The sequence below is a fragment of the Oryctolagus cuniculus genome, chromosome 10, assembly GCF_964237555.1.
Source record: "Oryctolagus cuniculus chromosome 10, mOryCun1.1, whole genome shotgun sequence".
Taxonomy (NCBI): domain Eukaryota; kingdom Metazoa; phylum Chordata; class Mammalia; order Lagomorpha; family Leporidae; genus Oryctolagus; species Oryctolagus cuniculus.
The window spans coordinates 117,926,527-118,372,697 of NC_091441.1; the positions used below are offsets into that span (position 1 = coordinate 117,926,527).

Sequence of the window (446,171 nt, forward strand, 5' to 3'; positions counted from 1 at the left end):
AGTTTTTTTGGTGCAAGTAGTCTGAAGCCCAGGCATAGTTTTCTCACAATGTGCATCTTTAATGAACGCGATGGAGAACCTTCATATGAATGGATTTCAGAATGTTTGCCCCAAAGTAAGCTCACTCTGTTTCCTGTAGGTTTTTGGGAGCATCCTCGTGGTAACAGCGTTTTTAATGTGGGGATTAAATGTCCAACACATGAGCTTTAGGGGCCATATTCAAACCATAGCACGTGTCTTTTTTTTTTTTCCCCTAAGGCTGATTGATTTATTTTTAAGTCAGAGTTACACAGGGAAGGAGAGGCAGAGAGAGAGAGAAAGGAAGAGGGGGGGAGAGAGAAAGAGAGAAAGGGAGAGAGATGTCTTCCATCTGTGGGTTCACTCCCCAATTGGCAGCAATGGCCAGAGCAATCAGTCAGAGCTGGACTGATCTGGAGCCAGGAGCTTCTAATGGGTCTCCCACGCAGGTGCAGGGGCCCAGGGACTTGGGCCGTTTTCTGCTTCCCCAGTCCATAGCAGAGAGCTGGATCAGGAGTGGAGCAGCCATCATAGCACATGTTTAATCACCATTTGGGGTCGTGCTGTGGCATTAGAGGGTAAAGCTGGCACTTTCGATGCTGGCATCTGATGTGAGCACTGGCTCGAGTCCCAGCTGCTCCACTTCTGATCCAGCTCCTTGCTGCTGCGCCTGGGAAAAGCAGTAGAAGATGGTTTCAGTGTTTGGGCCACATGGGAGACCTGGATGAAGTTCCTGGCTCCTGGCTTCGGACTGGCCCAGCCCTGGTCATCGCAGCCATCTGAGGAGTAAACCAGCAGATGGAGGATCTTTCTTTCTCTCTCTCTTTCTAACTCTGACTTTCAAAATAAATAAAACATATCATTAAAATAAATCACCAATGTCCCCTCCACTTGGAAAGCAGTCCTGAGCCCAGGGCACTAACTAACATCAGCCTGGAACTGCTTGGTGCTTTGGGCATCAGCCTTGAGTGTGCGATGGTGGGGAGCCTGGAGCCCTCTGGTGGGGTAGACCCTCCTGAGCCATGGAGTTGGCAGCCTGATGCAGCAGAGTCAAGTTCTGGGGTCCTCAGAGGGTGGTGTGACGACTCCCAAGGAGAAAGCATCTTGTATCAAGGGACAAGATTGCTGTTCCAAGTTCCTGGTCTAAGAATCATTTTGGAAGAGGGGCGGGAAGTGTGGAGGCAGGGTGGGCTGGCGCAGAGGGGGCTGCGCTGTGGGTGGTCAGTGGCCTGCCTCCCTGGGTTCACCTGGCTTCATGGGGCTTGTTCAGAATCATTGGATCATGTGCTTTTTTTTTTTTTTTTTAAAGAAAGGATTTATTTATTTGTCTTGCAGGTACAGCGAGGTATGTCCTCCCCAAACTCATGCAGCTGTTTAAACTCTGATGTCTTAATGGCTGACTGACCAGGGCTGGAGGCTCGCTTTGATGATGGCCTCTGATAGGTGGGGCTGGTGGGAGATCTCTGGAGGCGTGGCCTCAGGAGTGGCTGTTGGGAGAACTTGGAGTGTTTGGTTCAGGTTCAGCCTAGGTGTCTCCTCATTGGCTGACAATGTAAGCTGCCAAGACCAGCCCCCAGCAGGTGCCAGACTATGGGGCCACCGATTCCGTAACCTCAAACCATCAGATGGGATAAACACTGCCTCTCCCGAAGAAACTGCTCTGAGGTGTGGCCATTTAGCTACAGCACTGAAAAGTGGACTAGCAGTATTTGAAAGCAGAGTGACAGAACCATCTTCTGTCTGCCTCTTCCCTCCTCCAAATGGCCACAACAGCCGGGAGCCAGAATCCTATCTGGGGCTCCCACACGGGTGGCAGGAACCAAGTACTTGAGCCATCGTCTGGTCGCTCCCAGGTGCATGCGCAAGGAGCCGTATTGAAAGCAGAGGAGCCAGGACAGAAACCGGTGAGTGGGCTAACAATGTGCTGTGTCACGGTACGCTGCCTCTGACCCCTCACCAGCCTCACGTGGCTGGCCTCTGCCCACGTGAAGTGCCACCGAATCCCCATTCTACCGAAGAGCAAGCTCAGTCTTGCAGGCTTCAAGTCATTTTCCCAGGCCACACAGCTGTTGCCGAGTCCGCGTTTGAACCCACAAGTGTCAGACTTTGAAGTTAATGCTGATTGCAAACTCAGAACAGCAGTGTGGGTGTTGGGCGAGGCAGTTACGCGCCTGGTTGGGATGTTCGCGTCTGATCTTCAGAGTACCTGGGTGTGGGTCCCAGCTCTGCCCCTGCTTTCAGCTTCCTGCTAACACAGACCCCGGGGAGCAGTGATGATAGCTGCGAAAGTGATCAGGTTCCTGCTGCCGCGTTGGAGACCTGCACTGACTTCCTGGCTTCTGAATTGGGGCTGACCCGGCTCTGTTTGTTTCTGCTGCATAGGGAGTGAACAGCCACGGAACATCTCTCTCTGCCTCTCTCCATCTCTCTCTCTCCATCTCCAAGCCTCTCATAAACAAAAATAAAATGAACAAAGAAAGCTTCCACACACCTAGAACAACTGCAGCCACGTCTTGGGTGTCCACTTTGTGCCTGACGCCCTGGCAAGGGGGTGAACATGGCTTCACCTGCTGCCCTCCCCTCTGTTCTGTGTCCTCGGGCTGCTCGTAGGCGGCTGTTAGCAACCCAAGTAAGGGGAGTGTTGAATAGCATTTCATTTTAGAACAATATACTGTGCCCCAGATACCGGGGCAAACTGCTCACCCCTTCAGGAAATCTCTCATCAGTGAGAGGGACAGGCAAGCCCTGCGGCTCCTGTGTGCTAGGGGAGCTTGAGAGACACACGGAGGAGATGGGCATCGGGGACTGACAGCCGTCATTAGCGTCTTTTTCCATGATCCCACTTTCCACCCCGTTTGCCAAGTTGGCATCTTCATTTTCCAAAACCCGCTGAAACAGTTGACTGGGGCACCTAATCACTCTGCTCTCTGGGAAGCCACCAGGCAGATGCATCTGTGTGTCTCCAGGGGGGAGGGGGGCAAAGGTGTTGTGGGCTCTGTTGCCATGGAAACCTCCTGGGTGGCCCTGCGTCATTTGTGTCCCAGGAACTGGTTCTGAGGCCGGAGTTCCACCAGGTGTGAAGGCAGCGACCCCTTTCAGTCTCTTGTGGAACCCGCCTGAGTGTCCTACCGTGACCTGGTGCTCTGGGGCCCTACTCCTCACTCAGCCTTTGCTTCCTCTGCTGCCCAGCCCAAGTGCCCTCCTCCAGGGCCGGCTCCAGCCTGCCCTTCCTTCCCTGGGTTGCGCTGCACAGCACTGAGTAAAGAATGCAGGTTTACAGGCCGGGGATGAGTTTGAGCCCTGGCTCCAGCCCTCGGTAGCTCTGTGGCCACAGGCCAGTGAACTGTGCTCTCACTTGATCCAGCTGTGAGGGGGCGGTCCCAGCTGGAGGAGGGAACACCTGTGAAGTGTGACTCCAGTTGCTTGGCAACAGTAATGCCCATCACTTCCTTCCCCTGCTGAGCTTGCCACGCCTCCCAGGGTCCCCCAGCGCTTGTCTATCAAGAACACAGATCTGGAGTTGTGGTTCCCCAAGTTGCTTCCCAGGCACGTGACGCTGGCTGGCCCGACGCTGCAAAGCTTCCTTCCTGGGTGTCCTTGCGTGTCCAGTGGCTGGCCGCAGGCAAGGGAGAACTTGTCAGACCTATGGGGAGCAGCACGTCAGAGCCACCAGCCGGTCGGTGTGTGGCCAGAACCTCTCCCTCCCCCATGTCCGAGGCACCAGCCGGCCATGCTCCCTCCTGCATGAGAGCCTTTGCCAGTAGACAGAGGTTGGGCCGAGCTGGAGCTTTCGACAGCCCCACACACGTGTCCACGCCCGGCCTGTGGAATCTGTTTGCAGGGCTCTCTTTTGTCCCATGAGGACAGATCATCATGGGTTGGAAACTACTCCCGTGTTCACAAAACCCCTTCCTGCCCCTGCACGTCTCAGGGACTGCTCTTTCTGACTGTGTTTCCTTCTACCTTAACATCCTACCTCTTGGCCATTGTCCTTTGTTCCTCCTGCCTTGGTGGCTGTGACACACCTGTAGAGGGATAGGAAAGCCTGTTTGGGAGTCTGACAGATAATGATGCAAATCCCTGCCCCGCCCTCCCAGTGCCGGGAACCTCAGCCTACCCATCTGTGAAATGGAGGCAGCGCTGTCGTCATAACGCCAATGGCACACAGACTCCACGTGTGCAGAGGCGCAGATGTGCCGGGCCTGGAGAAGGCACTGCCACATAGCTGTGTCATTGGTGTCTGCTAAACGCCAGGTCAGCGGTCATCCTGTGTGATTCTTCTAGGAAATCTTCTTGGTGAGCCCTAAGGCTTGATCAGCCTGGGCTCGGAAGAGAAGTCCTTTGTTCCCTCAATGACGGGAGAATGGCATACGTCTTCTACTTATTTCATTACCATCACAGTTTGCTTCAAGAATACTTGAGACACAAGAAGAGCTCTGGTTCCCTCCCCTGATGTCTCTAACAGCCAGGGCGGGGCTGGGGCTGGGGCTGGGAACTGAACCCAGGGGTCTCACGCTGGTGTTAGGAAGCTAGCTTCGTAGCCATCACCCCTGCGTCACCCGTGCATTGGCAGGAAACGAATTAGGAGCTGGAGCCAGGTGTAAAATCCAGGTGCTCTGATGGGGTTCACAAGCAGCTCAGCTGTGGGGCCAAGCGCTGCTCCACAATCTCCAGCTTTTAGGGTGAGGTGGGATAGTGAACACGCTGTGCAGCGGTCATCCTCCGTCTGCGTTCAAGGCAGGTCGCCATCGAGAAGCGTAACCTGGGGCTCCTGCGGCCAAGCGTGCGTGTCCACAGAGGCCCTCGGGGAATGCAGAGCGCGGTCCAGGCGGCTGTGGGCAGAGTGCCAGAGCCTCTGAAAGATGAGTGTGTCCGTGGCCGATGGAGAAGGCATGAAGACACCAAATCCCCTGACGGAGTCCAGCAGTGCTTTGCCGCTGACCAGCCTTTCTGGAAAGACGGGTGAGCTCACCCAGAGGAAGGGGGCGGGCGGGAGAGTGCAGGAAAGGGTCGTAGTTATCGGAAGTCACCTTCCCGTGGATCCCCCCAGCTGTTCTCCAGCCCAGCGCGCGTGGCTTGGGAGCGACGTCATCTGAGGCCAGGAGCTGTTGGCTACATCCTCCCTCGTGATGGAGAGCGGGCGGGGTGTGCGAGTTGGTGACCCTGTGAGTGGCATGAGTGACGTGTTCCAGCCAGGGACGACAACCTTCCCATCATGGATGAGAGCCAAAGTAGACTTGAACTCTCCCCAACATCGCGAATCGTTATGTTTCCCCAAAGCTTTGCTGTCTCCAAATTAAAATCTAGTGTTTACCAGTTGTACTAGCAAAGGACCTCAGAGTCCTGCAGTTGGGTGTGGATGGCCAGTTTCAGTCATTTCCTTCATTCACTTGTTCAATCATTAGTTCATTGAGTCGCTCAGTTGGTCGTGGATGTGTTCTGGCTGTCATTTGGTCCCCGGCTCAGTCCACCACCCCGTTGGTCCGTTGACTGGTCAGTCTTTGGTTCATGCAGCAGATAACTGGTGCTGTGTCTGCTATATCGAGCGGGGAAAACACGCGGCACCCATACTCTGGGAAGACATGTGAAGTAATGATTCCAGCCGAAGGGGACGAGAGGGGACCATTTTCATGGGAGCAGTGTGGACCCAGAGGCAAAAGGAGCTCCATCTGGCTGGGCTCACAGCTCTCTGATACCAAAAACACTGCATTCCAGGGGCTTAGCTTCTCAAGCCTCTGAATAAAGAACCCCAACTCTCCTGCATCAGAACGATAAGAGCTGACACTTTGGGCTCTTGGCATGTGGCCAGGCACTACGCCGAGCCCTGGACAGAGACGGTCGCTTAATCTACCCAGTAATCCTGTGGGTTGGGGACTCTGAGTACCCCCATTTTACAGGCGAGGGGCTGAGGCTCGTGGTCAGAATCAGGCTGTGGTCACGAAGAACCATGAGGGGCACTGCAGGTGGAACCCTGCTCTGCCTGGCCCTGGAGTTCCTGGTCATAACCATGAATGTGTTCGTCCCGTGTTCTCAGGAAGCAGAAGACCTGTGGCCAGAGGTACCGAGATCCCGGGGCAAGGAGAGCCTCTGCACCTTCCGCATTTATTCGCAGCCAGCCAAGAACCCCTCAGTGGGACTCTGAACCCCTGGGAACAAGAGGAAGAACTAGGGGGGACCAGGTCAGAGAGCATCGCGGGTGACCTGTGCCCCTGTGTCCCAGGAGGCATGAGAAAGCCTTGCAGGAAGTTGCTTTCAAGTGTAGAAACACCTTAGGCATTCTGACCCAGAAATGATTCAGTTTTATGCTTGTGTGTGTGTGTGTGTGTGTGCGCGCGCGCGTGTGCCGGTGAGCGAGTTGGATGTGGCTGGAATAATATAAACCAAGCTAGAAAGGCTGATGCCCACATGACATCTTTATTTGGTTGTAAAGCAATCCGTTACACATGCTCTCTTTCCTTTTCAATGGGCAGAAAAATAAAGTGAGTCAGTCAGTTTTGTAAAAATAGGTCCTGCGTTTCCACAGAAAATAAATTGTTTGCTCAAAGAACATAGTCTTCTTGCTATTTTTCCCCCACTCCTTACGGCCCCTCCTCCCCGCCCACTAAATTGTACCTTCTGTCCAGATGTTACCTCATTTGGAGCTAATTTGGAAATCTCCGTGCTTAATTTAGAAGTGATTCATCTAGAGACTGAGTAGTATCTAAGTTTGGCCGGGCAGGGGGACAGCTGCTGAAGGCAGTGGGGATTCAGGCTCAGCAGTGAGTGACCCATCGCCGGTCCCTCCAGGTCTCACCGGGTCGCCGTGCTGATGCCAGGTGAGCTCCCTCGGCAGCTTGTCTCGGCGTCCCCCTTGTGGTTTGGCACTGTTCTGTGCCCGTGGGCACTCCAGCGCAGGCGCCAGTGAGTCGTATTTGCCTGGCTCTGTCTGTCCGTCACTCCAAGCTGGTCGTTCTGTGTTCACTGCAGGCTTAGTGCAAACATCTGCTGCTTCCCCAAAGGGATCCTCTTGCCCAGAGTGGCAGTTGTCAATCAAGGAGTCTGCTTCCTTTCCAGACCCAAGGCCACTGAACCCCAGAGTCCGCATAATCTTCCCGCTCCTCCTGTCACCCCACACTCCAGCCTCTTGCCAGTGAGCACTGCTCTCCTAGGAGGTTTCTTTCTTGATTTTTTAAAACATTAATTTATTTGTCTGCATATTGGAGTCACAGAGGGAGACACAGAGAGAGAGAGATTTTTCATCCCCTGGTTCACTCCTCAGACAGCCGCAACAGCTGGAGCTGGGCTGATCAGAAACCAGGAGCTGGGAGCTCTACTTCGTGGGTGCAGGGGCACTTGGGCCATCTTCCCCTGCACGTCTGCAGGGAGCTGGATCAGAAGTGGAGCAGCCAGGATTTGAACCGGCGTCCACATGGGATGCCGGCACTGCAGGCGACACCTTTATCGGCAGCACCACAGCGCTGCCCCATCTCCTAGCAGGTTTCCATGGTTACCTCTGCTGCTGTTACAACAGAAAGCAGTAGTTCAAAGCCCTGTGTTATGGGAGTTGGGTTTATGTCCTTGAAGGCAGGTTGGCCACAAACCTTTCTCCCAGCTGTCTGCAGTCAGTGCTGTTGGGGTACTCCTGAGTGTCAAATCAGCCAAATAACCCACCTGCGGTCTCACCAGGAGTAGGCTCCAGGGCGTTACCTGAGCTGGCTGTGGTGTTTTTAACCATGATGTCACCAGTTCCTGCCACTGGGACCTTTCACACCCCCTTCACGTCAGCCATTGGCGCTCATCACGCTCCCACAGAGGCGGCTGGGCGGGCAGACGCCTGACTGCGAGCGTGTGGTCCCTTTTACATCCTGCTTCTTCCCCCGCGAGCTGCATCTCCCAGCAGAGTAAACCCTGGGACGGAAGCAGGGACCCCAGCGCCGGCGTGGGCTCGGAAGCGTGCCTCTGCCCAGCTCCTGGTCTGCCCCGTGGCAAACACTTTTTGCCCAGCTGCCCGTGCAGGAGACGCGTTCTCTGAGCTCTTCCTCTTGGTTGTGCGACTTCTTAGGAGCTGGTTTGCTCCGGCGAGGCTCTTAGTCGATTCTCAGAATAGCCCAAGGGCATCGGTAAGATTCTGTGCAAACTTTTTCTCTTGGTTGAACAGCTCTGGCCTCTGTCCTGGGAGACTTGGTGGTGCATTTGGAAAATGGAAATTAGTCTCTGGTTTCTAACCACAGGGAACCCAGTGAGTCGTGAGCACCACTGTCACCCTGGGGCCCAGGTAGGAGTGGCACAATTCCTGGGGACCCCTGCCCTGGCTCTCTTCAGGTCACTTGCCCCTTCCAAGTCAAGTTTTGTGTATCATGGACCTTAGAATTTCCTGCCTGGAAGGTTCTAATCTGCTTTTTTTTTTTTTTTTTTTTTTTTTTTTTGACAGGCAGAGTGGACAGTGAGAGAGAGAGACAGAGAGAAAGGTCTTCCTTTGCCATTCGCTCACCCTCCAATGGCCGCCGCGGTCGGCGTATCGTGCTGATCCGAAGGCAGGAACCAGGTGCTTTTCCTGGTCTCCCATGGGATGCAGGGCCCAAGCACTTGGGCCATCCTCCACTGCACTCCCAGGCCACAGCAGAGAGCTGGAGTAGACCAAGCCTCTTTATGGGTTCCACTCTTCTCCAGGGGTGAACCTCAGAAGCATTTACCCATAGGTCCGAGGAGTAACCAAGAGCTGGCTGTTGGTGGGGAGTGGCTGGAGTTTGGGCCACCAGGCACATGCGAGTGAGAACCCTCGAGGATGAGTTAGGCGTGGGAAGGGACGGTGGAGACTGGCTGCGAGCAGAGAGGAGTCCGAGACCCCGGCTTCAGCCCTGAGCCTGCAGGTTGCTCTGAAGAACAATCAACATAGAAGGATGGAAGATACTTTCGTTCATCAGTGCATCCACTTTGATATATAACGGCTACATATTTGTAAAAGACTTATTTTCTTTGTTTGAAAGGTAGAATGGCAGACAGAGGTGGAGACAGAGATCTTCTGTCTGCTGGTTCCCTCCCCAGATGGCTGAAACAGCCAGGCTGAAGCCTGGAGCCAGGAGCTCCATCCCGGTCTTCCATGTGTGTGGCAGTGGCCCAAGTCCTGGGGCCATCGTCCCACTGTTTTCCCAGGTGCATTAGCAGGGATCTGGATCAGAAGCAGAGCAGCGAAGACTTGAACTGGCACTCCCGTGTGGGATGCTGTTGGCGCAGGTGGTGCCTTGACCCGCTGTGCCACAATGTCGGCCCCAGCTTTGATGAGATTAGCAGTGTCTTGTTGAGGATCTCCGCTAGAACCCTTTGCCCCAGGCCTGGGAGCTCCCAGCGGGGGCGCCAGCTCTCCTGGCTCACATGGGGCTGTGGGCTTTCCCTGGGAGGCAGGATTCACGGCTGGACAAAGTCCCCCGCAAACCAGAGTGAGCTGAGCTGGCCTCTCCGGACCCTTTGCTGTGTGTGACGCAGTGACTATTGTTGATTGCTCCACCCAGACGCAAGCCACAGTCCTTTGTTCTGGGGACACAGGAGAACTTCTAGCTCCGTCTTCACTAGGATGTCCCACGGGAATTCCCATGAGGGTGCGTCCTGCTCTCAGGAGATGTTTTGAGGTCCTCCGGCTGTGGGTAGGCTTCCTGTCTCCAGGGCAAGGTGAGGGCTGTGAGAAGTGGCCTTTGGAAAATCGCCACCCGAGTGGACAGTGAACGCCCATCAACCACCGGAAGAAGCCTAGCAAGATCGTGGCTGGGGACCATTGTGGACTTCTACACGGGGACAGCCTCTTTCCTCCCAGGACAAGGAGCCTGGGGGTGGTTGCAGGCGACATCACTCCCAGCAACGCTCAGCTCAGACTTGGAGAGAGCAGACAGATTACTCAGAGCTCCGGGAGTTTTGAAGCATTTGGTAGCTGGAAAAAGACTGAGTAAAAGTATTTGCAACCGGAAAACTCTCTGGGAAAAATGGACAAGTGGACAAAGTTATTTCGAGACAGGGTGCTGCTCTCTCCTCCTGCCACCATTGTGTTCCCTGGGCTAGTGGGATAAGATATTTTCCTGTTCATTCATTCATTCATTCATTCATGCTTTGAGCAACCCAGGCCAAGAAGAGTGGCATTCCAAACCAAAGGGGCTGCAAGAACAAAGGCCCTGTGGCAGACACACACGATTCAGAGACCTGGAAACAGCTCAGAGGGGTGGGCTGGGAGAGGAGGGGAGGGGGACGCAGTGGGTCCGAGGACGGCAGGCATCAGATCATACAGGACATTGGGCCACAGTAGAGACTTGGAATTCATCAAGTGCAGTGGAAAAGGGTATGGCGGGACGAACGAGGGTTCCCCAAAGCCAGACACATCCCAACCCTCGCAACCTATGAATGCTATAGGCATGACAAAATGGACTTTGCAGATGGGATCAAGGATCTTGGTGTAGGGTGATGGTCTAGGGGAGGCCGGCACCTGTGAGAGGAAGGTGGAGGGAGGGCCCCCTCCCAAGAGGAGAAGCAGTGAGGCCACAGTCAGAGCCTGGGGGATGTGGCCTCAAGCCAAGGACCTGGGCACCTTCCAGAAGCTGGGGAGGCAGGGAGGAGCCCCTGTGCAGCCCTAGGAGCAGCGCTGACTTCAGAGTGGTGAGACCGGCTTGGCCCCAGCTGCCCTTGGAGCCGGGAGGCAGTGCGTTTGTGTTTGCGTCCTCTTCAGCCTCTGTGTGTGTTGATTTATCACAGCAGCGGGGAGAAGCAAGTGCAGGGTCCTCAGCTCCCCGCTGGGGGATGACTTACCCGCGCTCTTTTCCGGTGGCTGCTGTGACCCAGCACGGACAGGGGCTTAAGCACAGGTGAGTGTGGAGGTTGATGCAGGTGGGCGGGTGAGGTCCGGCTGCTGGCACAGGTCGGGAGCGGTGAAGCATCTCGGCTTTGGGGGGAGATGGTCACACCTGCAGACAGCTGCCGCCTGGGAATGCAGGCTTGGAGAAGTCATCGGCTTCCCTGAGTGTTTAAAAAGAAAACTTGGGAGGCAGCAGGTGACGGCTCAAGCACTTGGGTCCCTGCCACCCGTGTGGGAGACCTGTAGAGAGTTCTGAGTTCCTGGCTTCCGCCTGGCCCAGCCCTGGCTCTTGCAGGTGGCAGGGGAATAAACCAACTGATGGAAGATCTCTGTCTCTCTGCTTTTCAAATACTGTAAAGAAAAAGACGCACAAGGTTAACCCGGTGGGGGGATTTTAAGCTCTCCTGCACCCCAGATGTGGAGAGAGGTGCTTCATAGGTCTTTCTCTGGAATACGTCCTCTGCTGCCCACCTGGTCTGCTTTTGGTTGGTCACAGATCTTGCAGAAGTAGACAGATTGTGTGCTAAGTATTGTGGTACAGCAGGTTAAGCTGCAGCCGGCATTCCACTGGTTTGAGTCCTGGCTGCCCTGCTTCCGCTCCACCTCCCTGCTCATGCAAAGGTGGCCGAAGTACTTGTCACTCATGGGGGAGACCTGGATGGAGTTCCTGGCTCCTGGCTGCAGCCTGGCCATTGCGGCCATTTCGGGGAGTGAACCAGTGGGTGGAAGATCTCTGTCTCTCTAACGCTGCCTTTCAAATAAATAAATAAACAAATAGAACAAAGGTAGCCAGGGCAGAAGGCCCACCCTCTGTGGGGTGGCCCAGCTGTGGCCTTGCTTCTGCACATCCTTTCCTGTCTGAGCCAGGGACACGGCGTTCCCTGCAGCCCAGCTCACACGGGCCCCCTGGCCAAGCCCAACAGAGGCCGGCTTCCCAGACTGGGTAACGCGCAGGCCAAGCTTGGCCCGGCTCAGCCCTTTGGCGGTGCCAGTCTTGGGCCAGACGACTTCCTCCACCCAGTGGGGTCTGTCTTGCTGAGAGCCCAGGAGGGCTGGCACACGCAGGCAGCTCCTCCCCGACTTGCAGTCCTGCCCAGGTCCCCACAGCCCCTCCAGGAAGGTCAAGTTCACTGGCGCACCCACAGAGCTCCACTGCCGTCTCCAGCCTTTGCTGCTCCCAGACGGAGTCCCTGTCGGTGGCTTCCCTGTGCCCTCCTCGTCCCTTCGCTCCAGCCCAAGGGCTCTGTTTAGTCCTGAAGCCACCCTCAGGCTGTGGGGGTGGATTTCCTGTGAACAGGCTGCAGAGGCTGTGTGGCTGAGTGGCAGGAGCACTGGCCCTGGCATCCAGTCCCAGTGTGGTTATGTCTCTGTGGCGCGACCTTGGGGCTGTCTCTGGGCCTCTGTATTCCCGTCTGGAAAGTGGCAACACTGAGGCCCGTCTCGGTGCGTTTCACAGGCCTGCCGGTGTGTCAGGTGCCGTGTCAGCATTCATGTCAGCAGTGCCTCCTTCCCCCCCCTTTTCCCCCTCCTCTCCTCCCCTCTCCACTCTGAGGATCTAGGGGCCTTTGCAGAGGCTTGGGTCTTGGCGTCTCTCCCAAGTCCAGTCCCACAAGAGTGGGAGGTATTGATTGTGTTCCAGGGACTGTTTTTGATAATTGACCAATAGGAAGGGTTCGGGGCCGGGCCCTTAGCGCCACTATCAGGAGTACTTTAAAAGGAAATGAATGGAAATGCTCATTATTCCGGCCATTAGCCCATACTTGGAGCACACAGGAATCTCCAGTTCCAGACGTTTCCCCCATAGAGCTTTGTTTACCTTGGAGACCAGCATCAACACAATTAGCTTTCGATATCAACAACACAGGAAGATGGCAGGGGCTTCTGTAAACCTGGAGGCCACAGGCCACGGTTAACGCCTTACTTTCTAGCCCGGCCGTGGGCTGTGCTGCAGGGCTGGAGGAGGGGTGGGGTGGGGGACTGGCCGGGGCTCCATCAGATTGAACGGTCAGGACCTGATTGGAGATCCCAGACGTGGCTACCAGTGGAGCTGTGGGGCTCCTCCTTAACTGTCCAGAGACCACAGATGCAGAGATGAGCATTTGTGGGGGCCCAACGGCCTCTGTGCTGGCCATCACAGGCACGCCGGTTGCCTGTGTGATTCAGAAAGTGGAAGAATGGCAGACTTTCCCATGGGTCATTGCTCCACGTGGCTGGCGTGTGCCCGCCCAGAGTCCTGGGCCCGGGGGGTGCAGCAGCGAGCTGATGCTTCGCAGTCTTTGCAGATGTGGAGGTCCAGCGTCTCCTTCAGCCCTGGAAGTCACAGCCTTGTGTTCCCCTGCACTCAGAGACGCCGGGGACCGCAGGACTGGCTGGGGAAGGAACTCAGCACTCATCTCGTGGACGGCTTCCGAGTCTGTCTCAGGGTCCCTTGCAGCTTTGAGACGTCGCAGCACCCGTCGGTCCCTACGCGAGCGAGGCGCGCTGTGCTCCTCAGCTGCAGAGAGTTGATCCTACCCTGCTCTCCCCGTCACTCCCCAGCCTTCGCTCTGGCTCCTCCGTCGGGGGACCTCGCGGGGAGAGACTTATCCGGGCGTGGGTTTCTTTGAAGGATGGGTCCTGGCCGAGAGCTCGGACGAGAGCCCCGGTTCCTCCTCTCGAAGCTCTAGGCTGAGATCAGGTGCAGATGTTACTGGCTGTGTGCTGCAGGCCCCCTCCTGCCACCTCCCTGGCCCCGAACCTGCTCTGGCTTCGGCTCGGTGCTCCTCCGCGAAGGGCAGGGCTGCAGCAGGCTTGGCGCCCTGTGCAGCTGCTGGCCTGGGGCAGGCGTCTTCTGCGGTCTTGGTGCAGCCTCCGTTTGCCTCTCTGAAAACAGGACGGGGCGGGCCCATGTGCCAAAGGAAACAGACATGTTTGCAAGGCTGGCGACTTGCGTTCTGAGCCTGCCAGGATTTATAAGGCTGAAATGAATTCTCTGTTCCTTGTGTCCCACGGGAGGGGAAGGGACGCTCTCACCTTCTCCCCCTGGGGGTGGGGGTGAGGGGTGGAGGTGCAGGGGGGAGAGCCGGGCCTGTGAGGCCACTGCCCCCGCTGGAAGCCAGTGCTGCTCGGAGCCCAGCGGCCGGGCCAGGTGAGAGCCTTCGCAAGGACAGGCCGGGCGTCGTAGCCCCTTCGAGAGCTCGCTGTTGAAAACAAGTCGCTTTTGGAAGGAACTGGGCCTCTTTGTCCATCAGCCGAGAGCTCTGCGGGTTTTAAAAGCACAAGCCTGTGACGGTAGACATGGTATTTATTCATAAAATCGGCCAGGCCACCGGGCCGAGGGCGTCGGAGTGAGATGTTTTCTTTGGCCCACTGCAAGCTGTTTTTGAGCCACACCGACTGACCTGTAACCACCAGCGCCCCAGGGCTGGCTGCAGGTGTGGGCCTACTGCGTGCTGGGGCTGTTCAGAGTAGACCTACCATGTGCTGGGTCCACACTAGGTGCCAGAGCTATTCAGAGTAGACCTACTCCGTGCTGGGCCCACATTGTGTGCTGGGTCCACGCTGTGTGCTGGGACCATTCAAAGTAGACCTACTATGTGATGGGCCCAAGCTGTGTGCTGTGATCATTCACAGTGGACTTACTGTGCACTGGATCCACAATGTGTGCTGGGTCCATGCTGTATGCTAGGACCATTCAGAGTGGTCCTACTGTGTGCCGGGTCCCTGCTGTGCACTGGGACCCTTCAAAGTGGACCTACGGCTTGTGGGGTCCACACTGTGTGCTGGGACCATTCAGAGCAAACCTGCTGTGCACTGGGTCCACACTATGTGCTGGGAGCATTCAGAATGGGCCTACTGTGTGCTGGGTCCATGCTGTATGCTGGGACCATTCAGAGTGGACCTACTCTGCTCTGGGTCCCCACTGTGTGCCAGGACCGTTCAGTGTCTTCCCAGCATCCCTGCTAAGAAGGAGGTGCCATGTTGGTCACAAGCGTCACAGGAGTAAGCTGACAATGACTGTTGCCGCCCGTGCTGCACGTTCCGTGTGCAGTGCTGCAGTGAGCGCCCGTGACCTCGACGTTGAGACAAGCGCTGTCAGCCGTGCCTAAGCACGGGGCTCCTCCCCTGGTCCCCAGCTCCCTGTCGGGGTGCTGTTATCTCAGTCCCACTCCTCTCTCCTCTCTCCCCTCTGTATGCCGTTGGTCTGGTCCCCGTCTGTTCATCCCGATACATGTGTCTTCTGTCTTGGCTGCCTCTGGGGCTTCACTGCATGCCGCGCTCTGGTTCCAGGTCGTCTCTGTGGGTGCGGATCTGCGGCCCCACCTTTCCCCTTGTGCCCTCTGTTTCTCTGGCCAGCATTGCCCTGTAGCCCTCGTACTTCACTTGCCGAGTTTTTCCCGAGGGGTCCCTCACGTGTTTTTGTGACTGGAAAGCAGAGCTGATGTCTGTGTTTTACCCGTGGGGATCCTGGGTCTCTTACAGATTGGCTTGATTAGGATTGTGTGGCCACACACAGAGGGCCAGTGCTTGCCCGCAGGCCTGGGCGACCGGGTGTCTGTCCCAAGTCCTCGTCCCCACAGTCTCTCCAGGGCTGGTTGTGGGCATCTAGAGGGCTGGCTCTGGACCGTGCTCGGCCACCCACGGGCTGCACAGCGTTGAGCTGGCCTCCTGTGTCTTGGGGCGAAGTTTGCACCTGAACGATGGCTCATTTTCTTCCTGCAAAGCTCTGAGCATGTGTCTCCACCTTCCCTGATTCTTACAGTTCGGCATCGGCAGCAGCTGACGTGCGAGCCCGCGCCTGGCCATCGTGTCCAGTCCCCAGGGCCCTGTGCACGGTCTTGGGCAAGCCCATCTTCACTGAGAGCTCCGGGTATCTTCCTTGCTTGGGGGGCCGGGGTGTGTTGGGGTGGACAGAGCTTCTTTCTTCTTTGCTGTCTGTTTCCAGGAAGCCACTGAAGAAACCTAGGAGAAAGAACGTTGAGGGTAATTTTCTCACGAGCTTTCATGTCTCTCGTCCAGGAAATACTGTTAAGCACCTGTGATGTACCAGGCACTCTGGCCCGGGGCTCGTCACTGTGAGACAGACTGGAGTTGCATCCTTTTCCTGAGCCTTGACCAAGCTGTCCCAGCTTCCGTTTTCACATTTACTATAATGGGGGCTGATACCCAGGTGATGGTTTTACCACATATTTGCTCGCCTTGAACAGGGCGGGCCTGCGGCTGCTTCACACGAGATGGTGGGACGGCTGTGACATGGTGTGATGTCAAGGCTACGTTGGCAAAGGCCATCGGGGGGCCGGCACTGTGCGCTGGTGTCCTGTACCAGAGAACCCGTTCCAGTCCTGCTCTGCTTCTGATCCAGCTGGTGCACGGGGGAAGGCAGCAGAAGATGGCCCAGGTATCTGGGCTCCTGCCACTCTGGTGGGAGACCTGGATCGAGTTCCAGGCTCCTGGCTTTGGCCTGGCCTAACCCTGACCATCGAGGCTAATTGGGGAGTGAGTTGGTGGATGGGAGACCTCTCTATCCTGTGTCTCTCCCTCACTGTCTCACTCCACCTTTCAAATAAATGGATTTTTTTTTTAAGATAAGGCCATCAGTTCCCACTGATGTTGCTGGGGCCTGTAGCCCAGCTCTGTTAGGAGCTCAGGGACTCTGTGCCTCTGTGACTCCAGATGACAAAGTGTAGGGAGTGGGAGATACCCCTGAACCCCAGCTCTGCCAGTCCCACGTGCTGGCAACTTCCCAGCACAGATCTGGACATGAGGGCGAATCAACCTAGGAGATGGCCCTGTGCCCACCCCCCTCCCTCCCCGATGGGGCCTCACCCGTGTGAGCTGCCCACAGAGCCCACTCAGCCTGCAGATCCTTTGCAGAGTGGACGATGGGTGGGGGCTTAAGCTACTGTTTCAAGCCCTGGCTCCCGGGACCACCTGTCTGGCCAGGCGCAGAGTGAACCCTGGGTGACAGTCACCTCACCTGTGCTGCCTTCCTTTTCCAGATGAGCCTGGGAGGCTGGCGCTGGCCGCGCTGGTCAGCCTGGGCAAACCTCAGTTCGCTCTCTGTCCCGCCAGCTGCTGAGGCTGTGAGAAAGGGCGATCGCCTCGCTCTCGCCTGTCCCTGGGGCCGAGGCCTGGCTCTCGGAGTCCCTCCACCAATCCCTCAGTAATCAGATGCTGGACAAAGCGAGCACTGATCATATGGCTGGGGAAGAGAGGGGGGCTCTCGTCCAGCACCGCCCTTGGCTGTGACATTCCTGTGGCCACTGGGGCTTGCGTGTTCTCAGCTTCCTTCCCCGTGTCTGCCTGGCCCGGGGATGGGTCTGCACACTGCCCTCAGTGCCTCTCTCCTGGTGGGGGCGGCCATGAGTCACTGTCCCAGCCGGCCCCCAACCAGACCGTCTCGCATGGAGGTTAGTCCTACAAAGAAGCAGGGCGCTGTAGAGGAGCAGGTGGCCCTTGACGGACAGAATTTTCTCGGTTCTGGTTTCCTGCTTTCACGTTGCAGGCTTTCTGCCTCACGTCACTGGGTGACGGGTGATGGATGGCTGTGGGTTTGCATGCTGGAAACGAGCTCATCCAGGAGCAGGGGCCCAGGCCAGACAGAGGGACGCCCCCGAGCTGGCTGTGACCCTGTGTGTGCCTGAGCTCCCGCCTCCATGAGTTAGAAGCTCCTCGCTGTGCAGAGTCCGGGCACAGCCTGCAGGCTGAGAGAACAGGCCCAGGACCTTGATTTCTAGAGTTCGAATCCCACAACTGTTGTTGTTTTCTCCCAGTAAATCACGAGCTCTCAGTGTTAGCATCTGTAAAATGGGTCATTGGTGTCCTAAGTGTGGTGAGTGGTTTAAATGAATCCCAGCAGGGCCCGGCACGTGGTGGATGCTCTTCCTCCATCACCATCACCACCATCAGCATCGTCTCATGTATGTTGTCTGTAGGTCCCTCAGACAGGCTTCTAACGTGGGGCCTGTTTTCTTCCCCATTTTATTTTAATTTTTTTTTTTTTGACAGGCAGAGTTAGACAATGTGAGAGAGAGAAACAGAGAGAAAGGTCTTCCTTTTTCCATTGGTGCACCCCTCAATGGCTGCTGTGGCCGGTGCATTGCGCTGATCCGAAGCCAGGAGCCAGGTGCTTCTCCTGGTCTCCCATGCGGCTGCAGGGCCCAAGTACTTGGGCCATCCTCCACTGCCTTTCCGGGCCACAGTAGTGAGCTGGACAGGAAGATGGGCAACCGGGACAGAATCCGGTGCCCCGACCGGGACTAGAACCTGGTGTGCTGGCGCTGCAGGCAGAGGGTTAGCCTAGTGAGCTGCGGCACTGGCCCATTTTATTTTAATTTTTTTAAAGATTTATTTGTTTATTTGAAAGGCATTATTACAGAAAGGGGGGGGAAAGAGAGAGAGAGAGAGAGAGAGAGGGAGGGAGGGAGGGAGGGGTCGGTCTTCCATCTGCTGGTTCACTGCCCAGATGGCCACAACAGCCAGAGCTGTGCTGATCTGAAGCCAGGAGCCAGGAACTTCTTCCAGGTCTCCCACATAGGTGCCAGGGCCCGAGGCCTTGGGCCATCTTCTACTGCTTTCCCAGGCCATGGCAGAGAGCTGGATGGGAAGTGGAGCAGCTGGGACTTGAACCGGCGCCCATATGGGATGCCGGCGCTCCAGGCGGCGGCTTTACCTGCTACGCCACAGCACTGGTCTCTCTTCCTCATTTTAGAGGTGAGGAAGTGGAGGCTCTTTGTGATATCACCAGGGTGAGGCCCGCGGGTCTTTGGGTCACTCCGTGGTCCCCCTGCCTGCTTGAATGCTGGTTCTGTAGTCGGTGGGGTGGACAAGTGTGTCCCACAGCTCAGCTCTGGGGGACTGGAGAGAGATGGGTTGTGTGTGGGGGTCCTCTTTGCTCTGCATGAGGGGGTGGGAAGTTCACCCGGCCTCCTTAGTTTTCTTGCAAGGAATTCAAAGGAAACGGAAATAGATCAGTGCTGTGGCCTAGAGCGCAACATATTCTTGCTGAGCTTTGGTTTTCTCATTGGGAAAATGTAGATGGTGGCTTAGCCGGTCGAGCCCCAGCGCTGGCCCTGAACGTGCCTCTTTGTAAGCCCGCCTCACGCTGCGTCATTTGTCTCTGGCAGCGTTTTGATCCTTTGTCTGGCTGCTCATGGACACTTGGATTGTTTCAGCCCTTGGCTATGGCCAGTGATGCAGCTGTGCACATCGGTGAGCGCTTTTTAAGAAACAGAGATATTGAAAGTGTAGAGGGAGACCAGGCCCATGGGAGCCTCACGGTGGGCTCTGGTGCAGAGCAGGAGCTCGGGACACAGTGGCGAAGGTGGGGCTCGCCCAGAGGAGGGGCTGCCAGCGAGGGAGCGCCAGCCGTGCGCCTGAGGACGAGGGGCTGGGCTGGAGAGGCCGCCTGCCTGCAGCTCCGGATTGAACAGGGAGAGAGATGTGCCTTCACTTAGTGAGCGCTTGGCGCCTGGGCTGGGCCCTGAGAGGTTTTTTTAACTTACTGGGTCTTGGGTCCTCTTTGACGTGATCCAAACATGGTAACTTACGGAACGCACTGAGGAGCCTGACCGTAGCTCCGTTCTACAATGGGGACACCGAGGTGTGGAGAATCCAGCCCCTGCCGGGGCACGGAGTGGGTGCCTGGACCGGGGCTGGAAGCAGGGCCCTGAAGCGCCACTGTGCTGTTGCTACAAGGTGAGCGAGGCCAGTCCCTGTGGGCGTGGCTTTCCTGTGTCCTGAGACAGCTGACTCGGTGCAGGCTGACCGAGAAGGGTCGGGCTGGAGTCACCCGGGGAAGAGGATGCTGGGCTCCAGGAGAGGCCCTACCTTGCAAGCAGAGGTCGATGTCACTCTTTATCTCGTTCTCTTGTGCAGTGTCAGCATTTTCTTTACATCGCGTATGTTCCTTCGGTGATAAAAAGAAACCGCCGTATAAGCAGACGCAGACAGGCGGAGTGGACAGCGGGGGTGTCTTCCGGGGGCCGTAACTGGGAGCCACAGAGCGGGAAGCTTGGAGGAGCAGAAGCTGACATGGCTCCCACTTCCGGGGAAGGGGCTGCCCAACAGCGCTGCAGCTGGGGGTGGCGGGGAGCCATTCGGGAGCATCCCTGCACGATAGAGGAGGCAGCCCATGGAGTGGTACTCAGCTGCGGGCTAGGGTCTCTTGTGCAGAGTGAGCCGTGGGCTGGGGCTTCTCCTCTTCCTGCGAAGACACCGGTGCCTGGGGGCCTCCCACCTCGGGACCTCATCAGATGCCCGTTGCTTCCTGAAGGCCCCGCCTCTGAGGACCACAGCCGTGGGTTTCGGTTCCAGATTCCAAGACGTGAGTTTGGGGTTGCACAGCTGGACCCCAGCAGAGGCGATCCCGGTGCCATGGGCTGGGTGCTGGGGAGCCTGGAGGAGGCGGCAGCTTTGGGAGGAGCAGGTGAGAGAGGGCGTCCCAGGGTGGGCAGAGCTGGGCACACAGGTTCTCCCGTGAAGAGCCCCTCGCTGTCCTCAGACGGGAAAGCCTTGACCCTGGTGGGGATGTGCCAGGTGCCCGACTGCTTCTGGATTTGTGGTCCTGAGCCCTGGGGTGAGGGGCAGCCTGGCTGCTGGGACCTCCCAGCAGCCCCGAGTTAGTTGGGTTTGTTGTAAGCCCTTGACAGAGCACCTGATGCTGTACCTCTCACAGCATGGCTGTGCCACGATTACTGAGGTCACACTGCGTAAGAGGCTCACGTGGTCAGCGGCCAGTGGCTCCCCACCCACCTCTCAGCTTCCTCTTGCAGGGGGACCCCAGCCCAGTCTTCCTGTCCCAGCTTCCTGCACCTGCAGCCCTGTGCCCAGGATGCAGAGCTGAGCTGCTGGGCACTGGGGGTGGAGCTCCTGAGCTGCCTGCCACCCTGGAGCCAGCTGCTGACCAGCACAGAGACAGGGGCCACTGGGGGAGACCTAGCCACCCAGTCACAACCCCTGGGACAGGAAGCCCCTTCCTCTGGAGCCTGGAGACCCTCTCTGGTAGATGATCCCCTCCAGGAAGTCCTGGGGATCGAGGAAACAGACATCAAGCAGCAGAACCCCAGCGCAGCAGACAGAAGATCAGGCTTTCAGAGCCCAGCACGTGGTCGTACTGGTTCAGGTTGGAGCTCGGGGCCAGCGCGTGCCCTGTGCACGCGGAAGCCCCTCCTGTGTTCCTCCCGGCTCCAGCACGCCTTGGGTGAGCACGGGGGAGAGTCGGATACAGTGCGGTTCTTTCTGTTCCCGTTTATCTCCCTGATCTCCATTTTCGGATATTTTTGAGCAGGGGACACGTGACCCTTCGCAATATATTTTTAATATTGCTTCTCATCCAAGATGTGACTTTTATAGGCGCTCGTTCACATCACTGCTGTCATTGTTTTCATTCCTGCTCTTGGCCAAGGTGCGCTCCAGGGCAGGCCTGGCTCAGCTGCATGTGGCAGTGGGGTCTTGTTTCCCTTGGGGGTCGCCAGGGACACGGACGCCAGCGAGGTCAGCTTGCCCCCAGGGTCACAGACAGCTGTGTCCCTCACGGTGCTCCTTGCCTGGCTGCAGCCACTTTCTGAGTGGTCTCCCTGGGCCCTGGGGCACAGACACCCTCGGCGTCAGGAGAGGGCACTGGGCTAGGGGTGCAGGCTGCAGAGAGAGGTGTGGGTTCAGATCCTGGCTCTACTTCCTATTTCCTGCGAGGTTTGGGGCAAGTTCCTTAGCCTCTCTGGACTTGGATTTTTCTCGGGGGTGAAATGAGGCTAACCCTGGTACTGAGAAGTCTGGGAGAGACGTGTGCAAGTCCAGGGAGGACAGGATAGACCCTCTGTGTCTCCAGGAGTGAAATCAGACTCGTAGCCAGGAAGGGACAGGCCTGGAGCACACGGTGGCTTCTCGGCGGGTCTGGATTCCCACCCTGGGTGATGACCACGTGCCCATGGCTCAAGTCACTCCTCTTCCCTGAGCCTCATTGTTTGCATCTGTGAAATGGAGCTAAGGACACAGACTGAATGTCAGGAGTGGAGTGAAGGGCATTGAGGTCACCTCCTTGGCTTGGGGCCTGGCTCCCAGCACCATCCTCCTCCCCACCCCCTGCTTCTCTCTGAGACCCTCGGGCTGCCCGTGTGCCCGAGCTGGGTGGTGAGGCTGGTGCATCCCAGGCGCTGGCACGCCAGCTCAGAAAGTGCCCAAGCCACCGCTTCTGGGTACCCAGGAGCCTTTTCTTGGTGACAGGCTGTGACAGGCAGGACCAGAGCCCTGATCCGCCCACACTGCAGGGGCCCGTGCCGGCAGCCGACCGACCGGGAGTAACCCCAGCTTCCTCTGTGTGGCCGGGCTGCGCCAGGGCTGCTGGCACCCACGGAGCCCGGCCTGGCCCCCAGGCAGCTGAGTGGAAGCACATGTGGCATTTTACTGCCCTGACCCCATCTCCGAAAGTGCTTGAGGAACACTGAATTGTGGTGCAAGAATCCGGAGGGGTGCCGCTCGGCCCCCGGAGAGGATAATTCACCGAGACGAGCCGTCCCCCGCCACCTCCCACCGAGAGGCCGCTCTGCATCCTGGCAGCGCTGCTGTGGGGCGGGTGCCTGGCAGCCGTGGACAGAGGCCAGGAGGAAGGCGGGGGGTGGGGTGGGGTGGGGGGCGTGGCCGGAGCTCTGAGTTTCTGAGTCTCCTTTGCAGCAGCCGCCACGGCCCCAGGAAAGCCGGCAGGGCGGCGGTGCGGGTCCTGTCCTCCTGCTGTCTCTTCTCCACCCCGGCCTGATCTTGTCTCTCCTGTTCTCCATTCCGTCCGCGGGGCTGTCCTATCCGCAGCAGACCTGAGACCAGTGGGGGCTCCCCAGTCCCTCTGGGGCCCCCCTACCCCGTGCTCCTCACTGCTGGCTGTAGGATCTGCTGCCCAGGCACTGGGGATTTGGGAGGCTGTGCTGCTGGGGCCCTGCCCTGCTGGTCCCTGTGTCCCCTCATGCTCTGGGCTTTGCTCCGTGGCCCGTGCACTGGCTCTGTGGCACATGTGTGCTATCTCGGGACCTGGCCGAGGGGACGCTGCCTCCCTAGGGGAAGCAGAGGCAGGAGAGGGCGAGCTGGGGGCATGAGCACCCATCCCTCCACACCCTGGTGGCCAGAGCAAGTGGTACGACCAGCAGAGAGGGTGCCGGGCTCGGACAGTTCCCCTCTGTCGGGGGAGCGGCACGGCCTCATGGCACAGGGCCCCAGTCCGGGGTAGGTCCCACCCCTGCTGGCCCTGGACACCTGCGTAGGAGCCGGGCAACACATCCGGGGGCCTGGCCAAGGGGACTTGCCCAGTGGTTGTCTCTATGGGGCAGCCGTTCAGACCCTCGGAGACAGCATGGGGCTGGAAGACCCCCAAGAACACGGATCTCAGGCCCCAGGAGGGCCTTTTGGCACGTAGGTCTGAGTCTGGTTGGGTTTGGGCATTTGGGGTATCTCCGACCCTATGTGTGGAGGCTGCGCTGGGAGGGCCACGTGCCGAGGGCCAGGATCCCCGCCGGTGACAGTGGCCCCCGGCACGGCTGGGCTTACCAGAGCTCGGACTGGCGCTCCCCGTGGTTTCCCACCAGTTCCTGTCTGCTCGCTCTGGAATCTGTCAGCCTCTCTCTCTGTCCCCTTTTCCTCTCTCCCACTCCCCCCACTCCTGCCCCCTGGGGCCTTGACCTGTGCTCCCCTTCCTGCTCCCAGAAAATGCTGGGACCCAGGTGAGGCTGGGGCCCACCTCACACGCCCACAGCCCAGTGGGATCCTCCGGGAAGACAGGCCTGGGTGCTGAGGGCGGAGATGGCGCCCGCGGTGAGGACGGCTCCCGGGGGAGGCCGTGGCCCCCATGGCCCTGTTGTCTCATGGTTTATTTTCTGTATCTTTGCTGTGTCTCAAGAATGTGTTTGGTGCCTGGTGGCAGCCATCACAAGCCACTGCCTGTCACGGGCTGTGAGGGACGAAGACAGCTCCCCAGGGGCACCCCGAAGTGTCCCTGGACTTTCCCAGGGGTCTGGACAGTGGGCAAGTGCAGCCTGGTCCCTGCCAGCTTTCAGCCCTGTGTGCATATCCTCCAAGCCCCTGCGTGACTTCCAGGGAGCCCCGCTCACCTCGCCAGCCTGGGAGCTCCAGCTGCAGCCTCGGCCGAGTTAATGACCTCCTGGTGGTCCTGGCTGCTCCCTGGAGGGAGAGCCAGACCTAGCAGAGGAGTTTGTATGAGGTCAGCCAGGCAGGGAGGGATTGGAGTTGCCCGGCACATTTCCCGGCTGTGCATGGTGGGACGGACCGAGCCATGGCGCCCACCACTCCCCATGCTGAGCCTCGCTAGGATTGGGTGGGTCACGGGGTTGTCTGACATGGCTTCTAGGGAAGCGCTTAGCCAGGCTGTCTGGCTGTCACTCCGTTCCGTGATGGGCGTTTGAGTTGGAGGAGGCGTGGGGAGACAGAACGGACGTCAGCTGAACGATGGTTTTGGGACAAAGGGGAAGAGAGACGGGAACACTTAATGTTTCTTATTGGGAAAGGAATTTCGAGGAAATGCTTTCAGAAGAATTTGAAAAGCACATTTGGCCTAGTGATGCAGAGTGTATTTCCCACCTTCAGCTTCGCTCTCTTCTGCTTTGCTGTCCGAGTGCCTTGGGGAGCATGGTCGCACGTCTGTGTATCTGAGCGCGCGTGTCAGCAGGTGTGTGTCTGAGATGATGCGACGTGTTGGCCGTGACTGCCATGCAGTGACAGGCTGGCAGTGGACGATGTCCAGGCACGTCTGGGTCTTGGGTGACAAGGCCGGCTCCTGTCAGCGTGCAAGGTGCGGCGCCCGCGGTGTTAGCATGGGACAGCCTAGACACAGGCAGGGCCACTGAAGGGCCACGAGTATCAGGCTGAGCACCTGGACTTGGGTCCAAAGCTGAGCAGAGGTGCAGAGCGCTCCCGTCCCTCGGTCAAGGTGGCTGCGTGTCCTCAGATGCCCTCAGGAGCAGCTGCCAGCGCGCGGGTGATTGTGGAATGAGAGGAAAAGGGGGAGAATTTGGTTGAGTTTCAAGGTAAATAGAATTGCTTTAAAGAAAAAAAATGAAACGGCAACAACAGCAAACAGCCTCCCGTATCTCCATGTGGGGTTGCTATGGAAAGGGTTGTTTGCGTCGGGCGTGAGAGCAGGAAGCCACATAAAACAGAGACGTGGCAGGGGTACAAGCTTGAAATATCCCTGGGTGCCTGACCCGGCAGGATTCGGAGGGGGGCCGTCGCTTCGTGTTTATGAGGCAGGAATGAGAAAAATGAAAGCCCTCCGTGACCCAGTCCTCCCGTTTTCCCACTGAGTGAGAAAACACGCTGAAAATCCCCACAATGGGAGACACGCCAAGTACACGACAGCTAGCCGCGTGCACAAGGGTCCCCGGTGGCACCCGTGCGACGTGACGCCATGATGCCGCCACCGCCACCGCCTCCCCGTCCCGGCTCCGGCTCCGGCTCCTCTCCGTGCCGTTCTGCCTGCAGCAGCGCTGTTGAACCGGCTGGGGTTGATGTTTCCAGGGTAGATTCGGACAGGCCGTCACGAGGATGCACAGGCCCTTCCAGCAAAAACATGTTTTAAAAAAGAAGCATACTGAGAATGTTGGAGCGAGAGCCTGGAGCCACTGTGGTGTCTGAGGGAGCCTTCGGGGTCTGGGAGGGTGCCCGCGTGGTGGGCTGGACCAGCCTTGGGACTCCCGGGGCTGCAGGCTTCCGGTGCAGGCACTGCAAACCAGGGGAGCAAAAAACAAACAAACAAACAAACAAAACAAAACAAAAAAACTTGGCGGTCTGGCTCCTCAGGCCCTGTGGTCGTGACCTTGAAGTTGACCCAGACCCTGAAGCTGAAGACAGGAAGCTCTGGCAGTTGTAGGCAGGGTCATGCTGGACACAGCCTGTTGAGGGAGCCACGGCCATGCACTTGCACTTGGGACATGAGCGTGCAGACGTGCCTGGCTCGGGGAGAGACCCTGGCCCAGCCTGACGCCACTTCCTGCCGCTGTGTGCAGCCGCTCTGGGTAACCTCCCGATGGCTCAGGCCGACTGACACGGGCTAGGAGGGCAGAGAGCGCAGAAAGGAACTGAGTGAAAGGAATTCAGTGAGTGTGGGAACGTGGGGTGTGGCTATGTTCCAGGGCTGGTAGCGTTTCTTGGAGTGTTGCGTGAGACACAAGCCGTGTGGGTTTGCTTCCACTGATCAGCACTGTGGGAGGAGGTCAGGTCCCGAGGCCATGGGAGTGCCCAGGTGAAGCGGGCATGGCATCAATGTAATTCAGTGGGGGCTGCTTTCGGGGTGCAGCGGGTTAAGCCCCCAGTAGGGGCGTTCACACCCCAGTATCAGAGAGCTGGGTCCGGTCCTCGCTCTTTGACTTCCCATCCGGTTTCCTGCTACTGCAGCGCGTGGTTGTGCAAGCTCTGGGTGCCTGCCACCCACGTGGAGGACGCAGGCAGAGCTCCTGGCTTCCGGCTGCAGCTTGGCCCAGTCCCAGCTGTTGCAGGCATTTGGAGAATGAATCAGTGAATGGGAGATGGCTTTCTCTCTTCTACTCTGCCTTTTAAGTATATGGGAAAAATACGTATTTTTAGAAACGTAGAATGTAACACACATTACTGAGCATGGATGGTGTCAAAGAAAAATGAGACCAGGAAAGCTCAAGAGAAATGGTTTGGGTCCCTCCCCTTTACCCACACCCCATTGGTCCAGACACGTGGACCAGTGGCTGTGATTGACAGCGGAAGCCCGAGGCACTGAAGATGGACATTTTGGGAGTGTGCTGGATCTCACGGAGGGCACTCAGGAATTCCTGCTGATGCTCAGAAAGGCAGACTCCTGCGTGCCCAGAGCTGAAAGCCAAGGAGCCTGGAGCTGGGCACGGGGCTGTCGGCCTGCAGGGCCTGTGTCCTGTTCTGCCCTGGCACACGCTGGTGTAGGAGCTGGGGACCAAGATGACACGGCCCCAAGGGAGGAAGGACACCTGCCAGGTGGCACGCAGGCATGCGTGTGGGTGGGGCTGTGGCTCCTGCAGGGTGCAAAGGGCCTGACAGTGAGGCAGAGTCAGCTCCCGCCCAGGGACCGGCTGAGTGATCGGGACAAGCTGTTAGAGACGACGTGCAGACACGGGCACGCTGGTGGCTGTGGCAGGTGCACCGCTGCCCGAGGCTGCGCCAGCCTCTGCCCTTGTAGGCCATCCTCGTGAGGACCCCAGAGCATGGGTTGGATGTGTCTTACCAACCCTGCCCCTGCCCCTGCCCCGAGTGAGAATCAGCTGGTGACGTGCCGGGGCATGGAGGATGCCCGCCTCCTGTAGAACGTGGGCTCCGGCCTCCCCTGGAGCTGAGCTCTGAACAGCGAGGGGTCTCGTGGGCCTGGCAGCAGGTGCAGGGGCCAGACCTCCTTGCCTGCGCTCCTGCTTGTGGCCTGGTTGCTCGGGGCTGCGGGATGGCTGATGGCTCCTGCAGGCTCACGCAGCAGGGCCCTGCTGGGAGACTGTGACACATGTGTGTTTATTGGGAGCTGGGGATTGTGCAAAACCATGCACATGGGCAGCCTGACTCCCGTTCTAACAGGTAGGAGCCCGGCTGGCTGCCTGGGCGTGCGTTGGCAACACAGGCCTCGTGCCTCATTCGTAATCACCCCCATCAGTTCGTTCCTCTTCCCTGTGCAGAGCCTGGGTCCTGGCAGCTGCAGCAGGCGTCGGCCCACCAGTGTCTCTCCCCGACACATGCTTTTGCTGGCTGCTGAGACCCCTTCTTCACAGAGCTCAGGGCGGGCGTGAACCTCCGTGTGGGTGCAGGGGCCTGAGCACTTCCACTGCCTTCCCAGGCACATCAGCAGGGAGTTACATGGGAAGTGGAGCAGCTGGGACTTGAACCGGTGCCCATGTGGGATGTCGGTGCTGTAGACGGTGGCTTACCTGATATGTCACAGCACAGCGCTGGTCTCAAAAGTTAATTATCAATTTGAATTGAAACGCCCAGTCCTGTCTGGGAAGTTTCTCTGGTGCAGAGGATAATGGGGGTTACTGGTGTGCTTAAGGGCTTGGTTCTTGGCCATGTGGCTGTGGGAGCTCCTGAACTGGGTATGGGGGTGGGGGGCGCAGGTCTCCCCCCGCATCAGGAGGCCCTGGCTGAGGCGTTTGCAGTTCCTCCTTCTCTCCTTCCGCCCTCTTGCCTCCTGCATTCCTGCCTGCTGGACACTTTTCAGAGTCAACCTGATTCACCTGGGGGCCGTCTGCTTGTCTGGCAAGTAGCGGCTTAGTGACACCCCCTCTAGGAAGCCTCCCTAGACCTCACCCTCCCCTCCCCCAGGCTCTTTCTGCTCTCCTACAACTGGTAGCATCCCTTCGCTTGGCCTTAGGGCTTTGGGCTCCCCACAGAGGTGCCACTGCCTCCCAACTTGCTGTCTCCGCCTCCACCGTGAGTTCCTGGGGGGACAAGGCTCCTGTTGTGTCCCTGGTCCCTGTTGTGTGGCTGGCTAGATGCTGGTACCTGGTGGCTGAATGAATGAATGAATGAATGAGAAGGCTTTAAGGGCTGCCAGTGACCCCACTGATGGCTCTCAGCTGTGTTGTGGAGGAGGGGGGTCAGTGGCTGGATGGCTGTGGTTGCCTGGAGATGCGGGCACTCCCTGGTTGTCCGGGCAATGTTATCTGAGCTGCAACTGGCTGGCTTTAACACCGTTCTCCACGGCTCAGTGTCCGGTTGCAAGGGCCTTCCCGCTGTATCTTGCTGGCAACAGCTCTCTGCTTAGATCCAAACCTTTCCCACCAACCCCAGCCCCCGAGTCCACCCACAGGCCGCCCCTTCCCAGCCCCCAGGGGGCTTGGGCCATCAGGAGCTTGCGCCTCAGCCTCTGTGGGGTGCGGCTGCCTCTGTCCACCTGCCCCTCAGGGTGGTAGGAGGGTTCGGAGGGCAGACCCATGCAGCCCACTGAGCACGTGGCCTGGGGACCCTGATGGCTCAGTGGACGGGGGTGGGGCCGGCGAGGGGGTCCAGGCACAGGGCTGCAGTGTTCAATGCCCTTTATCCCAGGGGCAGAGGGAGTTGGCTGGTCCCGCCTCCCATTTCCAGTGATCCTGATTTTCCATAAATAGTCATTTAAAAAAAAATCTAAAATGTGAGAACGTTTGAATGCAGCCCAAGAATGCGTGCTATGTTCTTTAAAAAGGAAACGCCAGAGCGTGTTGGGTGACAACCAGTCTCACTCCGCCCCCTCGGGCCCAGCGAGGACGACCGGCGTCCACGGAAAACATTCTGACAGGATCCCGCTGGGGGGGCAGTTGATTCTGAAAGTCCTAGTTCCGAGGACGCCTGACGTCCGGAGACTCCGGGAGCAGGCGTGGCGGGAGCTGCACAGTCACTCCCCGGGAGCACCGTGTGCGCGGTTGGTGGCTCCGCAGTCTGGGCTCCGCCGCCTCCTGCAGAGTGGGCACAGTGGCCAGTAGCTGGCTGGTCGGGTGGGGACTTGAGGTCTGAGGCACAGAACACTCCGGCCTCGGTGTCTCTCTGCCCCTGGCCCGCGCTCTCTGCCCTTCTGCCTTCCTGTGGTTTCTCCTGCGTCTCTGTAGACGCTGCTCCCCGCATCACCCCTGCTGCTAGCACGTCCTCCTGCTACTGCCTGCTCTCCTAGTGACACCTGCTGGCTGCTGCTGGGACTGCTGCCCTTCCGCCACCACCACAAACCCCGCCCACCCCATTGGCTCCCTTTGTGCAGGGGAAAAAGCACCTGCTCGAGAGGAGAACCCGCGAGTCCCTGCAGCACGCTGAGCCTCACTTTTCTCATCTGTGAAATGGGGTCGCTTGTTCTGAGGGTGAAACGAGCCAGTGCCAGCCTCTTGCTTGCCCTGGGACTGGAAACTGCGAACCACCGTGAAATGCGCTGGTCCGTGGCCACGCTCAGCCCTCTGCCCACCACCAGCCCCCGCTTCTCCATTCTCCTTCCTGACCAAAGAGTGAGGGGCACTGAGCTGGAGTGGGGTGGGGGCTCACACGTCCTTGGGAGCCACTCGGCTCATCCGTGGGGCGTCTGCAGCCCTAGGGGGACGGGTGCGGTGTCACTGCCCTGAGCCAGCGATGAGCTGGGACAGAACCCACAAGTGAGCGACTGGTTGTTCGGCGTTCCTTCGGCTTGAATGACTTGCGTGATGGTGACCTCCGTGTGCCGAGCGGCTCCAGAGGCACGCGTGTTCAGTCTCTCCGGGGGTTGGGGGTGTCCCGGCCATGCAGGCAGCACCGGGCAACAGCAAAGCCTCCATGAACTCCGTTTTCCGGTCCACTGGGGTGGTTCTCTCTCCTTGCCCCGCACCCTGCTTGCAAACATCTGGTTTGCTCACCTGTAGACCTGTAATCTCTTCTACGTTGCTCATAAGGCAGCTGGCAAAGCCTTGCTTTTCGGCTGTTTAGCTTTGCACAGGGAGCTGGCCGTTCTGCTCCCCGTGGCTGGCCTCTTGGCTCTCTGCCCTGCCTTCCCCTCTATTTGCGTGGCTCAGCCGCTTCTCTCCCCACCTGGTGGAGCTGGCTGCGGCCACGACAACGCCTGATGCTGGGCTTCCAGGAGTGGAGGTGGGGGTTTTGCTGTTAATGACTGGCCAGTGTCAACCTGCTCGCTCTGCCTGGGGGTCTTGAGGCTCTGGCTATGCGGGTGAAACTTGTTGCTGTGGATTTGTTCTGAGAGGAAGAGCATGGTGGGGGCAAGAGACACAGAGCCACCACACAGACCCCGGGAGTCGGGTGAAAGCAGGCTTGAGGCGAGCAACCCGCAGACTCATTTATTTCAGTTGGTACAGCAGCTTATATAGCCAAGGCAGCCAATCCGGTCAAGGGGCAGTTTATGCCCTAACCAATCACAGCCTGTTGCCAGGCAGTATCCGAAGCCATCCAATCACAGCCGGTTGCCAGGTAGGCTCCATTGCCAGGTGGATTTCGAAGCCATTCCTGAGTAACTGGTGCACACTTGCCAGTGGCCATCTTGGCATGGCCTTCTCATTCCACCACAGATACTGAGTCTGGATTGCAGGTGGCTTTGGCCAATGGACAACAAGGCTGCCATGGTTCATCACACACAGAGGGCCGCTGCTGCCGTCCACTGCCCGCCAGTCACTTCCTCTGATTGACAGCGGCTCGTCCTGGGGCCAGTCCACCTTGTCCTGGGTCATTTAGTTCTGGACAGCAGACTCTGAGAGGGACTCTGGGCGTGAGGGAATGGCCGGTCATGTGCAGGTACAAATGCATGTTCAGCTGCGCTTTGTGTGGAAAACAAAAAGGCAGCGACTGCTTTGTGGTTTCACCCTGGGGTGTGTGCCAAGACAGTTGTGCGAGCACTTGGATGAAGGATTCTGTCCAGGGTCGGGGAGGGGTGGCCCCAAGGAAGGGCTTTCATTTTGGATGACACTTGCTGCATGGACACACTGGGGCCAGAGGCGTCACCAGAGGTCAGCTTTGCGTGCCCAGCAGCGTGGGACTGTCTGTGTTTGCTCTGCACGCTTCCGGGCTGGGTGGTTACCATGGCGATGGCCTTGCCCCTGAAAGAACAGGGGACTGTGGCGTTGCTCCGCCCTGTGCTCCTGCTCCCGAGGTCTCCGTGCAGCACCGTTTTTTCCACCAATGGGGGTTTGTGGGTGCAGAGGATTGGGCAGGGGCTAGGGAACAGGGAGGGGGCACAGGACCTCTCCCCCGGGGCTGTGGTGGATCCTGTGACACTCTGCAGGGAGCTGTTGGATCTGACCTGTAGGTCTGGTCCCTCTTGCTCCATGGTGCTGGCATTGTTCCCTCCGCCACAGTGTCCAGACCTGAATGTCTACGGCCCCCAGAGGGCAGCTTGACTGCCCGGGACCCCCGCCTGCCCGGAGGGCATGAATGCCCCGTGCGTGGAGTCGTTGTCTACTGCAGAACTCTTGGTGGTGACTCCCTACGGCCCCCAGAAGCGTCCCTGGCCTCTCACGGTGTTGCTTGGCACTGCCCTGGGAAGATGCGGTGTGACCCCGTGTGCTCGCTTAGATCCTCTGCTGGCCATATCCGAATAGCAAGAACCAGCAGGCGAGGTTAACTGTGAGAGTGCATTGTGCTCGGCTCTGTCTGGCCCTGCCGTGTCCCTCTCCGTGGGCAAACACCATCAGCAGGGAATGAGACGCTGCGTGTCTTTGGTGGCCAAGTCTTCAGTGTCTGGGAGGCATGTGACATGTGTGGCACAGCCCCATCTCTTCACACGCCCTGGACGCTGGAGGCAGCGCTGCTGTCCCCGCCTCCTGCTCTCTGCCGCCTTCCCCGTGTCCCTGGATTTCCCGGGGCTCCCTGCATGAGGGCCCTGCTGTGCCCTCTTGTCTGCCAGGCTGGGCCTGCTTGGTCCTCCCACACTTGAACTTGGCTCTGCTTGAAGCCCAGGTCGGACGCGTTCTGAGGCCACCGCCTTTGCTCCTCTCCTTCCCTCCCTGTTTTCTCTGGTCCTCGCCCTGATGCTTCCGTGTTTATCGGGAACACGGCTCCACACGTGTGTTCTCCGCCGTGAGCCACAGTGGTGAAGGCAGGAACGTGGCTCTCGTGGCGCTGGGGCTCCCGTGCCCGTCTGGAGCAGTGACTAGGAGCCGGGCAGCTGTTTTCATGTTGGGATGTTTGAGTTTGCTTTCTGCTAGGTGCCATCCGCAGTGCATCACCCTGGCCTTCCAGGGTTCTAGTGGCTGAGCGTGAACCTCGTTGTGCTGGCCGGGCCTGTTGCTGCTCGGTCGTCCTTTGCCACCTGCGTTCCGGCCCAGGTGCTGTGTCTCACACGGTGAGCGACGTTATCTGACAGCAGGACACGTGGTACAGCCGTGCTGATGGATGATAGCAGGCGGGCAGGGTTGAGTGCTCGGCTAGTGGTTAGGCTGCCGGCTGGGACACCAGCCCGGCTCTGCGTCTGATTCCAGCTTCCTGCTAATGTGTACCTTGGGCAGCAGCAGCTGATGGCTCAGAGAGCTGGGTCCCTGCCACCCATGTGGGAGACTCTAGCTTCCTGCTTTGGCCCAGCCTGGTGCTGGTTTCTGTGGGCATTTCAGGAATAAGCCAGTGGGTGGAATCTTCCCTCCTTCCCTCCCTCTCTGTCTCCCTCCCCCCCTCCCTGTCTCTCTCTCTCTCTCTCTCTCTCTCTCTCTCCCTGGTTCTATCAACACACACACACAATGCTCCCCCCTTGCAAAGTGCAGCCCATGCCTTCTATGTCCACACGGGAGTGGGTGTTTGGCACAGGGGGTAAGGGGTTAAGTCGCCTCTCAGGAAGCTGACGTGTCTGATTTGAGCCCCAGCTCCTCTGCGTCTGACCCAGCTTCCTGCTAATGTGCACCTGTGTGGCCGCAGAGGCTGACTCAAGGGCTGTGTCCCTGCCATCCACATGGGAGACCCAGATGGGATCAGGGCTGCTGCCTTTGGCCTGGCCCAGCCCTGGTGTTGCAGGCATCTGGGGAGTGAAGCAGCAGGTGGAGGAGTTCTCTCTGTCGTTGTGTCTGGACGCCGTTCAGATGAAATGAAGGCTCGTCTAGCGGACAGTGCTCCGGGCAGGGTCTGAGCTGTGTCTGCGGCTCTCGTTGGTGACGAGGGGCTGTCGGTTGCAGTGCTCTGGGCAGGGTCTGAGGTGCTGGTGTGTTCAGTAGCTGGCTTTCTTCCCCCATTGCGCATTAATGCATCGTGGTGGCATCGCCCCCATCCGGTTGTACACAGCCAGTTCACAGTTTAAAAACAGGCAGAACAACCATCCTGCTGCAGCTCCCGGCACCTGGCTCTCACGCTCCTGCCCCTGCACTCCAACCAGCTGCTGTGAGATCCAGGAATCGGGGCTACAGGCCGTGTTCCTGTCACGTGCAGACGTAGGAGCTGCTGGGTTCAGCGCTAGCGATGTGAACCTGAGCAGGTAACAACCCGTCGTGGCCTCCGAGCCTCGCCTGAGAGCTGGGATAACAGTGGCCCTGCCCTCTGCCTCCACCCCGGGGGCATCGCGGGAAGCAGGCACCAGGCCTCTCTGTCACTCTGCCTGGAGTCATCCCTGGGTTTCTGCAGCCCTGCGATCCTGTGGGCTGTGTGTCTGGTGACCTCTAGTGGTGACAGGAGGTACTGGTCAGATCGGGTCCTCTCCTCTCCCTCCCTGGCCAGGGCTCCTGATTTCTGTCCCGTGCTTCTGCCCCTGTGGGCGGCATCTCCGCTCCAGCCACGCTCAGCCCGAGGGCCCCTCCCCACTCCTTCAGCAGGGCGTGGACGTGAGGACCACGTGGGTGGACAGTGGATGCAGTGACTCCTACGGAGGCCTCCTGCTCCCCCAAGAGCGCCCCCTTTGCTGGTCATCATCTTCTGTCTGGTACATTGTCCCTCGCATGTCACAACCAGGGAGCCCAGCTCCTCAGATCTGCCCCACACTGCTCAGGCTGGGCCCGCACCTGCTCCTCCATCCCCGGGGGAAGCCCAACAGTTTGAACTCATTTCCGGGCCCGCCTTGAGTCCCCTCGGTGTGCTGCAGCCACCTTGTATCAGCCGCTCACCACTGCATGGTTCAGTGATGGCTCCTCTCCCCCTCTCCCTCCCTCTCCCTCCCCCTCCCTCCCTCTCCCTCCCTCTCCCTCTACCTCCCTCTTCCTCTCTCTCCCTCTCTCCCTCTCTCTCCCTCTCTCCCTCTCTATCTCTCCTTCTCCCTCCCTCTCCCTCCCTCTCTCCCTCCCTCCCTCTCTCTCCCTCCCTCCCTCCCTCTTCCTCCCTCCCTCCCTCCCTCTCCCTCCTTCTCCCTCCCTCTCTATCTCTCCTTCTCCCTCCCTCTCCCTCCTTCTCCCTCCCTCTCCCTCCCTCTCCATCTCTCCCTCTCTCTCCCTTTCTCCCTCTCTCTCCCTCTCTCCCTCTCCCTCCCTCTCCCCTCCCTCTCTCTCTCCCTCCCTCTCTCTCCCTCTCCCTCCCTCTTCCTCTGCCTCCCTCTCCCTCCCTCTCTCTCCCTCTCTCCCTCTCTCTCCTCCTCCCACTCCCTCTCCCTCCCTCCCTCTGCCTCCCCGCACACCCCAACACACAGTGTGTTCTGTGTCATCGTCTTTAGTACCCTTATTTCCGTGATACTGTCAGTGCGGGAGCGGCCGCCCCACTGATGGCCGTGATGGGACATATTTCCTGCCCGTGGAACCTGTTGCCCTTTGAGTTTGTGCTTCCAGTGACTGCACTTGGCCAGTAAAGAGTGGACGTGTGTCTGTGGCTGGTCCACCCGAGAGGACAGAGCAGGGGAGGTCATCAGGGAGCCTAGGGACACAGCCTGGATGTTGGGGGAGGGGGGCAGGAGCAGGGAACACCGTGGGAAGGGCCAGTTCATGTCCCTCTTTGCCGACTGCGTGGCTCCCAGTCGTTCACTCGGCCTCAGCAGCCACAGATCCTGGGAAGCCCGGCCGTGTGTGCTGCTCACAGGGTGCACATGCCTCCTCCTTGCAGGGCACAGGAAATGGGGTCTCACAACAGTGGGGGGACGTGAGCTCACCAGGAGCCCAGCAGTCTCCTCCTCTCACCCTGGGCCATCTCTGTCCTCCTGGGATCACCTCCTGCCTCCTGGAGTCACCTCCATCTTCCTAGGGTCACTTCTGTCCTGGGGTCACATCCGTTCTCTAGGGTAACTTCCATCCCCTGGGGTCACCTCCCCCCCCCCCCCCCCGGGCTGCTCCCTGCCTTGCAGAGCATGGTGAGGGTTGGCCCATCACCTGTTTTCCACTGCCCACTGCCCTCACGTTGCCCCAGGTGCTCCCCTCCCCCAGCCTGGGTCAATGTCCTTCTACCCTCTGACCAAATCCAGAAACTGGGAGGACTTCTGGTCATGAGAGTGCAGCACAGGGGACACCCAGCCTGTCCCTGTCCCCACCTGGAAGGCCCTCACCAGGACTGCGGGAGTCTAGGCTGGCCCCATGCTGAAAGCAGAACCTGGTATGGCCAGTGCGGTGCCTTTGTGAGAACGTTTACTCCCCCGTGGAAATCAGGGTGAGCTCCAGGAGACCCGGCAGGGGGCTTCAGGGCCCCAGTGCTCCGAGCTGCCCCAGCCCCGAGGAGCTTCCCCCAGCAGGAGTGTGGGGGTCTGGAAGCCCAAGAGTGGTGGGGGGATGTGGCTGGGGTTGCGTCCCCTGGGGAGGAGCACAGAGAAGGGGAGGCCCATGGGGACCCTGCTCTGCTCAGAGGGGCCCCACAAACACTGCCGCCACTGCTGGTGCTCACCAGGAGCCCACAGGCACCGTGTTCTTTGTGCGCGGTGTTGTTTCATTCTTGCTGAGACCCTGTGGGGGAGTTATGGCCGTGACAGACCGGGAGAGGAAGCTGAGATGCAGAGAGGCCGTGGCATCGGCAAACAGCAGTGCTCAGGTTGGACGGACTGATCTCACAGCCGGGTCCTGCAGGACCCCTGGGCGCCCCCAGGCATCTGTGTCCCCATATGGTCTTGGATGCCTACCCCGGGAGCAGAACCATGGGGGGTAGGAGTGCAGCTTCCTCCTCCTCCACCCAGAGGTGCCGCAGACCTGGCTGCAGCTGTCAGCTGCTGCTCGGGCCTGGGGTGTGGGGCCCTCACTGGCCTCCTCCACGGCTCTCTGGTTGTCCCTGCAGCTCTGTGGGTAGCTGACAAGAGTGCAGGGACCATGTCACAAGCAACACAGCTGCAAGAAACAAATGCATTTCCTTTTCTCAATCAAATTTGGTACCATCCTGACCACACCCCTCAGAAAGGGCAAGAAATCCAGCCTGGTTCATCTTTGGGGTAGCTTGCCTCTGCTCTTCCTTCTGTCCATACTACTCCCCCCCACCCCCCACCCCCTGCCCCCCGCCCCGGGCCTCTGTGGTGGGTGGGTGGTGGTGGGGGCTTCTGAGACCTTGGCTACTTGTCTGTGTTTTCTACCTGCTGGGGATGGACCTGCCCCTCCCTGGCTGCTGCAGTGGTGGGGTATTCCTGGTGCTGCCTCCCCCCTCACTCTCTGCTTTGCTCCCTGGGCCTCTCCCCTTGGTACACGGCACAGCCACACAGGCAGTCAATTCTGCCTGGAAGCAGGGAGACCCCAACCTCACAGACAAAGGTCCTGGGGGTGTGGGGAGGAAGGCGTGCCTTGGATCACTCTTTCCTTGCAATTCTAGCTAAGATGGTAGTTGGTGCTGCTGCCTTTCCCCTTGTGTATGGGACCCCAGCTACTGTTTCCCTGATTGCCAGCAGAGCCCGTGCAGTTGGTGCCATTAGGGGCACCCCAGTGTGCACCTCAGGAGACTGCAGTGCGGTGAGGGTGTCGTGTCTGCAGGGTCACATGGCTGGGAGATGCTCACTCCAGGATTCACGCCTACACATGTGACTGCAGCACTGTGACTCCTGTGTGGACCTCGTGTCTGAAATGTAACCGCTCAGGGTGACCCTGATGCTGGCCTGCTCTGTGTGCTGGCATCCTTCCTTCTACACATCGCTTGCTCTTTACAGAGGTAAAATGTAAAAATGTTGATGAATGTTCTCTCTGGGGATGGTGGCAGGGAGAGAGAGAGTGGGAGGTGTAGAGGTCATGCTGGACTCTAGAGCTATGAGGCAGGGATATTGTAAAACCTTACAAACAGCTTCCTTGCTAACCAGTAGCTGCTTGTGTAGGCATGAGTGCATGGAGACCAAAAGAACCGTCCAGCTGAGCCCAGCCATAGTGCCAGCCCTTAGAGCCAGATGCCAAATACATGGGCGTTGTTTCATGCACTGTCAGGGGAATTGGTTGTGTCACCAGATCTTCTGGGCACACCTAGGTTGCAGGGGTGCCTGTCCATTCCAGCTGCAGATGGTGAGGTTCGAGGTGGAGGATGGAGCAGGTGAGGGGAAGCTGGGGTTTTGCCTCCTCACTGCTCCCAGGGAGCACATCTCTGTAGGCGCTGTCCCTTTCAAAGCCGTGGATCTGTTTATGAACCTCTTGCTGGGAGCTGGAGTCTGGTCCCAGCCCTGACACCACATCGTCATGTGCCACTCAGAGGTTCGCTTTACCAAGCCAAGCTGAAGATCTTTCGTTTTTAGGATTGAGAGGCTGAGAGCTATACTTTTGGGTTTCTCACAGCTCTCATCCTTTGGGACTCCGTGATGCATCGGTGGGTTGGGGGCTCCTGCTGTCCCTGGCGATTGTGGACAGTTTACTCGAGATGCGGATGAGATGCGTCTCTTTTCCTAACCGTCAGCGTCAGAAGCAGCAGAGCACAGGTACACTGGCTGCTGGCACTGCAAGGAAGCCGCTCCCTCCCCTGACGCAGACAGACCGTGTGGTCACTGTGATGCCTCCGGGTTAGGGAGTAAATACCGCCAGCTGAGACGAGAGCGTGCGTTACAAAGCCGGAGTGGTCTACAGATGTTTTCCTGAAATTCTAAGACCATGTTGCTTTTGGCGTTGCTGCTAAAGGCAGGAAAAAGGATTTGCTGGGTTGACTTCATGAGCTCTGTAACATGTATTCGTTCTTTCTGCTATTGTTCCCCGAACCCAAGATGGTCCTCCTTCCGGGAGGAGGGAGTTGGAGAAGGTGGACAAATCCCAGCCCACAGAGAGCTGATGATTTGGTGGGAGGAGCTGATACACACGGAGTGTTTGCGTCATCTGGTGCTTGGTGCTCTGAGGACAAGGCTTGTGTGCTTGCCCTGGCAGTGTGTCCTATCTCAGGATCAGCTCTTGGTCCCGTGCTCCCACCATCTCCTCCCTCCTCCAAGTGAGAGGAGGTGGGAGTGAGCAGCCACCCAGGAGTGCTCAGTGGTCCCTTGTGCATCCCAAAGTAGGGAAAGAAGCAAGAATTATCAGAATGGGGAAGAAAATCACTTTTTATGATTTTCTAAAAGCGTTTTACTTGTTTTGTTTGGGAAGCAGAGAGAAAGAGAAACTGACAGACAGACGGACAGAGCTCCCGTCTGCTGCCACTTCTTGGATGCCCGTGACAGCCATGGCTGGGACAAATCAACACTGCATCCTCCATGGGGTGGCAGGGACCCAGTAGCACTGTTGCCAGTGCAAACGCAGGGGATGGGGTGTGTGCAGGGGTGGAGTCCCAGCACTGAAGTGCGCCAGGGAGCGTTACTCGGACGGACAGATGAGCCTTCCATGTGGGTTTGATAGCCTGGGCTCTGGTCCTCTTCGGGCCTGGCTAGGGTGTTGTTTTGGACATGTTTCGGACCCCTCCATCTCTCAGTCTCTCCGGAAGTCAGGTGAGATGATGCAAATGGAAATGTTTTGCTGAGGTTGGGTTGATGTTTCGTCTCTGTCTGGACTGTGCACTCCCTGAAGGCTGGGGCCATGTCTTGGTCAGCTGTGCCCACAGAGCTGGGCTTGCACAGGTGCTCAGTGAGAGGTGGCTGAATGAATGAATGAATGAGTGGGCCAGAGAATGAATGCGTGAAAGAAGGAAAGTGACTTCTGTGGGCCTTCGTTTCTTCAATTTGCCCATCCAAGCTGCCATGTAAAGTTACGTGTGTTGTGAACTGCATGAGGGACCTTGGCTGGGGGTTGGAGGAACATCAACCCAGATTGTCCACCTGCCCAGTCCTATGCCCTGGTGGTGACTTCCTAATTCACAAAGGCAGGCGGGGGTCCTGTCCCTCCCCAGAGACCCTGACTTGTCCTGGGCTGGGGCCTCAGAAATGGTGTTTATAAAAAAAGAGTCCCGAGGACCCAGATTGCCCCCTTGGTTTGGGCGCAGTTGGATGGGGTTCATCACATCGCTCCCCACTCGAGTGGGAGGTGCTGCTGCGTCACCTCCGTGGTTCCTGGGTTGACTGTGTCCTGGTGTTCCCTGTCTCGAGTCTCAGTGAGTGAGCCCTGGGGCTGCCATCTGGGGCCCCACCCACCCCTCCCACCACCTATGCCGGCAGAGGAGAGCACGTGCGCACAGCCCGAGGGAAGTCTTCACCGCGCATCAGCCAGGAAAATCTGTGCTCAGTCCCAGCGAATGCTAAAATAAACCTCCCTCTGCCCCCAAAAGCCACCTCCCGGGGTGTTCTCCTCACCCGATCCGCCACGGCAGGTGAGACCACTGAGAGACCACCGGAGGCCACGGAAAGCAGGGGCGTCAGGACTCGGCAGGGCTGCTGGGACAGAAGCTCCTGGCGCCGTTGGCAGGGGCGAGCTCATCCACCTGCGTCCCTGTCTCTGCGTCAGCCGGGGTCCAATCAGGGGAAGAAGCCAGCAGGAGGCAGGGGCCTTTCCTGTGCATTTCAGGACGCAGAGCCGCGTCCCCGTCCCTACCTGCAGGTCCCCGCTGCACCTCCCACCCCGGCCAGCTGCGGCAGCCGTGTGGGAGGGGCCCTGCTTGAGAAACACCTGCTGGGAGGTTCATTCGCTACGGGGGGGGGGGGGGGGGTTGTCTGCACAGAGCTCTGGAGATCACCCAGGGCTGAGGAAGTGAGGCCCCTGCCCCGGGCTGGCGTTCAGGCCTGGTGGACAAACCCCGGCCACAGCCGGCTTTGTCACAGCAGGGCAAGAAGGTGCAGGTGCGCAGAGGCTGGGAGCTGAGCGCCGGGGGCTTGGGAGACTCCCTGGAAAGCCATCCGTGAGGTGTCACGGAAGCCCCTGGTGTGAGGGCTGTCGTCCCACCCCCAGCACTGCTGGTCACAGCTCTTGCTCCCAGCAGAACGCCCACGGAGAACTCAGAGGGGAGCCCTTCCTCCTGTGGTGACTGCAGCGCCCTCTGCTGGCAGAGGTGGCATCGAGCCACCTTAGAGCCAGCCACAAAGGGAGATTATCAGACCTCTGGGAGACCCGCCTCCGACTCTGAGCAGGTGGGGCACTAATGCCAGCTGCATGATTGAATTAATGAATGCATGCGGGGCTGAATGATTTTTTTTTCTGGTAGCTTTTTGGAAGAAGGCGATTTACCCTGGTTTAAATTTTATCTAAAAATATCCACTGACAGTGTGTACGTGCACCTTCCTCCCTAAACGCAAGCTTCATTGAGTTTTCTTCCCCGCTCTCACATCACTGGTCAGTTAGATAGAAATCCACGGAAGAGCAATGCAATCCAGTAGAAGAGAATTAATTAAGCCACTTTGCACTGAGCGGTGGTTGATGGAAACCCCCAGATGTGGGTTGAACTCACAGCCCGTAGAGCACCAGGCGGGGGCGAGTTTTCAGAACCACAGTATTCAGTGTCACCCCAGTCCTGCACGGACAAACCAGGCAACATGGTTGTTGCGCTGAGGGGAAGGACATGGAAGACGGGAAAATTGGAACGGATGGTGGCTGAGGTAGGAAAGGTTAACTGCTGGTGGGGGCTGAGTGGCAGTGTCACATGGCCTTGTGGGTGTGTCCCTTCCTGGGGCTGCCCGAAGAACTGCCAGCAGCAACCTGGGAAATACACTGAAAAGAGAAGTTCATTTTGGTGAGAAAAGTTCAAACTCCAAGCGTGCAAAATAAAGTTGCATTTACTTCCACTTTTTCACACATCTGTCCCCAATGGTAACCAAGTGTTTGTTAGTTTGCTGTTTAAAGATCCATTGATGTCCTAGGAAGGTAGAGGTACAGAGGTGGCGGGATACAGAGAGAGAGAGAGAGAGATCTTCCATCCACTGGTTCCTTCCCAAATGACCACAGCTACAAGGGCTGGGCCAGGCTGCAGCCGGGAACTGGGAGGTGCATGTGGCTGGGGCGACCCCAGCTCACGAGCCAACACCTGCTGCGCCCCTGGGTGCCTTGGCGGGGCGCTGGGTTAGGAGCGGAGGAAGCTGCACTCTGGTCCGGGGTGCAGGTGTCCTGGCGGCGGCCGCACCTTGGTATGGGCCCTTCCCTGACCTGTGTGCTGAGCCGCTGGACCCCGGGCTGAGCCTGTGTGGCCAGGGGTAGAATGAAAGGGCTGTGGGGAGTGAGCTTACCACTGGGCATCTCTGAGTCGTTTCGATTTTCTTTGATTTCTGCAAGATTCCCAGTGCATCGGGAGGCAGGGGAAGGAGACTGGGTGTTGGGCTCTCACCTGTCTCGTCTCTCCCTCCAGCACCACAGGGCCTTGGCACATCAATCCCTTTGCCTGTCTGTCCTCCGTGACGCCTGCTTGCCCTGCTGGCTGGGCTGTCACTTCCTGCAGGGAGTGTTCTCCCAGCCCAAAGCCAGGCAGCCTCTCTTCCCACCAGCACCTAGCATGGGGCGGGGCGGTTTGATGCCTACAGGCAGCCTGTGAGCCCCCTGGTGGCTGTGAGCGTACCTGCAGCGGCAGGGTCAGCTGGAGCTTCCTGGCTGCTTGGTGGGTGACTGAGTGAGCAGTAATGAATGCACACGTCTTCCCTAGCAGCCCGGAGCCTGCTGGAGTTTGGAGATGCCAGGCCTGCCACTGCCATAGCCAGACCCAGGGGCAGCCTTGGTTTCCGGCAGTAGCCTTGGCCCCAGCGCCATCCCATACACAGTAGGGCTCACAGGGTGAGTGACAGGTGGGGCTGCAAGTTGGGGTCTGAGTTTCCTCTCTGGGGCGTGCATGCTGAGCTGGGCAGGGGGCAGAGGTCCAGCTCCCAGGTCTATGTTCAGGGTCCCAAGCTGTGCTTTCTGGACACTTGATAAGGATGTTCCCTGACCCCCACCCCGTGCAGATGCACAGGGCTGCATCGTGGGAGTAGCGTCCAGGCCTGGGGTCGTTTGAAGTCTGCATTGGGGACCTCCCTCCAAGGGCCTTGAGTGACACAGCACATGCCCCCTGCTGGGAAACAGCAGTCCCCGTCTGCCCTCGTGGCATGGAGGGATGACACATCCCTCACTGTCTCTCAATAAGGTCATATCATCACTGAACATTTTTTAAAGATTTATTTACTTGAAAGGGAGAGAGAAAGAGAGAGAGATCAAGAAAGAGTCTGTTTGCTGGTTCACTTCCCAAACGCCTGTGATGGCTGTGGCCGCTCCAGGCTGAAGCCAGGAGCCTGGAACACTACCCACATCTCCCATGTGGCTGCAGGGACCCAAGCACTTGGGCCGTCATCTGCGGTCTCCCAGGCAGATAGCAGAGAGCTGGGTGGGAAGCAGAGCAGTCTGGCTTAACCCACCGTGCCACAGGCTGGCCCCAGCTCAGAACACTTTGTAACCTCAGGTCCAAGAAACCCTTCCCTTACCCACTCTGGATGTTAAAATGATAAATAAGTGCAGAGCCAGCCATGGCCACAGGGTGGCACTGTGGGAGTAGTTTTAACTTCAGAGTTTTGCAGAACAGGTGTGTGCCTGGGGCTGGGCTGCCGCTGTAATGGTTGCCTTCACTGGGGAGGGGTCTGTGGGCAGAGGGGCTGTGGCTGCAATAGTGACCTTGTGTCAGTGGTGTGTTAGCCCCCAGGGTCTTACTCTGTGGGTCAGGAGAAGCGTTTTGAAACATTTCCTTTGATTCCTATTTTGGAAACATGAGAATGCCCAGAGCAGAGCCGTGAGAGTTAAAAGCTTTTGTTTGCTTTGTTATGACATCATCTTATCACTGTTTATGTCGTCTTCCTCTTAGAGACCCATTTTGTTTCCTCCGGGTTTCTGGGACTGTATGCTTATATATTTTTGTAAATTCCAGAAATGTATCTGAGAAGCAGAGTTCTCTCATCCGCTGGTTCAGTCCCCAGCACCTCCTGCCTTCTAGGGCCTGCGTTGGCAGGGAGCCAGAATTGGGAGCTGGAGCTGGGAATGGAACCGGGCACTCCCTTGGGCTGTGTTAACTGCGAGACCAAACGCCCATCCCTGTTGTGTTGTGTCTTTTAAGGACGTGACTGACAGATACACAAGGGAACTTCAAAATAGTCACAGAAAATGAATTAGAAGACAAGTTCATCTTGGTGTAAAACTTCTTTCAAATCAACCCGTTGAAGGGATCTTGAGAAAGTTCATGAAAAATGCATCTAAGAAAAAAAATTAAGCATGGACCTCAGTGTTTCTTTTTGGGCTCCAAACAAGCTTACGTTTCAGTTCTGCCCTTTGGAGGGCCTGGTGTTACTGACCTGGGGACCTGGTAGAGCTCAGAGCTCGTGTGTCGGAGATCTCCCGGGTGCTGGCGCCATGCTGGGGGCTGGACGGGAAGGGGCTCCGCTTTCAGGAGTGGGGGAGCAGCAGGTCATCCCTACTGGGGCGGGGGCGGGGGTGGAGGGAGACCTGGGTGCTGCCTGTGGGGCAGGCCTTTGATGCTGGAGGGCTCCAGCCCACACCCTGGGGGCCCGGAGGGTGCAGTCAGAAACACCTGGAGGATGGGCTTCCCTGGGCTCTCCTGGGGGCGGGGCACGGGCAGAGGCCCTGGGTGCCAACATTCCAGGAGAGCAGCTTTCGTCAGTGAACCCTGACCTCGTCTGCAGAGCCGACCACCCCGTGCTCAGGGGTTTTCAGCAGTCTTGCTTTGCTGGCGGTTTTGCCAGTGTTTGGGGTTTGGGAACGCTCTCCCGGGTCCACGTGGCATCAGGGCAGGGCCCCCTGGGCTCCTTGTCCTCTGGCTGCTGGGTCAGGACAAGACTGAGCCTGAGGGCCCGGTGCTGGGGTGGAGTGGGCAAAGCTGCCCCCTGCAATGCCGGCATCTCATGTGGGCGCCGGTTCAACCAGTCCCGGCTGCTCCACTTCTCATCCGGCTCCCTGCCAGTGCGCCTGGGAAAGCAGCAGAGGACGGAGGACAGCAGCTGTGGGCACAGGGAGAGGCACCAGGTGCCATATTCCAAAAGGAGACCTCCCCCACCCCAGGAAGCAGAGATGGGAGGGACATGGCCTGGCCGTGGGGGGCGGGGTTGCTTCCCTCGGTGGGGGAGGGGCCAGGGTGCAGGAGCTCAGACTCGGGCACCCCAGGGGTTTTCCCCAGGGACGGGCTGGAACTGCAGCTGAGTGTTCCGCTGTGTGGGGGTCTGGGCCTCGGGCACTCCTGGGGAGGGGGCTGTATAAGAATTCTGCGGAGTTCTTTGTGTTGATTTTGTATCTCACAATCTTGGTGAGTTTGCTTTCTGATTCTGGTGGTCTCTCGGCTGGCACTTCGGTTTCCCTATCAACACAGTCCTGGCATCTACAAGGAGGGTTAGGTTGACTTCCAGCTTTCCTGTTTGCCTGCCCTGGTTGGTTGTTCCTTAAAAGTTTAGTGTGATTAAGTAGTGCAGCTCGCTGGTCCTGGGCTTTTCCCGGTTTAGAGTCTTTATTGACAATTCCGTCTCATCCTTGGTTACTGGGCTGTTCCGGTTCCCTGTGAGTTTCATGATACAGTATTGGTAAGTTACACCTTTCCAGAAATGGACTGATGTTGTGTCAGTGTTCCAGTGTCTTGGCGTATAGCTGTTCAGACCTGTTCTCAGTATTTCTTTAGTATCAGTTGTCAAATCTCCTTTTTATCTCTCATTTTCTTGATTTGAGTCTCTTCATCTACCTTGGCTGCTAGCTAACGTTTTTACCTTTCCAAAGATTTTATCTTTTCAAGGAGCCAGCACTTCATTTCCACCTGGTCTTTACACCAGGGTCAGGGACAGGAGCACCACCAGGCAGCACCCGAATCCCCGCCCTGTGGCTGGGTAGAGGCCGGGTCGCTGGGGAAGGGCTGAGCAGGAAGCCTGCACAGAATCCGTCTGCAGGGACCCCACCCCTGGGGGGACAGTCCTCCCTGGGGAGGAATCTGCTCCCCACAGCCCAGACGCTCAGGACGGACAGCTCCCTGGATGGGGGACAGTCCTCCCTGGGGAGGATTCTACTCCCCACAGCCCAGACGCTCAGGATGGACAGCTCCTTGGATGGGGGACAGTCCTCCCTGGGGAGGGATCTGCTCCCCACAGCCCAGGCGCTCAGGACGGACGGCTCCCTGGAGAATGCCACTGGTTTGCTTCAGAGCTGTCCCCTTGTCACTTTCTAAAGTGCCCTGCGTTGGGCGTTAGCTTTTATGGGTCACCTGGGATACTGCTTTGTCTCGCGGGGGTGGAATTTGAGGCTGGGATAAGGTGAATGGTTTACGTGAGGTTGTGCAGCAGGTGCGTGGTGGCGCAGGATTTGAACCCAGGTCCGTTTCTCTGATGCCCACGTTCTTGCAGCCAGAGTGGCCGGCTTCCTGGACAGGAGGAGGGTCTGCGGTTTGCAGTGAGTCCCAGGGGGCGCTGGGATCGCATCGGAGCTGTGTGCCCTTGATCAGGATGCTCTTCCTCCCGGGACGATTGCTTTGTAACAACAGTTCTGATTTGGCCAGTCTTGGTCCTCTGGGGGTAGAGTCCAGCTTTGAACATACCCAGGAGTTCAGAGCTGAGACGCACAATTAAGGTGGGAAGTTCAAACCCAGACAGAAGGTGAGCATGGCTCCTTAGCGCGTGATTTATCCGTGTGCTCGTTCCGCCGGCAAAATCGCCTTTGAAGCAGCTTCTCCAGGAGTCGTTCTGCCGATGTTTTGCGTTTTTCTTGAGGTCTGTCTGTATCGCGCTTCGTAGCTGTGAGATCTCTGGCCTCGTCTTTGTGGCTGTTCACGCTGAGCTTGGGGTGCAAGGCTGGGCTTGCCGAGGTGGCTGCAGTTCCTGGGGCCGGGAGCAGAAGGAACCTGCTCTCTTCTCTCAGGGTTGTGTTAGCGGTACTCTCCAGCTTGCTCTCCCCCACGGTCAAGTCCACGGTCTCAGTGTTGCATGTTGTTGAAGCAGAAGTACAGGTTTCCAGTATCTGTAGTGCTTCATACTTGGTACTCATGGCCGTGTTTGGATGGATTTACTGCTGAAGGGCATCGTTACACATTTTTGCAGCTTTAATTCATGAGGTGGTGCTGTTGCTACCTTTTCTGCTTGAGATTTGAAGCGGTCAGGTGTTGGCATCCGGTTTTATGGGTAAGGGGGACTCTGATATGCACTTGGCCAAGGGCGGTGACTTCATGTGGCCTCCTCTGGCCTGGAGGATGTGCAGGGCATGTAGCTCCTATTCCACTGGAGTGCGGGCCTTCCTCGGCCATGCTTTTCTTCTCCGAGATCTTTGAGTGTTCTAAGGCTTTTATGAGTTTTCCCCCACCTCTAGAGCACATCGCAACATCAGAGGTCCACTCTGTTTTTGATAACAAGTAAGACCCAATGGAGGCCGGCGCCGCAGCTCACTAGGCTAATCCTCCGCCTTGCACACTGGGTTCTAGTCCCGGTTGGGGCGCCGGATTCTGTCCCAGTTGCCCCTCTTCCAGGCCAGCTCTCTGCTGTGTCCCGGGAAGGCAGTGGAGGATGGCCCAGGTGCTTGGGCCCTGCACCCCATGGGAGACCAGGATAAGTACCTGGCTCCTGCCTTCGGATAGGCGCGGTGTGCCGGCCGCTGCGGCCATTGGAGGGTGAACCAACGGCAAAGGAAGACCTTTCTCTCTGTCTCTCTCTCTCACTGTCCACTCTGCCTGTCAAACAAACAAACAAACAAACAAAAAAACCCAATGGAGCAAACAGGCAATGTCAATGAGAGATAGCACTTTTAAAAACCCTGGCATAGGGGCCAGTGCTGTGGCACAGCGGGTAAAGCCACTACCTGCAGTGCCAGTATCCCGTATAGGTGCCAGTTCAAATCCTGGCTGCACCACTTCCGATCCAGCTCTCTGCTATGGCCTGGGAAAGTGGTGGAGGATGGCCCAAGTGTTTGGGCTGCTGCACCCATGTGGGAGACCTGGAAGAAGCTTCTGGCATTGGATTGGCTCAGCTCCAACCACTGTGGCCATTTGGGGGGTAAACCAGCAGATGGAAGACCTTTCTCTCTGTCTCTACTTCTCTGTCTATAGCTTTGCCTCTGAAATAAATTTTTAATAAAGAAGAAAGAGAAGCCAGGTCTCCCACATTCAGGGGGCTCCAGGCTGAAATGGAGGGCCATGACCCCTCTGGAGGGCCAGGGCCGACCTCACCCCAGTGCGCTGGGCTTACGCGTGTGGCTCCTGTCTCTGCTTCCGCACCCCCAGTGCATCTCCTCTTCTCTGTGGGTGTCACTCTTCTCTGTCCCCTTGTTCTGAGGACGCCTTTGGTGGTCCTGAGGGCCCAGCCAGGTGTCCGGGGAGCGGCTCATCCCAGCAGCCTCCCTTTTTTTCTGTGTAGTCGTTTTGTGCCACAGAAAGCAGTGTTCATAGGCTCCAGGGATTGCGTGTGGATATCTCCTGTGATGCTTTGTTTGGTCAGCTGCACGCTTGTTTTCTGTGTCTGCCTCGTGCTAAGGCCACCAACCATCCCGGAAGATCCCCTGTGTGGCCACGGAGCTCACCTGTGTTAGGTGGGCACCACCTCAGAGCATCTTGCTCCCCTCCCCAGCTCTTGGGACGTCAGACCTATGCACCCGGCACAGAGCAACCAGGCTGGGCCGGTCAAGGTCCTTTTCTGCTGTGGCCACACTGGTGAGTGCAGGACCCAAGCCAGCCAATCACATGCCTTCCTGAGGTTGTCCAGCTGAACCTAGAGAGAGGGATGCTGTAGGGATGGCTGTCTCCAGAATTCACAAACCATCTGTGGGAAGTGACGAATGCTGGTTTCTGTTTTGGGAACACAGGTCTCAGGCTTTTAGCGGAAGCACCTGGGGAGTGGTTGCCAGGTTTCTCACACAGAGTTGGCCTTGACGGGTTGGCGGGGCCAGGGGTTACAGCACAGGGGTTGCTGGGCAATGAGGGGGTTTCCCAGCCTCACAGCTGTTCAGGAGCTTCATTGTATCAGAGGAGAGGTCTTTAACCTAGAAACAGCTTTCAAGGGCAAATCCACCGCTCATAGATGCCCTGGGGAATTGGGCCGCTCTGAAAGGTGTTTTACAATTAATTCTCACAGGCGGAGAAAAAATGATGAGGTTAGAAAGCTAAGTAGAAGAAAAATAAAGCGATAACTAACTTTCGGGAAACGAAAAATCTGTGTAAGAAAGGAAATGCAGTGGCAATGTACGTTGATTTCATCGGTACATAGTCGTACTGTAATAATCTAAACGGTAACTATTGTCGTAGCATTGTGATAAAATTGTATCAGGAAGAAGTCAGGCAGCTTTGGCTGCATAACAAACCCCAGAATGCCACGCACTTTCATCCAGGGTCGTTGGCTGAATCCTGGAGTTATGCAACAGTGTCTGTCTTGCGGGATAAAGATGTGAACTTGCAGAACACGAAGTCTCCCTGCCATCTGTCCGTGAGAAGGCCACCGCAGGACAGCAGGATCCCCTTTGTTATGCGTGGATTCTCAGGAGCGAGCGAGAGAAGCTGGAGGTCGGTGGGGTGGCGGTGGCCGTGGCCGTGGCCTTGGCTGTAAGGGGGGCGACTCTGCAGGCCTCCTGGTCTCAGCCTCCAGGGTGTAATATGAGTATAACAGAGAGAGCCCCAGCCGGGTCAGCAGACCCAGGGACGTGGGCGCTGCCCGAGAGTCGAGGATGACTTTAACACTCAATATGATTGCTTTAACAATTAAGATGGCATTTTTACCACCAATTTTAATGGGATTGGAGTCCCAGGACAAGTTTTTAAGCTGTAACCTTAGAAGTAAGTCTGTAGGACTGTATGCAGAATCGTACAGCTTTACAGTTATAGATTAACCCCTCCCTCTCTTATTCCCCCTCTTATTTTTAACTGGGATCTATTTTCAATTAACTCTATATACATACGGTTAACTCTACATTGCATAAAGAGTTCAACATATAGTATGAAGAAGGGAAAAGAATAAAAAAGAAAACAAGCAAAAAAAGGAAATAAAAAGTAAAAATAAAAAAAAACCTGTCCCTTGACAGGAGGAGAGCTATTCAAGTCATTGTTTGAAAAGTGTCAATTTCACTTCTATAGCTTTTATTTTAGGAGGACTGTTCATTCTCACAGGTCGGGGAGAACATATGGTATTTGTCCTTTTGGGACTGGGTTATTTCGCTAAGTATGAAGTTTTCCAGATTGATCGATTTTGTTGCAAATGACTGGATTTTTTAAACTGCTGTGTAGTATTCCATAGTGTACATATCTCACAATTTCTTTATGCAGTCTTCAGTTGATGGACATTTAAGTTGATTCCATGTCTTAGCTATTGTGAATTGAGCTGCAATAAACATGGGGGTGCAGACAGCTCTTTTGTTTACTGATTTCATTTCCCTTGGGTAAACTCCCAGTAGTGGCATGGCTGAGATTTATGGCAGGTCTATATTCAGAATTTTGAGGTATATCCATACTGTCTTCCACAGTGGCTTTACCAGTTTACATTCCCTCCAACAGTGGGTTAGGGTGCCTTTTTCCCAAATCCACTTCAGCATTTGTTGTTTGTTGATTCCTTTATGAAAGTCATTCTGACTGGGGTGAGGTGATACCTCATTGTGGTTTTGATTTGTATTTCCCTGATGGCTAGTGATCCTGAACATTTTTTCACGTGCCTGTTGGCCATTTGGATTTCCTCTTTTGAAAAATGTCTATTTAAGTCCTTTGCCCATCTCTTAACTGGGTTTTTTGATTTGTTTTTGTGGAGTTTCTTGATCTCTCTGTAGATTCTGGTTATTAATCCTTTACCAACTGCACAGCTTGCAAATAATTTCTCCCATTCTGTCGGTTGCCTCTTCACTTTGCTGTTTCTTTTGCTGTACAGAAGCTTCTCAATTTGAAGTCATCCCATTTTTCATTTTGACTTTGACTGCCTGTGCCTCTGGGGTCTTTTCCAGGAATTCTGTGCTAGGATTAAGTGTAAAAGAGATCATATAAATAACATCAAGTCCCTGGTAATAAGAAAAGACAGAATTAAAAAGGAGGGAATGTCCAATATGGGAAGTCCTCACAGCAGACTCCTAGAATGACGTTCGCTGTAAATAACACTCTGACCTCAGAATCAGCCCTCAAGGCTTCCTGGTCTGGCTGAAAGGCCTGTGAGAGCATTTCAGATATGGAAAGCTAAGACACTGTGGCAAAAATACCCTACACAAAGGATTTCTATGAGACTCCAGTGGAAAGAAGGGGCCGTCAAAGAAAGAGGTACCTTTCTCTGAAAGGAGGAGAGAACTTCCACTTTACTTATGGCTGTGTCCAAATACTGATGGAGAGTCTGTGGTCAAAAAAGGCTTCCATAGCCTTGGTAGCTCATGACAAGAGCCTCGGGTGATCACTGATGTCATAAATGAGAGTGTTAATTGTTAAATGAACAACTGAAGTCACTCTGCACTTACTCCCTATGCAGTACCTCTGTCCTTAATGAGTTGTACCATGAAAATTAACTGCAAATCTTGTTCTGAAACTGTACTATATATGTTGTGTGTGGGGGGGGTTGCAAACTGTTGATAACTGTACTTAGCATAGAGTTGGTCCTCTGTATATAAAGTTAAACTAAAAATGAGTCATAATGAAGAAGGGGATGGGAGAGGGAACAGGAGGTGGGAGGGCGGGTATGGGGGAAAGAACCACTAGATTCCTATAGTTGTACCAATGAAGCGTGCATTCATTAAAGAAAAGCTTTGAAAAAAGAGAGAGTCAAGGATGATGATAGCGTCTTCCCAGACAGCTTCTTCTCTTCCCTGCCGCCTCCTGGGAATGAAACAGATAAAGACCCATCAGGCAGAAGAAGCTGAGGTTCTGAAGGCGTGTGTGGTGTTTCCCAACCAGGGCTTGCTAATGGGAGCTCAAGAGTTACCCGTGGCAAGACAGAGTGGGCCTCGCAGCACCTCCGCCGGAGGGCTTGCTGAGCAGGTTCGCAATTTACAGAAAGCATGCACGTGGCCTGTGTTCATTCATCCAGACTTTGCTCCTTTGCTCAGTGATGGGACAAGAGGAGGCAGCTTCCAGGATGGAGAAGGGAAGGCGGGTTGGCAGCTTCGGTGGCTGGCAGCAGGGATGAGGTTTGAAATTCTAGTTCATTTTTGAACCACACAGGAAGAGGACGGGTGCAATTTTCGTAGAGTACCTTGCTGCTTATAATGATGTACATGCTGATGGCAGACTGGAGACTCAGCTGAGAGTGGCCGTGCCTTGGGGCAACAGTGGGCTGAGAGCCTGGCGGGGCTGTCCTGGGGGCCTGGGGTGGGAAGCGCACATGTGGAGTTGCCTGGTGGCTTTGTTACTTTGTTCTGCTTTCTCTGGTTTCCTGCCTGGGGTGTGTGTGTGTGTGTGTGTGTGTGTGTGTAGTTCCCTGGTGATCAAGAACAGAGCTTTGTGGAACTGCTTCAGAGAGAGCCGTCAGAAAAAAGGGTTTTTCAGGCTTGCAGTGTTTTGTTTAGAAAGAGCGAGAAGCCCCCACCCTTCTCCACTAAGCATTTATTTAGCGCCTGCAAGATACATTGCAAGAAGCTGTCATTCTTCCTTGATATCCTTACTATTGGATGCTTGTGCTTGTGGAAGACAATTTGTCAAATTATTACGCTCTTTTTTAAAAGATTTATTTTATTTATTTGAAAGAGTTCCAGAGAGAGGTAGAGACAGAGAGAGAGGTCTTCCATTTGCTGGTTCACTCCCCAGATGACCGCAACGGCCACAGCTGAGCCGATCTGAAGCCAGGAGCTGAGAGCTTCCTCCAGGTCTCCCAAGCGGATGCAGGGGCGCAAGGACCTGGGCCATCTTCTACTGCTTTCCCAGGCCACAGCAGAGAGCTGGATCAGCAGTGGAGCAGCCGGGTCTCAAATTGGCACCCATATGGGATGCTGGCACTTCAGGCTGGGGCTTTAACTGATGTGCCGCAGAGCTGGTCCCACTACTCTTTCAGCATTACACTGCGAGCTCTCCTTGTGCTGTCGGGTGTTGGTGGGGAGTGTGTTGAGCGATTGTGCAGTGTTCCGTTACATTGGTCTGACCATCCTGTGGGTGTCTGGGTTGTCGTGAGTCTCTGACAACGCTCACTGGACAGATATCGATCAGGGAGACGTGGGACTGTGCATCCGACCCCTCCCCACTGCCCCAAGTTAAGGCATTTGCAAGTGGGGTCCTCCACAGGATTCTATTTTTTTTTTATTATTTATTTATTTATTTTGACAGGCAGAGTGGACAGTGAGAGAGAGAGACAGAGAGAAAGATCTTCCTTTGCCGTTGGTTCACCCTCCAATGGCTGCCGCGGCCAGTGTGCTGCGGTCGGTGCACCGCGCTGATCCGATGGCAGGAGCCAGGAGCCAGGTATTTCTCCTGGTCTCCCATGGGGTGCAGGGCCCAAGCACTTGGGCCATCCTCCACTGTACTCCCTGGCCACAGCAGAGAGCTGGCCTGGAAGAGGGGCAACTAGGACAGAATCTGGCACCCTGACCGGGACTAGAACCCGGTGTACCGGCGCTGCAAGGTGGAGGATTAGCCTAGTGAGCCGCGGCGCCGGCCCACAGGATTCTGTTTTTGAGGACCTCCTTCCCACGGGCAGCTTCTGGGCTTTGCTTTTGGCGCAGGTACACTGGCTGCAGTGTAAAGTGTAAGGGCAGTGTCCAGGGGTGCGGCTTCAGGAGGTCCCCTGCTGTGGCACGTTAGACAAGAAGCTCCATCCTGGGACCAGCACTGTGGCATAGAAGGTTAAGTCTCCATCTGCAGCGTTGTCATCCCATATGGGCGCCAGTTCAAGTCCCGGCTGCTCCACTTCCGATCCAGCTCCCTGCTACGGCCTGGGAAAGCAGTAGAAAATGGCCCAAGTCCTTTGGCCTCTGCACCCATGTGGGAGACCTGGAAGAAGCTTCTGCCTCCTGGCTTTGGCGTGACGCAGTCCTGGCTGTTGTGGGCATTTGGAGAGTGAACCATTGGATGGAAGACTTTCTCTCTCTCTCTCTCCTTCTCTCTGTATCCCTGCCTTTCAAATAAATAAATAAATCTTTAAAACAATAAAAAGGAAGCCTTATCACCCAGAGCCTTTCTTTCTTCATTTGCAACCTTGGAGTTGTGACCTGGGTCTCTGGGTTGCCTTGGAACTCAGGGAAAATTGCCTTCCACCAGCTCTGGTTCTGGGGCTGTGCATGGCTCCCTCGATGGAAGCAGGGTGATAAACCTGCACAGAGAATGATACACAAGGGCTCATCAGACTGTTCATGGAGAATCTAAATCATGAAAAACGTATGCATGGATTGAAAAAACTGTTTTGCCCCCAAATCAACTTTGTATTCCATTTAAAAACACCGCCCTGTATGAAAGAGTCGAGTCGACTCCAAGTGCTGTGAAAATGCTAAGTCCATGGGTGGCCCAAGTTCAAGGGTTTCTTGGCTCAGGGAAGCAGCTACTGTGGCTTTGGGGAGCAGCGCAGGGTCCCCACGTGCCTTCAGGAGCAGGCTGCCGTGAAGGCTTTGCGAGAGCCGCGTGGTCAGTCTCTGAGGTTGGACTTGAAATCCCCACATCAGGGAATTCCCGGTGCTTGGCTGTGACCACGAGTCGGTTTCAGAGTCTCGTACTTCCTACGCAGGACCAGGGCTGTGTCTCCCGTTCCCTCTGCTGCCTGGGGCTTGCTGATGGCGATTTCAGGGCAGAGGAATGGCGCAAAGTTTGAGGGGTGCTAACACCTGTGCCTGTATCTTTTTCCCCCCTTCCTCTCTTTTTTCCTGTTTTTTTTTTTTTTTTTCATGTTTCCTCTACTAACAGAGGTAAGAATTGCCCTAATTCCCACCAGCCAGATAGAGTCACAGGAAATATTTTAGTGTCGTATTTGACCCTGATTTCATTCAGTTTTATTCCCAGGAACACATGCACAGTGTGTTAATGCATTGAGTTTCATGGAATATACTTTAGAATATGGAGGGTTTTTTTGCTGTTACTATTATATAGTAAACCTTTAATTATCTTTAAATATCCTGCAAGTGTGTGATCTCCATCGTTGCAGACTTTTCTGTGCACAGCGATGTAATGAAGTTTGTTTAACTGAGGCCGTATTTGGAGGCAGTTAACCTTTTGACTTTTCTCCATCACATTCCATGCTTGCGTAGAAACACCCGTAGAGATACCAGCGGGAACACTGAGTGGAAGGCAAGCGTCTTCTTTCTTAACGCTTCTCGCTCCTTGCCCCAAACTTTCTTCTAGAAGCGGTGGGCGCCTTTCTCTCTGCTGTAGAGAGTGTGTTTGTTGTACTGCGTGTTGTCTTTTTTTTTTTTTTGACAGGCAGAGTTAGAGAGAGAGGCAGAGAGAAAGGTCTTCCTTCCGTTGGTTCACCCCCCAAATGGCCGCTACAGCTGGAGCTGTGCTGATCCGAAGCCAGGAGCCAGGTGCTTCTCCTGGTCTCCCATGGGGTGCAGGGCCCAAGCACTTGGGCCATCCTCCACTGCATTCCCAGGCCACAGCAGAGAGCTGGACTGGAAGAGGAGCAACTGGTACTAGAACCCAGAGCCCACATGGGATGCTGGCACCACAGGCAGAGGATTAACGAAGTGAGCCATGGCACTGGCCCCCGGCATGTTGTCTTAAAAACACCTGGATGTGTAGAATGATGTCCATGATGCTTGTTTACCTCTGCTGGTCCCAGCGAGGGTGCATGCTTGCTGTACACGTTGCATGGCTTTGTGATACCCTATGTCTCCGTCTTCATCCTTATCCGGGGATGTCAGTGGCTCCTGTGCCCGTGGCTTCTGGTTGGTTCTGTCTCTGAGGATCCCCGCCCGATATGGGAGGGGAGGGAGGGAGTCCCCTGACTCCCTCCTCTCTGGCCCTGGGACAGGGTCCCTGGGCCTCCCTGGGGCGCCCCGCTCTGCACACCTCTCTTTGCTGCCTGTTTCTCCTCTTGCTCTTTCGTCACCTGGCATTGGGAGCTGCCCTCATGTCCATCCAGGCGCCTGTCCTGTTCCTCGGGTTTGCCGTGGGAATTGTCCTGGAGTGCGGCGTCTGGCTCTGCTTGCGGGCCTCAGTGACGTGCGTCTGTCATCTGTTAGGACTCGCGGCAGGCTGCAGGGTTGACTGGCCATCGCTTGTGGGATTCAGGAAGAGATGCAAGGTGGCCAGGGCTTTAACAGGAGGTAGTCTCTCTCATGCCGGCATAAGTCTCAGCCATATTCACACCCAAAAAGGACTGAGGTTTGAACAAAGAGGTGTGCTTCCTGAAGTGTCTTTAGCGGCTTTGTGCCCCGTATGTGGCTGTACACATTGTCCATTGTATGTCTTCATGCTACAGGGTGCCCGGGAATTGATACAAAACTGGACAGGGGTACATAGCTACTCATAATGTCTAACTTGTTTCCCGTAATACACCTAATATTTCTCCCCCACACATTCTGAGCTGTGCGCTGTGTGGCTTTGGCTAGCGCTGTCACCATGTGCTGGGAGGCGGAAGCTGGACCGGTGACAGGCAGGTGGACAGTGGTCACATTGCATCCCCAGGACAAGTGAATTTGTTGCTGCTGCTGTTTTCTCTTTTGGCAAGGCCTCCACCCCAGTTTGACGAGGTTTAGGCAGAGAGAGGACAGCCCTGTCTCTCCCGACTCCTCTGACTCCCCCTGCTGGAAGGATGAAGAGTGGCGCGGGTTCGTGACCAGGGATTTTTCTAGAAAGGTGATCCTTCTGCCAGCACGTCACCCCTAGCGCCTGACTCGGTCAGCAGGGACAGAGCCTTCAGCGTGGCCTTTTCTGTGTATGGTGGGAACACGTTGGCAGGCACGCGGGGCTCGCAGCCCAGGCCTGTTCCCGGCTGCTGTAGGAGCCTGCGTGCTCCGTGGGCCCCGGATGAAACATTGCTTCTGAGCGTCTTTGAGCATAGTTCTGGGTGACTTTGGTGTCAGAGGACTCGTGAACAGATCTCCGTCCCCAGCCTGAGGGCCAGCAGCCATTGCACTGAGGGTCTGAGTGGAACAGGAAGGCAGAGGAAGGGGGCATCTGTCCCTGTCACTGCCTGCTTGGCCGTGTGAGCTGGGATATTGGTCTCCTGCTGTGACACTGGGTGGTGCTGCATCATCTCCCCTGATTCTCCGGCTCTTGGGCTGCGACAAGAATCCCACGCTCAGCTCTCCCGGGTCTCCGGGTTGCGGTCAGCAGGTGTTGGGGAGATTTCTCAGGTCTCGTCGTCGTGCAAGCCAGTTCTTGACAATCAGCAACTGTGGGTTCTGGTTGTCTGGAGAGCTCAAGGCTCAGTGTCCTTTTCTGAACAAGGGGCGCATGACTGCACTGCCCCTGCGGCGGGTGTGAGTTCCTTCTTGTTCGTGTTCTCGCGTGCTGGGGGATTGCATGCAATGGGACACCTTGTGGGAGAAGCCGGAGGCACACAGAAGTGGCAGGTGCAGAAATGGCACTTGTTGTCTCCCTTATTCCCCATCCGGGCGAGTTCCTGTAGCTGGCGAGGGAGAGCAGTCAGGTGTGTTTCTTGGTTGGGTGCAGGACTGCACAGCTGGGAGTGTCCGTGCTGACTCCTCCCGTGCCGTGGTGTTGTGTGAAGGTTCTTGGAGCCCAGGAAGGACTTGGTAAGTGTGGTGGAGAAGTGTTTATAGCTCGGGGCTTGGGTCTCCTCCCTGATGCCCCTGATGGCTGGGGGCATGGTTTGTACCTGGGTGTGTCCTGCAACATAGAACTTCTGCATTGCACAGTTCTGGAATGTTCTTACCTACCTACCTGGGGCTCTGCCTACCTCAGCTTCCATGCAGGGTTTCTCAACCTCAGTGCTATTGTCATTTGGTGCTGGATCAAGGGAGATTGTCCTGTCCACTGCTGGATGTTGAGTGACATCCTTGCTGCTACCCACAGCATGCTAATAGCACCCACACCCCTCAACCACGCCTGAGCTGTGGAGGCAGCCACGGGGCGTCCAGACCTGATCCATGCCGTCTTGGGGAGGAGTCACTCCCAACTGGGATCCTTTATTCTAACTTAACATCTGCGTATCTTTCCACCGTCCTGTGTGAAGCATGGTTTTGGCCAAGTTCACTACTGTGGCCACTTGCACCTGGACGCCTATCAGTTAGCCAGGGGTTTGTGAATAGAGTGCGAAGCCCCCCAGGAAAGGACTGACGGGGCACATGTTCCAGGCACGCTGTAGGGAGCAGGGCGAAATCAGGCTTCTGGTATTGCAGCCCATGGTCTCAGGGAGATTTTATGTCATTTTAGTTGTTAAATGATGTTAGCCACTCAACATAACTGTTTTAAAAAATAATTATTTGAGAAGCCAAGTGACAGAGAGAGAGAGAGAGAGAGAGGGAGGGAGAGAATATCATCTGTCCACTGGTTCATTCTCCCGATGGCTGCAACAGCCAGGACAGTGCCAGGCTGGACTTGCATATTGGCACATGGGTCCTGTGCCTTAAGCCATCTTCTGCTGCCTTTGCAGGTGCATTAGCAGGGAGCTGGATTGGAGGCAGGATAACTGGGAGTGAAACTGCGCTTTGATACGGGATGCTGGTGTTGGAGTCGGCAGATTAACCACACCGCGAGCCCCGACTCAGCGCGTCTTTGATTTTCACTGTTCTTGGGGTCAGAACTGACTCTTGAGAGCCCTGCTAGGAAGTGCATTTGAGAACCACAACCCCAAGTGTATAGGATGAGGCCAGGCACAAAGCAGAGGTTTGCATTAGGGTTGTGCCCTGGGAGGGTGTGCCTGTGTGCACATGTGTGTGTGTGTGCATGCATGTGTAAACCCAGCGGACAGTTGTAACGGAAGCGTGGAGGTGGCCCGCTGGCCGATTCCCTCTCCCCCGGGGAAGGTTTCAGCCTTTTGCTTAAGGCGCTCAATCACTTGGAAGAAACCACACTGGAGAGGGCAGGGTGCCTTCCCCACAGCCTCCTGATTGAAATGTTGATCCCTCCAAATCACACCATCACAGAATCATCCGGAATAGCTTGACCAAACGTGTGTTTACTTTGGCCTGGCCACAGCAGCACACAAGATTGAGAGCAGCTCAGGCACTGAGCACAAGCCCTGGGCTGGTGAGAGGGGGCAGGGGTCACTGAAGTTGAGACCAAGCATGCTTGGGGGTGGGCTCAGCACCACACCCCAGTCTCCTGGCTCAGATTCTCTCTCCCTTTGAGCTCCCCTGTGGGAGCCTTTGAAATGCAGCCTCTGCCAGTTGCACCTGGAGCCGCCTCCTTGCAGCCCCATTCGCTCTTTTTTCCTTAACATCAGCTGCGGGAGCTGCCTGCATGCCTGCTCAGAGCAGCCTTGTTTATTAGACAGTGCGGTAGATTTTTAGTGAAATCGCACCTTCTTTTCTTAGAAACCAGTTGATAGCAGTGAGAACATTTTCCTTGTCCCCTTGGAAAAAATAGGCATCAAAGACAGTGTTTTTCTCTGTAACTACTACATCCCCCTGGCTATCAACACAGGAGAATCCGGAGGAGGGGAAAAGGGCAGATAGTTCAGGCTGGGTCATCTATAGTGAATTACACAGCAGTGCATTCCAGCGGCTGACCGAAATTAATCCAGTATTTCATGTAAGGGCAGAGAGTTCAAGTCCAAGGTGGTCCCAGGTTCGAGACTGAAACTGTAACCACGAGACTGAAACTGTAACCACTGTGCCGCTCCCCTACTAGAGGAAACCTTCCTTGGTGAGCTTATTGTCCTTGCTTTTGTTTATTTATTTTATTTTATAAAGAAATCCCGGGCAATCTGTAGGTTGTTTCGTTCCCCCGCACTCAGGTCAGGATTCTCAGGGCCATTCCATCCTTAGAATGTTTCCTAGTTTCAAAAACAAAACAAAAAAAAAACTATTTCACTGATTGAGACGGGTGGTTCCAAGTGGTATTCTAGAGTCTTGCTTGCTGATGAGAAACTTCCAGTGTTGTCAGTGCTCCGCCAGGGGAAGCCGCAGGCAGAAGCGTGGAGGACTGGGGAGGGAGCGAAGCTGTCGGAGGACAGGGCAGCAGAGAGTGACCAGAGGACTATGGTGGGGAGGCCATGGCCAGGTCACGGTCACGTCATGGGAGCAGTGCTTAGGAGGCCATGGCCAGGTCATGGCCAGGTCATGGGAGCAGTGGTTGGGAGGTCATGGCAAGGTCATGGGAGCAGTGGTCGGCAAGGCCATGGCAAGGGTGACACACTTCCTGTTTCCTGGGGGCTGCTGCACTGTGGTGTGGCTGTTCTGTGTCACTCGCTCAGCACCACTCATCTTTGGTTGGGCCCTGGTGTCTCGTGGTTTCCCAGCTAAGCCCTGGTGTCTTCCTCTCTCTGGTTGGCTGTGCCCTTCAGCCTTGGGTCAAACCGTCACATCCTCTAGGTGTCTCTCAGTCACTCTCAGTTGCAGGTGCGGTTGTGTGTGCTCCATCGCACTGCTCCCGTTCGATTGGCCTTGTGTTTTTCTGCTGGGTTATTTCCTGTCCCTTCCATCGTGTCTACAGCCGCGCCTTGCCAACAGTGAGTTCTCACTCGCTCGGTGTGTTGAATAAGCAAAAATGAGTGGGTGAATGAGTGAGCAGGTAGTTGAATGAGTAGCGAGCAGAATGCCAACATGGTTCTAGGTCCATCTTCTGGTCTCAGGGGCTTGATAGAGGCCAGGTTTGTTTTCCATGAATGAAAGTCCCAGGGTCGATGGTGGGTGTCAGTGCAGGAAATGAGGGGAGACTCTGTGCTCCGTGGAGGCCGTCAGGGACCCAGGATGGCAGTGGTGCTGCAGCCTTCGTTGTGTGGATTCCACAGGCGTTGGCACTGGGCCAGCAGAGGTGAGACGAGGAGCAGGGTGGCACTGTTCATAGCAGCGTGGTGTCTCCTGATGCCGTCTGGTTTACTGTGCGCTCTCCTTAGAGACACTTGGAAAACCCAGGGCTATGCAAATGTGTATGTGGGACTTACACACTCTTGAAACAAGTCAGTTGACCAACAAGCAAATTGTCTTTGGACATGATGAGCACTTCTGGTTTTTCATCATCCGCCCATTCTCATCGCAGTGAAACCCTCACAGGTGTCTCTAAGCAGGTGTTACCCCAGGCTGTGGATGAGACTCGAGGAATGACCTTGAAGAGGCGGTGAGGTCCTGGAGACGCAGACCCCACCCCCTCCAGTGTGAGCTGGTTACCGTGGCGGCAGGCGTCACACAGCCCCCCTTGTGTCTCTCTCACTCCTCTCCTGAGTGCGTCTGCTGGGTCCTGTGCTTTCCCCACGGATGGAGGCTGCAGGTGGCCCTCATCAGAAATGGACGAGATGCTGGTGCACACTCTCAGACCTCCAGAGCCGGAGCAGTATGAGCCTTTGTCCTTTAGAAATACCCCAACCTCAGTGGTCGTTACAGCAACAGAGGACGGAGCAGGGCAGCCTCCCCGTGGAGCCCGCGTTGGCAGTGGTGACATGCAGAAGGGAGACAAGGTTGTGCCTGCTGGGGCTGCACAGCCCGGCAAGCTTGCCTCTACCCCATGGGCCTTGCTCACATCAGCTAAGCCACCTGTAATTAACTCAGTGAACAGGACTGAAGAGAACCGAGCACGTGCCAGATGCTATGCAGGGGAGCAGAGACTCACAAGTAAGCCAGACTTTGTCTCAGCTCTCAAGCTTCCCGGTCTATCAGGTCACCATAAAGAGGGTGAGCATCTGAGCTCATGATGCTAGACTGTGCACACACACATACCAAACTCCCTCCCTGGGAGAGCGAGAAAAACAGCACTTGGACCTCATGGAATGGGACCAACTCAGAAGTAGCCCAGACACCTGATTTTCCATGTTTTTTGGGGAAGCAGGTGTGGAGCCGACCCCCTTGGTTCTCATTGAGCCCCACTCCCCATCCTGCTCTGAGCAGCGGGGGCACTGCTCGTGGTGCTAATGAGGTGGTGAGAGGACCCCAGAAGAAACTGCTCTTCTACTCCAGGAGGTAGCTGCTCCCAGGATCCCTGGCATTCATTCTGCATATGCATTCGAAGGTGGTTATATTTTTGGCAGTTGTACGTCTCTTCAGAGCTCTCACACACCCAGCGTGGCATCGGGAAGCCGGTTCAGCGTCCTTCCTTGCGTGCTGTCTGAGCGCTGTGTGTCCAGGGCTGGAGCCTCTGCGCAGGGCAGTGCTTCCCGGCTCGCAGGATCCATCGTGAAGTGACGGGTCTGAGAGGGGCGCTTGTCAGGAGGCTGCGATTCCAAAATCAAATCACCACCGAGTTCAGCTCATTAAAAAGAGATGGGAGCCATAAAATGGGTTGTGACAATGCAGTAATTAACAGTGGCCAGCACCTGTGTGTGTCGCATTTGAGTGATGGACAGCCATCTCCCACACATCGTCGTGAAACCCAAGTTACAAAGACATCGAATATCGCTGTCCTTGTATTTTGGCTTCATGGCTGGACACTTTCCCCATTGTGGCTTTCAGATAATGTTACCGGTCAGTTTTCTGTTGGCAGAGCAAGACACCGGAGGCTCAGTACCTTATCAAGAAGCGGTTTAAGTAGCACACGGTTTTGGACCCAAGTGTCTCAGGGTAGGGTGCTGGCACCTACTTGGCTCTGGTGAGGGACTTGCGGCTGCATCACAATATGGCGATGACAGGATGGTGCGAACAGGCAGGCAGGAGGGAGAGACCATGTGAGGAGACAGGAGGCGGCGGAGAGAACCAGCACAGCCCACCTTGCTTTGTAACATCCATCCTTGACAGGACTACGCCAGGCCCAATTCTTTTTGAGGGTGAAATCCCCATGACTTAATCACTCTACGCTTAGGCTCCACCTATTCAAGGCCCCACCCCTTCAAACTGGGAACCACATTTCCAATGCCTGAAGGCAAACCATTGCGAATAATGAGACGGGTTGGGTGGCTGCTTTTTTACTGATTAAGTGACCCCGTGAAATTGGTTATCTCTTTGTAAATCCTCCTGGTCCTTACTCTCCTCCTCCTCCTCCTCCTCCTCTTCCTCCTCTTCCTCCTCCTTTTCCTCCTCCTCTTCCTCCTCCTTTTCCTCTCCTCCTCCTCTTCCTCCTCCTCCTCCTCCTTCCTCTTCCTCCTTCCTCCTCCTCCTCTTCCCTTCCTCTTCCTCCTCCTCCTCCTCCTCTTCCTCCTCTTCCTCTTCCTCCTCCTCCTCCTCTTCTTCCTCTTCCTCTTCTTCCTCCTCCTCTTCCTCCTCCTCCTCTTCCTCCTCTTCCTCTTCCTGTTGTTCTTGTTGTTCTTGTTCTTCTTGTTCTTTGTCCTAAAATCTAGAATTGACCTAGGAGCGTAGGAGGAAGACCCTGCTGTTTGCATTACTAGAATAACTGAGGTAGTGGGTAGTTTGGGACATGAGCCACCTGAGATTCCTGCTTGGGCCAGTGCCCAGCCGGAAAGGAAGTGACACCACGCCTTTGCGTGCCAACTGCAGTCAGAATGATGCTGGTTCCTGCCACTGGGAACTCATTCTACCATGTTCTTTCCTCTTTGGCCATGTGGTATTTCCAGTCCAGCTTCCTAGCAAGAAGTGTTCCTAATAATACCGTGGCGCTGGTTTTTTTTTTTTTTGCCAGTGTAGAATGGGCTGATGGGAAGCCAGCCGGTGCCACGTTCTAAGCTAGAAGTGTTTGGAGCAGGGTTGATAAACCTTTGTATCAGTGGGCAGGAAGTAAATATTACAGTTTTTGTCACAACCGCTCAGCTCTGTCGCTGTACATGGAAGCTGCTGTAGACAGTGGTCATTACTTGAACGAGCAGGAATGAAATGTTCCAAGGAAGCTGTCCCCACCCGCATCGGGATAGACCGTGGGCTGGGGGAGGCTCGTGGGCTGCCGCTGGAGAGTTCTGGTTCACAGCACGTGGCTGGAAGGCTGAGGGCAGTCAGGTGCTGTGGCCGAAGCTCTTGCAGACCCCCGCCCTCCGCCCTCCAGGGTTTTCCCATCGTGGGGTGGGGGCCGCTCTGCCCAGCTCTTGCCTCCAGCCAGAGCAGTGCACTCATATCCATTTAGATTATGGGGCACCCACAATGTTACTTGAACAAAGCCTTTCTCAGCTTGTATGTTTTGCAAGGTTTGGTTACACAACTTTGCCTTAACATTCAGGAGCTGAGGCCAGCAGAAGTTGCCTTCCCCCTTCAATAATTCCCCAAGTGGGGACTTCTACCCCCACCAGCCACTCTGTCTCAGCTCTGACCGTGCCGTGCGGGCACCGGGCTATTAACATTCCCGTCACAGGGAGGACTGCTGTCTCTCTTTCTTTTCCTGTCTCTTTTTCTTCTTGCAAAACCACAGCCACTGGGCTGCAGGAGTATTTGTGAGTAGAAATCATGACTCAGGAGACTGTTTTGCATTTCTCTCGAGTTCTAGAACTAGCGTCTTACGGTGGCTTTTGAGCCCATGTCCCATGACCGTGTTCCCGTGTAGGGTGGGGCTAACACAGAACGCACAGCACTGTCATTTTCCCGAAGCTGGCCATGGCTGGGGCTGGTTTTACTGCTGCCTATAGATCCACGTACGCACTCTGTTCCCCTGAAGCCTCTGTTTGCCTCAAGTACAAAATTGAATTTTATATTAAATATAAAAATCTCTGATGCTTTGGCCCTGATGGGCGCAGTGGTCCTGCATTTGCCCAGCTGCATAGCAGGGATGCCTGGAGTCGGGGAACAGAGGTTTGTCTGCTTCACCCGCCCCTGTCTGCTCCGTCAGGGGCCGAGGGAGGGGGTCCTGTGTCAAGCAGGGGGCTCCTCCGGTGAGAGCCCTGGCTCTCCCCACGCAGGCGCAGCCTCCGGCCGGGCTGCAGCCCACCGCACTGTGTCCATTATGGAAATTTTCGCTAAGCCTTCAGGGAGGGGGAAAGTCCAGGCCAATATTCCATTTGTGCCTCTTCGTCTGACTGCTGTGTAATGAAACCTCAAATGCAGGTCCTTTGCGAGGGGGGACAGAAGGTTGAGCTCCGGTGCAGTAACTATTCCCCCTGAACTTCGGGATCATGGCTCTGCGCACTGTGTATCCGGAGGGGGAGGCGCCGTAAGCAGCACCGTGGAGCAGTCTCTTCCAAGTCAGCCACGGTGAATCTCTTCTGTCTTGTCCAAAGACCGTTGATTTCTGCGTGCGAACTTAGAACAGTGCCTCCTGCTTTATTCTTGGGCACCAAGTTTGATTTTTTTTATTTTAAAAATTTATTTATTTGAAAGTCAGAGTTTCAGAGAGGCAGAGGCAGAGAGAGAGAGAGAAAGAGAGAGAGAGAGAGAGAGGTCTTCCATCCACTGGTTCACTTCCCAGATGGCTGCAACGGCCAGAGCTGCCCTGATTTGAAGCCAGGAGCCAGGAGCTTCTTCCAGGTCGCCCACGCGGGTGCAGGGGCCCAAGCACTTGGGCCATCCTCCACTGCTTCCCAGGCCACAGCAGAGAGCTGGATCCTAAGTGGAGTAGCCGAGACTTGAACCGGCACCCATATGGGATGCCGACACTGCAGGCGGCGGCTTTACCCACTACACTGCAGTGCTGGCCCTGAGTTTGATTTTTAGATTCATCTCAATTGTTGTGCAATATCATTTGGCATCATCCACTTAGCAGACTGTGTATTAGCTAACATGTTAGAGCTGTGTTGATGGCATTGCACCACGTGTGGACATGTATGTGTATGTGTGTGTAATGTGTGTATGCAGTGTGTGCAGAGGCATATATAGTGTCTATACATGTTTGTATGTGCACATGTATATAGTTCATGTGTGCACACATGTGTGGAGTGTGTACGTGTAATGTATGTAGTTGTCTGTCTGTAATTTGTGTGTTTTCTCACTGAATCCATCAGGTTTTGTTTTGCTGCATGATTTTAATACTTTATTTGTTTTAAGAGAATAGTCTCACATGGGGTACTGACAGGGCCTGTGAGAGAAACTTTGAATGTTTTCTTGATGGCTTTTTATATGGCTGATTGTTATTCTGACTTTTAGTTAAGGAAGAATTGCAACAGCATTATAGACTATTCTGCAAGCAGAGGGGAAATTGTCGCCGAGTGTCCGGACGACTGGTGAAAGAGTGTTAGGGAGTTTGCATTTTCTCCCTGGCTTAACTCCGGGAGCTGTGGGGTCCTGAGTCTCCCAGGGCCAGAGAACCGGTGAGCCAGGAGCACCTCGGCCCCCACCTGCCTGGCTGGCTGGGGATGCACAGGACCACCTGGGTGACCAGATGGGGTTTAGAGAGCAGAGGTGAACCGGTGATCTCATGGGTGGGTAGGGCCCATCTGCAAGCAGACAGAGGCTGCCAGAGCTGGCACGCAGGGTCCCTGGAGGAGACGGGCAGGAGCTGGGGTCAGGAGGAGATGAGCAGGAGACATTGGGAGCACACTGCAGCATCTGTGGGGCCCCAAGGCCTGACTCGGGGGAAGGGAGGGAGGGTGCTCTGAGGCCTCCAGCAGCAGTGCCCGTTGGAACTGAGACTCACCGGGCTCAATGCCACAAGCCTGCTGGGGTAGCTCCCTCCCAGCTGTGTCCCAAGAGGTCTCCCGGTCTCTGTCCTGCTGTGTGATGGCATCTGCCCTGCTGTGACCCAGGCGGGGGCCTCTGGGGACACAGGTGTGGTGCTCCCATACTGCTGAGCTGCGATAGCAACAGGAGATGGTCTAGCAGATTTGAGGAGGGAATGGAAGGAGGCCAGCCTGGGTTTCAGAAGGAATCGGAGGCTTTGGCACAAACATGCCTGAGCCCGAAAGACCCTCCTGGGACCGGAAGTGACCGGCAAGTCACTGGGACTGAGCCATCCTTGAGGTCACTCCTACCCAGGCAGCCACAGGAATCCCGCAGAGGATGGCGGTGGACATTCCTGGAACAGATAAAGCCTGCTCACAGTCCGGCTCCAGGGCTTCCCCAGGGAGGGCCCTTTCCAACTCCCTGGGGGTCCCAAGGATGCTAGGGTCAAGTAGCCCAGCAGGGGGCGGGCTCGGGGAAGAGAGTGGGTGTTGAGCTGTCTGTATTCGGAGGAGATTCCTGTTGCTAGGGGCTAAGTAAAGATTTCTAACAACCAAGATAATAACAGTTACTTATTATTCTGCGGAAGAGCGTGCTGCGTTGGGCTCAGTTTTATAGCGCAATAATGCGGTTTTGTTGTCTTAAGAACTTAATAATTAAAAAGAGGCACCCGTTTCCCATTGAGTCAGAATGAACGCTTGCAGTCTTATTAGTCTTCCTGGTTATAGCTGTTAAGCGCTCCTCCCCCCGCTTCCCTTGAACCTGAGGCACATTCCAAGTGTCTCTCTCCGTGGAGAAGCTCCTTTAATGGCTGCAGTGCATCAAGATGTTCTGTGGAGATTATCGCTGGGAAGCATTGTTGATGAGTCAAAAAAGAAAGGAGAAGAGGCCCAAAGACTGGGAATGAAGCCTGTGCCTGTTGGCTTGGAATTACACGGTCAGATTGGATGCACAGTGCGTGGGAATCCTTGGTTTACACGGTGTCCCTGTTGGGCAAGCAGGCAGGTGGCTGAAGGAGTAAGAGTAGCCTGTATTTCCCTCAGCGAAGTTTCAAGAGGGACAGTGGAACAGGCTTATAGGTCTCCCACGTGGGTAACAGGACCCCAAGCCCTTGGGCCATCATCTCCTGCTGCCTCCTGGGCTCTGCACAGGCAAGAGACTGGGATGGGAAGTGGGGCTGGGACTCACACCTGGGCGCTCCAGTCTGGGACACAGGTACCCCAAGCAGCGCTTTGGCAGCTGCACCCAATGCCTACCCCTTGCAGTTTCACACATAGGGGATTTTCCTCACAGTCACTCGTGAGAAGCTGGGTATCTGTTGTCATAGAGATTTGTGTTAAGTCACAATAAAATCCGTCTACATGTGGGAATCGCAGCAGTGCGGTGCTGCCGGCGTGGTGCGGTCGCCCTGCGGGAACTGCTTTTGTTGGCTGCCGTGGGCAGCTGGCCCCGGGCATTCATCTCGATTCCACCGTCATCTAGTTTTGTGCACAGGCACGGAGTCCATCGTTGGAGCCATCAGTCACAGCGCAGGAAATGCTACCGGTATCCGTTATGAACTCCACAGTTGATTAGGTCTCTTGATTAAATAGTGGTGCTGCGGCCGGGAACGCAGGAGCTGGGCCTCCCACCGCAGCGGGGAGAATTCCCAGCCCCGAGCGTCCAGGGAGTTCAGAAAAGAGCAGTGCAAGACAGAAGCGAGGGCAGGCGGCTCACCAGCGCCCGGTGCTCCTGCCACAGCAGTCAGGGGGCCGATCCAGACGGCTGGAGGCACCCCCCCCCGGGGGGGGGGGCTGGGAATGGGGCACTTGGATTCTTTGCTTTCTCTTTTCCCCATCAAGTGGAGTAGGCAGGGGACAACCTTAGCTGTCATCAGAAAAGTAAAACCCTATGTTTAAAAAAAGCCACAGTGTCTGATGCCAATGATACCTGAATGCTGACATTAACCAAATGCCAGCTTTTTGGACAGAGGCATAGAAATAGTGCTGGAATGTTCTGTCGTGTGTTTTTTTTCTCCCCCACCTCTTTTTTTTTTTTTTTCTTTTTCAACAGCAATTTCCCTGAGAGATTGGAAAAACGGAAGCAGGCGAGCCGATGGCATTTTGATTGCAGGCCAGCTTGGAAAGGCATTGTGGAAATTTCTGGTTAACAAACTTAAAAGAAAAACAAATCTATCACCTTGATCTGCGATTTTTTTTCTTTAGAGAAGAGGTAAAACTTCTGTTGCTGCTTTTAGCAATTGAAATTTCCATGAGTGGTTTTTGGAAATAGTTCTGTGTCTCGTTGGCAGCTGAGAAACCTGCTTTGCCGTGGGGAACTATTTATTAATAATATTGCTTTCCTCCTGGGACTCATCTGAAAAACATTGGGCTAAGCTGCTCCTGGGTTTCATTGGTCCCCAGTGTGCTTCTCCATTCCCACCGGGAGGGGGCGCCCCCCTCTGCACGCCTAGCACGCCTTTCCTACCAGTGGAATCAGCAACTTTTTTTTTTTTTTTTCTTCTGGTGAATGCATTTCTGATATCACGCATATAAGGGGTCTTCATGGAAAACTGCATGACTTTAATTTTTCTTTTTGCTTCAACCAATTTTATAGCCTGTTTTAAGTACCCCCGAATGTCATATTCCCAGCAGCTCTCAGTTTTTTATACAACGTTTTATCAAGTTTTTAGGGTGGAACGTAGCATTGTGTAGGCTAATCACACATTTAGTGAATGTTGATGAGGTCGTGGATGGATGGAGGGAAGGAAGGCAGGAAGGAACACTAGTTGGTGGGATGGATGGTGGATGGGTGGATCGATAGTTGGTGGGATGGATGGTGGATGGGTGGATCGATAGCTGGTGGGATGGATGCATGAAATTAGTAGGTGGATGCATGCACAGATGGGTCAGTGAAGGATAAAGATTCTTGTGTATTTCATAATATTTGACATTAAATAGAGATATTTCACTATTTTTTTTTTTTTTGACAGGCAGAGTGGACAGTGAGAGAGAGAGAGACAGAGAGAAAGGTCTTCCTTTGCCGTTGGTTCACCCTCCAATGGCCGCCGCGGCCGGCGCGCTGCGGCCGGCGCACCGCGCTGATCCGATGGCAGGAGCCAGGAGCCAGGTGCTTTTCCTGGTCTCCCATGGGGTGCAGGGCCCAAGCACCTGGGCCATCCTCCACTGCACTCCCTGGCCACAGCAGAGGGCTGGCCTGGAAGAGGGGCAACCGGGACAGAATCCGGCGCCCCGACCGGGACTAGAACCCGGTGTGCCGGCGCCACAAGGCGGAGGATTAGCCTAGTGAGCCGCGGCGCCGGCCTCACTATTTTTTTTTAAAGATTTCTTTATTTGAGAGGCGGAATTAGAGAGGGATAGACAGAGAGAGAGGTCTTCCATCCATTTGTTCACTCTCCAATTGGGTGCAACAGCTGGAGCTGTGCTGGTCCGAAGCCAGAATCCAGGTCTCCCATGTGGGTGCAGGGGCCCAAGGACGTGGGTCATCTTCTACTGCTTTCCAAGGCCATAGCAGAGAGCTGGATCGGAAGTGGAGCAGCCAAGACTTGAACTGGTGCCCGTATGGGATGCTGGTACTGCAGCTGGATGCTTAGCCCACTCTGCCACAGCGCGGGCCCCTATTTCGCTATCTTTCTACACCTTGAGAATAGTTTAAGGAGTAATAGTATTGTTTAAAATATAGTATTTTTCTTTGGTCTTTGTCATTTTCCCTTGATCCTACCTTCTGTTTTTTTTTCCTCCAAACTCAGGCATAATATTCACCACAACTTCACACACAGACCGATTAGAAGGGAGTTAGAGGGGCAGTTTTGTTTTAAACTTAGTACTTTTTGTTTTTATCACATCTTGAGGTGTCCCATAAAATTTTTATGAGACTGTATTGATAAATTGTAACAATATAAGGCAGGAGTCTTTCCCTTTCTTCTTTCTGTCTGGTCCTCATTGTCCTTCCTACTTAGGCTAGAGGGTTGAAAAATTAAGTTTTCTCATTTTATCTAAAGTATGCTTTTAATAGAAAAAGTTAGAGGGTAGTTAAAATTTATCCCTGAAACCAATGAAATAAAAATGATCTATCTCCCAGCCAGCTCTCTAAGTGCATTGTGGATTAAATGGACTATCTTGAAAACAGGACACTAAACTTGATGCTGTTTTCCTCTTCACCTTTAAATGCGATATCAATTGTGGCTTCCGTGGCTCTTTAATGTCCCTTGTTGCTCTGAAGGCCACTTGTGAAAATGACTTCCCCTAACTCACTGTCGGCAAGGCTTGGTTTGCGTGGGTGTGCGTGCGGATGTCTTTTCCTAGGCGTTGTCTGCCTCGCACTTTATTAAAAGTGTGATATAGGCCGGCGCCGCGGCTCACTAGGCTAATCCTCCGCCTAGTGGCGCCGGCACACCGGGTTCTAGTCCCGGTTGGGGCGCCGGATTCTGTCCCGGTTGCCCCTCTTCCAGGCCAGCCCTCTGCTGTGGCCAGGGAGTGCAGTGGAGGATGGCCCAGGTGCTTGGGCCCTGCACCCCATGGGAGACCAGGAAAAGCACCTGGATCCTGGCTCCTGCCATCGGATCAGCGCGGTGCGCCGGCCGCGGCGGCCATTGGAGGGTGAACCAACGGCAAAGGAAGACCTTTCTCTCTGTCTCTCTCTTTCACTGTCCACTCTGCCTGTCAAAAAATTAAAAAAAAAAAAAGTGTGATATAAAGTGTGTATCGATATGTGCAGCTGACAATAAAAGTACATGAGTGCTCTTATGTTTTAGGGACAAGAACGGGGGAACTAAATTGGGACACGAAGCGAGAGGAGGCTGAGGTTTTCTGCATCATTGCCTTAGTGAATTCTGTCACCCGTGCAGCTCGTGACCGCCATGGGGCAGGGCGGAACAATGTTAGACTGAGTTGCCTTAACAGATAAACCCTGGCATGGCACCGTGTGTGGCAACAGCAGAGGCACGTGTCCCCCTCTGGCAGCCTCTTCTGTCTTGTTAACTGTGGTATCCAGAAGTTGTGATTTCTAGCACACCATGGTGGGAAGAGAGAGCTGGAAGGAGTATACGGGGTCTCACGTCCATCAGTCAGATGGCACATGTGCCGCGTCCACCTGCACTGTCCATGTCCACCTGCACTGTCCATGTCCACATTCACTGTCAAGTGCTAGCCCTTGGTTCAAAGCCTGAGCCCTCGGTTCTAAGAAGGCTGGGAATGCAAGGGTACCCCTGGGTTAGTTGAAGCAGACGAGTTGTCTGTGCCATGTTTACATTCAGGGGTTCATATCACAGTCATGGTTCAGTTCATGGCTCTGATCTCCACCTGGACCTCGTGTAGAACTTGGAGATGCCTGTCTGTCTGCTCTCTTAGTCTCTGGGTACAACGACATTTTGCAACAACCAACTCTTAATCGAAGAAAGAGCTTTCTTCCTCCTCCTCGATCTTCTGCCCCTGGCACACACCACCCACCCTGAGGGAGGGCAGGGAGGATTGCTCATCAGTAGCTCTCAATCTTTTCTTCTTGGAAATCAGCCTATGTGTGTGGGTTTTGTCTGGGGTTCTTTTAATCTTTTTTCCAGATCTTCCAAAGATTACAAAGATTGTGGCAATGGAAGTCTTGTTCTGCAGGTAGAGAGTGAAAGGGCTGATGCAGGAGCTTCTATTTAGGAACAGAGGAAAGCTGATAATTCCAAAATAACGATCGCTCTGCAGGGCTGTGGTCAACAAATATGTGCTCCACCCAGCTGTCCACATCCGTCCGGCCATCCACCCATGCATCTGTCCACTTATCTGTCAGTTCATTCATCCATCCTTCTATCTCACCCAACACACACCCACCCAGCCCCTCCCTCCCACCCATCCACTCACCCACCCACAAATCCATCTGTCTGTCCCCCCACTTACCCACCAATCCATCCACCCACCCACCCACCCACCCACCAACCTACCCATCCATCCAACTGTCCATCCATCCAACTGTCCACCCATCCATCCATCCATCCATCCTTCTGTCCCACTATTCACCCATCCACTCACCCATCCATCCACCCAGCGCACCACGCATCCAGCCGTCTAGAGTCAGAGGTGACTCCCTGATCTGGGTAGCCCTTTCTCTATGCTCTCTCCCTTGGCAGATGGATTGCTTTGTGTGTTTTGTCTTTGTAGCCTTTTTCAGGATTGCCTGCCTTGCTGCATTGTAGACTCCATAAGGATTTGCATGGCCCGGATTTCACTTCCCTCTGTTTCTCAGCATGAAGCCAAGACCTGACTCCGGGGGCGGGGTGGGGTGGAGGGTGCTGTGAATATATCCCTGCTTCCCTTTAGCGGGCCTTGTGAGGCCACCTGGCTGGGACCGGAGTCTGGAGCATTTTTAATTTGGCCCAGAAACTGTTTGTGCCCAGAGATCCCAGGACTCGGGAAGTGTGTGGTTCTGAGTTGGTCTTGGCGGGGCTGAGACTGTTGTAGGGTCTTGTGTGGTAGCCCCCATCCCCCAGTAAACAGCCCACCCTCCGATCTGATTTTAAATCATCCATAGCCCTGGATGAGAGCTCCTGTCTTAGAAAAAGATGTGCCTTGTTGCAGGTTTCTTGATGTGCCTTTCTCTCATGGCTTCTTGCTGGACACAGGCTTTCTTTCAAGGTCACCTTGGTCATGCTTCCTTGCCGTTCACCGGAGCATGCGCTTTCTTAGTTGGAGCTCTGACCTCCAGGTCTCTGTTTCCCCCGACGTTCACACCGTGCTGTTAGTGTCTGCTGCTCAGCACACTCCTCGGGAAGTGGACGTCCCTCATACCCAGGGACGCCACACTCGCACTCAGCCGAACTCACAACCCAAAGCCATGATGCTCTTTAATTCCCTCCTGAGGCCTCTCCCAACAGCCGTGTGTTCACTTTCATAACCAGAGCTTCATGCTGGTTCCCCGGCTCCCCAGTACTTAATTCGTCTCCCTGGATTTCAGTTAATTCTTCCTGTTCCTATTCTCCCCACACACTCCAGCTCGCGATGTTTCTGAAACATCACTTTGCCGATGCCATTGATGGCTCTCTTTCTCTCCCTGATGCTGGTGCTACTTCCAAGCCTTGCACCCTCCCTTTGGAGCTGCACCCGCACTCCTGAGGACCCAGCTGTAGCCACACTGCACTGCTCCTTTCTGTCCCTGTCAGTCTGTCCCCATTGTTCCTTCTCTGGGGAGAGAGGCTCCCTGTGCAGAGACATTCCAGCTGCTCCTCCGGGCCAGCTCAATGCCTGTCCTGGTTTCTGCAGTGCGTGTCCCCCTCCTCTTCCTGTCTGGTCCTGTGCAGGCGTGCCAAGCAGGTTTCATTGCAGTGCCTGCTTGGAGAGGTGTCTGGAGCAGGGTCCTGGGGCTGAATCTGGCTCCCAGGGAAAGACTGTCATGTTTATTCACAAGGTCAGGCTAGAGCAAGGGGAAGAGGAAGCCACATGTGAGTGTCCCTGAGATGTGTGTGTGGGCCACTTCACTTGCATGGCTTGTTAGGTTCCTGGAGGGCATACAGTGTCCCCAGCTGAGTTTCATATCCTATCTACCCTTGGGTTTGCCTGCCTGGTGTCTTGTGTGATCATCAGACTCTCCAAGAGGTTTTGAGAAGTCCGCTTGTGCTTGCGTGTCCTACTCAGTGACATCACTGCAGAGCCGCTGGCTGGCTCTTCTTGCATCAATCGGACGGCCGGGTTGGAGCCCAGTGTCTGTTCCTTTAAGGATCCATTTGTCCAGGCGTCTGACTGTGCCATTGTGAGCACTCCTGTGCGCCATTACCTTGGATGATAAATGAGACCAAGCACCACTGGGTAAAGGGATGGCATCCCATACTCCACCACGGCCTGCACCAGGATCAGCTTGGCAGTAGCGTTGATGAATTCTTTGAGTTGTCAGATGTGTAGTCCTTTAGCCAAAGTCAGAAGCCAAAAGTGGGCTTAAAACTTGATTAGGAGTGATTTGGGGTCCTGGAAATGCATCAGCCTTATAGAGAACTATCAAATTTCAACTTCTGCTTCCCCCTCCTGGATAAGCAGGTCTCAGTCACTGCTATGTATCTCCACCATTGAGATACATTGTTGTATCTCAGTCATTGTTACAACAGGAGTTTCAGGAACGTCTCAACCTCATCCTTCTCTGGACATCATCATTTGCCTGGTGATGGCCTCAGAATTGTGGAATTTTCCAGATGAACGGACCAGGCAAGATCAAGATGTCTGGGTGGGGTTGGTATTATGTATGGTGTAGTGGGACAAGATGAGGCTGTGACTTCTGCCATCCATACGAGAGTGATAATTCATGTCCCAGTTACTCTGCTTCCAAACCAGCTCTGTGATAACTTGCCTGAGAAGCAGCAGGCGGCTCAAGTACTTGGACCCTTGCCATCCATGTAGGAGACCCTGATGGAATTCCTGGCTGTTGGAGACATCTGGGGAGTGAACAAACACATAGAATTTCTTTTTCTGTGTCATGCAACCTTTCAAATAAGTAAGTCTTTAAAAAAGAAGCCATCAGTATGTGGTCCTACAATCTGTTATTACGTCCGAAGGACACATTTAATCTCTCATTGGCTATCTTATGGAATGATGGATGGCTGAAATTCCTCATTGGTCAAAACCATCTTATTTCACCGTGAGTTGGTTATGCCTATTTCTGTTTGTTGAAAAACCCTGCCTCACCTGGCCTAGTACAGGATGGTAATTAGTGGGTCTCATCCCAAAAATGTCTCTAAAGAGGTGAGTGTCGGGGGAATGAATGATGACTGTTTCTATTTTTTGCTCCTTGTCCTCTGTCTGGGCCACATTCTCGATAGCCTCTCATCCCAGAGGAGCAAGGTGGCAGGGTCTCCTGGAGGATCCGTTCTCCACTCAAGCTGAGCAGAAGGCAAAGCTTCTCTTTGGAAAGATCCCTCAGAAGTCATGGGCTTCACTCGGATTGGACAAGTTTAGTGATGTGGTCACTGCCGGAGCAGTCACTGTGGATTCAGTACACTGACCTGCCAGCCTGGGTGTTGGGGTGGGGACGGGTGCACAGAGCAGAGGAGAAGGTTCCTGCGTAGGACATCCCAGCCCTCACCAGAAGGGAGGGAAGGGCCCTGGGCAGACCAGAGTCTCAGATGCGCTCTACAGCACGGTGATGCCTGAAGGCAGGGAGGGTGGGTTGTTAAGCTCTGAACACCCTCTGCCTGCCTTTAACCAGTGACGCGATATGTTCAGGGACTGCTTGGGAGTAGGATGAGTCCATGAAGAAATGGCAGCAAAATGAGCGAATCTGTAATGGCTAAATGTTAACAGTATCTTCGTCTCTCAAACTTGATGATTATCAAATTCAGACCAAACTAACGTACAAGAATCCACTGTGTTGATGTAAAGGAAAATAAAGGTAGCCAACCGTTGTGTTCTGCAGCCCTGGGGAAGAGCGATGGATTTGAAGTCCAAGGAGTGGGGCCATTCTCTTCCATGACACATGGAATGAAAACCATTGCATTGGCAGACGGGTCATGTTCGTAATGCCTGGAAGGTGGGGTGCTGCTCTTCTATCAGAAACAAATACTCTGTTGCACATTCAGACACTCTGGTTGCCTTTGCACATGGCAGCGTTGACAAGCCCGTTTCAGCTTCTACACAAAATCCTCATCTCTCTGAGCCCCGGCCCCAGCCCCTACCCCTCATCCCCCTGGGGGTCCTTTCCTGGACACAGTTCTGTATCTGGGCTGCAGGTAGCCATCACTGCCTCCTTGTCTTTGCAGTGCACTCTGGCCTGACTTGCACCTGCCATCCCCACTTCTATGCCCATCGCTCAGCCTTGGCTGCCAGAGCATTGGCAGGGAGCCAGGGCCGGATGGACACTTAACTCTTTAGGGAGTGCTCCTCAGCCCGTGACCCATGGGACTGGTGGATGGAGCCTCAGGAGGACTGCCTTCTCGGGCGTTCACTCACTTTGTAGGGCTTCCCAAGGTGAGATCTCTCTCCCCGGTAACCTCCAGTTGTCTTTTGATATCCCCAGGGGTTGGGTCCAAGAAATTCCACCCCCACCTGCCAGTCTCACATCTGTGATGCTCACGTTCTTTGTATGAATGGCACAGTGCTTGCACAGAACCTGTGCGTGTCCATTCATCCACCGACGGGCACCCAGGCTGATTGCATCCCTTTGCTGTTGTGAATGGGACTGCGATAAACATCATTGTGTGGGTATCACTTCCCCGTGCTCACTTCATTTCCTTGGGTTTTATTTCCAGAACTGGGGTAGTCGGTGACATGGCAGTTTCGTTTGTAGTGTTTTGAGGAATCTCCATTCTGTTTTCTGCAGTGGCTGTATGAATTTGCTTTCCCACCAACAGTGTGGGCTCATTCTGCTCTGGAGCGTTTGTTATTTTTTGACTTCTTCATAATCATCATCCTAATTGGAGTGAGTTGATAGCTCATTGTGGTTTTCATTTGCATTTCCCTCATGCTTCCTGACACTGAGCGTTTTTTGTTAGCATGGCCATTTGTATTTCATCCCTTGAAGAATGTCTGTTTAGATCACTGGCCTTTTCCTTAGCTGTGACGTTCATTTTGCTGCTGTCACCTCTCGTGAGCTTCTGGTATGTTCTGGATTGACCGGATGTGTAGTTTGCAGATATTGCTTCCCATTCGGCTGGCTGTCTTGCCCCTCTGCAGCCCTGCTCTCGTGGTGGGCTGAGTACAGCTGGGCAAGCCAATTTCTGCTCCAGTACGGGGCTGTGGTGCAGCACCTCTGGGTAGACATTCCCAGGCAGGAGAGCCCACCCCAGGGTGGGCCATGGTGTCTGTGGCCCGGATGTGACCCTGGGCTGTGGCCAGGTGTCAGGAGACAAGAGGGTGGATAATAAATGCTTTATACCGTCTGGGCCCCAAGGTCTCTGCTGCAGCAGGAGAGTAGCCTTAGATGATTCCTGCACAGGCAGCCTGGCTACAGAGCCCTGACAACAGAAGAGAGCCAGACCTGGGCCCTGGGCTCCCGCTCGCTGTCTACACATTGATGCAAAAAGTTGTCTCCAGCTGGGGAAGTTTGGTCATGTGGTTTCTGGGTGGATTTTCTGAGAAGCAGTGCCAGGTATGGTGTCTTTATTCTTTTTTTTTTTTTTTTTTTTTTGACAGGTAGAGTAGACAGAGAGAGAGAGAGAGAGAAAGGTCTTCCTTTTTCCATTGGTTCACCCCCCAATGGCCGCTGCTGCCGGTGCATCGCGGTGATCCGAAGCCAAGAGCCAGGTGCTTCTCCCGGTCTCCCATGCGGGTGCAGGGCCCAAGCACTTGGGCCATCCTCCACTGCTTTCCCAGGCCACAGCAGAGAGCTGGACTGGAATAGGGGCAACCGGGACAGAACCCAGCGCCCCAACCGGGACTAGAACCCGGTGTGCTGGCGCCACAAGGCGGAGGATTAGCCTATTGAGCTGCGGCGCTGGCCTATTCATTTATTTTTGAAAGAGTTACAGACAGAAAGGGAGAGACAGAGAGAGAGAGAGATCGATCTTCCATCCATTGGTTCACTTTTTTTTTTTTTTTTGAGATTTATCTATTTATTCGAAAAGCAGAGTTACAGAGAGGCAGAGGCAGAGGAGGGGGGAATCTTCCATCCACAGGTTCACTCCCCAAATGGCTGCAGTGGCCAGAGCTGTGCTGATCTGAACCCAGGAGCCAGGAGCTCCCATGTGGGTGCAGGGGCGCAGGGACTTGGGCCGTCTCGCACTGCTCTCCCAGGCCCTAGCAGAGAGCTGGGTCGGAAGTGCGGCAGCTGGGACTGGAGCTGGCGCCCATACGGGATGTGGTGTCACAGGTAGCACCAGCTTTATGTGGTGCGCTGTAACACCAGCCCGGAGACTGCTCGTTTTCTGGAGTGATGAGGAGGAAGGGAGGCCTTAAACTATGGAGTGGCAGTCAGAAGATGGAACAGCCTGAGGGAATGCTGTGGGAGCATTCTCACTGTCCTCATGGTGGACGTGTTTTAGGAGACAGAGAAAGAGGCACGGCTGTGTCCCCGCGCTCTGCACGCTCGGCCTTCTTCAGGGAGCGGTATTGCTGTGCTGCCGCGTTTGTCTCCTGCTGCGACAGCCTCCCTGCCCCCCCCCCCCCGATATTTATTTCTCTTTTTATCGTGCGTGTTTATTCATTTGCCATGGAGTTGCGGGGTTGGGTTGGTGTTCTCAGCCTGGGAGAGATCAGCCTAGCTGGGGTTTGGGAAAAAAAAAATGACAACCGTTGCAGGAAGTGGTCGCTGGACTTGGTTTTTGGCCCTGGGCAGCTGTGGAGGGGTTTAGGGAGTGGTTGTGTCTTTTATCCTGAGTCTCTGGGGCTGGGCAGAGTGGCGAAGGCAGCGAGCGGCAGGGGGAGGATGCCGGGCGCAGCTAGGAGGTCGTGCACCTGTGGCGCACCTGCTGCTGGCCCGAGGCTCGCTCTGCCCCAGGGTGGTTTTGTCACAGCAGAGACTGATCCAGGGTCTGGCCAGTCCTAGCTGAAGGTACTGGATGGTTCAGCGTGTGGCAAGAGCTCACTTCTGGGTTTGTAGCTGGTGCCTTCTTGACACGTCTTCCCGCACTGCAGGGCCTGTGTTGCCTGTCACAAGGGTAAGGCCATTCGGGAGCCCCCTCCCTCCCCATCTCATCATTGCCCAGAGGCCCCTCCCTCCAGTCCCAGTGTCTAGAGGGTTTGGATGTCCGTGTATGAATTTTGGGGGAGCACAAACATTCACACCCAACTCCATTCTTCTAGAATCGACCCCCAGTGACTGGGGATCAATTTCTCCTGCTCACTGTGCATGGAATTCCACCTCCATGTTGTGAATGAAGTGCTTGGGTTGCAGATTCTAAACTCATCAGAGCATTGTGTCTCCCCGTGCACAGAGGCTGGCTCAGGGCTGGGCACCAGACTCCAAGCTCCACCCGACTCAGGCAAGAAGGCTAGGCTGGCAGCATTGTGGTCATGGCCAGCGGGGAGCCTGCAGGCTGGTGAGTAGCCAGCAGCAGGAAGCTGAGCCATGATGGAGAGAAACCGAGGTCTGGCTGCCGTGGGGAGAGCCGGATCTAGCTGTGCGGGGAACATGTTTCAGGTGTTTGAGCTGAGATGTTTCTTTTATGGAGGCGTGTTCTGTCATTACGGTGCAAAAGTGTGGCCAAAGTCCCAGAGCTAAGCACTGTCGACGTTTGAACACGAATGTGTTCCATGCTGTTTTGCCACATTTCAAATCATTTTAAAACCATTTCCGAAGATGTTGCACTTGGTAGGCATAGGAATCTCTAAGTGCCAGATTAACCGGGCTTCTGCCTTCTGCTTGTTCGGACCCCACCCTGTGTTTGGTCTCTGTTCACATCTCCCAGTCCATTTGGGGGAGCTGTTCTGTTTTTATTGTGGAACGTGTGTGTGTGTGTGTGTGTGTGTGCATTTTTAAAGCAAACATATCAAAATGTAATTGATGAGCAGAGGGCTGCAAGTGTTGGAAGCGTACAGTTTCATACACCTGCCGCACAGAGTCAAGATAAAGAACCGAGGCCAGCTACCAGGATCTCCTTGTGCCTCCGCGACTCTTCCCACCGCGGCTCCAGGCGCCGGTCCCCGTCATCCCTGGCCTGCTTTCTGTCAGAGCGCACAGGTAAGCACTTTCCTAGAAGCTGATATAAGTGGAATCATGCGTTTAGCACCCTTATTTGTCTATTTTCTCTTAAAAGATTCACTTTGAGGTGTGGCCACATAGTGGTGTGTGTAAACTGTTTGTTACTTTCTGTTATTGAGTGGTTTTCCATTGTTGGGTAACCCACACTCTCTTACCCATTTATAGGTGGCCACGTGCTTGGATTGCTTCCAGTTTAAAAGTGACACCACTGTAAGTACCCTGGTGTGTGTCTTTGTGTCATCATAGCTTTCATGCCTCCTTAGTAAATACAGGCAGAGTAGGTAGTGTGCTTACCTTTAGAAACATTGCCGCATTGGCTTCCACATTGGTTGGGCCAGTTCACATCTGACCTGCAGTGGCAGGATTCTGACTCCTGCACATTGTTGTCTACACTCGACATGGCCGGTTTTCTAATTCACCTCTTCCACTAAGTCACCTCTTCCACTAATTCACCTCTTCCACTGTGTGCGGTGATGTCTCACTGGATTTTAGCTTGCATTTCCCTGACGGTTGATGGTATTGAGTGTCTTGTGTGCTTATTTACCACTCATTTATTTTCTTCAGTGATGTGTCTTCACATCTTCACTCAGTTTTTGTTCAAGTTTTCACTTTATTTTTAGAACTGAATTCTTTATATGCTCTGCAAATATATTCTTTATCAGATATGTTTTTTGCAAGTATTTTTTCAAGCCCGTGTTGTACCTTTTCACTCTGTTTTGCTTTAAACAGCAGAAAGTTTTAATTTTGATGAAGTCCAATTTACCTGTTTGTTCTTTCCTGAACTGCTTTTGCTGTACTGTGTTGGGATAAGAAACATTTGCTTAGCTCAAGATCACTAAGACCATCTCTTTTGGTTTGTTCTAGAAGTTTCAGAATGTGAGGTTTTTATGTCTGAGTCTGTGCTACATTTTGAATACATGTGAAGCAAAGTTCAAATGCGGTTCACGGGACAAGGGGTGATCTTTCAACAAGTGGTTCAGAATAGTTGGATATTCACGGGCCAACAGCAACCCCCAAGGCCCTCTGATCCCTACCTCGCTTGTCGAGTAGAAGGCTCTCTGTGTGTAAATATTTCATGTTCATAGGCATGCCATTTGGGTAAAAATTGCTGATAGTGTTCCTCAAATCATCTGTACCTTTGCAGGTATTCTTTCTACTTGCTACCAAGTGTTGGGAAATGCTGAAACATTGTATTCATGGGCTTGCCTACTTCTTCTCAAACTTCTATCAGATTTAACATACTGTAGTCAGCTTTCAAGTAGTACAATTCCACGTGTGGTGTAGTCGTATAGTAATGCACTTCTGTTCCTCCCTTCCCGGTCTTTTTTTTTTTTTTTTTGAAGGGAGAGTTAGAGAGAGAGAGAGACAGAGAGAAAGGTCTTCCTTTTTCCGTTGGTTCACCTCCCGAGTGGCTGCTTTGGCCGGCGGGTTGCGGCTGGTGCGCTGAGCCGATCCGAAGCCAGGAGCCAGGTGTTTCCTCCTGGTCTCCCATGCAGGTACAGGGCCCAAGGACCTGGGCCATCCTCCACTGTACTCCTGGGCCACAGCAGAGAGCTAGACTGGAAGAGGAGCAATTGGGACAGAATCTGGCGCCCCAACCGGGACTAGAACCCGGGGTGCTAGCGCCGCAGGCGGAGGATTAGCCTAGTGTGCCATGGTGCCGGCCCCTCCCCGGTCTTTTTGCTATTGTTGTGAGATTTTACCTATGTTATATATCGCACATGCTACTTTTGTTTTTAAATTAGATTTAAAGCATTTGTTTTTAAATTAGATTTAAGTGAAAGGAAATCATACATATTTATGCTTCCAGTTACTACTATTTCTTCTTTGTATCAATTCATGTTTCACCTGATATAACTTTACAAATATGTTACAGTGTCTGACTGCTACTGATGTGTTCTTTCCGTTTTTGTATGTCTGCCTATGTATTTATTTCATTTTCTTCTTCAAAATATATTTGCACTGAGTGTAGAATTTAAAGTTGGCAGTTCCTCTAGCACTGTACAGATGGTTTTTCTGTTGTCTTTCTGACAGCATTATTGACTAGAGATGATCTCTTACCATCCTTGGCTTTGCTTCTACTTACAGAAGTCAGATTTGCAAAACCTGGGGTCATTAGTTTGTTCACATCCTTTGTTTGTTGTCTGCTTGTATACACGGATTCACACAACTCCCTGAGAGCTGACCTGTGACTTGCCGATGCGCGAGTTCTTTTTGCATGGTCTAGTCTCTGTATTTCTTGTGTTTGATAGTTTCTATTGCGCTATCTTCAGGATTACTAACATTTGCTTCTGTAGAGTCTTGTCCGCCATTCCTTTATCTTAGCGCACGTGTCGTCACAGAAAGTGTGGTTTTTGTGAACACATAGGATAAAGTTATCAGATCTGTCAGGGTCCTTCTTTGCTGTTTATGGCATCTGTCAGTTTGGGCTGGTTTCTGTGATTGCCGCTTATCTTCATCATGGGTTGTTATTATTATTAATTATCCTTGAAAGCTTTTTGCATGCCTGGTACTTTTCACTGGGGTCGGACATGGTGAATTTTATCTTCCTGGGTGTCAGATATTCTTGTCTGCTTACATTTTTGAGCTTTCTTTTAGTTAAGGCTCTGGGAAACATTTTCCGTCTTGTTTTTCAAGATTTTCTGGTCCCTAGATAGCGCAGGGAGATGGGGAGCAGCCCCAACCCCCACCCCTGATCCTGCCGCCCATTGCTGCCTCTGGCCCTGCACTTTGAAAACTTTGTTTTGTGTTTTCTGTCCGTGCACCCGGTGTGGCGGACGAAAGGTCTGTGTGGAAACCATCTCTCTGACGTGGCTGGAAGCAGAATGGTGGCCCAATCTTACAGATCATTTGTGATCTTACTGTTGGGTTTTATGCTTGGACTCATTTACAGGAGAGGAAATCCATCTGAGGGACGTTACGTGGTATGAAGGACATGGTTTCAGACCTGGATCTTTTTTCTGTAGAGTGAACTCAGATTGTCAGGAAAATGAACTTGGGAAGGGGAGGCCGGCTTCCAGGTTGCTGCTGGTGGTCTCTCAGTCTTCCTCCTCCTCCTCCTTTTTTTTTTTTTTTGACACCCAATTGGAGCAAGGTCATGGTCATCCTCTGTCTGTCTTCAGAACAACAGCTTCTCTCCTTTGTTATTTTAGACATTGAATTGTAACTAAAACGGGTGTCTGTGTATTTTGACCTCTTTGGAGGATTAAATGGTGAGAAATTGCTATCTTACTGAGCAGTGGATAAGAAGGGCTTTTGTGCTGTAAGGAAACCACAGGGACATCTCTCTGCAGTGGTCACTCTGCCGTGCCACCTTGAGACAGAGTGTGACTGTGCCCTGTATTCCAGTGCCAGGTGCTCAGACTGGGGCAGGAGGTATGGGGGCTCACGTGCAGCCAAAGTGACACTTTTCAGAGTTACTTGTCTCCGGCCCTCGGTGACCTTGGCTATAAAACAGAGGTAAAAAAGCTCCCATCCCATCTGTTTTTCTGGGTTACTGGGAAGATCAAACGCAGTTATAGATTGATGTAGTAGGGAAAGGTGACACCTGACTCTAAGAAAGTTGTGATTTCAGGGTTTACTCTTAGGGGCCAGTGCCAGGGCGCAGCGGAGTTAACCGCTGCCTGTGACACTGGCATTCTATACACGTGCCAGCCAGTTCATGTCCTGGCTGCTCCACTTCCAATCTGCCTCCCTGCCAGTGCACCTGGGAAAGCAATGGAAGATGGCCCAAGGGCTTGGGAGACCCCGATGAAGCTCCTGGCTTCAGCCTGGTGCAGCCTTGGATATTGAGGCCTGCTGGGGGAATGAACCAGGGGATGGAAGATCTCTCTCTTTCTCTTTCACTTTCTTCTTTGCTCTCTCCTTCTCCCTCTCCGTCTCTGTGTGTCTTTCCCTGTAACTCCACCTTTAAAAAAGTAAAATAAATCTATAAAAAGTTATTTCCTATTAAAATTATGTTCTAAATAAAAAAGAGCTTTCTTCTTTTGACAAGGACATGCAGTATCATTTCACCTTTAGAAAGAGACCCGTGGTTATGAGAGTGGCACAGTGAGTTGAGCTGCTGCTTGGGATGCTGGCGTCCATAGCAGTGCCCGACTCCATCCTCACTACTCCTTTGCTTCCAACCCAGCTCTCTGCTCCTGTTCCTGGGAAGGCAGCAAATGAGGGCACAAGTGCTTGGGCTTCTGCCACCCCTGGCTTTGACCTGGCCCAGCTGTTGTGGGCATTTGGGGAGTGGACCAGTGGATGGAAGATCTCTGTGGCTTTCTCTGTCACTTTGTCTTTCAAATAAATGGATAAATCTTAAAAAAAAAAAACAAGAAGAAGAGGAGGAGGAAGAAGAAAGAGAGCACTGTGAGAGGCTATGAGAAATGGAACATACCTTTTTTTACAATAAAATCAGTTATTTATTTGAAAGGAAGAGATACAGATAAAGATAGACATAGAAGGGAGTCGGGGGGGGAGAGAGAGAGAGAGAGAGAGAGAGAGAGAGAGAGAGACAGGTAGACACATGGACAGACAGATGTGGGAGAGATTCCATCCACTGATTTGCTCTCTGGATATCTGTAGCAGTTAGAACACATCCAGGCTGAGGCTGTGAGCTGGGAGCTCAGCCCAGTTTTCTCGTGTAGGTGGGCGGGTACCCAGTTACTTGGGCCATAACCATTGCCTCCCAGAGTCTGCATTAGCATGGAAGCTGGAATCGGGAGCTGACTTGGGTGTTGGAACCAGGCACTCCAGTGCAGTGTGTGGTACTGTAAGTGCCAGACCAAATGCCTGCCCCTGCAGCATTCACTAGAGGAGTGGCCTGGGTGTAGTCTGCGGTCCCCAGGCTTGGGAGTTGGCCTGAAATGGGCTCCGTGCCTGACATTATCTATGCACTTGCACTTGTTTAGTTCCAAAACTCACAATTTGGCCCACAAAGGAATTGTGAGGGCACCTCCTACCCAAAGCTCTGCTGAAGTGCCTCTGGGTCCCTTGGGGCTACCTCTCTGTGTCCCTTGGGGCTACCTCTCTGTATCCCTTGGGGCTACCTCTCTGGGTCCCTTGGGGCTACCTCTCTGGGTCCCTTGGGTCTGCCTCTCTGGTTCCCTTGGGGCTACCTCTCTGGGTCCCTTGGTGCCAGCTTGCTGGGATACGAACCAGAGCCCGTATTGGAGGCTGGTGTTGGAGGCTGGTGTTGCAGGCAGTGGCCTTCCCTGCTGCGCCACAGCGCCAGCTCTGGAAATGCTACTTTCTCAGTGATTTGCAAACATTTGATTATTTTGTCTCCTTCTTCACTGAGAGACCAGAATCTTTAAGTTTTGCAGTGGTAGTTGGGAGACAGCTGGCTTCCACAACTGCTTTTCGACAGCTTTCCCCCTTTATGAATCCAAATTCCTCGAGGCGCAAGCCCAGATCGCACTGGATATTTAAACCCGTTTATTTTGTCAACTTGCTGATGAGTTGGAACTTTGAAGGTGATTTAAAAACAATTCGAAGTGTTTCAAAATAACTTCCATTGAACTTTAAAAATACTTAGAAAATACATTAAAAAGGCATTAGGGTTCCAGCAAAGACACACCATGTTCATTATAGAGTTTCATCATTGCAGTTTTTTTCCTCTGAAATTTTGTCTTCTAAGCTTAGAAAACACATTGAAAAGGTGTCAGTTCTTTTTGGTACAGGAACATGAGAAACGTCTTATTACAGTGCCATTCTCTCTGTTTCTTGTGTGGAATGAGACTCCCTTCACTCACTGGAAGAGTGTTTGGTGAGCGCCTGGGTCTGTTAGCCACTGTTCTGTGTGCTGGGGACCTCACAGGAAATGAGATATAAACCAGCCTGCACTCGGGGATCTCTCAGTCTTGTGCGGAAGGTTAAATAGTTGAAAAATTAATTAAGTAACATATACAAGAGAGCAGTGCATTCTAAGGAGAAAAACAATAAAACAGAGCCAAAGCCTAGGAAGGGATAGGGGTGGGACGTGCAGTGCCCCTGAGAAACGAGGGCTGCGTGTGGGGGGTGGGGCAGGGGTTCAGTGCTGAGTCCAGCGGAGAAGCAGCTGGGGGACTTGACGTGCCCACGTGGAGATGCCAAGTGGGCACGGCACCTTCGAGTCTGAGCTGAGAAACACGGCCAGGGCTGCAGGTGCACGCCAAGGAGCCACCGGCCTGCAGCTGGGCTGAGAGCCACAAGGCTTCGCGAGCTCGCCAGGCGTGACTGCAACGATGCAGGAAGCGGGAGCTGGGGCCTGGGGTCCTTCCTCTTCTGTTGAGTCCACCTGCCTTCCCGGGTTCTCCAAGGGGAGTTGGCCTTGCTGTCCTTGCTGGGGCCGGCAACCATGACTGCTTTCCCCACACAGCTTCTGGAGCAAGTCCACAGCCGGGAGCTGTTTGCCATGGGAAAGGTTATCAGCACATTTAAGAGGGCACGCGTGGGAAGTCCGGGCTTGTGTAAGCGTCCTGGCTGCTGGTGGAAAACCTCCCTGCTGTGCGGTGGGCGGGGCTTCTGTAGCCATGCGGGCTCTCCCCTATGTCAGGGCGATTTTTTTTTTTTTTACTTTAAAAATTTTTCAAAATTTAAAAGGCAGAGGTGGTGGAGGTGAAGGGAAGGGAGGGAGGGAGGGAGAGAGAAAACACAAATGAGAGAGGTTTGTCCGGGTGACTTGAGCCTCCACTATCTCAGCACCAAACGCTGTTGCCTGACTTGTGTCTTGTAGAAGGTCGAGGGAACCAGCCATCCTGGCTGTTTGCACTCATTACTATGTCTGTTAGCAGCGACAGGTGCCCTGGCCGGTGCCGCGGCTCACTAGGCTAATCCTCCGCCTAGCGGCGCCGGCACACGGGGTTCTAGTCCCGGTCGGGGCGCCGGATTCTGTCCCGGTTGCCCCTCTTCCAGGCCAGCTCTCTGCTGTGGCCAGGGAGTGCAGTGGAGGATGGCCCAAGTGCTTGGGCCCTGCACCCCATGGGAGACCAGGAGAAGCACCTGGCTCCTGCCATCGGATCAGCGCAGTGCACCGGCCGCAGCGCACCAGCCGTGGCGGCCATTGGAGGGTGAACCAACGGCAAAGGAAGACCTTTCTCTCTCTCTCTCAGTGTCCACTCTGCCTGACCAAACAAACAAACAAACAAGAAAACAGTGACAGGTGCCCTACTGTGCGTTCAGAATGGGCAGGTATGCTGGGAGAGGCGACAGTGCCAGTGCTTGGTTCCCACCCTTGAGAGATTATGGCACTGCTTGGTCTCCTCTGGCGGCAGGTACTGGCGGAAGTCCCCTTTGGCATTGCAGCAGTAGGCGTCCCTAAGTGCTGGCCACCGCCTCTCCTGCTGATGCCCCGTGTGGTCTAGAATCCGTCCTCAGGAAGCTGCCCACGACAGCAGTTTGTACTTGTGAACAGAGCTCTTTGGCCACCACCTATTGTGGTTTGCACCACATGGGTGCAGGGGAGTAGAGAGGGAAGCCAGTCTCTTTTTCACATGGCTGAGACCTAGGTCTGGAGCTGGGGTCAAGTGGCCGTTCTGCTGGTGATTCGGGGCAGGGCACTCCCCCTTCCGGAAGCTTCTTTCAGACAGACTTTGCATGGACAGGTGTTTCTGCGGTTGCAGCTTCTGTTCCCATCTGGGATGACGGAGCAGATTCTGAGGTTCATAGTTCTCCGACCAAACTTCTGCTCCTAAACCTCTTCCGAATCCACACCAGGCCGGGAATTCTGCAGATGGGCTGTGTCTGCAAAACCCATCAGAATCTCCTTGCTTTCCGTCTGGTATGGAGACTGGGTATGGAGATCCTGATCTGACAGAGGAGGCAGGCAAAGCCCTGAGTCCCGCAGCTCACGAGTGGCTGAGCTGGAAGCCGCAGCCCTGCTCTCCGACCTGCCCAGGAATCCAAGTCCGCTGCTAGGTGGACGGCTGCGCTGCACTGTGGCCACTGGAGCTTTGAAACTTTCTCAAAGGCGGCAGGGCTTGCTCTGGTTTAAGCTGAAAGCAAGGCGTGCAGGCCTCTGTTGTGTCCTCCAAGGGGTCTCCGTGGACCTCAGGGAATCCGAGACCCCGCCTGGGAAGCCTGGGACTGGAAAGCCTCCCTGGCTTGCAGCATCTCTGTCTCCTTGCCGGGGGCGGGGCAGCAGTATAAACTTGCAGCGTCAGCGCCCCCACCGCCAAGGGGACCACCTCCCTCGCAGAGGATGCTGCCGTGGGTCCTGGCTCCACAAATCCCAGTAATTAGAAAGCCATTCTTCTAGGCTGTTTGGAAGCTGCCAGGGCTGCTGCTTGTGAAGTCATTTGGAGCCTGCACTGTGCAGGCCCTCGGGAGACATTCGTCTCTGGCCTGCGTGCGAAGGCTTCTCTCGCCATATGGACACTGTGGGTGCAGAACCCACTGTGGCTTCCTGACTTACCGGAGTCTGGAGAACTCAGAGCAAAACTCGGGGTGCGGTCCCCAGCATTTCCTTCATTCACATTGCTCGTGGTGCCAGCTCACTCTCTTTTGTTTCGTCTTTCTTGGTTTTAACATAGTTGGTTTTGTGTGGCGTGTGTGTCTTTGGAAGCCTTTTGGAGCAGGGTGTGCTATCCATGAAGAAATATTAGCTTCTTTCTAGAAGAAGCCCCTGCAAATGCCTGAATTAGTACTGAGCTCTCTTCCTTAGCTCAGTCATGGATGAGTGAGGTTTTTTTTTTTTATTGCTTTTGATGGTATTTTTAAAATTCACCGTGAAAGTACAGTCCAATTTTTTTTAAAAGATTAATTAATTTGAAAGGCAGCATGACTGAGAGGGAGAGAGAAAGAGAGAGAGCAAGAGAGAGAGAGTGAGAGCGAGCGAACGAGAGAGAGAGAGAGAGAGAGAGAGGGATCTTCTATCCATTGATTCACTCCCCAGGTGGCTACAGTGGCTGGGGCTGGGCGAAACCAAAGCCAGGAGCCTGGAACTCCATCCAGGTCTCCCACATGGGTGCAGGGGCGCAGACACTGGGGCCATCTGCTGCTGCTTTCCTAGGCACATTGGCAGGGAGCCGAATTGGAAGTGGAGCAGCCAGGACTTGAACCGGCTCTCCCATGGGGTGCTGTATCGAGGAGCAGTGGGTTAAGCCACAGCACAGGCTCATCTTGCTAGAGATGAATGGAAGTGGGAGTGCACACAGCTCTGCAGGCTGTCCCGCTGTAGCCTGGCCGGGGGAGCGCAGGCGTCATCACCGCAGAGGGAGGGGTGAGGCGAGTCGGGAGAAAAGCCGTCTCAGGAAGAGAACTCCCCAGAGCTGCGTCCCTGTGTTGTGTGGCATCTACGTTTTATCTTCTAAACCAAACTGCAGATTTGTGGGCTTTCATCTCCACGTGACAGGTAGGGAAACTGGCATTCCAGGAGCCCCGAGGAGGGATGCGTTACGTGGTGGCTGGATGTGTATTCCCACACCGCGCACATCCTCCCTCTGCTGGGGACAGCAGCTCTCTGGCTGATCCTGGTGTCTGCAAATGTAGCACATTGTTCCGAGGAGCACCTGTCCCACTGCCTGCCTGCTCAACACCTTTCCATGGCTCGACCTCACCCTCGCCCCCCGCTGCACTGTCTGGCCTCTGCCGGCCTCTCCAGCCACATCTCCCACCACACTCCTTTGTTCCTCTCGTCCACCACAGTGGATGGCAGGCGTCCGAGTCACCTGCAATGCTTGGCCAGACACAGGCCGGTGCACCCTACCACCCAGAGAGTCCGACTCGGCCCATCTGGGGTGGGGCCTGACAGGTGTGTTTCGGGAGCTGTGTTTGGGGACTGGCAGCTGCACTGTGGCGAGCCCTGCCTCCCGCGGTTTTGCCCTGCATTGGGTCTTTGTGTCGTGGTCAGCAGCTTCTTTTGAAGGAACCAGATGGTAAGTATTTTTGGCTCTGCAGTCCGTTTGTTTGGTCTCTGTCTCCGTTACTCGGTTCTGCCTACTCAGCATTACCACTGATAGTGACATCAGCATATGCAGTGTGGAATGAGTGTGGTTGTATTCCAATAAAACTTTATTTACAAAAAGAGGTGACGGATGGGGTTGTTTGTGGTGACCAGAGCGTGCCTGCTGGTTTGGGATGTGCCGGGCTCCCTCTGTGGGTGGATTCGTGCAATGCCATTTTGCTCTGCGATTGGAATCACCCTCACCTCATCTGCACATGTAGCTGTCTCATGTCTTGAGTCTTCTCTCCTTGTGTTTGTCACCTTCTCCCTCCACCTGTCTGAACACCTGCCAGTCACCCATCCGACCACATCCACCACGTGCCTCCTGAGTGTTGAGCATGGTTGTAAGAAGAGGGGGAAAAGCGGGTGAGATTCTCACCCAGGAGGGCCTCCTTTTCAGTCAGGATAGTGTAAGATAAAATTTCAAATTAAATAAAACCCGTTAGAGAGTATTATAAACATGCAGGGTTGCAGGGTGAGCGTTGACGCTGATGGGTGATTGGCAGGGCTCGGTTCGCATTTGTGGGGCTGTGGGGCTCACACAGTTCTCCATCTCCTGAAGCTCTGTGGGCAGCACTGCAGGGCTCGACTGACCACCGTTCCCTTATCCCCGTGCCTGGAGCCCAGCGGACGGTACTCAGTAAGCGAGGTGGAATATTCTAGATTTCAGTAGTGATCTGTAGAACCATTTGGTTTACTCTTGGGTCAAACACATGCAATCGGGCCAGTGTTCTCCTTCACGGATTCTGAGACCTAGGGCGTTTGTTTATGAATTTTCATTGCTGAAATATTTACCGAGCACCTGCTGGGTGCTGGTCAGGGAGTGACGGGATTGTTGGAACCTAGAAAATGTCCTTGCCTTCTGGGGGTTGACCTAGGCGAGGGTGGAGGCGCGGTGGGCATAACCCAACATAGACAGAAGGTCCCTGACTTAGGACGGCTTGGGTTCCCCAGGCTGTACCCACACGGAGCAGAACTTGTCTTGTCCATTTCATGTTCTCCTCCCTGCTGTCTGGCGTAGGGGATGGATGGCCAAGACCCCTGTGTTCACCCTGGACCTCATGGAAGAGGCCGCCCCGCAGCAGTGGTGCAGTGCGAGGCCGGGCGTGGCAGAGCCCAGCCCGCAGGACATACCGAGCTGCTGTGTGTGCCCTGGCTGGCTTGCCCTTCTCTGGAAGTTTCAGGACGGAATAAAACCCTCTGGGTCGTAAGCCTCTTGTAATCTGGGGTTGAGGTCGTAGGCGGTGAAGCCCAAGTATAACAACTGCTGCTGGGTTTTGTGGAGTCACTGAGATCTTAGAAAACTGAGACCAAATCCAGGTGTTTCGTGTTTGGACTCTAAATCTAAACACAGTGAGAAGGAGGACTGTGTGGGGCTGTGTTTCAAAATGAAGTTTCTTCTATTGTTTTTTTATGACACAGCAATGCCTGCTCAGGCAGGTACACCAAAGAGAAAATGGAAATGCAACCATCAGCCTCCCCACCTAGAAAGAATCTGTTAATACATGGTGTATTAACTGTCATTCACATCTAGACGAGGCCAGTGTTTTGCAAACAGTTTCATAACTTGATTTTTAAAAGCTCGATGTGTTGTAAACAGCTTTGCACACCAAGGAGCATTTTTGTTTTCAGGTTTTTCATGGATTCATGACTTCCGGGGTGTGACTGTGTCGTAATTTACTGAACCACATCCCCACAGCTGGAAATCTGGGTGGGTAACACGGTGAAGGACACCTTTGTTTGTACATCTTGGTGCTGGCTTTGAACTCTGTCCTGATGCGAGGCCCTGGGTGAGCAAGGTTGTGAACACTTGAGAGCTGGACCTGTTTCCAAATTAGGAGTAGGGTCAGGGCTGCCTGGCATGGGGCTGCTGATTGGCCAGGCTGGGCTGTGGCCCTCACACCTTGCTGGTGGCACCCAGGCCTGCTAAACTTAGAGTCAGCACCCAAAGGAAAATACGGGTGTGGCTCCTCAGCAGAGGGGAAGGGCTCTCCAGGTGGGCATGACTTCAAAACTTCCTTCTGTTGAATTCTGGAATGTCTTCTTTATATTCCATTTGTCTTCTACTTACATGTCCTCCCCTTTGTAGTCTGCGTGCTTCTTCTTCTTCTTTTTTTTTTTTTTTTTTTTTTTTGACAGGCAGAGTGGACAGTGAGAGAGAGAGACAGAGAGAAAGAGAAAGGTCTTCCTTTGCCGTTGGTTCACCCTCCAATGGCCGCCGCGGCCGGTGCACTGCACTGATCCGATGGCAGGAGCCAGGTACTTATCCTGGTCTCCCATGGGGTGCAGGACCCAAGGACTTGGGCCATCCTCCACTGCACTCCCGGGCCACAGCAGAGAGCTGGCCTGGAAGAGGGGTAACTGGGACAGAATCTGGCGCCCCGACCGGGACTAGAACCTGGTGTGCCGGCACCGCAAGGCGGAGGATTAGCCTAGTGAGCCGCGGCGTCAGCCTGCATGCTTCTTGACAGCACGGTGTGTGTGCGTGTGCGTGTGCATGTGTGCATGCTCTTCCTCCTTATGGCCTAGTGCTGAGCACGGAGCCTTGAGCCTATATGGCGGAGGAGCCACCTTGTCCACGGGACCCTTCCCAGCTCCTCACCAGCCCTCTCCATTCTACTGCCTCCCTCTGAAGGCTGACCCCAGTGGGATCTTGTGTCCTTTGGAGCCCTGCTGGGTTTGTCCAATATACAGCTCTGGTCCAGAAATACAGGAAAACAAGAGGGAGATTGAAGGGCGAGATCCAGGTCTTCTTCCTTTGCCCCTTCCCTGTGAGTTGCTTTGGGCAACTCCTCCCTGGCAGTGGCCGTGGCTCATTCAACATTTGCCACTGTTGGACACCGTCCATCCAGGATTCGGGAGCTGTCCCCTCGCATGCCTCTGGCTTGGGGCACTAGTGGCTTCCTTGCTGCTGGTCCCAGAGCTGCCACTACCCATGTGGCTGCCTGATCCTGCTCCTGGTAACCAGCCCTCTGTGAGGGAATCCTCCAAGGAGTATTACTATAGACTGTGTCTTCTGTGTGCTGCTGAGACCCCAACTGATACACTTAACGCCTAACAAAGCAGTGTTCAGTACCCTTTCAGAAATGCTTTTTACCCAAAACAGGGCATATCCGTACTTTCTATTATATAAAATCCTCCAGTGATATGTTTCAAGATGGATGACTTAAACCCCTATTAAGCCTTGTCAAGAAAAATAAGAAATCGAGGGACACATCTGATGATTTATATTCTTGGTTTAGACCTTCATGGAGGGGGTAAGTGGGGGGTTTCCCCACTGGCATTCCTGGTGCGAACAACCCTAGCCCCATACAGAATCCCAGGGACATGTGTATTTGTGAAGAGGGGCAGTGGGTTAATTTATTTTCCAAGTAAATTTTTCAAAATTATAATGCCATAAATTAAAGGCACTGTGAGTTATATTGTGAGCCACATAAATTTGTTTCAGTCTTGACGCGTGTAAATTATACCCTGGTATTTAGAAAGAGAAATATTCCCTGTGGCCATTGATGGGCCCTCATCCTGCAGTTTATAAATCAAAGATACAATTTGAGAATAAAACACTTTTTATGAAATAGAATGTCAAGAGCTCCTTGTTAAATTTGCTGTAGCAATTAAGTTCTCAGGTGAGAAAATGCCTCTTTTGTAGTGTTTTATTAGCTGTGCCACTTGGTGCTCCGTTTATAGGAGCCACTCTTCAAAGTAAGTACACATTAGGATGACTTTTCACCCCCATTTAAATGAAAAGCTGGGGACAAGAAATTGGTCGCTGTCCACTTGGCTGGAGAGCAGTGGAGACGGGATCTTTGCCAGTTGGCAGAGAGGGAAGGGAGGGGAGGGGAGAGGAAGGAAGAGGATGCTGGGAAGAGGCGAGGTGGCGTCCCCAGAGGCAGCGTGGCAGTGGGGGCAGTGGCATTTTCTCCTGCACTGTGATGCTGGCTCTTGCTTCCACCCAAGTTTCAGAATCTGATTCAGTCTGGTCACCATTTAGGGGTAACGATGGGAAAGTCAGGTTTGGGTTTTTCAAAGCAGGATACAAGGTATGTGAGAGAGGAGAGAGACGGGCGGGGACCCAGCCGGGCTGCTGGGGGTGTGACTGCCTGTGGCTTCTGTCCTCACGCCCAGGAAATACTCCCACGGGCCAGGATGCTTTCCTCGGGAATAAGGAGCTCTAGAGGTGGACTCGGGCAGCTCGAAAGCCAGCGTCCGGCTGTGCACCCCGGTGACCTGTGGGCCGTCCTGTTTCTGCCTGTTGACTGGTGATGCTCAGATGCGCAGGGTGAGTGTGAGGTTCGGGGGGTGGCCTTCCCAGCGAAGATGTCGGTGTCCTCCCACGCCCTCCAGGAGCTCATGTCCAGTGGGACCCTTGGCTTCATTTCAGCTTCATTTCTCCCTGTAGGTCAAGAGAATGAGCCCAGCGGGACCCGTGGGGCCTTTTAACCACAGGCGTTCAGCAAGAGCAGGCGGGGGCGCGTTGGGCTGTGTCTGGTTGTTTGGGGAAGACAAGGGAAAGCAGGGCTTGGCTCTGGATCGCATGCTGTCGGGCAGGGGGCAACTCCAAGCACGGACGTCTTTGTAAATCTGGTGTGGAAGGAGGAGAGATGAGAAGGAGCCTAAAGCTGCACAGGGTCACGACGCTGCAGTCACTCACGCTGGTCAGCAGGGGGCCGTCTGGGCATTTCTGTCCCGGACACTGTCCCTGAGTTGTCTGTGTGCAGAGGGGGCTCGTGTGCTCCGTCGTGGTCACGGAGAGGCCTCGACTGATGCTGCCGCTTTGGGACATGGCTCACATGCAGCAGGAGAACCTCCAGGCCCGGCAGGAGTGCCAGGCCGGGTGCTGGTGGCCTCCTCCCCTGCAACTTGGAGAAGCGGCTGCTTTGTATTTGTGACTGCAGACACGGAGCTGATGCTTCCTGGTGTGTGTGTTGTGTGTGCTTGGGCCTCCGTCGTGCAAGTGGCCACCATTCACCCATGAAAGCACATCTTTTAATCGAGACAGCATTGTGGATCCGTGGCCACACCAGAGATATCCCAGTGTCCTCAGAGAACTTCTCTGTTTCCTCAGGAAAGTGCCCACCCACACACCTGTTGGGAGAGATGCTGTTTGTGTGTGCTGGACTTCTCTGGTCATTTATGACAGCCGAGTGCTTCGGGGCTGGGCCCTGAACTCAGAGTCAGCCAATACACAGGCTAAAGGGCAACCTCGGGCCGTGTGGTTGGCTTGGACCCATCAGGTCACTCTCCCAGAATTGGACAACAAGAGCTGGAACTGGCTAACGATGAGACACACGAGGCACTGGCATTGTTAGCTTCTTATAACAAAGAGAAACAGGAGGCTGGCGCTGTGGCACAGTGCGTAGAGCCGCTGCCATGCTGCGGGCCTCCCACATGGGTGCCGGTTTGTGCTCCGGTTGCTCCACTTCTGACCCAGCTCCCTGCTAATGGCCTGGGAAAAATGGCAGAGGGTGGCCCAAGTGCTTGGGCCCCTGCCACCCATGTGGGAGACCCAGATGGAGCTCCTGACTCCTAGCTTCGTCCTGGCCCAGCCCTGGCCATTGCGGCCATCTGGGGAGTGAACCAGTGGATGGAAGATCTCTCTCTCTCTCTCTCCCCCTCCCTCTCTGTAACTCTGAATCTACAATAATAAATAATTCTTCAAGGAATAATAAAAAAAGCAACAGATGAGAAGGGGAGAGCTCAATGGACAGAGCAGAATGGGAGCCTGGGGACAAACGGTGGCTTCCTAGCCGAAGGACTGCTGTGGGTGTAAGAGAAATGCAGTGCCCCCTACAGGCTGCCATGAGATCCCAGGATGGGTGTCAGGTGGCACAGGAAGTGAGCCACATGACAAACTTCAGGGGGTGCCCTCGTGGACACACCCTATGCACGTTGGTCGCATTTGGGGCGAGGCCACCTTCCCAGACAATGTGCAAGCATCTGGACTTGAGGAGCACTAGAAGGGTCCCCTGAGCTTCCCTGTTGCCTCACCCCACTCTCCTCCTTGCCTTCTGCCAAGCTCATATGAGTTTGCAGATGTTAAATGCTCACACAGCACTCGGTACACCAACTAGACAGACGGTTCCTACAAAGACATGGAAAGACCCCTGGTTCTGACTCATTTATGCTGGGCTTCTACTCCAGTGGGAGTCGTGAGTCATGGCACCCCTAGATTTAACTTAAAACAGCAACCAGAGACATGAGTGACAGTCCTGGATTGATATTGCCTGGGCTGATACAAATGAAAAATATCTTATACTGGCTTGCAACATGCGTGAGTCCAGTTACCAGCCACAGCAGCTCCTTGCACGGATGCCAACACTGATGTTTTCCAGCCCAGTTTTCCAGATCTGGAACCCCAGACTCAGAGCAGCTGAAGGACACGCAGGGATTTCGGCCTGTAGGGGGCACTGTGAGGGCTGGGCACTTCGCCCCAGGGAGGAGAGTGTGCCAAGGCAGGGTCAGCTTTCCCAACATCCCCACGCCCAGGAACTGGCAGATGTATTAAGGACACTCTCTTCACTGGGCTAAGGGTGCCGTTCCTCTCTGTCCAGGCTTAACATCACCGCGGACTGCACCCCCACCCTTGCTGTGCACCTGTGTCTGCAGGTGCTGGGGAGGGTGGCGGTGTGAGCCTGGGAGCTCCTTCCTGTAATCAAAGCAGCCCCCACGGTGCAGAGACAGAGACAGGGGAAGGATGGTAGTGTGGTCGTGTGCACTGCAATAGGGTGGCTTGATGGGAAGAGTTTTCTGGAAAGCTTAGAAAATGTGAAGTCCTATATATTCCAGAGAGCCCTCAAAAGGCGTGGGTTCCAGTACATGGAGGCCCGTGGCTGCGGCTGAGCACAGCGAGGTGGTGCAGGGTTTGGGAGCAGGCTGCTTGCCAACCACGGCCAGCAGCTGGTCCAGTCTCACCGCTGCCCGTTAGGTGGAAGGGGAGCAGCTTCTAACAGAATGTCTCTTCAATAAACTTCAAGTGCAGTGAGCACTCTCACTTTCTAAGCTCTCTCATGTTCTGAATCCAACCTCAGGCAGACTCCTAAAGCCGTCCTACTCAAGGCATGTGTTTTTATCAAAGTATTTTCACTCCCATTAAAAGAAGTCCGTTACTACTTGGATTTTTGTGCATTTTTCCACTTAAGGCCTCAAGAACTTAAGTGTAAGATAAATTTTTGATTGCTTCCTTATGAACCCAATGCCCAGTTCTTGTATACTCGTTGTTGTATTTAAGCACACACACACACACACACACACACACACAGAATTTCTATTAGAATAGAATATGTATTATATTTTAACATTCGTAAGGCACATGAAGCATGGCCTTATACCTGGTCTGGTTGGAACTACAGAGAATCCGATGGCTGCCTGTCTGTTAAGGGCCTGTCTTTGTATCGGTGGGACGTGAATTTTAAGTCATGGGGTGTGGCTACTAAGAAAACATTTCTGAGGATATTTTTTTCCTAGAAAAAGTTATTTGAAAATTTCCAAATTTTTCCTGATATATTAATTTCCTCCTGTTTTTGTGGTGCCACAAACCAAGACTTTGCTGTTTCCTTGTGTGTGTGATGCGTGACCTTGCTCGTATCCGTCAGGGTAGAGAGGAACCTGCCCGAGTATTTTTGACTGACTTCACAGTAATGTCAGAACCTGGGCTGCATTTACCTAAGTATCCATTTACGTGCGTGAGTTGCCCCTTCTAGCCTGGTTTATAATCTTTTTTTTTAAGGTTTTATTTATTTATTTGAAAGAGTTACAGAGAGGCAGAGACAGAGGCAGAGACAGAGACAGAGAGAGAGGTCTTCTGTCTGCTGCTTCACTCCCTAGTTGGCTGCAACAATTGGAGCTGCACCCATCCAAAGCCAGGAGTCAGGAGCTTCCTCCAGGTCTCCCACACGGGTACAGGGGCCCAAAGACTTGGGCCACCTTCTATAGCTTCCACAGACCATAGCAGAGAGCTGGATCAGAAGTGGAGCAGCTGGGACTCAAACCAGCACCCATACGGGATGCCGGCGCTGCAGACGGCGGCTTTACCCGCTATGCCACAGCATCGGCCCCAGTCATTCATCTTTATTTCATGAAATCAAGCCAGGGAGTTAAATGGCACCTCTGTGATATTAACAGTGTAGATTCAGTTCCATTGATCGCTGTGGTCTTTTTTTTTTTTTTTTTTTTTTTTTATAAGCGTGTCTTTATCTGGCCACCGTGACCTTCTGTTCAGCCTGCTATCATCGGAGGAACAGCCTGTGTTCATCTTTGGAACTTTCCCTCTCTGTGGCCCACCGTGAATTGCTCATTGTTCAGGCCTTCACTTTGCTGCCGTAGACGTGTAGAAGGTTTTTTTTTTTGCTAGTCTCAGTGCACTTGCAGAACACAATAGCCATTGTTAGCTCCTCGCTGTTGCGTGTGGAACAGACAGAAGCTCTCGGGGCAGTGTGTGCTCTGTCCCCCAGCCGTCACTCAGGGGACCCCTTTCCTGTGGTTTCACAACAGCGAGGGAGGCTGGAGCTGGATGGAAGCTTCCAAGGAGAGATCAGCAAAACTGAGCTTTGGTGAGACCCTCTGCCCTGGTGGAATGAGCATGAGGCTTGGCAAAAGTCTGCCCTGATGGCCGGTGTCTGGTTGGACATGGCTGCAGTGGGCTGTGCGTTGTGGACAGCATCAGTGTGCGGTGTGGACGGTCTTGGTGTTGTGTGGCCCTGCTTTGGAGAACTTCCCATGATGTGGATCTGCTCTGTCCAAGATGGGAGGCGGACACTCGCTTTCCCAGTGTGCCTTGCTGCTAGGTGCAGTCACGTGAGTTGGGCTTCACCATTAAGATGTGAGCACGGGGGAGATTCTGATGTGGAGGCACAGGAGGGAGCAGCTGGGGTGCAAGGGGTGTTTCTGGTGATGGTGGTGGTGGAGGCGCCTGCGTCTGGGGGACAGCTGATGGGGCAGTGGCTGCCCTTGAACAGCGCCTGATGTTGAACGGACCTGCAGGGTCTGTGTCCAGGAGCAGTGGAAGCTCTGCTGGGGCAGTTCTCCAGTGTGGCTTGGAGTCGTCCAGTGCTGCTCAGCCACCCTGGACGTCTCGACCTGCCAAGTGTCCTCCCCTACGCTCTGCTGTTTCCAAATGATGCTCAGTCCAGCGTGGATGGGAGTTCTTTCGTCACTGGGTGAGTGTGATTCTGTAATGGAAAAACGCGTAACGCTGTTGATGTGAGAAGAGTCTAAGCAAGCTCCCGTGGAGTTATCAAGTCATGAACTTGGACATATGTCCAACCGATGATACCAATTCTAACAAAGTCTTTTCACCTGGAGCCAGCACTTTTAAAAATATTGTAGAGACAGAGATAACAGACAGGTAGAGAGGTCCCATCTGCTTGTTCACTTCCCAAATGCCTGTAACTGCTGGGGCTGGGCCATGCGGAAGCCAGGAGTAGGAATTCTGCCCAGGTGTCCTGTGCACATGGCAGGGGCCCAACTCCTTAAGCTATGGTTGCTGTCTCCCGCGGTCTGCATTAGCAGGAAGCTTGAGTGAGAATCTGGAGACAGGGACTCAGCTCAGCTACTCTGATACTGGGGTGCCGGCGCCTTAATCAGAGTTTCAGGCTCTGGGCTGATGCCTCCCCCTGGGCACAACCCTTTCACCTTTAGTCTGACTGTGGACTCTTGGGGACCAGGCTTTTCCTGGGTTCTGTCCTGGATCTGCCAGGTTTTTGATTGCTACTGGCCGTCCATGCCTAGAGACAGACAAGTTAGGCGAGGACACTGGGCCATGCTGCCTCTGTGCAAAGTTCGTTTTTCTGGACGATGAGACTTCCTGACTCTCACAACCAGTGCTGCTGCTGTCACCATGTTTGTCCCCTTGGCTCAAGGCTCTGGAATCTTGGAACACCTGCGGTGTGTCAGTGGCAGATGGAGCCTCAGGCTGCACCGCTCGGCTGTGCTGGGATCTGTGACCCGGTGCTGACTGGCGACGCCGCGTGCCGACCTGCGCTCTGTCTCTGAGCCGCCCACGGGCCGCCTTCCTGGGCCTCTTTCTTTTGTGCATTTTCTGCCGGTGTGTGATTACCAGCACCTGGAAGGCGGGAGCTCTGCCTTGGCCCTTGTTTGGTTTGCAGGTCAAGAACGGTTGTGGCCACCGTCTTGGGACTGAGGGAGGTGTCCCAGGCCCTGCTGCCCCCAGGGGTCCCGGTCTTGGCTGCACGGACTCAGACATTCTGGCACTGTCTGCCGCCTCTCTGCTCTTGCTTGTTTCTTGGCCACATTGTTCAGGAACCAGACCTACTGGTCTCTGAGTGAGGCCAGGTTGTATGTCCGGTGTCACATCTGCTCTATGAGAAATCCCGCTCATGGATGGCCTTTTGGCTAAAGGTTCTTTGTGTGTTTAGATGGCTCCTTTGTCCTTGTGGGACATGTATCCTTGTGTGGGTCCCTAAAGAACAACAGGCTCTTTGTATAAATGATTTTTCCCCAATTTCCTCCTTTTCCAAATAGATCCCGTTTCTTCTCTGGCTGTGAGGCACTGGACACAGCCGCTGCTCTTAGTAGAATAAAGTCACACTGCATTTTAAACAGTTGCAGTCCCGACAAGCAACATAATTAAACCCAAGGCTTTAAGTCCTGTGAATTTCACCTGTCTGTTCTGAGAGGCTGCATCTGTGTAAAGTGCAGAGAGTTGCATGGAAAGTAAAATATTGATTCCACTACTCAGCTCTGCAAGTACAAGTGTCTGAGTAGTCAGGACGATGCCCAAACCCGGGTATTAAAATGTGAGGGCGAGAAAGGACCTGAAGACTTTTCTCCCAAAGGACTTGTGTCCTGGATTCATAAAGAACTCATGCAACTTAAAAATCAGGAGCGATATTACTGGGTAGAAATACATTAAACATTCAAACAGATGCTTCGGGACGAAGATAAGCCCAGTGGAACGAGGGCAGACGTGAACAAATGGCCAGGATAATTATTCATTAGGGAAATGCAAGCTAAACTATAGTTTGGTAACAACATACGCATTAAAATAGCCTGAAGTAAGTAGACTGGGCGTGCTTGGCCGTGCTCAGTGGTGAGGGGGCTACAAGGGAGCTAGAACTCCCAGCGACTCCCAGGAGGGCGCAGAAGGATTGACCACTTGAGCGAATGTTTGCCACTGCTTTATAACAAAAAGAATTAAGTGCACACCTGCCATGTGACCCAGCCATTCCACTCCTGGATGCTAAACCAGGAGCAGTGGAAACTTAGGTCCACACAGACACTTAGACCCATGTTGTCCTGGCGTCTTTGTTTCTGCTAGCCTGGGTAGCGGTCATCGGGTCATCCATTAGCCCAAGGTGGTAACACTTACTCATACAGTGCAAAACTACTTGGCAGTAAGTGGATGGCTTTGGAAATCAGTGACCTGAGTGAAAGGAGGCAGACCAGAGGCTGTGCAAGGTGTGACTTCTTAGAAGCAAAACTCTGGGGACATGCAGGTCAATCTGTCACTACAGAAGAGAGACTGGTGGTTGCCTGGGGACAGTGGCAGGTGGAGAGATGAGGTGCAAGGGGCCCAGGGAAGCTTCTATTATTATTTTCTTTACTGTTTGTATTAGTCTCATGCAGATCACATTTAGCGTCTTTTCCTCTAAGTAGATAATTTCTGAAAATCCACTTCCTGTCTACATTATCCTTGTGTGAGAGAATTACTTGGGCGTTTACTTTTCTTCATGTTTATTGAGTTACTTCTGCCACCCACGGTCAGTAGAGGAGCGACTTGTGTGTGTTTCCTTTCACTCAACCACACTCTGTGTGCCCATTCACTCTGGATATACTTCATATATATATTTCCTTATAAATGACCCAGAAATTCAATAAAAGTGATGTAGTGAAGAAAAACAGCTTTGTCTGCCCCACAGGAGTCCCCCAATAAAATTATAGCTTTAATTTCCAGCCTGACCTTTCCTCTAATTTGTTTGAAATTTCATGATTTCAAAGGAAATGAATTGCTCACTGAGGAATGAACCGACTCCGTTCCCATGGGGGATTTTGAAAACTGAAGCCCTGAGTCCAATAATCAGGTGGCAGAAGCAACGATGTTGTTTGCTGTCCCTTTCTGTCCCCCTAGAGCTTGGGGCCGGTCATGTGGTCCAACAGTCGTCATTTTCATGCCACTCTGATTGTAAAGGGGACTTGGTACTGCTCAGTGTTTCCTCACGCTTTGCTATATTTATAGATCACGGTGGGGTCTTTTACCAGGCAGGTTCTGCTTTGACTGGCCTGGCATGGGGCCTGAGGTCGGCACTGCTCAGCCACTCAACAGTTGATGCCCGGTGCTGGCCACAAGGGCCTTGCTATCGCCCACATAGACAGAGACCTTGTACCAGTTGAGTTTGCTCTTAAGATAAATCTGTCTCTGTCAAGGACAAGGTAGAAACTCACCTTCAGAGATACTTAAGTTGGAACATGGGAAAGACCGGCCATTCCTCTAGTCTTTCTTGTCCAGAGGTGACCGTGCCCCGTGCTGTCTGATGAAGAGCAAGGCAGTGGAGAGAGGGCGCTGGAGCCTGCACCCTGAGCTGGGTGTGAGCCCTAGGAGTGTGCTGAGTAGCAGAGGGAACAGTAGCCCCAGGTTTCCAACCCTCCCTGCAGTACCTCTGCAGCGAAGCACAGTGATCCCATCGGTAGCCTCTGGGCTTGGCTGTGCAACTGGACTGCCTTTAGAAAGTGGGATGGAGGTGGCTAGCACACACAGAGGTTCCCTTTGGGCTTGTGTGCCTTGGGGGCAAGGTGCTCAGCTGGACCCCCTGTTCAGGCAGTAGTGACAGGAACACCCCGTGTAGGTCGGCTCACCCACGTCCAGTCTCAGCCAATCAAGAAAGATAAGAAAGATGTTACTTAAGTTTGCACCAGTTTGTTACATAGAAAGAGCTGCATGACTCACTGGAGTAGGATGGCTGATGCTAGCAGTACATGTGAGATTCTGGGCTGGCTCAAGAGGTGGGCATCAGAAAAGTCAAGGACAGATAGAGGAGGTCAAAGTAGGCGCTGGGGGAGGCAGCCCAGGCCAAGGCCGCTGTGGGCTTTAAAATGTTTCTGGTGCACACTTGACGGCTGGGGGAGAAGTCATGAAGCTGAGCTGTGCGTGGACAGAAGGGCTTTGCTTCGTGCCACACGAGACCAGGTCTCCCACAGCTGATTCTGCCATGGGAGGGTGGGAAGAGAACAAGGCTGAGCAATATTTGTCTTTGTGTCAGTGCGCTTGGGGGGCAGGGCTGGCACTGCGGCGTAGTGGGTTAAGCCACCACCTGCGACACTGGCATCCTGGTGGGTGCCACTTTGAGTGCCTGTCATTCCACTTCTCATCCAGCTTCCTGCTAATGTGCCTGGGAAAGCAGCAGAAGACAGCCCAAGTGTTTGGGCCCCTGCACCCATGTGGGAGACCCAGATGAAGCTCCTGGCTCTTGGCTTCAGCCTGGCGCAACCCTGGCCATTGCAGCCATTTGGGGAGTGAACCAGCAGATGGAAGATATCTCTCTCTCTCTCTCTCTCTCTCTCTCTCTCTCTCTCTATCTATCTATATATATATATTTATAAAACCCTTTCTTTCAAATCAGTCAATAAATTTTGCAAGAACGCTCAGCGCTCCTGACCCGTGTGACTGTGAGGAACTCAGGCTGGGTGTTTTCCACGAGCCGACGGCAAGGATGCTCTACTGCTCTGGAAACCATGCCATTTGGAACGAACTCAGAATGACTTAGACAAGTGCCGGCTGCAATTCTGCTTCCAGGAAACCTTGGGTAAATAGCAAGCAGGGGGAGAACGGCAAAGCCACATTGTTTGCGTTTTCTGCAACACCCTCACTCTTACCGGCAGCCAGAGGCAGTGTGCCCTGAATGTGAGCAGGCGTGGAAGGTACCTGCGCTGCCCCAGTGGGCTCCACCCCTCTCCCCAGGGCCTTCCTCAGTGGGAGAGAGCTTGGCTTTAGCTGTAACAAGCACTCTCATGTATCCCTTTTGCATTGCTTTCTCATCACTACGGGGAAATGTGAATTCTGCCTCCGTGTGCAGTGGAAATTGCAAAGCCTCCCAACTGTTGGTTTTCTCCGAGCCTCTTCCGTCTCAGGGTCTCCGTGGAGCTCATAAGCTGAAAGTGTTCTTTCCAAATGAGCTAGTTGGTAATCACCCTCCACATGACTGTTTCAGATGATTATTATTGTTTCACCTTAATCTAAAGTGATTTATTTGCCAGCAGAAGACAGTCTGCCCAGGAAAGCGCGTGTTAACTGCCTCGTGGCTCATTAGGGTCCATGGGCAACTGGAGACTGGGAAATGCCAGCGCTCACCTCCGGTTCTGCACATTTTAAGCAAATGAGGAGGAGCTGAATTTCCGTTCTTGGAGAGAAAGGGGGCTGCTGGCGCTGAGTGCTTGGAGTGGGCTGTGTCCTGTGCGTTTCGGGAAGATAAGGAATAGGAGGCGAGAGTGAGACCTGAGTGTGTGTCTCCCCCCTCCCCCTGCTCCAGGCTTCAGGGTTAGGACTGGCTTCCCACGGGCTGGGAGCTCTCTCCTGAGTTCCCTCCGCATCCCCGGCACCAGCTTTTGTTCCGATCCGGCTTTTGTTGGAGCAGGCAGCATCTTGCTGAAGAGACCGGCCACCAGCTCCCTCTGGTGCCTCACTTCACAGCCTGACTCACGCCTGGGACTCCGTAAGCCCTGCCCGCCACCGTCAGCCTCTCCTCACACACAGTGTCTGGTGATGTGGTGCGTTGAGGCCGCCGTCTCCTCGTCTCTGTGCACACTCGTTCTAGCAGTGCGCCTCGGTGTCGGTCAGAGCTTGTTTGCCACCAGCCACAGTTCCCATCCTGAAGTCACGTCCACCTCGTCATAGAGATGACGCGCCCCGTCAGAGTAAGCATACTCTTCAAGAAAGAGGCTGAGAGAGGCTTTGTGGGTCATGTGGTCTGCAGCCACTCCCCTCTGTCATGGTTCCTGCACCTGCTTTCTTTGTAAAATACAGGAACAGGCGTACATCTGCCTCCATCTCCCGTTTATTTTGTCATTCTGTTTGGTGGCAAATGCAAAGCTGGAGGGGCGGAAGAGATAGGTGGGGCTGCAGCCAGGTGAGTGGCGGCAGGAGGGCTGCAGGAGAGAAAGGACATGGTGGCACCCAGGGCCCAGGCATCTGCGCTGTGGATGGGGTGCTACAGCGTCTGCCACCACTGCTCCTGCTGCTGGTGCTCAAGAGCCCAGAGACACTTGCCCCTGCTGTCACCCCTGCCAGAGACATTGGGCACTGTGTGGCTGGTGCTGCTGCTGGTGGCCTGGTCTGAGCAGTCCCAGGAGCCCCACGCTCTGCCATGGTAGCCACAGTTTACGGAGGAAGCACAAGACAGTGAAAGAATGTGGCTTCCCACGTCTTGCTTCTGCCTGTCTCCTATCACTGCCTGTTATTGGCTGGATGTAGCCAGTTTTAGCTGCAAGAGAGTCCGGGAAATCCAGTTTGCAAACGTCTGCTCCTTCCTCTGGAGAGTTGAGCCTGCATGGAACAGGGAGGGGCAGAGACAGAGTGAGCTGGGAACCAGCAAGCCCTGTGCGGAAGGATGGCTCCCACCAGTTTTGCCTTTTCCTGGCGGCGTTTTCCCTATAGCCTGTGTCACCACATCACCGCCTGTGCTCTGTCTGCACGTTCGGTTGTTCCATATCCGTTGTCGCCACCACTCGGGCGAGAAGGCCACGAGGGCAGTGACTGCTCTCACGGTTGTGCTCCCTGTGCGTACACAGAGGACAGTCAGTCAGCACTCGTAGGACAGCGGAAGCATCCTTGTACAGGGACCGCTTCTGAAAGGAGTGTGGCTCACTGAGCTGAGACTGACGCTTTGCACATCACAGAAAACAAGGGGTGGAAGAGAGCTGGTCAAGCTCCCTTCCCCTCCCCTCCCCTCCCCTCCCCTCCCCTCCCCTCCCCTCCCATTCCCTCCCCTCCCTTCCCCTCTCCTAAGTGTGCCTTGTTTGTACCTTCCCCACCAGAAAGCATGTGTTTCCAACACCATTTTCAGCAGGTTTGCTTTCCTGAGACCCCTGCCCTTGGCTTGTCCGTGGCTGTCTTCTCCCAGGGTCTTTACAAGGTTGTCCGTCTGCACCAGTGCCTGTCTGAATCCCTCCTTTGAAGGACACTGGCCATAGCAGGTTAGGATCCATCCTGATGGCTCCATTGCAATTGCATTGTGGCTGTGCGAGTCCTCGCTCCAGTTACAGTCACTCTCCGAGGTGTGGATGCCTGGAACTTCCCAGCAGGAATCTTCGGGGGGACACATGAAACCCAAAGCAGCCCCTCCCCCTTTGGTGCATTGCCACCGGGGTTTCATTTTCACAATTTTTGAGCCAGTGCTTGCATATTTGAAATGGAAACTTTCCCCATTTGCAGCCCTCGTGTTTATTTTTCTAGCTCCCATCCGAATCATTAGGGCGATAGGGTGTTTACTGCGTTGCTTTTCTGAAGGAGGAGACTTCTCCCCCTGTTTCCAAGGTGGAGGCTGAACAGATTCTCTGCACGCATTGCACAGGGCTGGCTGGGCAGGCAGGGGCACCCGTGAAGAGGCTGGACTTCAGCCATTGCCTCCAAAGTGTGAGGATTCCGTTGGCAGGGAAGGGAGCTCTCTGCCCCGTCCCACTCTGTGTCCAGTGACAAATGCTGGAACTGCCTGATAAAGCGGAATGCATAGCCAGGGACACGTGGGCTCACCAGATCACCCAGCACCTCTCGCTGGCAGGGCTGGTCTCCTGTCTCTAAGCCAGCGCTCCATTAGGGAGGACCCTGACTCCAGACCTGATGGACAACCTGCAGCTTCGAGGTGGGGAAGCTCTGGGAAGCAAACATACCCTCTCTGACCTTGACATAAATCGAATCTGTCACGGAACGCGTGGTTGGGCTTTCATCTTGCATGGTCGCAGCCTTGCTCTATGAACAGCCCACTGTTCTCTCCCCGAATATTGAGTGACCTTGGAAACAGCCTGATCTGTCTTGGCAGATTGAAGATAGAGAAAACAAGGGGTAGCCGGGACTTGCTGCTTCCTGCTATCGATCAGTGGCTTGAATGAGAAGCTCATTATGAGCTGGAGAGATGTGTCTGGCATGGGAGTCAAGGGTGGAAAAACTCAAAATGGAGGCTGGCAGCAGGGAGGAGTGTTTAAAACAACACGTGTGTACACACACGCATGCACACGCACACACACACGCATGCCTTTGTTTCCTGCGGGAGTTACATCAGTCCTGGTCCTCTGCTCGCTCGCTCTCACATCACACAGCTCTGGAGTCTGCAAGAAGTGGCAAGATCTCCCCGGACATCCGCCATCCAGTCTGGTGCACCTGCTCCCTGTAAAGACCGTAAACGGAGGTGCACGGTGGTGGAAGGACTGCCCCGGGCCCCCGCAGGGAGGCGGCCACACAGCTGGGGCTGCTCACGCAGCACCTATGCAGTGGAAAGCCCAGTTCTTTCTGCCACATTCTTCCCGCCCGACCCCTGAATCTCAGGATGCCAGCATCAAGCCCTGGAATAGGAAGATCCTGGTTCCAGATGATCAGTACAACACCCAGGAGGGAGCCCAGCCCCGGGGACACGCACTGCTGGATCCAAATCCTGACTCTGGACTTAGTAGACGTGGGGGTGTGGGCCGTGCTGCTCTCCCTCACGGGCCTTCCCGCTGGGGCTCGCTCTCCTTGCTTGTCTGGGTGGGTGCTGGTTTGCACTCAGCCAGTGAACACCCTGTAGGCCCTCGCTGTGAGGGGCTGAGTCCCCCCTCACTGGTCACTGGCAGAACTGCTGTGGCCAGAAAGAGCCCATCACGTTGTCCTGGGGGCCGGGCCCCGAGCTGCACCTGTGCGATTTGGAGGAGGGGCAGGGTGTGAGTCACACACCTCCAGTGACCCCGCGCAGTGAGACGCACGTCTGAGAGATCGCAGAAAGTCTGTAGAATAATGGAATGATGAGGCTTATCTTGGTGCCGATTTTGACATCCTTGATTTGTTTCTCATAATGTGCATTTTCACCATCCTGTCGAAGACCCCCTTCTGGCCTGGGTTTCCAGAAGTTTCTGCTCCAGAATAAAGTTAGCTTTCTGTTCCAATTTCTACCGACATTTGAAGTATCCTTGGGTGTGTCCGTGTCCCTGCATCTGTATCATCTAAGTAGACATACGTAGAAAGGGGACTTATTTAAAGAACTGGCTCACCATCACGGGAGCCGGTGGGCCTGAAATCTGTAAGACAGGCCGCTGTCTGTAGCAGAGCTGGGGCCGTAGCTCAAGTCCACAGGCACCTGGAAGGCACAGCTTCCTCCTCCTTGGGGGACCTCAGTCTGAGAAGACCCAGCCCTGGCTGGCTAAGGCCCGCCCGCGTGCCTCTGTGTCAACCTCTGCACTCCACATCTGCTGATTTAAGTGCCGACCTCATGGCGACAACCAGACCGATGTTTGCCCAAAGGCTGGGTCCCACGGCCTTCCCGAGTTGACGGATGGAAGCAGCCACCACAAGGTGCAAACTCCAGCAGGCCGGAGGGGATGGGAGACGGAGGCCAGGCTGCCGAGCCAGGGGAAGTAGGGGGAGGCAGTGAGGAATGCCAGGGGGCGGGGCAAGTGAGTGTCCGTCCCAGGACGCCAGGCCCCCGTATCGTTGAAAGAGAGATTTGTCTGTGCAGCTCTGGACTAAGCCGGGGTCCTTCCTCCCCATCGCTGACCAGAGGAAATGGGAAGAACAAGAGGGACAAAGTGACCCAAGTATACTTGCGGCTTCTGCTCTGCTCCAGGCCTGGTTCTGGTTCACTCTGACCACCACTGCCCCCTGCCAAGCGCTGCACCCCCCACGAAGGCCCTCTCTGTTCTGCACAGGGAAGGAGGCCTGAGTCAGTGTCCCCCCAGGAGAAAGATCCATCGCCCGCCAGGGTGCAGGCAGGCGTTGGTCATGCTCTCGCACCTGCCCTTGGTCTCTGTCCTTCCATCAGTATTAACTGAGTGCTGCTGTGTGCCAGGGTAGTGTGCAATGCAGTGAAGAAAAACTGAGGTGGGTATGGAGGCAGAGAACCAAGAGAAGCTCATTGCCAGCCCTGGGCTGCAGCCCCACCCCCTTCCTGCAGGCCACAGCTGCAGGGACTTTGCCACTTTGAACTGGTGCCAGTATGGCTGCAGGTGTGTCTCCATGGTGACCTTTAGGTCATTGCAGTATCTTTGTAATAGAACATCCATGGCTGACACTCCTGTTCCCATCATGCACCTGCCTTCTCCGCCCACATCAGTCTTTGTTGTCCATGGCGTCTGTGTCCTGGTCGTCTGTTTATGACATTAATGAATGCTAAAAATCAAGACTCTAGTCTGCTTCAGGGAGCTGATGGGAGATTGCTGGACACCAGGAAGCGATTCAGCCCTGAAGAGGAGGAGGTTTTAGTCTTAGCAGTTTCTTGGGCAGCCAGAGAGTGAGGCATCAAACCAGCCCCAGTGCGTGCCCGCTGGGTGGTCGCCTCGCTCAGGCCTGTTAGCTCGTGTCTCCAATGGGAAACCATGTGGGGAAGGCGTGTGGCAGCCATGTGCACAGAGCCTCAGCGTGTGACGTGACGCGCCACTGGCCCTCCGTGAGTGTAAGTGCATTGTGTTATTAATAATAAATCCTGCTGATGCAGTTCACATTAGTCAGACACACTTGTTTTACAATCTCTGTCATTTCGTTCCACTCATTTCGTCCTGTGAGAATTGAGCCAGTGTATCCGTCTCTATCATACGACACATCTGGAAGTAAGAAAAAAAGCAGTTTTCCACCACATTCCCCTCTGGTGCAGTGCTACCAGCATCACACGTGCTTGATAAGGTGCTGCCACATTAGTGACCAGCGAGACATCCGGATGCGGGGCCCTGTGTGTCCTCTGCCTCCAGATGTTGGCCGTTACATAGACAGAGCAGGTGCGCTACGCGCCGGCTCCATGCGACTCAGAATGACGCGGCCAGCCGGGAAATCTCTGCCCAGGTCAGCTGTCATAGTAGCAGCCAGGACGCTGGCCGACCCCAGGCCTGCTGACCTGTGGCATTCAGCATGGCTCACCGCCGAGCTGGCTTGCCCATGTGCTCAGTCCACAGGGGCCGGCCCGCTCGTGTCTCTGCGTGTGACATCACCTTTTGTTCTGAGAAAACGCGCAATGCTTTTCTTACCAAATGATCCCTTCTGGGACCCTGTGGAAATGTGTTAAGGAAGAAACCATAGAGGAAACCCACATGTGACCCCCATGTCCCCGCCCCCACCATGCTGTGTCTGCCAGCCTGGCCAGGAGTAGCAGGACTCGGGGCAGGGGGGCGGTGCGGCCAGGCTGTGTCTGAGGCTCTGTGTTGGGCAGGTGGCCTGGCCTAGAGATGTTTCAGATGTCAGGCAAGCAAATCACATGCAGGAAGAAGAGTGGAAGCTTCCAGATTTGGTGTGAAGCATGCTTGCCGTGTCCCGGCAACTGAGTGACTTAGAACCTCTGTGCTTTGTTTTCTGGGGTACCGTCCACGAAGTCCTTTCCCTTTGCTGAGTGGGGGAGCAAGAGAGGAGGCAGTAAGGGTGCCCTTCCTTTCCTGTGGGGCTTGTGAGCCCCTCGCCTGTGTCCCCCTGAGTGCCGAGGACAAGAGCCGGCTCCCCACCGGGGCCGTACTCACTCCTCGGCCTCTACTCATTTCTGCTCCAAGGTTCAGCCAGGACCTGCAGGGAATGTCCTCTCAGAACTAAACCCCCAACTAGGACTCGTTGGCCAGGCGTGTGAGGGGCTGCACGGGCATCCGAGCGTGCTCAGGTGGAGACCAGTGTGGCTCCTCTGCTGGTACCCGGGTCATTCACTGAAGCCCGAAGCCACCAGGCAGTGGGGGATGGGGCGGAGAAGGAGGTTTAGACGGAGCAAAGGGGATGGGGCCTTGATCATGGGGTTAGTGACCTTGTAAGAGGAGACGCCAGAGCACAGACACAAGACACATTCTCTCTCTCTCTCTCCCTCTCTCTCTCCCTCCCTCCCTCTCTCCCTCCCTCCCTCCCCTTCTCTCCCTCCCCTGTCTTTCTCCCTCCCTCTCTCCCTCTTCCAGGTAAGGACCCAGTGAGAAGACATTCAGGAAGAGGGCCCTCACCAGAAACCAACCCTGCATGGACCTGGACCTTGACCTGGACCTGGACCTTGACCTTGACCTTGACCTTTCCATCTGCAGAACTGGGAGCGGATCAGAGCCCGTGGTCTGTGACGGCTGCCTGAACACGGCGTCTCGTGTTTGCGCGCAGTCAGAGTAGATACCCAGGCTCCTGCGGTGCTGCGCGGGCTGGGCTGCCCCTCCCGAAGCGGCGAGCTGCTCACTGCGGTCCGTGGTTGTCTCAGCCGGCAGCTCAGACCCAGCATCGCAGGGTCTAGAATCCGCCTTCGTCCGTTGGGGTTATGGTGGTTCTGTTTGGGGCATCATTTCCCTTTATTTGTAAACTTGGAGTCGAAAAGTGAGCTCTTTCGTTAGTTAGCTCTAAGACATCACAAATGGGTGGACAGCAAAATAATCCCTCGCTGTCACTGTGAGTCCTACAATCTCTTTTCCTTCCCCAGAATCAAGGGTGGTTTGTGTGCTTTGTGCATTTTTTCTCTTGTATTATATAGCAGTATTAAGGGGACATCAGGAAGTTTGGAAGATAGGAATTAAATCTAAGTGCAAAGGTCCGGCGCTGTGGCGGAGCAGGTAAAGCCACTGCCTGCAGTGCTGGCATCCCCTATGATCGCCGGTTCAGGTCCCGGCTGCTCCACTTCCATTCCAGCTCTCTTCTGATTCACCTGGAAGGAGCAGGGGAAGATGGCCAGGTGCTTGGGCCCCTGCACCCACGTGGGCGACCCAGAGGAAGCTCCTGGCTTCAGCCTGGCCCAGCTCCACCCACTCGGTCCATGTGGGGAGTGAAGCAGTGGATGGAAGACCTCTCTGTCTCTCCTTCCTCTTTCTCTCTAACTCTGCCTTTCAAATAAATAAAATAAATTTTAAAAATATAAGCACAAAAACATTGAGACACATGCAGTGTTTTCATAGTATGCATTTCACATGACCTTTATGGAGCCCCTTCTTTGCTTGGATTTCAATATTTTTTGCACTAAAACAGACGCGTCTGTTAATCTCATTGCCACCACCTTTGTGACACCTGTCGCGTAGCAGCCCCCCCTTTCCTGACACACACACACACACACACACGTGTGTGCTGAGTCACTCTGCTGAGTCACTCTGTGGAGTCGCTCTTCCTGATGCTGTTTAGAAGTGCAGGGGTGTGCAGGAACCCCCCGGTGATGAACACACTCCGTCTCCAGTGTGTCGCACGGCTGCTCCTCCCCTGTCAGTCTAGCAGGTGCCAGGGGTCAAAAGAAGCTTGAAGGTGAATGGGAACGGAGTCGGGCAGGAAACTCAGCCTCCTCCCAAGCCTTGGCCAAAACGCCCCGCGGGGATGCTGGGGAAATTCTATGGAGACAGCACTGTTCTGTATCCTCACAGGCACCCGACATCCCTTTTCTGATCTTTTGTGTCTCACCTTACACATCACTTCCTCCAGGAAGCCTTCCCTGACTGCTTTTTCTAAAACACTGTCTCTCAGAGCTCTTGACCTTCAGTTTCTGTTAGAGAAACTAGAGTGACTTCTTCTTATCTTTTGAATGGGGCTGTCCCCTTTCCTCGCCATCAGAGACCTCGGTGTTTGCTGGGTGGATCCCGAGGCCCAGGAAGTTGGTGACTGGCTCTCGCATGTTTTGCATCTCCAGTGCCTGGCCCTGGACCTCCATCACCAGCTGTGGACGGTGCAGGAGGATGCAGCCCGGGCTGGGGAAGAAGCTTCGGGATGCCCGGCGTGTGACCCTTCCCAGGTCCAGGTCTGTCCCCCTGGAGCACACCTCCCACGTGGGCCGCTGGGGAAGCTGAGGGGTGCACGCTGTGCCCTCGTCTCTCTCCGCGACCTTATCTGAGCGCCTTGTCGCCGTGGCCGATGTGACACCTGACTCAGCCTTTGCTTGGGATCCCAAGGGTGCGAGGGAGGAACGGTCAGTGCCCTGAGGACGGCCTGCCGCTCGTGCGGCTGCTCACCCTGGCAGGGTCTGCGTGCAGAGCGCGGCCCCCTGTGGTCCCGGGAGGGGGACGTTTCCTTTTCAGGGGGCGAGGAGGGTCTTCTCGGGGCTTCCCTCTGATCCTTTTCTGGTAAGTGCTCCGAGCCCAGTCCTGGGAGAGGGGGCTCCTGTGGGCACGGCGCCCTCCTGTCTCACGGCCTGTCCCAGCCATGTTGCCGCTTTTCCTCTCTCTCCTCGTCATGCTCTCTTTCCAATACTGGGAAAGTATTCTTTGCGAATTTCTCCGTGTCGTATCACTCCTAGCCTTCGCATTCTGTGAAACCCTGAAATTACTGGAGAGGGATTTGGAACCTGCGTGAACCGTGACAAATCAAATACCTTCGAAGGCTCCAACGTGAGATGGGTGAGAGAGATGGGGTCCACCTTGCAGAAATGACATTTTGTCGACTACGTTTTAACAGCAGGCTTTTTGCGAAGCTTCCGCCGCAGAGAGGTTTTCTCATAACCTTCTGGTCTCTTCCACAGCCTTTCTGTCTTGTGATTCGGGTAACTGAGCGTCACCTCCCCAGCGCTGGGGACAGAGCCATCACCATCCTTAATGTGTGGCCTCTGAGAGAGAGGGAGACACATCGCAGAATACGTATTTAATTCTCTTCTTGTCTTCAATTCTGCGGGAATAAACAAATGGAGTGAAGCAATTTCTGCACTGCTATGATATTATATGATCCTAAATTATTCCCATCCGCACTGTTGGGAGGAGAGACTATATTATGTTAATTCATTAAGATGTTTATAGTTGGGAGTCTGTCCTCGCAGGAAATGAAGCAATTCAGAAATTACAAAATCCGAGGCAAATAAGGCAGCAGCGATGACATCAGAGCGCTCCCATCTTGGTCCCTGTTCCGAGAGCCTCTGGCCGTGGACACGGTCGCTCCAGCAACCCGGGACTGGCCCCTGCCTGGAATGGGAGCACGTTCGGCTGTCTGTCTTACACGTGAACTTCTTAAGACAGCTGGGCTCTGAAGGCTGCCAGGGCTTCGGCAGGCAGGCAGCAGCAGGGGCATGGGGTGCTCAGGGCTCTGACCCCCACCTGCCCCAAACACACGGGAACCTTGTGCTGCGGTCAGGGGGCCAGGATTCCCTGTAAGGAGGAAGGAGTTGGGGGCAGAGGGGGATCTAGAAGGTTTCTGGGGCAGCCCTGCCCCTCCCAACCTCACCTGTGGTCTCCGCAGCCCCTCTGGCACATTTGGTGTCCGTGGTGATGGGGCCTGGCAGCCCATGACCGGGACCCCGGATTCCCTTGTGGCTGGGTCTTTTCCCTAGTGGCAGGTGGCACGTCTTCTGCAGTGGGCACAAAGGCAGCGTCATCTCATCTCTTCTTGCGTTGACGAGGGCACAATCTTGTCTGCATTTTAGAATCCTTACGTCTCCAACAGACGTGGTAAGGCAGGGCACGAGGCCAGGGGTCCTGAACACTGGCAGAGAGACGGAGTGTGCGAGTCCCGGGGTGGCACCCCTGTGGTTGCCACGGGAGTGAGGGAGCGAGGCCATGTGCGCTGCACCCAGCTGCCTGCTCTCGTCCTCGGCGCCTGATGAATTGGAGTGTGTCTTGCTGTTTTTCTGCGAGTCACGTCCTGTTTTAATGAGGACATTCCTTGTGCCCCACACTGCTCCAGCGCAAGCCGGTCCCCTCCCTGCTCTTCCTGGCCAGGATCCAGTTGCTGGGGGTGGCTCCTCCATGTTGTGGGCTCCGGCTGGGGGTTTGCTTGCATAGTGGAGACCATCACTCCCCATCCTCTCTCCCACAGTCACAGGCTCCCCAGTTGTGCCAGTGAGGCACCTGCACCAGCCGGGCAGCTGGATGCATTTGGACTCATTGCAAATCCATGTGCTTTCGGTCTGCACCGCGCTAGCCCCTGACTCAGAGAAGTGACTCGCGTGGCATCTCGCTGGTGGTTAGCTAAGGACAGAGAGCTGTGCCGCCGCCTGGGGGTGTGCACGTCACAGTGGCGTGGTGGACAGAAGCCATTCGATGCTGCAGGGTGGAGCCAGGAGATGGTCTGTGAGTTAGGACTTCAGAGGGGAGCGATGTTTCCGCGGAGGGAGCTTGGACAAAGGCCAGAGGCGCCACGGCTCTGGGGACAGTTGTGGCGCGTGGTGGTTTGCACTGATGAGAGAGCGTCAAGTGGAGACTTGACTGCGGTGGCCTGGCCTTGCACTTGGTCTTTCTGTCTGTCTGTCTGTCTGTCTTTCTTTCCAGGTGGGGGAGATGGAGTCGATCCTGGTTTCAGAAGTGCCTGACTGGGGAAAATGTGGCAGGGCACCAGAGACAAGGCTGCTGCCGGAACACAGAGAGTGTGTGAAGGTGAGCGGGGAGGGGCCGTGTCTCCAGTCAGCACCCCGTCCTGAGTTCCGGCCTCCCTGATGCAAGTGTTCCCTGGATGTGTCCCCTCCAGTGTGCACAGGTACCAGACTCAGCAGGTCCCCAACAGAGTGCCTGCACATGTTACCCCGGCCTTTTTCATGGCGGTTCATGGCAGCTCCACCCTTTCAGTCATTCAGAACAAACCTTGGAGTAGCCCTTGAGCGCCCCTGCCCCCGGGTCGGCTGGCCCAGTGCCCTTGTGGGCAGGCACCAGCCCCTGAACCAACCACAAACCCCATTTAACCCCATTTAACCGGGCTTCAAGTCCTGCCTCCCCCCACAACTCTCTCAACTCCTTCTCATCCTCACTCCAACCTCACCTTCTCAGGTGCACATGGCCCGCAGTGTCTATACCGCCTGCTGCCTTTCCCAGCACTGGATCCAAGGTTCCAGGGTGCGTCGTGTTTACCATCTTAGAGCACGTGATCCGCTGTGCTGCTTTGTGGTCACCTTTCGTACTGAAGCGTGGCTCTGCGGGGATGCAGATTGCTGTGTGTATAGTGTCTCCTGTGTCTCAAGTCGCCAAGAACCAAGTCTGGCTTAGAAGAGGGTCCCAGGACATACCGGATGAGGGGTGAATGAAGAATGGGCATTTTGCTGGAAAGAAAGCAGCTGGCCTTGGACAGAGTAGACGTGTCAGCTCCTGACCTCTTGGAAGGAGAAGGGTGGCTCTGAGATCCTCCGCTTTCTTAGCCGAGTGCTGAGATCTGACTTGGGGCAAGCAGGAGGAAAATATCCACGGGGAGTGAGTTCTGCCTGGTGGTGCAGAGTCTGAATGCTTGTGTGAGATCCAAGCTCACGCACTTGGTGTATGGATCTCGCTCAGCAGAGAGCTCGGGCGAGAATGAACGTTTCCATGGACTCCAGCCGTGGGGTTGATGACGCCTCCTGGGGAGAAGATGAGGGAGACACCCGGGGACGGGCACCTTTCCATGTGCGCACCAGAGAAGCCAGCTTGTGCCGGGGAAGATTTTTGGCTGTTCACTTTGGCGTTACTGGGTACGTCTTTGGAAGTGGATATTGAAGAAAGCAGACGAGCAGAAGGTCAGAGAAGCCTCTGTCCCCTGGTCTCCTGTGACTCTCGGTGACGCTTGCGTTGCCTCTTCGATGGCTGGGCCCCTCACCCCTCCGTGTGCCGTATTCTAAGGTCCTACCTGCAGCTTCTAACCCAAGTGTTGGGGGGATACCCTCGTCAGGATGGCAGACGACGCATTCCTAGCCCAGAGTGCTAATGTCACCAAGGCACCCAGCCTGTGTAATGTACCCTTTGCTGTGCAGGATCCCTGGGCACCCATGCGCTGTGAGGCTTCGACCCCAGGGATCCCTTAAGGGACTTTCGCACGTTGACCAGAGCCTCCAGCAAATGCCTCTTTAAGGAAATTCAAACAAAAAGCCATTTTCTTTTCCTTTGCTTTTTTACTCTTCAGCGACTCCTTAGAGAAAAGGCAGAGAAAATAAGGTGTTAGCTTCAGAAAGGAGTGCTGATTGGGGGGACCAGTTTGGACTTGCATTTGATTGTGCCCCCCGCCGGGAGCCAAGGGCCCTGATAAATGCCTCCCTTTGCCTTCTAATAGAATCCCAAGCTGTTGTGGCTGGGTTGTGCCTCTGTGAGGCCCTTTGGAAACAGTCACTTTAAAGAGGAGTTGGTTGACTTCCACGCTCCACACGCAAGGGCCAAGTGCATTTGCAAGAGTGTGCTCCTTCTTCCTCAGGAAAGATGGGCTTTTCCAGGCATGATGGCTGCTACCTTCAAGGTGGGCCCTCTGTGCTGGGGTGGGCTAGCAAGCAACGCCCCCGGGTCTCCCCCTTCTCCATCGTCTGCTTTCCTCCTTTGGTTGTTCTTCACCAAAGCACTAGGCTGCGTGGGGCCGTCTGTCTGTCCAGTGTACGCAGAGCTGCGGGAGGACAGTGTCCAGTCCTTGGGATCTGTCTCTTGGTCACAGCATTGAGCGCGAGAGTGGCAGTGCTGTTACCATTGCTGGTGGGAGCGGGTGTACGTGTTGGTGCTGCAACACCGCTGCCTAACAAAGCTCCCCAGATCCAGGGGCTTAAAACAAGCTGTAAACTGGGGCTTGCCTGGGGCTGGTTGTTGAGGCTGGGCTAGGCTGGGCAGCTGTGTTCCGTGGCACACCTGGGCCTGGACTTGGCTCTTTGCCGTGTGTGACTTGGATTTGCTGCTGGCCACGTGTTTTCATGCCAGCGGGACAGCAGCTGCCTGGGGAGAGTGACAGTTCTCACTCAGAGGGAAGGCCACGTCGCACAGGCCTCTGTCTACATCCTGTTGAACAGGCAAGTTCCATGGGCATGCCTCAACTCAAGGGGTGGGTGAGAATTATCTGTCCATTCCGAGAACAAGGAAAATGAGATGGCCAAGCTTGACACCTGTCAAACAGGTAAGCATGGATATTTGCCACAGGGTGGCCTATTCTGCCTGACCACCGGCTGCGTAAGGGGCCCGAGTCAGGGTCCAGCAAGTTCATTCACTCGGCTATGAATTCTGCTGACACTTTTGGATCCCCCGCTATGTGTCAGGCCCCTTGCTGATCACTGAGCTTGTAATGATAAAGACTTGGAGGCATCCAGGGGTCTGTGGACCCTGGGATGGTGCTTGCGAGTGTTGCCAAGGCTGATCTGACAGCCTGCAGAGAGGCTCAGAGAAGCTGAGCTGTGGGAGGGACGTTCTCTATCCTGGGTGCCGTGAACCTGAGCTCTTCTCCCAGCCAGTGGCTGTCTCAGCGATGCAGGGCAGGATTTTCCTGGTCCTGAGGGAGTGCTGTGTCTGGGGCCCTGAAAGACTCAGCCACGAGTGTGGCAGGGAGATGGGCTGTAGCAGGTGAAGATTAGAACCAGGACCTGGACAGAGCGAGGCATCAGCTCTGAGGACTGGGAGGCTCCCCCGGAGTCGACCGTCGTCCTTGAGAGAGCTCTAGAACTTGGCCGCACGTCGGGATGAGTGACCCCAGCAGAAGCTCCTGGAATCAGGGAGGCAGTGGGCAGGCTGGCTCAGCGGTGGAAGCGCTGAGTCGTCTGAATTTCCTGCAGTTGTGATTCATCCACGTCAACCTGGTCTTTAGTGTTCGTCAGCGATGCTCAAAGGTGTCTTTGAATCACTCCGCGTGTGGGTTCCTGGCAGCGAAACAAATGTCTCACCCCTTTGCGTCCGTGGGGCACAAAGTGCCAAGACCTACTGCAGGCTGGGAAGCGCTCTTACAGAATCAAGGCATGGAGGCAAAGAAGGAAAAAATGGGCTTGTAAGGAACATCTCATGAAGCTGCTGGCGAAAGGATAATAGAAGCTTGGAGGATCTCCCAGGGTGAGAGCCATCACGGCCAAAGACACAGCACGTGAGTGTGGCTGACCTGGTCAGCACTGAGCGGACAGGTCACTCCCCGAAAGTGTAGGCTCAGCAGTGACCCTGACATTTCATCCCCTAGACCCTGCAAGGGGAGCAGATGAGAGCAAGCCCTGTGTCATCCACCGAGCCCTGTCCACAGTGAAGCTTTGTCATCGACACATTGGCTTGACAATCAATCATTCCCTTACCCTCACAGACGGTGCACCTGCTGGAATTATCCGAAGGACCGCTTGAGTGGTCTTTTATGAACTCTGCTGTTTTGGCCCTCTGTAGAGCAGAGAGCCATAAGCCATAGTGTGAGTGCGAACTCTGCGCAACTTGTTTTTGCAAATGGCATTCTCCTGGCACATCACCCTGGGCGCCCACGTACCTGTGGGTGTGGGGAGCGCTTGTGAGACAGGGGATCCTAAAATAATGACTCCTTGGCTCCTTAGAGGATGCTCTTTCCGGGTCCTGCTGCACAGGGTGGGCTGGGCATGCCAGCAGTGTGTCGCCTGAGGGTGGGAGGCAGGAGGGACTCCTTTGATGTGAATGAGAGCATCCTTCCCGGAGTCTGGGGCTGGACACCTGCGTCAGGTGTAGATGGAGACTTGAGTTATGGCTGGGTCTGTGCACCCAAAGGTTGTGCCCAGGATTCCCCTGTTGCTTCTGGTTGCTGCTGTTTTTGGCTTCCTTGTTAGGCAGACCTGATCCTACTGGTAGAAAGAGGACCCGCAGCCTAGCTGGGCTCATTGGAGGCCCTTGGCTTTCCTATCTGCCGAAGCAGAGGTTCCCCATGTGCCAGCATCTATTGCAGCCCCTGTCCCCACTCCACAGGGCTGACTGGGTTTGGTGCTCCACCTGCAGCGCTTGCCATGCCCGGGAGGGTGGGAGGCTCCATAGCAAGCCCTTGGTGTTGCAGGTCCTTCTCCTGTCTCCCACGGCACAGGCGTTCCCAATAGGACCCAGAGGGTGAGGACGGCAGCGGCAGGGTTTGGGGGCAGGCGAGACTTGAGGCATCTGTTTCTGCTCTGTGGCCTCCACTGTGACTCCTCCAGACACTTGGTTGGTCACCTGTGCTCCGCCTCGTGTCCTGCGGCTGCTGTCCTCCTCTATGACCCCTTGGCTCCATCCCTTTCAGCACTGCTTCTCTTGCACTCCCTCCATGTAGTCATGCCGTGTTGGAGGGCAGAAATAACTGAGTGGAGTGGAGTGAGGACAACTCACACTTGAACTTGACGTTACTCCATGAGTCATTTCTCAGCACAGTGAACTCTGCTCACCTGTGTCCTGCTCAAGCCCAGCCCGGCACACTCTTCATGGTTGGTTCTCCCCCTTCAGGCTCTTCCTCTCACGAGGTCCCAAATTCCGACTTCCCCAACATGTACCACACTTTTCCTCGGAATGCTTTTACTTTCTCTGTCCTTCATGAGGTTGGGGCTCTCATGCAATGTGTACCCCAACCTTGCAAGGCTTATAATACCTTTATAATGCCTTTTTTTAAAAAAAGGATTTATTTATTTGAAAGGCAGAGTTACAGAGAAGCAGAGACAGAGAAACAGAGAGACAGACAGAGAGTCAGTCTTCCATCTGCTGGTTCACTCCTCAGGTGACCATAACAGACAGAGCTGTGCTGTTCCGAAGCCAGGAGACAGGAGCTTCCTCTGGGTTGCTCACATGGTCGCAGGGGCCCAAGGACTTGTGCCATCTTCTTCTGCTTTCCCAGGCCATAGCAGAGAGCTGGATCGGAAATGGAGCAGTGGGGACTAGAACCGGCCACCCATAGAGGATGGCAGCACTGCAGGCGGTGGCTTTACCAGCTATGCCAGAGTGCCAGCCCCTTATCATGCTGTACAGTCCCATCCCCGCAAAAGTGTTGGAAGTGCACCACTTGTCTCAGGGTTGTAGTAGTGATGCTAACATAGATTTTGCACAGGAGAACAAGCCCTTGGCGGGGTAGGGTGCTTGGAGGTTTTTAGTTGCTCTCACATGTGCATTACAAGGAGTCTTTCCCATAAGGAAACCTCTCCTTCATGGTCCACAATGTTCCCAAGGCTTAGACGGCCTGTGAGGGCCATGGGCCTCTCTTTTGCAGAGAGAGGAACTTGCCTCCTGCAGCTGCTGGCCAAGAAAATGAGGGAGGCAGAGAGTCCCCAGAACAGCTCGTGTTGCAGGCTCAAGTCCAGGAGCGCACGAAGAGCCCAGCCCAGGTCAGCTGAAGGCCCGTGTTCTGCAGACGGAGAGAAATGCTGGCGTGTTGCCAATGGCATCGCTCGTGCGCATGCGCGGTGTGCGTTTCACTGTGCTAACGGACCAGTGCATCGGCGTGAGTCTTAACCCAGTCCGTGTGCACAAATCTCCATCCGTGCTGCAGGGGAATCTTCACCACGCTAGGGGCCCTTGGTTTTGTCTTGGACATTCTTGCCTTTCCCTTCTTCATCCTGTTAGACTTGCAGGTCCGTATGGACGGGAAATTCACTTGTCTCATGCCTGCTTGGGCCCGGAATTCTTCGCTGTACCTTGTTGCCTTCCAGTAAGGATTTTGGACGAGCGGTCACCTGGAGCTTCGTGTTGGTCACAGCCACAGATGGGGACATTGTGTCCTGCTTACCTGCTGATCAGTGAACATCCGGGATTCCAGGTGAGACGCAGCGGTGAGCTGGCGCAGACCCCTCTGCCTGGCGGTGGCAACAGAAGTCAGGAGATGAGCCACACTCATTCCCCGGCAGCACCCGTGGCCTCACCCCTGCTTCAGCCTGGGCTGTGGTGAGCGCTGTTTTTGGGTTCATCTCCAGGGCTTTGCGAGGCTAATAGGAGTCCGTGTCAGAATGGGTAGAGCTGATGGATAGCACTCCCTGTCTTCCCACAAAAAGGCATTCTCGCTGCTGAGAAAATTGGACCATTCTCTCATCCCTGTGTTAGCTCCTTTCACTTCCAGTCACAGTGGCTTCCTTAAACCTGTGCCCAGAGCACGACGTGTCGATGGTGTGTAATACGCTGCCCTTCTTGGTTGTGCTATGATTTCTGGTGGCGTTTAACTACTGTTACAAAACTGCGCATCAAGGTCTAAACACAACAAGGACGTACAAGATACGCCTGCCGCACTTCACGTATGCTCAGAGCAACACAAGTTTGGAGCATTGTGCAGGTCAAGGTGAGAATATTACAGGTCTGAGACGGGTGCAGGTGGAGTGGCTTTAAAAAAGTCGACACATCCGGAACATCGTGTGGCAATTCTTTGTCTGGAGCCTGAGATGACTTTGGCTGTTTTTAGCCAAATGGCTGTAAAAATAGAGAAAGCGATTTCAGACCAAAAGGTGCCCATGTGTGGCTGTGACCATCTTTGGTTGTGTGGCTCCAGGGGGAGCAGTTAGGGGGCGCTCCTGTGTGTTTTACACTGCCTCTGTCTTGGCCAAACCAAAGGACCTGGTGCAACCTCAGAAGAGAGAGAGTGTGAGGTGGGCTCAGTGTTGACCCAGCTTGAAGGGGCGGATGGTTCCAGGAGCCTGGAACACCATCCGGGTCTCCCACATGGGTGCAGGGGCCCAGGGACTTAAGCCATCTTCCACTGCTTTCCCAAGGCATTAGCAGAGAGCTGGATCAGAAGTGGAGCAGCTGGGACTTGAACCTGTTCTCAGTAGGCCAACTCTGCAGCTAATGGCTTAGCTTGCTGTCCCACAACGCCGGCCCCCACCTGTGACCCTCGATGGTGTTGGGGTCCCTGGGGACCAGCTCTAAGCCTGCTCATAGTGTGATTAGGCGCTGGCCTGGGCGTCCCCTCTTTGTTTAAGCTAGTGCTGTTCCACTTTCTGTCATTTCCAGTGAGAGCGCTGATGAATGCACGGCTCAGACAGTGAAATGTGGGTTCCCGAGCTTGACATGCGGAGCGCCTCCCACTGCAGTCCTGGTTGGTGATGCAGCCGTAGTGAGCGGGGCCCTGCCCAGGCACCTTCTGCCCTGCCCACTCCTGGCCCTGGTGCTGCTCCTGTCCATCTCCCGTGCTTCCCTGTACAGGAGAGTAGTCGATTGTTTGCAGCCTTCCGTGGGGACCAGTTAGGGTGCAGCCCAGTGTCTCGCATTCCCTCTCCCCTGCCCCTTGGGACCGATGTCCACCTGTCAGTGTTGAAATTAGGCCTCAAAGCCCCGTTCACCCCTTCCCTCCCCCAGGAACAGGTTCCATAGCTGAGACGGCTCTCCCCCTCCTCATTGCAAATGCAGCCTCTGTCTCCACATTTAATAAAATTTGCCTTGCACTATAATTACGTATATGATGGGTCTAATTGCACTGTGAGAATATGAGTCCCTGAAGAAGGGAGTCTGTGTCTCTCTGAAGTTTTTGTAATCTCTGTGCTGTCCCCAGTGCTTGGCAGCACGCAATGCATTCTCTCTGTGACACGGCTGTGTTCTGGAAGTTGTAGAGTGTGGCGGAGGCAGGGATGGTACCAGCAGTCAGGGCACATGCTGTGTGCCTGCTGGGCGTCTTGCCTGTGCGCAGTGCCATAGCACAGCCTTGTTTGGGCTCAGGGAAGTTTGGCTGCTCCAACAGGCAAACCACGCAGTCTTGAGGGCCTGATGTGGTGTTTTATTTCTTACCGATTTAGGAGTCCCATGTGGGAACTGGTTTGCGGATCTCCTCCCAGGACAGGAAGGAAACAGCAGATGGCTCCGCCTCCTCAGGGCTGATGGCTCTTTGCCGGATCCGTGCACAGGTGCTTGGCTGCGTGAGGGAGTGTGGGATGGACATGGAGTCTCCCCTGCCTGGCCTAGAGGTGGTGGGTGTCGCTCCTGCGCAGTCTGTTGGTTGGAACTCAATCACGTGACGCCATCTGCGTGCAGAGAGGGCTGGGGAATGCGTGCCTGGCTGCGTGGTGCTCCCAGCGCACCTGTAGGCTGGGGGCCAGGGCACAGGCTTCAGTGCACAGTCGGCCGCTTCGGCTGCGAGTGTTATCACGCGCCTGTGAGACAGGCCTTTTAGAGACAAGAAACTCGGGAGAGGCTTCCTCAGGGAACCAGGGTCTGAGCCCCAGCGCTGGCTTACCGAGACCGCCTCAGGACCAACCCGTAAGAAGGCCTCGCACCTTTCTGCTCCTCATACTTCTGCGCTTCGTTGCAAAAACTGGCTCCGGTGGCTATGCCTGGGGTCTCTCTCCAAGCCTCCCAGGCTTCCTGGGTGTGGACCGTGTCTGAGGAGGAGCCCACACTCTCGTCTGAGGGCTGTCCGTCTCCTTCACTCAGCAGCACCTTTGGGGCCTGGTGCTCCCGGCCCGTGCTGAGTGCTTGGTGGTTTATGCTTGAGGCTCGAGGGGTCTAACAGTGGAGGCCAGCTTTTCCTGGTGCGCAGAGGCCGTGCAGTGTGCATGTGTGCGTGTGTGTGTGTGTGTGTGTGCAGGGCACATTTGTCTCCTCAAGGGAAAGGATTTGGGGAAGAGGGCAGAGGAAGAGTGGGAGAGGAGATCTCCCATCCTTTCCCACAATGCAACACAGCTCAGCCAGTACTGAGGAGTCCGCGTGAGGATCTGTGGGGCCAGCTCAGCACAGGGCCTGTGCTTGCATGGAGAGCGGCAGCCAGGAGCACTCGGGCTCTTACAGTGCACACAGCGAGCTGTCCCTGGAGCTGTTCCTCTGTTGGAGAGCAAGCACAGTGTCCCTGTGTTCCCTGCTGCGGGGGGCTCAGAGGGTTCTGGTGATTAAGGTCCCAGACCACCATCCCCTAGGGAGAGGAAGGCTCTGGGGTGATGCATGGGTGGTGGTCAGTGAGGGAGGGGTGTTGTGGTGAACACAGGCTGGGGAGATGGGATACAGTGAAGATAAGCCAGGAAGGAAGGGCCGGGAGAGGCATGTCAGAGTCTCTAGGGATTGGTGGAGGGGCGAGGAGACCCTGCTGGCTGCAGCTGGGGCTGATTCTGGGGATGGCAGCGAGGGTGGGAGGGTTGGAGGACCACGTGCTGGCACAGAGGTTACCCTGCAGCTGTGTCCTGCGAGGGGTCACTCCTCCCTGCAGGCCAGAGGTGGGAGCAAGATCCCAGAACCACCTGCAGGTTGTTGGACCTCTTGGCCAGCTGCCTCAGAACGCCTGGGAGTGCCTGGGAACTTACACCTAGCAGCAGCCTTTAGCTGACGGTCAGTACAAACACCCTGACTCCCATCACGCCCTTCAGGGCAGCTCTGGGAGTGCCCCACGCTGTCTCCAGGGCGCTCAGGGGACAGAGCCGTTTTTCCTTGCAGGGCTGAGCAGGAAGTAGGCACTGTGCACCGTGGTAACCATAGCTTCCACACCAACTGCCCGTCCATGACACCGGGGTGAGGCTGCGTCCGCGGTGAGCCTGCAGTCACTTCTCGTCATTGCTTCCTGCACAACACCATGCGACGATTATCTGCAGAGTGTTCATGTTGCGCTGGGCATGATGAGTCATCTAGAGGTGACTGGAAGCGGGTGGGAGGGTGTGCCCAAGTTCTATGCAAATATCCCAGAACTGTATGCAGGGGACCGGAGTGTGTGTGCATTTCCGTGTCCGTGGCATTCCTGCAATGTGTCCTTCCTGGATACTGAGGGACGATCCTGCTGACAAAAAGGAAGGGGTAGAGGAACAGGCAGTGCTGCAGAGAGTTGGCCCTTGGCTGGACGGGGGCGGGCTTGCAGTGCGCACAGTTGGACAAGCAGCTGTGGCTGCACCTCCTGCGCTGAGCTTGCCGTGGAAGCGTCGGCCCTAAGGGGAAGCGTTGGAGTGCTCCTCTGCTTCTCTGTTTTGAGTGTCCTGATCAGCTTCTCCCGGAAAAGCACCTCTTGAGCTAATTCAATTAGCTGGAGAGAAATCCTCGGCTCGTGTTCACGTGCCACTCAGGTGGAAGTGCCTGCTCTCTGAGGATGGAAATCTTGTCGACATTTCAACCTGGTTTTTTTTTTTTTGTAAGATTTGTTTATTTGTTTTGAAAGTTCTGAATGTCATAGTCAAAGAGAAAGAGAAAGAGAAAAAGAAGGAGAGGGAGAGGGAGAGGGAGAGGGAGGAGGGAAAGGGAGGAGGGTGAGGGAGGTGGGGGAGGGGGAGGGGGAGAGGGAGGGATATCCTCCATTCACTGGTTCACTCCCTAGATGGCCGCAATGGCCAGTGCTGGGCCAGGCAAAAGCCAGGAGCTTCATTGGAATCTCCCTTGTAGATGCAGGGACCCAAGAACTTGGACCATCTACTGCTGCTTTCTCAGGTGCATTGGCAGAGAGCTGGATCAGAAGCGGAGCAGTCACTGGTGCCCATGTGGGATGCTGGCATTATAGGCAGCGGCTTAACCTGCTACGCCACAGTGCCAGCCCTTCAACCATGGTTTTTGACTGGGGATCTTGGTGGCCAGGGCCTTCCCTTGGTGGGAAAGAAACAGAAGGGTTCCTTATTCCTGGGTCACCTCCACCCTGCACCCAGCTCTCTGATTGTCCATAGGCCATGCTCTGCCCACGTGGTGATTTATGGTGACAGGAGACACTCTTGGCTGGCCCTCTGTGGCAGCAGCCGGCGTGGCACAGAGACTAGCACCTGCCCCGGTGGAGTGTGGTTGATTGACGACAGCTGGAAAGGACCCGAGTGTGTTTTCCACCCTGCAGAGATGACTGGTGATGTCACCGTGGGTATAGACAGAAGATCAAGGCCTAGGTTTGCCAGCCTGGCCTGGGGGCCCGTGTTTCTGCAGAGATGTTGGATTCTCCTGGGTGAGAGCTTCCTACAACGTTTATGTGTTAGATTCAGGATGACTTATCTGTGTGTAGAACTTGGTATGTGTGTGTAACTACATATGCATTATATATTAGATTTATATTATATATAGATGTGTAATTTGGAATACACTAAAAAATATTTAAATTTATACAGGTGGTCCCCAACTTACCACGACTCAACTTCAAGATTTTCCAACTTGATTGCTGGTGTTACACCAGACACTGTGATGGAGATTACTCCTGGGGTTGTGGGTTTGTGTCTCCTCCCGGGCACGGGCCCTGTGCTCCGATCCTCCCTGGCGATCCTTGGCGTGCTGCCAGGCTCCGCTCCATGCTGGTCACGGGAATTCCTCACTCTTTTGAGTCCGATGTCTTCAGTTTGCGATGTGTTTGTGGAGGCAGCATCTGTCCAGAGTGCAGAAGCACCCGCGTGTGCGTCCAGGGACCCCACAAGAGGAGGAATGTGAGGGACATGGCCCGTCAGTGCCCGGACCCTCTGTCCTCAGGGCTTACCTGTGGGTCACCTGCAAACTGTGTAGCCTTCGACAACTCACGCGTGTTTCTGGGACTCACTTTCCTTGCCCGTTGGAGGAGGTGACGAGAGCCTTCTGTGGGCGGATGGAAGGAGTTGGGCCATCCAGTGCGCACACAGAGTCTCATGCGGGGCCAGACTGAGAGGTCTTGGCTGTTGTTTTTTTCTTTAAACTTTTTTTTTTGAAGGTTATCTATCTGAAAGGCAGATCACATAGAAAGAGAGGAAGAGAGAGAGAGAGAGAGAGAGAGAAAGAGAAAGATCTTCCATCTGCTGGTTCACTCCCCTAGTGGCTGCAATGGCCAGAGCTTGGACCGGGCTGAAGCCAGGAACTTCTACTTCTCCCACGTGGGTGCAGGGGCCCAAGCACTTGGGCCATCTTCCCCTGCTTTCCCAGGTGCATTAGCAGGGAGTTGAATTGGAAGTGGAGCAGCCAGGACTTGAACCGTGCCCTTAAGGGATGCTGGTGTTAGCAGGTTGAGGCTTTACCTGCTGTGCCACAGCGCCAGCCCCAACAGTCTGTCCTGTTCACCTTCAGCCTGTGTCCTGCTCTTTGATCTCTGAGGTTGTCCGTGAAGCTCCATTTTCTACCAGCAGGGGGAAAGAGAGTTCACTTCCCCACCAGCCACGCTGACTTCCTGCTGAGGTTCTGGGTCGTGGGCACCTTGGGGAGGAGACTTGTTCTTCAGTTATGATGAGACCAATGAAAGTGCATACCGAGGCCCAGTCTCAGTGCTGTGACTGCAAAATTGAAGCCTCCATTCTTTGTCCCCATTCTCTTCGCATTGATGGAGCTTATTTCGTTTTAGGATTTATTCATTCATTTACTTACTTGAAAAGCAGAGTGACAGATAGACAGGGACGTACACACGCACACACACACAGTGAGAGATCTGCCATCAGTTGGTTCACTCCCTACATGGCCGCAGTGGCCGGGGCTGGGCCAGGCTGAAGCCAGGAGGAGTCTGTAAGTCCACTTAGGTCTTGCGCATGGGTGGTAGGGGCCCAGGTACTTGGATCATCCCCCACTGTTTTGCTAGGCACATCAGCAGGGAGCTGGACTGGAAGAGGAGCAGCTGGGACTCAGAACAGCAGTCTGATAGGGGATGCCAACGCTGGAGGCAACAGCTTAACCTGCTGCACCCAGCACAGGCCCCGTGTTGATAGATTTTAGATCTCTATATATCACCTCTGTTTTTAGCTCCTCGGCTTGAGAGCTAGAGACGACCAGGAGGGCAAATGGGATTATGGACAGAGCCAGGGTTTTGGTGACAGGCAGAGCTGGGGTGGTACCCAGGCTGCACCAGGAGCTGTCTGTGAAGTGCTGAGCTGAGGTCCTGGTGCACCAAGGCCCCTTTCCGTGGCTGTGGGGTGGAAGACTCGCTGGCCGCTGCCTGTCCCGCGTCTGCACAGTGGCTCAGTGGTGCACACTGTTGGGGTGGGATGGATGTGGGGCAGGTTTCCCTTCATAGTGGCAGTCCAGGGGTCCCGCAGATCTCTGAGGTGTCTTCTAAATCCTCCAAGAAGAAATGGTGTGGTCAGCCTCCATGGCAATGGGAGAGATTCTCCAAAGATAGGGGTGGGTGTTTGGGCAAAGGCGAGCATTGCAGTGGGATTATGGGGGCCCCGGAAATGGAGCACTTGCAAGGAAGTGGGGCAGGGGGTGTTTGTAAGGCAGAAAACGAGAGGAGGACACGGGGTACTCTCAAGCAGCAGTCACTGGCCGGTGCACAAGTGATGCGGTGGCTGCAGTCCGCGGTTGAACAGGCAGGCAGCTGGTGGGCGGGTGTCCCTGCAGAAGCACTGGCTACACGCGGCCGGCCGGACTCCGTACAGGCTGTGCTGCAGGCAGTCTTTAACGACAGCTATGGACAGGCAGCTGTGGGTGAACGCCCGTGGTTGACCGGCTTCCTTTTGTTAGGGTTGGCAGAAGCAGCTCCGCCTGGGTTCTGGCAGCTTTCATGGCATCCAGCATATGTCATGCAGAGAGCCTCTGGCGTTGAGCACCCGGGTGGGCGTGGCAGGTGGCTTTGCTGATTCCTGGGTGCTGGCCTGCCCAGGACAGGTCTCCCCTGCCCGTACAGTGCTCAGTTGCTGGGTAACTGAGCCCCTTGGCCCTCAGATGCCCCACAAGGCCTGGGTTGGCTGCCCAGTGCGACCCACACCTGGCTGCTCCACACGTCAGTCCCTGGAAGACGGCACAGTGGGTTGAGCCCGCGCTGGTGTGTCTGGACTTGATTCAGTCTCTGTCTCCAACTTTGGGATCCTGGCTTCTGCGAGCCCGTTTCCTCCTCGGAGAGATCACAGTGCCGATTCCTTGTTCACAGGTTGATGGGGAGCTTGGGTGATGCGTGAGGCAGCTCTCAGCGTGTCACGGTCCTGCCCCCCCCCCCCCCCCCCGTCATCTGATTTGAACAAAATGCTCGGACATCGAATGAGATGCGACACGAGAGCGTCAGCCTTGGAGTTCGGGGCGCAGCTCCCTGCAGTGGTTGCTCCGTGAGCCGTGGGAAGACACGGCCCCTAGTTCTCGGGAAAAAGCAGTGAATACGCAGGTTTCTGGTGCCAACACCATTATGAGATCCATGTGCTTCTTTTTTGTTTTTTGTTTTTTTCATAATACACACTGTCCGTGGACTTTGTGACGACTTCTCGTGGCCTGCATTTCAAGTTTGGTTTTAGCAGAACGAATCTTTTAATCCTGATTTCGTGGAACTTGTGGAAGGAGGCCTGTGGTTCCCCAGGTCTCGGTTTGCGCTGGTGGCCACCACAATCTGGGACAGTGGCCCAGGGAGTTGAGTCTGGGGCAGCGAGGGGACAAAGCCCGGGGCTTCAGGGTGGTGGAGCTGCCGCTGAGCTGGCCAGGCAGTGAAACCACACAACCCCCGGGTTGCCTCCTCCCTCATGCCCCGTGAGGGTTTTTCTCCACCGGAGTCTTCGGAGAGGCCATCCGGGGGTCCCACCACTCTCCTGCTCCTCCTACCAGCTCGAAACTTACTCAAGTTTCCCTTCAATTGTCTTATTGTTTACTGGCTTTTTAAATAATTTATCTTGAATTGTACCTATGGTAAATTCACTTAGACAGGCAGTGAAATCGCTGTTGTATATGTTTGGATAAACGGTAGAGTTGTGCAGGTGCCACCACGGCCAGGGCCTGACCCTCACTCCTGGTGTTGGCCCACCACCAGCCTTTGGTGCTCCTTTGGTCTCGGGTGTTTCTGATGGGAGGAAGCTGCTGTCGGGCGGAAGAGAACCAAGTCCCTCTCCACTTTCCTCTCACTACTTTTTCACATAGAGCCACTTGAGAAACACTGAGGCCCTAAGAAGATGCCGATGGACCGCAGGGCCTTGTCATGTACCAGGGGACTTCAGAATGTCCATGGGACAATGGAAGCAGGAAGCAAGTTCACACTGATACAAAGAACAGAATTAGAAATGCGTGCATAGTTCTCTCCTAATGTGCGTTTTCCGTGAGCTTTCTCGAAGCCCCTGTGTATGCATCATGCTTTATAGGCTCTCCATGATCACTCAATAAAAATAATAATTAATAATAAATGATGTGTGGAAAGTACACCAGCTCCAGCCATCAAATTTGTTGGCAGAAATATTAAAAATGCAGGTAACATTTCGCGTTAGGACTCTGGCTGTCCGTGTTTCTGTGTTGAGTCGCTCGGTGTCACATCTGGCAGGAGTGCTGATGGCATTGAGTGGGCAGGTGGATGAGGGCTGAGGGAGGAGTAGGGATGCGTCGCCAGGCGTGGTTTTGAGCTGCGTGTGGTTCTCCTCGCTTGCTCCCGTGTCTCCTGCAGAGAAAGCAGCCTTGGGAGCAGAGTTCCCACGCACCAGTGCCCTTCACCCTGCAGCCGTAGCCCATAGGCTACGTGTTGGTCCAATGTCCCCAGACCTGCAACAGCCCCAACCATTGCAGCCATCTGGGGAGTGAACCAGCAGATGGAAGATCTCTCTCTCATCTCTCTCTCTCTCTCTGGCTCTGCCTCTTCCTCTAACTGTCTTTCAAATCAAACAATTTTTTTTTTTAGAAAAGAATTGTTATTATAATATATACACACAACCCAGTTTTCTAAAGATGCAGATTTCACAATTCTTGTGGAACTCTCTGACCATGTAGATGTTGGCATCTAAAAGTGACTTGGTACCCAGATCTTCTGAGTTGATTGGAGTGTGCTTGCCAGTAACGGAAAGTCAACACTTTTCTTCCGGTGTTCATAATCATGCTGACTTCCTTGCCCCTCTAGAGGGACGGTGCAGCTTAGAGGCCAGCCTTTGAGCTGGGTTCACATTTGTCCTTTTGCCACCTCCACTGTCCGTGTAGCCTCAGGAACAAGTCTAGGGAAAGCCACACTGCACAAGTCTCAGTTTTCCATTTTGGTATCAGAGAAAAGCCCTGCTTCCTCCGGTGGAGGATATAAGACAATGTGTGTGAGTAAAGTTTGCATGATGCAGAGTGGAGCGTTTGCTGAATGACCTGTCATCCCCTTTCTGTATTTCCTTGAAACTTTCAGGGAGTGAACCACTGTACATTAACAGATATTAATATAGATAGCTAGATATAGATACTACTATGGATAGCTAATAGATAATACAGATAGCTCTTCATGTAAAATGTTAAAAAGTGGACATAACCAAAAAGGGAGCCAAGCCCATGGTGACTGTCGCATTTGACTGCTTGCTATATACTCTTGGGTCCTTGCGTGCTGGGGAAGGATGGTATTCCTTTGTGTTACTTTAGGTTTGGTGTTGGCCTCATGCCAGTTTGGCCGCTGAATGTGTGAGAAGTCAAGTGAAAGAAGGTTCTAGAACACAGATGCAACATACATACATGTTCTCTCCTGTGGCTTCCGGGACTGTGGTAGCCTGGATCTAAGGTGACAGCAATGAACAGAGCCCCCCCCCCCCCCCCCCCCCGTGACTAGAGATGGAGCAAGGGAGAAACCTCTCTATCAAGTAACTGGGGGAGGGGCAGCATCCTGGTGCAGCTGGCCAAGTCACCGCCTGTGTCGCCAGCATCCCATATCGCAGCACTGGTTTGAGTCCTAGCTGCTCTGCTTCTGGCAGAGCTCCATGCTAATATACCTGGGAAAGTAGCGGAAAGTGGCCCAAAGACTTGGATCCATGCCACCCCACGAGAGACACAGTTTCTAGCTCCTTGCTTCAACCTGGCCCAGCCTTAGCCATTGAAGCTATTTGGGGAGTGAACCAATGGATGGAAGATCTCTCTCTCTCTCTCTCTCTCTCTCTCTCTTTCTCTCTTTCTTTCTCTGTTTCTGCCTCTGTCTCTATCTGCCTTTCAAATGAATAAAATACATATATTTTAGAAGTAACTCTTTTTAAAAAAAAAAGTTAATAGGATTTGGAGCTTGCTAAGGGCTGGCTTATCCTGTCTGATACAGCAATGAACCATTTGGTGAAATTCATTGATCTGATCCCTTCTCCCAGTGCAAGATCCTTGTAAAACAGGTGTTGGAAGCTTCATTATGCTAGATCCCATGACAGCAGTGATAGACAGTGATGAGGAATGATTATACTTTTCATTAACGACTACTGCTATTTAGGAAAACTTCTTGTTTCCCCAGTGAGTGTGTAAAGGGTGGAGCACTGGGTTGATTTAGTCCCTCACCTCTTCATCGGCCACACTCATCGTGACAGATCTGCCCTGGCTGTTATGGTTCCTAATGGCATCACACGGCTGTGACATGCAGACCAAACCTTCAGTTCCTTGTCACACTGGCTTTGCCTCAAGCATTTGGTAGCCTCACGTGGCTGGCACAAATGTGGAACATTGCAATCACTGCAAAACATTCCCTGACACAGGCAAATGAAATTCCCTCCATCGTATATAAGATTCTACACAATTGCAGCGTCTCTTCTAAATGGACTGTCACTGCTTATGCCCTGGACCATCGAAATCGATTGGTCACTGCGTCTTATCCTCAGGATGAACACCTGAAAAATGTAAACGAAGAGCCGACTGCCTTAGGCTGTTGAGAAAATGCACTCAGTACCTCCAAGGCTGGCAGTGCAGGTGATATTTTGAATGTTGCTGGTGGCACCTGATACTCCCGGGCTCCCTGGGGGTTTGCAGGCAGCAGGAGCTCCTGTGAAATAATGCTGAGGCTCCATCTTCTCATTGAAGAAATGGCCATTCCTATCTGGCAAGTGTTGCTCTCCATTTCTGTCAAGGCCGGCAAGGACTGTGGATGGAATAATCCCTGCCCCAGACAAAAGTGATGAGGGTAAAAGCCCCGCTTGGTTTGCAATGAGCTTGGATACTAAAAGCCCCGCTTGGTTCGCATTGAACTTGATGCTAATATGGGCATGTCGGTCAGGATACCCTACATGATGCTGCCGTGAAGAACAGCCTCTACGGCTCACCACCTAAGATGGCAAGAGTCAAGTTCACGTTCATGCAAGTCCTCTGGGGCCCACGTGAGTGTCCAGAGTTGTCTTTGTTTCCCACCATCTGGGATGCCTTCCATTGCAGCCTGAAACCACCTCGCCCATCACTGTAGCCAGTCACAGAAGATTTCTAGAATGCTCTACACCACCAGAAATGTGCTCCAGCTTGGAGGTGACACAGCCACCACTCCTCACAACCTGATGGCTGGCACTAGGCACAGTGCCCTTCCCGGATGAAAGTGGGGGTCAGGGGAGTGCTGTCCTCCTTTCTTGGTTAAAAATGCAATTCTCGCATGGTAGGCAAGGCAGCTGGCTTGAACTTGTTTCTTTAGGTCCTTGAGATGCACTGTTAAATCATTTATTGGTGCCTTTCCAGTTTCTTGATGTTGGCATTAATTGCTATAAATTTTCTTCTTAACGCTGCTTTTGCTGTATCCCCTATATTTTGATATGCTGTATCGTCATCTGCCTTTGTTTCTAGGGGTGTTTTATTTTCTTATGATTTCTTCTATGAAGAAACCATTCAGGTTTGTGTTGTTCAGTCTCCATGCGTTTGCACATTTTCTGGGGTTTCTTAAGTTGTTAATTTCTAGCTTCATTCCATGTGTGTTTTATAGCTGTGGGATGACGTGTTCTGTAGATACCACTTAGGTCCATTTGATCCATAGTGTAGATGAGTTCTCTTGTTTCTTTGCCATTTTTTTGTCTAGTTGATCTGTGCATTGACAAAAGTGGGGTGTTGAAGTCCTCCATTATTATTGCATTGGAGAATTTCTCTCCTTTTAGATCCACTAATATTTATTTGAATAGCCAGGCACCTTGGCATAGGGTACAAATACATTTACTATAGTCACGCATATTCCTATTGAACTGGTCCCCTAATCTTTACATAGTGCCCTTCTTTGTCCTTTTAACAGCTTTTTTTTTAAAGTCTATTTTGTCTGATATTAGGATGGCTGATTATTTTTGCTTTCTGTTAGCCTGGAATATTTTTTTCTATCCTTTTACTTTCAGTCTGTGTTGATGAGGAATTTCTTGAAGGCAGTAGGTAGACGGGTACAGGTTTGTAATACATTCAGTCAGTCTGTATCTCTCTTTTTTTTTTTTTTTTTGACAGGCAGAGTGGACAGTGAGAGAGAGACAGAGAGAAAGGTCTTCCTTTTTGCCGTTGGTTCACCCTCCAATGGCTGCCGCGGCCGGCGCACCGCACTGATCCGATGGCAGGAGCCAGGAGAGAGGAGCATTAGAATATTCGATTGTTTGGAGCATGGCAGGATTAGGAGAAGGGCGGCAGTGTTGGGCCCCAGCTGTGGGTTGATGCAGTCACACTAAGAAGCCTGAAGCCAGTCCTGGCCATAGGGACCGGGCAGGCTGCTGCACGTTGAGAAGCAGAGGGTTCCATGCCCACTGGGAGCAGCAGGCAGGGCACCAGTCGGGATAGAGCCCTCACGGTCTTGGCGTGGAGCTCCCATCCAGCTGACTCTCAGGAGACCTCTTGGAAGCTACTGTGCATTCCTGGACGCTCGGGGAGGCTCCCGCAGGTGCCTCATCCTGCAGCAGCTGCTCTCTGTATGTGGCCTCCCAGTGTGCAGTGTCGCTTTCTTCTGGGAGCTTGTTATACATGCATCGTCTCAGACCTCTAGAAGCTTCGTCAAGAGCTCCCTCAAATCTCAAGTCCAGCCATGCACCTGCACACAAATGCCTCCACCTTCCAAATCCCACACAAAGGCCTCTCACTGGCCAAGTCTACCTGGGAACCTTATGGAGAATGGAGCACAGGGAAAGGGGGTTCTCCTCTTCTGAAATTCAGAGGAGGCTCAAAGAGGGTGGAACTAACAGTAGGTGGTTGAAGAATGACTACGGACAGCCTGGAAATGCTCCAGAGGTGGCAGGGTCTTTTAGTCATGGGTGTTGGCCATTGATAACAGCAAGACTTCTGCAGGTGCTTCCAGCTCGAAGATCAGGTAATCACTTCGTTCCTTCCATTTGCCCACTTAGATAGTGCCTTATTGGATTTTGTCTAAATGGTCTTGGATTTGCAGGCAATAGATTTAGTGGCTGCTCTTGGTGATGTGCGATATTCAGTTACTGAGGCAATTACATTAGCTTATAGTCCTCAATAGGTTAAGTTGCAATTTCCGAGCTAGGGCAGGTCCCTTCCTGAAATGTGCAAAATTCATTTCCAACATGTCCGCGGTTTTTCTGCACGGTATTTTAAGCCACAGAGAAAGGTAAATAATATTTAAGGGACTTGTAAACCAAGTGTGTGACCATTCTGCCCAATTCCTGGTTTTATTTAATGAGCTTTGCACCGTGGGATAAGAGCTGTCCCCGAAGGGCTTCAATCAGCAAGTCGATTGAACAGAAACACAGACTGGAAATTGGTTTTTAACTGAAATCATACTGCCATTGCTTTTTATGGAACCCATAATTTCTGGTAGAGAGAAGGCATATAGAAAACTGTTATTATAGAAATGCCTTCCGGGATTTGACCAGCCGCATTTGGATAGTGAATGAATACTTGCAGGGTTGATTTGTGTGCTAATGTTGGCCATGGAAGATGAAAAGCCTGCCCTGTGGTTCTTCCTGGCTTGGTTAGTTCCCTGTGCCACCTTTCCGATCCATCACAGCCTTATTTATCTATTTGTCATCTTGAAGTCAGAAGAAGATCTCATTTGTTTCATATGTATCCTCAGGGGTGAGCTTATCTTTGAAAATGACAGAGAGATCCAAGGGGTCCCCAAAAAGTTCAAGTACAGCATATCACAGAAAAACTACACATGGTTCATAAAAACTTTTTGCAGTGAAATAAACTTATCTTCACATTTCCCTTTCTCATGAACTGTAAAAATATTTATTGTAAAGGCATAGTTACACAGAGTGGGAGACACACACACACACACAGAGAGAGAGAGAGATGGAGAGATGGAGACTCTTATATACCCACTGATTCACTCCACAGGTGTCCTCAACAGCTGGGGCTGGGCCAGGACGAGGCCAGGAGCCTGGCACTCCACACAGGCCTCCCATGTGTGTGCAGGGGCCCAAGCACTCAGGCCATCTTTTGGTGCTTTCCCAGGTGCATTGGCAGGGAGCTGGATCAGAAGTGGAGCAGCTGGAACTGCAGGTGGTGCTCATGTGGGATGCTGGTATCACAGACGGTGGCTTAACCCGCCACACCACAGGGCTGGCCCCTGTGCACTTTCTAAAGTTCTCTTTCCTGTGGAAGCAGGTCGAAAAGGAAGACTAACCACTGGCTGTTTTTCTCTGGGTGACTGAAATGAAACAATTATGTGCAGCTAGTTCTTCGGGTCCTTTGTAACTCCCCCGGGGCTGCAGGAGGCTTGGGAAGTCAAAGGGGGAAGGGGAACTGGGCCGGAGCATACACAGCTGATTTCACATGTCCCTGTGCACTGATGACCCCAGCATTGCGAAGCTCTGGATGCAAGCTTCCGTCTTCCTGCCGCACATCTTCCGGAGGTATCAGCCTTGGTCGGTGTCAGACCAAATTAGGTGGGCTGCCTGCTGCTGGCAGGGTGGCTTCCACCTTCTGGGGGTAGGAGCATCGTTTGAGGACAGCATCGGGGCTTAATGACGAAGCTCTTACAAGACCCTGAGTACAGAACACATTTAGCAAATGCTTGGTGGTTATAGAATCCTGGTGACAAATGCAGCCGACAGGGAGGAGCTGATGAGAGTGGAGAGTCGGATTTGTAGAATGTGGGTGGGAACGAGGACTCATTACCCAAAGCTGGTGGGAGCCAAGAGCCTGCAGTTGGAGAAGGAGAAAGCCTTGTGGTGCATTGGCAGGAAGTCTCGTGCTACCCACTGTGACTTCACACCCTGCCTTGGCCAAGTGGCAGTGATTGAACAACTTAACTCTCAGCTGGAACGTGAGGCTGATAGCACGTAACGTGGCAGGTTTCTGAGAGGCCTGACGCTGGTGAGCCTCTGGAGTGCCTGCAGGGAGGGCTGGGACTGAGAGCCCTGGCCGCGTGGTTGACATGCTCATTCTCTCCCCCTCTCTCCTTTCTCTCTCTCTTTCTTTTTTCTAAATTTTAAAAACTGTTTGATCACCAGTGTTTATGAAAGCAGACATAGGGAGAGAACCCGGTCTGGGGACACACGCGTGGTCTTAATACAGCAAATGTCTGTCCTGTCCTTACCATGTGCGCTTTTTAAATTCTTGTGCATAATAAAGGGTTCTCCTGCTTTACTTCTCGGGTTCCTCGGGACAACTCTGGGGAGTTCGGGATAACTTTGAGCTCCAGTTTGCAAATAAGGAAACCAAGGCCAGAGGCCCTCCACTTGCAGGGAAGCTAGAAGTGGAAACTGGATTTTTTTTCTGGTGCCAAATCCTTTGCTAGTTCTTCCACTTCAGCTTCCAGCCCTGTGCAAGAAAGCACCTGTGGTTTTTTTTTTGTTGTTGTTTTTTTTTTTGTTTGTTTGTTTGTTTGTTTGTTTGTTTTTGACAGGCAGAGTGGATAGTGAGAGAGAGAGAGACAGAGAGAAAGGTCTTCCTTTTGCCGTTGGTTCACCCTCCAATGGCCGCCGCGGCCGGCGCACTGCGGCCGGCGCACTGCGCTGATCCGATGGCAGGAGCCAGGAGCCAGGTGCTTTTCCTGGTCTCCCATGGGGTGCAGGGCCCAAGCACCTGGGCCATCCTCCACTGCACTCCCTGGCCACAGCAGAGAGCTGGCCTGGAAGAGGGGCAACTGGGACAGAATCCAGCGCCCTGTCGGGACTAGAACCCGGTGTGCCGGCACCGGCACCGCAAGGCGGAGGATTAGCCTAGTGAGCTGCGGAGCCGGCCAAGCACCTGTGTTGTACACAGCCAAGGCACAAGTCCCATTTCCCCTCCTTTACTTGTAAAGCTCCTTAAAATTTTGTAAAACTTGAAATTTCCAATGCTGGACGCATAACTTCAAGGCTGCCTGTGGGTTTAATTTCTTCAGTGATTCAGTTCTTTAAGCTAGGGCTGTATCTGATTCTCCTGGTGTGCCCAGTGTCTGGCACACAGGAGGTGCTCAGTACAGGTTTGTAGCCTTGTTGGAGGTGACAGTGTGAATGCAGCAGAGTCAAAAGCTTCCTTTAATTAAAGCAAAAGAGAACTAAAAGCATTGTTGGGCGTATTGTTTTGCAGCCAGCATGGGGGCTAACAAGACAGGAAGCACTCATCTGAGAGTAATCTGAGTTGCTCACCCCACTGAGAGTGTTAATTATGTTTTTAAAAGGAGGCAGGAGCCTGGCTGCTTTGGCACAAAGCCGGGAGGACAAGGAAGGCCCAGGGAAGGAAGGCCAAGTCCTTTCTCCCTCGCACCCCTCTGTTGTGGGGATTGATGCTGCAGGTGCCCGCCCTGTTGAGGCCTGTTTTTTTTCATTGTTCATCTGACATTCAATTTTTTTCTAAAGAAACCTTTTATTTAATGAGTATAAATTTCATAAGTACAACTTGAGGAACATAGTGATTCGTCCCACCGTACCCACCCTCCCACCCCACCTCCTCCTCCCTCTCCCATTCCCAGTCCCATTCTCCATTAAGATTCATTTTGGTTTAACTTTATACACAGAAGATCAACTCTACACTAAGTAAAGATTTCAATAACTTGCATACACACACACACAATATAAAAAACTGTTTAAGAAGTTTTGCAGTTAATTCTCATAGTACAACTCATTGAGGACAGAGGTCCTGCATGGGGAGTTAGTACACAGTGAATCCTGTTGTCAATTTAACTATTAACACTCTTATATATGATGTCAGTGATCACTGGAGGATCTTGACATGAGCTGCCAAATCTACGGAATCTTTTGAGTCCACAAACTCTGTCAGTATTTAGACAAGGCCATAAGCAAAGTGGAAGTCCTCTTCTCCCTTCAGAGAAAAGTACCTCCTTCTTTGATGATCCCTTCTTTCTATTGGGATCTCTCTCACAGAGATTCTTCACATAGGACATTTTTTTTTGCTACAGTATCTTGGCTTTCTGTGCCTGAAATGCTCTAATGAGCTTGTGTCTGATAATAACAACAGATAGAATTAAAAAGGAAAGAATGTTCCAACATGGGAAGCAGTCCACACAGCAGATGCACAGAATGACAATCGCTCTAAATAGAACTCTGACCTCAGAATCAGCCCTTAAGGAATTCTGGTCTGGCTGAAAAGCATCTTCTCACCTCTGCTTATGGGCTTTGTCCAATCCTGCCCCAGCTGAAGTCTTCCATATTCTCTGAGTTTTGCTTTGTCCACAGCCTCTCACTACCCTCACACAATCTCTTTGGGAAATGCAGATCAATTCAATGTATTTCTAAGGTGAATTTTCAGATGCACTATGTCCATTATAATGTATTTAATCTTGGACTCAACAGCTGCACTTTGGGCAATCTTTCCTACAGAACTTCTCCTGTAAGAAAGTCAAATCTGTGTGTTGTATAGATGTGTAGTCTCATGTATAGTATACATGTGAATAGGCTTATGTGTAGTAATAACAATTAGAAATAGCTCTATGCTTCATCAGTGAAAGATTGTTTAAGTCTCAGTATAGCCACTTAAATCGCTGTCAAAATGAGTAACACAGGTCTCTATGCAGTGACACCCCTGGGTCATGTTCAAAACGAATGTTGCAGAATAATATATGTTGTAAGACCCAATTTTATGGATGGCAAAGCCTAGAAGGATGTGTGACATCCATCAACATTCATGTATTCAGTGTACACTACATGCTAGGAATTGCTTAAAGTTTGCAGAAGGGGAATGAACAATCCATGGGATAAATAGGAAAGCTACCTCATTTGCTAAAAGAAATTAAGCACTGGGGGGAAATAGCACAACGGGCAGTGATGGCCTTGGAGACTGAGAGTGACAGGTCCTGGAGGAAGGCACAGGGACTTTGCTTTCTATTTGATTAATTTCAGTGTTGCTCCGATGAGTAGGTCTGGTTTTCATTATTATTATTTTTAAAAAATTAATGTATTTATTTGAAAATCAGAGTTACATAGTGAGGGAAGAAGAGGCAGAGAGAGAGAGAGGTCTTCCATCTGCTAGTTCACTCTTCAATTGGCTTTGATGGCCGGAGCTGCACTGATCCAAAGCCAGGAACCAGGAGCTGCTTCTGGGTCTCCCACATGGATGCAGGGGCCCAAGCACTTGCTCCATCTTCTGCTGCTTTCCCAGGTGTGTTAGCAGGCAGCTGGATCAGAAGTGGAGCAGCTGGGACTCGAACCTGCACCCATGTAAGAGGCTGGCTCTGCAGGTGGGGGCTTAGCCTACTGTGCCACAGCGCTGGCCCCTCTCTTTCACTTTTAAATACTTGGGAATTTTTTTTCCAGCTTAAAAACAAAGTCTTCTTTTGTCTTCCTGTTGTGTCTGATTCCAGGCCAGTGTTGCTCCTTCTCTTTGCACCAAAGTCCTGTTCTGTAGAAGGCATTGTTAAGGGTCGGAAGAGATAAGGCACAGTCTAGGAGAAAATACATACAAGACACTTATGTGATAAAGAATTGGTAACTCAAGTACATAAAGAATTCTTAATACCCAACAATTACTAAGCAAACAACTCAATTTAAAATGGGCAAACGGTCTGAGCAGACCCCCACCAAAAGAAGGTATATATATAGAAAATGAGTGTATGAGCAGTTTCTCAATGTCACATATCATTAGGGGCTTGCAAAAGTAAATGTGTCTTAATCTAAAAAAAATTAATTAAAAGCCTGATCAAAAATGATGTCAGCCAAAATAGAATGAGAACGGCTGAGAGCTCTCTCTCATCTGACACACCCCAACATTAGCAAACAGTGCCAGAATCAATCTTATCAGGACTGTGAAAAAGACGTCCAAGGCTTACAGCAACCAAATAAATGCCTATGAAAGAGAAAAGGGGAAAGCACAGGAGGTCTTTGTGTTTTGCCCCTCTCGTGTTTTCTCTCCCTCCATGGCACGGTGGACTGCCTTTTGACTTGTCTCCCTTGGAAGTAAACTCCATCTGGGTGGTGCAGCTGCCTGGCCCTAAAAAACATCAGACGCTCCATGACAAGCCATTGCTGTCTCGAGTAGTGGACACGCTGGGATCCTGGGGGGAAAAGCCATGATATCTTTGATAGAAAATAGGGGCTTTAAAAGCTACTGCATACACGGTGAGCACAGGAAGACACACACACACTCAGGACAGGATGCACGGTTAAAGAAAACCTGAGAAGACCCTGAGTATCCTCTGGCTGGTCGTCAGGGTCAGAGAAGCAGGACAAGAATGCTAAGGCAGAGCTGTAAGAAACCTGATCGAACTGCAGAGCAATGCGCCGTACAAAGTCAGTTTGCAAAGACCTGGAGTAGGCTTCCATTTTTTCCTCTTTTTTTTTTTTCCTTTATTTCCCTTGCCTTTTTCTTTCTCTTTGCACATGCAAATATCGAAACTGTGGAGGAAAAGTGAAAAATAGAATGAAGAAATACTGATCTAAAACTTCCCAAATTTGATTTTAAAATGTACACATCTAAGAAACTCAGTTAACTGCAAGTAGGGTGAAATTCAAAGATGGCTGTTGTGAGATGCACCAAAGAGAGCCTGCACGGTACAGTAGAGAGCTGACTCCCAGCACACACAGGGTCTTCTACAGGGTTAATGGCCAGTTTCTCAGCAGAAGTCATGAATGCCAGAGGCCGTGGGGTGACATGGGAACCTCAACGATTTATGGGAAATGGAATGAAAGGTGAGTTTATTTTGCTACAAACGTCTTTGGAAGCCTTTGTGTAGTTTTTCCATAATGTGTGTTTTCCAGGCATTATTTGCAGAATTCTCATTTAAATTGCATAAAGGGAAAAAATAAAAATTCTCCCTCTGGAAGGAGGACCTTTCAAGGATGAAGGAGAAAGGAAGACATCCCCAGAAAAATACAAGACCAGGGAGTTCATCGCCTGCAGGCCCAGCTATGAGAAAGGCTCAAGAAATCTTTCCGGCAGGCAGTAGCTCAAAGCTGTCTGAAGAAATAAAGAGTAGTGGTGAAAGTGACTGCATTGGTAAGTATAAACTCTAGTATTTCATTGGTAGTTTGTGAATCCACTTTTTCCCTTTATCATTTAAAAGACAACTACAAAAACACAGTAATTATGAATGTATCTTAATGTATAAGCAATATATGAAAGGCAAAGTTACAGAGAGATAGGGAAAGCAAGACAGATCCTCCACCTGCTGGTCATTCACCAAAGGGCCGTAATGGTTGAGACTGGGCCAGGACGAAACCAGGAGCCAGGGACTCCATCCAGGTCTCCCGCTTCCGCTGCTTTCCCAGGCACAGGAGCCGGAAGGGGAGCAGCTGGGTCTGGACTCCCGCATCGCAGACTCTGGTTGATCTGTGCCACAGGGATGGCCCCAGGGTCAGAGCCTCCTCTCTGATAAAGGGGGTGGGACAGAGGAGTTCTGTGCCCCTGCGTGTCCCTTAGCATGCGTCAGGAGGCCACAGAGGTGCCTGTGAGGGGGGAGTTCCCATGCCCTGCTGCGGTCCACAGAGGCACCCTCGGGTCTCCTGATCCTGAGATCCCTGCATTGGGATCTACTGAAGCCTGGAGTGGGATGACGTCTCGGGGAGTGCAGAGACTCCTCCTCGGGGCTGGCTGGCTTCCAGGGCTCTGCCTTCAGATGCCTCTTGTTTCCCTTAGATTTTCTCCCCTGACATAAACCTCGCCCCAGACTCGAAGGCAGAGGACATGGCATGGACATGCTTAGCTAGCGTCTGAAGCAGCTCTACGAATCCGTAAATCCCTTCCTGCTCAAGCAACTCGCAGAAAGCGCTCCTGCTTGCTGGTTCACTCCCCAGATGCCCCCAGTGGCCCATAGCAGCCAGCTGGGTTGGATCCAGGAGCCAGGAACTCAATCCAGGTCTCCCACGTGGGAGGCAGGTCCCAGTCACTTGAGCCACCCCCTGCTGCCTCCAGGGTGCGCATGAGCAGGAAGCTGGACTCAAGGGTGAAGCGGGGAATTGAATCCAGGCTCTCCGATGGGGGATGTAGGTGTGTAGCCAGCATCTTAATTGCAGGGCAAAATGTCCCATCCCTCCAACAAAATTTTCCCAAGTTTCTACACATAAATATTAGTAATTGGTTCAGTCTGTATTTGTTATTTTGAAGTTTAACCTTTAGTTTGCATTACCTGTCAGTAGGTTGCAAAAATGCTAATTTTGTTCTTTTATTTTCTGACCAGAAGCCATCTATTACATTCTAGCTGGCGACAGAAAACGCTGAACAATAAAAGGTAAAGCTGCCGTTATCAAAGCAAGAATAATGGTTTTAAAATATGCATTATTGACTTCTATAGTTGACTGAAATTGGGTATCCCAGGCATGAAATCGCCAAATGAACAAAGCGTCCTTGACTTTCACTAAAATTAAAAAGCAGAAATTCCAACTGCTTTGTGCATTGTCCCTCCAATCCAATAATACATCTGCTTTATTCCTTTTGTTTGAAAAGCTGGAAGATACCTCAGCTGAGCATGCAACCCTGAAATTATTATTGTTCACTCCATATGTAATGATGCATAAAGTTAAAACACCCTGGGACTGATGCTGTGGAGAGCAGGGTAAGCCACTGTCTGCAGCACCGGCATCCCATACGGGCGCCGGTTTGAGTCCTGGCTGCTCCTCTTCCAGTCCTGCTCCCTGCTAATGCACCTTGGAAAGCAGTGGAAGATGCCTCCAAGTACTTGGGCCCCTGCATCCACGTGGGAGACACGGTTGAAGCTCCTGGCTCCTGGCTTTGTCCTGGCCCAGCCCTGGCCATTGCAACCATTTGGGGGATGAACCAGCAAATGGAAGATCTATCCCTCTCTCTGTGTAACTCTGCCTTTCAAATAAACAAATAAATCTTTTACAAAGAAACAAGTGGAGGCCGGCGCCGCGGCTCACTAGGCTAATCCTCCGCCTAGCGGCGCCGGCACACCGGGTTCTAGTCCCGGTCGGGGCGCCGGATTCTGTCCCGGTTGCCCCTCTTCCAGTTCAGCCCTCTGCTGTGGCCAGGGAGTGCAGTGGAGGATGGCCCAGGTGCTTGGGCCCTGCACCCCATGGGAGACCAGGAAAAGCACCTGGCTCCTGGCTCCTGCCATCGGATCAGCGCAGTGTGCCGGCCGCAGTGCGCCAACCGCGGCGGCCATTGGAGGGTGAACCAACGGCAAAGGAAGACCTTTCTCTCTGTCTCTCTCTCTCACTGTCCACTCTGCCTGTCAAAAAAAAAAAAAAAAAAAAAGAAAAAGAAAAAAGAAACAAGTGGAGACTTGGTTAAGGATGCTGTTGTGTGTCAAATGGTTATCAGACTGAAGTCCCGGGCTGCACAGTTGGATCCCTTTCTTAGAGGGACAGGTTGTAGTGTGTGGTCTCTGATGGTTCACAGTTAGCTACGAAGGCAAGAGTGGTGTGCTCAACTGGTGACATTCCCTTTCTCCTTTGAAACTAATGTCAATAGCTGGCCAACATTTCTCGGTGCAGGTGTAGTGAATTCTATTCACAATTATTTTCTACTTCCTTCTCTGTGGCCTTGGTATGTTTCCTTGCCTCATCGACATTGAGGTTGGCCATGGACATTTCTTTGGTTGAAGGAATTCATTTGAGCGGGAAGCTTTAAGGCACCTGGTTCGGTATCTCTCCTTCTAGGCCTTCATCAAGAATCTGGAATGTTCCAGGCTGTGGGTTTTTTCTTCACCCTGGGGTCTGGCCTGAGAAGCCACATGGAGCTGTGCCTTGCAGAGTCAGGACCGATGGCAGATGCCTTGGTTCCTGAGTAAGCAATGCGTGTTTATTCTGGAAATCAGAGATGTTGGCCTGTTTGTTTCTTGGCAAACGCTGATGATCACCGGCAGAGGAAGACTTCTCTTCTCCTTGCCAGTATTGCAGTGTTTACAGAACACAGTGCCTGAGAGGTGGGCTCACTCAGAGAGGTGAGTCCTTGGCCACAGGGCGTGGGGACTTCCTTTCATTAGGGCATCCCAGCATTTAGCCCAGGGTAAGACCAATGAATGCTTGATGAATAACCAGTTATCTTCTGCTGCACGTTGCATTTCCTGCCCTTCATAGGGACTGCTTTAACTCCCCATGGATTCTCCTCAGGGTCTCTCTTGATCTTTATATTCTGTAACATTTTTCAAAAGATTTATTTTATTTATTTGAGAGGTCTTGCATCTGTTGGTTCACTCCCCAAATGGCTGCAATGGCTGGAGCTGCACCAGATGAAGCCAGGAGCCTCTTCCAGGTCTCCCACGTGGGTGCAGGAGCTCAAGGATTTGGGCCGTCTTCCACTGCTTTCCCAGGTGCATTAGTAGGGAACAGGACTGGAAGTGGAGCAGCCGGGACTGGAACCGGTGTCCATATTGGATTCTGGTGCTGCAGGCTGTGGGTTAGCCTTCTTTGCAACAACGTTGGTTCCATTCTATAACATCTTAAAGTAGCACTTGTAAGAAAGGAAAGAGTATACAGAAATAATACTATGAAAAACAGTAGTAGCATATATACATGCAGTCATTTGAATCTGACAGACCCTGGGCTACTGTGTCTCTCATTTAAATTTCACAAATGAAACCACGCACTATTTTTTCTTTGTTTTTGCACGGAAGGCAGACTAAGCTCTAAGGTCTGCAGCTGGTGGATAGTTAAATTCAGGGTTCTCAGTTCAGTCCTCTGATTAGAGAATTGAATTCTGAGACCATTGTCTCTTCATGTACTGTGCATCAGTTAAGTGGAATTGGAAGCCTAAAGGACTTGATGTTCCGTGTTGTCCTTGGAGCAGCTGCTACGTATCGACCCGGGGACAGGGTCCAGTTCTATCAGACTGCCCCGGGTTGGCCGGGTCTTGGTGCTGGAGACACAAAACATCAGACACCTTGTGTTTTTCCTCTTCTCTTGGGTTCACCCAGACTAGAGATGATCTTTGAGGAGAGCTTTTCTCCCTGACAGTTTTTTTGTTTAACTCTGAAAAGTGCACACGGATTAATGAGACAATTGACTACAAAGCGCTTTGATCCCTGGGGAGCCAGGAAGTGATTCAAGTGCCAGAAGTGATTCCCTTACTGAAGGCAGCCCTGGGCCTTTGAATAGAAGCCCTCTTGGAAATACCACACTGAGACTGTGCTGAAAAGTCAAACCAGTTCCAAGCAGCTGAGTGAGGCCGAGATGTCTCCCCATGAAATGAGCTGTGAGAGGCTGGGAAAAGAATTTCAGATTGACAGTTTGAGCCAGAAAGGACCCCGGGACCATCCAGCCTACGACCATTGATCTGAACAAATGGGGGAACGTGGCCAGAGTGCAAAGCTGCCAGGTGAAGTGTCCTGCCCCAGGTCCCACGGTGCGCAGGGGTTACCAGAAAGCACGGGGAGCCTGGGTGCCACCCGGAGGTGTTGGGTAAGTGGGCAGGATGTGACCCAGGCCTGAATGGGTGGCTGGCTTGGAGGAGGCACAGGGCTGAAGGAAGTAGGGTGCACATGGCTAATGCTGTGAGTTCCCAACTTTGAAGGTGGAAATATATACGGGGAGCAAGATTTCGGCACCTAATTCCATCATGTAGGCTCCACGGACCAGGCAGAACCTAGTATCTATTGATACTCTCGCAGCCTCTTCTGTCACTCCAACCCTGACTTCCATCATTCTGCAGACAAACATGGTGTCTCACGTGAGGGGAGCCTTGGAACGAGCCCTAAGTTCTTGGCAAAGGAGAACAAGTAAAATCGAGAACATTATTTCCTACACCAAGGAGATAGGAAGCTAGCAAAAACAAGATCCATCATCGAGACTTATCTGTGTTCCTATCACAACTGTCCACACGCAACCAGCCTGCCTTCCTACCATCAACACGGAGCCCTTGCTACTGGGTGGATCCTGAGAACGCGCAGGGGAGGGAGAAGGGCATGGTGGCTCATAGAAGGCAGAGCCTGATTCTAGCGAAGATATGCTCATAGGAAATATAACCGATGTCTTTATTGGGCTTCCTGTGCGTTAACTTCATGCAAGAGTTTGACACGTAGTAGCTTATTTAATCCTCACCACTGTCGGAGGTAGTAGTCTCCATGGCAACAGTCATCTCTCCTTACATCTCCTGGCTCTGTTTTCCTCTGTCTCAGCTGGATTCTTGGGGAACTCTTCAGAGTGGTTGCATTGATGATGTGCAGAGCCTACTGGAGCCCAAAGCAAGAGAACAAGTTAATCTAATCCTGATTGCCTACTGTAAAATGGTGACATATTGTCGATCGATCATGGGGCTTTTTCGTGTTAATTTTACTTTTCATTAAGAATTAAGTAATTATGGGTCTTGAATACTGAGTTGTTTTTTTTTTATGGGGTGTGGGGTGTGGAGGTTACCCTTAGATTTTGCACCTGAGCAAATAAATGTCTCACTTTAACCAAGTTCCGGCCTTGAAGAACACCTTTAGTTACAAAAGAGCTTCCTTGGGGGCTGGTGCTGTGGCGTAGCAGGTAAAGCTGCCGTCTGCAATGCAGGTATCCCATATGGACACCGGTTCGAGTCCCAGCTGTTCCTCTTCCAATCCAGCTCTCTGCTATGGCCTGGGAAAGCAGTAGAAGATGGCTCAAGTCCTTGGGCCCCCTGCATCCACGTGGGAGACTCAGAAGAAACTTCTGGGTTCGCATTGGCAACAGTTCCGGCTGTTGTGGCCAACTGGGGAGTGAACTAGTGGATGGAAGACCTCTCTTTCTGTCTCTGCCTCTCTGTCTCTGCCTTTCAAATAAATAAATCTTAAAAAAAAAAAGCTTCCTTCATAGGAGTTCCTTCTTCAGGGGTGTCATGGCCATCCCTGGACCTATCACCTATGCTCACGAGCAATGCAGTGCTTTGATTGGCCCTGGGGCTTGGGTGGGCTCAATCCTTTCTAATCTTTGTGAGAGTTGGGGAAGACACTTGGCTGAAATAGGGATATTCATCTGATTGACTGATTGAGGGTGGTATGTGTGTGTGTTTGTAGGAGGTGGAGTCTGCACTCAGGAGCGAAGAAGGAGAAAGTGGGAAAATGACAGTTTCAGGTTTCAGTCGGTGGCCTGGTTAAGCAGCTCTCCCGGGCTGAGGTCACTGGAGAATAGCACAGCTGTGAGTTATTATCAGCCAAGGCACACAGCGGCCAGGGATGGCAGCACAGGCCAGCAGAGGAGTCTGGCCAGGGCACCTGCAGTGCCATAGAAAGTGGGTGCAGGTCAGGTGTTGCCAGGCATCTCCTGTCTTTATCCTTTGCAAAGGGAACAGAATGCACTCTCCCTTAATGACATCCATTCCGAGAAAAAGAGCTGGAATAGACTCATGCGTTCATATAGCTGGTCAGGGCCTGTGCTGACTTCCTGCTGTGCGGCTCCTAGGGAAAAGATTTTAGCATCGAGCAGGTGGTGCTGCTCATCTGAGTGCCCCACCCTGCTTTCATACGATCCACCTGAGCCACAGGCGGGCCCTGGCCAGGCCCAGCGCAATGTTCTGACGCAGAGAAGCCACTAGTGGAGACGCTGTGGCATTTGGAGGTTGCTTTTACCAAGCACGTTACTGGTGGAGGGAAGTCGAATCGGGAGGCATGCGGAGCGCCCCGTTGTCAGCTGCAGGCCGTGCTGTAGAGGCTGCACCTCTGCTGGGGCCGGGGGCCGTCACCCTTCCATTAGCTACAATTGGATGCCTAGAGAGGCAGTAATTACAAATCCCAGCCGGGCTTCACAGGCTCATCTGTCTTTGTTTATCATCAGGGCCGGGGTATTGATCATTGCCAGGAGCCCCCTTGCTTTGGCTCGGGACTGGGAAATTGGATTAATGAGGTCTGGCATGTGTGGTGGAACACACGCCTGTGTGGAAGGCAGACGAGCGGGACTGAGCAGTGGCGAGCCCTGGGTTTCCTGGGGGCTCCCGTGCGTGCTGGCCCTGCAGGATTTCCGTCATCCTGGGGTTCTGGCGTTTGTTGGTGCCAACAGAACCTGTGTGTGCAAAGCAAACCGAGACCCTTTTGTTTCTGCAGGTACCCTCGAAGGAATGGCCTGTCTGGCAACCGCTCCTTCCAGAAGGGGGCGCTGTGTTTGATAGGAGTTGGCTACTGAGTGCACACAGGGGCTGGAACCCCAGCGTGCTGAACTAACGGTGCTGAGTGCAGAACCTTGATCTAATAATAGTGATTAGAGGTGGGCCCGGGGCGGCAGTCCTGAGGTCATGGGGCCGTGCCCTGGGAAGGTAGTGAGAGCTGGGAGCGGACTGGCTATAAAAGCGGGGTCAGGCCCTTCCTCCTTCCCTGCTGGCCCTGTGCGTCTCCTCTCCTGGTGCTCCAGGCTCTATTTAGCCATGTGCTGTTTGGCAGCGCTACGGGACCCTGCCAGCAAGAACGCTACCGCCAGACAATGACCCAGTGGAGCTGCTCAATCCTGAGAGTGGGAACCTCCAAAACCGTGAGCTGGCATAAACCTTCCTGCTCCTAAGTGGTTTGTCTTAGGTGTTCTTATTAACAACAAGCTGAGTAGTGCAGGGGTAAGTGAAGGAAAGTGTTATGCATTTCGTTGGCTTTTGCTGTAGAAACTTTTGGGGTAGCAAGAGAGCTGGTTGAGGGGAGGTGTCTGTGTAGCTCAAGGAAGACAATGAGATGGTGGAACCACGGCCAGCTTCCCCTACACCTGCTGGGAGCCTTGTCAGGAACAGGTGTTGGCTCCAGCCCAGCGTTTCCACCTCGGCTGCCCCTGCCAGCCGGGTGCAGGCTGGGGAGTGCGTGTGCGAGTTCCGGGGTGCTGATCATGCAGATGAACTCCTCCAGACAAGTGAGGAAGATGGGGGTGGGCGTGGGGGGATGGATTCTGTGGGAGTGGGGTCCAGGGTTGGACCTCGTTGGATCCTGAGCTGTTCGAAGGAACTGTGATAAAAAGTGAGGCTAATGGGGACACTTGAGAGCTGACCAGTGAATGGTCAGCTGCCGTCACCATCCTCACTCTCCACGTGGCTTGGCTCCCTCTCAACTTCTCATTCTCAGTTGAAGCGTCATCTTTGCAAACCCGTTTGCTTTGACCACCTTGCATTTAATATCTGCTGATCTATCATGTGGAACTGAGCAGGGGTCCAAGTAATTTTTTTTTTTTTGCTTTTAGTGCTTTCCCAGGAGACTGCATACTTGTGCCCCCCTGAGCCTTGTCACCTCCCTGGTTACCAGGGACACCACCAGTAACCAAACATGGGCGATTCATGAATGTCCTCGTATTTTGCTAATTTGGAGGAGTGATCAAACACGTTGAGTGATTTGTTCAAGGTGATAAATGGTGCTGAATGGTAGGGCTCAGCAGTTTTTATTCAGAGGCATCTGAGTGTCTAAAAGGAGTTAATCTAACAGGTGCACAATCACTGGGTGATCTTGGTGGGAGAGAGGGCGCCGGGTTTGTTGCACTTCAGGTGAGAGAAAGGATATGCGATCGACGGGGAGAAGTAGTGACTCCTGGAGCAGCTGTTGGGCCCTCCCAGCTTGAAGATCTCTGGGACAGGTGGCTGACTTCAATGGGGTCAGGTTGGCAGCTCATGGCCGTCAGCATCCCCGCCCCATCATCTCCATCTCTCAGTCATCTCTCGCCTTAGCTCTCTCTCTCTCTCTCCCATCTCTGTGTCTATCATCTGCAACTCTCTGAGCCTCGTGGCTCCCTTCAGCTTCTACCACATTGTTCTCTGCTCCACCGACCATGAAATTTTAAGATTGTTTGCAAACGATGCTTTTCATCTCTCAGCCCCTGGATGTCCCTGCATCCCCAACCCCAACTTGGCTTCTTGTCCCAGGACTAACTGCAAGTGGCCGTGAGTCCCTGGTGGGCAGCTGCCCCACCTTGGCCGTAGGTGGAAAGGCAGGTGGGTGCCAGGTGGTGTGGGTGGATGCTCAGATGCTCTCTGGAGATGGACCCTTTCCCAAGTCCCTGATGGAGACTTCATTGCGCTAATAGAACCCTGCACCAGAGGCACGTGTCTGGTATGCCCACCTGTCCTGGGTTCCTGGTGCACTGCGGACTCTGGTGGACAATCCTTGGGTCCTGGAAGCACCCAGTGTTAGCCGACATTGTGCCAGAATGCCGCAGTTCTTTATGGATGCTGCAGAACACGGGTGGGCATGATGAACTTCACTATGGGGATGCGGAAGTGTAAAATGCCTTCAAGACTCCCAGGAGCTCCGCCCATGAGCCTCTGCTTCCTGAGGAAGGTTTCCATGGCAGGTCTGCGTTTCTGTGCTCACAGGGGCTGGCTCTGAATCCCACGTCACGCACGTCCAGGGGTTAGTGAGGGCTCTGAGTGCTGGACATCAGGTCAGACAAGCCTGTTGCATAAGAGACCAACCCCTATTGCCCAACAAATGGGGCTGTGGATATTGTATCTAGAGGAGATAGCGTTTCTAGACTGTCCGTATCGGCTCTCTTGCAAGCACAGTTCAGCCCAGAGGGGCTGCATGATCGGGAATGGTCCCAGCACAACGTCTGTTGTAGGTGCCTGAGACAGGGGGGCATGGCCATGCCTCTCGGAGCTCTGACAACAGGTCACTCCAGATCCCACCCAATGGCTGCGCTATAACATCGCAGAGAAGGCTGGGACAAACACTGCCCGAGGCTGCAGGCCACCTGGGTCCATCTCTGGCCAGATTCTCCTTCGTGCAGAATAGCTCAATTGAACAAGTACTCATTTGACTCTTGCTGTCCTGTGGCCAGTTACAGGAGACGAGGGATGGAAGCAACACTCGTGGCGGCACGGGGAGCATAGGATGCCCTTGGAGGGCTGAAGGTGTTGGCTCCAAGCTGTTGGGCCTGCTCCAAGGTGATGGCCGCTGACAGCCCTGCCCTCCAAGTGGCACTGCCACACCTGTCTCACTGAAGCCACGCCCCCTTCCCATGGCGGCCTGTACATAACAGTCGGCCTCCAGACTTCACCCTGCAGGGCTGTGCCAGCTTCACCCGGTCCCAGAGCTGTGCCAAGGTCTCCATGAGGACTTCGCAGCAGCTGGCTTGCCTCCCTCTGCCCCGTACTTGGTTGCGATCTTTAAAAAATCCTTCTCGGTGGTGTGCGGGGTTGCAAAGCTCTGTCTCGGTGTGTACTCCCTGGCGAACACATCCCCAGATGACTGGCTCCGGAGGGGCCCTGTGACAGAGGAGCTCAGAGCGTAGAGGTTTAGAAATAGCTCTGTACATAAGCGGCTGGAATCCATCACCCCGCAGCTGTGCTGCAATCCAAACAGGAGCCAGTGCAGTGAGAACACTGGAGACGCAGAAGCAACCACACCTTCCCATCAAGGCAAGAACTGAGCCCTGCCCTAGGTGGGGGAGGGGTCGTGGGATAACCACCACCCTGCGGAGACAGGACGAGAGGAGCCCCCAGCAAGCTAGCTCCTCGCCACTGCTTTGTTAGTGTAATGCCTCGATTTCACGGCAGGTGGCGCCTCTGCTCGCAGCAACTCCCAAGTAGACACCAGGTCTACCTCGGCGCTGGGAGGCCGTCTCTAGCAATAGATGACATCATTAAACCTTTAATTATCCGGTGGCTTTGACTGCAGAAAATCAATGCAGGCTTCTCACTCGTAGGAGACTGCAGAGTTACCATGTTTCTGAGCGAATGTTTACCTTTCTCTTTCCCCCCATTTTAGCGCATCGTTTCTTTGGTGCACTTCTATCAGCCTGATGTTCTTCTGAAAGTTTAAGACTGGAAACTTTGTTTTTACTGAAAATATGGTAACTACATGTGGAAAGAGATCATTTAGAAAAAAAGACTTAGAGATGAAATACACAAGCGTCACAGGAAGTTAGACGCTCAGGGCTTTGATTTTTTAAAAAAGTTATTTGTATGCCTGTGGGGTGTAAAAGCACTTTTACATGGATATAGTTCAGTTCGCGTTTGTCTCCTTGAGAGACAGGGTGGTCTGGGTGGATTATCCATTTCTGCAGGTGTTCCCCACGCAGCACCTTATGAGGGACTGTGAGAGGCCTGGAAGGAGAGCTCCCCTCTGGCATCCGATTTATTGACACTGGCCTGTTGTTGGCTTAGCTCTTACTTCGCAATCCTGCTCGCTGTTGCTGGGAACAGACTCATCTCTGGGTGTGTGTGTGTGTGTGTGTGTGTGTACCAGAGAGCAGTCCCCAGCACCGAGTTAAACCTGCCCCCACTAGGGGGCGCCTCCTCACTCTTTCCATCCCCATTGGCGGGCAGGGGTTTGGTGGGTATCTCAGGGGTCTGGCCATCACACACACGTGCCTGCCTTTGGTTCCCGCCTTCCATGTAGCTTTCTGATTCCAGCCCTGAAAGTGCGGGAGGAACAGAGTCAGGGTTTATTCTAGGACAAAGGTGTTCCGGGTTGGCCTGGCAGAAATCCAGCAGAGTGGGTGTTGACGGTGTCATTGGAAGCCGTCACGGACCCCACAGACAGTGGGTCTCCAGCTGTTTTTCCTCGGGCCAGGGAGACTCGACGGGCAACAGAGACCAGAGGAGGAGAGTGGGGCCGTCCCTCCTTGCCTGCTTTCTGGACTGCTGGAGTCTCAGGCCACCTCTGTAGCATCACCCCAGCATTCTGACCTCAGTGTCGCGAGGGTGAGGGTTTGCACGTGCAAACTGTGGCGTGATGCTTTTGTAACAAGAGCAGCCTTGACTCGGTAAGAGGACGCGGGATAGAACTGGGGGCACCTCCGTGATAATGATCGGCTTTTGTTCCAGAATGCGTGGCAGCAGAGGGTGGAGTGATCCAGCTGGGCGTGCTTCCTACCTTCTTACATGGCTGAATCCTGGGAGTGGCAGGTGCGCGACTCCGGCCCATGAGCACGAGGGCTCGGCTGCATTGTCGTCATTTTCACGGGTGGAGAGGAGATGCGGCAGCCGGCATTGGTCCCTCCCACGGGGAGCAGGGCTTCTCGCTGTCCGGCTGGCGAGCCAAGGGCAGGGCCGCCGTGCGGGAGGGGTGGCAGTGGACGGCACTGGTTCTCAACACTGAATGGAGCTGAGGTGTTGAAGTGACTTCCGGATGATGCTTTGGATGTTGGACATTTTCTTCAGCCGTCCCCTCAGCCCGAGCTGGACCGTGGTGATGATGGCTCTGCCGGGGTCACAACAGTGGGGCTGCAGATGTCATGCCTGAGGGTTTGTACGTGGGCTCCTTAAAGCCTGAGTCGTGCCTCTGCTGTGTGTGTGTGTGCATGCGTGTGCGTGTGTGTCACACAGGGTAATGGCAGCACCTGGCGATGGAGAAAACAGAACCGGGACAGCCAAGCCCTGAGACCGTCGGTTGGGGGAAGCTGATTTCATCTTGTTGCTTTCAGGGGCACTCTGTTATTTCCAGTGATGAATTCTGGGCTCCATGGCGGATGCTGCTGGCATCTGTAGGCATGGTGTTCACTCATGCTTCCGAGAGGAACTGGTCCACGTGCTAAGATCAGAATACCGAGTAGAATTAATCCAGGGAGAGGAGACAGCACTAAGTAGGCTGAGTTAGAGATGGAGATATAGAGAGAGGGACAGAGAGACCCTCCATCCGCTGGTTCACTGGGTCTGGCCAAAGCCAGGAGCCTGGAGCTTCTTCTGGGTCTCCCCTGTGGGGAGGACTTGGACCATCTTGCACTGCTTGACCAGGTGCATTAGCAGGGAGCTGGAGTGGAATTGGAGCAGCCGGGACTAGAACCAGTGCCCATGTGGGATGCCAGCACTACAGGTGGAGGGTTAACCTACTGTGCCACAGCGCTGGCCCCAGTGAACTGCATCTTAGGGGACCTTCCCGCCCCTCCTCTGGCAGAGGCAGGGAGCTGCTCCCAGCTTGCACTGGACCCTTCTGCATTAACAGAACGTAGGGAGACTTGGCTGAGTCCCTGGCCCTCTGGGATCCTGGCCGCATTTCCCACCTTCCTTGCAGGGGGAATGGATCCTCTGACTTGAGAGTGCTCTGGAGTGCAGTGGGCCTGCTGAGAGCAGTTTCTAGTGTTCCTTTCCTTGCAGGCTTCTCCCTGCTGCGTCATGAAGTCCGACCCTTTGAGGATTACCCAGCAGGAAGCAGTATTCTGGATCTCCAGGGGAGAGCAGTCGGCTCTTCCTTGCACCTCCTGCCTTACATTTGAGAGAGATAACTGTGTCAAAAACATGTGCACCTGCTGCATGGACAGCAGTTAGATTCCTGACTGTTGTTCATGAACTGGTCTTGTCCACTTGGCAATGAGCTAATGGGACGTCGGGGACAGGGGTGTGGTCCCTGGGGTGATCCCTCTTGGGTCACCTGGAGTTTTGTTGCAAACCTTGGCGGCGCCTGTCTCCACTGCCTTTGTTGGCTTTGGATAAAGGAAATGAGGCAGCTGGGGGTGCGGTGGTGTTTGAGCATGCTAGGTGAATGGGGGTCAGTTACCAACCGGGGGGCGGGGCGTGAGGGTGCAGGGGTGCTGGGCAGCTGACTGCTAGTGTTAGAATTTTTTAAAAAATCCTTTTATGTTAGCAGGGTTTATTATTAGCAGAAAGAAATTGATAGTGTGGAGTTCTTTTCTACCCCAACTCCATGGAGGTTTCTTTCTAATGAATGATGTGAGTGTGGAGCCTTGGGTGTATGAGTTGGGTCCCAGTTGACTGAGTTTTGATAAAACCCATACTTGAAGCTCACTGTAGTGTGTGCCCCAGGCCCCCTCCGCCTTGCAGGAGCCCTGCCAGGGTGCACACAGCACCGAGTCACTGTCTCCCCAGCATCCTCTCGGCTGTGATGGTTTCCTTGTTGCTAGTGAAGCTGACAGCTTTGGAGAGTGGAGGCAAAGTAGTCTGTGCTCCTTGTGACACAGTGTGGACATGGAGGAAGGTCAGAGTTCAGGTAAGACTTGGAAGGACCCTTCGAGTGGCCCTGGAACCTTCTATCCTCCAGCTCAGACCTGTGGGCTCCATGGCGTTTGTGGCCATACCTTCTGTGTTCCAGGAGAACCATGCTGGTGCCATACCGTACCGGGTGCAGGCTTCCCCGGTGCCGATATTCCAGCTCGCTCTCCTGAGGAGGTACCAGACGTGGGTCAGTGCAGGCATCACCCCGCCTTCCGCATGGGCAGAAACGCTGCGATTGGTCACGTGTGCTGCTCTGACTTGCTGCTCTGCCTTGATGCAAGACTGGCAGCTCTTCGGGACTGCCTGGCAGTGAGAGGCTGTCTGTCTGTCTGTCTGCAGCCCGGCGTGGGTGGCAGGGGAAGCGCAGGGCGTCTGCTTCCCCGAGGGCTGTAAACAGTAATTAAATAGACGTTTGCATCCAGATTCTGCTGTTTTATTTCCTTCTTTGCAAACACACACAGGAGTTGCAGCTCTGGGTAATAAATGGCAAGAATCATAGCACTCTGCCTGTAAAGCAAATGAGCTCAATGAGAGGATACAATTCTTGCAATTACAATTTTACTGTTGGGCATCTATTCACCATAGAGGAAGAAAACAAGGAGGCACGGCTTTGTGGGATGCTGAGAGCTGGGAGCTCATAAAAAAAAAAAAAAAAAAAAGCTTTGTGCAGCCATTGGCATTCTGACCTGTCTGTGCCTGTGTCTGGTTCTGTGGCTCTCAGTAAAGCCCTGGGGCCCTCTGCTGACAGTGAGTAAGTGCAGTAGGTGATGGCCGGGGTACAGTATGTGACCATAACAGATTCTTAACACAGATCCCAGCCCTTGTGCAAAACGAGAGAATTGTTGTCCGTCTTGTAGTGACTTCATTCTGCCACCAGGGGGCATCCAAGAACACCTCAACCTAGTAGCTTTGTGGGGAAATCTAATTTCCGTAAATTGAACCATTCTTTCCTGCTGACGTAACTCCCCAAGATGTGTTCCCTCAGGAAAACTGTGACTGCCCAAGTAAAAGCAAAAAGCAAAAAAAGATGCTGAAAGGATGTAAGCGGTTTGAGTAGCGGGATTTAAAGGGAACATCCTTAATAAGTCTTGGATGCTCATTCACCTTCTAGCTAATGGAGTTGATGATATGGGATCAGTTTTATGAATGTGTGCAGAGAAGTTTGGCTTCTTTTGGCTAGGAATTTCTTATGCCTTGATTTTTGAGCAAATCAGGAGTGGTTACCTTGTAATATCTCCTCCATCTGCCACAGCATCTGCTCCTTCGCCCCACTGTTTAGCTTGGGGAAAGTGTGGGCTGTGCAGAGAATCTCAGAGTGACAGCAGCAGAGGAACCCTCAGAGGTCTGTGAGTCCAGACCTTTCCTTGTACCGATGAGGAAGCCCAAGTGAGACAGATGAAGCCACTCAAGGAATTGGATTGGGTCGACAGTACCACCCCTGGATATTCTCAGAGCTAGACATGAGGGGTGGCACGGTCCTCTGGATCTACTAACGAAGCGTGTTCATTGTGGTATGGGTCATTCAGTGCAATAAAGCGAAGTGTGGTATGTAAGCCCTTGGCGGGAGGACCAGGGAGTCTTCATCCGGAGGCCTGTGATGCTTACAAGATGAGCTAGAACAATGGCTGTAAGTTCGTAAGTGCAGACAGAATCCATTATAGGTGGATGGAAAGATTGTAAGGAGAAAATAACAGTTATGGGAAAGCCCAGAGCTGAATGTGGACAGTGCCTGGCTAACACTTGGCAGTGGCAAAACTGGCTCTTCCTTCCCATGAGAGCTACTCCACGAGTAACTGGGGTCCCACTGAAGGGGCACACGGGATTTCCCACCCCTGGGCTCTGAAGACCTGCTTCTCAGGTGTGTGCATCTCGGCCTCCTGCTGAGCCGTGTGCTCTGATGGCTGCTTTTCTAGATTAGACGGATTCTTTGTGTTTATGGTGTTGCCCAGAGCAAACATAACAAAAGCAGACCGGAAGGAATTGCTCTTTGAACCCCAAGGGTCCCTGTCTGTGAGGGAATCAGCTGAAATGGGGCCCAGTTTGTAGTGGCTTCGGAGACCAGGGTCCAGCCAACATTGACCTCTCTCTGTGCTTACCTGCAGGTGGGTACAACGTGCAGTCTTCAGGATGCAGCAGGAGGAGGAAGTCCCATGCTGGGCTCTGATGCAGGGCGGTGAGGCTGCATCGCTGTGGTCCTTGGGTGGTTACACGGTTCCCTGTGCAGAGTTAAAGCTGACACTGATCCAGGTGACCCCTGTGTCCTTCCTCACTGGCCAGGCTGCTCCTGTAAATCTGTCCGTTTCTCATTGTTGGGGAGTGGGATGGGGAATGAAGTTAGCTACTCAAGTCCATTTTGCTGCAAATGACGGGATTTCATTCTTATTTATGGCTGGATAATAGTCACACACATACATGTATGTATACATGCATACATGAATACATGCAGGCATACTTACACATGAATGCACACAATTTCTTTATCCTCTCGTGTAACAGTGGACATACTGGTTGATTCCATGTCTGTCTCGCTCTCCTCATTTGTCAGTGGGCTGTGGTAGCTTTCTGACACAGGGTTGTTCTTTGCTCTGTGTGTGTCCACTCTGTTGGTGAGTTTTGTACGTGCAGTGTTGTTATGATTACCTCTGACGTAGGGCTCTCTCAAGGATATCTTGTAGGGCTGCTCCAGGGATGATGGTTTCTCTCCGTTTTTGTTTGGGAAGTGATTTATTTATTCTTCACTCCTAAAGGCTGGCTTTGCTGGGTGTAGTATTCTGGGTAAGAATTTTGTTTCCATGATGACCACACACTCTGCCATCCCATTCTCTCCTGGCCTGTAGGACATCTGCTGAAAAGTCTGCTGCTAGGGTAATGGGTTTTACTTTATACTCAACCGAATATTTTTCTCTTGTTTTCTTGAGGATTCTCTCCTGTGCTTAACATTTGTCAACTTGACTATAGTACGCTTTGGAGAAGGTCTTTTTGGTTGAGTCTGGTTGCAGTATTTTGAGCTTCCCCTTACTGGATGTCCATATCTCTTTCAAGACTCACAGAGTTTTCAACTATGACTTCATTAAATGGGTTCTCAATGCGATTTTCCTTTAGCTTTCATTTTAACATGAATGTTTGTTAGGTTAATGGTATCCCCTATGTTTGCTAGAATTTATTCATTCTTTTAATTATTTTCTCTTTGGTTTTGTCGGACAAGTTTATTTCAAAAGTTTTGTCCAAATATCAGAATTTTTTTCGTACAACAATTTTTCTGTTGTTGAGGTTCTCAAGTATATATTTTAAATTTCTTTTAATTTTTCAGCTGCAAAGTTTCTGATAATGTCTTTTTAATGAATTCTATCTTCTGGCTGAATTTCTCATTTGTATCATACATTGTACTTTGAATTTTTTTTTTTTTTTGAAGTGTCTGCCTGTGTTCTCTTGTATCTCCTTGAATTTCCTTAGGATCATTATCTTGAATTCCATAGATTGAATTGAATTCAAGTCCTAATTTGGAACAGCTAATACGTTCTCTTGAGGGTCTCATGCTCCCTGCTTCTTTGTTTCCTGTGTCCTTATACTGACACGTGTGACAGTTCCTGGTTCTTCATTTTGTAGCCTTCTTTGGAAAAGACTTCTATTGAGATAGAATATAATGGGTCAGTGAGTAGTCACTTTGGCTTTGGTTCTAGTTGATTCTAGAAGAGTTAACTCTGATTTCTTTGGCTGCAGTCGACGTCAGCCCTGTCTAAATGTCACATTTGTCCACGTTTGTCTAGTCGGCAACAGTGCACACAGGTATTAGCCTGATGCTAAGGTAGGCATGGGCTTCGTAAGGTGTGTGCCTTCAGGTCCCAGGGTTGGGTGCCGATGACACAGCCATGTTTCTGCTGCTTTGGAGAGGGACTGTCCCCCTTTGCCCACAGGACGTGCAAGGGTGACAGCAGGGCTAGTGCCCTGGCCATCTCAGAGCTGAGAAGTGACTTGGTCAGCGTTGGTCCTCTGGGCTTGTGTATTGGCCACAGCTAGTGGTGAGTTCCAGTAACTGGTGAGGGAATGGCCTTGGTAACGCAGAGGGAGCGAGCATGGCGCTGGTGCCCGTGCCCAGCCATACCACGTTTGTGGGATGAGAAGCCTGCTCTGTGCCCAGTGGAGTACCTGGCTCCAGCTCTGGAGGCTTCGGCTAGCCACACGGCTGCTGGCTGTCCCCCTAAGACACAACGGGTTTCAGAACATGGCGGTACCGCGGCGGCTCAGGCCTGGGGCTTTGGGTGGGACACAGTCTGGGCTCTATTTGTGGAGGAAAGCAGACATACAGAGCTCAGATTTCTGGACTGGATTGGCAGCCAGTAATGATGGTGGGCCGCTCCTGTGTTGCAGGCTGCAGGTCTGCGGCGGTGGGGAGCTTGGAGAGTTCTCTGTTCCCAGCAGGCTGGCGTCCTGCAGGGTGGGGGTGTAGGAGCTGCAGTGTGCTTTCGTCTTCTCTGCTGCCTTCTGAGTCTCCGAGCTCTTGAGAGTTCCAGTCACTTCCTACTGGAGTTTTTCCTCCATCCGTTGCCTGGAAACCTGGTCCTGCCTTACCTTACTGTGTCTGTAGCAGAGAGGAGCGAAGGACCCCTCTGTGCGGCTACCTTGGGTCTCTCCCACCTGCTTGCTTTTTGAGAATAAATTTTTCTCGGTGGTAAAGTGTGCCCTTGTCACAGTGTATCTGTAGATCGGATCAGCACCTTACCTGGTGAACCTGTGTCTGGGGCTGTTTGCCTAAGGAGATAAAGGATGCATTGGAAAGTGCTAGGGAGGGTCTCAGGTTTAAAACAGTTCCCACCGGAGGAGACGTGGACTTGATCCAGGGATGGCGGAGGTGTGGCCGGAGCTGGCCTCAAAAGGAAATGTGTGTGTGTGTTCAAGGGACTTGTGAGTCTCAAATTTACCTTCGCCCAGGACAGCTTCATGGTGTGCACGTCAATTTTCTGTGCTACTTTAACCAACTCTGAATCTTCAACTCAGCTTTGTGCTGCTTAAAACGAAACTTTGTAGCTTCTAACAGTAAATTAGACCTGTGGCCCCCAACCTGATACTCTCAGGAAGGTGCCAGTAATGAGATAAAGGTTTCATCACAGCTGGAGTTGACAGTCTTATCTGGCTGTGAAGTGCACGATCCTACATTCCCACATTCATCCCTTTGGATGAGGAGAATGTTAGAGTCCCGGGTGTGTGTGTGTGTGTGTGTGTGTGTACGCCTGAGTGTGCGCAGTGCGAGAGAAAACGGACGTCGCTCATGTATTGAAATTCCTTCTCCATCCTTCAGTTTGGCCCAGAGAACTTTGTGGGGACCTCAGAGTTCCATCTCTTTAGCGGCCCTGTGTGTCCACTCAGAAACATGCATGTATGTTTGGGGAGGGTTTCGGCTTTCTCAGAAGATCTAGAAAATCCCTTCACATTTAACAAGAGCTGATATGTACTGTGGTCATGGAATCTGTCACTCAAACTGGGACAACTTTGTTATATTTTTGGAAAAATGGGATTAAACAAAAACTGTAGGGGATAAAAGACATATGGTGATCTGCAACAAACTGGTGATTTTGAACTGTGTCTAGTCTTTAACCGTGCTTTTTTTTTTTTTTTAAAGAATTATTTTTATTTGGGAGCCAGCGCTGTGACATAGTGGTTAGAGCTGCTGCCTGCAATGCCGACATCCCATATGGGTGCCAATTCGAGTCCTGGCTGCTCCACTTCCGATCCAGCTGTCGCTATGGCCTGGAAAGCAGTAGAAGAGACAAGGAACAGACTCCAGGCTCCTGGCTTCAGATTGGCACAGCTTCGGCTATTGTGGCCATTTTGGGAGTTGGCCAGTGAGTGGAAGAACTCTCTCTGTGTGTCACTCTGCCTTTCAAATAAATAAATAAATCTCGTTTTAAGAAAATTAATTTTATTTGAAAGGCAGTTAGGGAAGGTGGATGGGACAGGCAGAGAGAGTGAGGAAGAGATCTTCCATGAGCTGGTTCACTTCCCCAGTGGCTGCCAGAGCCAGGTCTGGGGCCAGGCCAAAGCCAGGAGCCAGGAAATTCATACTGGGATCCCACATGAGTGACAGGAGCTCACGTTCTTGGGCCATCTTCTGCTCGCTTCCCAGGCACGTTGGTGAGAAGCTGGATTGGAAGTGAGTAGCCTGGACTTGAATGGGAACTCGGCTATGGGGTTGTAAGCAGCAGGTTAAACAGCTACATCACAGTGCCAGCTCCTTCCCCAGCTAACACTTGTCCTTGGGACTTCCTGGAACACTTAACCTGCTCCTGGAAACCAGAGTGGCACTTGGTGGGAACAGTCACAACATGAATATTCTTGGAGCTCTCAAGTACCCGGTTTCTCTCACTTTTTCCTGGAACGGGTGAGGCGCTTTGCCCTCCATCTTAGCCAGGAGGGAACCGGGGTTCAGTTTCCCAAGATGACACAGCTGGACGTGGAGTCCTGGCTTGGAATCTGCCCGGGTTTGAGTCTCAAATACAAAATGGACATGGTGGTATGGTGAAAGGAACACCCTGTGTGTCACCAATACAGTGTGTTGGCAAGGTTTTGCAAATGGTCATTTGCTCAAATGTGAATTTTGGGTCGGAGTCTGTCCTGGGAAGATGAGGGATTTTGGTCGTGGCTCTGTGAGTGGTGATCGTGGATGGAAACCCTTCCAGTTAGCACAACCGGGAGTGGGGGCGCTGCTGTTGTCATCTAATGAGTAACGGCCAGGGATGCTGATTTCCGTCCCACAGTGCACAGGACAACCCCACCTATGCACATGCAGGAGAGCTGGCCAGCACTGAGGCTGAGAACTGTGCTGCCCAGAGATGAGGAAGATGTGAAACACAGCTTCTGGGAGCTCCGAGTCGAGTTGCAGGGACAGGGACCCAGGCGGAGAGTGGGAGCGCCAGGTTTAGTACAGTCGCGGTGTTCAGAGTAAGCAAGAGAGCCTGAGTCGCCATCTTGAGCTGTTGGAGAGCTGCCCCGTGACAGCAGAGGGGACCCCTCCTGTGCATCCCTCAGGGTGGCGAGAGGGGCCGGGAGCTCCTGGGGTGTGGGTGGGCCTAGAGCAGAGCCTCGGGGCAGGGCTGTGAGGCTCAGGGACTCTCGGCTGAGCAGGAGATACGTGGATACGTAGATGCAGAAACTTTGGCTTCTGTCTGCTCTGCAGAGCCTTTGGTTTTGTAACAGGGATTCTGCAGGGGTGGGAAGGGAGAGCTCCCTTGGTGGCAGGGGTGACGTGGAGAGGCTTTGGGGGGGGGAGAAGGAGGGTGGGGGTGGAGAGGGTGTTCTTGTGCATTAGGAGATGCTGGGGGGAAGCTGGGGTTGGAAAAAGCTGGAGGTACAGTCTTCTGCTGGCTTGGAGAGCCCTAGAGGGAAGTCCAAAGAAAGAGGAGGTACCTGATGCAGTTGGGCTGGCTGGGGCGATGGTGGCCATGGCTCCCAGTGTGCCTTTGCAAACAGTACATGTGCAAGGGGGCTTAAGTAACACAGAGCACGTGTGTGTGTGTGAAACAGTAATGACCTGCTACTGTCAGAGGAGAGAATGACCGAGAGCATTCGGTTTCTGTTACTCATCGTCAGCACTAGGAGTGTTGGTAAATAGGAACTCTAGAACATTCTCAGTGTTTTTCCCTTTCTAAGGGAGTTCTCATCCGTGTGTGAAGCTGGCTTTTGCAGCAAACGCGGCTAGGGATGTCCCAACATTGCGCCACGCCACAGGCCTGCTCTTCCCCAACTGTGGTGTGCAGGCGCGTCTGGCTGAACCACTCACCGTCCCGTCCCAAAGCCCCGGGGTTCATAACCTTGCATCTGGTTGCCTGTGAATGCCTGGGGCTCGGCAGTCATGCATTTTCACTATGCAAATAGGACTTGCCGACTGGGGGTGCTGCACACTTGGGTGTGAGCCCTGTTCCACCCGGGTTTCTGTGATACCGAATGATCAGAGACTCTACTTTGTGCAGAAGAGGAGTGTACTTTGTTAAAAGATCATCAATAAATGAAGATGACTATATCCAGGCACCGGCATGTTCACGGAACGCTGCAATTAGTGATTCTAGGAAAAGAGTAATGGCCTGCATTTTCCGACTTAGTCCCTTAACATCGGATACTGCTGGGAATACTGACTGTGCTTCAGATGAGCAATTTATGAATACTATAAAGTCCGAGTGAAGTGTGAGTGTATATGAATGGTAATGTTACACAAACATTATACTTAAAAGATGAGAAGTTAGCCACGTGCCAGCACTGGTGGCGTGGTGATTAAAGCTGCCGCCTGCAACACCTCGTCCCATGTGGGCACCTGTTCAAGTCTCGGCTGCTCCACTTCTGATGCAGCTCCCTGCTTGTGTGCCTGGGAAAGCAGTGAAACTTGGCCCAGTGCTTGGGCCCCTGCACCCACATGGGAGACTGGGATGAAGCTTCTGGCTCCAGGCTTCAGCCTGGCCCAGCACTGGCTGCTGTGGCCATTTGAGGAGTGAACCAGCAGGTGTAAGACTTGTCTCTCTTTCTTTTTGCCCCTGCCTCTCTCTCTCTATTCTGCCTTTCAAATAAAACAAATAAATCATTAAAAGAAACCACAAGTCCCGTATTAAAAGGGCTCCTACTTGGTGTAGGCAGGGAGTTAGAAGGAGGAGCTACAGCCATCCACACCTATGCATGAGTGCACCCCGAACCCCACAACCTCTGATGCGTGGCGGCAGGCTCAGCATCCCCATTCCCCATCATGCACCTGACCTCACATCCCATCATGCACTGGAAGCCATGACCCCTTCCTCCTGCCCCACATGTATGAGACGCCACGGTGATTTTTAGATTTCTGCAAAAGCGACAAGTGAATGAGTGTTACAGCAGTCCTCAAGCCCCTCCCAAACACTGCCCTATTTGAATATTCAGGTAGGCCCTGCCCAGGGCACCGCCCCTACCCTGTGAAAGGGTGACCCCTGCGTTGGTGGGGGCGACAGTCCCTCCTCTCCGGTGGAGAGAGTTTGCCTGAACTCAGGTCCTAGCTCATGCTTTGTCTGTCTCTCAGTAAATCATGCTTTCTTATCTACCTCCAAGTCACCTCCTCAAATTCCTCTCTCCCGTGGGGACAAAGACTTGGAACCAGCACAGCCTGGGGTGGAGCATCCACCAAAGAAAGGCATCCACCAAGGAAAGGAAAAAAAAACGGCCAAAGACTTGGGTTGACGGCTGTGAGAATGCCCAGAGTCTTCAGCAACCCGCCCCTTCCCTCGGTGTCTCATTAGTACCCCTTCCTGCCTACAAAGAGCTTTGGACTTAGGAGCAAACTCCGGGGCTGAAGGCACCAACCTGCCTCCTACCCAAGAAATGCACTGTGCTTTGGCCCTTGCCAATTCTGCCCCCTTTAGCTCTGTCATCTGATAGAACAAGGGATGGGGACATAGCAGCTGGACTTCGGGTCCAGGTGAGACATTGGAGAGCTGTCCTCTCTGCTCCTCTCTGCCAGTCCAGAAACAGGGTTGAGACAGGGCAGGCATGAAATGGGCGGCTGGTCTGGGACCTGAGGTTGAAGAGCGGCTTGGTGGGGCTGTTGAGTCCCACCTGCCAGCAATGGGGGTTGAGAGCTCTGGGCAAAGTAAGAGGCCACGCCAGCCTCCCCTCTGGGTTGGGGGCTCCCTTGTTCTATCAGATGACAGAGCAAAAAGGGGCAGAATTGGCGAGGGCCAAAGCACAGTGCATTTCCTTGGGTAGGAGGCAGGTTGGTGCCTTCAGCCCCGGAGTTTGTTCCTAAGTCCAAAGCTCTTTGTAGGCAGGAAGAGCTACTAATGAGACACCGAGGGAAGGGGCGGGTTGCTGAAGACTCTGGGCATTCTCACAGCCTTCGACCCAAGTCTTTGGCTGTTTTTTTTTTCCTTTCTTTGGTGGATGCCTGGTTGATGTTGAGTGTTGTGTGTTTATTCCTGGAGTCAGCCTAGTGCAATCTTCGGTGCTCGCCTAGATTTGCTCATTGCTGGCTCACGCTGTTTCCTGCAGGAAGATCCATCCCCTTTGACAACGCAAGTCCAGGGATGCTGGAGACCCTGAGACATTCACTGTATCTCAGCTGGGTCATCTTCCTCCTGAGGTCCAGGGTGCATCAGCATCAGCCTGGGGAGTCCCAAGGTCACAGTGGATGGTGTCTTCTCCCATGTCAGTGCTTGAGTGGGCAACGTGGCCCACCAGGAATCCAATAGGCATTGGTTTAAAACCCAGCTGCTGCTGTCTGTGATCCTGAACTTGGACAAGTGACTTAACCCAAGTAGTCCTGAGTTCCTGTGTTGCTGAGATGAGCATCTAGTGAGCACCGAAGGTCAGAATACAAGGAGGAAGTTAGAGTGTCTGGCATGCATCAGGCGATCGAGTGAGTGAGCTCCAGGGCTCCCAGCATCCCAGGGGAAGATGCCAGCAGGGCCTGGTCCCTGCACATAGCTCTCTGGTTTCCACGCCCAAAGGAACCAGCTTACACCTTTCTGGGGTGGCGTCTTGTGCGTTTGTTTGTGCTGAGTTCCTTAAGTATATTCTCTTGGAAGATTCTCACTTGTGATGCTTTGCATCTTTGACCTGAAGAGTTGGACAACAACACGGAGGACAACCAGAAAGAGGGTGTTTTGTTTCTTACAAATGCCCTCTTATATTTTAAATCCACTGCAAAGCAGGCAGGGCTTGGTTTCCAGGGAGAAGTCGTCATCAGGAGGGCTCCATTCTCCCAGCTGCCCTATGGAGAGGTTTGCTTGGGCAGAGAGTTGAAAGGGGGTGGACCAGAGCTGAGAGCGCGAAATGCTGGTATTTCATGCTTAGTGACTTTGCTCTGTGTAAATACTTTGTTTCTGCCCCTGAGCACAGAGAACTCTTCCAGCACGAGGGGTGATGGGGTGCAATTTGTCTCCCTTGCTCCTCCGGCCCCACTCTTGCCTTCCTCCCTAGAGACGTGTGGTTCTTGCTGAATTCCTTCAGGAGAAGGCTATGTTGTGTCTGGATGGGCATTTGCAACTATGCGCTGCCAAAGACAAGTGGAGGCAGAGTGTTAGCCCAGAAAGTGTGGTGTGTGAGTGTTCAGATCTGCTCCCCCGCCACCCAGAGCACCAGCAGCGCTCGCTCTGCGTGCCTCCTCTCCACTGTGTGATGCGCACATTCTACTAACTTGGGAAGCGGAGTGGCTCAGAGCCACGCCTGCCAGACGATCTGCTGGGCTCAGCACCACTAATGGCACCAGGGCCTGACCGGCTGTAATTAACATGTGCACACTTGGCTCCCTGTGGGTGCAGCCGAGAGGCGCAGACCGCGCGCCCTAGAGAGAGTGGATGGTGAGCAGAGGAACTCGGTCATCACTAGCTCCTTAGCCATCAAACCACAGGGTGACCCTGGGGACTGCGCAGCAGCCACGTGGGTCTTCCTGAGGATACACTGTCCCAGTGCCTTCTCTGCTCTGTTTGCAGGCAGCGGGAACAGCTCCTTGCCAACTCCTAGAGTGGCTCCGATTGGTCAGACCACCAAAGGGAGGCGGGGCAAAGCTTCCCCATTGTCACAGTGGGAAGTTTTTGGACTAATAAATTGTACTTGACACCTGCACTGATCAAACCAAAACGACACGGAGTGAAACTTTGGTACCAGATGCTTCATTGAGATGGAAGCTTGGACTGCAGCCACGAAGGCTGTTACTTGAGTAAACTTGATTAGTTTTGCAACCCTTGCCACCACTTTTGTATTAAAACTGTCCCCTGCTTTCTCTTGGGGAGCTGGTCCTCGCCCACTCTGACCTCCTGTGATTTCATAGGTGATAATCCCCTCTACCCCAGGGATAGACTGACATTGGCTTGAAGCCAATCACCCTGCCACCTTCCTCTGACCATATGACTGACTTGGGATGGACAAACCGTCCCTGTCTGGCTGGTGAGGATTGATCTGAGGACGTGGGCTTGGCACTTATGGCAAGAGTAGTGCTCTATTGGCTGGTGAGCTGTGTGTGCAGGGGCATGGAGTGAAGAGGGCAGGGGTGGTAAGACCTGGAGCTATGGCAGCAACTTTGAGACCAGGAGGGGAGAACAGACCGCGGCAAAGAGAAGAGAGTTCTTGGGAGATGACTTGAATTACAGAATTTAAGTTCACCATTAGCCCTGAAGCTTCATGGCTCACAAGGCCAAGGGTTACTGTGCTGTTCAGGGAGGATTCAGATTTCTGTCCCTGGTGATGGGACGACATGGTTGAGCCAGACACCGGGGGGCTGGGGGCTGGATCTGCAGCGTGGGTCCCCTCTGTGTTCAGTCGTCTTCCCTGGTGCAGATTTGGACCACCCGGGTTTCCCAGGTTCCCTGCCGTGCGGTGCTTCCTCCCTCCCCCCCCCACCCCGACTGTCGACTTGCGATTTGGGGCTTCATCTGTTCTCTGAACATGTTTGCTAGTTTCTTGTATTTTTTTTTTTGTCCAAGTAAATTCTGGTTACTGATTACCAAGGATCAGCACTGTGCATATTTCCACTGTGAAAATCTTATCCAAGCCTCGAGTGAGGGGGAAAATTGTGTTTCGGCAGCTTCTACCGTATTGTCTTTTTTATCTCTCCCTTTCCATATCCAAGTGGCCCTGCCAGATTTAATAATCAGCTTTGTGACTCTATTATAAATCTCCTTTAATGTTCTCCTATATTGTAATAAATTTTAATCTCCTAGCTTCAGAATTCTTGCTCCTCCTGGGCTAATGAGATTTCCCAGGTATTTAAAATGATTCACCTGCTTGACTAGTTTGTTATGTACCACTTTATATTTTCCCACTTCCCCCAAAGACCCATTGCTCTTGGTAAATACTGCCACAGCACGCGCAGGCTTCTGAATGCTCCTGCACTCCGTTCCTCTGCGCGTGGTTTCCAGGGTTTCCGGTGTCACTGCATTGGCATGCACATTTGTCAGTAATTTAAGGTCAGTGTTTAAATTTAATACCCCAAACACTCACACACATTCTCTCACACATGCACACCCACAGACACACTCAAACTCACATACATATATACACATACTGGCATATACACACTCACATACATACACACACATACTCACACACGCACTCACATACACACACATATATTTGTGCACACACATACATTGATACACACATACACACAGATATTTGTGCACACATACATACACTCATACATACATACTCAGATATTCATGCACACACACATACACTCATACACACATACTCACACTCACACACGTGTTCACATACACACAGATATTCGTGCACACACACACACAGAGCCATCGTCCCAGTTTCACAGCACAGCCGTGGGATCCTTGGACAGCCTCCCTTGGACTTGACACCCCCTTCTTGTGCCCGCAAGCCCAAGGGGTTCTCCCCTTACGTAGTCTGTGGCTGGGCCTCCCTCTGCCTCTGTGGGAGTCGGGGCTTCAGGAAATTCAGTAGAAGCTGCTCGCACCCGCTCCACGGGGCCTCCACAAGAGGAAACTCCGGTCTGTCTGGGGAATCTGTTTTTTTTTTTTTTTTTTTTTTTTTTGACAGGCAGAGTGGACAGTGAGAGAGAAAGACAGAGAGAAAGGTCTTCCTTTGCCGCTGGTTGACCCTCCAATGGCCGCCGCAGCCGGCGTGCTGCGGCCGGCGCACCGCGCGGATCCGAATGCAGGAGCCGGGTGCTTCTCCTGGTCTCCCATGGGGTGCAGGGCCCAAGGACTTGGGCCATCCTCCACTGCACTCCCTGGCCACAGCAGAGAGCTGGCCTGGAAGAGGGGCAACCGGGACAGAATCCGGCGCCCTGACCGGGACTAGAACCCGGTGTGCGGGCGCCGCAAGGCGGAGGATTAGCCTAGTGAGCCGCGGCGCCAACCCGGGAATCTGTTTTAGCGCTTGGTTGCCTTTCCGTTCCCTGCTGCCTCTGCTCTCTGTCCAGTGGGATGAGTGGTGTGCCCTGCCGAATGCTGTGCCGGCTCCTTCTCTAGGCCTCTGCTCTCTGTCCAGGGGGATGAGCGGTGTGCCCTGCTGTGCCGGCTTCCTCTGTGTCTGTGCCTTTACTCCTCCTTGGGCTCCATGACACTGGTGTGGCTCTGCAGGGCAGGAGTGCACCTGCCCTGCCTCCAGCCCAGAGCTGCATCTCAGAGTGTGGGGCCACGTGCAGACTTCGTGTTGAGTATTCCCACCAGCGTAATTCCATTTGGTGCTCCACTAGAGATGTTCATAGAGGAACTCAGCCTGCTCTGTCCCGCCTCCTCAGACATGAGCTTGGTGCTCCTCCCTGTCCCTTAGCTCCACGTGCTGTCTAGAATGTGCCGGGTCCCGCCCCTTCCTCCAATGCCTCTCCTAGCTAGTCTAGGACAAGTGTCCCAGGGGCTGCCTCATTGGTGACATTGCTCTAACTTCACGCTTTACCCATTCATTCTCCATATCATTGCCAAAATGAGTGGCCTGGAATAGAGACCATGCAACGCTGGTTCCCTGCTGAAAACCCATCAATAGCTTCTCATGGTCACAGGTAGACTCAAGCTCTTTGGCATGGCATTCAAGGGCATTTGTACTATGGCTTCAATTTCACGGGGCTCATCCTCTGGACGTATGGGTTCAGATCTTCACCGCCATGTGGTTTAGTGTAGACATCGAGATTCTGGGCTGGCCATCGTGTAGACCTGGATTCGGATGGTGACTTTGTCATTTTCCGAGTCGGGTGAACCTCATAGTTGCTCAGCCTCAGTTCTGAAGATGGGGGTGGATATACCACCTTCCAGTGTCTTAAGGACAAAGCCAGGTGACGTTCATATGGTGGTAGCATGAGGCAGATGGTGCTCATCCACAGGGCCTTGTTGTCATGGCCCTGTTAATGTGGCCTCTGCTGTGAGCACTCCGTGTGGCTGCTGTCGGCTCAGCCTCTGCAGTTGGAGGGACAGCTCCCTCTCCTCCTGGCTGCGGGACCATGGACAAGTCACTTGACCTCTATTTGCCTCGGTTTGCTCACCTTTGAAATGGGGAGAGCAGTCGTAGCTCCCTCTCAGGGTTCTCGGGGGGAATGAACTGGACTAGCAGCTGTGTGTCCCATGGCGAAGCCCTGTGGCGGGGGTTTGTCTTACCCTGTGCTGCTTAGGCCGACTGCTCTGCTGCGTGACCTGAGGCCGCTCCTGGCTCCCTTTTCCCTCTCTTCCCAGTTCTCAGCTTTTTATATTCCTTCAGTCTGTTTGTTTGGTAAGTCTACTTGCCGCTTGTAAGAATAAGATATTAAAATCAATCAATATCCAGTGAAAACCAGTTATATTTCAAAACAGTTAACCAAATTAAGACCACCAAACTGGGAAGACAATAATAAATGCGATTTTTAATGAACACATTAAACAACAAGACAACATTTTGACTAGTAATTACTGTCACTTCAGAGGAGTGATGAATATAAATAATATTTGGATCACCTGCAGTGACAGAATGGCTGGGGCTGCTCCCGGTGACAGAATCACAGGTTCTGCTGGTACGACCACACATGGCCCGCGTTAGTGAGTACAGGAGGTGCGGTGTTGGGTAGAGGAGCATGAAGATAACAATGCCACTTGCTTCTGATTGAAGTTTGTACATGCCACCAAAAGTTCTGTCGACTTCAAGTTCAGAAGTTCTTGCCCAGATCCTATTCATATTTTCAAGGTGATCTCAAGTACATCTCCTTATCGAAGCCTTCCGTAATCCCACCTCCTTGGAGTTATCCCCTGTATGTTGTCGGTGTATGATTTCCATGCACTTGAAAGGTAGAACAAGAGAGAGATCTTGTATCCAGTGGTTCACGCCCCAGATGCTCATCACACTGAAGCCAGGAGGCTGGAGCTGCAGCAGTGTCCCCAGCACGGGTGGCAGGAGTCCCAACACGGGGGCGTCTTGTGCTGCTTCCCGGAATGCACTAACGAGAAGCTGGGGCAGCCACTGAGGAGCCAGGACTCGAATTGACACTCCCACACTCCCCTCCAGAGCAGTGGCTTCACCCACTGACAAGCAGTGCCTGTCCCTGCTTGCTTGCTGGTTTAAAGACCCAGTGTGTTTGTGTTGTCCATCTCCTGCCACGGGGCTGTTAGCTTGTGCACTCCCCACTGGGTCCTCACTCGGTGTCGCTGCCCGAGACAGAAGCAGGGGGATGCAGGATAGGAACATGAGAATGCAGGCACAGCCATTATGGATGTCAATTTTCCACTCTGCCCATTGCACCATAAAGTGCAGCGTTTCTGAGAACGTAGCACGCTTCATTTTCCTGTTATTTACCATCGCCGGTCTGCCAGTGGGGCTGACAAATCGGCCCTCGCAAATGCAGCTTCTAATCCCATACGCAGTGTCTGCTCAGTGGCGATTTATATGACAGGCTTGCTGAGTTTAGGCAAATATCCTGATATTTTAGCTCTGTTACTCTGACAACAGCAGTTTCTGCCCTTTGCTGTGCACATGTCGCCTGAGAAAATCGGCTTCTCGTGTGTCCCAGGAGCATAAATTTTCATGGTGGACTTGAAATGCAAATGACATGGCTTCATCCCCTTTGCAAATCTTTGCTTGCTCCTGGCAACCATCTTCACAGAGTTTAGAGGAAAAGGGAAGAGGGGGGAAATTAGGCGGGCGAGGCGGAGAGGGAAGGCAGCTTTGGCTTTCTGTCTGCCCGGGCACCTGGAGCTGAGCAGTCGGGGGCTATCTTGAATATTATGATTTATGCTTTTAATAGAAGAAAACAGGAATAGGTAGTTTAAAAAGGTGGCAAAGGGGGTTGGCGTTGTGGTGAAATGGATTAGGCTGTAGCCTGTGAAGACAGCATCCCATATGGGCACCAGTTCGAGTCCTGGCTGCTCTACTTCTGATCCAGCTCTCTGCTAATGTTCCTGGGAAAGCAGTGGAAGATGGCCCAAGTGCTTGTGCCCCTGCCCCCATGTGGGAGGCCCAGATGGAGTTCCAGGCTTGCTTCGGTCAGACCCAGCGCTTGCGGTTGCAGCCATTTGGGGAGTGAACCAGCGGATGGAAGATTTCTCTTCCCCTCCTCATCCCCTTCCCCCCTCTCCTTCCCTCTGTCTCTCTGTAACTCTGTCTTTCAAATAAAACATTTTTTTAGAAGTGTGGCAAGAATGAACACCTCAGGAAAAATTTGCTGTCTTGACTTCCTCTAGCCATCAAGTAGAGCAGGATTTCTTAACCTTGACCGTCTGCCTACTTGGGGCTGGCGAATTCTCTCTGTGGGGGCTGTCTTGTGTAGTGTTCCTGCTTTGTACGCAGTAAGTACCTGTGCCGTGTCGCCCCAAGTGGTGACACCCGAAGGTGCTCCCGCATGTCTCCAAGCAGCTCAGGGAAGGGGGTGGGTTTCACCTCCCGGTGGACAGCCGCTGATTGCCAGGGCAGTGACCACTTCTACCAAGACCTCAGTGTGTCGGTTGCCCTGGGTTTCTGAGTTGAAGTCCTGACCTCTAGCACAGTGGTATTAGGGGCCTTTTGGAAGCAGGAAGCTGCTTAGCTCACAGCGGGCGGAGCCCTCACGCAGGGATTGGCGCCCTAGGAAAATCGGCCGCAGAAGATACGGCTCCGCGTGCTGCCTTGTGGCTGACCACTGGATGTCGGACTTGCCAGCAGGAGCCACGGACCCAGAGTTTATGTTTATTAACCGACACTGAGTGCGCGAAGTCCAGGCGCCTCTTAGCTCCCACCATGCAGCCGGGACGTCCGGTGCACAGGCGTGGGGTAGGGCGCAAAGGGGAGGAGCTGAAAGAGGTGGAACATTTGCGCTCTCCCGGATTCGCGTGTTCACATTCTGCCCCTGAACGTGGTGGGGTTGGGGTGAGGGGCCTTTGGTGGATGAGGGGGTCCCGAGCAGGATTGGTGTCCCCTCGGCCTGTGTGCGAGCCCCCAGCACTTCAAGAAGAGAGTTGGTGATGCGCCCGGAGGCAGGTCCTCATCTGACACTGAGCGAATCTGCTTGCGCCCAGAGCTTGGCCCGTACAGCCACCCCCTCCGTGATCCTCTGCAGTAGCACCCCTCGTGGACGAAGATGGGAAAGGAACGCTGGGAGGCAGTCCCTGCGTGCTGGGTCTGGGGGGTCCGGAGAGGGACACTTGTGCGCGGCACGGGGACCCCAGCAGCGCCATCCGAGTGCAGTGCAGCTGGCCCCTGTGACCGCGACTCTGCAGATGGGTGTTGCCAGCAGCCTGCCATGGCCGAGAGATGAGAACTGGGCTTAGCAACCCCGGGTAACTTGGGTCAACTCCAGATGTCAGTGTTGCACAAGACCACTTGGGTTCAGACAGCAGGGGCCGCTGGCGTCTGAATTCCTAACACAGCGTGGGGGTCTTTATCACAGACCTTGGGCAAAAGTTCATGAAACGTACATGTGCTTCAGACCTCACCCCTGCGGAGTCACAGCACAGGGTGCAGGGCTGTTACCTTCCTGTGTGCTGTTCCCAGTGCACGTGGTATTTATAAGTACAGTGCTTTGAGATGAGGACTTGGCAGTGACAGAGAACAGGAGGACGTTAGAGATAAAACCATGGAAGTCATTTCCATCTAGGAGGGAGGAGGTGAGGCAGAGAGGGGGGAAGACATTTCCCTGATGAACTGAGCCTGGGTCACTAAGAATTTACAGGATGCTACCATGCCCCGGTGGCTTTCAGGGCTTTGTTTGTCAGTGATGACGTTACAGTGAACGCTGCAGAAGCTGCTTCCCCTTGCCCGTCTGCTGAGTGAACTTGAAAGAGAGGGGAAAGGTGGAAGAACCAGGACTGAGAGCAGAGAAGAGCCAGAGGACCCTAAGAAAGGAGCGAGAGCAGAACAGGGAACTCCCCGGAGATGATTGGTCCATGGCTTCGTCCATTCCAGTTCCAGTCGATCACAGACAATTTATAAATGACTTCTTCATCCTCACTTTACTTCCGGTTCTACATCTTCTGGAAGCAGATTGTAAAAACTGTAAGAGCCAACTATTTGGTAGTGTAGGTGGCCCTGGACAGAAACGAACATTGAAAATAGGGGTGGGCTGGCGCCATGGCTCACTAGGCTAATCCTCCACCTTGCGGCGCCCACACACCGGGTTCTAGTCCCGGTCGGGGTGCCAGATTCTGTCCCGGTTGCCCCTCTTCCAGGCCAGCTCTCTGCTGTGGCCAGGGAGTGCAGTGGAGGATGGCCCAAGTGCCTGGGCCCTGCACCCCATGGGAGACCAGGAGAAGCACCTGGCTCCTGCCTTCGGATCAGAGCAATGCGCCGGCTGTGGCGGCCATTGGAGGGTGAACCAATGGCAAAGGAAGACCTTTCTGTCTCTCCTCTCTCTGTCCACTCTGCCTGTCAAAAAACAAACAAAAAAAGTAGAGACTCAAATCCTATGGCTGGGGAAAGCTGCTGCTTGGAGGAGGCGGCATTTGATTGGAGCTTTTAGGAGCGGCTACAGGAGAGACAGCAGCAAGGATGGTGGAGTAAGGATCTGAGACCATCTTCTCTTACACATTCAGTGGAAACACAGGGGAAAAAGATGCTGAAATTAAATGTTAGAGCTCTAGAAATTAACAAAATGCTGCAGCAGTCTAAGGAGAATTCACTGGGGAAAAATGGCTCCATCTCATAAGAGTCACAGGTGTCGTGTTGTGTCTTGTCCTGCTCTCTCGTGAAATTGCAGCCAGCTGTCATGGTGGAAATTGGAGTTCTGGTAGCCATCAGAGCAGGCGTTGTAAGTCGGGGCTTCTTCAAAACCCTATTACCAGAGTTAGCCTCGTCAGGCCAGGCTGGGCGGGGGGGTCTCTGGACCAGTTGAAATCATTTTGATTGGACTTGATACTTGATTCAGTCATCATGGCAAGTAGCCTTTTCCTCAAGGGCATTTGTCCAAAACAGTCAATGGCAATTTGTGAACTTTGCATTTGCCTGGGGCAGTACCAGTTAGGGCAGATAAAGTAAAACAAACCAAAGGAAACTGGAAAATGTTGGGGGCATTGTAGAGCTCTTCAGGAAGCACTGATGTGTTCCCGGTAGTCTGGAACTTGGTGCAATGTGCCTTAAACACCACTCACAGCTGAGTTGCCTGGTTGCGCTGGTCCATTTCAGGTGCCTGATACCCATGTGTGGCTCCCGTGCACGTGGGAGAGCATGGAACATCCCCGCCCTCGGGGCATGGCAGATGCTCGTGGACCTGGCTGGTTTAGAGAGAGAAGAGAAGGGGTGCAGTCAGGGGGTCTTGGAAGCTGTCCCAAAGTGAACGTGCTTCTGAATTCCGGAAGCTGAAGGGCTGATGGAGTGACTTTGATGAGTGCCTCTCTGCTGCGAGTCTTCACAGTGAGGCTAGAAAATGAAGATGGGTGAGCAGCCTAAGTCCAGGGGGAGAGACAGATGCGCCAGGAACAGTGCAAGTCAGGTTGGGTCACAGACACAGTAATCGCTGGGACCACGAGCGTGTGTGTGTGTGAGTGTGTGAGAAAGGGTGCTCCCGCTCATCCTTGGGGCACCTTTGCTAAGGCACTGAACCCTGAGCTGACATTTAAATGAGTAGATTGAGGTTTTAGAAAAACTGAGCATGCAAGAACCAGACAGACCCTGAAGGCAGGAGGTGCCATGAGAATGAAGCCAGAGGTGAACAAATCCAGCACGCAACTCGGTTCCTTAGGGACCTGTGGATAGAAGTGTGTCTTGGGCGGGAGCAAAGGAGTTGTACATGCTGAGCTGGACACGAGTGGTGGGTGCTAACCTGAACGTACGAGAGGCACATCCCAGCACAAGGTAACAGGTACTCCAGGCGCCGGATAACACCTGCAGATCGCCTTCACCTCGCTGGTGACCCCGTAGGGTTTGGAAGGACTGCCAGGGTCACCTCGGTGGCAGGAGGGCTCTGATCACATCAAGCTGGATTTCTACAACCAAGTCAAAGGAGAGGGAGACACCAGGCTGCACGTGGAGGCCCAGGGCAGCAGGAAAGGGGGCGGGAAGGAGGAGCTGACAGAGGCCACGCAGGCCGTCCAGGCAGTGAGGGACAGTCAGGTGGGGAGGTTCAGGCTGTGCTTCCTGAGGGAGCACCTGGTAAAAATGGAGAATCTCACGTGCGTCCCAGGCCTGTTTATTCAAGTCTGTATTGAACAAGGTCCCAGGTGATGAGGAGGTGCAAGTCTCGAGAGGCATAGCCTGTACTGACAGTCTGCACAGTGTGCGTGCTGTGCCAGACCAGCGCTTCTGCTGCCTGCACTTATGCATCACAGTCGAGCCAGGTCATTTGCTGATTGTTAGGGCACTACAGTGACAGAACGGAGCCCTGGCCATGGAGACCGTGGGGCCCGGAAGCCGAGAACACTGAACCTTAGCCCTTTGCGTGACAATTTTCCCATCCTGCATCTGTACCATGCAACATTAGAGGGTTTGGCATTCACCTGAAGAGCGAGCAAAGCTGGTAGAGATTTCTCATCCTGGAAAGTTCACTCTGGCTGTGCAGAGATACAAGGCGAGCTGACAGTACGTGCCCTGTGCCCCAGGGGAGCTTAGGGTCCCGTGGGAACTCACTTTTATCTCCAGAATTGGCTGTTTGCTCCTTTTGTGGGGAAGATGACTGTGTTACTCTCCCAGTCTTTGAGGCTGTTGTTAACCCTCTCGCTGCCTGGTGCAGGGCTGTGTTTTCAGCCAGGGTCAGGACCATGTACTGATTCAGCAGGTAGCTCGATCTCCTAATAGTTGGCATCGACCACCCTCAGGAGTTTGTCTTACGGACACTTCAAGACTTAGAACACTGTGACAGCCGTGAGGCTCCCAGCCATTTCCTCACCGTCTCCAGCCTGTTGCTGGCGTAAGTTCTAGACCTGCACAGTAGAAGCCAGATCCCTGGCTGCTCTGTGGGTTTCAGGAGAGAATAGAGTTCCCAGTGTGAATGGGACTGCAGGAAGAAGTTGCCCTGGCCTTCAGCGTCTCCCTTGGATGTGACAAAGCTGGGACTGTGTGTCTCTAGGCTTCCCCGAAGGTATTGTAGAACACCCCAGAACAGGAGTGGGAAGAGCTAGTCGCTATACAACCTCACAGGCAGCAAGCTGATACCTGATACTGGGGTGGTGATGAAAGTGGGGGTTTGTTGGAATAGCGCAGAGCAAGGTGCCAGGCAGCCAGCTCAATCCCTGGGCTCCCCTGGGGGGCAGCAGGGACTCTGAGAGTTCAGTGTAAAGCAAGAACAGGGTGTTATCAACTCAAGTGTGGACCGCTGGTTGGCCCACAGGACATGGCTGGCCTCGCTGTGGTCAGTAATAAGGGCCAATGTGTTTGCTTTGGAGGGCAAAGCTGGGCTCCAGTATACCTTGGTCTGAGGGCTGATGGGGCCTCTGTTTGATTGGGGCCTATGGACTGGCCATCTGCTGTGGCACTCCCTTAACTTCACGAGTGAATCCTTGCAGAGGAGCTATGTGAGCTGCGAGGTAAGGACAAGATCCCAGGGCCTCGTTCAGTCTACACTGAAGGTGTGAGGTGTGTAGAGAGCTTGGGATCTTGGCTAAGCCTGAGCTACTGAGGTGGTGGGGACAGCTTGGGCTGGTGGCTGGGTGTGGCTTTGCTGGGTTGGGACTGAGGCTGAGCTGCTGGGGCAGTGGGGAGAGCCTGGGGGTGGTGTGGCTTGGGCGGGGAGAGCGGAGACTGATCTCTGAGGGTAGTGAGGAGAGCTCAGGCTGATGGCTGGTCTCTTTAGAGAGTGCTGGGTCCAGTGGTGAGGACAGAGCAGGGCCGGTGGAGGCAGCCCGGGGCCCAGCAGGCAGAAGGAGAACACAGGGAAGTGAGGCCTGCTTGGTGGCAGGTGGCTCAGAGCCCACACTGGGTCTAAGGCTTTTGTCCCTGCTCCATCAGTGAGAGCAAGGCCAGGTAGACAACGCAAAAGGGGGTTTGAAGTTAGGCATTGTTGGAAATTTCATGGGCTTCGGAGCCCTTTTGTTGATGCAGTAATTGAACAGTGCTGTCTCAGCTCTAACAATGCTAGCCCTTTCTCCCAGGGAGACAAGGTGGTATAGACCGGCCTGATCGGCTGCTTAGCTTGCTTTTCACGTCACGAGTCGGCAGCACTTGCACAAACGGAATATTCGCTGATGAGAAGTTGGGTGTCGATGAACCGCTGGTGACAACAGGGAACGTGGACCATCCCACAGTGCAGCAAACACAAGAGGTGCTCTGAACCAATAGTGGGTCCCGTTTGCTGGACAAGGTGACACCTTGTAAAAGGCGGGAGAAGGTGTGTGGATGAAAAGTGGCGCTGAGTACACAGAGGGCTTTGGCGGCGTTGCCATCGCCTGGGAAACAGGCCTGTTGTGGAGGCGTTGGCTCAGCAGACGGGCGTGGACGGCCCTCCTGTGGGGCAGCGTGTGCGAGGTCAGCTCTGCCGTGTCCTGCATGTGTGTTGTCTGGCGTTCCCCCAGCTGAGTCTCAGCACTGGTGTTCACTGGAGATGGCTTCGTCATTGCCGTTGGCGCTGTGGAAAACCAGGAAATGGGGCTGGCTTCTAGGGTGCGTGCCCCAGGCAGCTGCCCTGAGCTCTCTGCATCCTCACCCTGCCCCTCCCACCCTGAGGCTCTCTGCTGTGTGTCTGAGGGCCCTGCCCATTCCCTCTCCCAGGGCACTGACAGCAGGTGTCTCGCAGTCATGGTGGGACAGTCACACCGGAAGCTGCTTCATGGTTGAGAGCCTGGTTTCTTCTCTTTGTAAAGGGACCGCATTGTACCAGGTCTCAGGGGAGATGCTACAGTTAAAGTAGGAGCATCATTTCCCCAGGCACGCAGTAGAGACAGGGTGTGGACACTTCCTGTTGTTACTGTTAATCCATGTGTTTAAAAAGATTTCTTATTTATTTGTGAGGCAGAGTGTGTGTGTGTGTGTGTGTGTGTGTGTGTGAGATAGAGAGATCTTCCATCCGGGGCTGGGCCAGGCCGGAGCCAGGACCTAGGAGCTTCATCCAGGTCTCTCACATGGGTACAGAGGCCCAAGTGCTTGTACCATCTTCTACTGCTTTTCCTTAGGCCATTAGCAGGGATCTGCATCAGAAGTGGAGCAGCCGGCAGTGAGAAGTGAGGGGCTGTTGCTACTGACAACATGGATGCATCTCAGAGGCACTGGGCTGAATGAAAGAAGCCAGGACAATTCTATTGTGTGAGATTTATTAAAAACACATTTATTTGGAAGGTATATTTATGGAAAGAGAGGTCTTCCAGCCATTGGTTCACTCCCCAAATGGCTGCAGAAGCTGGGATTGGGCCACATCAAAGCCAGGAGCCAAAAATTGTATCTGAGTCTCTGGTGTGGGTGCAGGGGCCCAAGCGCTTGGCCCATCTCCGGTTGTTTTACTGGGAGCATTGGCAGGGAGTTGGATTGGAAGTGGAGCAGCTGAGACTCAAATTGGTGCCCATATGGGATGGGTTAACCCACTGTACCGCAATGCAGCCCCTGCATGAGATTCTAAAAAGCACATAACTCCAAGGGCTGGCATTGAGGCACAGTAGATGAAGCTACCGCTTGGGTTGCTGGCATTGCATACTGGAGTACTGATACTAGTCCTGGCTTCTCCGCTTCCAGTTCTACTTCCTGGTAATACATCTGGGAAGGCAGTGGATGAAGCCCATGTGCTCGGGCCCCTGCCACCCACGTGAGACCAGGATGGGATTTCTGGCTTCTGGATTCAGCCTGGCCCGGTCTCAGGTGTTATGGTCATTTAGGGAGTGAGCTAGTGGATGGAAGATTTCTCACTCTGCCTCTCCTTCTCTCTATCACACACTGCTTTTCCAAAATATAAACACGTATTAAAAAAAAAAAAACCTGAAAACTCCAATAATGGGATGGATGAGTGGTAAGCATTGTTAGGAGTGCGGGAAGGGAGTGGCCGCACAGAGACAAGAGGGGTTTCAGGAGGCTGACAGTGTTGTGTGTGATGATGGTGAGAGTGGTCAGACAAATTGTTGTGATTCTGAACTATGAAATGGCACTAAACATTTACTAAAGGAACACCATGCCCCAGGCCTTGAACTTGTGTGTGCACTGTCTCCTTTCCAGTTTTATGTAAAGAGGAGATCTCATGTATTTGATAAATACAGCTTTAGGATGATAATCATATTCCACCCCTCGTTCCTCCTCCTTGCTTCCTCTCTTTTCTCAGTTTTTACAAAGACATAATTTTAGTCCCGCAATATTCCCAGGCTTACTGCACCATTAACAATAACATTCAACAGGAAGAGGCATGAAGACCACAGTTTCATAGGAGTGCAAACAAGGGCTAAAAACAACAATCAACTCACAAGATACCCACTTCCTCCCTATACATTTTTTGTATTCTATATTAACTGCCACATATCAGAGAAAACTGATGATATTTGACTTTTTAGGACTGGCTTATTTCTCTAAGCATAATTGTTTCCCATTGCATCCATTTTGTTGCAAAAGACAGGATTTCATTGTGTATGGCTCAGTAGCATTTTCTCTATCCAGTCATTGGTTGATGGACATCTGGGTTGACCGCACATCTTAGCAATTGTGAATTGAGCTGCAGTGAACATGGGGTGCAGATAACTCTTTCACATGCTGATTGCATTTCATTTGGTTAAATTCCCAGGAGTGGGATGGCTGGGTCCTAGAGGAGATCTGCATTAGATCTCACAGGACTATTCACGAAAACGTCAATTTTACAATCCAGTGATTTTAAAATAAAAAGTACATATGGCAAATACTGTGGACAGAAGCAGCAGTGACTGATTGATTCTTACAAAACGGAGGACAGCTTATCTGTCCCGGGCTTGAATTTGAAGAAACATCCATCTAAATTGAAATAAGAGCTCTACATACAGAAATGTCTGAAAACTAGGGCGTAGTGTGGAAGTAACAGGCATGGTGGAGGTGGCAGACAAGAAGTGGGTATGTGTGATGTGCTGAAGGCTGACCAGCCACAGAGGCTGAGCCAGGGGTCTGGGCACAGTGTGTGAGTGTTTCCCTATGGCCCTCAAGGTCAAGGTGGACAGTGGGCGTCTGAGAGCAGAAGCTTGGGCATGGGGCAGAGGACAGGGTGTGGGCATGAGGGACAAGATTGCCGTTTGGCTATGGCACAGGACTTGAGGCTGCTGCTGACGCAGGAGCCAGGCTGAGCGAGGGTGAGGCCGGGGAGGAGCACCGTATAGGATTCAGTGCCCGAGTGACTGTGCGAGACAGATCCGGTTTGGACTCCTGGCTCTGCCACCTCCTAGCTTCCGGCCTGGGATGAGCCTTGCCCATCGGTTGTCCTGAACCCTGGTGCAGGAGCCTGTCTCCCCTGACGTCCTGTAAGAATGCAGTGAGGTCATGTTCAGAGCCAGCACGGCCCAGAGGAATGCACGTAAAAATACCTGCCCCAGCTCAGAGGTGCCGTTAGGGTCAGGTGAGTGACAGGTGTTGGAGTTGGCTGTCTCGGGAGAGTTCTCCGAGGGCGAAGGCTTCTTGCTCTTTGTGCTGCATGGAATCTCTCTGGGGTGTTGACTCCTGTTGCCGGCCAAGTGACCAAGTTGTGTGGGCAGGTGGCCCCCTGCACCAGCGTGTTCCCAGAGCTGACCACCCATCATCAGGTAGCCCTGCTCAGAGACAGCCTCACGCCCTTCCTGGACCTAATGCAGGTCTCTCTGTGGCCCCCCAGGTCAGTGTCGTCCTTGGGTACCTCTCAGATCCACGCCAACATGGTGCCAAGGGGTCACAGTTGGCTTGCGAAAGGAAACTGTAGATCTTGGAAAAGACGCAGGGCTTGGCCAAGATGAAAGGAATGGACGGGAATTGCTGTAGTCCCATGCAGAGCAGTCGACAAATGGGGGTCTGACCGAGTTAGCCCCGTGAATAATTGAAGAGGAGGAAATCGACAAGGATGAGGAGAGGATGGATGGGCTTCAAAAGAGAATAAACTCACGATTTGAATATCAAAGGGAGCAGGCAGGCCTGTGGGAAATGGAGGAATCTTCAGTGTTTTTGCATAAATAATCTTGATGGCTGAGTGCTGCTCTATGGTGGTGTCACGCCATTATTGGAAAATTACTGTTAAAAAAGCTTAATTCCTTGTTAGTTTGAATAATTACCAAGCAGTTGCAATATCTGTTTTTATAAGTACCAAGTTAATATTTTTAATGATTTTTAGTTTTGTGGTTTGAAGATCAAGTCCCAAACTTTCTTGTCCTTTTATAGGGGATTTTCTAAAAAGATTTATTTAATTGCCTTGAAAGGCAGAGTTACAGAGAGAGAGAGAGAGAGAGAGAGAGAGATCTTCCATGCCATCTGGTTTCACTCCCCAAATGGACACAGCAGACCAAAGGTGGGAGCCAGGAGTCCATCTGAGTCTCCCACATGGGTGCAGGGGCCCAAGCACTCTGTGCATCTCCCACTGCTTTTCCAGGTGCATTAGCAGGGAGCTGGATCAGAAGTGGAGCAGCTGGCCTGGAACCCATGCTCAGATTGGAGGCCAGTGCTGCAGGTGTAGGCTTAACCCGCTGCGCCCCAGCGGCAGCCCCTCTGGCAAGTTTTGATGCCCTACTGCAGTGGCTCTGTCTGCTAGCGTTGGTCACGTGTAACAGAGCACCTTCTCTGCTCCTCACTTCCTTCTCCCTGGTAGGCTCAGCTGGCCCGTGGCTCGCATCCTTGCTTAGAGTTGTCAGGAGCTGAAGTTGCCAGGGAGTCATCCCCGGGGACAGGGAGGCGTCCACCTAAGCTCTGAAGGCCGTCCTGGCCCTTGTGGGACAGGTGATCTTACGTGGTTGCCAAGATGAACTTTGAGGAACCCGGACCTTGGGGTGAGATGGGACTGCGAAGCCACAGCCCAATGATGGCTGATCCCCTGGCCTAAGGCACTCCTGTCTGACTTCAGCCGGGAGCCGTGGCTTGGAGGCTTTGCTTGCTCTGTAAAGCGAGAATGATAATATTTACCCCACAGGCACTTGACGAGGATCGAGTGAGATGATGTCTCTATCCAGTATGTTGCATAACGGAGGCCTGGAAAACATAGCTGTGTCATTCCTAATATATCCAGAAAACATAGCGGGGTCATTCCTAACATATCCAGAGTGGCCAAGAAAACATTGCCCTGGAATGCTTCCCCCATGGTGGCTCCCTCACCAGGCCTGCCTTTCTCTCCAGCATTTTTATGTAAATTGCAGCGTTTTCTTGCAGATTCCTGAGTTTGCTCTGTATGGCCTCATAGAGGCACATTCCAGAAAACAGTGCCATGCACTTAAGTTTTACTCTGCTGGGCCGTGTGGAAGAGCTGCCTTGTGATCCTACACGACTTGAGCTGGTGACGGGGAATCGGGGTGGGCAGAGGAAGGTCTGGGGGTGACAGCTGGTGTGGGGCAGGAGAGGAACCCGGCCACGTCTGTGATTGGCCAGGGTAGCTTCTTGTGGATCCTTCAAAGCAGGGAGCACAGAGTCTCCAGGCTTTAGAAGACCTGGTGCTGGAAGCACCCCGCCGCCCCAAGCAGTGCTAATGTCCATCCTCCATGGAACTCACCTGACGGCAAGTCTGTGGGCTAATTGCTATGCAGACCGGGAAAGGAGAACTCAGAGCTAAGTCTGGGTAACTCACGCAGGGTCCCACATGTAGCCAGAGCTGGGGCTGGCATTGCGCAGAGCAGCTGGGGATCCTGTCTCTGGCTGAGTGTGTGTGAAGGTTGTGTGCGAACATAGTTGTCACGAGTCTTGGTGGGCAGGTGTTCTGTGTAGTGCTCAGCACGCCATAGTGCATGTGTGCATCTGTATTGGTTAAGTCCCCAGATCTGCTCCGGATTCTAGTTTCCTGCTAATGAGCACCCCGGGAGAGAGTGAGCTGATAGCTCAAGAAATTGGGTCCTTGCCACCCGTAAGGGAGACCTGGGTCGAGATCCCTGACTCCTGGCTTTGGCCTGGCCCAGCCCTGGCTGTTGCAAGCATTTGGGGAGTGGTCTTGCATCTCTCTGTCTCCTTTTGTCTCTAATAAAGTAAATAAATAATAAAAACACCTGATATTCCTAAGATCACTTTTCAGTGGTCAGGACCTTTAATTGGCTCTGAGATGGAAGAGACAGAAGGCACCCGAAGTCACCAGTGAGTTCCTGTGGTTGATTCAAGGATGCTATTGAGGGCCAGGGCTGTAACAGAATGTTCTACCCCCTTCCTCTGTCTGCTTTCTCAGAAGGCCATTTGTGCTGTGATTCTGGGGTGGCCAGCTGTGCGACAGTCTACCGTCAGAGCACTGCAGAGGGGCCCGTGCTGTGCCACGGGGGTTTGTCTCCCCTTGACTCCAGGGCGCCCCAGCCATCACTCAGTCTTGCAGGGATCCAGCCAATGCCTGCCTCACAAGGGGGAGCATATATAAAAATAATGGAAAGCAGTCAGGAGCCAATTTTCCTTATCAGAAAGGGAATTGAATTTCTCAGGCATGTGGGCAGAGCGAGGTTGATTACACATCAAGCATCCCACTTAGGGGGCGGCACCAGGCAGAGTGGAGCCCGGTGGGCCTGGAGAGGGAATTCTGCTGTAAGCCCAGGTGCTCATCCCCCTGCCTGTGCAGCTCTGGGATTGCTGATGGGAGGGACATGGAGCACTGCCTTCCCTCCATCATCAGTCACAAGACGGAAATTTCCAGAACAGGGTGTGAAAAAAGATAGCGGGTGGTCCACCCTCCGCTTGTTCACGTCATTGGATGCAGACTGACATCACTGGTTTGTCTTAAAGATGGCACCCTTGAGTAGGGCGTGCATTCGGTCTTCGTGGCTTGGTGCCTGGGAGGAAGAACAGTCGGTGAGCGCCTGATGGTGTAGTGAGCCCTCGCCTTCCCACCAGGCGCTGTGTAGGCCATCTGGAGGGTGGACGTGGTGCCATGGGTCATGCCCTTCTGCAGATGAGGCATTGAGGGTGTGGAGAGAATTCCTTCACCCTAGGGCTGTATGAGAGGAGGGGCGGAGCTGTGGCACAGCCTGCTTGTGCTTCTCTCATTCTTTTCACACTTCCTCTCATCGTGTTTACTTTCCACCCAGGATGTATTATGTTTCTTTTTAAATTTACTTTGATCATTCACTCCCTTTGCTCTGGCATTTTTTTTATATTTTTATTTTTAGCCTTACATGGCAGCACTGTCGTCATTTGTCTCTAAGTCCCTGAATCCTCATCACTCACTAGTTTCCAGCACATTTCTAAATATACGGCCATGCCCAGAAGATGTGGTTTTGTTGGTTAACAAATTCTATTGTTAGTATAATGTACTGTAATCCCTGGCTTTGGCTCTCTGAAATTACCACCCGTTTATCCACTAGATAATTGAGAAATGTTACTGGAGTGCCTGCCGGGGGGATGAACCTGACTCCCTCCCACCGCACACAGGCAGTGCACCGAGTTGACGGGCGTGGCTCAGGGGAGCAAGTGCTACTTGGGGTGAATTAGAAGGGAATGCACTGACAGTGCAGGTCGTGATCATTTCGCTCCGTGCCTGTTAGGAGCTCATACACGTGACGAGGCGCACTTGGCACGTCTGCGGTTCTGATGGGGCGGCCTGCCAAACTGGAGGCTCTGCCGAAGTCACGCTTGGAATCCAGAGGCCTGCTGCTGGCCGACTTTCTCCTTTTTAAATATTTTCTTAAATATTTGTGTTAATCATTGTTGTTTAATTTAGTTTAAACAGAGACAGAGAGGTCTCCCATCAGTGGGTTCATTTATCAACTACTCATGACCGTTGGGTCTTGGCTGGGCTGAAGCCAGGATCCAGGAACTCAAACCGAGTCTCTCATGTGGGGGGCGGGGACCTAACTGACCGAGCCATCAGCGGGTGGCTCCCAGGGCGTGCATTAGTCAGGAACTGGAGCTGAGAGTGGAACAGGACACATACCCGGGCACACCAGTGTGTGCTGTGGGGAACCCAGGCACATCCTGACGGAGGGCCCTCACACTCCCCCCCAGAGCACCTCCTTGTTCAGGGGGACTCAGTGTTCTGCAGACATCAGCCGGTTGGACAAGGCCCGCCTCCCCGTGATGGTGATGGTGGTCTGCTTGACTTGAAGTGCATTGATTTCAGTGTTAATCAGCTCCAAAAAGCATAGTTACAGAAACATCTGGAACAGTGGTTAGCCATATAGCTGGGCCGCATGGTGCATTCGATTTCCTGTCACAGAAGCCTTTTAGCCACATGGGCTCACCTGCAGGTACACGTGGGAATCAGGTGGGAGTGGACAGGACTGGAGAGCAGCCCTTCATCCTTCATCCTAAAAAGAAAAAGGGTGACACACAAATGCCCGGTGCCATGAGGTTGAGTGACTTGTGACTTCTTTAAATGCAGGAGTGCAATCAGTATTTAACATTAATGAGACAGAACTCCATGCATTTATGTTTCATGGGGATACATCTCAGAGGTAGCACAGCAGGCCTGGGAGTGTGTGTGTGTGTGTGTGTGCACACACGCACAGTGAGCAGAAGTTAGAGTATGATGCTATTTCTCCAGAGTTTGAACACACACAGAAACGAGCTCTGGGCCCTGTGTTGTGGTGCAGCAGGCCGAGCCACTGCCTGGGACACTGGCATCCCACATTGGAGCTCTGGTTTGAGTCCTGGCTGCTCCACTTCTGATCCAGCTCCCTGCTAAGCTGCTGGGAAAGCCGCAGCAGATGGCCCTAGTGCTTGGGCTTCTGCCACTTGTGTTGGAAACCAGGATGAAGTTGTTTGCTGCTGACTTTGGCCTGATTGTTTCCTGGCTAATGCAGGCAGTTGGGGAGTGAACCAATGGATGGAAGATCTCTCTCTGTCTAGTCTCTCTCTGTCTCCTTCTCTCTCTCTCTCTCTCTCTCTCTCTCTCTCTATGTGTGTGTGTGTGTGTGTAATGTGTCCCTTCTATCTGTAACTCTGCGTTTTGAATAGATGAAATAAGACTTAAAAAAATGAGTGTCTGGCATTGTGGTATACCAGATTAAGCCTCTGCCTATAACCCTGGTATCCCATATGGGCATGGGTTCAAGACCCAGCTGCCCTATTTCTGATCCAGCTCCCTATTGATGGCCCTGAGAAAGCAGCAGAGAATGGCCCAAGTGCTTAGGCCCATGTACTCTCATGGGAGACCTGTAAGAAACTCTGGGCTCCTGGTTACAGCCTGGCCCAGCCCTTCCCATTGGCATCTATTTGGGGACACTCTGTGTATCTCTTCTTCCCTTCTACCTGTCACTCTGTAACTCTGAAGTTAAAAATGAGCCTGCTGGGGCTGGCACTGTGGTAATAGTGCATAAAGCCTCCACTTGCAGTGCCGGCATCCTACATGGGTAAAGGTTCAAGTCCTGGCTGCTCCACTTCTGATCCAGCTCTCTGCTATGGCCTGGGAAAACAGCATAAAATGGCTCAAGTGCTTGAGCCCTGGTACCCACGTGGGAAACCCGGCAGATGCTCCTGGCTTCGAATCGACCCGTCTATGGCCATTGCAGCCATTTGGGAAGGGAACCAGCAGATGGAAGACCTCTCTGTCTGTCTCTCTGTCTCTCTCTCTGCCTCTCTATAACTCTTTCAAATAAATAAATAAATCTTTTTTAAAAAGGGGAGATAACAAGAATAAGAGTGTGAATGTCACCTTACACAGAGGAACGTTAACTCCTTCAGGGAGGAGGACTGGTGAATGATGGTGTAGGCGGGTCCTCGGGGGCTGCAGCCGTACCTCTGAGCTTTCCTGTCTGCTGTTTCCAGAGGCTCGGGCACAGTTAAGGCAAAACAGTGAGATCTGATGAAGTTAAATCAAAAACACGCTGTGATTATGCTGCACATAGCCTAGTAGCATTCTACTATGTAGTGGGTACCGTGGTGCTTGCTTTGTTATTTTGTGTACATTCTGATATGCTTGGAGTAGTTGGTCGTAAAGCAGTTTGAGAGGCTCCTTTTTCCCTCAAGAATCCTTGGCGGAGGCTGAATGTCCAGCGCCCCGTCCCCAGGGCTCCTGACACTGGCTGGGGTTGTCTCCTGCTCTGTGCTCTGTGCGGGCTGGGCGGCACAGCCCTTCACACAGGACGGTTCCACCAGGCAGAGCTCTGCAGGCTCATCTGCTCCCGAGGCTGAGCCGTCTGTTGTGTGGTCAGCGGTGGACGCTGGACACCCAGCAGGGATGCACTGTGTGCAGGTGCTCTGAGGATGGAGCTGCAGGGCCCCAGTGGCTGCCCGAGTCTGCACCCGGTGAGAGCTTCCACAGACCAGGACGGACGCAGCTGTGGGTACCACAAGGGGACGAGGCAGTGCTCTGTGGAAGTCACTTTCTCCATGCAGTCTCGGATCCAGCCAGTCTAGGTCTGTGGTGCTGTCCCCAGCTCTGTCCGTCACCATCCCCTGCACCTGGGCTCACAGGAGTTAGGCAGGAATGAGAAGACCAGAAACGCATCAGCATCCAGGCTTACCATGTCCGTCTTCCCTCTCCCCCGAATGGAAAGCGTGAATGGATCTCCCCAAGAGTAGCTTTTGGGAGAAAACACTTTAAATTGACAAGGTTAAAGAAATGGGGCTGGGGACTTGGGGTACAGTCTGCAAGTTCTGATCTGTCACTTGCGGGAAACAGAAGTGATCTGTGTGCCTCCAGGATGGAAATGCAAGGGCCTCCTTTAGAAGAGGAGGCCTTCTATGGGGGCAAGACATCTAGCAGAGGCAGGTGGTTCACTTGGTACTGTCCTTTAGCCATATGGCAGGTGGAATGCACACAGGTGTTGAGGAGATACCCCCTGTCTGTCTGGGAGAAGCAGCAGTTGATCCAAGTAGCAGACACAGAAGGTGGATTTGAATCTCGCTCATTGTATAAGCTTGGAGGTAATTAGTGAGCAACGGGACATCAACTGCTGAAAATAGTGTGGATAATGAATATTCAGTTACTGTGCGAAAGCTTATTGAGCACTTACTATGTGCCAGATACTCTTAGACATGAGTGATAATAGTGGGAGTGAACGCAACCGAGCCAGGCTTGCTGGAGCTGCCGTGGTTGGAGTTGGAACCGTGCTATGGGGGAGAAAGACCAGGCAGGGAGGAGCAGCTTCTGTGGAAGTGATGGGTGACTGCAACCTCACGGGAGAGTGGGAGATGGGTCAGCACCTCCTTAGGGTGCATCTGTTAGGAGATGGGCGTTTCTTGGTGGGTTGGGATGCATAAGACATAGATGCCTGTTCCTGGGAGCTCGTATTTGGGAAGGGTTGGGGAGCAAGAGAAATAAATACAATAATTAAGCCATGTAGCCAGATGCAAGGTGTTAAGTGACGTGGAAGAGGGAGGAGGTGGCTTGAGTGTTCCCAGTGTGGGACGCGTCAGTGTTGAACAGTCACCATTCATTAAGATGGTGACAATTGGGGTGGAGGGAGGTGCTTGGGTGGTATTTTTTTTTAAGATTTATTTATTTTGTTTGAAAGAGTTAAACAGAGAAGGAGAGGCAGAGAGAGTGAGAGAGAGGTCTTCCATCACTGATACACTCCCCAATTGGCCACAGTGATCGGAAGCCAGGAACTTCTGGGTCTCTCATGCGGGTGCAGGGGCCCAAGCACTTGGGCCATCTTCTACTGCTTTCCCAGGCCACAGCAGAGAGCTGGATTGGAAGTGGAGCAGCCAGGACTGGAACCAGCACACATGTGGGAGGCTGGCACTGCAGGCGGCAGCTTTACCAGCTATGCACAGCGCTGGCCCCGGGTGGCAGTTTGAGTAGACAGAAGTGTCTGTGAACATCATTTGTCTGCTGAGCTTATGCAGACATTTGAACTCCAAGCCAAGAAGGCAGGAGCATCATCCAGCTGTGGTCCTTAGGAGGTGGTCCCCGTGGGAGGCCACTGCGACAGGCCGGAGACCACAGACCACGGCAGAGAGGGCTGACTGTGTGCCTGGGGCTGGGGCAGCCTCTCTCTGCCTCCTGCTTTGCTGTGTGATCTTTCCTCTGCCTCTACCTCTGCCCTACTCTGGCCTCACCAGACCCCCAACTTGGGGTCACCTGATCTTGAACTTCAGTCTCCAAAACCTAGCGCTAAGCAACCCTTCTCTCTCGAGTCGTTACTTACCGCGGGTATTTGGTGGTGGTGCTGAGAAGCTGACTGACCCAGCGTGCCTGGGATGCTTGGGGAAGGAAGCAGCTCAGGGAGCTGGACCAGGTGGACGAGGGGGACGGTAGTCAGAGAGGAGGCAGAAGGGTGGGGACCAGAGCAGGGACGGCCTCGAGGCCATTGCTGGTCTCAATTTCCTCCCTGATGGGGTGAGGCAGCCCTGGGAGCTCTGAGCATCCCAGATGCAATCTGACTGCTAAACTGGACAGGCTCTCACAGGCCATCAGAGGAGAGGTGCCCAGCGCTGAGCTAGGAGGGAGGCCTGCAGAGGTGGGGATGACCGTCCTCAGGCACTCCAGTGGGAACGAGCTGGCGGGCTGACGGGCTGTATGGTGGGCACGGATGGTCGGACATTTCTGCAGGATTTGCAGCCTGAGCAGCTGGCAGGTCAGGGGGTACCATTGCTGGTGCACGATGGTCCAGGGATGGGTGAGGGGCTCATTTCTGGACAGGCTGTGCTGGACTTCGTGTGACGTATCTGAGCAGAGAGGCTGCCCAGCAACTGCGGGGAGGGGAATTGAAGACGGACACCGTGGGCAAACCCTCCGAGAAGGTTCATTGTGCAGGGCACAGAGGAGGGAGGCTATGGCGTCCAGGGAAGTGAGGCTGAGGGAACGCTTTGTGGCACCCGGGAGAAGCAGGAGCAGGTGTGTGTCTAGGTGGGATGAGCCTGGTGCATCTCAGTGCTGGGGCGGCTGGGCAGGGAGCCCCTGGGAAGTTGTTCTCAGGTTGTTAGGGCAGTGGGGGAGCCCCTGATACACTGGGCAGAGTGGCTTGACAAGACCAGTGTTAGGTCTTGAAGGGATTCCTCCCATGTTGAACAACCCCCCCCCCAAAACTGGCTCAAACCATTTGTGTTATAGAACCCCCAGAGCTGGGTCAGCTCACCCAGTGTACAGCGAGTCAGTCCCTGACCCTGGGTGCTGGAAGGAAGCAGGTGTGCCAAGCTCAGGGCCAGGAGCTGGGCAGCTCCCGGTGACTCCCGAGCTCCCTGCGGGTGTGGGATGAAGCCCTTCCAGACTGTGGGATTCAGGGGTGTGCGTTCACTGTGTGTCCGGGGTCCTGGTTGGCCAGTGGTGCAGTTGGCCTTCTTTGAGTGGCGTTAACTGTGTTCTTTTGTGAATTTGGTGTGGGCTGCAGACCGACTGTGGGTCTGGGCGTTGCATGCAGTGGCCAGCCCTGTTTGCTCTGGGTCTCATTCTTGGCAAAGAAATCGCTCCAGATAAAACTGAACATCAGGACGTTAGCCACAGGGGAGCCAAGTGACGTTGTAAGTACAGTGATGAGGGGCCTTGTAGGGCCAGCTGCTGCACTCCCTGAGTTCACAGTGAGGCAGGCCAAGACCTTTCAGCTAAGGAAGGAGGCTGGGCGGCTGTGGGCGTCTAGGCCCCCGGTGGTGTCCAGGGTCTGCATTCCAGGACCGTGGAGGGGCTCCGTTTCACCTCTGGCTGCAGAGAACAAAATGAATTGGAAACTGGGTTGCAGATGATACCTGCGATGTCCCTAGGTCTGTGCTGAGTGTATTACGTGTTTACTCTTTCAGTCCTCACAGGGATTTCAGAACGGGGGGGATCTCTACTCCACTTACGGTGGGAGCAGGAAGGCTGGAGGGAGGCCAGCAGCTCAGCCCCAGTCCTCGCCAGCCCTGGCTCAGGGCCAGAAGCCAGGATGCTGGGTCCCCCAGTGCTGCCTGTGCTGTGGGTCGCACACTCACATGCATCTTCGGCTGCTCCTAGCCCAGCCCCCAGGGAGGTGTTCAGATGCAGTAGCCGGCAAATGGAATGCTGGTTTCTGTGCTCATGGGGGAGGTTGCTATTTAAAGTCCTATCCTGGGAAATCCTCTGTAAAGGCAAGAATCCTTTTGTAAAGCAAATAATCCACTCTCCAATTTAGCTGGGGCGAAACATCTGTTCTTTACAGATCAGGTAAATCCGTAAGACTGAAGTGCGTCAGATCAGAGTGTCCTGCTCTGTGATGGAATGGTGAGGAGCGCCTGGGGCTGGAGGAGCAGACCCTTGGTGGGGAGTGACGGGGGCACCTGTTTCTAGAGGGGTGTTTGTTCAGGGCTTTGCACTCATTTCAGCAGAGGGGCTTACAGCCTGGTTTGTAAAACCCAGAGCCCTCACGGAGGACAGAATGTGCCTGTCTCCCCAGGACTCACTTCTCCAGCATAAAACTTGGCCCACCCTCCATTCCACCCCAATAGGGGATTCTGGTTGGGCTGTCAATCACAAGGCTTCACCTGCCAGCAGGTCCCTGGATTGGTCGCTTCACTAGATCTGGCCTGGGCTACAGTTGCCTTAGACTTCCAAGTGAGCAGTCTTTGTCTGGATTACAAAAAGCCATAGAGGCAAGAAAACTTGGGACCACGTCATCAGCATGTGCCCACATAGAAAGAGCCTGTGGTGGAACCAAGTCCTGAGCAGTGCTGTCAGGTGCCAGTCTCCGAGCCTCTCCCTGTTAGCTAAGTGAACTGGGGGAGTGGAACAGCTGGCCTACAAGGTTAAAATCAACGCTGGGGATGGCTGGGATTGTTTTAAGAGGTTTCGTTTGGGAGGCTTCCAAGTGCAAGCAGGGGAAACCCAGGCCCAGGGCAGAAGGCACTGAAGCCCACTCGGGCGTCCTAGACACTCTGAAGAGTGCAGTACTGCTGAGCAACCAGGAGCTTGCCCATGAACTAAATGGACAACCGTACCACATAACATCCATGACTCCAGCCATCCCCTTACCAGTGGGCTGGACGCCAGCATGCAGCAGTGTCTGTCCTGAGTTCCCTTGTTGCCTCCTTAAAGCCCCCAGAGCACCAACATTGAGACGGGAGGTAGTGCTTCAGAATCAGAAGTTGGCTACCCCCTCACCTATCCACAGATGAACCTTTTTCTTGCTTTACCCTCAGACCTTGTCCTGGTTATTTTGAATTGGCACCAGGGTCAGGGACTAAGGTTTCTGTTACAGTAGGAGAATAAATTAAGGTGAAGGCAAATCAAGCCCAAAATGGAAAGAATTAAAACACAGTCCTGGTGACAAGGCTTGAAATTCTAGAACAACCATACTTGAATGCAGTGAGATTATCCCTTTTGGATTTTCTGATTACATTAAGCACTAAATTCTTTTTGATTATGCTGAGTCTCAGATCTCAACTCTAAGGTGGGGGTGGCACTGCTGACCTTGTAGCATGTAATAAGGAATGTGCCCGGTAGCTAATGCTGTGTAACAAATTACCCCCAAGTCCAGTGGCTTGAAACAACCATGACAGATCATGAACCTGTGGCTTGGCGACTTAGGCTGGGCTCTGCTGGGCGGTCATTCTCTGCCCTGCTCTGCTCACTCCTGCATCAGTCATCAGTTCCTGCCTTGGCTGCTTTTGTCTGAACATGGTCTCTACGAGGTCTCACATTCTCGAACAGAGCTGCCTGCCTGCTTCTCCCACAGATACCCATAGCTCTGGATGGAGTCCCCAGAGGAAGAGTGGAAACATGACTTAGAGCTCACCATTTTAACAACAGCCTCTCCTGTTGTGTTCCGTTGACCAAAACAAGTCACAGTCTATGAGAGATGCAAGAGACGGAGAAGTCAGTTCTCTCTCTTCATGGAACAGGCTGCAGGCACATCACAAAGAATCTGAATGAAAAACTATGAATGTCCACGTACTGGGCTTTATATTGTTGCTATTACTGTCTAAACTAATTTAGGGGAGAGAGAGAGAGAGAGATTGATTGATTGATTGATTGATTTAGTTACCATCTGCTGGTTCCAGGGCTGGGCCAGGTTGCAGTTGGGAACCTAAAACTGTCTCCCATGCAGGTGGGCAGGGACACGCCCCTTGAGCCGTCCTCTGCTGCCTTCCAGGGTCAGCATTACCAGGCAGCTAGGATGGAGAAGCCAGGGCTTGAGTGAGGTACTCCGGCCAGCGTCTTAGCCTCTGCACCAAACACCATCTTGTACTGATGTCACCCCTGCTGCTGGATTTTTTTTTTTTTTTTAAATGAGCTCAAGGCTTACCTGGATATCTTCCTTGGATTTCTCATTGAAACCCAGATATAGTTCACATCTAGAAACACTCTTAAGTAGTTTGCCCCCAAATATCCCAAATGACACCATGTATGTCATTAGCAGAGCACTGCGGAATTGAACAACAGTAATTCCTCATGTTGTAAGTAATATTTTATTTGCTCAGCAAGACTTCGGGAATTACCAGGCTTTAATGATCCAGTTTACACAATTCATTATTTGTTTGCAAGTTTCTCTTCACTGGTTTCCATTTTGTAATTATTTATATTTCTCCTTGGTTGATTTTTTTTCTTTAATTGCTTTAAATTTGCAGGTAGAAAATACTGAGATCATTTAATTCTTCCATGAGGCCATCATATTTATTGTTTTCAGGAGTAGATACATTGTAGATTTTCTTGATGATTAATTTTTGATTGCAGAGAATATCAAATTATGCAAAGTGTGCAGTGAATACATTTAGATTCATTGCTGAAACAATTCCATCGAGAGTATTAATATCGCTATGATTATTGTCATTATTGTGTCACTAAAGATAGTACCTAATTTCCTTTCTTTTGTTTCTAAACCCTGGTGAGGATTGGCACAAACTCTTCCCTTTGTTACTGTAACATAAAGAACCTGCAGTGGGGGTGTACTTGCGTTTTCTTAGAGGGAGGTGGTGGTTTTACTCCAGAATAAAAGGGATCTAATTCCATAATGGCAATATATCAAGAGCAAATGTGAGCCCCCAAAATCTCCCACAGTAACCAGAATGGACAAAGTGCCTCCATTATCATTCGACAACTATGGGATGCCTACTGTTTGCTTCAGAATAAACATTGGTATCATCCAGTGATGAAAGTATGCTACTGGGTTTCTAGAAATCGTGATGTATCATCCAACATTAGCTGAAATCCTTTGTTTGGATTGGATATTTATGAAGACTGAGTTTCAGCGTTGGCCACTGGTAAGTAACAAGTCTGTTGGCCTGTGTGTTAACCATTTGCATGCTGGATATCAAATGACTCCAGAATTTAAGATCTTAAACAACACTAATGAGTTAGTTATAATCTACAATGTATTGGTCAGGGTTCATGAGTGGCGTGGCCCTGCAGGGCTGGCTCAGGGGGTCTTGTTAGACTGTAGGCATTGGTTGGCCCAGTTTGCAGTCACCAGAATGTGTTAGCGAGACTGGGGGACACATTTCCAATTAAGCTCACAACAGTGACTGACAAGTTGCTGTTGCCAGGGAGACCCGTGTGTCTCTGCACCCAGCCTTCCACGGGTTGCCTGGGTGCTCCCTGGACCTGGAGGGGTGGGGGCTGTCCCCGAGTGACCATCCAGGCAGTCCAGGCAGGGGCTCCAGGGTCCTGCAAGGCCTGGTCTCGGAAGCTGCATCATTGCTTCTGTTGACATCTTTTAGCCATAGGAGTCCTGCCTGATTCAGCATGGGCAGGAAGTACATGAAGGTGTGAACCCCAAAATCAAGGCGTATTTGGGTGTGTTTGGAGGCTGGCAGCCACTTACTGTCCAGTGACAATGGGATGTCTGCTCAGGGCAGCTTTGCCGGGCACCAGAGTGGGTCCGTTTTTGTGTTGTTTCTGCTCGGTACTTCCTGTCCCAGGCATAACCGAGCCGGAGCCCTGCATCCCGGTCCCTTTATGCCGGGTCTACTGCAATAAGCACCCTCTCACAGAGTTCTCCAGAAGGATCCAGAACTTTCTCGGTGTTTTCCCCACACTCACTGTAGCTTTCCCCCAAGTGTTTGCAGCCAACTTTCTCAGAATCTTCTCAAAGTTACGGACCTAGTGTTCCAGAAAAATGCATTCACACACATTTTAATTCACAGTTCTAGTAGATTTGGGAATACTCCCATCCCCTCAAGGTAATTAATATTTATTTAGGGAGAGTGAAGCTATTTTTTTTTTCCAGAGGAGGTTAAAAGGAAGCCTATACCTCAATTAGGAAAAAAAAAAAAAAAAACCATGCAGGACTCTGAAAATCCTCATGTGGTCTGATCTTCAAACAGCCAAAAGTAATTACTTCTCGCAAGAATTCTGATCATTAGCATGAGTCTCTCAACAACACCATAATGCCACTCGGCTTGGCCCTCAAATAAAACTGCTCATGAATTTTCTATCTTTCCAGTTCTTCCTTCGGAGTCTCTGGAGTCTCTCATTTTCTAAACCCCTGGTTTTGCTTTCAGCCTGCAAACCCTTTTCTCTCTCTTGTCCCCTTTCTCTTCCAGCTTCTAATTACATAGAGTGACTTAGTCTCAATGTTGCCGTTTCTTGTCTGCATTTTATTTGCTTATTTGAAAGGCGGAGAGACAGATAGATCATGCATTTACTGGGTCATTCTCCAGGGCTGGGCCTGGCTGACACTTGGTAGGTGGAGCTCAAGGCAGGTCTCCCAGGTGGGTGGCAGGGACCCAAGGAACGGAGCCATCAGCTGCTGACTGCCAGGGTGCACCTTAGCAGGAAGCTGAGTGAGAATCAGAGCTGGGACTTGTACCCGGGGCTCCAGTAACGGAATACAGCGTCTTGACTGCTGCGCCAAGTGCCTGCCCCGTCTCAGGCTTCCGTGTGGGGGACTTAGCTCCCTCTGCCCCCTCAGTGGGATGTCTTTCTGCCCACTGTCTGAGGGTCCATTGGCAGGTCCCAGCAGCCAGGCTGGCACTGGCAGCCATGTTGGGGAGCAGGGGCCCCCCAGGAGTGTCTTTAAGGGGTGCTGGTGAAAGTCAGAGCGTGACAGTCTTAAGGAAAAAGTAAAAATGTGGAGATCGGTCACTTCTTTGGTTAAATTTATTCCTAAATAGTTGATTTTTTTGGTGACAATTGTGAACGGGATTTGTATCTTGATTTCTCTTTCTGTGAGTTCGTCATTAGCATGCAGAAAAACTATTGTGTATTGTATGTTTATTTTGTGACCAGAAACTTGACTGAACTGGTTCGCCAGTTCTAGCAGCTTGTTGGTGGAGCGCATAGGTTTTTCCATGTACGATATCATGACATCTGCAAACTTGGGTAATTTGACTTCCTCTTTTCCAATTGTTATGCCCTCTAGAAATGTATCCATCTGTGGGCATTTTTAAAGTGTTAATGAATTCTTCACAGCAATTCTCATCCCTTCTCCCCTTGACCCTTAATCTCTACCTTTTGGCTCCCAGGGATTCTACTTCCTGTTGCCTTGTTCCCAGGGACCCTGGTCCCTGCCTTCCTTGACCTCCAAGCATCTGCCTTGTTTGCCTCAGGGATTCTAATCACACACGTGTTTCTCCCTACTTCTCTGTGTAATTGGATCTGAAACCCCTTGAGTTCCACAGCAATTCTTGTGGCGTAAAGTATTTTGAGAACTGGTGCTGAATGGCAGGCCGTGGGTGCACAGTGGAGAAGTCTACACTCCCTGCTTTGCACAAACCAGCTTTCTCTTGCTGTTAGATTTTCTCTTCCCAGTAACTCTTGGGAGCCACCTTCCTGCCAAGTGGCTCTCAGCACCTGTTGGCGCCCAGCCTCCCAGTTCCAGTGCTCTCCCTGTGTTCTCTCCTCCTCACTCATCTGCTGTCCTTGCAGAAAGAGAAACTCCTTTATCTTTTTTTTTTTTTTGGAAGCTTTTAAACATACTCAGGCCAATACTAAACCTTGTGCTTCCTCAAAGAATTATGCATGGTTTCTCCAACAGTTTTTTTTTTTAAATTGTTTTATTTACTTGAAAGTCAGAGTTACACAGAGAGAGAAGGAGAGGCAGAGAAAGAGAGAGAGAGAGAGGTCTTCCATTTGCTGGTTCACGCCCCAGTTGGCCGCAATGGCCAGAGCTGAGCAGATCCGGAGCCAGGAGCCAGCGGCTTCTTCTGGGTCTCCCATGTGGGTGCAGGGTTCCAAGGGCTTGGACTGTCTTCTCCTGCTTTCCCAGGCCTTAGCAGAGAGCTGGATCAGAAGTGGAGGAGCTGGGACACGAACCGGTGCCCCTAAGGGATGTCAGCACTGCAGACGGCGGCTTTACTCGCTATGCCACGGCGCTGGCTCCTCCCCAACAATTTGAATTCTTTTCCTACAAGGACACCTGGTACCAGGTGTTCAAATGAAATGCCACATTGCTGTGCACTGTGAATTCTATTACACATTAGTGACTCATTTCACCATTCAACTTCTCAATGCCTTTAGTTACTGCCCAAGTTTCCAAGGCTCCTGTAGATCTTTGCCTTTCTTCTAGTTTCCTTACTAGAATATTCTAGAACCAGGCTTACTGTGGGCTATTGCAGCTTGTTGTAGTGAATGAACCATTCTTTGATGTATCTTGAGTCAAGATCTCCATTTGTTTCTGTGGGTGAATTGGCACGGACCTTCACCAACATTGCATTCCCAGCATGGAGCACAGAGGTGAAAGGAGCACCAGGCACGGGCGAGTGTCCGTGGGAGACTTTCTGTTAGCTCCTGCCCACTGCAATTCTAGACCTCAGGTTACCCTGCTGGTCTGGCCTCCCTTCTAGCCTGCAGAGTGGAGAGTGGGCACCCGGAAGATAGTGACGGTACTCGGGATGGAGAGGAGCTCACAGCACAGCATGGGGCTGAGGTCATCAGCCAAGAGGGAGCCAGGCAGTAAACGTTCTCAGTGTCCTCTCTCCTGTTTGACTCTTACGTGGTCTGAACCCCTGAGCAATGGTCCCTCGGAAAGCAAGGTTGCCATGTGAGCTGGACACGAGTATTGTAATTGTAATTGGAAGGGAGGAAAGACCAAAGAGTTCAGTGGCTAAGAAAAATGCTGGAGTCCTCTGTGCATCTCCGTGAGAACTGAAGCCAGGGGCCCCTGTGGATGCCAAAATGTGTCGAGGCTCAACTCATTTACACACAAGGGCATAGTAGCCGCGTAGAAACTGCATGTCCTGCCCTATGCTTGTGTCTCCAGATTGCCTGTGATACCTGATACTGTGCAGTATCAGCAGCTGCTGTCCTGTATCGTTCGGGGAATAATGACAAGAGAAGTGTGTGCACATTCAGGACAAACACAGCCATCATAGGCCTGACTACACAGAACACACACAAGACACGAGGCAAACGGTGCTCCAACCACCCCTGGGAGAGACAGAGCCTGTGAGCGGCAGGGTAGCAGCCCTGTGCATTGATTTGCATTGATTGAATGTCGTGCTTGGCGTGGGGCAAGTTCAAGTCTTTGGGACTCTTGAATTTTTATTTTTTGAGGGTTTCTGATGCATGGTTGATTTGGATCCACATGTGCACCCCACAGAAGTACACCCCCTCCTGTTGGCTGTGCCTGGATGATGTGGGCAGAGCCCTTTGTCTCTTGCATTCCAACCACACATTTTGGAAACAACTGTGCTTTGCTCCCACTCCTAAAATGCCTTTGAGCTGCATCTCACGCAGAAGCCAGAGTGGGCTGCACGCGGATGCTGGCTGTGTCTCATGTCACTTCCCATCCACACTGTGTTGGCAGGTTCAGTGGGGAGCCGGGGCTGTAGCGTGCACAGCACCACTGCTGGTGTTGGCTGGGGTGACAAACAGTGCCATGCAATCAGTGTTTGACCAAGCGCAGGGGTTTCTCCATAGGAAACATTTTTTTTTTCTTTTTGGGGTTACTATAGGGTGAGCTTTCGAAAAACAAAGCGCATTATACTCTGGCTGAAGGGCCAGCCAACTCTGTGTGGGGTGAGAACCCTGGAAACCCCAGTATTAAGAGTTTATGACTGGGGCGGTGTTGTGGTACGGTGAGATAAACTACTGCTTAAGACACTGGCAGCCCCTATGGGCACTGGTTCAAGTCCCAGCTGCCCCACTTCCCATCTAGCTCCCTGCTGGTGCTACTGGGAAAGTAGCTGTGGATGGGCCAAGTGCTGGGGACCGTGCCACCCATGTGGAAGACTTGCATGGAGTTGGAGGCTGCTGGCTTTGCTTGACCCAGCCCTGGTGCTTGTGGCCATTTGGGGCATGAACCATCAGAGAGAAGATCTTTCTTTCTGCCTCTTCCTCTCTCTTTCTAACTCTGCCTTTATGAATAAATAACTCTTTGAAAAAGTTTACAGCATACCAAGGAACATCAAAATTTATGGAAGTGGGGGCCGGCGCTGTGGTGTAGTGAGTAAAGCTGCAGCCTGCAGTGCTGGCATCCCATATGGGCACCAGTTCTAGTCCCGGCTGCTCCACTTCTGATCCAGCTCTCTGCTATGGCCTGGGAAAGCAGTGAAAGATGGCTGAAGTCCTTGGGCCCCTGCACCTGTGTTGGAGACCCAGAGGAAATTCCTGGCTTTGGATCAATTCAGCTCTGGCTCTTGTGGCCAATTGGAAAGTGAACCAGCAGATGGAAGACCTCTCTCTCTCTCTTCTCTCTCTTCTTTCTCCTTTCTCTCTGTGTGTAACTCTTGGAAATAAGTAAATAAATAAATCTTTAAAGAAAACTTTATGGAAGTAGAATTGTATGAATTTTACTTTGGTGCAAAAACCAAGTCCATGAGTCTTTTTTTCATAAAATATACTTTCTTACAGCATCTTTAGAAATTCACACATCGGGTCACCCGGGCACTTTCACATCTACAGATAAGGCTGGTGAGGGCTCCCAATGCTTCAGAGTAGGTAATAGATGGTCTACGGAGGGTGGTTTCCTACCATTTCCCTTTTGTTAATTCATTTACTAATTAATGGATTCATCCGGTAGCCAATTCTGCACTGGGCTGTTGCGTGCACGGCTGTGGTCACAGATGACACAGCCCTGGAAAGCATGGGTGACCCGTGCTCCTCTTCTTTGTTATACTGATGACCAGAGACAGATTCAGAGATGAGCAGTTAGAAAGCCGGATGGCCAGAGCATGGAGGGAGGGGCGCAGGCTGGCATGGAAAGAGGAGCGCTGTGAAGCTTCTGGACACGGCTAGAGAGGCGAGATGGGTGAGAGGCACTGGCAGGGTCAGGCGGTGGAGGGGCTGCACAGTTGGGCTGAGAGTCATGGACTGTACCTGGAAGGCTGTTGGAACCACGGACATGGCTCCCAGTTCTTGTGCCTCACAGCCTACGAGACGGCAGCAGTTGCTGCCAGGTCTGAACGCACCCGGCTCGCTCCCGAGTCCCTGGCCTCCTCCACGGAGCTGGTCACAGGTCCTGATGTCACCTGCTGCCCTGGGCTTGTCCTGCTGTGGCATGGCTGGGAGAGCCGGGCCTTGGAGCTGCCACCCTTCTCCCCGCGGCAGAGCTGGGGTTCGGTGCCCTGTGGCCCGCATCTCGCACCTACCGGCCTCCTGGCAGAGGTGTGTGGGCTCTGGGTTCAAGTTGTTGTTTTAGGAAAACAAGACACATCTTCTGCATCTCTTAGGTGTTTGATACTAAGGCAGGTACTGCAGCTAATGCACATCAAACAGCCGCGATCTCCAAGTTCTTACCTTCTATTGTAAAAGCAAGTCAAGAATTTTAACATCACTTTAGCAACATATGGAGTTCTGTAGCTTAGATCAAATCTTTTATTGTTGTTATTAGGAACAAAAACCAGTATTCTGAAAAATGTTTTCAGATGCCTGCCTCTTTATTTCCAACATTATCTATTTTAAAGATGTATTTAATTGGGGCCAACATTGTAGTATAGTGGGTAAAGCCACCAGCACAATGTTGGCATTGTACAGCTACAATGTTGGATGCCAGTTTTCTGCTATGGCCTGGGAAAGCAGCAGGAGATACCCAAAATCCTTGGGCCCCTGCTACCAATGTGGGACACCCAGAGGAGCTCCTGGCTCCTGGCTCCTGGCTTTGGACTGGCCCAGCTCTGACTGTCGTGGCTGTTTGGGGAGTGAATGAGCAGATGGAAATACTCTTTGTCTCCCTCTCTCCCTCTCTCTCTCTCTGTTTCTCTCTCACTGTGTGTGTGTCTTTCCGTAAACTCTTTCAAATAAGTAAAATGTCAATAAAAATTTATTTTGAAAGAGTTACAGAGAGGGAGACAAAAACACATACATGTACACACACAGAAAGAGAGGTCTTCATTCTGCTGGTTCACTCCCCAGCATGGGCCAGGCTAAAGCCAGGAACCAGGAGTTCTTCCAGGTCTCCTATGTGAGTGTAGGGACCCAGGGACTTGGGCCATCTTCCACTGCTTTCCCAGACCAAAGCAGAGAGCTGGACAGGAAGTGGAGCCGCCAGGATACAAACTGGCACCCATATAGGATGCCAGAGTTGTGAGTGGAACCTTAACGTGCTGTGCCACAGGGCGAGCCCCTCTGCCATTGCCATTATTAATCATGTGTCCAGCTGTGAAATCTGACAACTGTGTTTACTTAACAGAGGCAGCACAATGGTGGGACAGAGGAAAACAGGGAGAAGCATTTGGTCTAATGGCTAAGCCACTGGTAAGGTTGTGGGCACGGTGCATCTAAGGCTCTGAGTTCTTGGCCTGGTTCTGACTCCTGAGCCCAGCTTCCTGCCAGTGCAGAGCCTTGGATGTAGTGCTGGCAGCTCAAGCCACAGGTGTCTGCCATCCTGGGTTGAGTCCCCAGCTCCTGGCCCTGGCCCTGGCGCTAGACCCTGACTGACGTGGGCGTTTGGGAAATGCCAGAAGATTGGCTTTCTCCTGTCTCTACCTCTGCCTCTCAAATAAAGAAATTGAAAAGAATTGTGATAGAAAGAGAGCGAGCAAGTTCTCTTTGCCTCTGTGTGGTGTCTCTGTGTTCTCCATATTGGAAAATGGAATGAGTTTAGTTTATTGAGTCTGAACTACATTTATCTTAGTGTATGTGCTGCCGGAGTGAGCGTGAGCCTGGACTATGCTGTGGGCACTGTGTTAAGTACAGGGATATATCCAAAAGTTTGTAGAAAATGGAGTTTAGTGATAAGTTGATTTTGGTGCAAAACATTTTGGAATTCATGCATGTAAGGGCTTTTCAGAAATTTCATGGAAATTGCACATGTTGAAAAACTATGGATTTCATTTTTTTCACCAAAACAGACTTACCTTTAGCTCCCTTTTCTCTATGAACTTTGCAGAACCCCCATGCTTTCAAACATGCTCTGATTTCATCCTCTCCCTTGCATGGAAGAAGGTTTTACTCTTTTCTATACATAATACAACCGAGGGCCAGGGAGGTGAGGTGAGCTCCCCAAGGAACCACAGCTAACGAGACGTGGAGGTAGAGTGCGCCCCGTTAGTCCACGGCAGGCCATGGCAGGCCACGGGGTGGCGGGGTAGGGGGAACCAGGAATAGGTAGGGAGGTGGGGCTGCCGGGCTGATCCTAAGCTGCCATTAGCAATCAGTCAATCAATGAATCAATACAACCTGTAGTGGCTGGAGAGCAATTCATTTCATCTCTCACTATCCTCGACACGGAGACGTGGGTTGAGAAACAGTACTGGGCCAGTGCTCCAAGGGGAGTGCACGCCACACAGACAACAGCGGGGAGACTTGGGACGCTCAGGGCTCCGAGTCCACACATCGGCGCTGGAAGGGGAGGTGAGCTCAATAACCCGAGACATTGGTGGGGAAACGGGGGTCAGAATCTAGAGGGGGGCCGGAAAGTGCAGCAAACTCACTACCGGAAAGAAGGAAAAAAAAGCTTCGGGGTTTCTCTTCCCCCTAACCTTGCAAAGGTTACAAGGCTGCAAGGCTTGAAGAGACAAAGAGCAGGCCTCCTCTCTGGATCTACATATCAATGGGGGAGAGCTAAGGAACTGAGTCACTACAATTCAGTAGCCTAGGCAACCCAGTGGGAGTCCAGAGGAGCCAAAGACTGGAAGCTAAATACCATCAATTCTGCACAGCCATGCCCTGCGGTGTTACTTACCCCCTGAATAAATAAAATAAATAAATAAATAAAAAGAGAGAGATTTACCACGCATAACCTGAGGGTGTCACCTTTGCACACCCTTAACCAGGAAGAACCAGGCAGAGCTCTCAGGCCGCACCCATCTCAAGCCTCCAAGGCTCCTCCAACAGCAGGCAGTCCACTTAACACGGACACAGTATAAAAAAAAAAAAACAAAAAAACGCACAGTGACTCAAGAAGAATTAACTATGCCGAGTAACAAACACAGAAATAGAGGGAGCAAGATCAACGATGACACTATGATGCCTCCAAATAAGCAAAACACCCCAAGCCAAGAGTATGAAGATGATGAGATAGAAGAAATGCAAGATACGGATTTCAAAAAATTTATGATAAGAACATTTAGAAGTTTTCAAAAGCAAATCCTTGAACTACAGAAATCCTTAATGGACAAGATTGAAAATCTCTCTCGTGAAAACGAAATTTTAAGGAAGAGTCAAAATGAAACTCAGAAACTAGTAGAACAGGAAAGTGTAATAGTCAAGAGAAATCAAAATGAAATGAAGAGCTCAATAGATCAAATGACAAACACATTAGAAAGCCTTAAAAACAGAATGGGTGAAGCAGAAGAGAGAATATCGGACTTAGAAGATAGAGCACAGGAAAACATACAGTCAAACCAAAGAAAAGAAGAGGAAATTAGAAACCTAAAAAATATTGTTGGGAATCTACAGGATACTATTAAAAAAACCAACATTCGAGTTCTAGGAGTTCCTGAAGGCATGGAGAGAGAGAAAGGATTGGAAGGCCTTTTTAGTGAGATACTAGCAGAGAACTTTCCAGGTTTGGAGAAGGACAGAGATATCCTAGTACAGGAAGCTCATAGAACCCCCAATAAACATGACCAAAAGAGATCCTCACCACGACACGTGGTAATTAAACTTACCACAGTGAAACATAAAGAAAAGATCCTAAAATGTGCAAGAGAGAAACGTCAGATTACTCTCAGAGGATCTCCAATCAGACTCACAGCTGACTTCTCATCAGAAACCCTACAAGCTAGGAGGGAATGGCGAGACATAGCACAGGTGCTAAGAGAGAAAAATTGCCAGCCCAGAATATTATATCCTGCCAAGCTCTCATTTGTGAATGAAGGTGAAACAAAGACCTTTCATAGCAAACAGAAATTGAAAGACTTTGTGGCCACTCGTCCAGCCCTGCAAAAGATACTTAAAGATGTGCTACACTCAGAAACACAGAAACACGGTCATCAATATGAAAGAAGGGAAAGGAAGAACACCTACCAGTAAAAGAGCATGGGAAGCTCAAAGCATATACTAGAAAATATTTCCGGGAAAATGGCAGGGCAAAGTCACTACGTATCAATAGTCACATTGAACATTAATGGTCTGAATTCTTCAGTTAAAAGACACCGTTTGGCTGACTGGCTCACAGAACACAACCCAACTATTTGTTGCCTACAAGAAACACATCTCTCTAACAAAGAGGCATGCAGACTGAAAGTGAAAGGTTGGAAAAAGATATTCCATGCCAACAGAAACCAAAAAAAAGCAGGTGTAGCCATATTAATATCAGACAAAATAAACTTTAATACAAAAACTGTTAAGAGAGACAAAGAGGGACACTATATAATGATTAAGGGTTCAATTCAACAGGAAGATGTAACTATTATAAATGTATATGCACCTAATTACAGGGCACCGGTCTATTTAAAAGATATGCTAAGGGACTTAAAGGGAGATTTAGATTCCAATACAATAGTACTGGGGGACTTCAATACTCCACTCTCAGAAATAGACAGATCATCCGGACAGAAGATCAACAAGGAAACAGCAGATTTAATTGACACTATTGCCCAAATGGATCTAACAGATATCTACAGAACTTTCAACCCTACATCTACAGACTTCACATACTTCTCAGCAGCGCATGGAACCTTCTCTAGGATTGATCACATACTAGGCCATAAAGCAAGTCTCAGCAAATTTAAAAGAATTAGAATCATACCATGCAGCTTCTCAGACCACAGCAGGATGAAGCTGGAAATTAGCAACTCAGGAAACCCCAGAAAGTATGCAAACACATGGAGACTGAACAACATGCTCCTGAATGAACACTGGGTCATTCAAGAAATCAAAAGAGAAATCAAAAACTTTCTGGAAGTAAATGAAGACAACAACACAACATATCAAAACTTATGGGATACAGCAAAAGCAGTATTGAGAGGCAAATTTATAGCAATAGGTGCCTATACCAAGAAATTGGAAAGGTACCAAATAAATGAGCTTTCAGCGCACCTCAAGGACCTAGAAAAACTGCAGCAAACCAAACCCAAATCTAGTAGGAGAAGAGAAATAATTAAAACCAGAGAAGAAATTAACAGGATTGAATCCAAAAAAACATTACAAAAAATCAGCCAAGCGAGAAGCTGGTTTTTTGAAAAAATAAACAAAATTGACACCCCATTGGCCCAACTAACTAAAAAAAGAAGAGAAAAGACCCAAATCAATAAAATCAGAGATGAAAAAGGAAACGTAACAACAGACACCACAGAAATAAAAAGAATCATCAGAAATTACTACAAGGACCTGTATGCCAGCAAACAGGAAAACCTATCAGAAATGGATAGATTCCTGGACACATGCAATCTACCAAAATTGAACCATGAAGACATCGAAAACCTAAATAGACCCATAACTGAAACAGAAATTGAAACAGTAATAAAGGCCCTCCCAACAAAGAAAAGCCCAGGACCAGATGGATTCACTGCTGAATTCTACCAGACATTTAAAGAAGAACTAATCCCATTTCTTCTCAAACTATTCAGAACAATCGAAAAAGAGGGAATCCTCCCAAATTCTTTCTATGAAGCCAGCATCACCTTAATCCCTAAGCCAGAGAAAGATGCAGCACTGAAAGAAAATTACAGACCAATATCCCTGATGAACATAGACGCAAAAATCCTCAATAAAATTCTGGCCAATAGAATACAACAACACATCAGGAAAATCATCCACCCAGACCAAGTGGGATTCATCCCTGGTATGCAGGGATGGTTCAACATTCGCAAATCAATCAATGTGATTCACCACATTAACAGACTGCAGAAGAAAAACCATATGATTATCTCAATTGATGCAGAGAAAGCATTTGATAAAATTCAACACCCTTTCATGATGAAAACTCTAAGCAAATTGGGTATAGAAGGAACATTCCTCAATATAATCAAAGCAATTTATAAAAAACCCACAGCCAGCATCCTATTGAATGGGGAAAAGTTGGAAGCATTTCCACTGAAATCTGGCACCAGGCAGGGATGCCCACTCTCACCACTGCTATTTAACATAGTTCTGGAAGTTTTAGCCAGAGCCATCAGACAAGAAAAAGAAATCAAAGGAATACAAATCAAGAAGGAAGAAGTCAAACTATCCCTCTTTGCAGACGATATGATTCTGTACTTAGAGGATCCAAAGAACTCTACTAAGAGACTATTGGAACTCATAGGGGAGTTTGGCAAAGTGGCAGGGTATAAAATCAATGCACAAAAATCAACAGCCTTTGTATACACAAGCAATGCCATGACTGAGAAAGAGCTGCTAAGATCAATCCCATTCACAATAGCTACAAAAACAATCAAATACCTTGGAATAAACTTAACCAAGGACGTTAAAGATCTCTACGATGAAAATTACAAAACCTTAAAGAAAGAAATAGAAGAGGATACCAAAAAATGGAAAAATCTTCCATGCTCATGGATTGGAAGAATCAACATCATCAAAATGTCCATTCTCCCAAAAGCAATTTATAGATTCAATGCAATCCCAATCAAGATACCAAAGACATTCTTCGCAGATCTAGAAAAAATGATGCTGAAATTCATATGGAGGCACAAGAGACCTCGAATAGCTAAAGCAATCTTGTACAACAAAAACAAAGCTGGAGGCATCACAATACCAGACTTCAGGACATACTACAGGGCAGTTGTAATCAAAACAGCATGGTACTGGTACAGAAACAGATGGATAGACCAATGGAACAGAATTGAAACACCAGAAATCAATCCAAACATCTACAGCCAACTTATATTTGATCAAGGATCTAAAACTAATTCCTGGAGCAAGGACAGTCTATTCAATAAATGGTGCTGGGAAAACTGGATTTCCACGTGCAGAAGCATGAAGCAAGACCCCTACCTTACACCTTACACAAAAATCCACTCAACGTGGATTAAAGACCTAAATCTACGTCCTGACACCATGAAGTTATTAGAGAACATTGGAGAAACCCTTCAAGATATTGGCACAGGCAAAGAATTTCTGGAAAAGACCCGGGAGGCACAGACAGTCAAAGCCAAAATCAACTATTGGGATTGCATCAAATTGAGAAGTTTCTGTACTGCAAAAGAAACAGTCAGGAGAGTGAAGAGACAACTGACAGAATGGGAAAAAATATTTGCAAACTATGCAACAGATAAAGGGCTAATAACCAGAATCTACAAAGAGATCAAGAAACTCCACAAAAACAAAACCAACAACCCACTTAAGAGATGGGCCAAGGACTTCAATAGACATTTTTCAAAAGAGGAAATCCAAATGGCCAACAGGCACATGAAAAAATGTTCAAGGTCACTAGCAATCAGGGAAATGCAAATCAAAAGCACAATGAGGTTTCACCTCACCCCGGTTAGAATGGCTCACATACAGAAATCTACCAACAACAGATGCTGGCGAGGATGTGGGGAAAAAGGGACACTAACCCACTGTTGGTGGGAATGCAAACTGGTCAAGCCACTATGGAAATCAGTCTGGAGATTCCTCAGAAACCTGAATATAACCCTACCGTTCGACCCAGCCATCCCACTCCTTGGAATTTACCCAAAGGAGTTTAAATTGATAAACAAAAAAGCGGTCTGCACCCTAATGTTTATTGCAGCACAATTCACAATAGCCAAGACCTGGAACCAACCTAAATGCCCATCAACGGTAGACTGGATAAAGAAATTATGGGATATGTATTCTTTAGAGTACTATACCGCAGTAAGAAACAATGAAATCCAGTCATTTGCAACAAAATGGAGGAATCTGGAACACATCATGCTGAGTGAAGTAAGCCAGTCCCAAAGGGACAAATACCATATGTTCTCCCTGATCGGTGACAACTGACTGAACACCAAAGGGGAAACCTCCTGAAGTGAAGTGGACACTATGAGAAATGGTGACTTGATCAGCATAGCCCTGACTGCTGATGGACAACTTAATACATTATCCCTCATAGTATTTTTTTTTGTCTGTTCTACTTGATATGACTGGTTTAATTCTGTAATTATCACACAGTTATTCTTGAGTGTTGAAAATTAACTGAAATGTGATCCCTGTTGAACGTAAGAGTGGGAATAAGAGAGGGAAGAGATGTGTAATTTGGGGCATGCTCGGGCTGACTTGCCCCAATTGGTAGAGTTGGAAACATACCAGGGGATTCCAATTCAATCCCATCAAGGTGGCATGTGCCAATGCCATCTCGCTATTCCAGGTGATCAATTTCAGTTCACAATTGATCATAATGAAAGGACTGAGAGTCAAGGGGAGCACATGGGCAAGTCTAGTATCTGCTGACACCAACCGATAGAATGGATAAAGGGGAGAGTGGTCCAGCATGGGAAGTGAGATGCTCAGCAGACTCATAGAATGGCGGATGTCCTAAATAGCACTCTGGCCTCAGAATCAGCCCTGAAGGCACTCGGATCTGGCTGAAAAGCCCATGAGAGTATTTCAGGCATGGAAAGCCAAGACACTCTGGCAAAAAGATCTCTGTGAGTGAGATCCCAGTGGAAAGAACAGGTCTTCAAAGAGGGAGGTGCCTTTCTCTGAAGGGAGGAGAGAACCTCCACTTTGACTATGACCGTGTCTAAACAAGATAAGAGTCGGAGAACTCAGGGGGCTTCCATAGCCTTGGAAACTCATAACTGGTGCATAGGGAGATTACTGATGCCATAAACAGGAGTGTCAATTTGTGAAGTCAACGGCAGGAGTCACTGTGCACTTACTCCTCATGTAGGATCTCTGTCCTTAACGTGCTGTACACTGAGGCTTAATGCTATAATGAGTACTCAAACAGTATATTTCACTTTGTGTTTCTATGGGGGTGCAAACGATTGAAATCTTTACTTAATGTACACTAAACTGATCTTCTGTAAAAAAAAAAAAAATTATCAATTCCCAAAAAAAAAAAAAAAAAAAAAAAAAAGAAACAGTACTGGGCTTGATGAGCTCCATGTGCCGTGGGTGGAGGTAGGAGCTGCTAGGATGCCGTGTATTTGACCTCCCTATTGGTAGCCAAGAGTGCGAGCACAGGGACGCAGGTGTGGGGCCCGGGGGAGAGCCAGTGGGAGAGCCTGGCGGAGTTGGTCTAAGGCTGAGGGCGTGAGCAGGCCTGCACCAGCAGCTTCTCCCTTGTCTTTTCCGAGTGCATCTGCCAATGCCAGCATCTTCATGGAGAACATAGGCCTCCTGGTACTGTGTGCCAGACAGAATTAGGTCTTAAGGAGCCAGCTGTGCCAGGCTTACAGTGGAAAGCCCAGTGACAGTGGCTCTGCATAAGTATGTCGTAGGCATTGATTTAAGTACAGGGATATATCCAAAAGTTACATGGGACCACCCCCATCCCTCGTCCCATAAATTGTCACCGTCTGTGAGCCTCGTTGCTGTTACCCACCATGCACCTTTCCGTCTTCTTCTTAGCTGTGTGTCTGGAGCGAGAGAGGTCTGCAAACACCGGGCTTGGACTGTGCAGTCCACATGCTAATAGAGCCGTCAGCCCTCTGCCAGGTGAGCGCTGCAGCTGCTACCTTAGGCCTCCTCCTGCAGGCTTGCAATTAACATTCACCTGCCCTCTGCAGTCAGCTTGGGCACCACTCCCTGGAGGAGGAGGAGGGACCTTAATTACGGAGCCCGTGCACTTAGCCACTGCCGGCTGCATTCTCGTGTCACCACCCCCGTGCTCCAGAGTGAGACCCGGCTGCTCCTCGCATGCCGTGTGGCCCCAATTGAGTATTTTAATTTACAGACTCATGAAGTGGCTCCATCAATTAAGACCGGCCGCTCTCAGAGCAGCCTGGCTGGGGTGCTGCCAGCAGCTTTGATTCTTTTCGTTTCTTACTGATCCCGTTGCACCGCGGGGGCCTGGCCAGCATTTCAGTGGGCGGAGGAGAGCTGCCAGAAGTTAAAGGAAGGCTGATGGATGAGGGAGATTTGAACGGGTAGGACTGGCATTTGAAATGGCAGCGCATGTGTCACGCTGGCTACATGATGTGCTGGGTGGGGGTCTGGGGGAAGAGGAGTGTATTATTTTATAGTTTGTTAGCAACTCATAAATCCCGTTGTCTGAATTAGCACGGGTCAGCTCTGGTTTTCTCTGGCAAAGCTCATCCAGCGGACGTTCTAATCCAGTGGGTTTCTCAGGGGTCCAGGCCCTTTCTGCTCTTAGAACCTTTTAGATCAACACCGTTTGCTCCAGGAAGAAAGAGGGTGGCGGCCCCTCAAGGTGCTGCCTTTCTGGGGGTGAGGCTGGGGGTCAGTCCTCACTCATTAGGTCACGATGAGTGTTGACACCCAGGCTGGGGTTGAGCCTGCAGAAGCGTACGTACGCAGAGAAGGGTGGGTGCAGGAGGACGTCCAGTGGTCAAGTTGGTCCAAGCCTGGGCCCAGGAGCTGACAGTGAGGGGCAGGCAGGGCCTCAGCCTGTCTCCCTTGTTCCTCCACCACACAAAACCCTGCAGTCTGCCAGGGAGATGCTGAGGCTTAATGGGTTCCTTTCCTGTTGCCCCAAGACAAAGCCTTCTGTTTGTGCAGATCTGGTTGGCAGTGGCCGCTTGTTCAGAGGCCGCTAGGCCCGTGGGCAGGGTTGCTCTGGGCTCTCCGCTCTAACCACCAGCAGGCCTTTGGACTCGGTATCAGACAATCAGGTTCCTGCAAGGGGGTGCAGAAGCTAATGGCTCAGCCCTGATACTATGACTCTCAGATGGGACATAATTTAGAGCGAGGTATTGACCTCACGGCCACATCAGAGCTGTTTACAATTCTCAGTAGCTATCATTTACCTTGATTCCCTGCTTCTTAGGTTGCTTCCTTACAAAGAAGTGGCTAGCTGGCATCCCGGCTGTTTTTTTTCTGTAGTAAAGCATGAATACTGACTAATTGCTTTTCAAGTTCATAACTTCAAATTTAAACGTAACCAGGCCCTTCTGGCCAGCTGCTGCCGTAAGCGAGCCTGTGATGTGCGTGTCCCCATGAGCAGGTCGGAGCTGCCCATGAGGGTGGCCTCCCAGCATGCATTACTCAGCCTTGCCAGCATGGCGCAGAATGAACAACCGCCAAGGAAATCGATTTATAACTAACGGCCTGATCGAAGAATTAGGGCAGGATGACATACAGTTGCCAACGTGAAGTTTGGTGTAGATTTTAAATCGCATCCTGGCTCCAGAGAGGGGGTTGGAAATGCAAATCGCTCCTTTTGAAGCTCGCTGAAGGAGCAGGTGGAAGGAGCGCTTCCTGAGCTGACGGGCTCCAGGGCCATTGCCCTTCCAGGGCAACGCAATCACGTCTTTGTTATTATCAAGCCAGTGCACCTGCGACTTGGCACAGCCACCGCCACCACCACCCCCAGCACAGACGCTGCGTTTGGGTTCCGTAAGGTTCTTGAACTTACCCTTGTGTTCATTTCGAGTGGTTCTGGTGGAGCGTGTCACTGGTTGGGACAGGCACATTCGTGAGCTCAGTGATGGTGACTGTGGTAGGAGAGCGCCGGCCGTCTCAGCCTTGTGGAAGGGAGCACAGTGGACCGTGTGGCTCTCTGGGGAAGTGCATTGTTCAAGGTGACTTTGTTCATGGAAGCATTTCCTTTGAGATCTGGGAGTGGAGCCTGTGGGGAACTGGGCCTGGGCTGGTTTGGCAGAGGCCCCTTCTACACGCATCGCTTATAGTTAGGGTGGGGAGCTGAGTGTGTGTGTGTGTGTGTGTGTTGACTCACTGCTGAATCCCAAGTCACTGACCTTGATAGCCTACTGGATCTGAGCTGAGGTGACAACACAGGAGAACCTTTCCAAAAGGTTTTTTTTTTTTTTTTTTTTTTTTTTTTTTTGCAAATAAAGCATCCAAAAGTCATTCCAGGAAAACCAATGACCATCCTAGGTGCTCGCATCTGTTTTCTTCTGGGCCAGTACTTGCATTGCCATTTGTTGGGTGCAAGTGTGCACCATAACCTGGGCATTGGTGGAGATGCTGAACACCTCGCTGGGATGTTGGTACTGGCCCAGCTTCACCGGGCAAGCCAGCTGCATGTGAGACCGTGGGAGAGGGGAGCGTGAGTCATCGGTTCACGGAGCGCGCCGAGGCAGAGTCCAGAGGCTAACCCTGCCATGGCCTCTGATGTAACACCCGTCCCATCTGGGGTGAAGCAATGCAGCTGTGGCAGGTCTAGGCTCCTGGAGCGAGAGTTGGAGGTGCTGCCTTTGTCGCTGACCTGGAGTGAGCGCGGGCTGCACCCTGCAGCCCTGTGTGGATCCCACAGCCTCTCTGCTCTGCCGTTCTGTGTCGCAGTGAGCATCCAGTGAGAGCCAAACCATGCACAGCCTCTGTAAAGGGAAGGGCTTCCGGGTGGCCTCAGGTGTAAACCTTCGGGAGAGAATGAGCTGGGCCTTCCAGGGCCAAAGCTCCTGCCTCAGTGCACATATGATTGTTAGGCAACTTATTGGAAAAACAGCTTAACCTTCGCAGTTAGGTACAAATGTACGTGATCATCAGACGTGCACCATAGCAGGACAATTTCTTCTGGAACAATTCAGAAAATGAGGACCAGACAGAGAACAGATGATGCTTGATTTTTTTCTTTGTTGGTTTCTTTATAGATAGGAGCCTACTTCAAAAAGTTCCTGAAAAACGAAATTATAGGAGAGGCTTTTTTTTTTTTTTTTGCAAAAAATTGTGAAACCCATGCACGTTTTTCGCATAGTTTTGTGTATCTCATCAACTTTTTTTTTTTATTTGACAGGTAGTTATAGATAGTGAGAGAGACAGACAGAAAGGTCTTCCTTCTGTTGGTTCGCTCCCCAAATGGCCGCCATGGCCGGTGCTGCACTGATCTGAAGCCAGGAGCCAGGTGCTTCCTCCTGGTCTCCCACACGGGTGCAGGCGCCCAAGCACTTGGGCAATCCTCCACTGCCCTCCCAGGCCACAGCAGAGAGCTGGACTGGAAGAGCAACCGGGACTAGAACTGGCACCCATATGGGATGCCAGCACTGCAGGCGGAGGGGGCTCGCCCTTCCCATCAACTTTTTGAAGACCCTTCATGTATAGCATTTCAAAATTATTTTTGGTACCACAATAATTGTATCTTTTAACTCTATTATTCTGCGACATTTTGAATTCCCTTGTGTATGTCATTGGTCACCATGAATGATGACAGTTAATAGAGATCTGACCTCTTTCCCATTGTGTTAGTTTATGCGTTAGGACAAGGACAGGCCTGACAGTGACAAAGGGAAGGGAGTGAATTTCAAGTCAGCAGCAGGCCAGGTGGTATGTTGAAGGCCAGCCTCATGGTTGCTCCCAGTTGGAAGACACCCTGAGAGCAAATCTCACCTGTGCCTCCCTGTGACTGATAGAGAAATACATCGTGGCCCTGGTAAACAGAGGAAGTTGAAAATAAGAAGAGGCATTGACCTGCGGAGCTGGCACTTGGTAGGTGCTCACTAAATGCTTATTTAATGAGAACTTGATGGAATTCTTCATCCTGAACAGAGTCTAGTGAAACAGTAGACTTGAGTAGGGCTGACAGATCTGCAGAGGTCTGGGGAGGTGAGTTCTAGACCCAGTTGTACCATGGATAGCTTGAACAATGTGCATCAATTCCTGTAGGCTCAGCTTCCTCGACGTTCACCATGAATATTACTTTCTCTTCAAGCCACTTTATATACATGCTTTAGAGAAAATGGGAAAAAATATCCAATGTACTTTTGGAAGTGGTGGCTAGCTTCTTCTGCAGGCAGTGGAATGTCGTGTAGATGAACCAGCGAGACCAGACTTTCTCTAAGGGAGGACCTAGAAACAGCAGGACCCAGCTAAGTGAGATATTCCGCTGATGGTTGAACTTGATGGTGGATGGTTGCTAAGTCCCCTCTTCTCCCCTGATCTAGAAGTGAACGTAGGAGTCTGAATAGGAGTTAGGGGAGGGAAATCAGCCTGGGATATTTTGATTGCTAGAGCATTTCTCTTATGAGACTCATAAGATAAAAGATAGAATTTCAGTTTTCTAGGAGCTAAGAACACTTACGGTGCACAGGGTGGCAGGAATGACCTCAGCCAGGGGAGGGAAGGACAATTCCTTGCATTTAAAAAGTTCTCAGTTTTTAAAAATGTCATTTGAGGGTTTTCTATTGCCTCTCATGCCCCAGAAGTAATAGTTAACTGTTATTTGGAAAGCAAACAGTTGAGGGATGGCTATACATGGTTCTCCATAAGATTCAGCCAATTCACCAATTACCTCAGAATATTACGAAATATGAACGTGTGAATTGAAATTTTATTGACTTTATATGATTTAACAGGTGTGTACTCACCACTGTTTTACTGGTGCAGAAAGCCCATGGGAAAATCCATTAATTTTTTTTCCACTTGAGAAATGTCAAAAAGCCACAGGTTTTCTTTATGCAATTATGGTAAAAGTCAAATAATTGCAATGTGAGATTTAAACCAAGCCAATCTCCTTTGATTGACAACAGAGTAAAAACACTTATTACTGGACTCCTGTATTTTGTGAGTTGTGATGTTCTTTTTGATTCCATAGCAAGTACTCCAATCATAACAGAATGCCCGAGTTTGGATTCAGTCTCATGTCTAAAGAGAATTGTTTGTTACAGACAAAACAATCATCGTGCACACAAACACTTCCTGCTAGGAGCGCTTCCATAGCCATGGGCCAAGTCCCCCAGGCCCCTTTATCTGTGGGACCACTTTATCCAGCCAGAACTCTCATGGACAGTCACCATCGCTGACGGCAGGAGGCGTCCGGTCTCTCCAGGATCATTTTGAGGTGATCTGGATAAGAAGTTTTTTAAAAAAAGATTCATTTATTTATTTGAAAGTCAGGGTTACAGAGAGAGAAGAGAGCTTCCATCAGATAGATGACTCCCCAGGTGGCCGGGGTTGGGTCAGGCCAAAGCCAGGAGCGAAATGAAAGCACTGTTTGTTCGCTTTGACTGCAGCTGCTCCACGCCTGGGAGAAATGAACTCTTCCTGTCCCCGAGGGGGCTTTTCAAGGACGCAAACACCCAAGGAGGGAGAATAGATTCCTCACATGCACATCCAAGCCTCCCTGCCTAGAGTCTTCCATGAGGGCAGTTAAGAAGGCAGATTCCTGGTTCTGCTGGAAACCTGGTGAATTAGAACCCACAGGGCTGGGACTCAAGTCTAAGCAGTCACAGACTTGCCACCGTAGTTCTTAGGCAAGCCGGTGTTGGAAAGGATACGGCTTTGATTCAGAGCCGTGCACATAGGGTCCCGCGCTGTCGTAGCGCCCGTGTGTGCTCCTGTGGGCGACGCCATGGTGCCAGGTGCAGCGTCCTGTGCTTCTGCTTCTGCAGCTGCTTCAAGCCTCTCACTGCTGCCATATTGGTGTGAAGCAGTGCTTCCAGCGTTGGTCTTGTCCAGAGCTAATGATCCCCATTCCAGAGTATGCTCTCTGCCACCATGCAGTGCAGTGGAGTGAGCCATGGGATCAGGAAGGGAAGCAGCTCGCCCAGGACTCTGTCCTGTGCTGTATGCTTCGGCTACGAGGTTTGGTAGTTAGGTGTGTTGAGTCTGTTTTTGACTTTTCATATTTTCCATGTGTTTATTGGATGCAGTTCCATGCTAAGTCAAGGGCATCTGCTTAGAGTTAACACCAAAGGCTCTGTTACCACTGGAGAGACCACTTTCATGCGTCTGCTGTCTCCCCACGGTCATGCTCTCACATAGACCGTCCTTCCCCTGCCCAAGTAGAGGGGCCCAGTGCGGCAGGTGCCTCAGACATATGTGTGAGTGAAGAATGAGACCCATGAACCCCAGCACTCACTACCCTTCAGTTTCAGCGAAACTCTTTTCTATTTTTTTAAAATATTTATTTATTTATTTGAAAGCGTTACATAGAGGGAAAAGAAGGGGCAGAAAGAAATAGAGAGAGAGGTCTTCCATCTGCTGGTTCACTCCCTAGTTGGCCACAATGGCCAGACCTGTGCTGTTCTGAAGCCAGGAGCCAGGAACTTCTTCTGGGTCTCCCACGTGGGTGCCATATGGGTGCCGGTTCAAGACCCGGCTGCTCCTCTTCTGATCCAGCTCTCTGCTATGGCCTGGGAAAGCAGGAGAAGACGGCCCAAGTCCTTGGGCCCCTGCCCCCATGTGGGAGACTTGGGAGAAGCTCCTAGCTCCTGGCTTTGGATCCGCTCAACTCCGGCTGTTGCAGCCAACTGGGGAGTGAAACAATGGATGGAAGGCCTCTCTCTTTCTCTCTCTCTCTCTCTCTCTCTCTCTCTCTCTCTGCCTCTCTTCTCTCTGTGTGTAACTCTGACTTCAAGATAAATAAATAAATTTTTTAAAAAAATTTGAACCCTCTCCTTGTGTTTGAAGACCTAGGATTGCCACCGTGACTGATGTTGGTAGATACATTTGTCCTGCGTATTGTGCTCAGGGGCTCCATATTAGCTGCTACAGGATGCTCTCAAGTCCCTTACTGAAAAACATCTATCGAAATGGGTTCAAGTCCATCACCACTCATCCCACAGTGAGTTAGGAAAGATTTCCTCCACCCCTTTGTAATGTTTCGAATATTTCTCATTTCCACCTCAGAAAATGGGCTGCTAGAGTACGCTGGTTGCCATAGCGACAGGTCTGCTTTTCCCCCAGATCTGCCTCTGGGTGTCGTATGTTCTCTGTATGTGTGATCTGTGAGGGAGATTTTCAGATCCTCAGCTGGCAGGTGTCATGAGGAAATAACACAGTAGGACATCAAAGTGGGCCATTGGTAAGCTGAGTTTCAGAGGAAAATCATTAGCATGCCTGATGGGCTGTTTAGAGAAAAATACGAACAATCAAACCTACTGAATGTTCTTGGTGGTCTACACTTTCTTTCCTTGCCTGAATATGTTGAGGGTTTTCTTGTAGATCCTGTGCTTTTTATCTGCTGTACCTTAGTGAATATCTGAAATAGTTCCCAAGGCCTCTTGTTGCCATAGTGACCGCCTCCACTCCTGTCTTAGCATTTTACTTCCCTTCTATCCCCTTCCTTCCTTTTTAAACGTGGGGATGCAGGTGTTCCTTGTGGCATTATCCAATGTCTACCATTTTTAAAACTTCAGCTGTTTTTGAACTGTCAACCTGAGTTCCTGCTTCCTAGGGCAACCCAGTGACCTAAATTATGTAGAGGAATTCAGTGGGAAGCAAGGATTGTTCAAGGTTCTTTTCATTTTTGATGTAATTTGGCCTTAATACTTCAAAACATCTTAGTTGTCCGAGAGGATTTTTTATCTTGAGGGTTTCAAAGCACTCGGCTAGATCCAGTGTAGAGAAAGGATAGGGCTGAGTTCTGCCGGCAGCTCACACACTCACTGTCTTCTCATAGGCTGGGAAATTGTCAGCCTGCTTTTTCCTCTTTTTTTTTTTTTAATGGCCCATTTTAAAGAAATCACCCACCTAGGTGAAAGCAAGAGAACAGACAAGAATAGCAAATTTCTAAGTGATTTGAGTTTGACATGGTTTGGACGAATTGGATGCTTTCCTAGCCAGAGTGGACTTTGAATGAATTGGATGCTTTCCTAGCCTGAGTGGAAGTGCACCTCTGCAATTCTTGAAAGAGAAGGAGTTTTAGCAAAAGCACAATAGAAGTGATTAGTGCAGTCATTTGAAAACAACCACGACTTTTTTCTAGCTCACCTTGTGTCTTCACAGATTTATCTGCTCATGCACAAGGATAGAGCGGGGCTGACAGGCTTGTCAAACTATGAAAGGCAGGTGCAGAGGGCTTTTTAATGCTTGGTGAAGCGTGACTCCAAATGGAGCGACTTCGTGAATAAATTCGTTCTTGAGATTCGTAAATGAATGCATCAAATGCCTTGAATATTTGATGCGCTGGTTCCTAATCATATTTGTTGACAAGGTGGATAATAAAGTGTAATGACTGCTAACCTCCTAAATGGGAATAATCCCTAAGAGCTGTCATTAATACGGAAAATTTTAGAAAAAGGTTGGACTCAAGTTGCTAACGGAGAATGTGCTGCCTTGCTTGAAGCCCATTTTGAGGGATATCACAAAGTGCTCTTGGCAAGGAACTTAGCCTTTTGTATGTTCCCTACCGAGTATCTCTTGGAGAGGCTGCAGAGTGTCTTTTGCCCATGGTGACCACTCCAGGTTGTTGGATGCTGGAATGTTCGTTTTAAGGACAACCACAACAGTAAATAAAGGTACTGTGCTCAACAAGGTACCTAAAAACTTCAGAACCCATGAAAGCACCAAATGATTGTCTCGATTAATTAACCCAGCCACAGAACAAGTTGTCTTCCAGGTGTGGTCTCATTTTGCAATTCAGTAATAGCAAAGAACTGAAGATTACCTACTTATTCAAAGAACTCTGGTTGGAGAATCCCGCAACTGGAACTCTCTGCATCAATATCAATAGAATTCCTCTCCTTGGATTTCTCTGAGCTCCCGTGCCACGTTCTGAAGCACTTTGAATTGCTAGAAAAAGAATAAATCCATTTGAATGGATTTCATGTTACCTCGTTTGTTTGGAATCTGGAAATAGAAAAAGGTGATCAATCGATCTACAGTTAAAGAAAACATCGATTAACCCGAGACCTGCTTTGGGGTGCTGGTGGCTGGAATGATGGCATCTGCAGGACACAGAGGCTGTCCTGGGGCTGTGCTCGCTTGGGCATTGGCTGCTTCTCCCACAGACTTGTCTGCACTTTCTTGTTGAGTCACATTTGCAGGGTTATTCAGTTGCTTTGCTAGAGGGCTTTCTTTTTGTTCCTTTTTTCCAGCAGGAGGAATTGTTGACCTTTTGAGTACACAGCATTTAATGAGGTCCCTGTGCTGTTGAGTGAGCCAGGATTCAGACAGTGGTCTTTCCTGTGGTTGCCGAGAGAACTGTGCAGCTGTGCCATGGCTCACACCCCCAAATCTGCCCTCTGACGGAACTGGAGTGAGGCCCATGTAATTTGCAGTATCCTGGGTTCCGGACCTTTTGTTCTGTACTCTGTCAAGGTCCTCCCTTCTGTCTGTAGTCCCTGGGATGGCAGAAATGACTTTTCCTTAGAGCACCCCTTCACAGCCTACTGGGCGAGGTAAACAGAGACACAGAGAAGAAAACAGCCTGTTGGGCTTGTGGTGTTTGAAATCTCTCTGCAGGGAATAGCTGTGTAAGCTCCATCACCTTGCTGCTGTCTGTAACTGTAGCAGAGGCCCATATTACTTTGAAAGCACAAACCTGTAATAACGTTAGATATTATTACAAGGGCTCAGAAATGCTCTCTGTCAAACCATGGCTGACGGTTCTTGGGTATTAGGTTGGAAAGAATTTGTTCTTTTCTCATTTTCAGAATTAGAAATGGATTACACTGTGCCTTACCCAAGAAGAGAAAGAGGTCCTCTATTTTAAGAAATAGGGCAGTACTCACACCTTACGGTATTTATCTAAATAGCTGGGTACGGAGGTTTTAGAGTCCCATATTTTCCTGGAAACACGAGGACTAAATTGTGCCTGTTCCTTCTAGACCTTTTATTTTTTGAGTAATGTCGCCAGGCTGCCGTTGGAGATATTAACTACACCAAAGGTGGCTGGTATTGTGGCACAGTGCGGGGAAGTGCTAGTGGCTCCACTTCTGGTCCTGTTCCCTTCTAATGCACCTGGGAAAGTGTGGAAGATGGCCTGAGGGCTTGGGCCCCTGCACCCACGTGGGAGACCCAGATGGAGTTCCGGGATGTTGGTTTCATCCTGGCTCAGCCCCAGCTGTGGCAACGACTTGGCGAGAGAACCAGCAGGTGGAAGATTGATTTCTCTCTCATTCTGCCTTTCAAATAGATAAATAAATCTTAGTAAATAAATACACCAGAGACCTTCGGCTGATCAAAGACAAAGCGACCTTCCTTCATTCAGTGACGATTTGATGAGTGCCAAACAGCTGCTAGCTTTTCAACCATGCAATTAATACAAAAAAAAAAAAAAAAAAAAAAAGAGGCATAGGCTCTTTCCTTCAAGGGCTCAGAGTGGAGAATGAAGCCTGGGCATAGTGACATCAAAGCATGTGTGATGATGGGAAGCGTAAGGACCCCGGGAAAGGAGTGTCCTGGTCCCCAGGGAAGACTTGAGAAAGTCAGCGAAGGCTTTGGGAGTGAAATGACAGCACCGGAGGTATAACTGAGCAGAGAGAAGGTACTCAGTAAAAAGCGGGGCATGATGAAGTTTTGCACATGACGGCCGTGGGAAGGACCACCTGTTAGAGAACACAGTGGTCCAGCCGGAGTGGAGTGTGAGTTGTCTTGAGCAGGGCAGGAGAAGCATGCAGGGGTTCCTCCTTCATGACTTTGCTTCCTCTGATGAACAATTTAGATTTTATTATTGAGACACAGGAGGCTGCAGCTTGGATGTTAGATTGTCAGGGGAGGAGAACAAAGGCAGAATTCTCAGGGAGTGCTGATGTGGCCTGGAAATAGAAATCAGTTGGATGTGAACAGGAAATCAAGGTGCTGGCTAGCACCCCTGGGTACATAGTAGGGCTGCAGCAGCGTGGAATACCATAGTCATGGTTCATGAGTGTGATGTAGTAATTTGGATTTTCGAGATAATGTGTGATACTCCTCAAGGAAAGGGAGCTAATACAAAGACTTTTGCCTGGTTAGATGATTCTTGCTTGAGTGTGTGTGTAATGTTTGCAGGCAATAACACCAGAAAGCACATGATGTGAGCAGAAGAAAGAGGAGTGCAAATGTGAACTCAGATGGAGGCTGAGGACCAGGCTCTGAACATGGGGCAAAGCTCTCAGTGTGGGGGTGGAGTGAATGCCTTGTCCATCCCTCAGCAACCTAGGCTGCATTTCCTAGGCAAAAAAGTCCATGAAGAGACATTCAGTATTCCTGTTTATAGCTTATGTACTGAGAGGCAGGGGTCTAAGTGTTGCCACTGATTGGTCGTATAATTCATCCCATGTCTGGTGCTTCATGCACCTTTCTGGGTAGTAATGCAGTGCTAGGGGCACTCCCTGGAATGGTGGCATCCACTGGACATGAGATGAGCATCCCTAATCGGAAACATGCAAAATACAACAGTATCTAAAATCTGAAACTTGAGTGCTGACAAGATGCAGAAGCAGAACATTGTATACTGGGCCAGCACTGTGGTGTAGCGAGTAAAGCTGCTGCCTGCAGTGCCAGCATCCCACATGGGTGCCAGTTCAACTCTGGCTGCTCCACTTCTGATGCAGCTCTCTGCTATGGCTTGGGAAAGCAGTAGAAGATGGCCCAGGTTCTTGGGCCCCTGCACCCATGTGGGAGACCTGGAGGGAGCTCCTGGCTCCTGGCTTTGGATCAGTGCAGCTCTGGCCTCTTCGGGATTTCCCAGTGGGTACAGGGGCCCAAGCACCTTGACAATCTTCTACTGCTTTCCCAGGCCATAGCAGGGAGCTGAATCCAAAGTGAAGCAGCTGGGACTCAAACTGACGCTACATGGGTGTCAGTGCTGCAGGCAGAGGCTGACATCACTAAGCCACAATACGGGCCCCGGCTGCTCCGCTTCAGATCCAGCTCCCTGCTAATGTTCCCGAGCAAGCACCAGAAGACAGCCCAAGTACTCGGATCCCTGCCATCCATGTGGGAGACCCAGATGGAGTTCCTGGCTCAGCTTGGTCCAGCTGCAGATATAGTGGCCATTCGGGGAGCGAACCCACAGATGAAAAATGAATCTCTTTCTAATGGTGTGGTTCTTTCTCTTTCTGTAGCTGCATGCCAAATAAATAATGAATATTTTTAATTTAAAAAACACAGCAGGTATCCTGAATTCACAGGCTGTTGAGCACAGTGGTTGGCAACTGCTGGCTGCATGTCTGTCGGGATCCTATGTTAGGACTTTTCTTAAGCATTCATTCATGATAAACGGGTTTAGAATGAGGAGGAGAAGACATAGGGAACAAAGTTTTCAGTTCGATAACAAGCCTTTTAATTCAGTAGATCAGAGGGGAAGTGCAGAAATACAAGCGCGTGAAACACACACACTGGTTTGGGTTCTAGTGCACGTTATGAGTAGAGAAACTTGACCCAGAGAAGTTAAGTTGCTTTTCTGACATGACTCAGAAAACATAGACAGAATTGGTCCAGGAACCACGTCTCTTCATGGTTCATTCTGGGTTTTCCACCTGCTGCCCACCTGAGGCTGTCTAAGCTTTAGGGAGACATATTCAGTTAAACAAAATCATTACATATGGATCATAGGATCTGTTACAGGAGCTGTAGAAAAGGGAAATCAATTTACACTCATCCAGAAAACTGCTAAGCTGGAAGGAATTTTACCCCAGGTGGCAGGAATGCAGGTATATCTAAAATGTGTTATAATTGTATCAGAAAGGGCTCCTGATGTGCGTAATAAGCCTAGGACTGCTGGATAAATGTTCGTCATAATGCTACATGAGGTATGGCAACAGCCTACTGATTCCTGATGAATACCTACTATGGGGGTGCTTGACAATTGGAATCGCCAACTAGAAATCAGCAGACTAACCATGCCTGCTGTAATATTTACTGCAAATGCCATGTTTAAAGGAGAGTGTGTATTTGGCTTGTTTTGATATTGAATATAAAACTTGTTTATAAATGCATGTGCAGGTGTGTCTATTTCAGAGAGTAAAGAAGAGTAGGAGGAGGCCTTTTTCCTGTAGAGGAAAGTTCTTTTGCTTTCAAAGCTTCTGCCAGCGGGCTTCTCAGTGCTGCTTCCATGCTGTTTATCTGGAGCTGTCTGGAAAGCTCTTCCTAAGTCATGCTTCTGGCTTAGGAGTTTCTAGATGCAGTAGGAATTTTCTCAGTGGTGTTTGCTGAATGGGTAAATAAATGCACAATGTAGTAGGTAAACTGAGATCATTAGAAGCAAAGTGAGGACTAAGAGTGAGGGATAGAAAAAGTAGGACCAAGTTGAAGGCACACACTCAGTGTTTGTTTCATACTGCTCTGCCAGGTTGCCGGAAGCTGCACTCTGCCAGCCATGTTTCTGTGTGCATGGATCAGACTCTCAGGAAAGAGTCTCCAGCGCACACCCCTAAGGCAGTCAGCTTAAAGCCCCATCAAGACTGCTGTCTCCAAACACAGCTGGGGTGATTCTCAGAAGATAGGGACAGTAGAAACTCAGAGCTCCAGTATGTCAAGGGGGATAAAACACTGCATGGAGGTTTGAAAACAAAGAACAAATGACCAAGTAAAGAATGGTCTGTGTTGCTTTTCCTACAGTCAACATCCAAATGTGTTTAGGAACTGAAGGTGTCCATGACAGCTGAGAAGGCCAGCTGAAAGAGAGCATGGAAACCACAGAAGTGATGGTTCATGCGTCCTATCCATGTCCCTCATGAGGGACACTGGGCTCTAAGAAGGGCATCACAAGTTGGAGAGCATCCAGGGTCAGAGTCCAGAAAGCTGAAGTTCCAGGAAAATGTCTCAGTTGAGAAATTCTTCTTGAATAAGGGAAGGCCTGATAGTTTGAGGAAAGCAAGTTTGAGCTGTCCAGGGTGCTGATCTGTCCATTGTGCATGGAACTTAGCAGAGAGCATCTTTCACACAACATTTAGCTACTGGGACTTTGCAGCTCGTGATGTAGCCCAACTCTTAGACCTGCTGGCCGTGAAACCTGGGACAAAGTACATCACCTGGACAAGCTCCACCTTTTTAAATCTAGATTAAGGATTATAGTTATGCAGAGTTTAGTGTGTCACAGGATCATTCCTTGAGCTGGTGTTTCTAAAGTCCCAAGGTCTGTGTCTGGCAGAGAATTAATATTCAATATATGGGTAGCTGGCACTGGGGGGCAATGGGTTAATCCTCTGCCTGCAGTGCCAGCATACCTTATGTGTACCAGTTCTAGTCCCAGCTGCTCCTCTTCCAATCCAGCTCTCTGCTGTGGACTGGGAAAGCAGTGGGAGATGGCCCAACTGCATGGGCCCCTGCACCCACATGAGAGACCCAGGAGAGGCTCTTGTCTGTAGATCAGTGCAGCTCCAGCCATTGGGGACATTTGGGGAATGAACCAGTAATGGAAGACCAACCTCCCTCCCTCCCTCTCTACCTCCCTCCGTCCCTCTCTCTCTCTCTCTCACTGTCTGTAACTCTACCTCTCAAATAAATAAATAAAATCTTTTAAAATATTCAATGTATGGCACCTACTTTTGCTGATTACTTAGTGATGTGGGGACTTCCATATCACGGGCATGTTAGGTAATGTTTGAACATGTTCCTTAGAGACCCAGTCAGAGGGCAGCCTTCATCTGACCAGGGTTGAGTATGACAGTGCGTTAATGGAGAAGTAGGACAATAAGTAAAAATAAAAAGCCTTGGAACAAACTTTCGTGTCGTGTATCATTTTGGAAATCCTATTGGTTATGGTCATTGAGAGGAAGGGTAGTTCTCTTATGTATATCAGTTTTAGTGGTAATTCTAGAAACTAGAGGAACCAAGCAATGTTAGCCAAGATTGCGTCGGTTTGACCAGTTCCTCAGGATTGCCTACCATTGTTTGGGAAAAGTATCGCATGAGAGAGGCACCTGATCATTTCACATTTTCCCTGACAAGGTATTCAGACATTCACAAGGTGTATGTGCTATGTGTTAATTGTCATGATTAGGATTATTGAATATACAAAGGGCCCATCTGAATCCAAGGAGCTGTTGCAATCTGCTGTGCTCCACCCTGATGGCAAATGAGGGTTTAATTCAATCCTACCCTGGTGCCACATGCACTGATAGGCTCCTTCTCCTAACTTCTCTTCCACTTAGTGAAATCTTCCTTGACTCCATGTTACAGAGTGCCCTGAGATATTTATGCTAGTCTCTATTTTACCACCTATTTGTTTCTCTCCATAGCTCTCACCACTCTTGAAATCACCCTTCTAAAAACAGTTGTCTCCTTGTCTCCATGTCTGTTTCCTCTGCTGGAGGGTGGACCTACTGTAGCCGATACCTTTATCTCTCTCTCATTCATAGCTGTCTGTGCAGTTTGGTGTGCAGGTGCTTAATGAATACGTATTGAATGAAAAAAATGAATGAATTGCCTGTTCTTTGCTGGGCCTCAGTGGCTCCACTGGGAATTGCTGTGTGAGTGGAGTGTGAGGGCCACACCTGGGTCTGCAGAACCTGACGCCCTTGGTTAAGCCAGTGATGCTCACTTCCCTCCTTTCCTTTGCCCTCTTCCTGGATGGAAGCTGGCTGCCTTGGAGTCTCTCCCCAGCCCTTTGGACCAGGAATTTCAGGAGTCAGCCTGCGGTGGGCTTGGCAGTGACACATCCGACTTCTTCTACTTAGGAAGACAAAGCCCCTTTGCTTTTCTAATTTTTTTTTTTTTGACAGGCAGAGTGGACAGTGAGAGAGAGACAGAGACAAAGAGAAAGGTCTTCCTTTGCCATTGGTTCACCCTCCAATGGCCGCTGCGGCCTGGAAGAGAGGCAACCGGGACAGAATCCGGTGCCCCGACCGGGACTAGAACCCAGTGTGCCGGTGCCGCAAGGCAGAGGATTAGCCTAGTGAGCTGCGGTGCCGGCCCCCCTTTGCTTTTCTGAGGAAGCGCTCCCTCAACTGCACACGGATCCTTGAAAGGACCGAGGACCACCTGTTGTGTTCCTGGAGCTCTGTGAGGGTGAGAGGAGGTGGTGCACCCCGAGAGTGAGCCCAGCAGTGAGTGCACGGAGCAGTGTGGACTTGCACAGTCGACGTCCCTCTGGCTTGTGCTCAAACTGTTGCTTCGCTTCTGCTCCGGGAACCGTCACCTTCCCCGCTAGTGCAGTCTTGTCCCAGCCCAGGCCCCATGTTTAAGCTGACCACTGAATCAACCGTTGTTTTGAGCGACACCAGTGAAGTGTGCAGAGAATGTAAACAGGACCCTAACAGCGAAACAGCTCAGGGCTGTAGCTTTGCTCGTCCTCGCATCGAAGCAACAGCTGGCAATTCCCCTTTGCTACCTCCTGAGTGAGGGAGGGGTATGTTGACACCTTGTAGCCACAGCCCCAACGTCACCTCCACTGTTACCTGTAGGGTTTCTGCAGATGTGTCCTGGTGGGATTACAATAGTCACCCTCTGCATACCCATGAGAGGGAAAATAAGCCCTTTATAATGACAAGGAAAAAGGTCAGGTAATAAGTCTGGCTCTATTTACTTTGCAGGAGGCCACAGGGATACCAAGACATCTCAACACCTAGCCCCAGGATTTTCTAGAACAAGGGTACAGACACAATCATCTTGGGTACTTGGTCTTGGGTGCTACCTTGGAGTTAATGCTAGTTAGGAGTCCCGACACCTTACACACCATCTGTCATGGATGTGAGTAGGTTACTAGCCTTCTCCAATATCGTCAGGTCACTGATGTCCTGATAGAAAGTCTCCTTATTACAGTTCAACTCTCACACCTTGGCAAGCAAGTTTCTCACCTTCGTTGCCCTACCAAGGTCTTGACTACTGTCGCTCCCCCTCTTCGTGGAGGAACGACACTAAGCCCTGCCTAGGCTTCATATCCGAGTCACGGCACCATTATGTCGCTCCCCCTCTTCGTGGAGGAACGACACAGGACCCTGCGCTGTTCTTCTGTCTGCTCGGCCCTCCCCGGGTTTGCTGCTGGTTCTTCCCGGGTTGGCTACTGTCCCTTCCACCTCCGTGGAAGGGCAGTTCCCCCTGGCCACATTCCCCACTTCTGCAGGGGAGCGGCACTCCGCCGGCTGGCTCTCTCGGGGGCTGCACAGGTGTTCCTTCAGCTAGATGTTCCCCTTAGATGTTCCTGGTGCATGCCGTCTCTCTCCTCCTTTATAGTCCTCCTCCGCCAATCCTAACTCGGCTGCCCACACGCCGAGTACGCTGCTCTCCTCCAATCAGTAGCAAGTCCTACAGTTTATTAGTTGAACTGGAGGCAGCTGTGCGGAAGCTGTTTACTTCTCTCCCAGCGCCATATTGTGGGAGAGCAGATGCATAGAATAAGTCTTAATTCCAGTAACTCAGTCCAGTCCGAGCTGCTCCCCACAACTACAAGTTGCAGGGCCTTCATAGGTGATGGAAGAAAAACAGGGACACAAAGAAATAAGAGAAGGGGGTAGGCATTGGGCATTGCTTGCTGATTTTCATTAAGTTGGAATGAAGCCTGGTGGCATTACCTAAGCTTTTGTTCAGGGACCACTTTGCAGGCAGTGTCTGCAGGAGTTTACAATGTCGAGTGAGCCATTCACCTGTCATGGGCCTCTCTTTAATTCCCTGGTTATGAAGTGATGTTTTCCCAAACACTCCATGAAAAGAAATTAGAAAGAGACAAAGATGCATTGTGTAAATGGGAAATAAATTGCATGCATTCTAGAAGCACAGCTTCATTGAGAATATCACTGCTCCATGCTAATTGCTTTATTATGGGTAAAAAGCTTTATGATTGAATACCTGGGACAGTCCTAAGTCATCATCGAATGTGAAAGTCTACTTCTGCCTCTAATGACTTAGAAAAAAAACCTGCCCTGCAGAATGATGGAAAACCTTGTTTGTGGGAAGCCCTTCGTGCAAATGCATCATCAAACAAGGAGGTGTGCAGGTTTAGAATTTAAGAAGGAGGTCAATGCAGATATTTTATTCTGACTGTGTACTCCTGTCTCTGTGGAAAACCCTTCTTTAAAACCGTAACGTCTGTAGTCAAGTTGGTTACTTCAAGTGGATTTCTTAAGCCTACACACATGACTATGTAGGAACATTGCTGTGTTAAGAATTACCCATCACACCTTAACACTCTCCGCCACCACTGGATTAGTGATTCCAACAACAGTATTTATTTCTCACAGTTTTTGTGGCTCAGGTGTTTGAACATGACACCCTGGTATTGCGGTCTGTAACTAGGCTTCGTCATGGTGTTGGCTATGGATGATGTCTCATTTTAACTCTCTGCTAGGTAAGGGTGTTCTTCCAAGCTCACTCAGATTTTCCAGATTCCTTTTCTCATGGGCTTCGGATCGAGGTCCTCAGCTCCTCATTGGATGTTGGTCAGAGGCCTCCCTTGTTTGTATGTGAGCCTCTCCACTGAGCAGCTTGCAACATGATATCTTGCAACATCAGAGAGGGCAAGCCCAATGTTTGTCCACAGTAGTGGAAGCAAGATGAAAATGGAGTTTTTTGTTACCTGACTTGGAAGTGGTTTTATCCCATCATGTTTTCCATATTCTGTTCATTAGCATCAAGTTTCTAGGTTCATACACAGAAGAAAAGGCTACTCAGGGTTACGACTATCAAAATCAATGGCTCATTGATTGCCCTCTTAGGGGCTGCCTGTCACCAAAGCCTAGGTTGGAAATCTGGAACTTCTATGAATCTGTGATGCCTCTGTAGATGGAAAGAAACAACATGGGATTCCACTTTGTGTGGTGAGATATTATGCTGTTTGCTTCCCTAGGTTTAAATTACTGATTGGAGCACAGATTCTAGCTACAGCACATTAACATTCAGAACTTGGGGAAGGTATTGAACCTCCGTCTGTAGTGCATAGCAATTTTCTAACTTGTAGGGTTGCAATTAGTGGTAATAATGATTGTAGTACTTGGTGTAACCCATGTTGAACCAAGGTGAACAGCTGCAAGGTAAGCCAATGATTAAATCCAGAGGAAGGAACCGCATCCTACAAGGAAGGTGGTGAAGTCTCAGAACACTGTAAGCATTAGCTGCAGACAGTATTCACATAGCCAGTGTTGGCGGAAAGAGGGAGTGTGGTGTAACTACTCCAAAAATGATAGAGGGACTGTGAGGGAGGGATGAAGGGAGAGGGAGAGGGAGAGGGAGAGGGAGAGAGAGAGAGAGAGAGAGAGAGAGTTTTTTTTTTTTTTTTTTTTTACAGAGTGGACAGTGAGAGAGAGAGACAGAAAGGTCTTCCTTTGCCATTGGTTCACCCTCCAATGGCCGCTGCGGCCGGCGCGCTGCGGCCGGCGCACCGCGCTGATCTGATGGCAGGAGCCAGGAGCCAGGTGCTTTTCCTGGTCTCCCATGGGGTGCAGGGCCCAAGCACTTGGGCCATCCTCCACTGCACTCCCTGGCCACAGCAGAGAGCTGGCCTGGAAGAGGGGCAACCAGGACAGAATCGGGCGCCCCGACCGGGACTAGAACCCGGTGTGCCGGCGCCGCTAGGCGGAGGATTAGCCTAGTGAGCCGCGGCGCCGGCCCGAGAGGTTTTTTTTAATACTATTTTTCATGGTAGTAAGTCAACAGTCAATAGAAAAAATAAGTAGAAGATTAGCAAATGGCAGATAGATACATTATATAAAACATGGATGTAAACCATAAAGGTTAGGATTAGCTTTCTCTGGGGAATTTGCATCAGAAGTCAGAGGGTTGGACTGAGAATTGCTTTCTTTAAATTGCTTGTACCTACAATTTTTAAACTGGCTTTCAATAATAATTTTGTTAAATGAAAAATCAAATTAGGAAGTTAACAGGAAAAAATTTAAAATTTCTTCAAACATGAAGACAATTGATATTTCCTTTGGAAATCACTTTCTCAACATTATTCTTTTGTCAGCATATAATGTCCTTATTTGTATCTTTCAGTTTCTGACTGTTTACTTTCTCATGCTGAGTTCTGGTTTCCATGTACACGATGTATCCTTTTCCAGCCTTTCACCTGTGGTCTGTATGTATCTTTACCTGTCTTTGGCAGTCTGTGTGCTTCTTTATCTGTCAACTGAATTTCTTAAAGGCAGCATGCAGTTGAGTCCTGTCTTTTTTTTTTTTTTTTAATCCATTCAATACCTCTGTATCTTGTGATTGGGGGAATTTATTTACATTTAAGGCTAACAATGATAAATAAAAACTAACTTCTGTTTTGTTGATTGGTCACTGATTGTATCTGCTCTGGGATGGTGATGAACTGCCTGGTGGTGAGGGATTCTCAGCTGTTGCTTGTCTGAGAAATACTTTATTTCTCACTTACTCCTAGAAGACAAGTTCACGGGCTGTAATATTCTGAGTTCCAATAGTCTCCTAGTAGAGTTCTTTGGGTCCCCTAAATAAAGAATCATATCATCTGCAAAGAGGGATAGTTTGAGTTCTTCCTTCCCAATTTGTATCCCTTTAATTTCTTTTTCTTGCCTAATAGCTCTGGCTAGAACTTCCAGAACTATATTGAATAGCAGTGGTGAGAGTGGGCATCCCTGTCTGGTACCAGATCTCAGTGGAAATGCTTCCAACTTTTCCCCATTCAATAGGATGTTGGCTGTGGGTTTTTCATAGATTGCTTTGATTGTATTGAGGAATGTTCCTTCCAAACCCAGTTTGCTTAGAGTTTTCATCATGAAAGGGTGTTGTATTTTATCGAATGCTTTCTCTGCATCTATTGAGATAATCATATGGTTTTTCTTCTGCAGTCTGTTAATGTGGTGTATCACATTGATTGTCTTGCGCACATTAAACCATCCCTGCATACCAGGGATAAATCCCACTTGGTCTGGGTGGATGATCTTTCTGATGTGTTGTTGCATTCTATTGGCGAGAATTTTATTGAGGATTTTTGCATCTATGTTCATCAGGGATATTGGTCTGTAATTCTCTTTCAATGCTGCATCTTTTTCCGGCTTAGGAATTAAGGTGATGCTGGCTTCATAGAAAGAATTTGGGAGGACTCCCTCTTTTTCGATTGTTCTGAATAGTTTGAGAAGAATTGGAGTCAGTTCTTCTTTAAATGTCTGGTAGAATTCAGCAGTGAATCCATCTGGTCCTGGGCTTTTCTTTGTTGGGAGGGCCTTTATTACTGTTTCAATTTCTGTCTCAGTTATGGGTCTGTTTAGGTTTTCGATGTCTTCCTGGTTCAATTTAGGTAGGTTGCATGTGTCCAGGAATCTATCCATTTCTGATAGGTTTCCCTGTTTGCTGGCATACAATTCCTTATAGTAATTTCTGATGATTCTTTTTATTTCTGTGGTGTCTGTTGTTACGTTTCCTTTTTCATCTCTGATTTTATTGATTTGGGTCTTTTCTCTTCTTTTTTTAGTTAGTTGGGCCAATGGGGTGTCAATTTTGTTTATTTTTTCAAAAAACCAGCTCCTTGTTTGGCTGATTTTTTGTAATTTTTTTTTGATTCAATCCTGTTGATTTCTTCTCTGATCTTAATTATTTCTCTTCTCCTACTAGATTTGGGTCTGGTTTGCTGTAGGTTTTCTAGATCCTTGAGGTGAATTGAAAGCTCATCTCTGTTAAACATAAGAGTGGGGATAAGAGAGGGAAGAGATGTACAATTTGGGACATGCTCAAGCTAACTTGTCCCAAATGGTAGAGTTAGAAACATACCAGGGGACTCCAATTTAATCCCATCAAGGTGGCATGTACCAATGCCATCTCACTAGTCCAAGTGATCAATTTCAGTTCACAATTGATCATAATGAAAGGACTAAGAGTCAAAGGAAGCACATAAACAAGTCTAGTACCTGCTAATACTAACTGATAGAATAAATAAAGGGGAGAGTGATCCAGCATGGGAAGCGAGATACTCAGCAGACTCATAGAATGGCGGATGTCCTAAACAGCACTCTGGCCTCAGAATCAGCCCTAAAGGCATTCGGATCTGGCTGAAAAGCCCATGAGAGTATTTCAGGCATGGAAAGCCAAGACACTCTGGCAAAAAAAAAAAAAAAAAAAAAAAAAAAAAAAAAAAAAAAAACCTAAATGAAAGATCACTGTGAGTGAGATCCCAGTGGAAAGAACAGGTCTTCAAAGAAGGAGGTACCTTTCTCTGAAGGGAGGAGAGAACCTCCACTTTGACTATGACCTTGTCTAAACAAGATAAGAGTCGGAGAACTCAAGGGGCTTCCATAGCCTTGGAAACTCATGACTGGTGCATAGGGAGATTACTGATGCCATAAACAGGAGTGTCAATTTGTAAAGTCAACAACAGGAGTCACTGTGCACTTACTCCTCATGTAGGATCTCTGTCCTTAATGTGCTGTACATTGAGGGTTAATGCTATAACGAGTACTCAAACAGTATTTTTCACTTTGTGTTTCTATGGAGGTGCAAACTGTTGAAATCTTTACTTAATGTATGCTAAACTGATCTTCTGTTAAAAAAAAAAAAAGAAGAAATTATCAATTCCCAACTTGACTCTCGCTGGGATTAAACATGACAATAGGTCTGATCTGATTTCATCATCATTTAAAAAATCATCTATTATTTTTCACTTTATGTTTCTGTGTGGGAGCAAACTGTTGAAATCTTTACTTATTGTATGCTAAACTGATCTTCTGTATATAAAGAGAACTGAAAATGAATCCTCATGTGAATGGAAGGGGAGAGGGAGAGGGAAAGGGGAGGCTTGCGGGTGGGAGGGACGTTATGGGGGGGGGAAGCCATTGTAATCCATAAGCTGTACTTTGGAAATTTATATTCATTGAATAAAAGTTAAAAAAAATATTCTAATATGAATTTTTATTTCAAGACTTGGGCTGTAGCATTTCACTCTCTGGCCTGTAGGTTTTCTGCTGGGATGTCTCCTGTTAGTGTAATTTGTTTTCCTTTATATATGACTTGATGGTGTTTTTTTTCTTACTGTCTAAAATCCTCTCCTTGTTCACTTTCTGCAACCTGACTATAATACTCCTTTGTAGGTGAGTCTGATTGGGATCCTTGAAGCTCCCTTTATCTGCCTGTCCATATCTCTTTCAAAACCTGGAAAGCTTTCAAATGTTATTTAATTCAGTAGGTTCTCAATGCTCCTTTCTTTCTCTTCTTCTCCAGGGATTCCCATAAAATGAATATTTATTCACTTCATGGTGTCCCATATGTCGGGTAGGCTTTCTTTCTTCTTTTTAATTCTTTTCTCTTTATTTTTGTCTGATTATAATTTGGAGGCCCAGATTTTTTAAAGAACCTAAATTGTTCCTTCTGCTCTGTCTTTTCTGCTACTGAAGCTCTCAATTGTATTTTTAATTTCTTTACTGGACCTTTTTAGTTCTAAAATTTCTGTTTGGTTCTATTCAATGGTGTCTATTTCCTTCATGTATCTCTAATTCAGACTATGTATGTTTTCCCCTCTGTTCTTCAACCCGCCTGTATTATCTTGGTTAGGATCACTGTTTTAAATTCTTGTTCATGGATTTCACAGATTTCCTCAAAATCAGGATCCGTGTCTAAGAACAGCTGTGGTCTTGCTTCTGCGCGGTTGCTCTGCTCCTGTGCTTTCTGCATGTCTGTCACAATGGTTCCTTCACAAACTTCTGTGTTTGCACATATTTTCAGTCTTTATTCTGATTTTATATGTGTTCATGTATTAATTTAGTTTAAGCTTCATGTTAATGATTACCCGAATGGCTCACAACTAACTCACCTGTCTAATCATGGTTAAATATTTACATCTCAACACTTAGATAGCTCTCTTTTTATGTTGATAGTAAGTCCTGTCTTAGTTCACATGGATTCTTTGTCAGTTTGCTTCTCTGGTAGTATTTATTACAGCAGACATATGACTGTATTATAAGGAATAGAAATATTATTATTTTCTATGTATCATAGTCAAAAAAGATTATTGAAAGATAGTATAAACTCAGTCACCTAGGGCTGAATCTCACATAGTCTGAGGCAGCCTCACCCTAGGAACCAGATGTGACAGCAATGAAGTCCATAAGAACTAGGTCCTCGGTCTGTTTGATGTGGGATAGGACAGGAATTCAGATTGCTAACAGTGGGACTTGCAAAGTTAATATTGTACAGATTACCAAGGTTGACATTTTCTACTTGTGCAGATGGGCATCCAAGTTCTCACAGATGTTTGTCTCAAAGGAGTTGCTTATAATCACTGACATTTTGATTTTGAAAGAGGATTTTCTTAATTTCCATGAATCTTCTTCAGAAAGTAAGGTAAAAGAACAGCACCCACCCCAGCCCCCAGCCCCTGCATATGATCCTTGGTCTCTGCACGCCTCTGCGTGCTAAGGAACCCAGCGGGCATCACTCCTCCCATTGCGCTCCGTGAATGGTCCCTGGAGGCCGTGCAAGGCACAGGCTGTGCTGTTGCCTGTGCCACACCTGTCCATGCACCAAGAAGGCACCACAGAGTGGAAGCTGCCTTGTAGCTGGGTCCTCGCCCACAGGCAAGAGCATTCCATGGAGCTTGGAACAATAGATACAGCAGGGAAACTGCAGTGAACATTTAACTTCTATTTTTTCTACCTTTACTATGCAAGACTAAGAGCCAAGCTCCCTTGCTTCTTCTCAAAGGTGTCCTAGAAGAAAAAAATACCGCTGTCACCATCATTGTCCTACTTCTCCCCACCCCTGAGCAAAGGAGAACTCAAAGAGGTTCTGCCTCATTTTAGGAGAGAGAGATTCTGAGATTAAAGCATGAAAGTGCAGGTGGCCAGTCGCGAGCTCAGTGTAGCCTCCCGGTCTGCATGCATGCAGCCCCCAAGATAGGGCAGGTCCTCTGGGCTGGATCATATACTTTGTAAAGCCAATAGCCAGATAGCTAATCTGCACATAAAAGGTATGAAGACTGAGGGCATCTGAGGCCTCTAACTTTGAGTAGACCCAGTGCCCTTGAACAGCAAATGCTTCAGAAACACTGGGGTAAAGTGAAAACAAACCCTTCCTCAAATTCCCTGGGACTTTGTGTCTTAGAGGGAGGGAGCCCCATGATGGTCATTCTTGGGTCTCTTGTCAACCCAACCCTTGGCAAGTGGAATTCCAAGCTAGAGTTAGTCAGTGTTTCCTAGAAATATATTCTTTGTGGGTTTTCTTCCTGTAGAGATCATTCCACTTCACTGAGCAGTCTTGGAGAGACTTGGAGGAGGCAGCTGTGTGTGAGGAAAATAGAAGATAGGAACACATCAGCTGTTAAAGTGCAGCGTCCCTCTTGTCACCCCTGGCCTGTTTCTTCAATGGATGCAACACTATGTGCGCCATTGAGTCCCCAAGGATGGGACCCTTTCATAAGCAAATAAGGCAGTATCCACATTCAGCGTGTGTTTAAAAGATGGAAAAATGTTACTAGAATCAAGTATTGGCCAGAAGCTGGAGAGGGAAAAGAAAGGTGTTGGGAAGTCAGCTCTGTACTGAGGTTACTCTACGCTTGTTCTGCCTTGTACCCCTCACCCTTAGCACATTCATACAGAGCAGCTTATTTGCAAGGTCGAAGTTGGCTCATACTGCTCATCTCGAAGCTTCCTCTGCTGCCTCTAACCTTGTACAGCCTCATTTCAACGTTGCTGCTGCTCACTCTGGATGTCTGGGCAGCCACCAGTTATCAACAGTACAAGACCAGCCACAGCCTGGTCATGGTGGGCTGCAGTGAATCAGGTTCCTATCTTTTGGGAAGATCTGTGTAAAATACTGCTGATTCTGGCAAGGAGAGCAAAGGCTGTGAAGGTCTGAGCAGTGTTCTAGCGCATTCTATCACTCTTGGCCAACATGGGTTACTGAAGTTCACAACCTTGCTCTTTGTGGTCAGTATAAATAGTGTTGTGATTAAGGGCTGAGCTCTGAATTGCCTGTATTCAGATACAGTCTGTGCAACCAATGCTGTACTCTAAGTCTCCGTTCTTGGGTCTACATGATGGGAATGAAATGGTGATTGGAACACTGAGCACACCTCTCAGAGTGTGCTAACTTACAGCCACACTTACTCAGATAATATCCTCTTCAGAAGATACATTGTTTCTCATCTGTCAACATACAGTTGTGACTAAGTTATTGCCTTTTTTAAAAGATGTATTTATTTATTTGAAAGGCACAGGTATAGAGAGGGAGAAATTCAGACATACAACACACACATAGACACAAAGAGAACCTCCATTTGGTGGTTCCCTCCTCAAATGACTGCAGTGGCTGAGTCTGGGCCAGTTCAAAGCCAGGAACCTGGAGTTTCATCTGGGTTTCCCATGTGTGTACAGGACCCCCAAGCACTTGGGCCACCTTCCACTGCTTTCCCAGGCTCATTAGCAGGGAGCTGGACCAGAAGAGGAGCAGCCAGGACTTGAACCAGCACCCACATGAGGTGCTGGCGTGGCAGGCAGTGACTTAACCACTGAGGCACCATGCTGACCTCTGCCCCATTATTGAAGCTTAATTGTTAAAAAGGCTTATATTTTTTAAAACATACACACACATCAGATCATGGTGTAAAATCTTAGGTTATTTGCTAAAAGGGAAAAACAAGTGTTTCTAAAACCTACTTAAATCTAAGTGTGGTTCTACCACCTCACCCTTCCACCTGTGCCTCCCATTGCTTTTCCTCATAACACTCGGCTCTCATGGACTCTCAAGCTCCTGTTGGCTTCCATGGTATGGTTAGTGTATGTGATAAATGGTCTACAAGAAGCCTAGGGGCTGGTTTGGTTTTAGGAAATGAAGATTAATAACTAGCAGCTGGCCCATTAATAACCTGGGGTGTGTGGGGCAAAAGCAAACCCTCAGATAAATTTGTGGTCCCATAAATATTGGTGAAGCAACAAACTGCTTATTCTAAATTAGTTAAGTTTCTAAGACCATAAAATACTTTTACTGCTGCCTTTCCTTTTCCAAAATATCCAAATGGGAGCTTTCTTCTATGTTCAAGGAGCAGCACTTGCTGGCTTCCTTTAAAACCAATCTGACTTTTACAGTATCTCTCGGGATGGATTGATAGTAATGATACTCATCTGCCTTTTACAGTATCTGTAGAGCATGGGTTGGTAGTAATAACACTTCTGATTTTTACAGTGCCTGCAGAAGATGGATTGATAGTAATAATACTCTTCTGATTTGAGGTATCGGTATAAACATTTGTATCATGCACTCAAGCTTTTCGTGTCTTGTTACTCACGTTGGGTAGAATATTTTCACTTTTCATGTTCACTGTGATTTTCTCCTCTATGTTCAGATGTGGTTTTAGCTTAAAAATGTGCCCTTTTCTATACTCAAGAGTGAAAAATCACAGCTTTTGTCTAGTGCTTTGTATTTTCCAAATCATTTCCATGTTTTATTCTTTGCCCTAAAACCACTCTTGACCATAGGTATCATTATCTCTTGATGAGAAAAGCAAGATGGAAGGCCGTAGGTCCCCGCCTGAAAGTTGACACAAATACGAAGTGGTGGAGCCGAAAGTTGGTCCCAGGTGTCAGAACTCGGAATCTCATGCTGCTTTCTTAATGATGGACAGCGGAAAGCTTGGGTGGAGAAAGGTGAGCTCCATCCACTGACAGATTGCTGTAGGTGGCTCCTACAAGGGTAGCTCCAGTTTCTCTTGTCTATGCTCTGAGTCTTCTCACTGGTGAATTCTCCCTTTTCTTCCTGCTGGTATCCAGCAACCACTTCCTATGAGTAATTTTCTAGTTATTTCCCCCCTAAAACAGATCCGGGCATAAAGTTGAGAGTGCAAGTGGTCTTTTTAGAAGGTGAGCCCTCCCAGATCACAATGGAAGGGTGAAGAAGTGAGAGATAGAGGGAGGAAGGAAAACCAATGAGAGAGCTAACACTGCACATGGGAGCTCAGCTCCCCTGGGTGTGCCTGTAAGACCCACCTGAAAGAGGGGCCAGGGAGGAGTAGCAGCTCCTCTTCCTCATTGACTTGGGTTGTTCTTGGGGACCTTAACGTCCATTCTGTCTTGTGTGAGAGATGCCCATAGTGCTGGGCTTGAAGAATGACCTTGGGTTGATCAGGGAAACTGAGATAGAAAGCCATCAGCCAGTGTGATTTTTGTCTTACTGAACACGCGACCCCCACCTCCGTCTCTGTGTGCGATGAGTGGGGGCCACTGGGGTGTGCTTCTGCCATTCAGTTACACTCTGAATTCTTGGCATTCAGTAATACCTTTCTCTAGGCACTTGGCATCCTTTCTCAGATCTTGATTGTAAGTGATAGAAACCCAAACCCAAACTAAGCTTAACCACAAAGTGATCTTTTGGATGCTGTGGAAGGGACGTTGAGCAGGAGGTCTGGCCCTGGGTGGGGCCAGATTCACCTTCTCTGTGTGGTAGCTCCATTTCCAGAAAGGCTGTTTACCCATGGTCTCAAAGAGGTTTCTCACAGCACCTGCCTCTGTATCCTTCCCGGTCAGATCCAGTGGGAGTGGACATTTTCGTTTGTACTGTGTCCAGAAGTTTTAAGCTCTTCTCTGATTGGACTGTTATGCCACACGCCGATGCGAGGACCAATCGCTGTGGAGCAGGGAATGTGATGTGACAGTTCTCTCACCCCCACCTTATTGGCTACATCATGAGTCCAGATTCTGTAGGCTCAGGCTGGGGGAAGGTGAACCCCCAGTGAAAACTCAGTCCAAATCTTATAGGAGGGGTGCAGGATCTTGAGAATCCAATGCATAGACATCCAGTACAGTTACCCAGAGGGATTGCATTTTAATATTTAACTTAAAATACTGCCTCTTGAAAGCATTTTAGATGTCAGGGAGTGGAAGTGAGGCATGAGCCTAGTGGACATTGATCACTCCAGTATAATAGGGGTGAAGGACCCTGTTTATTAGCCAAGTTTCATGGCTTTCAGTACATGCTCATGGGATCCCCTGAGCCTAGAGTGCACCTGTGTGATTCAGAAAGACTCCCCATAGCACAGGCTGTGTTCAGTGTATGTGGTTTTTGTACTGGCAATTGCTCTGTTCCTAAGTTTCTTGCCCTTCATTCTCTGCTTTGAGTGGGTCAGACTACGTCCTGTAGTCTTGATCTGCCCAAAGAAAATAGTAGCAGAAAGTATGCCGTAGCAGAAAGTGTGCAATGGTTTTCCTCTCTGAATTCATGCATCCTTTTGTCAACACTGCCAGGCACTCAGTCTTCATTTACTGGATGCCTTCTCTGTGGTGCACAGTAGACAAAGTCAATAAGAACACATATTTTGCCTTCACGGTACTGAAAAATCTCAACGGAGCCATAATATGAGTAAGGCTCAGGTCATAAACAAGTCTCTCTGATGTGGGCGGAATGGACTGGTGCCATTAGTCCAGAACAGAGAAACCCCCTGAGCAGTTTAGAAAAAGAATTGATCCCTGTTCTCTGAACTGGGTGGAGATGGGACCTGATGGGGGAGGAGGAATTTTGGAAATGCAGTGATTTGCAGAAAACCTGGAGTGCTGAGCATGGCCGATGTTCCCCTCTTGCCGGGTGAAACGTGTAGCTCACGTGGCAATTCTGAGTGCACGTCAGTGGCTGGGGTCTCTCCCTCTGCTCTGCGAATGTGTGTTGAGAGCTGATTTAGTTTTTATCTTGCCTGATGTATTCCCCTTGGGATACCTGTCACTCTTGATTCTCTAGCAAGGCCTTGATGAATGAGTTGGTGCAAGGCTGCAGCCTCTGGGATGGCTGTGACCCTGTCCATTTGGAACAAATTGAACACAACACTGATGTGGAGATCAGAGTAGATTTTTAGGACGATAACTTAAGAGCTAAGAAATGGAATATTTGGGGCAGGTGTTGGATGTGGAGGTTAAGACACTGCTTGGGACACCTGCTTTTGGTATCAGAGTGCCTATATTCAGATATGAGCTCTCCTCCTGACGTCTACTTCTTACTAACGCACATAGCAGGAGGTGGCAGGTGAGGATTCAAGGAGCTGGGTCCCTAACGCCCATGTGGGAGATGTGGATTGAGTTCCAGACTCTGGGCTTTGACTTGGTCAAGTTCCAACTTCTGCTGGCATTTGTAGAGTGAACAGAGGACGGGAGGTGGCTCTCTCTCTCCACTACCTTTCAAATACAATTTTAAACGTTTAAATCTTGAGATTTAATCATGCATTGGGCTGGACTCCCTTCTGGAGCAGGGCGGACTGTGTACTTCCTCGCGCACTTGCCCAGCTCCTGTTCAAGGCCTGTGTGCAGTAGCCACGTTTACTGACTCCTCGCCTATCTTTGGGGATATGAACATTAATGAGGGATCTTTATGTCCTTCATAATCACCACCCTATGTACATCCTGGCTGTGAGAACTACTTCTAACTGTTACACCTCTGTGCAGTAGGTTGTCTTTAGGGGTCACAGGTGATTCTTACATGGATTTGATGCACCAAGGGTGCTTTTCAACATTCCCTGGTTTCTCAAAGAGACCTTCCAGTCTTGATGCTCTCAGTATCTAGATCGTCAGTTCTCTGAAATGAACACTGCTCATGAGTCTTGTTCCTGCAACACAGAGTTAAAATGCGAGGAGGCATAAGGCCATATCTGACACTTACAAGGACTAGCGTAAGCAGCAGAGTGCCTGAGTGTAATGGGAGTTCCACAGTTGTCAGCTGCATCTACAGCCACGGACAAATAGTATTTTCCTGTAGCTGTAGACTCTGAGTGATGCTGTGAATACATTGTAACTGGTGACTTGGAAACTTGTCTTAGCTTCTCTAACTTAAGCTGCTGCTGGTTTGGAGGTTGAAGGCCCTGAGTAGTCTGAGAGAATTTCATCCTACGTCAGGGAACCATCCGGGTCTCCATCAGCAAGGAGATGACGGCGTTGGCCTTGGGATCCCATCCTTGTCCTCTGTGCCTGGTGGGAGCTTCTTTCCCTACCTCAGGATGACTGGCAGGTGACAGCTCCCAACACTCCCCTTCGCTGGAGAGTGGCCCCTGGTGGAGCTGCCTGGGCCAGATCTCACTCCCACGGCCCCACAGCAGGGGGTGGCTGTCACTGCTGAGATCCAGAAGGTCCCTGTGCCTCGGTTGCTGGTGACACTGTGATGTCATTCACACCCCAGAGCTCCCCTTGGGGTCAGGCTGAGGCTGGAGTCCGGTGGAGAAAGCTCCCTGGGGCTGGGAGTCTCTCCCTGCCCTATTTCATTTCCCCACTTCTTCGGGGTTTTTTTTCTGAGTGCAATTTCCCAGGAAGCATTTTCAGTTTCAAAGGCTGTTTCCAGGGATCCCAGCCTAAGTCACAGATAAATGCAAGACACAGCACAGAGATGCAGGGCTGTGTAGGGCAGCGGTGAAGGGAGAGTCCCTAATTCTGACACCCAAAAGCTCCCTGGAGGAAGTGATGAGAGGCAGATTAGAGAGAGAGAGGGACGCCCCAACTTACTAATGTCCACGGAAGCAGTCCTGAAGTACAGTTCCCCACAGGTCCACGCGGATCATAGGCTTGCACTTGCGTCTCCACATGGGCGGGTAGACAGGGACAGGTGGCAGGTTTGAGGGGGATAGCGGCTGACTGTTAGGAGTACTCAGTGGGCTTGAAGAACACCCAGTGGCCTGGGACAGAGTTTGCTCGGGTCGTGGGAGAGATGTGGTCTCGAAAGGCCAGTGTGTTGGAATACGGAGTGAGAGCGGCATCCTCTCTCCTTGGTGAGTGAGGAGTCTGTAGGGATGTGTTCGCAGCCGCAGCCCTTCCTTCCTGTGTCGTGGGTGCAGGCTGCTCTGGCTAACAAGCCTTCAGTGAGAGGACTGGAGGTGCCTGTGCAATGGGTAAGAGAACCTGGAAAGGGGGCCTTCCTGTGTTGGGATGGGGCTGGGCTCAAGGGGAGACTGAGAGGCCCTGGCGTCAGGTGGCTTCTGCAGCTGCTTGGCTCGGCAGAACGCTGGGTCCCCTTCACAGTGGCAGCGGGCGTTGTGTACGACTGGCACGGTGCTGGTCACATCTGAGTCTCCCATCCGAGTAACCCTGTTGGGTGTTTCTGTTAGTTCCCCAGTGGTTCTGCAAGGAGGAGACAAGGCCAGTTTGCCTGACAGCTTGGCTAGGTTGCTGACCCCCGGCCTTCTGCTCAGTGTTTTGCAATATTTGACCTTGACAGTGTGAGATTCTGACCTCTCCTGGTGTGCTTTTGGTTGGAATCCTGGTTTTGTGTATGCAGAATCCTGCTTTGCCATTCGCTCCTCACCGTCTGCAGCTGCTGGATCACCTTGGGTTCCTGTAGACCAAGACCAACCCATTCAGAATACTTGATCTAAATGTCAGAGTCTTATTGCTTTGGGCGCAGACCATTGGGAAACTTCTAGCTCAAAGATAAGCAATTACAGTGAGTTCCACAGAAAAGGTTATGATATTTCACAGAAAAAGAGGGTAAAAAAAGTTTCTGCATAAACACAAATAAGCAGCTTCTTGGAATGTATATTTTCCTGTGAAAATAATATGGAGAGGAGCATGCTAAGTTGCAGCCATAATTGGTGTCAGAGAAAAAGTGGCTAACATTTAGAAATACTCATACACCCCAAGGAATTTTGCCACTGAGAAATTAGTAGCTCGTCTCAAAATGACCCCTGTGGAACAGTTTCCAGGCCTGGGAAATTTTCTTTCACTGGGATTGAGAAGGAATGCATACCTATCCGAAGAGCAGATGGCACTGAAATAACTCTACTTCCAGGGGTGGGGAACATCTGGCCCCTGTGCTGTCTAAAGCCGGAGAAACCATTGATTCTGGTGCTACCAGGAAACACAGGTGGGACTGGAATTGAAAAAATCGTTATGAGGCTAATTTTTAAGCTGATAATTTTGTGTGGCCCGTGAATAATCTTATGAAATATCCCAATGGCCCTTGGCAGAAAAGATTCCTACTGCTGAGTGCCAGTGGTTCCTGGCTAATCCTGCCCTTGATGGAATCGTAGACTGTCTCCCCACACCTTTGTCTTGGCAAATCTGGCATGGCCGTCACACTGCTCCCGACCCTGAGTGAAAGGACTTGCTGTGAGTGGAAACCACGCGGAGCTGTGGCACATTTTTATCTGCAGCAAAGAGGGAGCCCACGGGGCTCGGTTTCCTGCGCAAGCAAAGCAGTTCCCTTCTGCTTTGGGTGCGGTGCACCAGTGTGCAGTAGGGGAGGTTTTGTCCTTACTGTGGAGGTGGCTGTAAGCTGGTCCAGCCCCCATCGTAAGCATGCTCTTACAGGGAGCTTAAGCTCCTCCTGGGGCAGAGACCTCGGCACTAGAATCCAGCCAAGGGTGGGGCAGATTGTTGGTTTAGTGAATAAGACCCTGCACGGGATACCTGGGCTGGATTCCTGGCTTCACTTCCCATTCAGCTTCCTGCCAAGGTGCACCCTGGGAGGCAGTGGCTGAGGGCTCCAGTACTTAGGTTCCTGCCTCCCCTGTGGGAGCCCTGGACCCCCTGCTTGCCCCTGAATTCCTCCTGGTCCAGCCCTGGCTGCTGTGGGCATTTGGAGAGTGAATCAATGTTTGTCTCTGTGCCTTTCAGACAAAAGGAAAATAAATACATGAGTGAATGTTCAGCACAGAGTGACCTTTGGGCACTTGTTGGGCCATCTGTGCCGGTGTCAGTCTTGCAGTGGGGTCTGGGTTGGCTCAGGGCAGCTGGTGATGGTGTCTCTCCCAGGAATATTGCTGGACACGGCTTTGAAAGACATCAAGCACTTTGGAAACTTGACGGCTTTGAAGCAGAAAGGGGTCAAGATGAAGGTAGTTGAGTCACTTGGGGCATTCGTGGATAACAAAATTGCTGAAAAAGATGGAGATAAAAAATTTGTTTGTTTTCAGTCCTAAAACAACCTTGGAAAGAGGGAGAAAGCGAGACTTTGAGATGAGCTAGTTCAGAGCCCCCAGTGCAAGGATTCTGTGCCGCATGGCCATGCTTGCACTCACTGGGCGTTCTCTAATTTTCATTTTTTGCTGTCATGTCACTGCACTGTAACGAAAGACAATGAGCCTTGCTTTGCTGTATCGCATCTGCGATGTGGATCTCTTGTGCTGTGCAGGAGGGTAATCATTTGCTGTGTTAGTCGGGTTGCCTTTTTCTCAGTAAATAGTTGCTCTTCTAAAGCTCTTGGTCTTCCAGGCCAGGTGAGGAAGCGTCCCTTGGTTTCCATGACGCTGGTGCTGGGTGGAGTCTTCCAGAACCCAGGTTACATCCTAGCCTGTGAAATCGCCAGCAGGTTTTTCCAGGACTGTGCAGAGAGAGAAATTTTGAGAGAAAAGGCTTTGCAGTGGCCAGAACCTGACTGTCTGAGCTTCTTAGTCCACGGGGCCCGAGGATATGAATTCTCAGACGCCAATCATAAGGGGCACAGGGACACCTGACCCGGCCGAGGCCATTTTCCCACCGTCAGCCACTAGGTGGCGAGCCTCTAAGAGGCAGAGGTAGACCAAAGCAGGGGTTGACCAGGTGTGTCTGCGGGAGGAATGGAGAGCTGGAGTCTTCAGAAATGTGGAAAAGCCTGGGGGGCCGTGTTCTTCAAGCTGAGGAAGTAGCCTTGGGTCTGAAGGCCTTGCATTGCCGGGGCCTGGGGCTGGGAGACAGGAACGCAGGCTGGCGGAGGGCGTGGCCCTGGACCCAGTTCCAAACTGAGAAGTGGCGAAAGTGGGTCTATGCTGAGTCCCCTGGGGCAGCCACACTCCCAGGCATCTGCTTGTCATTGAGGCAGTGGAAGAAGAGGGAGAATTCACAGTGTCCGCAGCCTCGTGGCCCTGCTTTGTTTTTGTTGCTTAGAAGGGATGTCAAGGCAAAGAGGTCGCAACAACTTGGATCAAAGACAAATCCCTGCTTACTGAACGCACCCCAAATCTCTTCTCTGCAGCTGGTTCAGGGAGACTCAAGTCAGAAGGAACCAGAACAAAACTGCAGACAGATCGACCAAGGACACACTGGCAGCAGGGGGCATCCAGGGGAACAGAGGGAGGCTGCAGCTTGCAGCGGATTGGGCTCCTTGCGACCCCTGCAGAAGCCTCTGCACCCTGCGCCCTTTGCCTTCTGCCTGCCACTCCCTGCCATGCTCTGCCAAGGAGTTGGGGGAGCAGGAAGGTAAGCCAGGCCTGAGCGCCCTGGGCTGAGCCTGGTGAGGTAGCAAAGCTCACAACACCCCCACTGCTCAGTCTGGCATGGGAGCTGCGCTCTAGAAACCCAGGCTGCTGTGGGGTACCCCGGGGCAGGAGGTTACACATGGAACTCACGGGGCCCCTGCTGGTCGCACACACGCTGGGGAGTACAGCGGGAGCTTCTCATTCCTCCCACGGGGGTGCAGAGGCAGCGGAGGAGGGCCGGACCCAGGCAGGCCCTGCTGTGCCAACCTCTGCGTATCAGGGTGAGCACAGGCAGGAGGGACCAAGATATCAGCAGGAGGCCTCAGTATGTAGATGAAGACAGGTGTGTTAGTGAGGGCTCTCCGGGGAAGCAGGCCAGTAGGTTGTGGGGTGTGTGTGTGCGTGTGTGTATGTGTTGTGTGCAGAGAAAGAGAGGGCTTGGGGTGGGGTACTTTGAGGTCGATACTACGGCATCGGCTCACGCTGTTGGCCAAGCTGATTTCTGCAGGACTGAGGCTGGAGACCTGGGCAGGGCAGCTGCCGTGGCTCCAGTCTGCAGGGTGTTGGGGGGCAGAATCGCTCCTGCTTGAGAGAAGTCAGTCTGCTCCACGTTGGGGCCTTCAGCTGATTGGACAAGGCCGACCCGCATCACGCACGGGGGTCTGCTTCACTCTGAGTCTACAGGTTTAAATGCTGGTCTCTTATAAATCCCTTCACAGTGACATCCAGGACAGTGTATGAGAGATGCCCAGGTCCCACGGCTTGGCCAAGCTGACACCTGTGATTCATCATCTGGCCCCAAACCCGGAGAGTCACTTTCTGCCCCTTTCTGTGTTCCGAGCATCCCTGGAGTGAGAAGGAGGGGGATCCCAAGATGGTTGTGTGCTATCCAGTGGACAGGGTCAGGGAAAAATAAACCCAACTGTAGGAGCAGCAGCCGTGGTCTGAACAGGCCCAGTGCGAGAGTGGTCTTCTGTCTCAAAGGACCCTCAGTGCCCCGATGTGAGCCTCCGCATCTCAGATGGTCACGTGTTCTCTGCTCCTGGAGGAGCTCCCGCCAGGCTCCCCATGTCCCAGTGCGACTAGATCCGACGGTCTTCAGAGAGTGCACGTGCAATTGCGGGCTGTTAGTCTGTGGTCTCAGTTACAGAGGAAACTGGTGGTAGGAAAACCAGCCAGTAGATGGCACAGGGAGGAGGAGCACCAGCTGAGGGTGCAACCTGTCATTTCTCTCTCTACCCACAAGTGGTTCAGCTACACAGCAGCAGCTGAAGACCACAACTGCCTGCAGAACAAAGCGATTTCAACGAGGACAAAAAGAGACCCAGCCGGAGAAGGGGTCAAGGGGCTCTCTGTGGCAGCCGGGGCTCTGCTCTGCTGCAGAGCCATCCTGTGATGCATGGGAAACACAACTGCAAGCTTCCTACCCGGGTTTGGACATGGATGGGCGCGAGGCTGGAATTCCAGAGATCTGGGTTCCTGCTGTGGTTCCGTCACTGTCTCGTGCCACATCCTGCAGCTTCATCGACGTTGGCTTTCCCAGTTTGTCTTAGCTGCGGGCTGGGTGCCCTCTCTTGTTGTCACCAGCGTGTATGGGGCCTCCGGAGAGAATGCTTCCGGAATAAGTGCCCACTGGAGAACCAGGGCTGACAAAGAGTGCCTCATTGCAGGGGCGACGGGATGAACTGGCAAGGGAGAAGCACTGCTCCCAGTGAGACTAGGAGACAACGTGTGTGTGCCCACAGTCACGGAAAAAGCCTTGAACATGCAACACTGCGGTGCTGGGCTCCATGTTTGGGGAGGCGTGGCTGGAGGGAGAAGCAGGGATTCTGCTAAATATATATTTTTATTTTTTAAATATTTATTTATTTGAAAGGTAGAGTTACAGGGAGAGGGAGAGAGATCTTTGAACAGGTGCCCATAGGGGATGCCAACACTGCAGGCAGTGGCTTTATCCCCTGCACCACAGCACCAGCCTGCAGAGCCGCCATCCTATATGGGTGCCAGTTGGAGTCCCAGCTGCTCCTCTTCCAATCCAGCTCTCTGCTGTGGCCTGGGAAAGCAGTGGGAGATGGCCCAAGTGTTTGGGCCCCTGCACCCACGTGGAAGACCCAGAAGAAGCTCCAGCCATTGTGGCTATCTGGAGAGTGAGCCAGCAGACAGAAGAAGACCTCTCTCTCTCTCTCTCTCTCTCTTTCTCTCCTCTGCCTTTCTGTAACTCTGCCTTTAAAATAAATATTTTTAAAAAGACCTGTTTATTTGAAAGGCAAGGGGGACGGGTCGGGTGGGGAGAGAATCTTCCGTCCACTATTTACTCTTTAGATGCCTCAACAGCCAGGGCTTGGCCAGCTTGAAACCAGGAGCCAGGCACTCTCTCCTAGTCTCCCACACGGGTGGCAGTGGCCCAAATTCTAGAGCCATCTTCTGTTTCCTTCCCAAGTGCATTGACCCAAACCTAGGTCCGAAGTGGAGAAGCTGAGGTTTGAACTGGCATTCTCACATAGGATGTTGGCATCGGAAGCAGTGGCCTTACCCCTGGTCCCAAGAATGCCAGCCCCAGGACTGTACTACAGAATAACCCTAGAACTAGTTGGAGGAGTTGCCACAGAACCCCCAAGCTGGGTCTGCTTGCTTGTTGCACAGAGTCCGTCGTGGACACCAGGGACTGTGGGGCAAACATAGGCATTGCTTGGAGTGCTCAAGACAAGGAGCAGGGTGGCTATGGCTCAGGGCCCACGCTCCTAAGGGGGTGTGCAGGCAGTGCATGGCTGAGCAGTGTGTGATGAGCTCACCTGTGGGCCTCTGGTTGGTCCACAATGTGCCCAGGATCCTTTGGTCGGTGAATAGGGCCAGTGTGTTTCCTTTGGGATGGCTCCAGTCTGTCTGGGTCTAGGGTTAGGTTGAGTGTGCCTTTCTTTGGTCCACGCTTGAACTTCCTGAACGTTTCGACTGAAGTGTAGCACAAGGATGTCAGCAGTAGGGGGCGACAGGTGACGTTCAAGGTCTAGAATCTGGAGTTCTGCCTGTGAGCTCTTGCAAGAGGCCAGTACTGAGACGTTAGCCTTGTGGATGACACGGGGTGGTTGTGCTGCTCCCCGAGTTAATGAGCTGAACTTTAGAGAGGACCTGCAGGGGGGCGGGCCAGCTAAGGAAAAGCCAATGGGACGCCCCACATCCACATCAAAGATCCTTGAGGATGTTCCAAGTGAGCGGCGCTAGGTGGCATGGTCAGAGAGATGCCTCTAGAAGAGCTGCTTGGGCTGGATCCTTAGGGTGAGAAAGGAGACGCCGTGCAGGTGCCCACAGCACAGGGACTCGTGGCAAGAGCTGCATTAGGGGCCGTGTGGTTGGTGGGTGTGAGAAAGCCACACAGCTGGTGCCACACCCTGCTGGCCTGTGTCTGAGTTACCTAGAGGGGAAGCGGGCAGTTCTCCCTAGCATGTTTCCTTAAAGGTCATGGACCTTGTGTATTATGGAAAAATCATGCATGGATTCCAGCAAGTTTCCCATCTAAAAAGTCATCGTTTAATGTTCTTTACCATGAACTTTTTGAATTCTTCTCATAGAAACAGTTTCAGTTTTTGCCAGGAAATGAGTGCATGAATGTAACAGTGGTGTACACACACACACACACACACACACATCTACAATGGAGTATTAGTCTTACAAGAAGGGGAGCAGGTGTCTGGCCTGGGGTTAAGGTGCCCATGTCCTCCATCCGCGTACCTGGCTTTGATCCTTGGCTCCAGCTGCAGCTGCCTCTTCCTGCCAGTGCAGACCCTGGGAGGCAGTGGTGATGGCTCAAGGCTCTGGGCTCTTGCCACCCGTGGGGTAAGCCTGCATTGTGTTTCTGGCTTCCAGCTTTGGCCCTGTGGGCATTTGGGGAGTTAACCAGCACATGGGAACTCTTCTCCATCTGTCTCTCTGGTCTTTTTTTTTTTTTTTTTCTCAAATAAATATCTTCTTAAAGGGAGGTCCTGCTGTTTGTTATTGGCCAAGGGCATTCTGCTGAGAGAAATGAGCCAGGAATAAAAAAAAAAAAAAGCCTCTTTGCTTGAGCTCACTTCTTTGTGGAATGTCAGGAAAATCCCAAGAGCTTCTCATGTCAGTCTGCCTGGGGTCATCCTCCGGGGACAGCAGTGCCCCGGGAACATCCCTGAGCAATGGAGACCAGTCCCAGCACATAGGCTCAGCCTCCTTGTGTTTGGCATCCCAGCTCTGGGCAGTTTCTGGTGTACTCTCCACCCTCCACAGCTTCTTTAATTTTCTTCCCAGATCAACTGCCTGGATGCGTGCCTTTGTCTTGGGTGGGCTCTGGCAGAAAACAGACCGACATGATAAGAAGTGGTTGAAAACCGTGGACAAATCCACCGGAACACATTAACTTTGGCAAAACAGCAGTAAGCAAGCAAAACCTTCTGCCAGCCGTGCACATATGTGCCATGGTTTCTATCTTGCCTGTTTGCAGTGTCCCAACCTGATGTGTTTAGGTCCAGCTGTTGCTCTGTATGGGGTGAGTGTGAATGTGTGTGTGAGTGTGTGTGGGGGGGGGAGAGGGAGGGAGAGGGAGGAATCCTTGACATGTAGGAAACACAAAATTTAAAACAAAAGGAGAATGATGTATGATACAGTTCTAAGGCTTTAAAGAGACTCACCTTTTAGTCTGAGACCATGACCCAGCATTTCGATATTGCACAAGGCTGAGATATTCCTAGGTGCATCGGTGTGTGTTCGCTCGCACATGTATGTATCTGCACGCTCGCCTGTATGGTTGTGTATAGGGCGCTGGTGTCACTTAACACCAAGCACTGGTTTCCGGCTGTGACACCAGCCTTGCCCACTAGAGGGCACTGCAGCTACAGCAACAAGAGAAAAGGGCTCTGCAGCATGGACTAGGGAAGCCGGCTGTCTCCCCACCCCCCCACTCTGCCCCCCGCCCCCCTTATTGTGCTTCTGTGAATTCTGTGGATCCTGGCCTTGCTCAGGGTGCTGGGACGCATGGTTGGGTTCCTAAGAGGTTTGCAGGGACAAAGGGCAGGTGTGCTGGTAGCATGGTCTTCTCTGCACACTCTCCCCTGCTTGGAGCTGGCCACAGCGGTGTGCCAAGGGGCCTGGCCTCAAGGCTGAAGTTCCATTAGAATCCGGCTCTGACCCTGACTGTGCTTGGAGTCTAATCATCGTTTAAGCTGGACATATCCAGCATCCTAATCCCAAAGGGAATTTTGACAAATGAAAAGTCTAAGGCTTTGCCAGTTCAGGAAGGGCTGTTACTGTCCACATATTGCAAAGACCCTGGGAAAGCCCCCTTCCTCAAAAAGGACTCCCTTGGTGTATGGTGCATGAGCCCCCTTGAAAGCTGGTGGAAAAATGGGGCTCCAGGAATCAGGCTGGGGAGAGGCCCGTCCCGCCAGTTCTCCAGGCTTCCATGAAACATCAACTCCATCCAAGGACAGTGCCCCAGTGTCCCAGACTCCACCTCATAAAGACTCCGCCACCCCCCAACATCGCCACACTGGGGGCCAATCTGCTAACCCAGAAACCCTGGAGGGAGTGTCCTGAACCTATATGCAAACCATAGCACCTGTCAATCAACTGCCATCCTGCTTGGATGAAAGGAGAGGAGGAGCGCAGCTTGGGGCCTGCTTCTCTCTCCTGTGGAGCGCCGACCACGCGGACACCCTCGCCCAGCCCTCCTTACAGCCTTGTTCCTTTCTTCTTCTGCATATGAAGAGACAGAAAGAGCACCTTTTTGCTGTCGTTGGAGCTTTAACCAAGCAGCATGTTATATGATTGATGTTTGATACCTGTTTATGTTGCAGCTTCGCCTTCTGTCTATTGTGTGCATCATTTTCAGTGTATGAGGCTCGTACAGGTCTCTCAGGCGATTTCCTCCTTTCCTGCATCAGGAATTTTGGTGGCTGCTGTGTGGGAGTGTCACTGCCAAGCCCATCCTGTTGAACCTACATTTCTCTGGGATCCCGAAACTGTCCTGTCTGCTGTGGTAGCCAGTAACCACAGTCTCTTAAGTTAGGGTAGCCATGTTTCAAGTGCTCAACAGTCACACTGACCTCATAATAACATGAAATGTAGCACACATTATGGAAGGTTTTGTCCTCACAGGAAGTCTATGATAGGTCCTCAAAAAGTTCAAGAAAAATGCACATTATAATTTAATTCCATTTTTTCATGAACTTTTTGGAGAATGTTTCATGTTCTATAAGCTTCCTGTCTAGCAATTTGCTTTATGATGCTTAAGCTTGTTTTTCTGTAGCCAGACAAAAGAATTTCGAATACCTCTGCCCTCCTTTTCAAGTCATTTGGGAAAATGAATGGCTCGAGTTTCCCAAAACTGACTCCACTTCCCCTCTCTGTGCAGCGCCTCCTCATAGATCATGTGACCTGGAGCCACAGGTGTCCCTCGTTGCTCTAACTGCTTGATGACAGTGAAAATGAATTCTCAGACATGCAAGGACGTGACGCACTGATCTGCTGTACACCATTTCCTAGAAAGTTACTTGAGGATGTGCTTCCAGAAATAGAAGAGTGAAGTAGCCATTAGTGCTGCTCATGACTGTTCTGCTCCTCTCTTTGACACCTGGAGATTGCACTCACTGGTTGTCTTTGATGCTAGACTTAAATACTGCAATAATGGTTTTGGTTAATCAAAGTGTACAGAAGGGACATGTGTCAGTGCCAAGTAATATTTTTTAAAACTATTTGAAAGGGAGAGTTACAGAGAGACAGAAAGGTCTTCTACCCACTGGTTCACTCCCTAGATGTCCACAATGGCTGGAGCTAGGCCCACCTGAAGCCAGGAACCAGGAGCTGCTTCTGGATCTACCATGTGGATGCAGGGGCCCAAGCATGTGGGCCATCTTCCACTGCTTTCCCAGGCCATTAGCAGGGAGCTGGATTGGAAGTGGAGCAGCTGGAACTCGAATGGGCATTGATAGGGTATGCCGGCACCACAGGCAGTGGCTTAACCCATGATGCTGCAGCACCAGCCCCAAGTAATTTTTTTAGAGCCAGTGCAAAATTGGCCAAGTTTCCTTTCCCTAATTCTAGGTTGCATAAGCTTGGGCAGTGTGGGTTCTAGAACAAGAGTGAGGCACGGTGGAGCTACAATTGGTCTCAGATGGACATGGACTGTGAGAGGAGACAGGTGGTTCTGAGATGCTGAGGTCGTGGGGTTGCTGTTACTTCAGCAGGTCAGGTCTCTCCTGACCAATGCAGAGAAAGTTCTGGAAGTGGGAAACCAAGGGATTCAGAAAACAGAGACAGGCTCACATGGAGGTCCCAGTGTGGTAGCTGTATGGTGAACAATTCAGGACAGAAATTGGGAGTCCCAGGACACCAGTGTAAGAGAAAAATAAACATTTGGGAGGTAAGTTGGGAATGAGCCACCAGCAGAGATCCTGTCAGGAGTTGGCCCACGTGGTTTTGGTGGTTGATGGGTTCTACCTTCTGCCGATGACAAGCTGGAGACCCACAGGAGCCGGGAGTTCCAGTCCCAGTCAAGGCCTGAGAATGAGGAGAGTACGTGTGCCGGTTCTGGTCTGAGCAGGACAAGGCTGATTCTGAGCTCAGTCAGGCAGAGGGTGCGTTCTCTCCTGTTCCACTTTTGGTCCATTCTGCTCCCCTGTAGATTGAATGAGGTCCGTCCACAGTAGGTGGCGAAATATGCTCTATGTGGTCTGCAGATGCACATGTTCATCTCATCCATAAACGCCTCTCAGGGACACCCAGAAATAATGTTTCATGCAGTATCTGGGCACCCCCATGGCCCAAACATGTTGACACATAAAATTGCCCAGCCCTTCTGGGTCATCAGTCTTGCAGGTTGAGGAGCACCTGTAGACACAGAAGAAGGAAACGTAAAGCTGACCTAACGGAATTGTGGAAGTAGTGAACGCGGGGCGCCGGATTCTGTCCCGGTTGCCCCTCTTCCAGGCCAGCTCTCTGCTGTGGCCAGGGAGTGCAGTGGAGGATGGCCCAAGTGCTTGGGCCCTGCACCTGCATGGGAGACCAGGAAAAGCACCTGGCTCCTGCCATCGGATCAGCGCGGTGCGCCGGCCGCAGCGCGCTGGCCGTGGCGGCCATTGGAGGGTGAACCAACGGCAAAGGAAGACCTTTCTCTCTGTCTCTCTCTCTCACTGTCCACTCTGCCTGTCAAAAAATAAAAATAAAAAAAAAAGAAGTAGTGAACGCTCCAATGGCCAAGGCTGGGGATGTGCTGGGGGAGGAGGCGCAGCTGACAGGGAGAGCAGGGTGCTTAGGTCTTGTCTCTCATGGTGTGGGGCAGCTGGCGTTGCTTCAGATCTAGATTAAATGGTGACATAGAAAACAGAAAGAGATGGAAACGACCTAAGGAGGGACGAGCAGGCAGGAGAGGCTCAGCTTGGGCTAAGCTTGGCCACGTTACCCTGGGAGACAATAAATGGTGACTAAGCTCCATCCTGAGCAAACCCCAAGAGCTGGAATTGGTCTTTTTGCCAAATGAGATCAGCATTGTGGAGAGTGGATCCAGACATCGTTTCCAGCTGTGTATGGTGTTGTTTTTAAAGAGTTTCCATTGGGAAAGGAAGAAAAGACGCCACCTAATCAGAACACTGCCTGATGCAGCTGTGTGGCCTCAGTGTCGTGGGACTTCCCAAAGTGGTCCCTCTTCTGTCTGTACTCAGAGCCAGGAGCTAGAGTGGCCTTTCTTGTCCTGTCTGTCATGGGATGGAAAGTGGAACGCCTGCTCTGTGAGCAAGCTCCGGCTGTTCTCCCAACAGCTTTGTTGGAACTCACCCTCTCACTTCGTGGACTGTAGTCTTAGCTCTTCTGTTTCAAAGCTGATGGTTGTGATGCAGCCGCTTCACCCGTCCCTGCCTTGACTCCTTCGTGATGTGAGAAGACGATGGTGCAGCGCCCTCAGGGTCATTATGAGGAATAGAATAGTTCGTTCATCACAAGGCATCAGTAAGAGCACCTAGGATAGAAGGCGCACTCGCCAAAGGCTGGCTGGCTTCATCATCATCATCCTGTGCAAGACAAAAGTAAGAAAGATTGGTCTCTGTCCTCCCTGAACATGGAAGCGAGGGAGGCTTAGAGGGAAGAGCCTGAGCAGAGAGAAGGCAGAGCCAAGTTCTAGGAAGGGGACTTGCTGGGGTGCTGATGGACAGCTCCTTTGTCACATCCCGGGTGTTCCTGTATTCCTTCTCATCAGGTTCTGGCCGCATGGCCTCTTTTGTCATTCATTCAGTGAACCAGACAAGTCATTTGTTTAGCAGTGTTTCAGTTAGTGTCTATAACACCTGTTAGGCATTCCCATTCCCTTCTGTATGTAATTCTCAGTTTCCTGAGTGTCCCAGGCACTGTGAAATCTGTCCCTGATGTTTTGCCGGACTTGTGTGCTGTTCGAAGTATTGGGAATTTCAAAAGAGCAGGCAAGCCAAGCGGTGGCCCCTGTGCAAACAATAGTGTAAGTACTTTCCCAGTCTCTCATTGCAGCCTGCCTTGAGATGAGTGTAGTGAGATTTTCCAAGCCTGTAGGCAGTTGCTTTGCATTTTCTTCAAATGTGTGCACTTTAAAAAAAATGCCATGACATTTTGAATCTGAGACAAAAGTCAAATGCCAAAAAAAAAAACCTGCACAAATGAGAGCATTAAAATCTTAATTTGTAAGTGCCAACAAGATCAGCTGCCACGATGCCCACACCAGTTCTCAGCTTGCAGATTTGGAGATGGAGGGCCCACTCCCCACCTGTGTGTCTGCACCTTGTTTGAAGTGAGAGAGCTGGATCAGAGGGAAGCCTCCACAGGGTCTTGTCTGAAGCTTACATGCAGCTGTGGGCTTGGGGTGCCAGTTTGGGGCTTCATTAAGGAAACCAGGGAAGGAGACCGTGTAGGGGCTTCCATTGTTCTGTGTGCTCAGCACATCTGAACCTTTTGTCAGTCCACTGCTTAGGGTTGTCCATCAAAGTGCCCATCCCACCCCATGGCCCTGCAGGGTGAAAATCAGATTCAGTACTTCCTTCTCCTGGGACCAGGAGAACACAGAAGTAGATGCCTCAGAGGAGTGAGGGTCTGGTCTCATTGGTGCTAACACAGCGTTTTGGACATCATAAGGGCTCAGTAGGTACCTGCAGAATGGCTGAGTCTCAAATGTCAGTCCAAAGGCCTTTAGTAAGAGTGGGCATTTGCACTGCTGGTTAAGATGCCTGCGTCCCACGTTGGTGTTCCTGGGTTTGATTCCCAGCGCTGGCTCCTGTCTCCTCATAATGCAGACTTGGGAGAGAGTGGTGATGGCTCAAGTATCTGGGTCCCTACCAACCACCTGGCAGCGCTGGATTTTGTTCCTGGCTCCTGGCTCTGGCCCAGGCCCAGCCATGGCTGTTGTGGGCATTTAGGGAGAGAACCAGCAGGTGGGAGCTTTGCCTGTTTGTGTCTCTCAGCCTCTCACATGATAAAAATGGCCATTTGGAGATGGGTGAGGATGTTGGGAGAGAGAAGGACCTTAATTCCCAAGACGGTTGATAGGCTCATGTGGGAGTGAAGCTGGGGGCTTTGTACCTGAGAAGGCGGGGGCGGGGGGCTGCAGGGAGGACTGGGCTCTAACTGCCTACAGCTGGCTTCTCTGCACTTTGCAGCTGTGGGTCCCAGCATATTCTCTTCATTTGCCTTAGTTTGAATCCAATAGCTGCCTTCGCAGTTCTTTTAATTCCTACCACACTGGTCAGCCAGAGCCTGCATGTGAAATGGGAAGACAGGGTGTGTGCAGGTTAAGACAGCCAGATGAGAAGAGGCACTCTGTACGTAGGTGCTAGCGTCAGCCCCGCTTCCAGCTGTGGGCTCCCTACTCGGCCTGGTGAGCACTCCCCGGCAGCCCCCAGGAGAGGACAGGGGGCCTAATGCCTGCTGCTCTCTGCCTTTCTTTCCTGCAGATCGTGACCTCTGGTCCGAAGCTCTTCCTGGTGGTGGCTAGGACACACCCAGCAACCTGCTGAGTGGTAGGGCGACCACTGCAGCAGGACTAACAAAGCTTTGGAGCTCTAGGGCACTGAGTGTGGGGAGCAACTGGGAGCAACTCGGACTAGACTAAGTTACTGGAATTAAGACTTATTCTACGCATCTGCTTTCCCACAATATGGCGCTGAGAAGGGAGAAACAGCTTCTACACAGCTGCCTCCAGTTCAACCAATAAACTGTAGGACCTGCTCCTGATTGGAGGAGAGCAGCGTACTTGGCGTGTGGGTAGCAGAGTTGGGATTGGTGGAAGAGGACTATAAAGGAGGAGAGAGACAACATGCACCAGGAACATCTATCCGAATAACATCCGAGCAGCCCCCGAGAGAGCCGGCCGGCGGTGTGCCGCTCCCCCGCGGAAGTGGGGAAAGTGGCTAGGGGGAACCGCCCTTCCACGGAGGTGGAAGGGTCGGTAGCCAACCCGGGAAGAACCAGCAGCAAACCCGTGGAGGGCCGAGCAGACAAAAGAACAGTGCAGGGTCCTGTGTCGTTCCTCCACAAAGAGGGGGTGCGACACTGAGGAGATGGGACAATCATTCCACCACTCCTCTGTCCCCAGTGGCTTCTGGACAAAGCCTCCCTCCTGCCCTGGGGGACATGCCCTTTACGACTCGGCTCATTAGGCCTCTGGGGAAGCTGGGATGATTACGGCTGTACTCTCAGCTGCCCATCCCAACAGAGTCCCAAATCTCAGCCCAGCTACCACCTTTTGCAGCCTGGGAGGCCACACAATCCCTGCTGCACCCAGAGTGGGACATCCGTGTGCGTGTGTTTGTGTGTACATGGACCACCAGCCAGCTCAGCACCCGGGCTTGTGGTAATCTCACATTCTCCAATTCTTTGCAGGATTGACAGACTCCGGCCCCAGATCAGTCAGTAGCTGCTTTCTCTCCCTCTTTTAAAAAGATTCTTTGAGGCTGGCGCCGTGGCTCACTAGGCTAATCCTCTGCCTGCGGCGCCAGCACACTGGGTTCTAGTCCCGGTCAGGGCGCCGGATTCTGTCCCGGTTGCTCCTCTTCCAGTCCAGCTCTCTGCTGTGGCCTGGGAGTGCAGTGGAGGATGGCCCAAGTGCTTGGGCCCTGCACGTGCGTGGGAGACTAGGAGGAAGCACCTGGCTCCTGGCTTCGGATCATCACCGTGCGCTGGCTGCAGCAGCCACTGGGGGAGTGAACCAACAGCAAAGGAAGACCTTTCTCTCTGTCTCTCTCTCTCACTGTCCACTCTGCCTGTCAAAAAAAAAAAAAGATTCTTTGAAAGGCAGATTGACAGAGAGAGGGAGAGACAAAGAATTATCCTCCATCTACAGGTCAACTTCACTAATGGCCCCAATAGTCAGGTCTGGGCCAGGCCAAGGCCAGGAGTCGGGAACTTCATTTGGTTCTCCCGTGCAGGTGGCAGGGGTCCAGACACTTGGACCATCTTCTGCTGTATTCCCAGGCCATTACCAGAGAGCTGCTTTGGAAGTGGAGCAGCAGGAACTTGAACCAGCCATCTGTCAGGGGATGCCGGTGTCACAAGCAGGGGTTTAACCCACCATGTACAATGCCAGCCCCTCTGCTCTTGTTGAACACTTGCTCCTGCCTGAATCTCAGGTCCTGTTGGCTGCTGTCCCTGCTCCTTTCTGGACTCCTGCTGGAATCCACACACACCCATGCCTTGAGTAGTCCTGTCGGTGCAGCTGCAAATACATTCAAGACATCCAGTTAGTTAAATACCTGCCACAGCCACCATCATGCCTCTCCCCAGCAGCCCTCTCTCTGCCCCTAGTCTCTCTCCCCTCCCTTCTTGTCTCACCCACATCCTATTTGTTTCCTTTGCAGGACGGCTTTGTCCCCTGCAACATATGTCATCCAGAGTCACCTTTTTGGGGGCAGGGGTTTGGCCTATGGGTTTAGATACCTGTGTCCCATATCCGAGTGGCTGGGTTGGTCCTGCTCTGGCTTCTGACTCCAGGGTCCCATGGATGCAGATGCTGAAATCCAATGGCGATGCCTCAGGTAGGTGGGTTCTTGCCACCCATGTGGGAGACCTGGATTGAGTTCCCCAGTGTTGTGGGTGTTTGAGGAGTGAATTGGCAGCTGAGAATGCTATCTCTCTCTCTCTCTCTCATTCTCTCTCTGCATGTGTGCGTGTCCTGTCTTTACCTGTATGCACATAACAAAACCCTGGGTATACATGGATGCATGCATATACCCCCATGTGTATACCTTGAGTCCCCTTGTTCATAGTATCTTCATTTATCAAATGAGGGTTATATACTACTGCATTCCTAATAGTCCAACTCTACAGTTACATTTATTATATGCACTGTGTCTGTGCATGTATGTGTAGTAACACCTATTAGATGGTTGAAACTTAACGTTTATTTCCATGTTTAAGAGTTTCCAGCTATTTTTTTCTTGCTAAATAGGGTATCTGCACTTATTCAGTGGCTTTGAAATGTAACCGTGATTATAGGATTGCTTGAACAGTACAACATAATGAATTTTCTATTTTGGGCTGTGAGTTCAGTAGAAGAATTATTGAGTCAGCCTGAGATTAATGAAGCTAACAGAGCATTCCTCAGTACCAAAGGTTGACAAGCTGACCCTTTGTGTCCAGAGTCCCCATGGAGGTAGAGTGACTCTCGTTGTCTGTATTTGACCTTCCCTGGTGGTCAGCTAAAAATGAGCTTAATTTCATGGTCAGCTGGAGCTGGGTCTGCGGGGGCTCATGGACGTAGACTGAGAGGCTCACGGACCCACCTGATGGTGCCGTAAAATACGGCAAGCTAATGAGACTTCTGGAGATGACATTAACTTTCAGACCATCAAGTATCCTCCCAAGTAGTCTGTCTAGGAGAGGAGCCCAATTTGTTTAGCATAAAACGCACCAATTTGTTTATCCCATGGTGCTATAAAGAAACCCAAACATGAGGAATTACTTCAGAATCATGAGAAAATGGGGAAAATTGTTTGCCTTGATTTGATTTTGTAAAAATTAATGTTACTGTCTTGAAAAATCATACATTGTTTCTATCCAGTGAGGCAGAGTGAAAAAGACCCAGCTAGGTTTGGATCACGGCTCCAGGTTCACTCTCTGTGTAACCTTGGCAATGCCACTCAGCCTTTCAAGGTTACTGCTCCTTGTTTCTCCCTTTAAGCTCCAATTCTTCAGTCCTTGATGAAAATATCAAATACCTTCGAGCATTGTTCTTCAGATAAATTAGGAATTCTAAGGAGGTGATACAGAGGTTGGGATGCTACTTGGGATGCCTACATCAGGTTTCTGGCTCTGTTCTCCCTTCTAGCTTCATGCTAATGTGCACCCCAGGAGCAGCAGGTGGTTGGCTCAAGTCCCTGAGTCCGTGGGAGACCTGGAGTGAGTTCCTGGCTCTTGCCTTCAGCTTGGCCCAGCCCTGGCACTTGTGAGCGTCTGGGGAGAGAACCAGGCACATGGTAGTTTTCTTTGTCTCTACGCCTTTCAAATCAAATAAATAGGATTTTAGGAAGAATTCTAGACAGTTGTGTGACAAGGAGATGTTATTGACCTCCACCGCTGTCCTTCCCAAATATATGTGTGAGGCTGAGCAAGATGGCCTTGAAGAGAGGTGGGAGATTGTTCAGACGGGGCAAGTAAGCGAGGGCAGAAGAGGTGCCCCTTGGTTTACCAGTGCACAGTCCCTCACCCAGCTGTGCTGAGTCACGTGTCTCATGCGTGGAAGTCGGCCCCTGAGTCCCACCCGTTGCCGTTATTATTGTATTGTGGGTAGATAGGATTCAATGAGATGACAGAGAAAGCATCCAGCCTTACCGGGTGCTTGGCCACCAAGTGGATCGCCTGGCTCTGAGTCTCAGAGGTGAACAGGAGTGGACAGGAAACGTGGGGGAAAAGGGTTTCAGCAGAAAAGGCAGGTACAAGTCGACGTTCGGAGGTGTCGAGGAAAAGATATCAACCTTGTTCAAGCTGTTCTGTTTTCCGGCAATAGTCAGGGTCCATAGTTGATTCTGGTCTTAGGAAGCTGTGGTTGGGTTGTCAGACTATGCAGTAAGGTAGACAAGAATTCTAGATAACAGCACGTGCTTTAACTCTGTCTCCTGTGGTGTGAAAGCATCCTGCAAAGCTTTGTGTGTTGGAACTGTAACCCCCAAGTTCTTTGAGGTGGGGAGTCAGAAAGGTCACGGTGAGGTCAGCGGGGTGGGTCCCCAGCGTGGCACCAATGCCTGTGTCAGAAGAGGAAGAGAAATGCCGGCAGGTGCACTGCTCTGTCTCACCACGGATGCCCTCCGCCATGATGGACCACAAGGTCTTCAGCAGCTGCTAAGCAGGCGCTGGCACTGTGCTCTTGGACTCCCAGCCTCCAGGGCTCTGAGTTGCACAAACTCCTCTTCCTCATAAATGACTTGGTCTCAGATAGTTTGTGATAGCAGTGGAGGGTGGATGAAGACAGTGTCCCATGGTGTATTTTATGTTGCAGCCATGAACTGTAAGGTTGATCATGGACCACGTTTTGCAGATGAAAACTCTAAAGAATGGGGAAAATACTATGATCCTTAGCCTCAGGTAGTTCTTCAAATTAACCCAGGCAGGTGATGTCTTTGGAGTAGCAGTTGACACACTGTTCATGTGAAGGGCTTAGTAGTAAGTGACGCGGGTTTTGTGGCTCATATGGTCCCTGGTACTCAGCTGTACTTTTGTGTCACAGACGGTGCACCAGGAGGATAGCGTGGCTGCATTTACCACAGCAGAGAGCCCACTGGCTGAGTTTGCTTTAGAAGTTGGCTCAAACTGTGTTTTCTTGTTGGGAAAGGCTGGTTGCAACTCAATAGCAACAAAACAATTTGGTCAGTCAAACAACGGGCACGGGCCTTCAATAGGAGATCTGCAAATGGCCAGGAAGAACATGAGAAATGTTGAACTGCAGCAGTCCTTAGGCAAATGCAAAGCAAAACCTCAATGAGACACCACTTCACACCCATCTGGGTGGCCCTTGTAAAGATAAAGCAAAATAAAAGAATAGCACAGCCCACAACAGGACAGTGCTGGTGAAAATGAGGAAAGGTGAGCATGGTGGGGACCTCAAATGGTACAACCATGGGGAGAACGGTGTTGAGATTCCTTGCAAAATTTAACATGGAATTACCCTGCGGCCCAGGCATTTCATCTGTAGGCATTTGTCCAGAAGATCTGAAAGCAAGGACCCCAACAGATAGTTATATATCAGTGATCTTAGCAGCATTAGTTACAATTGACAAAAGGTTGAAACAACCTAGATGACTGTTAATGTATACATGGATAAGTAAGTCTTGTGGTACACGCACCCCCCCCCCCCCCCGCCATACATCATGGAATTTTATGAAGCCTTAAAAAGCAATGAAACACTGATCATTGTGACAATGTCATTGTACTGTCAAAACATTATGCTGCCTGAAACGGGGCAATCACAAAAGGACCAGTGTTGGGGCCGACGTTGTGGTGTAGCGGGTAAAGCCTCCACCTGCAGTGCTGGCATCCCATATGGGCGCCAGTGTGAATCTTGGATGCTTCAATTTCAGTCCAGCTCTCTGCTGTCGCCTGGGAAAGCAGTAGAAGATGGCCCAAGTCTTTGGGCCCTTGCAACCATGTGGGAGGCCAGAGGAGGCTCCTGGCTCTTGGCTTCAGATTGGTGCAGCTCCAGCCATTGTGGGGAGTGAACCAGTGAATGGAGGTTCTCTCTCTCTGTCTGTCTCTCTCTCTCTGGCTCTCCTCCTCTCTGTAACTCTGACTTTCAAATAAATAAATAAATCTTTAAAAAAAAGGAAGGGAGTCACCCACTTCTCACCTCTTGGGCCACCTGCTCCAGGTCAGTATTCCGCATTCCAGAGCCCACTGCAAGTACCCAGATCACCCACTACTGAGTGCAGCAGACTTCATTAGCATCAAGTGTGTCCCAGGCACTTGGTTAGAGCTTACTCAGATGGGTCCAAGGAGTCAGCTGTAAGATCTTCTCCAAGTCCCAATCCGCACAGACGTCTCACTGCTCGGAATATCCGCTGTCCTGGTATTTGTGCTTGTCTTGGCTTGTCTGGGTAGGTGCCCCCTGCTGGTTCCTGTCTAGACAGCAGGCTCCTGGGCACTGGACGCTGCCATTTGAGATCCCTACAAGCATTTCAGGGTGCTCTGTTCGGGCTCGCTGCTATTTTGAAGGCTCTGTTTGTCTTTGCTGCTGTGCTGTCCCAATCCCCGGCTATCTGTTAGTACCACTTTTTACCTCTAAGTACCCAGTTTGATGGCTCAGAAGTCCGGATGAAAATATGACTTGTTATGAATCTTAAATTATAGAGACAATTTTAGTGGAGAGACACTTCTGCTCACCTTGTCAACCTGTGGAGTGATTTCTGCATCTTAACCATGAAATGATGATAGAAACACTGCCAGGAAGAATGAAGTGATAATTAATACTTGAGTAATTAATCACCCAGTGCAGTCCACGGTGGGTAATTGGACCCACTTGTTGATGGCAAAATTGTTTTTTATTTTGTTGCAGTGGCAACACTTGAAGGGAAACCTGTATTGCTCTAAGCATTCCTGTGGCTTTGGGAATATGGAGCCGTAGATGTCAGAGCTTGGAGGGTGGCAGGGCGGGCAGAACTCGTTTCTTCTCGATTGCAAGGGACTGGTGGCAGCCCCCAGGCCACTGTTTTGGAAAGGGTGAAGGCACAGTGTGGGGTCCCTGGAAAAGTGTCCAGCTCAGGTGATAGGAGTGAGGGCAGGTGCTTCCCTGCCTGGGCAACACGCCCATTCTGCAGGTGAACATGCTGAGTCTTCAGGAAGGAACATTGTCAACAAATAAGCATTTGTGGAGGCCTGTCGGTGAGGCGCTGTTCCAAATAAGGCGAGCTTCCCCGGCACCTAGACGCCTGCTTGGGAAACAGGAGCGCGGCTTCGAGGGCCCTGAGCACAGCTGAGGTGGTAGAAAGCGTGTTTACGTTTTCATGTTGTCCTGTGCCCTGGAAGAAGAAAGAAGCACCCATGCATTGACTGTCAGCTCACCCACTCAGCAAACAAACTGAATGTTGATTCTGAGCCTAACTATCTAAATAGAGTCACTTTTCACACCTTTTGATTTTCACAAGCATCGCCTCTCCTTGGGGAAAACTTCACTCCTAGTTTCAAATACCAATATCTCTGATCCTGGGATGGAAGTCCCAGGCCTGGATGATGGATTCTGAGTCTTTTGAATTTCAAAGTAAGCTGAGGCTAATCCATGAATTTGCTCACTTTTTTTCCCCCACAGCCTCAAAGCTTACGTCTCCAGTTATCTCCCACATTCGCCTCCCCAGAGTGTTTTTATTCTGGATGTTAAATAGTCTGATGCAGGTGGCAGGAAAATTCTGGCTTTAAATTTAACTTTGAGATGCACGGCCCAGGTATACGGCAAAATGACTGACAGGGCTTCTGCTGTTGCCCGTTATGTCTGTGAAATCCACTGGGCCCCTTTGATGGGGTTGGCGTTCAGCTCTGGCGAGGGCAGGTGCTCTGCTGAGGGCCCTCGTCTAAGGCAGGCCTGCCTCTCACCTGCTGTGTGGCTTTTGGGAAGCGACACTTAACTTCTGTTTCTCCATGAAAGACGCACGGTGATAAAGCCTGTCTCCTAGGGATCGGATGTAGATGAGTTGACTGTCGTGACAGAGATGGTACCCAGCCATTCCTGTTGCTGTGTGACTGTCGCGACGTGAGGAATTGAAGCAGCACCCGTGCATTGTCGTCTGTCTTCCGTGGAGAGGGACTGGGCTTCACCAATGCCTCTACTCTGTGCTGCATCGACTGGGGTCATCTGAGAACAAGGAGGGTGTGGAAGGTCCATGATGGCTTCCTCCCATGGCTGCCGGTTGATGAGGCTGCCAACTGCTCACTCTGGGGTGTGCAGCCTCCCTGCTGCTCATGGCGGCCAGATGCTGATCAGGTGTTGCTGGTACTCAAACAAGAAGAAGTGAATCTCAGACCTCCTCAGACCTGGACTTCCAGTGTCACTTTGCTGACTCAGGCTGATCAAAGCTCTCTCACGCCCAGCCCGGGGACCGGGGGATGGGATGCACCTGCAGAAGGCAAGTGTGAACAGAGCAAGGGAGTTGCTGGGGCCGCCCTGGGATGCTGTCACTTCACTGTGCCCAGTGTTAGATCTCAGAGGCTCACTGTGGCTCCCAGGAGCCATTCTCTCCCACCATCTCCGCCTGCTTGTTCCTTTCTTGCCCGTCTAGCTGCACCAGCTGTCTTGGTCTTTCTCAAATAGGCAGCTCTTTTTTTTTTTTTTATTTTGACAGGCAGAGTGGACAGTGAGAGAGAGAGACAGAGAGAAAGGTCTTCCTTTACTGTTGGTTCACCCTCCAATGGCCGCTGTGGCTGGTGCACCGCGCTGATCCGAAGCCAGGAGCCAGGTGCTTTTCCTGGTCTCCCATGCAGGTGCAGGGCCCAAGCACTTGGGCCATCCTCCACTGCACTCCCGGGCCACAGCAGAGAGCTGGACGGGAAGAGGAGCAACCGGGACAGAATCCAGCACTCTGACCAGGACTAGAACCCAGGGTGCTGGCGCTGCAGGCAGAGGATTAGCCTAGTGAGCCGTGGCGCCAGCTAAAAATGGGCAGCTCTTGATCCTACTTTAGATGCTTAGAGCTTGCTGTGTCCTCTTCCTGGAGGCTGGCATCCTAAGTCCCAGGCCTGCCCTCTGACTTCTTCTGAGTCTGCTCTCAATCCCTGTGAGACCTTCTGTGGCCGCTGCCTGCGACCTGTGATGTTCCTGTCCCTCTCCATTGCATTCTCTTAGTATCTCTGAAAACCCCCAGGAGTAAGAACGTATGCGACAGATATCTGAGGACGCTAGCATTCTTCCCCTGTCATTCCCTGCATGCCATCCCATTTGTGGGGTCTTTTCTTGTTTATTTTATTTGTCACTGTCTGTCTTTCCCATGAGAACGTGAGCCCCATGAGACGGGGGGTGTTTCTTATCTACTAATTATTTTCAGTGTCTGGGATTGTGCGCTCGCTCACTTGCTCTCTGTATGTGTGGGGCAGGGCACACGTGCACACACCTGTAAATGAAATGAATGAACCTGGCAGGGCTCTGTAAACAGTCCTGGCGTCACTGTTGGGTAAAGGCAGTTCCTTCTCTCTTCTCTGGTCCATGTATTCACATTATTCCCAGAGAGTTTATCAAGTGCATGAGGTCTGCAAGGCTTTGTGGGAATGACTCGCTGCTCGTACAGCTCAGTTGGCTCACGTGGTTTACCAGAGCACAATGGAAATGACCATATGGTCTGGGTTGTAGTCTCCCCGAAAGATTCAGATCAGCCATACTCTACCCACTCACCTTTAAAAACCACCATCAGCCTTGCCATTACTGGTCCCAAATCATAAAGTTGCAACTAAATACCTGAGGGAAATCATGTGGTGACGCTGAACTTGGGACCCCTGTGTTCCAGGTCAGAACACTGAGGTGGAGATTCCCCTGCTAATCTGGCTCCTAGCGTAGTGTCAGGCAGAGAGAGGCTCAGTAAGTGTTTGCTCAAAGATTGTACTAGATCCATCTTCAAAAATGCCTGCTAGAAGCTGACAGACTGGAATTCGAACCCAGGTCGGTGGCTCCAAAGTCCACATTACTTTTCCCAGTGCAGAGCCATCATGGTGTCTGAGTAGCACCAGGGCCAATTCCAAATGTGAGAGAAGAGCAGTGACCTTGGCCTGAGAGTCACAGCTCCAGGGTGAAAGTGAGATTGAGACATGAAATAAGATAATTATTCTCACTTGCAGCATTGGCTGTTATATGCTATGTTCTTTTATGGAACAGCCGTTTAACATCGCATGCAGAATAAAACTTCCCCTCTGACGAGTCTGGCCCTGGAATTTCCTGGAAATGTTGGGTGATCTACAACCTTTGAATATTAATGAAGGAAATGAGCTCCAGAAATGCCCTACTGTGTCTCAGCTCCAGGAACCAACATGACTCATTAGACTCCCGTTGATTGGAAATGTTGAAATGGATTTTCTTCCTCTTTATTTTTAATTAAATGCAGTTGGCAGCCTTTCTGGGTTCCCAGTTGGCTGAGAGTCCCCAAGCGTGGGCCGGGAGGAGGATGGCACCCTCTCGTGAACCACTCTTATTGAGCTGTGTTGGCTTCTCTTATTTCTTGAAGGACACCACGATGCAATTGATGAGCTTTATGATTAAGGGGACCCAAAGATTTTGATCTTGAAAGAAAAAGTAAAACTTGATTTTCTATAGAACTGCAGGCCAGTGGGTATGGAGATGAGAGATTATGCTGGGCTCGTTTTCTGAGTTTCACAGTCTCATGGAAGCAGCATGCATGGTCTTGGTTCTGTGCCAACCAGATGAGCCATGCCATAGGACTGCAGTCATGCAAGGGGCTTAAGTTTTCCATCTCAATGGACAGACGCACGCACAGCCACAGAGAGCATGGCTGAGGTGCCAGAGAGGACATGGGCCTTGATTTCTCTCCTTTATGGGCAGCTTCCCCTAAAAGCACCCTAACTGTAAGTTGTAGCGTTCTCTGCCCAGTTTATAACCACCCCACCACTCTCGGGGAGTGCAGTGTGCAAGAGTAGAATGTGAAGTCCCGAGACAGCAGGGATTGGAGGTGAGACGTCCTGTGCACGTCTTCCCTAGGCTGCATCATCTTCTCGTGCTAACAGTGAAATTTGGCAATGCGAGCTGAGGTGGACCACCAAGGATCATGTAGTCCAGTCTCCTCTCAGGCTTGTTTTACAGATGGTTTAGCTGTGCCAAGGCAGGTGGAAGGAACTTCCTCAGTGGCATAGTAACTACCCAATGACAAATACGTGGTGACACCAGTCTGGTGCCCTGTTGTGCACTGTGGAAACAAGTGAGAATAGAGTGCCAAGGACCTGCTGTGATCACGCCTCACTGTGTGACCCGGGACCTTCAGCCCCTGTCTTCCTACTCTGTCACCCCAGACCTAATCACCTCCTCTCTCCAGGGTCCTGTTTCTTCTTAGACAGTTGGTCTAAATCCCTCGCCTCGCCTCTCCTCTCCTCTCCTCTCCTCTCCTCTCCTCTCCTCTCCTCTCCTCTCCTCTCCCCTCTCCTCTCTCCTCTCTCCTCTCTCCTCTCCCCTCTCCCCTCTCCCCTCTCCCCTCTCCCCTCTCCCTCTCCCTCCCCTCTCCCTCCTCTCGGCTCCCCTCCTTCCCTCATACACTTCCCCCCTACACTGGAGGTCTTATTTACACTTGACACATTGTGGCACTGAGGAAATACTTTTTGGTAGCACTGCAGGTGTCTCCAAAACCTTTGAGGAGTTCACCCAGCCCAGTGTTTGACAACTGCAGATGCAATAAGAGTTGAAAGTAAGATGATGGTGGGAAAAGCAGACAAGAGCAACTCCTCACAATGAACCAGGCTGAAATCAGAATGCAGAAGGCATCTTGGAGGGCAGAGAACGGAACAGTATCCCTGTCGAAGCAGTGCTGGCCACGGCCCCCTCTCCTCCTCCCTCGAGACTCACATTAAACTAGCCGTGGTGCAAACTGACTTCCAGGGTTAGAGGTCACTCAGATTCAGTGTTGGCTGGGCTCTGTGCTATGAATACTCCCATGGTGATTGGCTGAGAATCAGCTGTCACCTTACTGTCCCTTTAAATGGGGTTGGGAAGATGGGAACAAGATTTGCTCTTGAGAATCGTAGGTAGCAACTCCTGTGTAAGGAACCTCAGAGGTTGCCTTGGCCCAAGCTTTGATTTGTAGAGTCTCATATCCCCCGGGGAGGTTTCCAGGGCTCCTCTAGGGACAACAGGGCAGTGAAAAGCCTTAATGGGCAAATCTGCAAGCCTCTCTCCCTGTAACCCTCCCCCTCTCCTTCACATCAGAGTAGCTCCGCTTTAAACTGATTTCTTCATGGGGTGTCCGGCGTTCACTTGAGCCAAGCTGTTGGGTTATTGTTTGGGTCGGTGTTTGCTGTTATAGTGCCCCCCCCCCCCGCCAGAATGATGGCCTCAAAACATGTTAGCATGCAGGTTATTTATGAATGTTTATCCTTGTAAATAAACTGCAAAGCAGGATTGCATGTGCTCTTGTTTTGAGATACAGTTTCTCTATTTCCTGGGGTCAGTGAGACTCGTGGATGAACCCCTGCTCAACAGTCCCAGCTCCCTGAGGCTTCCATAAGTCCCTGGAGACTCTATGCTCACAGTGGCCTCCAGCTACAAGTTGTCGGGCTACCAGTGTTGGTTTGCTGTCCGTTCATTTGTTCTGTTTCTCTGTGTCTCTGTCCCCAAACCAGTGTTCCATGGGAGCTCACTGTTGTTCAGCTCTTTCCTTAGACACTGAGAACTCTGCCTATGGTGTGCACTTCCTGGCCCGGAAGGCACGGGACAACTGTACTGCATAGACCCTGAGATGCGTCTTATCTCCCACTCTGGCTCCTCTGAAAGTAGGATCCCACTTGCAGTGAGAGTTGTAGTCTACTTGGCAGCATTGTTTGATTGTTACCAAAAATGTGTCAGCTCATCTGTGATTTGACAAAATACATTGTTAATTATTGTTTCTTCAATGCTGGGGGCTCTAAGAACCCACAGGTTGGAGTCACTTGTGATGGTGTAGGTTCCTTGTTTCTATTTGTTAAGTGAATGAATGAGTGAATGAATGAATGAAACCTGTGTTGCTCCTTGACCAGGTCAGCTGGGATCTAGATCCTTGGTCTTTCCAGTTTGCTTTTTTAAATACAGAGACAAATCACCTGCCTACTCTATCTCTCTTTTGTGTCTGTGTGTGCGCACACAGATGGTCTGGAGTAACCTCTGCTCACAAATTAGAATTATAAAGCAGGTCCCAGTGTGCAGCCTCGATGTTGAGAAGCTTACATCCCTGTCTCTGGTTCCTGACTCAGCATTCTGCTGATGTAGATGCTGGGAAGCGGCAGGTGAGTCCCTGCTACCCACGTGCGAGTCCTGCACTGGGTTCCTGGCCAGTGTGGGGACTTGGGGGTGTGAACCAGCATGTGGGAGTTCTATCTCCATCTGGCTGTATCCCTGTTCCTCAGATAAACAAACACAAGCTAGAAAAGAAACTGAAAGTCTGACGTGAGTCTTACGGCAGGTGTCCATGGACCGTTTCATTGACTCAGGCTCCAGAACAGCTCTTTTATTTCCATGTGTCCCTTCTCCTAAACGTTATTCCTTCCCTTTTTTCTCCTGACTGAATCAGAACCAAACCCAAAAGCAGTTGTTCCCTTTGTTTTTTTTTTTTAATTAAAGATTTATCTGCAAGGCAGAGCACTGACACACACACACACACACACACACACACAACGGGGGTGTATCTTCCACCTGCTGCTTCATTCACCAAATGAAAACAACAGCAAGGGCTCAGACAGGCTGAAAGCAGGAGCCAGAAACTCCCTACAGGTCTCCCACATGGCTTGCAGGAGACCAAGGACTTGGACTGTCCTCTTGTCTTCCCAGGCCCAGAAGCAGGGAGCAGGATCAGGAGGAGAACAGCCAGGACTCAAACTGGCTCTCAGATACGGGATGCCAGCATTGGAAGTGGGGTGTCTTAACCTACTGCAAAAACAGCGTTGACCCCAGTTTTTCTCTCTTTTCTGGAGAACACTTGAGTGATCTCTAGTTCTTCTAAATCCAGTTCCAGCTGACTTTGTCACTCCAGGGGCCTGACCAAATTCTTCACCCACGGTTCTTTCTCTTAGGCCTCATTAGGAAGGAGGTAGAGGGTGGGTGTGTTCTTCACTGTGTGGTACACACAGGTCTCCACTTGTCTCCAGGACACTCCCAGTCTTTTCCTCACCATTTCCCCTGGAGCAGAGGGCCCAATGTCAGTTCATCTGACTGGCAGAAACTTCTCCTGAATACTGACCTCATTGTGAGCCCTGTGCCCTATTGAAAGTTCACAGAAATCTGTGTCTGACATCCCTTCCCCTCCCTCCTGATGGGTGGTGAAGGATTGGGAGCCCAGGCTCACACGGCCTGTGAATCTCCCATTCTCCACGACATCAATCGTGAAGGTCCACGCCTCCAGTCTCTCCATCATCCCTGCTCTTTATCACCCAGCATCCCCACCATGCAGGATCTCCATCATCCAGACCCCCATCACCCCGACTCCCCACCACTCTGATTCGCCATCACCCAGGCTTGTCTTGTCTCCTTACGTAGATTCCACCTTGTCAGGCTCCAACCAAGTACCTGGCAGCCAGACGTGAGAGAAACGCTTCAAATGTATTTAGAATGCTCATGACCTAATTTCCTTCGCAGCATTTTCTTTCATGCAACCTATAATTCCAGATTATTTTATGTTCTTTTTTTCTGTTAAAAATATTAATTCATTTATTTGAGAGTCAGCATTATAGAGAGAAGGAGAGACACAGAGATCAATCCACTGGTTTACCCCAGATGGTCGCAGCGGCCAGTGCTGGATCAAGCTGAAGCTAGGAGCCAGGAGCTTCTTCCCACATGGGTGCAGGGACCCAAGCACGTGGGCCATCTTCGGTTGCTTTTCCCAGGCCATTAGCAGGGAGCTAGATCAGAAGTGGAGCAGCTGAGATTTTACCAGCACCCTTAAAAGGGGTGCTGAGGTCATGTGGTGGATTTATGCACTATTTTACAATGTTGGCTGTTTGTTTGTTTGGCTGTTATTTGACTACAATTTGCCTGAGGACACAGTTCTTGTCTTTTTGTTCAACATTTTGTCATAGATGTCTGACATATAAACAGTAGGTGCTTAATAAATGTTTTGACTGTCCCAGTGATTCTTGAGTAAGTGAATGAATGAGAATCCTTTGTCCAGCACCCCTAACTAACATTCTACAACCATTCACATCTGAAGGGATTTCAAGAAGTTGTATAATGCAGGGTTGAAAAGTGCATTGATTTTAGTGTAAGATTGAGATTGATGCACACATAGGGTGTTCAAAAAGTTTGTGGAAATGCATATTACGAAAAAACTATAGTTTTCAACATTTTTCTACTAAAATAAGCATCCTTTCATTCTGTTTTCCATATGCTATATTTTTAGATGAGTTATCTTGGGAGTCCACAAGTGCTGCTTACCATAGACAGAGACAGAAATGTGCTCAAGGGTCCTCCCGGGCTTGGGTGTAGAGGATGATGGGAGATCCTGGATATTGTTACATCACAGATCAGTGATGCTCATATAAAAACTGATAGATCTCTGTGTGTCAGCATCCAGTCTCTCCAATCATTCCAGCCTGATGGGAAAGGCAGAGTGTAAGTAGAAACTATGCAATGCCCTGTTTCCCCACCATCCATCAATATAAGCTGTCTCTCCTGTGGTCTATAGAAAGAGCTAAAATGGCACTCAGATGGCTGCAGGTGCTGGGTGGAGAGAGCATTCTGGCTGCAGTGCCCCAAACCTGCCCCGTGAGCCCAATTTGTGCTGTTGGGTGCACCGTGGATTCCCTTTGTTTGTGGCCTGCCCTCTTCTTTTGTGACTGAGCCATCGTTAAAGGTCTGTGTCTCGGTGAGGAGTCCTGGCTGTATCACAGTTTGGTGGAGAAGCAGAAAGGGAATGGGCTGTGTGCAGAGGGACCACACCCATGGAGTGGCCTTATTTATATCAAGCTGCTCTCATGAGAACTCAGCCCCCAGAGAATTCCATGAATGTCTTCTGAGGGTGCAGCTCCGTGACCTGTGAGGGTACTTCACAAAGTTCATGGAAAATGTACATCATGAAAAATTGCTCATACTTGTCGCTCCCCGTCTTCGTGGAGGAACGACACAGGACCCTGCGTTGTTCTTTTGTCTGCTCGGCCCTCCCCGGGTTTGCTGCTGGTTCTTCCCGGGTTGGCTGCCATCCCTTCCACCTCCGTGGAAGGGCGGTTCCCCCTAGCCACTTTCCCCACTTCCGCGGGGGAGCGGCACACCGCCGGCCGGCTCTCTCGGGGGCTGCACAGGTGTTCCCCTTAGATGTTCCCCTTAGATGTTCCTGGTGCATGTTGTCTCTCTCCTCCTTTATAGTCCTCTTCCACCAATCCCAACTCTGCTACCCACACGCCAAGTACGCTGCTCTCCTCCAATCAGGAGCAGGCCCTACAGTTTATTGGTTGAACTGGAGGCAGCTGTGTAGAAGCTGCTTCTCCCTTCTCAGCGCCATATTGTGGGAGAGCAGATGCATAGGATAGTCTTAATTCCAGTAACTTAGTCTAGTCTGAGTTGCTCCCCACAATACTCATGTATTTAAAAATATTTTGGCACCAGAATAAATTTATCAATGTATTTATTTATGTGAAAGGCAGTTATGGGCCAGCGCTGTGACTCACTTGGCTAATCCACTGCCTGCGGCGCCGGCACACCGGGTTCTAGTCCTGGTTGGGGTGCCGGATTCTGTCCCGGTTGCCCCTCTTCCAGTCCAGCTCTCTGCTGTGGCTCAGGAGTGCAGTGGAGGATGGCCCAAGTGCTTGGGCCCTGCACCCCATGGGAGACCAGGAGAAGCACCTGGCTCCTGCCATCGGATCAGCGCAGCGCCAGCCGTGGCGGCCATTTGGGAGGTGAACCAACAGAAAGGAAGACCTTTCTCTCTCTCTCTCTCTCTCTCTCTCTCTCTCTCTAACTTTATCTGTCATATAATAAAAAAAAAGTCCCTGTTTGTTCTCTTCACCACTGTCAATGGGTTTGATGTTTGCTTTAGACATTGGTGATAAAACGGGGGAGAGTTTGCATCACTCTAAGCAGAATCCCTGATCTGAAGCTCCATGGTGTGCCTGGGGTCAGAGGACTTTGATTTGGCTCTGCCAGACCCTGAGAGCCAAGTAGGAGAGCTGATCCACAGAGGAGAAGCACACCAAGAATGCAGGTGTCGGCGAGAAGAGCCGCTGAATTTCCGTGTCATCACAGGGAGAGCTCAGAATTAGGCTCGTACCCTTTGCCTATCCATGGAGAGGGGACTTCACGACATACTGTTGGTTTAAAATGTGCTACAACAAAGTGCCAGGAGTAAGATGTCTCAAAAAGAATAAAGTGGCCAGCGCCGTGGCTCACTAGGCTAATCCTCCGCCTTGTGGCGCCGGCACCCTGGGTTCTAGTCCCGGTCGGGGCGTCGGATTCTGTCCCAGTTGCCCCTCTTCCAGGCCAGCTCTCTGCTGTGGCCCGGGAGTGCAGTGGAGGATGGCCCAAGTGCTTGGGCCCTGCACCCCATGGGAGACCAGGAGAAGCTCCTGGCTCCTGCCTTCGGATCAGCACGGTGCGCCGGCCACAGCGCGCCGGCCACGGCGGCCATTGGAGGGTGAACCAATGGCGAAGGAAGACCTTTCTCTCTGTCTCTCTCACTATCCACTCTGTCAAAAAAAAAAAAAAAAAAGAAAGTGTCAGAAACCCACATGTGTGTGTACAGGTATATGTGCATTCATGTGCACATGCATTTATGTGCACATGCACACGCATGCATCCACGTGCACACGTACATGTGTGCGCATGTATGTATATGTGCATATGTACATGTGTGTGCGTCCATGTGTGTATACATGCATGTGTACGTGTGATCTGTATTACACAGACATGGATATAGGAAAGATCCTGACTTTTTTTTAATAGAAAGCTTTTATTTGGTATAAATTTTGAAAGTACAACTTTTGGATTGTAGTGATTCTTCTCCCCATATCCACCTTCCCACCCCCAAACCATCCCACCTCCTATTCCCTCTCCCATCCCATTCTTCATTAAGATTCATTTTTAATTATCTTTATATACAGAAGAGCAGCTCTAAACTGAGTAAAGATTTCAACAGTTTGCACCCACATAGACACACAAAGCATAAAGTACCATTTGAAGACTAGGTGTACCATTAATTCTCATAGTACAACACATTAATGACAGAGGTCCTACATGGGGAGTACACAGTGACTCCTGTTGTTGATTTAACAATTGATACTCTTATTTATGATGTCAGTCATCACCCGAGGCTCTTGTCATGAACTGCCAAGGCTGTGGAAGCCTCTCAAGTTTATTTAGCCTCTCGACCTTATTTAGACAAGGTCATAGTCAAAGTGGAAGTTCTCTCCTCCCTTCAGAGAAAGGTACCTCCTTCTTTGATGGCCCCTTCTTTCCACTGGGATCTCACTCACAGAGATCTTTCATGTAGGTCATTTTTTGCCAGAGTGTCTTGGCCTTCCATGCCTGAAATGCTCTCATGGGCGTTTTAGCCAGACTCGAATGCCTGAAGGGCTGATTCTGAGGCCAGAGTGCTGTTTAGGGCATTTCTCATTCTGTGAGTCTGCTGTGTATCCTGCTTCCCATGTTGGATCATTCTCTCCTTTTTTATTCTATCAATTATTATTAGCAGAAACTGGCCTTATTTTTGTGATCACTTTGACACAATCCTATCTTTATTATCAGTTATGAACTTTAACTGATCACTTTAACTAGTAAGGTGGCATCAGGACCTGCCAACCTATTGGGATTTGGAGTCCCATGGCAAGTTTTTAACTCTACCCTTAGGGCTAAGTGCAAGTGAGCATGTGTTGAACTGTACATCTCCTCCCTCTCTTATTCCCACTCTTATTTTTAACAGGGATCAATTTTCAACTGGATTTAAGCACCTAAGAATAATTCTGTGTTAAGTAAAGAGTTCAACCAATGGTATTTAGTAGAAAAAGAAAATACTAAAAAGAATAAAACAGTAAGCTGTTCCTCAACAGTCAGGATAGGGCTGATCAAGTCACTGTTTCTCGTAGTGTCCATTTCACGTCTACAGGTTTCCTTCTAGGTGCTCAGTTAGTTGCCACAGATCAGGGAGAACATATGGTTTTTGTCCCTTGGGAATGGCTTATTTCACTCAGCATAATGTTGTTCAGATTCCTCCATTTTGTCACAAATGACCAGATTTCATTTTTTTTTTTACCACTGTGTAGTATTCTATCGAGTACATATCCCATAATTTCTTTATCCAGTCTTCAGTTGATGGGCATTTAGGTTGATTCCATGTCTTAGCTATTGTGAATTGAGTAGCAATAAACACTGAGGTGCAGACAGCTCTTTTATTTGCCAATTTAATTTCCTTTGGGTAAATTCCAAGAAGTGGGACGCCTGGGTTGTATGGTAGGGTTATATTCAGGTTTCTGAGGAATCTCTAGACTGACTTCCTTAGTGGCTTTACCAGTTTGCATTCCCACCAACAGTGGATTAGTGTGCTTTTCTCCCCAAATCCTCACCAGCATCTGTTGTTTCTAACTGACTTTCATATCCATCTGCCTGGGAGGCAAAGAAAATATGGGGGACTGATAATGATTGTGTTGTTTCAATGTTTCCTTGATGATCACAGGCTTGTGTTAATGTGTCTCTTACGAAAGAAATTTCATGTGAGGTGAAAGGAAAACAGATCTGAAACCCTGTGAGTCTTCAAGGGCAGACAAGGAGAATGTAGAATTTCTCAGCGTGTGCTGGGTGTTTCTTTGCAGAGCCCCTTATGGTGGCTAATATGTCAGCCTGGCTGGGCGGGAGCATGCTCAGGGCTGGCAAAGCCGTGTCCCCGGCTGTGCCTGTGAAGGGAAGTCCAGAAGAGACGAGCATCTGCGTGGGTGACGGAGCAGGGGGGTGGCCGTCCCAGAGTGGGGCTTTGTCCTGTCTGCCGAGTCGCCCTCCGCCACCATGAACAAGGGCAGATCCGCTCTCTGTGTGGATGTCCGTCTCCTGCTTCCCAGTGGTGCAGCTCCAGGTTCTTGGGCCTTTAGATTCGAAGGGTTATACCAGGGGTGCTCTCTGCCCCATGTTTTGTCTTTCAGCCTTGATCTTGGGGGTACCCGACCTGCTCCTGTGGCTCTCAGGCCGTTGGACTTGGGGTGAACTGTACCACTTGCTTTTTGGGATCTCCAGCTTGCTTATGGTAGATGATGGCACTTCTCAACTTCTCCCCATCTCCCACTTTATCTCTCTCTCCCTCTCCTTGTACATGTATGTGTTTGTATGTATATACATGTTTGCATTTATGTGTACCTGTCTATGTGGATATATATGAGGGCACTTCAAAAAGTTCACATGAACTGTAAATAGGACTTTTTGGTGCCAAATATTTGAAATCTATGCATACAAGGGATTTTTCAGAAGTTTATGGAAAATCTGCATTAGGAAAAAAAACTATACATTGATTTGAAAAGTTTTGCACTAGAATAAACATCCTTAATTCCATATTCCATGAACTGCATGAAGCACCATCACGCGTGGGCACACAGAGACAGACACACATGTTATAGGCACACACACACAGCTTGGGTCTGTTTGCCTGGGGACTCTGACTCACATTCACCCCTATGAGAACCCTGTGGTTTTTCTGAGGCTCAGGGTGCAGTGACTTCGGGGGCTGGCACTGAAGCCTGCTGTGATGTTGGATTTCACACAGCTCTGGAATGCTGAAAGCATGACCCGTCTTTGCTTCTGCGTGTTGCATAGGTGCTTCAAAGGAGAGCTGGGGTGAAAGGAAACAACAAAACATCCCATTAAAGAAAAAAACCTGTGTGGAGGTGAGGTCCTCGGACCTGTGGCCCGCTGGCAGCATATTCCTGGTTGCTCTTGGTTGTTATTTTTTTTTTTTCTTATTTGACAGGCAGAGTGGGCAGTGAGCGAGAGAGACAGAGAGAAAGGTCTTCCTTTTGCCATTGGTTCACCCTCCAATGGCCACCGTGGCCAGCCTGCTGTGGCTGGTGCACCACGCTGATCCGATGGCAGGAGCCAGGTGCTTCTCCTGGTCTCCCATGGGGTGCAGGGCCAAGCACTTGGGCCATCCTCCACTGCACTCCCGGGCCACAGCAGAGAGCTGGCCTGGAAGAAGGGCAACTGGGACAGAATCTGGCACCCCGACTGGGACTAGAACCTGGTGTGCCAGCGCTGCAAGGCAGAGGATTAGCCTAGTGAGCCGCGGCGCCGGCCAAGTTGCTCTTGTTTTTCTTGCTCTGAAGATTCTATCTCATGCGTGTGGGGGTGGAAACATGCGTGCACTCAGAAGCAGAGGAGCAGACCTGGACAGCGCGCTCCAATGCACTGGCTGAGTGTGGAAGCGCCAGCAAAGGCAGGGGCCTCAATCCGGATCTGCCACACTGGGGTCAAGGTCTCCACTGCCTGAGCCACGCTTCTGTCCCCTGTGCCCCCAGGACCTGCCTCAGCAGGAAACTGGACTCAGCAGCCAGAGCCGAGACTGGAACCCAGGGAGTCCCATGTGGGATGCTGGCATCTTAATAGCTCTACCACCTCTCCCGCTCTGGACGTGTTGAATGCTGTGTGTGTCCGTGTGTGTGTGTGTGTGTGTGTCTTGCTTGTGGTTTTCAGGGTCACCCCACGATGGGCTGGGTGTGGCACCCCCAGTGTCCAGCTGCTGCTGCTGTGAAATTTGTCTTCGCCAGCTGCGGCGACCTGCACAGCCTTTTTTTTTTTTTTTTTTTTTTTTTTTTTGACAGGCAGAGTGGACAGTGAGAGAGAGAGACAGAGAGAAAGGTCTTCCTTTGCCGTTGGTTCACCCTCCAATGGCCGCCGCAGCCAGCGTGCTGCGGCCGGCGCACTGCGCTGATCCGAAGGCAGGAGCCAGGTGCTTCTCCTGGTCTCCCATGGGGTGCAGGGCCCAAGGACTTGGGCCATCCTCCACTGCCTTCCCGGGCCACAGCAGAGAGCTGGCCTGGAAGAGGGGCAACCGGGACAGAATCTGGCACCCTCACCGGGACTAGAACCCAGTGTGCCGGTGCCCCAAGGCGGAGGATTAGCCTAGTGAGCCACAGCGCCAGCCCTGCACAGCCTTTTGTTCTTTGCTTGCACACTCTCCCGCTGTTCCTGGAAATATCCTCCTTAAAGTAAGTCGGCAGCCTTCTTCCTAGTGTTACCTGGCACTGAAGCCTGTGCAAATCAGCCCATTCTGAAGAAAGTCTGCAACCTATGAGGCATTTGCTGCCTTTACCCAAAGCCCAAGCCGGTGCATGCTCACTGTGTCACAACGGATGAGAACTTACTGTCGTGGCATTTGTAAATTCCCTCTGGACGCTGACCACTTTGGAACACTTCCCAAGACCCACGGGAAGCCATTGCATCTCCTGGGCCCATGTCACCCGTATCCTGCCCTCCCATTAAGCTTTATGTAGGAGCTGTTTATTTCCGCTAACATAGATTTGCATCTGCTTTTCTCATCTCCTTGCCTGGCAAACCTACAGATATTTTTCAGGGTGAGAATAGGGGCTTGCACACTGTTAGCATCCCAGCCAGTCTGTCCTGGCTCTAACTGATGATGTGCTTGTGAGGGTATAGAGGAATCCACTTCACTAATGATGGGGTGGGATTAGTTTCTTTCTAAGTGCTGGCTATTAATGAATAAAAATAATTACATGGTGTGGTCCAGAGCCAGTGTGATCAGTACTGTATAACAAGAGACACAATTAGCACGAGGCTTAGACACTGTAATTGTGATGAGTATTTGGTATGAAAAGATCACGAGTTTTAAAAAGGTAAAGGAAGAGGAGACTTGATAAGCCAGTTGGTGTCTGTAGACAGGATAAATGGCTTAATTATCACTGTTAGAAATCAGGTTCTGAAACTAAAGGACAAATTGCTGGGGCTGAACTTGGAGTGGATATTGCTGTCATCAGAGAAGAGGAGGGGAAAAGGGTAGGGTTAACTGGTGTGCTCCTGGGTCCTCTTCCCTGGTTCGTCTCACTGAATCCACCTAATAGTCTCACTTGCCATTGATGGAGGCAAGCAGCAGAGTGTTGAGAGATGCGGGGGGAGATACCAGGGGGCCCTGTGAAAAGAGAGGTGCTGAGGGCTCCTCGACAGCTGGGCTCAGTGGCGGCAGAGGGCAGGCCCCTTCTGAAGGCAGGTTGCAGCCTCTGTCCAGCTCTCTGCTGCACCGGGAGGGACCCTATCATCCCACCCTCCGGAGCCTGCCCTGTGGTCCCGGCAGCTTCGTCTTGCTCCTGAAGCTGTCCTCCTGGAATCTCCTGCCCTTTGCAACTTTGAACCTAATTCTCCTCCTGAAGCCGTTAGAGGTGCGGTGAGCGGCGGCGATTTCCAGGAGAGTCCTAGCCCACGGCGGAGCCCTCTGTCGCTCTGGTCAGTCATGGCTGTGGTTCATGGATGCTGTCCTCTCATTGCACTGCCTCTTTCGCAGTTGCTTATGCGTTTTCATAGCAAGAACTGATCTAGGGGAAGAGGAGATGGATTGGGGCTCAGTGGGAAGGACGAGAATGGGACTCGGTGAGAAGGGATGGGAGACTAAGATGATGGAGGAGTAGGAACTGAGGGAATTGCTTCTCTGTGCAAACGAACTCAGTCTGGGGCTGATGTAATGCTTCTGTCATTGTCAGAGACTCAGGCTCCTTCTACCTCGTGGCTCTTCATGTCCGACTTCCATTGCTAATTTCGGGATTCTGATTTATTTGATCTCTTTACGGAAGTAACAGTTAACATTTATGGAACAACTTCTGTATTCCAGTGGTCTAATTCTCCATCCCTGAAAAGCAGAAAAAAGACAAGAGCTTGCATTTGGGAATGTGCTGTTAGGGAGCTGTGTGAGGGCCAAGGCTGAGGGTAATCTGTGTGTGACACACTCAGGCTGATGGTTTTTCAACCCCTGGGACTTCCAAGGCTTCAACCCTGACCATTGCAGGTTTTGGGGAGTGAATCAGCGGATGCAAAGCCTTCCCCTGCCCTACTTCTCCCTCTGTCTTCCCCCTCCCTCCCTGCCTCTCTCTCAAATAAATAAAACATTTAAGAGAGTGAGTGAGAAGAACAGACATGTTGACAAATCAGGAATATTAACATGAATGTGAAGTAGAAGCAAAGCTAGATTTTCCCTGGTGGGAAACTGAGTCTTCCGGACTGGATGGATTCCAGTGGTTTGTGGACATCGGCTTTTTGCCATTGCTGGCAGTTGTCTGTGATGGACAGGACCTAACACTCTGTGCAAGGACTTGGATAAGCAAGGGGCATCCTGTGGGGTCTGACTATGCATCCATTCCCACAGGAGGCCGTGTTTTCCCTACAAAGCTTGGGGAGATGTTCAGGTATTCACCCTGCTCTCAGAGACTGCCTGCCACCCCAGGGTCGCACCTGGGAGCATCAGCCTCTTTCCTGTTAGCACCCCCCCACCACATTGGCAGTGAAATCTGGGTGCAGGAAGCATGAGAGACAGGGTGCATGCTTCAGGTTACATCGCCACAAAGCTGGTCTGAGTGTGCGTCGACCTGTTCACTGCTGCCAGGGCTGAAACAGCAGGTGGGGGCACAGACATTTGCATTTGGCGCACTTCTCTTGTGTTACACCAGTCCTCCAGATCCCACTGCTGTGCAGACGGGAAGACTGGGGCTCACAGGGCTTGCGTTCAGTTACCTGGGGGCACTCAGATAATTCAGTGCAAGAATGCAGATTTCAAAGCCACACAGTCAGACTGCTCCAGCCACCATCACAACTCTCGTGTTCACCTTGCTCTGTAATTGTGAGGCCAGGTCCGAACTTGAGCCATTGCTTGGGCTAGAGTTTAAGTTCCTAATCTTGATGATTGCCACAGGGCAATCAAAGAAACTCTCCCGTGGACAACCTGTTAGAACGTCAGTGGCCACACTGATTGGTGTGGGCTGGTCTCAGAACCCTGCAGGGTCCTCTTGTCCCCTGAGCCTTCTTGGGGACACTTGTGCACTTCCTCCTCATTTTCTGCAGACCCAGAATGTACTGTAGATGTGCGAATGGAGTCTCTGGAAAAAGGAACAAGTTCGCCTTGGACAGAATCGCTCTAGCACCTTGGAATGTCTCTGTTAAAGAGAAACGTGAAATTGATGTGGCCCCTGTTGTCCCCAGCTGAACAAATGACCGCCCCAGTGTGTGTGCCGTGGAGCCGAGACAAGGAAGCTGCTGCTCGCAGAACCGCTGGGCGATTCATCATGGCTCTCTGAGGATGTACAGGCTGGGCCAGGGGACACATGGAGACCTGGCTTATTTATCTGCATGCCGTACCTTCCAGACAGACTGTATTTATATACCTTCTTTCACTTTGTGATTTCTACTCTTCTTGAGAAATATTTCTCAGTCTAAAAGTTCTTTGAAGGGCTCGGTGGATCAGCCTCCTGTGGCTGCTCTGTGGCAGATCACTTCGAGAGCAAGGTCTACGTCAATATTCATGACCTCAGCATTCACCCTGGAGAAGCAAGGTTCCACACAGTGAGTTTCAGCAAGCAGAGCCTGTGGAATGGAGTGATTTGGTCCCTTACACGGGAGCTCTCCCTCGGGCCAGAGACCCTGGTGCCTTCACCGTTGGTGGATACCAGAGCTGACAATGCTCACTGCCCTCACAGGGCCTGGAGGAGCATCCAAAGAGAACACTCTGAAAAGCACTTTGTACACTGCAAGGTGCCTTGAAAACTTCGCAGAAATGGGTTTTAGGAAAAGACTCCCTGTGGGTTTTAGGATTTTTTTGGTACCCAAGTAAACTTCCTTTTTTTTTTTTTTTTGACAGGCAGAGTTAGACAGTGAGAGAGAGAGACAGAGAGAAAGGTCTTCCTTCCGTTGGTTCACCCCCCAAATGGCTGCCATGGCTGGCGCACTGCTCTGATCTGAAGCCAGGAGCCAGGTGCTTCCTCCTGGTCTCCCGTGGGGTGCAGGGCCCAAAGACTTGGGCCATCCTCCACTGCCTTCCCGGGCCACAGCAGAGAGCTGGACTGGAAGAGAAGCAACTGGGACTAGTAACCAGCGCCCCAACCGGGACTAGAACCTGGGGTGCCGGCGCCACAGGCGGAGGATTAGCCTAGTGAGCCGCGGCGCTGGCCCCAAGTAAACTTCTTGTGGTTCCATCATCCCATGAACTTAGAAGAGCCCCCGAATGAAGTGCTGTGTTGTGTGAGATTTGGCCCACACTGCACTGCGCGCTGGCACAGGAGTGCAGCCACCACTAGGAGGCCTACATCCATATTGTGGAGCCGGTTTTCAGTCTCACTTCCCCTTCCAATTCCAGCTTCTTGGTCATGCACACCACCGGAGGCGTCAGTACCTGGATCGCTACCAGCTGTGTGGGAGACACAGGTTGGGTTTCTGCCTCTCTGCTTTGGGCTATCCCATCTTTGGTGTGGGCATTTAGGGATTGAAGTAAGGGATGGAAGAACTCTATCTTTTTGCCTTTCGAATAAAAAAAATTAATTAATGTTTAAAAATCGGGCAAATTCTGACATCTTTCTCTCTGGCACTCAACAAGAAAATGCTGAGGTCGTGGTCAGGAGGCAGGTGCACAGCCGATGCCACTGGGGTCTGCGTTGAGTCACAGCGCCACCTAGGGGCGGGGAGGGAGGCACGCGTGATTGTCTGGAAGGGCACTGGACGATCCAGTCACTGGGTCATTTGATGCAAACGGACAGCGAGTGAGCAGAAAGAGCGGTGGACATGGTGATTCCGCCGGTGCCGCGTTCCCCACTGGTGGGACATCTCCCACTGCTTTGGATTAAGAAAAGAAGCACAGGAAGTGTTGAGACTGCTGTGGGGTTACAGAGGCCGGAACGCGGGTTCACTGTGCCCACCCAGACACGGCACTGTGGGAACGCGCCAGCCCTGTTTTCACTTCCTTTCCCTGGTGGCAAGCGCCATCACGGTCACAGCTCCTTCAAGAAAATCGGAAAATTCCCCACCATTCTCCATCAGACTGACTCACGGGAGAGTGTGTGGAAACCAGTCTGAACCGCCCATGCCCCACTGGAATGCATGCTTGGTGGGAGGCACCGGGAGTCCCCTGGTTCTCCTGGTGCTTGCTGTCAGAGCAGTGTCGGTGAATCCTGGCCTGGGTGGGCAGGGGGGATCTGTGGCGTGGGGCAGGTGCACTGAGCGCAATAGCCAGGACCAGGATGCTCTGATGTTGCTTCCGTCTCGCCGAGCTGCGAACAGAAATTTTCCCAACTGTGGATCCCTGGCCTTTCAATTCTTAGAGCATTTACTTGAAAAACTTACACAGTCTCTGTCTGCGCCCTTGAGAGGTGACGCTTCTCCGAGTCCTTTGCCAGTATTACGAGCGGGAATGCCTTAAGTGCATCAAAATCCCATTGCATCACTGAAGGCTTGTTCAGCTTTCGGGGTCTGCTCCCCTGTTCCCGTGTCCTGTACTGAGAGCATGTGACACCATCTTCCTGCGTGTGTTCAGTGCAGTTTTCCTTCTGCAGTGGATGGAATATTCCAGATGTTGACCAGGGGCTGGTGTTGTGGCCCAGAGGGTAAAGCTGCCACCTGCGATGCCAGTGTGCATGAGTGCTGGTTTGAACCTCAGCTGTTGGGCTTCCTATCCAGCTCCCTGCTGGTGCACCTGCACAAGAAGCAGAAGAAGCCCAAGTGCTTGGGTCCCTGCGCTCATGTGGGAGACCCTGATGGAGTTCCTGGCTCCTGGCTTCAACCTTGCCTAGCCCTGGCCATTGTGTTTGGGAAGTGAACCAGTAAATGGAAGAGATCTCTCTCTCCCTCTCTCTCTCTCTCTCTCTCTCTCTCCCTCCCTCCCTCTCTCCCTCCCTCTTCTCCTTCTCCCTCTCTCTGACTCTCCCTTTCAAATAAAATAAAAATCTTTTTAACAAAGACCATTGAGCAGTAGGAAGCCATTCTGGCCTTGTATCTTTACCATACTCCTCAGTCAGTCCTTTAGGATGTTGGCCTGGCTCTCCTTCCAAAACTTGCCCGACTCTGACCACTTCCCCCATGTCCCCCGTGTGGCCCTGGCATGAGCCGCCATCCTTTCCTGCCTGGATTCCTGCACAGTGTCTCTGCTGGCTTCCCTGCGTCCCCCCTCGCGCCCACCCCCACGGTCTGTGCTCCACAAAGCAGCCAGGGTGAGGCCGACTTCACTGTCTGCGTGGAGACCCCTGCCCCCATTGCCCCCATTGCCCCCCACAATGGTTCTCACGGTTTGGGCCTGGACCTACAACACCAGCATCACCTGGGATGGCTAGAAACGCCATTTCTCAGGCCCCACCCTGGAGCCCCTGAAGACTGAATTCTGGGGTGGGATCGGTGATGCGTGCTTTCCCAAGCCCAACAAACGGTGCTGATGCTGGGTAGCCTTGGAGAGCCATTGCTCTGTCTGATCTGCAGTGGACAAATCCCTGCCTGTCTCCCCGCAGCTCTGGCTTCCCTGATGCCTCGTGTGCAGGAATTTCCCATCCTGCTTTGCTGTCGCTCGTGCCTGGGTTGCCCTGCCTCCAGTGCTCCATATTGGCATCTGACTTACCATCTAATGAACGCGCTCCTTGTCTACTTAGGTTGCACCTTGTCCTTCACCTGCCATGAGAGCCAGAATCCTGTCTTTCTTTATTAATGATTTTTATGTATTTGGAAGGCAGAGAGAAAGAGAGAGACAGAGAAAGAGAGTGAGAGAGCGAGCGAGTGAGAGAGCAAGCCAGCCATCTTTCATCTGCTGGTTCAGTTCTCAGATGCCTGAAGCAGCTGGGACCGGGCCAGGCTGAAGCCATCAACTACGGTTCAGTCCAGTCTCCCACATGGGCGGCAGAGACCCACGTCCTTGAGCTGTCACTGCTGCCTCCCATGGGTGTTTTATCAGGACTCTGGGTGGGATGCAGAGTTGCAGCTTGAACCCAGGCACTCTGATATGGGATATGGGCATCAGCAGGGGCCTCCTCACCGGTTTTGTTCACTTGGCTCTGCAGGCATCTAACACAGTCCTTGGCGTGCTGCCCACTTGAGAGCAAGTTGGTTAATGAGCTCGTTAAGGAGAAAGCCACAGGTCGGGTTAACACCTTCTAGCTCTTCGGCTGAGTTCTCTTTTTAATAGGAGATCAGAGGAGGGTGTCTGCTGTAGTGCCCGTATCAGGGTGCCTGGGTGCACATGGCTCCTGGTTTTGGCTTCTTGCTAATATGTGTCCTGGGAGGCAGTGGTGATGGCTCAAGTGAACGCGTCCCTGCCACCCATGTTGGAGACCTGGACTGAGCTCCTGGGCTTGGGCCCACTTTGCCACAGCGCTGGCCCCTTATCGATGGTTTCACACCACGAGCATCTTTGTGCTGGACAGCCTGCGAGCAAAGGAGTCAGTTCAGAAAGAATCCCCTTCCGCCAGCAGCATCTGCATCACCCATCTTGGAGCTGAGACACCTGCCTAGTGCCTGTTGTTACAGAACACTGTGTTAAACACCCACTGTGTGGCACTGATGCACCCTTTGTGCTAACAAAAATACGGGGCTTAAAAAAACCCAGTCTTTGGGACTTGGGCTGACAGGGTGGTAGAACATCCTGGCCTTGCCTGGTGTTTCTCCTTTCCATAAGACGAGGCCAAGCAGAATCCCAACAAAGGCCAAAGGAGCTCAGACGTAGGTCAGCCTGCCTCCCACCCCCTCCAGGGAGAGGAGATCGCTGGCTCTTGTAACCTCCATCGCCTTTTGCAGTGGTGGGCGCTGGGAAGAATCAGTCCCCAGGAATCAGCACTGACGATGACGGGCAGTCCCTCGGGAAGTCTGTGCATCAGTTGGCTGTGCCCTGGGTGCCTGGACTGGTGCCGGGGCAGGTGCACAGGACCAGCCTTACTCCTGGGCGACTCCGCACCATGGAAATGCAGAAGGGATTTTCTGTCTCCTTCTCAGAGAAAGAAATCCTCTCCTTTTTTTCCGTCGTCTCGTCTTCAGTATTCCGTCTTTTGCCCTGTGCGTTCCCTGAGTTCTGGCACGTGTATGGTGCGGTGTGCCCACCATAAAGTGGCGTAGGAAGTTCACGGTGCAGGAACCCCCATTGTCCGCCTGCTCCTTGTTCTCTGCCACCATCCCGGGCTGCCCCACTTTATCATGGACTCTTGATTGTCCTTGTTGCTTTAGGGCAAGTATTTCCACTCGTCCCTTTTTCCAGATAAGGAGAACCGAGCCTTGCAGGAGTTCACTCAGTTCCTTGAGACCGCGTGGCTCCTGGCTCAGAGAGAGGACATCACAGCCCTGCTCGCTTGAACTCAAACTGGAGTCACAGCAGCCTGTCTCCCGGAGGAGAACACAGAGAGGCCAACGCCAGCGTCCCAGGCTGCTGTGCTGAGCCTAATTCAAGGCACAGCCTCGCCTTCCTGCCTTCCTCGCATGGCCTAGGAGCGATGGCTTCAGTTTCATCTGGGTATCAGCTCAAGTTGGGGAAGGTGGGCGGAGGAGGCACAGTGAGGAAGCCAACTCTGGAGAAAGAAGATGATACAGAACTCTCCACGCATTAACTGGGCCCGTGTGTGTGTGTGTGTAGGGGGCGGTGGTCACTGCTGGTGAGGACACATCTTGGAGTTTGCTGTTGCAGCCTCGCCGAGTCCACGTTTGGCACACACAGACAGCAGCAACTGCGAGGCCGCGCGGTAGGTAAATCCTGTCGCCAGCATATGCTGCCTGCCCTAGGCTGGGGGCCTTGGCCTTCGTTTTGCAAATCAAAACCCAAGCCAAGCACTTGGAGTTGCTTAAAGATTGATCCTCCGAGGTCGCTCGAAGCTGCTTAAGTGAATGTCCCCGCTTCCCATCTGTCCCTCTAATCACAGCCCCTGCGCTGCTTTTAGTCACAGCGAGTCCCCTCACGGAGCGCGTGGGAGTGGGCTGGACCCGTGTCTACCAATTCTGTGTGTGGTGCAATTTTCCGAAGGCTTCTGTCCAACCTCACAAGGAACCTGGAGCTGCTGGCTGGCATTCAGGTTCCCCACTGCAGCGACTCAAAGCTGTCGTGAGGTCTGTACTAATTAGACCCGCCAAAGCCATTACCAAGGCGAGCCAGAGCGCTCGGGCAATTAGTGATGCCTTGGCCAGTGTCCACCATGGCCAGATGGCCTCTGTGAGTTCCCTGCGCTCTCTGCAAAATTACACGTGGAGGCGGAGCCTATGTCCTGGTGGCAGTGAGACATGCAGTGGGAAGAGGAGCTGATGCTGGGTCTTGGTTCTGCACAGAGCAGTGGTGATGCGCTGGGCTCTGAGCTGCACTGGTCACGCATCTGTGAAATCCCACCCTGCTGCATAGCTGCTGATAGGATCCCCATTGTACTGAAAACGGCGGCCTTGGTGCAGTGTTCAGTGTCGCCCAAGAACAGCTGGAGCTGAGACTGAAATGTAGGTGCAGCAGGCTGGGATCACAGATTATTTAGGACACCTCACTTCAATGGTGATGCTCCCTTGCACACTCAGGGCTTTTGATTTATGTGTTTCCTGGGTGAGTCCTTCTCCCGCCCTGTGCTCCACTGGCCTTGTGCTGGGTTCGGTGAAGGCAGGATTTTGTTTTGTTGTTTGGTATCCACCCCCATCGGTCTGTGCCTTAGATACCACGGGTAGTCCACAATCACTCTGTAAGAGAAGTCGTTGTTTGAAACAGGCCAGGGAAAGAAAGAAGAGAGGAATTATGGGAGGATGGAAAGATAGTTGCCTTTCATATTTACCAATATGTAACAGTAGCAGTGGTGTGTTGGTAAACCAGCTCTCTGTGGAAAACTTCCGGTTCCAGAGGTGTGGATCCGTCCCCAGCCCACTTCAGGCTCCCGATCGGATGTTGCCGAGTGCAGAGGTGTGAAGAGAAGCATGGGTTTGGCCGGAGACCAGGGGCCATCAGCTTCCCAATTTCTGCTCTCTCCATCCTCTGGATTTGGGATTTTCACGTTTCCGCCATTGGCTCTGACTTCTGAGAGTCTGTGTGCAATGTTTCCTGTTACTTTTTTCTCCCACTACACTGAGGTGATGAGGATGGAGACCCAGATCCCAAGAAGGCCAAGAGAAGGGCTCAGAATACAGGGATGTAGCACACTGGCTTCCTGCGGGTCTTTCTCAGAAACATCTCCCAGTACCTTCCAAAGTGTCTGAAGGAATCCAACTGTTGCTTCCCTTGTCACATGCAGCTGCACTGCACAGATTTAAAAAACTGAGCACCGTTGAATTTTGGCCGCCATTTTCAGTACACTTAGCGTTAGAAAATAGCTAAGGACAAAGCATCTTGCTACACTGCATTAGATATGTGTAGAGAGACTTACAGTTTGTACATCTGAGAAAGAGACATGGATGCAATGGGCATAGCTGACATCTCTGTTGTATGCCTTTGTGCTTAGCTAACCACTCCGTCTCCTCTTCCACCGATTCCTCCAAAGCACACAAGATCGCCACCCTAAGGGACACCCAGGGTGCTGCCTAGCACTGCACAGATTCCAGGACACTACCTGCACCTGCAGGATGCCAGAGCTGTGTTTCTGTCTCTGGAGTATTTACCACGGGGGCCCCTCCGTATCACAGGGCTGCTCCGTCACAAGGCGGAGGTTCAGCTCGCAGAACGTTCAGAAAGCTAGCTTTCCGAAAACAGAGTTCTTTCAAACAGACGCCGTAATGTGGTAGCATGCACAGAGAGCCTGTTTCAAGGGGCATGGGGATTTGGAGATGGAGAGTGAGCTGTGAGGAGTGTGCCCTCTTGCAGGACTGAGGGAAAGGGGGCCGTGGTGGGGTGCCGGCAGTCGCCCACACACTTAGCTCATTAGATCTTTCGCCCTGAAGTTTTTCTCCACCCTTAGTCCATACGCATAATGCATTAATTTCACATTCAAAAGCAGAGTGCTTTGGTTGAACCATAGTATTTAGCAGCGTGTTAGCGTGGCGGGGAGAGAGGCACGGGGTGAAGAAAACCCAGTTTCTTTCCTGCAGTTGCTCTCAGTATGGCACCAGAGCACAGGGCTATGGATGAATGATCCAGGAGCGATATACCGTGGATGCAAATAAAAATATGTAGCAGAAACACAGAGCTTTGCTACATAAGTTCAGGAGAGAAGATTCTGGATTCGGACTTAGTTTGCTCCCTAGCCATGTAACCTAAAAGAAATTACTGGATCCTTCCTGCCTTCAGTTTTCCAGTGTGTAAATGGGATTGAAATAGGTGTGCCTGTCTATCAGGGAGTTATGGTTACCAGGGTTGCAGGAGGTGACACAGGTGTAACACAAGCCACGTTCCAGACTCATGGTGAGCACTTGATAAATACCAGCTTTTACCAGCAGTTGTCCTTGGGGGTAGCATTTGGAGTAAGAGCAGTGGGAGCAGTCATGGGTAGGAATCAGGATCTGGAAAGACGTTGAGGTCACATTGACAAAGACGTGAGGGCATGCAGGAACACGGCACATCTGGGTAATAATTAATAGGCCAAACTATTCCAGTGTTCCAGTGGGAAGGAACGGAGTTGGAAAAAGACCAGGAAAAGATTGTACAGGGTGGGGCTGATAGAGGGAGCAGCCGGCCTGAGGGCCAAGGCTGCCCACTGGCGTTTTGAAGGCAGTGGTCGTGAATGTGTGTCAGGAAGTATGTTGGTGCGGTTCAGTGGATTGCTTGGGGGGAGAGTTTAGGGTAGACACACTTAAGAGGAATTTGTGGGGGCTGGTGCTGTGGCGTAGTGGGTAAAGCCGATGCCTGCAGTGCTGGCATCCCATAAGGGTGCCGGATTGAATCCCGGCTGCTCCAGTTCGGACCCAGCTTTCTGCTAGTGGAGGCATGAGACTTACTGCACAGGCCGTGGTGCCTGTTGGAATGCCCAGAGCTGTCACGGAGTCTCTGTGGGGAAGAACCAGCCCTGCACTCAGTGATCTTATTGTTTGATTTTTAGTAGCTGCAGGGGGCATCGTATCTTAATTTTTTCCATTTTGTTTCTTCTCAGCACTGCAGGAATGGCCACAGAGTTTTGCAGGCGGCACGTGCCGGCGGGTCTCTGATGCAGGGCCACACAGGGAGCCACCTGAACACCGTGAGAGGGACCAGGCAGACTACCTTGCTCTTGTGTATCTTCCGGCCATCCCAGAAGCTGCTCCTGTGGTGAGTCCCAACCTGAGGCCAACCTCTGGCTCTTCCAACGCAAAGATGCCGGGGTAGGGTGGAGTTGTCCCATCACACGTCGGGGCAGATGCGTTCATCAGATACCTTCAGGCACCTGAGGACTGCCTGCTTTTTATTAAAGAAATACAACTGTTTTGCAGTAAGAATGGAGAAGAGAGAGGCCTTAGTAACAGAATACGATGATGCTACCCACCCTGCCCTTTCTGGGGAGAGGGTACAGTAGCAGTGCCATCACAGAGTACCCAGGAGGGACGAAGGCTTCCTGAGGTTTGGACCCACACGGGCACCGTTTTTCTCTTCCATATTCTCTATTCAGTTGGAATGAGTCCATGCAGCTCCGAGGGCGATGGCCTTTGCCACAAGGCTCTGCTTCTACAGCTTCTAAAATCATAATTGCTGTTGGAGCGATTGTTTGGGGAAATTGTGTTTGCTGTCTGAGGCCACAAATGACCTGGATGCCTTTGGTGATTAACCCAGCCCTGCAGCACTGGAGGGCCTGGCCTCCTGGTACACGTGTTGGTGATGTTTTGTTGTCTCTCTCTTCTCGGGAGAGATGTGTAGAGGAAGAACATGCTGTCATGCACAGGGAAGCAGGTGTCCAGGACGGAGGCCGAGGGAGTCCACACTCCTCATGGGGCGCTGCTTTCGCCCGGGATAAGAGGCAGTGTTGCAGTGAGGGTTGTCCAGAAACAGAGTACAAAGGGCACCTGTGTGCATTTGTGGGGAGCGATTTCGTAGGGGTTGGCTTGCATGACAGTGACAGGTAGAAGTGTGGCCACAGGTGGTCTCTGGGCCAGGGACCACGTGGATCAGTCTGAGTGCAAGGGGAGCTCGAAGGCTGGGGCTGAAGGCCTGAGTCTGGGCAGAGAGGCTGCCAGAGTGCGTCCAGGAGTCCTGCCGTCCACGGCAGGAGATGAGCAGGTGCTGCCCGTCCTCGAGGGGTGCTTGTTCCCTCCTCGGCCCCAGCCGATGGGAAGCAGCCTGCACATATGGGGCTGGGTCTTCCCCCCGGTCCACTCAGACTCCAAGGCTGACTCTGGGAAGACCCTCAGACATACACAGAATAACGTGTTTCTGGTATTGGCGGGGCGCGCGGGGGGTGGGGGGGTTCCTCACTGTAGCCGATCCATAATCCTAAAATCAGCATTGCAGGGACAACACTGAATTCTGAGCATCTGAATAAATTCTTGTGCCCTGAGAAGCCCTCACTCATTTCACGCTGATCTTAGTGTAAAGTCTAAAGTGTAACGTTTGGCCAGAGACTTTGCAGCCTCCTGTCCATTTGTTCTGTGCAGCCTCCTTGTCCAAAGCATCCCATCCACACCCGTCTTCCTTCAGTGGCTCGAGTGCCACACGTGGTCTATCTCGGGACCCTGTTGTTGAAATCTTCACTATATTTGAAAAACAGAGAAGAAAAAGAAAGAGGCTTTCTGTCCTCTGGTTCACCCCCCCCCCCCACCTCAAGATGCTAACAGCAGCTGGGGCTGGGCCAGGGCAAGACCAGCATCCAGGAACTCAATCCTGGTCTCTCCTGTAGCTGGCAGAGACGTGAGCCATCGCATGCCACCTCCAGGGTGCCCATTGGCAGGAGGCTGGATTCTGGAAAGAAGCCACAAGTTGAACTCGGGCGCTGTGATGTGGCACGCGGGCACCCAGCTGCCCTTGCCTCGGGATCCTCAAACTTCCTTTTCCTTCTGCCTGCGCTGTCACTCCTCCGCCCATCATGGTTTCATTTCTCCTCCTTAATTTCAGGCTCAGATGCCTTCTCTAGAGACAGCTCCCTGGCTCCTCACCTAAATGCATCTGCTGCTGTTATTTTCATCCCACTGAAAGCCCTGTTGGATTCCCATCCTCGCCATGGATCACTCGGAATCACTCTGTCTGAGACAGGATGGAAGGAGCTTGTCCCGTTTTTTCCCACTCACTATTCTTCTTCTCACCCTGGAACCCGGTCCCATGGAAGTATTGAGTAGCCGGGTGTTGAGTGAGCGGTGCAGCGGTGAGAGTGACATAACCATAACCTTTCCGCACACTGGGTGCCAGGCAAGGTGTTGGCACGTCTCCAACTGTCAGGCAGTTCCATCAGCATGTCCCAGGGAGGCTGCTGGTGTCGCCGTGACATGAAGCAGTAGGTAGTCACAGAGAGAGGATTTCATTTCCCCAGTGACTTCGAGGTGGCTCACCCGGGGTTCCATCTTTGACTGTTGCGACTTCAGTTTCTACCATCAGCCAGCGTGCTTTACTGCCATGTCCTTAGAATACCAGATTGGAGACGCAGGTTCACGTTGCCCCAGAATTGCATCCGGACGTGGAAATAGGCCATTCTCTAAAATCCTGCAATTTTTGTTCCCCAGCTTCCTCAAATGGGCACCTCGCTGTGGTGGCGTGGGGCCAGTCTCAATACTGAGTTTAATTATTTAAGCTGTTTCCTGTGGCATCTCCTCTCCTTTGATTCACATCCTGTCTCTCTGTGGGCCCACTGAGGAAGTGCGGCGACACAAACAATGGTCGTGAAAAATGCACTCTGATATCTGATAGGGCTTCCCACAGCACCGAGCACACACGGAATTCTGCTCAGCCTCTGCAGAGCGAGTCTTGCTGGCATTTTGTCAGCCTGGGTTTTAATTCCTCCCAAGAACTCCCAGTCCCTGGAGCTGTTTTAATCTTGGCTCATTAAAAGTTAATATAATTTCCATTGGAGCTATTCATTTGGTTTCTGGCCATCTCATTTATCCAGTTCAGACCGGGCTTCTGGGCTCCGCGTGTATGTGAAACACGGAGGGATCCACTTTCCCTTCACTCACGGTGCGGACCCAGGCGGGAGCAGTCAATTGCTGGTTGTTGATCATGATAATCATTGCACAGATTACAGATTCAAATGCCAGCCACAGAGTAGATGGCAGCTGTGTGCTGTGGGGTGATTCACGGATGTCAGGGGTAACAGAGTTGGCTCTGCTGGGGTCGTTCCCAAGCTTGGGAAAGGCAAGCTGGACATTAACACTTGAACTGTGAAAGCACCAGATCCACAAACGGGCTTTGTAAAGGAGGCGGGAGCCTTCGGAAGCCCAGACGGCTTGGGCATGAGCTGCAATTGATTCCTTAGGTTCAGAATGCCCTGTCGCCCGCCGGTCAGTGCGTCCTGTCTGACGCCTGCAGTACTGGCACCGGTAGAACAATGATCTGGAGAACTTTTACTCTTGGGCATATGGATGGAGTGAACGTTGGAGAGAAAGAGGACGGGAAGTGCCGTATTTTTAGATTAGAGAGTGACGTTCATTCATACCGTGCATAGCTTCCTAAGTGCTTAATACCATCTTCCTAGGGACCCATTGCATTTATGGGATCCACAGCTGTTATTTGTCTATCTACTGGCCCATCTGAAACAGTGTGCAGAGCTCCTCATATATCCAGACACTTGCCATCAATAAGACCGAGATACAGAGTGGCTGTTTTTAAGGGAGGTGACTGATAGATGTCAGCATAATAGTTCTTAAGTACCTTGGGATACATAATAGAAGCTCCTGGAGACTATCGGAACACAAACCTGAGAGTGTGTCTGGGGAGGGATGGGAAGTGTCCTTTGGGAAGAGAATTTAGATGCTGATCTTGATGCATGAAACCTTCGTCACTCACCAGATGGGGAAGATAGACGGGGCAGTTTAGGAGCAGAGAGCAACTGCAAAGGCTGCTGAGACATGAGCAAGGTGATGCGTCTGCTTGAAAAATGACAGTGTGCGAGTTGACAGAGAAGGGACTGAAATTTGGATAAGCGAGGGAACAGCACCATGCTGAGGAGTGCTGTCTTGTCTTCCAGTGCCTGTGGCCCTTGCAGGTTTTTAAGACAGGGAGTTGCTTTTTCAGGGTTTATAGGAGCACCCCTTGATGGGTGTGCTGGGTGGACGTGGTTATGTCTTTGAAGTGAGGGCTTTGGGAGAGTCCAGCCCAGAGCTGGAGAAGCAGGGCCGAAGATGGAGGACATGGAGGAACACAGGAGTGAGGGCAGGGCAGGGTCTGGAACAGGAACACTCTGCGTGTGACTGCGGGGCTGCCTGGTGGGGACAGAAGGGGGAGGCTAGGAGGCGGGAAGCAGTCTGAAATCTGCATCCCGTGTCTCCTGATGGCGGATCCGATTACGGAGGGAGGAGAGGGTGGGTAGGTGAGCTGAGGTTGAAGGACGGGGCTTGACGGTGGCCGGGAGCTAGAGGAACCCAGGGGAGGTGCTCCTGTCCCACGGCCGTGGTAGGCAACGCCCCAGTGAAGACGAGCCCAAGTTAGTGCTTTCAGAGGCTCTTAATGTAGATGCATGCGCCTACATTTCATAGGCTAGTCCGGATTAGGCTGAAACCAGTGGGAACGCAGGGCTCAGTGTTGCAGGTGGCGTGCTGGGGCTGGCGGAGCTGGCATGTTCTGTAGCCTCCGTGCACGCTGCTGGAGCCCTGTCTCACCTGCCACACCTGACCGGTAACATGCAGGTGTTGAAGACCTAGGATTGCCCCAGCCTCAGGAAACCTGGCCGCTGCCCCTATTCCCACTGGGCGTGTCCGGATACTGGAGAGGGAGAGACGGGCTCAGTCGATGTCAGATGTTGCTGGCTGCTTTGCAGGTGCGGGGCACAGCGAGGGGCAGACTTGACAGGCAGCCTCGGGTTTCCCAGCGGGAGCCTCCTGGGCCTCAGGTCTGCAATCCTATTGGGCGGGGCCCTAGCACAGAGCACCAGCTCTCAGCAGAGGCTGCTCTCGGGGCCTGATGCCTCCTCGGCTCTCTTGCACGTGGACACCCGTGGTCAGCTGCTCATGGATCCCGGGAACTCAGAGAGGCCCATTGTGCCTTCCCGGCATCCTTCATCTCCGGAGGGAATGTTTGCATGCTGGGCAGCTGGCCGGCCTTAGCTTTCAAACATCCCAGAGAAAGGACAGCGTCCCGTGGCGCCCTCTCGTGGCAGGTCTTTGCATCTCCAGCTTTTCTGTTGCAGTGTTTGTTTCTGGTTTAATGTAGAAGACTTCGAGAAATGGTGACAGGGAGTGAGTGAGAGCATTGTTAAATAGTTTCTTCTCCTAGACACTTTCCCCGGTCTCTCCCACATTCAGTCTCCTCCCTTAGAACTGCTGCTAATAGTTTTTTTTTCCTGTATTTGTTCATAGATGCATGACTAAGAGATAGAGACTTAGACCCATTTTAACAGCATTCAGGAGACTTAACACTCTTGTTGTGTGAATATGTATGTGCTTCTGCGTTTTTGTCTTAGCTGCTCAGGAAGTACTGTGGGAGCCGTGTCGGTCACCCAGCTAACAAAACCACCCGAGCTCGTCAGGGTTCCACCCAGCGCCAGTGCAGTGGGGGCTAACAGACCTCAGAATGTGCAGCCTTGAACATGGCAAAGGTGACCCGGATGTGGTCCAATGACAGAGGAAACTGTGACGTCAGCAGCCTTGCTTTGTGTCTCCAGTCCCCCAGCTCTCCACTGCTGCTCATCCCCTGGTTTAAGAGAATTCCAGAGAAAACGTGCGTCCTGAGATCCTGCCTCTGGCTGCCTTTTTGTCTTGGGAAACTGTGTCCTTCCTCATCCCAGGCCTTAAATTAAAGAGGTTCACTTGGCATGCTTCAATTAACTGCTCCTTCTTATAAATTTGCTTTTATAAGGGGGAATTTATATATTTATATGTGGGAAAAAAGTATGCATTTTTATAAATGAGCTGCAACTAGAAAAAATAAATGCAATTAAATATTATTATTGAATTACAGCTGGATTCCATTGCCTGCCAAGTCTCTGAGTCTGAAGCCTAATGTTTCTTTGTGTAAAAGAGAACAAAAAGAGGTATTTTTCCTTGAGGTATTCAGAAGTATGAAAGGAGATTTCAGACAGACAGGACTTAAAAACACCTTTTTTGCGATGTGTGGTGTGGCAAAGTGGGTTAAACCGTAACTGGGATGCCTATATCCATAGCACAGTGCTTGACGTCAGTCCCAGCCCCACCTCTCTTCCATCTTCCTGCTATTTTGCACCCTGGGAGGCAGCAGGAGTTAACATCTATAGTAGAAAATGCCTGTTTAATGACAAAAGCCCATCATAGAGCAACAGAGGAATAGAAGTGTCAGGAGACATCCTAGGCGACTTCAGCATGTTTGCACAGAAATGGACTTCAAAGGTAATAAAAATACAAACACGGCTGGCGCTGCGGCTCACTAGGCTAATCCTCCACCTTGCGGTGCCGGCACACCGGGTTCTAGTCCCGGTCGGGGCGCGGGATTCTGTCCCGGTTGCCCCTCTTCCAGGCCAGCTCTCTGCTGTGGCCAGGGAGTGCAGCGGAGGATGGCCCAAGTCCTTGGGCCCTGCACCCCATGGGAGACCAGGATAAGTACCTGGCTCCTGCCATCGGATCAGCGTGGTGTGCTGGCCGCAGCGCTCTGGCCGCGGCGGCCATTGGAGGGTGAACCAATGGCAAAAGGAAGACCTTTCTCTCTGTCTCTCTCTCTCACTGTCCACTCTGCCTGTCAAAAAAATAAAAATAAAAATACAAACACAGACTCAACATAACCTCCATGAGTTTAAGGCGCATGTTAGTGGCAATGCCCGCCGTCTAGCTCATTCACAGAGAGCAGGGGGTCCCGAGAACTTAACGTCTCAATGAAGTCTTTATTATATCATCAACTGAAAAAAGTAGGTGCAATTTAAAGAATTTTTTAAAGATTTATTTATTTATTTGAAAGAGTTACACAGAGAGAGGAGAGGGAGAGAGAGAGAGAGAGAGAGTTAGAGAGTTCTTCCATCCCATGGTTCACTCCACAAATAGCTGCAACAGCTAGAGCTGGGCCAATCTGAAGCCAGGAGCCAGGAGCTTCTTCTGGGTTTCCCACATGGGTGCAGGGGCCCAAGGACCTGGGCCATCTTCCACTGCTTCCCTAGGCCACGACAGAGAGCTGGATTGGAAGTAGAGCAGCTGGGTCTCGAACCAGTGCCCATATGGGATGCTGGTGCTTCAGGCCAAAGCGTTAACCTGCTGCGCCACAGTGCTGACCCCTGCAATTTAGAGATTTTAAGATTTTAAGATCAGGAATCAGAATGAAGTCAGAAGGAGCCAGATCAGGACTCTAAGGTGGGCACCTAGGGATTTTGTCTTGAAATAAATTCTTGCAAAGTGGTGCTTGTTTTTTGTGTGGACTGAACAAGAGCGTTGCTGTAATGGAGAAGGAAACCCTGGTGAGGCTAAAGCCTTGGCAGCTTTTGCCAAAACCCTGACTCTCTCTTTTTTAAATATTTACTTTATTTATCTTTTTTTTTTTTTTTGACAGGCAGAGTTAGACAGTGAGAGAGAGAGACAGAGAGAAAGGTCTTCCTTCCATTGGTTCATCCCCCAAATGGCTGCTGCGCCGATCTGAGCCAGGAGCCAGGTGCTTCCTCCTAGTCTCCCATGGGGTGCAGGGCCCAAGCACTCGGGCCATCCTCCACTGCCCTCCCGGGCCACAGCAGAGAGCTGGCCTAGAAGAGGAGCAACCGGGATAGAATCTGGCGCCCCGACCAGGACTAGAACCTGGTGTGCCGGTGCCACAGGCGGAGGATTAGCCTAGTGAGTCGTGGCTCCAGCCTATTATTTACCTTAAAAGCAGAGTTACAGAGAGATGGAGAAGAGGTGACAGGTCTTCCATCTGCTGGTTTCACCCCCCAAATGGTCAGCACGGCTGGGACTAGGCCAGGCTGAAGCCAGGATCCAAGAACTTTATCCGTGTCTCCCACGTGGGTGCAGAGACCCAAGTAGTTGGGCCATCTTCTGCTGCTTTCTCAGGCACATCAGCAGGAACCTGCATCAGAAGTGGAGCAGCCGGAACTCCAACCAGCAACCATGTGGGATGCTGGCACTGCAGGTGGTGGTTTTACCCACTATGCCACAGCACTGGCCCCTCCAAGCCCCCTCCAGCAGCTCATTCCAGGGCCTTTGCTCCTGACTGGTTAACCTCTTCATGGGGCCCCTCTTCCTCTTGGGAGGTTCTACGTTGTGCTGTGTCTTTGGAGTTGTGCCTGTAAAGCCATCCTCCTGGGCTGCATCTTCCAAGGAATGCCTCAGGAGCTTGATCCCAGTTCCTCAGAATTCCAGTTGAATGCTTTTGCTGTTTGCAGCTGACCTGGGTGGAGCAGCTTTGGCCCCTTTTGAGTAGAACGTCAGCTCTGCACTAGCTTTTTGGGCAGAATGGCGTAAGCTGGAACAGTTGAGATGTCTACGGTATTGGCTATCGTTTCTGCTGTTAACTATTTTTGCTGCGTGGGAGCACAGTTCTTTCTTCACAAATGGGCGAGGTTGGTCTGTGCCGTGATCTTTGTCATCTCATTCTTCCCGGAAGTGAGTTATCATTTATAGATTGCTCGTGTCTTTGGAGGCACCGTCCTCATCCACTTTGTGGAGCGGCAGTGACTTCACCGTTCCGCCACGGAAGCGTCTCCACCCATTCGGTGTTTGCTCCTGATCCACTCTCAGCAGATGGCGTGTTGTTCGGGGAAGGGGCTCTTTCCAGCCTGAGGCCTTCTCCTTCCTGCTGCCTCGGGCTCCATCCTGTTCAGATGGAGTACAGCAACTTGCAGTGACTTACCTTCACGGAGATAATTTTGGAATCTGTGCATGTTTGTTTACATCATATATACTTATTTTTCTATGAGATTATTGAAGATCTTCTTATATAGAGCATAGGATAGTAATATGTCATACATAAATGTGAACTTAAAAGTAATTATATTAACTATGAATGGATTAAGCATTCCAATCAAAACCCAGAGATTTTTATTTAAAATTTATTTTAATTTAAGGTCAATCACATAATTCATATATACAGTAGTATTTCCCACCCTTCCTCCCCTCCTGACCCCTCTCCCACCCTTCATCCTCCTTCCTCTCTTATTTCCTCTCTTAATTTTTACAAGAATCTACTTCCAGTTTACTTTATACTCAGATTATCCCTACACTAAGTAAAGAGTTAAACAAATAGAAGTAAAAAAAATACTTCTTCAACAGTAGAGAAAAGGGGTGTAAACACTCATAGAATCTCAAAATGTGAATTTCCGTCCTATGCATTACACTTCTGTTAGTTATCACAGATCATGGAAAACGTGGAATTTGTCTTTTGGGACTGGCTTACTTCACTAAATATAGTGCATGCAGTTGCATCCTTTTTGTTGCAAAAGATAGAATTTCATTCTTTTTATGGCTGAGTAATATTCTATTCTCTATGTATATGATTTTATATATATATATATATATAAAATATATACACACACATATATGTAACACACACACCATAATTTCTTTATCCAGTCATTGGTTAATGGACATATGGGTTGAGTCCATATCTTAGCTATTACAAATTGGGCTGCAGTAAACATAGGGATACAGATAATTCTTTCATATGCTGATTCCTTTTCATTTGGGTAAATTACCAGAAATGGAATTGTTGGGTCATCTGGTATATCTATCTTCAGCTTTTTAAGGAATCTCCATACTATCTTCTACAGTGGCTATCCTAGTTTACCCACCAACAATGTATTTGAGTACCTTTTCCCCCACATCCTTGGCAGCATTTATTGTTTATTGATTTCTGTATGAGGGCTGTTCTATCTGGGGCGAGGTGAAACCTCATCGTGGTTTTGATCTGCATTTACCTCATGGCTAGTGATCCTGAGTATTTTTTCATGTGTCCGATGGCCATTTGGATTTCCTTTTTTTACTTAGTGAAATAAGACCGGTTCCAAAAAGACAAATACCATATGTTTTTCCTGATTTGTGGGAAGTAATAGAGTACCTAAAAGATAATCTATAGAAGTGAAATTGATAGTTTATTTGATGATTATTTACAGCCCTGTCTCCACTGGTGAGGAAGAGTTTTTTGAGTTTTTTTTCTTCATACTATTTTTTTGAATTCTTTACTTAGTGTGGGGTTAATCTTATGAGTATAAAGTTAACTGAAAATAGATCTTTGTAAAAATTAGAATGGGAATAGGAGAGGCAGGAGGAAGAAGGGTGTGAGCACAGGTGGGAGAGCAGGAAGGGTGGGAAGTATCTCTAGGTTCCTGATCTGTATATAGAACAGAATAGAAACTCAAAAAACAATCCACACATCTGCAACCAACTAATCTTTGACAAAGGAGGTAAAATCAACCTCTGGAGAAAGGACAGTCTCTTCAACAAATGGTGCTGGGAAAATCGGGTCTTCACACGCAGAATTATGAAACAAGAGCCCTCCCTTACACCTTGTAAAAATTCAACTCAAAATCAATCAAGCATCTAAATCTACCATCTGATACCATCAAGTTAATGGAGGAGAACATTGGGGAAACTCTTTAAGACCCTGGCATAGGCAAAGACTTATTGGAAAAGACCTCAGAGGCACAGGAAATCACAGCCAAATAGACAAACAAGCTGAGAAGCTTCTGCACTGCAAAGGAAACACTCAGCAAAGTGAAGAGGCAACCGAAAGAATGGGAGACAATAACGCAAACTATGAAACTGATAAAGGATCAATATCCTGAATCTATAAACAGCACAAGAAACTCAGCAACAAAGCAAACAATACAATTAAGAAATGGGCAAATGATTTGAACAGGCATTTTCCCCTTTTTCTTTATTTTCTTACATTTTATTTAAGGAATAGAAGTTCCATGTGTTTCCATACAAATTTTAGCATCATCTTTTCTAGATTTGAGAAGGGTTTCACTTGTATTTTGATTGTGATTGCACTGAATTTATAAATTGCTTTCAGTACGATGGACATTTTGATATTGTTATTTCTTTTTGTTTTTCTTTTTTGACAGGCAGAGTGGATAGTGAGAGAGAGAGAGACAGAGAGAAAGGTCTTCCTTTGCCGTTGGTTCACCCTCCAATGGCTGCTGCGGCCAGAGCACTGCAGCCAGCACACCACGCTGATCCGATGGCAGGAGCCAGGTGCTTCTCCCGGTCTCCCATGGGGTGCAGGGTCCAAGCACCTGGGCCATCCTCCACTGCACTCCCGGGCCACAGCAGAGAGCTGGCCTGGAAGAGGGGCAACCGGGACAGAATCCGGTGCCCCAGCTGCGATTAGAACCCGGTATGCCGGCACTGCAAGGCGGAGGATTAGCCTAGTGAGTTGCAGCACCGGCCGTGTTATTTCTTTTAATCCATGAACATTAAAGATTTTTCCATTTCTTGTTTCTTCTATTTCTTTCTTTAATGTTTTATAATTTTCAGTGAAGAGCTCTTTCACCTAGTTGGTTACATGTATTCCAAGGTATTTAATTTTTTGTAGCTATTGTAAATGGGATTAATCTTAGAAATTTTTTATAGCATGACATTGTCTGTATATGCAAAGGCTGTTGATTTTCATTTGTTAATTTTATGTCCTGCCACTTTGCCAAACTCTTATGCGTTCCAATAGTCTCTTGGTTTAGCCTTTTGGTTCCCCTATGTATAGCATCATCTCATCTGCAAATAGAAATACTTTGACTCCCTCCTTTCCAATATATATCTCTTATTTTCTTTTTCTTGCCTAATGGCTCTGGTTAAAACTTCCAGGACTATATTGAAAAGTAATGGTGAAAGTGGGCATCCTTTTCTGGTTCTTGATCTTAGTGGAAATGATTCCAACTTTCCCCCATTCAGTGAGATGCTGACTGTGGGTTTGTCATAAATTGCCAAAAACAAATTGCCTTGATTATGTTGAGGAATGTTTCCTCTACACCCAATTTGTTAAGGTTTTTTTTTTTTATCTTGAAAAGATGTTGTATTTTATCAAATGCCTTCTCTGCATCTATTGAGATAATCATAGGTTTTTATTCCTCAGTTTGTTAATGTGATGTATCACATCTATTGCTTTGCAAATGTTGAACTATAAAGTGGACAAATACCACGTGGACCAGGATCTTTCTGTTGTGTTGTTGGATTTGTTTAGCCAGTATTTTGTTGAGGATTTTTGAATCAATGTTCATCAGAGATACTGGTTTGTAGTTTTCTTTGCTGTATCATTTTTTGGTTTTGGAATCAAGGTGATGCTGGCCTCAGAGAACAAGTTTGGTAGGATTCTCTCCCTTTCAGTTGTTTTTAATGGCTTGAGAAGAATGGGAATTAGTGCTTCTTTAAAAGTCTGGTAGAATTCAGCAGTGTCACCATCCAGTCCTGGGCTTTTCATTGTTGGGAGGGTGTTTATTAGTGATACAATTTCCTTTTTGGTTATTGGTCTGTTTAAGTTTTCTATGTCTTGATGACTAACTTCTGGTTGATTGTGTATGTCACAATCTATGCATTTCTTCTAGATTTTTCAGTTTGCTAGCATATAGCTGTTTGTAGTAATTCCTGATAATTCTTTTTATTTCTGTGGTATCAATTGTTATATATCTTTTTTCTTCTCTGATTTTATTAATCTGGGTCTTCCTTTTATTTTCTGTTCAGTTGGGTGAATGGTGTATCAGTTTTGCTGATTTTTTTTTTCAAAAAAAAAAAAAACAGCTCCTCACTTCACAGATACTTTGTTTTTCGGTTTCAGTTTTGTTTATTCACTTTTTTTTTGACAGAGTGGACAGTGAGAAAAAGAGACAGAGAGAAATGGCTTCCTTTTTCCGTTGGTTCACCCTCCAATGGCTGCCATGGCCAGCATGCTGCGGCCGGTGTACCGTGCTGATCCGAAGGCAGGAGCCAGGTGCTTCTCCTGGTCTCCCATGGGGTGCAGGACCCAAGGACCTGGGCCATCCTCCATTGCCTACCCGGGCCACAGTGGAGAGCTGGCCTGGAAGAGGGGCAACCAGGACAGAATCCGGCGCCCCAACTGGGACTAAAACCCAGTGTGCCGGTGCCACTAGGTGGAATATTACCCTAATGAGCTGTGGCGCTGGCCTCAATTTTGTTTATTCTTTAGTTTGTCTTATTTCTTTCCTCCTATGAATTTTGGGTTTGGTTTGTTGGGGTTTTTCTAGGTAAAAAAATCAGAGATTTGCAAAACATATAGAAAATACTACTATATACTATCTGAAAGAGACATTCCTTAGGTTCAAAGATAGACATATAAGTCACTGGAATACAGTTGGGGGTCCAGCAATTGATTCATAAGTTTTTTGTCAACTGATTTCTATAAGCGTAAAAAGACTCAAGAACAGTCTTTTAAAAAAGCTTTAAGGTAACTAGATAGCCACACAGAAAAGAACAATGATAGGTCTCCATTCATACCACACATGAATGTTAACACAGAATAAACCAAAGACACAAACGTGAGAGCTAAAATGATAAATCTGTTATAAGACAATCTTTATGTAGAACTGTGTGAAATTGGATCACAGAATAGTGTCAGGTATGATATCCAAAGTGTTAATTAAAAAGAAAAAATGATAAACTGTTCTTGATCAAAATAAAAAGTTTTCAGAAGACACTCTTGAGGGAATGAAAATAGTACAAACAGAATAAGAGATTATCCTTGCAAATAGTATCTCTAAGAAGGGGCTAGTATTGAGAAAATATTAAGTATTCTTATAATAAATCAAGCTGAAAAACCTAATAACTCAACTTAAAAATGAGCAGAGGACTTGGATAGACATTTCTCCAAATAAAACATTTTCAAATAATCCCATGAAAACATGCTCAACACCATTGTTCATTGTATAAATGCAGATCAAAACCTAATGAGTTACCTCTGCAGGCCCTCTAGGGTGGCCATATTGTTAAACCATATAGACAACAAGAAGAGTTGGAAAGGATGTGCAGAAATTGGAACCCTCGGCGTTGCTGGTGGCAATGCAAAAGATGTAGCCACTTGGAGAACAGAGACAGTTCAGAAGTTAAACAGTTGCCATGTAACCCACAGTTCCCCTGAATATGTACCCAAGAGAGCTGACAACATAGGTCCACTGAAAAACCTTGTATACAGATGTGCATAGCAGCATTGTTTTAATAGAAAAAAAATGGAAACAGTGAGCGTCCATCAGCTGATGAATGGACAACCAAATTTGCTCTGTCCATAGAGAGAGATGATTGAGTCGTAAAAGAGATGGATGTTCTTCTGATATTGCTGCAACATGGCTGAAGCCAGAAACCTAATTTCAAATAAAATAGGCCAAACACTGGAGCCCTCATTATATATTATTCCATTTATATAAAATGTCCAGAATTTACAACTTGATGGAGACAGGACGTAGTGTTTTCCAGAGACTGCAGAGACAGGAAACAGTGAGGGATTGCTATCGGTGTGGGAGTGTTTTTGGAGGGTCAGTGAAATGCTTCTGGAACTAGAATGGTTATAGCTGCACAACTGTGTGAATATAACAAAAACTATTGAGCTGCATGCCTTAACTGTGTGTATTTTCTGGTTTATGAATTGTATTTCACTAATAAAATCATAGGATAGGTGAAAAAGGTAGGGAGTGAGTCAAATAAAAATACTGAGTTTGGTATGATCCTAGAACTCGACTTCTGGGAAAGACCAGAGTGGAAACACATGAGTGGTGCAGTGCCTGCCTCATTGGCTGTGAATTCCGCATCTTTGAGGACTGCCTGCACCCAGGAAGCTGAGAGTCAGCTCCTGAGCCCAGGAGCTGTGGGAGCAGAGTGGTGTAAGCCTGCTGGGGGCTGAGGTGTCTCCATGGGAAGGTGAACCTGTGGCTCACACCCTCCAGGCAAGAGCGTGATGGTCCATTTGCAACCACTAGGATGGAGCAAATGTCCCTGTCACTTCACATAGCAGTGACCGTAGCAGAGCAATGGTTCACATCCTGTTACAAGCCAGATGTTGCCATTTAATCCCTGATTCAGGTCATTTAATTCTTAGGATAATCCTATCATATAGCATCCTGCAGCACAGTGATGTAGAAAAACAGAATTGTCTGTGGGGCCAGACCCTAGAGGAGCCCCGTGTCCCTACCTCCTGGTGTGTGTGCTCAATGGCATTTCTTCTCCTTGAATTGGGGCAGCGCTGCACTTTGCTCTAAGAGATGGAATACAGCAAGGGCGATGGACTCTGGCCTCCTTGATGCTAGCTGTGCAGCTTGGATGCTGGGCACCTCCTGGCTAGGCTGTAGCAGGACTGGAAGGTTGATCAGCAGGGAATGTAGGGAGGGCAGTGTCCAGCCAGAAGCCAGGAGGAGAATGAAGCCTTCATTCCTTCACCCACAAGGAATAGAATGCAGCTAACTTGCACATGAGCTTGAAAGCTGAGACCAGAGATGAGGCCACAGGCCTGGCTGGTGCCTGCATCATGGCCGGTGACACAGAAGAGAGGACCTAGCCCTGATTCCTGACTTAAGCCTCTGTGTGAGACGTGGTTTGTTGTGCAGTGATTGTTTTCCATGTACCTACCCATTTGGGAGCAGGACACCTGGGCTGTTTTGTCCAGCAACAAGTCACTAGTCACAGGTGGCTAGTTGTCCAGCCAAGCCCCACAGAGCAATGTTCAGTCAATGGTGGGGGGCACGCACAGTGGTAGACCTGTGAAACTGTACTGCCCAGTGACATCATAGCCATCTCAGTCTGGGCAGGGGTCCTCTGTGATCTTCACACTCTGATGTTATCTCCTGGTGACACGTGTCTCAAATGTGTCCCTGGTGTTAAGTGGCACCATGCTGTAATTTAGAGTTGTCTTTTATTGAAATTTTCTAGGCCACCCCCTGCAGCACCAGCATCCCGAATAGGTGCAGGTTCAAGTCCTGGCTGCTCCATTTCTGATCCAGCTCCCTGCTGATGTGCCTGGGAAAGCAGTGGAGTGTGGCTGAAGTACTTGGACCCCTGCACCGAAGTGGGAAACTTGAATGAATGTCCTGGCTTCAGCCTGGCCCTACCCCAACAATTGTGGCCATCTGTTGAGTGAACCAACAGATATTAAGATCTCTCTCTCTCTCTCTCTCTCCATCTCTCCATCCCTCCCTTTGCAACTGTGCCTTTAAAATAAATTTTTAAGAAGTCTTTAAAAAGTTACTTAATTTTTTTATTAAAATTTAAGTATACAAATCACGTTATCCTTATTTGTTCTGTGTTTTGTGTGGTCAGTAGTCACAGGTGGCTAGTGTCCACTGGATGGAATGCAGTCGACTCAGGTTCACGGCCTTTGTCATGGTGAAGTCACCTTGAACCTGAATTAGTGAACAATGAACCACTACTTCCAGGGCAGGCACAGGGCTGGGTCCCTGTGAGCCTCTGATCTGTAACACTTTCGTCTCACATGGATACATAATTTTGTTTCGAGTTTATTTCTGTGTAAAGAAAACTTTTCTAACCCGTATTGTTGATTCCTTAACACTGATTTCATGGCCAATGCCACTGCACCTGACACCTCACTGAATCTTCTGCAATGTACGCCGCTGCTCCTGGCACTAGGCACACTAGTCAGCCCGTGAGCATGACCCTTGCCGACCATTGGAGTTTATTTGATTTAGAGAGAGAGGGCACGCTCCCACCTGCTGGCTCACTCCCCAAATGTCAGCAGTGCTCTTGAGAGCAGACACATGGCTGAGACCTAACTATTTGAGTTACCAGTCCTGCCTCCCAAGGAGTGTGTTAGCAGGAAGCTGCAATCAACGGTGGATCCTGAAGCCACCCCCAGGCACTCAAATGAGCGACAGAGGCATCTTAACTGATGGGCCAAATGCCCACCCCTTGGAGACTCTTTTAAAGATTTATTTATGTATTTTGAAATGCACAGTTGCAGAGACAGAGAGACAGACAGAGAGGTCTTCCATCACTCCCCAGATGGCCTCAATGGCCAGCACTGAACCAGGCCAAAGCCAGGAGCCAGGAGCTTCAGCTGAGTTTCCCACATGAGTGGCAAGAGCCCAAGTACTTGGGCCACCCTCTGCTGCTTTCTCAGGCCATTAACAGGGATCCGGATCGGAACTGGAGCAACTGGGACTTGAACTGGTGCCAACATGATAAATGGGCCTCACAAGTGGTGGCTTTAACCATTTTGTCACAACGCCAGCCCCTGGGGACCGTTTTAAACAGAAAAACCACCAAGAAAATGTTCAAAGCTGCGAGAAACATAGCCTTAAAGACAGCCTGGCAAAGATATTTGTTTACAATATGAGAGCTTAAACAAGCAGGCAGGGCTAGGAAATGTGCGCAGGTAGTGACACAAAGTCCCCGCTCCCTTCACATGTGGCCACAGAACCGCATGGAAATACAGTTAAGTTCTTACTGGGTTGGCAGAGTTGCCGGTTCAGAACCTGGGAACGGCGAGGGCCTGCTGTGTTTGCATCAGGGCACACATCTCTGTTGCAGGCACTGGTCCAGGGAATCCAGTGGCTCCTCCCGGCTGCAGGTCCCCAGCTTGAGCCCCGGGGGAGAAGGGAGTGGAGATGGCCTGTGTGGGGCGCAAGCAGCTGAGAAACCCAGCTCTGTCCCCCTCGCACACCGTCTCGGGACGCCTGCGCGTTTTCCTGCTAAGCTCATTTGCCCACGTTGTCTCCAGGACTGTGTGGAGAGCTGTGGGGGCTTTTCCAGCTGCTTTAGCAAGATAAGTGTCCTCTCTTCCCCAGTGGACTGAACTTCAACTTCAAGCTCACCTTTCATAATTACAGCTGCAGCTTGCTAAGCCTCTTTTTTAATTTAATCTCAAGTTCTGTGATGATGTCGGGAACAGCAGGCAGTGTTCAGCTCACGTTTGTGAACTGTTTGAACTCTGAAGTGGTCCTCCGGCTCGTGGGCGTGGCCCAGTCATCCGAGGAGTAAAATGCAGACTCCTGGGTCTCTTCCTTGAGTTTTTGGCTGCAGTGGTCTGGGGCGGGCCTGGGAACGTGCATTCCAGTGAGCTTTCGCAATGATCCTGACGTAGGGCAGGCCCACAGAGCAAAGTATGAAAGTCTGATTGAAAACGTGGATGGAGGGCTGCTCAGAGGGAGGGCTTAATGTCCTTTACAAAGTATACACGAAATGACCGAAAGTAGCCTATAACACAGGTGTTTCCGAACATTCTGAACACAAACGCTTGTGACGGTTCTCTGTGCTTCTAGGTTGCATTTTTCCAGTGTTGGGATTGGGGAATAATTTTGATGGTTCCTGGAGGACAGCGCCAAGTAATTGGGATTGGAACAGCTTTAGGAGTCCAGTCACGTGTGCTGCCCCGAGCTGACTCAGAGGCCTGGTGAGCCCTGGAGCATGGCCCTGGGGGGCCTGGGCACGTGTCCAGCTCTTGGAAAGCATCTCTCTCTCTCTCTCTCTCTCTCTCTCATTCATCAGTGATGTCTCCCACATCCGCAGCACCTTGGTCTGCAGTTGGCATAAACAAGCATCCATTAAAAATGTGCTGAATTCAATCCCACTTTTTCTCCCTGTTCACCCTCCCGTGGTTATGTCATTAAGCAGTAAATTAGTCCGAACAAGCCAAATTGGGGAAAAAGAAAACCGAAATAAATTACCCAGAGAGAGAGAGAGGTGTGCGTGTTGCTGGCGTTCCCCAAATCACACCCCCCCCCCCCAGCCACCGCTCTAGTGTTGGGGGAATCTTGGCGGAAGTCACGTGCAGTGTGGTTGCTGCAGGGAGCCGGCTCTCCCGCATGTCCCCGGGAGGCTGTGTGGCAGTCAGGTCCCTGGTTGTGAGCCTGCGGTTGCAGGAGCGTCTCCTGGCGTCAGCCTCGTGGATTAATTGAACAGTCCCTCCCAACCGTGGTTCCAAGCCCCGGGATGCCCTGCACGGATCCGCCTTGGAAAGCACCTTGACAGGGTTTACAAGTCAATTTCCTGCACAGACTTTGTGCTTCGTTTGGAAACTCATTTATGTGTGTGTGTGTATTTTTTCTTTTGTTCCTTTTGTTCCTTCCTGGCACCAATCCGAGCGGCGTCTTGAGAACAATGATACACCTAATTTGCTCCTGCAAATGAGAGCAATTAAAATAACTCAACAAAAGTGATGAGGCCTCTCCGATGATTTACAGGCCGGGAGCGAGCTGTAACAGCTCCGTGGTCCCTCTCTGCCTCACCAGCAGCCGGGCAGCACAGCCGGGACGTGCTCCTCGCCAGCTTGGACTTGCCGGCTGCGGTGTGACCTCCTTGTGCTGGGCAACACCGCGGGGTCATCTTCATCGAGAAGCTCGGGCGGGTGGTGGGGATCTGCTCCCGACCTGACATGGGGTGTGTGCATGTGTGTGTGTGTGTATGTATGTGTGTAAGAGAGAGAGAGAGAGAGGGAGGGGGAGAGGGAGGGAGATCTCAGTTGCCTTTCCTACGTGTACTTATTGAGGAGAAAGAGCCACGCGAGCGGACAGCCCTCCCGTTGGCTGTTTTTGGATTCCAGTCTAATCTCGGTCCCTTCCCTCTGGCTTCTTCGGCTGTGATACTTGACCGCTGTGCACCTTTGTTTGCTTCATGAGCCGCTGGCCCTCATGGGCGTTCAGTCTGGGACCATTTCCCATCTTCCTCATCTGCTCGTGTTCCCTAGTTACCCTCCCTGCTGGAGCCTTGTCTTTGTGCCTCCAGCAGCCCAAGGTCGGTCTGCCTCATGCACTCACCTGTGCTGTTCCTCCTGCTAGCATCCTCTCTCCTACCCAACTCCACTGCCACACAGCCCCTCACCCAGCACTCGCTGTTACCCACCTGTCGGTTCTTGGAGTCTCTGCTTCAAGACACCTTACTTCCATCCATCTTACCTGATAGCCCCTCCCCCAAGGGACCAAGGGACCAAGGATGGAACCTGTGCCACCCAGGTCCCTGGCACCACCTCTCTCCACCTGGTGCTGGAGGGGTGAAGTGATTCTCAAGGGCATAAACTGAGAAGCCAGCCTGCAGCAGGTGGAGCGACACTACCCACTGAGAGGGGACAGCAGTGACCGAACCTGACCTCCTAGGGGCTGGAAGTGGGTCGTGAGGGGTGCCCTTGGGATATCTCTCAATAAACACACTGGTGTAATTAACTGACAGCAGCAGTTGAAACTGGGATGCCTCTTCCCAACACGTAGGCTGCTGCTGACCTCCAGCACTGAGGATACGGTGCACGGACTGTAACTTCGTCATACCCGCCTCCTCCAGACGAGGCTGGCCGCTCCAGGAGCTCAGATAATATTCTCACATTTCCTGATAATTTTGTTTCCTCCCTATGTTTTCTCTTTCTTGTCTTCCTCTTGGTCAAATGCTTCTTAGATGGATCTTCTCAGTATTCTTAAATTTCATTCCAATTTTCCATCTAGTTGTTGATTCATTTTATTTTCCAAGAGACCTTACCATCTTTATCTTTCAACCCTTCTGATGATTCTTCCCTGAATCTTTGCTATATATATATTTTTTTTCATTTTCCAGAGTTGTTTCTCTTCGAAGACAGAGTGATGCTGTCTCATGAGTGTGCACCTGTCCATCCCTCTGGCAGGAGGTTCGTGATCTGTTTAGTTCTTCCTCCTGTCTAGATTGCCTTCCCCTCTCGTGGGTTCTTTTACTGCGTAAGCATTCTGCCATTGCATGGTTGGATGCCTGTTGGTCTTTTGTCATCTGCTCACACTAGGATGAGGCAGGACCTGTGTGTGGTCCTAAGACCTGCATGTCTGCAGGGAGCAGGCAGAGGGAGCTTGCTGAAGGGTGGGCTTCTCCCTGGACTGATCAGATGGCTGCTTCATTCCAGGGCCTCCCGGAGACGGCTGGTCTTGCTCAGAGAGGAGCCCTGGCCTTCTCACCTTGGGTGTCCACGTTGGGGCAGGAGCTGATCTCTCAGGGTCTGGGAGCTGCGCGAGTGGCTGAGGCTGTTACTAAGCTTTTACTGGAACATTTTGTGTTCCCTTCCAGATCTCTTCCCAGCCTTCTCTTGCATCTCACCGTTTAGAGAATTTCTGACTTAATTTCCCCATAGCTGAGGAAAAATAAAATAGAAGTAGCCCAGTTGCATTTGAATTTCAGATGAACAAAGAATCGTTTTTAGTATGTCCCACGCAATTACTTGCTCTCTGAAATTCAGATTTCCCAGGGCCGCTAGCATGTTACCTGGCAACCCTATCCAAATTGTGTGTCTGGTAGCGAGAGGAGGAGGAGGAGAGGAAGAAGGTTCCATTCTTGTGGGAGGTGGCAGGGGTCTGAGGGAGTGCGCGCTTCTGTCCATCAACTTGTTCCCTCCCCAGCTAAGGCCCCCTCTTCCCCTCCACCCTCATGATCTGCAGTGCCCCCCAACACCCTGCCCCCTCTGAAGTTCTGATAGACAGCTCAGCTTCCGCTCCCTCATGCAGACTGGAGACATCCATGTTTCTCTGTCCTCTACTGTATTTTCTTTCATCTAAGTTGTGGTTGATTGTAGGATCTGCCAGTCATTATCTAGTGAATCATTAAGGAAGGAAAGAGAGACAATGCCAGTTGCAATCGCCAGACACCGCTGGTTGTAGGCATCGTCCTAGCTTCAGAAATGGGCAAATGTGAAGAAACTGCTGTGCATTTTAGAACTGATGAAATGAGCTCAATCCTCCCTTGCCTCTTGCTCTTGCCAAAATCAATTAGCATCTCTCGTTTACTGTTAGCCCTTCTTCCCCACTCCTTGCCCCTGTTGGTCATGCCTTTTTAAGAAACCCATATTTGTCTCAAGATAGAACAATCCTTGAGCATGGTGGAAACTCATGCATACATTCATCACCTTTGTTCCTTCCTGCTCTTTCACTGAGTGGCGATTTCGGGTGAATGTGGTGTTTCTAATGTGGAGGAGGTACCGGCTCTGACTGTGTGCTTCCTTCATCATTCATGCAGATGCGGGGCAGCTCTGTAGGGGACAAGGTGGACCTAGAGCCTCTTCCCAGGTGTGGTCTGGACTCACTGGATGTCACCAAGCCTCTTCTGGCTGTGGCTCCTTAACCCCCATGCCCCTGGACGGCTGCGTATCTCCCCTCTGTGCTGAGACCCTAACACAGCGGCACAGCAGAACTGCAAGGTGTGGGCCACATTCTACTGGGAAGAGGGTGGGATAGATGGGAACCATTGTCTCACTCTGCTTCATTCTCCCCTCTTACTGGCTCTCCTGCTTCCTCGTGCTCCCACCTTTGGAAGTCCTCTTGTTATCTTAGTCCCCAAACTTGAACCTCCAGCTTGGTATTTTCCTTTCTCATTTCCTGTCCCTGAGTTGGCCTTTATTTCTTCTCTTGCATTCATTCATTCCCTGGACTGTTCTGGGTGTAGTGGCACGTCTGTGACCCAAACAGACAAATCTGACCACTCACAGGAGCTTACCTCCAGCAGGGATGGGGATGGGGTGGAGGTGGATACAGAGAATGGAAGACCAAGACATGTGTTGCATCAGGAAGTGATGTGTGCTGAGTGGGGGAGAGCATGTAGGTCGAATAGACATGATGGCTGGGGCGTTGCTGTTGCAGCAAGACAATCCGGGAACCCTCTCCCCAGGGGTGGAGACCTCTGAGGAAGGGGAGGTGAGCCAGAAAATGGCAAAGACAACTGCTCTGAGGCAGGAGCCTGCGTGAAAGTCAGGAAGAGCCTGGGCTGGCTGAGACCCTGGCTGGTTGGAAGAAGCCAGGACGCTGGTGATGGGGCATGACAGGGGAGGTGACCAGCAGGGGCATGGCTCTGTTACCTCTTGACGTGGCCCATGTCTTCCTTATGACACTACTCGAGAGGCCCTGAGATGCTACCTCTGTCCATGTGAGGGCTGACCCAACCTGTGCCTTCTTGGTGTGTGTTTGGGACAACCACAGTTTCTCGCACTTTCTAGAAATACTCTTCATCCTCAAGGAAAGCAAACATGGCCATCGCTCTCCAGGGAGAGGTCTTCCCTCTCAGGCCAAACCCAGCCCCTGGCTCAGTGTTGACTGCAGAAATTTCAGGACGTTGAGTTTATGTTTCTTCAGTCACCCCAGAGATTGAGGGTCATGCAGAACTTGTCCAGGGCCCTGGCTGTGTGGGGGTGTTGCCGTCCAGGGAACTGGCCGTGTGTGGTGTTGCTGTCCAGGGTATTGGCTGAGTGAATGTTGTCATCCAGGGTCCTGGTTGTGTAGGTGTTGGTGTCTAGGGTTCTAGCCATGTGGGTGTTCCTATCCAGGGGTACTGGCTGTATAGTTGTTATACAGGCTGTGTGGGATAGTGCTGGTGTCCAGGATCCTGGCTGTGAATGGGCCCTCTTCGTGTATAGGATATCGCTGTCCGGAGGCATAGCTATGGGTTGTCGCTGTCCAGCGTTCTACCTATGTGATGTCGCTATCCTGGGTTCTGGCTATGTATGGTGTTGCTGTCCAGGGTGCTGGTTGTATCAGTGAGAGAAAGGGAGAGATTAGATAGAGATCGTCCTAGCACTGGTTCACTTCTCAGACGGCTGAAATGGCCAGTGTTGGGACAGACTGAAGGCAGGAGCCAGGAGCTCCATCTGGGTTTTCTGCATGCCTGCAGGGGCCCAAGCATTTTGCTGTCCTCTGCTGCTTTCTCAGGGTGTTATCAGGAGCTGGATCAGAAGTGGGGCAGCTGGACATGAACCAGCACCCATATGGGATGCTGGCATTTCAGGTGACAGTTTTACCCACTGTGCCACAATGTTGACTTCCAGGGTGTCATTATAAACCACAGATCTAGTCATCTAGTGTGTTTCTGGTATAAACTCTGTGCTTGGAGAAGGACTTGACCAACAAGTGAGACAGACCTAGCTTATATGTTGTCTGCCGACATTGATGATATAATAAACAAAGCTTTTACGGTTTTCTCCACCATGAGAGAGGGGCCAGAAAACCCTTCTGGGCAGCATTCATTCAAGGACCAGCATGACAAACCAGAAAAGACCAACAGAACAAGGTCCCTGGTATTAGTCATTCCTCAGGGGCTTCTTCCCAGGGTGTGATCTCACCACTTAGTGCAACGAGGCAGAAACGAGGCCTCCGTGGAGACAACTGCTCTACATTTGGCTGGATTTGGATTCCCCTGTGCTCATCTGTTTCCTTATCTGAAAAGACAATTATTATAATAATAATACTCCTGGTTTTCATCTTCAAGCACCACAAACCTAGGGGATGGCTTCTTGGGTCCCTGTGCTCCTGGGAAGGGGTGTATTCTGGCTGCAGAATCCGAACAAAATGGAAAAAAAATCACTCTGCACATTCATTGCTGATACTGGCTTGGGGTTGGAAACTAGGAGTCTGAAGCTTTGGCTTAGCTCCAAGGTGGGGTCAGCAGAGCCGTTGGATGGAACACCTATCAAAATGCCATGTCCAGGCTCTTTTACATTCACTGACCCAATTGAGCCTGCCCCAATTTACTCTGGGTGGTACAAAGAATGGGAGTTGTACCTTCTTGTTCCTTCTCTGTTGTGGATTCTGTTTCTTTCCTTTTTTTAAAAAATATATTTATTTATTTATTTATTTGAGAGGCAGAATTCTCAAGGTGCATGCACGCACATGCGCACACACACACACACAGATCGAGAGAGAGAAAGTCTTCTATCTGCTGGTTCACTCCTCAAATGGCCGCACCTGCTGGATCTGGGTTGGTCCAAAGCCAGGAGTTGGGACTGTCTTCTGGGTCTCCTATGTGGGTGCACTTGGGCCATCCTCCGCTGCTTTCCCAGGCCATTGCAAGAAGCCAGATCAGAAGCAGAGCAGCCAGGACTCAAACCAGTGCCCATATGAAATGTTAGAAGGCAGAGGCTTAACCTACTGTACCACAGCACCTGCCCGGTGGGTTCTTTCTTTGATCAGTGTTTGCTGAGGCTAGAGGCATACGAGAGGCCCTTACGTATCTTCTCTGGCCTCCAAGACCTGAGTCTCAGACTGCACTCTCCTCTCAACCACTGTGGCTGCTATTGAGTTCTGCTGTTGCTATAGAGATAATGATTTTGTTGGTGATTAGCGCCCAACTCATCTTGCAGCAGGTGGGGATACTGTCAAGTTAACAACAGGTTGTACATGGCTATGGTTACCCAACCCTCCCCTGATGGTCTTTCTCCCTGACCCCACTCCAGGTGTTGGAGTGAACATAATTACCTGCAAGCCAGCACAACCACTCAGTTTGAGGCATCCAACAGAGTGGCCCAATAGTTACGTTTGGGAAGAGAAAAGCAAGAAAGCTCCTGCTCCCCATGACACTAGGAGCACATAAACCATCCATTTTTCATGTCTTTTCTGTTTTCAGAATAGCTTTAAATCCTCCTTCCTGCAACAGATATTTAATGAGCACCTGCTCTATGCTTGACATCGTACTGGTTATTGGAGAATAGTAGTGATATTACAGATATTATCTCCATGTCTGGGATTATTTATGAGAACTGGATGTTTCTGCAGACATTATGAGCTTTTCCTGAAGAAGTCAGCCAGACCAGGAGGAAGTATTCAATGTCCCGTATGTTAACAAAGGTGTAGAACCTTGGGTTCAGAGGAAGATTGGGTTCAGGAATACCATCCAATTCGCCTCCTTCAATCCTGTCTTAAGTGGTCTTCTTATCCCACTGCTATGAGTAAGTTGCCTGATACTAGGTTCCTCTTTATTAAAAGTTTATTTATTTTACTTGTTTTTAAAACCTTATTTTGAACAGTTGGTTTAATTGTTTTTATTTATTTTGTAAGAGAGAGAGAGCTATCTTACATCCTCTGACTCACTCTCAAAGTGCCTGAACTATCAGAAACTGAGCAAGGTCCAAGCCAAAGCCAGACGTTACATCCATGACTCCTATGTGGGTATCAGGGACCCAGCTGCATGAGCCATCGTGTGCTGCCTCCTACATGCATTAGCAGAAATGTGGATTGGAAACAGAAGTCAAAGTGAGTCTCAGTCTCAGACAGTCTGATGTGGAATGTCACCATCCCAGGTGGTGGCTTAACCCTCACTCTACAACACTCACCCCTGCTGCGCTTTTAGGAGTCTGCAGTTTCCAGAGAAGAATCTCCTCTGCTTCTACTGGCCCTGTTTCCTCACAACATTCATTTCTCCCTTCTGGTCCAATGTGGAACAAATTTGCCGTAACCTATGATTTCCACCTGCTTTTCTGTTGGAAGCCAGATCTCATGCAGTGAGGATCTTCGCCTTTGGAGAGCAGTTCCTTCAATCCTTGCTCCTTTGGCTTAGATTGAAATTCCCTGAATGTCCTTTTAACCATTTTTTTGCTAACTAGTAGGTAGGGAAAGAGAGCTGTGCCATGCCTTCTAGCTAATGCTTCTAGAAGATTCCAGGCGAACACTGCTACATCATGGCAGAAAACAAAACTTGGAAGTCTCACTAAATTGTGTCTATTTCTGCTATGCCAAATAACATAGGATATTGACACTTTGAGAACGTTAGAGATGAAATAGTCATAGATTGATTTTGTAGGAGGAAAACTGAGGCCCATGGAGAGGAAGTGCCTTGACAGACCATATGCAGAATAGAGATGACGGTGGTAGAGTTGAGAATGAAACCGCCATCCCCTGGCTACAGCTCAGGGCTCTCCCTGTGGTGACACACTGCTCTTCCTGCCGTTGGTGCTGGGCTCCAGCCGGGTACCCAGTTTCCCTTGTAAGCTGACCGAGGAGTGCTCCTCACTGGTGGAATTTCTACTCCTTTGAGAAGCACACAGCCTTGGGAAGCACGCATTGGAGCATCAGGAAGGAAGACGCCCAACGTCAGGCCAACCAGCTGCTGTGTTTGTAGAAAGAGATGAAGGAGCTGGGTCTTCCTGCTCTCGTACTTCCATAGGCAGAGTTTGGCAGGCAAGAGCCTTTAGGCCGAAACAACCAGTGTTCTGTTTTTATAAGCAAAGTTTTATAGGAACACAACTGTGTGCATCCACTTATGCATTACCCATAGCTGTTTTTGATCACAACAGCGACCTGATTATTGGTCATGGAGACCATACAGCCTTCAAATGAGAAGTTTTACTCTTTGGCTCTTTGCAGAAGTACACATTTTGATGACCACTGCCTTGGGAGGTGACAGCTGTGGCTCTGGTCTCAGTCTTTGCATTTCTGATGGTGAGATCTCTGTCAGAGTCCATGAATATGGCCCCAGGTAATGCTGGTTTAATGCTGTAATTTAAATCACTGTGTGGAACGAAAAGGTGGAAAAGAATGTATGCTATATTATATAGAAGCAGTAATCAACACTCCATCTTATATGACTATTAAGTACATTTATAAAAATGCACAAGAATGAATATCACCAGCTTTAGGGCTGTATTTCCTGTAATTGTGTGACTAGAAGAGCAGGAATGGTGAGTTCGGGGGTGGGCGTTGGGAGCACTGGTTAAGACATGCCTGCATCCCCAATCCTGTGCTTCTGGTCCAGCTTCCTGCCAATGCATATCTTGGGAGGCAGCACTTGATGGCTCAGACCTTAGGGTCCCTATAACCTATGGGGAGACCTGGATTGAGTTCTGAGCTTCTCATTCCAGCCTGGTGCAGCCATGATATTTTTGAGTATTTGGGGAGTGAGCTGGTGGATGGAAGCTCTATTTGGTCTTTCTATTTCTGCCCTTCAAATAAAAGCAAAAATAAATAAAAATGAAGAGAAAATGGGGGCAAGTTGGGGTTCACTTTGCTTTAATTTTTGATTGGAAAGAGTTTTGAAGAAAATCTAATGGAAAGCAAACACAGGTTATCATTGGGCTGTGCATCCCATTTTCTGTATTTGTTATATGTTATAAATATGTTATAAGTAGAGTAAAAACTTGGAGGAAGTCAGACAAGCAGTCACTCGCCCAAGCTACTTAATGTTTCTGAGTTTTAGAGAAGCCTTTTAGGTGAGAGGTTTCCTGAAGTTCTTGATAGTGTTTGTTCCCCTAAGGAATGTGGGGTGGCAGGCGTCACATTAATGAGAAAGAAATCGTAAGGCGCATTCTGAGTGCATGGCTGTGTGCCTGTGTGTGTGATGCTCAGTACTTGTTCTGTGCATGCCTGCTTCAACTCCACTTCTCATCCCCAGCTCCGCTGGTGGTGCCACCACACATGGGGTTTAATGCAGGCCCTGTTGCCTCATTGCATACTATTATGAATAAACAGACACCTCTCCCCAACCCTGCCCCATTAGTAAGCATATGTTGTGTGTATTATTCAAGGACTTGTCTTCTTCTTGGAGATACTTCTAATTTGTAACATATGTAACTAACTTTTTCCATATAATAATTCCAGAACATTTCAGAGAAATGAGGGGAAAATATTTCTTTGTTGTGGGGCACTAGGACACTTGTCTGACCACGAAAAGTCCCAGCATCTGAAACATGGTGCTAGCTCATTCCATCATGCCTGTTCTGTTGGTTTCTTTGCTGAAGACAGCTAAAGTTGAATGGATACACACACATACATATTATATATAAAATTTATATTTATAAAAATACAAAGATGTTTTTTCTATCATTGTAAGAGCTCCTTGTTTTAAAAAGAGGCTCAAAACACATCCTAGTTACCTTTCTGTTTCCCAAGAGAATTTAAAAGCTGTAGCAGCTTCTAACAAGCAGATCTGAGAAAGGTTTGTTTCAAAATGCTGGTACCAGGACTTGTGCACAGTGACAGATGTGACTGCTTTGGATATAGATTGGAAAGGATCTGTGGCTGAAGAGAGGGCAGGAAATTCATAATTAAACCAGAGAGAAACCCTAAAACCCCACATAGTCTCCTTTCCTTTGTAAAATGAAGCTTCAAGGGTATGGATTTAAAACAGAGAATATCCTCCCAAATTAATTGAGAATGAGGCAGGATTTAGCTCAGTGATGGTTGCCTAGCAACCAGGCTCCGTGCTGGAAAGAGGATGAGGGTACTTCAGCCCCTGGGTACCACTTAAGGTGCTGCGCGCCCTGAAGGATGTGAGGAAAACTCTATGCTCTTTTGCGAGTCTCTCTTTAAAGATGTCATGATCTGGACCGCATGCTTGGGCAGCCTTTCTCCATCTAAATAAAATTCTGCATTAAATTAAATTATCTTATTCCTCTTTCCTCCATGAAGCGTTCCCTGACTCTCCCGAGGAGCCCCAGATTCTGGGGCCACTGATATGCTTCCTCTGTGTCCCCTTATCCTGTGTATTTCATTACTGTTGTAGTCATCACAGCACCCTGGGATCTTCACTTGGTCACGTGTCTCTGCCTGGCTCCCTATCCAGCCTGAATGCACTTAGAAACTGTCTCTTTTTCTTCTTTGTATATCCCGTGTGCAATCCCATGCTTTGTTGTTGGGTGGGTGGATGGAAGGATGGGTGACAGGCGCAAAAGCAAATGGCTGCACAAGCAAATGGTAAACACCAAGCAGACTTCCCAGGGCTCATTCCTGGGGTGGTGGCTGCACGGAGACCGCGTAGCATGCGTCAGTGCAACTGGAAAGCTGCAGCAGGTGCTTCTGGGAAGCTCTTGGGATGAGTTTCTCTCAGGTCAGGTTCTGACGAGTGTGTGTGGATTAAGCTGCTTTGCCCTTATGTTCTGTTCTCTGCCCTACGGCTGCCTGAGTACTTGCGGCTGATTCTTGAAGTGAGTCCACATTACCATCCAACTGGCCCTGATCCCTCATCCCTAGGCAGGCTTCTCCCTACTGATCGGATGTTGCCTGTGGCTTATTGCTAGGTTTATTATTACTCAAGTGCTGCTTCCGCACTTTCATCCTGGCGTGAAATATTCCTCATCTTGGGTTAGCACAGGAAGGCTTTCTTGGGGGACGTCGTGATTCCCTGTGGCTGTTAACGTGTTTATTTATGGCTGTAATAACCCTCGAACTCCTTAAAGAGGATGTTACACCCAGGGCGGTTTCCTGGGGGAGCGAGCTGATGAGGAAGTTCATCTCTCAGACACAGCTCCTCACAGCCAAAGCATCGGAGGGACTGTGCTTTGATGAGAGTCCTGGCAGGGAGCAGAAGGCACACAAATTGTGTCATTTGAGGGCAGCTTTAGAAAGGGCCAAGGCAGAGGGAAAGCAGGAGGGATGGGCACTGCCTAGGGCTGGAAGCAGCATAGGTCTGAAAGAGGAGGAGAGCGGATGGCTACAGAATCCCAGAGAAAAGGGAAATCGAAGGAGCAGGAGAGTTGCAGCAGGGTGAGGGGCGGGGGTTGTCCAGGCAGGCGTGCCCTTTATTCCAGCCGTGGAGTCCCTACAGAGAGGCATCTGGGGGCGCAGTGCCCTGAATAGCTCTCCTTCCTCTGGTCTCCTGCTGATGCGCTACACTGGCCAGTTCCCCCAGGAGCAGCTTACTCCTGCCAGCCTCTTGGAGCACAAAGCCGGCAGTGCAGAGAGGGTTCTGCAGGGACGCATGGGAGACGCTGCACACAGCCTCTGGGAGGGGTGCAGGTATAATGCGAGTGGAGGCCAAGCCTCATTTAAAAGAGGATTTCCAAAAGTTAATGGAACGTGGGATCAAAGAGTATGCTTGCTTTGGTGCAAAAATATTTGAAATCCGCGCATATTTTGTTTCATGATGGGGATTGTCCATGAACTCTTGGAAATACTCTCATAGCTTCACTTCAAAATAATGTTGAGGGGGGCCAGCCTTGTATAGAGTAAAGCCGCTGCCTGCATTGCTGGCTACCCATACAGGCAACTGTCCATGTCCCAGCTGCTCCACTTCCCATCCAGCTCCCTGCTAGTGGACTGGGAAAGCAGTGGAAGATGGCCATGTAAAGTGCCACTTTCCCTATGGAGGCCAAGCTCCAGCGAGGGAGGCGGAGTCTGGGTGTCTGGTCATTTTGGTGGCCACCCATCCTGTGGCAGGGCCCACTACCCAGGTACCATGTTGCCCTTCCTTTTATCATCTGATAGGGTCTTTCCCCAAGTGCCACTTATGTAGGAAACCAGCATGAAACTCCTTGTTCCTGGCTTTGACTTGGCCAGTAGCGAAGCACTGGCTGTTGTGACCATCTGGGGAGTGAACCAGCAGCTGAGAGCTCTCTCTCTCTATATATATATATCTGTCTCTGTGTCTCTTCCTCCCTCTCCCTCCCTCTCTGTTACTCTGATTTTCAAATAAATAAGTAACCCCCCCCCCTAAAAAAAACCTCCAAAACCCAAAAATTACATTGAGGGACATTCTGACATTTTCTTACGGATCTTCAACAACTTCCGCAGATTTTTAAAATCTTGTTCCTCACTGACATTAGCCAATGCAAGGATGCTAGCCCTCTATAAAAACTCATAAGCACATACTTCCTTGGTCTTGCTATTGTCTCCAAGATAAAGTCTTACTTGAGTGGTATTTGAAACTCTTCAAAATCTGGCCCCAACTGTGCTTTGTGTGGGTGGCTCTTCAGTGACTCTCAATGCTTACCGATGTGGACGTGGACTGGTTACAAGTGAGAAATCCGCATGAAGCCGTGTGGCAAAGCAGTGCTTTCTTGGACAGAGTACTGTGCTGGAAGGGCAGGTTCTCAGGAGGTCTGGAGTTTCCGACCGTAAGCTGGGAGCGGTTCACTAGAACACCAGCATTGATCTGAGCAGCTCCCCTCACCCAGGGTCTCTGTTTCAGTTCAAGTCCTCCTGGGAGAGAACCTCACTGGCTCAACTTGTGTTTGGGGCTCACCCCTCAGTACAGTCAACAGAGATACAAAGTAGTCACCTTGTCCTTTGGAACAAGGTGATGGTGGAGGGGCTGGGAGTTCCTAGCAAAGAGAAGACCCGTGGTGCGTCGGGCGGACACCTTAAAAGCTTGTCTCCCGCAGAGATTTCCTTACCTGAGCTCTTTCTCATTGAGTTCTTTCCAGCTTGCCTTGGAAAATTCCGTATCTTTTTCTGTTGCATACCTGTCTTGTTATAAACTAGTTAAGCTCTTAAACATTTATCTGTTGCTCTCCTGAGTTGTGAAATCAAGGCAAGGGACCGTATCTTATTTGCCTGGATATATTTAGTACTTTGATCATTGCCTTGCTCTTGGGGAGACAAGTGGGCGGAAACCCTAAGGGCATCGGGAGCAGAAGGCTCACGCTGTGTTTCTTTGTGTGTGCACTTGAGACTGCTGATGAGGCCCAGCTATAAGCTTTCCAGCCCTGGTTGCTCCATCTTTAATAACAACCACCTGTAGAGGAATAAAGCTGGAGTCGCGTACTCACCAGCATTAACCCATAAAGGAAGTGTTTAGGTGTTGCGAGATTAAGGTTTGAGACCAGACGGACTTGTTTTTGAATGACATCATTACTTCTTGCTTGGCACTGAGCAAGTCACTTCACTTTTGGAACCTCGGTGAGCACAAAGAAAATCATACTGGCTTCTTAAAGTCACGATGCAGGTTATACTTGATCACCTGTCCAGTAAAACACTGTCCTGGTTCTCCATGATTGCTCATGCAAAGTGCCACTTTCTCTGTGGAGGCCAAGCACCAGCGAGGGAGGCGGAGTCTGCGTGTCTGGTCATTTTGGTGGCCACCCATCCTGTGGCAGGGCCCACTACCCCAGTCCCATGTTGCCCTTCCTCTAATCATCTGATAGGGTCTTCCCCCTAAGCAACTCAGCCTGGGGACTTTCTTGCTGTGAGACTGGCTTCCCCTGGTGGCTCCTGACCTCCTACGGGAACCAGAGCATCAGTGGGTGAACCTAGAATCCACTTCTGATTGCATCATGAAGCAGAGTCATGGAGGCACATGTCTCAGGCCTCCATGCGGGGCAGTTTTCTGAGCACATTTGTGGAGATTTGGGAGCAGTGCAGCACGGAGACTGACTTTGGAGGTGTGCAGATGTGTGGCTTGGCCAGCGGGTGGGAGTCTGGAGACACATCTGCCTCTCGGCGCCCACAGATCTCCGTGGAGGGGAGCCGAATGACCCAGCTCGAGTGTCCTTTCAAAATCTCCTCTTCCTTCTCTAAAGCAAAGTGGATTTTGGCATCGTTGGAACAAAATGTCAGGATCTTTTCTTTGAGAGTGATAATGTTCCCCACTGTCACGGCCCAGACCTATCTCGCTCTGACTGACCTGGTCTTGCCATCTGAAACGGGACTGTGCTTCCATCCTAAAACGTCTCCTTATGGGATAGTTGTGAAATCCAAGTAAAGCACGCCTGAAGCGTTTTGTTAAAATGAGAGGACATGTAGGACACGTTTCTGCAAGTCTGAAGTCCACTCACCTCAGAATTTAGAGGGGATTCTTTCAGTTTGCAGATGATGAGTCCTCAGATAGCCACCCTCCCCTTGCAAAGGAGCCCCTGGCCACATGGCATTGCGTTCCACGTTTCTGTGGAAGAAACGGACTGAACCACCCAGGTTAGTGTTGCTGTCACGTTTTATCCAGGCTTGCCGGGGTCTGCAGCAGCCATATTTGCCACTTCCCAAACTATCCTGTGTTTTGATGACATTAAAAAAGGAGTTTAGTTGTAAATGTTAACAATATGACTTTTCTATGTAAGTTTATTATAAACTTAGTTACATCTGGAGTCAGTAACAGCTACAACTTGTAAAATTCCTTTGTTGATTAAACCAACCCTTTTTCATAGTTTGCTGCAGGGTCCCAAGAGGTACTTCACAGACTTCAATGTCTCATCATCATGGAGGTTTACGGGTCAGGTGCATTTAAGCAAATTCTTTAGTAAAAAAAAAAAAAAAACAAAAACTTGAGGTTGGTTTCTTCACTTCTTTGTATTAAAGCACAGGAAATTCTCCTGAAGAACTCTCCTGCTCATAACTGAAGCTTTGCCATGTTTCTGCCCTGGCTGGCTCCTCACCCAGCCGTGGTTCTCCGTCCCTGCCCTGTTGCAGATACTGAGCCTGTGTCTTCTCCATCAGCACAGCTGAGGAATTTAAAACCAGAGAACACAGAACACAGGGATTTTCCCATTCGAGAGCCTTACTTCATGGTTTCCTTTCATTGGAATCAGTTCCTCTTTTCAGGAGAGATTCATCTTTCTGGTCTTGCATTTTCCCTTCATTTTCTCTCACGCAGGGCACTCGTATTCTGCATGCAGGATGGTAGGTGGGTTTTAAAGTATTTGCTCTCTTGTTACTCCTTTGAAACCATTCTTCCCCGTGCTACCCAGTTTGGGCCCTTTGTGTGCCCATCCTCTGCTCTGTAAAAGGAATGAGCAGTCACAGAGCCGTTGTGGAATCTGCGGAGTTAAATGGATGGACAGCAGTGAGTGACAGTGCTGTGTGGCACAGGGCTGGGCTCCGTAGGCAGCCCCTAGTGCTGTGGCAGCTGCTGCTGGCATTGCTGTCCCCTTTTGTCTTGGGCGCTTTTGGAACTTGACGGCTCATCACCTTGTGAGAGCATGAGTATCTGTAGGCTTCCTTTGCTTCTTGACTATCAGGAAGGTTATGTCAGCTGTGGGAGGGCTGAGGCGGTGAGGATGAGGCTGGAGCACAGGAAAATTCCATTCTCTGGGAGACTTCCCCTTGAGAGGAGAATATTTGGAATATTCCAAAGCAGAATAAAAATAGTTCCTGGTCCTTTTTTCTCCGTTTCCTGCAGTTTTCCTGAGCCAGAGCAGCTCTGGATTTTACTGTCACTTTGGGATTCCCTAGCTATTCTTTTGGGCACCTTGCCTGATGCAGTTATGCTTTGTAAGTTTTAAAATATGATTGGAATCTGCATACGGCTTTATCCCTGAGTCTGAAGACTATAAAGCTGGACGATATAGACAAAGCCTGTGTTCACTAAGACTCAGTTCAGCTGTACATATGGGCTCCAATAGCACTGGGTTAAGTAAGACAGGTGTTTTTTTCTTGCACTTATTAGATGTCCAGTGGTTGGGAGTGCAGAATTAGGATGGTCCAAATTGACCAAGGACCCAGGACCCAGGCTTATCTTGATGTTACTTTAATTTCAAGGTGGCCTCATGGTTTTGAGGTGGCCATTATAGCTCCAGTCATCACACTTATGTTCCAGCAGCAGAATGAAGGAAGGGGTAAGGGCAAAGGTAGGATGTCCCACTCAGTGGGCTCCCCACACTTCTGACATTTTTGCCTTCTGTCTACAGGGGAGACAGGAAATTCTTGTTTTATCTATAGTTTGTCCAAATGCCTTTCCAAGTTTGTAGAGTTAACTACACCATCTATGCGAGCTGACCCAGACAGAGCTGTACTTGTGGGCACAGTGGAACACATGGACTGTGGCATTAAACCCATCTACATGGGAATCCTGGCTCTCTCTGCCTGCCACTGCCCAGATGTTTTTATGAAGATCAGGGAATTTCTTTGAGATTTAATTTTCTCATGTATCATATGGAGATCATAACAGAGCAGCTTCATGGGGCTTTCGTACAGACTGGAAGGACTTCTGACCATGACTTGCGATCTTTGTAAACAACTCCAAAAAGAGAAGCAGTTATTGTATTTCTTTTCATGCTCATTGCAGGTCCTCAGCAAATGTCACATCCCCTCTACAAGCCTTTAAAGTATTGACAAGTGTAGGAACTGGTATAAGCAGAAGGAGCTAAGGAAGTTGACTGTGCTTACAGGAATTTGAAACACAGAGCCCTTGCTCTGGTTTGAATATGGTTTGTCTTCCCCAAACTCATGTTGGGGGTTGGTCTGTAGCACAGCAGTGTTGGGGGTGTGGGGCAGTTCCAAGAGGTGAGAGCTTTTCCGGAGAGACTCAGGTTTTGGTCTTGTGGGACCGGATCCATCAGCATCAGCCTGTGTCATTGCACAGTGAGCGTGGCGCCTCCGCGTGGCCTCTCCTGCACAGCTGCTCTTCTCCACTCACCTGATCCCCATTTGTGTTTCTCCAGCGTCAGGTGATCTACACTGCAGCCCTCACTAGGATCCAGGCAGGTGTCAGTGCCACGCTATTGGACCTTCAGACGTATGGCCCCAAATAAACCTCCTTTTTATATAAATAACCCAGCCTCACGCACCCCCAACAATGGCAGTACAAAAGCCCGGATCTCTCTGACTTTAACAATGTTTCCTTTTTCCTTCTAAACTACATGGTTTCTTTCAGACCCAGGTTGCAGCTGACTCCATGGTGCTTTAAGGTTCTTACAGTAACAAACTGGATTCTAATAATCTGTGGTTCACAGGTTAGAGTCACTCAGCAGGATGTGAGAGCTGCCGGAGATGTTGAATGGGGGTTTTAAATCAAGACATTGGACTGGTTGGGTCCTGGGGAAAGAAATAGACCCCGATGCAGCAGAGAAGCCAGAAATATTTTTAGCTGCAGGTGGATTTCAAAGTCTGGCTCCTGCAGTTTGTGCCCTGATGACACTTGAGCCTTCAACTCACTAACCTGGCTGTGTTGCCAAATCCTGCTTCTCCGCCACCCCCCCCCCCATCACTTACTTGAAAGACCGAGAGACAGAGAGAGACGGTTAGTGGTTCACTTCACAAACACCTACAACAGTTGGCCCTGGGCCAGATGAAACCTATGATCTGGGAGCTCTTTGTGGCACTGCATGTGGATGGCAGAGACTCAAGTACTTGGATCATCCCCACTCCTAGGTGAGGTATAATTAGCAGCAAGTTGGAGTTGGGAACAGAGCGGGGACTTGAACCCAGGCCATCTGATATGGAATGTGGATGTCTCAATGTCTAAGTGTTAAGCCAAATTCCCACCCACATCTTCCAATGTCAGTTCAGTTTGAAAAATTATGAATAGGGGCCAGCACTGCGGCTCACTAGGCTAATCCTCCATGTTGCGGTGCCAGTACACCGGGTTCTAGTGCCGGTCGGGGCACCGGATTTTGTCCCGGTTGCTCCTCTTCCAGGCCAGCTCTCTGCTGTGGCCAGGGAGTGCAGTGGAGGATGGCCCAAGTGCTTGGGCCCTGCACCCCATGGGAGACCAGGAGAAGCACCTGGCTCCTGGCTTCAGATCAGCGCGGTGCGCCAGCCGCAGCGCGCCAGCCATGGTGGCCATTGGAGGGTGAACCAACGGCAAAAGGAAGACCTCTCTCTCTCTCTCTCTCTGCCCACTCTGCCTGTCAAAAATTTAAAAAAAGAAAAAAGAAAAAAAAGAAAAATTATGAATAGAGCTCATGCTGTGCCAATCTGCCAGTCTGAGGTTGAGATGCACAGATAGGAGGAGTCTTTGGAAGACCCAGACCACACCCCCGTGATCTCCGTAGGTGGTGACGGCCACCATGATAGAAATGTCCAGGATTCTGTCAGTGCAACAGAAGAGTTGACTGAACTCACAGTTGAGAGTCTGAGCAGGGAGATGGATCTTTAACCTGAGATGGAGGGATAAATGGGAATCTCCCAGAGGCAGGGGTCTGGGACAGTGTCCCAGGCAGAAGGGGCTCTGTGTGGCTTTGACTCTCAAACTCTGACCTCAGGACCACCATTCTGTCATGATTCCTGCCCTTCCCTCTGACTTGCACCTTGCCTGGCAGAGTTGGCTTTTAGCCTCTGCAAAACCCACCATCAAGCTTGGAGGTTGCCGCCCTCCATGGAAAACCACTGGGATTTTTGCCCGGGAAAGCTAGTGCTAAGAAACCATTCTGCAGGCTTGCTTTAAAGCGAGCCAGCGGCTTTACATCATTCCCTGTGCCAATGCTCACAGCTTGCTGGTGGCAACCTGGGCAGATCGAAAGGACACTGAAGACCAAAGGAAAGCGTCCTACAATTAATTTCTGACACTTCCTAAGGTTCAGAAGCAGAATTCTGACACAAAGGTGCTGGCTGGCTTTCTTGGGTCTAAAACTCTCTTTGCCTCTGTTCATTATGTTGGAATGGAACTGGAAAACTTGCCAGAAAAGCAGGGTTGCTGACCAGAGAGCACAGATGAGAATACCTCCCATCTCTTACTTGCAGTATTTCCAACCCCAGCTTGGAAAACTTGACCCTTGGCAATGAAAAGCCACCTCTATGTTCCCTGGACCCTCTCCATGGGCCCTGAATTTGCAAGTCTCTTCACAGCCATCTGCTGTCCCTCACATACCTGCCAACAAGAATGCACCTGCTGCAGGGGCCGCCCTGTGCGGGGCTGGCTGGGAAGAGTTGTGAATATCATCAGAGGTCAGGACAGGAGATTGGTGGTGGCCTGGATGGATTTGATCCTCGGGCTGCATCCTGAGACACATTCCCTGATACCCCATGGAGGGACGAGTGGTTGACAGCATTCTCCTGTTATGGGGAACATAGTTGTCTGATTAAAAACTTGTCACTGATGTTATTCTCTCCATGCAAGCCCCCCACCTGCCCCTGCATCTTGTACTCTGCTTCCTAGCAGCATAAAAATTTGAATTTGCTTTCATCTGTACCTCATACTTCTGTCTGTGCCTCTGTTTGTTCATTCTCCTCTGCTAGAACCCTCTGCAAGCCTACATGTGGTTGAACTATACGTATGGGACACATCGTTGTTGAGAACAGACCATGTTCACAAGATCTCCACAGAGGGAGAAGGGAACCATAGTACAAGAACTTTGGGTCCATTCCGTGCAGTGGACATTGTGACTTTGTTCGTGGAGGCATTCCTGTTCAGCACCCAGGTCCTGCTTGGCTTCCCATCCTGCCCAGTTTCTCTCTCCCAAAGGCCATCTCCTGGCTGTTGATGGTCCTACCTTATTGCAGAGATTGTCTTACTTGTTGTAAATGGTTCATTCTGCCCAGGAGGAAGTGAGTTTCCCCAGGGGAGGGAGTCCATCACCCTTGCATTCCGACAGGTGCATAATAAGCCAGGTCACCACCACTTCCACTGGGAAATTTAACTTCCTCACCAATGGCAAAAAGAGTACATTTCTCTTTATCTGCACTTTGCATTGGGCTCCATACACATCTGCTGGAGTGAGCAGACTTGTGGTTAATCAGACACAGAGCTATCTCCTGTTTCCTGTCTTCATTCTTGAATTCTCTCAGTCCATGGAATCCACTCAGGAAAAGAAAGCCTGCATTAAAAGTCGACATTTTGAATTACTTCTCTGCAGTATGGATGGGCAGGAAGTGTTTATTTTTCCTTAAGATTTTTACCAAAGAGCTTTTATTTTTGTTTATTATAACAAGGCTTTTAAGCAACATCTTGTCTAATTATGTTAATTGAATCATTCAGGTTTCTCATGAGTTAATATTATCTTATCCTTTGTTTCCAGCTCATTAACTAATAACCAGCACCCCAAGTAATTAGGGTATTTAGCAAATGAATTTGATGTCACTCACTCCTTAATCTGTGGAAAGATTGGGAAGAAAACACTGCTGGCTTCTGTTTCCTTTCTGGGCAGTGTGCATATCCATGGCCACCTTCTGGTTCTCTGGTTCTCCCCTTGTCTGCTGTACCATTTGGAAACTTGTGGTCAGGGCCACAAGAGAGGAAGGCATTAGATGATGAGGTCCCACACGTGCACATTTGCTTATTTTCTTGCCTTTCAAAGTTTGATCAAGACAAAAGCAGGTCTGACCAAAGTGACCCAGACACCATTAGTCTCTAATACAGAATAAAGTTGAGTTCCTTTTTAAAATATTAGAATCACGGGTGTGCCCAGAGCACATCGTGTGTGATGAGAGAGGGCTCTGTATTTAAATTTTATTCCTGTGGATATCTGCATGTCCCCAGAGAATGCGTAAATGACTCCTTGGTCCGTGCCATCATGGCCCTCGACTTGCGTCCTCTTATACTGAGTGAGTCCATTGTTGCTGCAGCCATTCAGGCGAAGGACTCCTCCTTTAACACACCAGGGTCAGGGCACTGCCTCCGTCTCTAGTTCACCTCCAAGATCACTCCTACAGGCCACAAATCCTGTGAACTACTGGAAGGAACTGTGGGGTGGGAGTTGGGTATGAGTTCAGCTACTTCAGATCGCAGGATGCACCTGCCCCTCTTCCAAGGACAGAGCTGAGTAGTTGCGGCCAAGTACAATGGTCCTAGAGCTGAAAGTGTTACTGTGTGGCCCTCTGTCGGTGATGGCTCATTGTTGCTCTCCACGGTTCCAGTCCTGGGCACAGGTCTTGCTTGTTGGGTCTGCTCGGCACGCTTGCTGCATCCCATAGGACAGAGTGTGTGGTGCTGTAGTCAGGACTCTCTCCGTGACAGATCCTGGAAATCCAAATCAGACAGTCCAGGGTGAGAGTAGAATCTTGCCACATGGCTGGAAGGTTTAGGGATGGCTTACTTTAGGTACAGAGGGATTCTCAGAGCCACGTTCCGCCTTCAGAAAGAGTCTCCCTATCTTCCTTTGATCTTGCTAGGTCTCAGGCACCCAGGATTGCAGGTTGACCAGCAATCCCAATGGACTGATTGTCTCTGTGTCTCAGCAAGTCCACTAAGACTTCCAGCGTTCAGTATCAAGGGACCATTAGGTATTTTGTTTTTACTTTTTCTGACCATTGTTAAGACCAAGGGGTATAACCAGCCTTGCTCAAATCATGGATTCTTCTCTGTAACCGGATGTAGTCAGTCCCATCCAAATTATGTGAGGGTAATTATGAGGAAGACCTAATTCTCTTAAGGGCAGTCAGTGCTCTCACCTGGATTACAGATGGATGAGCTCAGTGGACATTTAAGGAGTGTTCAGGGCCAGCGCCGCAGCTCACTAGGCTAATCCTCCGCCTTGAGGCGCCAGCACACCGGGTTCTAGTCCCGGTCGGGGCACCGGATTCTGTCCCGGTTGCCCCTCTTCCAGGCCAGCTCTCTGCTGTGGCCTGGGAGTGCAGTGGAGGATGGCCCAAGTGCTTGGGCCCTGCACCCCATGGGAGACCAGGATAAGTACCTGGCTCCTGCCATCGGATCAGCGCAGTGCGCTGGCTGCAGTGCGCCAGCCGCGGCGGCCATTGGAGGGTGAACCAACGGCAAAGGAAGACCTTTCTCTCTGTCTCTCTCTCTCACTGTGCACTCTGCCTGTCAAAAAAAAAAAAAAAAAAAAAAAAAAAAAGGAGCGTTCAGTACCCCGGCCAATGGAGACTCTAAGGCGGAAGAGAATTTAGAGGGGCGGAGAACCCCTCAGGACCCATTGGCCTGGTCCCTCTAGGTTCCTTCCTGGGTTCCTGATGCAGTCTTGTGTCTGGCCAGCCATTGCAAGCCAACTGAGAGAGCATCAGGGTTGTTTTGGACTGAGGTGGGAACAGGAAGGAAAGCATGATGGGTGCAGGACGCCTCCCAGCGGTGCGAGGCAGCGTGTACTGCTCATAGCTTTGCAGGTTGTGGTTTCAACCCAGGAGTTCCTCCAGTGGCGCTGTCCCCGTGTCCATGCTGAAATGTTGTGTGATGATGCACCATCACCATAGACTCAATCTAGTGAGGGCACTGAAGCTCTGGAGAGGGGCTTTTCTCCATCATCTGCTGGAATCGTGAGTTAAATGCCAGCTCCATCAATCCACAGAGTCACAGGTTCCTGAAGATGCCAACGTCACAAGGAGTCGGATCATGCCACACGGGGGTAAAAGACCTGGATGAAGTGTCAGCTAAGCTGCCACCATACTCTACGAAGGTACAAAAGTGTGGCACCTCCTTGAACCTCACTTTATCTGAGATATGGGAGCATAATTTCTGTCTTATCAGGTCACTTGACTTTGAAAAGATGAGGCATAAAATAAAAACAAATGCACAATCCTACGATGATTTTATGGTGGCTTTTCTCTGTCTAGATGGGAAAAGCCAGCAGGCTCAAGCAGCATAGCATTACAATATAAATACTTGAATGCATCCCTTCCATGTCTTTAATGATAAACCATGGGCGTCCTCTTTTTATGGAAGGTCCCCTCTGGTGCGAGAGATTGTGGCAGCCGGGGCCGGTGCCATCTTTCTAGCAGATGAACTGATTGTCTGCAGAGCCCTGGGGGGCTAGGAGCCTCCCTGTTTAACTCATCTGTTTTCATCTCTCGTGGTGAGAAGCCACTGCTGTGCCCAGGGTGCCCCTGCTCTCTGAAGGCTGCAATACTCATTTTATACACAGTGGCAGGTGGACCCTTCGATCCTCAGCTGAGGACCTAGCTGCCTGACGACGGGGGAAGGGAATGACACTGGGAGTTCAGCTACTGTAAAACACATTGGAATGCCCTACACACTGGCAGTTAAACTCTCTCTCCCTCTCTCTCTGTCTACTTTGGACATTCTTCAGTATAGCGTTGGCAGTGTGCATCAGCGGTCATCAAAGTGGAGTTCTCAGATTGTCAGCATCACCATACCCTGGTCACTCACAGGAAATGCAAATCCTTTTATTATGGAAAATTAATGCCTTCGGCAGCCCAAGTTGGGAGCCAGGATCTTCATCCAGGTCTGCCATGTAGGTGTCAGAGACCCAATTACTTTAGCCATCACCTGCTGACTCCTAGGGTGCACATTACCAGAAACCTGGAACTGGAAAGGGAGTGGGGACGACTTGAACCCCAGCACTCTGAAACGGAATTTGGGTGCACAAGTGGCATCTTAACCCTCGTGCCAAATGCCTGTCCCTAGAAATAGAAATCTTGAGCTGTGGCCTTGATGCTGTGAATCAGAAACTCAGAAGGTAGGGCCTGTGTTTTAGCGAACATTCTATGTGTTGCTAAGGTGTGCTGAGACCTGAGAGGTAAAATAGAGCTCCAATTCACTCATTTCTGCCCCTTTAAGTAAGATAGGGACAAAAACAGTAGCACAGTTCACCTCCCTCCCTCCCTCCCTCCCTCCCTGCCTCCCTGCCTCCCTGCCTCCCTGCCTCCCTCCCTGCCTCCCTCCCTCCCTCTCCCTCCCTCTCCCTCCCTCTCCCTCCCTCCCTGCCTCCCTCCCTCCCTCTCCCTCCCTCCCTGCCTCCCTCCCTGCCTCCCTCCCTCCCTCTCCCTCCCTCTCCCTCCCTCTCCCTCCCTCTCACTCCCTCCCTGCCTCCCTCCCTCCATCCCTCCGTCCCTCTCCCCTCTCCCCTCTGTGCTCTCTCTCTCTCTCTCTCTCTCTCTCTCTCTCTCTCTCTCTCTCTCTCTCCAGGTGTTTACTTAGGATTCTTCATCCAATATTCTCAAACTTGCTCATGGAACTTAATTGAATTAATCAGTTCTATGGACAGAGAAAATCAGGTGAAATCTTGAGGATCTAATGTACTATAAAAATTTTTTTAAAACGTTCTGTCATCTTTAGTTGGAAAAAATATTCTGGGGCACAGCACGGAGGTATGACCATGAGAGTCAAATGAACTAATTCTCTTGGGAAAAGAAAAATAAAAAGAGGTAGAACTTGCTTATACCAGGTCACTGCAGCCACCGTTGATTGAATTTCCTTTCCTTCCATGGTCACATCCAGTGTGTGAGCAGATCCTTGCTTCTTCATCTGCAGGGTAGATGCTCGTCTCATTCACTCCCCAAGTGCACCCTGCCACGCTCAGGTCAAAGCCGTTGTCCCATCTCCCTGGGCCACGCCCGACGTCCCAACCTCCATTCTCAAGTTTACTCTCCACACTTTCAGAATCACCTTCAGCCTCTACTCACACGTCTCCAGTGCCTGTTCTTTGCATTTAGAACAAACGTGGCCTGCAGACCTTGGCCGCACCTCCTGTCTACCCACCCCTCCCATCGTCCACTGCCCTACAGCTGTGCAGTCTGCACCGGCAGCGACACTTGTTCGTCCTGGGCTGCGGCTGTTTTCCGTCACTCTGACGTCCCGGGCTCCTTCTGGTCTCCAGGCATTAACTGGTACTCTCGACTCTCCGTGGGGTGCCTTTCTCCCCAAGTTCTCAGCCAGCCCCCCTTCTGCTCTTGGGGGTTCTTTCCAAGGTGAGTTTCCGCACACTGACACAGAACTCAACTTTGATGCCCCCTTTATTTCAGGCGTGGCATTCGCCACATTTTGAAACGCAGGGTTTCTTTCTTACCCTCTTAAAAACAGTAAGTCCACATCAGCTGGGCTCACAATTGTCTTCGTCATGGTTTTGTCTCCGCCCCTGACATGGGATGGGCTCAGAGCACTGGCACATTGAATGGATGAATTTGGGCATCTTTTGTGCTACACGACTCTGTGGGGTTGGGGGCTGCTTTATTCCGCCAAGGGCCGCCTGGATATCTCTAACGTCGGACATCAACCTGCTGCTAGATTCACTGATGTTTCGAGTCCTCCCCACAGTTGCTGTGGCAGGGCCAGGCCAGATGATCTCACGGGCCCTCCGCAGCCTGCAGGCCAGGCACTCCCCTCCCCTGCTTACAGCAGGTAGAATTCTTTAGGGAGTTTTGTATTCTGGAACAACAGAACGATGTGTAGTAATTCTGCCACGGATGCTCTTCCAGGTTCTAAGCGAGATGTGGCATAGTTACCCTCAGTGGTGCTAGAAGTGGCCCTCACTGACGGAGCCTCTCCCCGAGCCTGTGCCCTCGTAGTTGGGTGCAGCGTGAAGCCTGCAGCGGTGGGGGTCTCCACACCACGGAAGTCAGCAGCAGCTAAAGACTTCCCAGGATGCCGAGGACACATGTGACCCACAGAGAGAGGCCTCATGGAACGTGGTGAGAATGAGTTCCCAGGAGAAGATACTGGCGTGGAGAGAGGGTGTGGGGTGAAGCAGGGGAGAGGAGCAGGCAGGAATGTGAGGTCGGGCTGGGCTGCCTGGAGCTGTCCTGTGTCTCAGTGGCATGAGGAAGCTCGGAAAACAGAGCTCAGGAGTGTCTGTCACCTGTCAGTCACTCGTGAAGGGCTGCCCCTTGGGGAACATCTACCTGTAAGCCCGCCCTTTATCTGGTATGAAGGTAGAGTGAGTTCTGGCAGCCAGAGGGCACGCCTGCAACAAAGACACTCAGATGCCCACGCGGGAGGGAAGAGCCACAAAGGGAACCCAGGCTCACGCCCTCTTGCCAACCCCCAGATTGTGGCAAGCTTGCCTGGGCTGTGTGGGGCTCAGAAGTGGCAGATCTGAGGCTGCGCTTGGAGTCTGCAGGTCTCACCAGCGCCCCCTGGAGGCCTTTGATAGGATTCATAGATTTCATGAACCACGCTTTGAGGAGCCACGTGCCCCAGTGGACCTTAGCGTGTTTTGCACCAGAAAACCCGGTTTCTTCTGGCTTGTTCAAGTCAGTGTTTGAGAAAGTGGTTTACTGAAGAGTTTGAAATGGAATCGCTTCCCTGGAAGACAGGGGGCCGTGCCACTGAATTCCTCCAGCATCTTCTCAGTGGGTTCAGATGTTCAGTATCCGCTCTGCGGGTCTGTGAGGGAGAGCGCAGGTGCCCAGCACCTTCACAGAGGAGTGGATGAGACAGGAACCTGCCTAAGCCCAGCACAGGGCCAGTGGCCAAAGCTGGTGACAGGATTCCCAGGGACTTTCTCCCCCTGGATTTTGGATTCAAGCTCATTCATCCTTTTAACCAGTATCCATGGAGACCTTGTTCCTTGAAAGTCACTATGGACAGTTTCCCTGGGGACACACACACACACATGGATCAGATAAAAATGGCTCCTGCCCTCTGTGGCTTTCAGACTGGGGTGTCTTCCCACAGAAAAAGCTGAGAGCTGGTTTCAGATGCACCCAGCAGCTGCCGTGTTTCCCTTTGCTGGTGCTAATGGATGTCAGAGCTTGAATTACCCGAGTTGCATTTGTCTGGTACAGCCAACCGTAAGATGTAAAGTGGCTACATGTGACACAGTTCAACAAAGAAATAAAGTAGGAAATTATTTTTAAGCTTCATCATTGGAGATGTGAAGGCATAAACAATTTTTTCCTGCTAACTATATTCTTTATTTTTATATCCTTCAGTGAATGCTAATAAGACTTACCAGTACAGACTGCCTTGGGCAGAAATAAATATTATGCACTTGTGGTAATTAATTTATGGCAAAGTGTAGTCAGCAGAGTAAAGTGAATTTGTGAAATTCTCCGAGTTCTTGACAGCTTCTCATTGAAGCAGAAATAAAATGCTGTCGCAAGATAGAAGAATGCTGAGGGAAGTATTTAGTTATCACCTCAAGGATTGTATTAAGTAATTGAGGGGTTCTTTGCTGGCCTGCTTAGCCCAAAGGTCACACATTGATCTTATTTCAAAGTGAACGCAATGTTGTCTAAACTCAGTCAATGTGGAAGTGAGTGAAAGTAGGCTTTCTGGAAGGCTTTGTCCTTTGAGAATGGCTTTGCTCTAACAGTATGTAAAGGAGCCTCTAGATTTCTGCACAGGCTTCCACTCAAGTGTTTGAGATCAAAGAATATCAGAGAAGAGCAGCTCATAAAATATCATTTCCCAGTCGTGTGAATGGGCTGGCAGGTGGACACATGCATGGTGATTTTGAGTATGTCCAGAATTCCTTACCCCTAGCTGTGCTCTCTTACTTGGAGCAACTTATTTGTCTTTTAAAATATTTATTTATTTGCAGGGATGGAGAGAGAGATAGACATCCCATGCTATCCTCTGGTTCACTCCCCAAAATACCTCCAGAGGCCAGGGCTTGGCCAGGTCTGAGACTGGAGCCGGGAAGTTAATCCAGCCCTCCCACATGGGTGGCAGGAATCCAGTGACCTCCGTCATCACTGTTGCTTCCCAGGGTTTGCATTAGGGGAAGCTGGAGTCGCCAGCCAGCCTGGAATTAAGCCCAGGTCCTCCGAAGTGTTATGTGGGCTATGCTGATGAGCATCTTCATCGCTTGGTTAATGCATGCTCCCTGTGTATCTTAAATCAGGTTCTTACAAGCAGAGCCTGAGAACAGGGAATCTCCTGCAAGTGGCTTGTTAAGGTACTAAGCTGGAGAGGAGGGAAATGAAAGAAAAACTAGGAAAAATCGTGTTTCAGGGTAAGTCTGGCCTGACTTGACCCCACAGGGAGCTGTGGAGTGTCAGTCACACACACCCTCATTGACCCACCTTCAGGTCGTGCTCCAGTCCTCACACCCCCACATCAGGGGACCACAAGTGACTGCTGAGTGTAGGAAACACAGTGGCTCAGCTTTCGCCAAGGACACTTCTCCGGAGGGCAAGCTCAGATCCAGTATGACAGCTGCCCAATGAAGGGGTCTCAGCATCAGACCCTCTACTCGCATAGTGAGGAAAAGAAAACACACAGCAGCTGCTTGGTTTGTGAACTAAATCCTGTGCTAAACTAGCAAAAATAATGACCCTGCAATGATCATCAAGTTTGGCTGCAAGACTAATTTGATTCCTGTGTATGAGGAACCGTTTTTTCCTAAGCAAGCTGCGAATTCATCCAATAATGATTGTGCATGTCTTTGAGCAGCATTAAATACGCCAGTCGGAAGTAGGTTGGTGGTTCTGACACAGAAGGAAGTGAACCGTGAGGTGTGGGCTCTGCAGTGGAAGGCAGAGTGGAGGTGAGCACTGCAGCAGGTCGATCAGCCCTGGGGCAGGAGTGGTGCCCATGGCCCAGCTCACCACGTCTGTTCTCTGTGAACATCTATGAACCAGATTCCTTAGACGTCTCAGGAATAGGAGCTGGAGCAGGTGCAGCCTAGGTTTCAGGGATGGTGAAGGTGATGAATGCTTTGTTTGTTGTTGTCCACAGCCCGCCCCACCCCCGAGGGAGCACCTGCGTGGTGAACACCCCTGCCTGGGAGCGTGGGCGTAAGAATCAGGGACACCTTTCCCCTTGTCAGTGAAACTGCCGTGAAATAGTCATTGTCTCCCTTGTCCAGGATCACCAGGGGATGAGAACCGACAGGTGCAGGTCAGGGAGAATTAGGATGACTGCTGCCTTACGTGGTCATCTTGGTGGCTTCCAGGGCCACCTGCAAGAGAACCCCAACGCACGCTGAGCCTTGGCTTCTTCCTTCCCCTCCTCTGTTCACCTCTCCTTTTTCTCTTTCCTGTTCTCTTTCCTCCCTCCCTCCTTCATAGCTTCCCCCACCCCCAATGACTGTCCCCTCTCCTCTATCCAGGCCACTCCTCTCCTTTCTCCCCTATTTCAGCCCCCTCCTTCCCCCTGTGCCCATGGCCTAGGTTTCTTTTCCCCTGCCCACTCTGCTCTCTCCTTCCCTGCTGTCTCTCCTGCCACCCTCCACAGCCCCCTTGCTTCTGCTTGTTCAGTCCCCATCTTGCTTCACCAGCTTCTCTCATCTTCCCTTTCCAGTCTTTGGTTTTCACAGTGAGTCTGCTCATCCCCAGGGAGCCAGGACGCCTGCCACACTCAGCCTGAGTCTTTGAGCCCTGCCTGACACAGAGGTTCAGCACCGGGAAAGGGTGTACTGTGTTTAACTGGGCACATGGCATGGGTCCACATGATCTTAACATCCGTGTTTGTCGCTCAGGGGAAGACTCTGAGGACAAGAGCAGAGGGCAGGTCACTCAGCAGGGCTGTGGCCTTCCTGCCACAGCTCCCTAGTGCAGACTTGGCTCCATCACCCCTGATCTGCTGCACTCCAATGTCTGAGACAAGCAATTTCTTCAGGCGTCAAGATTCTGTGTCAGATCCCTCAATTCTCAATGTTAGGTGTTCCATGACAGCTTCAGACAGTGCTGATATCAGACCCCACAGGCATCTCTGAGCACGGTGCTCTCAGGAACTGCCCTTCGAGTGCCCACTCTTCTGTCCCTCATGCTTCTTGTGTCGAGGAAGAACTGCACCTGTTACACTTCTCATGATACTAGCGTGATCATACAACCTCCAGGCTATCAGAACCAGGAGCCTGGAAATAAAGGGTCCATTTCATCAAGGGCTTTCCCCTTAGTTTTAATGCCAAGGAAGAAAATGATATTTGTTGGAGAGCTTCACATGGTCAAAAGTACAGACATAGACTCGCGCGCCATGAAGATTTCCTTCAGCAGCTGTGCTTAAAAGCTTGGCAATAGCATCACATATCACAGGGTGACATGTTGGGCAGGGAGGGTTCACATGTATGAAGGTGATCCTGTGATGTGACAGGGTGTTGGCTTGTCTAGGTGCACACAGTGGTCTCCCCATAATGATAAAATCACCCGACCACATCCCTCACAGCCTCGTCACTCAGCAACACAAGACCACATTGCTTGTGTCTTAGGAAGAACCTGCAGTACCATTAACTGATTTTGTGATTCTACAGAGTTGTATCGTGACGAAGGGCACGTGTCTGTGTATAAATGGAAGACAGTTGTGGACGCTGTCTCTTTTACGACAGGTTAGTGATACCCACTGGGGGACGTCTTAGCCATAAATGGGAGTAAGCACTGGGTGAGCAGTGACCTCACACCATTTGTTTGTTGGCTGTTGTAAGAAAGCATCATTCTAGAGGCTGCTTACTTAATAGATCTTTTTAATGATCAGGAGGATGGAACTAATGAATAAATGGTAAAGTCTTGGGACAAATGGGCATGAGTCTGTGGCACACATGGCCAGTGTAGGGCGCAGAGTGTGGTGCGAGGGAGCAGTAGGCTTTGGAGAGACTGGAGGAGGGGGCTACAGGTAAGGAGGTCTGCTCCTCAAGGCTTGAATCCCCCAAACACACCCAGAAAATCAGGAGAGCTCTGCACGTGCCTGCAGGGCTTTGCTTGCTCTTCGCTGTCTTCAGGTTCCAGCCTCTAGAACCGGGCTGTGATGCATGGGCTGCTTGCAGCATGTGTGGGTCCTCTGGCTCCCGCAGTGCGGGGACATTGCCAGGACCGGAGCCCCTTCCTTCCCCATCTTCCCTGGGGCCACAAGTCCTCTGCCTCTCTACTTCCTTCATTTGCTGACAAGAGAGGAGAGGCTTCTCTGATTGGCTGGCACGGGGGCTGTCGTGAGCACCCTCCAAATGGCATTGTTGGGCATCAAATCTGCATTTTGGCACAGGTCTCCTTCCACAGCAAGTCTTCTAGTCTGTCCAGACCTGGGTGCCCGAGATCAGGAGACAGCTTCTTACTGGTTCACTCGGGTCATGTGACTCCCTGTGATCCAATCAGCTGTGACCAAGAGATGGCGTCGCATGGTGAACCTGTGGCTGTTGAGTCAGGGTGGGCACGCAGTTCTCAGCACACTCAGATGTGGCTGGGAAGGCGCTTGCCAACACACCTGCCATGTCACTGCCGTGTTCCAACGGTGAGAGGAGGAGAAACGTTGGGATGGTGACAATGGGATGGGCCACTGAAAGCTGAATTGAAAGGAAGTCTTTTTATTGTTAAAAGGAATGATCATTGGGCCTCAAACTCTGTGAAGCTATGCGGGTTGTACACAAATTTTAATTTACGGGCACTTACTACAGTTCTCCAATCTTTGGTTAAATCTGGTTAGTATTCAGAAAGGCAAACACATTTGATGCTAAAGCAGTCAGTATAAAGTTAGCAAATGTGTATGGTCACATATATATGTGTATATATATTATTTCCTTGAACTCAACATTGAGTGATATTCCCAATTATTTTATTCTGCCTTTAAAAAAACTCACAGCATTTACGCGGTGTGACTTTCTCATTTCCCAGCTCTCAGCTTTTCCCTGGAAGAAATTGGGTTTAATTCTCCACCTTTGAAGTTGACTTCACAGTTGAGCCAATAGCTTCTTAAATAACAAAACTGACCTGCAATAAACCCTGAGATATGAGTTTTATCAATAAAATCTGTGCTGTCATTGCTGCCTTTCATTCAAGCGGGCAAACCCATAACTCTTCTTTGTGGAGCCAGAATCAGCCAGCACGTCCCACCACTCTGTCTTTCAGTAACTCTCTCTGTCATTTGTGTGTGCGGCTGCTCCATGTGGATTCCCAAGGCACAGTCTTGCCTATGTCTCCTGTGCTACAAACTGGCTCACCGTGACATCAGAGTCATCATCTTTGTCACCACCCTGATGTCCCAGAATCTTCACGCTTCTCACCGTTACTCTGTTTCTTAGCCAACCCCAAGTCCCTTTGCTAACTACTCAGGGATACAGGAGGCCAAGCAATGTGAATAAGAAATCCTCAAAGGAATTTTATGCTTGCTATATTTTTCGAGATTAGCAGAATCTTCACGAGAAAAATGAAGACTGGTGGATCCCCTTACACTTCTCTCACAGTTCAGTTTGGAGCTCGTGTGAATTGCTTATGGCCCGGAATCACTGCCCCCTTTCTCGGAGCTGCTGCACGTCTTCCCTGGAACTGCTGCCTGCACCTCTGCTTTCGTGGTGAGGTGTGGGACTGCCTGAGGTCCTTCCCTGAGCCTGCCCTGCTCACCTGCATGCTGCTTCGTCTTGGAGGCTTTCCCAGCCATCGCCCCGGCTGCCCCTTAGAATTGCTGTGTTGCTCTCTGCTTTCTGAGTGCCTGAATTCCAAGACTCGCGACTGCCAGGCAGGGGAGACACTGCAAGGCAGGGGAAAGAGACTGTCAAGGTTTGACCTGCTGAGCCACACCCCTGCCTGAAGCTGCTCCCTCTGCAGCTTTTGTATCCTCCTGATTATCTCTTATGATGCGGAGACCCCCACTGATGCCAGGATCCTGAGCTGGCTGTGATTCCCTTCTCTGTGGGATGATGGTGGAGACAGTAGTCCTCTGCTCACAAGGTGGCGGTGGAGATTAAACAGGATCCCGTGTTAGGAAACATTCAGGGGCCGGCGTTGTGGCGCAGTAGGTTAATCCTCTGCCTGTGGCACTGGCATTCCATATGGGTAGCAGTTCTAATCCCAGCTGCCCCTATTCCCATCCAGCTCTCTGCCGTGGCCTGGGAAAGCAGTAGGGGATGGCCCAGGTGCTTCGGCCCCTGCACCCATGTGGGAGACCCAGAAGAAGCTCCTGGCTCCTGGCTTTGGATTAGCTCAGCTCTGGCCATTGCAGCCATTTGGAGAGTGAACCATCAGATGGAAGACCTTTCTCTCTCTGTTTCTACCTCTCACTGTCTGTAACTCTACCTCTCAAATAAATAAAGTCTTAAAAAAAATCCAGTGCAACAGGTTTAAAAGCTGGTGGTGGTGGTATGTGTTGTTATTTCAGAAACAGAAGTGTAAAGTGGAGTCCAAGTTAAATCTGCTCATTCAGAGCCTTGATGTCCCTCTCCTGGAACGCATGTGTGAGAGTGAGATTCCTCTTGAAATGTTGCTTTTGTCATTTCTGGAAATTTCCGGAATCACAGGGCGTGCAGGCAGCAGATGCTGCTTGCTTTCCCCTTCTGTCTCCCACATGCACGGGACTCCTGGATGGAAGGTTGCAATAGGACCTCACTGAAAATGAATGAGTGGGAAGAACTGTGCAGGAGCTCCACTCTAAGCTTACGTGTGTACGATGCTGTTTCATCTTCTGAATCAATGCATCCTCCCTTGGAAGCATCCCCAGTGTGCGTGACAGTCACACAAATACAGGTGGCACAGCTGGAACTTGAAGGCACATCTGTTAGATACCAGAGTTCTTAGGCACCTTGCATCAGAACAGAAGGGTGAGGACAGAATCGAGGAGCAGGGCATGACCTTGGATGGAGCTGAGGGCCGGCTCAGGTGAGGAAGCTGGGTGAGGAGAGGCAGGCCCCCCGCTGTCTCATGTACCTCATCTCCTGTTTTTCTTTGTTGGCACTGCAGTCCCGGGAATGATTGCCGAGCTTCCGGCTGTGTTCTCGATGAGCCTGCACACTGCTAGGACTCCTTATCCATAACGTATCTCATTGCTCCCTTAGGGGAGGAGCAGGAAGGCAGTGTGCCAGACTTGATTTAAAAGCTTTTCCTGCATCTCCTCTTAAAATTCCTGGTTCTGCAATAAATGTTAGCTTGCATTTGCTCATAAAGGTGTTTTATACAGGGACTGCTTGGCAGTTATTTCATTATTTTTCCAACTGTAGAGAAGATAAATTTTGATGTCTTTGTTTGTTCTTATATGGTCCTACATGTACATTTAAAGTGTTTTTTTTTTTTTTTTTAAGAAAAGGTAAACACACAGAGATGGATTCATGTATTTCCGGAAAGAATTAGGGTATTTCTGGCTAGTGGTGGAGACGAAGCCCCTGCCTGCTGAGTGCTGGCCCTGACCCCTAGATCCTCCCCCGCTTGCCTCTCAGTGAGGGGTGGGGGATGGGAGCTGGACACCGCCACCTTGAAAGCATCTTGAAGTCCCAGCTCCTCTGCCCTCTGGAATCCTGAATTTGCAGCCTTTGTGGGTGGATGGTACTTGCTGTGGTTCGTAACAAACAGCTGTTGGGAACACCCGCCAAGGAGTTAGGCTAAGGTTTCACTCACCGTTACCAAATTCCACGTCTATTTCCTACTGATAGCTGAGATCCGAACAGGTTGGTTATAGGCTCTGAGTGCTTGTGGAAAAGGGTATAGGGATAGCAGACCAGCCAGACATAATGCATTCTGACACAAAACAGTGACCAGGGCCTCAGCCTTTGCCTGTCCTGGCCTTTCCTACCAATTAAGCCAGCGCAATGTAGGAACAGGCGGCTGTCCAAACCCCGCTCAAACAGAACAGGCGCTTGCTGAGCCCCTACTCTGCACCAGATGTACTGAATGCTAGAGATGCAGCTGGGAGCAAAGCAGGGGCTCTTCCTTGAAGATACCCAGGGTCTGCCGGGTGCACGGGGTGAGGAGGAAGAGGGGACCCACGTGAGCCAATACGTGTGCGAGTGGGAGACCGCCTCACCCATCTTCTGCCCCTTCAGTCCTTCAACCTTCCTCCCCGTGCACGCGGAGTGTCCTTTAGCACAGAACTTCTGGAAGGCCCTCCCTGGGTGGCTCTGTCTCTCCCTGTCACTCAGTCTACCAAATTAAAAGTAATAATAATAAGTGCAGGCGTTTGACCTGGTGGTCAAGATACCAGTGAAGACACCTACACCAGGGTGCCTGGGTTTGAGTCCTTTTCCCCTGTGACTCCAGGTTCCTGTTAACGCAGACCCTGGGATGCAGCAGATCATAGCCCACGCGGCTGAATACCCAAATGATGTCCCTGGTGTCCAGCTTTCTCTTGGCCCAGCCCCAACCATTGTAGACATTTGTGGAGCGAACCAGAGGGAGCTCGGTCTGTCTCTGCCACTCTGCTTCTCAAAATAGAAAAAAAAATTATCTGGGAGCTACAACTGAAGAAGTGATCAATATTTCTATTACTTCTGATATGATTAACAATACTAATACATAATCACTGACCTTTTTTAATATTTATGTGCCAAAGACTTTTTAAATGCTTTATGTACATTACATCATTTATCATTAAAATTACCCAGTGAGGTAGTTCTCCTATTTACAGTTAAGGAAAATGATAACAGGAAGTGTTAAGCAGTGTCCTCCATAAATGATCAGAGACTTTGTCTTGTAAAACGTGGGCTTTGTCTGCTCTGATGTCAGATGTCTTTCTGCCTCAAACATAGGCACACAGGGTGGTTTGCTAGGGCCAGGAACTGGGTGAGGGCAGAGTTGTGGGTCCAGGAAGGGCAATAAGTCAAAAGTGGCTTAGGGGGCCCGTGCAAAGAGAGCCTGGGGTGCCCTAATAAAGAAGCCAGGCCAAGAGTGGAGACATGGTTTTGTTTTGATGTCAGGCCCTCTGAGCTTGGCTGGGACCAACAATGATTTCTTGGGATGGGCCACCTGGGTATTATGGTGCCTGTGGCATGAGCATTTGGCATCATTAGTCCAGAGAGAGCATTTTGGGGAGGAAGTGGTCAATTTGCTGGCTTAGGGTTGGGATACGGGGGAGGCTTCTTGGTGGAGGTTAAGCCAATATTTACCTGGCAGAAACTGGGGTTGGGGCAGGGCATTTGTGCCGAGCACAGTATGGGTGATGGCTTGGGGTCGGATGCTGTTGCGAGCGGCTTCATGAGCAGTGTGCCTCGATGGAGTTCACCGTCTGAGGGTGGGGCAGCTGCCAGGGCAGCTGAGCTCCAGGCACCCTGGAAACCACATTTCAGACCCTGACCAGACAGCTCTCAGGGGCGTTTTAGCAGAGGGGGGACCTGGCTGCGTTTGGTTTCTAGGATGCACTCTGGCCGGATCCAGACGATGGCTGAGGAGATACAGAATGCTTCTGCTTTGCTCCCAACTCCTCTGTGTACCCCTTTCAGCTGGTCCTGACAGCCATGGAGACCAGGGACAGCAGGTGCACATCTTTGTGCCTGTGAGCTTCTCCAGAGAATGGCAAACTGTCTGCTGCTCCCAGAGCTGATGGAAGGTCTGTATGTACAACTGTGAGGCTGGTTGTAAAAACAAAATGTGCCACTCCTTTTTAAAGCCTTATTATTGAATGAGCAGACACCAGTGTCGTGTTTACTTCATGCTGAATGGATACTGTACAGGGAACTGTGGAAGACACCAGGATTAATGCTTCTGCTGTTGATAACGATCATGGTAGGTAACAGTTACTGAGGGTAACTGGTCGGACCTTTTGCTACATGTTTTCTATGTCTGGTCTCATCTATCCCTCATGGAAACACTAAAAGACAGAGTATTTTTATTATACTATGAGAAGACTCGCCCAGAGACATCCAGTATGAAATTACACAGGGAGTTGAAGGTAGAGCTAGGATTTTCAATTCCTGACACACAGAAGAACCTGAGCTATGAACATGACACCCAAAGACTGTGGATTGTAACTGGGGCTGTGAGCCAGTATATGAACAAGTAGAAGCAGCCTCAGAAGATAGAGATGGATGCGCTGAGTTTGGGAAGATCCAGGAAAGTGTTGAGTGGGAGATGGTACCATGTCTGAGGGTGAGTTTTGTTAGAAGTTGACCCCAGGGTAAGGAATGAAATGTATCAGGGCTTTGGCTGCTTCTGTCTCATCCACTCAATTCTTCCACCTCTGCGTGAACTTGATGAAAGCTTTGCTCTCTTTGTGGTCCCAGGATGGGTGGCAGGAGCAGTGGGGGCAGAGGCTGCTGTGTTCTAGTGGGGGGGGGAGATTGGTCCTCTCCCCAGCCAGTGGACGAGTGTCCCTCCCAGCTTTCTCATGGCTGACCCGCATGCAGCTCCTGGGCCACTCGTGGGCCTCTGATGGTCACCAGGAGATTTCCCAGGGAAGTCTGGCTCAGACTTGAAGTGCCTTCCGGGTCAGGGGTGAGAGGACGGCCAGCTGTTGGCACCGTGTCATCCGGGAGCTCTTCTGGAGGGGAAGATGGGCTTAGTTACAGGAGTGCAGGGAAATGCTATAGGAAACTGTGACTTTGGAAGGCAGGAGTAAAGGAAAAATAATGTTAGAGTAGTCAGCAGAATATTCCCTGTACTATCTGTTCTTCCTAATAGCCCCCCAAACACGGTGCAAATAATTGCTACCTTTTTTTAAAATTTATTTTGACAGGTAGAGTTATAGACAGTGAGTGAGAGAGAGAGAAAGGTCTTCCTTCCGTAGGTTCACTCCCAGATGGCCGCTACAGCTGGCGCTGTGCCAATCCAAAGGCAGGAGCCAGATGCTTCCTCTTGGCCTCCCACATAGGTGCAGGGGCCCAAGCACTTGGGCCATCCTCCACTGCCCTCCCGGGCCACAGCAGAGAACTGGACTGGAAGAGGAGCAACCAGGACTAGAACCTGGCGCCCACATGGGATGCCGGCACCACAGGCGGAGGATCAACCAAGTGAGCCATGGCACCAGCCAACTACCTTTCAAAGCATTGATTTGCTTGAAAATACTCATGTGAGGCAGCTCTGTGTTGTCCCCCGTGTATGACCTGGGGCAGTTACTGTACAACCCTGCGTGTTACGTCATCTGTACAGTGGGCATCTTAGCCATCACCCCTGCCTTGGAGTGTTGTGCAGATGGCTGAGGTGATGGTCTTTGCAGAAACTTGGGGCTTCTCTGGGCTCCTGCTCGGAACCCATCGACATGAGCTGATGCTGTTACCTGTGTGCTCAAGACAAAAGGCTTCTACACCACTCATGCTACTGTAGAACTGGGACTTGTGATGTGGAAAGGAATCTCTGCCTCTAAGATACCTTTGGGAATTGGTGCAATTGATATGAATTTGAAATGATTCCCCCTAAATGTCCAGTTTACAAGTCTAGGTTTAGGAAATACAGTAGAGGCATTAAAGAGAGCTTTTCTGGTATAAATTCCTAACTGGGACATCGGACTTTCCAGGAACAGATGGGCTGAACTGTCAATGAGTACAGTGATAATGTGAGTGCCTTCAGTGAGAAGGCGTAGAGACGCTGGGATTAGACTGGGGATCTGCAGAGTTAGCAAAGGCTCCACATGTCTGCCCTACGTGAACCACAGATCGTTAGTGGAGTCTGGGCTGGGGGGCCTGGGAGAACCAGCTTCCCACGGAGGGCGCTGCTGCTTTTGCCAAAAACACCTCCAGCCGCTCTGCATCTTTGCACGTCTCTCTCGAGACGATGGGAAGATACGTTTTCAGGCAGTTAAGCCCACTTAGCTGCTAAAATGGAAATGGAATTAAAGGAATTGGTTTTGTGCCCCCCTCCCACTCATCTCTAATAAATCACGCAGAACCAGAGTTCGGCATTCATCGCACACGTACTTCCTTTCTTCCTAACAGCCGCACTTCTGTCTTTAAACACCGGAGAAATGGAGTCACGGTCTGCAGCCTGTGAAAAGCTGGTATTCATTCAAAAGCAGCCACCAAGGAGTCCTGCCCGTGCTGTCCAATCAGCACTTGGCTTTGGGCATGGGTGGGAGGACAGGGTTCAAACTGGAATGCACTATCAGCTCCATCCTCTGGATGTCTGTTGGCCATGCCTGTTGGGAGTGCCTGGCCCCTCTGCCAGCAAAGCTGCATTGCGGGTGCATCCCTGTCTCTGTTTTTTCCCACGTAACTTCCATGGGAAGCTAGAAGCTGAAGCCTGTGGCGCTCAGGGGCTCTTGAAAAGAACAAAAGGACAGTGGTGCTGGAGGGAAGACAGGGAAACCTGGTGCTGCAGCACAGCCTTTCATGTGTGATCTAAAAGGCCTGAGTATCAGACGGGTTCATTGCTACTTCCCAGCCGCGCTAATCCCTGCACCAGGACCAAAGAGCCTCTCCGGTCTTTAGAGTTTGAACAGCTCCTTTGCTGAAGCTAAGCAAAGAGAAGGACTCTGGGCAAGGATGTGAGAGTGGTGGTGTTAGCCTGGGGCCATGGTTCTAGATGAGCTCCATGGGAGTTGGAGGGGGCTCTGACCTGCTGCACCACCAACTCTGCCTGGATTTCAGTATGGATCATTTGTTCCCCCTGCGGGATAGCATCTCAGCTAACCAAGGAACCAAGACAGTGCCTTAAATACACGCGGCTTTACCGTGCCCACACGAGGCAGAGTGGACAGTGAGAGAGAGAGACAGAAAGGTCTTCCTTTTGCTGTTGGTTCACCCTCCAATGGCCACCGCGGCACATGCGCTGTGGCCGGCGCATCGCGCTGATCCGAAGCCAGGAGCCAGGTGCTTCCTCCTGGTCTCCCATGGGGTGCAGGGCCCAAGCACTTGGGCCATCCTCCACTGCACTCCCGGGCCACAGCAGAGAGCTGGCCTGGAAGAGGGGCAACCGGGACAGAATCCGGTGCTCTGACTGGGACTAGAACCCAGTGTGCCGGCGCCGCAAGGCGGAGGATTAGCCTAGTGAGCCGCGGCGCCGGCCAGGCACCCTGATTTTTTTTTCTGTCTTTTCACCTCCAGCAGCTGACCTGTAGCCATCAATAGCATCTTAGCTTTTGTCCAATCTCCTACAACTTAGCATTACAGCACGGGTTGCTCTGTGACCTGGGACTCAGGCCGTGATTAACGTGGGATGAGAGCAGGTGGTTGGGTAGTGCCAGCTGCTTCTGTCCCTTTTGAAAGGAAAAGCAAAGCTTCCCGGAATCCTCTTCCTGAAGATTCCACATCACGCCCAGCTGCCGGGCTGGGATTGCACTGTAGCTGTGGGGACCCTTGCACATCAGCAGAGCTGCCTCACTTGCCTTAGCACAGTAGGGATCTTGTTTGTGGGGCTTATCATGTTTGCCATCTTGAATGAAATCTCAGCCACAGAAAACCATCTACTGATTATTCAGTCAATGAGGGTTGCACCTGTGAACAACTGGGGATACCTGAAGATACTAAAACAAGCAGGATGTATTGCATATTGTATGTGAGACATGATTTGAAGAAATTGCATGCATTCAGCTTGCCACTGACAGCCTGCCTTATTGTGTGACCAGCCTCAGATGGACAACAGAGGGACACAGCCACTGTAGGAACCTGAGCTGTTCCATACGCTTGGGGCCTCCTCCTGGCGGAAGGGACTTTGAAGTTTGGAGCTTTTCTCTTTTGGTAGGAGGAAGGGAAACCTATCCATTTGTTTTCATTATACTACGCCTCTCTGCTGGATGGAACGAGAGTTTGGAGCAGCCAGACCCCTTGGGAGTCACTCTCCTGGAGCATTGAGAGCCTGTCCTGTTCCTGGCATCAGTGCCCTGTAGGTCAGGGTAGAGGAATCAGTCCATTGCCCTGGGGTTTGCCCTGGGTGCCGGGCCTCTCTACTGCACTCTGCTGTCCATGCTCACAGTGAGCCACCCTGGGCAAACTCAAAGTGGGAGGTGGGGGACCTGTTGGTCAGGCAGAGTAGGGGGTCTCTCTGGGTGTTCAGTGAAGGAAGGCAATGCCCAGGCACTGGGAGCAGGTGCCTCATGGAACTATCTTGATGCCGGAACTTGAGGCTGCAGTGACGGCCATGGAAGGGTTGGTCTGACTGCTTTATTACGTTGCAGGTTCAGCGTCAGAAGTCTTCCCTTGCGCTTGGACCACATTTCCTAGCTGGGGTTGTAGGGCCACAGCCGGAGGGTGAGGACAGGGTACTCTTTGTCTAGTTGCTCCCTCTTCTGCAGAGTGATTTAAAGGGACACCATCCAGCCTCCGGTGGGCACCCCTCAGCCCCCATGATCTTCCACCAGGAGGGACTGAATCATCAGCCTCTAATTCTCTATGTGAATTTCTTCCCAGCATGTCATGGGTGGTCCATAGACATGTAGAGGGTGGACAGTGTGGGCAAGGAGGGGCTCCCAACACCAGCTCCCCCAGACCCCTCCCCAGCTCCATGCTTCCCGGTGCTGACCGGTCTCATGGCTTCAGTGCTTTGCTGATGACCTAACCTGACTGGCCGATTTTTTTGCTCTCATTTCTACCTCATTCTTCTTTACTCTGGCATTCTTTCCATGCCCGGTTTTCCCATGGAGATCTCCCTGCCCTTGTTTCCATTTCTGGAATGTTGGGTGCCACACCCCTGCCCTAGGGTGCCCTGTGCTTCTGCTCATGGAGAGGCCAGCTGGACCGAATCAGCTGGGTTCCCTGGTTCCTTAGACCTTGCTGTGTTTTGACTTTTAGGTTTTCTCCCCCTGCAGGTTTGGGATGGGAGTTTTAGGGGTGGCTTTTGTGCTGTGTCTCTCTGTTTTCTCTATGTCTGGTCTGGGTAGAGTCAGCTATGGGTAGCTGACTTCGTGGACTTGGTTGATTAGTTCAAGATGAAAGACAAACCAATAGATTGTGCAGCTGCACACAGAATACTTTTGCAGGTGAATATGACAGCATATAGAGGCTTACTTTTCAAACTTCAGGTATGAAACTCAGAAGTAAATATTGGAGCTGGCACTGTGGCCAAGAGGGTAAAGCTACCGCCTGCAGTGCCGGCATCCCATTTGGGCACCGGTTCTAGTCCCAGCTGCTTTCCTTCTGATCCAGCTCTCTGCTATGGCCTGGGAAAGCAGTAGAAGATGGCCCAAGTCCTTGGGGCCCCTGCAGCTGCATAAGAGACCTGGAAGAATCTCTTGGCTCCTGGCTTTGGATGGGTGCAGCTCTGGACATGGTGGCCAATTAGAGAGTGAATCAACGGATGGAAGACCTCTCTTTCTCTCTCTCTCTCTCTCTCTCTCTCTCTCTGCCTCTCCTCTCTCTGTGTAACTCTGACTTTCAAATAAATAAATAAATCTTAAAAAAAGTAAATAGAAACAATTTTTTCAGAAAAAAAGTATTTTCTCCTGTTTATTGTCTTTTTGCTTTATGATTTCCTTTGCTGTGCAAAAGCTTCTTATTTTGGTATAATCTCTCCATTTTTGCTTGCTGTTGGGGTCTTATCGGAAAAGTCATTGCCTAATATCTTGAAGGTTTTTTTGCTGTGTTTTCCTTTACTGGTTTGGTAGTTTTGGTCCCTAAGTTTAGATCCTTGATCTATTTTAGTTGATTTTTCTGCATAGGGTTTAAGGTAAGTATCTGCTTTAAACTTCTGCATGTAGAAGTAGCTTTCCCAATACCTTTTGTTGGAAAGGCACTCCTTCCTCCCAGGAGTATCTTAGAGGCTTTTGTTAAAGGTGTCTGTCATAGGTGTGTGGACTTATTCCTGAGGTTGGGATTCTGTTTCATTGGTCCATGTGTGCATTTTTAGGCCAGTGCAATGTGGTGTGGTTGTTAACAGCTTCGTCGTATGTCTCGAATGTCTTGAAATCTGCTATTGTGATACTGCTGCTTTTCTAAGCATACTTTTTTTTAAAAAAAATTCATTTATTTATTTGAAAGGCAGAGTTACAGAGAGGCGGTGGGGGGGAGGCTCCCATCCAATGGTTCACTCCCTCAGACGCTACTATGGCTGGAGTTGTGCTGATCAAAAGCCAGGGGCTAGGGTTCCCAGGAGCTGGGTCTCCCACATGGGTGCAGGGGCCCAAGCACTTGGGCCATCTTGTACTGCTTTCCCAGGCCATAGCAGAGAGCTGGGTTGGAAGTGGAGCAGCCAAGACAAACTGGCGCCCATATGGGATGCCGGCACTACAGGCGGTGGCTTTACACACTATGCCACAATTCCAGCCCCGTGCTGCTGGCTTTGTTTTTACAACAAAGATGGTTTTGCTTATTTGAGGTCTTCCATGTTGAGATGTGAACTTTAGTATTGCCTTTTCTAGTTCTGTGAATTGGTATTTTGATGGAAGTTTCATTAAGTCTGTCGATTGCTTTTGGTATTATGGATATTTCATTAATATTAATCCTTCCAGTTCATGGAAATGAGTGACTTATTCTTTTTGTGCATGTGTCATCATGTATTTATTTCATTAATGTTTTGTGATTTTTCTTGTCCAGTTCTTCCACGTGCTTTGTTAAGTTTATCTCAAGGTATTCTATTTTTGGTTTATTTTTAGCTTTTGTCAATGGGACTGGTCTTATCCATTCTTTCCTCCTCAGCCACACCGTTGTTGGTGAACAAAAATGATGCTGATTGCTGTGTGATGGTTTTGTATCCTGCAACTGAATTCTCAGATAGTTACAGTAGTCTCCTGGAGAAGACAAGCCCCGTCCTTTGCCAACAGGGATAATGTGGCTTCCCCACTTTGATTTGCATACCCTCTCTTTCTTTCTCTTGCCTGATGGCTTTGGCTAAAACTTCAGAATTAGATTGAATAGAAGTAGTGGGAATGGAATCCTTGTTTAGTTCCAGATCTTAATGGAAATGCTTCAAGCTTTTCCCCATTCATTTTGGTGTTGGTTGGGATTTGCAGTGTATGGCGGCCTTTGTTGAGGCATTTCCCACTATACCTAATATTTTACTTTATTTTTAATAATTTTTAATATAAAGAGGACACATTTCATACATTGCATAGGTACAGTTCTAAGAAGATAACCACACTTTGCTCCTTCCCTCTCTCCCTCCCTCAGTCCCCCTTCTCACTTTCTTTCCCTTTCCCCCTTTAATTCTATACCTCATTTTTAAAGAGTTTTTTATTTTATCATGAATGGATGCTATACACTATTTATTTATTTGGAAGGCAGAGTTAGAGAGAGAGAGAGAGAGAGAGAGAGAGAGAATCTTCCATCCACTGGTTTACACCCCAAATGGTTGCAATAACCAAGCTGGGTCGGGTTGAAGCTGGAAGCCAGCAGCCAGGAGCCAGGAGCTTCATCTGGGTCTTCTGTGTAGGCACAGTGGCCCAAACACTTGGGCCATCCTCCGCTACTTTCCAGGGCACGTTAACAGGGAGCTGTATCAGAAGTGGAGCAGCCAAGACTAGAACCAGTGCACATATGGGGTGCCAGAGTCTCAGGCAGCGGTTTAACCCGCTAGGCCACATGCAGCCCTCCTTGCCTGATTGATGCTTATTTTATCAGATGCTTTCTCTGCGTCTCTTGAAATGATCCTAGAATTTTTATCCTTCATTCTATTTCTGTGATGTATCACATTTGTTGATTTGTATGTGTTGAGTCACCCCAGCATCCCTGGGATAAATCTCACTTGGGTAGAATGTGCTATCTTTTTGATGTGTTGTTGGATTCAGTTTGCTAGTACTAAGTTGAAGATTTTTACAGATACTGGTGTGTATTTCTCATCTTCTTGTATCCTTGTCTTGTTCTGAAATTAAGAAAATACCAGCCTTATAGAGTGAGTTTGGAAGCATTCCCTCCCTGTCAATAAGTGGGAATAGTTTGAGAAGAATAGGTGTTCGTTCTTCCTTTTAGTTTGATAGAATTCAGCAGTGTGTGGTAGCAAACTGTTGAAATCTTTACTTAATGTATGCTAAACTGATCTTCTGTATATAAAGAGAATCGAAAATGAATCCTCATGTGAATGGAAGGGGAGAGGGAGTGGGAAAGGGGAGGGTTGCGGGTGGGAGGGACGTTATGGGGTGAAGCCATTGTAATCCATAAGCCGTACTTTGGAAATTTATATTCATTAAATAAAAGTTAAAAAAAAAAAAAGAAAAAAATTATAAAAAAAAATAATTCAGCAGTGAAGCTATCTTTTGTTTTGTTTTGTTTTGTTTTGTTTTTTGACAGGCAGAGTTAGACAGTGAGAGAGAGAGAGACAGAGAGAAAGGTCTTCCTTCCGTTGGTTCACCCCCCAAATGGCCACCAGGGTTGGCGCTGCACCAATCCAAAGCCAGGAGCCAGGTGCTTCCTCCTGGTCTCCCATGCGGGTGCAGGGCCCAAGCACTTGGGCCATCCTCCACTGCCTTCCCGGGCCACAACAGAGAACTGGACTGGAAGAGGAGCAACCAGGACAGAATCTGGCACCCCAACTGGGACTAGAACACGGGGTGCCAGTGCTGCAGGTGGAGGATTAGCCTAGTGAGCCGCAGCGATGGCCAAGTGAAGCTATCTTGTCCAGTAGTGAGTGCTCTCTGTTCAGAGACTTTTTATGACGGATTCAGTACCATCATTTGTTTTTTTCTGTCTTCATGACTCAATTTTGGTAAATTATATGTACAGAAATCTATCAGTTTCTTCTAGATTTTCCAGTTTATTGGTATGCAGTTGTTTATAATAGTTCCAATGTTTATTTCTCTGGTATCAGTTTAGTGTAACCCTTCTCATCTCTGACTTTATCGATGGCAGTCTTCGTCTCCCTCTCCCCTTTTATAAAGATTTGTTTATTTACTTGAAAGAGCTATAGGCTGGTTCTGTGGCATAGGGGGTTAGGCTGCCTGTATTGCTGGCATCCCATCGGGGCACTTGTTTATGTCCTAGTGGCTGAACTTCCAGTTCCAGCTCCCTGCTGTTGTGTCTGGGAAAGCAGCAGAGGTTGGGCCTTTGCACCCACATGGAGACCTGGAAGAAGCTCCTGGCTCCTGGCTATGGTTTGGCTCAGCCCCATTTATTACATCCATTTGGAAAGTAAATCAGTAGATAGAAGATCTCTCTCTCTCTTTCTCTCTCTCTCTCTCTCTCTCTGTGTGTGTGTGTGCCTCCTCCCCTCTCTCTGTAACTCTGCCTTTCAAATAAATAAATAAATATTTTTTAAAAAGAAACAAAAATTTACAGAGAAAAGGGGGAGATCTTCTGTCTGGTGGCTTAATCCCTAAATGCTGCCATGACCAGGTAGAAGCCAGGAACCAGAAACTTCAGACGTGGAGCAGCCTGGACATGAATCAGCACCCGGATGGAAGGCTGGACTCGCACGTGGCGGCTTTACCTGCTATACCATGCGGCCATACCCATTCCTCCTCTTTTTTTTGGCAAGGGTGTAAGGGGTTAGTCTAGCTAATGGTTTATTAATTTTGCTTGTCTTTTAAAAATCATCTGTTAATTTATCTTTGATACTTTTTAAAAAATTTCTGGTTTCTACACTTATCTTTATTATTTCATTCCTTTTTTTAAAGATTTATTTTATTTATTTGAAAGTCAGAATTACAGAGAGAGATAATGAAAGGCCGAGAGAGAGAGAGAGAGAGAGAGAGGTCCTCCATCTGCTGGTTCACTCCCCAGCTGGCTGCAGTGGCTGGAACTATGCCAATCCGAAGCCAGGAGCCTCCTCTGGGTCTCCTACGTGGGTGTGGGGGCCCAAGAACCTGGGCCGGCCTCCACTGCCTTCCTAGGCCATAGCAGACAGCTGGATCAGAAGTGCAATAGCTGTGACTCGAACCAGTGCTGATATGGGAATGCCAGCACCCCAGGTGGCAGTCCTACCTGCTACGCCACAGCGCCGGCCCCTCACTCCTTCTAATTTTGGTTTGGTTTATTCCTGTTCTTCTAAGTCCTTGAGGTGCCTTTTTAGGTGATTTATTTGCCCCCCCCCTTTTTGATGTAGGCTCTTATTGCTGTGGACTTTCCTCTTAACACAGCTCTTGTTGTATGCCATAGTTTTCATATGTCACCTTTCTACTTCCATTAGTTTCAAGGAATTTTTAAATTTCCCTTCTGATTCCTTCCGTGACCCATTGTTCATTCAGGAGCATGTTGTTCAGTCTCCCATACATTTATGTAATTCCTAAGATTTCTTTTCTTGTTAATTTCCAGCTATGCTGCATTGTGGCAAGAAAGATGCCTGATATGATTTCATTTTTTAAGAATTTGTTGAGATTTGTCCTTCCTAGGGCATGTCCCATGTGATGATGACAATAATATGTATTCTGCACCTGGATGGATTGTTCTGAAAACACCTATTTGGTCTATTTGGTCTGTGGAGTACAGATTAACTCTGTTGTTTCTTTGTTGATTTTTTTTTGTCTGGTTGATCTGTCCATTGATGAACGTGGGGTTCAAGTCCCCTGGCGTTATTGTATTGGAGCTTATGTCTCCTTTTTGATCTACTAATGTTTGTCTTATGAACCTGGGTGCTCTGGCCTCAGGTGCCTATGCATTTACAGTAGTCTGATCTTGTCATTGAATTTATCCTTTGATCTTGACAGCATGATCATCTTGGTTTTGTCTTGAAATCTATTTTGTCTGATGTAAGTATGGCTACTGCTCACCTTTGATTTCCCCTTGCATGGAATAGCTTTCCCATCCTTTCAGTCTTTGTGTGTCTTTAGTGGTGAAGTCTGGTTCTTGTACGCAGCATATAGTTGGATCTTTTTTGTTTTTGGATTCATTCAACCAGTCCATGTCTTTTAATTGGGGAATTCAGAATATTACATTCAGGGTTTGTATTGATGTGTAATGACTTGTTCCTGCCATTTATACTTTAAAATTTCTGTTGTTTGTTTTGAATATCCTTTGCTCTTTTGTCAGCTGGTGTCCTGCTTCCACACTCTGTTATGACGCTCTGTGCCTCTGTCTGCTTCTGTACAGAGTACAAGCTAAATTTCATTTCTAAGGTGACTGGGTGGTGAGGGATTCTTTCAACTTTTGATTGTCTAGGAAGATCTTTATTTGACCTTCATTTATGAATAAGAGCTTTGTGCGTGAAGTTTCTCGGCTGGAAGTTTGTTTCTTTCAGAGCTTCAACTCTCTCTCTCTCCATTCTCTCCTCACCTGTCAGTCTTCTGTTCAGAAACACACTGTCATTTAATCTGAATTCCTTTTAGGGTGACCTGGCCCTGTTTTTCTCGCTAACTTTAAGATGCTCTCTGTGTGTTTTACTTGCTGAAGTTTATCTTGTCATGATGAGGTTTTACTCTGATCATGTCTATTTGGGGACCTATGAGCTTCTTGTGTGTGAATGTCCATATCTTTCTCCAAATTGGAAAAGTTTTCTGTTGTTTTCTTATTGAATTAGTTTGTAAGTAATTCTTAGTTTCCATTTCTTCTAGAATCCCCAAGACTTGAATATTGACGGATTTGATGGTATAGCAGAGAGTTTCCTTCTGTGCTTTTTCTTTCTTTTCTTTTTGTTTTATTGCCCTGTTTCAAGGACTTCTCTTCCAGATTGGAAATTCTTCCTTCTGTCTGGTCAAGTCTGTTGTTAAACCTTTGTACCTTACTTTTTATTTGACTTATTGAGTTCTTCATTTCTGATGTTTCTATTTGGTCCTTTTTCAGTGTCTCTGTCTTGCTGAATTTCTCTTTCCTGTCTTGTATTGATTTTCAAATTTCATTTAACTGTTTATCTGGATTGCCTTTGTATCTCTTTGAGTAACCTTACAATCACTCTTTTGAATTCTTTTGTTGGCATTTCATTCATCTCTCTGTCTTCATGGTCTGATAGCAAAGCCTTATTTTTTTTTTCAATGAAATCTTTTATTTAAGGAATACAGACTTCATGCACTTCATAAGTACAGCTTTAGGAAATAGTGATTCTTCCACCATACCCACCCTCGTGCCCCCACTCCCACCCCTCCTCCTCCTCCCTCTCCCATTCCCAGTCCCATTCTCCACTAAGATCCATTTTCAATTAACTTGATACACGGAAGACCAACTCTGTACTACGTAAAAAGCTCAACAATTTGCAAAGCGTTATTTTGCTCCTTTTGGAAAGCCCTGTGGTGTGGCTGATTCATAATGTGTCTCTGTGTTGATTTCTGCACATCTGGGGGATCACTTGTTTCTATCATTTTTAGAAGATGGTTTTAACTGATTGAAGGCTCTTTCCTGGGGAAATGCTTTCGGCTATTGGCTTGGCAGACTGCGCTAGCTGTGGCTCCAGCTGGATTTTTGTAGTATCGCTCTCCTGTACCTTTATTTGCTATGCTGGATGGTGGTGGTTGTAGGTATCTGGGGTGTCACTGGGCTCCCAGTTATACAGATCCCAGCCATCTTCAGAGAGAGGGACCGCAGTGAGGAACCTCTCCGGGGTTGGGAGCAGGCCCTGTTAGAGCCGTGCGTGTGCCTGTCATAGACTCCCAGCCAATATCGAAGTCAGAGCTGGCACTGCAAGCCCAGTGCTGACCCCAGGACTCCTGTCCACTGCTGGACTCCAGAGCTCCAAGTGTGGCGTCAACGATTAGAAGGGGAGGCAGGTCCCATAGACGCTGTCTGTGAGGGTGGCTGGATCCAGGACAGAGACTTTGAAGCTGTGACAGAAGACCAAGCAGTCACAGGCTGCTCTCTGAGGGTTGCCTGCTGGGCTGGGTCTGGTGCAGGAGCCGAGGCCTGAGCCACAAGTGAGCAGTAGCACCCAAAGCCTGGAAGCTTCTGTGTGAGGTTCTGGAGCCCTAAGCCTCCTGCTGGGGGCAGGTAGATCATGCGAACTCTGCCAGAAACCCTAGCAAGCTGGGGTGATGTGCTGTGTTCGGAGTGGCACAGAGACCCCAGTTCAAAGCCCTAGTGAACAAGCCGCAAGGTTGGGCCCGATCAAGCCAAGCCAGAGTGGACAGGGAGTGTGCTGAGTGGGGCCAGAAATCTCTGGCAGCTGCTAGTGGGAGCGGTAGGAGAGCAGAGTGATGGAAGAGATGGGTGTGGGCAGTACCTCTGGCTACTGCCCATGGGAGGGGCTGCAGCCGACTGCTCTGAGCACAGACAGCAGCCCTTCTCTGTGCTCACCCCGGGATGCAGAGTGAGTACTGGGTCCCAGATGCCTGCACCCTTCCACACATGCACAGTCTCCAGGACATGGGCACACTCTCCATCGCATTCAGCTTGTCCTGTGAGGACCATTTTCAGTGTGCCGGAAGCTCTGAGCCTCCGGAGGCAGACTTGGCGGGAGCATGGGAGCCTGGACTGAGTCCCCATATGCACAGGTTCTGGCCACAAGTCATGTTTCCAGTGACTGGGGGAGGGGAGGCAGTGGCGAGGAGGCTGGTCTCCAGTGGGACCAGGGTCCCATGCTTGCAAGGTGCTGAGGCCTGGATATCCCAGCGACCCTTATGCAGACAGGGAGGTAGTGAGGAGGAACTGAGGCCTGCCCGCATCTGCAACACAGTCCTGTGTGCACCACCAAAACCGCCTTGCGTGCAGACACTGGCGCCTGGGATGTGCCAAATAGAAATATGCAACATGGCTGCAGGCTCAGCATTCCCACTGCTGTCTCGCACCTTAATCCCATTCCGAACATGTACCTGGTGCCATGATACTTCCAAGATTTCCAAAAAATAGGGGGCATGGAAGTGGATGGTATTCAAGTCCCCGCCAAACTCCAGACCCTTTATATTCATCTAAGCCCTGCTCTGGGCACACACCCTGTCCTGCAGAAGCACAACCCCAAGCTTTGTTGATTACATCCCCCTCCCGTGAGGGGTCCCACACTGCCTTTTGAGTGTGTGCTTTCCCACGGTCTTCAAGTCAAGCTTGCTTCCCATCTCACGCTTCTCTGCGAGGCATCCTTGAATTCTGGAGAAAGGAACCCAGGGAGGAGAGCCTGGATTGAGCCTAGCCGGGAGCCCCTCCTGCAACAGCCCTGCCCCGCGCGTCCACGGAGGTGCAGAGCAGTGTGCGCGCTGGGTCGCCCCTGCTCTGCTGGGTCCCGTGAGTCCTGCAGGGCTCCGTTGGCCTTGCCAGAATTGCAGGGACATCCTCAGGGCCCCGAGAAGGAGCCAGGGCAGGCCCTTGTCTCCTGCTGTGGTGGGACTTGCAGCAGTGACTCCACTCAAGATGGAGCTGCAGCCCAGTTTGCGGGTTGGGCAGGCGAATGGGAATTTCCTCTCTGAAGCAAAGAGGAAGTAGGTTTTCCAGGGCTCTCTCCTCCCTGAGCTGCTGGTCTGTGGCGGCTGATTCTGCTGAGGCTTCCTGCTCACCTACTCCTCCCCAGCAGGGAATCCTCAGGCCGTGGGGCTGGGAATTCTGACGTCCTTGGCTTGGCTGGGGTCATGCCTGGTGGCAGTGTCCTTCTGTGTTTCCACTGTTCGTTCTCTCTCTCTCTCTCTCTCTCTCTCTTTTTTTTTTTTTTGACAGGCAGAGTGGACAGTGAGAGAGAGAGACGGAGAGAAAGGTCTTCCTTTGCCATTGGTTCACCCTCCAATGGCCGCCACGGCCGGCTCACCGCGCTGATCCGATGGCAGGAGCCAGGTGCTTCTCCTGGTCTCCCATGGGGTGCAGGGCCCAAGCACCTGGGCCATCCTCCACTGCACTCCCGGGCCACAGCAGAGAGCTGGCCTGGAAGAGGGGCAACCGGGACAGAATCCGGTGCCCCGACCGGGACTAGAACCCAGTGTGCCAGCGCCGCAAGGCAGAGGATTAGCCTAGTGAGCCGCTGCGCCGGCCTCCACTGTTCTCTTAATGCCCTGAGTTCCTCTTTCTTGGGCACACACCCCACAACGTAGCTGCTTGGGTTTTCTCCATGGAGGGGAGGCAGCCATCTTGCATCAGTCTCTCTGGAGGTAAAGCTTCTTCCGGGTGAACTGAGAGAATTCAGAGTTAGACCAGGCAACGCTCCTTGCTCCGGGAAGCTGTGCTCTGCAGAGCTTCTCTCTGGTTCGGCATCTCTGCAGGCGGGGCTGGCTGCCGGCTGACTGGCGGGTCTGCTCCCCCGCCCCACCCCTGTAACATTCGCTGCTCCTGCTTTACACCCTCAGCCTCTCTCTCTCGTTGCTGTTACGGTCTTGACGCTGAACCTCCCTCCAAGCGCGGAGCTCTGCCGCTTCCACATCTTGTTCACTGCCCGGCACGTTCCCTGGTGCTCCCCAGGCACTCCACAGATACCCTGCCTTTCAGTGTGCTTCCCATGGCTTGATGTTTTTTGGAATATTCCCAGTTCACACTAATTATACAAGGGCAACTGTGCCTTTTCCCAAAGGGCTTGACTAACCACGAAATCCAGACATTGGGAAGGAAAGCACGGAATCAGAAGTGGAGAGGCCACTGGACCCGGTGCCAGGTGTGGTTCTGTGGTTCCAGTGCCTGGTTCTTCCACAAGAGGTAGTGGAAGCGAGCGTCTTGCGCAGTCACTCCTGGGAGAGCTGCCTTGCCCTTGAACAAGGAAGGCTTTCATTCCACCTGGGCCTTGTTCTGTGAGAGGTCTGTCATCTCCTGTTCTGTTTTGATTTCCTCCCAGTTTGCAAACAAGGGCACGGAGCTCAGAGTCCAGTTCAGGTGCCTTTCCTTCCCTAACCTCCGTGACCTTCCCTGGTGTCATCCTAGTACCCACCTCCCTCTGGGGAAGGATGACACCCAGAGCCCCAGAGAGGCTGAACCTGTTCTCCAGGTGCAGGTTTCAGGTGAAGAAATGAATGGCGGGAGCGCCCTCTTCCAGCCACAGCTGGACTCCAGCACTCCCCTGGGCCTCCCGGGTTTATGGGCCACCAAGTGTCCTTTGTGCTTGAGTTGATACTTTGTCATTGACAAATGAATTGTGATGACAGAATCTGTGATCAGATGTGAAATTGTCGTGACATAGTTGATGGACTGGAAGTCCCTTCTGAACCCCCACGGCCGGGGGTGGGAGGAGCGGTTCACACCCAGACCACAGGAGAGTCTGTTCTCAGCACAGGGGGCTGAGGTGCCAGGGGCTGAGCACGAGGTGTCCGCGTTGTCCGTGTCCTGTGCCCCTGCATCGCCACAGCTTCAGACACAGTCACGCGTTGCCTTTATTTCTGAGGCTGGAGCTGCCTTCAGGACAGTGGAAGGGGACGACTTTCTGGAGATTAATTCTTCAGACAACAGTTTGCTGAGACGGGTTTGCTGAAAGCCAATTTGTCAAAAGTCAATGTAAGTTTTAATTTAAATTCAAAAGTGCATGAAATAATTCAGGATTAGATAAAATATATCATATAATAAATCAAGATTAAAGGAACATTTCCATATCAGCCCTGACATTTTCGTTCCAAATGATGAAATGCATTTTTCTAGTCATAGCCAACGTTGAACACTTCTATTGAAACAGTTAGACTTTTGTTAATGTTTGCAGAATTACAGGGAGTGCATTTGGCCTGGAGATCCCTTGACGAGGTTTTCTCTGCTGACCCAGACAGCCAGTGATAGGGTGACAGGGGTGTTTGCATTTTCCTTACACTCCCTCATCCCAAGTGAATTTGCACACAGAGGTGGGATTGCTGTGGACAAGGGTTAGCCTAGCACTAGTGGGAAAGGGTTGTGGGTGAAACAGTCAACTTCCAAGGCGCAATATCCAATGTGCAGCTCTTCACACTTGGCCTTCCCCGCATTCACTTCACCCTGTCTCCATCTTTTTTGATTATCTCTTCCATTTTTGAGATAATCTCTTCTTTGGTAAACATCAGGACCAACTCAGCCATTACTGTTCTGGGAGTTTGTATGAGTCAGAATCAGCTAGGCTTTGCTCTGGTCAGGAATACTCCCACGCCTCAGTGGCTGCACACCATGGAGCTTTATTTCTTATGCATTTCCCGCTTCTAGCTTGGGTCATATTGTCACTGATTTCCCTGAGAGGTCCCCCTGAGGGCCACCAGCATGGGCCTGCTGTCTCTCAACACCTGGCCTCTGTGGTTAGCTCAGCAGAGGAAGAGGGAGTAGGGTCTCCAAGCTTCCTCTCACACTCTGTTGGGCAGGGCGTGTCACCCTGTTCTGCTTCAAGCACGCGAGGCGTTTTCATCCTCTTGGTCCCTGATTAGAGGAGAACTGGACATTGGCGAATGCTCCTCTTGTCACCCACAGATGGTTGATTGTTCTGCCCCTCTGGTAACTCATCTGTGCGATCAGCAGGATGATGTCCCTGTCACAGGTACTTGGGAAGTATGTATTGAATTAATGAAGGCGTGGAAACCCAGCCTGCCCTGGGGAGTTAGAGACCAACCTCGTTTTATTACTGCTGTTGATATCGGTACTGTCTTGAGGGGAGACTGTTAGACTGAGTAGCATCATCTTAGCTTACATATATGTATACAAACTACATATATGTACATAAAGCATTTCTTACATGTGAGTTCGGATTAATTGCTTTTCTTGGGAATAAATAAGCTTCATGATGACCAATCTGTTTTTTTTTAATCAATGACATCATCATCCACCCGTCTGGAAACTTAGGCATCGTTCCTCCCACCTGCCCTTCCCTCCCCTTCCTAATTCAGTCATTTCATGGAGTCCTGCCAATGCCACTTGTTTTTGTTTTTGTTTTGTTTTGTTTTTGACAGGCAGAGTGGACAGTGAGAGAGAGAGAGACAGAGAGAAAGGTCTTCCTTTGCCGTTGGTTCACCCTCCAATGGCTGCCGCGGCTGGTGCACCGCGCTGATCCGAAGGCAGGAGCCAGGTACTTATCCTGGTCTCCCATGGGGTGCAGGGCCCAAGCACTTGGGCCATCCTCCACTGCACTTCCAGGCCATAGCAGAGAGCTGGACTGGAAGAGGGGCAACTGGGACAGCATCCGGCGCCCAGACTGGGACTAGAACCCGGTGTGCCGGTGCTGCAGGTGGAGGATTAGCCTAGTGAGCCATGGCCCCTGCCTGCCACTTGTTTTTTTCTCCATGGCTACCACCTAAGGCAGAACACCATAATGCTTATGGGCTTAGCTTTCCTGAACCCTTCCCCAACCCTGAATTCATATACTGAAGGTGTAATGCTAATGTTATGGTGTTAGGAGGTGGGCCTTTGGGAGATAGCATGATTCATCAATCAAGGACAAGAATTAGGACATCAGGGGGACAGAGCCCCATGATAGGATCAGTGTCCTAATAAGAGGGGAACAGGATTCCAGAGCCCCCAACCCCCTTCAAGGGAAGACCCAGTAAGGAGGTGCCGTCTGCGAGACTGGAAGAGGGTGCTCCCCAGAACCTGGCCACACCGGCCTCCCCGCCCCAGGCTCCCCTCCAGGGCTGGGAGACACCTGCTGCTTTCAGCCCCCATCCATGGCTTCCCCGGACTAAGCAGAAGCCTCCCCAGTGGTCTCCCCAGCATCCACTCTCCCTCTTCTCCAACTCCTTTGTCACTTAGGAGGCACAGAGAGTTTTGAAATGCCACATGGTCCAGCTTCTCGAAGGTTCTGTCCTGAGATGACTTCTCATTTAGTCTCTCCCGAGGCGCACGAGGCAGTCCTTGGGCCTGAGCGCTCCTTCTGCATAGTGATGTCTCTGCTTCCCTGGGGGTGAGGGACTTGTCCTCAGTTTCTCCAACTGCTTTCCCTGGATGCTGATGCATGCGGTGGGGGGTCCTGGCTCATATCCAGGCTGCCAGGGGGGTCATTGCTTCTTCCAAAGCCAACTGCAGCCAGCATGAGGTCAGCCAAGCATGAAGACCCCATTTTCCCAGTGGCTCTGAAGCTGCTGATGTTCTCAGCGCGTAACGATGGAATAGTTTGCAGCAGGAGCCCCACCTTCCCGTCCGTCTGAGGACTGTAAGTCATAGAGTCCATGCAGACGTGGGCCTACTGAAAACTTCAGTCAGCATCTCTTTGTTTTCAGCCTGGCAGATAGAATCAGACACAAGACAAATTAAAAATGATCGCATTTTACTTGCTGCCATCAGTCAACTCAGCTCAATGTGATCCTGGAAGAAATAGAGTTTCTCCTCCCAAATAGGTCACACTTGTCACAACCTGACATTCCTCGTCTTGGTAGATCTGCAAATAGTTGTGGCTGTAGGCTGTTCTTTTTGCCTGAATTAGCATTTTTTTAGAGAGATCTATTGACTGACTTGAAAGTCAGAGTTACAGGGAGAGAGAGACAGAGAGAGGTCTTCCATACACTGGTTCACTCACCAAATGGTTGCAATGGCTGGGGCTGGGTCAGGCTGAAGCCAGGAGCCAGGAGCTTCTTCCAAGTCTCCCACATGGGTGCAGGGGCCCAAGCACTAGGGCCATCTTCCACTGCTTTCCCAGGTCATTAATGGGGAGCTGGATTGGACAAGGAACAGTTGGGACACAAACTGGCACCCATATGGGATCTTCTGCCCCTTTCCCAGGTGCCTTAACAGGGAGCTGGATCACAAGTGGAGCATCCGGGTTACAAACTGGAACCCATATAGGGGCTGGCACTGCAGGCAGCAGCTTTACCCACTACACCACAACGCTAGCCCTTAGATGAAAATTTAGCCATATTATTTCTTTGGTATAATTAAGTATGTGCTAGTAATCTTTGTTGCAAGTGTCTACCAAATGAAATAGGTGGTATGGGTAATGTGTGTGGGGTATAAATGAGCAAAGTGATTTCTGCCTGGAAGACTCTGCATTCCGGGTGGGATGGATGAGTCCATGTGAATCCAAGGCTGAGTGGTGTGGCGCTCACCAGCAGTGAGTCAAGAGACCGCAGAGGCTGAATGCTGGGCTGTGGTTGCCTTGGGAAGCAGGTGGGGGTTTTGTGGACTGGAGGGCTCCTGGCTAGACTTACTGGAGGTTCTTCTCTCAGTGCATGAAAGAACTCAGAGGTGGATGCATAAAGCTGCCCAGCAAAGCAGGATTTATTTGGAGCCAAATCTGACCGTAAGCTTACGAACCAGGTCATGCATGACCAAAACAGTCAAAAATGCAAAAAGGTCCTAAACAAAAACCGCTCTCCAAGGAGAAAACATTCAACAGTGAAAAAGCTTTCCACAAAGGAAAAAACATCCTCAAAAAAAAAAAAAAAAGCCCCATCCATAAGGTAGGGCCTTTGCACCCAGAGGCACAGGGGTGATGGCTGGGGTGGAGTCTGATTGAATATTCAGAAGGGTCCAGAGTTGGAGGTGGGGCTTGAGCACCATGTATTTGCATGCCTATTGTAGGAGATGTTGGAAGTGTGGTAGCATCAGGTACACAGTGGAAATGGGTGTGCCTTCCATGTTAATTTTATTATGAATGTATTTTAATGACCTAAAGGTCATAGAGTAGGGGAGAGAGGGGCTCCTCCTGCAGCCATGTTGGATTTGTCCAGCTTGTGCTGGTTCCAAGTTCATAATGCTGTGGAACTTGTGGTTTCTACTACTCAGACTGGGGCCAGGACTTGCTGGTGCCTGGGAGGTGGACCAGCACCATCCAAGAGAAAGGGAGGCCTGACTTGTGCCTAGGAAGGGAAGGTAGCCCAATTGGGGCACAGAAGGGGGCCTGTCATGTGGGCCAGGCCAGACTGTCACATAGGCCAGCTGCCACTGTCCCACAGCAGTTCAGCTGTAGCTGGAGTCAAGGCCCTCCACTGGTCCGCAAGGGTCTGTCCACAGTGGTTTGGCTGGAGCTGTCAATCATGGAACTACACCCTACTACCTGTAGCTCCCAAAGGGGCTTTCAAAGTGGGCTCACAGTAGGGGAGAAGACCTGCATCGCTTCCTAAAGCAAAGAGTAATTGATGATCTGTTGGGTCAGAGTGGAGCTCAAATACAGGACTTGTGGTTATTGTGTGAACACTGCAAGTGCCCACGTGGGGCTCACACTCTGCTTGTCCGTGGTGGTGGTGGGGTGGATCAGTGGGAGGGGACTCCCATGAGATGGGGCACCTCTCATCATGTGGGTCCTACAGGAATGCCTCACTTTCTTGCGGATAGATCTGGGGCAGTGATACCACATGCTGTGTTTTTCTCTCAAGGATGTGCTGGGGGTTCCACCTGGCTTTTTCACTAGACCCACATCCAACAGATCCTGCCTGCGCTGATGGCTAATTGGGTTTCTGTGTTGCCCCTTCTTCTGCTCTTGCTTGCCCCTAGCTCCTTGGAGAAGTTGTTGGGACTGAGAGTCCAAGTTCACTGGCTGTGACATCAGCAACATGCCACCCACATGCTACCCGGTGAGTCCTGAACTAGACTAACATACATGTTTTTGATGAGAAATCAGAACAAAGTGTGAAGCTTCAGACCATGCAAAGTTCAGTTCCAAGTTCACTGCTCCTGTGAGATCCAGAGTAACAAAAACAAGTCGGTTTACAATCTTTCCTGGATCATCTTCAACACTAGATACTGGTAGCAAATTTCAGATCCCCTGCCTTGGACGTCTGTAACCTGCTTTGTTATGAGGGCAGGCAGGAGCTGGAGGAGAGGGAGGGTCCAGGGCATCCCTCCTAGTGTTGTCTGCTTCTTTAGATCTCCCGAACGCCTTCCCCAGTGTAGAAATGCAACAGCTCTGTCGTTGTTTCTCTTTGGCTGTTTGAGCGGGGAAGTGCAAAGTGCCTTTCACTGCCTAGTTGCCCTTCAGTCATGATTAACGGCTGCCCTGAGGATTCAGACGTGAACGTCAAGGGCCAGTGCTGTTGTGCAGTGGGTTGAGCTGCTGGTTAGCAGGCCATAATCCCGTAACAAAGTGCTGGTTTGCGTCCTTGTTCCTTTGCTTCCAAACCAGCTCTCTGCTAATGCACTCTGGGCAATCACAGATGGTGGCCCAAGTCCTTGGGCTCCTCCCACCTCAGTGGGAGACCCAGATGGAGTTCTGGGCTCCTGGCTTTGGCCTGACCCAGCTCTGGCTACTGAGGGTGTTTGGGGAGTAATCCAGTCAATGGAAGACCCGTGTCTACATATATATCTATAAGAATCTATCTCTACTTTCTCTTTCCCTCTCTCTCTTTCTCTCTTACACTCTGCCTTTCAAAGAAATTTACAAAAAGATGAGGTTAATCAGAGCCTAGTGTGACAAAGCCTTGAGATTGATTAGTAATGTCTGCCATGGGTGAGCACAGAGTGAACGGAGGCTGATTTTGTCACTCACCAGAACCTTCAGTACAGGTGACAGCCTCCTCCTGGGGTCCCAGGGACCAGCTGGCCGGGGAGGATTTGATGTAGAGGAGCTTTAGCAGTGGTGGTAACCGTTTATTTTCCCAGGCTGTCAGAAGGATTAAACACTGACGGAAGTGGGAGCGTCCCTGTGAGGGAACTCCATCATTGTGCTCGGCAGGTGTGACGGTGGCTCCCTGTCTCTAACTCACTTTCACGGCTGGAAATATTTTTATTTCTCTCTCATGGGCCACAAGAGCCACAAAAATATTCCATCTCAGACAGAAGCTTTTTATTCCAAGGCCTCAGCACTGCGATGGGTAAATCCTTGGAAGATGCCTGTGGGAAGTGAGCAGCAGCAGTAGCTCGCTCGCTCTCGGCCTGGTAAACCTATCCTGAACCCTGTAAATTGGAGGATGCCCTGCCCCCAAGAGTCTGCTCCCAGGTTGCCCCAGCTTGTAGGAAATAACCCAGCAGAAGTAAACTCAGTGCCTGGGAAAACTGCAGAAGAGTTTCAGCTAGGATGCGGAACCCAGTTGCTTTCTTTGATGACTCTGTTTCCAGACAAAGCCCAGGATCATGAAGCCAACAGCTGGAACTGTTTACATCCAGGCCTTCAGCAGGGAGCCAGCTTTATCACCTCACAGAGTGATGATTCATATCTCACCAGGATTGGAGAAGGTAGCACAGTGAGTAGGAACTCTTGACCGTAGGCTCATGCCACCGATTACAAAGCCACACAAACCACATAAACACAAGGAGTGCTTTCCTTATATGTTAATTTTAGCTCAGCCCACCTGTACATTAACTCATTTTCTTTTTTTTAGGATTTATTTTTATTTTATTTGAAAGGCAGAAATAGAGAAAAGGAGAGAGTGAGATCTTCCATCTTCTGCTTCATCCCCCAAATGGCCACACCAGCAGGGACTATGCAGGCTGAATCGAGAAGCCTGGTTCTCCACCTGGGTGCAGGGGCACAAGGACTTGGGCCTTCTTCCACTGCTTTCCCAGGCCATAGCAGAGAGCTGGATGCAGGTGGCTTCGTATTGGCCCAGCTCCAACCATTGCAGCACCTGGGGGGTGAACCAGCAGATGGAAGACCTCTCTCTCTCTCTGCCTCTCTCTCTCTCTACCTCTCTCTCTCTGCCTCTCTCTCTGCCTCTCTCTCTCTGCCTCTCTCTCTCTCTCTGCCTCTCTCTCTGCCTCTCTGTAACTCTGCCTCTCAAATAAGTAAATAAATCTTTAGAACACAAAACATAAAAGCTTCACAGCCCAGTTCCTGTCTGCTAGGAAAACAGCTTGTCATTCAGAATATTAGAGTGTTTGACTGCAGATTTTTCTCTTCACAGGGTTGTTGTTTGAGTCTGTGTATTTGCAAATACTTACAGGGAAATGGAGTTCACGTTCTCTTTGTTTTCATACTGGTGCCTTAGTTCCCAAAAGCATTTTAGAACCATTATGCTTCATAAAGTATTTTCTGGCTGATGGTAGGATGCGAGTTTGGTGATTGTGGTGGTTGTTTTTATTGCTTAGGTTTTCAATTTTGTTGAGATTTTCATGTAATGGAAGGCAGAGTGACAGAGAGTGGGAAAAAGGGAGGTGGGTGGGGGAGAAAAGAGATTGATCTTCCTGGCTACAACAGCCAGGTCTGGGCCAGGCTTAAACCAGAAGCCAGAAAGAGGGAGAAACAGAGAACAAGAGATGTTCCAACCACTGGTTCACTCCCCAGATGGCTGCAGCGGCTAGTGCTAGGCCACGTTCCTATGGGCCTCCCCTGTGGGTGGCAGGGGACCGAGCACTTAGTTCATCACCCATGACTTTGCCAAGAGCGTTAATAGGAAGCTAGATTAGAAGCAGAGTTGTGCGTAACTGAAGTGGTCCCCCAGTATGGGATGGCAGCGTCCTGATGTTGCATCCGCTTGTCAGCTAGAATAGAATATTACAAAAACCAGTGACAGTCACACATGAATTTCATTGAAAATGAAAGGCGAGGCAACCAATCGGGACCGGCAACTGAGTTACACAGCTTTTTATAGTATTCTGTCCACTAGGGCTCACAATTTTGAACTGGACCCCTGGTATGCAGTGAACAATAAAAAGAAAACCAGAATATGGTTGTAAGCTAACAGTTAACAATAACAAAATCAATAACAGATCCAAGATATGGTTGTAAGATAACAGTGAAGGGCACATTTCTGTCAACCTAGTTCCTGGGAATGTGGGCCCACATAGTTTCACAGGATCCACCCTTAGCTGTTAGCATGCAAAGCTACTGTGTACAGAAGCGAGAGATCTGCAGTTTGCTTTTAGCCACACTGACTCCATTTTGATTTTGACTTTACACTGTCAGCTTAACCTGTTGTACCACAACACTGGCCTCAGCTCATAGATTCTATTTTATTTTAAAGATGTATTTATTTAAAAGGCAGAGTCACAGAAAGGCAGAGAGAGAGAGAGAGGTCTTCCATCCACTAGTTAACTCCCCAGATGGCTGCAATGGCCGGAGCTGTGCTGATCTTAAGGCAGGAGCCAGGGGCATCTTCTGGGTCTCCCATGTGGTTGCAGGGGCCCAAGGCCTTGGGCCATCCTCCACTACTTTCCCAGGCCACAGCAGAGAGCTGGATCTGAAGTGGAGCAGCCAGGACCTGAACCGGCACCCACAGGGGATGCCAGCACTGCAAGCGGCGGCTTCACCCGCTACGCCACAGCGCCAGGCTCTAAGCTCATAGATTTTAAAAACTGTTCTTTAATTAATTTTAATTAACTTCTTAGACCTGGGTTGCTAAGTCCTCTTTGTATTAACAGTAATAATTGTTACAGAGTCATTTTCTGATTGTAGTCTGGGTGAATCTGCACTGGGTTCTGGATGAACGTGCGTTAGGGTGACCCGGAGTTTGTTTTGCTGCTGAGGGCCTGGCTGGGGTGGGCGGATGCCTGGGGGACTTAAGAACTGGGCAGAGAGGTGGGTTCTTCCACATGGGAGGAGGAAAGCACAAGACCCTGTTGCCTGGCCGGTGTCACACTGCCTTTTCCATAGATCTGAGAATTCCTCACCATCCCAGATGACACCAGCGTCTCCTTTGTCACCTGCTATAACGGGAATATTAGCGCAAACTCCACCTTGCCAGCCAGCCCTGGGTCCTTTGTTCTGTGTCCTCACTCTGGCAGCTTGCACTCTGTCGCATTCATCCTGCGTCCATCCAATTTGCCTGTTCACCCTGGAGAGCGACTCACATCTTCACACAAATGAAACCGCCCAGTGCCTGGGTTTTTCCATCCCCTGCTGGCTTTGACCTCATTCCGGAGATTCCGGGACTCGCTAGCTTTTCCAAGATTCAGTCTCTTTGTTGAGACCTCTGCACAATTCAGATTCCCCGTAACTATAAAGTGGACAGAAAAAAAATTAATTGGAGAGAAGGGCAATTATTCATTACCTACTTATTCCTAATTTTTCCTAAATATGGGTGTTTTTGGTCAGGACATGTGATTGAGAACACGCTGGAAACAATGATCATTTGTTACTTGTCGGGGCTTGTTCTCAGACCTGGTCAGTCTTAGCACGTGTTTTATTGATGGGCTTCAGTAGCGTTGAAATTCTCCCATACTCTGATCAAGAAGTTAGCTGCATTACTCAGTTTTTCTGTGTCTTTGCTGATTGTTTTTCATCAGCTTTAGCTCCAAGTTCCTGAGGGAGATGTGCCCTGTGCCGGAGCCCAAGGCTTGGGTGGTAAATTGTTGATTTCTCTGCAGTATCTTCTTGAAAACTCGATCACTTATCATTAGGTGATGACTTTGTTAGCTCTAATGATACTCCTTGATCTAAATGTTGTCTTCACTGCAATCAATACAAATTGCCCAACTTTGAGCTGTTAAGTTTTTTAAAAAATTTTATTAATTCTTATTTGAAAAGCAGAGAATGAGCCGAGTTCTCATTTGCTGGTTAACTCCGCAAATTCCTGGAAACTCGAAAATGAATCTGAGCGTCCATGTAGGAGCCAGGGATCTGCCCACCCCCCGCCCCCGAGCCATTGCCTGCTGCTTCCCATGTGTTCATTAGCAGGGAGCTAGAGTTGGGAGAAGAACTGGGTCTTGTAATGGAACAGAACAGAAACACCAGAAATCAATCCAAACATCTATAGCCAACTTATATTTGATCAAGGATCCAAAACCAATCCCTGGAGTAAGGACAGTCTATTCAATAAATGATGCTGGGAAAATTGGATTTCCATGTGCAGAAGCATGAAGCAAGACCCCTACCTATCGCCTTACACAAAAATCACTCAACATGGATTGAAGACCTAAATCTACGACCCGACACCATCAAATTATTAGAGAACATAGGAGAAACCCTGCAAGATATAGGTACCGGCAAAGACTTCTTGGAAAAGACCCCAGAAGCACAGGCAGTCAAGCCAAAATTTGGGATTGTATCAAATTGAGAAGTTTGTGTACTGCAAAAGAAACAGGAAAGTGAAGAGGCAACCAAAAGAATGGGAAAAAATATTTGCAAACTATGCAACAGATAAAGGGCTGATAACCAGAATCTACAAAGAGATCAAGAAACTCCACAACATCAAAACCAACAACCCACTTAAGAGATGGGCCAAGGACCTCAACAGACATTTTTTTTTTTTTTTTTTTTTTTTTTTTTTTTTTTTTTTTTTTTTTTTTACAGGCAGAGTGGATAGTGAGAGAGAGAGACGCAGAGAGAAAGGTCTTCCTTTGCCGTTGGTTCACCCTCCAATGGCCGCCGCTGCAGCCGGCGCACCGCGCTGATCCTGGCAGGAGCCAGGAGCCAGGTGCTTTTCCTGGTCTCCCATGGGGTGCAGGGCCCAAGCACCTGGGCCATCCTCCACTGCACTCCCTGGCCATAGCAGAGAGCTGGCCTGGAAGAGGGGCAACCGGGACAGAATCCGGCGCCCCAACCGGGACTAGAACCCGGTGTGCCGGCGCCGCAAGGTGGAGGATTAGCCTATTGAGCCACGGCGCCGGCTCTCAACAGACATTTTTCAAAAGAGGAAATCCAAATGGCCAACAGGCACATGAAAAAATGTTCAAGATCACTAGCAATCAGGGAAATGCAAATCAAAACCACAATGAGGTTTTCATCTCACCCCGGTTAGAATGGCTCACATACAGAAATCTACCAACAACAGATGCTGGCGAGAATGTGGGGAAAAAGGGACACTAACCCACTGTTGGTGGGAATGCAAACTGGTCAAGCCACTATGGAAGTCAGTCTGGAGATTCCTCAGAAACCTGAATATAACCCTACCATACAACCCAGCCATCCCACTCCTTGGAATTTACTCAAGGGAAATTAATTGGCAAACAAAACATCAGTCTGCACATTAATGTTTATTGCAGCTCAATTCACAATAGCTAAGACCTGGAATCAACCCAAATGCCCATCAACGGTAGACTGGATAAAGAAATTATGGGATATGTACTCTTTAGAATACTATACTGCAGTAAGAAACAACGAAATCCAGTCATTTGCAACAAAATGGAGGAATCTGGAACACATCATGCTGAGTGAAATAAGCCAGTCCCAAAGGGACAAATATCATATGTGCTCCCTGATCAGCGACAACTAACTGAGCACTAAAGGGGAAACATGTTGAAGTGAAATGGACACTATGAGAAACAGTGACTTGATCAGCTCTTGTCCTGACTGTTGATGTACAATGTAATACTTTATCCCTTTTAGTATTTTTTGCTTTGTTCTAGTACTATTGGTTGAACTCTGTAATTAACACACAATTATTCTTAGGTGTTTAAATTTAACTGAAAAGTGATCCCTGTTAAATATAAGTGTGGGAATAAGAGAGGGAGGAGATGTACAGTTTGGGACATGCTCAATTGGACTTGCCCCAAATGGTGCAGTTAGAAACGTGCCAGGGGATTCCAATACAATCCCATCAAGGTGGCATGTACCAATGCCATCTCACTAGTCCAAGTGATCAATTTCAGTTCACAATTGATCACACTGATAGGTCTAAGAGTCAAAGGGATCACACAAACAAGACTAGTGTCTGCTAATACTGATAGAATCAAAAAGGGAGAGAATGATCCAACATGGGAAGTGGGATACATAACAGACTAATAGAATGGCAGATGTTCTAAACAGCACTCTGGCCTCAGAATCAGTCCTTAAGGCGTTCGGATCTGGCTGAAGAGCCCATGAGAGTATTTTAGGCATGGAAAGCCAAGACACTCTTGCAAAAGAAACAAAAAAAAAGACCTAAATGAAAGATCTCTGTGAGATCCCAGTGGAAAGAACAGGGCCATCAAAGAAGGAGGTACCTTTCTCTGAAGGGAGGAGAGAACTTCCACTTTGACTATGACCCTGTTGGAATAAGATTGAAGTAAGTGAACTTAAAAGGCTTCCATACTAGAACTAGGGAGATTACTGACACCATAAACCAGAGTGTCAAATTGTTAAGTCAACAATAGGAGTCACTGTGTACTTACTCCTCATGTGGGATCTGTCCTTAATGTGTTGTCCAATGTGAAGTAATGCTATAACTAGTACTGAAACAGTATTTTATACTTTGTGTTCTGTGTGGGTGCAAACTGATGAAATATTTACTTAATATATGCTAAATGGATCTCCTGTATATAAAGATAATTGAAAATGAATCTTGATGTGAATGGAATGGGAGAGGGAGCGGGAGATGGGAGGGGTGGGAGTGGGAGGCAAGTAATGGGGGGGGGGAAGCCGTTGTAATCCATAAACTGTACTTTGGAAATTTATATTTACTAAATAAAAGTTAAAGAAAAAAAAAAAGAGCTGGGTCTTGAACCTGAGCACTTGAGTCTGTGATCTGGGCATCCCAAACACTGCCCCACACCTGCCCCTCACTGCTCTTTTTAACAGATCTCTCCATCCGTTCCCCTATCAACTTCCTTATGTTTAAGAATGTTCATGGCCAGCCTAGAGCAGCGTTTTTAATCCAGTCTTTGTCTTTTAAATGGAAGGTCCATTGTTTAGTCTGCCTTGTTTCAGGGAGGCTGGAAGGAGATCTTCTATCTGCTGGGTCAGCTCTCCAAACGATTGCAACTGAGGCTGGGCCAGGCTGAACCCAGGAGCCAGGAACACCATCAGGTCTCACATGTGGACTGAAGACTGGGCGATAGTTGGGCCATCATCTCCTGCCTTCCCAGGTGCCTTAGCAGGGCAGTGGGTGAGGAGAAGAGTGGCCAGGACTCCATCACACAGGGCAGCCTAACCCTCTGCACCGTCATGCTGGCTTCTACTTGTCTTCTCTCATTTTTCTTAATGTTTTTCTTTCTGTTTCAGTGTTAAATACTGTTTTGACTCCCTTTTTGTCTCATCTGATGTTGATTTAAAAAAAATGAGTTCTTTATCAGTGTGAACATGGTATTGGTTTTTTCATTTATTTTATTTTTGACAGGCAGAATTAGACAGAGAGAAAGGTCTTCCTTCCGTTGGCTCACCCCTCAGATGGCTGCCATGGCCGGCGTGCTGCGCCAATCCGAAGCCAGGAGTCAGGTACTTCCTCCTGGTCTCCCATGCGGGTGCAGGGCCCAAGCACTTGGGCCATCCTCCACTGTCCTCCCGGGCCACAACAGAGAGCTGGACTGGAAGAGGAGCAACCTGGACAGAACCTGGAGTGCTGGCACCACAGGCGGAGGATTAGCCTAGTGAGCCATGGTGCTGACTGGTATTGTTTGTTTTTAACCTTGATGTTTCCCCATGCATTCTTAATCTTAAGATATCCATCATCTGTCACAGTCTTTTTTTTTTTTAAGATTTATTTTATTTATTTGAAAGGCAGAGTTAGAGAGAGGTAGAGACAGAGGTCTTCCATCTGCTGGTTCTCTCCCCAATTGTCTGCAACAGCTGGAGCTGTGCCGAGCCAGAGCCAGGAGTCAGGAGCTTCTTTCAGGTCTCCCATGCAGGTGCAGAGGCCCAAGGACATGGGACTAGAACCGGTGCCCATATGGGATGCTGGCGCTTCAGGCCAGGGCTTTAACCCGCTGTGCCACAGTGACGGCCCCTCAGTCACAGTATTTACAGCATTTCCTGATCAGTTTGGAGACGTCGTGCACAGGCACTGTTACTGTGCCGTGTTTGGAGGTCTTCACGTTTTCTGTTAAACCACACATCCTGTGTTACTGACCGACACGCTCCGTGCCTGTGTGAGGCACTCACGTATTCCTTGGTCTGCTTTGCTCATGGTTCGTTACTGGCATCTCAGTCGTCTCTGCCTAGTGTATTATTTCTTCTTCCAAAAGTCAGTGTTTTAGGAGTTTCTTTAGGGAAGGTTTGCTGTGGCTGAGCTGTGTGTTTGGTTGATGTGAGGATAGCCTTTTAGTTTTTTTCTGTGGGAAATTTTGGTTGGAGGCAGTATTTGCACTCATACCTTTGAACATAATCTCCTGTTGTGTTCTGACATTGTGATTCTTTCTTCTTTTCTGGGATCCTTTTTCCCTCTGCAGCTGTTTTCAGATCTTTGTCTTCAACATGCTTAAGTTTCACTGTGGAGAGGAGAGGGGGAGACCCACTCTTGGACCCTGCTTTCTCTTAGGAGGGCTCTTTGACTGGATGTATGAACCCATGAAGTGGAAAGTGTACAAGCTGCTTTGTCATGCACATGGGGATCCCCAGAGACAGTAAGGTCCGGAGAACATGACTGAAGCAGTATGTGTTTGTGTTTGGGGTACAGCAGTAGGAGGACAGAGGGGGCAGCTCTGCCTGGGAAACTGGGCTACCAGCAGGAGGAGCCTTTGCAAAAATGGGTGAAAAATTTATTTTGGTGCGGAATTTTAAATTCCTCAAATGCTTATACAAATGTGTATGATGTGAAACGAGGCATGAATTTCAAAGTTTTTTTTTTTTGTTTGTTTGTTTGTTTTTTTTTGCACCAAAACAAACTTACCGTTGACTCCATCTTTCAGTGAACTCTGCAGTGCCTTCATGTGTAGGAAGCGTGTTGTAGATGAAGGCTTGTTGGAAGGTGCTCTTTTACGTGGCTCTGAGCTGATAGAATTTTATCCAGGGAGGAAGAATTTCTGATCTGTCTTGAAAGAAAGAAAGAGAGAAAAAAAAAGGACAGTCTCTAGATTCTAACGTTCTCCAGTTCAGCGCTTATCAGAATAAAGATGAGAGCTGTGTTGCTTTCCTTTAATACAAATGTCTAGTGGTGGGCTTGTTGTTTAATTTTCTCAGCATTCTTTGTGCTTCTAGAATCTGGAAATCTGCATTTTTCTTAATTGTGAAATTCTCAGACATTATTAATCTGTCCTGACAAACTGTGTGTGGTTGAAGTGCAATGTGTATTGGGTCAAGTGTACTATGTTTAGTTCATGTGAGGTCAGTGGGTTGGTGGCTTGGTCCAGCCGCCCTGTGTTCCTGCTGGTTTTCTGTCTGTTAGCCATGAAGCTGGTGACCATCTCTCAAACAGTGAGCGTAGATGCGTCTTTTTCTCTGCCTGGTTCTCTTAGTTTTGATGTATTTCAAAATTATTAGGTTCAGCCACATTTAAGATTTTTATATACTTTTTATAAATTGACTCTTGTTAACATTACCATATAGCTTGGTTTTTATCTGACTAAAACAACCTATCCAAATTCTATAGGTCTATCAGTGATACCCAGTTTTCTCATCATTAGATAACATGGATTTATTTTAGACTTGATGTGGTTGAGATTTGATGATGCTGGCTGAGACAAGATATCCACCATGTGTTGATCTGAGAGGTACCAGGTAACCAGTATGCAAGCCTGATACCCTATCTCTTCTTTGGATGGGAATTGGTCAAGAACGTGCACTAGCAGTGGCAGGCCTGAGCATGGGTGGCATTCAGGAACGTGGTGCCAGCTTGGCAGGTGTTACCTCGCTGCCCAGACCCTGTTTCAGCGTTCGTCCTCAGGTGTGCTGCCCTGGTTCTGATGTCCAGGGCGCTGATGGAGGTCGAGATGAGTCCGATGAGAGCCACTGTTCGGGAATAGTGACTTCCTCACAGTGTCACCTCTTACAGCCAGGCCACTCCTCAGACCTCTAGAGATTTTACACAACTGCAAACCTTGGCGGTGTGAAATCGGGAGGTTCAAAGGCCATGAATCCCCTCAGAGGGAAGAGAATACCTGCTCCTGTGCACCTGTGGGTCCTGTGGAGTGCCATCGCCTGCATTTGGGTGGCGCTGCGACCATTTCCCCTGAGTCCTCTCTCCCTTACGGATCTGCTGAGAAGGGCAGAGCAGTTTGGAAAATCCTTGGCCATTTGGTTTGGAATAAAGAATATTGCCCCCATTTTTGAGGTTGAAATTACAGAACTCTTCAGAGACCAAGACGCTCACCATATGTATTAAATCTGCGTTTACTATAATTGAGCTGCAAATGAGTATCACTGCTTATGCATATACATGGGTTTTTACTCATGTGCCAGAAAGTCACAAGAAAAAAGAACCGAGTCCTACAAAGACAGAAACCTGACTTCTGCTTTGGAGTTTGACTGCTAAGATCCTATTTGACCTCTGACAACTAAATTTTGGGGGTCCCTATGTCCATACCTGTTAAATAATGTTTGTGAAGTCACTGGTCTCCAACAGAAGCCTTTTAAGCACTATTTTCTTTTTATTGTTGCTATCTCAAGATAAGCAAAAAAATAAAACTCTGAATATTGTCCAAGGTTGAAATTATAATTATGAATTTCTTGAATCTTCTCTCCTGCGATTTATTTTTCTGGTTTGGCAGTATTTCTCCCCGAAATTCAGCATGACGATTTCATGATTTCTGTGCTGCTGCTCCGCAGCCTCTGCTTGGGAGAACCGTGTTTTCGGTGCCGTGTGTACGTTTGAGTACACGGTCTTCAGAAAACATGGTTTTTGTGCATTCTTTGACTGGGTCTTTGACCTTTCCTAGCTGAGTGGTGGAGTTTGCCAGCCGCCTGTGCCAGTGCCCGGCTCAGGGCCACAGAGAAGGCCCATGGATGGGAACACTGCCCCATGCAAGGAGCCCTGCTAAGGTGAAGAAAACAGTGCATCCCATTCTTAAAAACAAAGGCTTCACTTAATTATCTTGAAGAGCAGTCACGGTGTTGAATGTGGCTCAGAGATGGGGGGCCCTGGAATGTGACTTGTGGAAGTTAGCTTTAGACCCCAGGAAGAGACACCTGCTTTGCCTCACTGAACCTTTGCCTCGTCCATGTCAGTGGTAATATCAGAATCTAACTCTGTGCAGTTGTGCTGAGGTTAAGTGACGTGAAGAATGGCAAAGCGTAGCCTGTGTGTGCTAAACTCACCTAGCTGGGACTTAAAATATGTTAATTTTGTCCTTTTATTTCTTTAAAGAAATCACTGATGGATCTGGTCATGAATTGTGATTATCTCAAAGTTCTTTGATTTTTTTGAAAAATTTTCATTTGTTTTTACTTACTGGAAAGGCAGAGGGACAGAGACAGAGATCTCCCGTGTGGTAATTCCCTCCCTGGTTGTTTGCCACAGCTGGAGCTGGGCCACGTAGAATTCACCGGGCCAGAACTCAGTCCCGTGTCCCAGGCGCGTGGCAGGGACCCAACCACTTGAGCCAGTTCCTGCTGCCTCCCAGGTGCGTGCAAGCAGTGCGCTGGGACTGGGAGCTGAGCCGGGACTGGAACCAGGCACTCCCACAGGCACCTAGGCTGTGGTGTCTTAACCATTTTGTGGAAGGACTGTCTGTGCTTTTTACATATTCACCTCCCACTCCGGGTTTGCTGCTTCCTTGTCCTGAGGTTGTGTCGTAGGACTCGTAAGTAAAAGACAGAGACAGCTGCTTTGGAGTGTGTCAGGCTAAGGGTCTGGATGAAGTATGGAACTGTGTGGCTCTCGTGTAGTCACCATGACGTGTGTCAGAGCAGCAGGGGTGGCCCCTTTCCCAGCTTTCTGTGCCACCTGCTCATCCACCCCTCCTGTTGGAGATTCTTTGTCTTCCCTTTGCAGATCTGAGTTAGATGCGAGTAAATTCACTCCATTTGCAAGCATCTCACTCTTGGCTTTGATAATAGACACTTTGCTAGTTTTCTTTTTTCTTTTTTTTTAATTTGACAGGCAGAGTTAGACAGTGAGAGAGAGAGAGACAGAGAGGAAGGTCTTCCTTCCATTGGTTCACTCCCCATATGGTCACTACAGCCAGCGCGCTGATCCGAAGCCAGGAGCCAGGTGCTTCCTCCTGGTCTCCCATGCGGGTGCAGGGCCCAAGCACTTGGGCCATCCTCCACTGCACTCCCAGGCCACAGCAGAGAGCTGGACTGGAAGAGGAGCAGCTGGGACTAGAACCTGGCGCCCAAATGGGATGCTGGCGCTGCAGGCGGAGGATTAACCAAGTGAGCCATGGCACCGGACCCAACACTTTCATAGTTTTCTCCTCGCTGTGTTGCTGCCAAATGACTTGGGTCTTAGTCCTCTTAGTTGCTGAACACAGCTCCCCTGGGAGGTTTGAGCCAGTGCTTTTTTCCATGACTTCTCACGTTGTTGCTGCCCTCTCTGGTCTCCGAGCTCCAGGGCAGTACATCGATGTGCATACTGGACAGCCTAGGCGGCCCCTGACCTGGGGCATGGCCAAGCCAGATGTCTGGGCCCCCCATTCTCCTTCCATCAAACCTCTTTCTCCCTTGTGTCTCAGAGCCCCTGGTTTCTGAAGCTGAAGACCTAAGAATCCACCTCTTGCTCCCTTTTATTCTCCACCCCCGCTGAACTCATCAGCAACTCTCATCCAGTCTACAGGGTTTGTCTTGACCCTTGTTTCTGTCTGTTCTGTCACTCATCTTGATGAAACCATTGTTGGTTGTCACCTGACCTTTCACTGTGACGTCCCAAATTGTCTCCGAACTTGAGTCCTTGTTCCCCAAGCAATCTTCCCTGTGTCTTTTAACTGAGGGGTAGGTTTAAGAATGAAATCTTTGCGTAAAGCTCTTTATTTGCCTCTTATTGCATTGAAAATAACTGCATTTCTATTTGTTTTTAAGATACATAATTTGAAAGGCAGAGTGATGCCTGCACATACAGAGAAAGGGACAGCAAGGGCAAGAGTGATTGAGAGAGCACAGAGACCATGGTGGTGACAGGGTGAGTAAGGAGAAAATCCTCCATCACTCTCCAGATGGCTGTAATGGCCAAGCTGAAGCAAGGAACCTGGGACTCCATCCTGGTCTCCCACATGGGTGGCAGGGACCCAGATACCTAGACCATCCTCTTCTGCTTCCCCAGGAACAGTAGCAGGAAGCTGCATCAGAAGAGGAGCAGCTGGGACTGGAACCTGCACTCTGATCCAGGTGCAGGCGTCGCACGCGGCAGTTTAATTTCTTGGTCGCACGCCTCGGGCCCTGTGTGCTGGGCCTGTGCTGACTGCTGTAACCTGAAACAAGCAGCTCCCCTCCGCAGGCTGCTCCGGCCGCTCCCCAGAATTTTCCTTATTTCTGTTGTTACTCTGCCTCCGATGCCGCCTCTGTGATCCTGGCAGAACTATCCAGCTGCCCTGGCACACACCGGGCACTGGCAGGAGACGCCAGGGGCTGATGACACAAAGGTGCTTTCAAGGAGTGATGGAGGGGATGAGAGTTTGTTTTGAATGTTTCCTGGGGAAAGTGTAAATTTAGAAGTACAGTTATGTCCGAGACAGAAAATTCCTAGTTAGATGAGGATTAGGAGGAAAATGTTCAGGTGATGTATTGGACACAGGGTGCGTGTTAGGAAACTGGCGAAGTTGGCTGCATGGCCCAGCTACCTGAGCCAGGCTCCACCCCCGTCCTAATGGGATTGGCTGCTCCTGCTTCCCTGCCCGCCCTCAGGCAAAGTTTTAAAAGGGCCTGTTCCTGAACACGTGCTCTCTCTTGCCCCTTCTCTCCTGCTCTCTCTCTCGGTTCCTCTCTCTAGCCTCCTCCGCTGGTCTCTTGGCCCTTCACTCCTGCTCTCTCTCTTGGCCCTTCTCTCCTGCTCTCTTTTGGTTCCTCTCTCTAGCCTCCTCCTCTGGTCTCTTGGCTCTGCTCTCCTCTCTCCTCTTCTCTGCTCTATCTTCTCTCCTTGCTAGCTCCTCTCCTCTCTGTTTCTCTCTTATATTCTCCTTCTCCCTTTTTCCCTTCGCCGCCCCGTCACTCTGGTCTGTAGGTTGTTCCCCAATAAGCCCTTTCCCTTACTCCCGTGTCCGGTGTGCTTTGCGATGGCTAACATTAAGATATAACAGTGGGTATAGATAATGGTAATGAGAAGAAAGCATTTGGTTACTAGTGCCATGAAGAAAGGATTAATATGTGAGGAGGTAGGTACGTGTACCCTCAGTGGGTCAAGACACGTTGCGTACGTATATTGAGACGTCACGGGATACCCCCTGGAGAGCTGCACCTTGATTGTATCCCGTACTGCGGTGACTGTTCCTTGCCACCGCCGGAGAATTAGGCAGGCTGCCCGCAGCTTGCCTTGACCCAGGAGGGGAAGTGCGCCACCCGTCACTCAGCCTTCTCCAAACCGGGGGACAATCAGGCGTGGTGTGGAGCCCAGTGGAAGCAGGGTCTCACTTTATTGTAAAAGGGAGGTGTATATACAGCTGCGGTACAGAGCGGATGGTACAGAGCGGGATGAGGGGATACGGGCTAGGGGGTGAGGTGATGTGATGCAAAAGGCCTTAGCCACTCCTATTACACCACCTTAAGGATCCTTAGGCAAAAGCACCCTGGGGCTGGGGTGTTTGCTACCATGGATTTGAAACTTAAAGACAGGTTTTCAAATTCCAGGCAGGCTCAGGAAGTTCCTGTAGGCCTCTCCGGATTCAGCGTCCCCCACACCGTACCACTAAGCAGGAGCCATCAGAAGCCAGGGACAGCAGGACACGATGGGAAGATAAATAGCAGTTCCAGAGACGTCCTCTTGAGGATGTGACAGAGGAAGGAGGACCAGGTTCCCACGGCCTGTTCAAGAGAAGCGGCGTTGGCGTGAGCCCTGGGGCACAGTCGGGCAGGGGCATTACCGAGCGAAAGCTGGGTGGAGTCCCGCTGCCCTAGGCAGCTTCCCAGCTGTCCATGTTTTAGGATCAGTTTTTAGAAAGCTTGGACTCCAGGAAGTGGATCCAGTGACAGGGGTAAAGGGCTTGTGCTGGTCGTGGAGCATGAATACCTTGGGGCCATGGGGCGCTTTCCTGTCCAGGTTGGGCTGCTTCAGGGATGTTCGCTGCAACCCGTCAAGTGCGGAACCTTCAAGTGGGTTGTTAGGTTATGTCTCATCGACTGAGATGTGTAATGATCGCACAGATGATGATTGCTCCTAGAGAACCTCAGATTAAATGAATCTGAGCACACATCCTTTCATGCAGTGTTCTTTCTTTATTAGAAAGGCAGAGTTACAGAGCGGGAGAGGCAGAGGCAGAGGGGAGGTCCTCCACACGCTGGTTCACTCCCTAAATGGCTGCAATGGCCAGGGCTGGGCCAGTCCGAAGCCAGGAGCTTCACCCAGGTCTTCCACATGGGTGCAGGGGCCCAAGGACTTGGGCCATCTTCTGTTGCTTTCCCAGGTGCATTAACAGGGAGCTGGATCGGAAGTGGAGCAGCTGGGACTCGAACCAGCGCCCACATGGTTTGCTGGCACTGCAGGTCGTGGCTTAACCTGCCATGCCACAGTGCCGACCCCTAATGTGATACTTTTAAAATTTGTTCACCCCACACCAAAATGGAACATTTGAGCAAATAAATACATTTGAAGTTGTGAGACTTGATCCTGGATCAAGGTGCAACTATTTTAATTTAGGCCTCCATCTTGTAACTTGGGCCTGACCAGGCCCTGAACCCTGAGCCAGAAGCTCCTGAAAGTAAATAAATGAACTCCCCTTGTGATAAACTCTCCTAGTAACAGCCGGTTAGCAGATAACAGAGAAATACCTAGAGTTCCTGGTGTCTTCGCAGGGCAGATAAGGTGATTGATAGCTACCTGAGACCCTGCAGTTTGACACGTACACCCCATCAGCTCGGACCCTATGCTTCAGCCAACCAATTCAAAAGGCATCAACCCCAAAGCCATCCAACCACCTCTAGTAGGTCCGTTCCCGCCACGGGGTGCACTAATCAACTCTAGGAGATGTCCTTTGAATTTCCCGCGGATGAGATGATTTGCTAAATGGTACCCTGATGTATAAAATGTCTCTGAAAACCCTATAGAAACCCTGTTAACTGAAGGGTCGGGGCTCTCAATTCAGACCCGCTGCGTCGGTGTTGATTGAGGGACCAGGCCCGGACCTGCAATAAAACTCTCGTGTGCTTTACAGCGGTATCGGCTCCTTGGTGGTCTTTGGGGATGACTGAACTGGGCATAACAAAGTCACTAAAAAATCCACAAAAGTCAGAAGCTAAAGTGATTTTTCTTTTTCTTTAAAGACTTACTTGTTTCCTTGAAAAGTAGAGTTACAAAGAGAAATGGAGAAACAGAGAGAAGGATCTTCAGTCTGTGGTTTACTGCCCAGATAGTCAGAATGGCCATGGCTAGGCCAGCCTGAAGCTAGGAGCCAGGAGCTTCATCTGGGTCTCTCACTTAGGTGTATGGGCACATTGCACTGCTTTTCCCGGGCACATTAGAAGGCAGTTGGATCACAAGTGGAACAGCTGAGACTCAAAGTGGCATCCACGTGGAATGCTGGCATTGCAGGTGGCTGCTAACCCACTATGCCAAAACACTGGCCCTAGGTCAGGTGATTTTTTTTAAAAAAATGTAACAGTAATTGCATCCTTAGGGAGACACATTCTAAAGGAGAAAAATATAAAATAAACTTCAACAAGTGTGGAGTAGTTACATTTTTGGAAATAATGTTGATACTGCAATCTAGAAGTCAATATATTTAAATTATAGAGCATATAGATGTATTCCTGTAATTAGAAACCATGGTTACCCTTGCAAAAGAAGGTGCAAGTGTAATACAGAACTCTTAGGTGACAACTCCTGGTGTTCAGATGTTGTTACCTGTGGCCCATTTCTCATTGAAATAACCTCGGCTCTTGGGGAAATTGCCGATTTCATGTCTGCTACACTGGGTGTTGTGGTTATTCCTGGGATGTCTTGTTGGACTACAGAGCAGAGGATATTTAAAAACTAAAATGGTCCTTTACAAAGACACAGAACCAATTTTCCAGGGCTCTTAGTGTTCAAAATAACAATAAAAATGACTATAACTGATAAAAGCATAATTAATGTATGATTACAGAAATTCCCAGTCCTTCTAAAACAAAATGCAAAGTAAAACCAAATAATTACAGCAATAAAAACAAAGTCCCTTAGAGCTTTCAAGGCTAAGAGGTAAATATTGATTTTGTCTTTTGTCTACAGACTACACAGTAAGGTGTCCAGATCCCCTCGTTTGATGAGAGAAGGCTTAATGAAAAACCAGAATTCTAGTGGGCAGTAAACATAAAAGGAATGAAAGAATTGGAAAAATTATCCCTTGGGAATCCCAAAGGCAGTATTGAGACAGTGTGACATCATCAGTTACACCATGTCACCAGCGGTGATTACACCATCATCATGGGGCTTGTGCGTGGTTCTCCTGGTGGGGAAATGCTCCCGTAGTCTCTGGGAAGGTGATCTAAGCTGGAGGATAGTTCAGTGTTTCTGCCGGAGAAGTTGATGTGGGAAACAGATTTCAGCTCAAGGTAAGAAACCCAGATCAAGTTTCTGGAATGATTTCCAGGTAATCGTAGTCCCTTAGGATACTTGTTAATGTGCAGCAGTCAGCCCTGTGCCTGCGCTCCAGGCTGCTTCCAGCTGTCTTTCCAGATGCTTTGTCAACATGCGTATTCAGTGCTGTTTCCAAGTGGTGCCACTGGTCTTCCCCTTCCTCGGCATCTCTTCCACAGCCCCAGCCCTGTACACCAACCATGTTTGTTTTTGTTTTTGTTTTTTTTTTTTTTTTTTGACAGGCAGAGTGGACAGTGAGAGAGAGAGAGAGACAGAGAGAAAGGTCTTCCTTTGCCGTTGGTTCACCTGCCAATGGCCACTGCAGCTGGTGCCCTGCGGCCGGTGCACCACGCTGATCCGATGGCAGGAGCCAGGTACTTCTCCTGGTCTCCCATGGGGTGCAGGGCCCAAGCACTTGGGCCATCCTCCACTGCACTCCCGGGCCACAGCAGAGAGCTGGCCTGGAAGAGAGGCAACCGGGACAGAATCCGGCGCCCCAACCGGGTCTAGAACCTGGTGTGCCGGCGCCGCAAGGCGGAGGATTAGCCTAGTGAGCCGCGGCGCTGGCCACCAACCATGTTTCCTTGAAGTACAAGTGTTGGTTGCACCACTCTGAAGAGAAGGACGCTGTAGCCTAGATATCACACAAGCAAGTTCTCCTTAATGTGCACCTCTGTTCTGGGATTGGGATCAGGTGAGGCTGGCATCATGGCATAACCGGTAAAAGCCATTGGCGGCACACACATGGGTGCCAGTCTGAGTCCTGGATGACCCACTTCCAATGCAGTTCCTTGCTAATGCGCCTGGGAAAGCAGCAGAAGATGGGCCAAGTGCTTGGACCCCTACACCTGCATGGGAGACCAGATGAAGCTCCTGGCTCTTGGCTTCGATCTAACGCAACCCTGGCCATTGTGACCATTTGAAAGGTCAACCAGCAGATGAAATATCTCTTCCTCTGTCTTACCCTCTTTGTAACACTTCCCTTCACATAAAGAAAATAAGTCTTTAAAAAAAAATTGGTATGGGGTAAATATTCTAATTATCGTCATTTCACAAGTCACTCTAATATTTAGTGGCATAAAATATTGGATCAAAATGCATACAGGTCAACAATTTCTAAAGTGTGCAGTCAGGATACTGGCCTCTGATGATGGGAGGAGCCTCGGCTTGGAAGCTCCTGTGGCTTGGATCATACATCAGCTAGAATTTGCTGTTTCACGTGTCTGAGCTGGGGTGTGACTTGACAGGCGGGCTCATTGGGACATTAAGCACGGTCCCTCTGTGACTTCACTGGTGGTTCAGGCGTCCTCACAGCACGGGAGTGTATGGATAGCTGGACTTGTCACCTAGGGCCTCAGGGCTCCCAGACAGCGTCCCAGTGAGCAGAGCAGAAGCTGTCAGGCCTAGGCTGGGACGTGTCAGGGTGTCACTTCCACCATCCTTACCTAGTGTTGGTTGGAGCAGTCTCTAGTCTGCCCAGGCTCAAGGGGAGAGGGCTTGGATTTCCCTCTGGGAGAGCAACCAAGAGTATAAATGTGCTTTAAAACTGCCATGATTGGAGAAATGGTGCACAATCAGGAATACTGCCTGGGAATACTGATGAAAATTTGAGGGGACTTGGTGGGGGTGGTTGACAAAGTGGTTGGGACAGAATCTCTCTGTATCAGAGTCCCTGGGTTCAGGTGAGCACTTGACTGCTGATCCAGCCTTCTTCTGTCAGGAGGCAGTTAGATCATTGTCCAAGTACCTGGGTGTCTTCCACCTGCACATAAAACCCGCCTTGCATTCCAGCCTTATGCCTTACCCTGGCCCAGGGAATACACCAGCGGGGGGAAGATACCTGTCCCTGTTTGTCTCTCTCTGTCTCTGCCTTTCCAGTAAATACAACTTGATAAACAGGAGGGGACTTGACGAAGTTCTTGGAAAATGGCATTAAAGATAAAGTTATTTTTGGTGCAGAAATATTCTAATTCCTAACGTAATGTTCCTCCTAGTACGTGTTCCCTGTGAACTGCTTGGAGAGCCTTCAGAAACAGGCTTGCTCCCTGTCCTGGGCAGGCTTGGTTCAGAAGAGCAAGCTTGCAGCAGGGTTGCTCTGGCACATACGCATCCTTTCAATTGTTCTTGTGCTCTGGGTTGCCTCTCGCGCAGTGAAGAATCGTATATAAACATGTTTGTGACATCCCAGCTAACTACACTTTCCAGTGAGGAGTTTCAAATGTGGCTGCATCAGCAGATCATTTGCTCAAAGATCAGTGGGCAGTGAATCTCTGATTCTGCGCTCGATTTCTTGAGGAAAAGTCTGGAATGCCTTGTGTCAGCACCTGTAACCTGGAGCCCGTACTGTACGTCATCCAGTCACAACGCTTCTGTTGCATGATGTTGGCCTCCCAAGGGGCGAAGTGCAGAGAGGGGCTTGGCCGGTTGTCCCGACAGCCCCGGCTAGTGAATCAGTTGTTGACCAGCCACTGCCGATGCTGGCACACCTGTGCAGTTTGACAGGGCCTGTAACGTCCAGCCCCTTCAAGGAATTCTGTCAGGAAATTGCCTGCTGGAGAAGTGGTGGGACTCAGCTGGGTGACAGGCGTGTCACAGCAATCAATGCGGGAACAACAAAAAAAATCAAATATTAATGAAAGGTGGATTTGTTCGTGCAGAGGGTTAGTATTTTTTGGAAATGTCATTTTGTTTCTACTGCCTCCCTTGCAGTCCAGGCTGAGCGGAAGCGCACTGACACTAGACTCAAGGTGACATTTCTCATTTCAATTATTTCCAAGAGCATGTTCCTGCTCCCCTCCATCTCCCACCTCTTGTCGGGAACTGCCGGCGACATAATGAGACACTCCATCAGCTGTGGGGTCGCGGGTCTGGAGACTCGCGGGGGGATTTGCCTGAGCTTCTGAATGTAGAGTGGATCCTAATTTGTAAGCCAGCAGGAGGCTTTGGGGAGGCTCTTGGCCTTGAAAATAAAATGCTATCAGGATGGTTTAACCTTGGAAGGAGCCCGGATTTCTTCGTGGAAAATTAGCTGTTAATTAGGGATAAGTTGACAGCTTTGGAGACAAGAATCTCAGAGATGATTGCAATAATAGCTAACACTTCTTGAGTGTTTATGCTGCAAGTGGGTGTAGGATACTTTTTTTTTTTTAAGATTGATTTTTATTTGAAAGAGAGGTGGAGATAACAATCTTGCACCTGCTGGTTTACTGTCCAAATGGCTGCATCAGTGAAAGCTGGACCAGGCTGAAGCCAGGAGCCTCATCTGGGTCTCTCATGTTGGTGCAGCGGCCGAAGTACTTGGATCACATTCTGCTGCTTTCCCCAGGCCATCAGCAGGGCCCTGGATGAGAAGTGGAGCAGCCAGAATTTGAACTTGCGTCCATATGGATGGCAACACTGTAGGCAGTGGTTTAACCCACTGTGCCGGCCCTGCAAATTTTGTTTTCTAAGGAATTGGTGGCCTTTTCTAATCAGTTGTGTTTATGGAAACTGCTATACATTTTATTTTTGATTGGCCATTTTATGTGACGTAGAGACAGCAAGAAATTCCTGGAGGGACAGGGGAGGCAATGAGAGGGATCATTTAGTGTTTTGTAGCCTGACAGTGATGTGGGGAGTAGTTTCCGGATGAGGTGTTTCGACTAGGTGGCACTCAGTAATGTAGGCACTGTTGACCACTGAGCTCATTCATTGCATTAAAACGAGGAGGTGCCCCCTCTCTTTGGAAGTATGAAATAATGTGGATTGTAACTGTTGGGGTCAATTTCCCAAGGACTGCTGACGTTCCGACTAATCTTGATTACAGATGGGTCATAATGACTCACTGTAGGATAACATCATGAAAATGGAGTAGTTCTTGAAGTCTTTGAACAATGACTCAGACATGAGGCTGGGCATGGTGTTCCGGTCCCTTCAGTTTGAGCTCACAGGGATTGCGGCTGAGGACGGGAGTGGCAGCAGGTGCTGGAGCACATGGCATTTGGATGGAAGGCATTTTTGGGCAGCCGGGTTTCAGCGGTGGCCTAGCATAAGAGACGTGAGGGTTTGGGAGGGAGACTCAGACTTTTCCCCCTCTCTGCTTCTCCCGTTCCTTCTGTTTATCCCTCAGAGAGAATCCTGGCCCATCAAAGTCATCCGCTCTCTAATCCTTAGGCTTGTCGCCTTAGATGACAAAGAGGGACTTTGCAGGTGGGATGATGAGTTAAGGATCTTGACATGCCAGGATGGCTCTGAGCTCCCTGGGTGTGCCCAAAAACCTTTTCCTGAGGGCGGCAGGAGAGTCGGATTTCTGGAGAAGGAAACAGAAGAGGTCGGGGAGGACTGAAAAGGTCAGGGTCAGGCCAAGGTGGCCACAAGCCAAGAACCAGAAGTGGCTTCAGAAATGGGAAGAGGCAGGAAGCATACTCTCCCAGTGCGTCTGCGAGGGAGGGCCCCCTGACGGCACCTCCTTCTCAGCCACGAGAGACCTCGTTCTGGATTTCCAACCTGCAGAGTTAGAAGATCATAAATCTGTGTTGTTTCAAGCCACTAGGTTTGTAACCATGGATTATAGCAGAACCAGGAAGTCAATACCTCCTCTTCAGCACACCCTCCACACTCTCTTCCAGCCTCCCCTCCCTCCTCGCTTGGTCTGGTTCTCTCCCCTTTACCAGTAGTTCTGCAAGTCCACAATCGCAACACGACTATTAGGGCTGCTGCCTTTGTGGGTGTGTGTGAGTGCTTTGTAGTGAGTAAGCCGGGCTTCCTGGAGTTTGCTAAGGAGGTGACGTGGTTGGGCTGCCTCCACGCTGCAGAGGTGCCGTGTGCACAGGAATGGTGGCTGGGTGGGGTGAGTGAGTTGAGGAGCAGGGCCAGTGAGAGGCTGTGAGGAGTAGGCAGAGCAGGTGGGGCTGCTCTGTAGGCCTCACACTCAGTCCTGTCGAGCCGTAATCATTCTTTTAACCTCTGTGAGTAGAAAAATCAATCTCTCTCTTACATGGGATTTCAAGCTCTCCACATTTAGCTCCTGCTGCCGAAATTCTTGTTCTTTAAGAAATGGAAACGGTGTGATGACTTGGTTTGGTTCCAAGTCCCATTCTCTGCTGGGCAATCATGTCTGGTAGTGTGAAGGCATTGGAGTAGAGGGGGGTTGGCTGGCTTGGCTTTGAACTTGCTTGTTAAGGAGAGCAGCTGTGGGCGTGGCCTTTTAGCTGTGCCGGCTGCATAATTAGGAGCTCCCTGGGCGGTGGAGGAGCTTCTCTTCCCCACGCTTCAGTTCTTATTTGTGTGAGAGGTCTTTAACAGGACAGCAGAGCGAGGTCTTACCTTCTCGATGAACAGACTGGTCCCACTTAGGGTGCTGCGTTGAGGATTGTGAATCCACTTCTGAGCCTGTTGGCATCTGCTCTCAGCGCCGCCCCTGTCTTTAACAAGTGGAAGATGGAGGAGATCATCAAGGATCCTTCGAGTCCTTGAGTACTTTGCTTTTGTTCCATGCAAGTAACTACTGCTCATGTGATTTCAACCTTGAATTACATGGAGAAGCACTTCCTGTTGCTGGTTCTGCTTCATATAGTTTTTGCTGGTGGGACTTCCTGTTGGAGGAGGTAGCAAGGTGTTGCGTGTATAAATAATAGAACAGGAATAACTTGGCAGTACATCAGGTCATTGACAGTGTCCCTTGGCCTCGGTGACTGCTGTTTTATTTCTCTGCCCACTGCTGTGTTGGAGACATCGGGTCCTGGATAGCGATGGTCAGTCCCACCAGCTGCTTCCTCGTTGCCTTCTCGTGTTTGCTCAGTCACTGTCTCGGAGGTCCTGGATACCCTCCTGGTAATGACACTCCCTAACCTGCCACCCCGCAGTTCTCCTTACTGTTCATTGCTCTTAGACATGACACTGTAGGGGGCTGCAGCGGCAGAACTTCCAAGGTGTGGTGTGGGGAGCAGCTCGGACTAGACTAAGTTACTGGAATTAAGACTTATTCTATGCATCTGCTCTCCTACAATATGGCGCTGGGAGAGGAGAAAACAGCTTCTACACAGCTGCCTCCAGTTCAACCAATAAACTGTAGGACTTGCTCCTGATTGGAGAGCAGCGTACTCGGCGTGTGGGCAGCCGAGTTGGGATTGGCGGAGGAGGACTATAAAGGAGGAGAGAGACGGCATGCACCAGGAACATCTATGGGGAACATCTAAGGGAACCCGTGCAGCCCCCCAGAAAGCCGGCCGGCGGTGTGCCGCTCCCCTGCGGAAGTGGGGAATGTGGCCAGGGGGAACTGCCCTTCCACGGAGGTGGAAGGGATAGTAGCCAACCTGGGAAGAACCAGCAGCAAACCCGGGGAGGGCCGAGCAGATGAAAGAACAGCGCAGGGTCCTGTGTCGTTCCTCCACGAAGACGGGGAGCGACATAATGGTGCCGTGACTCGGATATGAAGCCTAGGCAGGGTTTAGTGTCGTTCCTCCACGAAGAGGGGGAGCGACATAATGGTGCCGTGACTCGGATAGGAAACCTAGGAGGGAAGAAACGGGAAGAAGCAGGAAAATACCGGAGAGAGAGATTAGCGAAGAGCCTAGGGGAAAGCCGGACAAGAAAGGTGCCGGAAGAAGCTATTGAAAGCCTAGGCATAGACTTGGATATGGACTGTGGGAAAGAAGTTAGGATTGACAGCGAAAGTGAAAGCTTTCATAGACTCGGATGCGGACTATGGCGGGGAAGCTAGGAGACTGAAAGCGAAAGTGAAACCTGGAGGAGGCTTGGACTCGGATACGGACTGTGGGGAGAAGCCAGGAGAAATGAGGAATATTGTTGGAAGAAAACTTAGGGAAACACACCGGGTAGAGAAAAATGTTAGGGAGGATGAAGCCGCGAGTGCAGGCCAAGCCATCTTGGAATTCTTCAAGTCACCCCGGGGAGCAAGAGGCGAAGATCTGGAACCAGAGGCAGAGACGTGGGCCGCCAGGATTCGCCAGGTTAGTCCGGGGAACTTGGACTGAATGCCGGTGGTGGCGGAAACATTCGCGGAAGCCGCCGCGTGCAGAGAGAGCACGGGGCGTTGGCGCGAGGCCGTGGTGCGGGCGCGAAGTGCGTGGAGACCGCGGAGCGTGCGCGCAGAGCCGGGAACCCGCCGGCGGGGCGAGGCGCCGGGAAGCCGCGCAGAGCCGTGAAGCTGCCGCGGGGCGAGGCGCCGGGAAGCCGCGCAAAGCCGGGAAGCTGCGCAGATGAAAGAGGCGCGGGCTGAAGCAGCTCAGCTGGGAAGCCGCCGAGAAGTAGCCTCGGGGCGGGCAGCGGGAAGCTGCGGGGATAAGAGAAACAGAAGTTTTAGAAGTAAAGTGAGAGAAATAGGAATGCTGGAAGATAGAAGTGGAATGGGAGAAATAGGAATGCCCGGAGATGGAGAAATAGAGAAATAGAAAGGCCTCCCCTCAACATGGCAACGAGAAAGTTTGGATTCGGTCTGCCTGATTAAGTGAGGCGATGAGCACGATGAGCACCTGCGGGCAGCTAGCAGCTTATGCGCCGCAGGTCACCGAAGACAGGCACGAATTAACATCAGTAAGGCTTCCCCACAATATAACAATGAGAAAGCTTGGATTCGGTCTGCCTGATTAAGGCGGTAAGCGCCAGCAAGCAGCTCGACCAGAGTATGAGCTGCAGGTCACCGAAGATAGGCACGAACCAACACTAATAAGTCTCCCCCACAAAAAGGCAATGAGAAGGCTTGCATTCGGTTTGCCTGATAGGTTTTGTAAGCCCCTGCGGGCAGAGCAGAGCATGCGCTGCAGGGCACCGAACACAGGCACGCATCAGCGCCTAAAAACCTCCTCACAACATGGCGAAGAGAGGACCCGGATTCGGTTTGCCTGATTGATAGGACTTGTAAGAGCCTGTGGCAACTCTAGCAAGTAGAGCAGAGTGTGTGCCGCGGGACACCGAAGACAGGCGCGTATCAACGCCAAAAATAAAAAGAAAGGGGGATCTGTGGGGAGCAGCTCGGACTAGACTAAGTTACTGGAATTAAGACTTATTCTATGCATCTGCTCTCCTACAATATGGCGCTGGGAGAGGAGAAAACAGCTTCTACACAGCTGCCTCCAGTTCAACCAATAAACTGTAGGACTTGCTCCTGATTGGAGAGCAGCGTACTCGGCGTGTGGGCAGCCGAGTTGGGATTGGCGGAGGAGGACTATAAAGGAGGAGAGAGACGGCATGCACCAGGAACATCTATGGGGAACATCTAAGGGAACCCGTGCAGCCCCCCAGAAAGCCGGCCGGCGGTGTGCCGCTCCCCTGCGGAAGTGGGGAATGTGGCCAGGGGGAACTGCCCTTCCACGGAGGTGGAAGGGATAGTAGCCAACCCGGGAAGAACCAGCAGCAAACCCGGGGAGGGCCGAGCAGACGAAAGAACAGCGCAGGGTCCTGTGTCGTTCCTCCACGAAGACGGGGAGCGACATAATGGTGCCGTGACTCGGATATGAAGCCTAGGCAGGGTTTAGTGTCGTTCCTCCACGAAGAGGGGGAGCGACATAATGGTGCCGTGACTCGGATATGAAGCCTAGGCAGGGCTTAGTGTCGTTCCTCCATGAAGAGGGGGAGCGACAGTGTGGTGCTTGGAGTCCTTGATCCTCGTGATCTACAAGTGGAGGCTTAAGAAAAAGCTGTGGATTAGCTCACTTGGGTGCATAGATCTACCGGGCAACAGGATGGAGAGTGTTTGTAATCCCCTCCTGACCATGCTTCCTGTCTTTAGCTTCTCTGATGCTTTGTGCCTAACATTTCCTTACTTCCCTGGATTTTGTTGTCTCTACACATTCATTCTCTGGCCCTTCTTCTACCCTTAAATGCAAGGTCTCCTCTAGGATCTGTCCTTGACTTTTTTCCCCATGTTTTTATAGTTTTGACCTGACAACCCCATAATGTATTTCTCTGTGTCCCTCACTGGTTTTGCTTTTCTCCAAGTAAGAGTTCTACTGGGCTGTGTTTCCAAATGTCTGCAATAGACATCCACATTCAAGTTGCATCCTGGTGCCTGCTAGGGGCTTGCAAACACTTTCTACTTAGCTCCTTATTAGATCCAGCCAGCTAAGCAGGCACGTGTCTGTCTCAGGTTTTTAAATCGCCACCTGTAGATCTCCAGTGTCCTGTGGCTGTAGTTCTAGGACTCTCAGCACCCTTTCCTGGGAGTTCTGCTACTGCTACTGGGGCTTTCTATATGTCAGCTTTTTGTTGCTCCAGTGAAACACCAGGGGCAGCCAACATTGTAAAGAAAGGGAGCTTATGGGGCCAGCACTGTGGCATAGTAGGCTAAGCCTCTGCTTGCAATGCTGACATCCCCTATCAGGTGCATGCCAGTTTATGTCCCTGCTGCTCCTTTTCCCATCCAGCTTTCTGCTTATGGCCTGGGAAAGCAGTAGAAGATGACCCATGGGCCCCTACACCCATGTGGGAGATCCGAAAGAAGCTCCTGGCTCAGGATCAGCCCAGCTCAGGCCATTGTGGCCATTTGGGGAGTGAACCAGCAAATGGAAGACCTTTATCTCTGTCTCCCCCATCTGTATAGCTCTGCCTCTCAAATAAACAAATAAAATCTTAAAAATAAAGAGAAAAAGGGACGTTATTCTGGCTCACGATGTTGGAGGTTTGTAGTCCAAGATTGAGCGGTGCCATTGCTTTGTCCTCTGGTGACCATGTCCCTGCTGGCAGAGCCGGAGGTGACCCAGAGCATCACGGGCTGGAGGAGTGTGACTGCCTTGGTGTGTGTGGAATCTTTAAAAGCCCACCAGGATTAAGCGATCAGGGGTCCAATGCAGTCACTTCCCAAAGCCACACCTCCAAACTCCATTATCGGATTAAGGTTCAGCTTTCTGAATATATTTAGCATGAGGTCTTGGGGTGCCAAGGCCTCTGGGGGTTTTTCCACATCCACACTGATACCGAAGGCAGGGTCTACAGGGTAGCAGTCCTCTCTAGACTGATGGGAGAGACTGCCAATGATGCCGGGTGTTGCCTCGTGTCATTCTCACAGCACCACATGGTTGTAGCACCTGCTTGTAGCACCGTGGGCATTCCCAGTGGACACATCACTGGCCTGAAGATGGGCCCGTGCTCCACCCTGTGCGTCTCCTCCCTGGTCATCCTTGATCCGTGCTTCATCTCCCTGCGCTGCTTCCTGTCACGGGATTTCTGTGTGGGGGTGGGAGAAATCAGGGGCAGTCCTTTCTGGTCTCTTCCTTTACGATGAAGGAAATTGGAATTTAAGAAATAGGCAATATGAAGACCTGCCCATCATGGACATGGCCCTAAAGCAGGTTTTTGTCTGTGTACTTTTTTTTCCTTAAAGATTTATTTATCTATTTATTTAAAAGGCAGCGTTATGGAGAGGCAGAGGCAGAGAGGGAGACAGAGGTCTTTATCTTCACTCCCTAAGTGGCTGCAGTGGTTGGAGCTGGGCTGATTGGAAGCCAGGAGCCTGCAGCTTGTTCCAGGTCTCCCACGTGGGTGCAGGGCCACAAGGACTTGGGCCACCTCCCACCACTTTCCCAGGCCATAGTAGAGAGCTTGATCGGAAGTTGAGCAGCCGGGACTAGAACCAGCGCCCACATGGGATGCCAGCACTGCAGGCAGCGACTGTACCTGCTACACCACAGCGCCAGCTTCCTGTGTACCATTGAACTCAGTAGCCCTCTCAGTGCAGTAAATTTCTTTTTCCTGGTAGACTTCCTAAGTGGGTGCCTTATTCATTCTTGAATTTATTGTTTTATTTACTTGAGAGGGGACAGGGGCAGGAGTAGGAGAGAGACCACAAGCACAGGATGGCTCCTGTCAGCTGCTTGGTTCCTCCAGTGCCTGTGACAGGAGGGACACTGCCACGCTGATTCCGGGGGGTGGGCAGTGAGTCTGGGACTGCCAGGTGGTCGGCAGGACCCATCTCGTGAGCCCTCACTGCTGCCTTGCGGAGCATGCATGTATGGGAAACTGGAAGCAGGACTGACATCAGAACTCTGTTCCAAGTACTCCAGTCTGGGCTGCCAGGGAGGCCGGAAGCCCACCCTGAGTTCATTATCGGCTAGTGCAGTTACGTCTGTCATCCGGTCATGTGCACTGTGGATGGAGGCTCTGCCTTTGCTTCCTGTTCAAATGCTACTGAAATTCCCTCACTGGGTAATACGGTTCTGTGTGCGCCAAAGCCATAACCGAGGGAAATAGAGGGGAGGGACTAGCACAGCAAATGGACGATGCGTTTAATGAGATTTGAGATTCGTTATGAAGAAAGGCTGAAGGGACGGGTGGCACTGGACAGCAGAGGCCGTGGTCACTGGGCCCTACGTGCAGGTTCTGCGCGTCGGAGATCCATGAAGGGACTGCACGTAGATTAATGCTGCAGTTGTAGCCTCAACAGGTGGTGGAATCAGTGCTGCTCCGAGGAGGGTCCACAGATGAGTGTGGGTGTGAACCCTTGTCGCACGGCCATGACGGAGCGTGCAGAGAAGTGGACAGTACACACATGAAACGGTTCTGGCAAGTGGACAGAGTGGCTTTGGTAAATATAGTAATACAATTTTGAGTTCTGCATTTTATGCTATGGCTTTTCTTAGCACTGCATCTGTAGTGCTTATGTTCATGTCATATTCTCCTAGCAAATGTGGGGTCTCTGGGTCACAAAGTAGATGATTGCTTACGGTATCCTAGCACCTGTCCCCTGGGTGCGCTTATTTCCGGGTGACACTGCGAGAGCAGGAGGGGAACCCTGAACTTAGGAGCCTTTGAGCAAAGATGGGGTGACCAGAACATGGACCTGACCTGTGAGAGGGAGGGGAAGAGAAGTCGAGTGCTTTATTCTGGAATATTCTCCAGGTAGGCAAAGGGAATGATGCCTGCAGCTTGCTTAGTCTGGAATGTGAAGCTACTGCAAAAAGTTTCTGGGCAAAGTGAGGTTAGAAACATAAGCTTTTTGTGCAACATGTATTGAAGGCTGATACATAGTGCTTTTCAGAATGTGGGTTCTCTGTTTAGGGAGTGCTCGTGGAAGTCGGGAGGCACTCAGCAAGTCCAGGAGGGAGAAGACCAACTCTGTAAGGCAGACACACCTGTGCTGTGAAATCATTGATGGTGATGAAATCTGAAGATATCCTAGGGGACTTGGCCCATAGTGTGAGTCCAAGATACAAGGATCAGGTTTTTTTTTTTTTTTTTTTTTTTTGACAGGCAGAGTGGACAGTGAGAGAGAGAGAGACAGAGAGAAAGGTCTTCCTTTGCCGTTGGTTCACCCTCCAATGGCCGCTGTGGCCGGCGCGCTGTGGCCGGCACACCGTGCTGATCCGAAGCCAGGAGCCAGGTACTTCTCCTGGTCTCCCATGGGGTGCAGGGCCCAAGCACTTGGGCCATCCTCCGCTGCACTCCCTGGCCACAGCAGAGAGCTGGCCTGGAAGAGGGGCAACCGGGACAGAATCCAGCGCCCCGACCGGGACTAGAACCCGGGGTGCTGGCACCACTAGGTGGAGGATTAGCCTAGTGAGCCGCGGCACTGGCCCAAGGATCAGTTTTAAGAAAGTCCCTCCATCCCCCTTCCCAACTTTGTAGTTTGAGAGAAGTGCACATTGTTTAAGTGGAAGAAGGAAGAAAATAAAATATGAAACTCAGTTTGTTGAGGGACAGGGTGAGGGATTTGATTTAGGTGATGTTTTCTGGACAGGCAGTTCCAGAGGTTGGAGGAGAGGCGAGATAAGCTTTGTTTTTTAAGATTTATGTTATTTGCTTGAAAGGGAAAGAATAAGAGAGGAATAGTTACCTTCTGTCCACTAGTTCACTCCCCAGATGGACTCACTGGCTGGGCCTGAGCCAGGCTGGAGCCAAGATCCCAGAACTCCGTCTAGGTCTCCTACACGGGTGGCAGGGATCCAAGGACTTGGGCCGGCCCCCGCTGCCATTCCAGGTCCATTAGCAGGAAACTGGGTCGGAAGTGGAACCGCTGGGCCTGGACCCATTGCTCTGATATGCGATGTGGGCTTTACAAGTGGAATCACCGTGCTGGCCTCAGGCTGGACAGACTTCTGTGAAGTCATCATAAGAAAGATACTTGAGACAAGGAAACGTAGAAGTCATCTCCAGTAGTCTGAGAGGGAGGGAGAGAGGGAGAGAGAAGTACATCAAGAAACCTGGGCTCGGTGCTGGGGCTTGAGAAAGCAGTGGCTGGAGGTAGTGAGGTGGGCGTCCGGTGGGGCTGAGCAAGACGCTGCAGACGGAGCCTGCTTCAGACCCTCGCTCTTGGGGCAAGGCAGCCCTGACACTGCAGAGCCCCAGCTGCCGTCGCTTAGGCCCCTTCCTTGGAAACCCTGTCTCCTGGCGTGTGGTGCTTCTCCCGGGGGTGGCCAAGCCTTAGACAAGCTGCCTCTGGCCAACACCAGAGCTTTGTCCTAAAACTTAACCTTCCTGGCCTTCCTCTCTCAGACCAAAACAGCTGTGCTGGGCCAGCATTTACCAGCAGGTGGGATGTCTGTTTGCAGGGCTCTGAAACCCTCGCGTGTTAGTGTACACATTGCTTTTCTTCCATCACCTGGCTTTAGTCACTGCTGTGACTTGTCGGCCCCCTTTCATGTATGGTATTTTTCTTGCAAGTTTTCTTTTTGAAGTATATTTGATATCTTTTAAAAAAAGAAAAAAGATCTGCAAAGCTTGATGCCACAGTCTGTTCTGGTGGCCTTAAAGCACCAAGTTGCAGATCTCGGCTCTTGCCGTGGCGGCCCCAGGAGCTGAGGGCCCTCCCTCTCTGTGCAGAGGGCGTACCTGCGGGGGAAGGGCACTCAAACGTCACGATTCAGGCTCCTCCCCATCAAGGCAGAGCCTTGTGTTGGTGCTGGGCAGTAGAATGCCACAACCAGCACTAGAAATGTCTCTTTGTCTTTAAAGACTTACTTATTTAAAAGTCAGTTACAGAAAGAAAGGGAGAGATGGGGAGGGGGTGAGGGGTCAAGAGAGAGATCTTCCATCTGCTGGTCCACTCCTTAGATGGCCACAACAACTGCCAGTCCTGGGGCCAGGCTGAAGCCAGGAGCCCGCAGCTTCCTTCAGGGCTCCCATATGCGTGCAGGGGCCCAACACTAGGGCCACCTGGTGCTGCTTTTCCCAGGCCGTTAGCAGGAAACTGGGTTGGAAGTGGAGCTCCTGGGACATGAGGCAGCACCAGTGTGGGATGCTGGTATCACAGGTGACAGCTTTAGCTGCCACGCCACAGTGCTGGCCTCATAGACCTAGAAATTTCTGAAAGATTGAGTTTGCTTTCTCTGTATTCAGTGCATATCAGTAGTGCTCTCCTAGGCAGTGTGTTAAAGCTTTTAGCTTCTGAAAATGCACTGATCACTGCACTTTTGGGTCATTGCGTGAAAATTGGGTCACTTGACCTGAAATACTTATTTTTTAAAGATTTACTTATTTATTTTAAAGGCAGAGTTAGAGAGATCTTCTGTCCATTGGTTCACTCTCTGAGTAGCTGCAACAGCCAGGGCTTGATCAGGCTGAAGCCTGGAGCCAGGAGCTTCATCTTCATCTCCCTCATGGGTGGCAGGGGCCCAGGCACTTGGACCATCTCCTGCTTTCTTAGGTGCATAACCAGGGAGCTGGATCAGAAGTGGAGCAGCTGGGACTTGAACTGGCGCCTATACGGGATGCCACTGTCATAGATGGTAGCTTAACCCACTACGCCGCAACATGGACCCCGGACCCAGTACAATTAAATTTCACTTTGTTAGAGGGGTAAATACATGGTTTTTGCTTAGTCTGGTGCAGCAGTTGGCCTCTTGGCTGGAACACCAGCTGTATGAGTTTGGGACGGGTTACTGCAGTTCTCTGTGCCTCCGTTTGCTCACCTGTAAAGTGGAGGGTGAGTATAGAGCTGTGAGTGTCGACTGGAGGGAAGTCGTGTGAAGCATTTAGCAGAGTGGCTGCCAAAGAGAAGACACTGGAAAGGAAGTCTCGGCTCTCGCCACTTGTTCGTCATTATTTCTGCTTCGTATACGGGACCAGAGCCCGTTTTTGGGGGAAGCAGCCCTCATTCTCTTTGTTTCCAATGTGTGATCACACCACAGAACCAAGTTAGGCAGCACCTGTGGTCTGACTCCAGAAATCCAGGCAGACATTTCCACGATGAGACCGGGAATCCTGTAGCCTTTATTTTCCTTTGCCACTAGGATCTAGGCCATTGGATTGCTCATTCTCAAAATGGCCTTCCCCGTCTCAATTCCTTACACTCCTTGGGCTGGGCTTATCCCGCTGTCAAGTTGATGACCAGTAGGGGAAAGTGGGGCAAACTCCACTGAAAGTAGGCGCCTCCTGTTGGCATTTTCACCGTGAACCTGCACAGCAGCAGGGTGGGTGGGAACTGGTCATTGTCTCAAGTGTCTTACTCAGATGAGGTCTTCCCTGTGGCCATGACACGCAGCAGAGGGGCTGGGAGCCTCTGTGCAGGGACCTCTTCTCCCTGGGAGGCTTGGCCGATGGCTCGGGTCTCCCTGACCCCGGTGGTACAGAATTGCCACATTGTCCCCTGCAGCCCTCCTTGGTGTCATCCACGACCCCTACAGGTGTAGGCAAGGGGAGGGTGCAGCCGGGGAGCAGTACTTGGCGAAGCCTCCGGTGATGTGCGGAGGCACTGGGAAAGGAGGGTGGGCACACGTGGGCAGGTGTTCTCTATGAATCGCCCTCAGTGGGAGGGTCCTGTCCCTTAGCGCACAGTGCACCTGTCTCTCCCTGTGGAAGCTGCAGGCGCACTGTGCGGTTGTGAGCTGCGATCGTCGTGTCCATCATCCCTTTCTTTGTCCTCAGTAAGTTTCTTTGAGTTCATGTTCCATCCAAAGGAAATAGAATGGTCTTTGCCTTGATTTCATTTAACTAGAAACCAGCCCTGGCCTTACGTAAGCAACAAGGGAAGATAGAATTGACTGACACATCTCTGCATCAGTGATGGATGGATGGATGGATGGATGGATGGAGTAAAGGACCACAGGCAGCATTCCTAGGCTGCTCAGGCAGCTTGAGGCAGCCCGTAACCCCCGGCAGTACCTGTAGGGATCATGGCTGACACCAAGGACGGTGGCATAGTGGAATATGGAAGATGCAGAAATTCTGTCCCTTTGTCCCCACCATGTCCTTTAGACTGGTGTCCTTCCCAGGTGGCGTTGGGAAGGAAACCAAACGTATGATCAGGACGGAAAATACTCACCGGAGTCGGTGGTTGGGGCACCTGAACTCAGGCTGCCAGATGAGTTGCTGCCTTGTTTAGTTTGACCTGCAGCATGGTGAAAGGCATTTCTATTTGAATTGGCTCCTAACTCCCATCAGCGTGATTTCAGTAAAACTCATTCAGCAGACACATCCAAGAACTGGAAAATGAGCCCAGACCCATGTGTGTTGATGGTGATACTGGTGGCTAAGTAGGAGATGGGTCATTGATGGCAACGGGTTGTCTTTGCTTCTTATTCCCCGTTCCAAATAGAGGTAGAACATCATTTTCCACCTGCTAAGGGCTTGGCTCGTGAACAAGGCTGGAGGAGCCCTGGGTGGCTTCGCTTTGTGTCGCTGTGTGTTGGTCGTGGTTTTCTTGATGGGCTTACCTCTGGGGCGAGTTTCTGGTCTGCCCAGTACCCAGCGCTGCCTGTGCTGCCTGGCTTAGCTCCCCCGGGAGTGCTGATGCCCTCTGCCTTTGTGGCCCTTAGGACACGGCCAGCCTCCTGAACGGTCACGAAACGTGGAGTTGCAATATAAGTTGGTTTTGGTGCAAGAAAATTGAAATCTTCAAAGTTTTGCCATGATGCCTGTTTGCCATGATCTTTTTGAAGCCTGCTTATATTTGTGGATTTCATTTTTCTGTTGTTGCACTGCAGTAGACATTTTGTGTGCCATTATTCATGAATGTTTTGAAGTATGCTCACAGACAGGCTCCAGATAGGTCAGTCCAGATAGGTTAGTACGGAAACATCCTGGAGACCCTACCTGTCAGGATACAGGTGGGAAAACACAAAAACAGGGACCAGAAGCTTTGTAACCTTAGGCCTCTGGACATCCCAAAATACAGCTTCCACAAAGGGATAGAAAGATAGAGAGGACGTAGCATGCACATCAACCAGGTCATCTTTTACATTATTTATTTGGTTTTTATTTATTTATTTATTTATTTATTTATTTATTGTCAGGCAGAGTGGATAGTGAAAGAGAGAGACAGAGAGAAAGGTCTTCCTTTGCCGTTGGTTCACCCTCCAATGGCCGGCGCGGCTGGTGCACCACGCTGATCTGAAGCCAGGAGCCAGGTGCCTCCTCCTGGTCTCCCATGGGTGCAGGGCCCAAGCACTTGGGCCATCCTCCACTGCGCTCCCGGGCCACAGCAGAGAGCTGGCCTGGAAGAGGGGCAACCGGGACAGAATCCGGCGCCCCGACCGGGACTAGAACCCGATGTGCTGGCACCACAAGGCGGAGGGTTAGCCTAGTGAGTCGTGGCTCTTGCCACATTATTTATTTGTTTTTAAAAATATTTTTTTAGGGACCCAGAGAGAAGTAGGTGGAAATAGCCCGTGTCTGCTGGTTGACTCCACACATGGATACAGTAGCTGGGCCTGGGCCAGGATGCAGCTTGGAGGCAGGAACTGAGTGCAGGTCTCCCGCGTGTGTGGCAGGGACCCCATTACTGGAGCCACCACTGCTGTCTCCCAGAGTCTGCACTGGCAGAAAGCTGACCTCAAGAGCTCGAACCAAGGATCAAGCTTGAACACTGCAATGTCAGAGGCAGGTGTCTAATCTGCTGTCCTGAGCCCCTACTGCTGTCCCTTGTGTGTGTGTGTGTGTGTGTGCTACTGATTAATTGCTGTTTGAAAGGCAGAGTGACATGCATAGGCACAGACAGAAAATGAGATGGAACAGAATCTTGGATTCACTGGATCACTTTCCAAATGCCTGCAACAGCTGAGGTTGATGCAGGCTGAAATCTAGAGTCTGGAACTCCGTCCAGGTCTCCCGGGACAGGAATTCAGACACTCGATCTGTCACCTGCTGCCTCCCGGGATATTCAGCAGCAAGCTGGACTGGAAGGAAAGTAAGGATTTGAACTCGGACGCAGGACGTTGGCACCCGTGTGACATCCCAACTGTTGGACCAAAACTCTGCTCTGTTTGTTTTTAAGTCAGGCTCAGCAGAGTTTGGTTCCAAGAAATAGTTTGTCATCTGAAAACATAAGTAAAAAGAAATTCAAGAGTTCCCTACAAAAAGTAATTGTAGCCTGAATATTAGAGAAAATATATGCCCTTTGCTGGTTAGCATATCATTTTCAGAAAGTGAAAAAAAATGGCCCTCTTATAAATCTAATACAAACAAGCATTAGTTGTGTTTAATTTATCAGCAAGGCGAGCAGTGAGATGATAAACTCTCAGGCAGATTGGCGCGTTGCACAGTTAAGACACTGCTCGGGATGGCTGAGTTCTGCATCAGAGAGCCCGAGCGTGAGTCCCGGCTCTGCTCTCGGTTCTGGCCTCATGCTGATGCACGTCTTGGGAGGCAGATGATGCCTCAGTTATCGGGGTCCCTGCCTCCCATGGGGGAGACTCAAATGGGGTTCTGAGCTCCTGGCATCAGCCTCTCTCAGTCCCAGCGATCGTGGGTGTTTGGAGAAGTAACCAGCACATGGCAGATCTTTCCTTCTTTCTGTGTGTCTCTTTCTGTATAATGTGAGAAATTAGGAATTTAAAAATGGGAGCCTATGTTTGCTAGGTTTGATATGAAGTGGTTAATGCTCCTCAGGGCAATGGCATATGAGGGTACATAAAAGACTAATGAAAAATGGAATTAAAAGATGAGTTAGGTTGGATGCAAAAATTTTGAAATGTATGCATAGTTTATTTTTTTTTTTGACAGAGTTAGAGAGTCTTCCTTTTTCCATTGGTTCACCCCCCAAGTGGCTGCTACGGCTGGCGCGTTGCGGCCAGCGTGCTGCACCAATCCGAAGCCAGGAGCCAGGTGCCAGGTGCTTCCTCCCAGTCTCCCATGCGGGTGCAGGGCCCAAGGACCTGGGCCAGCTTCCACTGCACTCCCGGGCCGCAGCAGAGAGCTGGCCTGGAAGAGGGGAAACCGGGACAGAATCTGGCACCCCGACTGGGACTAGAATCCGGTGTGCTGGTGCCGCAGGTGGAGGATTAGCCTAGTGAGCTGCCGTGTCAACCTCATAGTTGTTCATATATATTTCTTTGAATCTTTTAAAGATCCTAATTTTCTACTGGACGTGTCTACAAGTTAACATGTAATGTCCGTGAGTCTGGGCACCAATCAAATGATAAATAGCGCAGTCCAACACTGGTAGGGGCTTCTAGAGAGTTAGATGACCGTGTGCCATGTGACTGTGGTTTGGTGGATGCTGGATTTTGTGCACAGCCGTGGTCCCCTGAGATCCTACCACCCAGTGGCGTAGCGGCTGCCTGCATTTGTGTTCATGTGCTCAGTGATCATCTGAGCATGACAGAATCCCTTGATGACCATCCTAGGACACCGTCCCATCATAGCCAACACCTGACGGTGGTCCTCAAACTGAACTCCCGGGGAAGGCCCGCCTGTGTCCCTGCTGGGACCCGCTGGCTCTCCTGCCCCTCACCTTTCCAGATGGTACATTGTCGCTCCCCCTCTTCGCAGAGGAACGACACAGGACCCTGCCTAGGCTTCCTATCCGAGTCACGGCACCATTATGTCGCTCCCCCTCTTCGTGGAGGAACAACACAGGACCCTGCGCTGTTCTTTTGTCTGCTCGGCCCTTCCCGGGTTTGCTGCTGGTTCTTCCTGGGTTGGCTACCGACCCCTCCACCTCCGTGGAAGGGCGGTTCCCCCTGCCACTTTCCCCACTTCCATGGGGGAGCGGCACACCGCCGGCCGGCTCTCTTGGGGGCTGCTCAGGTGTTCCTCAGGTGTTCCTGGTGCATGTTGTCTCTCTCCTCCTTTATAGTCCTCTTCCACCAATCCCAACTCTGCTACCCACACGCCGAGTACGCTGCTCTCCTCCAATCAGGAGCAGGATCAGCTCCTGCAGGTCATCACTCAAGTTGGTGAGAGGCAGCTGCGTAGAAGTTGTTACTCCCTTCTCAGCGCCATATTGTGGGAGAGCAGATGCATAGAATAAGTCTTAATTCCAGTAACAGTCTAGTCCGAGTTGCTCCCCACAGTGCATAGCAAGCAGATTGCCACGTTTGGGGTCGAGATCGCGGAGCTTGGCGGTCGCCCTTGCGTGTTCTCCCTCTGCCTTCCCTTTCCCTGCGCTCAGAACCTTGCTGCCAAGGACTGCCTTTCCACTCCTTCTCCCAAGGTCCTTTCTCTTCCTTCCGCCGACTCAGGAATTCTTTTCCGGCCAGTGATAGTCTCGCAGGCCCCTAGCACTTGCACTGTTCCTCCTGTCCCGGCCACTGATCATTAAGGCCAAGACCCGTTATGCTGTAAACAGTTTTGGGGTGAAGGTGAACAGCGGGGTCAGAGCCAAAACCTCGCAGCTGAATTGTTCTTGTGGAAGGCAAAAGGCCGGGGTCCTTACACACGAGGTGTCGTCCGTGGCTAGTTCCTGCCTAGCAGTGGGTGGGTCGCTCAGAGATAGAAGGAGCTGCAAAGGAGCCGAGATGTTGGCTTCCCTGATTCCGGGGAGCGTCCACCTTCACGTTGCATGAGCTGCGAGCCTCTGTGAGTTAGTCCTGCAGTGGAAGTTCCCGGGACATGTCCTGGCTTTGAGTAGGAGCCTTGTGGGCTGACTTGGTTCCCTTGTATGGCTCTGTGCATTTGCATGCATCTGTAATGATTGTTAACCGTTTGGCCCGTCGAGGCAGGGGGAGGCTGCAGTTGCCAAGGCGAGCTTCAGTATTTGGAGGAAACGTGTTTTTGAAGAGGAAGCTTCATTGGACTCCTCCAGGATCTAAGACACGGAACACATTTGCTGGGCATAAATAATTAACGACACATCTGCCTTCACTGTGTGCAGCATTCATGTGCTTTTGAAATAGATCAAGGAAGTAGAAAGGCTGTGGATTTTGAGGCTGGAAGACCCAAGTTGCCATCTAGGGAAACTTTTTTTTTTTTTTAATAAAAATGGTATTTATTGGAGAGAGAATGATAGAAAGCTTCCAGATGGGTTCCCCAGCCCACGCAATGCAGTGGCCCTGGCCGGGGCTGGAGCCAGGTACTCAGCCCAGGCTTCCCTTGTTGTTGGTGGGAACCACAACTGCTTGAGCCATGGGTGGTGCTGCTTTGGATTTAGGTTAGCAGGGAGATGTAGCCGCAGGCTGGAGCTGGGACCGCAGTGCAGGAACTGCAGAGTGGGGGCGCAGGTGTTCTACTGCTAGGCTACAGACTTGTCCTCATCTGGGAGTCTCACAGGTTGCTCCAAGAGAGAATGCAACCCTCGCCGTGAAGCACACAGGCTGTTCACGAGGGGAGGGTGTGTGTGTGGGTGTGTGTGTGGGTGTGTGTGTAGCAGCTGTGGGGAAGCGATACAGAAGCCGGCTCTTGTTTGCCAGTGTGGCTCATCTGAGGGTTTGCATTTTCTCTCTGATGCAGTAGAACTGAGGGCTCTGCAGGACTGCACTTCGTCAGTAAGCCTAAAGGAGAAGGCATTCCTTGTCCCTAACGGAGCTGTTTTCCTACTGATTTGCAAGAGCTCCAGGAGTGGGCAGTGGGCAGCCCCTCTGGGAGCCCCGACTCCCTTCCACTCCCTTTTATTCCCCCACCCCTGAAGAATTGTGACATTGAGCTAAGGGACTAGTGAGGGTCCCACCCTCTCCTTCCAGAAAGTGCTGCGTGTCTCCCGCCTGGCTGCGGCATTCCGCGTGTCGGCAGCATCGCCGCCTCCGGTTGCTGGGCTTCCCCAGTTGCTCTGTCTAGAGCAACTACACACAGGGCCTGTGGAAGTGCGCGCCTCGGCACCTGCAGCCTGTAGTGGTGACATCCCTGGCCCCCAGCACAGTCGTCTGATGGTGTTTGCCCCACAGGAGTGAGGTACTCACTGGGTTACAGTTTTGGGGGCCTGCTAAGTGCCCAGGTCTGAGGCTCATGCCCACTCTCCATCTCAGTCCAGCCGCCTTCTGCCCTGGATTTGCAGCCATTGGACAGCTTCTTGCATCCTGGAGACTGGGCACTCGGCCGCCTCCCATCTCCCTGTGCTGTGTGCCTTGAGGCACCTGGGATACCTTGGCTGGCAGAAAGTGTCAGGTGAGTACGCTGTGCTTACAGGGTCTGTGGTGTTTGAGGCTTCCCATGAGAGAAGGATGCAGGCTGTCACCCACAGTGACACTCAGCAGACTCTCTGAGGCGTAAGCTGGGTTTTAAATTTTCTAGTTCATTCCAGCCTAATATTCAAAAAAATATAGAAATGATGAAATTTAAAAATACGTAAAATGAGACATCTTGTTTTCTAAACCATCAGACTTGGCTGGTGCCGCGGCTCACTTGGCTAATCCTCCGCCTGCAGTGCTGGCATCCCATGTGGGTGCCGGGTTCTAGTCCCGGTTGCTCCTCTTCCAGTTCAGCTCTCTGCTGTGGCCTGGGAGTGCAGTGGAGGATGGCCCAGGTGCTTGGGCCCTGCACCCGCATGGGAGACCAGGAGGAAGCACCTGGCTCCTGGCTTCGGATCGGCACAGCGCACTGGCTGTGGCAGCCATTTGGGGAGTGAACCAATGGAAGGAAGCCCTTTCTCTCTGTCTGTCTCTCTCACTGTCTAACTCTGCCTGTCAAAATAATAAAATAAAAAAAATAAATAAATAAACCGTCAGATTCAACAGGCATAAAATTGTTCCTGGAGGTCTCTGTTATGGTTTTTAAGTGTTAGAAGGTATTTTTCTCAGCCTCCTTCTCACCTTGCTGATGACCCCCGGGAAGCCCCTTGCAGAGCAGCCCTGGGAGAGCCTCCCGGGGTGGCTGACTCTGAGGAGTGCAGCTGGAGCCAGTCTCCAGCCTGGTGCGCCTGGCCCTTCTGCAGTGCAGCGGGAGGTATCTGAATGCAGGGCCTTTCGTCAAAGCTGTGAGTTCCTGCACCCTTCCCAGCCCTCCAGGGATCAGGACTCAGATGGGGAGACTCTGTTCCGTGCATCCACCGTTACTGTTGAGGAGTGAGGGTCAGAGCTTAAAGGACATTGGGAATCTGCTGGAAGAAGGGAGATGAGAGCCTTCACCACCCCGACACCTTTGATGTTCAGGAGTCTTCTGCAGTATTTCTCTGAGTTTTTCCCCCCAGTCCAATGTCAGGTGCCCACATGACAGATAGTGTAGGTCTGTGCAGTGAAGCCTTAGCTCAGAGGCTGCTTACTGGCCTGGCTTTGTGGCTTGGTGGGTAAAGCCAGCCTCTGCGATGCTGGCATCCCACACGGACACCAGTTTGTGTCCCGACTGCTCCACTTCCCATCCAGCTCTTTGCTAATGGCCTGGGAAAGCAGCGCAAGATGGCCCAGGTATGGGCCTCTGCATTAGCGTGGGAGACCTAGAAGAAGCTCCTGGCTCCTGGCTTCGGCCTGACCCAGCCCCATCCCCAGCCATTGCAGCCATAGGGAGAGTGAACCAGCAGGTGGAAGATAAATAAACCTTTTAAAAAAGAAGACTCTTAAAGGAGGGGAACAGGACTAAGGATCCAGCAGATGATCTTAGTAATCTCGTGTTTTCTGAACAAGCCACTTAGAGAAGGATGCAAGTATAAATGCTGTTTAACATATTAAGACATCTTAGTAGGAGCCAGGTACTTTTTATTTTAATTTACTTATTTATCTGAGAGGTGGAGTTACAGAAGGAGAGAGGGAGAGACAGAGAGAGAGAGGTATTTCATCTCTTGGCTCATTCCCCAAATGCCCGCCCTGGCCAGAACTGGGCCAATCGAAAGCTGGGAGCCAGGAGCTATTTTGGGGGCTCCCATGCAGGTGCGGGGGTCCAGGCACTTGGGCGATCTTCCACTGTTTTCCCAGGCCACAGCAGAGAGCTGGGTGAGAAGAGGAGCAACCAGAACTTGAACTGACACCTGCATGGGATGCCGGCACCACAGGCAAAGGCTTAGCCCACTAGGGAACTGCGCTGGCCCCTGTGCTTGCTTTCTTTCTTTCTTTCTTTCTTTCTTTCTTTTTTTTTAAAGATTTGTTTATTTATTTGAAAGAGAGAGGCTGAGAGAGCAAGAGTGAGAGAGATCTTCCCTCCTGCTGCTTCATTCCCCAGATGGCTGCAGTGGCCAGAGCTGTGCCAGTCTGAAGCCAGAGCTTCCTCTGGGTCTCCCACACAGGTGCAGGGGCCCATGGACTTGGGCCGTCTTCTACTGCTTTCCCAGGCCACAGCAGAGAGCTGGATGGGAAGAGGAGCAACCGGGACTCAAACTGGCACCCATATGGGATGCCGACACTTTAGGTGGTGGCTTTACAGCTATACCACAGTGCCATTCCCTGGCCCTTGTACTTTAAAATTAAAATAAAGAAGCCGATGACCTGAACTGAGTGTCCTACACAACAGCCAGAATACTATATTCAAGGGAGGGAGGAGAGGCGGAGGCAGAGAAGCAGCTGGAAGTGGAGCAGCTGATGTCCCAGGAAGGAGGTCAGTTGTCATCTCAAGGTTCGGCATCATTTGTGTGTTTACGTACCCAGCAGAGCTTACGTTTCTCTGCTACTCTCAGGAGCACGCGTGCAGGGTTAAGACAATGCATCACAGCATTAGCTGCATTCCGTGTGTTTGCTCGGGACCTGAAGTTACTGCATCAGTCAAGAAGATTGCGACTGGCTGGTGTATAATTGGGAGAGAGAGTTACTTCTGAGACTGGAACCCTGTAGATGAGAGCAGTAAACGGGAGAGCTAAGACAATTACGTGAAAAACTCATGTAGAAGAAAGTCTCAAAGGTGAGGCCAGCTACTGTGGTTTGGGGAATCACTGAGCACAGTTGTCTAGATCAGAATGTGGTGGACAGTTTGTGTTTATGCATTACGTACGTATCTGTCTCTTACGATCTATGTCTCCATCTAGAGAGATTGTGCACTCCCATCTCCTGGGCCGCTCCCCAAATGCCTGAAATGGGAGCTCAATGCAGCCTCCAAGTGACAGGACTCACGTATTTGAACCATCACTGTTGGCTTCCAGGGTCTGCATTGGTAGGAATCTGAAGTCAGGAGTCAGAGCGGGGAATCAAACTCAGATTCTTCAATGTGAGCTGCAGGCATCTTAACTGCTAGGCTGGTCTGACCTCAGCAAGACTTAATAATCATAGAGCATGGTGTCTTCCTTTTTGGAGCCCTTACAAAACTGACAGCCTGTTTCACATGCAGACAAATCATATGCTAGACCTGACGGTATAAAATGCTGTAATAGAAGGGACAAAGTCTTGCTCTTTCCACTTTTTCTGAGCACTTGGAATTGCTTGGAATGTTTGTCAGTAATGTGGATTCTAGGGTCCCAGACCCAAATAGCATGAATTACCAGATGTGCAGAGATGTCCACTGCCTTCCCAAGCATGCCGGGTGAGTCAGCGACGAGTGGCTCCTAGAAGGCACCTTCAACGTCCACACGACCTCCTCACTGCGTGAATGAGCAAGTGGAGATTCCTTCACGCACGCCCTTGGTGAAGCCCCTGAACTTCTGAGAGGCAGAACCACGCCTGGAACTCAGAGCTCCTGTCCTGCCCCTGGGGTTTATAGCTCAACCACATCTGCCCAGGTCTTGAAACTGTCTGCAGCTTTCTGACTTTGCAGAAAGAAGGACTTGCCGAAACGAGGGCCAGTGAAGCAGGTCAAGTGCGTAGGAAACTCTAGGCTTCTCATGTCTGCTGACTGCCTCCTCAGACGCAGCCCACGGGAAGGGGTGTGGGGAGACCACCTCTCTTTCTGTTCTGGTTGGGGGATCTGGAAGTCACAGAGGCAGTAACAGAACCCCACAGTTCACAGAGTCACGTTATCAATAAGTAAAGGAAGGGTCAGAACCAAAACTGTTGGCTGTCCAGGGTCCTAGAATTCAGTTCAGTGGTCCCAGAGACTGCACAGAATTAGACAAGCGGTTTCAAGGGCTCGGTCACACCAGCCCACCCCAACTTCAGATGTTAGCCCCGAGATCCGTGTGCCTGTCCACGAGGCCATTGTGCTTCTGCCTAAGCGGCTACAATTCGGGAAGCTTCTGTGAACGTCTCCCTTCAGGTCCGATGACATCACAGAACTCAGGAAAGAGCTACCTGAGGGTCACACTTGTGTTTTAAAGGACGTAACCCAGCAGAAGTCAAATGGCACAGATGCAGAGGGCCACACAGGAAGGTGCGCGAGGGGCAGGAGTCTCCGTCCCTCTCCACGTGCAGTGACTTCTGAGGACCTGAGCGTGTTCAGGTCTCCACGCCTCGTGTCCAGGTTTTTGTGGGAGTTTGACTTCAGAGGCATGATAATTGAAATGACTGGTCATGTGATGGCAATGTCTGCAGTCTGTCTCCCCTCCTCAGAGACTGGAGGGTAGGGCTGACAGGTCCCACTCCCTAAACATGGTAGGACTTTCTGATAAACAGTGCTTCTCTTGAAACCGTGTGGGGGCCTTGCCCCGAGTCACCTGCCAGAAATCACAGAGGTGTGATCTAAAGGGGCTCGTTATTAGAAGAAAAAAAAAAAAACAGGAAATTCCAAAGCTTTGCATGGAGACAGAGTAAATATGTGTTGTTATTATATCCTGTCTTTGAATTACGTTTTGAGTAAGTCCTGTTGTCAGAGGAGGCCATTTGTCTTACTGAGCAGTCAGCCGCTCTTGGCAAGGAGGCGTTTACTGCCTTGGTCTGGGATGCCGTGGTGTAGAGGAGCGTTAGACATGGTTATGTGTGTAGTTTGCATTTCCTGTATTAAAAATGATGAGAGACAAGATGGCCTTATAGATTATTTCCTAACTGCCAAAAATGCTATTACAATAGAGAAAGAAGAATAGATTTATGCTGGGTGGTGTGTAACCTTATTGGGCATACGAGACTATAGTAATAAATAATATCCAAGTGGCACTTTCCAGTTTATAATGTATGCTCACATCCTGCCTAATGGTGACTAACATTTGTTGAATACATTCCCGAGTCAGGCTCCATGCAAAGTGTTGTGATGTGTGACAACTCTGGCTTCTAGATACTGTAGCTCTGTTAAGTAGATGCTGCTGTTCTGCTAATGAGAAAACTGAGGTGCCCACAAGACATAACAACTTCTCAAAGTCACAAGTGGAACCCTGGTTCGTCTGAGCCAGGAGCTTTGAGTTAGACATTGGGTCTCTGAACTAGAACTTGGATGTAGAGGAGGGAATCCTGGACTGAGAACTAGAACTTGGATGTGGAGGAGGGAATCCTGGACTAACTGCCAGGGTGGAGTCCAGCTCCTGTACAGATCTGTATCGGACCTTGCGTGATTCACTTTTCCGGAGGAGTGCCAGTGGAGGTAGATGCTCTCTGACGTTTTAAGTCTGTCTGTGATCTGATTGCCTGCCTTTGGCTTTTACTATGGTAAGAATGATGACTGACCAGTCCAGAGACTTGGGGGTGAGGGGCAGGTTCCTTGAGAAACCCCACAGCAGTGCCCTAGCTCTTTGAAGGCCACAGCTCCTCATTCCACCGTCCTTAATGCCAGCTGATTTGTTTTCTGTCTTTCTCTCTGAATAGAGATGGGCAGCATTCCACAGAGCCTTGTAAGTGATGCAGACTTAGATTTTCAAAGGAAGAGTCCTGGGGAAATGCCCTCAGATCTCACTGGTTTAAAATTGATTTTTTTTTTCACTGAGGGTCTTCATCTGGAGTGTTGGGTGTCTGTGTCTCCCTCTGCTCTCGTAGAACACCGGGTTTGTTCACACACGCTGGGGTGTTTGCTTTCTGCATCTCATCTGCCAATGGAGTTGACCCTAATTAAGTGACTCCACTGCTCTGAACCTGAGCTTGTTTGTGTTAAATGACAGCCATGGCACCCCTCATGGTATTACCAGGAGGACCGATGAGGTAGCTCACTGTGGATGATGGGTCTCCTGTTGTTGCTATTTTGTATTTGAAAGTGTTTGTTAACATAAGGTGAGCACATTGCATGTATTCCATATACAGAGTTAAGAGCATGCTGATCCTTCCCCCGAGCTCCCACCTCCCTCCGCCTTCATTTCTCACTTTTCTTTTAGTTTTTTACAGTGACATATTTTGACTTTATTTCATAATCACAAGCTTGGACCCTCTTCAGAATCATTCTTTGTTGCTTTTTCCCTCTTGTCCTGTGCTTGCACGTGGGCATTGCCCAGGTAGGTCTTTGATGGACGTGCTCACATTCCCAGCTTAACCCACACATCTCCCCAGTGACCGTTCTAGAGATGAGGTTACAGAGAGGATTTCTTCCTCACCTCAGGTACAGAGCTCATCTCTGCCAGGGGACCTCGCCCGAGAGCCTTCTGATGGCCTCAGAAGTAGCCAGATGCTTGCTCTCGGGGGTCCTGATCTTCTGGTAGAGTTGATGTCATCTGAGGAAACCTGCGATGACATCAAGGGTTCTGGCTTCCCCACAGGGTCTCTTTCCCATAGCAGAGGTGAGGGAGTCCAGAGTCGTCTAGCTAAGGAAAGACGGACGCGTCGCGGTGAGGCAGTGTGGTGAGGACTTAAGTCCTTGGCCTCAGATGTCCTGGATTCCAGTCCTAGCTCTGATGCTCTGGCCCCATCGTCTTGGGCCATTTATTGAATTCCCTCATGCCTCACTTCCTCATCTGTACATTGGGGATAACAGTGGGTACTTTGTAGATTCATGGGAAAGATACTTGACGTGGATCAACATAGGATTATGCTACTACTCTTAGTATTTGCATCAGTATTGACAAAGGGAGTTGATTTTCTTCTCACTATGCTGTTTCAGTAATAATTAAGGAAAGTATGACCGAGAATCAGGCAACTTTGGCAAAATTTTACTTAAATCAGTTTCTCCAAAGGCAATATTGATTATGGCTTTGGATAATAGAAGCACACGTTTTCTAATTTGGGGTTGATTTTAATGTTCTTGGAGGAAGCACAAAAAACATACTTACTCCCTGAATTCACGAGTTTTCTTGGGTTAAGTCTAAGTGGTGTTGTGAGAGTGAGGCTCAGTATGCCTCAGAAAATGAAAATATCTGTTGAGAAATTCAAAACATGACATGTTCTGATCTCAAATTATGGTTCTCTAAGTGCAGAAAAATCTTGAGATGCAGAGTACAACAGAGGAACAAGTCTTCAGTGAATTACAAAAAGACAGAATATTGGCATTTTAAAAACGACTTCACAGAGTACTTAAGGGAGAATAATGTCACCCAAATTGGCTTAAAAATAAACTCAGATCCCTTCACTCCTGAAGTTGAGTTTCGTTAACTAAGCTGTTACTCTTGGCCCAAGCCTGATCCTCAAATCAGTTAAAGATAAATCACTTCAGTAGAATCCCCGTCATTTTTGCTGAAATTCCATTCCCTAGGAGAAATTGCCATTTCAAAGGGGTGGTAGTGCAACAGGGGCTGACTAAAGGACAGGAGAGTTTCGTGTGGAGTTGAATCTACTTTGGTGACGTGGCACAGAGTTGGGTCTACATTGGTGACTTGCGACAGAGTTGGGTCTATATTGATGATGTGGTGTGGGGTTGGGTCTATATTGATGATGTGGTGTGGGGTTGGGTCTGTATTGACACTTGGTACTAAGTAGGATCTGTGTTAATGATATGTTATGGGGTTGGGTCTATGTTGATGACATGGTATAGGGCTGGGTCTATATTGACACTTGGTACTAAGTAGGATCTGTGTTAATGATGTGGTATGGGGTTGGGTCTATGTTGATGATGTGGTACAGGGTTGGGTCTATGTTGACCCTTGGTACTAAGTAGGATCTGTGTTAATGATGTGGTATGGGGTTGGGTCTATGTTGATGACGTGGTACAGGGTTGGGTCCGTAATTGACACTTGGTACTAAGTAGGTTCTGTGTTAATGATGTGGTATGGGGTTGGGTCTGTGTTGATGACGTGGTACAGGGTTGGGTCTATGTTGACCCTTGGTACTAAGTAGGATCTGTGCTAATGATGTGGTATGGGGTTGGGTCTATGTTGACCCTTGGTACTAAGTAGGATCTGTGTTAATGATGTGGTATGGGGTTGGGTCTATGTTGATGACGTGGTACAGGGTTGGGTCTCCGTTGACAGTTGATACTAAGTAGGATCTGTGTTGATGATGTAGTATGGGGTTGGTCCATGCTGATGACCTAGTATGGAGTTGGATCTTGGTGTTTGAGTCACCTCTGATTCTTTGCCTGAGGATGGCCTGGTTCTGGGCTGTGCTGTGATGTGCTAGGAGAGGACTCACCCAGAAAACCCGATCAGCTGCCTTTTGGGGCTGTGATCTGATGGGGAGAGTGCGAGGCTGGGAGAGAACCTGGGTTCCATTTCCAGTTCTTTCTCCTTCTAAAGGCCTGACTTGTGGAGCCCCATTTCACAACCTCCAGAGCAGGAGGCTCCAAGGCCAGCACACAGGTCCAGGCATCACACCTGTTCATCGTGGGTCCAGGTGTTGAATCTGAGAGAACACAGGTCCAGGCATCGCACCTGTTCATCGTGGGTCCAGGTGTTGAATCTGAGAGAACACAGGTCCAGGCATCGCACCTGTTCATCGTGGGTCCAGGTGTTGAATCTGAGAGAACACAGGTCCAGGCATCGCACCTGTTCATCGTGGGTCCAGGTGTTGAATCTGAGAGAGTAGATTTCCTTCTGTGCTGCACAGAGTTTTAAAAGTAAGGAAACATTGCCTGAAAGACCTGGAATTCCACTTCGGTTTGAAAACAGAAGATGCTGGGTCCCATGTTCCTGGGCAGTGAAACTCCACAGGAGCAGGGTCTCAGATGCCTTTATGAGGTGTGCATCCTTAGTGCCACCACCCCTGTCTCAGAGTGGCCTCCTGGAATCCATGACAGCACCTCGCTGGCTTCTGCAGGGGTGCAGTCTTGTGTTTTCTTAGTTGCTCTGGTATCTCTGTTTCTTTCTTCCTGGCTGCTTCAGGAACAGGCTGGGTTTGCTGGGTAAGAGTTAGTAGACAAGCCAGCGCCGCGGCTCACTAGGCTAATCCTCCACCTTGCGGCGCCGGCACACCGGGTTCTAGTCCCGGTCGGGGCACCGGATTCTGTCCCGGTTGCCCCTCTTCCAGGCCAGCTCTATGCTGTGGCCTGGGAGTGCAGTGGAGGATGGCCCAAGTGCTTGGGCCCTGCACCCCATGGGAGACCAGGAGAAGCACCTGGCTCCTGCCTTCGGATCAGCGCCGTGTGCTGGCCGCAGCATGCCGGCCACGGCAGCCATTGGAGGGTGAACCAATGGCAAAGGAAGACCTTTCTCTCTGTCTCTCTCTCTCTCTCACTGTCCACTCCGCCTGTCAAAAAAAAAAAAAAAGAGTTACTAGACAAATGAAGCAAGCTCATGAGAGTTTATGAGTTTTCTGTATGCCCCTATTGATCCAAACTGTGACAGTGAACTCTACGTTGTGTTTACTCTTTTAAAACTAGAGGTAACCCCCATACATAAAATTGATTTGCCATTTTAAAATGCTGAGTGGTGACGTAGCTCTTAAATAATATCCAAATATCTTTTATTCTCTTAAATTATCAGTAAAGAATCAGAACTAACTTAGAGAAAATAAATAGTGGAGGAGTGAGGGAAGCCCTGGTGTACACTGTTCTGTGCTAATGTGTTACCTGTCTTCTGTCTTTAGGGAGTCCAGGAAAATGTAATTGTTTTAAGAGAGAGAGAGAGAGAGAGAGAGAGAGAGAGAGGAAGGGGAGGGGAGGGGAGGGGGGAGGGAGGAGAGGCAGAGAGAGGCAGAGAGAGAGAGAGAGAGATCTTCCATCTGGTGGTTCACTCCCCAATTGGCCCCAACAGCCAGAGCTGAGCTGATCTGAAGCCAGGAGTCAGAGCCTCCTCCAGGTCTCCCATACAGGTGCAGGAGCCCAAGGACTTGGGCCAGCTTCTTCTGATTTGCCAGGCCATAGTAGAGCGTTGGATCAGAAGTGGAGCAGCCGGGTCTTGAACCGGTGCCCATATGGGATGCCGGCGCTTTAGGCCAAGGTGTTACCCTGCTGCACCACAGCACCAGCCCCAAGGAAAATATAATTGTGGAGGAGAAAGGCTTGAGGTAGAATGCAAAGCTGCCAGATCCAGTAAAAGCAAATGAGAAGCACTGAGTTAATAGTGGCATATCATGGTGTTGTGTAATTGTACCCACATAGTTATCATGTAGCACAATCAGAACGAGAGCTTGTTTGTTGTCGTGCAGGAAGTAGAATCGGGCCCACCACACCCTCGACTGTAACTTTGGCACATGCTATGGGATACAGATTTCTTTCAGAAATGTGTTTAACTGTGTGCTTGGCGGGCAGTGAGTTTAATATTTGCCAGACTCTGTTCAGTCGCTCAGCATAGTGTTCTGGGCTCTCTGCACAGCCAGGCGGAAGCAATCTCCAGACTGGGTGTCCAACAGGGGTTGCCGGGCTGTGACGCTGATCCCTGTTGGGGCCGCACAGGCAGGGAGCCCTCTGAGCCCATCTCCTGCTCTCTGAAAAGGACGAATGACGGGACTTGGTCCGAGACTACAGAGCTGGTCACGATCATTGTTCAGTCACCTTGTCTGACCTCAGCGGATGTTTGCTGTCTGGAATGCAAGTGCTGTTCACCACATCGCTTTCAGCTTCAGTCTTTGAGGCTACTACTTGGAGTCTCAACTTAATGCCTAACTTGGTTAAATAATAATAATAATTACTAATAGATTACCTATAAAGGCAAAGAGAATCGTTAGCTCTTGGTTTGGATTCAAAGGAAGTTTGCGTAGCTACTGTATTCCTATTTTTGTACAATTATCAAAGGTATTCCTTTGTTGCTTCTTTGATTTGTTTGAGACTTTGTTTACACTTGATTTTAGCTGTGTTTATTACAGGCACCATATAGCTAACTGTTACCCAGTCTTTAATAAAAGGATGTAGTAAAAGGGCTATTCAGCATTATGGTGACTTCAATACTGTAGGTCTTATTTCTTCCATGATGTTTTACTGATTCTTTCCATTTTCCTTACGTTTGCATTCATAAGAGTGATGAGCGCATTTATTCTCTGCTATATTATATTCTCTGGATTTTAGCTGTATACTTCCATTTTTTTTTTTGATGGGCAGAGTTAGAGAGACAGAGAGAAAGGTCTTCCTTTTCCGTTGGTTCACCCCCCAAATGGCCTCTACAGCAGGCGCTGCGCTGATCCGAAGCCAGGAGCCAGGTGCTTCCTCCTGGTCTCCCATGGGGTGCAGAGCCCAAGCACGTGGGCCCTCCTCCACTGCCTTCCCAGGCCACAGCAGAGAGCTGGACTGGAAGAGGAGCAACCAGGACAGGATCCAGCGCCCCGACCGGAACTAGAACCTGGTGTGCCGGTTCCACGGGTGGAGGATTAGCCTAGTGAGCCCCGGCACTGGCCATGTATACTTCCATTTTGACAGTGTTTGCCTTTGTCTTTCAGTGGCCACATTGGAACTTACTTCCAGCTTTGTTTTTTCCAGCTCGTAGGGTGAAGTGCTGATGGATACAGAGCACAGTTGAGAAGAATGGTTACACCCTGGACCGGTGCAGTGTGTAGGTTCTGCAGGTGCAGTTGCACGTTCAGCGGCTCTTGCGTTATCAGTGAGGATGTTCTCTTTTGAAAGCTCATTTGCCATTGTTTGCAGTAGTGTAACCACTGTATGATGGCAGAAACATCTACATTAAACTGAAAAGTATGTTCAGGCTTTGTATAAGTCCTATGCAAACAAAAGTGGTTGAGCTAGAGGGCGCTTCAGTCACTGAAGGTGGGCAGGGAGCTTCCAAGGCCTGTGTAATCCAGCCACTCAGTTCAGTGACTTTTTTTTGAGAAAGCTTTTATTTAATATACATAAATTTCATAGGTACATCTCTTAGATTATAACGGTTCTCCCCCCCATACCCGCCTTCCCACCCCCACTCTCGGCCCGCCTCCTACTCCCTCTCCCATCCCATTCTTCACTAAGATTCATTTTTAATTATCTTTGTATACAGAAGACCAACTCTATACTAAGTAAAGATTTCCACAGTTTGCACCCACACAGACACACAAAGTGTAAAGTACTGTTTGAAGACAAGTTTTACCGTTCATTCACATAGTACAACTCATTACGGACAGAGATCCTACATGGGGAGTAAGTGCACGGTGACTCCTGTTGTTCATTTAACAGTTGATACTCTGATGAGGTCAGTAGTCACCCGAGGCTCTTGTCATGAGCCTCTATGGAAGCCTCTTGAGGTCACAAACTCTGACCTTATTTAGACAGGGCCATAATCAAGGTGGAAGTTCTCTCCTCCTTTCAGAGAAAGGTACCTCCCTCATTGATGGCCCCTTCTTTCCACCGGGATCTCACTCACCGAGATCTTCATTGTAGGTAATTTTTTTTTGCCACAGTGTCTTGTCTTTCCATGCCTGGAATGCTGTCATGGGGTTTTTAGCCAAATCTGAATGCCTTAAGGGCTGATTCTGAGGCCAGAGTGCTGTGTAGGGCATTTGCCATTCTCTGAATCTGCTGTGTGGCTGCAGTGACTTCTGGAAGGAAGCATTATCCTAATACCCTGCCATTTGAGTCGCTCGGTGACACAGGCCGCTGCCTCGGATGTCCTCTTTCTGAAGTTCGTGTGTTTGTAGATGTGGCTATTTGGTGATCTTGTTTGGTAAATGTTTCAAAAGATGATTAATTTTTTTTTTGTTTTTTGTTTTTTGACAGGCAGAGTGGACTGTGAGAGAGAGAGACAGAGAGAAAGGTCTTCCTTTTGCCATTGGTTCACCCTCCAGTGGCCGCCATGGCTGGCGCGCTGCGGCCGGCGCACCGCGCTGATCCGAAGGCAGGAGCCAGGTGCTTCTCCTGGTCTCCCATGCGGGTGCAGGGCCCAAGCACCTGGGCCATCCTCCACTGCACTCCCGGGCCACAGCAGAGAGCTGGCCTGGAAGAGGGGCAACCGGGACAGAATCCGGCGCCCCAACCGGGACTAGAACCCAGTGTGCCGGCGCTGCAAGGCGGAGGATTAGCCTAGTGAGCCGCGGCACCAGCCCAAAAGATGATTAATTTTTAAGGAAACTCCCAGATGGTGAAGCATCCGTCTGCTATGTTTGGTTTTTAGAAATGTCTTCCCTGTAGTAAGTTTGAGCTGCGTTCATTCCTTTAATCTCACAAACATCGCTGATAGTGGTTTTAATTGATATAAAATAAGCCTCAAAGCATGCGTTGTTCGCATTCTAAAACACGGAGTTCGGTTTCAAGTAGTGGGTGCAGGGGTCCAAGGACTTGGGCCATAGCAGAGAGCTAGATGGGAAGTGGAGCAGCCGGGTCTCGAACCAGTGCGCATATGGGATGCCAGCACTTTAGGCCACAGTGTTAACCCGCTGCGCCGCAGCACTGGCCCCACTTTTTTTTTTTTTTTTAAGAAAAAGAAACATACCATAATCTAACATTTATATTGTATATTAAATTTCACAATTCATTTTTAAAATTTATTTATTTATTTATTTGAAAGGCAGAGTTGGCGGGGCGGGGGAGATCTTCCATCTGCTGGTTCACTCCCCAGATGGCTGCAACGGCTGAAGCGGCACTGAAGCCAGGAGCCAGGAGTTTCTTCTGGGTCTTCCACGTGGGTGCAGGGGTCCAAGGACTTGGGCCATCTTCCACTGCTTTCCCAGGCCAAAGCAGAGAGCTGGATGGGAAGTGGAGCAGCTGGGACTCGAACTGGCGCTCATATGGGATGCCGGCACTGCAGGCGGTGGCTTAACCTGCTACGCCGCAGCACTGGCCCCGTGCTGTGGCCCCTGCACCTGGTTTCTTTGTGCCACGATGGCCGCTACACCAGTTGACAGCTTTCATTCCTGACTTGAACCTGTGACACCACTATGCGTGACGCTGACCCCCTTTCCTCTGAAATCTTGTTCTTGGGCATGTCCACGCTGCTGCCTTTTCTTTTCTTTTCTTTTCTTTTCTTTTCTTTTCTTTTCTTTTCTTTTCTTTTCTTTTCTTTTCTTTTCTTTTCTTTTCTTTTCTTTTCTTCTTTTTTGACAGGCAGAGTGGACAGTGAGAGGGAGAGAGAGACAGAGAGAAAGGTCTTCCTTTGCCGTTGGTTCACCCTCCAATGGCTGCAGCGGCCGGCGCACCGCGCTGATCCGAAGGCAGGAGCCAGATGCTTCTCCTGGTCTCCCATGGGGTGCAGGGCCCAAGCACCTGGGCCATCCTCCACTGCACTCCCTGGCCACAGCATAGAGCTGGCCTGGAAGAGGGGCAACCGGGACAGAATCCGGCGCCCCGACCGGGACTAGAACCCGGTGTGCCGGCGCCGCTAGGCGGAGGATTAGCCTAGTGAGCTGTGGCGCCGGCCTCACAATGCTGCCTTTTTTGGCTGTCTGAGAGTCCTCTGCTTGTTCTTTCCAGTTCTTGGTCAGATTTCTCCCAGCCCGACTGCTGGTTTCCCTTATGTTCTGCTCTAGGTTCTCTTCTCAGCACACTCACCTTGAACCAAAAGTTCTGTCTTGCTTGTACTGCTGGCATTTATTTCTAAGTAACTAAGTCGTATTTCTGTCCTCACTCAGACTGGAGCGCCTCCAAGCCTCCAGGATGTGCCAGCCTTGATGTCCCCTCGGCATCTGAAAGTCATGATGTCCTCACAGCGAGTTGCCTCCAGATTTCCCTCACTCGGAATTTACTCCTTTGATTTTTTTATTTTATTTTTTTATTTATTTTACTTAAAGACACAGTTATAGAAAGAGAAAAAGGGGAGAGAGGGAGAGAGGGAGGGAGGGAGAGAGGGAAGGAAAGGGAGAGAGGGAAGGAAATGGAGAGAGGGAAGGAAATGGAGAAAGGGAAGGAGAGGGAGAGAAGGAGAGATTTTCCATCTTCCATCCGCTGGTTCACTCCCCAGATGGCCACAACAGTTGGAGCTCTGCCGATCCGAAGCCAGCAGCTGGGAGCTTTTTTTGGATCTCCCATGTGGGTGCAGAGGCCCAAGGACTTGGGCCATCTTCTACTGCTTTCCCAGGCCACAGCAGAGAGCTGGATCGGAAGTGGAGCAGCTGGCTTTCGAACTGGCGCTCATATGGGATGCCGACACTGCAGGCAGGGGCTTTACCTGCTACGCCACAGTGCTGGCCCCTATCCCTTTGACTTTGAATTCCTGTTAGTGCATTGCCTTCCACAGGCTATTCTAGAAGGGAATGTGATCTCTCTAGTGATGGTTCCCTTTCCTGCTTTCTTCTGTGAGCAGTTGGTGAATTCTCTTTATGGCGCTTCCAGTGCATATCTAAAATACGTGTCAGTTCTGATTGTTGTAATTCCTTACAGCCCTCCATGTAAGTGGACCTCATTGTTGGAACACTGTCTGCTTTCTCTTCCCACAGCCTCCCTTCTCTTCTCTTCTCTCGGTCTTGCTACAGAACACATCTGGCCACTTCTATGCTGGCCTTAAAACCTGGGCCTCTTTATTAGGACCATTCGTGATCCTGCGCCTCCCTGTGTTTTGGGCCACACTGTGCATGGTTGCCTGTACCCATCACCTCACCTGCTGCACGGCCTTGGCACTCACCATCCTGTAGATGCGTCATGTCCATCAGCCCACCACACCCTCTTGACCCTCTGTCCTTTTGTAACTTCTGTTCAGTTGGTCTTCACCATTACCACTCAAACTAGCTAATTCCCACCCCCTCTTCCCCCTCCAGATTTAGCTTAGAATTGACTTGGGATGGGATGACTTTTTGGGCAGTATGTGTGTACATTCTCTAAAGTTCTATGGAGAAAGGAACAACAGATTCCTTATTCTGCTGTCAGTTCTCACTCACTCTCTTTGGAAGTTAAGGCCTTTAGTTGTAAACAGGCTAAATATGGACCAAACAGAGTGACATGACCTCCTGCTCATCTCATATTCATTGATGCATGCTTGGAATAGCTTCTGTGTGTGGATACTACCCCAGACACCTGGCCAAAGGTACGGCAGTAGCTCTGTTTGTGTGGAGCTCATGTTAACTCCCCGGCAGACAGAATTCTCATCAGTGGAAGAATTATACAGCAAAGTGAAACAGCTCTTACTGAAGGCTTGGGAATCCATGAGAGTGATGGTAGCCAAGTACCACTCATTACTCTCTGTTTAGGAAGAAAAGTTACTCCACTTAGTTGGATACACTGTGCATGCTGGTTGCGGGTTTCTCTGCCTCAAGGGATGTAACTCACTGCTCAGCGGACTGGCTGCTGTCCCAGCAGGTGGCTTGGAGCTGAGTGCTGGCCTCTGCTGCCTTTGCCTGGGCTGGTGTGTAGCACAGCTCCTCTCCAGGCTGCAGGCCGTCCACCTGGAGGGTTTTCCAGAGCTTCTGCCACAAACGAGGTGCTGGGTGGGGGACCCAGAAGTCACTGCCTTGCATCTGTGGTTCTCTGAAAGCGGAGTTGATGCTTTGCAAGGTCTAGAAGCAGAGTTCAAGGGAGAGTGTGTGCAGCAGCCGCTGGCCCCCAGGTAGGCCAGAACCCCGAGGCATGTGAGAAGCGTGTTGGTTGGCCACTGATCCTGTGGCTGTCTCCTCCTCTCAGTTGCTTCACTGTTTCCCTCCCATCTGGGGTTCAGCTGAGCAGTGCGTTCCAAACCACTCTTCTGTCAGTGCTCCTGTCTCTGCTCCATATGTCCATGTGGCTTCACGCTTCCTCCTGGCACTTATCAGCTTCATTTGAGAAATACATTAAACTATGATTCTTTTTCTTTTTTTAATCATATTTTTAATTAATTATTTATTTGAAAGAGTTACACAGAGGAGAGGCAGCGGCGGGGCGGGGAGGGGGTCTTTCATCCGCTAGTATGCTCCCTAGATGACTGCAGTGGCTGGAACTGCGCTGATCTGAACCCAGGAACCAGGAGCTTCCTCCAGGTCTCCCGTGCAGGTTCAGGGGCCCAAGGATTTGCGCCATCCTCTAATGCTTTCTCAGGTCACTAGCAGAGACTGGGATTGGACGTGGAGCAGCTGGGACTTGAACTGGCGCCCTTATGGTATGCCGGCACTGCAGGCAGAAGCTTAACCCACTACACCACAGCTCCGGCCCCACCCTGTGACTATTTTCTTCTGATAGCGTTGCCCACTCCTGGGTGAGATTCCAGTTGTGCGTGGCCCTGTGTGATTTGAACTCTTCCCTTAACTACATTAACATCAGTGTTCATGTTGATAAAATTGAGAGAAAGACATGGTCCTCTGTGTCTATTGAGAAGATGGAAGTTAAGTGTGCAGAAGACCTCTGCAGACTGCGGGATGCTTGCCACATGTTCATATTAACCACACGGTGGAGGTGACACTTCAATATCTCAGCCATGACTGAAGGAGAAAGCCTAAGTAAGTGACAGGAACACAGGTTTTTAATGGTGCAGACATCTAAACTGGCTCTCTGGTCTGCGATTCAGGGCTGGTGGTAACTGAGTCACAGAGTTGACACACGAAGGTTAAGGAGGTTGTGCATAGAATTGACATAGGTCTTGACTCCCATTTCAAGTCCATGGAGCTCTAGACAAGTGACCTAACTTCTGTGAGCCCTCACCCCCTCATTTTGACAAGAAGGAGGACACAGGCTTTTACCCCTGTTGGGAGCACTCAGTAAGATGCTGTACATAATGTGTGCGGCCCGGGGTAGGCTTCTCGTAGATGTGAATTGTGGTTGTCCCTTACTTAGTATAGGAATGTTTCCAGAATATTCCAAGGGTTCCAAGGGCTGGGGTGGGGTTGTACTCCCATCTTTTCCCTTTCTAGTTTTCATGGGAGTGGCCTGCTTCTAGGAAGCTGGTTTCAGACAGAGTACAGAGGTCCTGGCATTCCTGATGGGATGGGTTTGGGTGGGCTCTGTGAAGGGGGTGTCAGCAGTCTAATTTAACAGTGCCGTTGGCTGTAGAGCCATTTTGGTTCCACGTCTGCTTGTACTGTCCCCAGTTAGCTGATTCGTTATCTTGGTGCATTTAAGCGTTAGCCTATAGCATCTTGGATGCAACAAGACTTGCAGCACCTAATGTGTAGCCAGTGTTTAGTTCTGGAGGTTTGCAAAGGTTGCCATGAACACTTTGCAGGCAGTTTGATGACCTTTGCCCTGTGTCACATTAGGCCAGGATGATACATGGCAGGTCTGATAAACGTTTCCTCTGGATAGTCAGCGCCTAAGGATGTCCAGTTGCTCCTCTAAAAACTTACTTCTCCTTCCTCGGTCCCCCATCCCTGCTGGGCATCTTTGTTACAATCAATAAGATACATTCTTCAATACTTATCTTAAGTTGTTTCTTTATCCATTGTTTTCTCACAAGTCCCACATGTTTTGTTTATGAGAGTGATAGGATTTGAACGTCCCATTTGTTGCTTGTAGTCTGAAATAAGTTGAACCTAAGAGAAAAATGCGGAAGAGAAAAATGCGGAAGCGTGAGAGTTACCATTACTTCATGAGAGTTACCATTACTCCATATCCAGTCTACAGGCAGGGTTTTGACTCTTTCTTTGTTTTCCCTTTCTGTCTCTGTAACTCCCTCTTCAACAGGGAGAAATCTGGTTGCTGTGGTCCATCCTCGGTTTTGTCTTCGAGCTCGGCCCCAGTCTCCTGAATCCCTGGGCATGGCTTTTCATGCTTTCTTTGTTGAGGCTTCCACTCTGGTGACTGCCGAAAGCAAAGGAAGAAGTGCAGAAGGCAGGGAGGCTGACCAGTGGAATCCCCACGTGTCTGTAAATCAGGATTCGAAGTACCATATCAGCACAGACTTGAACATGCTCTTCTGTCACTTCACTTCCAGGCCACGGTTGGGAGAAGCACCTTCACGTGTCTTCTCCCAACTTCTCATCGTTGAGTCTGTGCTTTTGGTGTTTACAGTTTCCCGACCTCCAGGTCTGATGGGAGTGGTTTAGGCTGCACAAAATTGTAATCTTAGCAATCAGCTCGCAACACCCTCTTCTCATTAGCCTCTACATAGTCAGCATTCTCTCGCTGAGTTGTGGAGGATTTTATCATCATTATCTGAGCATCGCAGAGCCTCCTAAATGAACGCTATGGCCTTGACCTGCATTAACCCTGTGATCCCCTGTCCTACTGTACTTTTGTTAGACACTAATTGAGAATTATCATCCTGAATCTCACTCTTGGGAATCCTTTGCCTTGCATTCTGACAGTTTTGGTACATCTACACGTACCTCTGTGAAGGACACCTTTTTTCCTTTGGTTCACCCCACAAATGGCTGCTACAGCCAGTGCTGCGCTGATCCAAAGCCAGGAGCCAGGTGCTTCTCCTGGTCTCCCATGTGGGTGTAGGGCCCAAGTACTTGGGCCATTCTCCACTGCCCTCCTGGGCCACAACAGAGAGCTGGACTGGAAGAGGAGCAAATGGGACTAGAACCTGGCTCCCATATGGGATGCTGGTGCCGCAGGTGGAGGATTAACCAAGTGAGCCACGGCGCCAGCCCAAGGACACCTTTTAGTTGAATTGCATTTTCCTTTATGGAAAGTGTGGTTCTGTTCATTGTGTGTCATTGTTGCTGTGTTTCTGCTGTGCGTCCAGCTTGCCATATGCCATTTGCATGTGAGCTTTGTTTATGTGAACATCTTGTCATGTCTCCTCTAAAGATACAGGCACAGGATGGCAGCTGTTAATCTAGGTGTGGAATTATGTCATCAGATAGGTCGCTCTTTTCCTTGAGCACAGGGTCCATCAGACTTGGCACTGTTGAGATTTGGGGCCAGATATCTGTGTTTTGGGGGTTGTGTGTGCACTGTAGGACGCTGAGCAGTTTTCCCGGTGCCTACTCTGGGTACCACTCCCCTGTAACATCACCCAGTGTGGATGCTGGCCACCTCTGTTGACGGAGGATCCCTGGTTTAACAGATGCAGCTAAGGTAGTTTTCCACGCGGCTGTACCAGTTGAAGCATTGAGTGGGAACGTGAGCATATCCCACGGTCCACACCAGCTGGGGTCCTTGGTTTGGTCACCCTCATGCATTTTTGCCCGTGCCCTTCAGTGTGGCAGGTTCACCAGAGCTGTCCTCATTCCCAGCGCCTGCTCTTGGTCTGTGCCGTAACTAACCAGCCTGTTCTCGCTTGGTTAAAGCGACCCAGTTTTCTTAGTCATGTAGTGATCCTGCAGACACCTGAGTAGCAATTTCTCGGGGGCGTTCCTGCCCCCGTGCTGCTGGCACCCCCATGGAGGCCATGGCAGTTACCGAGTTGCCATCCTGTTCACTGGACAAGGACAGGGATTTGGTGCTGAGACCTCCCCTTGCAGGGAGCAACAGAGGCAGCAACACACAGAGGAGGGAGAGGCCGGAGTTTGGTGGTTGGTGGCGGGCAGTAGGGTGTAGGGGCGCCTGTGGTGTGGGGGTGTGTTTCAGGCTCTCAGCTGCGAGACAAGCAGGCCAGGTCTGATGATCCCTTTGGTGCTTGAACTCCTGTCACTCCTCGTGGGACAAAGTGCACTGAACTGGAATGGGTTAACTGTGCTGAACCCTTGCAGTAGGAGACATAGAGGCCGGAAGTTGTGCTTGGCCATGGCTCATCCTAAAATTTAAAGATGTCCTTCCCTGTGGCTGGGCACCAACTCACGTCCTCTTCCCGTCTTCTGCTTCCCAGGCCGTCTCAAGGAAGAAAAAGTCAGATGAGAATTGATCGAGTATCTGAAGTTAAAACAAGGAGGCCTTAAAACACTCCCACTGAAGTGATGCGATAAGAAATGAGAGAGGATGTGTTTTGGAATCCACTGGGGCACAAAACTCCGTTAGGTAGATACGTGCCTGTTTGCATTAAACCTATGTGAGACCCACTATGTAGGCACTGACACTTAAACACAGGGCCACTGCCAGGGCTCTGCAGTACAGAGCTGGCGTTCAGAGATAAGAGGAAGCTCCCAGCTAGGCCAGCTGAGATGCTCAAGCCTGTGTCCCTCTGCAGGTGGCCACATCCTCTGGGAGTGAGGGGGCCGCCCCTGAACAGAGACGTGGACACTGTCCATTCGTGCGCACTCAGGGGTTATCCTATGTACTCTTCACAGTAGCGGTCCCCCCGCGTGTCAGTTCACATAGCAGTGTTGCTTCCAGAATCCTTCCTTAGAAATCGCTGGAGCAGGGAGCATTCTCTGTAATCATGTAGGAAACAGATGGGTCTGTGAGGACCACACCGTGGCGATAATGGACCTGGGTGCTCTGTTCTTGATGATAGTTTTACTGCATGTTCTTCATGTATGTGATTGAGGGTTGGCATCGTCCCCCTGACCCCAGCTTTGCCATCCGCGGAAATGCCATTATGTAGAGGCAGATTCCATTGCTTTCTTTTTTAAAGATTTACTTATTTATTTGAAAGTCAGAGTTACACAGAGAGAGGAGAGGCAGAGAGAGAGAAAGAAAGGTCTTTCATCCGCTGATTCACTCTGCAATTGGCCACAACAGCCAGAGCTGTGCCAATGTGAAGCCAGGAACCAGGAGCTTCATCTGAGTTTTCCCACGGGGATGCAGGGGCTCAAGGACCTGGGTCATCTCCTACTGCTTTCCTAGGCCACAGCAGAGAGCTGGATTGGAAGTGGAGCAGCCGGGACCCAAACCAGCATCCATATGGAATGTGGCACTTGCAGCAGCAGCTTTGCCCGCTACGCCACAGTGCTGGCCCCATCCATTGGTTGCTATACAGACTCTGTTGGTAGAATGGACAAGGATATTTTGCACTAAGTGATTAGGAAAGTCAGGGTTCTTGCCAATAATAAAACATGGCGTGTTGATTGAGCATGCAGACAGTCTCTGCAGAGAACTGGTCAGCTGGCGGAATCTGAGCAGGACCAGCACTAAGCCCTGAGAATTATGTAACCAAGAACGTGAGGCCAGGAGAAACGCACTCATGCTGCACACGCTGGTTGAATGAGACGTCAGTCCTGCCCTCACTTCCCTTGGTCCCAATGAGCTGGAGACCATGTCCCGAGCTGTCCCGTGGGAACCACTCGCCTCGCCCATCGTGCTGGGCAGATACTCTGCGCTCTCTTACAGTTGGATGTCCCCTACTGATACTGCTCAGAATTCACATCCATGCCTGTTGGAGGGGTCGGGGGGCTGTGCCTGGGTGACCTGCGTAGCTCAGTGCGGGGGGTCTGGGAATTTGTTATTAGCCCTTGCCTGTATTCCTGTTAAACTCTGGTTAGTGGGATATTAAGCCTTTGATTATTTTTTAAAGATTTATTTATTTATTTGAAAGTCAGTGGGCTGGTGCTGTGGCTCACTTGGTTAATCCTCTGCCTGCGGTGCCAGCATCCCATATAGGCACTGTGTTCTGGTCCTGGCTGCCCTTCTTCCACTCTAGCTCTCTGCTGTGGCCCGGGAGGGCAGTGGAGGATGGCCCAAGTGCTTGGGCCCTGCACCCGCATGGGAGACCAAGAGGAAGCACCTGGCTCCTGGCTTCAGATCGGCACAGTGCCGGCCGTAGCGGCCAATAGAAGGAAGACCTTTCTCTCTGTCTCTCTCTCTGTCTATAACTCTACCTGTCAAATGAAAAAGGATTCAGTGTGGAGCAGCTCTGTTTAGGGCTAGTAACAAAAATCAGTATATAAGAATACTAAAAAATGTCTGTACAAGGGGCCGGTGTTGCTGTATAGTGGGTAAAGCCACCAGCTGCAATGCTGATATCCCATATGGGTGCCAGTTCAAGTTCCGGCTTCTCCACTTCCAATCCAGCTCCCTGCTAATGTGCCCGAGGAAGCAGTAGAGGATGGCCCAAGTCATTGGGAACCTGCACCCACATGGGAAACAGAGAAGAGAGCTCTGTTTAAAAAAAAAAAAAAAAGAGTTACGGAGAGAGGAGAGGCAGAGAGAGAGGTCTTCTATCTAATGCCTCACTCCCCAATTGGCTGCAATGGCCAGAGCTGCACTGATAAGAAGCCAGGAATTTTTTCCAGGCCTCCCACAGTCTATTGCCTTCCTGGGCCATAGCAGAGAGCTGGATTGGAAGTGGAGCAGCCAGATCTTGAACCGGCGTCCATATGGGATGCCGGCACTGCAGGCCAGAGCATTAACCTGGTGTGCCACAGTGCCGACCTAAAGGCTTTGATTATAATGTAGGTCTCTGATCCATCTTGAGGCGAATTTAGTGTATGGTGAGAGGTATGGATCTAATGTAATCTTTCTGCATGTGGACATTTAATTTTGTCAGCACCTTCTATTGAGAGTCTCCTTACCCCATTGTATGGTCAGGGCACTTCTGTCAAAAGTCAGTTGGCTGTATGTACATGGATTAATTTCTGAGTTCTGTATTCTGTTCCATTTGCATGTCAGGTTTTATGCCAGTGCCTTGCTATTTTGCTGACTGTAGCTTTGTAGTAAGCCTTGAAGTCAGGTATTAGGATGCCTCTAGCTTGATTTCCTCTCAAGATTGCATTGTCTATTCTGGGTGTTTTTTGATTCTGAATTTTAGGGTTGTTTTTTCCAATTCTTCAAAGAAAGTCATTGGTATTTTGAAAGGGATTGCATTGACTCTGCAATTGCTTTAGGTAGCATATGCATTTTACTGATACTGATTGTCCTAATCCATGTGCAAAGGACACCAGCCAAGAACTCAAGGCGGGGGAGGAAATAAGACCACAGGAGGGGCTGGCCGTCGGCTGTGATCAGTGTATGCTGAGTGTGTGTTGAAATACTGTACTGTAGCCTGTAAAGCTGTACAGGTATGACCCGCCAGTCCCAAATTCGAAAATACTCTTCACTTTGTCTCATCACTGGTTGACAGTCTTCACAGTCCTTGCTTGCACTCAGTCCCAGATGTTTAAGTTTCTTTACCATAGCTGCTGGCAGTGGGGTGCCTCCTTGGTTTCCTTTCCCGATGACTCACTATCAGTATGTAACCACGCTGCGGGTTTTGAATGCTGGCTTTGTGTCCGGCAGCTCTGTTGAATTCATGATTTCTGTCGGCTTTCTGGCAGTCTTTGGGGTTTTCTGCGTGTGAGAGCGCATCATTTGCAAACAATGGCAATTTGGCTTCCTCCTTTCCAATAAGGTTGCCTTTTATTTCCTTCTCTTGCCTAAGTGGACTAGCTCGGATTTCCAGCAATATGTTGAATAAAGTTGAATGAGAGAGAGCGAGAGCGAGAGCGAGAGAGAGAGAGAGAGAGAGAGTGTGTGTGAGAGAGAGAGAGAGAGAGAGAGAGAGAGAACACACACACAGTCTACTAGACACTTAACTTGCGAAGAGCTGATTTTGGATATGTTGACCAACACCAAGCAAGCTACCTGTGTGAGAGGGTGGATACGTTAACTTCCTTGACTATAAAAATCATTTCACTCAGCACAAAGCTATCATGTTGAGTATTTTAAATACATGGAACAACAAACATTGCATTAAAGTAAGAAAAATAAAAGCAGTTTTATTTTTTTAAATGCAAGGGAAGCTGTTTGCACAGATTAGCTGCTTAGCGGCAGGCGCTTCTCAGAGGCGACTGGCAAGAAGTGGAGCTTCCCAGCAGTGCTGCTGGTCAGAAGATGGGGTCACAGTGAAGTCTGGGCAAGCAAAGGAACAGAGTCAGTACGGGGTCTCCAGTGCAGACAGGTGCTATCCTGAAGCCACACAGATGGCGGCAGTCCTGTCCCGAAACAGCGAGGAGGAGCAGTGTCACCAGCCAAAGACTGAGGAGTGTCCATGCAGCAGAGGCAGTCCGACTCAGCAGGCCAGGAGTCTTCCCCATCTCCTGCGGAGCAGGAAATTGGAAATGCACCGTTTGGTGAATGATCACAGTTGCCTGCCAGGAGGTATGCAGTGGAGTCCGTAGCACGGATTTGACCATCTGCAACTAGCTGTTCCGTTTAATGATCTTCAAAATGTCCCCAGGTTAGAGAACTCCCAGCAGTGCCACGGGGAGAACTTGATGGACCCCTAAGTGGATCATTAGAACCCAGACTCTGGTGCTGATACTGGGCGAGTCATTTCTACCCCTCAACACAAACGGCCTTCACGTGTTTGTGACGCTGATTGTACAGAGAACGCACTGCGCCGTTGCGAGTGGATGCTGGCCGGCCAGAGCCGTTACTCTGCACGCCAGACACAGGTTTCTCACAGAGCAGCAAGCGTTGGATTCATCCCAGAGTTCCACAGGAGCATGCGCGTGGCAGATACCATCTATCAGAATGCAAATGCCTGTGTATATATTTGCACATGCACTTAGACTGTATTCACGAGGGAGGAATAAACCTGAGCAATTGCACCGAGAGAGATGCTATGTAATATTGCCTAATGCACGTCAGCTGGCAGACAGAGGCAGAGCAGTGGGAGAAAATTACGGTGTTTTGGAGTGTCGTAAATTAAGGCACGGTGTAGCTTGAAGGACTGCTAGGAAGTGGAGGGCGTCGTTCATCCTCTGTCTGGGAGCTGTCAGTGGAGCGCTGAGGCGTGCAGGTGGGCCGGTCGGGAGAAGCAGAGCCACATCACCTCCAGGGAGCCAGTCTCCATCAGCCGGAGCTGGGTGTCCCGCTGCTCCCTAGCGTTAGATGACAGGCACGCACTCCCGGGGGCTCAGGGTGCACTTGTGGGCTGCTATGTGGATCTGCTCACGGTCTCACCTCCTGAAAAGAAAACGGTTTCCCTCATTCCCTCCCTGCTTGTGTTCAGGTTGCTAGGGGTGTGTGTTGCGTCCGTCTAGTACGGACAAGGTGGCTTATACAGCCCGGGTTTGTTCTACAACGCTAGAAGCTGCAAATCGCGATGCCGGTGCCAGCAGGGCGAGTGAGCAGCAAGGCCCCTCTTGTAGCTGGCGGACGGCTGCTTTCTCCCTGCGTCCTCACGTGGCGCTTTGCTCTGTGTGCTTACATCTGGGGACCCTGTTCTTGGGACTTCGCTTATCCTTAATTGCAGTAGCGCCACTTACCTGCAGGGGGCGCAGTGCAGGGCCTGCGCGCGTGCGTGAAAACATAGGCAGCACTGACTCCAGTGTATCCACTGCTTTATTAGACCTGCATGCCCGAGGTGCAGTCTAATTCACCAAGTAGGCACAGGAAGTAGAGCTGCAGTGACAGTACCTTGCAATGAACATCATGTGAACGTGGCGTGGCTCTCAGTATGTTTGGGGACCATGTTTGATAGTGGGTGCGTGACCGCACAGCAGGTGGCACTTCATAGGAGGAGAGAGAAACCAGACACTGGGGCCCTGTGTGCCCTACAGTCCCGTGATGGGGAGAGGCTGCAGCCGCTGCACTGGGCATGGGGGATGGGCCAGGTGGCCCTTTTGACAGAGGCAGGGGCTTTGGTGGTGACCAAAGAGTAAGGTGAGGATAAAATGCTCAGCTCTTACTGGAACAGTGGCTCAAGGGGGTGGAGGGGGATGGCTCAGCTCTTCCTGCTTTTCTGGGGCAAGGGACCCCCAGCCTTCTCCTGTGCACCTTGCATTCACGTGGTATTTAAGTTCCCACACTCATCCTTGTTCTGCCTAATGTGGCTCTCTTTTTTCTTTTATTTATTAAAAAGAAGTCTGTTTAATTCATTTGAAAGGCAGAGTTACAGGGAGAGAGGGAGAGAGAAAGAGATCTTCCATCTGCTGGTTCTCTCCCCAAGTGGGTGTGGCAGCTGGGGCTCTGACAGTCTGAAGTTGGAGCCTGGAACTCCATCTGGGTTTCCCATGTGGCTGGCAGCGATCCAAGCTCTTGGGCCATCTCCCACTGCTTTTCCATTAGCAGGGAGCTGGATTGGAAGTGGAGTAGCTGGCACTCGAAGCAGTGTGCACTCCTGACCCCGATGGTTCTGGGTTTGATTCCCCGTTCCGGCATCTGATGCCATCTTGTTGCTAAGTGCACACCAAAGGAGACAGTGCTGATGGCTCAGGTAGTTGGTTCCTTCTACTCCCTTGCAAGTTGTTGACTGAGTTCCTGGTTGCAGCCCCTGCTGTGGTAGGCATTTGGGAAGGGAACCAGCAGATGGAGCATTCTCCCACTCTTTGTCTCTCCTTCTTTTCCTCCAGTTGAAAATAAAAATAGAAGTATATGAGTTGATCAGCGGATGGGTACCTGGGCACCGGCTGCCAGCCTGGCATACGCAGCCACTTTGTGCTTGCTCTGCCCACGCAGTGGTTCTCCTCTTCTCCGTGTCTGTCCCCAGCTCCTCCTTAACCAGCCTTTCCTCGCCCACCCCACACGGTCTGAGGCACGTGAGCCCCTACTGCCTCAGCGACTCCCTCCCCAGGTCACCTGGGCCTTCTTCTGCCCTCCCGGGAGCAAACACTTGGCCGTTTTCTCATAAATCTCCATTGTCAGCCTGCACGCCTCTCCTAAACCTTCCTCACATTGCCAGTTGCCTGGATCAGAGGCTCCTCTTCACTCAAACTTAGGATGTCGGAAGCCGCATTCCTCACAGCCCTCCAGACTTCCCAGCAGTCTGTTACCAGGAACGTCGTTCTGCTGTGTTGAAATCCTGACTGTTGTTAGTAATCCTATTTGTTAGCAGTTTCACCTCCTGGTCCTGGAAAACAAATCTAGTTTGGATTGTGATAAGGAGCAATAACGAAGCTTACCTGGTCCGTGGGAAGTATTCACTTTCCTAAGGAAGAAGTGAGAAGGAAGGGGGATTACCTTCAGAGGTGCTGGCCAGTGCCTCGGCACGCTGTGCTCCCGGGCATGCTCTCTGCATTGCCACTGTCCTCACCTTGGAACCCAGAAAGCTGAGTCTCCGAGACAGAGTGACCTTGTAAATGTCACACAGCAGGTGCACGTGAGGCTGCCTTCCAGATCTGCATTGGAAGGATCATTTTCCATCCCGTGGCAGGATGTCAAGGCCACCTTCTGCTCCAGAAAAAAAAAATAATAATGTGGGGTTTTATGGAGTTGATGTTGGCTGACTTCTCTTTTCAGAAATATTTGTATCAATCAAAATTGCCCCAAGTACGCTGGGTTTGCCGTGACTACGGTGGGAAGGCATCACTCTGCCTCCCTTGTGCTGCAGGAAGAAGTAATGAGAATCCGCACCCCACAGCTGGCGTTTGTTGACTGATCTGCTTCAGAGGTGCCCTGCCGGCTGCATGGCACACAGCTTTAATTTTTCTGCCTCAACACTTTAGCGCTGGCTTTTTGGAAACTTTGGCAGATAAAGATAAGGAAGCTTAGAGAAATGCAGTAATTTTCACGTAGTCACATAACTAGCAAGTGATACGTAGGGGTTCCAACCTGGAACCTTGCACTTGAACATCTGTCAGCAAGAACATGCTTTTACATATTGATCAGCCCCCGCTGTACGAGGAGGGGGATCTGTAACACCTCCCCGTTTCTTTGCCGGACCTGTTCTCAGGATGGCTGCTTTCAACCCATCTGTGTGTCCCCACTGGTTCCCGGTGTCCCCGACCGTTTATCAGCGAACTCCTGTGGTCCTGCCCTGGCTGTAGCTTAATGTGCTAGGGAAAGGTGTTACTAATCTGCTTCCTGGCTGGCTATGCCAGAAACAGTGGAATAACATCGAGATTTAGTGCTGTTGGTGTGGACTGCAGTGGTTGATCTTGGAGAGAAACGGACCCTGAGCCTGGGTCTTGAGCAATAGATGTTTGCAGAGGGCAAAAGGGCATTGTACATGCAGGATGCTGAGTTAGTAGGGAGGTGTACGGGAGGCAGGGAGCTCACGCTGATTGCGATGGAGAGTGTCTAGGGGAGAAGAGGCTGGACAAGTGCCTGTTCCACAGCGTGATGTGTTACTCAGGGACTCCGGTGGGTGGGTCGCTGATGTCCCCATCGTCTTTGGCCCGAGTGGCAGAGGAGGGTTCAGCCCTAGGGCAGCCGCTCTGAGCTTTGGTCCCATTCAGGCTTCTGCAGAGCACTTGGCCCTCAGGTTTGCAACACTGCTTTCCACCCCAGTCTTCATCACAGCAGGGTTGCTCTTGGTATAAACCTAAGTGGCAACTCCTCTGAAATGAACGTAAAGCAAAAAAAAACGTGAAACCCTGCTCAGAGCACCATATTGGGTGGACGATAAATTGTTAAAGCCCTGGCAAGTATAACGGATGCTGGTGTCACTGTGTTAACGCTGCTGTCTCGCAGGTGCACCGCTTGAACCGCTGGAGTAGAGAGAAGCCCCTCCTGTTCTGCGCTCACATGCCCTGGGTGGTCCACACGTCATACGAGAGCCCTGGCTGTGACAGCAGTGTCCCGTGTGCAGTACTCTCTGTTAGCCCTGGCAAGTGTGTCTGCAGTGTGAGTAAACCTGACCTGGAAGTTGAATTTGTGATGTAAGCTGACCAGCAGACTCTGCAAAAAAACAGCAGCCTGAGTTGTTAAAGAGGAAGCTATTACATTGAGTGCAGACTGATGCTTGGGCATGTGTTTATTCCATCATGTATTAGTGATTTTGATTTAATTGGTGGCACATGTGAAGTCCTCAGCAACACAAGCATCATGTGTTTGATCACTGTGTGCATCTGAGGGAGGAGCAGTGCTCCCCACATGGGTGTCACGCCGCACAGTAGAGATTTTCCCATGATGCCTTGCTGCTGGCTGAGGGCGAGGAGCTAAGCCTGATGTAGCAGACACAGATGTCTATGCTGGAAATGCGTCCATTGCGTCCTTACCTACATAATTTTTCTTGCAAGAGTAATTGGACATAAAACTAAACGCCCAGGAAGGAGCCTGTTCTGAGACAGACCTTGTGAGCACCTGCTCATGAGCCCAGCCCTGTGTCACCCAGAGGCCTTCATCCTTGGAGGAGAGCAGGAGGCTTCGGAACCTTGTCGGCGACATCCTCTCTGTCAGAACTTCGGGTGCTCTTTAATTATTCAAAGTTGATGCCTTGGCCTATTAAGGACCATACGAGTCAGAGTGAGCAGTGCCCTGGGTTGGGTCCTAACTTCTCTGGGGACGGGGGACCACTGATGTGTACATCTTCCTATCGCCAAAATGATCATGCTGCCTATGCAGGCCCTCCCTGATTTTTATGCCTTTTAGACAATATTGGTAGGAGACACTTACTTCCTGGTTTTTTCTTCCTTGACTTAGATTTTCCCTGTGGTGAAAGTGTAGCTGCAAGGGTGCTGATTCATCCTGCGATGATGCGTAGATGCTTGCCCACTCTCTCTCTATGACGTTCACGTGGTGTGACATGGCCATAACACAGACGTCTGACCCCTTTGCAGCTGTACCTGTTGGCTCATTTGTAAAGCAGGGTGGGAGACTTGTGCCGTACGGGAGCAGAGTTGACTGTGGCTCTGGTGATGCCCCGGGGAGCTCCCTGTGCTCAAGTTTGCGTAGCCACAAGCATGTGGGAGGCGTGCAAGTCAGCACTGCAGAGCCCACGGGGCTGCAGGCTGGGTTCGTGTCTGGACGATCAAAGCAGAAGTCCAAGGGACTCGGGCAGCCTGGGCTGGTGGGTGCACTCAGCAGGGAGGTTTCTCAAGTGGAACAAGTGAGGACAAGACAGGTAGGCTGCAGCTTCAGAAGACCACCCAGAAGTCAGACTTGGGGGAGTGGCTGCAAGGTCTTGGGGAGAAAACAGCTCTGCTTCCGTGAGCGTGCGATCAGGCGCGTGGGGTGTGTCCTGATCAAGCCCGAGTCTCCCTTGCTGGGAAGTCTTCTGTGCAGTGGGCAGCGGAGTAACAGCAGTGGGCAGCTCTCTGCTGTGCACCCTCAGCTTTGCCTGACTTGTTGCACAAGCTCCGGGAGAGGTAACACTGAGAATGCCCACTTCACAGCCGAAGAAACCGAGGCTTAGAGTGTTTGTGCCAGGACCCACACTACACAGGCAGCCAAAGTCGAGTTGGGACAGAAGTCCCCCTCGCTGTTCTCAAAATGCAGGCCATCAAGTATGACTCTGTCGCTTTGCTCCAAATTGTTTAAGAGGCAAAAGGCTGCAGCGGCCATGAGGTTGCTGGCACAGTGCCTTGAGCGTGAGTCGAGTGCATGCTGGCGCCTCCTCCTTCTCTCCTTCGCTCCACCCCCTCCTCCTCTTTCTCCATAGCAGGTGAGTTCAGGCTTTCACACCCATCCAGGCATCAGGCATCAGTCTGGCATTCTTTTTTTTTTTAAGATTTATTTATTTATTTTGAAAGAATTAGAGGGCAAGACAGAGAGGTGGGGAGCAATTCCATTTACTGATTTATTCCCCACATGGCCACAGTGACCAGGGTTGGGCCAGGCCAAAGCCAGGAGCTTCTTCCCAGTCTCCCACGTGGGTGCAGGGGCGCAAGCACTGTGGCCATCTTCTACTGCTTTCCCAGGCCGTTAGCAAGGAGCTGGATCAGAAGCGGTGCAGCTGGAACCCGAATCAGCACCCATATGGGATATCGGTCGCAGAGAACTTTACCTGCTTCCCCTAACCGCCGGCCTCTGTCTGAGCATTCTGGAGCAGACCCCTCGTCGCTGCACACGTAGGAGTCATCTGTCCACGGCTTTAATGACCCGGGTTCGTTCTCCATCCTCAGCCCAGCATTTCCTACCCACTGGAACCCAGCCCCACTGGAACCCAGCTATTCACACACCACCAGCAGCAGGCCTCAGCTCTGGCTGTTCTTACGCGAGACGAGGTTTCAAGGGCTCCGATTTGCATCCCTGGAAACCTTTCCTGGAGGAGGCTCGGACCTCCCCCCTCTTAGCCACAGCAGCACCCTTGGGAGAAAACCTTCAGTGCAGACCAAGGCAGAGCAGAATCACTGTCCCTACGATGCGTTTGGACCCTGGACTTTGGACAAATTGTGGTGTTCCGGATTTCACAGAACTGGCGAGACTGCTGTGCGGATGGCTGACGCAGACATCACGGTCAGCAGCTCCCTTGCTCCAAAAATAAGTCACAGCCAGAGGTTTGCTCCACATGCAACGGAGGGTTTTCCCACTGTTGAAAGATCATTAATGATAGAAAAAGACCTGCATGCCCATTTCCAATGATCTGCAATAAGTAATGATTTTTTTAAAAGGAACCACCAAATACAAATTTGTCTTAAGATAATTTAAAAAGTGACAATAATGGGACGAGCTGGACAGGACCCATGAGCTGGGCACTGCAGACACCTGCGTACTGCACCTGTGCCTGCCCACGCTGGGACCAGGGCTCCTGTGCAGCAGTGAGACCTTGGGGGTGGCTGTGGTTGTGCAGGTGAAGTCGCCCGTGCAGCGGAATCTGGAATGAGTATCGCTTCTTCGTTCTTAGAATAGCCAGAAGTTAGGACACACATGGGCTTCAACTTTGAATGAAACTGGCCTTTGGATGTTCAACATCACCCATCCAAAGACATGCAGGATCTTTCTGGCTATTTGAAATAAAACTGCTATACAAATTTGTACACAGATTTTTATATCAGGATCACTTATTTTTTTTTTCCCCAGAAAAATACCCACAGCTGCAGTTTCTGAGTTGTGTAGTAGTTACTAGTTGGTGTGTCTGTCTTCATGCAAAGAACTTGCCCAGCCGTTCTCCAGTGCGCCTGTCCCCTCTTACGTTCTTGCCAGCACTGGAGGAGTCCTGTGTTTGTCGATTTAACCTAGTGGTAGCATAACATTGTTTCTTGCATTTTCCACCACGGTGTGTTATGAAGCATAATTGTCATCTGATGCCACAGTGGTGCTGCCTGGCAAATGGTCCTGAAACTGAGTGGCACGCAGCAGTAAACACTCAGTTCCTCGGTGCGAGGGTCGGCTGCCTGGTCTGCCTGGGGCTGGATGCAGCGCCGCAGCTGTGATTGAAGCTGCAGGGTCTCATGGTTAGCATCTCACTGTCTGATGGGGCCTGGGCTGGCTGCTTGTGTTCTGTCCAGTTGCCGGCTTCCCACAGGTTCCCACAGGTTCCCACATGCTATTATTTTTTTTTTTATTTTATTTTTTGACAGGCAGAGTGGACAGTGAGAGAGAGAGACAGAGAGAAAGGTCTTCCTTTGCCGTTGGTTCACCCTCCAATGGCCGCCGCGGCCGGCACACTGCGCTGATCTGTAGCCAGGAACCAGGTGCTTCTCCTGGTCTCCCATGGGGTGCAGGGCCCAAGGAGTTGGGCCATCCTCCACTGCACTCCCTGGCCACAGCAGAGAGCTGGCCTGGAAGAGGGGCAACCGGGACAGAATGCGGCGCCCCGACCGGGACTAGAAGCCGGTGTGCCGGCGCCGCTAGGCGGAGGATTAGCCTAGTGAGCCGCGGCGCCGGCCCCAAATGCTATTATTGAGCACGTTTGGCAGTAGTTACTTTGTTGCACCGGGTGGTTCTCACTGTGCATCCCTGTGGTGCTTCTAGGCTCCTCTGATGTGAGGGTGTGTGAGTAGTATTCAGGACTGTCCGTCTGGGATAGGGTTCCTCATTGTAAATCCTGGATGTGGTACATACTAGCTAAGCGGGAGTTACACTTCTTCACACTATGTACGTGAAGGATCACGCCAGTTAGAAGGGTGTAACAGCGATGCCTTATGTTTGGTGCTAGTGCTGCAGCAGTTGCTTTCCACAATCCACGATGAAAGTGTTTTTTCTTGATGTGACCTCATGGTTTTATTTCTTTTTTTTCTTTTTCTTTTTTTTTTATTTTTTGACAGGCAGAGTGGACAGTGAGAGAGAGAGAGAGAGAGAGAAAGGTCTTCCTTTGCCGTTGGTTCACCCTCTAATGGCCGCCACGATGGCAGGAGCCAGGTGCTTCTTCCGGTCTCCCATGGGGTGCAGGGCCCAAGCACTTGGGCCATCCTCCACTGCACTCCCTGGCCACAGCAGAGAGCTGGCCTGGAAGAGGGGCAACCGGGACAGAATCCGGCGCCCCGACCGGGACTAGAACCTGGTGTGCCAGCGCCATAAGGCGGAGGATTAGCCTAGTGAGCCGCGGCGCCAGCCTATGATTTTCTTTTTTTTTAAATATTTATTTATGTGAAAGGCAGAGAGCTAGAGAAAGAGATCTTCCATGTGCTGGCTCACTCCCCAGATGGCTGCAGCAGCCTGGGCTGCACCAGGCAGAACTCGGGAGCCAGGAACTCCATCTGCGTCTCCCGTGTGGATGGCAGCGGCCCAAGGACGTGGAGCATCCTCTGCTGCCTTCCCAGGTGCGGGAGCAGGAAGCTGCATCAACAGCAGAGCAGCCAGACTCAAACTGACACTGTGCCGTGGGATGCCAGTGTTGCAGGTGGCGAGTGGACCTGCTGTTGCTCAGCACCGGCCCTGCTCAAGGTGTTCTTGCACTGTCCAAAGCAAGAAACTGCACCACAAGAAGGAGACAGGAAAGGACCCACAGCTGATGAAGAAATGGGCAGTCTGTGAGGCCATAAACCTTTACATTTCGTGTTGTTGGAGCTTAGGAGACAAGATGATGTCACCTTGATGGGTATGAGTAGGTTCACTGTGACCTTCTTCATTGCCTTAATCACATTCTGATACCCAGCTCAGTTTATTTATTTGAAAGAGTTACACACACACAGAGAGAGACAGAGGCAGCCAGATCTTCATCTGCTGGTTCACTCTCCGAATGAAAGCAATGTCTGGGGCCGGGGCAGCCAGGAGTCAGAAGCTTGTTCCAGGTCTGCCATGTGGCTGCAGGGGCCCAAGCACATGGGACATCCTCTGCTGCTTTCCTAAGCACATTAGCAGGGAGCTGGATGGGAAGCGGGCCAGTCAGGTCTTGAACCTGCACCTGTATGGGATGCTGGCATCACAGGTGTGGGTTTAGCCACCACGCCACAGCGCCGGCCCCATGTGCCCCGTGTTGCCAGTGCCCTCCTTGAAATTGCAGATGGGGAGTCCATGGCTGCACTGGGACTAGTGCTGGCTTCCCCAGTTGATGGGGGACTCTGTTTAGACTCGATGGTTGCTGTGGTGTGAACAGCATTTGGCTCCCAACCATAGGCAGGTGTTTTAGCCCCCAAAGTTGTAAGTGATTGTGCTGGGCAGTTGGAGACTTAATCCAGTCACAGCGTTTAGGAGGTGGGCCTGCCAGGAAGCCTCCAGGCCACTGTGGGTAAAGCCTTCAGGAAAGTAGATGTTGGAAGAGGGTTGTGAGAACAGCCTGGCCGAGCCCAGTGTCTGTGCCTCCTGCCACACCACATGGGCTTTCCTCCACCCGTGCCCTGCCGTAGTCATCTGCCGCCTTCACCAGAGGTCCACCCAGGGGGGCCAGGCACTGCCAGGCTGGAGCCTCCAGAGCTCTGATCTAAATTGACCTTTCTGGTATGCAGTTAACTGCTTCCGGGCTTATAGTAGGGAAAAGCTGAGCTGTTCCGTGGTTCTGCACGGTGCTTCTGCATTCTTTGTAGCAGTTGGCATTTTTGATCCATCCTGAGTAGACAGGAAGACTGATTTTTTTTCTGGAATATGCATTTCCCAAGCTGCAAACAGAGCCCTATAGTGTCTCAAAAATGAGGTCCAAGTCTGCTCAGGCCACTGGCGGGGACTATGAACTTGGGGCTACCTGTGCAACCTGAGTATTGGTTTCCTGGATGTAGAAATGGCAGGGTGTAGCTCCATGGCAAGTGGGGTCCAAGACCCTGTGAATATGCCGGGGGTTGTCAGAGCACCGTAACTGGCTTTCCCGCAAAGGATCACGGAGTATCAGTGAGTCCATGTTCATTTTTCAGAGCGTGGTTAGACTGAGAGGGCTCGGATCCAGTCTTGGTCAGTGAAATTAGGCTTAGAATCCAGTTGGACGATCGATCTTGCTCCTGAGCCAGTTATTCAGAGCTTGTCTGGTCAGCATGCAGCTTGGCTTGTTTTTGTTTTGTAAATTTAGACTTTCTGGGTATGTGTGTATGTGAGAATCATCATTTTACTTGGTGGTTCAGGATAAATGTTAAATTGCAGTCTTGTTCTCTAAACCAATACTTAAGAAAATAGTAAAGGACTAGTTTGTTGTTGTTTACTTTGTTTTAATTTCCCCTCTCTGGGAGACCTATACTTAGGAAATCTTGTGTTTGGATGTTGTGGCTGTGCTAAATTGCTATAAAACTTTCTAAATGCTAACTTTGAATTTTGTACATTTTCTATTTGCATATATGCATGGATCTCTTTCTGTATCCTCTAATTTGGTGCCGTGGGTATATTTGTCTGCTGCCGTACTGCTGCTACAGTGTCCTAATTACCATGCTTTTAAAATGAGTCTCAGTGCGAGCTGTCTCTCCTCTGAGAGTCACTTTTTCAGGAATCACTTGGTTATTCGTGGCTCTCAGCCTGTCCATCTGAGTTGTAGAAACAGCCCGTTGAGCTTTGCAAAGAACCCGTATGATTTAGACTGGAACTTCATTCTCTTATCCGTTTGCTAAGACTTTTGATATTTTCAATCATGTCTTATTTATGAAACTTGCATCTTTCATCAGTGAATTAAATGTTGGTGTTTTATAATTTTCCCCAAACTATGCACATATGTTTTGTTTATTCCTTTAGGTGGTTAATACCTCCATTGCTATTAAACATGGCATATTTTGGGGGTGGGCATTGTGGCATAGTGGTTACGCTGCTGCCTGGGAGACCTGCATCCCACATCAGAGTGCTGGTCTGAGTCTTGGCTCCTCTGCCTCTGAACAAGCCTGACTCTCATACCTCTGGGAAAGCAGTGGCTAATGGCTCAAGTACTTGAGTCTTTATCTCCTATTTGGAAGACCTGGATGGGGGTTTGTGGTTTCAGGCTTCAGCTTGGCCCAGCCCCAGCTGTTGTAGGTGTTTGGGGAGGGAACCAGTGGATGGATGATCTCTGTGTTTCTCTCTATCTCTCACTATGCCTTTCATTTAAATAAGATATCTGTCTGTCTGTCTGTCTGTCTATGGACATTAGAATAAGTGTTTCCTAGTATTTTGTGTCTACTTACAGATATCAGTTAATTTTGGACTATTAATTTTATGTCCTACAGCACTGATCACATTTACATTCTAATGAATTCTTCAGATTTTTGTTTATCACCTGGTCAGTATTTGTGGATAATTGTAACAATATATCCATAATACTTAATTTCTTGTCCAGTTGCAAGTATATTTAGTTTCCTGGGGTTGTCATGTGACACAGTTTCCCTCAACTTATACAAGGCTTCCTCTTTATTCTGATAAGGATGTCAGACCTTGATGTAGGAGCCACCCTAAGCTGTGGATGGTGCCATTTGGACAGTTAAGTCTACAAAAATCCTGTGTCTAAAAAGGGCTGCATTCTGAGGTTCAAGGCAGACATGGACTTGGCTGGGAGACATTGTTTAGTCCACCACGGATAGCAGGCGTCCTTGTCTCAGGCCTGAGTCTGAAGATGTTTCTTTGGATATTTCACAGCTATCATAGGTTGTGCAGTCTGAAATGTGCATTTCTGCCCATTTCAGCGACCTGACAGTAGCTTAGGACTCAGAGTCTGCCATTGCCATGATCTGATTGGTAGCCTTTTTTGTCCCTGGGGTGGTGCCTCTTACAAGGAGGACCATAGATGTGACAGCTGTGACAGGAAGCAGCCCGTTCGGTTTTCCTGTGGAGGTAGTGGGGTAAAACGCCCCCAGCTCCTGTAGTACTCGGGCTTTGTTGCTTGCTTTCCCTTTTCATTGTGAACGGGTCTTGCTTGCTGTGGAGAGTTAGCATTGTGCTCGTGTTGGGACGGTCAGGTGGTTTGACTCCCCTGGTGTGTTGCTGGGTGCAGGTGTTCTGACTTGAAGTTGGCCCTCTCTGCCTCAGAGGAGCCACCTCTGGCTGGGGGACTGCCTCTCCTCTATGGTGCTGGCCTCATGTTCACAGCACTTGGATGACTGATTGGCCTCTGCTTTGCTTTGCTTTCTCAGTCATGAGTGGTTTTGTAATCAGGATCATTCTATGGAAAGTAGCTGATAGGATTCCCTCTTGTTAGTCTCTGAAAAAGCGTAGAGAGCAGTGGAATTATTGTCTCACTGATTTCCAGTAGAACTTGCTGGGAAATACCTCAGCCTCTGTTTTGAGAGAGTGTGTGAGAATGTTTCAATACTGGATTGTCTTTTTTGATTTAATTTTGTTACATTGATTTTTCTAGAAATAAGTCCATTTTTGGCTTTTTTTGATTTTTATTTATATGAAAGGTAGAGTTGGAGGGAGGGAGAGAGGGAGAGAGAATATGAGAATATGAATGAGAATCTCTTCCGTTTGCTGGTTTGCTCTCAAATGGCCATAATGACTGGGTCTTTGGGCCAGACCAAAGACAGGAGCCCTGAGATTCTTCCAGGTCTCCAAGTGGGTGCAACAGCCCAAAACGCCAGGACCACCTGCTGCTTTTCTCAGACCATTAGCAGGAGGCTGGATCGGAAATGGAGCAGTCGTGACTTGAACTGGGTCCCATATGGGATGCTGGTGTCGCAGGTGGCAGTTTAACCCACTGTGTCACAATATTGTCCCTGATTTTGTCTGCTTTCATATTAGCATATAGAATTGTTTGGAAGCGTAGGTCGTCTGTTTTCAGCCTGTGGAGCTGTTCTTAAGTCTTCCTTACAGTTCCTACTGCGTCTCTAACTGCCTGCTCCTCTACAAATGTCCATGTGGTGGCTCCTGACGCAGGTGTTGCTTTTACCTAATTTTTAGTCCATATACCAGATTATCTTCAGTTTCCTGTGTCTATTGACGAGAGGATTGGGCTCATTTTCATTGTTTCCACTTTTCCTGTTTAATTGTTGCTTAGGCTGAGGGCTCCCAGGGTGATGTTAAATGATACAAATATTTTGCCTTTGCTGTATTTCCCCTCATTTTGAGCAGGCACTGACTCTGAGAGGGCGACTGGGGATAAGGGCCCTTCTTGGGCTTTTCCAGTTGCTGCTGAGATCTCAGTTTCAGCATCCACTGACCGGGAGGCCTTTGTTCCCCAGGACACACATGCATGGATCCTAGC

The 446,171-nt window shown here is 50.9% G+C and overlaps 2 long non-coding RNA genes and 1 other non-coding gene across 7 annotated transcripts; 2 read left to right on the forward strand and 1 right to left on the reverse strand.

Annotated features, from left to right (window-relative positions):
* Positions 1-97,602: 97,602 nt before the first annotated feature.
* LOC127487226 (uncharacterized) lies at positions 97,603-437,919 on the forward strand. 5 transcript variants are annotated; one of them, XR_011379684.1, is made up of 6 exons: positions 97,603-98,442; positions 110,336-120,719; positions 141,496-141,733; positions 142,914-142,964; positions 290,719-290,873; positions 436,460-437,919. It is a non-coding gene; the product is annotated as an uncharacterized lncRNA (long non-coding RNA). The 5 variants fall into 5 exon arrangements; XR_011379682.1 differs by lacking the exons at positions 290,719-290,873; positions 436,460-437,919 and adding an exon at positions 147,187-149,457 and having other exon boundaries at positions 110,336-114,685; positions 115,073-120,719; XR_011379683.1 differs by lacking the exons at positions 290,719-290,873; positions 436,460-437,919 and adding an exon at positions 154,646-155,029.
* Positions 136,798-136,906, reverse strand: LOC127487229 (small nucleolar RNA SNORA72). Its single transcript, XR_007913836.2, has one exon. It is a non-coding gene; the product is annotated as a small nucleolar RNA SNORA72 (small nucleolar RNA).
* LOC127487227 (uncharacterized) lies at positions 155,138-155,921 on the forward strand. The gene is made up of 2 exons (XR_007913834.2): positions 155,138-155,495; positions 155,598-155,921. It is a non-coding gene; the product is annotated as an uncharacterized lncRNA (long non-coding RNA).
* Positions 437,920-446,171: the final 8,252 nt, after the last annotated feature.